Source organism: Girardinichthys multiradiatus, chromosome 20 (genome assembly GCF_021462225.1).
Source record: "Girardinichthys multiradiatus isolate DD_20200921_A chromosome 20, DD_fGirMul_XY1, whole genome shotgun sequence".
NCBI lineage: Eukaryota > Metazoa > Chordata > Actinopteri > Cyprinodontiformes > Goodeidae > Girardinichthys > Girardinichthys multiradiatus.
The window spans coordinates 28936371-29513086 of record NC_061812.1 but is presented as its reverse complement, the minus strand read 5'-3'; the positions used below and the strand labels follow the sequence as shown (position 1 = coordinate 29513086).

Genomic DNA, 576716 nt, shown 5'->3' with positions numbered 1-576716 from the left:
TGCATGCTGAGACTTCAGATGAGGCTGTCTAACGTTATCAAAGGGGTCAGTGTTGAGGGCCTAAAGATGCACAAAAAATATAACTTTGTGTTGGTTCCATTTCTGCACCCTGCAAAACGAATTATATCATTTCGTTATTTTGTTATGTGACAACCACAAAATACATTGTTTTTATGGAAATGTTATTTGATAGACCAACACAAAGTAGTGTATAAGTGTGGAGTTGAAGGAAAATATGCTTTCCGATTGTTTTTTGTATGAACACTTTGTTTTTCAGCAGTTGAAGCTGCATGACTTCGGGGTATGTCTCTGCCAGCATTAACAATTTTGCCTGCCATTTCTTAAATAGGCACAAACTCAGTCAGATTAGATGGAGCGATTCTCTGAACAACAATTTTCAATGGTTCTCATTTGAATTTAAGTCTCTACTTTGACTGGACCATTCAAACACCAAAATATCTTTTGATCTAAATCATTCCACTGTAGTGTCTGTATGTTTGGGTCATTGACCTACTGGAATCTGAACCTACATCCTACCCTGCTATAATGTTCTCCACAACTTTATCTCCGACCTGTCTGCTGTGTTCCTTGGTCTTCATATTGTAGTTTGTTCACTAATGTTCTCTGACAAATCTCTGAGGCCTTCAGAGAACAGCTGGAGTTATGCTGAGGTAGAATGATGCACAGATGCACCCACGTTATGAACTTGGTGACTTCTGAAAGCAGTTGGTTCTATTTTATCTTACTTAGGTATTGCAGAGTAAAGGGGCTGAATACAGATGTACACCACACATTTCAGATATTTATTTCTATAAAAATCTGGAAATCATGTAGCATTTGCCTTTACAATTCTGCACTACTTTGTGTTGGGCTATCACATAAAATACATTGAAGTTTGTGTTTGTAATGTAACAACATTATTGCAGGGTAAGTTAATTAGCTCACTAACAACTAACAGAGATTGTAATGTATGATTAAAGACAAAAGGTTTTTACGCTATGAATTTTAAAATGTGAATTATGTTTGTATGAATACTGAAAAGTTTTTGTGGTGATCAATCCTCCAAACTGTACATATTTAAAAGATGAACTGAAGCCTCAGACAGAGAAGGATTTATAGCCTTTTAAATAAAGTTTTTTCAAACTTATGTGTTTAATCAAACCTGCTTTAAATTGTTAAAATGTTTGTATTGAATAACCTTAAATAAAGCTTAATTTAGATCAAGAACAGTTAAATAATCAAGTAAAGATTAGACATAACAGAGCTGTACCTTAAGAAATCTGGAGGGCCAAACTAAGTATTAAAATCTGCCTGTGATGCACCGGATAAAAAAACAATCAGACCTGTATGCCTTTGCTTAGAATTCAGTTTTCTTAAGTTAAAACTCTTTGAATCCACATCACAATTGGCCTAACTCATCCGTGTAGCATATGATTTCCTCTGGTAACAAGGCAGCCCCTGTGTGCATGTGCCTCAGCTGGTTATCTCCGGTATGCCCATAAAGGGCAGAACCTCAAGGACATGCAGCCATTTCGGGTCCAGCACTGGGTGAGTTCTGTGGCGCGGAGGCGCTAATCTGTATGAGTCATAAACCTTATCTGAAAGCTGCTCCTGTTACCCAGCTGGAGGACAAGAGGGAAGACAAAAAGGATGGTTGCCAGGTAATAGAACCTGGCGGCAACACAGATTATGTTCCCTTTGCTTGTGCATGGTTTGAGAGTCACAGATGTGCTCAGCAGCAGAGACAAACAAAAACTTTGAAGTGCAGCGTGGGCTTTTAATTAGCTAAAGTACTTGATGTGACACAAGGGGTGTGACATGTGAATGACAGGAAACCCTTAATCTGTTGAAAAAAAACTCTGAACATGCCTTTAAGAAGGTGTTGTTACTTAACTGTGACCAGTATTTATGTGGGCCCCATAACTAATATGTAAGACAAAGTGCAAAATCCAACAGGGCTCCTATACATTTTCCATTTTTTTTATTTCATACTTTACATGCTTTCAAATGCCAAAAGTTATCTCCTTTTCTAGCTATTCTTAATGTATCAGTACAAAACTGACTATGAATTTATGGCAGATATTTATATGATGGTTAGGCTTAAAGTATGGAACCTCCAAAACCAGAGGATGGTGGTCCTCTGTTTCTTTCTTCCCTTTATTTAAACCGAATCGATCCAGATTAATCTGATCCAATTGTCCGCCACCCATTCTGGGACAGAAAGCTTTTAGAGTTGTTGTTTTTTTTTATCTACTCCATCCTGCAGTGTGTCTTTCTGTATAATTTGGTAACTATGGTTCCAATGCCTCCAGCTTGATTCAAAATACAATTAATGTGACACAAGATTCACCAGCACAGCTGCAGACACCGATAGCACATTGGGTTTTTGAAAGGGAATCTGGATTTTGTACAGAGAGTACAGAGAGACTTGACTGCTCTGTACAACTATGGTTAAAGTCAGAAATGTGATGCTTTACTTAATTTAGATTCTAAAGTCATTTTGTTTCTTCTGTTGATGTAAAGAAAAAGATTTATTGCAAGATATTTCTTTGCACATCATTTGCATACTCAAATGAAGATTTATGCATTATCACATTTTAGTTTTAGACATCTACATAGATTTTTCACACTTGAGGGACAGATGTGTTCCTTTCCAAATTAATTATGGTGAGTTCAGTTATGTTTCTTAAACAGATATATATTAACTAATGCTAATACTGATGTTACACTGTTGTATATCTGGCATAGAAAAAGAAGGCTCTGGTATAACCTCCCTACTCATTTGATGCAAAAGCATACACAATTGTATCACCACATAAACCAGGAAGCAGTGACCCAATAATATTACCTACTGTCAGGCTATGGTGTGCAGATGCTTCACTCACCCCAGGATGCTGGATGCTTTATAGTGAAAGTGAAGCTATGACTTAAAAGAGACATAGACAATATGACAAAAGTAATGTACCAAAGCCTGGTACTCTTGATAACAATACGTGGGCACTTTGCTGTAGTACAACGCATATTGTAACAAGAATGGGTGTTTCACAAATTGCCCTTTATTTCCTCGCCTTTAGACCTGCATTACACATATTTTTCAATATGCCAACACACATGGCAAGATGGGAAACAGCAAGAAAACAGCTTAACATTGAAGAACATGCTTAACTTTTTAAACAAAGCTGGGTGTCATCTCATAAAGTTAACCTGTGTTTACTCACTCTGGATTGTGCATGCCAAATTAGAGGACCAAACAAAATTAGGAGGCAGAAGGTAAGCTGGTCACAAAAAACACTAAAGGTGTCACTTTGTGGACATCAGAGGAAGTTATAGTTTTAATCTTAAATGTTTTAAATCTTCTTAGCACTAAAGTGTCTCTAAAGATAAGTCATTCAGTCCCTCAGGTAGAGATATTATTCATTTTCTGCCATCCAGACCCTTTAATATGACAGAATTGGGGCCTGGTTTGTGTATGAACCTAAAGATTGTCTAAAGAAAATATTCAAGTGATGCGAGTCAAACACAAAGACAACAATTTCATTGTAAGGTACTAATGAAGGAACACAACCAACGTTGGGTTCTAATTTTCAGCTTTGAACTGGAACAAATTTTAGGGTAATCTATATTACAGTGCTGGAAAATAATATTTGCCCCATTATACCATCAATGGAATAACTTTTGAACTGCACACACTACCCCACTGACACAAAAAAAATAAACCAACATACAGGACAGTGAAAATGTATTTTACACATATTTATATCAGACAAACATAACCTGGGTAAATGCTAAATCCAGTTTTAAAATTGTTTTCTTCTAGTAAAGGGAAAGTTACCCTGACCCTTCAAGAAAAAATAATTTCCTCTTTCATTATATTACGAAATAACTGTGTTCAGCCACATGTTTTGGAAAGCCGCACCCTGGCCAGATCATTGCCTGACTGCCTGAAACCACCAAAAAAGAACTTGTCTGACAACTTAAAGTAAGCAAAAAATATCAAAAAGCAACGATCTAAAGAAATTCAAAAACAGATAAACATAATCAGTGCTATCTATCAATTTTAAATGGCTTATAAAGTTATGTCTAAGGCTTTGGGATACCAGTGAACCACAGTGAGAGCAATTGTTCACAATGGAGAAAATATAGAACAGTGGAAAACCTTCCCAGAAGCAGTCGGCCAACCAAAACTACTGCCACACCACATCAATGACTTATCCGGGAGGTCATAAAAGAACCCAAAACAACATCTATAGCACTTAAAGTGTCACCTGCATTAGTTAAGGTCAGTGCTTATGGTTAAAAACTGGAGAGTTCCAAGGCCCAAACCACTGCTGACCAAAAACATCACAAAGGCCGGTCTCACATTTGACAAAAATCATCTTGACGATCCCCGAGAATTGGGGACATAATTGGGAACATATTTTACAGAAGTAGAACTCTGCAAGGTATGCAAGCTGTTTAATCTGACATAACACTAACAGCAGTTAAAAACAGAACATCATGCAGACAGTTGGACAAGGTGGTGGTAGTGTGATGTTATGGGGCTGCTTTGCTGCTTCAAGACCTGGATGACTTGCCATGATTGATGGAAGCATAAATTCTGCTCTCCTGTAAGAAACTCTGAAGGAGAATGTCCCACCCTTGTGGCATGACCTTAAACCAGTGCTTCAAAGCCCTCCAATGGGGCTGAATTAAAACAAATTTGCATGTTAGAGTGGGCCAAAACTCCTCTACCATGATGTAAAATGCTCTTTTACCCCAATGAATCCCTAATTCTGCTTTGTAGTCCAGGCCCCAGGCAACATGAACCAAGACCTTTAGCAGAAATACCCAAGAATAACTAAACACAGAGAAAGAACTAAGGATGACTTGGATAAAAACTGAAGACACAAAACCAAACTCAAAACATTACAAAAGACTCGGATCATGACAAAAATATTAAAACTGAAATAACTCCTAAGACTTTATTACATTGGACTTTAAAAAGACTTGAAATTTATTAAGAAAGAGTGCTTGTGTTTGTGTGGTACAATTTCCCCTAAGGATTTACTGCTGTGCTGCCTGTATTCTGACGCAGGCATACCAAGTATGCCAAGTAGAGTTTGTTCAAATTTATTACACTGTGAAGAACTGTAAATGCACAATCTTTCTGCTGCCACACATTCATGTTTTGCACAAAACCACAAATCAGATTCCGTCTTTAGCCAAAGTATGCCTTTCTAATTAAGAGGCTTTATGCTTTATAAGGCAGAACTCTCTTGGGAAAATGAAGTGCTCAGTCATGGAAAGAAAACGAAATCCCAGTGCACTTATATGGTGCTTTGTGTATGAGAAGGAAAGCAGGAAAGCAGCTCAAGATGGAGCAAGCCTGTGAATTTGGTGGATCTCATAGGACCTTGAAGCTGGATTTGAAAAGTTGAATATTATACCCTCATGTTAAAGAGAGATTTCCAAAAGCAGAACAAAAATATTTTGATTATCACATATAGAGACATTCTTCAGTACTTTTCTCAAAATTAAAAACTTAAAAAGAAGATTTATAATGCAATACTAGAAAGTGGAGGAATCCATCAGTCTGCTGGAACCAGGAGAACTTGGCATTGGGACCTCAGCCTATGTCCAGTCAGCCCCAGTTTGTTTGTAGTAATGCTTATGTTTGCAGAAAACCCCAAAGCTGTTCATGCATGTGTAACGAGGTTTTATTTTAACATTACTATTGATGTGAAGTTTGTCAAAATTTATTTATTCTTCAAATTCATTTTATTTAATCAACAATTTATTTTTTTCCTGACTTTTATTGCTATATACATTTTTTATGTTACTCTTGTCAGTTGGTGGTTACCATAGAAACCAGTAACAGTCAGTTCTTCCCCTTTTTCTGTTGCTGTCTGTTACTGTGGTATGTATTAGGATCAGCTCTGTGTTTTCTTAACAAATATGATTTTTTAACATATATTTTAGATTAATTTAATTATATACATTTTTTATGTTACTCTTGTCAGTTGGTGGTTCCCATAGAAACCAGTAACAGTCAGTTCTTCCCCTTTTTCTGTTGCTGTCTGTTACTGTGGTATGTATTAGGATCAGCTCTGTGTTTTCTTAACAAATATGATTTTTTAACATATATTTTAGATTAATTTAATTATATAAATTGTTTCATATTCGATTTTGCCATATTTTGTAAATGTTTTAAACGGTTATTGTAATTCATGTTGTGTATTTCAGCTGTGTTTAATATTACAACTGCTAACTGTTTTATCAACTGTTCATTTGATTACTCAGTAGTTTGTCTAGAGTTATTTATTGTATTTTATTTAATGTATAGGGGCAGAAGCTGCTGGAGCTGCTAACCACCAACTTGTTTATTTGTCTCTTGTTAGGCATGTTTTACTTTTTGATACAAAGTAATAATTCAGTTGCCAATTGTACGATAGTCTTTGAATGTTAAATATTTGTGTGTACTCTGTTTCTTTTACCACAATATATGTATTCATTGCTAACTGTGTTAAATATAATGTAGAAAATTGATGTAAATTGATGTTAAAACCACTATACGATCACAGTCAGCTCACCCCTTTTTCTGTTGCTGTTTGTTACTGTGGGCCAGAAGCTGCTGGAGCTGCTAACCACCAACTTGTTTATTTGTCTCTTGTTAGAATAAATACAGAGAACCAGAATGTGTCTGTCGTGAAGTCAACCTGCTGGATAAGAACGAACAAGAAGTGTTACACGTGTATCACATCAAGTACAAGTTGACCTGTGAGTGAAAACTAACACAACTGGAGGGAGACCCCAAAACTCCACATCGACCAGCTCTGATTGGGATTTGAGCCCAGGCCGTTCTTGCTGGGGTGCAATAGTACTACACAAAGGCTAGCCTACATGAACATTTGCTCACGAACAGCAATGTATAAACCTAGGAAACTTGTTCAGGCCATCAAATCATAACTACAAACAATGTTCAAACTGAAAAATATAGCTAATCACAAAGACGTTTCTAATCATATATATTTCCAGAGCTTTGGCATCTTTCCCAAAGCCAAGTTCTCTGATGGACTCTTCCACTTTCTAGTATTGCATCATAAGTCTTTTCCCTAGCCAGTTCTTTACATCAATCCATTTTCCATACCTACTTGTCTTGGCACGGTCACAAGGGGGGGTGAGAAGGCTGTGACTGTGTGAGAAGGCCAGAGTACCCAGAGAGAAGCCATGCATGCATGTCCAGAACATGTAAAGTCCATGCAAAAAGACCCCAGGCTGGGATTTGAACCCAGGACCTTCCTGCTGCAAGGCAACAGTGCTAATAACAATGTATGCACCCATATTAGCAAACAACTGTCGTAAACAAATATTATAGAAAAAGACCAAATGCACTGTATATAATTAAATACATACTAACACTGAGTAGTGGCTGGAGGAACCTCCACAGACATGTAACAAGAGGATATTAAGGATATTAAGGGATTAAACCCATAACTTTCAGATTGCAACAAGATTATTCCTGAAAAATAAATAAAACACCTGGAACTGACAAACAGCTATATCAAAGTGTGGCATATTGGGCTCGCCAAGTTTACTTCATACATTTATTTAAAGGATTTTTTCTGTACAAGTTATCTGTACCAGTGGAGCAAATTTTTTGCAGAACACTGTAGATAGTCCCATGTATTTTACAGCCAAGGAGAATAGATATAAAAAGAGGAATGCATGCAACCCCACGGTTTATTGCAGGTTGCATGTTTGTGAATGTTGCATTTCTTGATTTGTAAAGTAAAACCATCTACAAGGGGGAAGATCGTTCAGAAAAGTTGACATGCAAAGACCAGACACAGTGAGAAGGATTTGCTCCCTGAGGGGACCTAAGAACAAAGTTTCAGTTTGATCATAAACATACTGGCAAAAATGAGATGTCAGGGCATCATGTATGATGATTTGGAGAAAGCAAAGACCAAAGGAGGAGATAAACCTCAGACCAGCTGTGAAGCACAGAGCTGGAGATGTAAGAGGCTGCAGTGCAAAGTTCGCTTTCTGGAACTGAGCAGCTTGTAGTCTTTTTGGCGTTAATACATTGATTTCACTGCAGTTAAAGAGTAGTCAAAGACCACTGGATACTGCTTGTATTAACTATTAATGAAATGTTGGTCTATCTTCACTTATTTTCCTTTGTATCTATTAACTCTACTGGTAAATCCCACTCTTTTTAAGAGTCAGTGCAGATTGGAAATCAAACATTTACTGATTGCATGCATTAATGCAGTGAAATTAGCAAACACAGGTTCAGTGCAGTCGCACAGTGACTCCACAGGCACTATAAAGTTTATGTGACACCTTAAACTCATTGTCATAAGACCTGTGATGTAATGATGGGCACCAGACACCACTTATCAAGAGCAGACTGCAGCATTTCTGAGAAATTCGCAACACTGATTAAGTTAAAATATGTGCAGTACCATCCTGCAGGAGTTTGCCAAAAGCAGTTCAGCTGATTGTGGCTTTCCGGTAATTTCATTTGTTTGACACTGAATAGCAGAGCCCTGTCCATTTTCCAAATTACTAATCCTATTTATGTGTAGTTTGGTGTTAATCACTGCCAGGCTTTTAATATGTGTCCATGCAAGACACTTGGAGCATGAACTTTCTGGAAACTATTTTACTATTTGATAGGCTTGGATCAGATAGTGTCAATAAACTTCTGGACATACGGTGATTTTTAAAAATGATCATACCCCAAAACGTTAAGCGGTGTTGTAATTATGAATATGAATATATTATTTAATATTAATACTTTAATATTTTATTAAATAGTATTTCGGTCTGTTATGGGATGTCCTGTGAATACCACCCCAATAAGGCGATGGTATTAGGACAAAATCAAAAGGGTGAGCCAAGCTCTGACATTATTGAACAGCAAAACTCTGCACACACACAAAATGAATTCACACAATTTCCTAAAATACAATAATTTATTATAAAAAATAAGTCAACTCAAAGTCAAACATATTTCAATCAACAAACTCTTTACTATGCTAAAACAATCAAATCAAACTACCAAGCAGAATGATAGAATAAGGAAGACTAATGGGCTATGTACAATATAAACAAGTTGATTAAAGATGGTTGAAACCATGACCGGAAGAGTGATGCAACATTACCATGCAATGTTTATGTTTGAGAACCAAGGATTATCTTGAAGAATCTGGAAGTGAAGTTAAGTTAGTCTTGGAACCAATTTAGGCAATAATCAGCAAATGTTTAGACAACCCTTCACAATGCAAGATCAGATTATTTTTTTATTTTTTTTATTTATTTCAGACAATGATTTCAGACAATGACAAACAACATTAAATAAATCAATCAATTTCAGAAATGCATATAACAAACAAACAAATATCCAAATACCATACGAAGAAGTGTTTGGTAAAAATTAAATAAAATTTCCAGTTCCAAATAAATCAAATTAACTTAAACACAAATAGAAACTAGTAGAATAAACATTTTCCAATAAGTAAACTTGTCAGTATATTTAACCTGAGATCTGACATTGATTATTTATTAATATAAATTGTCTGAAAAGGGGTATGAAGAAGTAAAACTTATTTTTCATACCCCTCTAATTGCACTTAAATTAACTTTAAGTAACCTTCCTAATTAACATCTATGTTTTTGATCCAGAATTCACAAACCAAAAAATAATAAATAAATATATATACACAATCATATATGTATATATATATATATATATATATATATATACATATATACATACATACATACATATACATACATACACATACACATATATACACATACACATATATACACATACACACATATACATACGTACACATACGTATGTATATGTATATATATATATACATACAGACAAACATGTACCTCCACATATGTACATGTAACTGCACACATGCATACACACAGAAACACACCACACATTAGGCCTAAATCCACATTCACACTCATGTATATTGGCACTTAGAGACCCCCCCTCCCCAAATCATCAGAGCCACAATCCAACACCACAGCTCCACCACCAGCTCCTCACACCCCACAGCGCAAAGAGGTGGACAAGATCCCCGGGACCCCCTGAACTACCAAGCCGTCCACAAGAGTCCCCTGAACCCCGACCTGCCTCCCACCACCACGAGGCACAGAGCGAGGAGCAGCGAGAGAAGCCAGGCTGCAACAACTGCAGCGTCAGGCTGCAGCCACAGAGGACCAGAAGCAGAGAAGAGGGCCCAGCACCCCCCATGCACCCCATGCAGACACACAGCAGACACACACACACACACACACACACACACACACACACACACACACACACACACACACAGTGCTCAGATGAGATGAGATACCATTCACCTCAACTCCTCTTCCCAGTACATGTTGAAAAACATCAGTTTTAGTCTTTTTTTAAACAGACTCATGCTTGGACATTGCTTCAGCTCTTTTTGGAGTTTATTCCAGACCTTCACACCACTGACTGAAATGCACATTCTCTTCATGGTGGTTCGAACCCTCAAGTTTCTGAAATTGAGATTTTCCCTATAGTCATAACCCCCCACTTTATCAGCGAACAGCTTTTGAATATTTTCTGGTAGTTGTTTATTTCTAGCTTTATACATCAGCTGAGCTGTTTGAAATTCTATCAGATCTGGGAGTTTGAGGAGGCAGGACTCTATAAATAGTATGTTAGTATGGTCGTGGAATCCTGCCTTATGAACCATTCTGATGGCCCTTTTTTGTAATGTGCATAACGGTCGCAGTGAGGTTTTATAGGTGTTGCCCCATATTTCCACACAATAACTCAAGTAAGGTAATATAAGTGAACAATACAGAATATGAAGAGCAGCATGATTTAGAAAATATTTAGCTTTGTTGAGAATAGCAATACTTCTGGATATTTTTGTTTGAATGTATTTTATATGAGGTTTCCAGCAGATCTTATTGTCTATCATTACTCCCAAAAACTTAATTTCCTTAACTCTCTCTACTGTCATATTATCTATTAGGATCTGAACATTTGTACTTCTTCCGCAGTTTCCAAACAACATAAATTTGGTTTTATCCAAATTTAATGATAATTTGTTAATATCAAACCATATCTTGAGTTGACATAACTCTAAGTTGATTTCAGCCATAAGCTGATTCAAATTATCACCTGTACAAAAGATATTAGTATCATCTGCAAACAAAACAAATTTAAGTATTTTAGAAACTTTACAGATGTCATTAATGTAAATAATAAACAATTTTGGCCCCAGTACTGACCCCTGGGGGACACCACAAACAATGTCCAAGCATGGTGACTGGCAGTCACCCATTTGCACAAATTGTTGCCTGTTGCTTAGATAACTTTCGATCCAGTGCAGGACTACTCCCCGGATGCCATAGCGCTCCAATTTCTTAATTAATATTTCATAATTTATTGTGTCAAAAGCTTTTTTGAGATCAATAAATACACCAACTGCCGATTTCTTATTATCTAAGGCGCCAGTGACTTCCTCTATGAATTCAATGACTGCCATTGCTGTAGATCTTTGTGATCTGAATCCATACTGACTTTCAGAAAGCAGATTATGTTTATTAATGAATGTATCTAATCTACTCACAAATAATTTCTCCAAAATTTTGGAAAACTGTGGAAGTAGAGAAACAGGCCTATAATTTGTGAAATGGTGTCTGTCCCCAGATTTATAAAGTGGAATAACTTTGGCAATTTTCATCTTTTCTGGAAATTTACCCGATTGAAGTGACAGATTACAGATGTAAGTCAGAGGCTGGATAATTTCCTCAATTACCTTCTTGATTATTGTCATATCAATACCATCACAATCAGTTGACCTTTTGCTTTTACATTTATTGACAATATCTATAATTTTGTTTCCTCCCACCACAGTGAGAAACATAGAAAAAGGATTTCTACTGATTTTAGGGATTTTTTCTGCCAGTTTGGGTCCCACAGTCACAAAACATTTATTGAAATTATGAACAACGTCATTACTCTCCTCCAATTTGCCATCATTATTTATAAAAAACTGCGGAAAATTAATTTGTCCCGAGTTTTTCTTGATAATATTATTTAATACATTCCGAATCCCTTTTATGTTTATCTTATTTCTATCTAATATTTTACTGTAGTAATCCTGTTTAGTTATTCGTAGAATAGCAGTTAACTTATTCTTATATTTATTCTCCACCTCCACGGATCTATACTTTATGAAATCTCTATAAAGTTTGTTCTTTTTTTTGCAGGCATTTTGCAAACCCTTTGTCATCCATTGAGCTTCTGAGTATTTGTTTTTGTGAGAGTACATTATTAATGGACAATTTTTATCATATAATACTTTAAAGGTGCTTAGAAAATTTTCATATGCTATATCAACATTATCTTCTTGCAAAACAGACTCCCAGTTGTGTTTCAGTAAATCATCTTTGAAAGATATGAGTGATTCCTCTGTTCTTACTCTTTTAAAGTGTGGATTACTTTTATTCTTATTTTTCATATAGAAATTGTTGCTAACAACAAAGACTGGAAGATGATCACTAATATGCTGAATAATTAATCCACTTATTGTATTATTATCTAAGATATTAGTAAATATATTATCTATTAATGTGGCACTGCTCAGTGTGATCCTGCTGGGTCTAGTGATTTTGGGAAAAAAGGCTCAAACTGTACATGGTGTTAATGAACTCTTCAGTAGGTTTATGATTATTTGAGTTAAGTAGATCAATATCAAAGTCCCCACAGATGAAAAAGACCTTCTGAGATGTAGCTGTGTATGTTTGCTCAAACCATTCTCTATATATTTCCATATTGGAACCGGGAGCTCTGTAAACACAACTGACAATGACATTTTTTGACTTTTCCATATATATTTCAACGGTTATACACTCAAATACATCTTTAGTCACTCTGGTCATGTTTTCTACTATTTTATACTTTAAGTTTTTATCAACATACACAGCTACTCCTCCTCCAGGTTTCCCTTCTCTGCTGATATAATTGAACTCATAACCTTCCAGCTCAAAGTCAGCCTCCTTCTCATGACTGATCCAGGTTTCAGAGATCGCTATGATGCTAAATGGTTGTTTAAACTGGCTCAGACAGTCTTTGATGCTGTTAAAGTTTGCATATAAACTTTTGCTATTGAAATGTATGATTAAAAGCTTATTATCTACTTGAACTTCCCTGTTGTATTGATCCGTTGTGTAGTAGCAGCAGTTATCAACCATATCATTAAAGAAGTTGTTATCTGGATCCACATCCAATTCCATGTCCTGACTTTTATAATCCGTATAACTGAATGTCTTCAGCTCCAGGTTATTGGCACTAACAGTTGTAGGTGTTAGTGTTGTGTTCATAAGTGAAGAAGTTCCTGTAACTTGTGAAATGGTGAAGTGAGTCGTGCATGATATCACCTGTGCTCAAACGATCCTCAGATAGTTCAGTCATATTTATCCAACTCTGTGATGTCCCGAACGACCAGAACCTTCGCCTCCTCCGGTGTTCCGATCAGCTTAATAAAGACTTTACAGTTCGTGGTCCACGTGGACTGGATCTTCTTCTGTCTCCTCAGGAACCGGGCCTTCCTTGCGATGTCGGCGTTTTTCTTGGTCAGGTGCTCATTAATGAACACGTCTGACCCCTTCAGCAACCTGCCCTGTTTCAGCAGAACAGATTTGTGTTTCCGGTTGCTGAACCTCATGATGATTGCCGGTCTGTCGTTGTCACCTCGTCCCGGGAGAGGGTGGCATGCTTCCACGGAGTCACAGTCCAGCTTTATCCCCTTGGACAAGAGGAAAGAGGCCACCTGTTCCTCCGTGGACTCCGTCACGCGAGGTGACGGCTCACCAGCCGGACAGGGCCCTGCCACCGCGCCAGCGTAAGAGTGGGGCCTGACACGCAGTCCGGTGATGATCACTTCGTTCATCCTGGTGTACTGTTCCAAATCTGCCACGCGATTCTCCAGAACGGCGATCCGCTTATCCTTTTCTTCATTAAGAAGTCGCAAAGCTTTCACCTCTTCAACCAAGTCCAGGATGTACTTTTGCTGGAGTCGGATGGCTGAGGTTTCTCCAGAAAGAAAATCCAACGCTTTCCTTATCTCCTCAAAATCCTCCAAGGCTGGATTCTTCTTCGGGCCCATGGTGGCTTACACAAAACACCTAAGATAAAATATTATTTTAATAAAATTATGTTTTAAAGAATGATCTGCTGAATAAAACCAACCTTCAGGATGACCAATTCAGAATGGTGTTTAATTAGCTGCCTTTACTTATTAAAATAATATTTAAAGAAATATTATTTTGCATAAGAACCAAATCTTTGAGAAATGGGCTTAATTATGTTACTTAGTTATCAAGTTTTTTTAAATAATGTTTAGGGAAATATTCTTTCCTAGATTGAAAACTAACAACCTTTTTGGGTAAATGATCTTTAGTAGGCAAGCATGTGTTCTTAGCCGTTAGTGGTTGGAGCTAACAAAATAAGCTTATAGCTTATCATCAGAACCAAACATATACCTTTAAAATACCATTAATAAAAGGGTTAAAATGCATAAGCGTGGACGGCACGTTATGGCCGATCTTCTGTGTTTAAAATCACCCTTTAAATAAAGTTTGTCTTAACTTTTAAAAAACAAAAACAAACACAGAACACACAAACTGAGCACATGTGCTGAGCAGATAATCTGCTAGCACTAAGATGTCTGAGTTTCAACATAAACAAAACCAAACATCATAAAACGAAAAATGTTTAGATTATTTCATTCTAAACTACTTACTCTCTGCCCAAACACAACCTCTTACGTGAACCGTGCTGAGGAAAAGTTGTCCGGGGACAAAGTTGAATAAAGCTTCCACAGTGAACAAAAGGTTAAATTGGTAACCTCCATAGCTGTGGGGAGGGGCGGGTCATTCTGTCTGCCGGCCAAACTGCACGTTACTGCTGTAACCACGGTGATGCGGTCCTGTTGTCCTTCCTTCAGACCGGGAAAACTGCTCCACTCGGTGTCGTAGAGACAGGGTCTCTGCTGGGAACTCTCTGGAACACAGTTTGCTTCTGTAGACCTCAGAGAGAAAAGTCAAGCAACGCTTGTACCTTAATTACGCCGTTCATGAATGAATACCAGATACACAAACAGCAATTCATTCCTACTTAACTTAGTGCATATGATCGCGTGATTGTATGACACTCTTGGATCCAGATTGAAGAGTTATGTCTGTTTGCCTGCAAAGAGACATTAGTGCTCTGTGTCCCTTAGTCCAGTTCCTCTGGGGACCTGCGTGGAAGAGGTCAGCGTGTTGCAAAAGCGGTGTTTTTATTCGGACAGTGACATCACGGGAAGTCCGCTGTTATTCCGTTTCTGGCTGTGCTGGAAGTAGGTTAATGCTATTTATTTTGAAAGTTTCAGAAAAGTTCATACTGGCCATTCATATTGTCCCCATGGCTGGGTCCCAACAGCGGAAAGCAATGATGCATGGTTTTCAAGTGTGGTCCACATTTGTATTTACCAAATAGAGTTCAACCATTTGTAATTGAGTCTCAGTATAAATACAACCATTCTGCAAAGGTCTCAGAGGTCTGTTAGATAATATTAGTGAACAAACAGGTCAAGGATACAGTTGTGGAGAAGTTTAAAGCAGGATTAGGTTGTAAAACAATCTTCCAAGCTCTGAACATAATTTAAAGACTGAAAGTGTCAACTGCAAACCTACCAAGATATGGCTGCCGACCTATATTTACAGACTGGGCATGAAGAGCATTAATCAGAGAAGCAGCCAAGGGGTTGGAGGAATGAACATACCATCCCCAGTGTGACACATGGTGGTGGCAGCATCATGCTGTGGGATGCTTTTCTTCAAAGGGACAAAGAAGCTGGTCATACTTGATGGGAAGATACAGGTAAATCCTTGAAGAAATCCCTGAAGAAATTAACATTATATTGATAAAATACTGAGAATAACAGCACTTGTGTGTTTTGGTGCTTAAAAATCTGTGGCATTTGACTATTTTCAAGGGATCAGAATCCTTCAAGAAAATGTGTTAAAGCCTACCAAAGATTTTAAAACTGTGGTAGAGGTTCACCTTCCAGCAGGACAACAACGCTAAACATGCATCAAGGGCTACAATGGAATGGTTTACATCAAAGCACCTTCATGTTTTGGATGACTTAGTCAAAGTTCAGATCTAAATCCAGAAACATTAACTCTCTATCCAATATGATTGAGCTTAAGCTATTCCATGAATAAAAATGAATGAATTTCAGTCTCTCTGTATAGTTCAAGGGGTATGAATACTTATGCAATTTAAAGTGTCAACCTTTCAGGGTGTCTTTTAAGAACTGATGTGGGCAAAAAAAACATTTTTAAATAATGTTTGCTTGACACAGAGATTATCTTGCTGTAAAGCCATGTGTTATCTGCTCCAAAAAGCACAAACATGAACTGTGACTTCATCCTTTATGTTTTCTCTGGGTGTGTCTGTCAGAGACCTGATGAGGAGGTGGTGGTCGACCAGGGAGGGACCAGCTCAGTGATGAACATTCACTATGAGAAAGAGGAGCTAGAAGGTGAGAATAGTTCACATTCTGAAAATAGCATATGTCTGGTGGTCCCTTCCTAAGGGCATGCATTGTTCTTCTTTGTGGTCCCTCTGGCAAATGTGTCGATGATTCTATAATCCAAGATACCATACCTAATCATGTACATACCCGTGAAAACAAGTTTATCTGTTCAGAGAAGAAAAAAAAAAGCCTTGTGAGTCTGATTTAAACTTTTTTAACTTTAGCCAAATTTTTATTTTATTTTCTCACACTTTCTAGAAAAAAACAGTACCACTTTGTGCTTTGTGTTACTGAAACTCAGGGATACATTGAATGTGTAATTTTACATCGTTTAGAACAGAAGGGAGGATTTTTGGACCTTGTTTCCTAATAGGACTCAACTAAAAGCACTTGAGCCAGAACCATCTGCCACCTCAGCCTACGTCCCAGTCAGCCCCAGTTTGTTTTGTTAGTAATGCTTATATTTCCACATAACCCCAAAGTTGCTCATGCATGTATCACAAAAGTTTGAAAATTAGGAGAATAGGAAGTTAAGGCATGCTAGACCATGCATAAAGGAACATTTTGAATTTGACATTGTATTTATGTTTATGTTTGTACCTGCATAGTCCTGTTAAGGGTCACAGGGGAGCTGGTGCAAGTGATTATGAGTTTGTCACAGAGCCAAACAACCATGCAGACACAGCAGTAATTTACAATATCTAATTCCACAGTAAAATGCATGTTTTTGACTTGTGAGAGAAAAACAACACAAGCAGAACACCCAAACTCCACATAGACCAGCCCTATTTGGTGTTTGAGCCCAGGCCCTACTAGCTGGGATGCAACTGCGCTAACCACCGCTTCATCGTGCTGCTACATTTTCATAAATAAAACAAGAACTCAGCATACATAATCAGAAAACAAACTATTAGCAGGAGGTAACCATGAACCCGGATCAAACAGACAAGAGTCATTCTTGTGCCTGCTTTTGCAGTAATATTCTGTAATGGTCTAAATAAATCCCTTACACTTTCTTTCTGTCTTTTGCTTTATATCTGCCCTTAGGCATATTGGGTTTTTAACATGGTTACTGTATTTTTTTATTCTATTTATTTCTAGTTTTGCCTATTGTAAGGATTATGATTATTGAATATTTATAAAAAATTATAATTAAAAATCATAATTCACGAAAATAGTTTTCTTAACCAAAAATCATTGCTTATGAATAGAAATCAGAGATGTCCTCTGGTGTTGTGATTATGGGCTCAAAGCACTTAATAATTACAATTAGTTAATTATCATTAATAATTGATAATTATTCATCAAAACCACGCTAAATGTCATTGTTTAATCAGCTGCACCACTGATCGAGGGGTGAACTTTGACCTTATTTTGACAGATAAATAACTCTTGCACGAAATAAACACAAACGCTTCTCTTTATATATGTGAACATTTATTGACCATATAGCAAAACAATTACTATTCTGGTCCAAAAATCTTCACCTAACTAAATATGCACTATTCTACAGAAGGGAGCAAAATGACCATCTAAAAATAAAAAGAAAAGAAAATATATGCGCATTGAGTGTCTATGAAGATCAAACCAGCAGTTTTATGGACAAAATGTGCAATTTGGGTGGACTTGAAAAGTGAAGCAGAACCACTGTACAGGACAGCCTTCTTGGTGCGCTGATGCGTCTGGATGGCGGCTATCAGCTGGTAGAACGGTGGGGCCGCGCCCCTTTAGCCACTAACAGCTGATTGCCCCAAATCTCGAACAAAGAGTCATAAAACTCTGAGACGGGAACTCAGTGGAAAAAAACTCCAGTAATAAAACTGGGACAAAGGAGTGACCCAGACCACAGCTGCTTTGAATTAAAAACTTTCAAAAGTCCAACTTCTAACTCCTGGCTGGTTTGAACACCCACCTTGCTGATCGCATCCGTGCTCCGCGATTCAGCCACACAACAAATCAAACAGCTCAGCATAAACACTTCGATCAGTATTGCATGCAATGATGTCTCTCCAGATATGCGCTTCTGTTGCGTCGTCCTGTGAGACACGCTGGAAATGGAAACAAAAGTTTTGTTTCCGTTCGTTTTATAATCCCAGGTGACGTCAGAGCTGCGATACCTGTTGAGCTGCGCATGTCGAACTGTGCAGCGTAGTCGGTCTGTCCGACCAAAATGGATGACCCCAACACTATTTAGCAAATAGTGTTGCTCTTGTGTTTGCTAATTTAATCCACAAACTCTTTTTATTTTTGTTGTTAAATCTTGGTTGTGTGAAGCACCTTAATCTTCATGCCAGTTGGAAAGAGGTGATATAAATATAAGTTTGATTGGCCTCAGTGGATAATCTATATACTTTTAATGAGGTAATTAACATTACATTGATAAAATATTGAGAATAATGGCACTTGTGTGATTTTGTGCTTAAAAACCTGTGAAATTTGACTATTTTCAGGGGATCAAAATTTTTTAACTGCTTAATTGTTTTAGGGCTTAATTTCCAGTTTATTGTTTGAATTTGGGTGAGAGTAATGGGAACATAAATCTGATGGTAAAAGGTAGTCTAAGAGCTATAAAGATTGCATTATGTCAATGAATGTTTGCATTATCAAATTATCGAGGTCTTTCATAGTTATAAAGTATGTGTTAAACTCATAAAAATCTTACAATGAAGAAAAAAAATATTTATTTTTGCTGTTTTTAGAGATTTTCTTTGCGGTTTGAATAAAACTGTCACATTCAGCTTGTTGTTGCTGCAGCAAGTTGCATCCAAAGTTAAATCCCGCGATAATTACAGTTAGCAGTGACTGCAGAGTAATGGATGAGTGAAAGCAGCAGGAAAGGTGTTTTTCCCCCACTCTCTCTGTGGAGCATTAGGCCGACACCTAAACCTCAGCTGGATGCCTGTCATTTTCAGTCCCTCTAACTGTCAGGGACTGTTGTGTGCATTGTTCTGCTTATCTGTTTCCTCTCTTCATCCAATCCTGCTCTGTTCTTCTGTGTTTCTCACACACATTTAAAGATGTCAGCTATGGAGAGCTAATATAAACAAGCTATAACCTATACTAAAAATATACTTACAAATAGCTGAAGCATGTATGAAAACAAAACAGCAGAGAGATACATTTCATCAACAGACTGCAGTTAGACTACATCTTATTAAATGATATCTTGCCTCAGCCGCATCTCTAATCTGGCAAGTCCATGTATAGCTGACTCACACATGCAGCACACTTTGTTTATTTGCTCTTGATCCCACTCATCCTCCTCATGCCTTGTTAATTCTCCCTTTTTTGCTGTCGTTCATCTCAATTCAGTTCAGTTTAAGTTTATTTCAACAATGCTCATTCACAGTGACTTTACTCTGTAGCCTTGTACAAAATGGGTCCATTGGAGATCCAGTAACATGCTGTCGAACCCAGTCAGTTCAGTAGTCACATTACAACCACAAACTCCTTTGTTTTTATTAGGATTTTATGTGATAGACCAACACAAAGTAAAAGGACAAAATAGATTTTGCCAAGCCATGTCTTGGTAAGGTTTGCAGTTGTGCCATACTCTTTCCATGTTCAGATGATGGATTGAACAACGCTCTGTGAAATGTTTAAAGCTTTGAATATTGTTTTATAACTTAATCCTGTCTTAAACATCCCCACATCTTTCTGCCTGACCTCTCTGTTGTGTTCTTTGGTCTTCATGATGCTGTTTGTTCTCTAATGTTCTCTAAAAAAAACCTCTGAGGTCTTTACAGAACGGCTGGCATTGTACTGAGATAAACAAATTGCACAAAGGTAGACTAATTTTACTAATTTGATGACTTCTTAAAGCTGTTGGTTGCACTAGGTTTTATTGAGATTAAAAATTACACAACACTCTTTAGAATACTACTTTGGAAAAAAAAATTGAAATGATGAATAATTTGCCAACTTTGTGTTGGTCTGTCATAAATTCCCATAAAAACATTGGGGTTTGTGGTTGAAATGTGAAAAAGGGCAATGCAACTTGGATTCATGATTGAGTTAAAGATGGGTGCATTAATATTTCTCATCCTTTGCTGTCACTTCTGTTTTAAAAGTTTTTGCTTTTAATGCTGTTTGCAAACTTTTAAAATCAACTTTCAGCTCCCTTACTCACCTAAAGATTTCTGCACACTGATTCCTATTCCTAACGATGACATGTCAAAGTCTTACTTCCCATTTAAAAAATCTTCACATTTTCCTTCAGGACACAGGACTCTGTTTGTGGGGGTTCGGATGCCGAGGCAGAGCCATCGGCACCACAAACCCCACGGATCCCGCCACCGCAAGAAAGATAAGAGGGCAGGAAGTATCACGAACCAACAAAATGAAGAAAGTGAGGCAGCCGGTAGCAGTCATGGTAACAAACACCTTTTACACACACTCCATCAATATAAAGATCTAGTTAACATTTTTACTGTTTTTTATAACTCATACAGTCACACGTGTACATGTATGTACAGGCTCCTCCCAAAGAGATCAATGATGCTGATTATCCTCACATGGTTGTATGACCACTGCACTTCAGGCAAAAATGGATAGGCCACTAATGACCCAAATAGGAACAGAAACTAGTGTGGAAGATGGATTTCTGTGTAGAGTTTTTGTTTTTTTAAGTTGAATGTGCCGGTAATGCCATCTAAAGGCATGACATAAGTAAGAGATTGTAATGTGTGTGCTTTCATCTCTCCCTCATTCCTCCTTCCCTCTCATCCTGTCATTCCATTAGATACACCATCCCAGCGGGTCCAGTTCATCCTGGGCACAGAGGAGGATGCCGAGCACGTGTCCCATGAGCTGTTCACCGAACTGGATGAGATCTGCGTGAAGGATGGCAAAGATGCCGAGTGGAAGGAAACTGCCAGGTCAGAAGAAGCTGAAAAGAAAGCCTTCTTATAAAGAGTCTCATTGCCTGGCTGCCCTGTAGCAGGGCCGGTACAATGAGATATACACATGTACAACTGGTTATTACATTTAGAGCTTGGGGAATCATTTATTGCTTGGTTTGCTCAAGGTGAAAAGATGAATCCTACAAAAACTGCTATACCCTCAAGAAGCAGAATTTCAAACTTACATGCTAATGTAAGGCCTTCAAGCCCCCCTGACATAACTGCAAATTTCCTCATAATATATTGAAAGCAAGACAGAGAAAGTAATCTCTCCTTGCAGTTTAAATGCTGCTAGTACAGCACTGATGTAGGTCTGCACTGATCAAACGTTCAAGAATAAAATAAAAACAAACAAGCCAGCTTTGAGCATAAGAAAAGCTTCTCAGAATCACATATGGCTTAATAAAGTCAGGTCATTTCTGCTCTGCAGACAAGGTGTTTTATGCTCTGCTGTCAAGGCTGCTAGTTTGATTGTCAGGTTTTTCTCAGGAAAATCAGGTGTAACACTAAAACTAAACCTAAAATAAGTTTAAATCACTACTAACTCAAGGCACTTTATTAACAAAATCTATTTTATATACATGATTGAAGTCAATTCAGATTAAAAGTCAGTTACCTATATTCCAATTTAGTCCTAGTTATGAAACAATACAAGATTGAGTTCAGTTTATTTAAATTATATTTACTGATACAACATTTTATTTAAATGTTGTATTGATAAAATATTTTCCATCTAAGAAAATCCATGTTGAACCACTGACGTTTAGCAATTACATCTCCTAAATGAACATGTAGTGACAGTGGGCAGTTTATTGCATGGTGTCATTAACGTTGCAGCAATCCCTCATACTGAGCATGCATGTAGCTATAGCAGAGAGGAAAACTCCCCTCTACCAGGAAGAAACCTCCAGCAGGAGCTGGCTCAGTGTAAGCGGCCATCTGCCACCACCGGCTTGGTGTTTAAGAAGATAGAACAGCTACAGTTCTTCCTTTGTGAATCTCCCCCAATTTCCTGAATGAGCTTTGCTTCACACAAGGCTGTGGTTATCTCTGTTATTTGTGCACATTTTCCTTCCACTTAACTTTATTTTAATATGCTTGGATACAGCACTCTATGAACGGCCAGCTGCTCAAGCCATGGCTTACCCTCCTTAAGTCAGTCTTCCCTATGGTTGTGTAGGACTTAACATGGCCACAGCATATACTTTTTTAACTTATGTAATGTTATAATTTTCTGAGACACTGAATTTTGGGGTTTTAGCAGCTATCAAAATTAATCACAATTAACTAAAATAAGTACTTGCAAGTTGTCGCTCTGTGTTTAATTTATCTAAATCATAGATGGTTAATAAAAGAAAATAGCTTTTTATTGATATTCTGATATATCAAGATATTCTACTCAAGAATCATCATCTTTCATTCCACCTGTGGGAATGTTTTAAAGCTTTACCATGTGGGGGTAAGAAAGGGTGCAGTGTTTTCATTACTTTAAATATACCATATCTCTTAATGTGAAGCTTCGCTGCAAATAACTATGTTTTAATATACAATGTGGGATTTTTAAAACCAAATTTTTATTTTTCTGTAAAGATTTTCAAATGCAGGAAGGTTCCCTAATTCTATTGAGTTTGTCTGTTGCACCTGTTTTAATAAAAAAAAAAAAAAAAGCAGAAAACTAAAGATTTTTATCTGACTGCTGTTAAAAGCGATTCCAATGACATAATCAACACTTCCTGTGATAGTCTATGATATGTACCATATTTCTGAGCTTTATTTATCTAAATCTTTTTTTATTAGCATTTTAGATCACAGAAATTATATTTTAAATAACATGAAATCTTTATAAAGGGGCTTATTTGTTTACAGTGTAAAAGAAGAAATTAGATAGAGATGCGTTAAAATTGCAATATTTTAAATGACTTCTATGAGGTGAAGTCTCTGATCTGCGGTTTGTTTTTGTGTTTTTGTGTTGCAGGTGGCTGAAGTTTGAAGAGGATGTGGAGGATGGTGGAGAGAGGTGGAGCAAGCCTTACGTCGCCACACTTTCCCTTCACAGCTTGTTTGAGCTGCGAAGCTGCATTATCAACGGCAGCGTGCTGCTGGACATGCGGGCTGACTCCATTGAAGAGATAGCAGGTGAGAAATTTCCTGCCTTATGTAAATCTGTATCTCAGTATCAGAAGGCCATAAAACCCACGAACAGTGAAAGGCCTCTGCTTAACATTTTTATTAAGGCATTGCAGGAGGTCCATTTTTATTGTAGGTGCTAATGGACAACATCAGTTCTTGATTCTCGTTTAAAAAACTAGAAATGGATAAAAGTCTCCACATGTAGAGTATTATTTGTTGAAGTCATTTGTGTTTGGGTTTTAGGAAAATTGTTTGGAGAAAATAGTGAGGAAGACATATAATAATGTGATTATTCTCACAAATATTGAATCCAGTTTAAAGTGATATTTTGTTTTGTGTAGGTGGGGTTGTATAAGGTATTTCTGAACATTTTGAGCAATATTTGAGTAGTCATAGTAGTCACTATGATCCCTGGAAAATGTGAGATGAACTGAAGTTAACAACTACTCTGACTCTATCCTAAAGCAACTCAAAGTCAGGCTAACTGTTTCTCAGATGTGAGATAACTACTAATAGTCAAGTTAAAACTATTCAGATTTAGGGAAACAACCACCCAATTCATACAAGAAGCTATTCAGAGTAAGTCCATCCCACTAACCAACAGTTCTTCCTCTGTATAATCTAGCAAATACAAATATTCTCTTAACTTTACATAATCACTGACTTGTGAGAAGAGGTAATGAACATTTTAGCTGCCAGGAAAGTGATATATTGTCACTTTCCTGGCACTTTCCTTGCGTAGAAATAACACTTATTAATAAAAACCAGGATGTTTATAAATCATTTATGATTCCTGAAGCTTAGGGCACCACGAGAGACATCCAAGAGACATCCAAGTTCTCAGCCACCAAAAACAACAAGCTGGCATTAAAGTCACTTCTGTTTAATATTGTCCAATGTTCAAACAACTAGTAAGGTACCATGGAGTGCGTCCATCAGCTGTGGTCTAAACCGATTCAATAAACCTGTCAATGAGAAAAATATAACCATTAGTTCCCCGTAGGTTTATTTCTCTGGTAAGTTGGACACAAAGTGTAATACAGAGAATGTCATTGCCTGTTTTATGAATAACGCTTAACTTTTACAAAATTATATAGAAATTTAAATACAACATCTAAAGTTTGTTTCTGTCATAAACTGATAAATTCAAGAAGCAATTTAGTTCAAGATCCAAATAACTTGTACCAAAAGCTAACTTTAATGGTTGGTATAAACTGGATGTTGCTATAGCAAATGTTCTAATGTTGTGTTCATACCTAACCACTCGTACCTAAACATTTAAACTGAATTCACACAAAACATCAACTATTTGCCATCCATTTATCTGTTTTAATGAAATAAAGGTAAAAAAGATTAAGATTCCCTAATTAACGTATCAATCATGTCATCATTATTGATATGATAATTACCTGCATGCTTCCGTTTACCTTTTACTTTGCTGCTGCTAAACCTGAATTTCCCCACTGTGGGACAACAAAGAATATTTCTATTCTATTCTATTCTATTCTATTCTATTCTATTCTATTTTGCAGAATTTACAGGCTTGAATTTGAAAGTTAATTTCTATCTTTTTATTTCTCTCCTGTTTTTCTTTCTCACCCAAATTTATTCTGGCAAAATTCTCAGAAGAGCTGTTCTGATTTACATATATTCCTGCTATAAATGTCAGATACCAAACTGAGATGTAATTTTGACCAAAAAAGAAACACTTTCATCACACTATGAGGTTGGTGTTCTTCTTTGGTAATATTTTGTCTAAACAAGTCAAACAACATTATCCTGCACAAAGAAAAAATTTATTTTGGCTTTACTTAACCTGTAAAAGTAACAGAATGGATTAAGCTGCAGCTTTATTCCTGTCTCTCTGTAATACGTGCAACCCCACCCTGAAGCAAGCTCTTGCAGAGTAAAGGCAGAAGTGAGTTGCAGAAACAAACGAGTATAATCCATCATGTTCATGGTTAGGGGATGTGCCATAAGTTTAAAGCAAAGGGAGGAGACACACTATCAATAACAGGTCCCTGCACAATATATGTGTGTAGCAACCTAAACCTTGCAAGCATGCAGACTCACACACAGCAGTTTGTTACACCCTTTTCTTGCTTAAATAAGTTTGTTTTAAACATTACTTAGGTTATAGATTTTATTCACTACCAAGCAGGTCGACCTAGGATTTCAAGTCTGTCATGTTTTGAAAAGTATTAAGTTTAAGGTTCTCCAAAAATGTTATAGCCATTCATGAAAGCATTCATTTTAATGCATTGGTGCACCACACTAAGCATAGCCTTGCTTCAGATAAAAGCAAAGCCTTAGCCTATTTATTATTTATGCATTTCTCTTTATCATGCTTTCTCATTTCTAAACAGATAATTTACTGTTTATATTTTATAATTTTATCGTAATGCTTAAAGCTACACGTAGAAATAGGAAAACAAAGAGCAAGAAGCCAAGAGACTTCTCCAAAACACATGGGGAGTCCATTTTAGTCTTTTAAAAAAATTAAACATCTAAAGACATACACCTGCAGCCTTAAAGCCTCCCGGGTTACTGTGTGCAGGTGTTCTGTTTCTCTGTTCCTGTTCTTAACTTAGCTGATAAAGTCTCACTGAGGTCAGCTCATTATCACTGAACTTGAAGTCTGCTCAGAATAAATTCAGTTACTGCAGAAAAATTTGTGTAAGAATGTCTTGCTGGCTGCTTAAAAAGTAAAGAAGCAAACTAAGGTGTAGTCTTATGCTGACTAAGCAAATCAGCTTGAAAGGACAAGGCATAGAAGGAATCTGTTGTTCTGCAGGTCCATTTTATGTTGTGTTAGCAGCATTGATTTAGCTTCTACACCACATTGTTCTCAGCACAGAATAGACAGATGTGAGAACGCTGGTTTAACATAGCAGCTGTCATGATCCAAGGTAATTTGCTGAATTTCAACTGGCTTGGGTCTACCAGGCAGTTGAGGATCAGTCAAAGAAAAGCAGACTTACTGCTCCTTAAGTCCAGCAAAGATCCTCTGTGAGAACAGACCTCACATAGCACAAAACCCACACTCACATGCCAGGACCTGACAGCAGCTGGAAAAAAGATTAATAAAGAAAGTTATTATTATTATTATTTAGGGATTTAAAATCCCATCATTAGTCCACATAAGGTTTTGACAGCATTACTGTAATGTATTTTGTAAAAACATTATTACAAGGGCACCATAAAAAACTATAAGAATGCATTTTCTTAGCTGAAAACCTTTATTTTTGCAAACATTGCCAGTTGGCTTGGTAGTCTGGCTGCTGACACATTGCGTGAACTGTGTTGTGTCTTCATCACTCAGCTTCTGGCCATGCAAAAAGTGTTTCTAATAAAGAAAGTGTCTTGGATGAAGAGTTCCTGTGTTGACTTCCAAGGGGTTCACTCACATTTCCAGCGTAAATGATCCTTTTAGCAAAAGTGCTCAGTGCATCCTCCATCAGTGCGAAAAACAAGTGACAACACATCTATTTGACAAATTCCTATTAGAAAAGTCTTATTGTTAGTCTGTTCTCTGTTTACAGCTGTCGTCAGTGACAAGCGTTCAGCCATTTTGGTAACAAATGCTACGTAATCATCCATATGTGGAAGTGCACATTCAGTTCTGATGGCATAACTCAAAAAGCTCCGTTTGTGTCAGAAAACAAAATTTTAAAAAGTACTTTTTCACGTTGAAAAACAATGGAAAAGGCAGATTGTGGTTTATTCATGTTTCATATTTTAAATATTGTAAGGTTTTCTGACTCTAAAATATTATTATTTTAAATTAGCTTTAAACAGGGTTCTAATTCACAAGAGAATAGAAACTCTGAGACTAAACCTTTAGTTTGGTCTCCTTAGATATTCAAACAAGTCCTAGTTACATTATGAGTGTACCATTTTGTTGTAGACATGGTGCTGGACCATCAGGAGGCGTCACATGAGCTGGACGACAGCGTGAGAGTGAGGGTGCGCGAGGCCCTGCTGAAGAGACACCACCACCAAAACGAGAAGAAAAAAAACCTAATTCCAATCGTACGCTCCATCACTGAGGCCTCACGCAAACAGTCAGAGCCTCAAGTAGCAGGTACCTTTCATACTGCACATAACACACTCATTAGTGGAGAATACCAGATTTAATTTATCAAAACTCACAAGTATTCATTCCCCTTTGAACTGACAATACAACCACAAACTTTAATGTATTTTCTTGAAACTGTAGGTGCCACACCAGCACAAAGAAGTGAATTATTATAAAGTAGAAGGAAAATAATAATTGGTTTGTAAAAGTTTTATAACTTACTTGTAGCTTGCATTCGTATTTACCCCCCAGCAGCTATTAGTTTGTAGAAGCACCTTTAACTACAATTAGCTGCACATCTTTTGGAGAATGTCTCCATCAGCTCTGTACATCTATAAAACAATGTGCAAAGCCAATTATTCAATTTCTTTCTTTGCCAAGTAGTCCAAGCTCTGAGATTGTATGGATCGCCCTGCATATAGCTCCATCCATCTTCCCATTAAATCTGACCAGTTGCACTATCCCTGCTGAAGAAAAGTATTCCCACAGCATGATGCTGCTGCCACCATGCTTCACAATAGAGGTAATGAGTTCAGGGTTATGAGCAGTGTCCTCCACAGTTGGCCCTGCTTGGGGCAATCTTTGAATGGTACGTTTATGGCTTTCTTACACATTGGTAGACTGTATTTGCCATTAAGGTAACTTCTTATGACAAATGGTTGTGCTGGATTTCATTTAGGGGAAGTGGATTAAAAGGGGCTGAATGAAAAAGCAGATATGGTAGATGAAGTGTAATATACACCCCAGAAGTCATGATATGTACAACTGAAAAAATATAGTATATAATATGCTGTAAACAGTCAATTTATGGAAGGAGGTCTATGAAATACATATTTACATATGTTACATGGCTATTAGAGGATGTAATAACAAATAACCGTTTCAAAGTAAATAAACTGCAGTTGAAGGATGCATGCTTGTATGTAGTTTGTATGGCCCAAGGGAAGAAGCTGTCTGTTAGCCTCTGGTGTGGGATATTGTTGACCTGTAGCACCTCCCAGAGGGCAACAAGTCAAACAGGGGGTTGGAAGGGTGTGATGGGTGGCCTGTGATGGTGTTTGTTCTCCTGAGGCAGCAGGTCATGGCGCTGTGTTCCAGGCTTGGCAGAGGGTAGCCTATGATCTTTTAGGCGGTGTTTGTGACCCTCTGCACCGCCTTCCTGTCCTCAGCTGTGAAGCTTGCCTACCACACACCCAGACAGTATATCAGTATGCTCTCCACCAAGGACCGATAGAAGGTCAACAGCAACTTTGTGTCCAGGTTGTTCTTAGTGAGGACACACAGGAAGTGGAGCCGCTGTTGGGCCTTCTTTACCAGGGCTCTGATATTGTTGGTCCAGGAGTTGTCTGTGGAGATGAGGGTGCCCAGGAACTTGAAGGTGGTGACAGTTTCCACCCTCTCTGTCTATGAGGAGGGGGTTGTGGTCCTGTATGATCCTTCTGAAGTCCATTATCAGTTCTTTTGTTTTGTGGACTTTGAGGGTCAGGTTGTTTCCTGAGTACCAGCACAACAGTTCCTCCACCTCAGCCCTGTACGCTGTCTGTCAGTAGAGGGCTCAAGACGCAGCCTTGAGGAGAAACAGTGCTGAGTGCGATTGTGGAGGAGTGGTGGGGGCCGAGTCTCACGGCTTGTGGGCGGCCTGTCAGAAAGTTTTTAATCCGGTTGCAGGTGGGGCGGGGGATCTGTAATTCCAGTAGGGTGGTGTCTGGACTGATGGTGTTAAATGCTGAGCTGTAGTCCTCACACAGCTCTTGTACACCAGGTGGCTCAGTGCTGTGGGGAGTGTGAGGGCGTTGGCGTCCTCCGTAGACCAATTTGCCCTACTCAAACTGGTGACCGTCGAAGGAGGAAGGGAGGCACTATCTGATGTGTTGGTAGACTGATCACTCCAGGCACTTCATGATTTCAGATGTCAGGGCGATGGGTCTGCAATCATTCAGGCTGTCTATGGCAGGTTCTTTGGGAATGGGGATGAAGGTGGAGGGCTTTAAGCATGTGCCAGAGACAGGTTAAAGAGTTAGTATGCACATGCTTCAATCACTACCCCTGGGATACCATCGGGACCAGCAGCTTTCCTGGGGTTCACTGCTCTCAGGTTTTTCTTCACCTCATGCTCCTGGAGAGAGAGAGGTGGGGTGCTTGAAACAGTGGAAACCAGTGGCTGCAGAATAGTGGTGGTGGGCAAAACGGGCAAAGTAGCTGTTTAGCTCATCTGCCAGTGTGCTGCTTAGGATGTGGGAGGGAGGTTACCTTTGTAGTTTGTTAGGGCCTGGATGCCCATCCACATCTTACGTGGGTTGTTGTCCGTCAGGTATCCCTCTATTATCCCTCTATCCCTCGAAACACATTGGGTTTGTGTACGTAACTTAGCACAATGTAAAAAGTTCAACAAATGTGAATACATTTGCAAGGCACTGCAGGATCATCTTAAAACAGTAACACTCCAGGGCTTCCAAGAATTAAACCAGCTGGCAATGTTCTCTCAGAGGAATATAACTTTTCAAACATTTTTTCACACTTTGTTCTTGGAAAGATATTTCCTCTGATTCAGTTGCTTTCTCTCTTAATCACATAACACGCACACCCACACCTTACCATCCAATAGGGTCAGCCACGTCTCCCCAGCCTCCTCTGCCGACTGAACCAGCCAAAAATGGTGCCGGACAGGACAACACTCAAGTGGACCTCAGTAAGGTAAACAAACTGTGGGTTTCTCATTTATCTCATTAATATTCATGAATAATGGAACATCTACAGCTTATTATTCATGAATATTAATATGTTCATGTTAATACAGAGTTCATTCCACTGCTTAGTATTTTTGATGAACTGATAAAATCTTTGAACCTTTTACTTTCAGTAGGTGGATATTTATGAATTAAAATAAAAGATATTAAAACTTTACTCTGGTAATTACCTCTTACTTTGTTCTCCCAACAGGTTGATTTGCACTTTATGAAGAAGATTCCTGAGGGGGCAGAGGCTTCAAATGTGTTGGTTGGAGTTTTGGACTTCCTGGAGAGGCCCGTTGTTGCATTTGTACGCCTCTCCTCCGCTGTCCTGCTCACCGGACTCACTGAGGTCCCCATCCCCACCAGGTGGACAGTCTCAGCTCCACCAGGGCCTGTTTACAATTCATATTAATTCATCTTTCAAAGGACAGTTTATGAAGTATTGTTTCTCTGTTGATCCAAATCAGATTCCTCTTTATCCTTTTGGGCCCCGATGGAAAAGCTCAGCAGTACCATGAAATTGGACGCTCAATGGCAACCATCATGACAGATGAGGTAGGAGACCTTTCACATTTACCGTGCCTTGCAAAGCTATTCATACCACTTGAACGTTTTCATGTTTTTTTGCAGTACAACCATAACTCATGCTTATTTGTTGTGTTTGAAGGAAATGAGATGCATCAGATTTTAGTTTTGGGTATTAGAGCAAATGGGGATACAAATGCAAGTCAGATTTTAATTTTACTTCCACATCCGTATAACACGCTACTTTGTGTTGGTCTATTACAAAAAAAGTGACAAATTTCATCTGAATACTTGTGCATGCATTGCGCATACAATGCAGCTTCTGAACCCTTATAAGTTTTTTGTTTATGTTTCCTAATTATTTCACTTTGAATCAGATCTTCCACAATGTAGCATACAAGGCAAAGGACAGAAGTGACCTGTTAGCAGGGATAGATGAGTTTCTGGACCAGGTGACTGTCCTACCACCAGGAGAGTGGGACCCTTCCATCCGAATAGAGCCCCCAAAGAACATCCCCTCTCAGGTATGCAACAGTTACTCATTTTACTTTTCAGAATTTAATTTTATCCACGTCAGATGCACATAGAATCGTTTAAATAACGTGTTTCCTGTTTATTTTTGCTTGCTTCTGACCTGCAGGAGAAGAGGAAAATGCCAGGAGTTCCCAACGGCACAGCCTTGCAGGTAGAGGAACTACAACATGCTGAACACCACGGGCCAGAACTGCAGAGGACAGGAAGGTACGCAGTTAACAAGTCGGGCTTGTTTCTGAATGTAGGAAGTAAATTATGATTGAGTAAAGGTTAGATCAGCAAGTCAAATGTCAACAAAAAACATTCATAAAAACTAATATTTTGAAATAAGCTGGGACAATTTCCAGACCCTAAAGAGAATTACAGAAAAAGGTTTTTGACTTTACCTTTTGAGAAACAACAGGCAGCTTTAAAATCCCAAACAGACACATCCACTGCCTTCCAAAAGTATTTACACCCTTTTCACAATTTCTCACATTATAATCACAATCTTCAGTGTATTTTTATAGGGCTTTTAAGTTATAAATATACACTAAGTGATAAATGATTTTAAAATCGAAGGAAAAATCTATATTATTTTCCTTCTTTTTACAAACAAACATCTAAAAATTGGGCTGTGCATTTCTATTCACCCCCCTTTGCTATGATACCCCTAAATAATATGTAGTGCTATGGACAAATCAGGCCAAACTTGAATTTTTGGCCTACATGCAAAGTGACTGTGTGGCGGTAAACAAAATTCTGCACATCCAAGCATCCCCATGGTAAAGTATGAGGCTGTGTGGATGCTTTTATTTAGCAGGAATGGGGAAGCTGGTCACAGTTAATGGGAAGCTGTATGGAGCTAAATAGAAGGCAATCCTGGAAGAAAGAGACTGCCAAAGACTTGAGACTGAGGCAGACGACCACTGTCTTCCGAGTCAACATGTCAGAATGGTCTAGTTAAAGTACAGACGTAAATCCAATTGAGTATCTGTGACAAGATTAATAAATGACGTTCACAACCTGGCCAACCAGACTGAACTCAAGCAATTTCGCACTGCAAAGAAGAATTATCAAAACTTTCAGTCTCTAGGTGTGCAAGGCTGATGGAGACATACTATAGACACAGAAAGACTCAATACAAATATGTGACACTCTACAGATTTTATTTATTAAAGGTTTTGGAAACCTTATATTATTTCCCTTCTGCTTTAGGATTATGCACCACTTTGTATCGGTCTTTCACATAGAAACCCATTGATATACGTTAAGGTTTGTGGCCACAATATGCAAAAGTTTAAGGGATATGAAAACATTTGTACATTACTGTATTTCAGAGGTTAGCTCCTCAAGAAATTTTTTTAAAAGATTTTGTGGCACAAGTGGCTTTTAGTTATTACTAGCTTGACATGATGAAGGGCATAGAGAGGGGGTGGACATGCAGAAAATGGCCTTGAGTCAGGAAACTAACCCGGAGGAGGTGCGTTGAGGACTATAGCCTATACATATGCTGTGCCTGGTCTATCACTGAGTCATAAACGCCTAATCCTATACTTTTTGGAAGAAGATTGATGATTACTTATCTTGTTTCTTTATAAAGTGGCAATAGGTTTCCCATACTGATCTTTAGTCGTCTCCTCTTCCCTCTAAATGTTTTTATTGTGTAATGTGGTCAGGTTGTTTGGTGGCCTCATACAGGACATTAAGAGGAAAGCTCCATTCTACGTGAGTGACTTTAAAGATGGCCTCAGCCTCCAGTGTGTGGCCTCCTTCCTCTTCCTCTACTGTGCCTGCATGTCTCCTGTCATAACCTTTGGTGGACTCCTGGGGGAGGCGACTGAAGGACGCATTGTAAGAGCAAAATCACATTTACATCACTATACTGTGCTGTTTGTTTTTATAACATGTGACTAAAGCAGAATCAAGCAAAATGCAATACCACCACCTGTCTTAGAGCGCCATTGAGTCCTTATTTGGTGCGTCAATGACTGGAGTGGCCTACTCTCTGTTTGCTGGTCAGCCTCTCACCATTCTGGGCAGCACTGGCCCTGTACTGGTTTTTGAGAAAATACTCTTCAAATTCTGCAAGTACGTTTGGAATTTAAACAATTCCTTTGCTGGCTGATCACGCATCTGCGTTCCTCATGTGACCTTTATCTCTCCTTTATTCTCAGGGACTACGATCTGTCATATTTGTCACTCCGGGCTTGCATTGGCCTGTGGACGTCCCTGCTGTGTTTGCTGTTAGTGGCTACAGACGCTAGTTCTTTGGTTTGCTACATCACTCGGTTCACAGAGGAGGCATTCGCTGCCCTTATCTGCCTCATCTTCATCTATGAGGCCTTGGAGAAACTGCTCCACCTGGGAGAACTGTACCCTTTCAATAAAAACAGTGAGCTGGATAAACTCACACTAGCATAGTGAGTAGCAGAACTTTTACCTGAGTGTTGGTAACCGTTCTTTCTTTCTTTGTGGTAATACCTAAGAGGTTACTTTTATATTTCCATTATTTTCTGAACCCTAAAGGAACAAAAGAAAAATAGCATCTATGATTTCCCTGTTTATGTCCATCTCTTTGTGTAGCTGCAGGTGTGCAGAGCCTGATAATCCCAGTAATATAACTTTAGAGCTGTGGAGTGACAGAAACATCACTGCCTCAGCTGTATCCTGGGATAACCTGACTGTGAAGGTAATTTCATTCCATCCATCCATCCATCCATCCATCCATCCATCCATCCATCCATCCATCCATCCATCCATCCATCCATCCATCCATCCATCCATCCATCCATCCATCCATCCATCCATCCATCCATCCATCCATCCATCCATCCATCCATGTCCAAAATTAAGAACAAACACACATACACAATTCTGTCGCTATGTTGCTTATTGTTTAAAAATGTCATATTTATTTAAATAGTTCACGTACAAAGAGAAAAAGCTGAGGGTGAATGTTAAGCCTCTATGTCTTCATCACACCAACATATCATGTCACATTCAGTGAACATCATAAACAGAAAGACCAATCTTTTTTTTGGCAATGGTTTCTGCACATTGTCACCAGAAGATATGTAGTGTTTTTTATTTGATTTAAAAAGGACTGACAAAAACAAATAAAACAAGCTATGTTTTGTTGCATTGGACAAAGAGTAACTGATTTGTGAGATATGCCATTAACTGTTCAGTAAGTTGTTAGCCTGCCAAAAAGGTGCCTGGTTTGTCTCTTTAATGACATGTCTTTAAGCCCCAAAACACACCGCTTGCGACCGAGGTTTCTCTGTTTTGAGCTGTATTCTATTTCTTCAGAATATTTAGTTTTTTGGTCAACATTCAACTAAACCTCACCTTCCCATGAGCAGTTAAAGGAGGACATCTGTACGGTTGACATGTCTTGCATTTCACCTAGGCAACACACAGGTGTTTGATCATACAACATGTAACCACTTTTTTTATCATACTGTGTTGATTCTTTTAACCCAACAGTTCAGATAAGGAGTTCTCTCTGTTGATTTTTTATTAGAGTCTGAGCTGACTAATCTCTGTGTGTCCCTGCAGGAGTGTATCAGCCTACAGGGACATTTTGTTGGGACAGCATGTGGGCACCATGGCCCCTTCACCCCAGATGTTCTCTTCTGGTCCATCATCTTGTTCTTTTCAACATTCTTCATGTCGGCCTTCCTCAAACAATTCAAGACAAGTCGTTATTTCCCCACCAAGGTTATTCCAAAATTAGCCAACACAGTGCCTTGCAAATATGTTCATACTCTTTGGACTTTTTCACACCTAGAGCAAATTTATAAATTGGAACAAAAAATACATGATTTTGACGTTATTTTATGAATGAAATTAAATACTTAGATACCCCTAAATAAAGTTCAGCGTAGCCCACTGCCTTTGGAAGTCACCTAATTAGTAACACTCCACTTATTTGTCATTTAATCTCAGTAAATTGACACTGCACCAGACCTTTACTGCTCCCCAGGGTCTTTTATCCATGTTGTTTGTGAATGTCCAGGCATTTAGGACCTCTAGGTCAAACTAATTCACTGTCTTACTGAAGTAACTGCAGCTCGTCTAACTTTGGACCCAGTTGTTCAATTGTTAATTGATGATTCACTTTCTGATTAGGAATACAATTATTCTGGACTGTCAGGATGGTGGACCCTGGGAAAGGGGTGGAGTGTGGGAAGGGTTCGGGGGGTTGTTTTCAAATGTTAAGCAGGAAGACTGTTATTAAGTATGTGTAAGTACCTGGTTGTGTTGTAAACCACACTCTTCCTAGTAAAAACTTTTAATGATAAAAGAAACAGGTATCATATTGCTTCCCTTTGATAATTATGCAATACTCTATGTAGTCTATAAAATCCCCCAAAAAATATTAAAGTTTATGGTTGACAAAATGTGGAAAAGGTTCAAGGGATATAAATACATGAGGAAGTCACTATAGTTTGTCTGAGATTGTTTACTTGCAACCTGATGTTAGTAGTAATGTCTAAATGCAGTAATCTGTCTTTCCTAGGTTCGTTCAATGATCAGTGACTTTGCAGTGTTTCTTACAATTGTTGTCATGGTCTTGCTCGACTTTGCCGTTGGAGTGCCATCCCAGAAGCTGAAGGTGCCGAGCAAATTCCAGGTAAATAAAAAGAGAGATATACAAGAAATATGTTTTATATATAACCCTGAGCTAAATTTAAAAAGACGACTTTGCTTTCCATCTAAACAACATTTAAGTGGAGCTGAAAAGTTGTTAAACAGGTCAAATGAGCAAACAAAACTTGACTTTCAACATATTTATCCTGTTTTCAACACATATTTATGGGCTAAATAAGGACAATTACTTGTTGCAGAGAAACAACAATAAAAATGCCCAGGTGCACCCTGCAAAGGGACATTTAAACATCTCTGCTCTGTTCCTGCAGCCTACTAGAGATGACCGTGGTTGGCTGATCAATCCTATAGGGCGCAACCCCTGGTGGACAGCCTTGATTGCATCTATACCTGCTCTTCTCTGCACCATTCTCATCTTCATGGACCAACAGATAACTGCTGTCATCATCAACCGCAAAGAGCACAAACTACTGGCAAGAAGAAAATATAAAAATCTTAAAATACTACTTCGCTCTTGGATTCTGAAACGGTATCTGACCCGCTCTCTGTTTTACAGAAAGGCTGTGGGTACCATCTAGACCTGCTGATGGTGGGGGTGATGCTGGCTGTGTGCTCCATCATGGGATTGCCGTGGTTCGTGGCAGCCACCGTGCTGTCCATCTCTCATGTTAACAGCCTGAAACTTGAGTCGGAGAGCGCAGCCCCAGGAGAGCAGCCACGCTTCCTGGGCATCAGGGAGCAGAGGCTCACAGGCCTGGTTATCTTCCTGCTTATGGGCTGCTCTGTGTTCATGACCGGTGCCCTGCAGGTGGGTCACAATCACAATTCAGGGATAATGTCTGATGAGTTCAAGAAAATGAAAAATACATGTAATTGACTAGATAATTGTCTTGCATGTGCAAATGTTATTTATTACATCAAACATTTTTATTGCACTAATAATGTTGTACATCAATTTTTGTTATTAATAAAGTGTAACTAATGTTTTTCTTTTTATATTTCAGTTTATTCCTATGCCTGTGTTGTATGGAGTTTTTCTTTACATGGGAGCATCCTCATTAAAAGGCATTCAGGTAAAACTTAATTTCATCATGAGTGTCACATCTATAGGAGCTCTACAAAGTAAAGTACAGCAAAAGTCAATGCAAAGGATTAACATTAACTGTGGTATCAGTTCCAAAACCTGTTTAGTTGTGTGTTTAGGATCAATGTCTTCTTAGAACACTGTTTCCATGTTTTAACCAACTAGCTGTTGATTTGAGAGGAAGTTGAAGAATTTAGAGGAAGTCCTCCTTATTAATTTTTCCATCCACTTTGTGCAATGCACAATTGCCACTGGAAGGAAAACGTCCTCACAGCATGATGCAACTGAGAATATGTCTTATATTCTAGGTTCTTCAAAGTAGCCACCTTTTGCTTTGATTACTGCTCCGCACACTCTTGGCATTCTGTTGATGAGCTTCAAGAGGTAGTCAACTGAAATGGTTTTCCAACAGTCTTGAAGGAGTTCCCAGAGATGCTGAGCACTTGTTGGCCCTTTTGCCTTCACTCTGTGGTCCAGCTCACCTCAAACCATCTCGATTGGGTTCAGGTCCGGTGACTGAGGAGGCCAGGTCATCTGGCGCAGCACCCCATCACTCTTCTTCTTGGTCAAATAGCCCTTACACAGCCTGGAGGTGTGTTTGGGGTCATTGTCCTGTTGAAAAATAAATGATGGTCCAACTAAACGCAAACCGGATGGAATAGCATGCCTCTGCAAGATGCTGTGGTAGCCATGCTGGTTCAGTAGGCCTTCAATTTTGAATAAATCCCCAACAGTGTCACCAGCAAAGCACCCCCACACCATCACACCTCCTCCTCCATGCTTCATGGTGGGAACCAGGCATGTAGAGTCCATTCGTTCACCTCTTCTGCGCCGCTCAAAGACACGGTGGTTGGAACCAAAGATCTCAAACTTGGACTCATCAGACCAAAGCACAGATTTCCACTGGTCTAAAGTCCATTCCTTGTGTTCTTTAGCCCAAACAAGTCTCTTCTGCTTGTTGCCTGTCCTCAGCAGTGGTTTCCTAGCAGCTATTTTACCAAGAAGGCCTGATTCACACAGTCTCCTCTTAACAGTTGTTCTAGAGATGTGTCTGCTGCTAGAACTCTGTGTGGCATTGACCTGTTCTCTAATCTGAGCTGCTGTTAACCTGCGATTTCTGAGGCTGGTGACTCAGATGAACTTATTGTCCGCAGCAGAGGTGACTCTCTTCCTTTCCTGGGGTGGTCCTCATGTGAGCCAGTTTCTTTGTGGCGCTTGATGGTTTTTGCGACTGCACTTGGGGACACTTTCAAAGTTTTCTCAATTGTTCGGACTGACTGACCTTCATTTCTTAAAGTAATGATGGCCACTCGTTTTTCTTTACTTAGCTGCTTTTTTCTTGCCATAATACAAATTCTAACAGTCTATTCAGTAGGACTATCAGCTGTGTACTGTATCCACCTCCTGCACAACACAACTGATGGTCCCATTTATAAGGCTTGAAATCCCACTTATTAAACCTGACAGGGCACACCTGTGAAGGGAAAACCATTTCAGGTGACTTCCTCTTGAAGCTCATCAACAGAATGCCAAGAGTGTGCAGAGCAGTAATCAAAGCAAAAGGTGGCTACTTTGAAGAACCTAGAATATAAGACATATTTTCAGTTGTTTCACACTTTTTTGTTCAGAATATAATTCCACATGTGTTAATTCATAGTTTTGATGCCTTCAGTGTGAAGCTACAATATTCATAGTCATGAAAATAAAGACAACTCTTTGAATGAGAAGGTGTGTCCAAACGTTTGGTCTGTACTATATATATATATATATATATATATATATTGAGGACAAATATATATATATTTGTCCTCAAACCCCCAACCTTATTTTGTGCTCAGATACCCTTTTCTCAAGGCAACACATTTATCGTGGCTTCATCTTTAATTTTTCAAGATGATTATTTCAAGTTTTTTTTTTTTTCTTGGACGTCGTCCACTGACATTATGCAGTTTGATTCCCACTCTGAGCTGTCACAGACACTGTGATTCCCACTGAAGAACCTCATGCCAAGCCTGAAGCCCTGGTGAATTTCTGTTTTTTTATGTAAATAGCACACTGCTTGCATCGGGATTTTAGGACGGAGTGTAAGTGTGACTGGTGGACCAAAGGCTGGCTCTGTTTATCTTGCTTAGTGATGCAAATATTCTTCTACCTGTCCTTGTACAAATTTGGTGTCCCATCATTTTTAAATCTTTCTAAAGATTGTCAATTGTTTTTAGGTCTGGACTTTGATTAGACCATCCTAGCTCATAAAATTTTATTTTTTCTGAACCTTTCCATTGTAGCTCTGGCTGAATGTTTAAGGTCCTTGCTTTGCTGAAAGGCGAACATCCACCTCAGGTTCTAGTCTTTTGCAGCCCTTGTAAAGGTTTTCTTCCACAGTTGTCTTTTAGCTCCACCCATCATTCTATAACCTCTGACAACTTTCCTGTCTCTGCTGAAAAAAATCACCCTCGCAGCATAGGGATGATTTGTTGAGGGCATCTGCCATGGTAATATACCAAAGCATTTTGCATGTTGCCCAACAAGTTCAATTTTGGTTTCTTTCAACAATGACTTTCTTCCTGTCCCTCTTCCATAAAAAACAAATTGGAGTCTATGACTAATATTTGGCCTTTATACCGATTCTGCCGCTTGAGCTATAGGATCTACAGCTCCTTCAGAGTTACCATAGGAATCTTGGCTGCTTCTCTAATTGATGCTCTCCTCGTTCATCCTGTTAGAGTAGGTGAACAGCAATGTCTTGGTAGGTTTGCAGTAATTACACTCCGATGGACTGTTTAGTAATTAAGTGACCTCTGAAGGCAGCATGTTGCACTGGATTTTATTTAGTGGTATCAGACTACAGGGAACTGAATACAAATACACACTGCACTTTTCAGATTTTGTGTTGGTACTTCACATTAATTCTTAACAAAATATGCTGAAGTTTTTGGTGTTTTAATAGTTTTTTAAAAGGAAGTCACTGACGTGTAACCTTGCAAATGACTGGACTCAACAACTCATATGATGCACATGCACCTTATTTTATAAATACTAATAATTTTGCAGTATTCTTCCTTACTTACTGATCTATTGTTTTCTAACCTTCTCTAACTTCCACTCCACCTGTGTTTTCTTTCGTTTCGTCTCAGTTCTTTGACCGCTTGAAGCTTTTTGGTATGCCGGCAAAGCATCAGCCAGACTTCATCTATCTGAGGCACGTTCCCTTGAGAAAGGTGCACCTGTTCACTCTCACTCAGCTCACCTGTCTGGTGCTACTCTGGGTAATCAAGACCTCTCCTTCGGCAATCATCTTCCCTATGATGGTAATCATTTTGATTAAAAACAACACTGTCTTCATTTGTTCTTTCAGTTTCTTTTTAGTTGAGATCTTTTTTACACCTGTTCCTGCAGGTCCTGGCTCTGGTTTTTATACGTAAACTGCTGGATTTGTGCTTCTCTAAACGAGAGCTAAGCTACCTAGATGACTTAATGCCTGAGTGGAAGAAGAAAAATTTGGACGATGCCTCCAAAAAGTTGGAAGAGGTAATTTAAGGAAGAATCTTGAAAGGTGTTGTTCACCTAAAAGCATCAAGTTAATTCTTTTTATTTATGGATGTACGCATGTTTGCGTCGTGCAGGAATCGCAAGAAATGCTCAGCTTAGAAAAAGACGATTCAGCTACTGTTCAGATTCCCATGGAGGGCAGCAGAGTTGTTCAAAAAGCACATGATCCCAAGTGAGACACACGCACACACACATTCACTATGAATATGGACTTTATTAATAAGATTTTTAGAAAGATTTGTCACTTTCCCATCCATCCTCATGCATGCCTGAGTTTTCTATTACCTGGTATGTGGTGCTCTGTCTTCATGTCCCCCCTGTGAGTCCTGTGTATTGCTCTGATACCTCTCCTCAATCTTACCCAGTTTCCTCCTCCTGTTCCTCAGGTGTGATCCCTCTGATATTAACATATCTGATGAAATGTCTAAAACCACTGTGTGGAAATCCCTCAACTCTAATCAAAAGGACATTCGCCCTGTGGCTACTAAAAAGGCAAGGCCATACCCTCTTTTTTCCCCTCGTCTCTACCTGGAAAAAATAACCCTGGTTCACACTGTGATCTTCTGCTTTTTGATGGTTTGCTGTTTGTGGTCTATTTTTCTAATCCTTGTAGTCAGCTAGCTTGTGCTCCGTGGTGTTATGAATCTGCGTATGTGTGTTTCTTCCTGCAGGATTGAAGGGATCGCATTCATTGATGAGTAAAGACATTCAGCTGTATCATCTGGCTGTAGCTCTGGACCACAGGAGGCCTCAGATTGACCACTTCAACCAAAACAGCCTCTTCAGAGCACACAGAAAAAAACTGTGTCAGCCACAAATATACAGAAATTGTCAACTGTGCAGTACACCAACTTGTGTACTTCTGTCTTTTTGAGGTTTGTAGATAAAGTAGAGATTCAAGTCTTATTCCCATGCCCCAAACACAACTGATGGGATATACAATTCAATGCAATTAAATTAAATTCACTTCAATTCAGTTTTATTTATATAGCGCGTGTCGTCTCAAGACACTTCACAAAGTTAATTCAATGGAATCATACAGATTTCAAGTCAGGTACATACATTCCAATTAATCCTAACTATCGAACATTGCAGTCAGATTCAGTTATTTATTCATTCAAACTGGTTAAAAAAAAATTTCTATCTAAGAAAATATACACAAAAACATCACCAAACAAACAAGCTAATAAAAAATGTTTTCATTAAAAAAAGACAAAATGTAATGTAATTCCCTCCATATTGTTAATATTTCTTAATGTCTGTCCAGCTCAATACAGCCCAGTAATATAATTCTGCTCCACATCCAAGAGGACCGAAAAGGGAGACAAACATAAAAATGCAAGGCCCAGAACACCTGGAAAGAAGAGAAACACATCTCAGTGACAGAATAAAAGAGTTTGCATGCATGAATTGTTTAAGACATTATCCAGTGGTGTATTTATTTCACTAACAAATGTACATGGACAATAAAAAACACAGATGAGTAATGAATTAATGATTTCCACTGCAGGAATTTACAAAATCATTTTTTTAAGAAGCGCCCTGAGGGGAAACAGTACTAATACTGTGCCTGTTGTGATGACATCGCAAAAGGCACAAAAATCTTTCTCTTCAACTGACCTCAGTTAACATTGTGGCAGATAAGCCATCATTTTGCTGGAAAACATTCATTAAAGAGAGAAAAAACAAGGATGGTACAAATAGACATACTCAAAAGAACTGTGGTCAGTTGCCCTATGCCTTTTGTGATGTCACCAGAGGCATGGAGCCCTGGAAGCTTGTATTTTGGTAGGGTCAATTTTATCTTGGTTAAATAACAACTCACAACGAAATAACCAACAACCCCACAAAAACCGACCATAGAGATTATTGTGATAGTTGAGAAATGTACATCTAAAATAAGTTGGATTGATTAAGAGAGTAAAAACAGGTGAGGGAGTGAGAAGATGTTGCCAGTACATCAGGAGAATATTGTCCAATAGCAAGATAACTGAATGTGGAGCTTCAGTACTACATGAATTAGCCCTTACAATCATCTTTTTTAACAAGGTGGACTTTCAGGCCAGGTCTTAAACGTAAAAAAGTGTAACTTTGTAATTGAGGGCTTTGCCTCCCATTTGACCTTGAGAGACTCAAAAAAACAGACCTAAACCTGTGACCTGAGGAAAAGGTCACTGTTGGGATAATAAGAAAATAGAAGGTTTCTAAAATGTAGTGAAGCTCTGTCATAAAGATGTGGGAAGATTGTTTAATAATTGAATGTGGATTTTCCAGATTATACATTTTCCAGATTGAACATTTTTATTGGAATAATTTGTCAAAGGCATTTTTAAAAAGAAAATAGCTTTTTAGAGAAATATTTAGACATAATGACACTAGATGATTACACTGACACAAAAAAATGTTTTATATTGTTCACGATCCCTTAAATTCAAATCCAATTCATTCAGTCTGCCATGATCACTCGTTTTCTTCTTAATTGTCATCAGATAATTGGTAGATTTAAAATCCTGTTGTAGTTCAAGAATCATAAATAGATTTATTTACAATTTGTTTCACTTTTGTGTGATGTTGAAACAAATTGTAAAGGTTAAAAGAACTACTTCAGTGGCACCATTCACATTTTTGTTTGGCCTCATCTTTTCCCTTTACTGCCTTTATAATGACTATGGAGGTCTTCTGTTGCGCAATGTCTGCCATGTATTTAATTTTATTTTATTATCACAGACAAGATTAAGAATGCGACAGAAAGGCACTTAGATTGATTGAGGTCCCCTATTGTATAATGTTTTAAAGGAGCTTAATGTCATTTAAGCAATAATTTACCTTCTAATCTCAGTTGAGCAAAGCACAGGTTATGAGTGCAATCTTTTGCCTTTTTTGGTTTTACCTTTTTATTTACTGGAATAAAAGTAAATACAAAACATAGTTTTTTTTCTTTTCAATTAAAAAACTATTTACACACAGACAGTAGTTTTAGCTTCTATTGCTTTTGTTTCAGGATGTCCTGGCATTTACATGATATTCATCTTTTATTTATTGGCTGTATTTAAGCGATGTTCCCTCAGTCAGTCAGTCAGTCATTTTCTACCACTTATTCCATAGAGGGTTGCGGGGAAGCTGGTGCCTATCTCCAGCAGTCTACGGGCGAGCGGCGGGGTACACCCTGGACAGGTCGCCAGTCCATCGTAGGGCAATACACAAACAACCATGCACACACTCATTCATACACCTAAGGGCAATTTAGAGAAACCAATTAACCTAACAGTCATGTCTTTGGACTGTGGGAGGAAGCCAGAGTACCCGGTGAGAACCCACCCATGCACGGGGAGAGCAATGTTCCCCCAGTTTTGCCCAAATTATTGTCACCTTAAAGGAAACAGAGAGATTATTGCTGGAAACAATAATCTTTAGTAAAACTTTATTTATTCACACTTTCTGTAAATAAAGATAATATATTTATTCTCATACGATATTCTTAACAATTTCATTATTTTACAAAAAAAAAACATTTATTATGTTTAGATGTGAAATAATATGTTCTATATATTTTATGTATATACTGTAACAAGGACTAGGATAGAAAGGCTAAAGAAGTCTAGTTTTTGTTTGATGGAGATCAAAGATACCAGCTTAGAGAAATGGAAGATTAAACTTTTTTCTACAGTGCCTTGCAAAACTTTTTAAAATTTTGTCATTTTAACATCACAAACTTACTTTTAACTCACACCAACACAAAGTAGTGCAAAATTATGAAGTGGAACAATAAGGACGCATGGTTTTAGATGGCTTTACAAGCTTTACTAACTACCTCTAAAAAAATTCAGTGCAACTAACTGCCCTCAGGAGTCAGCTAACTAAATGCCATAAGAAGTCCATTTTGCCGTTTACCCCAACATATATTGGGACACAGCAAACGTGGAAGAACAAGCTTGTGTAAGATTAGATCTAAAGGAATCTTTTGGGTCTATATGAAAAACTATATGTGTATGGTGGAAAACTGACTATGTACATCACCTTGAAAACACCATCCCCTTTGTGAAGCATGGTTGTGGGTGGTGGCATCATAACATGTGGGATGCTTTTCTTGAACTGGTGCCAGAAAGCTGGTAAAGGTTGATGGGAAGATGGATGGTTCTAGCTATGTTCTACAATGAATTGACTCAGGGTGGCTGAACACAGATCCACATCAAACTTCTCAGATTTTTAGTTGTAAACATTTTGAAAGCCAGGTATCTCTTCCTGCCTCACAATTAAGTGCTGCTTTATGTTGGTGTATCACATAAGACTCCAATAAAATAAACTGTAGTTTGTTGCTGCTGTGCGACAAAATATGAGCATATTTAAAGGGTATGAATACTTTTGCAAGGCAATGTAGTGAGTTTTTAAACAAGAGTTGCCTGAACAGAAAACACAAGGTTTCCACCTAAGAATAAAATGATGATGATAATAAGACCCACAAAAGCCTGTAGTTGGATTATTAAAGGATTTCTGTATTAAGAGTATTCCATAAAGTCACTAAAATGCCATGTATCTGTGCTGAAGATGTGCAAACTATGAATAAATATTAGCCAATATATTATTTTACAACCACTCCCTCGGATTCATCATCATTCTTTAAAGCAAAGTAGACAAGTAATGAATAAAAAATGAATCTTCCTTATAAGCATTTCCTTATAAGCATATAAATGCAGTGCTTTCATGTAATTCTGCCATGAGTCTGTCAGACTTCTGAATGTGAAAGGTTACCGAACAATGACCCAAAACTAAGTTAATCTAAAGCATGACTAAACATTACTCAAAGTGTAAATATATGTGCAAAACCACAGAGTTAACTTAGTCAAGCTAAAACCATGAGATGTGCAAAAGTGTGAAATTGCTGTTAAACATCTTGAGTTTAAAGAATGTAAATGTGCTTCAACAGTAGAATTTAATTATGAGAAAAATGCAATTTTAATGTGTCGTAAACTTGACCCCTATTGCATTATAATAATGTGAATGTAAGGTTAATAAACAGTAAACTACCTTCAGGATATTATTGGTTAACTGTATATACAGCCATCGTGAAAAGAAAGTACACCCACAGTCAATTCTAAGGTTTGAGTGTAGAAATAAGCTTGTCTTTACCAGGTGCTATAGTTCTTTAAATTTAAGTTTACTGAAACACACAGTGAAGATGCCTCCACATTACTGTTCATTAGACTAATATAACACTAACAAAACAGACAAGTTTGTGAAAAATTAAATACACCCTGCAAACCCTGGCAGGGCCACCCGAGTCATAAGCGTGCTTGGCCACTTCTTAGGTTGGAGAAATGAAATTTACACAGGACATGTTGACAAATTAACCAGTTGCACACATGCTAACAATATTCATAGTTAATAAGTTATGGTAACAAAGTTAAAATTACAATCTAATCTGTTTAATTTAATCTGTTTTGGGTAGAGATTGGTCATTTATTGAAATAGCGGATAAAATAAATGTTTAGGTGTTTGGTATGAAGATAACTAAATTAGGCATATTTAGACATACATTTGGGCACTAGATGGCAGAAAACAGCTTCCACTATGTTGCTAGTTATGTGTTAAATTATCAGCATGCATTTGTGGTATACATGTGCCACCTTGGCTGGGTGGTGGCTGAAGGGTACAAAATTTAAATTCAGTTAGGAATCATGGAAACTCTGATTTGTTGACTGATAATTAAGAATGACTTGATTTGGTTGAGGAAGTAGTGGCTGTTTTTCTTTGGTCGCCTCTGAATGCAAGATCAAATAAATAACAACAAGGTGGGCCCCATATGAAACATTTCTTAGGCCCTCATATCATTTTGAACCGACTCAGGGTTCTAGGATATGGGCACAAATTCCAGGTCCGAAATACAAAATATGTACAGACATATGTAAGACATTTAATTTAAAAGGGATTTGCTTTCTACTCACCATGACTGCACATACATGTAACCAGGAGACATAATATATATGGTAGATATGAGTTTAAATATATTAGGAGTACATTTGTGCCTGCAATCGATATTTCCTGTTGTGTTTACATCCAACTAAAAGCACACCTTTTGTCAGTAATGAAGTACCAGCTGTCAGAAAACATAGCTCCTTAGTCACATTTAGATGATTGTACCAAACATTTTACAATCCTCTAGCCACTTTGCATTTTGTGCAGAAGAAAACATCTCTGCACAATGTGAGCCTATGTCCTTCTGGAGAAAATATGTGCTGAGTTGGAGGACAAAGTGACACCAGAGGAATGGGATGTGAGAAGATGCAATGAAAGAGGAGCACCTGTTCTGCAGTAACCTCGTGTGTAGTTTGATTTGAGCCACAGTGAGTGTGATGCCTTGTGTTAAATAATACTGTTTTATATGTATCTGTAATTTAATTTTTGATTATGGCAAAATGGAAAATAAATTAAAACTGCAAAAGGAGTTTTTGAGTATGAGTTTGAGTATTTGTGGTTTTATAGTAACAATAAAGAAAGTACACCCTCACCTTCTGTGTGCAAAACCAACCAATTCCACAGCGTCATTTTTTATTAAACAAAGGTCAGAGTAAAAGAGTTGTGTGTGAAAATAATATGTACAATCTTGCTGCTTTCATAGGAATGAAGAGGAAAGGTAGCAGCGAGGGGCTCCTCATCCACTTTAATAATTCATATGCGGCATTTAGGACCACCTCTGTGAAAGCTTCCAGGTCATGTGACCCACGGACACAAAATCTGTCTGGAATTGTTCTACTAGACTGGATAGATGAGGCACACTCATTCTTATTCCATTTTAAGTCTTTTTATATTTTTTAGGATTTTGTTTTAATCCAAAATTTGTATTTATATTCAATAGCTTCCAGGTCATGTGACATACTGACACAAAATCTGTCTAAAATTGTTCTACTAGACTGGATATCTGATTTTAATGCGTTTTCTATTTTTTATACATTTCTTTCATCACAAATCATGATTTTTTCAATAGCATTTAGGTCACATGACCCAATGATACAAAACTAATGTGAAATCATTCTACTAGACAGAATAGATGAGACACACTTCTTTTTAAAGAATTTTTGTAATCACAATTGATCATTTTGATTAAACATAGGATTATAATACATACTGTGATCAGTTGCAAGGTAATTCTCAAAGTTTACAAGCTACAGTCAAATATAAAACATTCATTTTAGCAGATCACACCTGCTTTTTTGAAACTGTCCAGCTTTACTGTATAAGTCTTCAATACATGAACCAGGTTCTTGGTATATCTGATTGTGAGTTAACCTTAACTTGGAAAAAGAGGGGCACAGATGTTGTCCCTTCACAAAGGGTCGAAGCATGTTCGTCCATCATTCAGAGCTATGCTCCTTTTGTCCACATCAGCAGTTGACAGGAGAGGTATGTGTGTGATTGTATTTTTTAAGTTCATGTTTCACTTATTTGTCAACATTTACTTCATCATTTTAAAACTGATATCAACAAATGCTCAGATTTGTTGGCAAAGACAGTTTTAGTCACTCTAAATATTTATAAATTATCATGTTGCTTATGCAGAATATTGCAAGCCTGTTTAATGTGTCTGCCCATGCATCGGGAGAGGTGGATGCCAATTACCTCCTAAATCACTCCACAGCTGGTGTGATTCTGTTTGGTGACAGAACAGAGCTTCCTCCTCACAGTTAACCAAAGGGAATATATGTTTGTTTATTGTGATATTGTACCAATGTAAGAAGTAGAACTCTCACACATCAGCACCGAGTTAAATATGACTGGAAATCAACAAATCTGCCATATAAACTGGTAGAGAAGAGTTTTAATAATACCTCTCTTTTAGAAGGTGTACTTGTCACTAAAATAAATGACATACAGTGCATCCGCAAAGTATTCACAGCGCTGCACTTTTTCCACATTTAGTTATGTTACAGCCTTATTCTAAATGGTATCAATTTAATCTCTTTCATTAAAATTCTACACACAACAACCCATTATGACAATCTGGAAGACGTTTGTTTGAGATTGTTGCAAATTTATTAAAAATAGAAAAGAAATCACATTTCCGTAAGTATTCACAGCCTTTGCTTAACACTTTGTTGATCCACCTTTGGCAGCAGTTACAAACTCAATCTTCTGAATATGACGCCAAAAGCTTAGCCCACAAGTTTGGATCCTTTTCTTCTTTGCAGAACATCTCAAGCTCCATCAGGTTGGATGAGAGAGATCTGTGCACAGCTATTTTCAGATCTCTCCGATGTTCCATCAGATTCAAGTCTAGACTCTGGCTGGGCCACTCCAGGACATTTACAGGGTGGTTCTGAGATCTTGGCTATGGGCTTCGGGTCGTTGTCCTGCTGAAAAATGAACTGTCGCTCCACTCTGAGGTAAAAATGCTCTGGAGAAGGTTTTCATCCAGGATGTCTCTGTACATTGCTGCATTCATCTTTTACTCTATCCTGACTGGTCTGCCAGTTTCTGCTTTGAAAAACATCCCCATAGAATGATGCTGCCACCACCATGCTTTACTGTAGGGATGGTATTGGTCCGGTGATAAGCAGTGCCTGGTCTCCTCCGAACATGACGAATCTTTGTGTAATCAGACCAGAGAAGTTTGTTTCTCATGGTCTGAGAGTCCTTCAGGTGCCTTTTAGCAAACTCCAGACAGGCTGCCATGTACCTTTTATTAAGGAGTAGCTTTCATCTGGCTACTCTACCATACAGGCCTGATTGGTGAGTTGATGCAGATTGTTGTCCTCCTGGAAGGTTTTCCTCTCTCCACAGAGGAATGCAGGACCTTTGACAGAGTGACCATGGGGTTCTTGGTCACCTCCCTGACTAAGGCTCTTCTCCTCCAATAGCTCAGTTTAGATAACCGTCCAGTTCTAGGAAGAGTCCTGGTGGTTTCAAACGTCTCCCATTTACTAATGATGGAGACTGCTGATCGTGGTGACACATCTTTAAAACGTGGAAACCTCTATGTGGTTTGAAAACATGTTTTAAGAATGTTTCACCACACTTTTTAATCTAGTTGTCATTCTTAAAACACTGGTAGAAGTATTCATACCCCATAGGTTGTACCACAAGTGATGCTGTACAACCACATATTTCAATATATTTTCTCTTTATTAAGCAACACAACTTGCACTAAAAAAAACTATTCGTACTTATTACATGTTTATCTGCCTTAATGCTGTGAAACCACAAATTACAATGCATTTTAGTGGCGTTTTATGTGATGACCAAAACAAAGTACAACGATAAAAAACCTTTGTTTGCTGCTGTTAAACTAAGCAAAGCCTGAAAAGTGTGGCCTGCATGTGTGTTTAGCTCCCACCAGTCAACACTTATAGAATCATTGGGTTTTTTACAGCTGGAAATGTTTTGTCAATATGTTTCTTTCAGTTTGAGGATGTAATAAAGTCTCAAACAAATCTTATGGATTGTCCACAAAAAGACTTGTCCTTTCAAAAGCATGAATATGGTTTGATATAAACCCTGGATCACCAATGACCTTAAGGACCTGCTTAACGAGGAAAAAGGTGCCTTCAGAGAGGAAGACAGGGAATTATTGAGGAGTATAGAGAAGCAATTTAAAGTTAGGATAAGACACAGCAAGGAGGTGTACAAGAAGCAGAGATGTGTGATCAGGGATGAAAAAGATCACAGGCTTCAAGCAGAACTAAGATCGGACCGATGGATGTCTAGACAGAACCAATGAACTGAACACATTCTTCAATAAGTTCAGTTCAGAAACAAGCTCAGCATCCTCCTCTCCTGCTCACAGCCAAACAGACATCCTACCCTCCTTTGACCCACAGCTTTCCTGTCCCACCTCAAATGTTTTATCTTCCATTTCAGCCATGGACCCTTCTGCTGTATCTAAAAAAACAATCTAGTTTGTTTCTATTGTGCATATATATAATTACTGCCCGGTTCATGTTGCCTGGCAATGAGTTAAAAGAGAAAAACATTTTATTTGTTCACACAGGCGGTACCGCGACTGCGCAAATATGCGCACAGTCACCGGCGGACTGTCCATCCAGTAGAAGTTCAGGACGGCTGTTCAGTCCAGAGCCGTCGGCCTTCCTCGATCATGACCCGAAAAGTTACACTGAGCGCCTCGAACAGGGCTTATTTCAGAGTCAAGACAGAGCAGCATAACTCAGGTTTAAGTTAGCGATAAAACCTGAATGCTGACCCAGAATGACCTGAATGTAAGTTAGAGCTAATCACTTATTCACTCAGACAGGTTTACTCTAACGAGCATCATCAGGGTCATGATGAGGAACAGAGTAGAGGGACTTTCACCTGAGCTACAGGTAAAGTTAAATGGCCTGGCTGTGATAAAAAACAGTAGGAATCCTCTCTGTGAGCTTCTAGCTGGATTAATCATGATGTGAAAAATATCTGGTCCTTTAGCTCAGTCAAAATAAAAGTTACTAAACACATTGCATCTCACAGTTGCAACCAGTCCTATAGTCCAGTTTTACATGTAGAAATAATAAATTGTTTCTGAATACACTGGGAAAACTTTTACTGGTGCCACTATGACATATTACAAAGTGTAAAAATAAGCCTCCGGCTTCTTTTTCATATCTTCTGTGCTGATTCTAAACAAACAGCTCTGGGTTGTTTAAAGGTGCAGTATGAGAAATACAAATCATAGAAATTAATCACAGGTGTATCATTAACTGTTTTATTTTTCTGAATAACGTGATATTATATAAACTAATTAAACAAGGATGCAGGATTACTCAAGGCAATATATTCATACCATATTTATACAGTTATTAATAACTGTAATATTAATACTAAGAACAAAAGATAACAGTCCAGTAAAGGTCCAGGATGAGGCTCTATGTTATGTTTAAAACTCCACAACTTGACACCCATTTCTCTCAGAAAGTGTTTAATAGTTAGAACTGAACTCATGGCTCACAGGCTCAGTGGAGAACAACAGATTGTGCTGTAAATATTTGATTGATTATTTTTGACAGCCAAAATTTCTTCATAAGTGGAATGAAAGGCTGAAAAGATGGCAGTAAAACAGAACAGGCTCATAAAAGAAGGAACAAGTTTAATGAAATGTTTGGAAAGCTCTCAGCATAATTAAATAAAATAAATGTGCTTTTAGGATCTTACCGTTTGACTGTCTTTTAAATAAATCAACTTTATACCAGTTTCCTTTTTTGAAATGTAAGAAATTAAGACCATGTAGCCTCAGAAGTGAAACATTTGGATGAAAGTGTGATGATTAAAAAGGTCATTTACATAGATGAGAAATTAAGCACATTTATCTGGCCCATAGTAAATATATTTGAGTTTAAGAACACATTTTGTCAGCAAAAATTTAGATTAGGTTTTTTTTTTCTAAATACAAAAAAATGTGTCATTACCTGTTTCAGCAAAATGTTTTTTAATTAATCCTAAACTCTGCTTTTCCTTCATTCAGCTTCTAACAAAAAATAAAAAACAAGTAAAATTATTGTAAACCTTCTTTGTTTGATTCCCAATAATTTACATTCAATCAAAACCCGGTCTAGACAGAGAACTGGTACAACATGTCCTATGTTATTTTAACTTTAAATGACTTAGCAACTTGACCGCCGTCTTGTGAAAAATGAAACTATTTTGGGTCTGGGCTAAAGCCCCCAATGTTTCAAGATCCTAAAAACGTCCCTGGTATGAACAGACAGAGAGACAAATTATTTCAGTTAATAGAATTTCACTTGTGTTACACTAATCTGTAATATGTAAAATGATAAAGAAGACAAATGTATTGGCACCATTGGCAAAGATGTGCAAAAGCCTTGAAACAGATTAATCTTCATAGCATTAGCATAATGTGTAAATATTAGTGTGCTATGTTAAACACATACAGGCTAATATACATATATAGAGTATATATGCTCCAATTTCTTTTGTCTATTTTTCTGTTTTTGTTTAGCAATTCAGGACCTGTACATAAAGAGCCTAAACGTATAAGACAACATAGCTCTTTCAAGCTCAAGAACAAAACTTTCATATGTAAAATCCTACAAAAACATTCCTGTTAATTTTCTCTCTCTATTCCCTTTACTTCCATTTGCCTCACTGAGCAGCTGTCCTTTCTTCAAACTGAACAGAAGTGGCTCTTAGTTCATCCCTCCTCTCCATCAATCTCTGTCATAAATCTGTCAGGCGGAGAGAAAGGGAACTGCTGAATACAGATTTGTCAGCAATTAATCTAACCTCTATTAACAGAGTTGGATATTGTTTCCTCTGTGCCAGAGGACAATGGGCCACTATGCATGTGTGTAGAATGGCAGGAATAAATGGGAAGAGTTTGATTAAGAAAGATCATCATGTGTAAAATCTAACAACAGCCTCAAGTAATGTTGGCTAGCTGATAAAAACTGCTTCTTAAAGATGATGAATATAATCTTTGAAATTGACCAACATTTATTTTCTGATGGTTCTTTTCCATTTATTCTGATTTATTTTTCCATAATTGTTATTTTTTTTCTAATTTCTCCTTTTTTGCCTCTGTTTTTACTTTTTTTGTGGGAGTAATATTAATGTCAGACTCCTGACAGCAATCCAATGGAGAATCTGTGTGGGAGCAAAATATCGGGGAGAGGTTGTCTATACAACACCAAAGAGGAGTTCACTGCAAAAGATAATTGGCCAAAAATACCAGCATAGACATTCTTATAAAGCTTGTCAGCAACTATAAGGAGGGTATGATTGCAATGAAGGCTTTTGCATTAGTTATTCGCACAGCAAGTGTATTTGTTTGGTACATTTCAGAAAAAAGAAAGTGGACATTAAAGTGGCAAAAAACGTTTAAAAAAGTACATTTTTGTGTCATGATAAAGAAAAGTAAAGTTGGACAACAGATGTTGGATCAAATGATGTTTCTGTTTCAGTTTCAGTTTTATGATCTGAACTAGGGGGGGCATGTAGATATTGAATAGGTGGGGTCCCAGGATAGAACCTTGAGGAACCCCGCATGTGATTTTTGACAACTCTGATGTAAAGTTACCTATTGACACAATAAAGTCCTTGTCCTCCAAGTAAGACTCAAACCAGTGATGTGCTGTACCAGAAAGACCGACCCAGTTCTCCAGTCACTCCAGTAATAACCGGTGATCAACAGTGTTGAATGCTATGCTAAGGTTTAATAATAGCAGCGCTTTGGTTCTTCCACAGTCTGCAATGATGCGGATGTCAATGAACACCTTGACAAGGGCAGTGTTGGTAATGTAGTGAGCAAAGGAACCTAACTGGAATATGTCAAGGTGGCTGGTCATTGTTTAACTGTTGAAACACAGCGCCAGATTGTTCTTTTTTAACAGTGGTTTAGTATTTGCTGTTTTTAAGGCCTGGGGCTAAAACACCTGACAAGATGGATGACTTTATTATTATAATTAAATTAGGCGCAATGACCGGCAAAACTTTCTTAAGGAAAGCTGTGGGTAAAATATCGAGATAGCAGGAGAAGGAGCTTAGTTGATGTATAATTTCTCATAAGTTCATAATTTCTTCTATTGAGAAGAGTATAAATAAATGTTGACAAACAATTTGGGAAGGCCCAGATGTGTCAGGGCTCTGTGTTGATGCGCAGTGTATGTGTGTGTGTGTTTCTTTCCACCCTCTGCTCTAGAGCGTTTCCTGGCAGGTGCTGCTGATCAGGGCCTAATCACTGGCCTTCTTAAGGAGCTGAGACCAGGAGGGCGACGTCAGCCCGTTGCTACATTTTTGTGGTACTGACCGTGCTTGTGCATACATTTTGCTGAACCTGAACTTAATCGGAAATTTCTCTTGTCTTTTTCCCCAGACCTTGCCTGAAGGGTTTTTAAGGCTCCTAGTCCTGTGATCTGTTGTCTGAGCGAGCTTCAAGGTTTCGTTCCTCATCTCCCACCGTGAGTCTCCCTGCCTTCTCAGCTTCTGGCCCTGGCTTGGGTGAGGTTTTCTGGAGAACCTTACTTCTGTTGTCACCTGCCTGTCCACCCTCCTACGAGGGAACGCTTAAACTGAGTCATCACTTGAGAGCTAAAGGAAACTGCCGCCTACCACACTCATCCTGCCAACCTCCATCTCAGAGGAAAGACATGGCTCAGTAGGAAGAGTAGTCGTCTTGCAATCGGAAGGTTGTGGGTTTGATTCCGGCTTCCTCCTGCTGTATGTTGATGTGCCCCTGGGCAAGGCACTTAACCTCAAGTTGCCTACTGATCTGCGTATCGGTGTATGAATGTCTGAGCGTTAGTGAGTGCGATTGGGTGAATGTGGCTCTAGTGTAAAGCGCTTTGAGCGGTCTGTATGACTGGAAAGGTTCTATATAAATTCAGTCCATTTACCATTTACGTACCTCCCCAGCTAAACCACAACCGCTCTGGCTGTAAGTTCCTAAACAAACCCTTCTAAAAGAAAACACCTTGAAATTCTCCTGGGATATCCATAACCTTGTCACCTTCCCTTCCAGAGAAGAACCAGTCTCCTGCTGTCATTGCCTGGGTCCCTGTCTTGCCTTTTTCTTCACAAAATAAATCTGTTAAAACGCTGCCCTGAATCTGTGGTTGTGTTCTCCTCAGAGTTTAAAGAAACGCTACATTATGACAAGATGATGATGTCATGTGTTATTATTATTTTTTTATTATTATTGTTAATCTTATTATTATTATTGGTTTTGTTTTTATTGTTTTTATTATGACTGTTGTTTTTTCCAAACCTATTTAGGTTACATTTCCATTTATTTCGTTACTTTTAAACCCCTTGTATATCTGTATTTCGATGGATTCAGTCGCTGGCAGTTTTTAAAATAAATGGTAAGAAACAGTGTTTTTTTGGGGGGGGGAATTCTCTTCACTTGAAAACTGGAATATTCTGGAAAATAAAATTCAGATCCCCCTGGTACGTTTGTCCTGTGTTTTCATTGCCATGGACAAGTCTTTCTTGCGATTAGTTTTCAACCTGATCTGCAGACAACGTTCTAAAGCTGGAAAACCTGGAGCGCTCTCTTGAGCATTTGAGTAACTAGGGATGATTTTACTCACAAATGTTTTTGTTTTATCATTTGCTTTTATTTGAAAGATAAGCAGTTTCTTTAGCATTTGAACATAATGAACACACACTCATCTTGGTTTCTCTGCTGTCACTTTCAAACCTGCCACATCTTCCAAAACATTTCTCTGTTGAAATCTCCTGGCTTATTGTGGCAGTAGGCAATCTGAGCTCAGAGCTGTATTCCGGAAAGGCTTCACATAAATGACGTTTCTTGTAGCAGGAAACTCATACTTGAAGCTGTCAGTTGTGTTTTTTCTGCTCCAGTCAGAACTGGTAGTTTGCTCTTATTGACTGGAGTGACTAGCAGTGTTTTCACCAGATAAAGAGAAGGTTATGGTCCTCCTGAAGGCAACAGGCTGTGATGGTTTTTTGTCTGAGCTGTGATGTGATGTTACAGAGCTGCATTCTGGTAACGGCTGGAAAAGGCTCTTTCTTACCATTTCTTGTGCATTTTTCATGCATTTGTTTTAGCTCCCAGCAAGGTGTTTCACAGTTATGAAATCCTGTCTAAGAGCTTCAGAGGGACTGATTCGTTTGTTTGGATCTAAAGCCATCATCTGCTTGAGGAGGCTTATAAAGGCTTGGATGTCTTTACGCTCATCTGGGTCTTTCCCAATTGGGGACATCCTCTCCAAGTCGTCATAGCTTTGTATCAAACTGTACGATGCTTTTGGTTTTCTTACCTGTTCCCCTATTGTTGCTGCATATTCATTTGGTGTTTTGAGTTTCCAAATTACTTCAGGGGTTTCCTGGGTCAACTTGAAAAAGATTTTGGCATGCAACCCTGTGTTCAGTAGATAATTATCAGGCTGGCCGTACAACTCCACATATGCCCTCATGTTTTCATATTCAGAATCTGAAGGAAACAGGAGCCCACCAGTGTAAAAGAAGGCCAGAGTGCAACCTAGACCCCACATATCCACACCCTCATTCAGGGGAAGGCCCAGCATGACTTCAAAGGCCCTGTAAGAATTAGGCTGAATCGAGATTCCGGTCCTTAAGTGAGATACCTGTTTAGCTATGCCAAAATCAATTAGCTTTACCTTGAAGGGATTTAACCTATGATTGACCAACATTATGTTGTCTGGTTTGATGTCAGTGTGAACCACACCAATGGTTTTCAGCGCTGCTAGAGCTACAAGCAGTTGTTGTGTTATCAGTCTGATTTCTGGCACACGCATTGGCAGAAAATGTCTGTCTTTCATATATTCAAAAAGATCTTTATCCAGCATTTCAAAAACCAGACAGTCTTGTTGCATGTACACAAAATGATCAGTCATCTTGATTATGTTGCATGTGTCTGAGTTAAGCCGTCTGAGCAAATTCATGTTCGAAATTTCCATTTTTCCAGCATTTTTCAAGTCCTTTCTTACTATTTTAAGTGCCACTATCTCCTTTGTGTCCAGATTTTTGCACATAACAACTTTTCCATAAACCCCCTGGCCGAGTATCCTTTCTGTGCGGTAGGTAGAGGAGGGACCTTTAAGAACGACGTTTTTCCCCATCTTGGGAACTTGGCTGTCCCCTATTAAACAACAGCTGTTCCCCATATTTTCGGGAAGTAAGAACTAAGAAAGAAACTTAATTATATATATATATATATATATATATATATATATATATATATATATATATATATATAATGAAATGAATGAAATTATGAATGAGTTTTCACAATGATAAATTACTCCAGTCGATATGTGACGTGCTACGACACGTGTTGTGACACATGAGAAAAGCCTTTGATCTTTTGCTGAGCAATCAAGTGATGCGATTCTTTTTAAATATATTGCTAGGTCTCATTGATGCTGAAACATGAAAAAATAATCAGTTCTCCCTGTCTCTTCAGCGTTGCTTCTGTTAGTCTTTAAACCGCGACCAAATGGGAGCAAACGTGTAAAACCGTAATTTCTGTGTGTTGGTTTCGGGAGGGGAGAGCGGCGCCTAAGTAATAACATGCCAATACATTAATCTAAATAATAAAATGAGTAACAAGTAATATAATTATTAAACTTAACTAATAAAGTAATAATAAGCTCCATACTTTACAGAAATTATGCTATATAGATTCATTAAAACTGACGACTGTTTCTGTCATCTGCCATGTTGGTGGCTGTGCTGCGTTTAAGTTAATTATTTTTTGTTGCAACACTGACCCCTAGTGGCCATATATTTATCAACAATATTTTCTGTTTTGTTTCGATCACATTTGTCATTTCTCTAAAAGTTGAAGAGGCCATGACTATCTTCTATATTGTTTGACAAAAATTCTCATGGTTATGGATAGGGTTAGGGTTGTATTACTGGGTTAATTAATGTGGTAATGAATAAAGAATGACGTCATCATGTCTTAAACACATTTTTGTATATATGTCATAATTTAAAGTATTTTGGGTTTCACCCTACAATACAATTGTCCAAAGATGAACTAGAGCTTCAAAGCATGGAATGAAATAAGGATAGTGCTTAATGTGTTGATGCTGTGGTCATAGGACAAAATTAGGAAAGACGTCTTGTAGCAGCTTTCCTGTGATTTGAAGTATTTTCAAAATCCGGATGGGTGCTCTGTGGGATAGGCCAGAGAAAAACCAACAGAAATGTACATCTTACGTCTCTTCACTGGCTTTGTTGTGCATGTATAAAAGGGTTATTATGCATCTTTATGATTCTCGCCTCAAAATGGAAGCTGGGTGCATCCAATTCTTGCATTTCTGCCTGTTTTGCAAGACAAAACTTGTAGAAATATGTAGACCTGAAGCTCTAACAAAAACCATCTATAAGTAGGGAGCATGTTTTGAGATAGTAAATAAGCATCTCAGTTTAAAGTATTTGAAGTATTTTGTTTTTTTAAGATTTGATAAGATCTGATTAATTTCATATTAACAAGTACAGTTTTTTATAAACAAAATACAAATGAACAAAAACCAAGGCTGTGCAAAAACAAAATTACAAATAAGGCTAAGAAATAAAACAATATGCAAACTTGTGGTGGAGAGGATTAACACATACTCTACTATATAGTCATTGATTACCGCTGCAAAAATACAGTGAAGTAATTTGCCAATGAGATGCAGTGATGTGCATGTTGGGAGATTCATTAAATGGCCTTGATAAATACACTGCTCAAAAAAATAAAGGGAACACTCAAATAACACATCCTAGATCTGAATGAATGAAATATTCTCATTGAATACTTTGTTCTGTACAAAGTTGAATGTGCTGACAATAAAATCACACAAAAATCATCAATGGAAATCAAATTTATTAACCAATGGAGGCCTGGATTTGGAGTCACACACAAAACTAAAGTGGAAAAACTACAGGCTGATCCAACTTTGATGTAATGTCCTTAAAACAAGTCAAAATGAGGCTCAGTATTGTGTGTGGCCTCCACGTGCCTGTATGACCTCCCTACAACGCCTGGGCATGCTCCTGATGAGATGGTGGATGGTCTCCTGAGGGATCTCCTCCCAGACCTGGACTAAAGCATCCACCAACTCCTGGACAGTCTGTGGTGCAATGTGACGTTGGTGGATGGAGCGAGACATGATGTCCCAGATGTGCTCAATCGGATTCAGGTCTGGGGAACGGGCGGGCCAGTCCATAGCTTCAATGTCTTCATCTTGCAGGAACTGCTGACACACTCCAGCCACATGAGGTCTAGCATTGTCCTGCATTAGGAGGAAAACCCAGGACCAACAGCACCAGCATTTGGTCTCACAAGGGGTCTGAGGATCTCATCTCGGTACTTAATGGCAGTCAGGCTACCTCTGGCGAGCACATAGAGGGCCGTGTGGCCCTCCAAAGAGATGCCACCCCACACCATTACTGACCCACTGCCAAACTGGTCATGCTGAAGGATGTTGCAGACAGCAGATCGCTCTCCACGGTGTCTCCAGACTCTGTCACGTCTGTCACATTGTTGGGCTGAGAGCACAACCCCCATTTGTGGACGTCGGGCCCTCATACCATCCTCATGGAGTCGGTTTCTAACCATTTGTGCAGACACATGCACATTTGTGGCCTGCTGGAGGTCATTTTGCAGGACTCTGGCAGTGCTCCTCCTGTTCCTCCTTGCACTAAGGCGGAGGTAGCGGTCCTGCTGCTGGGTTGTTGCCCTCCTACGGCCTCCTCCATGTCTCCTGGTGTACTGGCCTGTCTCCTGGTAGTGCCTCCAGGCTCTGGATACTACGCTGACAGACACAGCAAACCTTCTTGCCACAGCTCGCATTGATGTGCCATCCTGGATGAGCTGCACCACCTGAGCCACTTGTGTGGGTTGTAGAGTCTGTCTCATGCTACCATGAGTGTGAAAGCACCACCAACATTCAAAAGTGACCAAAACATCAGCCAGAAAGCATAGGTACTGAGAAGTGGTCTGTGGTCCCCACCTGCAGAACCACTCCTTTATTGAGTGTCTTGCTAATCGCCAAAGATTTCCCCCTGTTGTCTTTTCCATTTGAACAACATGTGAAATTGATTGTCAATCAGTGTTGCTTCCTAAGTGGACAGTTTGATTTCACAGAAATTTGATTTACTTGGAGTTATATTGTGTTGTTTAAGTGTTCCCTTTATTTTTTTGAGCAGTGTATATGGTGTATTCCTAAGAATAATGGGTACAATCTTGACTTAGTGTAGGCAGAGCTGTTTTTTAAAGAGACCACAGAGTCCACAGTTCTCAGGCTCAGGGGGAGAGAGTTTCAGAATATGGAAGCCACTGCAGCAAATGCTCTGTCTCCTTTGTCTTTAGTCCAAGACTCAGCATAACCATTAGGCTTTGCTCACTGGACCTCAGAGATGTACTGGGGGTATAAGGATTTAAAAGATCACTAGCATATGCTGGTGCTTGTCCATGTAAAGCCCTAGACACCAGAACCACAATTTTAAAGTGAACTCTTAGATTAGGGAGCCAGTGAAGCTGGAAAAGTAGCAGGATGATATCATGGTATTTAGAAGACTTAGATAAAAGCCTAGCACAAGCAATTTGAACCTCTGCTACCGATCCAAGGAAGTTTTGCCAAGACAGGTGAAAAGCGAATTGCAGTAGTTCAGACCTGACAAAATGAATGCAGGGATACAAATTTCCAGTTTAGAGCAAAAAGAGAAAACTAAATTAAAATAATGCAATTCATTATCAGAGGTGAAGAATCAGAAGTAGTTTAAGTCAAGTCAAGTTTATTTATATAGCGCTTTTCAGGAACAAGGCACTCAAAGGGCTGTACATGTGGAAAAACATTTACAATGATACAGAAAATCAAACAGAGAAAAACAAATCAAATGACATTAATAATCCTTGGGAGTTTACTGGTAAGAGCTTGTTCTAATCCAATCTTTCTAATAGAGGTAATTAGTTAATTAAGTCCTCTGTGGTAAGGAATTCATCCTGTGCTAGAAGAAAAATGATAATATTAATCCTTGAGGTCGCTGGTATGAGGCAGTTGTGGTCCCATCATTCAAAATAGTAGCAGTCATGGGCGCTGACTGAAGTCTAAGTAGAGAAGCTGGGTCACTGGTATAAAACAGTTTTAGTACAAACTTTTTAAATACTAATAATGTTTGGCTTTTACCGGTATGAAATTGTTGTAATACAATCCTTCTAAGAAATCTAAAAATCTCTGGTCATTGGTGTAAAAACAGCTTTAGTCCAAATTTTCAAATACCAATAATATTTGCTTTTGCTGGTAATACTTCTGAGAAATCTGAAAATCTTTGAAAAGTAATGAAATCACACATTTAGGTAAAGTAAGATAGGAGGGAAAAAAATCATATTGTACAAAAAACCTGAGCAGGGGTAAGCAACACACACATAAGTAAAGATTTAGCAAGGGTATCTTGAGGGTGCGAATGAATAAGTCTGGGTGTGTTTGCAAGAATTAGACTGTCAACACTGATAGAAGCGTCATTGTCCTTGAGAAGAGAGGTGGAGGTTTTATCAATCGGCCGCACAGTCCTATCAGCACACAGCTGGTAGGGGAGTGCTGGGGAAGAGCGTCGTGCTTATATAACATCCAGGAGATATTTTGTCGATAGCCAGTTAGCAGAAGTTGCCAAGGCCACATTGGGGAGCCAGATTTAGAAAAACTATAAATGTTGTGGTTCAAGCAGTTGTGAATTTCCAACCACCTTAAGAGTTTTACTGGTATGTCTCAATTGTGAATCCAAATAGCCAACTTTCTGGTACAGATCTGGAGCGTACAACGTCTCCAAGATTATATCCTTTAACCTCTGAGTCCAACCGCTGCCAGGCTGCGATTTTGTTCAAGAATCGTGTCCAGCTTGTGATTCTGCTCTCTTAACATTTCAGTCTGAGTGTTGATCGCTCTACAGACTCCATCTAACATTGCAGGAAGCTTTGAAACGCTTTAAACAGCCGCCCACGTTTTGCGAATCACTCGATAAACCAGGTAACCACCAACTCCAAAAAGCAGAAATCCTGTTATCAAAAGTCCAAATATGTACACATTTTCTACGTCCGCGACCGACATCGTAGTCAGGCACTCAATCTTCCACTGCTGCCAAGAATCCATTGTGTATCCAGAGAAGAACGTCCCATCTGGACAAGAGGGTCTCCTTTATCTTGTCTTCCCATCAAAAAAATGTGATCAATTACGTTGAGAGACCAGCTGACCAAATCCATAATTTAAAAGTTTGGAGGATATGCAAAGCGAGGCTCTGAGAAAAATACAGACAAAAAACAGAAGCAGGAATCAGCAGGGAGAGAGAGAGAGAAAACGCGTGTGTCTTCCACTGAGAGCAAGAGAAAAGTCTAGTTTAGTTTCAATTCAAAAATCTTAAATTATCTTCAAAAGAAAATGAAATGTTGTAGTAACTCAAACTATCCAAGTTTCTTCTAAGAGTCTATGTAGATGGTGATTGCTCTGGGCAGGAAGAATCTTCTGTGTCTGTATTACAGCAGAACTGAGGAAATTTCTGTGTGAAAACGTTCTGCTGTTGTAAGAGCGTCTCGTGAAGAGGATGTGCAGGGTTATCCGTAATGTTCATAATTTTATGAAACATTCTTCTTAGCACGGTCTTTCCCAGAGGCTTTTACACTTTACCGTTGCATCTCTAGTCTAGTCTGCTGCCTGTGTAAACACCTAAACTAGAAATTAGCTAACCAACATTCATCTTAATAATTTAAAAACTAATATGTATCTAAGTTAAATAAATATCAGATGTTTTTTTTATTCTTTAAACAGAGCAGAAAGCAGAAAATGACTTGTCTAGATCAGGAGTGAGCAAGTTGGTGGCATAAGAGACCTTTCCTTTTTTGATCAATGGGCATTCTGTATTACAATCAGATGGAAAATTAAATTCAATTTGGAGTATATTAGTACAAAATGTAAATTATGTGAGGAAATTAAAGTACCCATGCAGTGATCTATACTAAACCTTAAGAAAAAGCATGTTAACAGTAGAAAATAAAAATAAAAATGTTGATTCATTACACAAGGAGTAAAATATTTAAATGATTTATAAATACATTGTACTTGGACTTACCTTTTCTTACAAAAGAGCAGCCCTTTGGATATAAAATATTATATCACGTGCATTTATATTTCTGCTCACTATTATTGACAACATTTTCACTATTTGTGTTTACCTGAAATATGACTAAACACTATGTAAAGCTTTGGCTTACAGAACAACATCCAGTTGCTGTTTTTTATTATTATCTGTAAGCATAATGGTGAATATTTAGAAAACACAGACCAACCCTCAAATACCAGCCCAGGACTTGGACACTGAAAGGGCCTCTTGTGAGAGACAATACCAACAATGCACACATATCCTGCTCTTTTCCGAAATATTTCCTGTTCCTGTTTTGCCCTTTCTCCGAGTCTGTTGCACTCCCTCTCTGTCTCATAACTGACCCTTCACATTAACCCTGAACATGCTCAGACTGGTCGGAATGATGTCTGGTTTTTAGCTACATATTTAACTCTATGCACAGCAAAACATTCTCACTTGCAAGGTAACTAATTAGGAATGAAATGGAGACAACTAATAGCTAATAACAAGCCTAATAAATGAATCATTATAAAAGACTGATAATTAAATAACTATAATGTCAACAAAATTGTATATGACAGATCACATTGTTTTTGTGTGAACAATTAAGTGAGTAACAGATGCCTTAAGAATGTCTGTAAACTATGCCTGCAGTCTTTTTTGTGTTATCAGAGGTCATACAGGGATGGTCAAAAGCTTTGAGGTTGACAATAACTTCGATCTTAAACTTTACTGCATCAGGGTAAAAAAAAATCTCTCTCTATTTAGTGATGTTCAAAAATAAGTATTCCATGAGTTTCAAAGGCTTTTATTGAGAAATACAATACAGTGTAATGCAATATTGTATTTACAGGATTTCAGTAACATTAAGGTCTAAGACGTTTTCTGGCCCTGAATACAAAAATTCAATATTTTGATCTCTCTGCTCTGGGATGAAGTTTTGATCACATTCTTTATATATGATTCTGTTTTTCATTCAAATTGTGAGTGAATGAATAGTGTTTGGAAGCTTCACTGTCATCGTAGCACTGAACTTATGAGAGTCAGAAAGTACCATCTTTTGAGGAAATAACTTTACACCAGTTCTTCTTGCATCAATTTTCCCTTAATGTTTGTCTTGGTGCAAAGTAGCTGCTTTGCTGCTCTCCTTTCCACGTCCAAAAGTTTTAACCTTATAATTAATGCAGAAACATTCACACCTGTCTCCTGGTATTGCTGTGCAAGCTCTGCGCTGGTGGCAACCGATTGCCTTAGTTGTGTCCTCTGGAGGAGACCATCCAGGCACTGACTGGACTATAGAGGGCACCCTGAACACAATAGAACTTCTTTTCTTGAAGTTCTTGATTATTTATTCATGATTTGATTTAGGTGAAAGGCTTTTTATTGTAGTCGTCCTTGCCTGTGCATATCTACTGATAACAAGTGGTGGTGACGTGTAGTTGGAGGCAGCCATGATTAAAAAAAGAACGATTTCAAACATCACTCTCTTTTACTGCAACCATCTACAGTGCCTTGTGAAAGTATTCGGCCCCCTTGAATTTTTCAACCTCTTGCCACATTTCAGGCTTCAAACATAAAGATATAAAATTCAAATTTTTTGTGAAGAATCAACAACAAGTGGGACACAATCGTGAAGTGGAATGACATTTATTGGATGTGTTAAACTTTTTTAACAAATAAAAAACTGAAAAGTGGGGTGTGCAATATTATTTGGCCCCCTTGCATTAATACTTTGTAGCGCCACCCTTTACTGCAATTACAGCTGCAAGTCTCTTGGGGTTTGTCTCTATCAGTTTTGCACATCGAGACACTGAAATTCTTGCCCATTCTTCCTTGCAAAACAGCTGGAGCTCAGTGAGGTTGGATGGAGAGCGTTCATCAACAGCAGTCTTCAGCTCTTTCCACAGATTCTTGATTGGATTCAGGTCTGGACTTTGACTAGGCCATTCCAACACCTGGATACGTTTATTTGTGAACCATTCCAGTGTAGATTTGGCTTTATGTTTTGGATCATTGTCTTGTTGGAAGATAAATCTCCGTCCCAGTCTCAGGTTTCTTGCAGACTCTAACAGGTTTTCTTCCAGAATGGTCCTGTATTTGGCCCCATCCATCTTCCCATCAATTTTGACCATCTTCCCTGTCCCTGCTGATGAAAAGCAGGCCCAAACCATGATGCTGCCACCACCATGTTTGACAGTGGGGATGGTGTGTTCAGGGTGATGAGCTGTGTTGCTTTTACACCAAACATATCGTTTTGCATTGTGACCAAACAGTTTGATTTTGGTTTCATCTGACCAGAGCACCTTCTTCCACATGTTTGGTGTGTCTCCCAGGTGGCTTGTGGCAAACTTTAAATGAGACTTTTTATGGATATCTTTGAGAAATGGCTTTCTTCTTGCCATTCTTCCATAAAGGCCAGATTTGTGCAGTGTACGACTGATTGTTGTCCTATGGACAGACTCTCCCACCTCAGCTGTAGATCTCTGCAGTTCATCCAGAGTGATCATGGGCCTCTTGGCTGCATCTCTGATCAGTCTTCTCCTTGTTCGAGATGAAAGTTTAGAGGGACGGCCGGGTCTTGGTAGATTTGCAGTGGTCTGATACTCCTTCCATTTCAATATGATTGCTTGCACAGTGCTCCTTGGGATGTTTAAAGCTTGGGAAATCTTTTTGTATCCAAATCCGGCTTTAAACTTCTCCACAACAGTATCTCGGACCTGCCTGGTGTGTTCCTTGGTCTTCATGATGCTCTCTGCGCTTTGAACAACCCTGAGACTATCACAGAGCAGGTGCATTTATACAGAGACTTGATTACACACAGGTGGATTCTATTTATCATCATCAGTCATTTGGGGCAACATTGGATCATTCAGAGATCCTCACTGAACTTCTGGAGTGAGTTTGCTGCATTGAAAGTAAAGGGGCCAAATAATATTGCACGCCACTTTTCAGTTTTTTATTTGTTAAAAAAGTTTGACACATCCAATAAATGTCATTCCACTTCACGATTGTGTCCCACTTGTTGTTGATTCTTCACAAAAAATTTGAATTTTATATCTTTATGTTTGAAGCCTGAAATGTGGCAAGAGGTTGAAAAGCTCAAGGGGGCCGAATACTTTCGCAAGGCACTGTAACTTAATAAGAATGACAGAGATACCAGCCCTCAGCTTTCCTCTGAGCTAACCATGCGGTCACTGACTTGATGTTAGCAGGCTATTTGTAGCAGAGATAAAACGCCTTAGGTAAGTGTTGCATTCACCCTGAGCATTAATAAATTACTTCAGTGTAACGATGTGATGTCTAGCTTATGTGCTCATCTGCAAATATCTCTGACAAAAAGCCAAATCTGTTGTTCTGTGATTAAAGGGGTTAAAGTAGATGCAAACATAACAAATATTAACATGCAGCTATTGTTAAAGCTATATAATAGAATCATTTTACATTAGTAATTTGCTGAAAAATACCAAATCATTAGCTTATTAACAATATTCGTAGAATAAGTAATTGTTAATTAATAATAAATTCCTGTTGTTTCCTGACACTTTGTGTTATTTTACTCACCATCAAGCTAGATAACGAATCCATATCTAAATATTTACCATGATTACATCTGGAGTTTATCGTTAATCAAGGGTTAATTAGCAAGTAGTCACTGATTTGCTCCTCAATAGCAACTAAGCAATTCTGGTCACCAATATTTAAAGTGTTACCCATGTTTCATTTATTTTCACCAGTTACTCTCACCCCATCTGCATGTTCATGTTGTCATCTACACACACACACACACACACACACACACACACACACACACACACACGCACACACACGCACACACACACACACACACACACACACGCTTGCACCAGTATCATTACTAGGAACAGTTCAATGGAGCAGTGGGTCAGCGCTCAGCTGCTTGAGACAGAATTAGAATGGCTAACAGCTGAGCCTCTAATGGGTGATATCATGTGACCCATCCCACCCACAGGCCCTGAGCAGCACAGGACTAGAGTTACCATTTCCAATTTCCACCAAGCCTGACATGTATGAGTGTGGAAACCTTGTCCTCCTGTTTACATTTGCGTTGCTTTACAGTGGAGGAACTGTAATGGAAATCTGTCAGTAAATGTTTCCTACCAGCTGCTGCTGGTAGTCTCACCTTTATGTTTGGATCTGCTCACTATGGCCTCTGTCCTTCTTTCTCCTTTGACCCACTTTGGCACTTTTATTCATATATGGAGAGGTTTTTCAGAGGCCACGAAACCGAGTATATCTGGTGGCTTCGACTCAGGCAGTGAGAATGTATCAAACTTCCCACCTTACCTGTGATGAAAGGAACAGCTTCTGCAGCACATTTGGGATTGTTCAGATGTATTGTTTTCTTGTCTGTAGAATAAGAGAGGGGCTTTTTCCAGGGTCTGTCAGCAAAGCATGTAAGGCTGAAAGGGCTGAGCGCTGCACAAGCCATTACTCTTCTGAGTCGCCTATGAAAGGTCTTATAACAAGCCTCGACTTCCACTGCTGTTAGTGGCAACATTTTAACTCACAGTTCACCCAGATTATTTGGTTACTGCTGTAACCTCTGTAGCACTGATATAGTATAAATATAAGGAGGACCAGAACTCTCCTTAAAGTGATCAGTGGTCTCTAAAAGTATTCATGGCCTTAACCTTTTTAACATATTGATGTTACAGCTGCAGTCTTTGGCATCTTATTGAAATTTAAAGCATAACTATAAAACTGAATAAAACTGATCAGTTGTTTTCAAAGTGACCTAACAGCATCATGAAGACAAAGGAGCACAGCTGAGAAGGTCAGAGTTGAAGTCGTGAAGAAGTTTAAGACATGAGTAGTTTGTGAAAAAATAACCCAAGCTTTGAACATCTCATAGAGCATATGAAGCCGTTGTTCAAAAAAAGATAACTTTGCCACAAACCATGACGGGGACTCAGCAAACGTGAAATAAATAAATCTTTTTCTCTTCTTGCAAAATGTTGTGTGCAGCAAGAGTTAATGTGACTCTTAACAAACGATAACCACAGAAAAACACGGTGGTAACAGTATCATGCTGTGGAGATGCTTTTAGCTACCAGAAACATGAATGCTGGTCAAAGTTAATCAGGGGATGGGTGGAGCGAAGGTCAATCCTGTTAAAAAAAACTGTTAAATGCTGCAAAAGACTTGAGACAGGGACAAATGTTTACCTTCCAGCAGGACAACAACTCTTACCATGCGGTCAGAGCTACAATACAGTGATTTATTTCAAAGCAGAATTATGTGCTACAATGGCCTAGATATAGTCCAGACCTAGATGTAACAGAGAACTTGTGGCTAGACTTGAAAATGTATGTTACAAGACGCCACCCGTCCTGTCTACTGAGCTTGGGCAAAGACGAATTGGGAAAAACTTTCAGAGACAAACTCAAAAAGACTTGCAGCTGTATCTGGTTGTAAAGTATTGACTCAGGGTGGCTAAATACAGATGTCACACTTTTCAATCTTGTTTTTTTAAATATAAGATTTTTTAAACCATGTATCATTTTAATTCCACCTCACAATTACAGACTACCTGATGTGTGTCTATCAAATAAAATTCTAATAAAATAAATTAAAGTATGTGGTTGTAAACAGACACATTTTGAAGCATTTAAAGGTTGTGAATATTTCAGGCAGTGTACAAATGAAGTGAAATCTCTTTTTTTCTGTTGACATACAATCCTTAAAACATAGCTCACATATGTAAAACATGTTCATGTATTTTTGATCCTTGCTGAGGCAGAAGTGGAGCAGTCCTGCAGGGCCAGGATTATTTCTGAATGGTAACATGAGCAGCCTATAACATAACTCTAAATGCAGAGTCACAGCTGTGCTTCTGCGTGTAAGCTGCCTGAAGCACAGGAAAAAAATGGTCTCAGAAAGAAAGGAACAAATGTAAGAATGTGTGGAAATGTTTAGAGGATCTAAATAAATTACAGGCGAAGAAGTGAATCCACTGAGTCAAATGTCTGAGCTGAATTTGCTGCATGTTTGTAGGCTGACGCCTGATGAGTGGTGTGTGTGTGTGTGTGTGTGTGTGTGTGTGTGCATGCGCGCGCGCGCGCACGGTGGATTGAGGGGGATGGGTCCCAACAGGAATTAGGTAATATTGACATGGTAGTTTCAAGCCCTCCCTCCCAACAAGACTCAGATCGATGCAGCAGATCAATAGAAGTCATTGGCAATAACTGAACTTCTCATGTGATCACTGAAGGAGAAAATTCAAAAAAATCCGCTCCCTCGCATGTGTCCCAACACGCCCATTCATCAAACTGAAGGTTTGCAATCTCCCAAGTGAGATGAAACACCAATGCACTTCTGCACACACTGATATATTTTATATTTATTTATGTATACATTCACAGCAGGGATAATTAGGCTCTTCTCTGACATTGCATGATTGGTCACTTTTCCCTCTCCTGTCTCTCTCTCCCTTCCTGCCAGAATAGTTTGAACAAAAGAGAGAAGGGGGAGGAGGTGGGTGCATGGTTGGGGGAGGGGATGTGTGTGTGCTGCTCTGTTGTCACTAGGAGGGAGGGATGGAGGTGGGAGTCAGATGGGGGAGGGAGAGTGAAAGGGAAGAGGATAGGGTCCCACAAGTGAGAGAGCGAGAGAGAGAGAAGCCCTCCTCCTGCACACTCAGCCACAATCCCGTTTACATCGACTCCCCCCTGCTGTATTTTGAGGAATATTGGATTACTTTCGGCACTGGAGCTCTAACCGAGCACATCCAGGGATGGTCAGGTCTGTAATCATTTCTTCACTTGTTGAGAAAGTTGTTTCATTTCTTGAGCGACATAAATATTTCCTCTGCTTCTTGTGCATTCCTGTCAATTCTGGTGCCGCGTTCTTCATTTATTTTCCTTCTGCACACTTTAAAGTTTGTCTTTTTGCACGCACGGCGCGTCATTCTCGTGAGTCGTCCTCTTAACACGTCAGTCCACTCAGTGTGTCGCTCAGGCTTGACTTTGTTTTACACAAATGGTTACGCGGTGTCAGGCAGGAGAAAGGTTTTTTTTTTTTTAAGGAAGAGTACTAAGTTCTGCTTGTGGTTATATGGTTCCGAGGTTTGGGGTTTGCCAATTTTGTCTTTGGAAGCGCATGTTTTCTGAGAGGTTTCTAAACTTTCGCACAGTAAAGTAAGAGGGTCGAGGAGCGCATGATAAACCAAAGAAATATCTGGACGATTTATATATGGAAGACCTTCTCCCCCCACTTTCCAATACTTCACCATATATAAAGCAATTAATTTACCATTAAATAGATAAAAGGAAGCATGCATTAGTGTGTGTGTTTTGTGTCATACAAGTTTCTATCTCTAAAAGGTCTGGAATTTAGGTGTGGAAAAACATACATAAGTGTCCTCAGTGGCGCCACCATTTGAGGTGGGGGGCAGGTATGGGTAATGGTCTCCCTCTTAAATTTGCTGGGCCCCAGCAAATGGCCAGACAGTTTTATGCGCATAATATTTTTTACGTGTGGGTTTAAGACAGGAAAGGACAACCTCAGACAAGCTGCAACTTTTTATTTATTTATACTAACATGCTTTCATTTTGTCCTTAAAATGATCCCTTTGATTGTGTGTCACCCAGTCCTAGCCCAATACTTAAATGATTTTAGAATCACATATTTAGGTCAAAAATTGGAAGGGCTGAAGTATTTTAATAATATGGACACCACATTTTGGTGGGGATGAAAATAAGAATGACCTAACATAATAAATCAACTGATTCGTGGTATGGAGGTATCTGAAAATAGGAATTTACAGATCATTAAGTTTAAAGGAAACCCTGAAAAGGACCAAGATTATCTTTTTATCAGTCTTGAGTTTTTTTTTTTGTTTGTTCTTTTTTTATTTCCTATTTGTTATAGAAACAGTGTACATTGTAAATTACAGACTTTGGATAATTTATATCCTTTGATGATATTCACATAAACACATAAAAACAGATGGCAAAAAAAGCACAACTTTATTATTGCATAGGTACTGGACCCCATTATTGCACATTATAAAGCACACTATACCTGTAAGTATTAGTACTGAGAATTATAGAGTACCAAACAAAATGGCGTCCATATTCAAATTATTTATGGCAACATACCTGAATAATCTGGCTGTTGTGATTTGTAACCTTGCCGTTTTGGTTGTTTCATACCTGTCTGTCGTGGGACGTTTCTTATTGGCCATTCATCAATCTTAACCCGCTACAGGGATGTTTAATGCCCGCTCTGAAAATTCCTAATTTAAACTGCCTTGATATATCCTGATCATAGTTTACAATAGGAAAATGTGGTCTTATGACTCCAAGAAATAATATCTGTTAGAAAGAGTAGGCAGAGAGTAGAGTAGGGGTCTCAAACTAAAATCTTCTGGGACTGGGTTCCTGCAACTTTATGTCTCAACTTCAACACACCTGACTCAAATAATGACCTAATTAGTAGGACTCTGTTGAGCTTGACTGCATGCAAAGGAGGGAATGTTGTCATTTGATTGAGATGAGTAGGACCAGGGACACTTTTAAAAGTTGCAGCAACCCGGTCCACAAGGACCAGGGATCGTGACCTTTTAGTTTGTTAGTCTGTCATATTTCACAAGAGTCAACTGGATCAGAACCAGAATAAGTGGAACTTGGGTGCAAAATTTTCGGATAAAAAAAAAAAAAAGGAATAACAAAAAAGTGTAGTTATGCTTAAGGTTTGTGCATTATCATTGTTTATCTCTATAATTCATCAAAATATTTACTATACAAAATGTAGCGCACAATGGTTTTAGTATATGTACAAAATTGTTTCTTTTGTTATTCGAAACATAAGCAGGAAGGGGATAAAGGGCAACTTGTTGTTATGAAATGGGGTTTGACCTGGAACCAAGTAAAATTCTTAAAAACTTTTTCTGAGTTTCAGTTTTGATGCTCCATCCCAAGATTATTAGTGCATCACCCTTTACAGAAAACGTTCTGAAAGCGCCCCTGCCTAAATAACATTGACAGTGGCTGTTTTCCCTCTTCAGGTGGCAGCGTATCACAGCAGTGTTGAAGTGTGAGCTGAACCATGGAGCTGTATTTGAGGCTGACCACTAGCAGAGACAGCAGTCGTTCATTCTACAGCAGAACAACCAGAACTGACTTAGGGAGGCCCCACAACATGCAGCTGGGTCCTCAGTAAGGACAAGTGGACCTGGTCCTCTTCTTTTCACCTGGGGCCAGAGCTGCAGAATGCTCAGTCCTGCCACCCCATACAGTAAGTCATGACACTTTTATGTGTGTGCAAATCCTCGCCCTCAGTCACTTTTCCTGTACACATTCTTCTTGTGGCTTGTCTTTTGTCTGTCTCATGTGGTTTGGTTAGAGGGAAGCAAGCTGATGGGAGGGGGAGATGGGGAGTGTCTTTGAGAACTCATGTTGAGAAAGCAGATATGGTAATGCCTTTAACAGCTGAGCCTCCAGGATTCGTTATGAGGAATTTCACAAAAATAGTTCAGTTGCGGTTTTTTCAGCCTCTCCACGTTAATGGTGTACAGTTTAAACAGCTATAAGGCTCCAAATCATGTTTTGCAGTAAAGCAAAATGTGCATCTGATGCTTTTTTTTCCAAGAAAGGATGATTTATTGTGCAGTTCTAAGAGCAAAAATGACTATTCCCTATTTATTAGGGAAAGTCCAGTTTTACAAAAACAAAGGTTGCAAAGAGCTGACACTTGGATGCAAATGTGTTACATTTTAAGACCAGATAATTGAAATTATTAGTAACTGAGTGTGCTGCATTAATGTTTTAAGGAGATAAAACTGCAGTAAATGCCATCAATAAATCAGAATGTTTCACTTTTTTATATATTTTGTGTGATAATTACATATGAGATATTAGAAAATTAACTAAACGTAATGAAAAATACCACACTATCACAGTATTCACTCTTTTTTTAAAATGAAAATCTATACCATTATCTAATGGCTTATATTTAAACCTCTTACCAGTCAGCTTGTAGCTTGCCAACTTTAGATTTAAAACAGCATATCCATAATAAGTGTGATTGGTGGCAATTAGTTTGTACACTTTGACAGTGAGGTAGCCTACAGATGTATTTTGAGAATCTCTAGAAATAAATAAAAAAGACATGGTGCCTGAGTGACAGACAAAATACAAGCTATTGGTATTGTAGGCACTGCATAGCTAACCATTAAACCCTAACAATGGTACTATAGGCATCTGCTTTTGATTTTCCCATCTAAAGGACTAATTCACAGATTTTTCTGCAGATATCTGGACAAACAAATGGGGATCAAGGTTTCTCAGAGATATTGCTAAAATCTATTTTCTTTTCTTCTGTTGTTCTTAATGTTACGTTATATCAATAAAAGAAAGTAAAATCCTTCTGTTTACTGATTTTAATACCAGTGTGTTATGTTGTTAATGACTGTAGCTGACACCAAAGATAGTTTTACTTAAGCAACATTCGTTTTTGTTTTTTGTTTTTTTATAACTTAAGCTAACATTGGTGTTTTACCTGTTATATTGTTAGCGCAAGCTACAGCTGGCTATATACCAAATGTGTGCGTTGACCGAAGAATTGATCCTAAAGTCAATACAGAAAACCAATATTCTATATAGTGTTATATACCATGTGTTATATACCATGTGTGTAAAAAATGTCTATTTTTAGAAATTATGAGGATGTTGTCTATATCTTTTTTTAACCTGTTCATTTTTATTGCATGAATAAACTAAAAGTAAAAATCATTATTTTTAAGCTTATCATTAGACATTTGTCGCTTTAAGCAATTTGTTGGTATGAAAACAAACCCAGTTTGCTGGATCAGACCCATTACCCAACCAAGTGGTGGTAAATCAACCTAGCTGTGGGCCTATATATTTGATCATATCTGATCCAGAACTTGGCTAGCAAAAAAACCCAAACAAGTTTGTCTTTCAGCCCCCAGTTTTTAGAGTCTAGGCTTTTTCATATTGACTGACTGGGTTATTGATCAGGCCAAGCTTTAACAGGATTACAACACTAACCTTATTAGATTAATGCAGAGGGAATTTCCTTCTATGGTTTTGCATTCAGAATCAGACAGAAAAATGCCCCGAAGCTTCAACAGAGAAAGAGGGAGTTGTCTGAGCAGACATGAGTTTTTGGTAACATGCATTTGTCACATTCCTTCCTCAAAGTGCCTCACAGCATTGTGTTAGTTTTCTTCCTTCTTGACTAAATGCATTCCTAAGATAGCGTTCATTCGCTTTTCCCCCCAATCAAATCTCCCACACTAACCCATCACGGATCATTCTGCAAACACAAACAAGTAAACATGTAATCACCATCTCCCCACACCTCATTAAGGGGGCTGTGTACATAATGATAATAGTGTGACGCGTAGAGAGAATGATGAGCCGTTTTAGCTCTTTTTAAGTCACCAGTTACCAAGGCGAAGCACTCCTGTGAATGAAAGCCACATCGTTAGTAACCTGGTGTCAACAGCCTCTCATTAGCTTTGAATGGTGGGCCACATAAACGTCGGCTTCTACAAATGCATTACCTCTCCAACAGTAATCATGACAGTTCGTTAAGCTAGCCGCAGCCCACTGTAGATTCCTCATTAGGAGTTAAGGTAAAGATGTGAGCTGCAGCGATTGAGGAAAAAAGCAAAGGGAAGGACAGATGGGGAAGACATGAGGAGGGACTGGTCAGCTGCAGGCTTGATATATGAGTGGACACAATGAGCAGAGAGGAGGTGGGGGGCACAGTCCGGCCTCTGCCACATGTGTGGAGTTAAAGGAGTGGGGGAGGTTAAAAGTGACCACACAGATTGGAAGGCAGTCACCTCTTTACTACACTGCACAAGAGAAAAGGGGAGACATACTCAGAATATAGGTAGAAAAAGGAAGCAAACACATTTAAAGCAGATTATTATTTGTCTTTCAACCAAACAGGATAAAACTGAATCTGGTGGGGTACAGTGTTTGCTTGGCTAACAGTAGTGCAGCCGTGTTACACTTTAAGAGAGCGCTCTGTTCACCTTCACTCTGACATTGTGTTTTAGGCAATGGTCACTGCATACATAACAATCTAACCCTCATTTACACTGTAAGCAAGGACACAGACAGCTGGGTGGAGAGTCCACTGTCTTTAACCACAGTAATTCTGTCAAATAATATTTCTAATGCAAGCATGGGCCGGTTTCCTGTTTCAGGGTTTATCAAGGTCTCAAAAAGGTAACGTATGCCAGAGAAAGTTTCTCAGTGACTTTTTAGCTGTATGAAGCATAGCATATTAGCAATGCCCCTCCCCCTGTTTCTGCACAGTGCCAATTAGTTGGCTGAAAGAGGGCTACCTTTCCCCTTGTTGGTTCTGGTTCTGGGTACGGAACATAGGCAGTAATAGTGTGGAAACTGAGGTAGTGCCACCTATCACTCCTTTATTAAGGGCCATACCTATGGGGTAAGAACGCTGTCAAAAACAAGGTGTATGTAAAGATGGAAATGTGTGCATATTAGTCAATAGTTGTGCATAAGTAAAATCCACGTGATCTCAGGCTGGTTAGTGGAGCACAGAGTCAGTCGATTTGCGTTGTCACACTCCTCACCGCCAGTAAACGTAGTGCAGGGATTGGATGACGGAAAAAGGCAATGGGAGATAATTCAGTCTAAAAGGAATATTAGGGACAGAAGGGAGATAGGGGGGAAATCAAGAGTATTATAAATAAAGCATTGTTCTTTTTTATGAAATACAAAACTAAAACATAGAATATAGTGGATGGAGTTATACAATGATGTACAGTGGGTGGCAGTATGCACCTCTGAATTTGTTGCGTACCGCCAGCAGAAGAAGAAGAAGCGGCAGCACTAACACCAATTAATTTCGTTAATATATGCTCTTGGTCCGTCATCTTGGCGCTAGTGCTGCACACATTGTTTTTGACAGCGTTCTTACCCCATACATACCTGTTTTAATGTAATATTTCCTGTATTAATATTGGCAGAGGTGTAAATCAGCTTCTATCACAAACCTCTGTGCAGTCCAAACAGTTCATGTGCCATCATTGTTAGTATTTCCACCATCCCCTTTTCCAGATTTTGGAAATTCACTAAGTCTGATGAGTGTCTGGAAAACATATCTGCTTCTCAGGTTAGATTCCTGGCAAGCTAGCAGCCTAAATCATCCAATGGTTGGTCAGGAGTCCCTCTGCTTGTTGGCCATCTGAAGCTAAACGCTGCATGAAGAACCGCAATGTGGGAGTTCACTTAGCTGGTGCTTCTCTGTGTGCATGTGTGGGTTGGTGTGTGTATTTCTGAGTGTCTGTCCATCTTCAGGGGATCTCTTTGTTTATTGTGAGTGGAGAAAAAGCGCTAACAGAGACCCTTCAGCTACAGAGGGGTGACTTTTTTTTTCTTTTTTACTCATCCAGTCCAGGACCCATCTCTGATGCCACACAACCCCCAAATCCCATCACAGCCAGCCCCTTCCCCCATGTGTACTTCCATCCTATTGGCCCCTAATTACTCATACTGACCATGCAGTGGCTTACTATTCAAACTGGAGTCCACTCAGGCCTGGAAAGCAAGAATGACTTTTACATGCTTGCATCATTAAAACATAAAATCGTGTGGTTAGAGTTAAATATCCACAAATTCAAGCAAAAGTAGCAGTTGAATACAAAAAAGCTCTTTAATTGGTTTTAAGTGACAATGTGGATGTTTGGACTGAATGCTTTGAGGTTTCTTTCTTCTTAGAGCAGCTGCAGGCATCCTATATGCTTTACCCAAGCACACTGTGAACATGTTCTTTGTGCATACAATGCAGTGGAAAAGCATTTGCCCCAGATGTTCTCTGTTTTTGCTTTTTTGTCACACTTCAGTTCATTAATAAAATTTTAATATCAGACACAGATAACCTCAGTAAATACAAAATTCAGTTTTCAAGTGTGATGATTCTATGGAAAAGGCTTTCCAAACCAACATATTATTATTATTATTATTATTAACCCTTTGTTAATCTGGGTTCAATTTTGTCTTCCACACCCAGGCCTGATTACTGTCAGTCCTTTAGAATCAACAAATCAAAAATAGACCTGCTAAAAAGCAGTAACATCATGCCCTACCCTAAAGAAATTCAAGAACAGATGGGAAAGAAAATCCCTGATATCTATCAGTCTGAAAGGGGTACAAAACCGTTTCTAGGGATTTGGGACTACAGTGAACCACATTGAGAAGCATTATTCACAAATAGTAAAAACATGGAAGAGTTGAGGACCTACTAGGAGTTGCTGGCTTACTAAAATTACTCTCAAGAGCACATTAAGTATTCATCCAGAACAATATCTGTAGCACTGCAGGCCCCACTTACCTCTGTGAAGGTCAGTGTTTGATCAAATAGGCTGGGCAAAAGACCCATCTCACATGTTGTGATAATGAATATTAATGTATTATTTTATATTTAATATTAATACTTTATTTTTTCATTAAATAAGGGTTGTTAAGAGTTGTCTTGTGAATACCAGCCCAATAAGGCGGTGGTATTAGGACAAAATTGAAAGGGATGAGCCAAGCTCTGACATTATTGAACAGCAAAACTCTGCACACACACAGAATGAATTCACACAGTTTCTTAAAATACAAGAATTTATCAACAAAAATAAGTCAACTCAAAGTCAAACATATTTCAATGAACAAACTCTTTACTATGCTAAAACAATCCAACTAAACTACCAAGCAGAATTAAAGAATAACGAAGACTAATGGGCTATGTACAATATAAACAAGTTGATTAAAGATAGTTGGAAACTGTGACCAAAAGAGTGATGCAACATTTATGTTTGAGAACCAAGGATTATCTTAAGGAATCTGGAATTGAAGTTAAGTTAGTCTTGGAACTAACTTAGGCAGTAACTGGTATACCTTTAAACAACCATTCAAAATACAAGATCAGATATTTTAAAGAATGATTTGCTGAATAAAACCAACCTTCTGGATGACCAATTCTCAACGGTGTTTAATTAGCTGCCTGTATTTGTTAAAATAATATATAAAGAAATATTATTAAGGAAATAGTAAAATAATATTTAAGGAAATATTATTTTGAATAAGAACCAAACCTTTTAGTTAAATGGGTCTTAATGGTGTTTACTTAAGTATCAAGTTTAGAAAAATAACAATGGGTGAATGATCTTTGAGTAAATGACCTTTAGCTAACTCAAAGTAGGCAAACACGTGTTCTTAGCTGTTAACAGTTAAAGCTAACAAAAGAAACTGGTAGCTTATCATCAGAATCAAACACATACCTTAAAATACCACTAAATATAAGGGTTAAAATGCAAAGGTGTGGACGGTGTGTTATGGCCAATCTTCTGTATTAAAATCACCCTTTAAATAAAGTTTGTCTTAACTTTAAAAACACAAACTCAGAACACAAACTGAGCACGTGTGCTGAGCAGATAATCTGCTAGCACTAAGATGGCTGAGTTTTCAACACAAACAAAACCAAACGTCATAAAACGAAAAATGTTTAGATTATTTCATTCTAAACTACTTCTCTCTGCCTAAACACTACCTCTTACGAGGAAAAGGGTGACGAAGTTGAGGAAAGCATCTACAGTGAACAAAGGGTTAGTTGCAGCTAACGTCCGTAGCTGTGGGGTGGGGTGGCTTGTTCTGCCGGGTCGGCTGAACTGCACGTTACTGCTGTAACCACGGTGATTCGGTCCCATTGTCCTTCCTTCAGACCGGGAAAAACTGCTCCACTCAGCGTTGTAGAGACAGGGTCTCTGGTGGGAACTCCCAGTTTGCTCCTATAGACCTCAGAAAGAAAAGTCAAGCCACGCTTGCACCTTAATTACACAAACAGCAATTCATTCCTGCTTAACTAATGCACATTATCGCGTGATTGTATGACACTCTTGGATCCAGTTTGAAGAGTTATGTCTATTTGCCAGCAAAGAGACATTAGCGCGCTGTGTCCCTCCGTCCAGTTCTTCTGGGGACCTGCGTGAAAGAAGTCAGTTTGTTAGCGCGCAGAGTTTTTATTCCAACAGTGACGTCACGGGAAGTCCGCTGTTATTCCCTGTTCCTGGCTGTGCTGGAAGTAGGTCAATGCAATTTATTTTGAAAGTTCCAGAAAAGTTCTTACTGGCCTTTAATGTTGTAACCATGGCTGGGGTCCCAACACACATTTGGAAGAAAAAAACATGATCCCCAATAATGTTGGGGAAATATTCTGTAGACTGGCAAGATAAAAGTAAAGTTTTGGAAGGTGTGCATCCTGTTACATTTGGCTTAAAACTATCACAGGATTCCCAAAAAAAGGCATAATATCCATAGCCACACATGTCGGTTGTAGTGTGATGGTCTGGAATGATCTGAAATATTTGTGTGGGACAAAAAAAGGAAAAGCAGAAGAAGTCTGTAAGTGTTTAAAACCTCAATGTTGTCAACTGAGGAGAGAAAAGTAAAGACTATGGGGCTGATCTTCAAAAATTTTGCGTGTACAAAACCACACGCAGACTTGTTTGCATCCGCAAAGCTAATCTACAACCCAGGTGCCAATCGGATTGCGTGTGTAAAATCAGCGGAACAGTGGGCATAAAGTTTTTTGCGTGTTTCCTTCATGAATATCCACAACATATGATCATGACCCAAATGCGCAAATATACGGGAGGATAATACCACCCGCAATGTGATTTATCAAACCTGAAACTCACTGTGGGTACTGTTTTTGCATCTAGATTTAGCACATTTGAAATGCAGGTACTAACTGGCACGCAAAAATGTCTGCTGTCACCATAGTAAAAAGGATGCATAGATAGAATGACAGACAACAGAGAGAGAGAATCATCTGTACATGTCAACAGATTTGGGTTGTCAAACATAAAATAAAAATAAAAATAAAAATAGATGAAAATAGAGGATTCAATGTAGAATGATCTAAGGTCTGATTTGAAGCCAATCACAGACAGAAGCCAGGAAAGAAATAAAATCATTATAAGGCAGATTAAATCCGTCATTTGAAAACTGGATGCTTCAATCACTTTTTATCAGGTGGAAAATCACCATTTAAAGGTGGCTTTTCCATGTGGTGAAATAGACAGTGTATGCTTTAACCTTGTCACTAAACAAAATACATTGCATTAGTGACGGCAACACTGTGACATTGCAGAGCAATCAAAGCTGGATCAGTTCGATTACGTTCTTTGCAAATGAACATAAGCCAAGGGAGGGGGTATACAGTGAAAAATGATTTCATGTCACCAAAGAACAATTTACACTATCAAACACGTTATATGTCGTTAAAATATTGGCAAAACGAATTCAGTAAAATCATTGGAAAATTATTTATTTTTATGTACTGAAATGTTAAATTTGAATTCTTTGCAGGACAGTGATGTGAAGTTATGTTTTAAAATTAGCAAAGCTATACAGATAGCCAACTCCTACAACTATTTTTATGTTGCTAATATTACGTTTGTTTGCTTTTCCTCTAGTTTCACTGGGGGCAGTAGAAGCCAGCCAGTAGCACACACAATTTCCTCATTTCTTCATCAATAGGGTGTTCTACACCTTTTCTGCACCTGTTATCCATAGCATGTGCTACCTTTGAAGATTGCATGCAACATGCCCACTTACTGCATGTTTAGCACCTCTTATTTTGGGATCTTTGAAGATCAGGCCTTATATCTTCAGGGTGATGCAGCTATTTCTTTGTTATATGCAAATCTTTCTTGCAAACTAATACAGTTCTTCTTAATTTGAGGTTGCATCTGGAGTTACTTAAAAAATACTTACAAAGACTTAGCCATATTAATGAGAATGATTTATCGGTATGCACTGATCTAAGATTTGTGACTGGTTTCCGATCTATGGTTTCTGTAGAGCTTTGACCTACATTGTGATTTTTAAGAATTGCAATATAAAAAAATATTAGAACAGCCTTCAAACTATTTTTTCAGTTGTCCTGCCTTGATTGGTGAATAACTAGGTATATTCGGAGCAGAGGCGATGTAAGAACGGAGTCACTGTAAATCATGGTAATACTGTACAATCAAGACAATATTATGATGGAGTTAACATGTTAAACTGTCATCAGCACCGTGAATTAATGATGGAGCTGCATTACTAAAACAGCAGTCTCTCTGTGTGTTTTCCTAGAGAATGTAGTTCCCTCCCTTTACTGTGAGATTTCCAAAAGGCTTCCAACGTTCCTAAAATCCAGCATGTTTCATTACAGACAAAGGTTGAAAGATAAAAAAAAACTACTGTTCATCCTTCCTGTTATCTGCTGAGTATTTCCCTCTCTCTCGTCGGCAGCCTCAGTGTGATCAGGACCGACTGATTTATTAATCTACATTGAATCACTGCCTTTCCAGTAATTCAGCTTCATTAACTCTTAACTAAATTTGCAGAAGCTGACTTTTGATCAGTAGAATGAATCAGTCCGAACATGGAGGCCTGTCATTTATTTTAATGAAATAAATATCCTACCATATTCAGCTCTTCTTGAGAACACACTGAGCTTTAAAAGTAAACAGTGAAAGTGTGGGTTGCACATCTACATACAAAACTTGTATGTAAGCAGCTCAGCTCAATAATGCTAATGTCAGAGTCTAAAAACAAAAAGCCTCACAAACATGCAGTGATTTATTCAGAGCATTTAACCATAACTTAGGTCACTATAGTGATCAGTTACTCAAAAACATGTTTAAATCTATTTTTGTTGTATTTGATGGTCAGTTTGGCTGTGCACCTGCAGCTATCACATAAGCATGCTTGTCTTACTGTACTGTGCTATACAGTGATGATTAGATATTCACATACACTCTTCATCAACATGGACATCATATTATGTTGGGTGGTATGAAGTATTTGGCCAGTTCTTTTTTCAGTTTTGAGTTTTAAAAACAGCAATTGCATGCTCTAATTTAACATTGATGTACATTTATTATAATACGGGTTCACAATTTTAAAAACAGACCAAAATCTACAGATACACTCACACTGACATTTGCTTAATGCACTGATTTGACAGGTCAGGTCAGAGAGCGGAATCATATAATTTTCCTCGATTAGCATTGATCCGTATTCAGCAAGTCAGATACTTTTTTCCCTGTTTCCGAAATGATTTAAGGACTCCAACCATTTTGCTCTATAAACACATCAAACAAAGCATGTGTTTTGTTATAAAAAATCAAATAAAGATTTGGGACATATGCTTCAATCTGCAAATAATGGTAGTATTGAAATTTAATTTACCGTATTTTCCGCACTATAAGGCGCACCGGATTATAAGGCGCACCTTCAATGAATGGTCTATTTTAGAACTTTTTTCATATATAGGGCGCACCGGATTATAAGGCGCATAGAATAGAAGCTACTGCAGTCAAACGTTTGACTGGGGTTGCGTTATGCATCCACTAGATGGAGCTGTGCTAAAGAGAATGTCAACAAAACAGTCAGTCAAACTTTATTAATACACTACAAACCAGCGTTCTGATAACTCCATTCACTCTCATGGTAAGGTCTCCTCTACATAGAATTCTATTGAATAGAGCCAACCGCACGTTAGGAATGCATTGGAGTCTATGAAGTTGAAGTTGAAATCAAACGTTAGTTAAAACGTGAAAGGGAACTTTTCCCTGATTCAGTAAACACGTAAAAGAAACAGTTTGATGCACTAAATCAAACGTTAGTACTGTTAACCTTTCCTGTTTCTGTCCCCTGACCGTAGTCTGATGACACAGGGGAGACGCTTTCTCCAGGGCCGAAGTTACTAGTTTCCTCGGGGTTAACTCCCTCACTCATACGTTGCTGAGTTGAGCATGAAGAAACAGCATCAAAACACTGAGTTGTTGACGAGATTCGGGGTTCTTTTTAATGACTTTGCAGCACGTAAAAACACAGGGCTTACAGACTCATACACCACTGCTCCGGTCGCCGTCTCTACCCACCCCACACACACAATAATACCGACGTCACTCCTTCACTCTTGATTCTCAGCTACGGCAGCACACAGCGCCACCTCTGTCCGGAGGAGTAATGTCAGCATCTTCCATACACACACACGAAACATACACCCCACACACTGAGCTTCTAATCACATATAGTTCAGGCAATTCCTGCAACAGTACATTCAAACCTTATACACACACAAGTGGTGTTGGACTAGGAGTAAGCACAGTACAGGTGTTTACCGCTATTACTTCGGCGACGCCCCTGACTACGGTAGCCGTAATGCTGGAAGCGGTGCGGCTACCAGTCGTACTGAAACATTTTGACAGAGCGCCGTGTACAACCAGTATGGATCAACCAATTAACCAATTGATCCATATATAAGGCGCTCCGGATTACAAGGCGCACTGTCATTTTTTGAGAAAATTAATGGTTTTTAAGTGCGCCTTATAGTGCGGAAAATACGGTATTATAATGTTCAGAAACAACAAATGAACGACCAAAGCTCTAGCTGAATATAAACTAAAAGATGCTGGTAAAACAGTGTCACTAACTATGGTAAAGCTAGTTTTCAGCATGGACTGAGAGGATGCTGCGGAAGAAAGAAATGTGCTCAAAAATGAACTTCTTCAAGCATGTCTAAAAACTGTAAATGTAAATAAGCCAAACATTGTCAGGAGAAAGGTTTTATGATTAGACGAGACAAAAATGGAGATGTTGGGCCACAATAAAATAAAGACTGGCACCATGATCAGGATTTCAGACCTAACAACAGTGTTCTGTGAAGCATAGAGGTAGCACCATCACATTGTTGGGTTTATGATTATTGATTGAATAATCTTGATCAATAATTATAATTACAAATCATAATCTGACAAAATCAATTTCTTAACCAAAAATCCTCATTTACGAATCGAGACCAGAGAGGTTTCTGGTGTTGTAATTGTGGCTCAACGCCTCTGACAATTACAACCGTTAAATACTCTGTAATAATTAATAACCATTGCCGGAGATGTCACTGTTTAATCGACCGTTTCTGCCGAAACGTGTGGAACTTGAACCTTATTTTGACTGACACATCACTTTTTGCACACAATGAAACACCAAACGCTCTCTCTTTATCTATGTGAATATTTATTAATTTTTAATTTTCACATCTAAATAAGCAAAGTCAACAAACGGTAGTGGGTATGTATTGAGTCAACCAGCAGTTTATGGCACTACAGACGAAGGGAGAGGGGGATATGAGTGGTGGCGAGTGGTGGGGGTTGGAGCGCAGCTCCGACTGTCCTTATGGTCTTCTGATCATAAAACTTCCCCCTAACTCCTGGCACAACGGATTGATAACTTTTGGCGGCAAGCTAGCACAGTGAGATTGAAGACAAAGGTAAAATGGAGAATTTTACCATGAGGTCGTTTTAACAGTCCAGTCTTGCAACGCACCCGCGTTCAGATAGTAAACACAAACAGCTCTGGGAACGCGGCGGATCCCGATATCAACATAACACATCAAAGTTTCAATAAGCAAGGTTACATGTACATATTATTCAGAACACATGAGATCCTAACCAGCGATTCTGATCGCTTCTACAACCTCTGACCCTGCCCAGGCCTTCTAATAAAGCAATAAAAGATAAAATAAAAAGGTTGGTTTTACTTGGTGTCGTCTTCTTCCTGAGTGAGGGAATTCGAGCGAGGAAAAGTGGGGTTAAGTTAATTGTGCGTCCACAATTAACTTCAGGGGAAGCGGTCAGTTTTCGTCCTTTGGTCTTCTTGACAAAAAGGAAAAATATGATCTGACCATCAAAGTCGACTTGAAAATGAAACACGGTAGCGGTTCATCTCTCCGAAACTCCGTGTCCTCAGTTACGTGTTAACTCACGTCTTCGATCGGCAAAGTGAAATCTCTGGCCTTCTTAGTCCAAAAACCTCAGTTATGAATGGTTCGTTGTCCAACGAGAGAGAATGAATGAACTCTGCACAGAGCTCTTCTCTTAAAGTGGTGCGCTTCAGTCGCTAGACCGGTTTTCTAGCAGAAGGCGAGTTTTCAAACATGAGCGCCTCCTATATAGCACCCTGTGACGCCGGACTTGGGACGCCCAGTCATATCAGTCGCAATGCTCGATGGGATATGTAGGAGTGGGCTGTCCTGGGTACAAAATGGCCGATGCCTTTGGAGGGGCACAGTGACGTCCAACAACGTGCAGATAATCCAATACTCAGCAAACAAGTGGTCCAACAACATTGAGGGCCTGTTTTGGCAGCAAGTGGTGTTGTTACATTGTACAAATTGGTTGGAGTTATGAAGACAGAACCATTATATTTTATAGCCTTAATGGATTAGAGAAGTTATGCATTAAATTAATAATTCTTGTTAAATCATTGCAGCTTATTTTATCACTAATTCCACCCTAAGAATAGTTAAAATGCATCATTAAATACCAAGATATATAAATGTTATATTAATATAACATTTATGTCTATGATGAGAGATTTAAACCTTCTGAGCAGCACTGCACATGTGCAAAATGCTGTTTCATACATTCTAGACAACCTTGCAAACTGACTTGATGCAAATGAGCAACATCTAGTTTTCCTTCAACTGTAACTGCAGTGAACCACAATTCAGGATAAGCACAGCTTTCTTAGAAAAGGTAATGAAGTACTCATTATTTGATTAACGTGAGTCACCCCAACACAACAGGGTTTAAAATACCATGCATTCTGGTAAATGTCATTTATTTGGTCTCTTTTATCTTCATCATTTTCTGAGTCTGTTGCCCCATTTCACTAGAAGCTGTTCTTTTCCTGTGGACCAAGGGCCTATCATAAAGTTTTGGTATTTTGATTTGTATTTAATATATTAATATTGGCAGTCAGCCAATCAGTACACTGACAGGTAATTGTCCAGTTTTAAGGGGGTTTAGTGGAATCAAATGGTAATTCAGTACAAAGGTATGCTACTTTGATGAAGCTCCAATAGTGACACATGTTTGGGGACTTCCATGCATGTTCAGTTATTGCCACCTGGACCCTTCTTTTTGCGTTTATATTTTTGTGCTCATGCTTTGTATATGCTTTTCATTCATTTGTCTTCAATAGTTTGCTGCAGTATTAGCAAAAAGTATGGCCAAGAATGAAGGAAAATTTGCAAGCCCCAAGAAAAAATGAATTATCACAGATGTGGTCGCCAAACCCTACTTCTTAAAAATCCTCTTATTAAATAACATTCAGCAGCAAGAAGTGTTAATTTTCAACAGAATATTTTGGTGTAAGGCTTTAACATAAATAATTCCTTCATAAACATTTCTTATTAGCTTGAGTCCAGGTAGTCCAGAAGATGAACATCTGATGAAAAATCTAAAATATCAATCCTTCTATAGAAAGTGTACATACTGTATAACTGTATGGGAAGCACCCGATGATGATATTAGTGTCATAACTGTTTTTGGCTATGTAAGAGATTTTTAATAGGAAGGGCACATATTTATTTTATAAGTGACAGCCAATTACGAAATGTAACAATGATGTCACTATATTTTAGGTTTAACGTTGTAGATTGTATAATAATATCTGATTTTGAGTGAATTAATTAATTGAAGTAAATGAATTTTATTATTTTATTAATTAGTTAGGGCTTCCTCTCCAGTCTTGTTATTGTCTAACTCAGGCTTGATTTGTAGTCTTCTGTGTGCTGATCTTCCTACAGTCCTTGACATTGTTCAAATTCAGGGTGAAAATCTGATTGAATTAAAGGTTAGTGATGATGGTGTCTGTAGCAGCAAAACATAATTTTTAGGTTTATTATAAGCAGTCAAGTATTACTATGAGGATCCTGATTGTATTTCAATATTAAATTATGAAGTCTAGATTTGGATGCACATGTTATTACCCTCAATGACCCCTTTGCATGTTTGAACACGCCATGTGTTTTGACAATAAATCAAAACTTCAATCAACCCTTCAGAATAATGAATTAAATTCTCTGAGGACTAAGCTCGACGCCCTGAAAACTTAATTTGATCCAATGTTTATCAGAAATCCTGTATTAAATGTCATGGCATGGTTTACATTAATGTCATTATTTTCTTAAAAATAAAAGCAAAGGCAACATCCTGCTATGTGTGAGCGAGCAGATGCTGCAACAGTGTTTTACTTTTATTATAAACAAAGCCAAAATGATTGTGGGTGTGACATTTTAAACTGTGCGTAGCATCCTATGTTAGTGGTTAGAGTAGTAAGCATGGGTATCATTACTAAAACAACAGTTGCTGTGTTTATTTCCTTGAGAACATAGATTGGGTAGGTAAAAAGGTCGATATGTGTATCCAAATGCCGGTGGAGAGCACCGCAATCCCTGGACTGGATGAGAAGGATTATTGGGCTAAAGGATCATTTGATTTAAGAACATGTGGATTTGTTAAAGCACTCATCTGGTGGTCCTGGTGTACATGTGCCTCAACCTAGCATAATCCGAATATATTTAGCTTCAGAACAGACATTAAAAGTAATCAAATATTTTTGTATAATAATGAATACATGCAAAGGACTGCATCTTTTACTACCACCAGACATCTAAAAGAGTAATTTTAATGTTTACAGACAAAAACAGAAAAAGGGATGATGAATAAAGTTGACTCCCACTATTTTGGTGGTTAATGTAAAAATATCATATATACAGTTGCATCTATAAAGAAACTGAAGGCTCACAAATAAAAATGTCCAACCAGTCTGAAATCTTCCAGTATCTTCCTCCTCTGTCCAGGGGTGCAGCAGGAAAAACCCTCTGGCCTAGGCCTGGTATTGGGATAGTTTAATAATGCTCTGCAATGTCTGGAATGTCAGTCTAACTCCAGTTCAAAAAGATCAGCCCTCAGCCACTAAACCAGTGGATTACTCTGTCTAAATGTGCACGCTTACCTGCTCATGTCACCTGAAATTTTGATTCCCCCTGCCTAATCAATCATAACAATAGTGATCATCTGTAGTGAGCTATAATTAGCCCCCGTGTAACATGAAGGAACAAAAGACTTTGATTTCTTTCCTCAGGGACCCCACCCACTTTCCCTCTGTCCATCCGACCCCTGAGGTTTTGGCCGAATTAGATCACACGCTTGGTGGGGGTGGCTTTGTGGACTAAGAGACTCACAGAGAGACAACAATGGCTCTAATGTGAGAAAAGCAGATTCGGACGGTAGCATGCAGGCTGATCGAGGCTTATCGCTGTGGAGACCAGGCTGGGGGCTATGTTGATAGTTTCTCATAAAGGTTAGAGCCGTTGTTCCCCTGCCTGGATGGATCTGTGCATAAGAGTGTGGGCTAAACACTGACAAGATTCTGTAAAATGCTTAGTTTGAAAGGTGATTATGAAAACAGATGGATTGAGCTGACTTTTGAAGCCGCGTTGGAAAACAGAAGGGTTAGATAGTCGGTACTGCCATCTTGTGATGAATTTCTCCCTTTCTGCATTGTTACAGCTGCACCGGGTACAGCTTGGTGGCTGATACTCGGTCTTCATGTTTGTGAAGCTTTAACATGTCATTTTAAGAGCCGTAAATAACAGCATTTAAAGGTATGTTAAAGATTAGTCACTGTTAAACTGGGATTTACTCATTTTTAAAGGCAAAATGATCACAAAATGGACTATATTTAACGTCTTTTATTATCAGATAGCACAGTAAGTATAAGAATGTGCAGAAAGCGGCCTCTGTGTGTATGCCCTAGAGAATGTACTGTAGGTCTTTGCTCTAACTAGAAGGTTTCCAAAAGCCTTGCAAACATTTACAAATCCAGCATACAACACGGACAGAGGTTAAAATCTCAAAATAATAAATTAGCCAACCTTTCTTAATGTGTTTCTTCCTGTCATCTGCTGAGAGCCAAGCTATTTCTTTAAAAATCTGCATAAATGACCCACAAACCTTTCTCAGCATGACACAGAAAAAATACAGATTCCTTTCAAAATTCTTCTTATATGTCTGTGCATTAAACACCTCATTGGTACTGTAAATAGTTAACAGCTTCCAGACTGTAGAGTGTTGTTATTGCAACCTGTTATTTCTCAGGTATACTGCATTCCCTGGTCATAATTTTCCAACTGGTCGTGCATCGGTCAGGACCGATCAAACAGAACATCATCCGATTCTCAGATTCTCTCTGCATTTTTGTGAGTTAACTGATGTTTCCTTGTTTCTTTCAGGTCTGTTGAAGATGCACTGGTCTCCGGAGCACGCCGCCCCTTTATCTCAGTGGCCTGAGCAGCACCTAGATGTAACGTCCACCACCTCCCCCCAGTCTGCCCACAAACAAGACCCCTACAGTACTGCTGCCCGGCGCACCTATGCCCCTGCTGGGTATCCTTGGGCCAGTGACGACATATCTGCTCTTACGGCTTCTTCGCTCCTCAAACGATATGCTGAGAAGTACTCAGGACTGGAACTGTCATATGAACGCACTGCTACAGGTGCCTACTCTGAGTCTGGAAGTTTCCTAAAAACTGAATCAGAGCCCTGGGCTCTGAGTCAAGGCATGGATTGTTACCCCGGACTTGAGGCACTAACTGGCTCCAAGGTGGGGTCTGCCACTGTAGGAATACCAGCCACAGGAAGTGTAACATTAGTGAGTAGTAACTTAGTCTCGGAACCAGGCTATAGTGGCACTGCCACCTGTAATGCCCCACCATCTCAGGAATACCCTCCTGCCTACAATAGCACCTATCTGTCCCCAGGATACTGCCCTCAGCCCAGTGCAGCACTTCCACCTGCCCCTCTGCACACCTTGCAGCCAACACCTACTCTAGTGCCCAGCTACAGCACCAGCACTCCCGTCTACAACTACCCACCGGGTTGCTACCCCCAAGCCAGCCTTTCTTCTGGATACAACCACCCCAGTGCCTCCTACCTGCCCTCAGGAATTAGCGCTCCCACACCCCTGGCCCCTAGGCCTACCGTGGTCGGGGGTAGTTATAGTTACCAGTGCCACAACCTTGGAGGGAGGTCTGATGCAGGTGTGCCACTTAAACGCAAGGCCTTTGAGATGACAGAGGAAGTACAGGAGGAGGTAGAAGCGGAGGGATCGCACTACAAAAAGTTTGGCAATGGTCCAGGAAGCAGTCATAGCAAAGGTAACGGTAATGGCCAGGCCAATGGCTATGATGTTAGCGGCTCTGCCTCAGACCAGCAGGCCTACAAACCTGGAAAGCCCCTGATATCACCTACATACAACGGAGCAGGGGACTATAGCCCACCATCAGGCCTTGCAGGGGAGAGCGTAACTGGGGAGCACAGCTTTTCTCAACAGCAAAGAAGGTCTGTGAAGATACCTGCATCTCACACACGAGCAAAGGACCCCACTGGTGGCCGCTAATAATCCCAGTCAACATCAAGGAGGAGTATCTAAAGACTTAGTCGTTCTGGAACAACAATGAATTGCTCTACGGAAGTGTAATCTCTCTGGCAAACACAAGAGGGCACAAGACTTCTATTTCTTGTGGATGTTCATCATTTTTCATTACTCATATTTTTCCAAAGATTCACAGTGGTATTTTGTCCACTTAGGTTGAGATAAGTGTTAGGTATTAGGTTGAGCTATTCTCTGCATAGACAGTCTAAATCTAAGAGTGTCTCTTTCTCTCAGGACCTTATATATTTCCTGTTGGCTACTCCTGGTGGTGTTGTTTAAGAAGTTGGTGTACTCATCTGTGGCCATTATGTGTGTAAAAAGACCTTTGACTGCAAAGACGCTCTTTGGCACCACACCACAAGATGACCAAAAAGAAAAGCAAGCAATAACAAACATATTAGGATTGCTGTGCTACTTTAGCATAATCACTGCTACACAGCTGAGTGCAAGGCTTGGTGTGTCATTGGGCCTTGAGAGATGAATGTTTCCCTCTTGCTTATTCTTTATCTTTCTTTCCTAATAGTTCTCTCTTTGTCTCCTCTTGCATTTAATTTTTTTTATCTTGGAGACCTACCTTTTCGGCTCAACAATTGTCAATGCTGATCAGCTTAAATCTTTTCCTCTTTACACATACAGTGCTGTGTCAAAATATTTATCTTTCACAGATTTCGTCTGGTTTTATTTTTTTGTTACACGTCAGTGTTTTCAGGCCAAATAAATTCAAAGTAGTACAAAAATCAGTTTTAAAATGTTGACTTTTTTATGAGTGGAAAAAGACCTTGGCAAACCAACCTGACCCTGTCTAAAAATGCAATCCCACCCCCCTACTCAATGACTCATTGTACGGTAAATGGAAAAAAAACAAGAACTTTCAGGTATTTACCATAATCAAGAATGAGTTTTCTACATCACTTTGGATGCATTTTTTTCCCTCTTGTAAGATTTGCTTTATATTAGTTATGCTGAAGGGCTTTAGAACCCATACAGCTTAAGTCTGGACCTTAGTTAAGCCACCTTAAAATCTTGTTTTTCGGGGGGCCTTTTAGAAATGGACTTGCTTGTGTGCTTCTGATCATTGTCAAGCTGTATAACCCAAGTGCACTTGAGCTTAATGTTCCAACTTGATAGCTGGACATTCTTTGGGATTTACTGCTTTAGAGCAGAATTTATTGTTCCATCAATTACAGCATTACAGTTGGACCTGAAGCAGCAAAACAGCCCTAGACCATCACACTACCACTACCATGCTTGACTGCTAGTATAAAGTTCTAGTTTTATGCCAGATTTAATGGGATGCTCACCTATCAAAAGTTCAATTTATGTCTCCTCAGTGAACAGAATATTTTATAACTCTTGGGGATCACCAAAGTGTTGTTTTTGGACAGTGGTTGTTTTGGCATTTGAACTGTTCCACAGTTCAGCCTTTTCTTATGCTTGCCTCATGCATACTGACCTTAACTGGGTTAAGTGAGTCCTGCAATTCTTTAAATGTTGTTCTGGGTTCTTTTGTGACCTGCTGGATGCAACGTTGATGCACTTCGGTGTAGTTTTGCTAAGTTGGCAACTCCTGGCAAGGTTCAGTGTTTTCTCCTTTTGTTGATAAAGGCTCACGCTGCATTTTTCTGGAGGCCTTAGAAATCAAACTCTTTCCAGAATGATGTCTATGAATTTGCTTTCTATCTGTCCCTGAATTTCTTTAGATGCTAGCATGATGTGTTCCTTTTTGATATCTTTTAGCCTTCTTCATGTTCTCAGACAGGTTCTTTTTAATTGATTTCTTAATTGTACGGGTCTGACAGTAATAAGGCCTGGGTGTGGCTTGTGAAATTTACCTGAAAAAAAGGGATAATCACAGTTAATTAATGATTTTGTCAAAGGGGATAAATAGATTTTTACATAGGGGCAGGTTGGTTTGGACAGCTTTCTTCCCTTAATAAATTAAATCATCATTTAAAAAGTGAATATTGTATTTTCTCAGGTTATCTTTGTATATTTGAATTTGTGTAAGAAAAAAACTAAAACAGAAGACATATGTAAGGGGGAGATGTTTTTACATAGCACTGTATAAAAGCCTTCGGCAATATACATGAAGTCACTCTTTAGGTTTAAATCTGTTACCAATCATCCAATATTTTATTTTCATTTGAATGTTTTTAGCATTCAAGAAATTGCAAGATACAAATATCTACAGGTTATCTTTCTAAGGGTGTAGTTACCATGCACATTTGTGCTAAACTCAAGAGCCAATGAATAATATCCAGTCAAGGCGCAAAACGCTGTTTATTGTTTGGATGCACAGCATGTAGGTCCCAGTGCCTCAAACGTTTTGCCCAACATTATAGTCTTTATGAAGAATTGCCTGCTTATCTGCTTTAATTAACTTTTTTTGATATGCAATCTCTTTAATTAACCCTCTTAGAAGGATGATTTATAGTCATGTTATTGAAAAACTCAGGAAGAATATTGTTACCTCAGAATGATAAAAGTAAGAATGTATGTTATAACCTTAGGGTGTTGGTAGCGAGCTTTATGGAGAAAGAAAAACAGAGCCATGGCTAAAAACTTCAGGGAAACCAAAAACATACAATACCTTCAATAATATAAAACCTCAGCAAATTCACACAATAGCACACATAGGCAAATGCAATCCCCTCAGTTTTATTGCTCTGGGAAACTTGAAGTTTTCTTACCAAGGCCCAAAATGTTGAATGTAATTCAGATATTTTTTTTAAGGACAATACATGCCATAATGTACATCAGTGATGTTTTTAGATATATAAAACATATTTTCTTTGTGTATAGATGTAATTCTATAGGTTTTGGTGGAAAAAATGAATGCCATGTTAAGTGTTAGTGTAGTTAGTGTTAGGGAAATGGTTTTATGGACAAAGCACTCCTGGTTTAGAAAAGATAACATTCATATATCAGTGTCTACATCTTCTGCAATTTGAATGCTTGTTAAATGTCTTAATTAAAAATCAGCAGTTCACTTTAATATTTTTTCAAACCTGAATCAAAACCATATAATGTAAATATGCGTGCACTGTCTTTGCGACTTTTAACTTCTTTTTTTCACCAAGATGTTGCTCAAGGCGTTTGTTAGTGTCCTGCCCTTAAAGGGCGGGATGATACTTTGTTTTCTCCTCAAACACTCAACCAAACTTCAAAATATATGAGCGTGCAGAAATTTAATTTTTTCAAACTAAGCGTGCTCAGAATGTGGTAAAATGTCACAAAGCTTCATAATATCTTTAAGAAAATGAAATATAGATGTTAAGGATAGACAAAAGCAACTTGACTAGACTTTGTAAATTTCAAGCGAAGCGCTTAGCTAAAAGAAATATATGCTCCTCAGTGCCACACAAAGAGCCTATTTTATGGTGAAATATGCTCAACAGCAAATATTTTACATTTTTGCTGTTTCTCTGAAGCAGCGAAGGATGTGGGATAAATCTGAACTTCTACGTTGTCTTTGTAACTCACTCTCATTGTTTCTTGTACATTCTCCTTAACCGTTTCTACCTCATTTTGAAGACATTGTACATGGAAATATTTATTTCATGTCATTTTCAGATGCCAGCTTAAAGAGCAATGTTTTTTACTGTTGACCTGTTTTAAGTCTACCTCACTAAAGACTCTTCTGTCATGTCCTGTCAAATGAAAATATACAGAAAATAAAATCATGCTTGACTTTGTCTTTGTCTTTGAAAACTAAAAGTGGTATGGTTTATACATACAACTCACTTTGACTTATAATAGTTTTACAGTATTTCTCTTCATCCTTAATTTTTGTCTAGCTATCCAGCTAGCTAGCTAGCGTAACCTGATGAATAGATAGCTAGATAGCTATCTACTGTATTTTTCAGTTTAACTGATAAACATATCAAAACTGTCTGTATGCACAAATATCCACACAGAAGGTTCAACTTCCTGGTAATTCATCTGTTATTCTCTTCTGAAATTCACATAGAGTTGAAACTTGATACTCACTGTTTAAAAAAATGCCTACCCTTTTTTTCTCTATGTCTGACATTAAGTCAAACAAAATTTGTATTGCTTTAGGTCAATTAGGATTACCAAAATTAATTATATTTTCCAGAAAAGTTAGGTTTTTTTTACTTTCTTCAAAGTCAAATGTTTTATTTAAACTAAGATTACTATGCCCTTCAGCAATTTGGACAGGCCAGATGATGATGTCACAGTTTTGTAAGCTTTTGGTTGACTTAATTCACAAAGTATTAAGTTAATGGAGGCACAAATGTGGATTTATTATCAGGCAACACCTCAGCAACTTTCAGATGCCTATAACTGTCACATTAATTTGTTCAAACAACTATATGCAAGTATAAAGGTACATTCAAAGCATTATAAAAAGTTTTATATTTCTTGTTACTCATTTCAGAAAGTGAAACTCATATGTAGATTCATTCCACATAGAGTGAAATATTTCAAGGTATTTCTTGTAATTTTGATGATTGTGAATTACAGAAAATAAAAATCCAAAATTCAGTGTCTCAGAAAATTGAGACACTAAAAGATCAATAAAAAAATATTATTTTATACCAAAATGTCAGGCTTCTGAAAAGTATGTTACTTTTTATGCACTCATTACTTGGCTGGGCCTCCTTTTGCATGAGTTACTGCATCAATGTGGCGTGGAATGGAGGCGATCAGCCCGTGGTTCTGCCTGATGGAAGCCCAGGTTGCTTTGATAGTGGCATTCAGGTCATCTGTCTTGTTGGGCCTGGTGTCTTTCATCTTCCTCTTGACCATACCCTACAGATTATTTATGGGTTTCAGGTCAAGCCAGTTTGATGACCAATCAAGCACAGTAACACAATGGTCATTGAAAAAGCTTTTGGTAAATTTGGGCCGATACTAAGTCCTGCTGGAAAATTAAATCAGCATCTTTATAAAGCTTGCCAGGAGAAGGAATCATGAAGGGCTCAAAAATGTTCTGGTAGGTGGTTCTTCAAAAGCAACATAAAAACAGATTAAAGTTTGCAGTTGTTTGTGGTGACAATATTTTGCTGCAGATGCAATGCTGCACTTCAGCAATTAGATGACATCAGGAGTGAGAACATTCACTGGAAATGTTGAATCAACATTTAAAGAAATCAGCCAGGAGGTTTAAGCTTGGTCACAAATGTGTCTTCCAAATAAACAACAAACCTACCCTGCCAAATTAGCTACAAAGTGGTTTAAGGACAATTATGGAAGATTGTAAATCTTGGAACTTCCTCACTTTTTAAAAGTATGTAGGGTTTTTACTTAATTTTTTATCACATACCTTACATTTATTATAGATATTATATTTCTAACTATTAGGAGTGAAAATGCCAGAAGATGTACTCATGTAAAAAAGCTTTCCAAACCAAGCTGCCCCTATGTGAAAAAGTATTTGCCCCTCTTATTCTACTTGAACAGAAAAAATGGGACTCCAGTGAACCACAGTGAAAGCCATTATTTACAAATGGAGAAAACATGGAAGTGGTAAACCTTTCAAGGAGTGACTGGCCTAACAAAGGAGCACATCAATGACCTATCCAGGAGGTCAGAAAATAACCCAGAACAACATCAAAAGCACCACAGGCTTTACCTTCCTCAGTCAAGCTAAGTGTGTTCATAATTCAACAATAACAGAAGGACCAGGCAAAAATGTCATCCATGGAAGATGTCTACACCAAAAACCTAAAAGAACACAAAGGCCCACCTAACATTGACTAGGAAGCATTTTGATATTCCCCAAGACCTTTGGGAAAATACTCTTTAGACTGACCAGATAAGTGTGGAATCTTAGGAAGCATCTTGTTACATCTTGTGTGAAATTAACACAACTTTTCAGAAAACAATGTCATATCTACAGACAAACATGGAGTCGGTAGCTTTTTTTCCTTTACTGCTTCAGGAGTTAGACGGTGTGCCAACCATAAAATCCATAAGGAGAAAGCAGCCATCAGTATGTGACTTTATGCTCAAGCACACTGATCCAAAGCAACCCAGAAAGTCTAGTTCTGAGTGGCTAAAAAATGGTTTGGAGTGGTTTGGTCAAAGTCCGGACTTAAATCATATTGAGATGCTGTGGCATGACCTTAAACCTACTGTTCATACTAAAAAACCCTCCAATGTGGTTGAACCGAAATAATTCTGCAAAGAGGGGTGACATCAAAATGATGTAGAAGACTCATTGCCAGGTATCACAAACAGTTGATGGCATTTGTTACTACATAAGGATGGCACAATCAGTTGTTAGGTTTAAGGAGAAGTTAGTTTCCATACACGGTCAGACTGGTTTGGCTTTTTCCCTTAATAAATGAAATCATCATTTAAAAACTGCTTTGGTATTTATTCAGGTTATTGCTGTCAGATATTAAATTTAGTGTGATGATCTGAAAATTTTAAGTGTAACAAAAATAAAATAAAAAACTGAAGAAATCTATACGGTGGCAATTGTTTTTTTAGTAGCAGTTCTTTCAAGCTCAGTAGAGGGTGTTAGAGAGCTGTAAGAAATAACCGACTTAAAATAACTCCACCATCTGGCTTAGACATTGCATTAATCGGAGGCATAATAAAGCAGTCTACAGTCATTTCCTCAACAGTTGCAGTCTGAACCTTGAAGCTCCAGAAAGCCAAAAAAATAAAAAACTGACAGCTAATGGCATATTTTTCCATAACTGATGCAAGTATTGATAGGCTGTTGTTGCAAGTCTCAGCAGGAGCTACTATGTGGGTCAGAAGCTGGACCACTGATCTGCAGATGTCCTCAGAGGGGAGATGAAAAGCTAAATTTAGAAAAGACAGGGTCTCATTCATTTTGTGATCAACTTGCAGGGATCAAGATTACAGTAAATTCAGAAATGTGTCCAATTCAAAATAATTCTTTCTTTGCCATTCTTGTTCTAAGAGAGGTAGTATGTAGTATTATTATATTGTGGATTAACACAGAAGTCATGCACCTCTTTTGCATGCAGGAAGAAACTTGAGTCAGAAAGTAATGACTACCATTTTGTGCTTAATTAAAAGAAACCACCTGACCGAGTCAGTTGATCATGAGTCCGATTACACTGATTCCCTGAAGAACAGCCTCCTTGTCTGTGTGCCCCCCTCACATAAACACACAGTCTACCTCTATACTTCACAAATCAAATCTGTCTCTGAGCCCTACATTCAGATAGATTTAAAAAAACAAAAGACAGAACCTTAACAAGAAATAAAACAAGAATTGTTTAAGGCAGCATAATGTTCATAAAGGGAAAATAATATTTAAAGAAAGATCTGCAGTTCATGGGGGTAAATAATCAGTTTTACATGAAATATGTAATTATATAAAGAAATAAATTCATTTTACATGTGTCTTTATAATGCAGTGTGAAACAGAGATATATCAAACTTTACAAACAGCTGGATCATTAGTAACAGGTAACTGAAGGTTGAATCTTGAGCAGAGTACTTGCTATTGACCGCATGAGCCTTTTCATTGTTCTCATTTACTTTCCTTCTCCCTGAAGTGGCTGCCTCTTCCTCTGATTTGCTCGGTGTGGGTAGGAAGGTGCTTTACAATGCACTGTGTAGTCTAAGCCTGAACATGCTGCTGAGTCAGCCCAGGCCACTGCATTCATCTATCTGCACTGCAGTGCTCCCCCCCTCTCTCTGCTTACCGGCATTGGACTTCTCCCTCATTCAGTGCTCCACACAAACACACAACACGAGGTGGGGAGAAACACTCATGCACTCACACCTGCCATCCTAGCATTATGACACACATGACCACATAAGGCTACAGGGCTTTGCAAAAGAATTAATTTCTCATATTTTGCCATGTTACAGACACAAACTACAAAGAAATCGGATGCATTGGGATTTTCTGTCATACACCAACACAAAGTTGCCCATAATTGTGACCTGGAAGGAACACAATCCATGGTTTTTGAAATTTGTTTGCGGATAAGAATTGCATTTAGCCCCTCTAAGTCAACACTTATGGGCATTTTGGCTGCTTCTCTTATCAATATTCTCCTTGGCAGGCTGTCAGTTTAGGCCAATTATACTATACTCTCTCCATTTCTGGATGATGTATTGAAGAGGCGTCTGGGAGTATATTTAAGCATCTTCAGGTGAGCAGTGTTCAAAACTTGAGATGTTGTATTATAAGTTACTCCTGCTTTAAACTTCTCCACAGCTCCACCCATGACCTGTCTGTTGTGTTCCTAGGTCATCATGAAGCTCCATGAAACAGCTGGATTTATACGGACATTAAATCACACGCTTTTATATATATATATAGAGAGAGAGAGAGAAAGAGATAGATAGATAGATAGATAGATAGATAGATAGATAGATAGATAGATAGATAGATAGATAGATAGATAGATAGATAGATAGATAGATAGATAGATAGATAGATAGATAGATAGATAGATAGATAGATAGATAGATAGATAGATAGATAGATAGATAGATAGATAGATAGATAGATAGATAGATAGATAGATAGATAGATAGATAGATAGATAGATAGATAGATAGATAGATAGATAGATAGATAGATAGATAGATAGATAGATAGATAGATAGATAGATATTGTTTTGCAGCACTTTTGTTTAGTTTTTTCTGAAAGTAGGCCCAGAGGAAACAAAGTGGAGAGAGGGGAAAGACAAGCGGCAAGCATCACCAAACCCAGGACAGCCGCGTCAAGGACTGAGGTCTCCATACATGGGTCACGCGCTCTACCGCTGCACCAAGAGCTGCGCCCAATCACACGGTTTTTAAGACAATTGGTTGCACTGAATTTGATTTAGAAGCATTCAAGTAAAGGAGGCTGAATACAAATGCTCTAAATGCACTAAACTTCTCATATTCCTATTTGTGAAACATGTTAAGAACCATGTATCCTTTTCCTTCCACTACATAATGATTCATTTCTTTGTATTGGTATATAATATAAAATGCCAATAAAAATTGTTGAAGGTTCTGGTTGTCAGTCAGTCATTTTCTACCGCTTATTCCATAGTGGGTCGCGGGGAAGCTGGTGCCTATCTCCAGCAGTCTATGGGCGAGAGGCAGGGTACACCCTGGACAGGTCGCCAGTCCATCGCAGGTTCTGGTTGTTACTTGACAAAATAAGATGCCTGAGGTGTGTAAAAAACGTTTTTAAGGGACTGTAAAACTGGACCCATGACCAAAATGAATCTAACTATCCATCTTCAATGTGTCCCCTTCTGTTATGCAGTGATCAAAGGTTTTCTGTGCAAAACTACATTTTATTAATTAAAACGAAAAAAAACTTAAATTCCCACAGCCTTTAAAAACTATACAAACCATCCACTATATGGAAATCATATAACAGCCATTTATTTTATACCCAAAAACGACACAGGTCACAGAGATAACTGGAAGGCTGCTTTATTGTTTGGAAATAGGTTCGTGCTCAAATGAAGACATTCTTTCACCGATTTCTCACTTAACTGTCCCATGTGGTGTGCAACATATTATTCCCTCTTTCTTGACTGTAATAGTGGAAAGAAATGACAGTCAAAAGTTGTTTTTATTTAGTTTTTTTTTCCTTTTTAGTGAAGCTATTTTCAAAGAGAAGAAATTCATCTCAGTCATGCTACAAAATGATGGCCTCATATACTGATTGATAAATCAACCTCTGAAAAAAAATTAAAACAGAAGGCAAGCTGTTCTCTTACTGGCCGACGAGCCAACAAAACAACAAAACACAGAGAGAGAGAGAGAGAGAGAGAGAGACAGAGCGCTTCCTACAACACTCTACACAATGTTAGTCCAGACAGTCTAAACTATAGGTGGTGAGTTTTCAGTTCGCTTCGAACTCAACATGTCGACGTGCTCCGTTTTTGATCCACTCTCAGGCTGTTGAGATCTTTGTTGCAGGTTTTTATCGATAGAAAGCTAAAAAGGCACGTGCCGTTAAGAGATATTGCACCATAAACAAACATACAGACAGTTAAGACAACTAATCCTTAAATCTTTAGATATATCTTATTAAACGTTTTGGCAAAAATCAAAGATCAACTCTAAGCTGCAGCAAATGTGTTAAGGTTAAGGGTGGGGGCACATCAAGGGTTAGGGGCTGCAGCAAGCAATTGAAGTGATCTGGTTAAACAGCTGTTGCCTGCAAAAAGGCCAAAATGAGTGACCGCGTGTATGCCATTTTGCATCTGTGTATACAAAGTGGAGAAACAATAGGGGCAAGACATCTTCACATATGTACAAAAAAGAGAGAGGGAGTTGGTAAGGGGGAGGGGGAGGTTTAATGGGGACTGGTATGCTGGTAGTGCAATCCTCTCACCAAGGCAGGCTCCACAATTCTCAGCAAGCAACCAGTACAACATCATGCATTGAAGGCCAGTACTCGGTACTGGGGAAAGTCCCGGGTCAGGCCAGACATATTCTCTGAGCGTACTGCACAAAGAAAGAGGCGTGTTTACTTTCACTCAGTGGATCTGGTGTCACCTCAATGAGGGTGGATAGGAGAGTTGAGTTACAGACCTATATATATATACATATTGAGACCTATATATATATATATATAAATATATACATATATAGACCTATATATGTATATATATATATGTATATATATATATATATATATATATATATATATATATATATATATATATATATATACACATACATACATGTCTCGGTATAAAAGAATATATATCATATATGTAATACATGTGCGCATTGATTTATACAGTTTAACACATAGTTTACTGCTTTTTAATATAGACTCATTTCGCTTATTCCCGTCTTCATTATGAAAAGTGACACACAAAAAAATCTACGCCTTCTAACAATGCATCAACAGCCTAACGAGTGACAAAGGGGCATAAGCTGGAAGCCATTCTATTTATGGTTATTGGTATTTAGTGTTAAAGTAATAGCTGTAGTTTTTTTCTTTACGGTAATCCTGTATTTACAAAAAAACTACACATGCTCTTAAAATAATATGTTACATTATTTATAGTACATTGAAAAAAGATAGCTTTTGCAGTTTGTGCCCTTTACAGCAAAGCCTGAATTTATGTAATTATTTAAGGACTTTTTTTTTTTCCCCATCAGAGAAATTTTGGAGATGTTGGAGAAAATGCACGGCGATAGCTTTTATGCTTTCAGATTTTTATTTGGTTCAAGTTGACACCCACACTGATTCTGGAAATCTCATGCAGCAGCTGGGGCATGGGATGAGGGCGGTTATCTATAAACAGGGAAGTGACATCGCTGCACAACAGGAAGCGCAAATGCTCCAGGTTGTGGTGCTCAGGTTCACAGTACCATTAGAAGAAATGCATCCGGTGCTCTGTCGGTTATTTGGTATGGTTTTCTATTATACAGTTAAGCAATATGAAGGAAAATGGAAAATGAGAAGCTTAAAACTCTTGCCTAAACTTGGGGCTTTTCCATTTCTATCCCGGTGCTGCTCAAAACCCAACAAATCCCAATTCACTCTTCTGACGTCTCCTTCTCTTTTGACCTGTGTTTGCAATCAGGGTGAACATTTTTGGTTTTTATTTTTAATCCACATTAAAATGGCCACAAACATAAATACGGCAACAGTTGCAAGCCAGTTCTGTCGCCTAGTCATTGTGATGCCTCTACCCTTATATTTCCAAAGCATCAGAAGCAGGAAGCGCTAAACTTGCCCCTTACCGGGGCGGCTGTTGGACTGAGATGGCCAGCCGAGATCATTGTCCCACAAGAGTGACACAAAACAAAAACAATCAAACATGATTTAACATATGATGATACTCCCGCCACATTCAATTGCATTTTGTTGCAGAGCTCTTAATAATACATCTATATTATCTCCTGAGAAAAAGGGAAGAATTTTTCAAGCATTGCATACATTTCTAGGGTCTCTGTCTGATAACGACAGCAGAAAAAAAAAACAGAATGGGCGGTCCCACTCCGTCAGTAAAGGACAACAAGGGATTACAAGGCAGATCTCTTTGGCTTCTCCACACACAATGTTCTCATCACCCATTCAGACGTTTACGCGTTTCACTTTGAATACCCCAAACATCAGCAGAAAACAACTTCCCTCTCAGCTTGATGCGGTTTATAAAACTGTAATATAAGCTTCAACACCCTCTGAAACATCAAAATTACACAAGGGATGAAACCAAACATTTATATTAGTGAAGAAAACAATTTAAAACAAAAATCCAAACTCTTCCAAGCCCTTTTTTAAAAAAGGTTAGAGAAAAATTAGGAAGCAGAAAGAGGTTGGCCAAAGCCCAAAATTCAAACTGCGTAAAGTCAGACTCTCGCTTACATTAAAATAAAAGGCAGATGATGCGAACAGTACAGGAGCATACAAATTATAAACATAAGCTTTTGAAGCTTCCTTAAGAACATTCCAGTTCAAATGAACCTTTTAGTCCATCGATGCACTCAGACGTCTTTTTCTTCACCTTACATACCCAAAATCTTTCGAGCAGCAAAGAAAGTGCTTGCATTTCACCCAATGAGGTGGTGTTTTTTCTACTGTTTATAGATTAAACTTCTGAAATGTGTTGAATGATGAAATTTGATCAGTTTTAGCCGATCAACCCACATACCGCTTGTTTCCATTGAAGAAATTACCTGCCATCTCTTAAATTTTGACCAAAAGAAACGCCTCAATCATACAGATCGTCAAGTCACCGGTGAGGTCTGCGTATTAGTGTCTTGTGGACTATGATAATTCATGCAAGAGTTCTGATCAAAACATGCCATCATGCAAGTCATTTCTATGCATTGAACAAGCACAATTATTTATGTATTTGTCTGAAAATCTTTCTGAGTAAATGGAAGCCCTTGGCCGCAAGTTGAACCCCTGTAATTGAATAGATCCTTTTACCAATTTGGTGCAAAAACCCCATGTAAAATAAAGCATTTTGTATGTGGGTGTAACAAAAACAATGTGAGTAGTTGACCGACATGGGCAAACTGTTTGAATATTGTTCTTTTTTTTGTTGGTTTGTTTCTCGGCTTGCATTTTTGCTGCTCAAAAAGAAACAAAAATCTACTTTTAATAAAACAAGAGAAAATACTTTTGACTCTCACAGTTTGTCTATTTCTCTCACTCACCACTCATCCCTCTGTTTGCTCATTGAGTGAGTCTGTCATTTGTGTCTCTACACAATGACACAGAACCACTTTGGTTGCTGAAAGATCGAGCAGCTTCCTTGTTACCCGTCCTCTGCAGCCACACGGCGCTGGACTCCCGTTTTTGCCTTCCACCTCTTGGTGCAGAGTTACTTGGTGGAAAAACACAGGATTTTTCCTTCTGTTGCCTTCCTTTCGCTTTTGTTAGGATCAGTTGTGTTGATATAACGGTGCCACACAGAATGCTGATTATGTTTGGTTTGACTAAAGTTCAGTCACTTCTCCCCTGCCCCTCTGCATCCGTATAGGAATGAAGTCTGTAAACAAAATTATTGAGGACTATTTTTTCTGACTTGCAAATGAAATAATCTGTACATCTGTGTGGGTGAGTTTTCTCTCACTCTGCTTGAAGTTACATTAGTTAAATCTGTACTGTTATTAATGTGGTTATTTATCACCCTCCCCCATCCTAACACTGAGACTCCCTGATGTCTTTTTGGTTTCTTCCCTTTTCTTTTCTCTCTCCCCTGCCCTCGTTGTTGTCGTCCTTCTTCTCCTTTTCAGGTTTGGTCACACTGTCATAAGAAGGCAGGGAGGCAGTGGATGGAGTGCTCTCCTTCTTTTCTTGCTCCTGATTCTCGGCTTTGTTGTTGACCGGTTTGCGCTTGCACACAAATCCCCGCCAGGCCAGGTGGGAGCGGTAGGCCCGTTGGATGATCCTTGCGGACACATCCTCCTGCTTTCGCCTCAGAGTGGTGGTAATCGGCTCATAGGAGACCTTAGAGGGATTGGCAGCCACAAAGCGCTCCTCCATTTGTTGCCTAAGCATATCCAGCTCCCCGCTGTCGCCCAGCACTCGCTTGGTAAATGCAAACAGGATGTCCAGGCAGTGGATGCGGTCTCCACTCACCATAGGCATGTCCATTGCGATCAGCTCAATGGTGTTGGGCTTGGGGACGCGTAGCGGGTGCTCAAGCGCATCAGCAAAGTCAGAAAGCTTGGCATAGGTAATGAACTGGGAGGCATCAGGGTCAAACTTCTCCCAAATTTCATAAAAGGTCTCAAAGTCGTCCTCACTGAGTGGGTCTGCGCTCTCCTCCGTGGCCACACTGAAGTTCTCCAGGATGATGGCAATGTACATGTTGACCACGATTAGGAAAGAAATTATGATGTACATGACAAAGAAGAAGATGCCCACGGATGGGTTGCCACAGTCTCCAGTGGCGGGTGTGCCAGGGTTCTCTAAATACGGGTTGCAGTCTGGCGGGTAGTTGAGAATGGGCAGCAAAAGGCCATCCCAGCCAGCTGACGTGGTGATCATGAACAAGATGATCATGCTGTTTCCAAACGTCTCAAAATTGTACATGTCGTCGATTCCGGCTCCGTGTTTCACATAGCCAAAGTTGGACATGCCAAAGATGGAGAAGATGAACATGACCAGGAAGAGCAGGAGGCCGATGTTGAACAAGGCGGGGAGCGACATCATGAGGGCGAACAGCAGGGTTCTGATTCCCTTGGCGCCCTTGATGAGACGCAGGATTCTGCCAATACGAGCCAGACGGATCACCCTGAAGAGTGTCGGCGACACAAAGTACTTCTCGATCAGGTCAGCCAGAAACATGCCTGAGGTTATGAGAAGAAGACCACATATGCATGGTTAAAGCGTCACAATTTTTACAAAAAGTGCAGTCAATTCAGACAGAATTTCAACGAATAAGACAAATACATATTTTTAAAAATGTTTTAATCCTTCATCAGTATTACATTTTTATTTTTTGTTTATATACTATTGCTACTATTTTTTGAATTTATTTACTTACTACCTTACATTTTAATTACCTTATTACTTATTCATCTTAGCATACACGTGTTTGGCATCTTAGGGGCAACATTTGTTTTACTGTAAATACCAAAGTAAGTAGAATATTTGTTCTTGTTCTTTATAAAAGTACAGTTTCTTGCAATTGTATTCATTATATTGGTCTGTTACATAAAATCACAATAAAAAAGATTGAAGTTTGTGGTGGTAAAGACACATAAGGCTCAAAAGCAAACCAAGATAACTATTTATAAAACTATACATTTTCTTCATATTCACATAAATCTTTCAGTTGTCATTGTGAAAATGTTCACTTATTTCTTTGGCAAAAAGGTGCAAACAGATCCAGTTTTGTTTGACTTTTGGCTTGTGTACGATCCGCTGCTCTCAAGATCATAGGAGTAAAGCACCAAAACAAGTACCATTAAAGAAACCTAATATATGGAGAGCCGTTCCATTCAAAATTAATTAAATAAATAAATACTGTTATTATAAATAAATAAATATTCCATCAAATGAATAAATGTGCCCATGAAATAAAACAACATAAATATTTAAAAAATACATTTCTAGCTTATTTTGTCATTTATTTATTTACTTCAAGATTTATTTATGCATTTATTGATGTATGTATTTTATAACCGTGTTTTATTTTGTGACACTTTTATTTTGTGAACCTGCTTTACGTATTTCAAGGACTTTGATAAACATAAGTCCCTATTATGAAATACATACATAAATAAATAAATACATCTTGAAGTAAATAAATAAATAAACCTTGAAGTAAATATATAAATACATACATAAATTAATCTTATTTTATACTTAATTAATACTTAATAATTTATTAATAACAGTATTTATTTAGTTTTGAATGAAACAGCTCTCCATACAAATAGGTTGTACGACTTTATATGTATTATAGCATATATTGTTATTTTAGCCCATTTGGGTGGGCAGCATTTGAAAAATGCCCAAGCAAACTCTTGATTTTCCTTAATCCACACAAAGCATTAAATACTTGCCCACAATAGACAGGATGACCACAACCACATCGAAGATGTTCCAGCCATTGGTGAAGTAATAGTGGCGCAGTGCAAACAGCTTCAGAAGGAACTCGCCAGTGAAGACCACGATGAATATGAAGTTGACCCAGTAAAGCACATTCTCCGTGTCATCCGACTGATCATCGGTCTCCACCATCATGGTGACCATGTTGAGGCAGATGAGGATCATGATAGAGATGTCGAACACCTGCTGCGTCACAAAGTCAAACACCATACCTTGTATCTTGTTCTGGGGAAAAAGGAGGGGAAAAGAAAGAGTTATGTCTGGAGGCATTTTGCTTGGCTTTAGGATCTATAAAGTATAAACCTCTCTACAAGTGATACAGATGAGCAGCTGTGTTTACCTGAGGCCTGGGTATTGGTTTTTGTGGTTTCTTTGATCCAAGTTTTTTCATGGCATTGTAGTATTTCTTTTGTTCTTCTGTCATGAAGATATCCTGACCTCCAAAGTAAAGGGACACAAACAGTTTGGTTACAATCTGCAAAGACCTAAACTACTCATTCCAAAACTAATTTCAGGTTTGCCAGCAGCACAAAAAGTACCTTTTCGTATTTTCTTCTTTTGCATCAAAACTACCACCAGGTTTCAGCAGATGGTATTTTTTCATGCAATCGATTTGACACAAAAAGTTCAGGTTTTTAGGCATCCATAACAGTTTACTTTGAAATTAATTTCCATAAATACACCGAAAATGGGCAAAATCTCCATTAAATGCAAGGGTAATACCTTTTAAATATGTTTGAAATACATTATTGCATGGACATTTGGTATTCTCTCAGTAGAACAATTTTATGAGCAACTCTTCCTTTGCATATAAATTAAGAATAAGACAAGACAAGCACAATTTTTTCAGTAAATACAATAAGCAGATTAACGGTGTTGGAAGATTTGTACATAAATTATCATTGCTTAGTTTAAAAAGGTTCTTTATATCCTTATGATTTACCATTAAAAGACATTTTCATTTATTTAGTTAGGTGAACTTTGATAGAAGTGATTTGAATACTCTAATTCACAAACATTGTTTTCTGAAAAGTAAAATAGTTCTTATCTTTTTCTTCTGTTGATTGAAGTTATCAATGATGACACCAATGAAAAGGTTCAGGGTGAAGAACGAGCCAAAGATGATAAATATAACAAAGTAGATGTACATGTAGAGGTTGTCCTCATAGACAGGCTGGTCTTCCACCTGCCAGATGGCAAAAATACATTAGAATCTATTCTAAACATTGAACTGGATGACAAACAGAATCAAAGCTGCAGAAGATTACCTTTCTAGAATCAATTGCTGCGTACATAATGTCCATCCAACCTTTAAAAGTTGCCTGTGAAGCAGGTAGTCACAAGTGATAATATTTAAAATTTGCGAGACAAGAAAACCTTCATAATCACCAGAAAGTTTCTTACCACTTGCAAAAGTGCAAGGTATCCTGCACCAACATTGTCAAAATTGATCTTGACGTTTTTCCATCTGACTTCGGTGTAATTTGCAGGTTAATCAGCGCGAAGCACTCAGTTTTATTGTTGACGACGTCCGGCCTAAAGTACAGTTCAGCCGTCTCATTGAAACAGTAATAGTACTTCCCAGCAAACAGGTTAACGCCCATGATGCTGAAGATGAGCCAGAAGATGAGGCACACCAGTAGCACGTTCATAATGGAGGGAATGGCACCCACCAAGGCGTTCACCACAACCTGCAGAAAGCCGTGAGGAAACAAAACTGTAGGCTGACAATCATACCCCAGCTGCACATAAACATCAACACACAGAGAAATGCACACTCTCTTCTCACATTACAGGCTCACTTGTTTTGGTTGTTTTTGGTGAATATTAAACCCTTTCATGATGTACTACAAGGGAGTGCAACAATACTCAGCAGGGCACACAATACAATACAAAACACTGAGGGTTAATGAGGACAAATGCCCCACCGTGACTCACAATTTACTAGCTTTGCTGTAAAAATTTCATTGAAGGATAACAAGCTTTTTCAACCATCTTCTGAATCACAAAAATACAAAAAATTAAAATAACTAAAGTAAATGTAAAAAAACAAAAGGAAAAAAAATGATTTCAGAAACTAATAGGAAAATACAAATGTAATGTTAAAAGTATTATATATACAAATACAAAAGCATGAAATTAACAATACAATAATATTATTATGAAGAATATAAGTAAAGGAAAAACAATAATGGAAGTATATAAATAAATTTAAATAAATATTGATAAAATACTATTTTGTATGAAAAATGCTGAGAAAAACAATATAAAATAAAATATATAAATATGAAATAAAATAATTCTAGGAATAAATATAAACACATGGGGAAAAAAAAAATAATCTATTTTAGTTAATTAAGAAGTGAGTTTCCACTTCTTCAGACTAAATTTCACATGTGGTACCTGCTCATACAAACATGACATTTATAAGGCTAAACATCTCTTGATTTCATCTTATAGGACATCATACTTTGAGTAGTTTGTTTTGAAGATAAATTAGATTCATTCCAATTTTAATGACCATAGATCAAAAGATTCTAACTTACAGTTTTGTGCCATGATGTCTTGTTACACTCCTCCAAACCAATGTTAAATATTGTATGCTGATGTTCAAACCAATGTGTAAAAGATTAACTGGGTACATGAATAAAAACTCTTCCGGTATCAATGTAAAATATGCCAAGGAAATTTGACAAATAAAATCATCTTCTCATACAAAAACAAATTGTTCTTTATATGAATAACAGGAAGGAATTGAAGCCTTTACAGGTAGAGAATACCTGAATGTGCATTTCCACATACAGAGATGGCATGTATACAAAAAGCCAAACAAACCAAAACTATAAACATACCACAAATGTTGTTTTTTTTCTTCCTTTTTGTATTGTTTTTCTTCAGCCCAATATCATATTATAGTCAATGAATCAATATTAATATAACTGCATAACTGTGATGATGAAAACCATAGTGATGAGAAATCACTAAAGAGTGATAAGCAAAGATGGCGGGGGAAGGGGAGGGGTATGCAACCAGAAGTTTATTGATCTTCCAGTGTGACAATGCCAAAGCCAAACTGTGATAATATCAGGTAACAGGACACCTCAGGCAGAGCAAAAGTCAGAGGATGCTGAGCCCAGACATGGACAGGATTGTTTGTTTTCTGCCAAACAACAACCAGAGGCTGATCGGAGCCATCACACAAATCAAGTGCCGCTCAAACGTGAACATGGTCATTATCTTATACTTTTCATATTTTGTGACGTGACAGCCACAAACCAAGTGTTTTATGTGATATACCAACACAAAGTACTGCAGAGTTGTACAATTGTATTTACAAATTAAAGTCTGAAAAGTGCGGCAGGAATTTGTATTTGGTCCCCTATAAATCAATACTTTGTAGAAAGCTTTAATTACAGCTACAAATTTATTTGTGTATGTGTCTACAAGCTTAGCGCGTCCAGAGAACTAACTTTTAACCCTGTCTTTAGTCCAAAATAGCTCAAGGTCAGTCAGATTGGATGGAGAACATAATTTCTTGTGAACGTTTCTCAGTTTTGGATTTAGTTTTAGATTTCCTCTGACATTTGCTTGTGGCAAACTAGAAACTGAATTTTTTATGGTTCCTTTCTTGCTACTCTTCTATTAAGGGCAGATTTGTGGAAAACGAATGGCTGGCCTAAAGGATTCTCCCACCTAAAGAATGGCTCTCTGCAGCTCCTCCAGAGTTACAATGGACCTCTTGGCTGCTTGTCTGATAAATCTTCTTGTTGGCCAGTCTGTAAGTTTACGTGAATGACTATGTCTGTGTAGATTTGCAACTCTATCACTGACCTGTCTTCTGTGTTCATGGGCCTTCAGAATCTTCTCTGTTCAGTAATGTTCTGTAACAAGCTCTCTGATGCATTCACAGGACAGTTGGATTCATATTGAAATTTAACTTCAGCACAGGTGGACTCTATTTACTAATCAGGTGACGTTTGAAGCTAATTGGCTCCAGGTATTTTATTAAGGTGTATTATAGTAGAAGGGTCTGAATAGAAATGTACAACCCACTTCAGGCACCATTCATTTTCCTTTCCAGCTCAAAGTTTTTTACACTACTTTGTGTTGGTCTTTCACATAAAATCGCATAGAAAAACATTTAGGTTTGTTGTTGTAAGGTGAAAAAAGTGAAAGAGATATGAACACTTTGAAAGATATTGTAAGTTCATTTGTCCATCTTTGTACTTTAGGAACACTACCAACAGGTTGTGGGCATCTAGAACAGATTGCATTTAATATTTCAATTCTGTTTTTAATTTCAGGTTTTAGGGTTTGATGTGACAGTTCACGCCAACCTCTTGTTGTTTCTCAGCTAGCACCAATCGAAGCTGACTTTTTTATTTTGCTGCATCATTCAGGTAGACAGGAGGGAGATATCTTTAGATCAGGCCATTTTTTCAATAAATACTTCATTCCTAGGAGCTTTAACAGAATGCTAAATTTATCATATATGAAATGAAATATGATAAATCAAATCAGATGTATTAAACCATCTGAGATGATCTTAAACCATGCAAAAAGCTTCTCGCTTATTAAAAGGGTTGCTGCAAAAATTCCCCTCAGAGAGTTTTTTAAGTTTTTTGGGTTTTTTTGCCATTTCTAGCATGCGTTGATGCTTTTTCGTTAAATCGGCATGCAAAAGGAGCAGCTGCCTGGAGTCTTAGGTCTTACCCTCATCCCTTCAAAACGTGACAGGGCCCTGAGGGGTCTCAAGGCCCTCAGTGTCCTGAGTGATTTAATCGGGCCTAGATCGGAGTAGCCCAAAGCATTAGCTATAAGGCTGACTATAGACACCTACACAGATAGGGACAGAAGGAGAAGGAAAGACAGAAGCAGAAGAAGAAGAACGTCGCCACACAGTTAGAAGGAATATAGAGAGAAAGGTGGCCCTAAATCAACTGTAAGGATGGCTGAATGATTATATACAGAGTACAAAAATAACTCCTTTATGTGTAAGAATACTTTTACAACATAAAGGTTCAAACAGTAAAAGAAATGGTCAATAATGTGTACCCAGAGTTTTTCCCTTTATTTAAAAACCTTATGTTCATGTTTGGTTTAGTTTTGGCAAGCCAGTCTAGCGTGACAACCAGCTTAACAGCACAGTGAGCACACCTGGAAAGAAACTTGTGGTTGACACAGTGAGAGGAAGAATAGAGAGTCCAACAAAGGGACAAAATCGGAGGAGAGATGTGTTCACGAAACACTCAAATCAATGTGACACAATAATATAACACACAGTACACAGTACGAAACGGTACCGACACCAGCGGGCATTTCACTCAAAGAGAGGAGAGCGAGAAAGAGAGAGAGGGAGAACGCAGGAGGTTGAGGACAACTTTCAGGGTTAGAAGAGAGAGGGTAACCTGTGAAAGTAGGAGCCCCACCACAGCACACAAACCTTACCCTGGACCCCCAAACACCGACCTCTCAGTCCCCCTCTTGAGGTGCACAATGTCTCTCTTAACTTAAAGGGAGACACAGTTATAGGAACCTGCTGTGAGAGAGAGGACAGGTCAGTATCAGGGCAAATGATTGAGTTATGTTTACAGGATGTGACGCTTTACGCTAAATAACTAGTTATGCATCAGTTTTGTATATTTACAGTCACCTTCATAAAGTACAGTAACCATAATGGCTGGTCTCATACAAGGTCCATTCTCCTGTTTTTACTCCAATTTCTGTGTTTAGTTTTTTCAAGTAAAATTCTAGATATAGTTTTTTTTTTTGTGAATGCGAATCTATCTGGTAAAAAAACACATGCACTGGATTAGAGCTCCATCAGTAAAAGCTGAATAGAAGTTACAGCAAAGATTACAAAATCAAGGTCAGATTATAAGGGTTTGTTAAATTAGTGTGCAAAACTGGTGTGCACGAATAACTGTGTTTGTCTACAAAACTTTTATTTTATTCATTCATTCATCTTCTATACTGCTTCTTCCATAATGGGTCATGGGGGGGCTGGTGCTTATCTCCAGCAGTCTACGGGTGAGAGGTGGGGTACACCCTGGACAGGTCGCCAATCCATCGTAGGGCAACACAAAGACACAGAGACATACACGACAAACAACCATGCACACACTCAATCACACCTAAGGGCAGTTTAGAGAGACTAATTTACCAAACAGTCATGTTTTGTTTTTTTTGGACTGTGGGAGGAAGCTGGAGTACCCGGTGAGAACCCACGCATGCACGGGGAGAACATGCAAACTCCATGCAGAAAGACCCCCGGCCGTGAGTCAAACCCAGGACTTTCTTGCTGCAACGCAACAGTGCTACCAACTGCGACAGTGCAGCCCACTTTTATTTTATTTTTTTAATCTGGGCTTACAGCAGATATAGGCATACCAAGTGTCGTTGATGAACGCATTCGTACATGAATGATCCTCAACTTTTTGAGAACCTTAAACTGAATGGTGCTGTTTTTTAAGTGTGGAATGTCAAGGAGACTTAGCTCAGTCCCTGGTGAACGTCTGTGTGCATGGACAGCAGAGACTGTCTTTTATGCAAGACAAATTCAACTTTTATTCAATATTAATGTGGGTTTTCAATTGTGCAATAATATTTTAAAGGGCAAGAACCTTATGCCAAATCCTGTCTGTGGTAATAAGAAGGTTAAAAGTGACAACAGTGACAAACGTAGTCTAAATGGATACTTTTCAGTTCTTGTAAAGACAGTTTATTTGAGCAACAACAACAGGAGAGAATAAAACAGATGCTGGCAATGGCATTATTCATATACTAATTTATTAATGATGTCATGACCTATATATTTTTACTTTATTTTAGAGAAATTATGATAAATGAATGAGAAATAGTTCAAGTTGGAGTTGTGAACTATGAAAATATTCAGGTGGTGAACTATGAACACGAATCAATTCATTTTAACACAGCTAAGCTGAGTTAGGAACCAGGTCTTGTTAAGGATGAACTGGTACAGCACTCAGTACTTAATCGCGGGGGGGACAATACATCAATTTCAATTTTTATATAAATTTAATAGTTTCTGAAAACTCTTTAATTACTAAATGTTAAGGAGTTAAAATATACTTCTCTAAATTGAATATATAGGCAACATCAAGAATGAGCTGTGCATTGCTAGTACTACTGTAGTTTTCTTTTAAGTTAACTTTAATATTATATACTCAGCACAGTAAGTAAAGAAACGTGTGCTTGGTTATTATTATTGTTTTATTAACACTGCCTCACAGCAATAAATATATAGGAAAACCTGTTTGTTACTGTCATTTTTGGGATTGGATGAATGAAGTTTGAGGAAGCAAGACATATTGATAATTTAACAGTTCACTCATTTAACAAATAGGGCCTCCATAGTGTGTGGAAGAACCATACACAGCTACAACAACCTGGCACCCAATCCGATCCCTATATTCAAACTGCATTTGTTGAAAATCAGGCAATGTGGTTATCTTGGTCACCATGTCATGAACCGCACAAGGAGCTAAGCTCACACATGTTCAATGGGAGGGGGAGGTCATAAGTGCCGGAAGGCCATTTCATCCTCTCTAGTCCTCTCTAAAGTATAATTTTTCACTATGCCACAAAATATAAATGAGTCCTTCAAGGACGTCAGCAGATATTTGGACTCATATTGGGTCAAATATGCAGATTACTTCATTTGGCATTGAATGACTTGCCAGAGAGCAACAATGATCAGCCATTTTGTAAACAAACCTAAAGTAAAGGAAGGTCAAAAACAACAACGAAATCTGCAATTTGCGCTCAGTGATTTAGAATGGCTCAGAGTGTCCCGATATGAGAGACAATCTGTCTCTCTGTCTATTTTCATTTTGTTTTTGCACCTCACCTAAAAAAGTTCCCACCAACACATCCATCTGTATACAAGCATGATGACCTAATAAACTGACAAACAAGGATAGTAAGAAAACAGTTTAACATTTTGGAAAAATAAAAAACAAGCTTATTATTAGGGGTGCACCGACTGATCAGCTGGCCGATCGATTGGCCTCAATTTCCTTAATTTTGGGCCATCGGTGATCGGCTGGTACTTACATGTGAAACCAACCTTATCCACCGATCTTAACTACTTGTTTAACCTATTATGCCAGTTTTGGGAGGTTTTTTTTATGTGAAATTTGAAAGACTTAAAGAACTGCAAAGCTCTAAATGTCTAATTTATATTTGAGAGCACTGCCTCATGTGCAGTTAAAAAAAGTTTGTATTATTTCACCAATATTGTTCAATGTTTTTGAATAAAATAAGATTGGAACTTTAAAGGTGTATTGTGACCTTATAACACCTGACAGTGTCAGTTATAGAAAAAAACGGTATTGGCTGAAATCGAAATTGGCAGGTCAGGCTTTTTACAAATCTGTAATTGGTGATCGGCCAGAAAACTGCAATCGGTGCACCGTTAGTTATTATATTCCTATTCTGTAATTTCAACTGTATTAATCATAATGTCATTAGATATTTATTTTCAGCTTTCTTGCTACCTCCAAGTTTCATATAAGAACTGAAAATCACATGTCACTAAACAGTCATTTTTACAACTAAACTTTTATATTTTTATAGAATTTGGAGCCTCATAAGTGTTATCATGTGTGCCAAACTCCTCATGTTCTTTTAGTTGACATTAAAACAGCTCAGCTCCAACAAAACAAAAGGTTTTGGTCCTACAGAAGCATCCCAAAAAAGTGCAATTATTGGACTTTGAACTCATCTTGAACCAAAACATGTAGAAACAATCTTCTCAAATACACAAAAATCTCAAATTTAAGTTATCATTGTCATATCTAAGAAAAGAAAACACGGTAGGAATTTGGAAACATAACAGCTTACAGAATTGTACAGAATCAGCAATGTTGTCATGAAAAGTTCTTGCGGTTCAAAGAGTTTCTCAGTTTCTCAGTGAGGATCTCCAGCTTTTAGTTCAGCAAACAGACAATGGCTTGAGACCTTGGCAAATTTGGTTAGACAGACAAAAATCATACAGCAATTTTTAAAATATTGGAATGTAAAACTAAAAATATGTGATAATAATTTTTAAAGGTAGTACCAGCATTAGGAAATAGGAAAAATAAGTCCATTAGAAAGGTTAAAAATAACTAAATATAAGAACATAAAAAACAGATTGAACTGATCTAAATCTAAACTAACATTATAGAGGAGCTCACTGAAGACAAAGATTTTCTTCAAAGTAAAAAATATCTCTTTAATTATTTCCAGGTAGATTTTTGCCCACATCGCTACACTGTGACTGACCTGGAAAAAGTTTCAAATGACCTCAACAACAATGCCTGTAAAACATTTGTTTTGGTATCACTGAATCTCAGTGCTGGATTTGACAGAGCTGATCATAAAACACTGATTAATTGACTGGAAAATGGGTGGGATTGTCTGGTTCTGTGCTAAATTTGTTCAGATCTTACTTGGTAGGCAATGAATATTTTGTGTTAATTGGCAATTTTAACTCTGAACACAGAAAGATCACATGTGGGGTTCTGCAAGTTGCAATTCTTGTGCCACTTTTGTTTAATATCCATACGCTCCATCTAACTGAATCCCTTTAAGATGATAGAATATTACAACATTTCTTACAATATCTATAGCGATGACAAAAACCTTTTATTTCTGTCTTACCACATGACCATAATCAAGCAAGTGTGTCTGTAAAATATATGAGTGAATGGGTCAGGAGTCCCTTCAGCAGAAAAGACAAAACATTGTTTTTGGCCCCATAGTGCAGGGTTAGATATTAGCATATACGTGGAATCCATGATGCCAAAAACTATAAAACATGCAAGGAAAGTGTATTTATTGGATCAGACCTAATTCTTAACCATCATAAGGTCTAAATTAGAAAGAGGGCCTTATCAGTTTCACAGAAGAGGCCTTTGTAGGTGATAGAAAACAAACAACAGGATCTGTCAGCTAACACTGGGCTCATCCAATTCAATTTTTGCGTGTCATTCACTTTCTACTTAATATTTTTTAAACTTGGAGGAATTAAAATCAACTGAAAGATTTGTAGTGGATTGTTTGTAGATCCCAAAACATGTTGCTTTAATCAGAAGCACTATACTTTTTAAGCTTGTTGTTTAAGCTTGTTAAGCTTGATATAATAAATATAAAATTAATATATAAGAATCTTGGATTGGTTTAAAACTATCTATTGTCAGTAAGGTGTGGTAACTGAAATTGCCATGTGCAGTATTGTTTTAGGGTCAACTAGACCCATAACAATTATTTTTTTAATGTCTTTGCACTCCTGATGCTTTGACCATAAATTATTATGGTGAACAGTTGAAAGAAATGAGCTGAACATAACCAGACAGAATTGAAGTGTACTTACATCAACAATGAAGAAGTCCAGCCAACACCAGGCATTAGTGAAGTACTTAACGAAGCCGTAGGCCACCCATTTCAGCAACATCTCCAGGATGAAGATGTAGGTGAAAACTCGATCGGCGTAATCTAGGATGATGCGCACTGTCTTCCTCTGTTCAATGTACACATCTTCAAAGGCCTGAAAGTTAGCAGAAGTACACATTGGCCAGTGGGTTAACTGAGAAAAGCCATTTTTGACATTTTAATTGTACTGAAGTTAAGAACTGGAGATGTTTTTTTGTATTTTGTATTTTTTATTTATCATTAATTGTGATGAAGAAAAGAGAACAAGTGCAACAATTACAGAGGAAAGCATAAAGAAAATAAAAAACAAATAAAAAATACATATCAGTATACATTTAGGGTGGTAGAGTTTCACAGCAACATAATAAAAATTATTATTATTAATAAAGAGATGAATAAATAAATATTGGAGTAATTGTGGTCTCATGCCCCGCAGTCATCAGCTAGATAAGTCAAGTCTACTGATGCTTTTGGCTTGCACCTAAGAATGGCGAACTAGTGAATCACTTTCAACAAATCTGCTTTTTCTTTACAAACAGTAGTTTTGTACAATGTTAAGTACAAAAATAGCGATAAATAAATTATAAAGACTAACAACTCCCACCATGGCATGTATGCATTCTTCAGCACAGAAGTCCAGAGGCCCTTTTTTCCTTCAGAAAGCTGCAAACCTAAGCTGAATCCTTTTGGTTGAGAGGTTGGGGCATTACAGCACTTTGCCATCCATTAAGGATAATAATATCAAGAGGGGCCGCAGCAGACAAGCAAGGATGTTGATGCTCCCTTACATCTTTAGAGACAAACGATACTCACGCTACATAAATGGATGTGTGTTTATGCACCTATTATTGCAATGTTCTTTTTCCTGCTCTTACTTAAACGTTAATTCTTGCATATTTAATTTCAGTGTAAAACCAACACCAACTGTGTTTTGATTCACTTCATAGTAATCTATACTATTAAATGGCATTTTTGAGTACTTAGATAAAAATAGCTTTTGTGGGTGGCTGGCTGTGTGTGTCTGTGCTTTTACCAGAGCTCCACTGCTGAGGAGGATCATAAAGATGATGAGGGTCTCAAACCAGTTGTGTTCCACTATCAGGTAGCAGGTCTTCCTCAGGAACCACCAGTGTTTTCCCCATCCATGAGTGATGGGAACGTCACAGCACTTGTATTTGGCCACGCACTCTGTATGACGAATGAAAACACACCTGCTGACACGTTCTAAAGAGGCAGATGTTTTGCAAAATACCAACACAATACAAAGCATAGCTTACATTAACACTAAATATATAAATTAACCCCCATATTCATTGATATCTATGGTACGAGATGTATAAAAAGCCTTAAAAGTTTATTTTTTCATCGCAGTGGCATTTGACTCTTTTCAATTCTCTGCCATAATTTATAATTAAATAAATTAAACGGTTACTGTGGCTCATCAAATACACCGTAACATCTGATTTGTACACAGCGACTCAACTGGAAACCTTTTCTATAGCTGTATTTGCCCTGCCCAATGCGTTTGATGAGTAAGCCTGACAGATAACATAAAAACATAATATGCTGCAACAAAGGACTATAAAGTAATAAAATAAATGAATATCTACATATGCTTTTAAAATATAATGCATCCAGATTTGTAAGGATAGTTTTTAACAACAATTATATAAATATATATTTTAAAAAAAATTTAGCTAATAAATTATTTAAAACTATAAATAAATATTTGTTTATGCATGTATTTAATGTAAGTATTTGTATGTAAGAATTACATTTCAAATGTCCTAGTACTTTAAACAGTTCATGATGCCATGCACAGGTCACAGGTCCTAGGCCAATAGAATCACAGCTCCTGAAGCACACTTAACTGTGTGAATGAGGTGCTTCTCCACAAATCTCTCCTTTGTTTCACCCCAAACCCGTCTTAAGGATTTGTTGCTGTAAAGCTCAATCCTAGTCTCATCTGACCAAGGCACATGGTTCCAGTTAAAGTACCAGTAGAGTTTAGCCATGTTTACATTTGTAATGGTAGGACAGAAAAGTCTTTTGTCTTGGAATGCCTACCACAGAACTGGTTGCCACTGTAGATTTCTTTACCTCCCTTACTCTACCTCAACATGGCCAACAAGATACATTTAATGTGATATAATGCTACAGAAATAAATGCAATATAAATACATTTACTTTAAGGTTTTTTTAAACATCTGAATCACAAGGTCTGATGAGCATCACACACCATCAGTCCAGCAGGCATCTGGGTCGAGATACTCCTCCACGACTTCAACCACCGCCACCTCCTCTACATCAGGTTTGATGTCTATTGTGCTGCCCTCAGATGAACTGGTGTCATCCAGCTAAGGAAAAAAAGAGATCAATTTACTCTTTAAGATAAAGATTTAATCAATTAGATGGAGAAGCTGTATCAGTTACACAGAATTAGTTTTAAGTACTTCTGGGTTATTAGGCATTCCCACATTACTCCAATATGTACATGTTGTAGTAATGTAGTATTCACAGTTTTCTCTCTGACACTACCTAACTGGCAAAGTTAAGATATTCATGTGGCATTTATTAATATAAACCCAACTCATGATTGATGCTCACCGCTGTATTTGTAAAAATCTATAAAACTTAGTGTTACGTGCTAAATTCATTTGTTATGAAATAACTGACTAAACTTTATTAGCGTAGTCACGCCAAAAAAAAAACAACAAAATCACCAAAGAAACCTTCAAATTTCTGCTGATTCCAGTCCTTACCCTGTCTGCTCTACAGGGTGCTCAGTTTCTGCATGTAGTGCAAGGAGGATAAGGTGACTGATGATATAAGAACCATGTGCTGGTATAATAGTTATGCAGTTGTATTATCTTAATTCGTCCAACGATAAGCCAGATGAAGATGACCTACATATTATAAATGTCTACGGGTTTTTGGTCCGGATTGTGCTGCTTGCACATGCATAACATGCAGATGACAATGTTTCTGTTGCCTCATCAGGACCACTCCCTGTCTGCTTGCAGGCTTTTTTGTCTGCATGCTCAGCATTTATGTCTAAATGGATATTCTTTAAAGATATTTTTTGGCACTAGTGGCATTTATTTATTTATTTTTTGACAGTAGGCAGACAGGAAAGAGGGGTAGAGAGAGGGGGAGACATTCGGCAAATGTCGCCCGGTCCAGGACTCGGCCGCTTCGATGACTGTAGCCTCTGCATATGGTCGTGCGCTTAACCCCTACACCATCAGCGCCACGCCTAAATGAATGTTCTGAAATGTCATGCCAACTTTGTGTTTCATGTGGAAGCCAATACCACCTCTGCAAACCTAGTCTGGAATAATAATTGTAATGATTTCTTAGAGACACACTGAGAAATCAGCTGGTCAATAAAATAATAAAATCAATATTGCCGGGTCTAAGCTTTACAAAAACCAGAGATCAGAAATCTGCCCAAAAATCTGGATTTAGACATCTTTGTTAATAATAATAAATAACATAATTTTTGTATTTCAAATATATCAGCCAGAAAGTACGGTTTTGAACACAATGTTAGAGTAGTTTTTTCTATTGGAAACAGCTTCTGACCACTACCTAACTAAGCAATTTTTACTCACATCTTTGCTGTTTTCTACATCCGATTCGCTGCTGAAGTCCTCCGTGTTGAGGTTTTCAAAGTCCGACTCTCCAACGGCGATAGGAACGCACACGGTAAGGTTGGGGTTATGGATGAAAGACATGAAGTCGTCATCGATCATGTACTTGCCCACACTGCTCCCTATGCCACTGGTGGTGCCGTTGCCATTTTTGGGATAGTCCAGTTCACGGTTGATTTCAACAGTGTGGTTCGCGATGCAGTTGAGCTTTTCCTCATAACTTCTACCCAAAGGCTTCTGCTCATCCTCTATAGGCTGCTTGTCAGGAAGGTTAAACAAGATAAACAAAATTACTGTCGGAAAATATGGATGTAGATGCTGAAGTTAAGATTTTAAATAACTGTGGAATAAGAGATTCTTGTGGTACGGTAGGTTCAGGTAAAAATGGCACGGACTCATGGTATTATGATATTTACACAAAGTTTTTCAACATAAATGTACAGTGTCACCTAATTTCTTTAATATAAAACCAAAAAGTAACAATTAATCCTAGTTTAGTTAAAGTCATGTAACATACTAATTATTGCCGACATAATAATGCTTTAAATAACCTCAATTATAACTGTTAATGAATAAGGCTACCTCAGGTAGAAAGACTGCAGTTCTTTGCTAAACAGACCAGTTTTGCTAACTCTTCAGCAAGGGGAGTAACTATTAACTGTCCTATAAGACGTTACAAGTCACTAAATGACATCATTGCATATGTTTAGAAGAACAAAATAACTTATTTTTGCCGATTCTTGCTTGTTTAAATCTCAATGCTACAATTCCAACACTGCTCCAAAAGTGATCAAAAAGAGACACACTGGTACTGTTACTTCACTGTTACTATCAATTTTTATAAATCTATATTTTTTGAACATGATTTTTGTAAAATGTACTGGCACTTTCTCTGGCTTTCATCGACAGAACTTTAAACTGTAGGAATAGTGTGATGGAAGTCATCAACACCTTTGAAACCTTGGCTTACCTTGATACCAGTATATCACCAATTGTGATGTACCTTTTTGAGGACTGTGGCTACAAAGACCCGCATGTTGGCCTTAAACCAAGCGATTCCGGTCTTGATGCGGGCAACAGCGAGTTGAAGGTTGTTGGGTTCTCCGTCGTCATCAGTGGCAGCGAGGTTGTCCGCACTGAACGAGCTCAGCAGCAGAGCCAGAAACAGGTTCAGCACCTTACAAGAAAACACAAAACAAACTCTGGAACCCTAGAACTTAGTTAACATGACCTACTTTTAAAATGTAATGCTGTATTTTCTTTTCTTACCACAAGATTTCCTATAACCATAACCATCATGAAGACGATTATGCACATAGCCTGTCCTGCCACTTCCATGCAGTCCCACATTGTTTCAATCCACTCTCCACAGAGCACTCTGAACACGATCAGGAACGAGTGAAAGAAGTCATTCATGTGCCAGCGTGGGAGCTCGCAGTCCAATGCAATCTTGCACACACAGTCCTTGTAGCTCTTTCCAAACAGCTGCATGCCCACCACAGCAAAGATGAAGACGATAATGGCCAAAACCAAGGTCAAATTACCCAGAGCTCCCACTGAGTTACCAATGATCTTGATCAGCATGTTGAGTGTAGGCCAAGACTTGGCCAGTTTGAACACTCTTAACTGTAAATGGAAAACAGGATTATTTGCTTGTATTTTAAACACATTTAACAAAATAGTTTGGCATTTTATAGAGCTAGCTCAAGAGTAAATTTAATCCTAAACTTCTTCTTGTGACAGGAAGCTGATGATTTCTAAAATGTTCATCTCTTATTTCGGTATTCTCAAAAACGTGGCAGACAACATCAACCCGAGATTCTTTTTCACTCACCAATCGGAAAGACCTGAGAACTGAAAGTCCTTCCACATCAGCCAGTCCCAATTCAACTAAACTCAGGGTCACAATGAAGCCGTCAAAGCAGTTCCAGCCTTCCTGGAAGTAATAGTAGGGGTCCATGGCTACGAGCTTGGCAAACATCTCCCCAGCAAAGATGCCAGTGAAAACCTACAGGGGGAGACCAATTTAGAATGAGATTTAAGTGGGAACATATCACTACATTTAGTGGTACGTAATTAGAGAATGTTTTCAACCCCTTCTATAAAACAAGATGTCTAGATGGCAACATACTTGCATATTACTCATGCTGTGTATATTAAAACAACTATTCTAGTGCTGGAAAATGTTTGGTGAATATAAGGAGGACACCTTATCCTGTTGTTAGCCAGACACACCTTCTCATTCAAAGAGTTTTCTTTATTTTCATGACTATAAATATTGTAGCTTCACACTGAAGGCATCAAAACTATGAATTAACACATGTGGAATTATATACCGAACAAAAAAGTGTGAAACAACTGAAAATATGTCTTATATTCTAGGTTCTTCAAAGTAGCCACCTTTTGCTTTGATTACTGCTACGCACACTCTTGGCATTCTGTTGATGAGCTTCAAGAGGTAGTCACCTGAAATGGTTTTCTAACAGTCTTGAAGGAGTTCCCAGAGATGCTTAGCACTTGTTGGCCCTTTTGCCTTCACTCTGCGGTCCAGCTCACCCCAAACCATCTCGATTGGGTTCAGATCCGGTGACTGTGGAGGCCAGGTCATCTGGTGCAGCACCCCACCACTCTTCTTCTTGGTCAAATAGCCCTTACACAGCCTGGAGGTGTGTTTGGGGTCATTGTCCTGTTGAAAAATAAATGATGGTCCAACTAAACGCAAACCGGATGGAATAGCATGCCGCTGCAAGATGCTGTGGTAGCCATGCTGGTTCAGTATGCCTTCAATTTTGAATAAATCCCCAACAGTGTCACCAGCAAAGCACCCCACACCATCACACCTCCTCCTCCATGCTTCACGGTGGGAACCAGGCATGTAGAGTCCATCCGTTCACCTCTTCTGCGCCGCATAAAGACACGGTGGTTGGAACCAAAGATCTCAAACTTGGACTCATCAGACCAAAGCACAGATTTCCACTGGTCTAATGTCCATTCCTTGTGTTCTTTAGCCCAAACAAGTCTCTTCTGCTTGTTGCCTGTCCTCAGCAGTGGTTTCCTAGCAGCTATTTTACCATGAAGGTCTGATTCACACAGTCTCCTCTTAACAGTTGTTCTAGAGATGTGTCTGCTGCTAGAACTCTGTGTGGCATTGAGCTGTTCTCTAATCTGAGCTGCTGTTAACCTGCGATTTCTGAGGCTGGTGACTCGGATGAACTTATCGTCCGCAGCAGAGGTGACTCTTGGTCTTCCTTTCCTGGGGCGGTCCTCATGTGATCCAGTTTCTTTGTAGCGCTTGATGGTTTTTGCGACTGCACTTGGGGACACTTTCAAAGTTTTCCCAATTGTTCGGACTGACTGACCTTCATTTCTTAAAGTAATGACGGCCACTCGTTTTTCTTTATTTAGCTGCTTTTTTCTTGCCATAATACAAATTCTAACAGTCTATTCAGTAGGACTATCAGCTGTGTACTGTATCCACCTCCTGCACAACACAACTGATGGTCCCAACCACATTTATAAGGCTTGAAATCCCCCTTATTAAACCTGACAGGGCACACCTTTGAAGTGAAAACCATTTCAGGTGACTACCTCTTGAAGCTCATCGCCAGAATGCCAAGAGTGTGTGGAGCAGTAATCAAAGCAAAAGGTGGCTACTTTGAAGAACCTAGAATATAAGACATATTTTCAGTTGTTTCACACTTTTTTGATCAGTATATAATTCCACATGTGTTAATTCATAGTTTTGATGCCTTCAGTGTGAAGCTACAATATTCATAGTCATGAAAATAAAGACAACTCTTTGAATGAGAAGGTGTGTCCAAACCTTTGGTGTGTACTGTATATATATATATATATATATATATATATATATATATATATATCCCATAGGAAGCCATTGCAACAGAGCTTACATTAGTGCTACTCATATGTTGAAGCAATGCCTTAATCACATTACCTAATCTCAAGCTACGCTATACAGAACTTCTGTCTGCATCAATGATGAATTAATCCCTTGGCATGTCTAATACCAAGTGATGAAACTTAAATGGATTTTATGTGTGTATGTTGTGTTTTTATTGAATAAAACAATATTCTGATCTGAATTTACGTTAAACAACTTCTTTAGCTCTTTTACATTACTGTCAGTTACTGTAAAATGTATGTAAAGTATATTTTACATACATCGCATTTTAGAGTATTTCTAAAATTGGCAGAGATGATAAACATTAAAAGAATGCATATTCAGTTTAAAACCTTTTTTGAGTGCAAATTATAAATGATAGGGTAAGGTCAAAAATCTGCACATTCACCCACCCAGCAGCTAATCATGTGTCCAGTCAGTGCTGCAGAAGACACCCAGTGATTCACACTGCACCATCCAGCTTCTAATGCAGGGTGAATTAAATTCTTGTTTCACTTTGGACAGCTACCAATGCTTATGACCTCATTTCCTGTTTCAGTGCTGATGCAGAGCCAATACTGCTGCGCTACAGTGTTTTTTTGGGAAGCACAGCCAAATCAAAATGTCTTTCTCAGATAAGGCAAACATGTTCCCTGCTAAAACATCTCAAACCTCATTTATATATGTCTTTGAGGTGTGCCAAATAAGTGAGATTTCACAGATCTGACAAAGCACAGACTTTGGGTAAGTGGGAACAGCGGGCAAAGGAAAAGTGAACTACGGAGGTAATGAGACTGCAGAGCTGACTAGATGGCATCACTAAAATGGAAATAAATATTTAATGAGAATTCCATCTGATTACTCCATGTAGTAAGCTTGAGTTCTTAAGTGCACATATGAAATGATGCGTTGTCTTTCTTAAACAGACAAACAAGACTGGAAAATCCTCTTTAGCTCCAGAAGAAGAGAGAAGAGGTGCATGGAAGATGAGAAATGTTCAGTTACCAGGTTGCCAACAGCCAGGACATTCTCAAAATTTTCGGTCATTGGGTAGTGCTCCATGGCCATGAAAAGAGTGTTGAGCACAATACAGATGGTGATGGCCAGGTCAACAAATGGGTCCATGACAATCAAGTAGACAATGTGCTTGAGTTTTAGCCAGAAGGGGAAGCATTCCCAGATCAGGAAGATGTTTGCAAACTTGTACCAACAGGGAGGACACTTCCTTTGAGATTCCTCTAACTCTGCAGGATGAAGAAGAAAAATAAAACGTGATGAATTTTTATTTCAAAGAGGTTGTCTATTGTGATCATTTTTGCAGGGTTAAATTTAGTGCAACCTATTTACAATATTCATACCTTAAACTTTCCCCATTTTGTCACATTACACACAAACGTCAGTGTAGTTTGGGGGGGATCTTATGATATTGACTAGCAGAAAGTAGGGCATAATTGGAGAGTGGAAGGAATATTATATGTTTTTACATTTTTTTTTAGAAATAATAATCTAAAAAAATGCGGTTTGCATTAGTGTTCAGCCCTTCCTGAGTCATTACTCATTAGCTGCAAGTCTAATGAATAATAGGAAAAAGCATATGTATGTGTTAGAATGGCCCAGTCAAAGTCCAGAGCTAAAACCCATAGAGAATCTGACTGAGCACAACCATGTTTCAATGTTAGGATGGTGTGTTCAGATCGATGTGCGTTGTTAGTTTACTTCCGCTCATAGCAAATAGTATAGTTTTGGTATCAAGTGACCAGAACACCTTCTTCCATATATTCAAGACTTCATATGGCTTTCTTAAAACAACTGCATTTTTCTTACTATGCTTCCATAAAGGCCAGATTTGTTTAGTGTATGACTAATATTTGACATGTCAAAAGAATCAGCCACCAGAGCATTGGGTCTCTCCAGAGCAACCATGGTCTTCTTAGCTGCTTCTCTGATAAATAAGTATTTTCTGATGACAGTTTGATCAGAGTTCTGTGAGATGTTCAAAACTTGGGATGTTGTTTTATAACCTAAATCTGGTTTAAAGTTCTCCCCAACTTTTTCTCTGACCTGTCAGCTGTCCCTTGGTCTTCAGGATGCTTTTGATTTACTAATGTTTACCCTTGCAAACATCCAAGTCCTTTAAAGAAAAGCTGGATAATTCTCGCCATTCCTATAAAAGTATTATAAGATTTTTGCGAAATAAAATAAACCAAGGGCACCAAGCGTACCTTCTAACAGTGTGTTGGTGACCACGCTCATCTGACTGTTGGCACGGTCCTTTCCTTTGAAGGAGGAATTGAGCTGATCCACAGATATCATAAGAGAGCCGGAGTGTTTCTTCTTAATCTCCACATCTGTAGTCTGTACTCAGAGAAAACATAGATGGTCCTTCAGAAAAGCACCAGATATGTACAATTACACTCATTAAAAGCAATGCTTTAAAGCTACCTCTGCCACTAAATGATACCCATGTTCCACAGAAAAGACAATACACCCACAGTCTTCATATCAAATCTGCAAATAACATTGAACTCTTCATGATGCCTTTGCAACATTGAATTGCATGCACTGGCATGCATATCATGTCAACAGAGGGGAATTCAAGACACCATTAACATCTACACCATGCTAAGTTTCAAAAGAGGTCAACAGGTAGAAACAGGTTGACTGGTTGAGAGAAGAGGAGGTCTACCATGCTTGCTGTAAGGGGAGAAATATTGTTACAGAAAAAATGTTTCAGGCTTGTTTGTTGCGCCATCTAGGGTTAAGAATGGAGGGTAGATGTAGACAGACAGGAGGAGAGCTGCAGCAGAAGAAGGTGAGTGTAAGGGAAAGACAGATTTGGAGAGAAATTGGTTGATAGGAAAGACAGTAAATGCTTGGGTGCCGGCATCCCATAGAGGGAATGTTTGGTAATGGTATGAAGGGGAAGTTCATGAACATGAAATGTTCTTTTTGTCTTAAGTTAGTTGATAAAATATTCATTAAGTTTGTTAGAAAGGGAGTTTGTAAAGATGTTTCTGCTTGGTATCTGCTTTTTAGGCATTTAAAAGATGGAAAATAGCATTAGATCAATCAGAAAGAGTAAGAATCTGGTTATTCAGGAAGAGAAAGGAGAGCTTAGAGTTTGGGAAACAGAAAAACAAGGGGACAGGGATCTGGGCTTTGAAAGTAGGAGCTGCAGAGATCAGGGCCGTCATCATGCCTAAACTGTATTGATGTCCCATGGACGTCCTTACACTGTCATCAGTGGCTGCCTTATCTATTTTCACCTCAGGCAGTAGCCGTCTGCCAGGCCCAGGGCCGATGAGAGACACCACGCCATTGCAGTCCACCGTGCTGTTCCGCTTCCCTCCAGAGTGTGGCGCCAGTGGGTGGATGCGCGACGAGCCTTGGCTGTAGCCGCTATAACTGTTGCGACGATAAGGTATGAACAATGAGCCTCGGCGGTCTTCGCTCTCCTCTACAGTGCTGTGCTCGTCATCTGCAAACTCGTTCTCCGAGCCCATGTCCTTGGGGCGCCCCTTGAAGCTGAAGATGCTGCTGCGGCTGTTGTGGCGTGACATGAAGGGCGAGCCTGGGATACTGAGCAGAGACTGAGGAAAGACACATGGAGGCCTTAAGTTTGTTAAAAACAGCTAGAGAGAATGAGCAAATAAAAACATAGAAAACAGACAGCAGACATGAGAGAAATGAGAAGTCTCAGTCAAATGAGAGAGAGGTTTGCAATTGAGACAAATACATAAGAACTACTACAGTGTATAATGTTTACGTTTAGAAATAACATTTTAAACTGTAACAATCATTTATTGCGTTTCTGTCTTACATACATTTTTTGCATTGCACCAAAAGAAATAAGCAATTTTGATTGATAATTGCTTTCCTAATTGTAATATTTCAAATTTGAGCAAATGTTTAGGTGCCGATCAGTCTCAGCAAAATATAAGATTATGAGATGGAGCAAAAGCAGCTTGTCAACTACTTATGTAAAATTACCAAAATACAGGCACAGCTCAAAAAGTTAAAATAACTATATTTATTTTCAAGTTATTTAGGTTAAGTAACATATATTGTATTGTTTTATGACCCATAAAAGAGGTATATTTGTAGCATTTATTACTTTTAATTTGGATAATTATGACTTATAGTTAATAATAGGCCAATATTCAGTTTCTCAGAAAATGTGAATATATAAACATCAATAAAATTACATGTTCTGTTAGGGCCAACACAATAATGGGCTTAACTGACTGCAGTAAATGTCACCCTCCAAAAGGAGAGCTGGCCACAAAAGATCATTGCTAAAGAATCTGGCTGTTCAGAGTGCAGTGGCCAAGCACATTATTGAAAGTTGAGTGGAAGAAAAAAAGAGTGCTAGAAAAGGGTGCCCAATCAGCAGCGATAATTGGAGCTTTAAAGATGAAGAAGCACAACGTATTCAAGGGTTTGTGAGACAGCGGCCGGAGTCGGTGCTTCACAAGCCAGCACATGAGAAGACACATCTTCTCATTAGCTTCAGGCCATGGTCAGCAAAATTAGGAGAAATAAACATGCTGTTTAATGAATGAATAATATATGAGCTGCAGTTGTTAAATAGGTTATTGAAAAAATTTGTATTTTTAAAGGCAATTTATTTTTTTTAGATGTTTACCAGTTAAAGTGAATTTCCATAGCAGAGTGTTCTCTGGTAACACAGATTATGTGCCTCTTAAAATGGAAATTGAAAAAGCTGATCACATCAAACACACTAAGCATGCCTTAATCCCCTAAATCTGAAATTCGAATAAACTTCTATTAGGTGGCCAGCTTAAACATGAAAGTATTGCAAATCAACCTTTAAGTTACACAGGATCACTTAAAATTCAGAGGAAATGAACCAGTCTCTACATCGAGTTCAGCCTGATCTTCAGTTTGTTAATATAGAATAAAGCTGCAGATTAGTAACGAACATACTAGTCCTCAAAAAATGACAGCACAACAATAAAAAACTTATATCGCAGGTGAACCTGCTGGTGTACTTAGGATTATTGTCCTGCTGCATAACTGAAGTGGACCTGAATTTAATGTCACAAACTGATGGCTGAATATTCTCCTTCACGTAAAGCCGTCAATACTTTAGATGATGTTCTGGGTATCATTAACAAGCGTTAACATAAGCGTTTTGTAACCTCCTGGATGAATCGTGGATGCGGTATTGGTGTATGATTGGCAGGTCGACCACTCCTAGGAAGGTTCACCACTGTTTAATGTTTTCTCTATTTATGGATAATGGCTCTATGGTTTGCTGGTGTCCCAAAGCCTTTGAAAGGGCTTTGTAACGCTTTCCAGACTGATAGATGTCAATTCCTTGACTTTGTTTCTCATATGTTCTTATGCTTCTTTAGATAGGCTCATGTAGTGGTGCTTTTTGACGTCTTTTAGCGTACTTCATGTTGTTACACAGGTTCAATTTAAGTGATTTCTTAATTCTAGAGATCTAACAGTAATTAGGGCTAGACGCAGCTAGCAACCTGAACTCAGTTTAGTTTTCCAGGGAATGTGGCTAAAAAAGCAAAACAGAAAAACTCTGGGATAATACTTTTTTAAGCACTGTACAAAGTGAATATTAGTTTTTCATTTCCTTTACAAATAATTATACTTGATCAAAAAATGCTGAAGTGGGCAAACAAACATGACAAAACCAAATTAAACAAAGCAGTTATCTTGACAGAAGTCTACAAATCCCCTGAAAATCCTCCATGTAATTGTTAACAACAATCCAAGTCCAAGAATAGCTTTTACTTTTTCAGACTGCAATAAAAAATATTAATCTAAAAATGACAAGGACGGAAAATAATATTTTGAAAAATATGTTCGTCTATTTCTAAGCATTACTGCTTATTAACATTTAGTGAGCACCGCACTTATTCCCATTCTAAACGCTATACACCCCCATGTATCTGTTAGTGATCTTCGGGATTCAACAAATCAGGGAACTGAAATTAATATCAGCTTGCCTTCCTCCATGTAATACAAAGTTTTAAAAATGTAATTTTAAACTCAACATAAATATTACAATGAATAAGTCTGCATACAATAAAACATTAAACTTCGTAGTGTCAGGATCTGGGTTTGTTTAGCTCTCGGAGCCGAGATTTCATTAACTTCAGGTTACCACCCACAGTCTAATGGTCCGACCGAAAGATTAAATTAGCAGCTAGAATCAACCCTACAATGTCTCATGTCCACTAACCCTTCTGACTGGTGTGCATATCTACCTTGGGTAGAATATGCTTTAAATTCTCACATCTCCTCTGCCACTGGACGTTCGCCTTTTGAGGCCTCACTGGGCTATCAGCCACCCTTGTTTGCTGCTGATGAAAGAGAAATCACTGTGTCATCCGTCCACCAACATGTCCGCCGCTGTAAGACCATTTGGAACTCAACTGTCCAGAGCCTCAATCGCACTGCAGATCAAAACAAGCATTTTGCTGACCGCAAACGCAGACCTGCACCGGCGTATCGACCTGGACAAAAGGTTTGGTTGTCGGCACGTGATGTGCCCCTTAAATCCATGTCTAGGAAGCTTTCGCCTCGTTTCATTGGACCCTATGAGATTGAGATGGCAATTAGTCCGTCTGCTGTTCGTCTTCGCCTTCCTGCAAGTCTTCGTATCCATCCCACATTCCATGTTTCCCAGATAAAGCCAGTGGTCTCAAGTGACCTCTCTACGGATATACCTGCTTAAGACCTGGATCCTGAATCTCATTCCCCCTGGCGACCTGACCATCATAACTCAGTAAGCCGATCTTAGTATCAAAATAACTATTTGCTCTTATTTTCGTTTTTCCCTCCGTTACCCGTACTCATCCATTCTCTTCACTTCTCTCCTTACAGTGAGAGATTTCGTCCGTTCGGTTCTTGACTATATCTTCAATAAACAATCTTTATTTTACTTCCTCCTCCTGAGTGTTCTCTGTATGTGGGTCCGAGCTATTTTCGAACATAATGACACATAGACTTTTATGTCTCCAAACTGAACAATGTTATAACCTCATAGTCATTTATATAAAATAAATATATACAATACTTTAACAATCTGACCAGATGCTATTAAAGAAAACACATAATTTAATTTATAATCTATAAACTATTTATGACATTCAACTATAGCTCTAGAGTTTTTGATAGTCAATAATAAAGTTGATTTCTACACTGTTAAACGCTTCTGGAAAATCAATAAAACGACAAAATAATATTACTGGTGATGTAAATAACTATTGGCAATTTTTCAACAAAAATATATGGTCCTGAAACCGGCTTGACAGGATTCCTTTTCTTCAAGAAAATGACAAAGCCTCAGGTTAAAAACATTTTTCCAAAGACAAACTAATCTATAATTACATAAAATGTGGCCTAATAAACATACTTAAATTATTCACCAGAACAATATCTTCTTAAAAAGCAGGAAATACAGAGGGGAAAAATTGTAAAAATGCCAGCTTTAAGGCTACACCTGTGAGACTGTATGAAAATGAAAAATCTAATGTAACTTGTTAAGACAATGTATCAGCTGTCCCATTTGTTCAGGACCACAAATGAGCCAATGCAAAACGGCCGGCATATCCACCGTTAAAGCAAATGTTGCACATCACTGGACTGAATCAATAATTTAGGACCAGGCAATAGCAAGAAGCCACACACCAACCACTAAGAACACATATAACCTTTTGATATGAAGCCCTCAAAACATGTCATTTTGCAAAAGCTGATTTTTTTTCCTGACTGTACCTGGTTCATGATGGATGTCTTCCTCCCGAGTCGAGGTCCTGGGAAGCGGATGGTGCTCTTCTTGCTGCCATCGTCTGACTCAGACTTAACTACCTTCTCACTGTCTCCTTTCTCCTTCTCCTGCTCTTTCTGGCGCCATTTCTTCTTGCGATTGCGACGCTCTTTGGCACTTTTTGAACTCAGCTTGGAGACCTCAGAGGAGCTACGGGACAAGTGACCCCCTTCCACATCCTCTAATGCAGCCTCTGACACAGTGCCTGCTGATGTGGCCATAGCAGCAGCCTGAAGTAAAAAACAGACCTCATAATAAGTACATGCAAAAAAGATCCAGATGCTTCTATCTCAGAGGAAAGATAAAGCCTACCTGTGTCTCCTCCTGTTGCCTTTTGAGTTGTTCCAGCATAGCTTTGAATTCAGCCTCTTTTTGCTCAGCCTCCTCCATTGTGGCCTGATTCTGCTCCTCATAAGCCATGGCCACCACAGCCAGGATCAAATTCACTAGGTAGAAGGAGCCCACAAAGATGACCAGCACAAAGAAAACCATGTAGGTCTTCCCTGCAGCTCGCAAAGTCTTCGAGAAAACAGAAAAATAACATGTAAGACAATACAGACGATTATATAAATAACCAACAAAAAAGTGCCAAATTGTGATATGGACCAAAAAGGATTGTTTTTGGTTCTAAATAAAACTTTTAAAAGTGTGGTGTGGATTTGTATTCAGTCCCCCTGGTTCAACAGTCTTTGGGGTATGTCTCTACCAGCTTTGCAGATTTACAGACTGAAATTGGTGTCATATCTGTGAGGAAAATATCTCAAGCTCCATCAGACTGGATGGAGAACATCTGTTCACATGCATGTTTAAGTCTTACCACAGTTCCTCATTTTATTTTAGGTCAGAACTTTTACTAGGCCTTTCTAATATATTAATATGCTTTGATATAAACCATTCTGCTGTAGCTCTGGCTGTATGCTTGCTGGTTTTGTCTTAGAAGGTGAAGCTCTGCTCATGGGTCAAGTCTTTTACAGCCTCTAACAGGGTATCTTCCAGGACTGCCCTGTATTAACTCCACTGATCTGTATTCAGCTTCCCTGACCCCACTAAAGGACAGCACCACCACAGCATGATGCTGCCAACACAATGCTTTACAGCAGAGATAATGTGTTATGGGAGATAAGCATGGAGCACCTTCTTCCAAATGTTTGCTGTGTCCACAACATGTTTCCAGTCAAACTGCAAACACAGCCTCTTAAGACCTCTGTGTAACAAAGACTTTCTACTTGCTACTCTTTCATAAATGTTAAGTGCCCAACTAATAGTTGTTTAGACAGATGTTTCTTCTCGATATGTAGCTCCTCCAGAGTTATCATTGGCTTTTGGCTGCTTTGCTAATTAATGCTCATCTTTACCTGACCTGTCGGCTGTCCTTATGATGCTTTTATTTCACTAATGTTCTCTATCAAACCTCTGAGGTCTTTAGAGAACGGCTGGATTTATACTGAGACTAAATCAAAGAAAGAGGGACTATGGGTGAGTTCTGAAAGAAATTGGTTACAATTGATTTTATTTCGGGGTATCAGAGTAAAACTGGCTTAATACCTACACATTTTACACTTTAAGGATTTTTCTTATCATTTGTTAAAAAAATAGACCCATGAATCATGTTCCTTTTACTTTCACCCATTCATACTCGCTTGTGTATGTATTTGTATTTGTGGTTGTGGCCAAACAAAATGTGAATATTTTGTAAGGGACTATATGTAATGCAAGCATGACTGGGTGCTTCTAAATTTTATTTAATGCTTTCACCCAGAAAATGCCGTAATTGAGACCAGTGACAAACTTATTTGACATGAAGGGAAAGCTATTTGAACTGTTTGTGTCACATCCAGAGGAGGTGGAAATACAAGTCAGATGAGAGCTATTGAAGTCAAACTAAAATCACAAATACATTTGCTTGAATTTGTGAAATCAACAAAGGCCAAGGTCTAAACCAGGGATCAGCCACCTTTATAAGCCCAAGAGCCAATTTTGCCTTCAGTCCAGCTTGACAAAATTTGTTTAGAGCCACAAAAGCAACATGACTATTTGAAACAAAATAGCTTTTTTATAACACCTACTATAGGAAATCAGTTTAGATATTTAAATGAAATAACATTTTATTTAATAAAATTTTTCTTCAAGGGGCTTTCATTTTTTTATAGAAATTGAAGTAAAATGATGAAAAAGGATGTAGTTTGCATCTTACTGACAACAAAAATTACTTAATAAAAGAAAATATTCCTCACTATTGGTTTCATTCTTTGTGGAAATGTTATGCATATATTGCATGAAGGGTCATAGGAAAACTGCTAAAGCTAGCATTTTTAATTCTAAAACGCTCAAGACATAAAGAGCCACAGTAGAGGGTCTAAAGAGCCACATGTGGCCCTGGAGCCACAGGTTGCAGACCCCTGGTCCAAACTAAGCAGAATAGACACAAAGTGTTTAATAGAAATCAAGCTGTTAAAGTAGAACTGAACATATAATTTAGAAATCTGAAAAACATTAGAAATATTCACAAAGTGAGAATAAATCCCATCTGTAAGTTACATTAGTAGCAGCGGTTTTCCTTATAACTTGTCCTGTTCTACCTTTTGTTACACTGACAAAAAAAACTGAAGTGGTGTTGATGAAAGTACCTTTCATTAATTCATGTATACAACTTATGAATTACTGGCTAATTGGGTCAGGTCTAAACAGTGGCGCAGAAAGGTGCAAAGATTTTAAAGAAGAGAGTAGTGAAAATTCAGGAAAACTTCTCCTTACCAGCATGTAGAGATTTTCCCAGAAGTCTTGAGTCATGAGACGAAAGAGAGTAAGGAAAGCCCAGCCAAAGCTGTCAAAGCTGGTGTAGCCGTAGTTGGGGTTCCTTCCAGCTTTCATGCATGTAAAACCCTCTGGGCATCGTCTGAAAGAAAAATCACAGAAATATATTAAAAATCAGTTTTAATGAAAATATTTTACTATTTTTAACGCCATATTAGTGTGACTAATATTTGTGTTCCAGTGTATTTAACAGAAGTAAAACTGGAATATACAGACCCATTCAATAAATTAAAATATTGTTAAAAAGTGAATTAATTTCAGTAACTCCATCACTCTGTGAAACACATTACACAGATTAATTGCACAGAGAGCGATGTTTTCAAGCCATATAGCTACTGAAAACAGAACATTTAAGATTAGAATATATATCAGACCAATAAAAACATTTGTAATACAGAAATGTGGGCTTCATGACAAGCATGTTTAATACCTGCTTAAAGGTTATTTTCAGAAGGTGCTTTTAGTCTGATAAACCAGCCTGGCCGGAATACATATTCAAATTTATTGTATGACTGTATTATTATTTGTGGAAGGTTTTTCTTTCATAGTTCTTGTTTCTCTACAAATACTTCAAAAAAGGAGATAAGATTTACTTGCGTTTTTCTATTCAAAGATAGTCAAGTTGGACTAGACAACAGGAAACTTTCAAGATTTCTTCTGTGTTGGGTACAGTCCACTAACAGGGACCAACCGACACCCATCGTGAACCCGTATTAAGTCACAACTCACCCTGAGTCGGAACTGTTTCCACAAAGCAGAGCATCTAGAGCACCGGGCAGGAAGTAGAAATTTGCTGCAAAAAAGCAAAGTGGGACAGTCGCTTTCATTGATCAATGCCTGTTTGAAGAGTTAGTCAGTGTTTATCTTTCTATTTCATAAAAGCAAAATGAAAAAAATATTGTATGAGCTCAGAAATGTCCAGGGTTCCTACATATTTTTTCTTTTATAATTTCATAATTGTCAGACTCAAATTTAGCATTCTCTGTCAATTTGTGAGTGACCCCATTTGTTGGATATTTAATGTGTTACAGGAAAAAAAAGACTTTGGAATAACTGTGCATCGTTTTAATAAAACCAGCAAAAAAACTGTCAAACTGGAGCAAAGAAATTTATTGTGTACACAGTATATTTTAAGATTTCATTTTTTCAAAAATGTTTTCATACATGAATGCTGGAAAAATACTTCATCAAGTTCCATACTTGTCCAGAGTTTTCAAGACTGTAGGAATCCTGCACGAGTCTCTAGTTTAACCCGTGCGACAGAGGTTATACTCACAGGTGTTCATGATGAATTTGTCCCAGTCAAAACCTCGGCTACCGTTTTCCAGGTACTGATCAGTCATGTTGATCGGCCAAAAGACGCACTTGTTCCGGAGGTTCCCCATGAAGAGCTGCAGTCCAATCAGCGCAAAGACGCTGAGACAGAAGACAGTCAGGATCATCACATCCGACAACTTCTTTACAGACTGGATCAGAGCGCCCACAATGGTCTTCAGGCCTGTTCACACACATAAAGAACATCCACCCACACACACATACCCAAACAGATGTGCACAAATGCACAATCATGGAAATGGGCCACCTCACACATAGACACCATTTGTATATATTCACACACAAACATATGAAGGAAGGACGAGAGTAAGAGAAAAACAAATAAAATGTCTGGCAAATGATTCCAAACACGCATGAAACAGTTTCTGCTATGAGTAAACAGGCTAACATTAATTGTCTGAAATTGCTCCGACCACCTTATAGAAAGTTTGTGAGGTCTGTGCAAGTTTAGATTGAACTCTTCTGAATCTGCCAAAAACAGGGGTCAAAGTTCACAATAATTTCAAACAAGACTCGGTGCTTTGAGTTAAAATGAATTAAGCTCACTTTCTTCTAAATACAACTTACATACAGGCGATCTGCACTACACCGTTCAGGATGTGCAGCACACAAAACAGCTGAATTAAGGCTGCAACATTGTCATTGTTTTTAGTAACTGATTGCATTTGTTAAACTTCATGTTTGTGGTTTTTGCCTGTTGTGCTTACAAATATTAGCAAATATGTTACCCTGAATCTTACTTTAATTCCCAGATGGAGCAGTTTCTGCCAAAATATTGTCAAGCAAGAAAGTCTGATGAGAGCTGACTGAGCAGATTGCCCTGGAACTGAACATGTTTTTATTCAATCTAAAATATTAAGTAATTTAGTCAGAAATGCAAGATGTTATAGTAGATATGGAATATTGTATTATACTTTATAGAAGATTTTTTAAAAACCATCACAACAAATACTGAAGCTCTATGGGACGTTTCCATCGGACAACTGTATTATCATTATTATTTGCATGTTTGAAAACATCTCAAGAAATAAAAAAAAGCAGAGCAACACGACAACTAAAGTAAGGTTTAAACAGGAGAGGAAACATTCCTTCATTTCCTTTAACTGCATCAACGAAACAATCCCAAACCAACTTCAGTAAGTGTATGGTAAAATCTACACGTCATTTAAACGCAGCAAGACCAAAAGTGCAAACAAAGCACAGATGCAGGTTTACACAGGGAAGCAGAAAATGAAGATAAAGGAAAAGACATGCACATAGACTTAGCTTTTAAGAGCTCTGGAGTAGGAGTTTAGGGTTAGTGAGAGGAGGCATGCAGGTCCTTTAAACGCCAAGGCTGATGGAAATGGCTACGACAGTATAGTATTAAGCAAGATGATGAACTTATTTTAACTAAAAGAAAAATGACTTTTATCCCACCTTTTTTTATTCTCGGTGCTCTTTGCACAATATAAAGGATGCTAAGTGTGTGTGTAGTAAAAATGCAGTTTTCAAATGATGGCTTCATTTAATGAGGGACAAAAGCTATCCAAACCAACCTGGCCCCAAAAGTAAACTTTACTTTTCCTTTCCGGCAACAACTGCCATCTGTGAAAATGAGTCTTTTACATTTTGGTCTACTCAAGTTTGGACTTTGAATAGGCCACTTCAAAATCTTCTTTTTTTAAGCCATTCAGAAACCTTGCTGGTTTGCTTTGGATTATTGTCCTGCTGCATGACCCAAGTGCAAATGAGCTCAAGATCATACGCTGATGGCTGGTTATTATTCCTCAGGATTTTCTGGTAGAGGGTAGAATACATTGTTCAACTACCACCAAGATGGGCAACAACCAAAAAGTTAAACTTTTGTCTCATCAGTCAGGAGAATATTTTCCCGAAAGTCTTAGGGATCATCAAAATGCTTTTTTGGACATGTGAAATGACCCTTCGTGTTCTTTTTGGTGATCAGTGGTTGTAGGGCTTGCAGCTCTCCCATGGAAGCCATTTTCTTTGTCTGTTCCTCACTCCTAAATCATGACCACTCAAGTGAGGCAAGTGAGGCCTGTATTGCTTTAGATGTTGTTCTGGATTCCTTTGTTTACTCCTGCATGAGTCACTTATGTCCTCTTGGAGTATTTTTGACACTGCTGGGAAGTTTCACCATTGTTATCTCCATTTATTGATAATGCCTCTCACTGTGGTTCACTGGCATCCCAAAGCTTTAGAAACGGCTTTGAACCCGATCCCAGAGTAATAAATGCCAAAGATTTTGTGTATCATCTGTTACTGAATTCCTTTAGATCAGAGCACGATGTGTTGCTTCCTGAGATCTTTTAGCCTACTTCATTGTGAGATAGGTTCTATTTAATTTTTTTGTTTTATTTCATGGTAATAGTAATGGTTACTAGTAGTAATCAGGCCTGGGTGTGGTTATTAAAACCTAACTCAGCTTTTCAAAGCATGCGATTAATAACAGTTAAGTCATGGTTTAACAAGGTGACCATTAACGTTTTTGCATAGGATCCATAATATAGAAAGCTTTTTTACCTTTATAAATAAATAATAATAATAATTTGCGTATAATAGTTTTGTGTATTTACTCAGGTTATCTTTGATATAATTGTTTTTGTTGGACCAATTGTTTGTTGAATATTGGACCAATTGTACGTTGCTGGACGCTACCAGGCCTTCCTGCGTTTTCGGCCATTTTGTATCCAAAGGACAGTCCGTTACTACAAATCCCAGTGGCCACTGCGGCAGATATGACGGGGCCGTCCCAAGTCTGACGTCACAGGAGGTAATATAAAAAGGTGAACGCTTTAATCCATTGCCTTCAGCTTGGGACCTCGACACGGTTACCACGCAACTGAAGCATCTCTCTGGAGAAGAAGATGTCCCATGTGGATTCTTCATTTATTCTCCTTCGTTGGCCAACGAAAAATTCATGAAAGAGGTTTCTGGAATAAGAAGGCCAGAAATTTCACCTTGCCGATTGAAGACGTGAGTTTAACACGTAACCAAAAACCACGGAGTTTCAAGGAGACGCAACTTTCCCTCCTTGCTTGGTTCTACTCGACTGCAGACGGTCAGATCATATTTTTCCTTTTCGCCAAGGAGGCCAAAAGACGGAGATTGACCACTTTCTTGGAGTATCCGCGGACGCGTGGAACTCTTAGACCCCCTTTTTTTTCACTCGCTGCCCCAGAAGGAAGACTTCAACAAGTAAAGTCCACCCTTTTATTTTTATTTCTTTATTAGGAATAGTTTGGGCAGGGTAGAGGAGATTTAGTGCGATGTAGAATCGCCACTTAGAGACTAATGTGTTCTGAATTGTATGTGCATGCCATTGTTCTTTTGAAACGTGATTACTGTTGTTTTCTGAAGCCGCCGAGTCTCGCAAGATTGTGCTTTTACTGTGCGAACACCTGAGAGCAGGTGCGCTGTGAAACTGGACTGCTATAATAACCTTATGGTGAAAACCAACCATTTTCTTTGTCTTCAACTTCATGTTTTATGAGTTGCTGCCAAAGGTTTTACAACCCTTTGTGTTCTGTAACATCCCCAGCGGTGGGGGAAATTTTATGACTGTGCATCTCACTGAGCTACACTTTCTGGCAGGCTGCGCTCCCAAAGCTTCGTTCAACACCATATTCCCTTGTCATATTATCACTTTGGCCACAACTGCTGGTTGATTCCATACACACCCACTGCTGTTTTGCTTTATTTTGTTTAGTTAGATATTTTACCCTTTTGTGTAGAACTTTGCATGTTGAGTAGGTGAAGATTATTGGATCGAAGAGTTGATTGTATCAGGCGGTTGATTCAATAAACATTCACGTAGATAAAGAGGACTCGTTTGTGTTTATTTTGTGCAAGAGTGATTTGTCAGTCAAAATAAGGTTAAAGTTCCCCACGCTTCGGCAGAAACGGTTGATTAAACAGTGACATCTCTGGTAATAGTTATCAATTATTACTGAGTATTTAACGGTTGTAATTATCAAAGGCGTTGAGCCACAATTACAACACCAAAAGACATCTCTGGTTTTGATTCATAAATGAGGATTTTTGGTTAAGAAATAAAAAAAATTTAAATCATGATTTTTAATTATAATTATAGATAAATATTAATTAATCAATAATCATAATCCCAACATTTTTCAGTCAAAAAAAGCAAAGACAGAAGAAATCTGCATGGAAAACATCATCCTGAAATATTCAGATATAACTGAAGTGACTCACTGATGGGTGAATGCTGTTTCACAAGCAGTTTAAGCAATGCTTAATTTAGAGGTTTTGCTTTAAGTTATTTTTTTAATGCCTTTATAATTTTGGGACTTACTCCCATTACCACAGATTAAGTTGCTAACATTTGGTGAGACAAAAGCTGTGACTTTAAAAAAAAGATAAAATATCTAAACTACGTGGAGGTTTTGCGTAATACTGTTTATTTCACACATTTATGGGATGCAATTAGTGTATAATAATCTAGTAGACTAAACAAAAATAAATAAATAAATGATTTCTGAATCAGATTTGAACAGTATGTTTCATGCAGAATATTTAGGCTGGCAGTCTTACAGAATTAAATAGTTTATATGAGAACAAAAGGCTGTTCTGTGCGCAAAGATATGATAGCGTATTCTTATTTTTCTTCCTTCTTACATATTTCTTGCCTAAAAATTCACATTGACTCGTTAAAAAGTCAAAAATACTGTAAAATGTTTCTGGCAAATCATCACAGAATTTTTTACAGTCATGGGTGAAAGAAAGCATATTTACATATTTTCTATCAATTGGGGGTTTTCAGAGTGCTTATATTCATCACAGATATTTCTATTTAGGCAAAAATCAGTTGTGTGTGGTTTTGTATATTTTAGTTTAGATTGAAATATTTTTTAACCTAGTATAGAACAGATCATTAACAAGTTCAAATCCTATAATTGACAGACATCATGCTCTCTTTTAACCATGACTGTGCATTTGTCCTTCAAAATATTCTTGCTGTGCATACAGAACATGTGAACCCACAAGACTGCCTGCAGACTGCTCAGCCAATCAAAAATGATCTACTACCATTTTTGATTGCAATAAAGGAGATATACAAACAAATAAATCAGAGAAACATCCTCTGGTTAGGCAGGTAAGTTTAGGATCAGCCTTAGTGTTTAAATGGGAGTCTCACCTGGAATGACAGAAATAGTTTTCAATGCTCGGAGAACCCTGAACGTTCTCAGCGCCGAGACATTCCCAAGGTCCACAAACTCTGTTATATATCTGTAACAAGGTAGGATGACACACAGAACAGAACCCTATGATACACACCACACACGATAACAACACACACGAATGACTGTGCAAGAACATGACACCAGCACTACCATCGAAGACCAGGAGGGGACACCACGGTGGGACAGATGCTGAACACCTGTCCGGCCAGTGAAAGGAGGACGGAGGAGGAACAGGAAGGGGGAGTGAAACACAACCATGACTAACATGAAGCCCCGTGATCGCCCACCCGCAAGACAAACACCTGTCTTACCTGGGATAACTGAAATAGTTTTCAAAGCCCTCAGAACCCTGAACGTACGAAGAGCTGACACATTGCCTAGGTTTACAAACTCTGTTATATACCTGCAAGGTGGATCAGATACAGTCACTCAGGAGTTATCCAAGATAGAGGAAGAGGAAAAAAGTGACAAAATATTTTAATAAACATAACTAACATGATGGGATTGAATAATGTGGACTGAATTTCCTGGAAAAGTTTAACCTAATTTCATTTCAGTTCATTTCATTAAATCAAAAGTCATCCAAACAAACAGTTAAGGTCCACCAAGGTCAACCAATCAACAAAACCTCCAACAAGGATAGTTTGGTTTTTGTGAAGTGGGGTTTTGGCGAGTACTCATGAGTAGTCAGTATTATTTCTTGCAGTAAAAAACAATCTGAACCATTTCATCCCATAAAAACATGGGAAGAAGATTTCACAAGAGAGTCAAGCTAAAAGCTTCTGAGAGCAGATCTTCAGGGAGATGAAATGACGGATCCTAACAGCAATGACATTACAGGTCCTTCTCAAAATATTAGCATATTGTGATATAGTTCATTATTTTCCATAATGTCATGATGAAAATTTAACATTCATATATTTTAGATTCATTGCACACTAACTGAAATATTTCAGGTCTTTTATTGTCTTAATACGGATGATTTTGGCATACAGCTCATGAAAACCCAAAATTCCTATCTCACAAAATTAGCATATTTCATCCGACCAATAAAAGAAAAGTGTTTTTAATACAAAAAACGTCAACCTTCAAATAATCATGTACAGTTATGCACTCAATGCTTGGTCGGGAATCCTTTTGCAGAAATGACTGCTTCAATGCGGCGTGGCATGGAGGCAATCAGCCTGTGGCACTGCTGAGGTCTTATGGAGGCCCAGGATGCTTCGATAGCGGCCTTTAGCTTATCCAGAGTGTTGGGTCTTGAGTCTCTCAACGTTCTCTTCACAATATCCCACAGATTCTCTATGGGGTTCAGGTCAGGAGAGTTGGCAGGCTTTTCAGCAGATGGAAGCATGAAGTGCTCCAAAATCTCCTGATAGCTAGCTGCATTGACCCTGCCCTTGATAAAACACAGTGGACCAACACCAGCAGCTGACACGGCACCCCAGACCATCACTGACTGTGGGTACTTGACACTGGATTTCTAGCATTTTGGCATTTCCTTCTCCCCAGTCTTCCTCCAGACTCTGGCACCTTGATTTCTGAATGACATGCAGAATTTGCTTTCATCCGAAAAAGTACTTTGGACCACTGAGCAACAGTCCAGTGCTGCTTCTCTGTAGCCCAGGTCAGGCGCTTCTGCCGCTGTTTCTGGTTCAAAAGTGGCTTGACCTGGGGAATGCGGCACCTGTAGCCCATTTCCTGCACACGCTTGTGCACGGTGGCTCTGGATGTTTCTACTCCAGACTCAGTCCACTGCTTCCGCAGGTCCCCCAAGGTCTGGAATCGGCCCTTCTCCACAATCTTCTCAGGGTCCGGTCACCTCTTCTCGTTGTGCAGCGTTTTCTGCCACACTTTTTCCTTCCCACAGACTTCCCACTGAGGTGCCTTGATACAGCACTCTGGGAACAGCCTATTTGTTCAGAAATTTCTTTCTGTGTCTTACCCTCTTGCTTGAGGGTGTCAATAATGGCCTTCTGGACAGCAGTCAGGTCGGCAGTCTTACCCATGATTGGGGTTTTGAGTGATGAACCAGGCTGGGAGTTTTAAAGGCCTCAGGAATCTTTTGCAGGTGTTTAGAGTTAACTCGTTGATTCAGATGATTAGGTTCATAGCTCGTTTAGAGACCCTTTTAATGATATGCTAATTTTGTGAGATAGGAATTTAGGGTTTTCATGAGCTGTATGCCAAAATCATCCGTATTAAGACAATAAAAGACCTGAAATATTTCAGTTAGTGTGCAATGAATCTAAAATATATGAATGTTAAATTTTCATCATGACATTATTGAAAATAATTAACTTTATCACAATATGCTAATATTTTGAGAAGGACCTGTATGTTATCTTACACTGGGTAAGGTTTTTTAAAACAGTGTTACTGTTTACACCACCATGTCAGGCACCCACTTCAGTTTCAAATTTAAACAGCAGCTACTGCTATAAAGATAATCTGCCTGTACCTAAGTGGTTGCCAAAAAAAGATTAGAGGAGCTACATTCTTCCTATAGAACTCAAATTAAACATTTTGTCCCTTGCAAGTGGTAATTCTAGGCAGATTTTGTAGGGCTTATGCAACATTTTGCAATAAATATTTTTTCTGTGGTGATATTGGGCTTCCACCCTACTGACCAAAAAGACCGAAAAGAAGAACATCCCCCCTCCTAACATATACATGTGGACATAATTATTGGTACCACTCGGTTAATGAAAGAAAAACCCATAATGGAGACAGAAATAACTTGAATCTGGTAATCATGAATAAATATTCTATGAAAATGAACAAATGAAAGTCACACAGTGCTTTTCAAAAATGCTTCAACAGAATTATTTTTAAAAATAAACTCATGAAACAGACCTGGACAAAAATGATGGTACCCCTGAAAATAATGTGACCAAAGGGACATGTTAAATCAAGGTGTGTCCATTAATTAGCATCACAGGTGTCTACATTCTTGTAATCAGTCAGTGGGCCTATATACAGGTAGTCACTGTGCTGTTTGGTGACATAGTGTGTACCACACTCAACATGGACCAGAGGAAGTGAAGGAAAAAGTTGTCTCAGGAGATTAGAAAGAAAATTATAGACAAGAATGTTAAAGGTAAAGGTTATAAGACGATCCCCAAGCAGCTTCATGTTCCTGTGACTACAGTTGCACATATTATTCAGAAATTTAAGATCCATGGGACTGTAGCCAATTTCCCTGGACGTGGCCACAGGAGGAAAATTGATGACAAAACAAAGAGATGGATAATAAGAACGGTAACAAAAGAGCCCAGAAAAACTTCTAAAGGGATTAAAGGTGAACTTCAAGCTCAAGGAACATCAGTGTCAAATTGCACCATCCGACGTTGTTTGAGGCAAAGTGGACTTAATGGGAGACGACCAAGGAGACCATTGTTGAAAACAAATCATGAAAAAGCCAGACTGGAATTTGCCAAACTACATGTTGACAAGTCACAAAGCTTCTGGGAGAATGTCCTATGGACAGATGAGACAAAAATTGAACTTTTTGGCAAGGCACAGCTCTATGTTCGCAGAAGGTAAAATGAAGCATATGAAGAGAAGAACACTGTCCCTACTGTGAAACATGGAGGAGGCTCTGTTATGTTCTGGGGCTGCTTTGCTGCCTCTGGCATAGGGTGTCTTGAATCTGTGCAGGGTATAATGAAATCTCAAGACTATCAAGGGATTCTAGAGAGAAATGTGCTGCCCGGTGTCAGAAAGCTTGGTCTCAGTCGCAGGTCATGGGTCTTGCAATAGGATAATGACCCAAAACGCACAGCCAAAAACACCCAAGAATGGCTAAGAGGAAAACATTGGACTATTCTGAAGTGGCCTTCTATGAGACCTGACCTAAATCCTATTGAGCATCTTTGGAAAGAGCTGAAACATGCTGTCTGGAAAAGGCACCTTTCAAACCTGAGACAACTTGAGCAGTTTGCTCATGAGGAGTGGGCCAGAATACCTGCTGAGAGGAGCAGAAGTCTCATTGACAGTTATAGGAATCGTTTGATTGCAGTGATTGCCTCAAAAGGTTGTGCAGCAAAATATTAGGTTAAGGGTACCATCATTTTTGTCCAGACCTGTTTCATGAATTTATTTTTAAAATAATTTTGTTGAAGCATGTTTGAAAAGCAATGTCTGACTTTCAATTGTTTATTTTCATAGAATTTGTATTCATTATTATCTTTGTCAGATTCAAGTTATTTCTGTGAACATTGTGGGTTTTTCTTTCATTAACCGAGGCGTACCAACAATTTTGTCCATGTGTGTAGTATGCCCTATCATTTCTGTCACAAGATGATGTTGTCCTTATGAACGGCACTAGCCTGTCCCTCCCCCAAAATGTCTTCTTGGTTCTCCAGACTGAAATCTTAGAGATTACTGAGTACTGCAGGTGCAATACTGACTCTCACTAATACTCCACACAACCCCCCTTAACAAGGATAATTAAGTCTCTTTTTGATCACCAAGAATATTACCACGTATCAGAAACACAAGAAACAAGTATTATATTTAGACTTTTCACTCTTTACTGTGTTAAACAGCAGAAGATTTCATCAAGTTGATTACTGACATGGGCATAACCTTAAAATAGAGAAATACCAATAATTTGGTCTAAAATAAAGCTTTAGAGTTCTATTTACCTGCAGCATTTTCATATGAGAAATAAAGCTTTATTTACTAAGAATACAACCCATTGACTCCAAATATTTTTATTGATGCTCCTTATTTTAAGGAAAAAATAGAGAATATATATTCCTTAAATTCTCTTTTAACAGTTCCATTGCAGATTTTAGTTTTTTCTCCATATTGATATTAAACCTGTTCTGCAATAACATTGTAAAATTAAAGGATTAAAGCAAAATGAAGAATATTATAAATGTGCAGTGACATATTTGCCTCCCTGACAGATGTTTAGCTTTTTGTCACACTTAAAATCAAACAAATGTTAATCTCAGAAAAAGATAACCAGGGTAAATAAATAAGCAGTTTTCAAAATATAAATATAAATAAAGTATATTTACCACCTTTTTGACTCAACATCACTTGCAACACTCAGGCCTCATTACTGTCAGACCTGTGCATCAACATACCACTTGAACAGGACCGTTCAGGCAACACGAGGTAGGCTAGAAGATTTCAAAAAGCTACATTATTTATTCAGGTCTGCATAAGTGTGACAAAAAGTAAAAACAGAAAAAATCTGTATACATTCTTTTTTGTGCATTGTATGTTTTAATATCTACAGTGCCTGTCAAAAGTACCCACACCCTTTGAACTTTTTCCTATTTTGTCACTTTAAAACCACTAACTTAGGATTTTAGAGGATTTTATGTGACAAACAACCCAACGTAGCACATCATTGTTCTTTGAAGGCCTCAGAGGTTTGAGAAGGGACACAGCAGACAGGTTGTATAGGAACAAAATGTGAAAACATCCAATGCATATTAATACTTTTGAAAGATACTGCATATTTTAGGTTAAGGTACATAGGTATTATTACTATTATTATTATTATTATTATTAAAACATTTCCTGTATGAGCCATTTTGACTTGTCATTGACATAAAAGTGCTATAAAGCAACTTTACAAGCACAATTATCCACTGATGGTGTCAGTAGTTGCAAAAGAGACAACAGGTTCACCGCTGCTGCTCATGATTGAATCTACACTAAAAATAACGTGAAAATATTTTATTGCTATATTTAGTACATTTGCTGCAGTTTTATACTAAAAGTGTTTAATAGATCATTTGCAAGTTTCATATGCTTGTTTATGCCATTTCTGTTTCCTTGTCATTTTTTTTTTTTTCATTTTAATATGTAACTACACCTCTTTTTATGGAAATGAGTCAACTGTTATATTAACATATACTTACGCCATTGAAATGACCATGAAGTCCAGCCAGTTCCAAGGGTCTCTGAGAAATGTGAAGCCATCAATGGCAAAACCTCGGGCAACAATTTTTGTGAGCGACTCAAATGTGTAGATACCCGTGAAGGTATACCTATAAAAGAAAGCCCAACGGAGAGTCAAGAGCTGTGACGAGATTAAGATGTAGGTTAGGATTTCAGAGAAGCAGTAGTGGGATGTATATACTTACTCTACTTGTTTGGACCACTCTGGTGGATCACTAAATGTCATGAATATACAGTTGGTCAAAATGGTACACATGATGATCATGCTGAATAATGTGAAAACACAAATGTTAAGGAAAACATTGAACAGCGCACATAAAATAACAAGATAGTATAAAGTTTTTTACGTTTTTTTTTACCAGAAAAATAAGTAAAGAAGCTGAAAAGGCAGATAGAAGACAGCAGTGTGATTAAGATAAGCTCCACTTTCAGCAGAAAAACAGTCAAGTAAATCATTAATCTGTACACTTTAATGGGAACACAATTAATGTATTAATAACAATTATAAATCACAGCAAAACTTTAATAGATATTTCATTATTAAGACAGAAAAGAGCTATATTGCTAAAATGTACCTTCTTCTAATTAAGGAATACATTGTTGATAATGTTTAATAAAAATAAAACTTTAATAATTTTGATTTATTACTAACACTATGTATTCAATCCAACTAATTTGGTGTGGAGCTTTAAGAAACTCTTCAAACTTTGCTTTCATTCAATAAAAAACCTTTTCTCGGATATTACGACCCAGCAGACCTTACACGTTTTAGCTGTCATTTCTTTAAAGTAATCTGATTGATTTCCTGCAGCCTCTCCAACGAGGTGGACTATGTTGATGGACAGCTTATTTTTATACAATGCTGACACATTTTAGAGGTGTGGTTTGGGTCAAGCTCCTTGCCCCAGCAAGGTGCTGTCCACAGGTAATGGCACGTTGCTGCAAAATCTTGTGATAGTCTTCCTTCTTCAAGGTTTTTCCCTCTCTGTTCTATTTTACCACCTCTGCATACCCAAACCATTATACTGCCCTTACTATGCTTGACTCATGGTATTAGTCAGTGTCTTTGCATCTTCCAAATATTCCTCTATTTGATCCATACACTTCAAACTTCGACTCATCTGTCCATTACGGATTTTTCTACTCTTCCATTTCCAGTTTTAGTTATTTATTTTTACTGGCCAGTTTAAGATGTGGGGGTTTTTATTTTTGGGCAATTATGCCATGAAGTTGTCTCTTCTCTGTTGATGCTGATGCTTGTATTTGACGGTACTATTTAGTGCAGCTCCCAGTGGAGGATCTGTCAGGCATCTTTTTCTTAAACTCTCAGATATCTGTCTTCTTGCACATTTCCAAACCAGGACCTCCAACCTCTTTCTATGCTTGTTAGGGATAGTTTGTGTTTTTATAAAAAATGCCCCATGTAATATTATAATTTTCTCTATAACTGAAATTCAGAAGCTATAATCAACAAAATGAGCAGAAATACATGTTTGAAACCTTAAACTGGGTAAAAAAAAAAAAAAAAAGTCAAATAGCATACGAGCTTCAGTTTTTGAAGGGTTTCCTAATAATCAATAAGCCTTAAATGATTAACTTGGATTTGCAACCAAAGCAGGAGATTAATGCAGAAGGTTGATAATAGGCCTCAATGTAAAAACGTAGATCTATCTTTGAAAACTGTCTGATTAATTTGAAATGTTTACATTTTTATTACATTGCATGAAAACCTGATTTTCTTTGGAAAACAAATACATTTGCAAGTTATACCATTCTTGGGAGAGGGACTTAAACTATGGCAGAAGAAAATGACATAACATTATCATTACTAACTGTACGAACTAAAGGTTTGGGAAATTGGATTTGAATCAGCTGTTTCAATTTTTTTTGTAAGATGGTGTTGAGAGTTTGAAGGTGATCAGAAGCCACGCATGAGGAAAGAGATCAGCATAACTGATTGATTAATTTATTTAATTGATTAATTAAACACTCCAATCTGAAGTTAATCTTTAAATGATGGTCAAGTTGAAGGAGGTTCCTCATTTCTAGGCAAATTATTTCCCCCAAAAACTTCCCAAAAAAGGTTTTCCATCCCTTATTGTAACACTACTCCATTTTGTTTGTTCATTTGGTGCGTAGCACAAAACATAAATAACTTGAAAGGATATGAATGTATCAAAATCTTTATAGCTATTCGTCTAAATAGATTAAAAGGGCTTATGATGTACAAGGAGGGTGTGGCACTGAAGCGGAAGATTGTTTTCCCCTTGTTTAGGACTATAAATGTCTGTGGAGAGAAGAGAGAAAAAGAAAGAAGACAGTTAGTCAAACAGTGGAGGCATATGCTTGACACATGTCCTGAAAACCTTTCTCTCTTGCTTTAAAGGAGAAAGTGTCCCTGACCCATGGGCCTTTCTTGCCATGGAGCTGCTGCACTGTACTTCATTACATAGCTTCCCTCTTATAAAGACTACAGGCCCAAACATTAAATAAAAATGCAATTGTCTAGAAGCATTTACATTGTTGTGAAAATGTGTATCCCTCCTTACATTTTGTCACACTTAAGTGTTTCAGATTATCAAACAAAATCAACAGAAGCAGGATTTAAATTATGATTTCAAATATTAAAGGAAAAAAGCCATCCAAATCAATATGGCTGTATGTGAAAATCTAAACCTAATAAATGTTTTGCCACCCTTTTGCACCAACGCCTGCCAGCTTTGCTCCACTCTTCTGAAGAACTGTTTTAATTAGGGGTGCACCGATAGATTGGCCGTTCAATCTCGCAAAACTTCCATAATTTTGGGAGATCGGGGATCGGCCACTTTTAATTCAACCACATTGGAGGATTTTGGAGCATGAAATGCCTGTTTGAGGTCAAGCTACAGCATCTTAATTGCATTTAAGTACAGGCTTTGAGTAGGCCATTCCAAAGGTTTCTGTTTTTTATCCATTCAGAGGTGGGTTTGCTGGTGTGCTTTGGGTCATTGACCTGCTGCTTGACCTAAGTGCCCTAGAGTGTAAGATTACAAACTGATGGCCAACAAAGTGTCCTTCAGGGTTTTCTGGAAGAGACCAGATTTTGTGATTCCATCAATTAATGCAAGCCATCCATGTCCTTTTTTTTAAAAATTCAGTTAGATGAACACCAGATGCAATGAGATGCAGTTCCACTTTTTTTTTGTCAGTCCACAGAACATTTTACTAAAAGTCTTTGGGATCATCGAGATGTTTTAGGAAATGCGAGATGAGCCATTTACGTTTTCTTCTCGATAAATTAAATCATCAAATGAAAACAGCTTTTTATATGTACTCAGGTTATGTTTGTTAGATATGAAAATGTGTGTGATAATCCACAACATTTTCTCTGCTGCACAAAAGAATAAACTGAAGAAATTTGTACATACTGCAAAGCTTTTTTACAGCACGTTAGAGGAAGCAAAGAAACAACACTTTGCCCTACTGACAGCACTTCCTCTGTGACCGGTTGTCAAAGAGCACCCATCAGTCAGCAGCAGGACTTTCACTGTGACAGAAGCTGTGAGCTCTCTAAGAAGGCCAAGACAAGCAGACAGCCACATGCAGAGCTCTCTGGCTTTTCTGTGGCCGAACGACTCTCTTTCTACCGGGTTTAAAGCTCTTACTGGAAAGGAACAGCAAATGCTGTCATCGATCAGTGCCGATCTGCTGACTCAGAGTTCACAGCAACCACTCCCTGCCCATAAGCAGCATTGGGCCAAGTGCAGCCGGGCACCGGGGTGAGGCAGCAGCCTCTGTCTGTTTCTCTGTACTCGTGTGGGGTCTGTGGATACCTGTGCCAAAATCCTGAGCAAAAGGCACATGAGGTCAGCGTTATAGGCATGAGCATCATTTGCAAACAGACTGCTGAGGTGCTGCATGGTATCTCCAGGCATCACAGCTCAGAGCTGCTTTCACCAACCAGTTATAAAATGCGTAGCTCAGAGGAGAATATGTCTGTGAAGAATGGGTGTTTAGATTAGGAGGCTCTTCCTTGTTTTCCATAATAAAACAACTCAGGACGTCAGCTGCAATGACTTACAGATGCTAAATTATTAATTTGTGAAAAGAAAGACGAGGACGATTATATCAAAATCTAACGATTATATGGTTAAAGTTAAGATAGAGGTTTCCGATCAGATATGTTTCACTGTGACATAATTAACAGTGAACTGACTGAATTGGCCATCACTACAGTCATTTATCTCACTGCCTTGGAAAATTAAATGAACTTTTTCACAAACGTCAATGTACTGTAATGATATTTTATAATGGACCATAAAATGTCATTAAAGCAAAAGGATAAACAGTTTTCAGTGTTTTACAATTTTTTTGTATTTTCTTGTTTCTATTCAGTAACTCATAGGTTTCTGTTTTGTTATATTTTGTAAGTATGTTTACAGTTTAATAAATTGTGAGAAAACTAAGTTTTTTTGTTTAGGGAAAGACCTTCTTGATACAAAAGAAAACTCAGATTTTTAAACGAACGCGCACTCATCAATGAATCGTCAGTCAATTAATAAGATCATTCAGCTGTAGATTAACTCATAAATCGATAACTCAAACAGCAAAAGTTACAATTCCTACGATGTTGGGGATTCATTTTGAGTTCATTTTCAGTTTTATTATTTTCATGTTAAATCACAATTTGTAGCACAATAATGATTGCCCATCCCTAAAAAAGACCGGATTTCAGAGACCACAACAAATAGTTGAATACAAATGCATGCAGCACTTGAAAACCATGCACTCTTTCAATTTTCTCTGTAGTACAACTATGTGCTACCAAGTGTTGCTCTAACACATAATCTCAAAATTATCCAAAAGTTCAAGAGTATGACCTTCTGCAAGGTACTCTATTAATACAGCAAAAAAAAAAAAAACTATTAATAATGACCTTCTGGTAAAGAATATCACACTAAACGTGAAGACAAACACCGAAGGTGTGGAGTCAACACTTCCTAGAAGGAAGAAAGAAGCCAAGAGGTGAACGAAAGTGTCCAACACTCTAAAGAGCAACATAATGTGTTTTTATCATCTGGAGACTTTTGTCTAGTCAATGTCATATAATCAGGAAACCAAGGGACCTGAAGTCACTTTCAAAGACTGTTTTCTCTCTCAGAGGTCAAAGGCAGCATTTTGCTGACCAGGTTGATACGATATGAGGGTGGAAGGAGGGAGGAATGAGAAGCTCCTCATTAGGAGTTAACATGTACCCAGCATAGCTAACTGTGCTTAGTGGTTTAATAAAGGAGTAAACACCCATAAATACATTCTACTTAATTATTAAAGTTAAGAAAATAAAACATCCTTTTAAAGTGAGAGTTTCAGTCCAAGTCATCCCCTGATGTGTTTTAAAGATAAGATAGTTCATATAAAAAAAGACCTTAGTTCTTTATTTGTTGACAAGGATGCCCTTAAATGGCATAAAAAGCTATCGTGACAACAGAAAATGCGAATTTCAGGCAGTTCACACTTACTGACACCCAAGATGTGCACAAAAGCTGCAAAACATGAGGACTTGGTGACATCCAGATGCCTGTTTCAAAACCACTTAATTACTGCTCTGACTGTAGATACGGGCTGGTTTGAGCAAGTTAGTGTGTTCTTGTAGCCACATCCTGAGTTATGAAGATCAACGTCTTTCCCATTTTGAGTAGCACTCAAAAGAAGTGAGCCTGTCATCACAGTTATATGCCAAAGTAACAGGAAGTTATGGATTATTCATTTAAAAATCCCAGACAACCTGTTTCATTTAAAAAAGTACAAATAAAATAAAATGTGTTATTTTATAGGAGTATTTAGGGTTGCTAATGCAGTAGTTGTACTGGTGATTTTCTAAGAACCAATTGTTTTTTAATCAATATTTAATAAAAATATCCAAATTAAAGGTTGGAATTTTTCCATTTCAAAAGTGAGAGGTGCTTTGAAACATGAATTTATTTGACAAGAGTACCAATAATTGAGTAGGGGACACACAAGGAAAAGTAGCCATAGTGGGATATGACTGGAATCATTTAGATGTCCAACCTGTCCATTAATTGAATCCCTGAGAAGATCTGAATGTCACTGCATAAATATTCTATTGATTATTTAAATAATGCAAAGAGATCAGTCTGTGATTTTTGGCAGTTAAATAGATTTTTCTGATATTATTTACCAAAATTAGAACCACTGGCAATAACTTCATCACCATACCTTAAGCAAAAAATGTCAAAAATCCAAAAATATTTAACAAACAATGAATTTTGCCTTTTAAGCGCCAGTTAATGGTGTGGTTCCCTTCTTGTTGTGGCTTTGAGCCAGGCCAGAACAGGTTGCACAAACTTAAAAGTACATACACAAACTACCTTCTGGTTGGAAACACAACAAGAACACTACCTTAATAGATGGAGATCCCAAAGCAGCTCTGAGTTTGATATCAGAAAGGTCCAAAGTGCAAATAAAACGTAATGAAGGTTGCAGGTATAAACCATTCATCAGCAGTTCTGACAGGTTGTATTAAACCTGCTGCACACATACTTTGCAATCTTTATTTGTGAAAATGTTCCTTTGGTCTTTGACTACAGAAAACTGAGAGAAATACATTGCGACTAGTAGTTAGAGACACAACAATTGAAACTGATTTTTCAACTTGTAACTTGAACAGAGAACAAAATAATGGTTATAAGAAGATGAAGGAACACAAAACCCACTAGACCAGCCTCCACTGGAAGGAAGCCATATTTTGTGCAAAACGGTTCCCCAAAACAATTAAAATAACCTGCAACATGCAAGAACCAGAAGACAGAATTTATTTGCAAGGACAGTGTTTTTTTGTGTCTCTCTATTGATGTGAGGAGAAGGAGCATCGGAGCAAAGAGATGGAGGGGGGCTTGCAGAGGCACAGGACAGCAGCAAAGAAATCCAGAGAAAGAGAGAGATGGGGAGTGGGGTGGGTGATGCAGAAAACTAAAGAGCTGCAGAGAACTGAAAGCCACACCTGGGATAAATGGGCAGATGTAGGGAGGAGGAGGAGGAGGAAGCATGCAGCAGAGAAACTAAGAGAGGGGAGGGGGGAAGTCATACTAAAACAAAGATTAGTGAGATCTCAGCTGGGGAACAACAGGGAGGAAGTCATGGAAAGGGAATGTACGACTTCATAAAGCAAAGAGCAGTTCTAGTAGTCTTAGTCAAAAGCACCACAAACATCTGTGTTCTACTTCTTTAGGTTTGCGTTTCTTTGTGATGTATTAATCATTGCTAATCAAATGTTTATGAGATCTATTTTTTTTCCAAAAGCACATCTATTAAAAAGTCATCCAGCTAAGTAAAAGGCAAAAAGCAAGACCACATGAAGGGAACACTCCCTTTTCGCTGCATTCTAACCTATTTATTGCAAAAAACTAAATTAATACCTATAATGGTCTAATGTGGGCATAGTGTGCATTTGGCAGGTGCATAAATTAACAATACCTTAATTAAAGATTTTAAAATACTTATTAAATCATTTTAAAAAGGTCTTGTTTTTCCTTTTTTCTGTTCAAATGTTTCTTTGTTTCTAAATTGTATCTTGTAAAGCACTATGTAGTTATTTTGTTAAGGTTCTACATAAATAATAATTTATTTTCATTATTATTATTATTACTATTGTTGTTTGAAATCACAGTTGGGTTTTCTTTGTGACATTTCTAAGTCCAGCTGTGAGGTCAGTATATCTAATTTAAACAACCTATCTACTTTAACTATCATGTGTAACGACTAAGGCTGCAGTTTAAAATCAAAAGGACAGATTTTGCTTCTTCATCAGTTCATCAATTCCCCTTATTAGCTGTAAAAATATAAGTTTTTGGGAGATTTTCTGACTTTAAATTCCCTCAGCAGTTTAATTTTCATTTCTTGACTATTGTAAAAGGATCAAATTAAAATAGTCGACTATCTTCATACTTTCAGTGTTTGAATGCACCTTTTATTACTTGTTAACCAAAAACGTTTGATATGGGCAATTTGGCTCACCACCCAGGGCGCCATTTCATCAAGGAGTGACACAAGCACTTAGAAAACGAAAACTTAATATAATTAGAGACCCAAACAGGTTTTCTATTGCTTAATTGTATGTCCAGTGCATTTGGAGTGGGTGCCCCTCTGTTTTGTTACATTGTAAATTAAAGAGCTATTTCACTCTGTAAAAGAAATCTGGACTGTGTTTGTTCAACATTAGTTTAAATTATAAAGAAACAGGTCAAGCCTGGAAGTAGATTATTCTAGGTTCTTGAAAACACAGTTTGATATTCATGGGACCTATTTATTTATTTTATTTGTAACAACACAACAATAGCATGTTTAAAGCTTTTTTACTATCAAGATTACTTTATAGTGAGAGAAACATGAAAACTGCAAAAGAAATGTAAAACTATTGCAAAAAACCCCAAGAATATAAAATTCTGGCTTACTCCACCTTTCTTTTTTCTACCAGACTGTATCACAGTGACAGCACTCAACCTCCCCCTTCCTCCCGCCCCCATGCACTTCTTCACTCAGCCAAGTACAGGAGGATGCTGTGTCATCAGCGACTGAGGACTCAGACGGAGCACTAAAGCCCGGCCCTCGGTCTAATTTACTACGCCCTGATAGAATGAACGCCACAGACAGCAGGGAGAAGAGGAGAGGGAAAAAGCATAGTAATGGAGGGGAGGTGGACTTCAACAGAAAGCAGGAGGAACATAATGTAATGCTGTGGACAGTGAGTCTCCGAAGCTGCTGCTGTGAGCGCCACTTGCGCGCCCTCTAACAGCTGCTGCCGAGCACAGACCCGGCCAGGAATTACTGCTCTGGTGCACACTGCTAATACAACCATCACAGCGGCAGTGAGGAAAAATTAGGCTGTGGAAAATTCATAGGTTTTTGGATTGCGACGCATACTGACAGTGTCCGTCTACACACAGACACACACGTGTATACACCCTCCATCCGTCATGTCCTACTCTTCTTTCCTTTAACATTGCCACGTCACATCAGACGTTCGAAAGCCCAGGCAGTCTTCTCCCCATCACAGGGGAAAACAAGAACTGCAACTCTGCATTTCTCTTCCTCGCCACTGCCTCCTCTTCCTCTCTTTTATACATGAGTGCTGTGATCAGGTTTCCTGCAGCAACGCTAACACACACACACACATTTAGTCTCACTCATTGACATACAGTGCAATGTTGAGCGATTGGATCAGCATCGGTCAAGTAAAGGAGACAGACAGCCTTGAAAGGTGAGGTCAGAGACAGAGGGGTAGGAGTGGACCCTTACTCATTATATACTCAGAAAGACATCCTCACAGTGGGGATAAAGGTCAAATATGTCTGTGGATTAGGTATAATGCTGTCTTGAATGATAGAAAGATGGTGTGTGTGATTTGTGATAAAGATCCTGAGTGCACAGAAAAGCCATAGCTGTTGTTAGAAGTACAGCTCCCTCCACAACTATTAGCACCTTGAGCTATGCACTAAAGCCTTAAAACAGGTTGCTGTTATGGAGACATAAGATGTCACCCTTTGCTGCAGCTCTCCAACAATGAACTTCACAGATTTTTTTACCACCCTTTTAATTCTCCTCCTTGTTCATGATGGATAGATGAGCCTGGGTCTTCGTCAAGCCTTGTTTGTCCCACTTCTATTTATCTTAAATGGTTTATCAATCTGACAATAGAAATTGCTTGAAGTCATTTCCTGACTTGTTAAGCCAGACACATGCAAGGCACGTCTGGCTGTCTTTTCCATTTGAGGTTTTTCACATGCTAACTTATTCATTAAATGTCAGCTGTCCTTTACACAAGTTCGCAATATAGTACAAAGTGATTAAGATCTGTTCAGAAATTGTCTTTGGCCTAAAAGGTTCGGCACTTTTTCTTTACAAACTACATTTCACATTTTAGTGAAACTGTTTCAATTGTGAATAGGATTTAATTATAAAAAAGGGGGAGTATTTACTTTTTGCCAGTTATATGGGTAAAGAACTAAATGTATCACATACTTCCTTCTTAATAGTGTTTTTGTACCTAAATTGTGCTGAACTATATTAAGAAAACATGCAATTACAAAGTGACTGCGGAATAAGGTAATGACAATGTCGGTTACGCATAACCCTCATCTTCTTCTTTACACACATGTAAAAATTCTCATCACTCCATGAGCTTCAGCAACCTGGTAAAGAAATCAACTGAATCAGTGGAGGGCAACAGGGGTTGTGGGAAGTCCATCCAACTTGCCAAAAATAGCAACTACAGCGAAACACGTCCTACAGCAAATTTATCTGTAATTTGCCAGGTGACATGAAATGCATATCATATGTTGGTAACCAAGTAATACACAAATAGTCAAACGAAGATGTTTAGTAGTTCAGTTATTTGTAATAAAGTGGAATAAAACAGGGAATAAGCACTGAGCACACGAAAAAAAGAAGATGCAAAAAGGCATAGGAAGCCAAGGAACCAAATGAAATCTGTCAGCATTTAGACCGCAATCCTACTTCTTTCTTGCTGTCCTGTAAAAACATTTACCATTACCAAGGTGTCTCACAAGAGTGGTTTCATGACGGTTTAAAGCAAAGGGCTTATTTTTGGAAAACATACTGATGGTCTTGTGTACAAAAGAATAGTCAAGAGCCAAGAACCACTCACCAAGAGCTTCAGAGAGACCTGGAGTTAGTAAGTACAGTTGACTACTATATCTAATGCACTCAATCGTAATGGCCTCTATCTAAACTCACCTATCAAGACTTCACTGCTGAAGAAAAACTATTTTAAAGGATTCTTGTTTCAGGTTTGCTGCAGAACACTTGGGCAAACTGGTGAAATACTAAGAGACTACGGCATGCTCAGTAAGACCAAAACTGAAATCTTTGGATGTCATTACACATACCATGTTTGGAGAAATGGTACTGCACGTCACCCCAAAAACAACCATAAAAACAGGGAGCTTTGGAGTTTTTTTTTGGTATTTGGTACAGGCTGACCACATCTTACTGAAAGTGGAATGAAAAAAGAAATGTACCAGGTGATTCTCAAATCCAGCAGATAACAAAAATAACAAAGACAATGCCGCTGAACATGCATCCAAGAAAATGCTCAGCTGTTTAAGGTTAAGAAAACAAAGCCGCTACAATGACCCTGTTAAGCAACTGACTTGAATGCAATTGAAAATCTAAGAAAATAACTGAATATCAGACTGCAGGGAAGAGACTCCTAGAACCTTCAGGATCTGAAAACACATGTGGAAGTATGGACCAACTTCATACCTGAGCAATGCATCGGACTAGTTTCTCCACACACAAGACTTTCTGAAGCTGTCAATACCAAAAAAAAAAAAAATGTTTTCTACTAAGTAGCGAATAGATGTAAGTAAGCATGTTCAATACTTATTTTCTTATGTCATCTCACTTTATAACATATAACTTAAATTATGGACTGATGTGCTTTAACTTTGTCAGTCTGTGTGCATAACTTGGGTTGTTACCAACATCTGCTGCCAGTTTCATGTCAATCCCCTTATTACAAAACTATATTCACTGATAAAAACACTCACAATGTATGTTGCTGGCATTCAGGGCGTCAATGCATGCCAGTGGAAATGTAAAACCTAACAAATATTGCATCCAATCAGTCTTTCATGAGCACAATATTGCACATATTGAAATTATGACAGCAGTTCCAATTTGACACATTGTGCATGTTTTTCATATAAACAAAATGACCTAAAACAACAATTACAAGAGGGAACTGTAAATTTATAAAAATTCAGTCCTAGTTGGCTGAAGTCATGTGTTTTTGTTATTATAAAAATCTTTGTGACAGAATGAAGAAGTGCCATCCATAACACTGTTATTTTAATGCGCCAATTTTTTCACCATGTGTAACAGTCTGCAAATAAACAGCATCACAACAAAGGGGCCGTGTTCCTAGATCAGCAAAGTAACTCTGCAGCACAGAGAAATGAAAGCTAAGGAAGAATGCACAGAGCATCAGGAAAAGTTGGGAGGGATATTAAAGGCCATAATGTAACCCTTCCTGTGGTAACCACCGACCTGGGACTGTGGATCAATAGATCACAAGAGGCACATGCCATTGATGGTTCCATCTACCTTGGGAAGGAGTGCTGCACTGCGAGATTGCCAGTCTTGCTGACTGGCTATTCTGCTTCTATAGAGCCCACAGATAGTCCTATGCATTATCATTGCCCCAACACAAGAGACAGGAAAGTCCACACAGCTGCATGCCCCTGCACCTTTCTCTCCGCTTCCTGTCCTGCCCTCCATCTTCTACTCTAACTTCTCTCACTCGCTTCCACTGGTGCAGAGCAGCTTGGAAGGACAGAGCTCAGACACGTCTAAGGAATAAAAGATAACGAATCTGGCAATGAGCTAAAGGGGTTTAAGCCAACTTTTTAATATCAAACTAATTCAAAGGCTGATTGCCATTCTGATTTTGTTTATGTCACTTGTGAAAAATCTATGTTCATAAATAGCACTGATACTGCAGTACACCAGTAACAATCTGCAGAAAATGACTGTTTAGTTGCACATATATAAGCAAAAGTGAAAAGAAATAAGGCCAGATTAGAAATGAAGTGTAATTGTTACAAAGGTTTCCCTTGGCTGTACTAATATCAGCACGTTTTCCCCTTCTGCCACATCGACAGAGCACTTCTATCAAAGTTTGTCTTACTATGACAAAAAAAACTGTTAACCAATTGGTTAGCATAAAAAGTCAAAGGCAAACCTGTCCTTCCCTCCTGTAGTTACACTGCCGTTCCCAGACATTACTAGGTACAGCGAATCAACACAACTGGTAAAAACATAAGACTAATTGCTCCCTAAGAAGTGCTTTGCACAGCAAACTTGCAGTTGCCGAAAAGTGCCACAATACTCCCATCTATAAAGTAAAGCTATGTTTGTAAAAGAGAAGCACTTTATTATCTTTGTGAGGACAATGTAGAGAATGAGCAGCACTACATGTGACAACAAACAATGCTTTTTTTTAATTTTTATTTTGTGACACACTAAAATACTTCACATCACCAAACCCATTGTGATATCAGACAGAGATAACCCCACTAGACACATACAGCTGTTTTATAATGTTGATTTAATTTATTAAAGGAGAAAAGCTATCCAAACTACACATAATGTCCCAATCTGAAGAAATTCTGGAGCAGATGAAAAACAAAGTCATTGAAATCATCCAGAAAGGGATACAAATCCCTTTCTACAATTTTAGAAACCACAGCGAGAGCCATCAAACTCCATTCTCGAAGGTCGGTGTCCTGCAACATTTGGATGTGTCGCTAGTCCAACACACCTGGGTCAATATCTGAAATACCTCCTCGTGCACTCAATTTCTAAAGAGTCAGGGTTATGACTTAATTAGGTGATTAAGTTGTGTTGACGCAGATATATCTAAAAGTTGCAGGACACCATTCTTCGAGGTATGAAGTTTGACACCTCTGCCTTAAGCTTAAGCAGAATTGAGTTATGCAGCAGGATAATTATTCAAAGTATCCCAGCAAGTCCAGACCTTAATGGCTCAAAGTGATAAAAATATGTTTTTGTCAAAGTAAAGTTCAATTTAAAAAGTCAAAGTTCAGATTTAAATCTGATTTAGAACCTGTGGCATACACAGGTTGTCCATGTGTAAGAAGAAGTGGAGCTGAATTTAAGCAATTCTGCTAGGAACTGTGGACCAAAAGTCCTCCACAGCAATTTAAGAGTCATTGCCAGTTATCTTCAGGACTTGATGGCAGTTGTTGCCACTAAGGGTTGCACAACAAGGCATTAGGATTAGGGGGGGATTACTTTTGGATGTATGGGCCAAGTTGTTTTGAATTGGTTTTTCTCCCTGAAGAAATGAAATCATCACATGAAAACCTTTGATATTTGCTCAGATCATCTTATTCTCATATTAAAATGTGTTTGATGATTGGTGGGCTGCACGGTGGCACAGTTGGTAGCACTGTTGCCTTGCAGCAAGAAGGTCCTGGGTCCAACAGGCATGTCCAAAGACATGCCTGTTAGGTTAATTGGTCACTCTAAATTGCCCTTAGGTGTATGAAGGAGTGTGTGCATGGTTGTTTGTGTTGCCCTGCGATGGACTGGCGACCTGTCCAGGGTGTACCACGTCTCTCGCCCATAGACTGCTGGAGATAGACACCAGCTCCCCCACGACCCACTTAGGAATAAGCGGTAGAAAATGACTGACTTACTGACTGACGGAATCATTTAAGTCCAAGAAAAAAAACATAAGAAACCTGTGAGAAAGCAAACACTTTTTTACATCCCCATAAAAGTTTTGGAATGGCACAAGGTCATCTTTCCAAGCATGACATCTATGCATCTGCAGTAAATACTCAATTTTAACTGAAATACTATGAAATCTGAATTATTTATAATGTCATGAAGAATGTGTATTCAATGATTATTTAGCAACGCTGGAAGTGATACGTGTCCATTAAAAAGGTTCTGCAGAAAAGCTTAATTATCTGTAAAGGAAGTCTAGTATTATGATGGCCTGGACAATAACTCACTTTCTGGTTCAGATAGAATGGATCCAAGTCCTCCAGGGGCGTAGCCGCCATTCCATCAGGAATATCGCCATAAATGAAGGGAAGACTCTTCCCTGCCTCCAAGTCGCTGTTGGGCTTCGGCTCATTGTCGTCAGATGTGTCGCGGTGACTACTGTCCGATCTGGGCTTGGGAGGCTTCTTGTTTTTCTCTTCTTGGATGCGCTTCTCGATGTTAGCGAGAGACTCCGGGGTGAATTTCTTGAAGCTGTCAGGTCCTGGGGGTGCAAGAAGGGGTGCGGCCATGTTTTCATCCTGCAGCTATTTCCTTTTTATTTGTTTTCCATCCCCAACATCCAGTCCTGGGAAGAGGGAGACAGAGCGATTAGAGGGTGGAAGAGTAAGAATAAAGCCACAGAACAATTTAATTGTTTTCTAAACCAAAGGTTTTAGGAAGAGATGCTCCAATAAACGGACCAGTTTTTTTCTCGATCGTCTCTGATCGGATAACAGAAGATGAAATTCTGAAAAATCTGATTTTTTAAAATATATTTAATAACCGCATCACAATTAAGAATGCTCTCAATTTTTGGTATATACTTTGATGCACTTTGTTTTTATTTAATAATAAAAATTGCATTAAGGTGAGGGAAAAATGCTTTGATGCATAAATGTCAAAAGTACTACCTCTATCAAATAATTTGCAGCACATTTTCCTCTTATGTGTTTTGGTCAGAATTAAAATCTAGAGTTTAAAAGTCTGAGAAAAAACAGAAATCTACATCAGCAAGGAACAGCCTGATCAGTCCATTTCTGGTTTTAAGCATTTAATTTAACTACCATAGTGTTCAGAAACATAATGTCTGTGTGCATTGGAGAGTTCTGACTATAGTTTGACAACAGACACTATTATCAGATGTTTAAAAATACATAAACTTTGGAAACCAATTATCCTGTACCTCTTACACCCTTGCTATCCCGCAGGTTCTTTTGCATGCTAGAACAATAGTCAAAACAATGATTTTACACAGCTTGTATACATCCATCCATTAATTTTCAGATCTCTTTTTTTATTGGAAGGGGTTTCAGGGGAATCTATGCCAGCTGTAACAGAGAGGGTGTAGGGCTGGATTCATCCTGGATCAGGCTAAGACAGAAAAAACACCAGATACCCATTGTTTAAATAGATAGAATTTTCCTATTTAACCTAAAATCTATGTTGGGCTTGTCCAGACAGAGGGATGGCATGGGAGAGAATGCATAACCCTTCACGGGGGGACCTTACCCGAGATCCTGATCCTCCAGGATCGATTAATACATGTGACAGTGGTAAAAACCACACTATAGTTCTGCAACAACTTAGTTTAGTGCCACACAAATGCCCTATAAATTGTTAAATAGTGACACAGAAAAATCATAATTTATTACTTAAAGGAAGTGTTTAAATATATTAAAAGACAAGCTATTGTTAAAGCAGCAAATTTTATATCAGCTTTTATTAAATGGCAATTTTCAGGATCAAGGCAAGAAGGTGCTCCACAACACTGAGAGCATTTAAATACAGTAAAACATTTCCAAAAAAATAAAACAAATACAAAATTTTAAAACAAAATAAAACACATTTATTTAAAAATAAATTGAAAATAGAAATATAAACAAAATGTAAAAACATGCGAAGGTCAGAAACTAAGACAACCTATTGCCACAGCTTCCTCTTGTGTTTCCATCGAACATGAATTTCACTCACCAGTTTGCTTGTGTTTTTTGCTGTTTGATGCACTGAGCAGAATCCAAGCAGAAAATTTAGAAAAACACCAGCAAAGTAGGGTTGGAAACACTTTTAAAAAGCAATCAGAGGAAATTCACAAGCCGGAAAGCACCTGACAATCCTATATCATTAAAGGCAGAAGGGAGAAGAAGTCCAATTACAGTAGTCAGTCGGCACAGCCTCCAAGAAATATCTTTCCAGCAAGGTTACATCAACAGATCCCTCCAGGCGATCGCAAACAGGACAAAAGAACATGACCAGCAAATTTTAAGTAATCAATAGGCAGTTGATGTAACTTTTACAGCATTAAGCACCTGGAAAAAAACAAAACAAAAACGTTGTTCCCAACCAATTTCATTTCAGCAAATTGTGCCCTGAGCGGAGTTAAAGAAATGATGACAAACGTTTTAAAAACCTGTGCAGCCTTTACTGCTTCCCAAACAGAAAGAAAAGCTGTTTCACTGTCCTGTTCAGCAGCGTGGAAATGAAAGTGGGGCTGTGTCCTCTGTGGAGATAGAGGCATCCAACGCAGGGCGTCATGCATCCGGAAACAACTCTCTTTACTCTCTGTGCACTTGGAAGATCATTTGATGGGGTTTGAGCTCACAGGAAACAACAGAGATCCAAAGCAGGTGGTCTCATCTACACAGGATATCCATCTGGGTCGAATGACTCGCTTTTGAACTTCAATTTCTGTTTTCCTTTCTCCTGCAGTATGTTAATGCTGTCTGTTCCGTGATAGACTAGATCAGCGTTAGTAAACATGTGGGAGCAGGACAGGTTCGGGTTTAAATTCCAGAGCCGACCCAAGGTTGCATGAGGCCCTGAGCAGAATTTCATTTGGAGGCCCACTTTATTTTGCATGCAACATGTGTTTTACTGTGGACTAGTAAGCTAATGATAAATTCAACCATTTATTTTTTAGTTAAATATCTAATTTTTGTAGTAGTTCTATGAATCTTTCCAGAGTTTAGAAAAGAACATGGTGAAAATGATTAGAAACATATGAATTCATCTTCGTGTTCTTTAGGTAAAACCGTAAATTCGAGTTATGGATTCATGTATGCCCTGCGATGGACCGGCGGCCTGTCTAGGGTGTACCTCTCCTCCCACCCATAGACTGCTGGAGATAGGCACCAGCCTTCCCGCGACCTACTATGGAAGAAGCGGTAGAAAATGACTGACTAACTGGAGTCGGGTAATCCTTTTTTCTGCTGACGTCACAGTTTTAAGTCATTTGTCCTACTACAGAAAAGAGCACAGATACAAGGAGTTGTTTTACTTTTTCATTGTATCATTATAATAACCAAAGAACAGTTGTTTGTTTTTGAAAGATATATTTAAATATATGACATTTAGTTAATAAACATTTAACTTAAATTCTTTATTGGCTATTTATTTTAGATGGAAAGGAAAGAGGGTTTGTTGACATTTGGACTGATGAATCTTTGGTTCTTAATTTTTCATTTCTAATTTTCTATAATGGTGCTACTTTTTAGCTTTATCAACATGTAACCATGGAATACAGGGCACTTTTAAAATCAAAACGTAGGGTTGGTCCAAATCAACAGTAATTTAAACACTTTAAAAGACAGGTAAATCAGCTGCAACTCCCACTCTATTAGACCAAATGTAGTCAATTTTTCATTCGTTACATTTCTTTTGAGATAGCACTCCAGAGACTTCTGAATCATCTTTTGAGAGAAACTTTATTATTACAGCTCTTCTGTTTTTGTAGTTTGCAGAATTAAAATATGTATCGTTTTCTTTTATTTTTGTTTAGTATATTCCATCCGTCATCTACACTCAGTCTAGTCTGTACAGGAGGCTGGTGCCTATTTCCAGCTGTCATTGGGCAAGAGGTGAGGTTCATGCTGGACAGGTCGCCAGTCCATCACAGAGCAACACACGACAAACATCCATGAACACACGTTCATATCAAAGCGCAATTTAGAGAGACCAATTACCCTAACAGTCATGTTTTAGGACTGTGGGAGGTAGGAGTACCCAGAGAGAACCCATGTAAACATGGGGGGAACATGGAAACTGCAGGCAGAAAGACCCCAGGCAGGGATTCGAACCCAGGACCTTCTTCCTGCAAGGCAGCAGTGTTCCCAACTGCCACCATGCACACCTATGGTAAACCTTCTTTGTCAAATCTTTTTAATGTGGAATTGATGCTTACTTGCATTTTTTGTCATATATTTTAATTTAGCTATGTTGAGACATATAAAAAAAAAAACAGGGTTTTTATTTATTCAACCGAATATATTTTTTGTTTTATCATTTTGGTTTATTTCACATTTGCTGTGATGGGGTAAAAAAAAAAAAGGAAAACTAAAGATGCCACTAGTTTTATTGTAATTTTGATATGGGCGGTTGCCCAGGGCACCAGGACAAGGGGACACAAGCATGATATAAAGAAAAATAACTTGTATTTCTGCCAGTTGAACAACTTTTCTATGGGTCTTTTGCATGTGTAGTCAACGGGAAGTGAGCACCTCCCTGTGTTGAGTAGGCATCCCATTTACTTCTGAGATTAGAGTGACCAGGTTACTTGCTCTGTACGTTTTTGCCTTTTGGATTCCCTGCATTTTGACTGCTTTTTTAAAAGGCATACATATTGCTGTCAATAAAAATGTGCCCATATTGGGTGAAGAGTAAGCTGTCACATTGCTTCTGCCTTTAGCAAGAGAACCTGGGCACTACTTTTACCTACGTCTAATGAGGATATCTGGAGAAATTAAGCATTCACAAACTGTTTGCATGGATGTCCCCAAAGGGGAGAGAATATAACTCTAATAGTCAAACACAGCAGGCGCTAACCAAGCTGTTGTAAGTCAAAATGGACAGCATGTTTAGCATATCTTCTGTTATAGCTGTGGAGAATTCTGTCTCAGAGAAGGCTTCGTGAAAGGGGAAAAAAATCACTCAAAAAGTCTAAAAAAAGACTATTCAAGGTAAGAGGATATTTGCATAAAGTGTGCTGCCGCTGTTTTTGTGTCGCACAAAATCGAGAGCCTCCAGAGGTTTTATGATGAAGGGGGATGATTTGACTCAAAACCTTCATGTGCGCACTGCTTCCTGACTAGATTCAATTAACTTTACTAATATTTGTTTCCACATAATTTCAGTACACTCTGGCAGGACTTGGGTTAGCATGCAGGAGGAGAGGCAGCTGCAAAGTTCGCTTGTGCTTCAGCCCAGCCAAACCAGAGAGAATATCCACTCCCTTAATATTAAAAATGCCATTAAGGGAACTAATGATTTTTTTTTTTGTCATTCTAAATGGGGTAATACCACATTCTTGATGTGGGATGAAACAGATTAAGGTTTAACTCATGCTGGCTGTAAATGTTGGTGTCATAACAAATCAACTGGACCAGATTTCATTTAAAGACAAAGTAGATTGGGAAGAAAGAAAGTCCTTGGAGGACTTCCTTGAGTTACAAATGATGACCGCCTGATCTTTTTCACAATGTCATATCACAACCATAGTGCTATCCCTACCCAGAGTGAGAGCTCCCTGTAGCCTGCAGTCCTCACTAAAGTGTTTTATTCCGGGGTGCGTCGTTGTTCTATCGGGCCAAAGCCTGAAATACTGCAGTGTGCTGCTATAGGTTCTAACTAGTAGGTCAGTGGTATCTACAATCAGGATGCTGACAACTCAAACCTGCAATAACCCGGCAGCACATTTGAAGTTACTGCAAACCAATATCACAAAAAACATGTTTTTTAATGAACATTATTTACAGCGAGGGGAAAGTAAACCGCACCCTGCAAGGCCGTGTCGGCAGATATATGTGTGTAGTATGTGCTGTTTAAGAGTGGATGAAACAATGGGAACGTTGTGTTTTAATATGAAGCCTGAATGAAAGGAGAAAACACGGTGCCGCGGTCCCTTCAGAAGACTGCCAAACTACAGACGCACCTTCCAGCCGTTCACGCAATACAGTCTCCGGAGAGACTGCAAGCGGAAGGCAGGGGAGGGGGTGGCAGGGGGGGGTAAACTATTACCGATACAAAATAATGTTAGAAAAACACGCAAATACAATGTAGTTGCAAGCGAGGCATTGTTCGTGTAAACCTCGCGTGTTTTTTTTTTTCCCCACTCCGAGAAGTTTGACATGATCACTTCCACATCAGGTTTTTCATTCTGACACTGAAATGTCATCCCATCTAGCTGCAGGCCAACTCCCCAGAATAAAAACTAAAAGAAAGCCATGTAACCCAACGCGTCGCATCATAGCTTCCCGATTTTCCTCCACATTTCCCACTTCTGACTGAAGCGATCGCATGCACGTTTTTACATGTTCATACTGGCAGGAGCCCCTCCAGAGCCGCTACAAGGGAAAAGATGCTGAGAGAGGGACCCGCTCTGCGGCACTGGGATGCGGTCAATCGACAAAAAGTACGACCGAGCTACATCCCGCGGCCAAACATGCCGGACAAAGACGACAACAGACTGTTCACTTACTTTTTCTCGCATTAACAGATATCCTGACAGCTGGCACTGAACTGCAGATGTGGAAAGGAGTCGGGAGTAACTGCGGCTGTCGCCATATTGGTGCTGCTATCTTCCTTCCCAGTGCGTGCCGCTGCCCTGCATAATTGATGACTCTCAGCAAATTGTTAGGGAGTGTCGGTAAATGCCTTCACTCCCGATAACGGGCAAGAGACCGCAGCATCGTAAGCACAAAAAGACGGGGTTTACTCTTCATTTAAAAGAATACGCACATACTCTGTATTCTGCTTGGCAGCGATTTTTGTCGCCTCTTTAGTTTTATCTTTTTGTCAGAGAATTTCAGGATTTTATTACATAAAGATGATTTTTTTTTAAATTAATATTATTTATGAAAAGTGAACTGCTTATGCCTTTATCTGAACTTGGCCTGTAACGACATAAAACTCTTGTGTCTTGATTATAGTGTTTAAGTTAATCACGGTTATCAATGTTATCACTAAAGTAATTGAATTAAAATGCGCAAAAAATATACAGAAAGAGTTATTACAGGCTAAGCACAGCCAGCTGCATAATAATGTTTGGTGTTCGTAGTAGTAATATAGGTGCCTTTCATTTGTTTACTTTAACTTTCTGGGGTCCCTTTATTTTGTGCACCACCTGTGTCTCTTGGACACACACATTTTAATGCCATTGTAATATTGTAAATTAGATGTTTATTTTTTTATGAATTACATTATTAAATATCGGCGAATCTTCTGAAATGTTAGCCATTTAGTTGTTTCAGATGTGTCCCTTAATCAACAAATGCTCTTTTAAATTCTTTTTTTTTATATATATATAATTGTTATACACTGCTGAAAAAAATCAAGGGAACACTTAAACAACACAATATAACTCCAAGTAAATCAAACTTCTGTGAAATCAAACTGTCCACTTAGGAAGCAACACTGATTGACAATCAATTTCACATGTTGTTCAAATGGAAAAGACAACAGGGGGAAATCTTTGGTGATTAGCAAGACACTCAATAAAGGACTGGTTCTGCAGGTGGGGACCACAGACCACTTCTCAGTACCTATGCTTTCTGGCTGGTGTTTTGGTCACTTTTGAATGTTGGTGGTGCTTTCACACTCGTGGTAGCATGAGACGGACTCTACAACCCACACAAGTGGCTCAGGTAGAGCAGCTCATCCAGGATGGCACATCAATGTGAGCTGTGGCAAGAAGGTTTGCTGTGTCTGTCAGCGTAGTGTCCAGAGCCTGGAGGCGCTACCAGGAGACAGGCCAGTACACCAGGAGACGTGGAGGAGGACGTAGGAGGGCAACAACCCAGCAGCAGGACCACTACCTCCACCTTTGTGTAAGGAGGAACAGGAGGAGCACTGCCAGAGCCCTGCAAAATGACCTCCAGCAGGCCACAAATGTGCATGTGTCTGCACAAATGGTTAGAAACCGACTCCATGAGGATGGTATGAGGGCCCGACGTCCACAAATGGGGGTTGTGCTCACAGCCCAACACCTTGCAGGACGCTTGGCATTTGCCAGAGAACACCAGGATTGGTAAATTTGCCACTGGCACCCTGTGCTCTTCATAGATGAAAGCAGGTTCACACTGAGCACATGTGACAGACGTGACAGAGTCTGGAGACACCGTGGAGAGCGATCTGCTGCCTGCAACATCCTTAAGCATGACCAGTTTGGCAGTGGGTCAGTAATGGTGTGTGGTGGGATTTCTTTGGAGGGCCGCATGGCCCCCCATGTACTCGCCAGAGGTAGCCTGACTACCATTAGGTACTGAGATGAGATCCTCAGACCTCTTGTGAGACCAAATGTTGGTGCGGTTGGCCCTGGGTTCCTCCTAATGCAGGACAATGCTAGACCTCATGTGGCTGGAGTGTGTCAGCAGTTCCTGCAAGATGAAGACATTGAAGCTATGGACTGGACCGCCCGTTCCCCAGACCTGAATCTGATTGAGCACATCTGGGACATCATGTCTCGCTCCATCCACCAACGTCACGTTGCACCACAGACTGTCCAGGAGTTGGCGGATGCTTTAATCCAGGTCTGGGAGGAGATCCTTCAGGAGACCATCCACCATCTCATCAGGAGCCCAGGTGTTGTAGGGAGGTCATACAGGTACGTGGAGGCCACACACAATACTGAGCCTCATTTTGACTTGTTTTAAGGACATTACATCAAAGTTGGATCAGCCTGTAGTGTGTTTTTCCACTTTAGTTTTGTTTGACTCCAAATCCAGGCCTCCATTGGTTAATAAATTTGATTTCCATTGATGATTTTTGTGTGATTTTGTTGTCAGCACATTCAACTTTGTACAGAACAAAGTATTCAATGAGAATATTTCATTCATTCAGATCTAAGATGTGTTATTTGAGTGTTCCTTTTATTTTTTGAGCAATGTATATACAGTCATATTCAATAAATTAGACTATGCATTCTGAGGCTTGTTTGTCAGATTAGAAATACATTGTTCTTTTATTGGTCTGATGTAGTATTATTAAATGTTGTGTTTTCATCAGCTGTAAGTGAAAATTCCTCACAGTTAGAAATAAAGGCTTGAAAACAGTCTGTGCAATGAACCCGACAAAGGACCTGAAAGTCCAGCCTGACACAGATCACAGTTTACAAGACTTATTTTAAATTTGAATCTTGTGGGAGTCAGGGAATTTGTGCAGGAGCACACCAGAAACTCTTTTCAGGATAGGTATGAGTGGTTTGGCCCAGATGTAATGCTTCTCCAGAAATCCTTCTGTTCTGGAAATCCAAAAGGATGTGACCTCTTCTGTCTTCAGACATTTCCTTTTCAACCTGCACTCAATAGTGTCACTTTTGCTTCTCCAAAGAGAAAACACGGAAACGGCAAGCAAGGGTGATGACTTCACAACAAGTAACGTGGAAACAGTTTTGGGCAGGCTTGAATCTGTGCGTAATGAATACAGACAGTAAAACAGGAGACAGAAAAGGGTCATACACGAAGAGGCAGTGATCAGATTACTTCTTTAAGGGTTTAGCAAAACTCGGAGGTTGGGGCACAGAAACAAGGCCAACGTCCAGAGATCAGAAGCTCGGCAGAAATAGGACAAGGGCAAGGCAAGGCAGACGAATCCAGGAGACAGAAAACGTGGTCGTAACAAGGAGATCAAATGAGGGTGAGGAAAAAATGCTGGACATCTACAGGCAGGAGGTTCTGAAAATCTGGCAGAGACTTGAAGGCTGGAGAGCCCTGAAATAGAGCAGAACACAGGTGAGTGCAATTACACTGATTGCAGCAGACGAGGTGGGTGTGGCAGAGCTGAGAACAGACAGTCAAACCATAACAGTCTGTGTGCTATTATCTATATAATGTGTTTCACTAAGTGGACTGAGTTACTAAAATAAATGAACTTTTCAATAATACTCTAATTTATTCCATATGACTGTAGATGTATTTCTTAATTTACCCTTTATATGCCAGTTTTAGGATTATACGCTCTTTCCGTGTTTTCGTTTAATGTTGACAAAAAGGTGGTGGGGGGGGGGGGGGGGGGTTCCAATTAAAACAAAATAAATGGTCCTGTAATAAACAATGTCAAATGGAGGCTATGATGTCAAAAAATACAGAAGGGAAGATATAAAAGACTTAAGAAAAAAAAGAAAATTGAAAATTCCATCAAAGTATAAACCCTGACCAACTACTATATGTACAAACACATCCAAGTCATGAAAATACAGTTTTAAAGACGGAAACACCAAAAAAAAAAAGGGAACAATGAGGGTTAACAAAGTTAAGACACTCATAGAACTGCTTCAGGAAAAATTATGAAAATAAAAAAAATATTAACACATAAACTGCTTGTAATCAGTAACGTTTTTGCTCTTCAGGGTGAAAGGATTTCTAAATGTTTACAATCTGACATTTATGATTGTCACCCCCTAGTGGAATGATTAAGAACTGCGCTCAACTCGTCCATGGGGGAAAACATAAACACAAAATCTTTGGGGGGCCTGCGGTGATCGAAGAGTGATGTAACATCAAGCAACAAATGCTTTGTGTAGCATAAATTCCGCTAGCAACAATCTAAATGATAGAAAAGACTACTTTAAAATTATATAAAGGATTTTTGAATTGAATATTCTCAAAAAAACTACTTTCAATTATGGCTAGCAATTTCTAAACATTAATGCAATGAAAATATCCTGGTATACTACAACTGACACTAATCCATCCACCTATTATACCCACTTATCCTTGCATGGTCATGGTGGGGCTGGAGCCCATCTCCAATGGTCACTGGGCAAGAAGTGGGATACAGCCTGGACAGGTCACCAGTCCATCATAAGGCACCAAAGATACACACAAGACAAACAACCATGTACACACACACACATCTAAGAGCAAATTAGAGAGACCGATTAATCTAACAGTCATGTTTTTGGACTGTGGGAGGAAGCTGGAGTATCTGGAAAGAATCCACGCACGCTCAGGGAGAACATGCAAACTCCATGTAGAAAGAGCCCAGAACCGGGAACAGTACTAACAACGGCTCCACCACCACTAAACAATTAATCAAACATTTATTATTATTCATATTTTTATTACCTCTTGCCTAGCTATCGCTGAAGATGAATAAACAGATATAAACCACGGAATGGATGGATTAAATACTTATGATTATTATATTATAAAATAATTTTAAATTAAATTGATCATTGTCATTTTTATTGCTGTTAAAATGAAGTTACTAAACATATTTTTTATATTTAGTTTTTACATTATTTATATAACTCAAATATATAAATAATATTTTCTATATGTTATTATTCTTCATGATAATCCATCCCTATCCATTTCCTTTACCCCCTTAATCCTTACAAGATTATTGCTAGCCTGGTGCCAATTTCAGGCTAGAAATAGACAGTGAGAAGCAGGGTACACTTTAATCACGTTTGTAGTCCATTAAAAGGAAACACGTTGACAAACAACACAAACAACCATGTACTAACACACAAGGGTGGTCTTCATACCCAGGATGATCGTTTCTTGTTTTATTTGTGGGCTTAATGTGAAGCATTTTGTGATCTTTTCATTGGGGAGGTGCTTCATAAATAAACTTTTTAATAATGGTATTAAACATACATATTAAATATCTAGTTTAAGACAACGTGTATTAGGAAAACAAACACTATATCACCTAAATATGTTACCAACAGCTACCACCAGTCATTTGAGGTCCCAGTAATTTTAAAGTTATGAAATTTTAAACATTAAGTAAAGGCCTCAACTAAGGCCATTATACGCCTAAATACTAAAATAATTATAAAAATGTGGGCATTTCAGAATAAACTTCCCTTTAAACTGGTATGTGCACGTTTTACAGCTTTTATTTTGAAAATCCCAGCCGGACATCAAGTTAGACTTTCCTTGTTGCAGCTTTGATATTAATGGTGGGTTGTTGACTCCACACGCGTTGCGTTTGACGGTCGCGATCAGTAGCAAAGATGAGTCTAGCGATAAGATTTTGGACCCTGGTGGTCAACATGTTGTGTATTCCGATGCATGTGATCAATGCGGTCGGTTTGTATAAAGTGTACAAACGCGTCTTTCCCATGATTCTGCAAAGCTTCTCAGGAAGTTACAACCAAAAAATGCATGAAAGGAAAGTAGAGTTGTTTCGCAGTCTGTCAGAGTTCATCAAGCCTGGTGGAAAGCTCACAATTCTGGAAATCGGCTGCGGCACTGGGACAAATTTTCAGTTTTATCCGCCTGGCTGCAAGGTGATCTGCACTGATCCGAACCCGCACTTCCAGAAATATCTGGAGAAAAGCATGAAGGAGAACGAGCAACTCACCTTTGACCGATTCGTGGTGACCTCGGGGGAAGACATGTCGTCTGTGGGGGATGAATCGGTGGACGTTGTTGTGTGCACCCTGGTGTTGTGCACAGTCCGAGATGTCCCGCAAACCCTGAGAGAGGTGCACCGCATACTGCGACCAGTAAGAAGTTCAAACTGGGCAAATATTTGATTAGTTCAAAACGATGAGACATGGATCTGCAGCCACGTTGCTAATAAATATGGAGTTCTAGATTTAATTATTTCTGCTCAGTTTAGTCCTTCAGCTTTTGTATAAAGTAACTGATGGTAATTAATTGTTAAACTGAGCTGTAAATATTTCTCTTATCACAGTGACGAAAATTTATTTAGTTATTGATTAATTCACGTATCAGTTTTCGCATTACAATTAGGTAACATGTTGCACAGAAACTTACAAGGGGTCAAAGTAATAGAAATGACCTTGAAATGAATTGAAGGGCTGAAATACTGAACATGGTAAAACTGAGTGCCAAATTTCGCCTCTGAAAATTAGAATTTGGATGCTATCATTAAAATAATAACATGGTAATTATTATTGTTATAAATATTACGGTTATCAAATTTAACATTGCCGTTTTCATTCACTGTCTTAATTTTAGCGCTTCCAATTTTACCACTTCAGTTTTATGATTCATTGCGTTCAGTATAATTTTTGTTACTTCCGGTAGGTTTCCTGTAGGTTTGTTGAACTCAATTTATTAAGATTCCACTTAATTTAAAAAAGGTTTGGCGTTTCTCTGCGCCAGCTCGCTTCGGCAGTTTTCCCTCCCTCCTCCGGAGAAAGCGTCTGATTCCCGGCTCATCGTGTTGAACCGCTGGGTTTAACTACTGGATGGAAGGGTGGAACCCATTTTTGTCATTGTCTTTTTCCTTGTTTCCATGGAAATAAACCATTGAAAAGACATACTTTTGTTTGTATATTGGACTCTTGAATAGCAGGCTACTACCTAAACCACAAGCCTGTGGTGTGCATCAGGGATTATTTGAGTGAAGTCCTTAGTTTGGTTGATTTTTTCCTTTGACAAATAGTCACACATAGCCTGAAAATAATCCCACAGCATCCCACTCATTGGCGATTTTTGAGAGCGCTGTATGCTGAGTTGTGGTCCCTAGAGAAGTTCCAGCAAATCTTTTATTGTCCCATTTCCATACAAGGGCGAGCGACATCAATGCCTATTACTGAAAATGCTTGGGAATGGACTACAAGTACTTCGCTGTCGCGCCAGGTCTGCTGCCATATTCCGATGTACTGGACATAACAAAAAATACACTGTGAACACAATGAATGATAAAACTGAAGTGGTAAAAATGGAGGCGCTGAAGTCAAGGCAGTGAATGAAACTGGGCAAACTTAAATCTAATACACTAATGATGAATCTGAAGTGGTAAAAGTTGAGGCGCCAAAATCAAGGCAGTGATTTAAAACAGGCAACATTCAATTTCATAACCTTAATATTTATAACATTGATATTTACCTTGTTATCATTTTAATGACATCCAAATTCACTGATTCTAATTTTCACAGAGGCGACATTAATTACAAGTTGGTTTTTATGGCACTCAATTTTACCATGTTCAGTATTTCAAACCTTCAAATCAATTCATGTTAATTTTTGTTACTTTGACCCCTCATAGAAACTAGCATCCAAAGGCAATTGCAAATCTGGCCCAGAGGAACAGGCCTGAAATCCAGATTTTCTGGCAGAGAAATGAATACTTCTCAGTCTGAACATATAAAAAAAAACTGGAAAGATAAACAAAAGGAATTGGGAAAACATAACAGGAAGTGAGTGCCAGAGTCTTTTATTTTTGTTGTATAGTATCTGGGATCCTGTTAGTATTATGTTTTAGTTTTCAATAGTGTTTAATGTCCTCTTCTTAAACCTTTTTTTTAAGTGGTGATTCATGGTTTGTTATTCAGAAAGCATCTCAGTGTTCTGGTAGGGATGGTGCTGTCAAGACAAAAGTTTTCACAGTCAGTCAGCCCCACACACAGTCAGGGCACTGACACCATCTCCATGTAGTTGGCACAATGCAATCCAGACTGTATCCTCAAAACAACCATTTCTTCAGCTTCCATCAACCATCTTTTCACAGTTCTTTTTAATACATATTCCCTCTGAACATGGGGTTCATACACAGATAAGAGAAAAGAAAGATTGTATCTAATTGGCCAACGGAAGTTCTTCCTTTGGAGACTTATGCATGCTTGACAACAAATCAGATGTTTTGATTTCTCTGGTAGAGCAGCTGATAAACTGTTAAAATGCTGGAAGTGTAGCAGAGAGTGAGGCATGGTTAAAATCTCTGTTGTACTGTTGTACTGCTCTCGCACCCAATACTGCTCTATATTTACTCTCACTCACTTAAAACTGTGCACATATATTTATATTATATTGTAGATATGTTTATACTGTTTAATTTGTATTGTATTGCACTGACTACGCCAAAACAAATTCCTTGTATGTCCAAAAACGTACTTGGCAATAAAGCTTTTCTGAAATCTCCAGATATTGTCACACATTCAGGGGGGTATTATGTCTACAGCTTAGCAACAGCTGAGCAGATGACATCACATGTCGAGTCAAAAACAGCTGATTACAGAATGTATACGTTGCAGTGATAACATGGGAAACTCCCTTGGCGAATAATATGGAAGAAAACTGACAACTATCAGTTCAATATCCAGGCTGCCAAGATGATATTTTGCAGATGAAAGTCATAGATTACTCCATCTGTTGTTGACAATCATTGCTAATTCACCTCCTTTGCTTTTGTCGCTCCTCTACAAATTTAGGCCTGCTTGAATGGTCAGAAAGCCAGGCAGAGAAATGTTGGGATTCTGGGATTTGATCCTACAGGTCCTTCTCAAAATATTAGCATATTGTGATAAAGTTCATTATTTTCCATAATGTCATGATGAAAATTTAACATTCATATATTTTAGATTCATTGCACACTAACTGAAATATTTCAGGTCTTTTATTGTCTTAATACGGATGATTTTGGCATACAGCTCATGAAAACCCAAAATTCCTATCTCACAAAATTAGCATATTTCATCCGACCACTAAAAGAAAAGTGTTTTTAATACAAAAAACGTCAACCTTCAAATAATCATGTACAATTATGCATTCAATACTTGGTCAGGAATCCTTTGGCAGAAATGACTGCTTCAATGCGGCGTGGCATGGAGGCAATCAGCCTGTGGCACTGCTGAGGTCTTATGGAGGCCCAGGATGCTTCGATAGCGGCCTTTAGCTCATCCAGAGTGTTGGGTCTTGAGTCTCTCAACGTTCTCTTCACAATATCCCACAGATTCTCTATGGGGTTCAGGTCAGGAGAGTTGGCAGGCCAATTGAGCACAGTGATACCATGGTCAGTAAACCATTTTACCAGTGGTTTTGGCAATGTGAGCAGGTGCCAGGTCGTGCTGAAAAATGAAATCTTCATCTCCATAAAGCTTTTCAGCAGATGGAAGCATGAAGTGCTCCAAAATCTCCTGATAGCTAGCTGCATTGACCCTGCCCTTGATAAAACACAGTGGACCAACACCAGCAGCTGACACGGCACCCCAGACCATCACTGACTGTGGCTACTTGACACTGGACTTCTGGCATTTCCTTCTCCCCAGTCTTCCTCCAGACTCTGGCACCTTGATTTCCGAATGACATGCAGAATTTGCTGTCATCCGAAAAAAGTACTTTGGACCACTGAGCAACAGTCCAGTGCTGCTTCTCTGTAGCCCAGGTCAGGCGCTTCTGCCGCTGTTTCTGGTTCAAAAGTGGCTTGACCTGGGGAATGCGGCCTCTGTAGCCCGTTTCCTGCACACGCCTGTGCACGGTGGCTCTGGATGTTTCTACTCCAGACTCAGTCCACTGCTTCCGCAGGTCCCCAAAGGTCTGGAATCGGCCCTTCTCCACAATCTTCCTCAGGGTTCGGTCACCTCTTCTCGTTGTGCAGCGTTTTCTGCCACACTTTTTCCTTCCCACAGACTTCCCACTGAGGTGCCTTGATACAGCACTCTGGGAACAGCCTATTCGTTCAGAAATTTCTTTCTGTGTCTTACCCTCTTGCTTGAGGGTGTCAATAGTGGCCTTCTGGACAGCAGTCAGGTCGGCAGTCTTACCCATGATTGGGGTTTTGAGTGATGAACCTGGCTGGGAGTTTTAAAGGCCTCAGGAATGTTTTGCAGGTGTTTAGAGTTAACTCGTTGATTCAGATGATTAGGTTCATAGCTTGTTTAGAGACCCTTTTAATGATATGCTAATTTTGTGAGATAGGAATTTTGGGTTTTCATGAGCTGTATGCCACAATCATCCGTATTAAGACAATAAAAGACCTGAAATATTTCAGTTAGTGTGCAATGAATCTAAAATATATGAATGTAAAATGTTCATCATTACATTATAGAAAATAATTAACTTTATCACAATATGCTAATTTTTTGAGAAGGACCTGTACATCCACATCTCTGCAGAAACCATAATACTGCATTCCTGATACTCTGGCTGCATCTTTGTCAGCGATTGAAGTTCATCCATTTTGTTTGACAGGGATCTCACATTCCCCCTTTGTGATCAAAAGAATATATTTTTAGAATTCCTACCTTTTGGCAGCCACATTTCCCTTTTAACTCATTTGGGATGTGGGGGTCGCAGTTTAGGTGTCATTTGATCTTTTGAAATGCCATCAGCTGCTTCCAATTTGAAAATAAAAATAAACCATTGCTATGAAAAAGCATCATAACTGTCAGAAAGTAAAAAAATTTAATAGCAAAAATTCTTCCAGCTGCACAGCAAAATCATTCCAAACAGCCACGTTTCAACCAGAAAATGTTGTCTAAGATTGGCCCAGGGGGAATGCTGCGCTAATCTTTGCTTCTTTCAGCTAAAGAAAAATTTACACCGACAATTTTTCTGGCATCTCGTTAAAAGAACTTTTAAATGAAGGAAAGCTTAGACCATAAATTGTAGCATTTTTAAAACTATCTTTTTAAAACCTCAATACATCTTGATAAGGGAAACCAGCCCTGGCCTAATGAGTACCGAGAATTAGAACAGGACCATGTAAATATGCCATTTAGTCTGCTGTGTCAAGCTTGTAAAGCAGAGAAAATATTCATCTGCACGTTAGAAATATGAAATAATTTGAGTTAAAAGTCACCAATATTCAAAAAGTAAAAATGTCTATTATCAGGCCTAGTTATCCAAGTTGAGCCTTCTGTGTGGTTTAGAGTTCAGCCTTGCAGTGCATATAATAAGCTGCTTGTGAAACAATGTATGAAACTGATATGTCAAAAATATGAAAAGAGAAATATAAGTTGTTAAAAATTAACTTGGCCTAAGCTAGATGTTATACTTACAAGTAATACATTTTTGTCTTTCAGGGTGGTGCCTTCTTTTTCTTAGAGCACGTGGTTGCAGACTCCTCAACATGGGCATACTTCTTCCAGCAGGTCCTCCAGCCTGTGTGGTATTACTTTGGGGATGGATGCAAGGTCACCCGGGAAACCTGGAAATACTTGGAGGGAGCTGGTTTCTCTGAGCTCAAACTCAAACATGTTGAAGCACCACTTGTCTTTATTCTCAAAGCGCACATAGTAGGCTCTGCTGTGAAATAAGTTCCTACTAACTAGCTCTCCAACATGTTATAATGACTACCAGCATATAAATATGCCGAGCTTTGTATCATGCCAATTGCTGCGTGGCATGATCACCAGTTTAAATGAGCAGTCACCTTAAATTTTCAAACAAATGTGCTTTGTAAATATTTTTCCTGTTTAATGGTTATGGTACTGTTAAGTACACATCTTGATTTTATATTAGCAAATCATATTATCATCCATTAGTAGTAGCACCTAACATAGGAACCTGTACCAGCAATAATCTGTGAAACCTATCAATCGATTACCATGTAATTGAAATTCCTCTTTTCAATTGAGATTAAAAGATTTAAAAAGTATATAAAATGTTTGTTTTTTCCTGGATTCGGCTGGGGTCACACTTATGAAGGTAGCTCAGTTCCCCTTTTTTAAAAAGAAGGGATTGTAACTTAAAAAAGGAAAATGGTAGGAACTACTGCAGTGTTGCCATTTGTCGCCATCTAGTGGTAAAAACAAAATGACAGACCAGAATTAACAACATAATCTTTTCATCTTCTGGAGTCTGTTCGGCAGAGGGTACTTCAAAGTTTTTTCTGAGGAAGATGCAGTGTTGTCTTATGAAATTTTGCAGACTAGTTTGCTTAGCACTGAGCACCCCTTTTTATCTTCTGCAGTTTGTTGGCCTGCGTGGTATGTACAAACGTCTGTTCCCCTTTCTCGCCTACAACATGACATTTTCATACAATGACAAAATGCACGAGCTAAAGAGGGAACTATTTCGAAACCTTGCAAGGTTCACAAACGCTGACGGCACGCTACGGTTGCTGGAAATCGGTTGTGGCAGCGGAGCAAACTTCAGGTTTTACCCCAACGGCTGCACGGTGATCTGCACTGACCCCAATCCGCACATGGAGCCGTACCTGCGTATGAGCATGGACGTAAATAAGCACCTGAGTTACGAGGAGATTTTAGTTCTCTCCGGTGAGGACCTCAGGGAAGTCCAGGACGAATCGGTGGATGTTGTGGTCTGCACGCTGGTCCTGTGCTCTGTGAACAACGTGGAAAACGTCCTGCAGGAGGCCCGACGCGTTCTCAGAAATGTGAGTTGTATTGTGCTGCCTTCACGTGTAGTAGGATATACAGCAACTTCCAGAACCTTCCACTTAAACTCATGGGCCAGAAAAGAAGAGGATTATTTATTAACAGACGTAGCGGTAATTCTCTTCACAGTAATGCACTTTGCCTTCCATTTTTCCATAAAGGCCAGATTTGCAAAGGGTAATTTTCAAGAGAAGGAAAGCCACAGTATGATACACGGTAATCCAGGAAGAAAACTACTAGTTTGCAAAAGACTTAAAACCACAGCTGATGTTCACCATCCAAGCAGGACGATAGCCTTGAACATTTAACCAGAGCTGCAATAGAATTGGAATATTCATATGCTTAAATGGCCCAGTCAAAGTCCAAACCTAAATCAAATTGTTTACATCCAATCTCAATCAGGTTGAGCTATTTTGAATGAAGATTGGGTAATAATTTAAGTCTCTGGATGTGCAGAGCCAGTAGAGACATAGTCCAAAAGACTGGCAGCTCTGACTGCAGCACCAGATGGACATGAAGAGTTTTACTTCCACTTACACTCACCGGCCACTTTATTAGGTACACCTGTCCAACTGCTCGTTAACGCAAATTTCTAATCAGCCAATCACATGGCAGCAACTTGATGCATTTAGGCATGTAGACATGGTATAGACATCTGCTGCAGTTCAAACCGAGCATCAGAATGGGGAAGAAAGGTGATTTAAGTGACATTGAACTTGGCATGGTTGTTGGTTCCAGACCGACTGGTCTGAGTATTTCAGAAACTGCTGATCTACTGGGATTTTCACTCACTACCATCTCTAGGATTTACAGAGAATGGTCCGAAAAAGAGAAAATATCCAGTGAGTAGAGGTTCTGTGGTCGCAAATGCCTTGTTGATGCCAGAGGTCAGAGGAGAATGGCCAGACTGGTTCGAGCTGATAGAAAGACAACAGTAACTCAAATAACCACTCGTTACAACCAAGGCATGGAGAAGAGCATCTCTGAACGCACAACACGTCAAACCTTGAGGCGGATGGGCTACAGCAGCAGAAGACCACACCGGGTGCCACTCCTGTCAGCTAAGAACAGGAAACTGAGGCTACAATTCACACAGGATCACCAAAATTGGACAATAGAAGATTGGAAAAACGTTGCCTGGTCTGATGAGTCTCCATTTGTGCTGTGACATTTGGATGGTAGGGTCAGAATTTGGCGTCAACAACATGAAAGCATGGATCCATCCTGCCTTGTATCAACGGTTCAGGCAGGTGGTGGTGGTGTAATGGTGTGGGGGATATTTTCTTGGCACACGTTGGGCCCTTAAGTACCAACTGAGCATCGTGTCAACGCCACAGCCTACCTGAGTATTGTTGCTGACCATCTCCATCCCTTTATGACCACAGTGTACCCATCTTCTGATGGTAACTTCCAGCAGGATAACGTGCCATGTCATAAAGCAGGAATCATCTCAGACTGGTTTCTTGAACATGACAATGAGTTCACTGGACTCAAATGGCCTCCACAGTCACCAGATCTCAATCCAATAGAGCACCTTTGGGATGTGGTGGAACGGGAGATTCGCATCATGGATGTGCAGCCGACAAATCTGCAGCATCTGTGTGATGCTATCATGTCAATATGGAGCAAACTCTCTGAGGAATGTTTCCAGTACCTTGTTGAATCTATGCCACGAAGGATTAAGGAAGTTCTGAAGGCAAAACAGGATACGTAATAAAGTGGCCGGAGAGTGTATGTGCTGCATTATTTTTATTATTTAACATAAAATCCAAATAAAACATATTTAAGTTTGTGGTTGTAATGTGGTAAATGTGATCACATTCAAGGGGCATACAGTGTCTTGCGAATGTATTCGGCCCCCTTGAACTGGTCAACCTCTTGCCACATTTCATCATAATCATCATCTTTATTGGTCATTGCACATGTACATTACAACAAAATTTGTCCTCTGCATTTAACCCATCCCTTACAGGGAGCAGTGGGCTGCCATTGTGTGGCACCCGGGGAGCATTCTGGGGCCAAGGGCCTTGCTCAGGGACCCAGAGTGGTAATCTGTGGGATACGAACCTGGCCCCTTGTGTCCCCTCTGGAACACAAACCTCCTGTTCTAACCACTAGGCCACCACTCCTCAGGCTTCAAACATGAAGATATAAAATTCAAATTTTTTGTGAAGAATCAACAAGTGGGACACAATCGTGAAGTGGAATGACATTTATTGGATGTGTCAAACTTTTTTAACAAATAAAAAACTGAAAAGTGGGGCATGCAATATTTTTCAGCCCCTTTACTTTCAGTGCAGCAAACTCACTCCAGACGTTCAGTGAGGATCTCTGAATGATCCAATGTTGTCCCAAATGACTGATGATGATAAATAGAATCCACCTGTGTGTAATCAAGTCTCCGTATAAATGCACCTGCTCTGTGATAGTCTCAGGGTTCTGTTCAAAGCACAGAGAGCATCATGAAGACCAAGGAACACACCAGCCAGGTCCGAGATACTGTTGTGGAGAAGTTTAAAGCCGGATTTGGATACAAAAAGATTTCCCAAGCTTTAAACATCCTAAGGAGCACTGTGCAAGCAGTCATAATGAAATGGAAGGAGTATCAGACCACTGCAAATCTACCAAGACCCGGCCGTCCCTCTAAACTTTCATCTCGAACAAGGAGAAGACTGATCAGAGATGCAGCCAAGAGGCCCATGATCACTCTGGATGAACTGCAGAAATCTACAGCTGAGGTGGGAGAGTCTGTCCATAGGACAACAATCAGTCGTACACTGCACAAATCTGGCCTTTATGGAAGAATGGCAAGAAGAAAGCCATTTCTCAAAGATATCCATAAAAAGTCTCGTTTAAAGTTTGCCACAAGCCACCTGGGAGACACACCAAACATGTGGAAGAAGGTGCTCTGGTCAGATGAAACCAAAATCAAACTGTTTGGTCACAATGCAAAACGATATGTTTGGTGTAAAAGCAACACAGCTCATAACCCTGAACACACCATCCCCACTGTCAAACATGGTGGTGGCAGCATCACGGTTTGGGCCTGCTTTTTGTCAGCAGGGACAGGGAAGATGGTCAAAATTGATGGGAAGATGGATGGGGCCAAATACAGGACCATTCTGGAAGAAAACTTGTTGGAGTCTGCAAGAGACCTGAGACTGGGACGGAGATTTATCTTCCAACAAGACAATGATCCAAAACATAAAGCCAAATCTACACTGGAATGGTTCACAAATCAACGTATCCAGGTGTTGGAATGGCCTAGTCAAAGTCCAGACCTGAATCCAATCAAGAATCTTTGGAAAGAACTGAAGACTGCTGTTCATGAACGCTCTCCATCCAACCTCACTGAGCTCGAGCTGTTTTGCAAGGAAGAATGGGCAAGAATTTCAGTGTCTCAATGTGCAAAACTGATAGAGACAAACCCCAAGAGACTTGCAGCTGTAATTGCAGTAAAGGGTGGCGCTACAAAGTATTAACGCAAGGAGGCCGAATAATATTGCACACCCTTTTCAGTTTTTTATTTGTTAAAAACGTTTGACACATCCAATAAATTTCATTCCACTTCACGATTGTGTCCCACTTGTTGATTCTTCACAAAAAATTAGAATTTTATATCTTTATGTTTGAAGCCTGAAATGTGGCAAGAGGTTGAAAAGTTCAAGGGGGCCGAATACTTTCGCAAGACACTGTAGATACATTTGCAAGGTTCCCACATTGCTGAGTTAAACACGGCACATAACCAGAATTTGCTAACGTTGACGTGTTTGTGTGTGTATAATGTAATTTGCAGGTCGCCCTTTAACTTTGAAAAACCATGCAGCACTACACAGACATAAGTGCTAAGTTTGCATCCCATCTTTTAAAATCAAGTTAAATTACTTATTATGCACATTTATTCACGTACTTATGTACAAGTACAGTCGTAAATAGTAAGAGGACAACACTGGTCTGGGAGGAGATCCCTCAGGAGACCATCCACCGTCTCATCAGGAGCCCAGGTGTTGTAGGGAGGTCATACAGACACATGGAGGCCACACACAATACTGAGCCTCATTTTGACTTGTTTTAAGGACATTACATCAAAGTTGGATCAGCCTGTAGTTTTTCCACTTTAATTTTGTGTGTGACTCCAAATCCAGGCCTCCATTGGTTAATAAATTTGATTTCCATTGATGATTTTTGTGTGATTTTGTTGTCAGCACATTCAACTTTGTACAGAACAAAGTATTCAATGAGAATATTTCATTCATTCAGATCTAGGATGTGTTATTTGAGTGTTCCCTTTATTTTTTTGAGCAGTGTAGTAAGAGGACAACACTGCAGGACTTAACTGTGCTGATATTGCATCTCATTAATTCAAAATCCAACACATCATGGCTTAACGAGGTAGATTTTAGGCCCGTGTTAGTTTAGGTCTTTATTAAAAATTACATTTCAGAGAAAGCTGGAGATGCCTTAAGATGTCTATGAATGAAAGAAAGGTGAATATAACGCTAAAGCAAATCTGTGAACAGGGCAGGCTTTAACTGATTTTCCTTTAGATCCCTGTAATGACTGAGTTCAGGCTAAACTGCCTTCAACCTCAGTGCAGATATAATCAGTCACAGCCAGAAGGCTGCCTGGTTTATACAAGAGCAAACGTAAACCTCCTGAACACAACCTGCCGCTGGTTTTCTTTCAGGGAGGAGCCTTGTATTTTCTCGAGCACGTGGTCTCTGATCCCTCTACATGGACATACTTCTGTCAGTATGTGTTTGAGCCTCTGTGGTACCTCCTTGGGGACGGCTGCATGGTTACCAGAGCAACATGGAAAAATCTGGAGGCAGCTGGCTTTGCTGAACTTCACCTAAAACACATAGAGGCTCCAGAGGTGTCTTTAATGATTAGGCCACACATTATGGGATATTCAATTAAATGAAAAATGATTTTCTTCTCTTGTTAGTTCAATGCTTAGTTATGTTCTCAAAATATAGTTTACTGGTTCCAAACGTTTTAGATAAATTGTCTTTTAAAGTTAGACTTTATGGTGAAACATTTTTTTATCAATACAAGACACACTTAGGGCAGCAGATCCATTGTTAAGGAGCAAAAACAGCAACATGTTCATGCACAATAAATGTGACAGACGGCAACACATCATACTGAGAGAAAATATATTTATTTACTTACTGAATCAGAAACATTTCATATACTGTTTGTACTTTCTCACTCCTCCCAAGATGTACAAATAAATATTACCTGGACTTTGTGCTTTTTTCCCTGATTGTCAAAGTAACTGCCAAGTAACAACCAAACCACACTTATTATTTCTGATACCCTTTATAATCCATTGCACACATATATGGAATGACAGTCGTAACATCTTTTTAAAAAGGGGAACGAGGGGAATTGTTGGTTCACATAATTAAAAAGAAATGACATCTTTGTGATATTTATACAGTCAATATTCTGCAAATGCTGGTAAATTGACTCAGATAGCAACAGTTTTAAAAACACAAGGAAATGGGAAAAGGATACACTTGGAAAATGAGACTCAACATTAAAGCTCACAATTTCAAATCTCCCAGTATTAAAATGTACACAACTATAAATGTTATAGCGTTAGCATTTTTGTAAAAAACAAAACAGCAGTTGGAAAAATGGCCAATTTGTCCAGTAAATCTCACTGCCAAGAGTCACTTTATATCAGAGTAAAAAAAGACTGGAGGCTTTCAGCCTGAAATAAAGTGTTCCCAGAAACCCAGACTTGTCCAAATGGATGAGAGCTGTGCCACTTTCACACAGTCTCGATATGTACTCAAAAAGGTTATCCCGTTTTAACGCAGTAAAGATCTTTTAATGTTTTCAGTTCTTCAATCAGTGTCTTGTTTTGGTTCTCCAGAACAGCAACACGGTTTTCCAGACATTTAACATATTCCTTTTTCTTCCGTCGACATTCACGGGCTGCCTCTCTGAAAGCAAGAAAAGCTATCAGTTTGTGGAATGGTAAGATAATCAAATGAATGTATTGTTTTTTCAAAGTATAACTTTTCATAGCATCAAGATAATGTAAACATGGATCAGCTCCAAATGCAGTTCGCACAGAAAACAACTGAATGAATATGAATTCTCACAGTTAATAACTGAAGTCACCATATAATACCATATATTGAACAACTTGACAAGTCACATAATGTAATTTCTTAGTTTTTTTTATGTTAAATACATTTACAAAACTAATAATAAAAAAATATTTTGTCATTATGGTGTGCTGTGTTGAGGGAAAATCTATTTAATCCATTTTACAATAAGGCTGTAACATAAAATACTAAATTCGTGAAGTGCAGTGAATACTTTCCAGATGCTCTGTATTTATTACATTAGTGCATACAACCTACATTCCTATTGGCCACATTTGTTTAACATCAGTTTGCTTCTCTGACATTTTCTGTACTTGCATATATCTTATTGTAGACAAAATCTATATAAAAGTCCTCTCATTTAAACTTTCTTTGTTGCTAGAAAAAAAAAGATCAAAACTTGTGATGAATATATTTCTTATTGTGGTCATTTTAAACGCACTGAGCAGATGATGCTCCACTTAAAATGCCTGTGACACGCTTTTCACACAAATGCACAAATTGAAAGAAAACATCTATATATTAAAGGAATTGGGCAGTAATCGACATGATATTAGGATTAACCACGTGATAAAAGACAATTGTGACACAAACGTTGTTATATTTTGTAAGTCCAAAGTCGCCCGGGAATGACGTCAAAGGGGAAGACTCTGGTCATTCATTGTGTGAGCGTCAGTGATAAATGGTTCAGGTAGAAGCCAAGTTGCCTTAAAACAGCGTTTATATGGTGAAAGGCTGTATTGCCGGGGGAGGCAGCAATACTACAACAGCAGCCGTTAGTCTGCACTACTTTCCTGAAGCAAAAAGGATCAGAGCTGGAAAACTAAGCACAGCCAGTTGTGATTGGAGGACTATTCAGCAAACTACTTCGAACAAGAAACCTCTGAATTCACAAGAGACATGATGTCAGAGGTCAGGATATCTTCTAGGCAAAGCAGAATGTTTGAAGCTGATGCTATAGTCACGCTGTTCACAGCATCATGAGAAAAGATTGGCAAAGAAAAGGTTGTTGCTCCTATTGCTTAACGGATCAAGGCTCAGCTAAGAACACATTCTTGTCACAAAAGTACAGTTAGATATCGACAGTTAATGATTAAAAATCTGAAATAATTTTTATTATTAAAATAAGATAAATTACACGCGCTTACAATATTTTTTTAAAAACAGTTCTCTAAAGATTCTAATATAAAGTTTAAAAAATGACACCAGGTAGTGTCTTCAGATCTTGAATCATCCCTTGTGTCTGCTGCTGCTGCTCCTTGATTCTCAGCTTTGCCTCAGGTTGTTTCACTCAGTGCCATATTTACTGTAACACTGGATTTACACTGCATCTGCTCTGTTCCGGTCCAGCCGCAAACTTCTCTACCCTTCTGATTTACATCCGTACCTCACAGCTCCTGTGGAGCCAAGAGGAGCTCCAAGAAGCATACACAGATCACGCAATAGTATGGAGGTAAATTTGTCTCAATATTATTCAATCAAACAAAAAACTAATCTCAATCAAAAAAATTTATTTTTTTGATTGAGATTTCATGAATGTGAAAGTTGTAAAAATGTAATTAATATAAATGTTCTGTAGGTTCCTTTTCTGTTTTCCTCTTATTTTCTCAACCGTTGCCAGGATCGGGTCCTTTCTGCTCCATTACCGTAATGAACCTTGTATGCGCGACGTTAATCTTTAAGAGAGAGCTAGTGTCGTCTGACGTCACCGCGTATTTCTGACTGTCGGCTCACTTAACCGCAGTTTTCTTCTGTACAGTTGATGTCTCCTCACTGAAGCGACGCTGCAAGCCCTGCAGTTCGAGCAGAAGTTCAGAGGTGGGGGGATCAGAGTCTGCCACTTTAGTCAGCGCTAACCAATAGGGAAACGTCTTACATCGTTCGTCTTTAGGCCCCGCCCAGGATGTTCATGTTTCCAGAACTCAAACTTCGTTGAGTTCAACCAAAAACAGAGAGCGTCAAAACCAAAAGATCGAGACTCGTAACCAAAGATTTTTGACATGATCAAATAAAAGTTTATGTTTTGCAAATAACTTTTTTCTCTTTGTGAGAAAAAATGAGTCATTTTAATCAAAAAAAGTTATTTCAAACAATTTTTTTTCTCCCCAGAATAAAATATTCCATATAAAAAAAAATCATTACAACTCTGAAAGTTTTGATCATAACTAAATAAGTTTGTTCATATTGCTGATCCCAAACTGAAAACAAACGAATGACGGCAACACATAAACTGAACAACTATTATTTTTAAATTATTTTACATCTCTGACTGAACTTTTTGCTCCTTTTTAGTCCTGTTTAGTTTGTTTCTCTTCATGGATCCTTCACATTTTTTATTTCGTACTTTTCCAGACTGAAGTTTGCAGATTTTGTTTTGGAGCTTCTAGACAATTCAGTAAATTTGAGTACAAATTTTAAACTTTAACATCTTCAATAGTAAAAGAGTCTTATTTCTAGGTTGCACAAGTCATGAAACAAAACAATGCTTAAAAATGGAGTCTGATTTTTAGAGTGTAGTACTGCACCATTTTACAAAATAACACAGTAACATAATGTTAATAAATGGAGATTATTAAAGGCCACTTTTTCTATTTTTCAAAAACAAACAAATAGCTGTTTTAAAGACCCAGCTTGTGAAATAGCTCTATTTTGATATTTATTGAGTCTGCATGCAATTAATAAGTAAAAAATGTACAATACTTGCGTGTAAAATGGTTAACTCAAGATGAGGAAAATCAAACATAGACAATGCTGACTGAAAATAAATAAATGTACAAGCTACTGCTTTTCTTAAGCATCATTAGATGTTTTTCCTTTTTTCCTCCACTGCAGGAGCGCTGTCTCTTATAAGCAGTATTCAAGCTCTTATTGATCTGCTATCCAAGCAGCCAAGGCACCTTTGAGGGATTTCTTTTTTCCAAAATGATAATATTACTCCATCCAAACTGTTGCAAAACACTATTGATTTGTTTTAGTTGAAACACCAAACCACACTGTATGATTACCTGTTTTTTGCAAGCCTGATTTCCCTCTTTAGTGTTGGATCATCAGTTTTAGTCTGGGAAAGTCCAACAGGAGAGGTCATCACGACAGTCTGGGGAAGGGAGGCAGATGTGGGTGCTGTGCGAATCTGGTATGTTTGCACCTCTCCTCCGGCACCTAAGTGCAACACATGAAAAATCAAAGAAGAAAAGGGAGAAAGTGGATCACATGAATCCTGTCACAACTATTAGCATTTCACTGGAATGTAATTTTTATATTGTGACTACTTATGCACAGGAAAATATTTTATTTTGGATAAGTGTTATTTGTAAGAGGATATTCGCTTGTAAGAAACATGGTTAGAATTTTTCCCTCTTTTTTTGATTACTGTCCATCTTGCCTGGAAGAAAAGGAAAAAACTTTTAGCACTGTCTGAACCGGGAAAGAAAAAGTCACTTCACGTCTGACGAACATATAGATGTCACAGCAGAGGAGAAGTGCACCAGAAAACCCAATACTTAAATTTTCTTTGGTCACTAACCCTTTAGTCAGTAACTCTCTTACTGGAGCAGCATAAAAAGATCATTTTCCAAAAGCACCTTCATTTGGTAGGAACATAGCTTTTGGAAGGTAATTAATCTGTTGTCCTATTTCAATTACAAAATAAGACTGCCAAATAAGACTGGCACAGCAAAATTTGATAAATATGCCAAATCCTCACCTTGTACTACTACTTGGTTGCTAGGCACGAGTATCTGCTGGCCATCAGGTGTCTGGGCATACTGAAGGATGGTAGCTCCTTGCTGTGCTCCACCAGAATTGGCCATGGTGACAGCCTGTAGTCCCTGAATGCCTTCAGACCCTGGAGATGCCAGCTGGAGTGTGCCATTAGCAGCTATGGTAACTAGATGAATAATGAAGATAAAATCAGAACCTGGTAAGCCACAAGAAAGTAACACACTCTTGCTGGCACAGTTAAAACATGATAGGAAAGGGTATTCTGTAGGTGATTATACATAATTATTCCCACATTTGACTCCATTAGAGAAAACCAAAAACCAGTACATTTAAAGGAATTACCGTAAATTCCGGACTATAAGCCGCTACTTTTTTCCCCACACTTTGAACAATGCGGCCTATAATACGCTGTGGCTAATGCATGCTTTTTTTTTCTTTTCATGGCGCCAAAAACATTTTGCCTGGTAACAGTAGACCAATAAAATTGATGAGTAGTTCAGAGGTCCAGTGAAATTGTGCGATACATTACGGTATTGTAAATCAGTCATTTGTCCTCATGAACATGGAAAACACTCGAACAAAAGCATATGATGCATATAAATATAAATGCGATCGATCTGGCGATTAAAGAAGGAAATCGAGCTGCTGCACGTCATCTTGGCATAAACCATGGTGAGACGGTGGAGATACCAGAGTGAAGAACTGAGTTGATTCAAAAAGACGACAAAAGGCTGATATATGTTGGTATACATATTACCAGTCAACAGGAGATATTAGAATGTTGTTCGTGCACTGTTCAGTTAAAAGCATATACGGTACGTACGTATATTTAAAAGTGGCCATGTTAGAGTCACTGTTTGGAAAAAAAGCATTTGTAGCCTAATATTTCCTGTATTTGTTTATATTACCATAAGGATTAAATTAATAGTTTAAAAAAATCCTCAGGTGTAATATCTTTCTGTGTCAATATATCATATAACGTGGGATACCTGCGGCTTAAAATCCGGTGCGGCCTGTCCAAATACAACATTTATTTTCTTTCTAAAATTAGAGCGTGCAGCTTTTAATCAGGTGCGCTCTGTAGTCCGGAATTTACGGTACAAATATCAATGCATTTCTGAACTTCAAACATCAATGCATCCCATGCTGGTGAAGTATCTATATACTGACTAAGCTGAAGAAGCGGTTCTTACTGTACTGGCCGGTGCTGGTCTGGTAGATTGGTGTATTTGATACTGTAACACCTGTCACTCCTGTGGATGCTGGGCTGCTATCCTTTCCTTCAATGTGTGATGTTTCCTCAGATGAAAGGTCATTAAGGATTTTTCTGCAGGACAAATTAAGTTACTTGATTTCTCAAATTACACAAAAGCTGTTCTTTCTGGGATTTCATTTAATCAACTTTTTACCTGTATGACGGCCGCCTTGCAAGTATTTCCCTGGTCTTCTGGGCTGTTGCTCCACTATCTGAGGAGTCTTGTGAATCTTCACTATCAGAACCCTGGGTCTTGTAGACGAAGGATTAGGTTATAAGTGCACATGGTAATAAGATACTCTTTCTTACACATCTACAAAACTCTCATTCTTATTTAAAGTAGTGCCTTCTGGTTGAGAAGTTGTACTGTAGTTAACAAAACAAAACAAGGAAACTATTCACTTTCAATAATCATGATGAAATAATCACTCAAAATAAATATTTCGCTCGGTCTCACAGGCAATGTTGCATCTTTAATGAGAAATTATTTCTTCTGGGTGTTTTGAATAACTGTGCACCAGTCTAAGGTTGACTTCAATTTATAAACATTTTGTGACATTCCAAATCCAATGCATTTAATAACACGTAGATGAGCTTTAACTCAGTTTTTTCCTGGTGGATGGATCACAGTGATGTCTCATATACAGGTCCTTCTCAAAATATTAACATATTGTGATAAAGTTAATTATTTTCCATAATGTAATGATGAAAATTTAACATTCATATATTTTAGATTCATTGCACACTAACTGAAATATTTCAGGTCTTTTATTGTCTTAATACGGATGATTTTGGCATACAGCTCATGAAAACCCAAAATTCCTATCTCACAAAATTAGCATATCATTAAAAGGGTCTCTAAACGAGCTATGAACCTAATCATCTGAATCAACGAGTTAACTCTAAACACCTGCAAAAGATTCCTGAGGCCTTTAAAACTCCCAGCCTGGTTCATCACTCAAAACCCCAATCATGGGTAAGACTGCTGACCTGACTGCTGTCCAGAAGGCCACTATTGACACCCTCAAGCAAGAGGGTAAGACACAGAAAGAAATTTCTGAACGAATAGGCTGTTCCCAGAGTGCTGTATCAAGGCACCTCAGTGGGAAGTCTGTGGGAAGGAAAAAGTGTGGCAGAAAACGCTGCACAACGAGAAGAGGTGACCGGACCCTGAAGAAGATTGTGGAGAATGGGCCGATTCCAGACCTTGGGGGACCTGCGGAAGCAGTGGACTGAGTCTGGAGTAGAAACATCCAGAGCCACCGTGCACAGGCGTGTGCAGGAAATGGGCTACAGGTGCCGCATTCTCCAGACCTGGGCTACAGAGAAGCAGCACTGGACTGTTGCTCAGTGGTCCAAAGTACTTTTTTCGGACGAAAGCAAATTCTGCATGTCATTCGGAAATCAAGATACCAGAGTCTGGAGGAAGACTGGGGAGAAGGAAATGCCAAAATGCCAGAAGTCCAGTGTCAAGTACCCACAGTCAGTGATGGTCTGGGGTGCCGTGTCAGCTGCTGGTGTTGGTCCACTGTGTTTTATCAAGGGCAGGGTCAATGCAGCTAGCTATCAGGAGATTTTGGAGCACTTCATGCTTCCATCTGCTGAAAAGTTTTATGGAGATGAAGATTTCCTTTTTCAGCACGACCTGGCACCTGCTCACAGTGCCAAAACCACTGGTAAATGGTTTACTGACCATGGTATCACTGTGCTCAATTGGCCTGCCAACTCTCCTGACCTGAACCCCATAGAGAATCTGTGGGATATTGTGAAGAGAACGTTGAGAGACTCAAGACCCAACACTCTGGATGAGCTAAAGGCCGCTATCGAAGCATCCTGGGCCTCCATAAGACCTCAGCAGTGCCACAGGCTGATTGCCTCCATGCCACGCCGCATTGAAGCAGTCATTTCTGCCAAAGGATTCCTGACCAAGTATTGAGTGCATAACTGTACATGATTATTTGAAGGTTGACGTTTTTGTATTAAAAACACTTTTCTTTTATTGGTCGGATGAAATATGCTAATTTTGTGAGATAGGAATTTTGGGTTTTCATGAGCTGTATGCCAAAATCATCCGTATTAAGACAATAAAAGACCTGAAATATTTCAGTTAGTGTGCAATGAATCTAAAATATATGAATGTTAAATTTTCATCATGACATTATGGAAAATAATGAACTTTATCACAATATGCTAATATTTTGAGAAGGACCTGTATTTATGAAAAGGTTCACCATCAGTTAAATGTCCAGTTCAGCATTTGGACAAATATCTTCACATACCCTTCAACTGCTTCTTCATGTGATTTCTAATTAATAGTTGAACCAACGACTGGTAAATGTCTCTGAGGCAGCCAAAGGAATAACAATAACAAGTACAGATATTCTAAAAAAATATGTACTAAATTTACAGTTTGATTTCATTTTTTTAATCAGGGCTTTATAGAAGCACATATCTCATATGGCCAATATTTTATTTAATTAATAATGTATTAATAAACCTGAGCACATCAGCTGCAGGAGTTACTTACGGGTGACGATAGTTTGGGACTTTTTTTAATTGACCAGTCTATTCTTGGACTGAAATTCTTGTGGCAGGTAATCAGAGACAACATGACAAAAAGGTAAGGCAAAATTTGATCTTGTTTTTTTTTTTTTTCTAAGTGAAAAAACCTACCAGATTTATATGGATTTAAGTCATAACATTTAATCTGAGATCCCAACTCTAGTTTTACACATTAAGTAGACATATTCAATGTGATTGATCTGTTTTACTACACATCGAAAATGCAAAAATGATTATAAAATATCAAGCAACATAACTATGAAGCCTAAATAGTGTTATTTATGGAGCACTGATTAGGACTAAATAACTTGCAGGACATTTTGTGATGACATTTGCACTAAAATATATAAAAAGTAAAAATCTGTGGAGGGCATATTTTATCATTTGCTTATTTACTCAGTAATGCTTATAACAAAATGCTGTTTCATTACTCTGTTTCATATGTTGTTTTAAATGGACTGTTATGAACTTTTTACTTCTTAAAAAAGGAAGTAAGATCTGAAAAGTGTGTTTTAGATGGAGGTTCGCCTACTATGAAGTCCTAGGTTTTTGTTAAGCTCCTTGGTAAAATTAAATATGAAAACATTCCTGCAGTCAAAAACCACAGTTTATGACATATCTTTTTTGTTTGACTATACCCTCATTTTTCTCTTTGGGGCCAAACAGAAACAAATATATTCATTCAATATATAAATAAGGGTACATTTCTCTTGGTAATTTTTCATCTGACTGTATTTTGCAATCATGTGAGGTTAGTAATTTAGATCTGAACAATGAGTTACTTTAGAATGAAAAACATGAGTGCCAGGAAAGGCAGCCGTGCTCACCGTGACACACTGTGCTTGAGGGGACTGAATGACTGACGACTGTGCAGACTGGATCACTCCCTGAACCTGAAACTGACCCCCAGGCAGCTGCACAACAGCCACAGGAGAACCTCCCAATGACATCTAGACAAATTCAAATAAAAAATAAAATACAAAAATATGGTTCACCATAAGTCTCATATAAAACATTATATAAGTAAAACTTTATTTGAATTGTCTAAACATTTAAATACTCAAACTACATACAACATGTAGTCTCCTTTAAAAAGAGAGAGATTTTAAACCAAGACTTCTAAATGCAATGCTTTTATCGTAAAAATGTAAAACATTTTATTTCGCATTATTCAGAGGCATTAGAAAACTTAACTTGGAAAAACAGAAACAATTCTACTTTTGTGTTGGTTGCAGTTTGGACTGAGAAGAGTTATAATTTATATTTGTAAATATTAGCCTAAACAATTAGAGGTCCAAAAGTGACACAATTATGAAACGGGAAAGAACTACATAAATAATATAGACATATAAATATTGATAAAATTGATTTTAATTACTCCACATCATGATTTTTTTTTTTACCCTCAGCTCCAGTCATGGATGTCAATGGGTGTGGCCAATGCTCCTCTGTCAATCTAACTGGATTAAAATGGACTTGGCATCCAGGTTAACCAATCAAATGTTAGAACTGGATCTTAAATTATTGCATGGCGCGAATAAAAAAGTAATTTACAAAAATGATTCTATGATTTTAAACACATAATTGTGTCGAATTAACTGTATTTAATATATAAATATTTAAATGTGTATTTAATAAATTAGTGACATATTTAAACAACATTTTTTATTTATTTAATGCATTCATTTAGAATTTTAAATAATTGGGAAATATTTGAATAATTACTTATTGATATCCATATTACTTTGTGGCATTTGTTGCACTGAATCTGCAATAACTCAAACTCGATGTTTTTACCAAGTAAATTTACTAGTGCAAGTACCCAAATGTAAACCATTTCAGGCACTGTAAATAATATTTAATTATTCCTATTTGAAAAGAGCTTTGATCAGTAACCTTTCAATTAAAAAAAGTTCATGACAGACATTATCACTTATTTTATAACGAGTGATATAAAAAGTTCAGAGAAACACAAACAGGCTTTATTATTTTTTATACTGATTTGAAGCGTCACGTTTTTAATTTTTAAGCAGTAGATCTGAACTGCTGCCTGAACACGTTTTAAAGCCCTAATACTATGGAAGCAAATCGTTACCATATTTCAAATGAAAAAGCATTTTCAGAAATGCTTTTTCATTTTAAGAATGTGGCTGCGTTATTTGACCCATAAATAAAATTAGTAATCAATCATCCTATTTGCATTTTCTTCTTCATGACTGCACATTTTATGCCATAATCAAAAAGAAAACAAAGCAGACATTGCTTTTTCGTTTTCGTGGTCTGCCCGCAAAGTACTGCCCAGAACTCGAAAACGAAAAAGCATTCCGAGCTGCGGGCGCAGAAGAGTGACGTCAGCAGCCGCCCTTCCTCAGCTCCCTGCTGACCGAGCTACCCATCTTGTTCAGTAGGGGGCGCTGTGCACGTCTGCAGTGCATTACATTGCAAACGTGCTGAGAAATTGATTGAATTGCAGCAGGACCGAGCTCAATTTGTGGCAGTGGCAGGCAGAACTGGTAGTTCCGGTGGCAGCCTTATGGCCTGGGACATCCAGCGTGTTTTTAAGCATTTATTTATAATTTTCTGTGAGTGACGATTCAGAATAGCCGCTCATGCTCTATAATAAACCGGCTGTTTGTGCAATAAATCTTCATCATCCTTTCAACACGTCACACATACACATAGTGCTATTTATTTTCCATGTCAAGTAAATACAATCACCTTATGTTATGGGTCTAAAGCTGTTTATTAAATAATAATCAATAATGAAATCATTATTTAAAGGTAACAGGCTATAACAATAATGACAACCCATTTGCCGATAATCAGCATCAGCTTCCACAAAAACAGCGGCAACCGCATTGGCAAGTTTTGCGGCCGGTCTGGCACCTTCTGGCATCCTCGCGGAATCCCCTGCCACCCTGCGGCAGGCTGTGGCAGTTCCGGTGGCAGCTTCGGTGGCAGCCTGCCACCGGAACTACCAGTTCTTCCTGCCACTGCCACAAATTGAGCTCGGCCCTGCTGCAATTCAATAAATTTCTCGGCACGTTTGCAATGTAATGCACTGCAGACGTGCACAGCGCCTCCCACCGAACAAGATGGGTAGCTCGGTCAGCAGGGAGCTGAGGAAGAGCGGCTGCTGACGTCACTCTTCTGCGCCCGCAGCTCGGAATGCTTTTTCGTTTTCGAGTTCTGTGCAGTACTTTGCGGGCAGACCACGAAAACGAAAAAGCAATGTCTGCTTTGTTTTCTTTTTGATTATGGCATAAAATGTGCAGTCATGAAGAAGAAAATGCAAATGCAAATAGGATGATTGATTACTAATTTTATTTATGGGTCAAATAACGCAGCCGCATTCTTAAAATGAAAAAGCATTTCTGGAAATGCTTTTTCATTTTCAAATTTTACATTTCAAATTGAATTTTGGTATCTATTTGCTGGGGCGTATTTTGAAAAATAAATCTCAAAAGTATTTTTCTTTTTCATTTTAATTAAGTGAAAGAATGTGCAGTCTTGAAGAAGAAAATTAAAATGCAAATAGGATTATTGATAACTAATTTCATTTATGAGTCAAACAATGCAGCCACATTCTTAAAATGAAAAAGCATTTCTGAAAATGCTTTTTCATTTGAAATATGGTAACGATTTGCTTCCATACTAATACTGCAGACTTCCTAATACTATAAAGGTGCCTGTGTAGCTAAACAGAATGGCAGGTACTCTTTTTAAATGTAAGTATATGTTACCTGCTGCGCTATCTGTGAGAACTGAGAGGTTGTGATGGTAGTGGGAATGGTTGCAGTCTGTGACTCAGTGCCATTGCTGCCTTGTTGTACTTCTTCCATAGTAACTGAGAAAAAATAAACCAGTATTACCGACTCACATTAACTCTAAACAGCTGTCGTGCCGCGCAGTTGTCCGTCTGCACTAAGCTACATGTTCCAACTGATTGCACCTTAGCAAACGTAATAAAATATGTGCAGCCGCTAAAATAAACAATAAATCAGCGAGAGTGAAAATATTTTCTTGTTTTACAGGAATTAAAAGTTTAAATAAACGAAAATAATTCAACTGAAAAATGACTTCCTCTTTGGTTCACTCAAATTTGAGCAATGCAACTAACGTTAATATCGAGTTACAAAACATTGCAGGGTTCTCGACTCAATACAGTTGACTTTTAAAACCTCATTTATTTGATGCCCAATCCTATAATGTGCAACTTTATAACAACAAAACAAAAACTCGGCACTTGAATATAGCCGTTACTTCTAGAAGGTTCGAGCTCACTAATGTTACAGCTGCTAGTGAACGAGAGCTAACCTGTTAAGCGGATGTAATGCACTTTAAAACGATAAAAGCAACCGTTTCTGAATTATATGCTTGGCAAGTTTCCTTAGACTGGTACACGGGATGGACGAGCTTTTTGTCCCGGTAAGCAAATGTATGTAACTCTGTCACTGGCACGCAACTTATCGCGTCAAAAGACGTCAGCGATACGAGGAGCCATTAAGCTAACTACACCTTCCCTTTTCGTAGAACGGCGAGCCGTTGACGAAGCAACGAGCCGCCATTACGATCAGAGCGGAGCAGACATACGACCACAAAAAGTACCGCTCAGCCAGCAAGTTAATTTACCTTCTCAATTGATGTGTGACTGCTCAGGTTCACAGCGTGAAGCTCGGGCAATTCGTGTACAGACTTTTATTTCGGTAAGGACCAGTAAAGTTACTTAGCAGTAACGGCTAATAGCTAAAAACACTAAGATGTCAGCTAAAAAAAATAGCTGACCACTTTCCTCCCCCCCAAAGGAAATGGGCGGGACTTCTGAGCGCAGAAGGCATTACGTAACCACTTCTTTGGGCTTTGTGATTGGAGGAAAAAAGTTTGAGCGTGTTGTGCCAGAAAGTTGTTTAGTAGGAAATGATATGTACATTGCAGAATAAAATATTCTATAACAAATATATATTGCATATTATGGTTCTATACTTGTAGTTGTAAAAGCTGTATAGGGACATTTTGTATTCACAGTATTTAAAGCTTAAACTAAACAACTTGCTCTTGTGCAATAATCTTACAGTTGTGCAATTATTCAGATGATTACCAGCTTATGATCTTCTGATGACTCAAACCCTGTCCCCCACAAAACTCATATAATCAGAGGGCTACTGTTTTTTTAAAAGGCTCCAAAAACTTGGGGCAAAGTACAGGTCACTCAAACGATCAGCTCTAAATAAAAGCTAATGTCATAAAAAAATACATGTGTATATGCATGTCTTTAATATTAAAAGTACGTGTTGCTATATATATTCGTATGTTTTGAGAATCTTTTAAAGTGGAGCTTTCGGCAAACGTTTTGGCTAAATTGTAAACATGAAATTTGCGCGGGCACAACACCTATGCTTATGACTTTTTGTACAAATGAACAGGTTTCCAACATGGTCTGTGATTTCAGTTCTTCTCTACTATAATCACTGTGCAGAAATATGGGATATTTGAACACATGATTCTTTACTCTAGATTAACATTGAAAGAGACATTTTTTTCAAATAATGTAAAGTCTTTAACAAGTCAGATACTTTCAATTACTGTTGCATCATTACTATAAATGCAGAAATATTCAGGCACGTTGTATGATTAAATGTTTCTGTTTATTCTGCATGTCTTATACATTAAGTATAAAACGAAGTACAACAAACCAAAATGGTAGAAAGCAAAATGGTATATCTTTTAACAGACTGAGTTAAAACACCTCCATAGACAGTGGATTAAACCCTCTTGAAGCAAATGTAAATTTAATTAATAATGTAATTAATATACAACATATTCAGAGTGCCTACACAAAATATTGACAAAACAATTCAAGACAGATCTATGCAATCTTAAGTACACTACTGGGTACATTTTATTAGTTCCTTTTAAGTCTTTAAAAAATTAGCATCATGTTGATTTTTCCATATTGTGCAAGCTTTAAAATTAAATTGCACCATCATTAGGATTGCATAGTGTAAGGATTTTAAAATTGAAAAAGAAATAAAAGAGTAGGAACCAGAAGAAGCCCTTGTAGACTTCCCAGCAAAGCAGGTAGATGGATTCTGGTTGTCATCTCAAGTCTCTGATAAAGGAGACTTATTTTTGTCAAATATCCAGGTTATGGATCCTGCCCTCACACTTGTTAGATCACCAGGTCCAGCCCTGTTTTACCAGTTTTACTCCCTGAAAGTACAGTTTCATACCTGTTCACCTCTCCTACTATATCAACAATGAGAAGTACCTCGAGCCAGTTCCTTCGTGGCCGAGTCATGCCAACATTCTGCTGCAACTGTAAGACAAAGTGTTGAAGCTAAGATGAAGTGCTATTGGACCCTTCTTGGTTAGAGGTGGGCTAATATGGGGCACTACTTTATGTAAGGGGAGGATGTGCCAAAAATTATTAAACAGTGCAAAGTACATTATTAAAAAGTTCATTAGTGATCATCTTTAAGGTTTACAAATCTCTCAAAAATTAGGCTTGACTTGTTTGAACGGTAAAATGGGGCAACTGCAAAGTCTGACAAAATTAAAAGAAGAATAAAAACAATTAAATGCCGACACAAAACTTTCACTGAAATACTATGCAAGCCATTACAAATGGTATTTAAATGAAAAAGCACAAGGAAAGCACATTATTGCTGATCAGATGTTGAAATACACTTCTCTTGGTTTCACAATAATTTGATCTTAACCGTTGTCTTTTCGGGGTTAAATCAACATACAAAACAAAACTGCATTGATTTTTAAAATTAGGTGCAAACGTTTGCATTTCCATAAATTTTCTCTAATCTGTATTAGATCAAAATGATTTATATTAGCTTAATGATATGCATAAAACCCAATTCAATTTCTCTTCTTGATAGAATTGATTGTCAATTATTTTTATTTGGTTTCCTGGCACGGACCTGGCTTTAAAACATAATAATAAATCTTCAATCAAATCGAGGTCGGGATTGTGTTTTGCATTTATATACTCCTGGGTCTCAATGGCTAAGTGCATGGTTCCCTTGCTACAAGAAGAACCTGGGTTTGAATTTCGACCTGGGTTCTGCCTGCATGGAGTTTGCATGTTCTCCCTGTGCACACATTCTCTCTGGTTACTCCGGCTCCCCCACCATGATCTACATGGATTGGACTATAGACAAAGGATGAATGGACAAAAGCTCAACTGGGGACATGCATTGTAAATTAGCTTAGGCTGCAAGCGATGACATCTGAACACTGGTCCCTATAAAAATAAACTAAGTGAAAAAATCAGCAGCTAGATGGTTAAGATCTGGACACGGCCTGGTGTTCCAACAGGACAATGATACCAAACACACATCAAAACTGGCTTAGGAATGGATAAAGCAGGCTAACTGTAAGCTTCTGGAATAACCCGAACTTCAACCCCAGTGAAAACTTATAGACTATACTTGAAAAGGTCTATGTCAGGAAACAAAACAATTTAAATAAACCGTACTGGTTCTGCCAAAAAGAGTGGTTAAATAATCAGCCAGAATTATGATAGAAACCTTCTGATGGCTACCAAAAGCATTTAGTAGAGACGTAAGTCTCACGAGAATACTTAGCAAAATATTACTGGGGCTGTATGAATATATTTAAGCCTTTTTTTGTCATCTTGACCCTGTGTAGATTAGAGAAAATTCTTACTTGTGCACCCAAGTTTTGCTTTTCAAAAATCATAAAAGCTGTTTGTTGTATAAACATTTAACAAACATTTCAAATAACCCAAATTAATACAACATTCACGCCTTCGATAGGATATAAACCTCTGAACAGAACATTTTGACGAAATGCCGTATTTTTATTCTCCCCTCGACAGCGCCTTACATGTGGCTCAGCTTTGCAGCTGCCTTCAAGTGCTTCAAATTCCAGTGACTGAATACAGAAAATAATTTATGACACATACCTTTTGCTGGCTAGCGTACGAACGACAATGCTTTTAGAATTCAAAGTAATTATATACAAAACGTCGCACAAACACACACAGAAAAAAAAATACAGTTGGAACTTATGTGCACTGAGAGGAACGAGGTTTGAACTTATCGTTCCAAAATGTTTCACACAATTGAGAGGAACATGTCTGTTTGGCAGCATGGTGGCCATGGATGTGGGATAAACATCATTTTTAGATTGTTTTTGTTTACAAATTAGCCCATCAGCCTGAAAACAGTCATATTATTAGTTTTGCAACCTTCCTTGCAGACAGTAATGGGGAAAGTTCCTGCAATAACAGTGAGAGCCCTCCCAGTAAACTTGGATTATTCTCCTCAGAATAACATGCTCCTGAACCATATGCTCATAATGCCTCATTGTTATAATAAAATAGTTTTTTTCTTTAAAAAGTGCAACGTTATATCCATACAGACACACAATGATTTAAAGTTGTTTATCTTCCCGTCCCTCATGTAGCTAATATGCTCCAACAAAAGTATATTTAACTGTTTAATCTTATTTACAATCGTCTTTCTGCTACTGTTACAGCCTCCCAGCTCGGTTATATATTCAGAAAGATCAGCTGAGAGAAGTGAGCAAAATAATTATACATTTATACACATAAAAATATCTATACAGTGACATACAGTATCGAAAATACAGTTGTTACAGTACAGAATATGGGCTCTTTTATTTTGTTCTCATCCTTTTTGGATATTTGTCAGAACATTTACTCCACTGGTCAAGGAAGAATACGAAGCCGATAACAGCAAATTCAATAAAAGTTAAGATAGGAATGTATATGGCTGAAGTTTTGTAAGGCAAGAAATATATCAAAGCAGGAATATCTATTTGGCTTCAATAAAAGGAGGGAAAATAGATTTTTAAATATGCACACTGGCCTCATGGCTTGTCCTCTGTTCTCCATGACTTATCCATGTTGCTGAGAAATTAAGTGAACGGGGCTCAGGAGATGCGTTTGTGTGAGTTTGCTTAAAAGCTGCATGTACAAAAATACATCAAGTTGTGTTAAGATTAGTTCTGTGTGGACATGAAGAGGAAAGACTTTATAAGACAGGACTGTATTTTTTTATCAAAGTGACCTGTTGCCTTATTTTGTCATTTCTCCACAAAAAAGTGCATCAGAGACTTTGCTTTTCATTTTGCAGCATATGTTAACTGCTTTGTTTGCAAAATTATGTTACTATAAAAAAAACAGTGTTTAACCCCAAACACAGACATGCAGTGGTGTAGATATGCTGGTGTCACACAGGGCTGTGTGTCTGTACACGTGCTTCATGCTTTTCTGCTCCGCACACACACACACACGCATGCACGCACGCACTCTCTGTCGAGCCCGGTCATTGGTACGATGTTGCAGAAGACACGTCCTAAAATAAAACCCCAATGGCCACAAGCTCCTCACATGTTGTACGCAACATAGATGGGATCCAGCTGGTCAGCGAGGAACGAGTCGCGGAGGTGCATGCGCTGCTTCTCTCCCCTGGAGTTGATGGGTATGACGCCTGGGTCGACGACCACCACCACGCCCACAATGAGGTGGTGCTCCTCGAGGACCACGTTTGTGATGAGGGGCACGAGGTCCAGCGCGTCCTGCTCTGACCCGCACAGCTCCGACACCACCACCAGCAGGTTGGTCCACGTAAACACGGCACTGTGATGGACGAGAGCAAGGAGATCTGCTTCAGCAATTAAAAGTTCAAAAACAGAAAACCAATAACAGGACTCCTTCACATCTGTATAATGCTAAATTTAACCATACCTTTATAAAAGACATTCCCACAGTAAGAAATGTTTAAATATGGAATTTGATTAGGAAGCATCCCTCTGAAAGCTTTCTCATCATGTTCCATTGGGAGGAGAACCTGGGCAACCCAGAACTACCTGCAGGGATTTTATATCCCTTCTGGCATAGGAATGTCTTGGGACCACCCGGAATGAGCTGGGGTGTTGCTGGGCAGAAGAATGTGTGGGTTTTCCTTTTTGGACCTGTTACCATTATCTGTCTCTCCGGCTGGATGGAAGATCTGAAAGTGTTTACCTGTAATCTTTCTAAGGTAGATCCTTATAACAGTAAGACTTTTTGTTCTTGTGTATCTAACCAGTCCAACAAAGTGTAATTAATTAATATATGCTTTATTTGCCAGCTAACACTGCTGAAGCTTCAGAGCTTTATTGAACTGCCCATGTGTAATTGGAAACACAAATCGGGAGCTTTCAAGGATTAAAAAAAGCATTGGTGGCACCCTCACCTCTCAGCAATACTACGGTGAGCTCGTGACACAGAAGTTTCGATGTCACTAGGGTGGTAACGTAACCCTCGTAGCTCTAGAGTCTCATCCAGCGAGCCCACCACAAATAGGGCATCGTGCCGATCTGAAACACAAAGAAATGCTTGCAGAGACACTGAAAAAATGTGGACCTGGGCTTCCCTCTGTGTCATTATTGTGATTATTATCATAGTGCCTTAAAAAAAGCCTTCATATCCCTTCAACACTATGTCATTTTTAAACTCTAGATTTCAATTTGGGATTTCATGTTATAGACCAATACACATCAGCACACAATAGTGAAGTGGAAGGAAAAGGATACATGGGTTTCAAATCTTTAACAAAAAACATTTTAAAAGGTTGGAGTACATTTTTATTTGGCTTCTATTGCCCTGATACATGAAAATAAAATCACTTTCAGAAGTCACCTAATCAGTAAATAGAGTCCAAGCTGGTGTAATTTAATCTAATCGTAAATACAGATGTTCTGTCAAACCCTCACAGGTTTGGGAATGAATTTTAGGAAACAAACACAAGTATTAGCCATGCACTCCACAAATTTGGCCTTCATGGGAGAGTGGCAAGAAGAAAGCCACTATTAAATCATAGCATCAGATGTCCTATTTGCAGTTATGAGCTTTTCTTTAACACCGACAGAGGAGCTGGTCCAAGCTGATGGGAAGATGAATGGCACCTAATTTTATTCATTTTTTTTTTAACAAATAAATAAATAATCATCTAATGACGTGTTTCACCTGTTTTTATTTAACTATCTGTAAATATCTCAGCAAAAACGTATTAAACTCCAGGCGTCTAATTCCAGTCTAACGTTTTTCTAATTAGTTTGATCAACCTCTTTACCTCCACTTGCATCCAAAAGCTCTGTCCTCTTTACAAAACCCAAGTATCCAGTCCGGGCCCATAAAGTGTGTGGGTCTCCAAAGCTGAGTTTGGTGTTAAAGTGGTTGGCCTGAAGACTCTCCTCTCCGTAGATTGTGTAATAACCGCTGGCATTGTGGGGGCTGTTCACCCAAATCTGAGACAGAGATACAAAAATGGTGTTTGTTCCACCCTGGAGGGGTTTGTTTTGATACTGACTTTTAAAGAGGAGCGTCAGCTACAGTACCTCCCCCAGGTGAGAATCACCAAGCGGGCCTTTTGTCTCTGGATTCACAATGATCACCCTGACACCAGGTAGTATCTGCAAAATGACCCCCCAAAAAAAAAAAAAAAAAATGCAGCGTCAACATGTTTATGTCTGAGCATTTAGCAAACTAGTCTATAACACTGGAGTACACTTTATGTATCCCACCTTGCCAGACTCCATCAGAGGAAGACTCTGAGGTGCTCCTCTCTCCACCAGCCTCACTCTGAAAAAGCCAACAGCATGTCCAGTTAGACACATGCAGTCATATCAAATTAATAGTTTTTGGAATATTTACACAAGGCTGAGCCAAAACTAAAACTCCAACATATTACACCTTATTTGTCTAATCCACAAAAATATAATGCAGGTTAAGTCTACTACAGTATCAGTAAGTGGGACGAACACTGATTGGCTAAACTGAAAGGTAAAGTCTTCATGCGCCAGATGTCTCGAGAGAATTCAGATGTGCTGAACGTCTCTTTGACTTTTAGACCCTTGCTTGAGGTGCAAGCCATTTACTGCAGTTTCTGTTTTAAACAGTGGGTGTCGCTGCAGGTCAAATCTGCCTGTATTCAACGATCTGTGGCAGAAGAGTCTGTAGAGGACGTCCCACCCTGTAGTGAAGATCTTAGGATCTATATCTGACGAGCCAGGGCGGCGGGTTAAATTAATTCATAGGACACTGCAGAATATGAACTGTGAAATAATGGAGCAACTATTCTAATATTATAAATAATCTTTTATAATAGGCTCCTGCCCTGAGCTGTTATGGTTAATAATAAAAACGTAAAATTGTTTAGATTTTTTTTTTTTAAAGCAATTTTTTGTACATTTCATTTAAAACTCAGAGGCTTTTCAGTCATTGCATTGAGCTCACTTTTGGCACCACTTTATAAGCCTGTAAAACCCTGCTAGAGTGACACAATTAACTAGGTTTAGAGAATGTGAACGCTACATCACAGCAACTATTTCATCAGCAAACAGAGGAGCTAATTCAGTGACAGACTGATCCATTCCAGGTGTAGACCCAACAGATTTAAATACTCCTTCGTTCCTCACGCCCTCCCTTCTGGATTGGGTCTAGCTCTGTTTGGACAGAAAAATCCTATCTATGAATAAAACTGATCTTTAATAATTTGCACCAAACAATACAGAAGAAAATCTCGTATATCCCAATAGAAGATGTACACTTCACTGTTTAAAATATTTGGTACTTATTTTGTGCTGCTAAAAGTTATTTTTGATGCCTAAAAGCTTGAAGAGGTTTATCTAAACCACTAATTTTAGTTAGTTTTAGAGCTCCTACCTGTCATGCCGCAGAGACTTCATGTCCACATACACCGTACAGGGATCAGGACCAGTGGTTCCCTGTGACATGCAAACAAGGTCTGACAGGTTCACATTTTTTCAACATTGTCACATGTTGAAATTCCATATTTAATTATTTTACTGCAAATATACAAGTCTGCAAAACAGTACACATAAAGGGATGGATGGATGCAAAATCTAGACAATGGAACAAGAAAAAAGGTCTGGAAATACAAATATCGTTACACACTCTGCTTTCTGTTTCCAGAATTATCCAGACCTCCAGAATTATCCACACTACGTATGAATTTCAGCTGTGATTTGAAGTGTCTGTGAGACCAATGCTGATGTTTGGTTTACCTGCAGGCAGACTGCAAGGTTAACTCTGGAGCCAAAAGCAGTGCTGACAGCCCTGGCCGACAGTCCCAAATCCTTAAACAGCTTGGAGAAGGACTGCGAGAGGGTAAGACGAGGACGTTCCTCTGCTATCACTACACAGCTCCGCACACATGACAGGTTCACCCCCCGGGCCTAAAACACACCCAGACACAACAATCATAGTCAAGGCTCTGTTTGCCACAACTCCAGATTCTATGTGTGAAGATCCCTCACCTTCAGTAACTCCGTCTGAGTGCCCAGTCCTTTAGTGCACAGCTCCATAACAGAGTAGGAGCAGAAGGTGTCTCTAATGCGGTACTGACTGAGCGTGCTCAGCCACAGAGACAAGCAGCTCTCAAGCTCAAAAGGAGGAATTAAGATGGACTGGTGACCAGAATATACACTGCAGGTAAAAGCAAAAAGGAGTATGAAGGTCTAATGAAAAACAGTGCAGACACATGTTCTCTAAAATGTAAGGAAAGCAGTGGTTACTGTACCTCGCAAGACACCACAAGACAAAGCCCAGACCACAGTAAGGATCCAGACAGATGGCTATTTGGCGAGATGAGTAAAGCTCGCACTGAAGCTTTATGGAGCGACAAAGGGCACTGACTGCTGCATGAGAGATCTGTAATAAATACACAGGAAAAAAGGTTCACTATTATTATTATTAGTTATATTATTAATATCTTCAGTTTTTTTTTAAATATGTCTCTCTAACAGCAAATCTACAACAATGCACAGATTTTTGCCACCTGTAAATCTCCTACAAAAAGTATTTTGTTGTGTTCCTTAAATGGTCGTTAAAGTGCAGACTGTAGATTTTGTAAAGCTGAGCAGGTCCAATCTAGTAAAATATCCCATCTGATTATCACCTGAGCCACTTCATTCAGTAGCTGATGGAGTCTGGCATTGCCATGCATACCATAAAAACGTTTAGATTCGAATAGTGTGTACTATTATCTTGAAACAACAAGATCTTGACCTCACTTTGACTTTTATTTCTCATTTTAGTGAGATAAAACATCTCACGCTTGCTTTGAGGGGAAAACTGTTTATTTCATATTTGTAAAGATGCGATCTCAAAGTTAGTTCTTCAAAATACCAGTGGAAAGCTTTGACCAGTGCTGATCAAGCTTTTAAAAGGGTTTTGCTGTAACCCCAAGAAAGATTTTTTTTTATTGATTATTGAGAAGGGTAGAAAGAATGTATGACATTTTATTAAAATGTAAATGAAAACCACATCAATTAAGTTTTTTTTCAAAGTTGATACCTATTTTATATTGTTTTATAACCCTTTAAGAGACACCTGCCCCATTTCCAATAAGAAAATAATATAAAATCTAAATTTGTCAGGGCCAGATTAGTTGTAAGTAGAGTTTCATAGCCTTAATATCTAAGATAATAAAATTTCAAGCTTGTTTTTGTTAACACTTTCTTTACATTGTTATGTCAAGAAAAGATCTCAAACTTGTTTATTGTCATGATTACAGTTTAATTATTTTGTTATGTCGAGATGAGACGATCTCGGGTTGTTTTATTGTTGCAAAAAATTTTTGATTATCTAATTTTGTAGAGATAACGAGGTCTCAATCTGGTTTCATTGTCATAATGCTTTTAATATATCATTATCTCAAGATAATGACATTATGAACTGCATGAACACTTTTATTGCTCTGCTATGTGGAGATTACATCTCAAGCTTGTTTTGAAGTGAAAATTGTTAGTTAAATTGTGTTGCCATGACACCTTCATTGTCTCATTATCTCAAGATAATTAAATTACAAGTCTGATTTTTGCGGGTTTATTTTAAAACCCCCAGAGAAGATCTGATTTGTTTCTTGATGATGGGTTTATTACATCACTATCTCGAGATAACGTGAAATTGGGTTGAGTCGCTAGACCTAAATTCTGTTTCATTATAAGTTTTATTTTATCAATATGTCCAGATAACATGAACGTGAACCTATTTAGTGTGAGTACAGTTCATTATCTAGTAATAATAACTTTTAAAAATGTTTTTTTGCCATGAATTCTTTCCACAATGATCTCCAGAGGTTCCAGAGGAACCTCTGGAGATCATTGTGGAAAGACGGATTCTTCATAAAATGAAGAACATTATGGAGAACCCTGAGCATCCTCTTCATGAGACTGTCCTACAACAACAGTGTCTTCAGTCAGAGGCTTCTTCAGATCTGCTGTAAGACGGAGCGCTACAGGAGATCCTTCCTGCCCACAGCCATCAGCATCTACAACGACTCTTTGAGGAAACCTTCATAATATGAGCTATAACAACATTTAATTTCCCTTTGGGATTAATAAAGTATTTTTGAATTGAATTGAATTGAATTGACAACAGTTTGATTATCTGTAATGTTCTAGAAAATGGAAGAAGATAATCTTTACTTTAGTCATATCTATCCAGACTTTACTGGACTGTGTAGGAACCCTGCCAGTTATATGTAAGATATGACACATGGCATCAACACCAACAGCACTGCTTTAACATCATAACATTTTTATGTTTTATTCACTTTATTTTATCATTTCATTTTCTCCTCACATCCACAACTTTAATATTCGGCGCCTTTTAGGAGGCTGTATTGGTTAGAGACAAGTGAAAAGTAGAATCTCTCACCTTGACTCCAGTAAGCATACCCGTGGTGGAGACGCTGAAGTCCAGATAAGCTATCATCTCTGCTGTGGGAGGCTTATAGATCTGCGGGGGCCGGCGGCGAGGAAGATCATCTGCAAACAAGAACAAAAAATAAATGTAGAAGTCCACACAGCAGTTAGAAAATAATCTTTGTTAAGTTAAATTACATTTTTTGGGTATGTATCTCTTATAACGTATCTAGGTACCAATAAGAAGCATACAGAGTAATTATTAAAAAACAACAACAAAAAGTTAGAGAATAAAAGAAAAACAAAGCTTTCACGTGTTTTTTTTCCCCCAAAAGATTCAATTCTGACAATTCACCTAATTATTTTTCAACCAAAAATCCACCCTCTAAACAATACTTTCCTGTGTAGCAAAGCATACTAAAAGTATAAAATTAGATTCTCTTGCACTAATGGTTAGGATTCACACTGAAGTTGGGCATCTGTAGGTTTATTACCTGTATCAATGATGGTTGGCCAGGTTTTTATGTTGACTGAGGCTGCAGCCTCTTTGGATCGCAGAGTTCTCATGAGGTTCTGCGTTGTGAGGATGCACGCAGCTTTACTGACCTGGCATCAAAACACAGGTATGAATTATGAGCAAAGCAGAAGCTGCTGCAAAATGTAAATGAGAAGCATAAACACCCACACACCCATTCATGTAACATAATCACACTCTTTAATGTTGAATTAATCAGGTAATGTTGTTGTTTTTGTCATTGATTTAGTGAATGGCCTAGTCAAAGTCCAGACCAAAAATTACAGACAGTCTAGTCTGACTGAAGATGAGTTACATTATAAAAAATAACATTGGATACAATTTTGTGTTGGTCTCTACCAGCAAAACAATTAGAGACATGACAAAAATGACGTGCTACGGTGACTCACGGGGGGCTGAACACCCGCCACATTCTTTCAGATTGTTATTTAACATTTTTAACATATACTCATTTTACTTAAAACATTATAGTTTGTTTAGTTGGTGTGTTTCTATTTACAAATGTAATAAAAACATTTTAAACAGACACAAACAGGCATACATCAATAATCATCCGAACAGTAGGCAGAGTCGCTGCCAGGTTCTGAGGGTGCGGAGGCCTGACGTTGACCGGAACACAACCAGCGTAGAGACAACCATAGAAGGCCGCGATCAAATCGATCCCTGGGGAAAAAAATGAAGGACAAGTGTGTAGTTATACAAACAAAATACAGTCATTTAGGTCTCATGCATAGGAAGTAATTGCTTTGGGACTAATATTTAGAAACAGAGCCAAGGGTAGAACTTGCCAGGAGGATAGAGCAGCACAACATTCTCCCCTGTGTTAATGCTGCTTTTCTCATAAAGGGCAGCTGCTATCTTCTCTGCTCTTTTGTGGAGCTGGACGCAGGTCGCCGTCCCAACTGTTACACCCTAACAGAAAAAAAAGTGGAGACAAAAGCACATATTGTATAGTAATGCAGAAATCAGCATTAGAAAAATCACATACAAGTATAATACTTAGAGCTGAGTGAAGTCATGAGCTGCTCTACCAATCAGTAACTTAGTACCTTTGCGTTAAGGAGAACATAGAGGGCGTGGTCTGGGTCTGTCTGGGCCCTCCATTGAAGAGCTTCAGTCAAATACTGGTGCTGCAATTTGATGAGAAAGCTAATCAGAAACCACGCATCTAAAGAAGAACAAACAACCACAGAGGGCTAACTCGAAGTTTTTGTGCACATGAAAGAAAAACAAAGTGGTGATCAGAGGCTGCACAGCTCAGTGGACAGCAGTCCAGCATAACTTGCTTATGTACAAACAATGTAAAACTCTAACTCTGAGTCAACAAAGCTCTTAGGGTAATGAACAATAACTTCGGGTGTGAGAGGTAGTGAACATCAGACGATGCATATCCTGTAAAATTGAAACAAGCATGCCGGTTCCTGCTTGTGTTTGCCCATCAAATAAAGCCACAATACAGCACAGGTTAGCACATGACCAGAATAAACACAGGTGTGGGGAACATGCCAGAGAGGACTGTAGTTCTTACCATCACTGTGGGCCACATACAGAGCTACATCCAGAGAGACACGAGAGCAGAAAGAAAGAAGAATCCAGAATGTTCTGTAAAACTAACTTCAGCCAGAGCTTTGGCCATCGCTACTGTGGCAGTGGAAAGCATTCAAGCGTCATTTTTTATAACTCTAATACCACTACTGAGCATCAACTGTATCTGTGTGCACATCATTCCTGCAGCTTTTGTAGTGGTAGATGCTGTTAGTAATTTATTGGATCAGGAGCTGCCGTTTGGTTGGACATGTGGGTTAAAGTACCTTTCGGACAAGATCCTGGTCTTCGATCATGCCAAGGTCCCTCCCTACAGCCTGGGCGATCCGCTTCCCTGCTACCAGGTTGCCCACCATGACGGATGCAGGACCTACACCGACTACAAAAGAGGAAAACAGTGTTAGAGACGGAGGAAAGAGATGAAAAAACAACACAGAGCTGACATATGAGGAGATTTACTGGCAATTTAGTCCCAGCTAATTGTGATTATAGAAATACCGCAGTTCTAACGTTAACATTGTTACTTGAACTCTCCTTAATCTTTGCATACTTTAATTTCATGTATGTACATTTTATTTTATATTTCCAGATACAGGTATAACACTTTAGCTATCTATAGATATTCCATTTGTCTAACTGTATGTATGTGTAAAAACACCAATCATGAGCGAGTACTTCTAATGTCAGACTCACCTGGCTGCTTCTGGCGGGGCTTTGGCAGATTAGTGACACACGTATGGGGACACATCAAGATGTTGCAGGGGTGCAAGTTCCCATCCAAAAAGAACTGCTTGGTGTCCGAGATGTGGATACCACCAAGGGGCGTTTTGGGCAAGGTGTTGGCCGGGACCAGAGCCAGACAGTAGAGGCCAACCTGGTGAATGCTGTCGATAGCCTGGAGAGGAAGCCAGACAACTACGTGAAATTTGTCGGGCAATGTTGGTTGTCTGAAGAAATGAATGGAGAAGTTTTCGATTTACCTGAAGCACTCTGCTCATCCACTGGAAGCTGTCCTCCTCACTGGCGTCTGGCCTTTGCTCTGCAACAATTACTACCCTCTCGTCATAAAAGACTGTGACTGAAAACACAGTGATCCTGATGCCCAAACATAAACAGGAATGTTTTGAAGACTTCTCAGGGGGTTTGGAGACAATTTGACAACATGGTGAAAAAACAAGGCTTACAGCTCCCGTCAAAAGTAGTCATACCCCATGAACCCCTTTATTCCCCGTTTTCCACTATAATTTTTTTCAACGGGATTTTATGTAACAGACCAACACAAGGTAGCGCATAATTGTGAAGTGTTTGGAAGACGATACATGGTTTTAACTAAATATGTGAGAAGTGTGGTACGTTTGTATTCAGGTCCCTTGAGTCGATACTTAGTAGAACCACCAAAGTCTTTTGAATTTGTCTGTACCAGCTTTGCATATCCTCAGGCTGACATTTTTCTCCATTCTTCTGTGCAAAATAGCTCAAGCTCAGTCAAACTGGATGGAGAGCATCTGCAAACATCCATTTTTAAATCTTGCCACAAATCTATCAATCTTTCCATCAGCTCTGACCAGCTTCCCTGTACCTGCTAAAGAACAAAATCCCCACTGTGCACAGTGTCCACCGCCATGTGTTTAGTGTGATGTGCTATATTATATTTTCCAATCACCAATAGATTTATTTTAGTCTCATTGGTCCGGAGCACCTTTTTCCACATGCTTGCTGAGGGAGCTACGTTTCTTGTGGCAAACTTTAAACAAAACTCCATATGGATTTCTTTCAACAGTTGCTTTCTTTTTGTTCCTCTTTCAAAAAGACCAGATCTGTGGTGTGCAAAGCTGATAGTTATTCTGTTGAGAGATTCTCCCACCTGAGCTGTGGATCTTTGCAGCTTCTTCCCTTGGCCAATTCTCTAATAAATGCTCTCCTTTAAATGTCTCCACTACTTCCCCCTGGCCTGTCAGTTGTGTTATTTGGTCTTCATGATGTCGTTTGGTCACTAATGTTCTCTAACAAACCTCTGAGGCCTTCAGAGAACAGCTGGATTTATGCCGAGATCAAATTACACACAAGTGGACTCTATTTAGTAATAAATTACTTCTGAAGGGTCCTGGTTTCCAAATTGCACTGGATTTTTTAAGGATATTAGGACATGCATGTTTGCTTTTAACCACTAGATGTCAGTAGTGATAAACACGCAAAGAGTGAAATCAACTTTCACCCATGGTGAAAAATGCATGCCAACCTCCCACGGTACACAGTCTTAACTGGCTCCACAGCGAGAGCGGTGGCCACCAGGTCGTCAGCGTTGTGCCTCCGCCCGCTCACCATTAGCAAGCCTTCTATCTTCCCCACCACAAAGATCAGACTGCCCTGTGCAGAGAAGGGAAATACAAAGCTGAGCAATTATCCTGCATGTGAGATGAGAAAGGTTTCACACAACCAGAGATGCGCTCTAACATAAAGAGTCGTGCTTACTGGGCCAACAAACCCCAGGAGTCCTGACCGCACAAATGGAATCTCTCCAATAGGAACTCCATTAGCATTAACGGGTATCACCTGAGCGAAGTAACAGAGAGTTAAAGCATGGGCAAATTACTGAAAACAAAACGGTTTTCCTGTCAGCATACATGGATCCTTCCCCCCTTGCCTACCTCAAAAGTGTTTTTGGTGAGTCCAGGTAGGCCGTAGTACATCATGCCTCCAGCACGGGAGTTGATTATTATCTCTCCTATCTCATCGGTTTTACACAACTGAGGAGGTCCATCTGGCCTAACTATACACATCAGAGCTGAAAGTATAAAAGAAGAAACTATGCTATAATTGGAATGCCTGAAACAATGACACTGAACATCCTGGCTTTTATGCTGATGCCTTTCTGTCTGAGATATTAGTTGAAATAATAAGGGAAAAAAGGATTTACAGAGATTAAGTGATAATAGGGAGTTTGAAATATAATTAAATATATATACAGTGGGCACATAAAGTATTCAGACCCCTTCAAATTTTTCACTCTTTGTTTCATTGCAGCCATTTGCCAAAATCAAAAAAGTTCATATTATTTCTCATTAACGTACACTCAGCATCCCATCTTGACAGAAAAACACAGGAATGTAGAAATATTTGCAAATTTATTAAAAAAGAATACTGAAATATCACTTGGTCATAAGTATTCAGACCCTTTGCTCAGTATTGAGAAGAAGCACGCTTTTGAGCTAGTACAGCCATGAGTCTTCTTGGGAATGATGCAACAAGTTTTTCACACCTAGATTTGGGGATTCTCTGCCATTCTTCCTTCAGATCTTCTCCAGTTCCGTCAGGTTGGATGGTGAACGTTGGTGGACAGCCATTTCCAGCTCTGGCTGGGTCAGTCAAGAATGGTCACAGAGTTGTTCCGAAGCCAGTCCTTTGTTATTTTAGCTGTGTGCTTAGGGTCATTGTCTTATTGGAAGGTGAGCCTTCGGCCCAATCTGAGGTCCTGAGCACTCTGGAAGAAGTTTCCTTCCAGGAAATCTCTGTACTTGGCCGCATTCATCTTTGTTTCAATTGCAACCAGAAGTCTGGTCCCTGCAGCTGAAAAACACCCCCATAGCATGATGCTGCCACCACCATGTTTCACTGTTGGGATTGTATTGGGCAGGTGATGAGCAGTGCCTGGTTTTCTCCACACATACCGCTTAGAATTAACGCCAAAAAGTTCAATCTACATCTCATCATACCAGAGAATCTTATTTCTCATATTCTGGGAGTCTTTCATGTGTGTTTTTGCAAAGTCTATGTGGGCTTTCATATGTCTTGCACTGAGGAGAGGCTTCCGTCACTGTGCTCTTACCAACCTTGAGTGCTGCAGAAATTCTTTTGTAACCTTGGTCAGATCTGTGCCTTGCCACAATTCTGTCTCTGTGCTCCTTGGGTAGTTCCTTCGACCTCATGGTTCTCATTTGCTCTGACATGCACTGTGAAGTCTTATATAGACAGGTGTCTGCCTTTCCTAATCAGGTCCAATCAGTTTAATTAAACACAGCTGGACTCCAATAAAGGAGTAGAACCATCTCAAGGAGGATCAGAAGAAATGAACAGCATGAGAGTTAAATATGAGTGTCAAAGCAAAGGGTCTGAATATGTATGACCATGTGATATTTCAGTTTTTCTTTGTTAATAAATCTGCAAAAATTTCTACATTACTTTTTTTTCTGTCAAGATGGGATGCTGAGTATACATTAATGAGAAATAATATAACCTTTTTTGATTTTAGCAAATGGCTGCAATAAAACAAAGAGGGAAAAATTGAAAGAGGTCTGAATACTTTCCATACCCACTGTCTATACACTAGAATAGACTATTAACATGAAGTTATTTTATCCTTGCCAAACCTCGTGGCTGCTTGCTAATGATCATTAGTCACCGTAGCTGGTAGCTCCTCTGCAGTCAAACATTGGGTTTGTTTGACTGTACTAACAAGACAGACTATAGGGTGTCCAAGGAGCTATTTTCAAAAGCAGCAGAACCCATGATTATCAGCAGTTCAACAGTTGCATGCGAATAAAAACTGTTGGGACAGTTTGCACTTACCTAAGGCCTGGAGTAAATAAGAACCTGCTTACTATAGCTGCTGTACCTTAATATCATCCAGAAAAATAGAAGTTCCAAGAAAATATGCACTTGAACTCTCTCCCTAAACAAACTCTAGCACCATGCACTGACACACTGGACTGCTGAGCTCAAAAACTAGCTCATATAATGCTTAATAAAGGGTTTGTTTTGGAGTTAAAAACTATAAGTGAAATTTGCTAATACACTGAAATGCTGAGCATGCATTGCTATTATCTATCAACAGTATTTTTGTTTCCACTTCCCATTGCGATTAGTGAAAAATGACTGTGACCATTCTTCTTACTAGGTAACATGTTCATGCGATGGCTTTGCAGAAGGCACTGTCTGACAGATTAGGGTCTGATGTTACTTTTCTGTGTTTATTTTCCAATCAATTTTGACGATATTATTCCTTTTACCATATATTACCTGATGGGGCTTTTTTGCAGCTTACACCAAAATCTGCATCAACGTGACATTTATTTTTCCTGCTAGTCACATAACACAAGTATGCTTCCTCACCTCCAGGCATGACGTGTCCCACATCTTGTACGGTCAGAGCGGAGTTCTTGTCCTCAGTGTTGACCCGGATGACCCCATAGCTCAGGCCGCCCATGGAAAGGATGGCACGAGCCGGGAGGGGTGCACCTGGGACCCCCGGCCTAAAGAAAGTGAGAGTACAATTAAATATTTCTAATTACATCCATCCCATCTCTCTAGTTAGCATTGTTATCCATCAGCCAACATACAAGTGTGCAACAAACGACATCTTCATCTATAAAGCAGTTCCAGAAAAACTGATTCAGGTGTTGGTCTCTTTCAGTCCATGTTGTTGTTGTGGTCTCTGTACAAATTCATGGTGTTGTTTTAGGGCTCTAATGGCACAAAATACAGTATTCATAACCTTGACCCTTAATTTAAGAGCTACTATCAGCCCAAGCTGCTCTGATTGGTTAGCTGCATCTTACATGGGAAAGACAGGGAACAAAACTAAAGCATTTAATGTCCTTAACTGTAGTGTCATGTGTAGGTTTAGTATGTTTGGATAAAAAATATGAGAGAGCAATGGATCTTAGGTTCATTAGTGAGATACCGGCGTATAGCTACTGTCATGGCCTCGGGAGAGGCGGCACAGGGGCAGATAACCTCAGGCTTTAGTCCATAAGACTGAAACAGATTCAGGAAGGCATCACAGGAAGAGACAGACCCTGGAAAAGAGCAGATAGGCAATTCAGTCATGTTACATCTAATCCGTTTTGGTTTACAACAAAGCAGTTTACAAGATTCCCACACAATTTTAATTTTAAAATGCCATATTTTCCAGACAAAGGTTTATAGTCAATTTTCGGTCAACTTTAAAGTATAAACACAATATATGGATGGATGGATGGAGCTTTCAGAAAGTGAGACAGAAAGTCTGGAAACAAATATTTTCCAAACTTCTTTTTTTCTTTTTATGCAGACCAGGAAAATACATCAATTAAACTCCAGGCTTATTCAGACTTGGTAGGAACCCCGAGCTCAACCAAAGCGAGTATTGAGGATCTACTCACAGGGGTTAGCACCATCAGCAACAATGAGCATTCGTAGCGAAGCCAGGCTGATATCTCTCTGGTCCCGGTGAGCCATCATGGCCCAGTGTAGATCCCGGCACTTCACCAAAGCTACACGAGCTGCAGAAGAAGATGAGAAACACAGCAAATGACATTAAACGGGGATTTATACAAATGTGACTCACACTGAAAGACTGAAGTCATTTACCTTTATTCATGTGCACCCTCTGTACCCAGGAGAGAGGACATGCTTTCATTACAGCATAGGGAACACTGATGGTGTGAATCCTGTTCATTACAGCCTGGCAAAAAAAAAAAAAACAGTGTAAGGTAAATTTGTCTTTTGTCATTCACTTTCTTACTTTTCTTTTACATTTTATCCTGTTTTTCAGCCTTTTCTTGATCTGACGAATGGAGGACACATCTTGACATGATCATGTAATCTTACGTCTAGGCTTCAAATGCTTTTTTTTTTTTTTAAAAGGCTATAGTTAAGAGTGGCTTTGGTTTTCTTGATCTATCTTTAAAGTTATGCTGCCATAGGCTAATGTTGCTGGATGATACACTGACCTCTTCCCCTCTTGTAACAAATTTTCCTTCCAATTCTCCATTTCTGCATAATTTGCACTGATTGCTGCCATTGTTCATAGAAAATACTCCTGACCCGGTGTTTCTGTGTTTAGCTGTGTCTCTTTACTAGACGGAGCCATTGATGAGGCTACTAATGCTTTTAACTGTGTGTACACCTTTTGTTTTCTTTTTCAAAAGAAAATATCCCTGGATCGGTGCTCCTATGTTCCTTTCTTGGATGATCCAAGTAACAGAGCTTTATTTTTTTTTTTTTTTATTTAACCTGAAGATTCCTTGAGATAAAATCTATTCTGCGAGGGGGACCTGGTGATAAGACATACCAATAAATTACACTGTATTGTACTGTATTATTTTTGCTTTCAATAATTTAGTTCACTCTCTTCTGGCGGGGTGCTTTTGCATTTATCTGTCACTTTCTAGGATAAAACCTCAGATGGAGCATTAAACTGTATTGAATTATTTTCAATTCTGCATTTAATAATGCTGTGTGCTTCCTTTATGTGTACAACACTTTGTCAACATTGATTGTTTTAGTTGTGCTTTATAGACAAAGTTGACTTGATGTCTCTGTAATTTTCTGAAAATGGACCAGACTTCAAATTTTTAAAGAGCTAAAAAATGAATAGATTTCTAATTTTACTCTTTTCAGGGTTTTTGTATTCTTCTACAAAGGGCCCCAGATGTTACTGGAGGAATACCTTCACTAAACTTGCATTTAATGGATTTATTCAGAGGAAAAAATACTCACAGTGAGAACACCATGCCATAAGCCCATATCCTTCTTGAAGTCCAGGACATTCACTAAGGTTTCCCCTTAAAACAGAAACATATTACAAGCTAAGGTTGTAACGTCTGCTGTTCTAATCCAGATGTTTTTTATTGTGGCACACCAATAATCCACTCACCCTCACAGTAGTTGCAGGCCTGGGTCAGTGCTTGACAGTGGGTCAACATGGCCACTTTAGAGACAGCCACACCAACCACCGTGCCCTCTTTACTGGCCTTATACTACACACACACAGGGAGCATAACGTGGTAAAAAAAAAATGTAAACAAGTTGTTAAACATGATGAAATGAATCATCAACAGGATACGATGCACCATTCAGGCTAAAAACAGAGTAATGACAGGAAGTCAGTCAGTGGCTCTGTTACCTCAATATATGCAGGATCAGTGTTAGCTGTGGGGATGTGTGGCTGCCAGTCTTTGGACGGCTTGGTCAGGTATTTAGAGTCTGTTATCACCCACTTCATTCGAGGCCAACCTGGCAGAGAAAATCATAAGGAAAGAATAATTTCAACATTTAGATTCAAATCATGTGGACACTTCACTTAAATGGCGCCGTCCCTTTTATTTGCAAGCAGTTGAAAGCTAGAACCGCCAAGACTCCCACAACCCCTAAAACTGCAAGAAGGCATCATTTTGACCCCTGCATCAGAGGAACTTCAACAATAAGAAATCTGGCATTTACTTTGTGTTTAGCTGTTTTATCAAATGGTAAGTAGAATAAGAGCTGATCAGCAAATGATAAAAACAAGTTTTAGGCTTAGTAATTTAGATTTTAACTGTATGAAGAAATTCTGCTTAACAAATCATAGAAACAATCCAAACAAAATGGAAAAAATGATTTTTGTTGCTTAGAATCTCATATTAAGAGTTTTTAATAGTATAGTAACAGTGATAATGTGACGGCTGAAGCCTCTGTGTCACCTTTTAATTGATTTAGCTGAGACAGAATTACACCAGTCAAATCAGATAAAACTGAACAGTTGTGTCTTGTGGGGGGATCGTTTTATAGTCGCTGACAAAACATTTTTATATATGCAGAGAAAGAGAAAAGTCCTGCACAGTGGTCAGAGGGATTTTAAGCCATTCTTCTTGCAGGATAGTGGCCAGGTCACTACGTGATACTGGTGGAGGAAAACGTTTCCCGACTCGCTCCTCCAAAACACCTCAAAGTGGCTCAATAATATTTAGATCTGGTGACTGTGCAGGCCATGGGAGATGTTCAACTTCACTTTCATGTTCATCAAACCAATCTTTCACCAGTCCTGCTGTGTGTATTGGTGCATTGTCATCCTGATACACGGCACCGCCTTCAGGATACAATGTTTGAACCATTGGATGCACATTGTCCTCAAGAATGGTTCGGTAGTCCTTGGCAGTGACGCGCCCATCTAGCACAAGTATTGGGCCAAGGGAATGCCATGATATGGCAGCCCAAACCATCACTGATCCACCCCCATGCTTCACTCTGGGCATGCAACAGTCTGGGTGGTAAGCTTCTTTGGAGCTTCTCCACACCGTAACTCTACCGGATGTGGGGAAAACAGTAAAGGTGGACTCATCAGAGAACAATACATGTTTCAAATTGTCCACAGCCCAAGATTTGCGCTCCTTGCACCATTGAAACCGACGTTTGTCATTGGCATGAGTGACCAAAGGTTTGGCTATAGCAGCCCGGCCGTGTATATTGACCCTGTGGAGCTCCCGACGGACAGTTCTGGTGGAAACAGGAGAGTTGAGGTGCACTTTTAATTCTGCCGTGATTTGGGCAGCCGTGGTTTTATGTTTTTTGGATACAATCCAGGTTAGCACCCGAACATCCCTTTCAGACAGGTTCCTCTTGCATCCACAGTTAATCCTGTTGGATGTGGTTCGTCCTTCTTGGTGGTATGTTGACATTACCCTGGATACCGTGGCTCTTGATACATCACAAAGACTTGCTGTCTTGGTCACAGATGCGCCAGCAAGAAGTGCACCAACAATTTATCCTCTTTTGAACTCTGGTATGTCACCCATAATGTTGTGTGCATTTCAATATTTTGAGCAAAACTGTGCTCTTACCCTGCTAATTGAACCTTCACACTCTGCTCTTACTGGTGCAATGTTCAATCAATGAAGACTGGCTACCAGGCTGGTCCAATTTAGCCATGAAACCTCCTACACTAAAATGACAGGTGTTTCAGTTTCATTGTCCAACCCCTGTATATATATATAACTGTTTATCAAAAAGAAAATAATCCTGCCCGAACCAGTTAAAAAAAATAAATAAATAAACGTAATCATTATTTTATTTTGTTATTCAAGACTGCCTTAAATTGTATGTGCTGCAACTTGGATGCCATAATAACACACAAACCTTCACTCTCAAGCTGACTGTGTAATATGTTAGGTTTCCACTGGGTAAAAATAACTTCTTTTTCAATGTAGGTGTACATAGTCAAAACATATCTATTTTATTTTATAATAGCCCATAACTGAAAAGGAGTTTAGAAGACTAATTTTAGGTCATTGAGTTTAATCCATGGGGGTTCGTTTTAAGAGAGTTCTGAAATGTTGAAAATGCTCAGAGGGTCAAATTAACCCATTAGTCCTTTTATTGTTAAAATTATTTGTTTTCAAGAAGTATTTAGTACTAACCGCAGAATATGCAGAAACAGATTATCCTGTATTGTTATTGTCAAAAGTACAACAAAACTGAGAAAAAAAAGCAATCTGGTCTGTGCTTGAGGAATAAATTATTTATGTAAAATAAAAAACATATCCCTCCAAACTCCGGACATCTCGCCTACCTTTGAATTGCAGTATTTCGCCAGTGGGGGTCTTGGGTAGACCTTTCAAGCAGATCTCACTTGTAAGAGCCAGACCAACTCCACAGCTGCCGAGCAGGAAGCCCACCTGGCTGATACCTGCATCCTAAAAACACAGTGTGAACAGAAAATAATCATAGGTAACACAACATAAAACCTCTAAATGCACCGGTTTATGTGATGGGTTCCATACCTTGCGAGACAGCGGCACCTCAATGGGTACAGGTATGACTTCAGCCAGGAGACAGCCGTAGAGGGCCACCCAGAACATGCCTGGGTCGCTGTTTGGGTACACCAGCGCCACCTAGCGAGACAGTTATTTTCTCAGGATTGCTTTATGTCACAACTTTTATTTAGTGTGCCAAACTCTGGGGTTGGGACTAATTATATAGCAGAGCTTATCTGACTGAAACATCTTGTAGTTTTGGTCCAATAAAAAAAACCAGTCATTTGTCAGTGACTGTTTTTCATTTTTCTAACACATCAACTTCAAGAACTTAACTTACTTGCTGCTCCTTAGAGCACCTAACGAAAGTATTCTCTCCCTTTCTCACATGTGCAATGTTACAACCACAAACCTTAATGTCATTAAAACAGATTTTGCTCCACAGAGAAAACAAAAGAAAAAGGATATCTGGTTTTAGATCACTTTTGTGAATAAAGATCTGAAAATTGTGGCGTTTATGTTCATTCAGTCACCCTCCTAAAAACGCCTTAAGGCTTTCTTCCTGCCACTCATCCAAAAAGGCCAGATTTGTGGAGTGCATGACTTGTAGTTGATCCTATAACCTGCAATCTCAGTTATTTTTCTCAGATTTAATTCTAATTAGGGGACTTCTGTAGGCAATTGTAAGCACTGCATTTTACTTTGGGGCATCAGAGCTGAATACAAACGGAATCCAGACTTTTAGATTTTTTTTTTTGCAAAAACAACATTTTATTAAAGCTTGTATTATTTTCCTTCCCCTTCACAATTAGGCACATCTTTGTGTTGGTTTATCACACAAATTCCCAATAAAATGCATGAAAGTCTGTGTTTGTAACATGATGTGACAAAGTTAAAGTTCAAAACTGTAACAGGAGGAAATAGGAGTACATTTTCCAATTACTTGTCACTACATTTCAATCTGCTCTGGGCATGTGGCCTGTTAGTAAAAATTATACTGAATCTTCACAGTGAATATTGGAGGTTAATAGATATAAATCAATGTCTGCAGCAAATTTTTCCATCTAATTCCTATCCTAATAACCCCCTTTCTGTGTCTGTGTGTCTGCTGCCTCACTCTGTCTCCAGGTTTGAGGATTTGCTCGTTCTTGGTGCCCAGCTTGTTCAGGAGGGTGTACGCAAGCTTCACACTGCGACTCCACAGCTTCCCTAACACACAGAAGGTGAGGTCGGGAGGAGGCAACATGTTACAACGGCCAAGACAGTCTTATGTTACAGAGAAATCACAGTTTTACATTTTCAACAGTTTTCTAATTATAGAACCTCACAGTTTAGACTTCCAGGCAGATCAAAAACCCAGGGATTTGACCGAAAAAATTATTCCGTAGTCAAACACTTTAATCTTGTGTCTTACCATAAGTCAGGGTATAGAGAGGCTTGCCCGTGATGTCCAGAGCAGTGAGAGCAGGGCTCTTTCCCTGAGTGGCCCCCCAACGAGCTAACGCCGCCTGCAGGGCTGGGGGCCAGTTGCTGACTACTCCCAGAGGCTCCCCTTTCACTGGGATGATCTGACGGCCCTCTGGCCTGGGTGTGTTGGGGTCCGGCTGGGGCACTATGACAAAAAAAGACAACAGGAGGCTTTAGGTTATGTTTAGAGCCTGATGGTTCTCTTTAGTATGGAATCAAAGTAAAGCTAAATGCATATATTACAGCCTGCAAATACTGCCCCTACAGCAACATATCATCTTATCTATTCATTCAGAGAAGGTATGAATGTGATGTCATCATACCTGCATCACCCTGAAGTTAAATCCATTAAGTGAATAAAAACAATTTAATAACTTTATGAGCAGAACAGCAATAAAAGGTATTATACTATTTTAGAGAGGGAGCTTAGAGGAAAAGATGTTAAAAAAAAGTGTAAATTACAGATAAGCTTGAATATCAACTACATGGGCTGTACAAAGAGGGGACAACAGTCAGGATCAGGCGATTGTGGCTATGTATTGCTATTAGCAGTGCAAGCTACAGTAATAACAATATAGCATTCTAAATGTTTCACTTTCGACCAATGTTTCTACATGTTCATTAAAGGGGGTCCCATTGTAGTTACTGTGTTAGCAAAATGTTTGCACTGCCTTGCAAAAGTACTCACACCTCTTGAACCTTTCAACATGTATTCATGTTAAAGCCACAAACTTCTATGTACTTTATCTAATTAATTGATTTCTGGAGGCAGTTAGGTTGAACCGGCTTTAATTTAAGGGTAACCCAATAAAAGGTAAAAAGCCAATAAAACGAATTAGTTTGTGGTTGTAGTTTAACCAATCTGAAGACATTCTAGGAGTATGAATAATAACTGAATATGGGGCACTAATCATAACACAAGTATTTACTACTGCAGCTGTTACAAAGTGCTACATGCAAGGCAGCCCTATAGGAATTTAATGTCAGGGTTAGGGAGAAACATCTGATTTTACCACTACGAAAGTCAACCTTCTGTTAACTTTTCCAACTTCAACCTTGGAAATTTCAGCTTCTGAGTAAAAATAAAATACATAATTCATCCGCATCCTTGAACCTTAAATTATTTAGTGCCGATAGAGGAGAATATTTTATTTATTTTTTCTATGACATAACACAAGAACCTGAAAAAGGTAAAGGTTTGGTATACAACCATTTCTAAAGGTCTATCAAGATGGAGGTACTTCGAATTCTTCATATTTACTGAGGTGGTACTTCTCATGAAAAGTCTGAGAACCACTGCACTGTAGTTTGTTGTTGATGGGTACTAAAGATCTGAATATCATAGCAGAGGTTCAACCTAAATGTCCCTGATCTAAAATTTGGTGACTACAGATTGTATCTGTAGAGATTTGCATGAACTTTCAAGTACTCCTTACTCAATTATGGAGTTCCTCACTGTTCAGTGCTTGGACCATTACTTTTCTACATCATATACATTTATAATTAAGCGATAGCATTAGGCAAGGGTAGTGATCATTATTATTATGCTTATTTTGCTATAAAGGTTGATAAATCCAAATAATTAGTCTCTTAAACAAAAACAAAAGCTGTATTTTAATAACTTTACAAAAATGGGATTTATTGTTGGTAAAAAAAACACCTCAGTGGAAGTGATAATGTGTATAAGTTTACAGTAAAGTGGTTTACCTGTAACTCAACCCTAAGGGTAAGGGCCAAAAGGTTTTATGAGCCAGCATACCTTGGACGATCTCCTCAGAGTCATCGGTGAAGAACTCACTGAGTGGGGGTCTCTTTGGCCTCTTCAGGGTGTTTAGCAGCTGCTGGATCTTTGTGGAAACTCTGCTGTTCACAGGAACTCCTGCAAGGTGGGTAATGGTGAAAACACACAACACAAGGACGATACGGTCACGTTTCAAAGCTCTAACAACCTTAAAAAAACCAGACATGTCCAAAGGTCTTAAAACCGTACAATCTGCTGTTCTTCATTCCATTTCACACTATTAGAGTGAATTTGATCTCTTACTCATTAATATCTTGGATTTGGGGCAATGAAAAGCAGCAGTTCTATGTGGGTGTCATCAATACTGGGAAAACACTGAGAGATCTGGGAGAAAGGTTTTCAGTCTCAGGGCCACACATGAGGATTTACTTTTTGTGCACATGTGTTTGTTGTATTCCCTTCTATGATCATCCAGTACAAATGACAGGAAGAGTGGGGGTTCACCAGGAAAGAGGCAGTGGATATTATACAAGAAAAGTTTCCTTACTCTGCATATTACCTCTCCCTGATAGCCAGGCAAATAAACAGGACAGGGTGAAAATGATCAAAAAGACAGGAAAACATTAAATCTGATGTATGTAATATAAAAGATGAAAATCAACACCTTTCTGATAAACAGACAACTGCTAGCGTAAAGATGCATAGGCTAATGACTGAACGTTGTGAGGCAAAGCTGTTACCATCAGCAGTCTCCATCATGCTGGAGCGGCTGTGGCCGCGGCTCATCCCTCGGGCGACGGCGTTGGAGGGCAGGTCCACCCGTGGGCCTCTGGATGGGGGAGCCACAGCGGTCACATCCGGAGGGGGGGCGCTGTTCTCAGAAGGAGCTGAAAAGAAATCATTGTGGAAACAAGTTTTGTTTTTAGTTTTCACCAAAAGCATAAACAAGGAAATATGAGCATTTAATCACTAGATAGTGTAAAAGATATTGATGTGCATGTACCAGATCGGAGTCATTTTGTTGTGCACAGGTGGGATTCTCTTATTTCTTCAACATTTCATAAAATATCAGCAGAAATTTCACCTGACAAAGCTCAGAGACCTACTTCATAAATACGCTTTAATTATTACACTGCCTTGCAAAAGTATTCATACACCTTGAAAGTTTTTCACGTTGTGCCAAATAAAAAAATATGCCTTTTTGGGCTCTTATTGAACAGAATGAGTCAAATTAATAAACAAAATGTATTGTTCATTATGAAGTAAAGGAGTCTTCTCTCAGCTTTTGACACTAACTGTTTAGGGTCCATACCAGATATTGGCTACAGAAACAACTTATAGAACAAATGCAACACTTTGTGTACATGAATATTTGATTAAACTCTGCCTCACCAATGCGACTGAGAGCCAGCATGTCAGTCACGGCTGCAGTGCGACTCTGCTCCTGAGGCTGGCGGTGAGGGAGCTGCTGAGGTTGCTGCAGAGGTTGATGGTGAGGCTGGTACAAGGGCTGGTACTGCGGCTTGTACTGAGGCTGAGGCTGAGGTTGGCTCTGAGGCTGAGGTTTGGCCTCTCCATGTGACAGCGTGGAGGAGGCCGAGGATGAGGTGGAGGAGCCCTGGGCGGAGCGGTTCATCCAGTAGTCTGGGCTCTGCAGGTAGGGATGGACTTGAGGCTGGGGAGCGACCACTGAAGACTGTCTGCGGGCAGATGTCTCATCTTCAGATCCTGACGAGGAATCTATGTGAATGACAAAAAAGAATTACTAATCAATTTAATACCCTGATGTCTGGATTTACAACTGCAGCGACAGAAAGATAAAAACTGTCTCTTTTTGGGTCTTACCTGGAGGTGTGCGGGTTTCAATGGGGGACTGCACATAAGTGGAGCGCCGCTTGGTTGGCATAGGAAGTGCCATTTTTTCCTCTTTGTTTTTAGCCAGTGCAGCTTGGACAGCCTCAGTGTGGATATCTGCATAGACAGAGATAAAAAGATACCTGTTCAGTCTAATATAGTCTGGTTCTGAGGCAGAAAACAACAAGGACACAAAGGAAACAAAAATAAATCCATTAAAAAGGCACACAGGGTTTGCTTTCAACACCAGCGGGCTTTGCAGACAAACTTGTTGAATGGCTTTTTTGTTGTATAGCTTCTAGACAGCAAGACAGCAAAAACACTCACTATGATCTACACAGAGAATTTTATTTTCCTTATTAAATCTTGTAACTAAACCTAATTAAATAATCTTACAACATTAAAACATTGGACTAATCCTTGGATGGATGGATAGATGGATGGATGGATGATGATGGATGGATGGATGGATGGATGGATGAATGGATGGAAGGATGGATGGATGGATGGATGGATGGATGGATGGATGGATGGATGGATGGATGGATGGATGGAAGGAGGGATTCAGTTTTTCTTGATGGTATATATTTTAGCTTTATTTCAGTGAGATTGTGTTAAAATCTGAAAAAGGAATGTGGATAAACTACGCTCAGAAGATGAAAATGTTTTCTCGATGAAGTATGAAGCCATGAGGAGAGAACAAAGCTATGTATTAGCCCACTCGCAAGCCTACACAGACAAAATGCACATAGCAATAAACACAGAGATGCTTTTCACTCGACGACACCCACAGGCGCATTAAAATGCACCACGTGACCCAGAGCACGCTCAGACCGTGCAACACAACATGTGCAAGACAATTATGCACTGAGAGAAAACACATTTATTACTTCAGTGAAGATGTTTGAACGTCGAGACATAAAAATAAATCAAGAGCGGCCCACTGTGCAGTGTAACGGGGACTATAATTACGTAAATGGCACTGATGAACAGATTACTGTGGGCTAAATTATTCTTCTTCACAATGTGCAAGTTGTTTCCCTCACATAGAAGTGCCAGGAGAGGTTGACTCCTCACACATGTCCTGATGACTGTCTTCAACAGGGACAGTGTGGTGTTTAGAAGCTTGGCATGTGTTTAACTACAGGTCCAAACCATACTGACAGCTGAATCCAGTGGTACAACGCTAAACTAATATATATGGATGCATATTAATAAATAAAATAAATTAAAATTAATTAATTAAATTAATTAAATCCAGTTTTTCTCATCAGTTTTTACAGATTGGAGGTTCATACTTTCATACTTGAGTAATAGAGTAATAATGTTAAATTAGTAATAATGTTTATAGGCCATAAATACAAAAGCCTGGCAAGATAAACAAGTCAAGTGTGTTTATTATAAACCCAACAGGAGACAAGTTGTTTAAATGCTGCAATATCTGAAGAAAGCCAGGCTGTTTGGCCTGTAAAATGATATTTCATATCATAGTTTTTATTTATTCAGGTTGTTTGGCTTTGCAGTCGCTGTTTACACTAAACAGAAATGACCCTGCTCAGCTAAACTGCATAACTTCTATACAGAGAAGCAACATTTATAGGGAAAAGATCAATCTCATTGCATGTGGATGTAAATCTAAACCATTTAACAAAAAAATCCAGATTCATGCCAATTTTTTTTTTTTTTTTTTTTTACCGTGTCCTGTCTGGCAGAGTATCGCTCAGAATTGTTGTCTGAGTGCCAAGAAATTGCCCAACAGATTTACTTTCACAAGCAGAGCATCACAGCTAGTGCTTTAAAGCTCTGCTTAATATTTTTAAAAGAAACTTTATTATAAACTTCTTTGGGAATATTTCAATTGTTACGGACATGGAGACTGAAATGAAAAGGAAAAATGAAGCTCAAAAAAGAGAGAGATGGGGAAAAAGGGGAGAAAAGGAGGAAAGAGTGGAGGAGAGAAAGAAGGATAAAGAGAATACAAGATTACACCCTGCTTGCTTATACACCTACAGCTGTTTTTTTTTTGCCAATTTGTTTTAATTGTTTTATCTGTCAGAAAGACAAGACTTCTTCCTTTAAACATTTTAACACATTTTTAAAAGGTTATTGACTTAAGTTTAAAAGAAATGCACATTCAGCAGAAGTGAGCTGGCTGTCGCAGCACCCCTCGCTGCTTCTAGTTTCCCTCCAGTGACTCTATATAGATCTGCTGCTGACATTTCAGATGACTCCATAGGTTTATTGTGTTTTCATTCTTCTCTTTTCCAGCTCCCCTCCTTATCAGTCAGTAGCAGGTTTTGCACTTGGGTTTCCCTGGATATGGATCAATAAAATATTTAAATAAGGAATGAGGACCACTGTTGAGCCATCAAACTGCAGTTATTCAAAATTCATCAATGAAGGAGCTCAAATGTTGCAGTGCAACTGTGTGGATATGAAGGAAACAAAAGCTGTATAATTTTCTCAGTGAAAGAGCAGCCAAATTTGTTTTCTTCTTATTATCATTTGAACAGGCAGTGCATTGTTGTCACCTATGAGGCTAGAGTGCAAACTGTGGTTGCCTGAGTGGGACACTGTGGAGCGGCTGATCCAAAAATAGCATGTGTAAATTTTACTGTCTATGCAGCAACAACATTGTGCTGCTTCCAGATGCACGATTGTTCATTCCCTACATTTCCAATAGAATGTAAATATTTTGTAATTTGTTAATTAACTGGCTTACCTATATGCAATCCCTTGCAATGATGTTTTGCAACCCCCAACTACAATACAAGAATGGTACAAATTGTGGCCCCCCCAAGCACAGATGGTTAATGCAGTAGGGCAAGTTTTTCAGCTCTTAGAACGAGATTTTCAGATAAATCTTTTTGGGGGCTGATGCCTATCTCCAGCGATCATTGGATGAAATGAGTGGTACACATTCATCCAATCATTACTTGATTAAATTACTGCTTATTAATTAATTCTTTGATACTACAGAAAAGCAGTAAATCTGACCATAAAGTAGCTTATAACTCATTACAGTTATATGTTTGAACATAAAATACTGCATGTGAAATGTTAGATCAGCACATTTTAAGTTGTTAGTTTTATCTCTGATTTTTCCTTTGCTTTCCTGATTTATTTTAAACACATGTTTCCTCAGTAACTCAGTGTAACAGACAGGCTCTGGTTCATATGGCTTCATATTTAGCCTGCTGCAGTGTTACTGTGATTCCCATAAGAGCAGAGCAGAAGCAGACAATAATAAAAAGAAGCAGCAGGGTGTCCATGCACCAAAATGAACATTGGTAGTATTTATCATGTGCTTTTTGTGATCTTTTACCTCATCTTAACTGCTCAGTCTCTTCAGCATCAGGTTTCCCAATCAAGATCAATGTTGGCTTTGTAGAAAGTATCTGCACACACATGCAGCCAGTGACATCATTTTGCTGTGAGAGTGGGGGTTCTCACAAAGGGGTTCCCCAGCTGCAGCCCCACATTGCTGTCTGTCTCTCTAATCGCCTCACACTCCCACAAAGAAACACACTTATTACAAACTCCAGTTTAATTGGTCCCTTTGAGACAGCCCAGAGTGAGATTAAAAAAACAAGCTCACTCATCAAGTCCAGCTGATGTAGGCTCACCAAAGAAGTCAAAGTTTGAAAGGCAAATCAAATATCAGCCGGCTTTGGTGCCCGACTGTTTCCTGACCTGATCTGTAGCGGTCATCCCTGGTTCCTCCATTACGATGTGTCCTGCGAGAGCGGCGTTCACGGTACCGGGATGAGTTGGCAGGGGCGGGGGCATGGCTGGACGAACTGGGAGCAGAAGGCTGTGCATCATTCTGAGGGGGCGCCACTGTCAAACAAACACAACAAATTGGTCAATTTTCAGCTCTGTTGGTCCATGCTGGATATAATCTATGAACACATCATGTCTAAGTGCCAATAGGTAGCACTAACAATCAAACTCTTCATTCTGGAGGTTGTTACCATGGTAAGAAAACTCAAAGTTTCCCATTTTCATAAGCAGTGAGATGTTTAAAAATGAAATCAGTGGAAGCACAGAAAGGTAAGAACCTGTTTAAAAGAGACACTGTATTTTCTATGTCATACTGAGACATGTCTGTGTTTCAAATGTCAAGAACTGAATTTTCTAGAATGAACACATAAAGACTGTTGTTTTAGTGACTGGCTGTTTTGCAAATATACAGGTCCTTCTCAAAATATTAGCATATTGTGATAAAGTTAATTATTTTCCATAATGTAATGATGAAAATTTAACATTCATATATTTTAGATTCATTGCACACTAACTGAAATATTTCAGGTCTTTTATTGTCTTAATACGGATGATTTTGGCATACAGCTCATGAAAACCCAAAATTCCTATCTCACAAAATTAGCATATCATTAAAAGGGTCTCTAAACGAGCTATGAACCTAATCATCTGAATCAACAAGTTAACTCTAAACACCTGCAAAAGAGTCCTGAGGCCTTTAAAACTCTCAGCCTGGTTCATCACTCAAAACCCCAATCATGGGTAAGACTGCCGACCTGACTGCTGTCCAGAAGGCCACTATTGACACCCTCAAGCAAGAGGGTAAGACACAGAAAGACATTTCTGAACGAATAGGCTGTTCCCAGAGTGCTGTATCAAGGCACCTCAGTGGGAAGTCTGTGGGAAGGAAAAAGTGTGGCAGAAAACGCTGCACAACGAGAAGAGGTGACCGGACCCTGAGGAAGATTGTGGAGAAGGGCCGATTCCAGACCTTGGTGGACCTGCGGAAGCAGTGGACTGAGTCTGGAGTAGAAACATCCAGAGCCACCGTGCACAGGCGTGTGCAGGAAATGGGCTACAGGTGCCGCATTCCCCAGGTCAAGCCACTTTTGAACCAGAAACAGCGGCAGAAGCGCCTGACCTGGGCTACAGAGAAGCAGCACTGGACTGTTGCTCAGTGGTCCAAAGTACTTTTTTCGGATGAAAGCAAATTCTGCATGTCATTCGGAAATCAAGGTGCCAGAGTCTGGAGGAAGACTGGGGAGAAGGAAATGCCAAAATGCCAGAAGTCCAGTGTCAAGTACCCACAGTCAGTGATGGTCTGGGGTGCCGTGTCAGCTGCTGGTGTTGGTCCACTGTGTTTTATCAAGGGCAGGGTCAATGCAGCTAGCTATCAGGAGATTTTGGAGCACTTCATGCTTCCATCTGCTGAAAAGCTTTATGGAGATGAAGATTTCATTTTTCAGCTCGACCTGGCACCTGCTCACAGTGCCAAAACCACTGGTAAATGGTTTACTGACCATGGTATCACTGTGCTCAATTGGCCTGTCAACTCTCCTGACCTGAACCCCATAGAGAATCTGTGGGATATTGTGAAGAGAACGTTGAGAGACTCAAGACCCAACACTCTGGATGAGCTAAAGGCCGCTATCGAAGCATCCTGGGCCTCCATAAGACCTCAGCAGTGCCACAGGCTGATTGCCTCCATGCCACGCCGCATTGAAGCAGTAATTTCTGCAAAAGGATTCCCAACCAAGTATTGAGTGCATAACTGTACATGATTATTTGAAGGTTGACGTTTTTTGTATTAAAAACACTTTTCTTTTATTGGTCGGATGAAATATGCTAATTTTGTGAGATAGGAATTTTGGGTTTTCATGAGCTGTATGCCAAAATCATCCGTATTAAGACAATAAAAGACCTGAAATATTTCAGTTAGTGTGCAATGAATCTAAAATATATGAATGTAAAATTTTCATCATGACATTATGGAAAATAATGAACTTTATCACAATATGCTAATATTTTGAGAAGGACCTGTACTGTTTGCTGCTAAACAGTTTAAAATCCCAACTCAGCAATTAATTTGTCTTTGTTTTATGACAGTAAAACTCAAACTTTCATGCTGGGTTGGTTCCCAATATCAAGGTACGCTAAAATACTGCTCCTACATTTCAGAGTGCTCATAATGTGATGCCAGATAAAGTGCCAGAGTGACTGCCGGGGAAAAATGGGGAAAAGAGTAACGCTTGCACTGCCACTCTCCCATGTGTTGCTGCACACTACTGGTCATCTGGCTGAAAGACGATTGCTATGCTTGATATACTGTAGAAACTACACTGCTCAAAACAATAAAGGGCACACTTCACACAATATAACTCCAAGTAAATCAAACTGTCCACTTAGGAAGCAACACTGATTGACAATCAATTTCACTGATGTTGTTCAAATGGAAAAGACAACAGGGGGAAATCTTTGGTGATTAGCAAGACACACTCAATAAAGGAGTGGTTCTGCAGGTGGGGACCACGGACCACTTCTCAGTACCTATACTTTCTGGCTCATGTTTTGGTCACTTTTGAATGTTGGTGGTGCTTTCACACTCGTGGTAGCATGAGACGGACTCTACAACCCACACAAGTGGCTCAGGTAGTGCAGCTCATCCAGGATGGCACATCAATGCGAGCTGTGGTAAGAAGGTTTGCTGTGTCTGTCAGCGTAGTGTCCAGAGCCTGGAGGCGCTACCAGGAGACAGGCCAGTACACCAGGACACGTGGAGGAGGCCGTAGGAGGGCAAGAACCCAGCAGCAGGACCGCTACCTCCGCCTTTGTGGAAGGAGGAACAGGAGGAGCACTGCCAAAGCCCTGCAAAATGACCTCCAGCAGGCCACAAATGTGCATGTGTCTGCACAAATGGTTAGAAACCGACTCCATGAGGATGGTATGAGGGCCCGACGTCCAGAAATGGGGGTTGTTCCCCACACCTGAATCCGATTGAGCCCATCTGGGACATCATGTCTCCCTCCATCCACCAACGTCACGTCGCACCACAGACTGTCCAGGAGTTGGCGGATGCTTAGTCCAGGTCTGGGAGGAGATCCCTCAGGAGACCATCCGCCGTCTCATCAGGAGCCCAGGCGTTGTAGGGAGGTCATACAGACACGTGGAGGCCACACACAATACTGGGCCTCATTTTGACTTGTTTTGAGGACATTACATCAAAGTTGGATCAGCCTGTAGTTTTTCCACTTTAATTTTGTGTGTGACTCCAAATCCAGGCCTCCATTGGTTAATAAATTTGATTTCCATTGATGATTTTTGGGTGATTTTGTTGTCAGCACATTCAACTTTGTACAAAACAAAGTATTCAATGAGAATATTTCATTCATTCAGATCTAGGATGTGTTATTTGAGTGTTCCCTTTATTCTTTTGAGCAGTGTAAATGAGTAACACCCATCATTCTTAGTAAGGTAACGCTGAATTTAAGCTAGGAGTTGGATAGGAAGCTGCTTTAAATAAAAGCAATTAGATGATGTCACACATTTTTGATTTTAATCTTTGAGTTAAAACAATGAAACAGTGAAACTGTGGTATTTTTAGTCCAATTTATCACACAGTGAGACTCTTATACCGGCCTATACTTCTAATAAAAAAAACTATGGCTACTGACGGCAGGAAGGCAAGATTTTGTATCCTCTTATGTTTTTTGAAGAGGAATTAGAATCGGATTGGTGCATCTCTAGTTCTGACAATATCCAATAGCTTTCAACTTGGAAGGCATAGAAAAATGGGTTTCCTGATTATTTTAAGGAGCAAAAATATTTAAAGTCAGCTCAAGAAATAAAAGGTTTTCTTAGAGGTTTGGTATACATTTTTTACCTTTCTAGAATTAATATTGTGTGTATCTTCTGGCACATCAATTCTCTTGATTTGATTCAAACATTTTAACATTTTTTTTTCCAGGAAGGATATTTAAATCAATGTGTTTCGGAATGTTTTGTATTATATGGCTATAGGAAAACATCTCGGCAAATGCAAGTTGGCCAGGACATTAAAACCACCCAAACCAAGATGGCCTTTCCTCTGGGAGGAACCTTGGAAATAAGGTAAGGATTCTAGACATTCAGTATGAGTTTAGAGTAGATTCTTTTTATACTCTTGGAAATAAAGAGGTGATCGGATCTTACCTGGAGTTTGGATTATGAAGGGAGCCAGAAGTTTGGTCCTCTTCTTCTCGTAGCCCTTCTGAGTGATGTCACCTGTGAAACAAAAAGGTTACTTAGATTTAAATTGGCAGAAGAACATAAAAACATCAGCTTCTTCATTGTGCCTATAAAATGAAAGAAAAGGTTTTAACTTTGCTACATGAATAACTGTCCCTTCTTCTGACGACTTTCAAAAGATGCCATCTGTGATCAAAAGAGAGAGCAACAGGGAAAAATACACGGGTTGGAAACCAGTAAAGAGGATGGTGAAAACAGATGGGTGTACACAGTGTTGCAGTGATCCCTAGAGATAGCTTCGGGCATCAAAGATGTGCCTCTGTTCCAGCCTCAATGAAGAGAAAAACAAAACAGGACTAAATGTGGACGGAGACGGAAGCGTGGGCTGGAGACGAGGTGATTCACAGACTCGGAGACAACAAAGACAGCGGACTGGTGGGAGATGAAACAAAAATGACGAGATCACAGAATCGAAAAATGTGGAAATCAGGAGAAATGGAGAAGAGAGTTGGACAAAGCCTAATTTCTAGCACCTACTTTAACCTTAACTAAGGAACAGGAAGTCCCCCTTTGAAATCCCCTCCTGCTAAACAGCCCATCTGTACCCTCTATCCCAATAGACCAAACACAGGTTCACAGAGCTCTCCTCTGGCCTTGCAGCATCTCTGCCAAAACTCAATGTGGGTAAAGCTTTTACATTTTCACATGTACTATAAATTTATCTGTAAAACCTCTCCTCACTTTTGCAGAAAAAGGATCAGAGATGGATCGTTTACTCTTGCTTGTTCCTGGCAAAGTGATGACCAATAATTTTTCTGTTATCAAATTTTAGACTTAACCTCGAGAGCTGAAGGATACCCTTAAATAGGGCCACTGTCTGATCCAGCCTTATAAAAACCAGTCATTGTTCTGCAGTAGTATTCGTTCCTGAAACGCTGAGCTTTGATCACCGATTATAAATAATCAGCTGCAGACTTGGGTCAACTTATGGTTCCAAAGTATGTAGCAGTTTCTAAACCACAACATGTTCTTCTCATATTTCATTCCTGCAGGTTATAATACTTTTAATAAGATACCAGAGACAGTGCAGAGCATTGTCGTCTTTTTGAAACTGTTCCTAGAATTTGTAGAGTTACGGCTTGAATACCAGTAGAGCATTGCATATAGATCTTTCTCAGTTTACAGACAGTAGCCCCTTTTCCACTGCAGGGACTTTCAGGCATTAGCCAGGATTTTGAAAGGCCTCCGTGTGTTTTTGACACAATTTTACCCGAGAAATGTTAAATTCCCGGGTCCACACTTTCCGGGATAAAAAGATCATGGCCTGGGGATAGGACTTTCATGTTACACAGGGATTTTTAAGGGGCGGGGTTATGTGCTGAGCAACAATGATTGGTGGACACTTTCTTGCAGTGTTCTGACTTCTGCTCACCCACCATGTTTAAGACCTGAGTGTTTTGTAGTTGTTTTCTATGCATTTTATATTTTAGCATGCTTAGAATGAACCAGAGGAAGAGGACATATGATAAGTGGGAGAATGATGAAATACAGGCTCTTTTGACAGTTTTGATATTTCCTTCGGGCTTTGCTTGTTTGGCCTTTGGTTTCTGATTAGTGGGTAGTGCAGTTTTCTTCACAACGTTCCCATATGTCATTAGGCTGATTTAAATAGATTGTCCACTGCTTTTTAGAGCTGTGTCTGACAACTATTATGTGATCGGGAAATTCGAAGTGGGCGTGGTTGCTAATCTAAATAATAAGACATAAAATGGAAAATTTATATCAACCAAATACACACCTCAAAAAAAGTAAAGGACCCAATTTTATTGAGAGCATAATATCAAGCCAGTTAAACTCCTTTAACACTGATCTGGTCAGTAGGAAAGGGGGTTGTTAATCACTGTTAGCTGCTTTGATGTTAATGAAATTAACAATAGGTGCACTGAAGGGGCAACAATGAGACAACCCCAAAAAACAGGAATGGTTTTGCAGATAGAGGCCACAGACATTTTCCCCTCCTCATTTGTTTTACTGTATTTCAGTAGTTTTACATTTGACCAAGGTCAGTGTCACTACTGGTAGTATAAGGCGGACAGGGCGGTTGGAGGTCCTTAACACATCAGCAGGACCAGTATCTGCTCCTTTGTGCAAGGAGGAACAAGATGAGTACTGCCAGAGCCCTCCAGTGGGCCACTGGCAAGAATGTCTCTGACCAAATCATTACAAAAAGACTTTATGAGGGTGGCCTGAGGGCCCAATATCCTCTAGTAGGCTGTGGTCATTGCCTGGCACCATGGAGTTTGACTGGCATTTGCCAGGGAACACCAGAATTGGCAGGTTCAGCCCTATTCTTTTCAAAGATGAGAGCAGGTTAACTCTGAGCTCATAGACGTGAAAGCGTCTGGGGAAGCTGCTGTGAACATTAGGCTGCCTGCAACATTGTTCAGCAGGATTGGTTTGATGGTGGGTCAGTGTTGGTCTGGGGAGGCATATCCATGGAGGGACGCACAAACCTGTACAGGATAATCGATGACACCCTGACTGCCATTGGATATCGAGATGAAATCCTCAGACTCACTGTTAGAACCTTCACTGGTACAGTGGGTCCTGGTTTCCACCTGTTGCATGATGTGAAGAGTATGCAAGCAGTTCCTAGAATATGAAGGAATTGACACCATTGAATGGCCTCCATGCTCTCCTGATCTAAATCCAATAGAACATCTCTTGAGGCCATACGAACTACTCAGTACCATGTTGAGTTGTTGCAATTGGACAAGCCTGCCACATATGCTTTTCAGTTTAAATTTCTCTGTGACTTCAGACTAAGCCCTCTGTGGGTTGATCACTTTCATTTTCATCAAATGATGTGGCATCCTTTTGTTCCTAACACATTACCCGTTCCATGTCAGTATGGATATCCACCATGACTTCTTTTTCCAATTGAGATCTGACATGTTTTCAAAGTGTTCCTTTAATTTTTTTGAGCTGCATACCTGTGCTCTCTCAGTCTGCGCATGTTTTATTTGTGCATCAAAATAAATATAATTTAATTAAGTTTTGTAAATAATCAATGGTGAGACGACGTTTAAGATATGTTGGGAAGGCCAGAAGTGGTCCCAGGAATAAGATTTTAATGAATAAATACATACATACAGTACAGACCAAAAGTTTGGACACACCTTCTCATTCAAAGAGTTTTCTTTATTCTCATGACTATGAATATTGTAGCTTCACACTGAAGGCATCAAAACTATGAATTAACACATGTGGAATTATATACTGAACAAAAAAGTGTGAAGCAACTGAAAATATGTCTTATATTCTAGGTTCTTCAAAGTAGCCACCTTTTGCTTTGATTACTGCTCTGCACACTCTTGGCATTCTGTTGATGAGCTTCAAGAGGTAGTCACCTGAAATGGTTTTCCAACAGTCTTGAAGGAGTTCCCAGAGATGCTTATCACTTGTTGGCCCTTTTGCCTTCACTCTGCGGTCCAGCTCACCCCAAACCATCTCGATTGGGTTCAGGTCCGGTGACTGTGGAGGCCAGGTCATCTGGTGCAGCACCCCATCACTCTCCTTCTTGGTCAAATAGCCCTTACACAGCCTGGAGGTGTGTTTGGGGTCATTGTCCTGTTGAAAAATAAATGATGGTCCAACTAAACGCAAACCGGATGGAATAGCATGCCGCTGCAAGATGCTGTGGTAGCCATGCTGGTTCAGTATGCCTTCAATTTTGAATAAATCCCCAACAGTGTCACCAGCAAAGCAACCCCACGCCATCACACCTCCTCCATGCTTCACGGTGGGTACCAGGCATGTAGAGTCCATCTGTTCACCTCTTCTGCGCCGCACAAAGACACGGTGGTTGGAACCAAAGATCTCAAACTTGGACTCATCAGACCAAAGCACAGATTTCCACTGGTCTAATGTCCATTCCTTGTGTTCTTTAGCCCAAACAAGTCTCTTCTGCTTGTTGCCTGTCCTCAGCAGTGGTTTCCTAGCAGCTATTTTACCATGAAGGCCTGATTCACAACGTCTCCTCTTAACAGTTGTTCTAGAGATGTGTCTGCTGCTAGAACTCTGTGTGGCATTGACCTGTTCTCTTATCTGAGCTGCTGTTAACCTGCAGTTTCTGAGGCTGGTGACTCGGATGAACTTATTGTCCACAGCAGAGGTGACTCTTGGTCTTCCTTTCCTGGGGCGGTCCTCATGTGAGCCAGTTTCTTTGTAGCGCTTGATGGTTTTTGTGACTGCACTTGGGGACACTTTCAAAGTTTTCCCAATTGTTCAGACTGACTGACCTTCATTTCTTAAAGTAATGATGGCCACTCGTTTTTCTTTACTGAGTTGCTTTTTTCTTGCCATAATACAAATTCTAACAGTCTATTCAGTAGGACTATCAGCTGTGTACTGTATCCACCTCCTGCACAACACAACTGATGGTCCCAACCCCATTTATAAGGCTTGAAATCCCACTTATTAAACCAGACAGGGCACACCTGTGAAGTGAAAACCATTTCAGGTGACTACCTCTTGAAGCTCATCAACAGAATGCCAAGAGTGTGCAGAGCAGTAATCAAAGCAAAAGGTGGCTACTTTGAAGAACCTAGAATGTAAGACATATTTTCAGTTGTTTCACACTTTTTTGTTCAGTATATAATTCCACATGTGTTAATTCATAGTTTTGATGCCTTCAGTGTGAAGCTACAATATCCGTAGTCATGAAAATAAAGAAAACTCTTTGGTAAATGGACTGAATTTATATAGCGCCTTTCCAGTCATACAGACCGCTCAAAGCGCTTTCTCCTAGAGCCACATTCACCCACACTCACTAATGCTCACACATTCATACACCGATACGCAGATCGGTAGGCAACTTGAGGTTAAGTGCCTTGCCCAGGGGCACATCGACATACAGCAGGAGGAAGCTCGAATTGAACCCAATACCTTCCGATTGCAAGACGACTACTCTTCCTACTGAGAAGGTGTGTCCAAACTTTTGGTATGTACTGTACATATCTTATAACTGGAGCTCTTTTGAATAAGTCCACAATAAACAGACATTTAAACTCATAACAACCAGAACAGAACACTTAAGAAAAATAATATAATATTCAGGCTCACTATATCAGTTTTCACTTTGTTTTTATCATTTAACTGAGTTTTAATGAGACCCCTGAACTTGTTTGCTTTTGATAAGCTTTGATAGATCACCAGAGTGGAAACTGGTGTTTCTTTTCTCTCTCTCCCGGTAGAGGAGCGTCATGAAGGTGAACAGCAATGACACTCCTGCTCTAGTCTTTCCCACCTGTAGTTGTTTTACTGTGCCTTTTTTGCTCTTTTGGTTGAATAAAGCTTGGTGAATTTTACACCTGGGTCCTACTAAAGCATCACACATACCCAACGATTATCCCTACTAACTGCTGATATTTACCCATCATCTTGGAAATAAAATATTAAATGTTTCCACGTACCCACTGCAATGCGCTCACTTAGCACTAGGGGTACGAGTTCCCCCTGTTGGGAATCACTGCCTTACAGTGATTCTGTTTTAGGACAAAATAAGCCAATCAGACATTCTTCTCTGCGGTCAATTGGCAGACTTTGTCAACTGTGTCTGAATGCATTCAGATTCAAACTGAAACTCAAAGTGTACTTTCTGACTGACTGATCGGCTCACCATATTTAGATTTGCAGTCAGTGGCTGTTTTCTTCCCCGGTCCTAGGTTTTCTCTCTGGCCAAGGGACGATTATCGTAGGAGATGGAGCTAGCAGTGGTTCCAGAACACTAAAACTGCCATGGGGGGAGCAAAATGTCTTATAGGTTGCTATTTCTACCTTTTTTGAGAGAATTAAACCCCCCCCCCAAAAAGGTATCCGCTGCTAAAAAAGTTTGCATAATATGTTCAGTTTTTGAATCCTGTTTTCTTTGGGGAGCGGCAGCTGGAAAAGGATGAACCTGGCTCACAGACAGCAGCTTGGCTCAGGAGGTTTTGGTTCTGGAAGACATCTGTGGAGTGAGGTGGCTGCAAGAAACTGGCAAAGCTTTGAGCCTCCCAGCTGTTAATGTTGCAAAAAACACAAACATAGGAGATCGTCATCAGATAATGATCACAATGAAACGTTTGGGAGCATACTGACGGATTATTCCAAATGAACAGTCTTTTCAGTTAGAACTGCGCAAATATTGTGAGTAAAACAGATTATTTTTTATTTATCTTTTATATATTTTGTGTTTTTGCTGAAATAATTTTAGTAAGACGTGTAGTCAGTCTCATTAAACCAATTTTTTATTTCCAAGGATGCTCTTCATATGGTTTTTATTTTGACTCTAAACTTCCCAAATTTCACTTGGTCTGATCTTGGTGGCCTACTTGGCTGTAACTGCGTTGTGAGCTATTAGTATAGAAACATTAGTAGGCAAGGTCTGCTGCAAGTTTACCAGAAACTCATTGCTAGCTAAGTGGTTAACTTGGTAATGTTTAGAGTGCTGTAAAACTGTAATTTTTTATTTTATCATCAAATAAACTGAGGTTGATAAGGTCAGATGTTTGTTTTGGAAAGTTTAGTGTTATTTACAAGATCTTTCTCAGTGGTTTGTCAGAACAGATAAGATAGCCATGCTTAAAGATTTGTCACATCTCAGTGGAAAAACCACAGACACAGGGAATAGCAAGACCGCTCATGTTTGTAATCGCCTGAGAGCTCGCTCCAAAATAATACCAACTCAGGGGCTTGGGAGCTTTTTTTTCTGGGGAAAAAATATGGAAGAAAGGCAAACACTTCCATAAGTAATGGATGAACAGTACAGTTGGCTGCGCTCAGTCACATGATTTATTTTTAGCTTTTGTGAATAGGCAATTTCTCTGCAAAAACACAGAGAGAGCGAGAGAGAGAGGAAGGGATGGAGTCAGGGATGGGGGAGGGGTCAGCATGCATTAAATCAAACCCAAAGTAATCGCTCCTCCATCTGGATAATTCTGAAGTTATCTGTTTTCCAGCAGTTAGAGATGACAAGAGTTAAACTACTGCTGCCGCTGGACATTTGTTAGAGTAGGAAAAAGCGAGGGGAACTGGTGGATAATAATAGTTTAATTATTGCATCTAATATGTTTGCAAAACATGCATTACAAAGAAAAATATGAACTAGTACTTGTAAACACTCAATTTACAGGTTACCAAGGGTCAAAATCTTCTCAGGAGGCAAAGCACAGCTCCATGGGGGGAGAAGAGGGCCTCACTTGTTAGCACACTTTTACACAGTGACCCAGTCGTATCAGTCCCAGCGTGGACGTCACAATCAAATGATTTCAGAGCCGACCTTAGCACGAGACAGCCACTGCTTGTCCCAGTTTTTCAGCTGCATCATAAAAAAGAATGATGCAAAACATCAAAGCTCTGCATCCTCTCAGGCCTAAACGTTCTCGTATTTTTTGTAATATTTGAGCTGTGGTACTGCTGCTCGCCCTCCGTCTGCCCCACAGCCACTCAGGCTGAATAGTAATTAGCTGCACATCTTCATTCTCTTTCTCTGCTTCTCACGCACCCCCATCACATCACACTCAATTGCTCTTGCCAGAAAACAACAAACATTTATGTCAACATCTACTTGTTAAAAATCACACAAACACATGATAAACAATCGAGTAAGACTTTATTTCCACAATGTCTGAGTAATCTGTGTTTGATCCAATCTTTCTGATGTCATATGCTGACTCCACCATCAAGAGCTGTGATAAGAATCGGCACTGTGCCACTTCTGCCTTTGTTGATTGAGTTCAAGTCTGTAATTTTCAACAGGGTTGTTTTTTATTCAGCAAACCAGTATTCCTGAGGCCCAAAGAGCTGGCACAGTTTTATTTGCAGAATAAACATCTTCTGAGACCTCCAAGTGGCTATTTTTGCTCTTATCAATTCCAACTCATCGCTTACAGACACCATCAACTGGACACACATAACCAGCATGAGTATCAATCAGAATCAGCTTTATTGCCAAGTTCGTACATACAAACAAGGAATTTGACTCCAGTAAACTTTGCTTTCTGGTTTTTGTTTTTGCATTTCAGAATATACATATATACAATATACAAATATACACATATATAAATAAAAAGATGCATTTGCAACTTCAGTATGCAGTTGTTTGGTACTCTATTAAATGTTCATCAGAGAAGCAGCCTGGGGGAAGAAACTGTCTCTGTGGCGGCTGGTTTTAGTGAACAGTGCTCTGCAGCGTCGGCCTGAAGGTAAAACTCTAAACAGTTTATGTGCAGGGTGTGTGGGGTCTGCAGAGATTTTTGCAGCTCTTTTTCTGGATGACCTTCCCTCCTAGATGGAGGGAAGGTCAGCCCTGATGATTCTCTCTGCAGTCCTGATTATTCGTTGCAGTCTGGACCTGTCCTGTTTTGTGGATGAGCCAAACCACACTGAGATGGATGAAGATAGGACAGACTGAATGATGGCAGTGTAGAAGATGACCAGCAGCTCCTGTGGAAGGTTGAACTTCTTGAGTTGCCTCAGGAAGTACAGTCTCTGCTGTGCCTTCTTCAGAACATTGACTATGTGTGAGGACCATCTTAGGTTTCAAGAAATGGTGGTTCCTAGGAACCTGAAGTGGTCCACAGCTAAATATGACATCATTAATGGTTAAAATATAAGTACTCAGAACAACATGCGTTTGTCTTCAAAATGCAGGCATGGAGAAGGGAAGTGGTCGACCATTGCTGTTTATATCTGCTGATGGTTAAGAAGTAGTTTTAGACTATTCTCCTTACTGAAGATCTGCTTCTGTAATGATTTTTCTGCTTACTTGTGCTAGTCCATTTACACTTGTTAACGTCTGGGTTCTCACTGAAAACAATAAAAAGTATAGGATTTTCTTCACTGCTTAAACCCATTTTATTGTAGATTTGAGCTATGACTAATATTTAGGCTCATTATTTTGTAACATCTATCAAATTTGTCTTTTTCTTTCTTTGTAAAGTACTTCTGGCCCAGTGCCTTTGTGTTTGGAGTGGATGACTCCATCGTGGATGGAGTCATTGATAGAGCTTTATTTATCATTACATCTGTGCTCTCTTTGTATTAATTTAGCATAGAAAACACTCCCAGCCCAGTGAACGTATGTTAAGCTGTGTCTTTTTCCTGGGTAAATCCGCTGATTGAGCTATTCATGCCATTAACGTTGTATTTTCTCTCTCCATTATTTCTTTCCACAGAAAGTAAGCCTCGATCAGTGCTTCTTCTTTGCTAAGCTAAAGCTTTTGTTTTCGCTTAATTTTTTTCTTTCCATTAAAAGTCAGTCAGTCATTTTCTACCGCTTATTTCATAGTGGGTCGCGGGGGAGCTGGTGCCTATCTCCAGCAGTCTATGGGCGAGAGGCAGGGTACACCCTGGACAGGTTGCCAGTCCATCGCAGGGCAACACACAAACAACCATGCACACACTCATTCATACACCTAAGGGAAATTTAGAGTTACCAATTAACCTAACAGGCATATCTTTGGACTGTGGGAGGAAGCCGGAGTACCCGGTGAGAACCCACGCATGCACGGGGAGAACATGCAAACTCCATGCAGAAGGACCCCAGGCCGGGAATCGAACCCAGGACCTTCTTGCTGCAAGGCAACAGTGCCTTCTTGCTGCAAGGCAACAGTGCTACCAACTGCGCCACCGTGCAGCCCTCCATTAAAAGTACTATACGCAAAGTTTTTATGTTTGGCTGCATCTCTTTCCTAGATGGATCCATTGATAGAGCCATTGCTGCTATTGACTTATATATTCTGTTTTTTATTCAACTTTGTTGAATGGTTTTCTTTCTCTTTTAAAGTACTCTTGGCCCAATGCTTCTGTGTTTAGCACTGTTTTGGACCCAGCCATTGTCAAAGCTACTCCTACCCTATCACTACCTTTACATCATGGGTGATTTTACACAGGGGCCAACAGGGGTCAGTGCCCCTGTAGAACCGTCCCTGGCCCGTTATGGCCCCTGTGCTGAAGTGATAATTTTGTAATGCGACAGGCACTGGCATTAAAACTGGAACGAATACGTTGCAGCTTTACACGGAGTCTTTAGAGCACTGCACGTTCGCTTATTGGACCGAGCTGTTTAGCCAGTGCATATCTGAATGAGAAGAGAAAGAAATGGTAAACAAGACCACAACTACAAATTGTTAAAGATAACTAATGGAAAAGTGGTAAAGAGACGGAGGTAAGCAATACGATTTAGTTTCGTGACACCAATGTTTGGCTCAGTGTTACTGTTGTTGCTTACTGCAATGGAATGCGGCTTCATTGTTTTAACATGCGCTAAATCCAGTTCTTACAAGGGTTAGGAACTGATTTAATTTTTTTCCTTCATAATTTACTTAATCTTTAATTTACTTTAACAGTAAATTAAAGATGAAGTTGTTCCACTTTTAGCCTTAGTCATATTGATATAGGATCACAGTTTTCACCTATTAGACATTATCACTTTCTTGCAGCACTGGAAACAACATTAGTGGTCATGAAAAGAGAAGGGGACATCACATCATTTTTTGGTCGCTGTTAACAGCACAGCGAGGGAGCTGAGGTGCAGGATGAAAGAGACAGTTAATTGGAGAGGATGCTGAGATTGACAGATCAGAAACAGAGGGTGTCAATCCTGAGAGTGAAGAGGAACATGCAGTGGTGTGAAAAAGTTTCTCCCATCCTGATTTTTATTTTTTTTGCATGTATGTCACGTGTTTCTGATCATCAAGCCAATTTAAATATTAGTCAAAGACAACACAAGTAAACACAAAATGCACTTTTTAAATGAAGGTGTTTATTATTAAGGGAGAAATATCCCTTAATAGTTAAATGGTATTTAACAGTGTACATGTGGTTTCACACAGGCCCTGTGTGAAAAAGTGATCACCCCCGAAACCTGGTTGGGCCACCCTTGGCAGCAACAACTGCAACCAAGCATTGGTGATAACTTGCAATGAGTCTTTTCCAGCGCTGGGGAGGAATTTTGGCCCACTCATCTTTGCAGAATTGTTGTAATTCAGAGACATTGGAGAATTTTTGAGCATGAACAGCCTTTTTAAGGTCATGCCACAGCATCTCAATAGGATTCAGGTCAGGACTTTGACTAGACCACTTTAAAGTCTTCATTTTGTTTTTCTTCAGCCATTCAGAGGTGGACTTGCTGGAGTGCTTTGGATCATTGTTCTGCTGCAGAACCCAAGTGCCTTTCAGCTTAAGGTCACGAACAGATGACCAGACATTCTCCTTCAGGATTTTTTGGTAGCCAGCAGAATTTATGGGTCTATTTATCACAGCAAGTCTTCCAGGTCCTGAAGCAGCAAAACAACCACAGACCATCACACTACCACCACCATATTTTACTGTTGGTATGATCTTCTTTTTCTGAAATGCAGTGTTACTTTTACACCAGATGAAATGGGATACACCTTTCAAAACGTTTTGTCTCGTTGCTCCACAAAATATTTCCCCAAACGTTTTGGGAATAATCAAGATGTTTTCTAGAAAAATTGAGACGAGCTTTAATTGTCTTTTTGCCCAGTAGAGGTTCTGGTCTTGGAACTCTGCCATGCAGGCCATTTATGCCCTGTCTCTTTGTCATGGTGGAGACATGAACACTGACCTTAACTGAGCCAAGTGAGGCGTGCAGTTCTTTGGATGTTATTGTGGGGTCTTTTGTGACCTCTTGGATTAGTCATCGCTGTGCTCTTGGGGTAATTTTGGTCAGCCAGCAACTCTTGGGAAGGTTGACCACTGGTAGATGTTTTCACCATTTGTGGATATTGGCTCTTACTGTGGTTCGCTGGTGTCCCAAAGCTTTAAAAATGGCTTTAGAACTTTTTCTAGACTGATAGATCTCAATTACTTTCTCTCTCATTTATTTCTGAATTTGTTTGGATCTTGCCATGATGTTTAGCTTTTGAGGATATTTTAGTCTACTTCACTTTGTCAGGCAGGTCCTAATTCAGTGATTTCCTGATTGAGAACTACCTGATTAAAGAAAATGGTTCCTCGCCACTGTCGCCATATGCTTTGTTTTTAACTGTGACTGGTATTTTGTTTGTAAAATTTCAAAACATAAGAGTGCAAAGATGCTTTGTTATGTACTGTACCGAACCATGAAACAGGTTAAGAACTACATGCCCTGGTCTGACAGGGTCTAGAGGCCCAGAAAGTAGTAAAACAGTTGTTTGTTTATTCTTCAACAAGTGTCCATGATTCAAAATCCAAAAAGTTAAATGAGCAAAAAACTATTTTCCTCATTAAATAAATTCTTATGGAACGACTGACATGAAATTCACATCAGATGTTCGTTTGTTATTTTAACCAATTCTTCCACACAATCTGTCTTCAAATCTTGAAGGTTCTGGTGGCTCTTCTTTGCTCTCCGCTCTTTAATTTCTTTCCACAGACGTTCAACCTAGGTGACTGACCGGGCCTATCTAGCAGCTTTATTTTCTTACTTTGAAAACAGTTAAGAATTTCCTTGGCTTCTAATCACAGACGTCCTGGTACATTTCTCCATTCATCCTTCCCTAAAATATGTGAGGTCTACCAGTACCAAAAACTGACAAGCAGCCCCTCACCATGATTCTGCCACTTCCGAACATCACTCTTGGCATGCTGTTTAAAGAGTGAAGTGCAGTGACATTTATCCTACAAACATGATGATGTGAGCAACTACCATGGGTGTTACAAGATCTCATAGTTGTTATCAGCATGCAATTCCTTTTTTTTTTTTTTACACAAGAATATATTTAACAGCATATTTCTTTTAAAAAAAAAAGAACTTTTATGTGTTGCCAGTTAATAATGTTGGTATGCTTGTTCATGACTTCCTCATTGAGATGGTTCTCTTGCTTGTGCACTGCTTGTGAAAGAACAGCCGGCGTGCATGTTGATACAAGTATCTCAAAACAAATATGATGTGCGACTGACAATTAAGCTGGTAGAGCTACTCAAAGAACTTGTGAGCAAATCTCAACTAAACCCTGCAACCATTTTGGAGCTGCAGAGAAACACTAGACGAAAACAAGTCTATCTCATGCATAATGGAACCTCTGTGTATTCTGTCACAGTGGATTATATTCCTGAAAGAGAAGAAACATCTGTATGTCTGTCAGCTCAGACCATAAAACTGGTATTACAAGCCCAGCAGGGCAAAAATGGTCTCAAATGATTCTCTTCTTGTGGAATAGGAAGCTGGGTGTGGCCAACACAGGCAACAAAGAGAATCATATTTTCCTCCTAACATTCATTAAACTCATCCCAGATGGGACTGATGACATCAGACGCGCGCACACACACACACACGCACACAGAGTCCCGAGAGGCCCAGAAGCAGCAAGAATAAGGGTCACACAGATAAAAGGCAAATAAGTGCAGGTACGTAACTGATATCCTCCTCCTGCCTCCGGATCCTAAGTATTCTCTTTGTGATAAAAAGTAGGAAGAAGCAGGGGCTGACACACCTGATGCATCGCTACTAAATAAACTGTGATTTGACCATGGCAAGGGCAGTAACAAACAAGAAAAACGGTAGGAAACGATGCGTCAAGTGTATTTAAACACCTCCCTTCAACATTCAAACTCTTGTTGTGCTTTGACCAGACCAAGCCCATAAACGAATGAATGCAAAAGACAACACAGAAAAAAAAAATCAAAGGAAAAAAGAATGATTTAGAAAAATTGCCACTCTGTGGAGGAATGATATTTTTTTACACTGGTTTCTGACATTACAGCCTCAAAACCACAACAAATTTCACTTCCAACAGTTTAAAGTCCTTTTATTGAGATGCCAAACAAAAGTGCTGAACTCAAAAGTTTTGTGGTGATATTTGGAGCCTAAAGTAGTGAAGAGATGCCTCTCCTCCACCTGTTGCTGTGTACCGCCAGTTGTCTGTTTGAAAGAAAGTTCCCACACTTATCTGAAACTTACGACAAAGACAAATTGAGCTGTTTCCCAAACATTTCCTGTCACAAAAAACAACAAAGCCGATCACTCTTAATAAGGCAACACTGTTTTTGAAACTAAAGTTTCCAAGCTAGGAGGAGCATGTTTGTAAAGCAGTGGACTGCAGGATGGCTACCTGCACAGATAGCCTGACTAATTAACCAACCAATATCAGCTTGTTCTATCTGTGTTACGCCCTTAAGAGCCGAGCACCTTAAAGACCCAATATTCTGTGCCAGTAGCACAATTATTTGAAGAACAGCAGCTACAATTATTAGGTGTTTATCAAGTCTATCAAAATCCAAATAATAACTAAATGTTATAACACCGCTATAACTCGAATGATCAATAAGTTCTATAATTTTTGCTGTTGTTTTTGGAATATCTTTACACCTACAGTTTAGGTTACATGTGGTTTAGTTTGCGCCAACAGTTTTACTTCAAGCAACAGGTTAAACACTCAGATTATCTTGAATACCATTACAAACGCCCAGAAGGTTACATCTATCCCCAGTTTGTTGCTTGATGAGAATCCATTCAATGGATTGTCAAAATACATGAAAGAATCTGTTTCTATGTTTCTCCAACACATTTGAAGCAGAGGAAGTCTCACGTTTTGTCTCTGATGGCTTTTACAGCTTAGTGCAGTTTTTGTGCTGTTGTACAAGTGCCTGCGACATATGGCCATTTTAATCTGGAAAGGCTTTATGGAAATTTCAGAGAGTAGAGCAGTATGTGGGAGCAGACATATGGGAGCAGCACGAGGGGCCGTGTCAGTAACAACCAGGCCAACATGAAGAAAGAGTGGTGATAACACATGGAAACACCTAAAACTGATCAAGCTGCATTAAAGAAAGACTGTAAAGACGAACTACATCCAAACGAGTTATAGGCATGATTAGGAATGGCCTGCCAGTCCCAGCTGTTCAGTTTCTTCAACTCTGTTCACTCGTCCTTTGAGCAGAGTCTGATAAACAGGCGATGGGTAGGGCAATCCTGGCTCCAACCCTTTCCACACCCACTTCCACTGGTAGACTATCCAGCAGTCGGGTTTTATCTGTGGTCCTGCTAGGTCATGCCCATATATGGCTCGTCTTTCCCTATAGCGTTGGTAAGCCGTCCCTACTTCTGACAGGGTACTAACTGCCGTGTACAGAGAGTGGCCATCAAGCCTGAGTTTTACTTGTCGACCTGGGCGTACAGGAATGGTACAGTGTTGGTGTGGAGGGTTAGGATAAACTGTGCTTGCTTCCAAAGAAATAGGTAATTGAGTGTTGTTGAAAACATAACAGCCAGGTAGACGTTCTCTTTTCTTCACTTCTTTTGACATTGCAGGTGAAGTGGCCCAAATTACAGCTCCGCCTACAAAAACTTCATGATACATGCCTTGTAATGGTTCCTGGTAATGTGGTCCCCCATCTGATCTCCATTCCTCTCACCTGAAGATGGACTGAGTTAAATATCCATGGCAGGCTTTCAAGCCCTTCCGGCGAGATAGTGACCCGAGTATTCAGCGGATCACACCCTTTGTTGCCCTACCAGAACATTCAGTGGTAGGAGACAAAAAAGTTACTTGTGTTCCAAGGCAGGGCTTGGAATCTTCCAGCGTGGTCAGGTTGCTGCAGATCGGTCGTTCTGTGGTATTCAATATTGGAAACAAAATAACTTTCTGAAGCTGGATAGAAAGGGACAAAATCCGCTCTGGGCTTGTCTAGTAGAACTAATCCTGATGGCAATTTCAGATATGGGATTCCATGCCTCAGGCCATTCCAAGTGTTAGGGCCGACTTTTATTCTGAAATGCGTGTGGGATCTTGACGGGGAACTCTCTTCTTCTCTTTGTTTCTTTCTTCTCCTTTGCCACCTGACAACTTTTGTCCCTTTTTCCTGTTGGTCTGTCAGTTTTTGTCCTTTCTTGTCCATTTCCACTTCTGTGGCAAAGAGGACCAAGGCCAGGAATGCAAGTGTTTATTCCTATATGCTGCTGCAACTTCTCCTTTTTCAGGGTCTACTTTCTGTTGTTCTGGAACTACTGTTATTATTGCTCCAATGGAGTACACTCCTCTAAATGGCACTACAACCATCAGTTGGTGTGTCTGTTCAATGAGCCACAGTCCCTGGAATCTGTAACACCCTGTCACGATGCCAGGCTTCAGAGGTCACCTTCTGTTTGGGTCTGGCTCCATGGCTGCTCCAGCCATCCAGACTGGTGGTGAAGTAGTACAGCCCTGTACCCCGAGTACCCCTCTCCTTGGGAGTCTCAGGCAAGTCTTCCAATGGGAGATCTGTATTTGCAATAACTTCTAATATTAACTGTCCCGAGGTTGTCAGCTTCCAGGGGCCCACACATCCTCTTGGCAGTGCTTGTTGTTCTTCATTTTCGGGTGTTTGGTCTAGAACAGTGTCGACACCTCCGTGACCCTGGTCTCTATACACTCGAAAGACCAGGGGATGTTGTGTGGTGGTTAAAGGTGGGAGGCTTACTTGGCCCAAGGCTGGATCATATGGCCAGGACTCTCTGATCGATATATTTAGCAGATCTGTTGGTCCCCCATCCAGGCCATCAGTCAGGTGGCCCCATCCTTTGGTTCCACATAGCCATTCATAAAGTGGGGGAGCTGATGGTTTGGCTCCCAAACTGTCTAGGTCCTGGGTGGCTTGTCTGTATGGTGCAGGCCTCCCCTCATTAGGATGCGGTGTGAAGGATCTGAGTGGGTCATAAAAACGCTGTACTTGCCATCCTTCTGCTTGAACCACCTGCAACAGCCCTCCTGTCCTCATCCAAGATGCACAAAATTCACAGAACTTGAGAAATTAACCGTCCCACAGGCAGGTACAATTTCTTGGCCTTTCTTCATGCCAGTCCCACTGGCTCACAAAGACCACTGTGGGGAGTCCCCACAAACTCCCCACAAATGAATAAAAAAGTTATAATGCATAAGCACGGACGGCGCGTTATGAGCAATGTTCTGGTTAAAACCACCCTTTAAATAAAGTTTATCTTAACTTTAAAACATACAAAGACCACGAACTGGCCTGTGTGCTACAGATAGCATGCTAGCACAAAGATAGCTGAGTTCCACAAAACAAACTTCATAACATGAAAACGTTTAGATCATTTCATCCTAAACCTATCTGTTAATCTGCCCAAACCTAACCTCTGACCATGGTGAGTAAACGTTGTCCAAGGGCGATGAAGTTCGAATAAACGTCCACAATCAACAAGTGGTTGGCTTTCAGCTAACCTCTGCGTTCGCTCTGTGAACAATAGCGTTAGCTCCGGAGATCTGGGCGGCTGTTCGTTACCGTAACACGGTGGTGCAAGCCGTAGTCCGTCCTTCAGACTCGGCTTGTAGAAACAGCTTCTCTGCCGGGGACCTCTTCGACACAGTTTTGCTTCTGCGGAGCTTCGGAGAGAAAATGTAAGCGACTCTTACACCTTAATTTCCCCGTTCATGAATGAAAATACCGGATACACAGACAGTATTTCATTCTACTTAACTTTGCATATGATCGGTGATCGTATGGCTTCCTTGGATCCAGTTGAATTTATGTCTTTTTGCCAGCAAAAGACATCAGCGCGCTTTGTTCCCTCCTATCCCGATGGTCATCGGTGTGGAAGAGAAAGACTTGTGGAAAGGTGGGGGCTTATATATGCGGCAGTGTCATCGTGGGAAGTCCTCTGCTACCTTCAGAGGACAGTTTGTCGTACTCTTCTTTAGGGAGAAAGGTGCTTTTCTTCTGTGGGCCTTGTGAAGCTGGTGGTCTGTAAAATCTCTTTTGCGTTCCTTCTCTTCTCTGAGGCAATGGTCTGTTAGGGGGGTTGGCTGGAGCTTTTAAACTGGCCTTAGTTGGTAGGTTGGCTCCTTGTCCTGTCTCTTTCTTTCTTCGTAAAACTGCTGCTCCAGATCATAAGAAATCACTGCTTGATCCATCTGTGGAACTGTCGTGCCTTGCACTGGCATTTTGGTAAAGGCAATTTCTCCTCTCCTCCCCTTGGTTACTTCTTGGAGGGCCTTCACATATCTAGCTGGTGAGATTGTTTGCTTAAGCACAAGCCACACCAGTGCAAGGCGCTGACCTCCATCCATGCGTAGCCTTGCTCTTCTGATTTGGGAGTCTTCATCATTCATGTCTTCCAGCACCAACCTTTCATAATGACTCTGAGCTGTTCCTTGTTTGTCTAAGGGATGTGCTGTTACATGGCTCAGCCACAACTTCTTAGCTTCGTCACTTTTTGTAGCATTGGTTATCATTGGCCACACATCTTTGATATAATCTTCACTACTTTCTTCTGGTCTTTTCTCTCTACTACACAACTAAGGTCTTGATCTTTTTGTACTCATGGAAAACATCAGTTTCTGGGCTGGATGCTGTGAGTTGTTCAGGCATTCTTCCTATGGGCTTCCTTGTGGAATGTGGTGCTTGCGGCAGTGAAGGCTCCTCTTCTTCCTCTGCCAACAGCTCATCAACCTGTCGCTCGATCTCTTGTACATACTTGTATGCTGCTTTCTTTAGTCTTCTTAACATCACATCATGCACAACTCCTATGTAAGCAGTTCTAAATTTGTTGGTCAGGGGTTGATAAGTTGCTAGGGTGTGGTAGGATGGCATCATTAAGATGTTGGTCCATTCCCTAACTGTGGCTTTTACCTTGAGTTCGACTTTCTCTTCCAGGCGATCAGCCCATACAGCCGGGATGTGATAGTCTCTCTGTCCGGCTTCAGGTATGTACGCTCAACGCTCATCGTTTGTTTGAACAGGCCCCCATGTCAGGTCTCTGGCCATTCCTTCTGAGACACAGTAGATGTCAACCACTTCCACTGCCTTCTTTTCTCCTTTTCTCTGTCCCATTTTGAGTGGCTTGTGTGGGGTTGCCGACTGCACTGGGATTGAAAACAGGCTTACACTTTCTTTGCCCTCTGCCCCAGAGGTCTCATGCTCTGATGGTTCTTCTTCTTCTGAGCCACTGAATTCGCCATCTTCTCTTTTGTTGGAACCCACTCTGCTTTACCTGGGTCTTCCAGGCTGTAGTCGTCTAGATCCACAGCCTGCACAGATGTTGAAGGAGCAGCTCCGTCTGTCTTTGCTGATTTTGTTTTTTTCTCTAGGTGGGGAGCAGGGTTAGTCTCACTCCTCTGCTGATATCGTTGTTCATCAGGGTGTGGTTTGATTTCGTTCCTCTGTTGGAATTTTTGTATGTCTGGGTGAGGGGGATCTTTCGGCTTCTTCTCATCCATCTTTTCTACTAATACCAACTCTTGCTTTCTCCAACTCTCATGCTGGCTAAGGGAAGTGACGATGACTATCTCGGTCAGAAAGGTGTCTGTCAGTAGATTCTTGATTACATGGTGTGCTGTTGCAACGGCCACTTTTTCTGCTGACTCCCATGGCAGGTCGTGAGATCTCAGTCCATCTAGGGATTTTGTCACTCGTCTCAGGCCGTGGTTGATGGCAGCATTCAGTCCTTCTTCCAAAGCTACCCACATTTTCTCTCTGTAATCTTTCAAATTTTCTCCCTTGTGGTAAGTGGCAATGGGAGAGTGGATGACAGCATAATAAGGAAGGTCAACCCCACTGATCAGATGCATTTTACTTCCTTTGTTTTGGCTTACTTGTCTTAGTTCCCGAACGTCCCTCTTGTAATCTTCTCCAGCCTATGTCCTTAATCTTTTCCTGAATTTAGCATTGTTAATTTTGAAGTTGTCATTTGTGAAACCTAGCAGTCCATCTGCTACTGTCGTACAGAGCAGTCCAACTAGCAGTCCATCTCCCTCAATGCCCCAGGGGTCTCTGATAACCTGGTAGACTTTTGACAATCTATGACCACATGATACTTGCATTCCCTAAATAAGGAGAAAGCAACATGTAAACCAGAAAGAAACCTGGATTAAATGACAGTGCACTTCTTCTATTGAATAATTTAGTGAACAACACACTGACCTATGAACCACTTACTGCTCTCTATGCAGAACCACCAACCTTGTATTATTTATTTTAGTTTTTGCCAGTTTTACCAGTCAAGTTGAACGACTCAGAGAGTTGTAATATAATGATCACAGGATGTTGTAAGGAGCAACTTAAAAGGCAGAACAGTTTAAAAGCCCACCTGAGGTTCCCTGTAAACATGAAAGCGAGATGATTCAGGATTCAGTTTCACCGCTGACTGTGTGGCTCTCTGTGAAGGTGTGCGCTGGAGTCTCCTCTAAATTATTCAGTTGTTTCGGAACACAGACGTTCATTTGTAACAGTGCTTGTCCGGTTCTAGCCAAATTAAAGCTTTAATATAAAAAGCTTTTGTGTTTTACTGTGGCATGAGCAACACCAGAATTTCTTCTTTCATCATGTTAGACCATGTCCAGGCAGGAAAGCAGAAAACCAAAAGGCCACTCCTCCAAAACGGTTAACGACTGAAATTGGCTTTTTTCCAGGACCTCTCAATGAGGTATCCACACGCAACTAAAGGCTGCGCAACTCATACTTCATGCAGACACAGAGTCAGTATTATCCAAGGACCTTTATAGAAAAGAAGACAATATTTTTCAGTTTTCGCTTCCCTAAAGAATCCACTGTAAACACTTAAGCACAGATGACTATTCTTGCAGGACTCCAGGCTACATTTTTGCACTGGTGGTTCTAACTTTTCAGTCAGTGGCACAATCCAAACATTTAGGTGCTTACAAATGTTTCACAGCTCCTTCATCACAACATAATTCATATGCAAAATGTTCGGTCATTTCACCTTTGGGTGTTGCCTGGTGTAGCGGTATATGGAGGCTAGGTTCTTAAAACCTTTGCTGCATGTCTTCCCCCCTTCTGTCTCTGCTCATTTCCTGCCCTGTTACAGTCAACAAAGGCCACTAGTGATGAAAACAAATCTCAAAAACTAAAAATGTTTGGCATTTCCACATACAGTGACATGAAAAACTATTTGCCCCCTTACAGATAACTTCTGTTTTTGGTTTTTGTGTAAATGAAATGTTTCCGATGATCAAATGAATTTCAATCTGAGAAGGATAACCAGAGTACACCCAAAAAGCTGTTTTCAAATTATGAGGTTGCTTATTAAGACAAATAATAATAATAAATTAATAATAATAAATAATTGTGCAACACTTGGCGGCCACAACTACGTTCAAGCCTGGCAATCAGTCTTCCACGTCTTTGCTGGAGGAATTATGACTCAACATTCTTCACAAATTGGTTTTATTTCAGTCACATCTGAAGATTTTCAAACATGAACGGTCAGACCACAGCATCTCAATCGGATTTAAGCCAGGACTTTGACTAGGCCACAACAGACATTCAAAGGTGGATTTTCTGTTGTGCTTTGCATTGTTTTCCTGCTGCATAATCCAAGGGCCCTTAAACTTAAGGTCATAAACTGATAGTAGTGGCTCTTGGAACTCTCTATGGCTGCACAATATCGGGGAAAATATGGAATTGTGATCCAGCTGCTGAATATTGTGATGACCAGACAAGTGCCGCACCTTGTCGGATTCCTTTCTTTTCCATTATTACAACTTCCCCACATTTTGTGTGAGCTTTAGCATTTCAGCCACTAAAAATATGCATCTAAAGAAGGCATCAAAGACAGCTAGTTATAGGCTGTAGTTCTTTAAATATATTGTGCAGCCCCTAGTAGGAACACATTATTGAAGATTAATCAACATTTTCCTCACTTTTCTCCTTCTTTTCCATCATCACAATGTTCCCAGAAGTCTCCTTGAGCTTTGGCATCTTGGTCATTAAAATCTAGGTCAGGGCCAAATGCATTGGCATGGAGCTTTTGGATTAATGGCACCTGAAAGATATAAGCCTACAACATATTGCACCCAAGCAAACCTTTGCTATTGCAACATTGCACAGATTGCAATTACAGGGAGAATTGCAATTTAACATATTGTGCAGCTCCAGTCGCCAGCCTTTTGGACCCATCCTTACTTCTGGTGATGCATGGTACCAAATTATCTTTAAGTAACTTAATTTCCAGACAACTAATCTCAGTTCAACTTAATCTGTGTGGTTAAATTTAAATAATTGTCTGCAACATTTAAGATTATTAAACAGATGAAAGAGATGGACAAATGCATCTTGGGTTTCGGACTCTAAAACAAAAGCCTTATGATGTTCGAAGGAATCTTGTTGTTATAGAGAGGATCTCATGCAACACATTAGCAGGGGTAAAGAGAAAGCCTGACAGGGAGCAGTTATTGGTGGTGGGCGTGTGAGAGGCAGAGATCCCCAGCAGCAGTCCCAGCCTGATGTGACTCACAGGCTAAATGAGCTAGGCTTGTTGCCCCCTGGTGCTCTGTGACCTAGATTGAGAGACGCAGGCAGGACTATAATCTCTCATTTCCCTCCCTCTCCTACAGTATACAACAGGCTGCCAACATGAGAACCCGTTCTGCGCAGCGTGGCGGGCAGACAGCAGAGAGAGGTTCTCGACAGCTTCACTCGACATTATTGATTTGGCCTTCCACAGCTGGAGCTGAGAAGATGATCGAATTTTGAAACGGAGAAAAACTGCTCAAGTAGCTCCGGTGTGTGTCAAACTGTTTGTTTACAGGACACATTTACAGTATAGCGGCACACATACAGGTCCTTCTCAAAATATTAGCATATTGTGATAAAGTTCATTATTTTCCATAATGTCATGATGAAAATTTAACATTCATATATTTTAGATTCATTGCACACTAACTGAAATATTTCAGGTCTTTTATTGTCTTAATACGGATGATTTTGGCATACAGCTCATGAAAACCCAAAATTCCTATCTCACAAAATTAGCATATTTCATCCGACCAATAAAAGAAAAGTGTTTTTAATACAAAAAACGTCAACCTTCAAATAATCATGTACAGTTATGCACTCAATACTTGGTTGGGAATCCTTTGGCAGAAATGACTGCTTCAATGCGGCGTGGCATGGAGGCAATCAGCCTGTGGCACTGCTGAGGTCTTATGGAGGCCCAGGATGCTTCGATAGCGGCCTTTAGCTCATCCAGAGTGTTGGGTCTTGAGTCTCTCAACGTTCTCTTCACAATATCCCACAGATTCTCTATGGGGTTCAGGTCAGGAGAGTTGGCAGGCCAATTGAGCACAGTGATACCATGGTCATTAAACCATTTACCAGTGGTTTTGGCACTGTGAGCAGGTGCCAGGTCGTGCTGAAAAATGAAATCTTCATCTCCATAAAGCTTTTCAGCAGATGGAAGCATGAAGTGCTCCAAAATCTCCTGATAGCTAGCTGCATTGACCCTGCCCTTGATAAAACACAGTGGACCAACACCAGCAGCTGACACGGCACCCCAGACCATCACTGACTGTGGGTACTTGACACTGGACTTCTGGCATTTTGGCATTTCCTTCTCCCCAGTCTTCCTCCAGACTCTGGCACCTTGATTTCCGAATGACATGCAGAATTTGCTTTCATCCGCAAAAAGTACTTTGGACCACTGAGCAACAGTCCAGTGCTGCTTCTCTGTAGCCCAGGTCAGGCGCTTCTGCCGCTGTTTCTGGTTCAAAAGTGGCTTGACCTGGGGAACGCGGCACCTGTAGCCCATTTCCTGCACACGCCTGTGCACGGTGGCTCTGGATGTTTCTACTCCAGACTCAGTCCACTGCTTCCACAGGTCCCCCAAGGTCTGGAATCGGCCCTTCTCCACAATCTTCCTCAGGTTCCGGTCACCTCTTCTCGTTGTGCAGCGTTTTCTGCCACACTTTTTCCTTCCCACAGACTTCCCACTGAGGTGCCTTGATACAGCACTCTGGGAACAGCCTATTCGTTCAGAAATTTCTTTTTGTGTCTTACCCTCTTGCTTGAGGGTGTCAATAGTGGCCTTCTGGACAGCAGTCAGGTCGGCAGTCTTACCCATGATTGGGGTTTTGAGTGATGAACCAGGCTGGGAGTTTTAAAGGCCTCAGGACTCTTTTGCAGGTGTTTAGAGTTAACTCGTTGATTCAGATGATTAGGTTCATAGCTCGTTTAGAGACCCTTTTAATGATATGCTAATTTTGTGAGATAGGAATTTTGGGTTTTCATGAGCTGTATGCCAAAATCATCCATATTAAGACAATAAAAGACCTGAAATATTTCAGTTAGTGTGCAATGAATCTAAAATATATGAATGTTAAATTTTCATCATGACATTATGGAAAATAATGAACTTTATCACAATATGCTAATATTTTGAGAAGGACCTGTATATGTGGAGTGGGACGGTGCAGATGGCATGCTTTATTGCCATTGGAAGGAGTTTTCACTTGGTTTAAAACACCTACAGTGCTGTGAAAAAGTATTTGCCCCTCGTAAAGATTTCTTCTGCTTTTGGTTTTTTAACACATTTAAATGGTTCAGATACAAGACAAATATAATCTAAATAAATAAAAAAGAAAGTTTTCAAATGATGACTTCATTTATTAAAAAGGGAAGAGCAAACCAACCTGGCCCCATGTGGACAAGTAATTGCCCCCTTGTTAAAGTCATGACTTGAAAAGCTTATTCAAAAGCCATGACCAGGCCTGATTCTTGCCAGACCTGTAAAATCACTCAAATACTGTAGAATCTGTCTGGCAACATGAAGTAGGCTTAAAATGAAACAAATCCTGTGAGAAAAAAAGTCACGGACATCTATCAGCCTGGGCAGGGTTACAAAATCATTACCTGGGCTTTGGGATCCAGTGAACCACAGGGAGAGCCATTATTCACAAATGGAGAAAACATTTTTTCTACAAGTGGACAGCCTGCAGAATTACTCCCAGGACTCATCAAGGAGGTCACAAAGGTACAAACAAATTGATGTTGTGCAGGGGCTTAGTCAAAGTCCAGATATAAATCCTATTAAGATGCTTTGATATAGTCTTAAACAGCCTGTTCATTTGAAGGTACTACCAGTTAACAGGTTTAGGAGTTACTTATTTCATCACATAGGTTTTTGCATGTTTTCAGGTTAAAAAAAAACAAAAAACACATTAAATACAATGTTGTCTGATATTCAAATTTGTTCGATGATCTGTAGGGAATAAGCATTGGATCTGGAGACTTGTTCTCTCGTTCTGAGCAGCTTAAACTGTTGTGGTTCAGTGCTCTACATTTCAGCCAAGATCAGTCACTAAGACCTTTACCCCATCAAAGGTTTTCTTTGTGTCTTTCCAGTCATTGACATTAAAGTAGGTGGAGTTGCTCTGTTTCCTCCTCTGGCTGTGATTACCACCACAAACACAAGCAAATGCACATCAGACTGCAGTCCCTTTATATTTACAGAAAAGACAAAAAAGATGCTGATGCACATTTTCGTTTGCTTGTTGCTAGGGAAATCCCATCTACAAGGACAACAATGGGGGGTTGGGGGGGGGGATTGTTGGCATGTAAAAGATATCCATGAGAAAGTTTCAGGCTCACTGGGTGTCCAGCTGCTGCTCGCCTTGTTGCCATCAGCTGTGTACAGCCTGAGTGGACACTGGACAGATGGCGAGGGCCCTTCATCACACTAGAAGGTGTAGATACAGAAGCAGAAGCATCTGGAAAGCAGCAGCTCTTCATCGCGTTTGAGCTAACGTTTCAACCGTCGGCATGGCCCTCTGAGACGGAGTGAAGCATTTACAGGGGGAATATGAGGTGTCGCCTTACCGCACGGCTTCACTCAAAGGATTACAAGTTTGAATAAACTATTTGTGCTGCAGTGGAGCTGTTCAAGCAACTTTGACCACACGCTTAATCCAGGACATTTACTTACTTTGGTAACTAATTTAAAAATAACTGTGTTGTCTCTTACATTTCAGATCATTAAACCCGTTTTAACAGCAAAGATAAACTGTTAAGAGTAATCGCCTCCCCTTATTAAATCATGAAATAACTGTACTTAACTATATTTTTCGTTAACACCCAGGCCGGACTACTGCCTGTAAGATCAAGAAAGCACCTAAATAGAACCTGTGTGACATCATGAAGTTGGTTAAAAGATCTAAAAAAGCAACACACCAAACCCTGATCTAAAGAAAAATGCAAGAATAGATTAGAAAGGGTCATTGACATCTATCAGTCTGGAAAAGTTTAGAAAGCTATTTCTAAGGCTTTTCAACTCCAGTGAACCACAGTGAAAGCCATTATCCACAGATAGAGAAAACACTGAACAGTCGTGAACCTTCCCAGGAGAGGCTGGCCTACAAAAACTACTCCCAAAAGTGCATCAACCACACATCCATAGGGGGCAACAAAAAGAGCCCTTTTCCACTTGTACCCACTCAGCCTCCAGAACAACATCTAAAGAACTGACCTCAGTTAAGGTCAGTGTTCATGATTCAACAACAACAAAGCGATAGGGTAAACATGGCATCCATGCGAGAGAGACCACAAAGGCCCGTCTTACAGTTGCCAAAAAAATAACCTTTTCATGATCTTTAAAACGTTGGGGAAAATATTTGGTGAACTGACAAGACAAAAACAGAACTTCTACATCTGAGCTTAAAACAACAACGTATTTCAGATCAAATCATACCTACAGTCAAACATAGTGTGATGGTCTGGGGTTGCTTTGCCGCTTAAGGACCTGGACGGCTTGCTATATTTGACGGAACCAGGAACTCTGCTCTCTAGCAGAAAATCCTGAAGAACTTCCGGCCATCAGTTGTGGAATTAAGCTTAAACTCACTTAGGCTGTGCAGCAAGACAATGATACAAAATACACCAGTAAGTCCACCTCTGAATGGTTAAAAACCCTATATGGAGGTTTTGGAGCGGCCTAGTCGAGGTCCAAACGTAAATCTGACCAAGATGTTGTGCCTTGACCTTAAACATGACCAAAAACCTGCAAATGTGGCTGAAATTCTGCAAAATAAAATTGGGCTAAAATTTTTTCATAGCATAATAAAAGACTTACTGTTATCGTAATCGATCGATAGCAGTTGTTGCTGTTGGTACAACTAGTTAGTAGGTTTAAGGGACAAGGACCTTTTTCATACAGGGCCGGGTTGGATTGAAATCGTCATTTCAAAACTTTTTTTGTAGCTACTCAGATTAAATTTGTCTGATATTTAAATTTGGTTAATGATCTGAAACATTTAAGTGTGTCAACAAGACAAAAACAGAAGAAAACAGAGGAACATGTGGTTTTTCTTAAGAAAAGAATCAGTGTATGTAAAACCATAAAGGAAGACTTGCAACAAGGACTAAAACATCATTAGTGGCCCTCGTCCTGCTTGGCTCTATGCGAAGCATAACATTACTCATCCTCCTCTGGGCACCAGAGAACTGCACAGCACAAATCAAGTTTCTGCCTAGTGATTCACAGCGTGACGAGAAGACTTGCATAACAGCCAGATCCATATTCCCTATCCCTACAGATATGTTATTTTAAGAAAATGAGCCTTCTATAGGTGCTGGAGTCAGGGTTAAAGCTATGAGGGCAGCAGAAATGGATGCTGGATGGGCCACAGCATCATCACTGTCCATTGATCGTCACACACAGGGCCTCTGGGATGACAAACCTGACCCACATTCAACAACAAGAGTGGGTATATGCTTATCTCCCACATATGGACTACCTACAGGATGATAACGTGGATTAAAAACAAGAATGCATTGTATTTGTCTCATAAAAACATTTGTACTTACCAGTCTTTAACTATAGATGATAATCCCTACTGGTAACAGCACAAATGGCAGAGATTTAATGTTTTAAAAGGGGGTCAGTGTGTGTTTATAATTTGTTAAATTCGTGACTCGACCCACTGCAGTAGCTGGAACTCGACCAGCTGACACAGAGAGCCTGTCAGTCCCCGGAGGAACATAAACACGCCATAAACTGTCCAGTCTCCATCAAATCTACAGCACATAAACGCCCTGAAGCCGCTGCATGAACATCCAGCCTACCTTCGGACAGCTCCAGGTCCAGCTCCGCCAGCTGGTCCCTGACCTCTTTAGGCAGAGCCGACAGATCAACGCCGCGGTCGGACATCGTGGGAAGCTCGTCAGCCAGCGGGGTGGATCTAATATCTCGAACGGCAGCAGGAAACGATCCAGCGAGAGGTTACGGGGGAGGAATGGAACAATCAAGATGTAGAAGCGGTGGTGTTTACTCCATCTCCGCGACTCCCCGACGCCGCCATGACTGTGGGAGATGGGAACAACTCGGAGAGAGGAGTCCGTTCGTCACGTGACCCGGGATGAAGGGACCCTGTGGAGGGAGGAAGTGGACGCAGTGCGCCCTCTGCTGTTAGCAACTGGAAGTGAAACCAGGCTTCCTCCACCGCACTCACCTGACTCACCCATCCCAGGTGGAAAATAGCAACCAAGCATACAGCCATGAGAAAAATAGGACTCGTTATTGATCTCTGGAAAAGAAAGCGATTTAATTGCACTTAAACAACATACATTTACCATATCTTACTCAGCAAACAAAAGATATCCACTTTTTTCTTCTAGCCGAGTCAAAAGTTAGGACACCCTACCCCTAATAGGTATTCTCATCCTTAAATAACTAGCAGTGTTTGATATTTGTCAGAGGACGGTCTTACATTTTCCTCAAGCATCCTCTAATATACAGTAGAATCCATGGTTGACCTTGGAAACATAAACAGAACTACAATAAGTAAAACTTTTTTCCCCAAGGAGAAAATGCTGATGAGCTGAGATTCCAGTCAGGTAACAAAAGCAAACCACCAATATCCTTTTGTTACACATTAATTTATTTTGTTTGTCCAAGACAATTTATTACTTAGCTGAGACTATACAACTTATTTCCCATCTTGAGGCCTGAGTATTGAACAAACTTTTTCCACACATTTTCAGAATGCCCGCCCCCAATGTAGTTCAACTTCAGTTAAACACTAAAATAAAATAAAAACATCTAACAAAAAAGGGGGCATACAATCATGTGATGGAAGAAACCATAACATTCCCACAAAGAAAAAAAGAAACCTAAAACATGTTGTAAAAATAACCGTTACAAAGGAAGAACAAAATGATAAGACTCGGAAGAACAATGCCATATTTAAAAGCCGCAAAACAATGTCAAAAGAAGCACCTTGCGTGTGTTTCATAATGTAATAGCACTAGGTTTTATGGTATAAAGCTCTCGATCAGACCATGTGTAACTCTACATGTACACTGATTAACAATCCATTCATTCAACAATAATCTTCACATTTCCTTTGGTCACCTCGTAACTGTAGCGTTTGACTGAAATAGAGCAAACCCTGTCAGCAGCTGGACTACACACGTCCGCTCAAAGCAAGAACATTGATATTCAATAGAAAAATATATTGCACTACTCTTCACTCCACTAAAATGTCTGGGTAAAGAATTTAAAACCTGTTACTTTCGATTATCAATTAAAAGTAGTCTAATGGTCCAAAGTTTTCACGGCCAAGGATGAAATCCTAACAGAACCGGGACAATCTTCACATTTATAGCCTGATGTTACAAAACAGTGAGAGTATGAGGGGCTACATACAAATAGTGGTATTCTTCAGCCTCGAGTAATCCATGCAGTCAGCAGGGGTTGATACAATTGACTAATATCATGATATCCGTTCTAAATGCGTTAAATATTGAAAAAGGGCACACAATCACAGGATTAACTGTGTTCACATCTACGGTTTCTTTTGCTGTGAACTCAACTTTCATTGACTGCATGAATCAAGAGTTGACTCAAAAAAAAAAAAAAAAAAAAGACAGACATTTATAAAGCAAGAATAAAAGACAGGTGACAAAATAAAAGGGGAGAAAACCTTTCCAGACTGCATTCACTGCAATCTCAAAAGGGTTTACAGCAAATAAAAATAAGCATTAAACATTTTTACCAGTGAATTTTCTTAGAAAATATATTTCAAATAGGAGTTGTGACATGAAATTGACACCAGTTATCAGTAACAATCAACTGTAATCCAAACAAAGAAATCAACAAAACCGAATCCACAAATGAAGCTATTAATTTGAATACATTTAGGAAAAGTCAACCAACTTGGCCTCTATGCTCATTATACTCGCAGTGCAAGACTCCACTGATGAGGAAAATACATGCTTGAGCCCATTTAAAGTTTACTGTACAACATTTAACACACAAGTGAGTGAAATACTGGAAATACTTCAGTCTGGTCAGATGAGTTTGAAAAATGGATCTCAAAGCTGTTAAAATAGCCAAATAAATCACTAGACTTTAATTCAACAAAACATCTATGGAAACAACTGAAGATCAGAGCACATAGCGGAAGCTCAAAGACCCTACAAGTATAGAAGCTGTCTTTAACAACAATAGTCTTCCTACCGTGTATTAATTGATGTTAGCGTGTTCAGTACTTATTTCCTACGTTAGTCCACTTTTCATTTTGATTTCTTGTATGTTTGGATTACTTGGGTTGTTACCAACATGGAGTGGTGATCTGTACCCCACTTCTCAACTAATGACCGCTGGAGATAGGCACCAGCGCCCCCGCGACACAAGGAAAACTGTATATAGACAGTAGATGGATGTTACCCTCATCTGGTGAAATTTTATGTTTATAAGCCCATTAAATATATATTTTCTCAGAAAAAACATTGGTATGTTTGATACTTTTTCCTAAATGTGAAAAAATGCTTAAGATGTTAAAAACCTTTTTTTTTTTTTTACAATAACAAAAAAAAGAAAAGAAATCATATATATTACAGTAAAAGTGTTAGCCTGGAAAGAAACAAACCTCATCACAGCCAGCGTGGGAAGAAGTTGGAGTGTTGCTGCTTTCCAAACAAAATAAAATAACTAATTGGTTCAAAAGCCTTTTCATATTTTTCTTCTTAATCTAAAAAAATTTCAAACTGTCATAACCGACCCCGAACCCTGCAGAGTAAGTGTTCGACACGTGATTCATATTTACATACACAGAGTGATGAAGCATTTCTGAAAAGGGAGCCTGTTGGAGGAGGTACCTCACCATGTCTTTGTGTGATTACTGTAAGGTGTTCAGGGGGAGTGGGAATCTATAGAGTGGGGGGGGGGGGGGTTCCCTCTTCACACTGAGCTTTGCTCCGGTCCGGCCTTTAAATGCCACTGGAGTTCATTCTGGCTGCCGTCCGCCCGCACATCATCTCGGGGCTGTCTGTGATTGCGGAGCGATGACAACTCCTCCGTGCTGGCCCGAGCCCATGCCAGCTAACACTGACATGGCCACTGCCTCCGCAGCTCGGACGCTCAGTCCATTTATGGTGGGCCCTGGGCTTGAGGCCACGGCGGCAGGTGACGGCACGTGCTGAATGACCGCCGCCGGGGATCCGATGTGTTCAGTGGGAGCCTCCCTCGAGGCTTCCTCTCCTCCTGCAGCTACAGACAGACAGAGCAACATTCACCCTTAGAGAGGTGAGCGAGTAAAAATAACACATTAGACGGATGAGTCCTGGCTCAAGAAGTGATAAAACAGGATGATTGTTAGGTAATGATCTTAAATGGTTACCTAAGAAAACTGCCTTCTTCTGCATGACAGTGACAGGGCAGTCTTTGTGAGCTAAAAGGAGCTGTTTCAGCTGCGCCACCTCATTCCTCAGCAGAGTCACTTCATTCTGATGGCAGCACAAAATATACAGCACCCCACTCATTCAGTCATCCCCAGACTAGTGACAACGTTTAAATGTTTTATATACAATCCGCGGATAACTCACAGTTAAGGAGATGTTCATGTTGGCAAGATCTTCTGCCTTTTTCTCCAAGGAGTTGACCCACAGCTTTCGCTTTTGTCTGCAACGAGAAGCGGCAGCCCGGTTTCTTTCCAGAAAACGCTGCCTCCTCTCGTCGGGGTCCATCTCTGATGCCCGCCGCCGCCGTCCCCCTGTTGGCTGAGCAGGGGACACCTGGAGAATAAGGAGGGGTTAAAAGTGGGCCACTTGCAGACATATACTTGTAAAATACCCCTTGATATTTTACTTTGCAACTAAAATCTTGAATGCGTTTTGCTGGGATTTTATCTGATAGACCAACACAAAAGTAGCATCTGATAAGAGTGGGGTGTGAGTGCTTTAAAAAAAGCTGTTTTGTGAAGGCCTCAAAAGTTTGTTAGACAACACTGAAAAAATATATATTGTAAGGACTAAGAAACCTAGCAGACACTTCGAGGATCAAGCTGAGGATGCTAAAAGGACGTTTAGGTCCAGAACAAGGTATTGTAAGCTTTGAGCAACTAACGGAGCACTGTTCAGTCCATCATCTGAACACAGAAAGATTATGGCACAACCGCAAACCTACTAAGACATGATCATTCAGGGAAAACTAACACTGCCCATTACCATGAATACAAAGGTGTTCGAGCAGATGGAGGTCAGTCAGGTTTCTCCATACCAACCTTTATACACCTGCAGCCATGGAAGTGACTGGAACAGCATTCATTGGTTTGGTGGCGGGTCCCAATACTTTTGGCAATATAGTGTATAAAACCTATGCTACTATAGACAAAGTAACTTTCAGATTTATTTCTTAGTTTATACTGTTCCTGTTCACATGCACTTCACAGCAGATATACTCTAATCGAGACATGTGGTGACTGCATTAAACATAATCGGTAAGGTATATTGTAAAGGGTACACTGTTGAAAACCTCTTATTTACATCGTCTTTAATCATCTTATCCTGGCCCTCAGACCACAGTGTTCTGCATGGCTTGGACGTTCTGGCTGCAACCCACACAATTTGAAGCAATGAATCACACCAACAACTTGTCGCCAAGTCCTCTTCAATAGAAGGTAGGTGTGCTTAAACATCTCATCTAAAACATGCAGGCAGGACCCCCCGAGGACACAGGACTGGGAAGCACTGGTTTAACACATGTTGGAAACAGGTGATGAGAATCACAGATTGCTTCCTTATATCAGTAGCACACGTAGCTGCATGAAACCATTTATTTAATTGAAAACAACAGATTGTTGGAGAATATGAATATAACCCTTTTACCAGAAAGCCCAATCACAGTAGATGCTGCATTCATTCATTACTGTGGTTATCTACTAGAGATTCTACAGTGGAGGTGGTTACAAAAATCTCTATAAGAGGTTTGTAATAACAGAAGAAAATGCATCAGTGGTACAAGACATACACTCAAGAATTTGCCCTCTGTTAATTTTCATTATACAACCTACATTGTGTTGTCTGACCACCACCCTGCAACCCGTCTGAGCACTGATCTATCTTTAAATGTCACAGCTTCCTTAAGAACGATATAAAAATATCCACAGCTGAAGTCCAGTAGTATGTGTTGTCTCAGCTTTTTTTGCGTTATGGCCAGAAATGACTTTCACCTGCAGCACGTTGCTGCAGTGCTCCAATGTGTTTTTACCATAAATTTGCAGTCTCAAAAAGGTCAGATGTTCAGAAATCTCCAAAACGTTAAAGACTCTTCTGAATGTCAAATTACGGAGGAGTTGAAAACTGCTTTTTCTGTTGTCAGCTGTTAACAAAAAGCAAGAAATTTGAGTCAGTCCTTTTGGGCCTTTTTGTTTACACAGCGGTACAGAAAAAGACAGCGGAGAAGGACAGATTACAACGTGCTGCTGGGGCTACACAGAAAAGGAGCGAGGATTTAAGGGTTTTCAGATGACATGAAGAATGTCTGTAAAACATATTATATGAGAATCTGCTTCTTCCCTTTGGATCACTTTCACCGTTTGGTTCACTGGATAGTTCAGGTCCATTTCACACTGCAAGTGAACCGAGACCCACGTTTTCAAGCGAAGCCGGGTTGGGCTTGTTTAGCCCGCACCAGGTTTAAACGACCTTTCACACATACCCAAACAAAGTGGACTATCTGAAAAAACGAACTCTGGTCCATTTAGACAGGACCAAACCATTCTGGTGTGAAAGAACCTTCCATTGAGATACCAGAGGAAGTGCTGGCGCCAAAGGAATCTTCTAATGCAGCCTCCATCCCACCTGTTCCTGCATACACTGGTTGTCATTCATGTGTTAATACTGGAATATAAGGACTTTTGGCTACATTAGAGCTGTATTAGTTTGAGGACAAGTGTCACTGTATGAATTCCTGTTAATACATTTTCCACACTGCCAACTAACAGTCATGTCCACATATATTCGGAAACTGACAAGTTCATTTTTTGTTTCCTATGTTTATAGTCATATAATGAACCTGGACATAATGTGCCAAATCTCACCCTTCATTTAAGGGTCTCCACATCCAAACTGGATGAAGGGTTTCGGGGTTTCAGCTTCTTACATGTGCAACCCTCTTTTCAAAAGGACCAGAAGTAATTGGACAATCGCCTCAAAGTCTAGTTAATAGGCAGGCGTGGATAAATCCTTCCTTTTGTCATTATCAACTACGCAGATAAAAGGTCTGCAGTTGATTTGAGGTGTGGTGTTTGCATTTGGAAGATTTTGCTGTGAATAGACAACATGTGGACAAAGGAGCTTTCCATGCAGGTGGAGCACGCCATCCTTAAGCTGCGAAAACAGAACAAAACCCATCCGAGAAATAGCTACAATATTAGCAATGACAACACCTACAGTTTGGTACATCCTGAGAAAGATAGAAATCACTGGTGAACTCAGCAACACAAAAGACTTGGGGGATGACCAGAATCGCTTCTATGGTGAAGAGAAAGCCCTTCACAACATCCACAACACTTCACAACACTTTCCAGGAGGTAGGTGTATCAACATCAAAGTCTACCATAAATAGAAGCTTGCATGAAAGTAAATACAGAGTGTTCACTGCAAGGTGCTAGCCAATCATAAGCCTCAAGAATAGAAAGACTAGATTGCAATTTGCTAGAAAAAAAAACCATCTATTAAAAGCCGGTACAGATATAGGAGAGCATTCTTTAAACAGATGAAAGCAAGATCAACCTCTACCACAATGATGCCAAGAAAAAAGTACGGAGAAGAACAGCTCACAATTTAAAGCGTTCCACATCATCTGTAAAACACGGCGGAGGCAGCGTGATGACTTGGGCATGCATGGCTGCCAGTGGACCCGGGACACTAACAGTTATTGATAATGTGACACAGGACAGAAGCAGCCATATTAACTCTGAGGTGTTCACAGACGTACTGTCTGCTCTAATCCAGCTAAATGCCGTCAAACTGATTGGGTCGCGCTTTATAATACAGATAGAAAACGACCCAAAACATACAGCCAAAGCAACCCAGAAGTTTATTAAGGCAAAGACGGGGAATTTTCTTGAACGTCTAAGTCAGTCACCCAACTGTTTCTTGACTTAACCCAACGAAACATGCTTTTCACTTCTTAAAGACTACATTTTGGGCAGAAAGGCCTACAAACAAACATCAACGAACAGCTGCTGAGATAAAGGACAGAAATGGCAATAGAAGGACGAAACCCAGCGTCTGGTGATGTCTATGAGTTCAAGACTTCAGCCTGTCGCTGCCAGCAAAGGGTTTTCAACCATGTATTTGCAAATGAAGATTTAATTTTGAGTTGTTCAATTAGTTCAATGGCTTTAGAGCTCCTGAAATGAAGGGATTGTTTTAAAAAATGTTTTAGTTCCTCGTATTTTCATGCAATCTTTTTGTTCAACCCACTGAATTTAAGATGAAAGTCCGCACTCCAACTGCCGCTGAGTTTAAAAAAATCATTGAAGTGATGTACAGAGCCAAACTTGGAAAGAAAAGTTATCTCTATCCAAATACTTATGGACCTAACTGTATGTGTGGTGCACGTTATTGTACCTGGGGTTGTGCAGGCGATGGGGTATCAGAGTTCTGAGTGGGCTGCTGGCTCTGTTCTTGTCGCTGGGGGATAGCAGGGATGGATCCTGACCCACCACCTGCTCCATCTTGTGCTGCTAGGCCTTGATGAGACAGAGCTGCCTTCAGCCTCTATACAGACACATGGACAACACTTCAAGTAAGTGATTAACTCCGGCGAAAAAGAAATCGGAGAGTATGAGAATTTCTTTAGAGGCAACGGCTTACAAGAACATCTTAACAGATTTGAATATCACTGAAAAGGTAATCCTGACTTTATTTTTGAGTCATTAAACTGAGAATGATATATTTCGAGCTCTAATTTCTGTTAATTTTAACGATTGTGGCTTATAGCCAAGTAAGACTGAGACAAAAGGTTATGTTAGGGCTTCCACAGTCATAAGGAGGACCTGATGACCTGAAAGTTGTCGAATAGACAGTCACTGAAACCCTCCACAAGCAGGGTATGAGCCACAAACGGTCATAGCTAAAGAGTTTCGTACCCGAGCATATTAATGGACAGTGGAAGGAAAACGTGTGGTAGTAAAAGTTGCACTGCAAGGATAACTCCTCTAGGAAGATTGTGAGGCAATGCCTACACACAGACAAGTCCAGACCATGAGCTACAACTGTCACGTTCCTTGAGTTCAAGCACTCCTGAGACAACATCAGAAGCATCTTACCTGGGAAAGGAAAAGGACTGGAGTGCTGCTTAGCGGTCCAGAGTCCTGTAAATGTTGCATTTTGTTTAAAATCAAGGTCCAAGAGTGTGGAGAGGCACTGAATCCGAATTGCTTGTGCAGAGTGAAGTTTCTACAGTCAATGATGATTTGGAAAAACTAGTCCACGGAAATTTTTCTTTAAGCCCAAAGTCATCACAGTCATCTACCAGCAAATCTTAGAGCACTCCAAGCTTCCTTCTGCTAACAAGCTTCTTGGAGTTGCTGATTTAGTTTTCCAGTGGTATCAATGTATTTGATAGGCCAGCAAACAGGTCTGACCTGAACCCTACAGAGAATCTATGTAGTCTTGTCAAGAGGAAGAGGAGCGACACCAGACCTGAAAATGCAAAAATGGAGCCTCGACCAAGTACTGAATGCATACACTCACCGGCCACTTTATTAGGTACAGCTGTCCAACTGTTCGTTAACACAAATTTCTAATCAGCCAATCACATTGCAGCAACTCAGTGCATTTAGGCATGTAGACATGGTCAAGATGATCTGCTGCAGTTCAAACCGAGCATCACAATGGAGAAGAAAGGTGATTTAAGTGACATTGAACTTGGCATGGTTGTTGGTTCCAGACCGACTGGTCTGAGTATTTCAGAAACTGCTGATCTACTGGGATTTTCACTCACTACCATCTCTAGGATTTACAGAGAATGGTCCAAAAAAGAGAAAATATCCAGTGAGCAGCAGTTCTGTGGGCACAAATGCCTTGTTGATGCAAGAGGTCAGAGGAGAATGGCCAGACTGGTTCGAGCTGATAGAAAGGCAACAGTAACTCAAATAACCACTCGTTACAACCAAGGCATGCAGAAGAGCATCTCTGAACGCACAACACGTCAAACCTTGAGGCAGATGGGCTACAGCAGCAGAAGACCACACCGGGTGCCACTCCTGTCAGCTAAGAACAGGAAACTGAGGCTACAATTCACACAGGATCACCAAAATTGGACAATAGAAGATTGGAAAAATTTTGCCTGGTCTGATGAGTCTCCATTTCTGCTGTGACATTCGGATGGTAGGGTCAGAATTTGGCGTCAACAACCTGAAAGCATGGATCCATCCTGCCTTGTATCAACGGTTCAGGCTGGTGGTGGTGGTGTAATGGTGTGGGGGATATTTTCTTGGCACACGTTGGGCCCTTAAGTACCAACTGAGCATCGTGTCAATGCCACAGCCTACCTGAGTATTGTTGCTGACCATCTCCATCCCTTTATGACCACAGTGTACCCATCTTCTGATGGTAACTTCCAGCAGGATAACGCACCATGTCATAAAGCAGGAATCATCTCAGACTGGTTTCTTGAACATGACAATGAGTTCAATGTACTCAAAAGGTCTCCACAGTCACCAGATCTCAATCCAATAGAGCACCTTTGGGATGTGGTGGAACGGGAGATTCGCATCATGGATGTGCAGCTGACAAATCTGCAGCATCTGTGTGATGATATCATGTCAATATGGAGCAAACTCTCTGAGGAATGTTTCCAGTACCTTGTTGAATCTATGCCACGAAGGATTAAGGCAGTTCTGAAGGCAAAAGGGGGTCCAACCCGGTACTAGCAAGGTGTACCTAATAAAGTGGCCGGTAAGTGTATATTGTACAGTGGTGGTTTTCAGTCCTGGTCCTCAGGACCCACTGTCCCGCGGGTTTTTAAATGTTTCCATGACTCCACATATATGGGTGATCAACAGGCTTCTGCAGCACTTCATGGCATGCTGAGGAGGTAATGCAATCATTTGATTTAGGTGTGCTGGAGGAGAAAAACATCTAAAACATGTAGGACAGTGGATAAAACCACTGCTGTACAGTACGTGTACCCACTTTCAGTAAGCTGATATTTCTGTGTTTAAAATTTATATTTAAATTGTTCTTCTGTCAGATTCTAATTTTTAATGATAACAGCTTGAAATATTTCACTCTGTGTGTATGGGATTTATATTATACAAATTTTACATTCTGAATTTAATCACTGAGATGAATTCATTTTTCAATGATATTCTTAGTGAACAGTAAAAGAGTAATCTTACCATTTTGGCCTCAGAGTGAAGGCCATATGCAGATGGGGAGGAGGAACCACTGCTGGCTCCCCCTACAGGAGGTCCTGGAATCCCAGGGATGTTAGGCACTGTGTTCACTGTCCTTGCAAGCTTCCACATAGCAACACATTTCCACAAACAGAAAAACAAAACAAAAGTGTTCATGAAATACAATTTACTATAGCACTCTTTGTTTATTTCTTTTAAATCTTCACTTACAGATATAACTGAAGTCATCTGCACAGGACTGGGCAAAAGAGGGACCGTATGCCCATTAGGGAGGTGCCTCACCAGTGGATACGCACTTGTGGGAGATCTGTTCACAAAAGAAGTCTGGTTTTAGCATGTTTCAGTAAGTGTGCAATCTACCTCTCTTATACACGGATTTGTTTATAAATGTTATAAGATCTTAATTAAGCTTTGAGATGTTTATTTACAAGTTTAGCCTGAGGAGAATAAAGACAGAGGAACACAATGTAATTTACCCAAGCTGTCTGTTGGAGGGGGGCGCCTGCGTGATCACAGACGTCGGAGAAGGCAGAGTTGGGTGTAGCGGGTCACCTGTCAGGTGAAGGGGAAGAGAACCTGGACGAATGATTGTTGGCGTAGGAGCGGAGCTTGCCACAGGCTTATTGAGAAACTCCTGTTAACAAGATTATGAGTATTTTATCAAGATGCATTAAGAGTGAATCTGTAAGGCACTTAAGTGAGCAATGCTTTACACATTTCTTCTCACCCTAGAGTCTCTGCTGTTTTCAGACATGCTGGACGAGGAATCTGGACTGTCGGGGGGAGAAGAATCAACTTGTAAGGATGACTCGTCCTCATCTTTTACTTCAGAGGGTGTCTGTAAAGGTGCAGCCTTTAAGACCAGAAACACAGAAGGAAACACATGAACGCTGTCTGATCATCGGAAATAATCAAAGATCAACAGCTAAAATAAGCCGAACGTGGCCTTACACCTCTGAGTCAACCTTCTTACTCACAGGGTGCTTTGTTCTCTGCTCGTCTTCCTGTGTTTTACCAAACTCCTGGTCAAAGGAACCCGCCAGCTCATTGAATAGACCGACCTCCTCACAGTTCTTCAGGAAACGAGTGGGGGTTGGGGTCTGGTCTGGAAAAAACATTTGTTAGATCTTTGTTAGGGAAATAACTATTTCCCATGCCCTATTCTGGGCGGTTTTAAATAGTTTTTTTTTTTTTCAATAAAGTGGCATTTACCTGCAATAATAACAGAGTCCGTCCTGGCAGGACCAAATTTTAATGTCATTTCATGCTTGTGTTTGTGGACTGAGAGGTGATCTTCATTTGTGAATCTCTGCAACAGAACCGATTAAACAGGAGGAAAACAGAAGCTTAGGAGCAAATAAAAGACAAATCTACTAATGTATGACAGAGCATGAATTAAATCGACTTATTTATTCGTTGCTCATTTAAAGATGAATCCCACCACCCACTTACTAAGTAGATGATCCAGAGGCAAACTATGATAGCTGTGTGCTTCATCATTGCACACAATGTACAGTAGTTTAACAGGAAGATTGACTTTAAGCCTAAAAACAGTGATTTTCTCTGGAGAGATGCTCCATGTACAACTTGTCAAGGTCAACTGTGGCAACTTTAAATAATTCATTCTTATACTAACTCTAATTGATAGCATATGCAAGTTTTATAAACACATTTTTTTGTTTATATAGAAAGTAAAGCAATGAGTATGATGTTGAACAGAGGTAGTGGTACAGTAAATACAACATAAAAAGGAGCTTCAGGCTAACAGAAAATTCTGTTTATACAAAAAATAAATAAAGCAAGGGAGGGAGCTAACTTATTTTAGAGTTTGCTCTAAATACGCTGCATTGCAAAAGTATTAGTGCCATTTTAACATCAAACCGCTGCTTATGTGATAGACCAACACAAAATATTCCATAATTGTGAGGTTGAAAAGGAAGCTTTGTTTTCAAACTCTTTTACATATTCAGCTCCCCTGCGTCAACATTTTGTAGAACCACCTTCCACTGCAATTATGGCTGCAAGTCTCTACCAGACTGTAATATTAACCCATTTGTCTTTGCAAAATGCTTCAGCCTCAGTTAGATTGGGGGAAGAGCATCTGTGAACATTAGTTTTTATGTCTTGACACGTGGTTTAGTTGAATTTCAGTCTGAACTTTGACTGGGCCGTTCTAATGCATGACTATGCTTTGATCCAAACCATTTTATTGTAGCTGCATGTCTTGGGTTGTTATCCTGCTGGAAGGTAAATCTCCAGTTCAGTCTCTAATCTTCTGCAGCCTCTAAAAGCTTTTCTACCAGAAACGCCCTGTTTTTAGCCACATCAGTCTTTCCATCAGCTCCGACTTGCTCCAAGTCTCTACCGAAGCATTATACTGCCTCTTCCTTGAGGCTTCAGGGTGTTGTGAAGTGTTATTTTATTCATTTTCTTCACATTTTGCATGTAAGAAACAAAATCTATTCTAGTCTAAACTCACCATAGCACCTTCTTTTACATGTTTTCTGTCCTCCCAAGAGTGTGGCACTACTTTGTGACACACTTTAAATTGAACATTTTATGGCTATCTTTAAACAGTGGCCTTCTGTTACAGCTCTTCACACAACAAATAGAGACGGATGGATTTGTGGCTGCACAAGCAACACGTGCCTTTTTAAACACATTCTCCCACCTGAAATGTGATTCTCTGCAGCTCCTCCAGGGTGACATTAGCGGCCTCTTGGCTGCTTCCCTGAGGAATGCTCTCCTTGCCTGGCCTTTCAGTTTAGGTGGTTGGCCATGTCTTGTGTTACAGTCACATCTATGCACTACTTTGTGTTGGTCTATCATTTAAAATCCTAACAAAGTACACTAAAGTTTGTGGTTGTACTTTGACTAAACGGGAAAAGGTTCGAGAGGTATGAATACTTGTGCAACAATCCATGAATTGTTGCAGAAAGCTCTGTAGGGGACAATGTTTATTTCCAGTTGAATGGCTGGCTCATTTGATGGGAACTAGCTTGTAGCTCTCTTTAATAACAATTTCAGCTTTTCAAGTTTGAGAAAGAAACACTGTTTTGCTTGCTTTCTCATTGTGGTAATCACAAAATGGCTAAGTGGACCAATTCTCTTTACTATATATATGCTTCCAATAGGTATAATATCAGGCAGCATAGGATACATTTTCACTGTTACGCTGATGATACTCAGCTTTGCTTATCCATAAATCCTGATGAACCCAACCAGTTAGATAGACTACAAGCATGTCTTGAAGATATAAAAACTTGGATGACTTTAAATTTTTTGCTTCTAAATTCAGACAAGACAGAAGTTGTCGTCTTTGGACCGGAGTCTTTAAAAAAGAAACTGCTTAGTCAATCACTTAACCTTAAATTGACCTCCAGTAATAAAGAAAAAAGCATTGGTGTTATTTTTGACCAGTACATGTCATTTAAATCCCATATTAAACAGGTTTCTAAGGTTTTCGCCTTTCATCTCCGGAACATTGCCAAAATTAGAAATATCCTGTCCAGGAGTGACGCTGAAAAACTAGTCCATGCATTTGTTACTTCAAGTCTGGACTATTGTAATTCTTTACTATCAGGATGTCCACAAAATGCAGTTAAAAGCCTTCAGCTGATTCAAAATGCTGCAGCAAGAGTTCTAATGAAAATTAAAAAGAGAGATCATATTTCTCCTATTTTAGCTTCCCTTCATTGGCTCCCTGTTAAATCCAGAATATAATTTAAAATTCTCCTCCTCACATATAAAGCCCTTAATGATCTATCTCCATCATACATCAGAGACCTGATTGGTCCATATGTTGCTAACAGAGCACTTCGTTCTCAGACTGCAGGTTTACTGGTGGTTCCTAGAGTCTCTAGAAGTAGAATGGGAGGCAGATCCTTTAGTTATCAGGCTCCTCTCCTGTGGAACCAGCTCCCAGTTTTAGTCCGTGAGGCAGACACCCTGTCTACTTTTAAGGCTAGGCTTAAAACTTTTCTTTTTGATAAAGCTTATAGTTAGAGTGGCTTAGGTTATCCTGAGCTATTTCTGTAGTTATGCTGCTATAGGCTTAGGCTGCTGGAGGACATAATGACCACTTTCACCCTCTTTGCTACATTCTCACACTACTCTCCAATTTTGCATTATTTGTTATTTCAGCTTCTAACCTTGTTCTCTCTTCTTTCTTCCTAGAAGCTACACCTGGCCTGGCTCTGTGTCTACCTGTGACACCTTTCTGGAGAGGGGAATCGTCCGGGCTTCTGCTGGCAACAACTTAATGCTCACCCTCTACCAATGATCCACATGGCCCTGTCTTTTAGTTTTTAACCCTTTCTCTCTCCTAGACATGGCAATTGACTGAGCTTTTACTGTAACTAATTATATGTGCTCTCTTTCAGACTCTAAACTTGAAAACTGGCTCAGGGTTGATCTGTTCTTTCTTTCTAGATGAAACGACTAAAGGAGCTACATCGATTAACATTTACTTCTCCTTCCCATAGAAAGTACTCCTGGATCAGTGCTACTTTGTTCTCTTTGTGTCTCTGCTCTGTTCTCTCAAACCCCCAGTCGGTTGTGGCAGATGGCCGCTCACACTGAGCCTGGTTCTGCTGGAGGTTTCTTTCTGTTAAAAGGGAGTTTTTCCTCTCCACTGTCACTACATGCATGCTCAGTATGAGGGATTGCTGCAAAGTCAACGCAATTGACTGTCCACTGTCGCTACATGCTCATCCAGGAGGAGTGAATGCTGCAAGTCACTGACTGGATGCAATCTGCTGGGTTTCCTTAGACAGAAAAACTTTTTATCTAAGCTTCAGTGAAAAAGGAACAGGGGAATGTGTGTGTGTATGTGTGTGTGTGTGTGTGAGGGAGAAAGAGTGTGTAAGGCTGTGATGATCATTATTTACATGAAAGATAACAGCACATTAAAAGTCAAACTTATTATGTTGGGGTGCTGGTAATTTCTTTGCTCTTTCCTACATTTCCAGCTCGACCTTCTGCCATGAGATGTTTTGTACCAACCATGCATCTACTCCTACTGCCAGACGGGGCTTTTTATACTCGCTTCACAGCTAATGCATTTAAAGTAGCTTTCTACGCATAGTTAGCTGTTAGGAAATGAGGTTATATTAACACCATTAAATAAAATCTAAAAGCAGAAGGTTGCTTAGCGGTATTCGGTTTATTTCAAATATCCTAATCTGTCAAATGAAGAGGTCCAAACAGACGCAAGAACTACAAGCAATGGAAAAAATGGTAACATAAAGTCTTCAGAAAACAATATACAAATAAATCAAGTTACACGTTTTTATTTTCACAGTTGTCTAAAAATATAAAACTACCAAGGGGAAAAAAATGATTATGTAACTGTTAAGTGCATGAGTACACGATGGTTTGTTTACGGTACGAAACGATAGTATGAAGAGATGAACTGGGAATGCATGGATACATAACGGGCGTGACAAAGGGATGAACTGACCAGCAGCCATTCTACTCTACTCGCAGGCCTGGAAATCTTTGCTAATGTCATGGAACAAGCTAAAGTTATTTCTTTAGCAAAAAATTGGGATGCAAGGAAAGGAGTAGATTTTATAAGAGGTGCTGTGTTTGAGAAATTTTACCTGCCCACATCCAGGGGCTGTGCAGACAAAGGGTCGATCATCCCCCATCTCAAACAACGTTCTACAAGGGAGAGCAAGAAATGACAACAATAAATAATTATTAATAAATATTAAGTCATTTAAATAAGAAAAAAAAGATTGCTGTAGATGTCATGCAGGACTGTTTCATTTGAATATTATGAATACCTTAAAAGGTTTTCAGTTTCTTCAACATGCCTTTGACAGAATACAGCAACAGCTGTCTCATACTGTACAAGCTGTTCTAAATACAGAGAAAACAAAATGTCTGTTTCTCATACTGACACATCTCACGTCGTTAGTCACTGATTTCTGTTCATATACAAATCCAATCTAGGTAAAATTGGAAATCCCAGTCTTTATTTAATGACCATTTTGAAAATAGTGGCTAGAAGAGCAGGAACTGAACAGGGAACAAAGCTTTCGGGTTTTCTGTACCTGATCACAGGGGGAAAAAAAATCTATCTGAACTTCATCTGCATATATTACTATCTCTGAATACATTTAAAATCTGGGAAAAAACATTGGAGTATAACCTAACTGTGTGAAAGTGCTTCCAGCCAGATAACATGATCAAGCATAACAACAAGAACACTGACAAGTTCAGCAAATAACACGGATTATTTCTTCATCGTGGCACTTGCTAATGGGAGGAATATACAGGGCAGCAAGTAAACATGTTTTCAAATTTAATGTGTTAGAAGCAGGGGAAAAAGGACAAGCATAAGGATTTGTGGCAGTTTGAAATTGGACAAATTGTGATGACTAGACTGTGTCAGTTTCTCCAAACCTGCAAATATTACGGAGTGTTCCCAGTCTGCAAGGATCAGTATCTATTAAAAGCAGCCCAAACAACTTTCTGGTGAGCCGGAAATAGGGTCATTGATGAAGAAAGGAAGCGAAGGGACCCGTTGATTGGTCCGATCCAACAGAGGAGCTACTGTAGCTTAAACTGCAGAAGACGTTAACTGATAAAAAGCTGTCTATTGCACAGTGCATCGCAGTTTGCTACAAATGGGGTTCCATAGCTGCAGACCAATCAAAGTACCCATGGAGACTGGACTATGGAGCAGCGGGAGAAAGAGGTCTGATGAATCGCATTTTCTGTTTAAGTCACCTAAGTGTGTATTCATCACTTACCCAGTCAACACATGGCACTACAATACACAGAGCAACATCAGTGGCGGCAGTGTGATGCTTTAAGCAATGTTCAGCTGGAAAACCTTGGATCCCGCCAATCATGTGGATGTTAATTTGACACATACCACCTACCTGGGCAGTGTTGTAGACCATGTTTCATTGCAGACCCTGTCATTGAAAAACGCATTCACTGTTGGCTGTGGCCTCTTTCAGCAGAATAATGCACCATGCCACAAAGCAAAAATTGGTTCTGGAAACGTTTGAATTTGATTCCCCAGATCTTGGTCCAATTGACCAGCTCTGGACAGTCAAGTCTGAACCATGGTGGATCTGCTGCAAACATTCTAGTGCCAGATACCAAGGCACACATGCAGGGGTCTAGTGGACTCCATGCTTTGAAGGGTTCAAAGCTGTTTTCTGGAGACCAATACACTGTATCAGTGTATGATTTTATGTGGTTTACTATGCCGTTAGTAGTAAACCTGAACTGTGCAACAGCTGTCTAGATCAATAGGTCAAATCTGATTAAATAAAGGAAATGAACCTCGCACCTGTTGAGAACAAAAACCTGCAATGGCACCTGAAATCCCCTGACCTCACCTGTTATTGAAAGCGCTTGAACTGGTCACCCTAACTACTGGTTAAAAAGGAGGGACATACAGGCCGGGCAATATCGGCCTAACTGAAGGGTTTTGCCATCTACTCCGTGGAGGATGATCAGGGACAAAACGTTCAACGACGAAGCGGCACAACCAATGCAAGCTCCCATGCAACCCGCTCTGCAGTGTCATCGAAACGGTCCGCAATGGTCGTTTTTACTGGCTTTCTAAATAAATATTTTCGGTCTCGGACAGTAGACAGGTTGAGCTATAGAGAATATAATCTTTGCTTGCCTGGACTCTCTCAAATATGGTTCGCAATTTATCATACCCTCACCACATTTATCACTTTTATTCAAACTAAACGCGAAAATAGAGCAAATATGTGTGAATATGAATACTAGCGTCGGAGAAACAATAGTATTTAAAGCCATACCCTTCTAAAAACATACACATTTTTACTCACACATAGGCTAGCTGTGTTCATGCTAAATGCTAAGCGAAGCTCCCTTAGCTTACCTAGAGAATTTACACTACACGTTCGCAAGCTAATGCTAACGATAACTGTGATTATAAACTCCTCTGTGGGCGCAAGATGCTTCACAAACACTAACAATGTGCTCCGCTTAATGCGAGATGTAATATTACGTGATGTGAAATCCGTCCAAACTCACCGGACGTTTAAAGTGCCACTTCACTCCCCCTCCCTGCTCCGGACAGCGCCGCTGGCTGCGCTGCTACTGACCGTTGTTGACACTGACACTAGCATTGGCCAACTCTCGCGAGAGCTAGAGCTCAGTGTTACGTAACAGGGCTGATCTGTCGGAACATGTCATTTCTATGCATAAATCTAAACCAATGTTTTCAATCTTCAGATTTCGCAGCTCTAGACTATCTTATGGCATTAACCACCTATGTATGTTGTGTTAATGTTAAAATCGAAATATCTCTGTTGATACAGACGAGCATCCAGTGGTTACATAATCTTCAGTTATTTCCGGAAGTTTACTTGGCAGAATATTAGGGTGTCTTTGTTTCCTACATTGTGTAACAACCCTACTCAATATACACACAAAGCTTAAGGACATATTGTAAATATTTAATTTTACACAATATTTACATAATAAATCAGTGTTTAATGGGTGGAAAAATTAGTCTTTTTTTTAATTAAGGACTTTAATGTTATAAATGGAATTTGCAACATGACAAAAATTGATTGACATAATGGACCAACAAGATTTATGCATCTGCTCAACTGGCCTGAATATGACTCCAATAAAGTAAGACTTGAGGTGGAATGAATACAAGCACCCAAGATGAACACAAATCCTTTCAGATTTGACAATGAACCAGCTACTCCTGCTGTCCGTGATGTGTTTAGGATGCTCTTACTGCTGAAATATAGAACTGGTAAAGAGCACAAATCCACAAGAAAAAGAACTAAAAATTTAATTTTCATCAATTATGTTGTCCTAATTTTCAACAAATGCATAAAAAAACAAAAAAAAAACAACAACAGGAGCATTTCAATCCCCCCTCCCCACATTTTTAAGCGTTACAAGACTCAAATTCATTTGAAGTTAATTTCATTGACCACCTCCACAGGTTTGTTGTATTCATTGCCAAGACATAATCCAACTCTTTTACTGTAAATAGACCAATTACCACAGACTCCACAAATGTTGAATCACGTGATAAACCTCTTAGACATCCCATTAGACTCAACAACATTAACCCTGAGCACAAATATCTAATAAATCATAGAAGACTAGAAAACACAGTGCTACAAAGAAAAGGCAAAGCTAACCAGTAGTTGCAGACCCATAGATGGCATTCACCTTTTCATCTCATCATACAACTGCAAACTATTTGCATCAACAGTTCAAAAGACACCAATTGGTTCAAAAATAAAAAACTACTTTAAAAGTGAGAAGAGAAAATATTTGAGTTAAAAACCAACTTTTCCTTAAGGTCCCTTTGATAAACAATAGTACAAAAACAGAATTATGAAATTCTGATTAACAAAAGCTGCAGTTAAAACATGAAAATACTACACTATCGCATTCTTATAGTTACAATAAATGTATGCAGCAACCAAAGCTAAAACTCAAACCATAGCTAGAAAGTCTGATAAATACACTTGATTTCCAGGGTAGCTTACCACTGACCATTTAAATTTAAAAATGAAATCTCAAAATAGTATTTTCACAAAGAACATAAATAAAAAACAAAAAAAAAAATACATTCAAAAAATAATTACCTGATCAGATTTGGAACTGAGTCATTTCTCTCTACAAACAAGTGCTAAAGTTTTACATATTTCTGACGCTTCGTGGTGCTTTTGTACAAAATGCATGTTCAAAGTGATATCTATATCATTATTTCACAAAAGTAAGTAAAACCCTCACACTTTTGTAAATATTTTATTCTATCTTCTCATCAGACAACACTGAATATATAACACTGACACGTCAAGCAGTCAGTGCCCACCAACAGTGTAACTTTACTGTCTGCTTGAAATGACTCAACACACACGTTTAATGTCCAATTGTGCCCAATAAGACATTTTCCCTCCCCGATGTCATGTGACTCCCTAAGCGTTACAAGGTTCCAGGTGAGGTAAATTGTGTTATTGCTCTCACACTGGTGACTGGAAGTTCAACATGGCATCTCTAAGCCAATAACTCTCAGAAGCCGAAAGAAAGAATTGCTGCTCTACATAAAGATGGCGTAGGCTGTAAGAAGACAACCAACACCCTGAAACTGAGCTGCAGCACGGTGGCCCAGACCATACAGCACTTTTAACAGGACTGGAGTTATTTTTGTTGAGACGGCAAATTTACGGTTATACAACCTACTGACTACTTAACATTGCAAGTGTCATATCTTCAATGTTGTCCCTGAAAAGATGTAAATGTGTGGGTTGTACTCACTTTTGAGAGATACTGTAGATGTTTCACAATTACTGAAACACTAAAACAGCTCTATCAGAGGCCCTCTTCCAAGTGTTAGCAATATGAAGTAATATTTACATCTCTAAAGAATAAACATCAGAAAAGAAAGAAACTGAAATGAAAATGTTTTACAAAATAATCTAAAATTGTTACCCTCAAACTTTAAAAAGGTAACTTCACTATTCATCTGCTCAGGACTCAGCAACAAGTACCATAACATGATCACACATTCTAGGTTTCAACAAAAAACAACTTTGATGAATAACACCTTGAAAATTAACAAAAATAAAACGTGGCTTCTTTTTTCAAATATTTACAAACTATGCTACTGTATTAAAACACAGTTAAAAAAGCAAAAGCAAAGGAGAAAAAGATCCAACCCATTTCTTCTTACCTACCTCCATCTATGAAAGCTTCCATAACCTTGGGTGAAAACTTAAAAAAGTTGCAATCCATGATATTCACGATCTCTGATGGTGAAGTGAATTTAAAATCAATCTCTAAAGTCTTCAGATTTTGAGGTTTTTACAGATAAACCCTCTGTAATGCCTTTTGTAGTCAATGAATATAATTTCTTCTGCAGAGGAAAATCTGAACGGTTGCCTCAGATTGAATGCACCAGACTGCAAAAAACATAACTCCTGCAGTAAGATATACAACTTGCCAGATCAGATGACAAACATAGAGAAGTATGACAAATGATCTCTGGTGACAATACATTGCTTATCTCTATGTAAGTGAAGTACTGCCGTATTAAATATCAAAGTTAAAAATAAGTCCACATTTAACCTTTAAGGGCTGTAATATAGCACTTAGCCATGAATCCTGTTGAAATACACACTTTCCTTTAAGGAATATCAACTTTAAGTCTCTGAATAATTTTAGATATCATGACTCTTTGACAAAATCTGTCAAAAGAAATATATTTTTCTGTATTTACATATTTACACATTTTAAATAGGGTCTGTAAAGTTTTAATTTCAGTTATTTTGGTGAAGAAGGGGGTATGTTCTGCTCTTTGCCACTGCGTTTGGGTCCCCGCTGTGGGGAAAACCGCTTGCCAGCATTAAGGCCCCTCTGATGCTCCCGGATCTTCATCCCCGAACCCTTTGCTCTGGCGTGACCGGGTGCACCTCTGAATGTACGTGAAGGTTGTTGAGGAGGTTTATCTCCAACTCTCTCGGTACTCTTTTTGGAGTTGTGCTGAGACTCCTTGACATTATTGACCTTGAGCTCTTTCAGAGGGTGGTTAGGTGAAGCGGCAGGAGGGGGAGGGGAGGGCATCTCTGCTGGTGGTGGGTCTCTGGCCGGCCTCTGGCAAACCTCTGCATAGCTGAGCTTTCTTGGCCCCTGCTTAGAACATTAAGAAAAGTATTAAGAAAAATAAAATAATTTGATCAAGCACATAAAGTCCAGTCTAAATTATGCACACGGGGTTTCAGGTGTGACCCAGCTGAAATGGGAAGGTCAAAGCAGAACTCTTGCACAAAGACTGAAACATGTGAGAGAATAGGGCTGCCACATCTGGATATAGGGCCTACCTGTTCCTGTTCGGATGTTGAAGATGAAGGGTTTTCAGTGGAAACACTTTTGCTGCACACGGTGGGAGTGTGTCCTGGAGTGGTTTTAGAATCGGGTTCAGTGGATGGAGAAACATTTCCCTGAACAGCAGCTGGTACTGGTTCGGTTTTATCTTCTTTTGTTACTGTTTGACAACCACTAAATATATAATAAAAAGAAAAGAAAAAGAAGCCAAACGTTTATTTTCCATTCAATATAGAGTGCTTTTATTGTTAACTGGCATAATTTACCTTGATGCTGATGGAGTTGCTGTTTGTATCTCAACAACAGTAGGTTTAGTTGGTAGAGCGGTAGAATCCTTTTTGCTAGCAGAACTTTCAGGCTCTTTTGTGTTTTGAGCCAAGGTGTTTTCCTGGTTTCCTGCCTGAAATACATTTCAAGACAAAATGAATAATAAAGATGACGTACAATCATGCAGTGAAATCCATCTATTCTTCTTCAAAGTGCAAATGTTTTGAAGAGGGACAGTCACCTTGGTTGGAAGCTTTAGGCCACGGACGACATCAGAGAGGCGCACCTCTGTCACGGCTTCTCCCTGAACAGGGACCACAGATCCTGGCAAAGGAGGAAAACTAGAAGCTGCCAGATCAAAATTAGGAGGGGCTGCCTTGACCTCCATCAAAGGGACAGGCTTCTGTTTCATTTAGGAAAGTAGAAAACAACGATTTGAAAATAATTCATCAAGTCAATGTATTGAGATAACTGAACAGATGCTTTGGAGTAAAATAAAAAGGGGAGAAATGCTTACCATGGACTGCTCATCTTCTCTTTTCCTCCTCATGCCTCTGTGCCCATTTCTCCTATTTTAGGTTAAGATTAGAAAGGCAAATAAATAAAATACACCAATACAAATTGCCATATGTCTTGTACAGCAAGTAAAACTAAATCAAACCCATATGTTTTTTCAGTTACATGTAAAAAAACCTGCTAGTTCTAGTGGTGGACAACAATAAAAACAAGAAAACTGTTAATAAGTTGCATAAACGCTCACTGCATTACATTTTGGTCGGAAATGCTGACCTCTAGACGTTTGCTCTACTATTAAAGATCTAAGCTGACCTTTCTCGTCCAACCCCGTTCTGATCTCCACTGGATATGGAGGATAGTAAAGAAGTCTCTTTAAGGCTGAAGGAAGATGAAGAGGCTGACTGTGACGTAATACTGGACAGAGTCCTTAGTGCCCGGAAGTCCTGAGTACCCAGGGGGCCAGAGATCCCATCCATCATAGTCCCTGAAGCCAAGTTAGATGAAATGGGATCTCCTGGTCTAGTGTGAGCTTTTACATTATTCCTAGGGCCCAGAAAACAACATTCAATTTTTTTGTATGGGGAGGAGAACTCCAAATATGAGCAGAAGAGGAACAAATGGTCGGCTAATGTTTTTTAAACTTGTTACGACATTGATGTCAGAACTTAATTTTGTCTGCAATGTGCATCAGTTAAATTACCTTTCAAGACTATATGTTTTGCTCTGGGCATTCCACACAGCTGTTTAAGCATAGATATAAACCTATTTGTTGCTTAAACATGTCATCATTTAGCTCAAACCTAAAAGTGGTGAGGCTTGAAGCTTATAGAGCAAAAACCCATCTGTCAAAAAATGTCTATTTGATAGCAAAACTTGATCGAGAACGGACATGAAAGAGATTTTTCTCATAATTTGGAGGTACCTGTTCCTGCCAACAGGACGATGGCCGCTGATGGAGCTGGAGTTTGATTTGTAGTTCCCAGGACTGCTGTATCCATTCATGAATGCAGCATTAGGGAAGGGTGCCTGCAACAACGGTAAAAAATAAATAAATAAAAAACTTAACCACATAATGCACAAAAAAAAAAAAAACATCCCTCTAATTTGCTGGTCCAATCATCTTTTAGTTAATAAAAAGATGATTTATCACACTAATTGGGTCAGAAATTGATTTGACTTTAAATGAGAATTTGATGTTAAAGCTCAATAAAACATTTATCTGAAAATCCCATAAAAAGAACTGAATAGTTCTCACCAGTGGCGTTTCAAAGTGTGGCACAATCGAAGGGCTCCAGGATGGAGACACCAGAGGATAAATGGGGTACTCCTGCTGGGGGCTGTACACCTGCTGCATGTACACCGGAGACACATACTGGGCCTGAGGTTGGGCGTGCTGCTGGTACACTCCTGATTCCATGCTGGGAAAGCTATTCTTTCCAAAGCACGTATTAATGGCTTTAATACGGGCCTACGGAGAAGACAAATACTTTGGTTACCTAACAGACAAGAGCAACACATGACAATTAGTTGTTGCTTTATTGTTCAATCCCCTCAGATCTCATAATCTCACGGTCATGAGGCCATAAAACACTGCGCTAACAAGGGGGAGAGGAGGAGAGTATGGGGAGGAAAGGGTGAAGAAAGAGAAGAAGATGAGTGAGGGTGGGAGTAAAGCAGAGATTAAGATTTATGTAGAGTAAATGAAAGATCCTCCTGCATAGACAGTGCATATGGGTCCTTCCAAGCGCGATACTGATCATCACAGGGGTATACAGAGGCCTTGCAAAAGGATTCATACACCTTGAACGTTTTCAACTAAAACCAAAAATTCTGTTTTCTACTGGAAATGTATGACTGAGCAACAAAATGTTGAAAAATACAGTGTAAGGAAAAGATTTAAAAGTCTTATTTTCTTTTTTTTTTTTTTACAAATAAAACTCTTAAATTTGCGCCATCCATTTGTATTCAGCTCCATCAGTACAAGACTTTGTAGAATCACCTTTGGGTGCAATTAAAGCAGGAGGACCTTTTTGCATGCAGACCATAAAAGTTCTATGACCAGAGCACATTCTTCCTCATGTTGGACTTGTCCACATCATGGCAAGCTGCATACATTAACTCTTAAGGCTTTCTTCCCCTAACCCTTCTATAAAAGGCCAAATCAATGGAGATCATGATTAATAATAATCCCATCAATAGCTTCTACCACATGAGCTGTGGATCTCAGCAGCTTCTCCAAAATTACCATGGAGCTCTTGGCTGCTTCTGCCATTGTTGCTCTCCTTACCCAACTTCATCCTTCTGTCAGATGTTCAGAGTTTGGAATATTGTTTAATAATCTAACCCCGCTTTAAACATCTCCACAAATGATTTCCTGACATTTCTTGTGTTCCTCGATTTGCATGATTTGGATTTGTTCACAGACCTCTAAGGCCCTCACAGAATAGCTGGATTTACACAAAGATTTTTTTAGACAGATGGACCAATTAGGTTGCTTCTTGTGTAGGTTTATCTCCTGCAACCCCAATGAAATACAATAAAGTTGTGGTTATAATGTGACAACTACGGAAAGGTTCATAGCATTGTAGAATGGACCTTTTATACCCAATATAATTTAAATGTTTTGTTTTGTTGTGGATGTGTGGGGTGGGAGGGAACCAGGGCAAAATTTATTTAGCAAATTCATAAAATGCATAAGTTTCACATCATGTTAAAACCCTAAATCAGAATAGTTTGATTGGCCTTCCAAAACATTTGTCCCCCCCACAAGGACATTTCTGTGACAGCACATCTAATCCTTATTACTGGCTTCTGACCTCTAAAAATACAAGTTGAACTTGCATTGTAAATTAATTCATGTTATTTACCATGATGGGTTTCCCCTGGAACATTTTCACTTCCTCTCGTAGATATCGGTATGCCTGAATGAGAGAGAATAAAAAGGAACAACTTTTCACCAAACAGCAAATTCAGCTTTTATTTTTGTTCAGTAACTTCTGTCTCCTAAACTAACCTTACAATGTTGTAACAAAGTCAAAGAGCATAAAAACTGAAACCAAAAACTACCAGTGCTTTTAACAGTAACCCTGTTAGAATGCTGGATATAGATTTTTAGCAACCCAAACCATTTATACCATAAGAAATATAAAAAAAAGTACAACTGTCAAGCAAAAAAAAATTTGATATATGATTGTTAATAAGCAAGCATACCTGCAGCGCATCCATATCTGACTGAAATGTTATGTACCAGTTGTTGTTGTGAGCAAACTCAACACCCAACACCTTTGGACAGTTTTCACTCTTGAAAAGATCCTCTACTTCCTGTGGAAAAAAAACAAGACAATATGGATTTAATTTCTATCTCAGAATACTGGTTAACCCACAAACCTAAGGCATATTTGGTGACGAGACGACTAAGGCACAACACGCAGATGAAGCAAGCAATCTATGACTTACGTTTAAATCAAGTTGTAAACAAGTAAAATCATCTGGTAGCACTTTGCAGGATTCAGTTTATTTACGTAATCCAGAAAACTGCTTAGTGTGCAGTATTGGTTAATCTTTACCTCAACTGGAGTAGTGTCGGGCACTTCCCTTAAAATAATGATACAGCGGCTGTGGTTAGGTCGAACTTTCTCACCCGCATCATCAACTTGCACCAAGGGAGAAGCTGGGAAGAAAAAGACATGCTAACATAAGCTTTATGTCAAGGAGGTTAAAAAATATATAAAAACCAAGTTGCATATCAAAAACCTGTGAAAACCACTATATAAACTGATCTCATTGTGTTGCTGAAACAGATTTTCTTCTACATTTCAAAGAAAACATGTTATGTTTTTTTTTTGACAAAGTACGCATTTATTTCCCCCAAACGTAATAAAAAAACATCCCCAAAAAAAGTTGATTTAAATAGTAGAAAAAGTGTGTTGTTGAGGTTTACTAATCATGATTTCATATGAAAAGTTGACCTAGGACCAAATTAGGACACTTTCAGGTTTCTTTTGCTACAGAAAAATAAACCAGTTCTTCAAAATTTTTCAAATAATAGAAAAAACAATAAAGACACCATTGTTGTGGGGAGTTGGGAAGCTTAACAGATTCTGTTATCTATGAACAGATGGGTGTATGCTTATTACTAGCTGAAACCAGAGCAGATATGCCATATCTTCTGGCAATTCTGTGTAATTTAAGTCATGATACAAAACTCCTCTCTAGGACACACAACTTCTCTGTTCTCAGGTACAAGGCTAGCTAGAAAACACCAAGCCCCTGGTTCATTTTATCCGTTGACAAAGCCAATAGCCCCCCTCTTCCACTAGTCCCTACTCAGCGCAGTTCAGTAAGGCTCTACTTGGTTTTTAGGCTTCTCCAATAGTAAAGGTTATGTGGAACTGTTACTATTTTTAGTACCCACTTGTGGTTCCCAGCAAGCCGGGTTGTGCTGAAAATGCAACATCAGAATACTGTGGGTCACTGATTGGGTAGGGACATCACTAGTCACAGCATATTTTAATAACGAAAATCTTCAACAATTAAATCATTTTATGATGGCCTTTTGTGTTTATGACCATTACAGCAAGCTAGCATTAGGTAGCATTAGCTTACCCTCACATATCCTCTAGCTTGTATCGTTATTGCCATTGACTATACTGGCACATTGAGAAGGTATTCAATTGTAATGGAAAACAAAGCAAACTTTGTAGGGCCAACCCGACCCAACTCGAGTAAGTACTAATGGAAAAGGGGCATAAGGTTTCTTGCCAACCAATGTCATGATGAGTTCAAACCACTTTTGTTCAATGGCACATGACCAGAGTATGAGTTATAATGAGGCAAAGGAAAAGTTTCTCTTTTAAAAAGGAGAGAAAAATGTCAGTCTATTAAAAGGTCAGCAAAAAATACAGACCCTCTCTTAGAGCGATTAAAGTTTACCCTGTCATTAAAAGCTGGCATCATGTGTGCAGTACAAGAAACAAAGGATGAAGCAACAGCTATGTGGTGCACAGCCTGGAAATCATCATAGCCTAAATGTATTTTTCTGCAACTTAATTCTACATCTTAACTAGAGCTGCAGAATATATCGAATCACATTGGGATAGGTTAATATATTTTAAGTAACACTTTTGTGTTTGCCTTATCAGCTAAAGAGGTTAGCCTATATTTTTTTCTGGATGTACTCACCACACCGCAAATAATGGATCAGTTTATAGATTTTGACATAAATAAGTATCTTTGAATAAATAGGTTTTTTTTAATATAGATTATATCATGCTTTAACGTTTTGCATGTTAATAATATATTTGGCTAGTTGAACATTTACTGCTCTTGATGCACAAACTTGATAAAGATCTAAGTCGACATCACGTGTTAGCTCACAGAAATTGGTGAAGAAATTGTGATGAAAAGCAAGAGAGGTGAGAAAAATGTTAGTGTCAATATCGTCATCACAATTTTCAACAATTATATTGCAGTTATTTGTTTTCCTAATATCATAAAGCCTTAATTTAAACCCTGCAACATCCTACAACCCATCTTGTCTTATGCATATACCCATATAAAATGGGTGTATGCTTATTAGTAGTTAAGAGTTCGTTTGTTTGTCGGTGTCGGTTACCTATGCTCTTGTGCCAAGTCGTTGCTGATATGTGGTTTAAAATACTATGCAGACTCTCCTACTTAACAGAGTAACAAAAGTAAAAGTTGGTATACATAATTTCGCTTCTTTCCTCAACTTTTGAATTCAGCAGTTAAAAGATAATGGCAGTTTTTCAGCTAGTACTGCTTTTAGTGAGTTTTTCCACTCAGTTTCTTAACATCTCTCCAACAAGCCTTTACATTTATACAATAACAGCATTTCAACAAGCACAATTTATACTAGTTATAAGGAGTAGAGTAGCACCAGTACCTCTCAACACTTCCAGAATTAGATCCATATCAGTGGTGAGTGCTTTGATGTCCTCCATGCAGGCAACAGTCCAGACAGGAATAAACTGATCACTGTCCATCTGGGATATCAGGTACAGATCCTTAGAAAGGTTCTCCCTGAAAAATATGACATTTTCTATTGAGTTTGTATCATACATTTCCCCTTAGATACATTTAACATTATTATTATTAAGAAAATACAGCCTAATGTAAAATGGGCAAATCGTTCACTACAGAACTTCACAGGAAAACTATACATTTATAATGACTTTTTACAATTACTTTTTCCACAACATCACATGAAATACATTTCTTAGTGAGATGCGTTTTAAATTATAACTACCAAGACTTACCTTGTGTTGGAAAACATACCTTATAATACAGACATCTGGGGAGTAATTGGCTAGACTAATCCAAGTGGAATTGAATAATAGTAAGAATTAAAAGATAAATTACTTCTCTTAAGACTAAATCCTTTGAGGATCATACACAATTCCTTGCAGTTACAACACAGTAATTCTGTTTAGTTTCCCTGTTCTTTAAGCAATTTGCACATACATGCATGCCTTGACTGAGGCAATAGGTGGGACTTACCTAGAAAAGCACAATTCCAGTCGTTTCTTTAATGACGACCGTAAGCTCTCTTCAGTCACTACTTCTTCCTTAGACACTTCAGTGTCTGTGGCAGAATCAAAGATCATATATCCCAAGTCAGGTTGCTCCACATCATCGCATGTGGAGTACTCGTCAGGGCTATTCGGAGAGTCCATACAGTATCCTTTACTCCCCGAAGAGAGAACGTCTGAGAAACCTACGACAGAACGGAAAACGGTAGCAGAAACATTGTAAAATGACTGCTATGTGTGCAAACCAGAATAATCTACTGATCGAGTCACGATTTTTATTCACCGCAGACACTTAAGGTCAAGGGTTAACAGTTCTTCATATGTTGTGTTTACTCATAATTATCAGCAAATGCTGTGTCCAACCCCGATGAAGCCGTTTTTCAGCGCCATACTGATACGAAAGACAGATAAGCAGCTCATACTGTGTTATCAAAAAAACAAAACAATATAAATCAAAACACATACCACCATTCATCTCGGCAGGGGAAGAGTTGGAAGGAATCCAGGAAGAATTCTCTGATACCTCTGGGATGTCATTTTGTTGGGCTGGGATCTCCTGCCATACTTTGGCATTGGGGTTAAGATTTGTTCCCTTGGTGGTAACCTGCAAGGTAAGGATGGCCATAATAGGTGTCAGAGTAGCATGTAATAAAAATAAAAGACAGCTAAATTCAGTAGTAGCTTTCAAATTTTTATTCATTTATTTATCTTCTATACCGCTTTTTCAATAGTGGGTCACGGGGGGGCTGGTGCCTATCTCCAGCAGTCTATGGGCGAGAGGAGGGGTACACCCTGGACAGGTTGCCAGTCCATCGCAGGGCAACACAGAGACATACAGGACAAACACCACACACACATTCCTTGCAGAAAGACCCCTGGCCGGGAGTCGAACCCAGGACCTTCCTGCTGCAAGGCAACAGTGCTAACAACTGTGTTTTATGAGCAATTTATACATTTTTGCCATTCTGCTCTTCACAGAGCAACACTGATAATATAACAAGCTGACAATAGCTGTTTAATTAGTTGGGCTATTTGCAGTTGGCTGACATGACAGTTTATAAAAGTGTTGCCTTTATGAGTGATGGGTGGCAGTTCTTTAATTACCACGCTGTGACTGTCAATGTTTTTCCATTACTGGATAAACAACAAACGGCTATATAAGTTTGTCCTTTAAAGCGAGGGAAAGGTTTAGCAGCTTTTCCAGCCAGAAGACATTCATGTTTGAACATGCTTGTGGTTTGCAAAGTTAAAGCAAATTCAAAAAGGTTAAACTTTGAATGCAGAATAACAGTCCAAAATATAAAAGGTAAAATCAACAGATTAGTTTATAGATGTATTTCATTTGATGTACATTGCCTCCTTGAATTTTTCATAAAAAAATAAATAAAATGCGGTTTAAAAAGTTGAGCAACCTTGGATTATCAAATCCCGTTTCGTCACAAGCGTATTCGCTAAATATACCACATCCAATCCAGTGAATAAAGCCACTGCAGCAGCAAATCCAGCTTTACAAAGACACGCAACCCTGAGCTTTCATTGGTTTGCTTCACTCTTTCCACGCCCCTCTGTGGTCACGTGGATCAATACTCTGAGTTGATCCGCCTCTACATACCCAGCTCGCCTTTCACAACGCTGTGCTACCGTCTGCTAAAAAACACCCAACCAAAAACACGAAGATGCTTTGGTCTCGAACGTATTTACGAGTCGAAACCTTACATGTAATACCATCTTCTATGCTAACCCAATGTAAATACCAGCAGCTTTGTTTTTAGTAACCTAAACGAAAAAAACAAAAGACAGGTTCGGGAGGAGCACGTGGCGCCGACGTGCTCCTGCTACCTTTAAAACTTATCCATATGATGAACGATTATTTTTTTTCAGCTTGTTATAAACACATGTGTTGATGCTAATCGATAATTAACATGTTCAATCACAAATAACCTTTTTAAGATAACGTCCCCATCGACCTTCGACAGCGGCTAATGTTCAACCCGAAATCACGTGCAGAAGTTACTACACGTGTAACGGCGACACATTGCTAAATACAACTTTTTATTTACAATAAAAAAGTGCTTTAACTAACCTGGAAAACACGAGAACATACTTTAAAAAGATGCATTTGGTTTGTAAGAGTTTCTTTTAATGTTACCATAAGTTAACTTTATGACATCAGCGTCACCGGCGTTAAGCTAACTAGCTTATGTTTACTACTAGCAGACCAGCTGGAACCGGCCTGACTTTACTTTGCTATCCTATGCTAATGTGTATGACAGGTTAATATAAACGCAATTTGAAGGTTAACAGTTTATTCCTGCCTTAAACTCACAGCTTCTAAAACCGCTAATAAAACAGACATGCGGCTGCAGAGTGTAGACGACCTTCAGATAGCACGACTTTGTGAACCAGAGAAGAGGGGAAACTGAGACAGGTTGGCAATCATTAGCCGAGGTGAAAGCCTTGAGGCCGCACACTTACCATGATAACTCGATCTTCGTTTCTACCCTGGTCAGTGCCGGTAGACTGGAGTAAAGCGACCCCTTTCCTCTCCCGTAAACGATTTAAATTACCTGACGCTTGTTAGTAGTTAAGAGTCCGTTTCTTTGTCGGTGTCGGCTGTAACTGCCGTGTCGCGTGCTCCAGTTTTCAAGTTTGCCTCGCGCACCGCAACTTTAACCAGTAAGTAGCACTAACGGACTCTTTCGCTAAATCTGTACTAAAATATCCACCTGAATCATCAATGAAGGTAATTCTGGCTCAATTCCTCATCCCTGGCTGTCGGCGACGCAGCGGTAACTGCAGCATGTGACAGCTGCTTCAGACTGACTGCCTGCTTGATTACGTCCGTCCGACCCAACAACAGGCTGCACCCCGCCCGCCTCGACCTCAAAAAACAACGCTACGGCTGTGACCTCCCTGACGAGGCCGTTCGCCGCTGTAGGAGAGGTGTTGACGTAACAACGACCTCCAACTTTTTAAGTTAGCCGTTTTAAACCAGGGATAAGGCAAGCTGGCAAGTTTAAGTTTACCCCTCGTTTCTAGTAAGCAAACTTAAATCATTCAGCGAGTTTTAAACTAGCGGTTCTCAAATGTTTTAGAGCTGCGGCCTAAAGAGGTAGAATATCAAAATTTATTTTAGTAATTTAATTCTTAAAGTTAATTATGGATTTCTTACACGGAGTGATGTATTTGACACATTAATTAATGACTATGCCTTGCAGCTAATGAAAAACTTACCAATTGAAAATGCATTTTTAATTCAGAAATGTAAGCTTACTGACAAGTGTGTCCATTTCCTGTACAATATTTACCTGGTGGGGGCTTCTTTTGTATGAATTATTGTATCACTGCAGCACAGCTTGGATGTGACCAGTCTGTGGGTCTTCTGCGGTGTTAAAGGGCTTCAGCTCACCTTTTCTTCTCTGCCGTTCCCCATTTTCCCCTTGAGAACCCTCCATAGATTCTCTTTTAAGTTTAGATCAGACTAGTTTGCTGGCACATCAAGAATATGCCATGGTAATTAAAGCAGGTAGTGTAGACAGGTATCAAGTTCTGCTAGAAAATGAAATTAGCATCCCCATAAAGCTCGTCAGCAGAGGGAAGCCAAAAACAGCTCTAAAATTTCCTTGAAGATGGCTGCGCTGACTATGGACTTCATAAAAGACGTTGGACCACACAGACTCCATCAACATTCCAAACCCGTTGGTGCACGTTTTTGTAACATTTTTTTCTTCCACTAAACCTTCCATTATTGTTTGCATATGACACTTTGTGACCAGGTAATTTCATTAGAAGTGATCTTTTGTGACTTAGCCTCCTTGTAGAAGGTGTCAATGGCTGTCTGCAAAAACAAGGACCATTTCAGTAAACACTTTTCCAAACAAAGTTGGGAATTTCCTGCCAACACCAAACTTCAAAATCTAAAATGGCTGCCATTTGTTTAAAAGGTAGCAATAGTTGAAATGAAAAACTGTGTTTCTGTTGGTTTGTATCTCATCAAGTCACCCATTATTCAAAGTGCTATGCAACCAAAGTTAGTGAACATGTTGCTAAAGTTTTTGAAAGCATAGTATGCAGATAGATACTTTGTTGTTGCATTGTACTGGTAATAGTCACTGGGCCCAACTACGAGCAAACAATGTAGTTTTACTTTGGAGTCAAATAGAATGCAGCAGAAATAGTCACCAAGCCTTGTTTAATGTACACAGTCATCCACCATATAATTTTAAACACCCTGAAACATAAAACCCTCGAACTGAAAGAGTGTGTAGACTAATTGGAATGTAATAAAGCATATTTATCACAAAATAGTTTTAGCGTGTTTGATATTTTAGTGGAATAAAACCTATTTTCTAGACCACGTAGGATGGTAAACTATATACTAGCATTTGATACAGTAACATTTCTCTTTTGTGCACTTTTAAAAATTGCACAGTACACCAAATGCATTTTGCATATAAAGTATTGCAATAAATACACAGTACTGGTACAAACTATGAGTGCGGTGTACTATGCACACACATGGCTTTACGGTGTAAATCTAATAGTCTTTTCCAGTTGTAAACAACAGAAGCTTACAACTTTCAATATTTAACCATGTTCATTCTAGTTTGCTTTATTCCATGCTCCTGATGAGGCGCATGTTTACTCTAAATGATTTATAGTGGTCCAGCATGGAGCTAGAAGCCAGATAACTTTACAAATCTACTCGGTACAGAGATCTTAACTTAAAATTGAAATTGGCCATAATGACCCATATGTTAAATTTGGAGGAAAAAGGGTGAAGCTTTAAGCCCCAGAACGAGATCCAAATGTAAAGTAAGTGTGGCAGAAATGTTTGACCCAAAGGATACAGTTTAAAAGACAAATCTACCAAATAAAAAAGAAATATCTTTAAACTTCAGAATTAAAAATCAAGAAAACGTATCTGAAAACGTCTAGTATTTAGCAGGTACTAAAACTAACTGACCTAAAACAGGAAGTCTGAGTTTTGGCCAATACGAGAAAAGTGGGGGTTGTCTTTTTATTGTTTGTGTGAATATCTGGTTTCAACTGTCAATATGAGGCAAACCTTACACCAAGCAATACTTCAGGGGAATTTTAGTGCCAAATTACATATCCACTTTTCCTAATAGCAAAAGTATCTAAAGGACTGGACACTCGGCTAAATCTAGGTTTACACTGAATACACTGAATGTCTATTTTGGAAGATTGCAGATACAACAGAGATAAGTCACCAAAGTACTCAGTTTAGAAGACGTACACAGTTTAAATTTTACTTCTTTTAACAATATTGAGGTTTTCTTGACAGACTTGTTTTACAGCTGCTGAATAAAATGAACAAATAATTCAGATAGGTCTCCAGCACTGTAAATTAAGAGGAAAGTAACCATATATAGGGTTGACTGACCGAACCAATTAATAAATATGGACAAGATGTGCATGAGCTTTGAATCAAGAATTAATTAGGTTTAATTATGAAGATTTGTTTAATTTAAGTTGTTGCAAGTACATCATCTTTTTTTAACAGCTCACCTAGATTGGAAACATGATTTGAGCGTTTTAGACAAACTCAAAAATGTCCCTAAACCTGAATAGCTCCAACAGTTGTTTTCATTAGGCCTTGGTACTTCCAACCATCTGTGATGCCTGTTGATTTTGTTGTAATTGTTGGATCTTCATGTTCATAACTTCAATGACCGCTGCAACACAGAAACAAAAAGAATTAAATCTGCATCTGAATGTTTATCAGATGTTGTGGGTCTACCAGAAACATTTTCTCAGTAGGTGCCAGGTTTTTAATCACACCTACAGTACCATCAAGTGCGTTTTCGATCGAGTGAAATTTAATCTCAGATTAAGATATTCCGAGTTCACTAGCTACAAAATGTTCAGAGCATCACTCAGATAGTTCATGTCATTTTACCTTGTTTCATAGCATGCTTCTCTTGAAGAGCTGGCTGAATTTTCTCTATTTGCTTCGTGAGGAAATCTATTTTACGCTTGAAGAACGCCTTTGAGTCATCCACATTCTACAAAAACATAAAAAATGCATGATTCAGTGTTATGTACTTAGATATAGTTGGCTGACGGTAGTATGCTTTCAATGGCAAGCACGTTACCTTTTCAACATAATATCCAGTCCCCACATCCACTAACACATATTCCACATCATTTAACGTTCCGGGGACATACATCTGGATACAATCGACAGTTAAGGATCTCAAAAGGTATACAATATCTTTTAACACACAATGACCAGGCATAAAAATAGGGCCCCTGCCAGGTGAGGTGAAGAACACAAATCATCTCCTCACCATGGCACCTGTTAGTGGATGGGATATATTATGCAAAACATGAACAATATGTCCTCCAAGTTAATGCGTTAGAAGCTGAAAAAAAAATGGGCAATTGTAAGGCTTTAATCAAATCTGATGAGGGATGAATAGGCTGATGTTTGACACTAGTCTTTTATAGAGACAGTATTCCCTGAAGATTGCGCCCTACAACAGCAGGATGATAGACCCTGCCACAAGCAAAAATGGTTCAGGAATGGTTTGAGGTATTGACATGTCCTCCAGATTCCCCCAGAGCTTAATCCAATCCAGCTTCCGTAGGATGAGTTCGATCCATGGATTACCCATTTAGCAAGACTTGAAGAATCTTCTGCTATTATCGTAGTGCCAGATACTACAGCACATCAATGGTGGCCCTAACTGAGCAAAATACGGACCAACAATATTAGCCATGTAACCATAGTTACAAGTTATATCTGACCAGTGTATATTGCACCACCCAGAAATATGTTCTCACAAAGAAGACGTGTCTTTTTATTCTTTAGCTTAGAAGTATCAATGGCTAAAACAGGTGTAAAAGATGGTTCCCTGAGTGACGCTTTTTTCTTGGCTTTAAAAATAAATCCATGATGTCACCTGAGGCTAAAGTTTAATGGAAAACTATAGACACCCAGAGGTAAACAGCTGATACCAATAAGCTACACCTAAGATTGCAGAAAAAAAAAATTAAAGACAAATGGTAATGGAAACATTTCTTTTCATCCAGAGAAGTTTGATGTGGTATTCTGCACAGAGTACTGTGTAGAGTGAAAGGTGAGTTGTTAAAAAGGATACAGAACTGGTGAGAGGCACAAGCAGCTCTTTTCCTGTTTGGGAAAACAAAGAAAGCATGGTTACAAGCAGCTGATATAAGCCATACAATCACAAACATAAGATGAATTCAACTATGATTAAACAGTAACAGTGAAAACTGTAATCCTGGTCATTATATGACTAATTATAATAAATCACTATCATGTAGAGACATTCAATTATGCAAACCATTATGTATTATAAATTCCCTATATGCATTTTGTTCCAGCAGAAACGTAATTAGTACCTTTATTGTTTGAGTTCAGGACATTCAAGCTGTCTTTTGCTTCGACAAACTTGTTCTGGGCAACTTTCAGCTGGCTTATGGAAGACGTCAAGAACTCAACCTCCTGAAATAAAAAACCATTATGACCAAACGAGTCCAATAAAGGAAAGCATCATGGTGGTAACCGACTAGGTATCCACACCAGCAGCGTTTAAGCAGTTTTCCTTTAACCCATGGAAATGCTCTCATAACGTCACTTATGGCAGATAAATTAGAATCTATACAGGAAAAAATGCAACGATACCTGGTCCAGTTGGCCTTTTAATCCCTCTAACTGAGGAAGGGAGAGGTCAGTGAGATTCACCGCCATATTGGAAGCGTGATGAGCAACGAGCCGTGGTGGGTGAGCACCATTTGTCAACCAGTGTGTCGAGCAGTGCGCCGGGGTGGCGGAGTTAACCCATATTTTGACTGGAGAATCAAGACACCTAACATGCAGCATTCAGCTAAACAGCGTTGAACCGAGGTTTTATGTGCTAAAATGAAAATACATTTAATAACAATGTTTTGTGAATCTGCATTATCCAGCAGGTGTTTTCTAGTAGAGTATATTATGTCTCCATTAAAACGTCCGTTTAATGACGTAATTATCTCAGATCGTCCCCGACTGTCCCGCCACCGCTACATTTCCCTCTTTTAAAGAACTCCTCCTTCGTCATCGCTTCTACCCGAGTCATCCACCGGCTGACTGTTAAGGAGTATACGCATTTAGTAGTGCTTCCGAGTGATCGATGGAGTGAGATTAATCTGAAACACTGCCCCCATGTGGTCACAATAGCATTCCTCAACAACATAGCCCTGAGGACAAAAAAAAAATGAAAGAATGAGACTACCGTACTTATTTATATTATAAAACTGTTGATTGCAGAACTGTGTCCAGGAGTTATTGGGTGGGTGCTTATCCGTGCTTAAATGCAAATTATAATCTGCTTAAATGCAAATTATAATCTGATGCATAAACCCACCCCATCTTTTTTCATTAGAAACTATAAAAATAAGTTTTCTCAAATTAAAAACATAATGTAATTGGATCATTTATTCCAAAAGACAAAAATAATTTGATAAAATTCTTCTGTCAATATCTCACACAACTGAGACAACATAAATGAACAACTTTACAGAAATGAAAAAATGTGTCTCTTTTTGTAACATTTAAATAGTTTTAACAGTAAAACAGTCATTTCCCTGTAACAATGTATCACAGCATGTTTCTCTAACGCTATAATCAATATTTCCTAAGCTTTTAAGATGTCCAGGTGACACATTTTGAAGAAAACCCTACAAACTGCATGACTTAGCCAGTTCACCTAAAACACAAGGAATCACTCTAAAGATATTATTTTATTTTAAACAAGCAACAATAGCTCAAACAATTCAAATGAAAACAATTAGCTTAACAAAATGAATAATGCAGAAAAACAACAGTAAAGTTGAAGTTCAGAGCAGAGCTACACCTCAGATGAGAGCTGACACAATAACAGGATTCTCTTATTGCTGGTGAACTTGGATCTCATACTGGTCCTGCTGTCAGAGCAGATGCTTTTATTCCTGCACTATAAAACAGTTTAAGCAATGCATTAGTAAAGGAAAGCTTAAATAAGTGTTAAAAACAAAAGGATTCATGGATTTATGAATGATTTATTAAACAGTTATATTTGATGGTAAACTCTGTCAAGTGTACAAATACATTTTAACGTATGGATGTGCAAAAACATTTATTTCATGATATCAGGCAAGTTCTGCAAAAACCACAAACTAAGGAGGATGGATGGACAAAAAGGTGGAGAAGGTACAAACAAAAGTATGCGTAACTGAATAGTTGGGCGTATAATTGATGGATAATGGACAAAAAGATGGAAAATGGACAAAAGGGTGGATGGATGAAAAACTGAATTGGTGGACAAGCAGATATAAATATGAATTGAAGGCGGATAAATGGACAGATAGAGCAATTGAACTTCAAGATAATGGTATAGAGAAAAAAAGCCTGGAAACTAATATTTTGATGCTTATCCAGACCTACTAATAGGGATCAGGAATGCTTGAATCAAAAAGCAGGATTTCCAGACTGTGTAGAAATCCTGTATAATTTGAAAAAATGAAAACAGGAAATTCTTTTTGAAAGAAATCTCCGCTTACCTTTGATGATTGAACTGTCCTCAAGAAACGACTGAACCTTTCCCATCTGCTTTGAGATGAGATTTTTCTGCCGATTTAAGAATGCCTTGGCCTCCTCCACGTTCTACACAGGTAAATGCATAACAAGCTGTATGTACTGTGAATACCGCTGCTGTCCATCAATCCAGGAAGGGTTATAAGGCCATTTCCAAACATTTGAAGTCTATCATTACACAATAAACAACATTATTCACAAGGGGAAAACATTTACGACAGCTGAAAGCTGGAGGTCACAGCAAGTTAACCAACAAAGGGCAATTTCTCTGCAATGTGCAGAGAAATTGCACACAAAAAAAAAAAAATCAATCAAGGAATAAATCTTTGAGTAGGGCTTCATAGGGCTGTTAATGGATGTTGAATGTAAAAGTTATTGTTATAGAAATAAACTGGGCACCTTGCTCATTGAGTCGACCATGAACATGTCTGTAAAACAAAGTATTCTAGAGCCAAATGTGAGGTCATCTAATCAGCAGCTATTGCTTGGACCAAACTGAATAATGAAGCACAACAGCAATCACAATAGATAAATAGGAAATAATCAAGTTAATGTAATAACCTAGATAAAGTCTAGACCTCAAGCTGATTACAATACTGTGGTGGGACCCCAAGACAATTGTACAGAAAAAATGTCTGCAAGGTACAGATTTCAGAAAATAATAAAGGTTAGATCAGCTTTTTATAATATCCTGATTATGAAGAGCGCACACCTCCTTTTTACCACATATGGTCCAATGACTGCAACAGGGTTAAAGTTGGCACGCCTTAACTAGTAACGTCTTCCTGCTTACACCAAGTCTGGTCTACGGGAGTCCAGTGGTGAAGATACAAAAGGAGCAACAAAGTAATCAGAGGGTAATGGTAACAGGTACCACACCTGAGGTCATACCCCACTCTTCAAAAGGGTTGCAAGATGCATCTGCCCATGGTCATTTGGCCTCAAGATGCAAAGTACATGAAATTGAGGTGCTGGGGAAGATTCAGATTGCTTGGAGAAAAGTCTTAGAGGTGTTAAGATCGTTTATTGTGGGAAGAAAAATCTCCTCTGAGAATTTAAATGTGATCAAGGTTTTGCCTAAACAAAGCTGCAGTCCTCTACAAACTGCCAGCTGCATTTAACGGGCACTATCAGGTGTCATTACTTGGTTGCTTCAGGCCCAATTACGCTGGGTGGGATGTCAGGCCCTTGCAGTGGTCTGCATGAGGCCTGGCAGCCTTGCTCTGGAACTGGAACATCCATCATGGTGGTAGAAGGCTTACAAGGTCACATCACACAGACAGTGGATTTTGGTACTTTTCTGCATCTTGCAGATCACTTAGGGTTTGTATTATGTCAATTGATTAGATCCTAACATAAAAACAAAGGCAATAAATCCAACAGTAAAAGCTAACGTAATATTTTATATGAAAAATGAGATGGTGAGTAAAAGACTTCTGCAATTTGATAAAGCAGTACAATCACTTATTAAAACAGTTATCAAAACCAGATCTGATCTACAGCACTAACTTGCATAATGTGATAAAAACACCACATCTTATTTCTCAGATGCATACTGAACGTCTTAGTTCAAAGCACAAGAACAGGCTTTTAAAAGCAAACGTATCCTACCATTTCGACAAGAAATCCTGCCCCCACGTTCACCATGACGGGTTCCAAGTTTACTGTTGCAGGAACACACATCTAAATCAACAGTTCAGGTCAAACACAGGGATCTGAAAGCGCTGCTTTTAACGCCTATTCCACCACAAAGAAAGACGGTTAGATTACATTTAGTTTAGATCAGTGGTAATGCTTGCACTGACAGACAGGTTTATAGTGCAGTTATTAGTGTCGTGGGTTAAAACAAAATGTGTGCACTTAGTGATGCTGAGGTGGTGAGCTTTGTAAGCAAATACGTGATGTTGGTGTTTTACAGCTACAGCTAAAAAAAATTGATTATAATAAAAAGGTTCATTATTTTTCTCGCTCATTTCATTCTTAATTTCTTGTAATTTTGATGATAAAGGCTTACATATTATGAAAATCCTAAATTCAGTGTCTGAAAATTTGAATATTGTGAAAAGGTAATAGAAACCCAGGGTGTCGCATCCTAATCAGCTGATTAACTCAAAACACCTGGAAAGGTTTCCTCTACATGGTCTCTCAGTCTGGGTCAGTTGGTCGCACGGCCATGGGAAAGACTGTCTTCTGGACATCTGTCCAGAAGACAGTCTTTCACACCCTCCACAAGGAGAGTAAGCTACAAAAGGACGTCGCTAAAGAAGCTGCTGTATTCAGGCATATTGATGGAAAGCTGAGTGGAAGGAAGAAGTGTGTTAGGAAAAGATGCACCAGCTACAGGGTTAACTGCAGTCTTGAGAAGATTGTTAAGTGACATCCAGTCTGAGCGAACATCCCAAGGAGTGGACTGAGGCTGGATTCAGTATGCACAGATGAACAACAACAACAGCAGCGTCTTAGCTGGGCTAAGGAGAGAAAGGACTGGACTGCTGCTCAGTGGTCCAAAGTTCTCTTTTCACATGAAAGCAAAGTTTGCATTTCATTTGGGAAACTGGGTCCCACATTCTGGAGGAAGAGCGGAGAGGCACAGAATCCACATTGCTTGAGGTCCAGTGTGAAGTTTCCAGTCAGTGGTGATTTGGGGTACCATGGCCTCTGCTGGTGTTGGTCCACTGGGTTTTCTGAAGTCCACCATCAACGCTTCCATCTATCAGGAAATTTTAGAGCACTTCATGCTTCCTTCTGCTGACAAGCATAATGGAGATGCTGATTTCATTTTTCAGCAGGACTTTGTAATGTCCCACACTGCCAAAGATACCAAAAGCTGGTTCTATGACCATGGTGCTACTGAGCTTGATTGGTCAATGTTATGACCAGTCCAAAATGGAAGACCATGCCACAGGTAAACGTACACAAAAATTAACATGAGACGCAGCCCAGCAGAGCAGCACACACACGTGCTTCATGGAAAATGGAGAAAACAAGCAGACAGAGAGACCCCTTCCTCCCTCTCCTGGAAGGAGAAAACAGACAGCTTATATATGCTGTGGATGCTCCGAATCCACAGCATCAGCACAGAGGAAGAGCAAAAGGGCAAACACGCCGCAACACACATAACCCAGCCCATGAGGCCTAGGGCCGTAACAGTCAGCAAACTGGCCTGACCTGATCCCTGTAGAGAATCTGTGAAGTATTGTCAAAAGAAAAATGAGACAGCAGACCCAACAATGCACATGACCTGAAGGTTGCCATCAAAGCAACCTGGCTTTTCATTACACCTCATCAGAACCACAGGCAGATCACCTCCATGCCACGCCACATTAATGCAGTAACTCATGCAAAAGGAGCCCCAACCAAGCATTAAGTGCATAGAAATAAACATAGTTTTCAGAAGCCTGACATTTTTGTATAAAACATCCTTATGTAATATTCTAACTATGCGATACACTGATTTTTTGGTTGTCATTATATCTAAGCCACAATCATCAAATTTACAAGAAATGTCACTCAGTATAATGCATTTATAGAACAGGTTTTACTTTCTGAAGTATGGCAAATAACATTTAACCTTTCACCATTTTTTAAAAGGTCCCCGAGTTCTTTAAAGGTAGGAGTCAATGGTTTAACCAGGTGATGTCAATAAACCAACACTAAAAGTAAGAATGGCTGCAGGGATAGATAGATACTTTTTATCTTGACAAAAACAGCAAAGACACAAAGGATACACAACTAGTGAGTGGCACAAGGAATTCATCTGTTTTTGAGAAGAAAGGATGGTTACACAATCTGTGTGACAACTTCACATACCTAGTAAATAAAATGACTTCATTAATTTTCATGCTTCATCTCTGATCAACACTGAAGACATAATAAAACCATTTTTTCTATCAACAATAACCCAACTCTACAAACCCTGCAGTACTGAATAAGTTCTTGTGTAAGACTATGACTAAAGAAATGTTTTTTTAAGCAAACATTGATTCGGTCATACCAGTAATTCCCTAAGTTCACTAACCTTTCCTCCTCCTGATCAGGATCTCTAACGTTTCTAATGCTCGAGCATTCCGGGCATCAGCCTCTTTCAGCTGTCTTACTGAAAACACCAGGAACTCAGCTTCCTGAAAGAAACATCGAAATGTACAAAGGAGGAGTAGCATTTGATGCAAACAAACAACAGATAACTTAGAATGGTTCTAAACCTGATGTATCATGCTGTGTTCGATTCGTCTCAAAAGCCAGATCTCTGAGCTAGGAATGTCGTACCCAAGCTGAGCTCGTTCTCAATGCAAGTTTGCCATTTGTTTTGTTTACTACCATTCCCAAATCCAAGCCAATAATATATTTCCCTTTTATTTGCTCAATCATTAAATGGTACATGTTAAGCAATAGAGGTTGTGCAATAGTCTGACACTGGCTTAATGCAGAAGTGCTAATGGTCATAGTGCATTTCGCTCCTCCAGTCGGAGGAAAACGGGTCCTTCCAGACAATGGCTCAGAAGAACAGTGCACTTTGATTATAAAGTTAGATGAATATGGGAAAACATAGAACTGTTGAAAATAATAGGCTGCTCAGCTAAAATAATCATGAGTTTTAAATCGGAAACCAAAACCAGAAAGAGGGGAAACAAATTCAACACTGGCATTCAAAAAGATCTGAGAATGGCCAAAAACAGCAAAGACTCAGCAAACGATCATCTCAACGGGGATCAAAGGTCTACTATAGTCTGAGCTATATTTCCAATGCTTTCATCTGTAAGGACATAAAATCTGTTTTAAGGGCTTTAAAATAAAAGCAGTGTTTATATAAAAATAAAAAAATTAGGAAAGTTTAGACAACTGTATGTTTTGATAAATATGTGGAAAATCTCTATATATTCTTTATTTACTGTTCCATTCAAAACCATTACCTCTACCAAAGAAACTTCAGCAAATTTTAGGTTTTTAATCTCACGCTTTAAAAAAGCAAAATTGGTTAAAATCGAAATCGGCTCCTCCGACCTGAACGAACACCAGATAAACCTTAAAGAAATGTGAATCCATGAATCCAGTTTGCAAAATGGACAACTCTGTACGGTGGTCCCAGGACGGAAGAGCATTACAAACACCCGTTTTTGAGCTTTCACAAATTGTATAAAGATTTTACAAATCGCAACCTGTGTTTTATACATAAAATATAGTATACAATATAAACCGCTTCAAACTACAAAGGTAGTCCAGAGTCCTTGAATGCGGCGAATTAACCCTTTAGTCAAACAGCCATTAATATTTCAGCAACTTCAACGTTAGGAAATGCCAGAGTTAACATTTAAAGAACCATGAGAACTTTGAAGACCACAAAGCAACTTTAATTTAATGTCATTTCCTCGACTAGCCTCTAGCTAACATTCCCCTTGGCGGCTGGACGAATATTGTAGAATATGAAGCTAATGGTGGTGTTAACCGATTCGTCCTGTTTAATTCCAGGTCAGTGTCCTCATTCAATAAAACAAACAGATACAGAGTTAATACCTGTAATATCCGAGGTTTGAACCACTCCAGACGAGGAAGGGCGACCCCTGTAAGATTCGCCGCCATGATGGAAGCGCGCCAAACAAAAACGTTATACTTCTGATTAAAAGGATTTTTTCTGAAACACTGCCCCCATGCGGCCGAACCAGGATCTACCTCTCAAATCATTGTCTTAATCCGCCCCTGCAGACCCAAAACGGGGTTAAGACGGAATACAAATCTACTACAAGCACATCTGAAACTTTAACTCCATTAATATACATTCATTAATACAAAGAAACAACTCTTACTGGTTAAATGAAACTGTTTTGAGTCACAATCATTCTTCCAAAAGTAAAACTTCAATCTAAGAAGGAATAATTTAATTCCTTAGTTTATTTCCAGAGTTTAGTGCTCAAAATGTTGCACTAGACAAAAATTTCTAAGCAATAACTAATATCTCTGTTGGGGGGCAGGGTGTAAATCATAAAAAAAAAATGAGCTTGATGGTAATTTAAATGCACAATTACAGATATTATCCATAAAGGCCGAGAGGTTTATACACATCTCCATTCAAAATAATGAATCCTCCAAATGTATATTTAAGTTGTATCTACAGTGAACTACTGCATCTACAAAACACTTCCAAAACACAGACTGCTTGTGTAAGCTCATTTATTCAAATTATGCAACAGTTCAGCTTGAAAACATTACTGGGAATTTTAAAAATCAACAATTCAAAAAAATGATTGATTGGATAAAACATTCAGAGTTCATAAACAGCCTCATAGGAGTGGATGAACAAAATGTTTATTGTGTTTGTTGCTTGGTGGTTTAAGGCTTCCAGGCCTACTTTAAGTTAATTGGTAGCCCATAGATGATGGGTGCTGCTCCTACGAGGTATTTAAGCCGAGTAGCCTGACGTGATGAATCTATGAACTCCATGAGAGATGCTCCGGATCCTGCAGCCAACCAGGACTCGAGCAGGACTTTGGTGAAGCGATCGATGTCCCGATCCGTCACGTCCCACAAGTTGCCCAAAATGAAGGGGCTAGAAGGAAAAAATTAAAATAAACTCAAAATAATAATTCAGGCCACATATGTCCCAGGCAATTCATTAAATGAAACAGTGGACTTTAAGTTTGTACCGTAACTATTATTTTCAGTATTCTTTTCATTTTATTTCCTTTTATGGCCATTTTTTTAAGGTATAAATAGTACAAGGATTCACAGAGGACTTTCTACAGAGGACTAATTTTGCATACAAAACCAGCAAACACATCTGGATGAAGGGATGGACAACTGAAAAAAGAACACCTGGAAAGACAAACGAATGGACGGACAAACTGACAGATAATGTGAACAAATGAATGGACAAAAACAGATGGACGATACAAGACAAAAGGATGAATGTCTAAGACACAACAGGACAGACAGGAATGATGGATGGATGGACGAACAGATGTACGGATGTATCTGCAAATGAATGGACAGAAAGACAGAGCGATGGATGGATAATGGACAGAAGAGAAAACGGAGGAATGGATAGATGCCCAGAAAAATGGATAGAACAGATTTCCTTTAACAATGGGATGAGTAATACTAGAGTCTAGAAATACTACACTGCTCAAAAAAATAAAGGGAACACTTAAACAACACAATAAAACTCCAAGTAAATCAAACTTCTGTGAAATCAAACTGTCCACTCAGGAAGCAACACTGATTGACAATCAATTTCACATGTTGTTCAAATGGAAAAGACAACAGGGGGAAATCTTTGGTGATTAGCAAGACACTCAATAAAGGAGTGTTTCTGCAGGTGGGGACCACAGACCACTTCTCAGTACCTATGCTTTCTAGCTGATGTTTTGGTCACTTTTGAATGTTGGTGGTGCTTTCACACTCATGGTAGCATGAGACAGACTCTACAACCCACACAAGTGGCTCAGGTGGTGCAGCTCATCCAGGATGGCACATCAATACGAGCTGTGGTAAGAAGGTTTGCTGTGTCTGTCAGCGTAGTGTCCAGAGCCTGGAGGCGCTACCAGGAGACAGGCCAGTACACCAGGAGACGTGGAGGAGGACGTAGGAGGGCAACAACCCAGCAGCAGGACCGATACCTCCGCCTTTGTGCAAGAAGGAACAGGAGGAGCACTGCCAGAGCCCTGCAAAATGACCTCCAGCAGGCTACAAATGTGCATGTGTCTGCACAAATGGTTAGAAACTGATTCCATGAAGATGGTATGAGGGCCCGACGTCCACAAATGGGGGTTGTGCTCACAGCCCAACACCGTGCAGGACGCTTGGCATTTACCAGAGAACACCAGGATTGGCAAATTCACCACTGGCACCCTGTGCTCTTCATAGATGAAAGCAGGTTCACACTGAGCACATGTGACAGATGTGACAGAGTCTGGAGACACCGTGGAGAGTTATCTGCTGTCTGCAACATCCTTCAGCATGACCGGTTTGGCAGTGGGTCAGTAATGGTGTTGGGGGGCATTTCTTTGGAAGTCCGCACGGCCCTCTATGTGCTCACCAGAGGTAGCCTGACTGCCATTAGGTACCGAGATGAGATCCTCAGACCCCTTGTGAGACCAAATGTTGGTGAGGTTGGTCCTGGGTTCCTCCTAATGCAGGACAATGCTAGACCTCATGTGGCTGGAGTGTGTCAGCAGTTCCTGCAAGATGAAGACATTGAAGCTATGGACTGGACCGCCCGTTCCCCAGACCTGAATCCGATTGAGCACATCTGGGACATCATGTCTCGCTCCATCCACCAACGTCACGTTGCACCACAGACTGTCCAGGAGTTGGCGGATGCTTTAGTCCAGGTCTGGGAGGAGATCCCTCAGGAGATCATCCGCCGTCTCATCAGGAGCATGCCCAGGTGTTGTAGGGAGGTCATACAGGCACGTGGAGGCCACACACAATACTGAGCCTCATTTTGACTTGTTTTAAGGACATTACATCAAAGTTGGATCTGCCTGTAGTTTTTCAACTTTAATTTTGTGTGTGACTCCAAATCCAGGCCTCCATTGGTTAATAAATTTGATTTCCATTGATGATTTTTGCTGTGATTTTGTTGTCAGCACATTCAACTTTGTACAGAACAAAGTATTCAATGAGAATATTTCATTCATTCAGATCTAAGATGTGTTATTTGAGTGTTCCCTTTATTTTTTTGAGCAGTGTATTTTTCCATACTTATCCAGATATGGACAAAAGATACAGGAAATCCATCTCTTCTAAACTTTTGTAGACTGTGTAGGAACCCTGGAGATGGCTTTCAAGCAACAATACAAAAAATACAACCATCATCCACACCTGCTTATCCTGTCAGGGTCATCTTTAGGAACCATGGACAGATCCCCAGTCCATCAACACAGACACACAGGACAAACAACCATCAAGACACACTCATACCAAAAGGTAAGCTAGAGGGACCCATTGTCTTAAATGTCATTCCTGTGGGAGGAAGCCAGCGTACTCGTAGAGAACCCATGCAGTCAGGGGGAAAACATGCAAACTTCATGCAATCCTTACCTCCACATCAATTAAACTGTATGCAGATAAAAGTAAAAAGACTGTTCTCTTACCATCCTGATATGAGGTAGTTCAGAATGATACCCTGTCCGTCCTGATTGCCCCTAACAGCCAGGGCGGCGCTGCTACAGCCTAAAAGCAGCGAGGCTGCTTTCATCTGCTGCTTTAGGACCGCCTGGCTGTCCAGGAACCTTGCTCCTGCACCATGTCCCACATAACTAAAATCATAAACAGAAGGACATTCAGTTAAAAATAAAATACATGAACCAGAAACATTCATAATGGATTTTAAAAAGGCAGACGTTACATCGTTTCTACCAACTGAGTTACAACAGCTTTTGCACAATTTGGTGTAAGTCAACTTTATACACATTTGAATTAATCTGAGTTTTGCTTGTGTGTTTTCTTTGAAATATTTACTCGAAGGCTGGGAACACGAGCAGCAGTAATGCATTTTTCTGAAAGATTCTTACAATACTAAAGATGAAAGTACAGTGAAATAAAAGATCAAAACCTAGCTATGCCTTGAAGGTGAAACATTAAGGGGTTTGAAAAGTGTCTCCTTCTTTGGTCCCTCATCGTATGAATACTACCAGAATTTCATCTCAAACTCACATGTATAGGTCCTTAGAAGCAACAGCTTCTTCTAGTTGTTTAGAGTCAGGAGGAACACCACACACACCCTGCCAGTCTGGGTTGCTTTCACAAAAAAAAAAAACATTTGTTCAGTAATGCGACAGAACACAAACTGGTAACAGAAATGAGTGCCGACATGAATCTCTTGATATTTGCCTCACCTGCAAAACCATTCCTTGAACCGATCCTGAGCATTTGGTAAATTGCCATCAGGGTCCAGCACGTAAAACACCTTCCTTGGATCCACACCGTGCTTCAGGATAGACTGAGAATCCACCTGATAGGGATAATGTACTCCGTTAAATTATCTCTACTATACACAAACATTAGGGCATGAAGTGGATCAGCTCCACAGACTGTGCTAATAATCCTAATCTCACCTCCTTCTGAAAGCTCAGTCCAAGCAGAGAATGCAGTGAAGGCATCCGGCTTACAGAGTGAGACTTTAGGACCGACATGTTCTCCCACGGCAACCTCTGAAGATACTGCGTTAAACGCACAGGTTGGTAAGCATTAAACACTTCCCCACAAACGTTAAAATCAATAACATTTTATTTGTGATCAGTTGTGTGTCACGTTTCACAGGACAAACTGACCTTGTCCAAGATGAGAACCACATGACCTCTGGTCTCATTTCTCTCTGAGAGCTGGGACACCGCTGCACGGAAAAGATGATCACAGGCCATGTCCCAATTTGGAGAAAGTCCTGATCCAAATCCTTTAAGGTCTTTTTCAGAAAGGGATTGAGAAGCTGAAAGCACAACCTAAGAGACAAAGCGTAGTTTAAAAGCCGACTTTTACCAACAAGACCGACTCATAGCTCCAATCACCAAGAAAAAAGTAAAGAAAATAAAACATACCTTCAGCATCTCCTCACTCACAGTGACTCCTCTCTTAGACAAGGCCTTGCAAAGTTCCTTAGCCTGCATGGAGAGCTCTGGATCCAATGAGAGAGGTAGGAGAAGGCTCTTCCAGCATCCAAGCAATCTCTCCATTGCTTTTAGCAGTTGCTGAAAGATGGCAGAGCATTTAACTTTCCTTGTCATTAGTTGGTCAAAACCTAACAGGAACCCAACACTCCTGGTTGAACCTGGACTAAGTATTTAAAAAAATTATAGAGACTAATAGTTGTAAAAATCTCAATTATGATAAATTAATTTGATATTAGGTATGAAGCCACTATAACAACAAGGGTAAATTTCCCCCTCCTAAGTGTTAATCACTTACATGAACCTGACAGTCAAGAGCTCGGCGTGCCTCCCACCACTTCGCCTTTTCGGCCACGCAACTCACAACCTTTTGTTCCACCAGGATGCTGTCCATCTCCTGCACCAGCCATCTAATGTTGAACTTCACAACACAAAAACATTTTTTTTTTAATGTAAAGCAAACCAAAAACTTTTGACAAATAAATCCTTTTATCAGACCGCAAAGCGTCATCTTAAAAAAATCAGTTTATTAAACCGTCTCTCTGTACGTGTTTCTGTTCTGTTAAAAAGGCATCAGATGCATTGCTGTGAAAACAAGACCTGAGGTTCTGATAGTACCAAGATGCATTTAGGGTAAAAGGAGTTTAAAACTTTCGCACTGACGAGTGACAGATTGGAACCGCTAAGGGGAATCTTGTAGGTAAGAAGAGTTTGGTTTTATCTGATAACGCTGTTGAGCTAAATTACTTTCAAACTCAAACCGTGGGTGCAACTTTATTAACCTGAAGGCCCATTTAACAGCTAACACAGCAACATTCACAAACCAACAGACTACTCAAAAACGCCAAAGTAAACTCTCCATTAGATCAGGGTTTTCCATGACAAAATTTCCCCGACTCAAAGCTCAAATGTTCTATATTGCAAACGTTTACAATGAATTAGAGCTTAAATGTAAATTAGATTAAGTTTATAATCCGTCAATCACACCTAAGCCTGGCAGATGGTGGTAATACACTACAATTGTAAACTGGCAATAAATAAATTAACCAAATAAGAGTTAGGGCTGAGCTATATTAGGAAAACATGACATTGGAAAATTATCATTAAATATTTTAAAATCGATACTGATTAACCCATGTTTTTCTCACTGTTGTCTTTTCCATCACAATTTCCTCATCAGTCTCACTCAACTTTCTGATCCATGTCAATAATGCTCCCTTTCTTCTGGCTCTACTTTGCCCAGCCACACTCAGCCCAGTTTTGCGAATGCATCTATTACTTGCTTCTCCGGCCTGTAATTAGCTGCCTTGGTACCTGATTGATTACAGGGTCGAAATGCGACGTGAACAAACTACTGTTTCTTGCTTGGGCCATGGGCGTGCTCAGCCGTATGTCAGCAAGAGGACAAAGTGTTCACCGAGGTGGTGCAAAGAATGACGAGCCACGGATTTTACTGCACAGCGCAGTGCCAGGAAGAGCCATCTGGGCGAAACCGAGTGAAGTCAAAATAGGGCTTAGTGTGCACTTCAGCTGCTGCTCAATGTAGAACCATTCGAAGGTAGCTTTATTATTTAATTTACATAACAAAGTTTAGATCACCAAACAGAATACAATTAACTCATGGTGCAGAATTGTGTACACGTAATTCCACCTCTTTGGCACCTCTAGACCAGTGAAAGAAAAGGAAAACACCAAACCACAAGACAGTAAGGGTTAATAGCAGCAAGATGCTGATGGCTGGAGGTCAGGGTTCAAGCCATGACTTCAACAGTAAGTGTGTCAATGCAAACACAACAGGTTCAGTGCGAAGTAGAGTGAAGATGAGTGGAGCTGGAACCGTAAATGGAAAAAAGGCATAAGTACTATGCGTCGAAAGTCCATCCAAGCGGCCAAATTACATGGGATCGGACATTTCATAATCTACCAGGCGGTTCTTTGCTATCGCAATATTTAACATATTGTTATCAAGAATACAATTGGATAATTTATGCAGGTTTAATATCAATAGTGCACATATTTTCCTACAGATGTCAGATTTTAAAGAGTCAATCACCAAAAACAACAAATTTTAAGTGGATGGATGGAGAAAAGGATGAACGTGTACAAAAAGACAAATGGATGGAGAAACGGAGGCAGGGTCATTGATTAAACGATAAAACCAAACCCTATGATCAATCTAACCTCTTGTCTAGAAGTGGAGATATGAAGTGTGATGGGAGATAAGTCCTTTTCCAGACGTGACAGCATTATGCTGTCCCCCATTTCCCCCGGTTTTACTGCCAGCACGGACATCAAACACACAGTTACTCCTGTACAAGGAGAGAAAGTGGGGAAAAAAAAGTTTTTTCTTTATACTCAAATTCAAATAAAGTCAAAATAAGCTTTTGAGCTCTAGGAGAACAGATGCAAAAAAAACTGGTTCTACCTGGTGGAAGCTGTTGGATTTGTTGGATAAACTCTTGGCACGGGTTCTGGGGGAAAGAGCAGAGGTCTGCAGTGGGGAAGGAGAAGATTTCCTCCATCTCAGACACCAGCCTCTGTTGAGTAGAAGTAGAGGACATGGCTCCAATGGGCTCATTTAGAGCCAGAGCATCCATTTTTTCAACTAAATCACTGGATGCCTTTTTCAGTTTTCTATAAGAAAGAAACAAAACAAGCAAATGTTTGTTTCTAAAAACAACCAGAATGATTTCAACCCAATAACTAATACACTTTACCAATCGAGATTGAACTTACTGGCGAGAACAGTTAAAGTGGCGGATTGAGCGATGACGACTGGTGACTCCCAAAGACTGGGCTTGCAACATTGCTGTACTTATGGGGTCGCTCTGTCCCGTGGTCAAGGCGAGAAGAGTACAGAGGTTTGGATAGATTGTTGGGCAGGGGAAGTGCTGAAGAGTCAGCAGCGCTGAGTGCAGCAGAGACTGGACATCCTCCAAGGAAAGGTTGTCTAGGGACCAAAAATTATGAGAATTACAAAGAAAAACAAAGTTAAGAACTCCAATCTTTTCGATAAGGACACGTTTTTACGTTAGGCAAACTCTGCACGGGAATATTCAACAGAAAAAGGAAACTTAATTAGAATGTTCTAAAACTGAGCCACATACCGGGCCTGCTGTCTGTATTGGAGATGTTGGTTAATAGATCTTCTGTAGGGTGGTCATTGCGCCACTTTTCAAACAGCCCTTCTTTCTCCAAACCAGAGCACATATCCCTCCTCAACACCTCAAAGTCGATGTCTGAAGAAAACATGAAAAAAAAAAACAACATGATTCAAGACGGTTTTCACGTCAGGATTTTACAAATTTAGGATGCTGCCTAAGAGAGCTCCATGAACTGTATACTGAAACAAGCCCAAATAAAGTTTGAACACATGAAATTTTTTAAAACTAAAACTAGTGTCAAAGAAGGCAGAAACTGAAGAATAACTTGACTTAGTCTCCCTCCATGAACACAAAATACATACTGTCTTTACTTCCAGCTGAGTTATTATCCTCCTCAACATCCGACGTCCTGAGCTGCTCGATGCTTACATCCAGAACTCCATTAGTTTCTTCCACAATGGTCCTCATTGTGTCAGGCTCATCCGGTGATTCTTCGGTCTTAGATAGCCGTTTTCTGCTTCTTCCTCTTCTGCTGGACGCCGGCTTAAGAAGCAAAGGCTCATCTTCCTCAGAAGAGGTTGAACGAGGCGCCATAACACTCCTTTTGGCCTTGGTCTGCCTCTTCGGGGCGGTCTTCTCTGCAGGTGGATCTGCAGACGTTTTAGGATCAGCAACAGCTCTTCTAGAAGTTCGCTTTTTAGGGACATCTGCAGACACTTTGAGCTGTGCTTGGGGAGCTGATTCAGAGTCACTTTCATCACTACATTCCACCTGTGATCAGATTAAAGGATAATGTCCTAATCAAACATCTACAGATGCATCTTAATAAACGACATTATCATTTTAAAGTTAATTTATCACAGTAAAAATCATAGATTCATGACAAGAGTGATACATAAAGTGTTTATGTCTGTTTACTTTGATGATGACAGCCAATAAAAGCCCAAAACTCAGTTTCTAAAAAACATGATTATACCAATAAAAATTTGTTTTAATACAAAATATATTAGACAAGTGAAAAACATCCCAGTTAATAAAACTTTTAACCACAGACGGAAGTTTGTGGGTTAAAATGTGACGATGTCTTCTAGGTTTGTCCTTTACAGCGGGCGATCAAAAACAAATACATTTTAAAACGTATGTTAAATGAATGTTTTTATAAGGCGTCTGGATTTGGGGCAATCTTGAGGGGAAAAAAATGAAATCCAGTTTTCTATTGTTTTTAACAGCAATTAAACCTTTTTTCTGCTTACCTTGAAACGTAATTTTTTTGTCCGTTTAGGAGCTGCAGGCACAAGCTGGACCTTGTCTTGAACAGGCGACACTTCTTCATACACTTGAAACTGCAGTTTCGCTGCAGGCTTTAAACACTTCTGTCCCAAAGGAGGACATTTTATCTTCTGAACAGGAGTGCAAGCTAAAGTAGGAACCGCTGTGTTGAAATCAAATACTCCAGCAGACGACTTGGACTTTGCAATGACTGGTGTCATGTGAACCAGAACCTTTCCTTTGGCTGAGGACCTGGTAACTTGAATCTTGGGTTTGACGGCTTTGGCTCTTTTTGATTCCTGTTTTTGCTCTGCAACATCTGGGTTTTTAATAGAAGGTTTGAGCTTCTTTAGTATGGAGAATGGAGCCGATTTCTGCTCAGATTTGATGTCCTTCTGCTCCTTTGGTGCATTCCATGTCCAGCACTTTGAAAAAAGTTCCTCAGTCCTGCAGCCTTGTTTTGCAGCCAAGATCTTCAGTGATGCAATGGCTTTGGTTGCCATAAGATGTGCTCTTACAGGTCTTAGGGCAGGAGAGGTTGTGGAATCCAGAAATGCTAAACCAGCCTCTAGTACTTTCCATAAGCCACAGACCTTGTTGGCCTTTATTTGGAGCTCAGTCTGGGCCATGCTCAGGTACACACGGCCCACCACGTCCTGCATCAGGGAGGGTTTGGGGATGCCTTTTGCAGGGTCATAGGGAGGGAGAAGCTCAGCGAGCTTCTCTCTAAGTCGCACGGTTACATTTTTACAGCGGACTAAAGCTGCCCAGTGAAGTTTGGAAGTAACACTGAGGTCATTTGGATCAAGGTGGAGAGCAAGATCCGCCTGTGTTAATGCCCAGCGAGCAGAGGCTCGGCCTAAACACGGCTCTGAGCAGCATGACAGCTGACAGTCAGATTCATGAGTCAGACAGGACAGCCAGCGCAGAGGCGGAGATTTAAGGGGCGGGGAACAGGCCACGTCGTTCATCACCACTTCTTTGGCACTCCATCTGGTGCTCAGGATGTCCTTTAGATCGTTTTCCGTGAATGGAACGGGGGACTGAGGTCTTTGAGCAGGACGACCCTTTCTTGGTTTGATTTTAACATCTGCCCTTTTAACTTGATCCGACAAAACTAAAAGAAAAGGGAAGAAAATGCTTTTATTACAAAATTACACCCAGAAACACCTGAAACTTGGAGCAGGTTGAAATAAATTCATAAAAACATTCCAAGAATTTTTCAGAAGTAATGACGTGCCATGGTAAATGTATGTAAAAATGATTTAAAAGGGAGCAAAGAAAAATCAAATAGTATAACTACAATAAGCAATGTCAACTATTGTTGCAATTTAATTTTAATGAAACCCTGTTAAACAATATGACACCCAGTACACTGGCATCCCAAGTAATGATGTGTTTAACAAAATAGATTCATTTTATATTGCAGTAACATAACAACATTGATTTGTTTTAGAATAATTAAACCTTTAATCCGATTACATTTATTCAGGGCTAAATAAAAAAAACAATATTGTTGGCACACCTAACAATCTCTTTAGAATAAGGCATTTGTTAGTTATTAATTATTTATAATTAGTAATCCATGTCATTCTGCTTCTCTGGGGTTCTCAGAAAGCCTCTATTTACGATGAGCTGAACGGAAAAGGGGGTAAAAGAAAACTCACTGTTCGAGAACAGCAACAAAGAGTGGAACGTTGGGGACACCAAGTCTTAATAACCAACTATTAAAAGCCAACAACATGGCTGCTAGTTGTATGTAGGGGATGTCGGGAAAAGGCCTTTTCTGTCCTACCATAACTAACGTAAAGATGCAGAGTTTGATGAACTCTGCTGGGGCTTTAACTGGGAACTTTGTGCTTTGACCTAAGATTGAGGTTTATCAGGAATAATCACTCCACGTAGGCTTGATGTGATACAAAGGATGACCATACGTCAAACACCCCAATGTTCAAAATGTGATGGCATCATGAGCTCTTTGAAATACCGGATGATTTTAAAATTTATTGTTGTTGGACTCAGCCAGTGAAGTAAAAACAGATCACAATTTGGTCTTCCAACACGATGAAGATACAAAACATGAGGACAAGTCAAACAGAAATACACAAGGTCAACCTGCTCACATGCCTATCTCAGACCATGTAACTCCTGCAGGCGACGTGTGGAGTCAGCTGAAGAGAAGAGACATAAATGAAGTCCTTCAAAAAATAAACTTCCTCCATCAAACGTGTAAGCTAAAATGTGCCTGAACCTTGGATTTTTGGACTTTACAACTGTGCAGGGAAGGCTTTTTAAAGATGTTTGCTTTGCACTACAGGTAGAGGGAAACTATTACTGCAAACCTCTCCTCAAGCTGCTGTAGGGTCAACACAGCAAACCTTCACAATAAAAGTCCAATCCCAGTAAAACGTTCTGAAATATAGATAGCATAATAAAAAACTCAAAAAAAACAAAAAAACACTTACTGTATGCTCTCTGCTAATGGAAACAGCAGTCTCAATGCTGAACGAATTGTGTTTTTAGGCTGCAGGCCATAATTTATCCCCAACAAATATAAATATGTTAAAGAAGACAGTGAGTGTGTGTTGATGAGATCGCAATAAATTGATAATATATAATTACAACTACTACTGCTAATAATAATGGTAACTTTGATGCTAGTTAAACTTATAACTGACGGATTTACAGACAGTAATCATGATAAATAAACTTTCACTGCTACATATATAAACAGGCAGCAATAGTGAAGTTTATGTGAGTGATGTTTTATTTTGAAATTCAAATAAATTCTGAATTTGCCAGAACAGTTTGAGGTACAATGTACTTCAGGTCTTAAAAATGGCAGAACATTACTTATGTGTCAATTCTGCTTGAGGCAAGTTTGAATATAGTTAGGGAGTATGGTTAGAAATCTTTTTCCTTGAAGAACTAGTGTTTTATGTAAGCAAATCATAATAAAAAGAATTGTGATATATCAGCCAGCTCTATGTTATCCTAATAGTACTTTATACAACCCACTTTGACCAACAGCTGCAGTACCAACACATGCACCATCTGAAATATGGAATAAATAAACTCGTGTTAAATATAGGAGATTTCTACATATCAGTGTGACTTTTTGATTCTGCATTAAAAGTGGAATTTCATTGAATGTTTTTACACCTCTTTAATCAGTGGTGCAAATAAATGTGGCCAGGACACACAAAGAAAATTAGAGTAAAAAGTTTAATATTTCCTGTCGCTCATTCCAGAAAGTGAAACTCATTATATACTCATTGCACAGAGAGGAAATATTTCTAGCCATTATTTCTTATTATTTTGATCATTATGAGTTACAGATAATGAAAACCCACAATTCAGTGTCTAAGAAAACTAGAATATTACATAAAATCAATATAAAAAGAATATTTTAAAACATATGTCAGGCTTCTGAAAAGTATGTTTATTTTTATTTATTTCATGTTAATTTGAAAAGATCAGATACAATAAACATAAATCATTACCTCAAAATAATCTGATGCCTGCATCTCAGGGTTTATAGTTGTGGCTAGTTTGCAAAACCCATCCCAAGAAAGGCCTTCAACAATTAAATTAGATGGAAAGTAAAACTTAAATACAATGAAAATCCAGAAGGGGTTATAAAATGATGCCTTCAAAACACTTACCTACTTAACACAATATTTAAAAATGAGCACATTTCTGGTTCGTCTTTAGCCAAATCTTGAACCTGGAAATGAACATTTTAACATCAGATAAGGTCTTAAAAGTCAGGATGAGAGTGACATCCAGAGCTTACAGCTCTTAACAGAGAAGCTGTCTGTGCAAAGGTCGTCCTGCAGTTTGGCATTTTACAGTCCTGATTTATGGTTCTTCTGGTGACTCCATTATTGTTCAGTCTCTCAACAAATTTACGCAGTGGCTCAGGTGCTAAATGATTGATGCATTTGTGAATTTACTGTGAAATTACTAAAGCTATAAAAGATGTCGATGACTGTCTTCCAGACATCTCTCTTCCCAATGATCGTGTAACCTATGACCCAGACTAAGAGACCATTAGAGACACAGGAAACCTTTACAGGTGTTGAGTTAATTAGCTGATTAGGGCGTGACACCGTGAGTTTCCAATATTCAACCAGTTCACAATATTCTAATTATCTGAGACTGAATTTTGGGTGTTTCTTTATCAGTAAAAGCTTAAAATATTTCACTCTATGAGTAATTAATCTATATAACAAATTAGTTTGACTTTCTGAAACGAGTGACAAAAAAAAAAATACTGAACTTTTTCATGATATTCTAATTTGTTGAGATGTCCCTGTATGAGGACAGCGGCTCCATTTGAACCGATGCAACAAAGCGTTCACATACCTGCACCATGCTCCAGGAGAGTTCTAACGAAAGTCAGGTCTGTTCGACTTTCTTCCGTTTCGCCCTGCATCAGCTCCAATTCTGCTTTAATCACCAAGAGCTCAACACATCTTAAAAAAAAAAAACAACAGCCACACACACAGACAAAGCAAAAATTATAAAAACTAACTGTGTATGAAAGTGACTGGATTAGTTGTGGCCAATTAGCTCTAACATAACCGAGTTATAATCAGAGCATGGTGTGTGCCTCTATCAACATACTGGTTAAGGGCTTGCAGTTTGATGGCCAGTTTCAGGGCTTCTAAACACTGGAGTCTGGCATCGTTGATGGCCCCAGAGCTGCTCCGCACAGCGACCAGCTTTGCAGAGCAGCTCAGGAGTTCTGAGAGCAGCTCCCACTTCAGCACCAGGTTGTCTCCTAGTTAAAGACGAGAGAAAACCATGACAAAAGACACAGACAGAAACAGGAGACAGTTGTAATGAGGGGAAAAAAAAAATAAAAATAAGAATTCATACCTTGGTGGACGAAGTGCACTTCTGCATTATTAGTGGTGTTCCCATACAGGCCTTTTCCCACTAAAGTGACCAGCAAGCTGCAAAGAAGCTTCAATCCCTCATATAGGGCAGAATCAGGAGAACCTATACCTGAGATACACACATCATATCGTGTCTTGGCTTGAAGAGAAAGAAAAAACCTGTTCATACAGTGCCTTGCCAAAGTATTAACACCCACACTCAAATATTTCACAGGTTATATTTGGAGGGTTTTATGTGATAGACCAAACCAGAGTAAAACAGGTTTGAGGCTGATGGAAAATATACACTACCAGTTTGGACACACCTTTGTCATTCAATAGATTTTCCATATTACACAGAGAAGACATCAAAACTGTAAAGCAAAAGTATATAGAATTATGTAGCGAAAAAAGAAAAAACCTTGAAATAACTCAAAATATCTTTTATATTCTAGATTCTTCAAAATCACTGCTTTAAACAGTCTTGGCGTTCTCTCGATGAGCTTCATGAAGTTGTCACCCGAAAGGAGTTCCCAGAAGAAGGAATAAAAACAAATGCAAACTATTGAATGAGAAAGTGCGTGTACAAACATCGTATAAGTGTACTGTCAATTTTATTCAGCCTCCACCAGCCAATTTATAGAGCAAGGTTTGCTGCAAGTCGTTTAGGTTTTGTCTTCACCAGCTTTGTATTTTAAGAGACCGTACTTTTTGCCCATTCTTCTTTGCAAAATGGTTTTATCATTTATTCAGCCAGAGTGGACGGATAGGGTTTGATAATTAGTTTTCAAATTGTGCCACAAATTCTCAATTGGGTTTAGGTCTGAACTTTGACTGGGCCATTTCATATGAATATGCTTGAGGTTCACACCAAGACTTAACATGGTTTAAATCCAATCCCAGTCTAAAGTTGCACAGTTGGACTCTATTAACCAATTAAGAAACATCTTTAAGTAATTGTGTGGACTGCGTACTATTTAGGAGTATCAAAGTCAAAAGGGGCAAAATACAAATGCATGGCATACTTTAGATTTATTATTTGTAAACATTTTGAAAGCCACGTCATATTTTCCTTTCTCTTTAGGCATTAGCTACTTTGTGTTGATCTATAACATAAAAGGCTAAAACACACTGAAGTTTACATTTTCAGAACTCTAAAATTTGACAAGGTTCAAGTGTGTTGGTTACTTTTGCACCTTACTATATATTTACAAAGAAAACAAAAAAGTAAAAGGTGTTTTGATGCAAAAAGTGATGCAAATGGCCTCACTCACCGTGCTGCGTGATGAGGCTTCTTTGGGCTTGTGGCAGCTGAATGACATCTGAATTCAAATAGGAGCTGCAGGCCTGCAGGGCCTTTGCACGCAGCAGGTACCAGGCCTTTGAGTGTCTGTGGTCATTTACTTCTTTCAGTACCTGACACAGATAAGGGACTCCCAAGCTGACCTAAAATACAGGCAAAAAGCACAGGATGGGTACAATAACCTGAGTAATGAAACAAGCAGGTTGTTCCAAAATGACACACCTGTCCGATGCTGTAGAGGTACTGCGCCTTTAACAAGACAACCAGCATGAAGAGGGATGAAGGACCATCATCTTTGGTGTCTGAAGTAAGCATTTTCTCAGCTTCCTCTATCTTGGCCTTGAAATGTTAATTAAATCAGAAATTGATTACAACAAAGAATGCGACATTTCTTGTTGAATTTATCGTTTACAAATGAAATCACCAGAGCCAGGTCAGGGGAGCCCAAATCCAGGAGGATGCTGGCTGACTGACAGAGAGCAGCAGCACAACCACGAGCATCAGCGAGTTCACGGCAAAATTTAATCCCAAGATGGTACGCCTCCAAAGCCTTCAGGGGCTAGGTAAGGAAAACAAGACATATTATAAACTAAACTTAGTCACGATTACCTTCATATACTAATAAGATTATTCAAAAACATACTATAAAAATAACATAGGATTTTTCTTTTTCAAAAATAAAGAAATCATAACAATAATCACCTTCAATTAATAAATTTCAGTCAAGATAACAATGAATTAAATAAAAAATAAATAAATTCATGCTATCTGCAACACAGGACTACGACAAAATTAAAAGGAAAACACTCTAAACGTGCATATGCTTTTCACATTAACGGAGAACATTTTTAATTCATTTTAAATCCAATATTGCCATTCTTAACTACATATAAATTAATTTAAAGACCATGCATACTTGGGCTGATCTCACATTATCTTCTCTGTGTATACATGTACATTTAAGATATTTTATCATTTTTATTTCCATTTATATTGCAATAAGAACTTCACTGAGAGCAAAGTGTACCTGAGTAAAGTTCATTGCTTGTATGCACAAACTTGGAAATAAAGCGGATTCAGATTTCCAGTTTTATTTTAATGAGCTCCTATATAAATAGTTATGGCACTTTTGGCCCTTGATAGAAACCGAGCAAAGGAGACATGGTGCAATAGTCTTCATGCATCTGGTGGAGTTACCTTCCCAATGAGTCTGAAGAGAGCTGCTGCAACAGATATGGAGCTGCAGGTCTGCTTAGCGTTTCTGACAGTAGGCACGGCTCGATTCTTAAAAAGGTCAGTCCAAATATTCAGAGCTTTTTCCAGCGGCTTACAAAGCTCTTAAAAGGAGGTAGGAAAAAGAAAAAAAGATTATTCATAAGATATCTATTTTAAGGTTGACTACCTCATGAATCTACAGATAAGACTTTAGATGTATACCGACAGGCGACTTGTGTTCTACAAAGGGTAGAAAGAGATGACTGGTGAAATTTGAAACAACACTCTTACCATTTGCTGCAGACAGGTTGAAATGGAGCCCTTCGTACACCAGAGTTCTGTCCTGTGTCTTTTGCTCGTCTTCATAATCAAAATCATTGTTGCCTATAGGATTAGTCACACAATGCGTCTTTTCACGCAGCTCTCTCCGTTTTTTATCACTCTCAATGGCCTGGGGGAAAAAACAACAACAACAATGAAAACATTTTTAAAAAGCATCGACCAAAAGCTTAAGTCTAGTCATTTAATTTTTTTGGTTTAAAGTGCTTTCTATAAAGATGCTAGAAAGGGTTTTCTGTGGTAGGACAGAGCAATGATGCAGCGCTACCACTGTGCACTGCCAGTTAGCTGGCTTGAAGATTAATACAACACTTTTCTTTTGCTTGCAAAAAAGACTGTTGGGAAATGCTTCTGGTTGTGGAAAAAAAAACCACAGAGACTAACTGAACAGCGCCCATCACTCTTATTAAGGTAACACTGTTTTAAAAACTATAGATGTCAAGGTGTGAGCAACAAGTCTGTGAAGCGACTGACTGCAGGCTGGCCCCCAGCAGACAGCCCAACTAATATCACCTTGCTAGTGTTACTCTATAAAAGCAGAACGGTAAACAGGTATGCAATAAGCACTTAAAAAAACTACAGAAATCCACAGGCTTTAAAGTTTCTGTATCAAAGGCAAAATTTCAAGTAAATGTTATAAGGTTAATATTGACTAAAAATTCTCAAATGTTAAATTATTTTGTCAGCAGCAGAAATAATTGTTGCTTTTCGGTGGTTTAAAAAAAATAAGCCAGTTAGATCAAAATTTTAATTTAAAATGTTTAGTACTGTTATTTGAATAAAATGTGGTATTTTTACTCTCGTTTCAGCCCACATAGGTAGATTTACTAGTCACATCTTTTAAAATGAGCATACTATGAAGACAACATTAAAATGTTGTTCCAGAAAATTAAGATGTTCATAAAAATGTTTTTAAAAATATAGGAAAAATAGAGAGAGACGTTACCTCCTGCAGATTCTTCTCCAGGGTGCAGATATAAAGCCAGAGTAAGGCTTGTGCTTTGTCATCTTTCAGCCCATCAGCATTTCCTGAAGTCTCTGGTTGTTCTTCAAAAAGCCGTAAAGCTTCATGGGTGAAATCAACTGCTGTGCTGTGTTGGCAGAAAACAAAAAAACAGAACAAATCCAGTTGGTTCCCTGGTTTGTACAAATAAGACATTTGTAGGCAACAGTTCATTACATTTTGTGCAATAATTAAAGTGATTACCAGTCAGTTTGCTCACTGAAGTCCTGGAAGCACACCACTTGAGCCATTTCGCAGAGGTAGACAGCACGTAGATGGGTGTAAGAACTCTCCTCATGGCAGATGTCCAATAAATCACAGAGTGTGTTGTAACGTTCTTCAGCCATGTCCCTTGTCGACTCCTTATAGGCACGCAACTCTTCATCCAAAAGGCACAGCATGACCTTCTCCTCAGGGACATCAGATCCAAAACCATCCCGTAACGTCCTGATTTAAGACAAACAATTGGCAAGTTGAATTTTTATTAACATTTTCCTAAATGTATACATAAGTGAAAGGTTTAAAGAAGCCACTTAAAATAATAGTTTTCTATACTTTAGTCTTATGTCCTCGTCATCGTTACGGGCGCCCTCGGCCTTTGTTTTCACCCACAGAGAGACGGGTTCAGCCATTTGAATTACCATCTTGTCCCCAAGGGCCTTCAGCCACAGGATGATCCAGTCAAGTGCTCGCTCCAGTTTTCCAGCCCGCCGCGAAGATTGCACAGCAAGCATGAAGATCCGATTTACCTGGTTTTGTGGCAATACAAATCAGATTTTTAAAAATAAAATTTGAACCCAAAGACAGGGGGGTCTAGTAAAACGGATCACATCTGACAAACTCACTCTGTCAGCAGAAAGAGGGCTTGTGATATTCTTGCACAGATCCCTGCAGATGATTTCCACCAGCGTGAAGGCCTGCTCATACAGGCGTCGGTTGAACATGCAGCAAGCCACGTTGCTCACTATAATCACTATAAAGCACATATACACAACAGCTACGATATTTAAATGGCATACAGATGGTTCTAAATTATGCAACAATTTCAGAGACAGTCAACTTGACAGTGCAAGTAAAAAAGAAACAAAGCATTCACCTGATTTGTTCAAAAGGTTTTCACTTGACAGCTTGCGAAGTTCAACCATCAGCAGTCCAGCTGTTGCTTGGCAGTAGAGCAGAACCCTCTCCAGTGTGTCACAGTCCTCCAGCTAGGTACAACAAATCAGATAAAACAAAAGAAAACTCAGAACCAAGCAGAGCATGTGGGTCTGACGTTTAGGCTTTTACGTACAAAAAAAAAAAAAGCATCCTGGATTTTATACTTGTTTGGTTTGTTCTCAAAAACACAGGAAAAAACAACAATAATGAAATTCTACATGTTTATTGAACTTATAAAAAATGTATTAATGATTTTCAAATAATTCTTATGAACTTTCAGCTAGACCAGTGATGAGAATCGACCCAATTTTACTCTTGACCAGCAGGTGTGAAACTAAAAGCAGTTTCCCCGATCAGCGAACATGCTACCATGTCGTGTCACCAGCAACACTTTTCGGTGTGGAAGCCATTACTGAGAAAAAAAAAAGATTCAGTGAGCTATATTTAGTATCGTTGAGTTGTTTTAAAAAAAATTATAAGTCAGTCGAAGGTAAAACAGGAGAGAAACCACCTTCAACTGAGGCCTGTTATCAGGGAGAGAGATTCCAGCAATTACCAGAAAGCAGAACATCTTGCCACGAAGCTGATCTGTTTTATCCTTTTGAAAAGTCCACTTCTGTCAGTGATGGACAGGGAGATGTTTTTTTTTTTGATAATGTCAAAGTTAAGGTAAGGTTCTACTAATTGTATAGGCAATGCACACATAAATGTATGTTTATAGTGCTAAAAACAGTTTGTTAACATCAATCATTTTGTTTTGAAATTTTAGCAAACTCCTGTTTAACTGCAAAGCTGTCTAATTCTGATTGCTCTGTGACACACAAACAATGATACTGCTTCTGATCTTAATGAGAATAATAATCAATAGATCACAAAACCTCATATCGCTGTGACATGGTGCATTTTGAATTTCAGTTGTCCAAAAACAGAAGTCAATCACATTCTGAGATCTGGTCTGATCCTTCAGTTGGTTTTATTTGCTGTGATGGGATGGCTACCTGTCCAGGGTGGACCTCCTCCCAATGACCCATGAGAATGTGCAGACAATGGATGGTTTTTACTGCATTTGTAGATTTTTTGTAAGACAGCTCAGTAGAACCATGTATTGACATTATGCACAAAGTAGAAAAATATATCTTATTGGCATTTGAGATCTTTGAGACATCACAATTGGGGATGATCTGTATTGGCAGGTCAGAACTTTAAAACAAATCTGATCTGAAACTGGTCAAAAATATTACTTGGCGCAGATGTTGTTTTAAAGCCAATCTTGTAAAGAGTTAAGATTTTTTTCTTAAGCTCTTTGAATCTGCATTATTTTTGTGTTGATTTTTAAATGCAAACTTACCTGTGATGCCATCATGCTGTCATGGGCAAACCCAAAGCTGTGGTAAATGTTGCAACAAAGGGACTTCCGCAACCTGTCCGCCTCAGCCTGACATGTTGAATCCTGGAAAAAAATAAATAAAAAAAATCAGGAAAATAATAACAGACAGATTTTTTTTTTTTGAGAGACTGGTCTTTAACTCCAATAGAGGCAACACTAACCTTTTTAAGCATTTCCAATACCCGCTCTTGATGCTCCTCCAGAAATGAAAACAGCGCCAGCAGCTCTGGTCCACTCAATTCTTTGGTGTGACCGGTTTCAACAGCCCATACCACCAGATTACAACCTTCAAGAACAGCGTGACCCTCTCTATAGCCCAGCTTAGCTGAAAGAGACCTCAAGGTTCTAGCACATTCTGTTAAAGCCTGGCTACTTTCTTTGTCAGCCTTCATCGCTGAATGAATCTTTACTCCCCATTTGGCAAGAACCAGCGGTATCCACTGAAAGCCAACACAGTTCAAAATCCTCTTCTCCATTTCATCCAAGAAGGTGAGGGCTAGACTGTGGTGGCCGGCCTTACAAACAGACTTCACTGCAGGCATCATCATTTCAGAAAGCACATAAAAACGTGATGTCTCTATACACTGTTTTTCCTCCTCCTCTTCACGGGGTTGACTGTCCGCAAAGGTTCTGTTAAAAAGAGTTCGTATTTCCTGCAGAAGAAATAAGGAATCCTCCGTGGTCAGAGCGCCGCGGCAACTCTCAAACGAAGTGATGGCATCCTGCATGTATACTGAAGTTTTAAAAAAAGCAGGAAATGCAATTTCTGAGTCCATCAACAGTGAGAAGCACAATGTTTGAATCTGCCATCGTAGTTTTTCCTGAGGATTCAAAGTTTTTCTTTCTTTAGCAAGAGAGAGGCCATTCCAAAACACAGAGAAACAGCTCCGCACAAGAACGATGTAATCCTCTCCAGCCTACAAATGACAACACAAACCACATTAGAGCTCACAGCGACACAAAGCATGGATTATAGATGCATGTTTGATAAAATGCTTCACAACTCTTGCCCTGACAGTAAAAAACGTACAATCATCATCGCTGTGAATGTATCATTTTGATTTTGAGAATAATCTCAAAAACGTGTTGGTGGCTACAAAAACATTTTTGTTCCTTTGCAAGTTGCTAGGTTACAAAATCCATTATTAAAAAAAACACCCAAAAAAACAACTCAAAGGCATTTAAGATTCAAGCTGAAGATGACTGCCACCCTCACTGGTTCTGTATACCATACATACCTGTTGCTGTGCGGACAGCTTGCTGTAAAGCAATCCAGCCACACCACTGCAAAGGGTGTGAGCCTCTAGAGAGCAAAGGTTCTTGACAATATGGAAAAGGATCTTCTCCATATATAACGGAGTTCTCTGTGGCACAAACTCTGCAGAACGATAATAGGCATGAATAGCCAGCTCCACCAGCTTCACCAGCTCATTGATGTGGTGAGAGTGACAGGATCCAAATCCAAGCTGATTGTTACAAGCTCTGATAATCCGGTCACACAGTAGGCGAACCTGTCCAGGTCCAGGTTTACTATTCGCATATTTCTGAAAAAGAATAATAATAATAAAAAAATAAAAAAAAAACAGAGACGCCGTGTAAGAAAATAAAAGTTAAATTCACACAGAACAGATTTATTTTTTAAAGTCATACCCAAAACAAGTCAGACGGAAATAGGCTCATTGATTAGCTAATGCTCATAAAACGTAATTTACAGATAAACTTATTTAACGTAAAGTTGCTGGTTAAAGCTAAACATGTGGTCGTCATGCCAACCTCAAATTCCTGATACAAAAGCTTCGTCTCTTCAACAGAAGCTGTCCTCTTGATGTATTCGTCCACTTTCAAACACTTCATGTCGGCTCCTGGAAAAGTAAAACAGCAGCAGGTAGCTCATGCCAAACCTTTACTTCGATAAAAGGGACTAGCTTGCGTTTGCGCCGCCGCGGTTCATCAACCGCAATGTGACGCTAGTATTTAGGCTTACAGTTTAACGTGTAATCACCGTTAACGTGAACTTACTTGACTCCCTCGGTATTGGCAGCAAATGTCCTCACGGCTGAAAAATTGCTGAGCTGCTCCTCATAACCACAGCCTGAGAAGCAGTTATTGATCAATGTATCGGTTCAGCTTGTGTTGCATTTACCAACTGCACCCCGCGCACTGTTTTTGAAAGATTTAAGCTAACCAATCACAAAGCAGATCCACTGTCAAGGAAACGCTCGGACTTATGGGTGTTGTAGTTCTGTTTTAAAGAAACATGCCCAAGCCTGCTTTTGAACAGACCACAAAACCCTTCAATGTTTTGACTTGAACAGATATTTAAATAGAGTGCTTCATTACAGTGTGTACGGCAGGAGATGTTGCACTTTAGGTTTCCCACGCACGTTTTGAGAAACCCATTGAGATGTATCAAAAATATGTCAAAACACAAAAGGGTCTAACCTTACTGATAAACTAATCTTAAATTAAAGTAGTTAAATTCAGTGGTCAAACATGACACACTGGAAACCTATCTAAAAACTGAATGCCCATTGTCACAGATAAAACAAGCTTCAATGTTTAAATAAATGTTAAACAAAATTTAGCATTTGGATGTTTTGCATGCTAATAGATGATATTAGTGAATAATGAATTTAGTCATTCTCATGATTGAATTTATGCTGCAACATCAAACACTGAGCAAAACTCTTCCTTTGGTTTTACTTCAGAGATTTTCTTGTAATTTTATCTAGAACAATTATTTTTTTCCTTTTCTTTCTTTCTTTCTTTCTTTCTTTCTTTCTTCACAATCCTTCACATTAAAATAAGTATAAACAGTATAGCATTAATATAATTTAAAGCAATGATTTTTGAACTTTTATTTCTTATTAACAACCTAGCAAAGGCAATCCTCAAAAATGTTAGCCTGACATATCTTGATATAACTTGTAGTCTTTCTTCAAATTCTTTGGCAACCCTAGATTCAAAGAAAAGTCTAATCTAAAAAACGTCTTGGTTGAACAGCAAATATTGGCTTTCAACATTTAAGAGAAAAACATAAAATAGGATCTCAATGGTGCATCATCGTCCACATGTAACTAATGTCATTTTGTAGGTTAAAAGTGTTTAGAAATCAGTGGGTTAAAAATACAGTCCAAGAGAGATTACAGGGTCTGTAATATTTGGTACTTGGTACTGTAATATTCAGTGGGCCACTTCTACACTAGTCATGTAGTTCCAATAAGTGATGTTGACCGTGTAAATTTAGGCCACATCCGAGCAATACATTTGTTTAAGGCATTCTCACTCTAGGTGCTGCTGGAGGCTGTGATGGTTGGGATATTAAACCTGAATTTTATGCATAACAGTATGCAAAGATTTAGAGTCAAACCTTTAATTAAAAGACAAAAAATTGCAGGACACTTCAAAGCCAAAATTTCTAATTCACGCAATAAATTATTAAATGTTGTTGTTCTGGGAAAAGGAAAAAGTGGAGACCAGAGAAGCCAACTTGGTTAATCTGTGTATTTAATATTTAGTAAAATAGTTAAAGGGGATACACATATTTACCACCTAAACCCGACTCCACAAATCCCTTCAGGGACACCGATTAAAGCATTTAAAATTGCTTACCAACATAGTCGCACAATCATAGTCGCACACTGTGTTGGTTGAAACCAGACACCAATTGGAGAGTTTAAATTACCGAAAATCCTGGTGTTTGTACAATTTAGCTAATACATTTCACTGGCTTTCATTTAACACTGACAGTATGATTTATAAGTACTAATTGTAAAACTACCAAATAAGTTTTATATTAATTTCTTTATATATATTGCACAATCCTCAAATCAGAGTTTACAAAGTGCTTTAAAAGGAGATGACGAATGGATGTCCGCTCCTGAGTAGTCACAAGCTACTGAGGAACTAAGCCTCTCTTCTTGATGACGTGCTCCATTGCAGCCTTCTGTGAGGTGTCCAAATTGATCTTGTACTTGGCCAGGATCTTTAAAATGGGTCTCAGCCTCAGCCACCACTGGATCTTTGGAATACGGTGTCTGCGAAGGACAGCATTTATCAGTGGAAAAATGCAATGTGAAAACATTTAAAATGTTAAAAAGGCCAATAAGAGTGTCCTACAAAAGTTTTCTTGAACTTATTTACATGCTGTACCGTTGTACCCTCAAACTTTAATTTATTTTTGGGGAATGACAGAGCAACATGCATAATTGTGAAGTGGGAGGAAGACATTACATGGGCCAGTCAAAGTCCAAACTGAAATCCAATTGAGAATTTGTGGCAAGACTTTGACACTCTCCACTCAATTTGACAGAAGAACAATGTGCAAAAAGTCTTTAGATGGGCAAAGCTAGTACAGACAAATGTTTTGAAAACCAGGTATAATTTTCCTCAGTTTTATTATAATGTAGTATTTTGTGTTGGTCTATTACGTAAAAGTGCGTGCATCATCAAAAACTGTATACTCTAGTGTTTTAATATAGGGCACTGTAAGTAAAGGTTTAATGCTCCTACTCAATGTCACTCTCAGCTTTGAGTTCTGCCAAAGGCTGGAACACCAATGCTCTTTTCCTCATTCCCAGCACACAGGCAGTTTCTTTAGAGTTGGCAAAGATGCGACCTGGAGATTTGTTTTAAAAACAGAAATCATAGTTTCTCCTCAGCGCCAGACAAAAAGAGCACCAGATACTTTATGAAAATAATAGAAAAGAACACCAGAAGTCAGTAAAATGTCTTCTGTTTTCAAACACTTGGCCCTCACCGTGCCTGTAGCATTCCTTCAGCTTGTCAGTCAACCAAAGGACAGACTTGATCCCCATCTTTGTGCCAAAGTTCCTATCAAAAGGACTGGGTGTCCCACCCTAATTGGGAAAAATAACTTATCATTCACAGTGGTTGCTAAGTTATGAGAAGTGGAGCAACAAGCAGAGGATAAGAGACAAACCTGCTGCATGTGACCAAGAACGTTTTTCCTGCAGTCAAACACACCCTTTCCCTCCTCTGAATACAGGTTGAAGATAAAATCAGTGGTGTAGTTTGCATTGCATTTCTCATTTCTAAAACAAGAGTAGACATATAGAGAAGACGTGAACACCAAATAATCAACGTGAATGTAAGTAGGATGAAGGAATTGATAGTTTTAATTCCTACAAACCTCAGAATGAGTCCTCTCTTCACTGTTGTCTTCATCTTTTCCACCAGATGATCCACGTTCAGCTACAAACAAATCATCAATCAGACTGATTGAAAAATATCTACCCATCTCTAACTGTTGAATGTTTAGTTTGGCATACCTCCAGGTCATGAATGTTGAATGGTTCCTCGTAAATGTAGGCCACATCTGCTCCAGATGCCAACCCAGCCATGGTGGCCAGGTAACCACAGTATCCTCCCATGGTCTCAACAATAAACACTCTCCTCTTGGTGCCAGCAGCAGACTGCTTGATCCGGTCACATGTCTGCAGAACGTGGCCAAGTAACAGGATACAACAAAACGGTGAAAAGGACTTGATTGTTTGTGGATTACTTCATGCTTGTGCTCAATAAGACGTTTACCATGGTTATGGTGTTGAGGGCTGTGTCTGCACCTATGCTGAAGTCAGATCCAGGAACATTGTTGGAGACGGTAGCTGGAACAACGACAAGGGGAATACACAGTTCCTCATACTTCTCTCTAGCTTCCACCATCTCCAGACCACCCAGGAATGCCTGTCAGGAGGAAAGCCGTAGCTCACAAGAACATCTCTTTTTTTTTAGCATTTGCAATCCAGGTCAAGTTTTACATACAAGTTTACATACACTCCTTATTGGCATGAAATTGGGGTATTTTATTGATGGATTTAAACCTTTCTTTTTCTAGGATGGAATGATAATACAAAATATATCTTCAATGAATTAAAAAAGATATGGGTGCAGAGGCTTGATTATTTTGGGGAATTTTCTGCAGACCAAATAGGGTGAAAATTATACAAATAGATTCAACTATATACATACAGGGGTTGGACAATGAAACTGAAACACCTGATTTTAGACCACAATAATTTATTAGTATGGTGTAGGGCCTCCTTTTGCGGCCAATACAGCGTCAATTTGTCTTGGGAATGACATATACAAGTCCTGCACAGTGGTCAGAGGGATTTTAAGCCATTCTTCTTGCAGGATAGTGGCCAGGTCACTACGTGGTACTGGTGGAGGAAAACGTTTCCTGACTCGCTCCTCCAAAACACCCCAAAGTGGCTCAATAATATTTAGATCTGGTGACTGTGTAGGCCATGGGAGATGTTCAACTTCACTTTCATGTTCATCAAACCAATCTTTCACCAGTCTTGCTGTGTGTATTGGTGCATTGTCATCCTGATACATGGCACCGTCTTCAGGATACAATATTTGAACCATTGGATGCACATGGTCCTCAAGAATGGTTCGGTAGTCCTTGGCAGTGATGCGCCCATCTAGCACAAGTATCGGGCCAAGGGAATGCCATGTTATGGCAGCCCAAACCATCACTGATCCACCCCCATGCTTCACTCTGGGCATGCAACAGTCTGGGTGGTACGCTTCTTTGGGGCTTCTCCACACCGTAACTCTCCTGGATGTGGGGAAAACAGTAAAGGTGGACTCATCAGAGAACAATACATGTTTCACATTGTCCACAGCCCAAGATTTGCGCTCCTTGCACCATTGAAACTGACGTTTGGCATTGGCATGAGTGACCAAAGGTTTGGCTATAGCAGCCGGGCCGTGTATATTGACCCTGAGGAGCTCCCGACGGACAGTTCTGGTAGAAACAGGAGAGTTGAGGTGCACATTTATTTCTGCCGTGATTTGGGCAGCCGTGGTTTTATGTTTTTTGGATACAATCCGGGTTAGCATCGGAACATCCCTTTCAGACAGCTTCCTCTTGCATCCACAGTTAATCCTGTTGGATGTGGTTCGTCCTTCTTGGTGGTATGCTGACATTACCCTGGATACCGTGGCTCTTGATACATCACAAAGACTTGCTGTCTTGGTCACAGATGCGCCAGCAAGCCGTGCACCAACAATTTGTCCTCTTTTGAACTCTGGTATGTCACCCATAATGTTGTGTGCATTTCAATATTTTGAGCAAAACTGCTCTCTTACCCTGCTAATTGAACCTTCACACTCTGCTCTTACTGGTGCAATGTGCAATCAATGAAGACTGGCTACCAGGCTGGTCCAATTTAGCCATGTAACCTCCCACACTAAAATGACAGGTGTTTCAGTTTCATTGTCCAATCCCTGTACATCCTCACTAATATTTGGATGAATATCCTACAGCAACTTGCATAGCAACAAGACAGATTTTTTAGTTATCAACAAACGTCTGCCATAATTCAGGCTGGATTTTTTGACAGCTCTTCTCATCGCATATAGTAGAGCTAGTTTAATCTGATATATTCCCTGCCACTCACCAGGCTTGAAGCATTGTCCATCCATTAGGTGGAGGTTAGGGGAATTTATAAGCTTAATGTTGGCCAATAATATTAATTTCAACACCATTTTCAGTGTGTAGTTGGGATCATTGTGTCCAGGTTTCAATCATCGGACCCAAACCCACAGATGGAAGTAAATTGTTTATATTTAGGAACAATCCAAGAAACACCTTAAGCCTTAAGACTTAAGCTTACAGTGGTCTGAAAGAAGATGAAACCACCAACTGTCCACAGCGAAGGAAAAACACTTTTATTTGTGAAGCAATATTTATTCAGATGGTTTATAATTCAAAGGGTTTTAGAGAAACAACAAAGGAATCGAGATCAAACATAAAATAAAAGAAGGAAATGTCAAAATGACAAACTTTATCCATATAAAAAGCTACATTAGGAGACTTTAACGTAAGGATGGACGTAGAAGGAGGAGATCAAGAAAGAGCCGTATTCTAGACATTGACCTCTTGAAGTTCAACTGGAATTTCCTACATGAACAACCCAAATCCCTTCTGGAAGCATTTTTATGGTCAGATGAGATAAAGATTAATCCATTTAGAAGAAGAAGAGTGTTCGGATAAGTTAAGGTGAAGCTTTCAAACCTCAGAACACTGCACCTACTGTCAAGCATGGTGGTGGCAGCATCATGCTGATGGTCTGTTTTACTTTCAGTGGCACTGGCACATAAGGTGAATGGTAGAGTAAAGAGGAATGTCTAGGTGTAATTTCTTGAACTTCACCATAAGTCAACAGCTAGATGGTTGAACGTCTGCAATCAAGCTAACACTGAGCTTCTGGAACCCTGAGAAAAATCTGTGCACTGTGCTTACAACCTGGGTTGTGGCAGGAAACCAAATTATTTCAATGAGCTGGTAAAATACCAGCCAGAATTATGCCAGATGTTGATGACTACAAATAGCATGCAGAGTCTTGAAGGGACGTGAAACCAGTTATTACTGGAGGGGATAGAAATTTATTCAAAACTGTATGCATAATTTTGACCCTTTTGGGATTAAATTCTCACCTCAAAGCCTCCAATTATGACAATACCATGGATGTTGAACTTTGTGATGTTCAGACTGATCTCCTCCAGAAGCTGTTTAGGAAGAGTCCTTCATATACAAAATAACAAACATCACAGAAGATTATGTTGGTATAGATTTAGGTTTTTATTCAGGCAACATTTACTGGAGTCCAAATCATCCGAATTACAGTGAATCGGCTCACCTCTTGGTGCCAAGCATTGAACCACCCTTTCCAGTCCATCCTGCCACTCCAGACCAGCCAATTGGCTCAATCTGTAAATGCAGACATAATATGCTTAGGTTTAGCATTTTGTATTAAACAAGATTTGTCCCAATAGTATATTATGTCCCAATAGTATATGATTTCCCAATAGTATAAATTAACTCCATTTTTTTATTGGGGCAAGTGCTTAGAGTTGACAAAGAAGTTAACTGATATATTTACAGCCTATATTACCATCCCATGTGCCAAGCCATCAAAGCCATCATGCACCGCCAGCATCTGGTGGCCCTGAAGGAGCCCAATCCTGACAGCTGCACGTACTGCCGCATTCATTCCTGCGCATGGAGCCCCAACATTCAGTAAGGCAATGTTGATATTGCTCTGAAATAAAAAATAAAAAAACTCATCAGACCTAGCTTGTTTTTGTGGGAGAAGAAGAATTTGGGGAAATTTCATCAGATATTCGATACTAAAAGTGTAGTTTCTAACCTTTGTTTCTGGAGGTTGCACATGGGCCAGCATTTTATACGTGTTCCAATTGTTCTCAAAGCTCCTGTTATTAGAAAAGCAAAAGTGAGCAGTCAAATGAAACCAAACGCAGGTAGAAATTTACATGAGTAACGCAACGGCACAGGCCTTACTTTCCCCTGAGGTTCACTGCGTCATTGTACCGCCCCTCAGCCATGGCTGTTGTGACATCTTTAGTCTTGTACGAAAAGAGAATAAATAAATTTTTAACATAGATTTTAAGTAAATCAAACTTTTACAAAAGGTTTCATACCCCTTGAGGTTTTCCCTGTTTAGTTACATTACAACTGCAAACATCAATATAATTTGTTGGGATTTTATGTGATAGACAAACACAAAGCAGTGCATAAATGTGAAGTGAAAGGAAAATGATACATGGTTAACAAAAATCTTTAACTGAAAATCTGAAAAGTGTGGCGTACCTTTGTATTTAGCCCCCCAAACCCAAATCAGTACCTGTAGAATCACCTTTTGTTGCAATTATAACAGTTTCATGACAGTGGATGGGGAGTGTCTGTTAACTTAAATGTTTTAATTTTGTCATACATGCCAGGTGAATTTGAGCCTGGAGTTTGACTAGACCATTCCAACACATGCATGTAAATTAACTCCACTGTACCTCTGGCTGTATGTGTAGCTACCTACTGGACTCCACCTCAGTCTCAAGTGTTTTGCAGTCTCAAACTATTATTTTCCTTTCCAAACATGGCCAACACTATTTGACCAGCCATTCTGTTCCTTTTAAAAAAAACATTCCCCCAGCTCGACGTTGCCACCGCCGTGTTTCGATGTAGGAAATGGTGAATTCAGGGTAAAGTTTTTAAAAACAATATGAACTTTTCTTTCCACTTCACAGTGATCTGCTACGATGTGTAGGTCTATTACATAAACACAAATTTCAATAGAATACATATGGTTTGTGATTACAGAGTGACACAATGGCAAGTTCAATTTACTGTCTTTAAAAGGCACTGTAGAATAGCAGCTTGCACCTATTTGGCACAACTGGGAAGCCTAACAAACCTATTGTCAATTTCATCATGTTATTGTATTATATATGCGGACATACCACTTGTACACATTCCATAAGAGGCAGCCTGACGGCCATGTTCCCAGACAAGCTGACTACACAGGCAGGAGTATCTGGTGTGGCTTCGAGCAATGCCATAACAGCCTCCACACCCATCCTGCTTGCCTGAGTTATAATAATGGAACAGGAGACACTCTAACATAACCAATAAACCTTATTCAAAAAGACTAAGATCAACTGGGCTATTGAGGTATTACCAGGATCCTGTCGAAAGCAGAGGGGGTTCCTCCTCTTTGCACATGGCCCAGGATGGTGGTGCGGGTGTCGAAGCCCAGCTCCTTGGACACCAGCTGGAAAAAGACAACATTTATGAGCAAACCTTCTGACATGGTTTGTGCCTTTCTCCTGGTATGCTAGCGTATTGACCTGTTTGACTTGGTTGCAGGTGATCGGATTTCCTTTGCGATCTATTGCTCCCTCTGCAACAATGATGATATTCAAACGGGAACCACGGCCTCTTTGCTAAATAAAACAGGTAAAGATTTAGGACAGAAGCCAGAGTAAACTTGATGTGACACTATAGAGCAGGACATTTACATCAGTCAGTCTTCTACATAGATGTCCCTCCCATCCTTCATCTGGAGGCATCTCTGGGATGAATACCCAGTCAGCACCACAGGCCAGTGCTGTCACCAAGGCAAGGTAGCTGTAAACAATTAAATGTTATTGAAATGTGGAATTACAATGTTGATTGCTGCTAGGTGATGCCCAAGTGACAAACGTTATTTGTATCTGCTAAGGGGGGCTTTCAGTTTCAGCCATCTTAAACCATCGTTCTTGATGGAATCATAACTGGAATTTAGATCAATATTGATATTTATGACCAAGTTGGACAGAACATTTTGCCTTTAAGATACATATACACAGCACCATGGTCTGTGTATCACAGCAACAGTTTAAAACTTTGCACTATGTGGGAAACTTAAGATGAGTAGTTATTTCTTTGTGTTTCCTGACCTATAAAGATCAAAACAAATCTGCTTTAGTTGAATGGTATGTTCTCTGGTCTTTCCTTTGTCAAAAGCAGCTACTAGAAATGGGGCTCTGTGTGATTTCCTATGTGTACCCCAGGGAAACAGGAATTCATGGTTTACTAATTATAAGTTTCTCAACATCTGATCAAAGTAAAAAGTACAGTATACATTAAAAATACTTCAATTAAATGTTTAGATATTGTGCCAGAAAATGTGGCATGTGTTTTGTTAAAAACAATAATTTCTTAAAGAGGAGATAACAAGCTTGTAAATCCTTCCTTTTCACACTTAAATCATTGAGTTATGGTCCATATAAAGTGGAGCTGCAATGCTTTGGTCTGAATTCCTTGTTATCGAAGCTCCACAGGCCCCTCTTTTACCCCTATTCTGAGGTGCGTCTGAGAGCAACTCGTTTTGCTACGATCTCTTTAAATGCTATTGAGGCACTTCACATCCCGCCCCCCCTTCAGGTCAAAGAGCGTTCCAGTCCACCCCGTTCAGCCATTTTTGTGGTATTGATAACAGAGATACCATTATCTAGCAGCACAGAAACAAGACAAAAATAGCAAAACATTGCAAAATTGTTAATATAATAATAATATTCAAAACACGCAGTACAGTTATGTCGTCAAGGAGATAAAAGCAGCACACAGCACTAACATAAGCAGAAGGCACGATGCTACTGCTATCAAAACAATGGCCTGGACGTCATATCTGCACACAATAAATTCATGTCTAAAATAAAGTTTGTTGTCATTTTAGTGTTATTTGCAGATTACTGCTTTGCTGTGTCCGTCGTTTTCATAGACAGAAGGAACTGACCCCTTAATCAGATGAAGCCTTTTGGCAAATCCTTCTTGATACTTGTGGAGCTTGATGAAGCACTTGTCCTTGAAGTGTTTTGCACAAACAAAGAGGAATTTCTGCACTAATGTGGTAAATTTACATGAAAAATAAAATTTAACCAGGCACTTTGAAGAGGTTTTGATGCTGGGGGACAGTGTGATGAGTTGTGTGGGTTAATGCACCCGACAACACAACATTTAGACTGACCTACTTGCAGCTTGGGTATATGGGTATACTTGAGCTAGGACTACAAAATCACAGCGAGAAATAGAGATCGTGAATATGTGAAGTGGTCAGCTGGAAGTCCATGACCTTGTTTAGCTGTTCCGCAGCAAATACTGTGACATAACAGTTAAAAACATTTAACAGACTCCAAGTGCACAACAAAATGTATTTAAGGGCTAAAAAAAGTTGATTTTGCATGACATGTCCCCTTTGATTTGATTTGATTTTTCTCCCCACTGATTGTATACAGTATACTTGCAAAGTCGCAGGGTGTTCAAATACTTATTTTCCTCACTGTATACTTAAATTAAAGTGCACAATTTTCCTGTTTTTTAACTTGAGATTATTGTACTACAAGAAATATATTCTATTCTACTCTATTCTATTCTAAAGCATAGCTCTTGAAATTTTTTTTTACATTTGGTCACATTATAGAATAGAATAGAATAGAATAGAATAGAATAGAATTCTTTATTTATCATTGCTCCACATGGGTGCAATGAAATTTTCAAAACAAAACAAAACAGAAAAAAAACAGTGCAGGCAAGAAGTGCAAATTAAGAAAATAAATATTAAAAAGTTTAAAAAGTTATAAAGTTATAAAAAGTTATAAAAAAAAGTTATAAGAAGGACTGTGCAGGTGGAAAATTCTGTATTCTAGAATTGCGCCGCTCAAGGTGGCAGCAGGTTGGAGTAGCTCTGTTACTTTTGATTCTGATTTATTCTTTTTTGGGGAGGATACAGTTGATTTTTTTTGGATGACTGTCCACTCCAGTGTCAGATGCTGTGCAACTTGGAGGATTTTTCTTAATACTTTCTATTTTTGGACATTTATTATGATGCATTGCCATGGCAACGGGGTTTTTTCTTAAAACCGGGAGCAGCTGATTAATATCTCAAAAGCTCAAATAATACTTCAGCTACAACCCCAAATCCCTGATGAGTTGAAAAGGAGACACTGTGGATGCAGAGCAGGAGCTAAGAGAAGAGAGAGAAGGAGGAAGTTCAAACCATCTCTTCCGTCGATTATGATGGGCAATGTGAGATCGTTGGGAAACAAGTTGGATGAACTCCAAGCCCTACAAAGGACCCAGCCAGAGTACCGGGCAGGTAGTATCATGTGTTTTACTGAGACATGGCTGCAGGATCATATCCCCGACTCCAGCGTCTCTCTGCCGGGCTTTTTAACTATACGAGCAGACAGAGATTTAAAGAGGAGCAGCAAATGTAAAGGAGGTGGACTGGCAGTACTTGTGAACAACAGATTGTGTAATCCAGGACAATATCTGTACTGTGAAGTGTCATCTCTGCAGTCCAGATATTGAACTGTTGGCAGTAAGTTTTCATCCATATTATTTACCCAGAGAGTTCACCAGTGTTATTTTGGCAACAGTTTAAGTTCCACCTTCCGCTGTTGCTGACACTGCATGTGATGCCATCAGCTCAGTTGTTGCTAAGCTACAGACACAAAACCCCAATGCTTTTGTGGCAATTTCTGGTGATTTTAACCATGCTTCACTCTCTGCTACACTTCCAACGTTTCAACAATTTGTCAGCTGCTCTACCAGAGAAAACAAAACATTGGATTTGTTTTATGCAAATGTCAAGGACTCATCTCTACAGCAAGACCTCCTCTAGGCAAATCAGATCACAATCTTGTTTTTCTCTGCTCGAAATATAAGACACTTGTTTCGAGGCAACCTGTAATAAAGAGGACTGTGAGAAAATGGTCACAGGAAGCTGAAGATGCTCTGCAAGTTTGCTTTGAGGCTACAGACTGGGACGCACTGTGCCAGCCACATGGAGAGGACATCAATGCCATGACTGAGTGTGTAACCGACTACATAAACTTCTGTGTGGATAACATCATCCCCACCAGATCCGTGAGATGCTTCCCCAATAACAAACCTTGGATCACCAATGACCTGAAGGACCTGCTTAACAAGAAAAATAGAGCCTTCAGAGAGGGAGACAGAGAATTATTGAGGATTATACAGAAGCAACTTAAAGTCAAGATAAGAGACAGCAAGGAGGTGTACAAGAAGAAGCTGGAGAGCAAGCTCCAGCAAAACAATATCAGAGATGTGTGGACAGGGATGAAGAAGATCACAGGCTTCAAGCAGAAGGATGATCAGACCGATGGAGGTCTGGACAGAACCAATGAACTGAACACATTCTTCAATAGGTTCAGTTCAGAAAGAAGCTCAGCATCCTCCTCTCCTGCTCACAGCCAAACAGACATTCCATCTTCCTTTGACCCACAGGACCTACAGCTGTCCAGTAACACCTCACATTTTTTATCTTCCACCACAGCCCTAGACCCTTCTGCTTCTACATGTTTGCCTTCAACCATATCAGAAGATGCTGATGCTTACTTTGCTTCCCCCTTCCACCTGTGTGTCTCAAGAAGTCAGGTGAAGAGACAACTGGAGAGACTGAATAGGAATAAGGCTGCAGGTCCAGATCATGTCAGCCCTAGAGTCCTGAAGGCCTGTGCAGAGCAGCTCTGTGGGATTCTGCAGCACCTCTTCAACCTTAGCCTGGCCCAGAAGAAGGTTCCGGTGTTGTGGAAGACCTCCTGTCTTGTTCCGGTACCAAAGAAAACTCACCCATCAGTCCTCAATGACTATAGACCTGTTGCCCTGACATCTCACATCATGAAGGTCCTAGAGAGACTCCTGCTGGCCCACCTGAGTAAGCAAACAGTAAACCATCAGGACCCCCTTCAGTTTGCTTATCGCTGTGGAGTTGGAGTTGAAGATGCCATCATACACCTGCTTCAACAAGCCCACTGTCATCTGAACAAAGCCAGTAGCACTGTGAGGATCATGTTCTTTGATTTCTCCAGTGCATTTAATATAATCCAACCTGATTTGCTTTGTCAGAAACCCCAGAAGACTCAGGTGGAGGCCTCAACAATCTCCTCGATCAAAGACTACCTGACAAAGAGACCACAGTTTGTGAGACTGAAGGGTTGTGAATCTAACCAGGTAGTCAGCAGCACAGGAGCACCACAGGGGACTGTACTCTCACCATTCCTTTTCACTCTGTACACCTCAGACTTCCAGTACAAGACAGACTCCTGTCATCTGCAGAAATACTCGGATGATTCTGCAGTCGTGGGGTGGATCAGAGATGGACACGAAGCTGAGTACAGGAAGGTGGTGGACCGCTTTGTGGCATGGTGTGGAAACAATCATCTCATTTTGAACATGACTAAAACAAAGGAGATGATTGTAGATTTTAAGAGAAACAGAAATAAGTCAAAAACTATTTCTATCATGGGAGAAGAAGTGGAGGTGGTGTAGGAGTATAAATACCTCCGTGTTCACCTGGACAACAGACTAGAGTGGAGATGCAACTGTGAAGCCATCTACAAGAAGGGACAGAGAACACTGTACTTCTTGAGGAAGCTTAGGTCCTTTGGTGTTTGCAGCAAGATGCTGCATATCTTCTATAAGTCTGTTGTGGAGAGTGTGATCTCTTCTACCATTATCTGCTGGGGAAGCAGCATCAGAGCCAGGGACTTAAAAAAGCTCAACAAGCTGATAAAAAAGGCTGGTTCTGTTCTGGGGACTCCTCTAGAACCTCTGGAGATCATTGTGGAAAGACGGATTCTTCATAAAATGAAGAACATTATGGAGAACCCTGAGCATCCTCTTCATGAGACTGTCCTACAACAACAGAGTGTCTTCAGTCAGAGGCTTCTTCAGATCTGCTGTAAGACGGAGCACTACTGGAGATCCTTCCTGCTCACAGCCATCAGCATCTACAACGGCTCTTTGAGGAAACCTTCATAATATGAGCTATAACAACATTTAATTTCCCTTTGGGATTAATAAAGTATTTTTGAATTGAATTGAATTGAACGAAAAAATATATATACAAGAATATTGACAGGTTGTTCCAGTATTGCACATGAGGTAGCATATTGCACTTAGTGATCCTGTGGAGCTTCCTGAGTTATAAGAAATATTGGCTTCATCTAAACCTTCAACTTGTATGTTAGACCCAATCCCAACCAAATTATTTAAGGAAGTGTTCCCTCTGATAACCAGCCCCATTTTAGATATGATTAATCTATCTTTAGTAAATGGATATGTACCACAGGCTTTTAAGTTAGCTGTAATTAAACCTTTACTTAAGAGACCTTTGCTTGATCGAGATGACTTGAAAAATTACAGACCTATATCCAATCTTCAATTCTTATCTAAAATTCTTGAAAAATAGTTGTTAATCAAATGTGTGAGCATTTATACAACAATGACCTGTTTGAAGAGTTTCAGTCAGGCTTCAGAGCTCATCATAGCACTGAAAAAGCTCTGCTGAAAGTCACTAATGATATTCTTATGGCCTCAGATAATGGACTTGTGTCTGTACTTGTCCTCTTAGATCTCAGCACTGCATTTGATACAGTCGATCATAATATTATCTTAGAAAGGCTGGAATATGCTGTAGGGATCAGGGGAACAGCGCTAGGCTGGTTTAAATCTTATCTGTCTGACAGATTCCAGTTTGTTCATGTAAATGATAAATCATCTTTAAACTTCAGGGTTAATTGTGGAGTACCACAGGGTTCAGTACTTGGGCCAATTCTCTTTACTATAAATATGCTTCCAATAGGTCAAATTATCAGGCAGCATAGGATAAATTTTCACTGTTACGCTGATGATACTCAGCTTTACTTATCCATAAATCCTGATGAACCCAACCAGTTAGATAGACTACAAGCATGTCTTGAAGATATAAAAACTTGGATGACTTTACATTTTTGCTTATAAATTCAGACAAGACAGAAGTTGTCGTCTTTGGACCGGAGTCTTTAAAAAAGAAACTGCTTAGCCTGGATGGCATTAAATTGACCTCTGATAATAACGTAAAAAACCTTGGTGATACTTTTGACCAGGACATGTCATTTAAATCCCATATTAAACAGGTTTCTAGGATTTCCTTCTTTCATCTCCGGAACATTGCCAAAATTAGAAATATCCTATCCAGGAGTGATGCTGAAAAACTAGTCCATGCATTTGTTACTTCAAGGCTGGACTATTGTAACTCTTTACTATCAGGGTGTCCACAAAATGCAGTTAAAAACCTTCAGCTGATTCAAAATGCTGCAGCAAGAGTTCTGATTAAAATGAAAAAGATAGATCATATTTCTCCTATTTTAGCTTCCCTTCATTGGCTCCCTGTTAAATTTAGAATATAATTTAAAATTCTCCTCCTCACATATAAAGCCCTTAATGATTTAGCTCCATCATACATTAGAGATCTGATTGTTCCATATGTTCCTAACAGAGCACTTCGTTTTCAGACTGCAGGTTTACTGGTGGTTCCTAGAGTCTCTAGAAGTAGAATGGGAGGCAGATCCTTTAGTTATCAGGCTCCTCTCCTGTGGAACCAGCTTCCGGCTTTAGTCCGTGAGGCAGACACCCTGTCTACTTTTAAGGCTAGGCTTAAAACTTTCCTTTTTGATAAAGCTTATAGTTAGAGTGGCTTAGTTTATCCTGAGCTATCTTCCTTATTTTTTACCTCCATCTTCTTCCCTCCCTGTTTGTTGGAGTAAGGGGGAGTCAGGTTTAGCCTAAACCGGCTCAGTTATGGTTGAGGTGCAAACACACCCTCCATTTCTGTATGACCCCTTCTCTTTTCCAATGGTTATAATCAGTCTGACAGAGAAAGGTATCCCAATCCTTGAGGTTTTTAGTATAACAATGACCATCAGTGGGACCCTTTGTGGGGTGCCTTGTGACAACATTGTTGTAAATAAGCGCCGTTTAACTAAATAATCTGAACTGAAACTATCTGTGTAGTTATGCTGCTATAGGCTTAGGCTGCTGGAGGACATAATGACCACTTTCACCCTCTCCGCTACATTCTCACACTACTCTCCAATTTTGCATTATTTGCTGTTATTTCAGCTTTTAACTTCGTTCTCTTTTCTCTTCCTAGAAGCTACACCTGGCCTGGCTCTGTGTCTACCTGTGATACCTTTCTGGAGAGGGGAATCGTCCGGGCTTCTGCTGGCAACAACTTAATGCTCACCCTCTACCGATGATCCACATGGCCCTGTCTTTTAATGTTTAACCCTTTCTCTCTCCTAGACATGGCAATTGACTGAACTTTACTGTAACTACTTACAGGGGTTGGACAATGAAACTGAAACACCTGGTTTTAGACCACAATAATTTATTAGTATGGTGTATGGCCTCCTTTTGCAGTCAATACAGCGTCAATTCGTCTTGGGAATGACATATACAAGTCCTGCACAGTGGTCAGAGGGATTTTAAGCCATTCTTCTTGCAGGATAGTGGCCAGGTCACCACGTGATACTGGTGGAGGAAAACGTTTCCTGACTCGCTCCTCCAAAACACCCCAAAGTGGCTCAATAATATTTAGATCTGGTGACTGTGCAGGCCATGGGAGATGTTCAACTTCACTTTCATGTTCATCATCTTTCACCAGTCTTGCTGTGTGTATTGGTGCATTGTCATCCTGATACACGGCACCGCCTTCACGATACAATGTTTGAACCATTGGATGCACATGGTCCTCAAGAATGGTTCGGTAGTCCTTGGCAGTGATGCGCCCATCTAGCACAAGTATTGCGCCAAGGGAATGCCATGATATGGCAGCCCAAACCATCACTGATCCACCCCAATGCTTCACTCTGGGCATGCAACTGGTTCTGCTGGAAATTGGACCGAGAAATTCCCAGTGGATTGCTGAGTTGGATTCTGCTAGTGAGAAACAAGATGGCGAGCCGTAACCCAGGAACCCTGTTACCGCCGTCTAGCAGGATCTACACTTCTGCTGGACATTGCGAATCATCCAAACTGGTATGACCTGCCCGTGCTTTCCAAAAAAAAGAGCAGTAGATTCAGAGAAACGGGATTAACCACTCAGGAGCATCAGAGAAAAAAGACATTGATTTGAAGCACAAGTTATTCGTTTTTTTTGATGGATTGTTTCTGTTGTGTTGTATTGTTTTTTCCTCTTCTCGAACCACATCCAATATCCATTGTTAGTGTGTGGAATGTAAAATTGTCTATTTGGGGTATAATAGAAACAAGAAATGGTTAAAACAGGAAATTAAAAACTCTTAACTTCTTAAAAAGAACACTAAATAACTAAAATAGATTTAAACAGATTAAAAACATAAACTGTAAATTAAATAGATTAACAGTATTAACTTGAACTTAAATAGAGCTATAACCTAGGTTTAAATAAATATTATCTTTTTAATACCTGAGATTAGGTTTAAATTTCAACAGGGATTAAATAAAATATTCCGAAAGAAATAGGTAAACTATTTTGGATTGAATTTTGTGTCATTGTACGTCAACCGTTGTAATATTGTTGTTTTTTTATTTCTCCCAACAAATAAGAAGCTGGCAGTTTAAACTTATTTTTTTGGGTCTGTGGTCATTAATACACTTACGCATTTCTCTATTCCTGTAGCTGAACCTAGCACTGGTCCTATTGTCTGTTCTATTAACTGTAAACACATCGTGAGTGTTACACAAAGCTCTATTGGATTGAGATATGGTGACTGTGGAGGTCATTTGAGTACAGTGAACTCAATGTCATGTTTAAGAAACCAGTCTGAGATGATTCGTGCTTTATGACATGGCGCGTTATCCTGCTGGAAGTACATTGTGGTCATAAAGGGATGGAGATGGTCAGCAACAATACTCAGGTAGGCTGTGGCGTTGACATGATGCTCAATTGATACTAAGGGTCCCAAAGTGTGCTAAGAAAATATCCCCCACACCATTACACCACCACTACCACCCTAAACTGTTGATACAAAGCAGAATGGATCCATGCTTTCATGTTGCTGACGCCAAATTCTGACCCTACCATCCGAATGTCGCAGCACAAATCGAGACTCATCAGACCAGGCAACGTTTTTCCAATCTTCTTTTGTCCAATTTTGCTGAGCCTGTGTGAATTGTAGCCTCAGTTTCCTGTTCTTAGCTGACAGGAGAGGCACCCAGTGTGGTCTTCTGCTGCTGTAGCCCATCCGCCTCAAGGTTTGAAATGTTGTGTGTTCAGAGATGCTATTCTGCATGCCTTGGTTGTAACAGTAGTTATTTGAGTTACTGTTGCCTTTCTATCAGCTCGAACCAATCTCCTCTGACCTCTGGCATCAACAAGGCATCTGCGCCCACTGAACTGCTGCTCACTGGATATTTTCTTTTTTGGACCATTCTCTGTAAACCCTAGAGATGATAGTATGTGAAAATCCCAGTAGATCAGCAGTTTCTGAAATACTCAGACCAGCCCGTCTGACACCAACAACGATGCCACGTTCAAAGTAACTTAAATCACCTTTCTTCCCCATTCTGATGCTCGGTTTAAACTGCAGCAGATCGTCTTGACCATGTCTACATGCCTCAATGCATTGAGTTGCTGCCATGTGATTGGCTGATTAGAAATTTGTGTTAACAAGCAGTTGGACAGGTGTACCTAATAAAGTGGCCGGTGAGTGTAAATGTCTCCATATCTGTATCCCTGACCTGTCTGCTGTGTTACTTGGCCTTCACAATGCAGTTTGTTCACAAAGGTTTTCTAACAAACCTTGGAAGCCTTCATTAAACAGTTTTCACTTCCCACTATGCACAACTTTGTGTTGGTCTATCAACTAAAATATGTTGGTTATGTGGTTGTAATTTGAATTTTTAATCTAAAGCTTCCAAAACACATACAAGTAGTACTCACCCACAGTGCCTACCCATTACCTCGAGGATGAAGGTCCTCTGGTGACTGCACAGAGAAACATGTACTGTGAAAGCCTTTAGACGTGTCATCTACTGTTTCTGTCTTTGAATATTTTAAAGCCCACATGCATACCTCTGCGCTGTGGTTGTGATGGCATCTACTATCTCGATAATGCGATGCAGGGCGCTGTCAGTGCCAATGGTCATATCAGTTCCACAGAAGTCATTGTCAATGGAGCCCACCATGCCAACAATATTGAGGTGGGAGGAGTTCTTCGCTTCATTTGCTAAGATTTTTCCTGAGACCAGATTAAAATAACACTACTGTTAATTATATCTTTACAAAGATGCTATCACACATAGAAATTAGCAGAAATTTTGCATGCATATTGTGCAACTCTCTGAGGTTAAAGCTCACCTGCTTTAACCAGGTCTGCCAGTAGCTCTTTCCACTCTGTCCTGAACTGGTTGGCACCTGTGAGGCTGCCGTCACCTCCAATAACACACAAGTTGGTGATGCCCAGCTTGACTAAGTTACAAGCTGCCTTGGTGCGCCCTTCCTTGGTGCGGAAGTCCTGACAGCGGGCGCTACCGATCACAGTCCCGCCCTGAAGTCAGACAGGGAGAAAGGATTTCAGTCGCAAACATGAACATCAAGGAGGCAAGGACACAGTTTAGGTGGTTAAATTTGAAACCTGTGCTCTCGTGTCCCTGAAGTGCTGCTTCCCAATGAACCTTGACATTTAACTGACTATATGACCTTCAACACTGCACCATGCAGAGTAAAAGCTAGACTGTTAGACATATCACAGACTATATATAGTACACATTTTAACATTTTTGCCTGTATGCGTTTGTTCTCACCAACTGCAGCATCATTGACACACTTTCCCAGGTAGCTGGGCGGATATTGTCTCCCCCATCAACCAGACCCTGGTAACCCTATCCGCAAACAGCACAATATCACCACATAGCACAGAATTACCTCCTTAGAAATAGTTTTTTTTTTCAATTTGTAATATATTTTAATTTGTTCAGGTTATATTATTTACTTTAGCAATACACAGAAAACACTAAAAGTAGTGCGTACCTCATGAACAAAGTACACCTTGGCTCCAGTGTACAGTCCGACTCGAACGGTGGCTCTCACAGCTGCATTCATCCCTGCATGAACAGAGTGTGCATCTTGATAGCATCCTTGAAACTGACCTCTAGTTCTTTTGTTTGTGTAACTCTTTTGCAGCTTTTAACAGCTTTTCTTTCATTAACTCTAACTAACGTCCCTTTCTGTATTAAGGAAAGCATCCCCCAGCATGATGCTGCCACTGCTATGTTTGAACATAGAGAGGAAGTTTTCAGGGTGATGTGCTATGTTTTTTCTCCACACATTGTGTTTTGGACGTAAGACAAAAAGTTCAATATCTAATCTGACCAAAGGACATTCTTTCACATGTTTGCAGTTTCTCATACATGGTTAATGAGAAACTTATAGGAATTCTCAGAATTTCTTTGAGTAATGGATTTCTGTTTTCCACTCTTTCACAAAGATCAGTTTGGGAAATGCATAACTATAACTTAACATAACTTTTTGTCCTGTCAGATTCTCCCACCTGAGATGCTGAGCTGCAGCCCAGCAGCTCCTCCAGATTTAGCATGGGCCTCTTGTGTTGTGTGTCGTATCAGGTTAGAGGGGGCTACTGTACGCAGCAGCTGTTTGTATTCTTTTTCTTCTACTTCCCAGCCACGCACTACGTTGTGTTGGTCTGTCCCATAATATCCCAAACTCAACACATTATCAAAAATTTACGAGGTTTGAATATTAATGCATTGTAAATTTAGATTTCCCATTCTTAGATATATCAATAAGAAGGGAACAGCCCCATCCCCTTAATTTTAAAAAACCTAAATAAATAATTTCAGAAAGGCTACGTTTAGCTTCTATTAAAAGTTTTTGAATGCAAGACACCAGATAAGAGCAACAAGAGCCACAAGAAGATGGTGTGATGGGGGGGCGGGGGGGTGGGGCAATTAAAGGACAAGCTGTGGATAGATTAACTTCAAGATGCCAAGAGCTTCTCCCCTTACAGTGCAAAAGAGAAGGGGCATGGGAAGGAAGAGCACAACTGCCAACCTGACCTGCCTCACCAATGTACACACAGGAATGAAAGGCCACGTCTCTAAAATTAGAGGTCATAGTTCCTAAAACGAAATGAGGATTCTTTTAAAGAAAACTTTATACTAAAAGAAAAAAAGTTGCGATGAAATAGAAGAAAGGTAAGGGATGTCTGGTTTTGGTTTTGCATATGTGATTATGTCCTGTGTTTGATAAAGTTCACATAGTAAACTGGAGTTGGAAATCTCAGCCTCTCACACGCTCACACTTCAGCTGTGTGGGGTCACCGGTAAACCTTTCAAAGGTCACTTTGGACATATTCCTCATCAACTTAAAGGTCAGAAGATCGTCTGCTGTTCTCTGTCGTTCTAGCAAATCATGTCTCCCTTTTACATTACATGGCTCAATGACAGCTAGGAGAAATTACAGAAAATAACCTGTAATAACAAATGCTGGACTAGATGGGTAAATATAAATTAAGTGTTTAAAATAATTTCCCTTTACTAAGGAAACATCAAAGATAGACCAGGAGGTGATTGATAGATTATAAACAGTCACGTGTGAGTGGAAAAAAGACCTCAGCTAGTCAGAGCACAAGTGAGTCAATGACATGAAGGTTTGAAGATTTATTTTCTTTTTTACAATACGACTCAAAGGTGGTCAAATCCTCCAAGTCCCTGCTTTGCTATCACAATCCTTTAACCTCATTATGGAAAGCCTTCACTTACCCTGGGCATCGCCACCAGAAGTCAGTACAGCAATCGCCCGACCCTCGCCCATCTTAGTGGGGTCAATTTGAACTGGTTGTGCCATGGTCCTAGTCCTTGTCCTTGTCCTGGTCCTGGTTCTGGTCCTGATCCTTGAGCTAAAGCTGGCTGATAGAAAGAGGCCCTGAGTGTAAAACTCTCTGCTGCCCTGCTTTACTCTGAGGAGCACAAGGTACCACTGCAGTAACCCAGTCTGCCTGGTATGGAAAGTAAGTGCTGTTGCAAAAGTGCCCAGCTTAACTACTCTATTGGCAGACGTGGAGGCACACATAGCTGTGACGCATTTAGACACAAAAACACACATACAGTACAGTACACACCACTTACTAAAAGCCTACCCTTTCATTTTACACTACAACTGTTTCTCACTATTTGAGGTGTTTGGTAATCATAAATACAAAATATTTACCTTTAAGAAAATTCCAAAATGAAAAGATATTTTTTAAAGTTACCATAAAGTTTAAGAATAACTTGTATTGTTTTTTTTAAAACTGGTGCTGGTCATTTTCCCCTTTGACCATTTTGTATTTGTGTACAACAGCTTTTTTTGTAGATTTGTTTGTTTTACACATGACTTCTTCAGGTGCAAAAAGCACGTCTAGAATCAGGACGTTTTGTACTGACGGTGTGTTAGCTTATATCTACCTTGTGGACGAACTGTACCTACTTCTTTGGTAGCCAGTTTTCTACATTCTTCTCATGGTCTACTGGAAGGAAATCTGGTTGTGAGATTTCAATAAGTATTAACCCATCAGCAGGAGGCTGGTGGGAGTTATTTTTGGTTTGATCAACTTGAACTTGCACTTGTCATCTTCCGCTTTATCCAGAAACAGGTAAAGGGGGCAGCAGACTCAGCAAAGATGCCCAGACGTCCCTCTCCCCAGACACCTCCTTCAGCTCCTCTGGGGGGAGCCCAAGGCGTTCCCAGGCCAGCCGAGAGACATAGTTCCTCCAGCGTGTCCTTGGCCATCCCCTGGGTCTCCTCCCGGTGGGACGTGGCTGGAAGACCTCCCGAGGAAGGCGTCCAGGAGGCATCCGGTATTGATGCCCGAGCCACCTCAACTGGCTCCTCTCGATGTGGAGGAGCAGCGGCTCTACTCCGAGCCCCTCCCGGATGGCCGAGCTCCTCACCCTATCTCTAAGGGAGACCCCGGCCCTCCTACGCTCATTTCAGCCGCTTGTATCCGGGATCTTGTCCTTTTCTTCTCGGTCATGACCCTTTGCTTTTCGGCTCAGCTCTCTCTTCACCACAACGGACCGGCACAGTGTCCCCATTACTGCGGCAGCCGCACCAATCCGTCTGTTGATCTCCCGCTCCATTCTTCCCTCACTCGTGAACAAGACCCCAAGATACTTGAACTCCTCCACTTGAGGCAGGACCTCTCCTCCAACCTGAAGAGGACAAGTCACCCATTTCTGATCGAGAACAATGTCCTCATACTTGGAGGAGCTGATTGTCATCCCAGCCGGTTCACACTCGGCTGCGAACTGCCCCAGTGCATGCTGCAGGTCTTGGCTAGAGAGGGCCAGCAGGACCACGTCATCTGCAAAAAGAAGAGAAGTAATCCACTGGTCCCCAAACCAGACCACCTTCGGCCCTTGGCTGCGCCTAGAAATCCTATGCAACAATATATGTATTTATTTTACTCTTTTCTGCTTTCAAAATTTCATTTTATTAAATTCCCTTTATAATGTGATGTTGTCTGCCTTTTAAGGACTGGTGAATTTGATTGGTGGAAGGTTGTTGGTCAGCCTAAAACAAAATATCAAGTTTGGTCGCACCACAAATGTCAAATTTTTTATTTTATTTGAACTGTCATGTATAATATTTTTTTGACACCAAATGTTTTTCATATTATCTATACTTTACGTCTGACCATGTTTACACTGTTTTGTTTTTCTTATTTCCAGCAGGAATCTTTATTTTGAAACAAAAAGCTTCATGTATAAGTGGAATTTCAGCATTTGTAAGATTATTTATCTCCATAATTTGTAAAGAATTAACTACCAAGAGAAATAAGCCAATGCACAGTTGTTAAGTATGGAGGTATAAAAAGGTTTGTTTACGGATAGGAAACTGGGCTACCAATTAGCAAACACACAAACCTAACCTGACTCGTTTGTTTAGAAGTTGATTAAGTTAACAAGTTAATTACTGTATCTCCTTTGTCCTCCTAATAATTCAACAGCTTTTTCTTCTAGAATAGACTTGAATAGAAATGCAGTTTTATGCATTTTTCCAGAAGATTCAGTAAGCAGATGGATTTTAAACACACATTTGTTAGAGGTTGATTACAAATGAGCTATTAAAATTTAGAGATCCCATACACAAATGATGTGTGAGTGGCATCTGATTCAGCAAGAAGCTGCAGTGAGCTTCAGACTAGTAAGCCCCATTTCTTGACTTAAAAAGCTTATCTTAAAATCTGCAGTTTCAGGTAACTCTATGGTTATTGTGGAGATATATTATGTGTGTGCATCATTATTATTATGTTCATAACCAGTGTGAGAAATAAAATGTAAAACATGTGTTAGTATAAAGACATTGTGTATTGTGTGGTCTGCAAAAGTATTTCTCACAGGTAGGTGAAGTGGAAGATTACTGGGAACTGAAGGAGTGTGTGAAAAGTAGAGACTGACTTACTCCCTTCTCATATCAGTAGATACGGGGTGCAGCTGGTGGACAATGACTGTCTAAATATGGTAAAGCCAAAAAAGTGTGTACGTGACTACATGTGAGAAAAAAACTGTAAACAGGGCGCTGCCCATTTTAATGTGTGTTTTAATAAAAACAATGTGCCCAGTGGGAAGCTCCGAAGTCGTCTCGGTGTGTGTCCTGATCACATGAGAGCTTCCCCTGGTCCAGGTACTTTGAATAACATACAGCTGTCTCCATGTGATTTATTCTAATGTGTTGTGAATTCCTCCAGGTTACGGTGAATAAACAAATGCTCAGAAGGCCTCTTTAAAGGGGTACTTCAACATTATCCAGATTACGTTTTTAGGATTTAATTAAATATTGTCTGTATCAAAAGTGCTAAATATGTATTAATTCACTGTGATATGTTGGATGTATAACATTTTAAACCACAGTTTGTGTAAATTAGCTTCTGTACAGTATCCATACCCATTAAACCTTTTAACATTCTGTCACATTACCCAAATTAGTAGATAACTGTAAAGTCAAAGTAAATGATACAAAGCTATTTTTTATTTTTTAACTGGAATTGTCTGGCCCAAAATATATCAAGCTAAGCCAGATTGGATGGACAGCATATACTAACATAATATTTCAGGTTTGATACATATTCTTAGGTCTGAACTTTCACTAGGCCATTCTAACACATGAATATTCATTGATCTAATTCCACTGTTCCAACTGTGTGTTTAGGGTTGTTGTCCTGCTGGAAAGAGAACATTGGCTTCATCCCAAGTATTCTGCTGTCTCTAAACAGGTTGTCTTCCAGTTTACCCTGTATTTAGATCCATTCATCTTCCCATCAACTCTGACCAGCTTTCTTGCACCTGCTAAAGAAAGACATCCTCCCAGCATGGTGCTGCTACCAGGCCCGCCGACAGGCCAGACAAACGGGTCGGTTGTCCAGGACCCAGTATAGGGAAGGGGGCTCAGTCTGCAGTCTCAAAGCCAGAGCGGTGCAGACAAAAGTGATGCGGGAGTGACTGCCCGCCTTGAAGGGGAGAGACACAGTCAGGCTTATAACTTAATTTAGCTGTGTCACCAACTCTGTCACCGTGCAGATGGGCCTTGACAGAGTCTCCTGTCCCGAGCCCCAGCAAATCTGTCTATGGGCCTGGCTGCCACCACCATGTTTCACTGGAGAGATGGTGTTTTCAGGTGTAATGCTAGTTTCCACACAGCTAGCATTTTGCGTATCAAACAAAAAGTCACATTTCGGTCTCATCGGATAAGTGCACCTTCCCCCACATGGTTGCTGTGTGCCTGTGTACATGGCCTTTGGTAAACTGCAAACAGAGCTACTTATTTTCTTTCAACAATGATTTTCATCTTGTCAATCTTCCATAAAAGTCTGACTTGTGAAGTGCATGAGTAAAAGTTGTCCTATCAACAGATTTGCCCCCTTGAGCTGTGGATCTCTGCTGCTCCCCCAGAGTTACTACAGACCTCTTGGCTCATTCTCTGATTAATGCTCTCCTTGCCTGGCCTGTCAGTCCAGGTAGACAGCCACGTCTCAGTAGGTTCACATTTATGCCATTTGATGGAACAGTGCTCTGTGAGATGTTCAAATCTGTGGCTGTAATGTGACAACATGAATGAACTGAACTTATATAGCACCTTTCCAGTCATACAGACCAGACCACTCAAAGCACTTTACACTACAGCCACATTCACCGATACGCAGATCGGTAGGCAACTTGAGGTTAAGTGCCTTGCCAAGGGGCACATCGACATATGGCAGGAAGAAGCTGGAATAAAACCCACAACCTTCTGATTGCAAGACGACTACTCTACCTACTCTACCACAGTCGCCTCAAACATGTGAAACATGTTTCAGGTGTTTTCAATTCAATTCAATTCAATTCAATTCAATTCAGTTTTATTTATATAGCGCCAATTCCCAACACATGTCGTCTCAAGGCACTTCACAACAGTCAAGTACATACATTCCAATTAATCCTAACAACTGAACAGTGCAGTCGGAGTTAGCTTTTTATTCAAATTGGATAAAAAGTTTTTCTATCTAAGGAAACCCAGCAGATTGCATCCAGTCAGTGACTTGCAGCATTCACTCCTCCTGGATGAGCATGTAGAGACAGTGGACAGTCACTGGCGTTGACTTTGCAGCAATCCCTCATACTGAGCATGCATGTAGCGACAGCGGAGAGGAAAAACATTAAGTTGTTGCCAGCAGAAGCTCGGACGATTCCCCTCTCCAGAAAGGTGTCACAGGCAGACACAGAGCCAGGCCAGGTGTAGCTTCTAGGAAGAGAAAAGAGAGAGAACAAAGTTAGAAGCTGAAATAACAGCAAATAATGCAAAATTGGAGAGTAGTGTGAGAATGTAGCAAAGAGGGTGAAAGTGGTCATTATGTCCTCCAGCAGCCTAAGCCTATAGCAGCATAACTACACAGATAGTTTCAGTTCAGATTATTTAGTTAAACGGCGCTTATTTACAACAATGTTGTCTCAAGGCACCCCACAAAGGGTCCCACTGATGGTCATTGTTATACTAAAAACCACAAGGATTGGGATACCTCTCTCTGTCAAACTGATTATAACCATTGGAAAAGAGAAGGGGTCATACAGGTAGCAGAAATGGAGGGTGTGTTTGCACCTCAACCATAACTGAGCCGGTTTAGGCTAAACCTGACTCCCCCTTACTCCAACAAACAGGGAGGGAAGAAGACGGAGGTAAAAAATAAGGAAGATAGCTCAGGATAAACTAAGCCACTCTAACTATAAGCTTTATCAAAAGGAAAGTTTTAAGCTTAACCTTAAAAGTAGACAGGGTGTCTGCCTCACGGACTAAAACTGGGAGCTGGTTCCACAGGAGAGGAGCCTGATAACTAAAGGATCTGCCTCCCATTCTACTTCTAGAGACTCTAGGAACCACCAGTAAACCTGCAGTCTGAAAACGAAGTGCTCTGTTAGGAACATATGGAACAATCAGATCTCTGATGTATGATGGAGCTAAATCATTAAGGGCTTTATTTGTGAGGAGGAGAATTTTAAATTATATTCTGGATTTAACAGGGAGCCAATGAAGGGAAGCTAAAATAGGAGAAATATGATCTCTCTTTTTAATCTGCATCAGAACTCTTGCTGCAGCATTTTGAATCAGCTGAAGGCTTTTAACTGCATTTTGTGGACATCCTGATAGTAAAGAATTACAATAGTCCAGCCTTGAAGTAACAAATGCATGGACTAGTTTTTCAGCGTCACTCCTGGACAGGATATTTCTAATTTTGGCAATGTTCTGGAGATGAAAGAAGGAAATCCTAGAAACCTGTTTAATATGGGATTTAAATGACATGTACTGGTCAAAAGTAACACCAAGGTTTTTTACTTTATTACCGGAGGTCAATTTAATGCCATCCAGGCTAAGCAGTTTCTTTTTTAAAGACTCCGGTCCAAAGACGACAACTTCTGTCTTGTCTGAATTTAGAAGCAAAAAAGTTAACGTCATCCAAGTTTTTATATCTTCAAGACATGCTTGTAGTCTATCTAACTGGTTGGGTTCATCAGGATTTATGGATAAGTAAAGCTGAGTATCATCAGCGTAACAGTGAAAATTTATCCCATGCTGCCTAATAATTTGACCTATTGGAAGCATATATATAGTAAAGATAATTGGCCCAAGTACTGAACCCTGTGGTACTCCACAATTAACCCTGGAGTTTAAAGATGATTTATCATTTACATGAACAAACTGGAATCTGTCAGACAAATAAGATTTAAACCAGCCTAGCGCTGTTCCCCTGATCCCTACAGCATATTCCAGCCTTTTTAAGATAATTTTGTGATCGACTGTATCAAATGCAGCACTGAGATCTAACAGAACCAGAACAGACACAAGTCCATTATCTGAGGCCATAAGAATATCATTAGTGACTTTCAGCAGAGCTGTTTCAGTGCTATGATGAGCTCTGAAACCTGACTGAAACTCTTCAAACAGGTCATTGCTGTATAAATGCTCACATATTTGATTAGCAACAGTTAATTTTTTTAATACTTTTGCAATACAAAACATGTTAATTTCCATCAGTAGTGATTGTATTTGTTGGCTGGTCTCCACAGATGGTCTACACTTTACACTTTACATAACTAAAAGTTATTTTTTCTTACCAGTAATGTCTGCTGAATCATAGCCCGAGCACTTCTCGCTTACACATTCAGCTGCAGAGTCATCTCCTTCGAAAAGAGAGAATGAAGCAAATTTATCCAAGAAGTAAATAAATATTCATTGTTTGCTTTAAAATCCAAGGTGTTATCTTACATGATAAACCCTCTCTAAGACAAGCTGCTCTAATATATTTCTCCTCTTTTATCCACTTTGTTTATTAGAAAATGTCCCATCAGTGAGTAAAATCCCATATCTGTTCATTACAGACAAGCCTACTCTCGTATCTTGTACTTGGGTGGAAGGTTGGTTGCTGTAGATTGAGTGTACAAGCAAAAAGCAGATGGAAATGTTTATTTTTTTTGTCTTCTTAGCAAATAAATCTGTCAATACAGCAGCAACAAGTCCCAGGGGTATTTGAAATTGATAACTCCTACACACGAGGTCTGTAATTTTCATTTATTAGTTTTACAGAGAAGACGTTTACCCCTGAAAATGCCAGCTGGTTTCATTTCATTTGTAATGTTCTCATTATTCAACAGAGATTTACCTTCCAGCATGAAAATAACAGTAAACATCAGGTAGAGCTAGTTTAGACTCCCCTTCCTTACACCCATCACTGTGAAACTGCACAGTCACTCCTGTAACTGAACATCCTAACATGTATCAGGCTTGACAATTTATTATTATGCTGTAATCCCCAATTTATGAAAACAGTTACACAATGTAAAGAAAACCTCAAAATGTTCTTTAGGAAAAACTGATTTTAACAGGTTAACTAATCCTTCTCTGACTTTAAACATAAACACAGACTGAAACAGAAACAGCCATGAAACACATAAAACACATATATTAACACCAGTTGCTCACCATGACCTTTACTTCTGAACCATCGCAACAGACCCAAGAACAACGCAACACAGAGCATCTCCAGGATTGCATAAACATCGAGGTTCCACATCCTCTCGGCGGCTTTCTTGCTGGAAAACTATGATGGATGTGATCCATATTAATAGCTTCTATATCACTTCTTCATTGTGGAGTAATGGCCCTCATCAGTAAAGCATGCTCAGTACGCAAAACCTGCCCTCCAAGGTCTGCTACCTACTGAGGGCAAATCGTCTCACATATTCAGATATCAAGTCTGCATACGTTAAACAGTCAGACAAAAAGAGAGTTAAAGGGTTAAACTTAATATATAGTATTCAACTAGAACGAGACAATATTATACCTTAAAAAAACAATATAGTCAACCCACACTGGCTGGTTAACCATAAGAAAAGATATAACAAATTTAAACATTGCAATAATTTTTTGTTTATTGTAGTTTTGCAATAGTGAATTTCCAAAACAACTAACTAGAGAAAACTCACACAAACAAACAGGCAAGAACTGTTGGCCTGACACATGTAGGAGTTCAAAAAGGTTTTGCTGTATCATTTTACGTTTTTATTTGCAAGTTTGAAAAAAATGACTGAACTGTTTACAATCATTCTTGGGGACGGTATTGAAGTACAGAGGTAGAATCAGGTAACACGGTGTGAGTATTTGTGTTCAATGGCCTGAGGTGACTCTGAAGCCAGTAGACTGGGAGTTATGCAGCAATGTGACACTGGTGTGATTGTCATACCAGAACAGCATGGGCAGCTTAGCTCCGTGAATGTATCCAAACCCACACATCAACACCTTTAATAAATATGAAGACTTTAACTCAAAAGGTTTAATTTTGCAGAGATTCGTCGGCTTGTTAAATCTCCGAGGACCTTGACTGAACAGACACCACAAATCAGACCAGACAGCGAAGCAGCAAAATGGCCTCTAAAAATGGATACATCACTTAATACAAAAGGGAATTCATCAAATTCACACGCCTCAGGTGGCATTTGTGCTGTTACCTCTTTATGTACCATCTTTTAAAAAAATTGTACACCTCTCGGGGGGCTGAGTGACATGTAGCTCTCTCCTGAGGCAAACCACATCAATCAATAGCCCCATTTCCAGGTAATCCCTGCTCCTGTCTTTCAGGAGACTGTTAACACTCTGGTGGCCTGTTATAAACCATACGGATCAATAAAACAACTGTTCAACACAAAACACTTCCACCCTCAGCTAATGCAGTGAGATGTGGACTGGATCTTACTGCAGTCTGACCTTTCACCAATTATCTGAATTACTCAGTTCGTAATCAGATCATGTTGCATTCAATTAAAGCAGATGCTCTAATAATGACAAGCAGTTAAGAAGAAGATGTCAGAGGTTTCCCCGCTGATGACGCTCTGGCATTTAGAAGCTTGCTGCACTCATGTCTTTCCCTCTTCTGGCCTGTAATTTGTTGTTTATCTTTAACTCAAATTATTAACAGATGTTGCACATTTACTCTTCTATTAACATACCTTTTCACCTGTATTATTTCCTCACAATAACAGCCATCTTACCAAGTGATGGTTCTATGAAAGGCCCGCGGGGTCAGCCTCTCCTTTTGCCCCAACCAATCAAAACGCAGAAAATCATCTCAAATTTTGGGGTAGGAAAAAAGGCAGTGGAGTCCCGCAGAAAGCATGTAACCTAGACTTCCTAAACAAGTAGCATCTACTTAACACATGGGGGCGCTAACTCCCATTTGACTGCACATTCATGAGCAGTTCAATGGAACTGACAGACAAGTTACATTTCTTTATCTGGTGCTTGTGCTACCCCTTTCTAATGCCTCCCTGGGCAACTGTCCCTATGACCCATATCAGAAATCAACAGTTGTCATCCCACAGTCTCTGTAAAAATAATATGTTCTTGTTTCAGTATGTCTACATTAAATCTGAACTTATCAGCATGTATATATAATAACAGAAGAACAACAGAAGCAAGAGATGGTGATTGTGAGCTTTTTCACTTTCAGAATTTATTAAATAACAATTTCTGCAAAAAATAAATTATTAAATAATTATTTACTAATAATAAGCTTCAATGTCACTCCACTCTGTTTTTTCACACTGTGCAATGAAACCTGCCAGACTTTGCTACTTGTTGCAAGAATCACATCAGCGAGTTTTGGGTGTTAATGGGTTTATTATTAGCGTTGGACTCCAAATCGAGGGAGAGGAGGAATAGAAAAAGCACACTGCTGTGGAAGTGCTTCTGGGTGACCTAAAGAGGTCAAGAATCAGATGTTCATGGCAACAGTCACACTGCCCAATTTTCCCAGAAAACATCTAACAATGCTCGATATATGATCAAAGACCACACAGTAATTATCACAACCACAGATTCTTCTTTTATGACAAAAAATGCTGAGTGTGCATCTGGCTTTTGTCTCATCTAGTAAAAGAACACCAGTTAAAGACCAGCAGAATCTGGCAAGCTCCACATGTTTACGTTTGTGATGGTAGCATCCCAAACAACTGGCTGAGTTATAGAAAATGATGCCCAGTGACCCTACAGTGCTGCTCTTTCTCACAGCTTTTTAACTTTGACCTTTGGATGTTTTATACCTCTGTTACAGTCCTGCTCAAGCCAAGTGGCCACTGGCTAAGAGAATTGGGCCTATGTGTGACCTTGTAAATCCCAGAGAAACACAGTTGGTTCCTTAAAGTTCTGATCAATTTAAAAAAAATATATATATAAATCGAAAGCATTTATTAACTCCATTCATTTTAAAGCAATTGTTGAGGGTACCAAAAACTGTGTTACCAATGATTTCTTGGGATTATTCAAATTTTAAGTGTGAGATTGTGCTACTGCAATACAACAATTTATTTAAAGGATCTTTACACCTCTTCATCAGGCATATCAATAAGTGTAGTTGACACTGCATGGCTCACAAATATAAATAAATAAACTGGTTAAAGGTAGCCTATTGACAACATTAACAATGAGACTAAAAAACAAATAGGTGAATCCTATGAAGTCAGTTTTAAGACAGATTTTGGTCTTCTCTTACTTTCTGTCCATATGTAACATAGAGTAATAGCAGTCAGCCAAAAGGTGGCAGCAGTATCTGATCTTTCCCTTCCTAGTGCCTTTCAGTGCTTGTGAAACACATGCACAAAGCTCTGGCCTAATAAATCATATACTGAATGTATCAGTGAAAATTTTGTTAGATTTTATTGCAGTTTAATCAGCTCAATGAATGTTTTAATAGGCTGATATTTCAGAGAGTGAGCAGCAATACTGTGATAAATTATGAGGGGAGAGCAGCCTGGGCTCACTTCCCCCGCTCTTGTGTGTGTCTCCAAATTCATTCAATTATTTTCCTGCAGGGAATGGATACCTGCACAGCTATCTGTCCACTTGCTGGTGCAGGCAACTGTAGTATGACTCACAAAGACTATCTTTTTCTTTTTAAAGCAGACATATTTATAATCCTTACTCCCACATTGTTGTATCAACTTCTCTCCTTCTGCTTTTTGTTCATAGTTTGTTTGCTCCAATTCGTCTGAGTTTTTTTTACAGGGTAACACCTAAGTGTCAGGCTTCCCAATGCATTTATCATGTGTTTAACACTCATTTTCCCTATTGAGGGTTGTCTTTTATTCCAACACATGTCCCTTAATCATATTATGTACATATATTGAGAATATTTTCCGTGCTCCTAGATTTAATTTCTTTTAGTTCTGCCTGACTTTAATTCATATTCTTTCACACTTACATCTCCCTACGTCCCTAATGGGCTGGGGACATAATTAAAGACTATTGGGTTCTCTTGTTGGATAAGTATGAGGGTGAGGCAAAAACAGCAGCTATCTTCTGCTGCAACAATAAATCAAACTGCCCCTTTTGCCCCCCTCAACACAATATAACTAAATTGCATTCAGCTCCCCTTCTTTACAAAAGCTATTCCGTCATGTCAGGTTAGCTCATTTGTCTTCATCAAGACCAGTGGGAGGTTCAAACCCCGTTTTCTCACGCCCCACCTCCATCCCATCAATGCCAGACACCACTGGTCAAAGAACAACCAGTCTGTGCATGGGCATGGATGTTGTATCACTCAGAGACAAACCTAATGCACACACCATGCACCCACAGCGCCATGCAACAGCTACACAGAGGGACAGCCCTTAGACCAATCCTTGGCCTGACTGTTCAGATCTGCTACAATATTATTAATGAACGCCTGGTTAACACACAAGGTGCGCTAATGACATTCAGAGCCAATTAAAGGATGACTAATTAATGAGACATTTCCTAAAAGGCTTATTGATATGTTAATTTGCAGTCAAATAAATCACAGTCTTAATTGTGCTGACTTAAGATAATGAGATTTTCATTATATGTAATTATGTATTGTTAAACTGACTTAGTTCACCCAGAAACGCAGTTTTTATTTAAACTTAGATTTACAAGGGATGTTTCAAACACCCTATTGTTATGTTTTTCCTTTCTATTTGGAGAAAATTGTTTACTTTACATTTAGTCATACCATGATGGATTCTAGTATATAAGCAGTAACTTCTGGGGAACTTGCCCATTACAGCTGTGCTCAAACTTCAGGTTAGACAGGTGGATGAGTAATACATGCATATTAGATCATTTAAACTGAGAAACAACAAAGGTTTTGATGTATCGTCTCACAAATGTGCAGCAATGCATGCAGCTTTATTATGATAACTCAAAAAATAAAGGTTTGAACAAATGTGTATCTATTTAGAGACTTGTTCTACTTGACCCCTCGGTTGCACCACAACTAACTTGAAGGTGTTGTCTTTTACCACATTAATTTGTTTATTTTTATATTCAAACAACAAACATGTTATCCACATTAATTAGGAAGCTAAGTAATTTTAACATTTTTATATATCTTTTTGATATTACAATTTCTCTTTTACTTCACTCTGGTTACTAAATAGCTTTTGTTAGAAGAACTAACGTTATCAGGTTTTATTGTGGTTCTCTGTGAAAGTAACAAATTGTGAAGAGGAAGGAAAAAGATACATAGTTCTAAAAAAAAACTGAAAACTGTGAAGTGCATATGTATTAAGCCCCCCTGATATTAGCCTTAGATGTCTGCAGCTCCTCCAGAGTTACCATGGACCTTTGGCTCCTTCTCTGGTAAAGGTGCTCCTCTTAAAGCCAGTCAGTGAATGTAGGTGGCCATGTCTTGGTAGGTTTGTGGCTGCACCACACTCTTTCCATTTTCAGGCGATGGATTGAACAGCGCTCTGTGAGATGTTCAAATGTTAGGATATGGTGTTATAACCTAACCCTGCCTTAAACCTTCTATATTTGTCTCTGTGAAAAACAATTAAAGCCAGCAATTGTGCACTACTTTGTGTTGGTCTATCACATCAAAACCCACTAAAATATGTTAGATTTGTAGCTGTAAAAAAGTTGAAGGGTTTGACTGCTTTTGAATTATTTCTAATGTCAGTACCTTGTTTTTGATCAGTCGAAAGCTTTGAAATGGCCAGGTTTTGTAAGAAAATGTATTTTTTCTATTTTGAGAGTATTTTTCTTAAAGTGAAGTAAACCGCCATACATGTTTGGCATTTCTTTACGTTCACACAAGAATCCACATGTATACTGCTAACAGTAATTCATTTTCAATTTAAAAAAAATAACTCTAGTGCAGAATAAATATTGTATCTTAGATCAGGTATTAGTGTGTTTGCCCCTTTGCAGAATAAACCTTTAGGTCTGACTTGTCCGCTGTACACAGAGGAGTTTGATCTGAAGGCTTAGTTATTAGAGGTTTGGAGCCAGTCAAAAATAACAATGCAGATAAACAATGGATGCGTGTGATGTTCCCACACAAACAAAAAAATTATCTGAGAAGTATGCTGCTCACTGAAAACCATTAAAGCTATTTGTTTGACTCCATAACAGAGCAAAGAATCCAGTATTAAATGGACAAAACCACAAAGCCAAACTCTTAAAGTTTGGATCAATAAGGACATTTTAGTATGGACACCTCTGATATTAAAGACACAAACACAGCCACCGTCTTCAGACGCTACCCTCCCATGTCACAGCGCTGCCCAGACATTTGATTGGCAGCTGTCAATCCAGCTGATGAGAGCTGACTGAAGGGGTCACCAGTGATACCAGTGGGGACGTCTGTACTGTCAGCAGCAGCTGACCAGTTTGGAGGGGGATGAAAACAGACAAGGTCCTCTGTGGTCTACTGGGATCTCCTTTCTCTCACCCAAGGGGGACAAGCAAGTCAGATGATGAATCATTCACAAACCGGTTCAGTGCAGACACAGGACACAGGACAGCAGGACCTGTCCAAAATTAGACTTAAATATGTCTGAACTACTTTTCTATCCATCAGAAGACGGCGAAGGAAAATGTTAAGAGCAGACATGCAAATTGAAACAAGGAGGAGAATGCATCTCACATCCACGATCCTCCCAACTGGATACAAATAAAAGGAAGAGGAGGGGAATTGAAAAGAAGCATGAAATGAGAGAAAAGCTAAATGGCTGGAGGGGAACATACAAGTGTTCTTTTTTAAATAAGGCTGTATATTTTGGTCACCATCACTGCAGTGAGAGTAAGAGGAGATGCAATGAGGGAGAGAGGGTTTATAAAGGACCAGGAGAAAGTGTCAAAGAAAGACAGCTACAGAGACAAAAGCAGGATGCTAAAAGTATTCACCTTTTTAATAAAGCAGAAAGTCAGAGAAAAGACTGCAAGCACTGACAGAGGCTATTAAGAGTCAAATGTTGCACTGAAAGGCTGGATAGCTGTTTTCACAATGAAGATGGAAAGCAACAAAGAGGAGCAAAAGAGATGTAATGGAAGAGGAGCCGTCAGTACTCTTTGGATTTTTTGGTACATGCTAACCTAAACCTTTTAACACGGCTGCTGGTCTCACTCACACTCTCTCTCACACACACACACACACACACACACACATATACATCAACAAGATTCATTCATCCTGCAGACAGTCTGATCCTGTTCCCCCCAGGGAGGTGTTAGTCAGGAGGAAATTGAGGGGCTTCGTTTGGACACGAAAGTCAGGACAGTAATAATTCTCATTCTACCCTCAACACAGACACACCCACCATCCCAAAACACACACGCTCTCATACACACAGAGCAAACCACAGGAAGAAGTGTCAACACCAGCACAGGTGAGTGTGTATTTAGGCTGGTCACCTATTACATGAAATCCTACTAAAATCCCCCGTGCTTTGGACAATCTCCCCTCGACATAGGAGATTGAGGGGAGAGATCTTGTTAGAGGTCAGTTGCAAACTGGGAAATGTAATTTATTGCAATAAAAATCTTTGTAAATTGGGGCAAGAAGATTTTTACAAATATCAGTGTTAACCAAGCCTATACAAAGTTATGGTTTTAAAACCAAACGAGTCACTACCTATGTATTATATAATTGTATAATTCTCCACACATTAAATAACTGTAATTAAGCGTATTTTTTGGATCAATTTACCTGACCAGCTACATTAAGTCCTGGTCACTGTCAGACCAGTATAATCAAGTAATCAAGAAATCAAGTAATAAATTGGGCAGTAAATGACATTATATTAGAATTAAAGATGTGCTAAAAGACAATTGTGACACAAAATCTACATATTTTGTTATTATATTTTGTAAGTCCAAAGTCGCCCGGAAATGACGTCAAAGGGGAAGACTCTGGCCATTCATTGTGTGAGCGTCAGTGATAAATGGTTCGGGTAGAATCCAAGTTGCCTTAAAAACAGCGTTAATGGGGTGAAACGGTGCATTGCTGGGGGAGGCTGCAATACTACAACAGCAGCTGTTAGTCTACACTACTTTCCTGAAGCAAAGAGGATCAGAGCTGAAAAACTGATGAGGAACATATGGGGTGGTCCCGCCAAGCACAACCAGTTGTGATCGGAGGACTTCTCGGCAAACTGCTTCAACAAGAAACCTCTGAATTCACAAGAGAAACTATGTCAGAGGTCGGGATATCTTCTAGATGAAGGAGAATGTTGAAGCAGAGTCTATAGCTACTCTGTTCAGAGCATCTGATGGGAAAAGATCACTAAAGAAAAGGTTGTTGCTGCTATTGCTAAATGGATTAAGGCTCAGCAGGTAAGAACACTTCCTAGTCACTAAAGTACTTTAGATATCGGCAGTTATTGTTAATAATTAAAAAATCCAAATTATTATTTTTATCATTAATAAAAATAATAATCATAGTAATCTGAAATTACTAAAAATAAGATAAATTACACACATATACAGTATATTTTAATAAATATTTCTCCAAAGATTCTAATAAAAAGTTTAAAAAATGACACCAGGTAGTGTCTTCAGATCGTGAATCATCCCTGTGTCTGCTGCTGCTGCTCCTTGCTACTCAGCTTTGCCTCAGGTTGTTTCACTCAGTGACGTATGTACTGTAACACTGGATTTACACTGCATCTGCTCTGCTCCGGTCCTGTCCACTGCAAAGCCCAGTGGAGCTCCAAGAACTATACGCAGATCGGGCAATAAATGCCAGTGATAAATAAGGAAGCAAGTCCAAAACAACTCATTCTGTGGAAGTTAAACTAGATAGACTGCTTCACTTTTAGATTTAAGCATCCAGATATTTTCATGTGTTTTGTTCTACAATGGGTGAGTTCACTGAGTGCAGCAAAACTCTATTTGTTGCTTAGTTTAGTGCATTTAATGTTTAATTGTCAGTCCAGTAACTGAACTAATTGATCTAATGTAAACATGTGCTATACACGTGTATATGTATACAATTATTCGATGGCCGTCCGTGCGACGCAGCACTTGTGCTCTGGCATCTGATGAAAGCTGACTTTCTTTTCCTGACTCTACTGCGTCTCTCTGTGATAGTGACTGAAATATATCTAAAGAAATATCAGATTCTTTGTATGGTTCCCTTTCTATGTCATAAAGAAGTGCAAAGGAGTCACAGGCACTTTAAATAGAGACTGTCTAACAACATGAAGTAGACTAAAAGATCTCAAAAGCAACACATATTGCCCCTATCAAAAGAATTCAAGAACACATTACAAAACAAAGTCACGGACATCTATGAGTCTGGAAATGGCTACAAAGCCACTTCTAAGGTTTCGGAACTCCACCAAACCGTAGAGCCATTATCCACAAATAAAGGAAACTTGGAACAGTGGGGAACATTCATAGGATTGGCCAATTTACCAAAAGTACTCCAAGGTTGTAACAACGGCTTATCCAGGAATTTACAAAAGAATTAAGAACAAAATCTAAAACACTTTAGGCCTCACAAAACCACTGCTGAACAAAAAGCACTGCATGTCAAAAGATCTTTAAGACTTCACGGAAATATTCATTGAAGTGACCAGACAATACTGGAAGTTTTACACCTGGTCTGAAACAAACATGGTAGTTCAGAATAAGTCTTACCTACAGTCAAACATGGTGATGGTAGTGTGATGGTCTGGAGCTGCTTTGCTGTTTCAGGAACAGGATGATTTCCCATAATTTATGGAACAATAAATTCTGTTCTCCAGTAAAAAATCCTGAAGGAAGCACAGATTGGACTGTTTTTGAAACTTCAGCCAATGATTTAGACCAACTTACTGAGGTGGTGACATCATACATCAGTTTCTGTGAGGACATGCGTGTGCAGACCTAGACATTCTGCACAGCAGTAGCGACTGGGTCCTGTATAAGGAGGCCAGGAAAAAACTGACCAAGGACATTAAAGCAGCGAAGAGAAGTTACAGTGAGACGCTAAAGAAAAGCTTCTCACATAGAGACGGGTCTGCTGTTTGGAATGGTTTAAAAAACCTGACTTCCTAGAGGAGACCTTCCCCCAACCCTGAGCAGAATCCTTGCCTGGCAAATCAATTGAATAGCTTCTACTGCAGGTATGAAAAGCAGCAGCTCACACCTCAACCCAACTCCTCCACCTGATAACAAAGAAGGCCTCAGGACCTGATAATGTCTCCACATCATGCCTGAGAGCCTGCACCGACCAACAGGCACCCATCTTCAATGAGATCTTCAACAAATCACTGGAGTTGTGTGAGGTTACCACCTGCTTCAAACGCTCCACCATCATCCCAGTACCCCAGAAGCCCACCATCACAGGAATAAATAACTACAGGCCTATCACCCTGACATCTGTGATCTTAAAATCCTTTGAGTGACTGGTGTTGAAGTATCTGAAGGACATCACAGGCCCACTGCTGGACCACCTGCAGTTTGCCTGCCGGGCCAACAGGTCGGCAGATGATGCAGTCAATATGGGACTACAATTCATATTGCAACACCTTGACCACCCAGGGATGTATGCCAGGATCCTATTTGTGGACTTCAACTCTATCAACCAAGACATGCTCCACCAGAAGCTCATCCAGCTCAAAGTCCCAGCCTCTACCTGTTGGTGGATCACCAGCTTCCTGAAGGACCGGCAGCAGCAGGTGAGGGTGGGGAACCATCAGCACAGGCGCCCCCCAGTGGTTTGCTCTCTCCCCACTCCACCCTCTACACAGATGACTACACCTCAGCGGACCCGTCTGTGAAACTCCTGAAGTTTGCAGATGACACCACTGGTCTGATCCAGGACGGTGATGAGTCTGCATACAGACAGGAGGTGGATTGGCTGGTACACTGGTGTGGTCAGAACCATCTGTAACTTAACCTACTTAAGACTGTGGCGATGATGGTGGAATTTTGGAGAACACCACCCTCACACACACCCTCACCATCCTCAACTACAATGTATCTGGACCACTTCCGGTTCCTAGGAACCACCATTACTTGAAACCTGAGATGGTCCTCACACATAGACACTGTTCGAAAGAAGGCCCAGCAGAGACTGAACTTCCTGAGGCAACTCAAGAAGTCCAACCTTCCACAGGAGCTGTTGGTCATCTTCTACACTGCCATCATTCAGTCTGTCCTGTCTTCATCCATCTCAGTGTGGTTTGGCTCCCCCACAAAACAGGACAGGTCCAGACTGCAATGAACAATCAGGTCTGCAGAGAGAATAATCAGGGCTGACCTTCCCTCTATCCAGGACTTATACAGGTCTAGGGTCAAGAAAAGGGCAGCTAAAATCTCTGCAGACCCCACAAACCTGCACACAAACTGTGCTGTCTGTTAAAACCAGCCGCCACAGAAATACTTTCTTTAGTCAGAGTTTCAGAACAGCACCATGCATACTTGGACTGATCTTACATTATTTTCTCATGTAATGTCAATTATGTATATATGTACATTTAAAAAGACATTTTTTATTTCCACTGTTATATATACCTAAAAATTAAATATAAAAAAATCCTCACTGAGAGCAAAGTGTACCGGAGTCAAATTCCTTGTTTGTCTGTACAAACTTGGCGATAAAGCTGATTTTGATTATAACAGATACAACATTTTCACAGTTTTAGTACAGTTAAAGGCTGAACGTTGAAATGTAACCCTTTTGAAAATAAAATGTAATTCCAACAGTGTTAACATGGAGAGATAAAGCAGTTACCAGATAGGAATGGGGAGAGAAAAGAATGGGTATTTGTAGCAAGATCAATACAAAGCTGTGCAGTGACACCATATTCGTCCTGGGGGCCTATCAGCGAGAATGTCAACAGCCTCGGGTGAGACAGAGTCTCCATGTCACTATTTTTTTCCTTTTTTTTACCAATTCATTATGGACGAACTTGCTGGGCCTCATTAGCAGAGGGCCACACAAGCAAAACAAAACGCTCCACAACAGTAATTGCCTTCTTCCTGCATGCCTCCGCCTCTGAGCTTCCTTCTTGAACTGACACCTGCAGTGGAGAAGTTGCACAGGAAACCAAATGACACACACCGATGTCTCTCTGTGACCATTTATTTAACATTCATCTCGTCATAAGTGGACCTAAACTAAAAGAAACAACACCCACATCCAACATGAAACCTTCTCAAATTAGTATTAGTCCTTACTTATTTATACTTTATAATTTTGACCAATTATTTTCCTTTTGCTATTTATAATTAAACAAAACCTAATTAGGAGTAACCGAATTAACAAGATTAAAAAAGGAATGAAAAGAAGAGCAGAGTAGGAAGACAGAGCAGAAGCAACAACGTAAATTGGCAAAATAAACAGAAGGGATGCTCTGCTGCTTGGCTGACACACATGGGGGTCTCCACAGACCGAGAGGATGTGAGTAGAAGAGGCGGGGAAAGAAAGACAGAGAGTTTTGTGGTAAGCTGCATCCACCCCTCCTCCATGGAGGGGTGGATGCCCCCCCCCGGAGCAGTATGCTTGGCATCTTTAGCATTCCTCTCCATGCTCTCCTAAAGCCTGGGAGAACTGAGGCAGACAGCAGGGCTTGTCATAGTCACAGGCCTTGGTCTAAACAGTGATTGTGGCTGAGTGTATTAGAGCAGCAGTAGGCCCTTATAAATGCGTACCGTATCTGATTATGTTAGAACATGTGCTTGATAAATAATTTTTTGTGATAACAGTGTTACTAATTTGTCTCTTCATGTCTGCTTGTACTGTGATCATATTTGCAATTCATGTTTTATACCTGTTGTTTCAAAAACTAGTCTCATGAATGTCAAATCTGACAAAACTGTACCTTGAAAAAACAATCTGTAGAAACAAATGTAAGGTCACAGACCTACTCCTAAATGTAACGACTACCCGTTAATTTTGTTAGACTAAGACACATGCAGTGGAAACCAGTTATTTTCATCCTCTGTGTAAAAAGACACATTTTTTGTCATCTTAAATCTGACTAGTTGCTTTAAATTATTTCTGTTTGCATCATACTAGATTAATGATTGCCAGAATTTGTTAGAGTTTTTGGGTGTGGTGTGGCGGTGAAGTGCTCGACTCATCTACGGAGGCCCAAGTGCTCGACGCAGCCGTTGCTGGTTCGAGTCCCAATCTATGTGTCGTCCCCCTCTCTCCACCACTCTTCCTGTCTGCCTACTTTGGAAAAATAACAATAATAAAGTGTGGCAAAACAACCCAAAAAAATAATTATTTTTAAACTTTCTTCCTTTTTTTTTATCAAATTTGATAGCATTATCCTTAAACTGTATGACTTGGTTTTGGGTTTTCTTCCACATGTTTCTCACAATAGTTTTCTGGAATTTTGGCCCATTTCTCCTCACAGAAGGGTGTGACTGGAGCAGGTTTGTAGGTTGCCATTCTCAAACACACCTTCTCAACTCTGCAGACATATGTTCTATGGAAATGATGTCAGAGCTTTTTGATTAAAGCTCCGAAGTATTGTCTTTGTTGTCCAAAAGCCATACTTTAACTAATCTTGCACTATCCTTAGGGTCATCTAAAACTCCCTGGCTGATGTCTGCAGATGTTGCTTCTATATTGCCGCATAATGTTTTTTCCTTATGAAGCCATCTATTATGTGACGTGCTCCAGACCCTCCTGCTGTAAAAATCCCACACAACATGATGCTGCCACCCTCTGTTCTGTTTTGCAGTACTTGTTTTGAATTGGAAAGGTCATTTTTACAAACCGGTTTTAATCCTAAATATCTACAGACTTGAAAGGCAGGATAAAAAGAAAGTACATGGACAATTTCTTTAGTATCTTAGGTGTACTTAGTTCTCTTAACATTTTCAATATTAACATCATCTATGCCTAATAAACAATGACATTTTGATCTGTTGTGTGTGTTTCTGTACAGTTAAAATAATTGTATAACTTGATGAAGATCAGATTATTTATATATTAAAACCTTCAACACAAAATTCAACACATTTACCATGACTATAAAATACTGTAAATACCCACATAATGCACGTGTTATGATAATATGATTAAATATTTATAAAACTGTGTTTGCATGAAGCACTGATGCATTATCTTAATTTGGTGTTATTTTAACAAGGCAGAAGTATGATTTTTTATTACCTACTGCAGGTAAGATATTGACTCCCCCCCCAACACACATTTCCATCAGACATGAACATGAAGTCTTTAGTTTAACATATGTGAAGCAGGAATGAGCAATGTTTTTAGAAACAACAGCATTGATGTTCAATAATTCTAGCAGAAGGAAACAGTTTGTAGTATGCTTAGTTCTTTTGTGGAAAAATTGTTTTAAGATAAAAGAAATGGTATATCCTTAACTGTTGTAATCCCATTTTAGTTGTTAACTAGGGATGCACAACGTATTGCAAATTAATCGTTATCGCAATATCACTGTATGCAATATGAATATTGTCAAGAGCTCTCTGGACTGCAAAAAGAGTTAGTTCATTATTTAAGTAACATGCATTCAGGCTCTTGTATGTTTTGAGGGGTGGGTTATGATTACCTGTTGATGTTGAATGTCTCAGGGAGGACTGTTTAACTTGAGTTGAACAAAAGACGGATTTTATTTCAACCAGCCCCATATCAAAATCACAGATCTGTGAACGATTTGGGGGGATCAAAGTCTATTGTATAAGGAGTCCTCGTTGAGGTGTACAGGCAGCACATGCACAGTTTCCCAAGTTTGGTTAACACACACTAGGGTGTGATTTGCGGGGGGGTTAGGGGGGTTATGACCCCCCACAATATCACTCAGTCATTTTCTACCGCTTATTCCATAGTGGGTCACGGGGAAAGTTGGTGCCTATCTCCAGCAGTCTATGGGCGAGAGGCGGGGTACACCCTGGACAAGTTGCCAGTCCATCACAGGGCAACACACAAACAACCATGCACACACCCATTCATACACCTAAGGACAATTTAGAGAGACCAATTAACCTAACAGGCATGTCTTTGGACTGTGGGAGGAAGCCAGAGTACCCAGTGAGAACCCACACATGCACGGGGAGAACATGCAAAGTCCATGCAGAAAGACCCCCGGTCGGGAATCGAACCCAGGACCTTCTTGCTGCAAGGCAACAGTGCTACCAACTGCGCCACCGTGCATAACATCACTCCAATTTACAAATAACTTGTTGATTTGTTGATATCTGATGTTGTTGATTTTTTTTTTTTCATTTGCCAGCAAAATAACATCATCATCTGGTAATGTAATCCCCAAAAAGTGGTTATTTGCGCACACGCGGTACCTCGACTGCGCAACTAAGCACACAGACTGGCAATTTGTCCATTCTGGAGAAGTCCAGAACGGCTGTTCGGTCCAGGAGCGTCGGCCTGCCTCATTAATAACCCGAAAAGTTACACTGAGCGCATCAAACAGGGCTACAATAGGGGAGGCGGCTGATTTCAGAGCAGCCACGGACCCAACCAGAGAGTGGGAGCCTGGTGGTTATGTGCGCTCAGGAACAGGTGGAAGCAGAGTGACTTAACCCAGACTGTATTTAGCGTTAAACATGAGAACTGCCTCAGAATGGACTAACTGTAGGCTAGCACTAATCACTGATTCAGCCAGCAAGACATGAGGTAGAGGTTCACTAATGAGCATCATCAGGGTCATGATGAGGGACTTTCACCTGAGCTACAGGTGAAGTTAAATGGCCTGGCCGTGATAGAAAACAGTAGGAACCCTCTCTGTGAAGTAGCTGGATCTGCATCATGATGTGAAAAATATCTGATCTTTAGTCAAAAGGTTAATTAAAGGAGGAACATATTAAATGAAATGTTGGGATAGCTCACAACATAATTAATAAATAAGTGAATGTGTTTTTAGGGGGTTACCGTTCCATTAAAATCTAAGAAAATAAATTTATAGCAGTTTTCTTTTTAGAAATGCAGGAAATTATGACCATGCAGCCTCAGATGAGGGAGAGAGAGTGAGAGTGAGAGAAAGTAAAATAAAAAAAAGTCATTTATATGCATGAGAAAAGAAGCACATTTGTTTGAGCCACAGTAAACATAGTTTCTCTGAATTTAAGAACAACTTTAGTCGGATGGACTGAGCAGAAAGTGTTTTCTAAATATCACAAAATATGTCATTAACTGCTTCAGCCAAACGTTTTTCATCAGTTATAAACTGTTAATCTTCATCCTTCACTTAAATAACTAAGAAGAAATTAAAACCAAGTCATGTTATGATTTGGGGTTGTTTGGTTTCTGTTTTTTTTCATATATGCTTCTCACAGCTTTTGAATCATGTTTCTGTTTGTTTTCCTGGTCATGCTTTAGTTTTGTATTCATGTTTTGCTAAGTTGTGTTCTTGGATTGGGTTTATGGTTATGCTTTGGTTTCATGTTTTTCTAGTTAGATTTCTATTTGTTTGTATCCTTGAAGTTCTGTTTTGCCCCTGTCACATTGTATTCTGTCAGTTAATTATCTTTATTCGGTTCACCTGCTCCAAGCTAATCTGTGTCCTTGCTCCACCTGGTTCACACTCCATATATACACACCTGTTCTGTTTATTCCTTGTGGAATCATTTTCAAATCATGCTCATAGTTCTCAGATCATGCTCATGTCTTGTTCAGATCATGTCACCTGTGTCCTGTTCTTCACGCCAAGCCTGTCTTGCCAGCCTGCCCATGTCTGTTTTTGCCTGTCTTGCCTGCCCGTTTATTGTTTTGGTCCCTGCCTCCTCCTGTGAGTGAGTTTTTTGTTATTAAATCTTATTCATTCACCGTCATGCTGCCTGCTCGTCTGCATTCTGAGGTCCTCCATTTCGCAAGCGTTAACAAGTCAAACTATTGTGAATCTTTTGAAACACCTCAATGCAGCATTCATGAATATGAAGGTGCTCTAAATATTTTTAATATTTGGTTCTGTGTTAGAAAAAAGATCAAGTAAAAGTAAGCTTTTAAGAAAAGAGGAAAGTTAAGTAAATCACAGTAAAAGCATTAAAATGAATTTCTAAAACAGGAACGCAAAATTAGCAGTACTCTGTTTACAAAAGTAAATGATCCAATAAATAACGTAACCCCCCCCCCCACACACACTAGACCCAAAGTTATGCCCTTGCACACACACACACACACACACATGCACGCACGCACACAGGCAGGCACGCACGCACGCACGCACGCACGCACGCACGCACGCACGCACGCACGCACGCACGCACGCACGCACGCACGCATGCACTCACACGTGTCAATTACTTCCATTTATTTTCCTTGATTTCTAGTGCCTAACCCTGACCCTAAAACTAACCCTAACCATTCAACTCAATTCATACCCTCGTCCTAAACCTAACCACTGTCCCAAGAACAGAATTTGGAAAAGTGAGGACCAGGAAAATGTCTTCAGTCTGTCAAAATGTACTCACTTTGCGATAAAAATATGAAAAATGGTTCTCACTCAGCAACAAGTACAAGAACACACACACACACATTTTCCATATTTGGTATCATCAGACTATAACGTCTGACTTGGAAATGTGGTTCCAGTTGCAGAGGCCTATGTGTGTGCTTCTTGCTTGAATAACTAATACCTTTTAAGATCCACTATGTTATAGGAAAGAGTTATGAAGCTGTTAGGCATGCATTGCTTCCCTTTTTGTTTACTCTCAGCATATGGCTTTAGCTTAGAAACATGCTCCAAACTTAACCTAAAGCCTTAACAAATAAGCTATTATCAGACATTAGACTCTCAATATCTGTAATTTACTAGGTGACTCTTGTTTATTGCGGCATATAAATATTTAGGTAACAAGGTAAAGGTAAAAAGATCTAAGGTGATAAAGTCATTAAGAAAAAACTAAGTTCTTTCTATGTTAAAACAACAAATGTCTGTTGGTTAGAAGCATCTCTGTCAATAAAATCTTGTTGCTTAGATACAAATATTAACTTCAATTTTTTTCATTGGGTGGATTGACTATGCATTATCTGAGATCTATTTTTGCTATGAGCCAAAGAAGGAAAGACTTTAATAGTTTATTATTATTTGTTTATTAATCACAGGTCATATTGATATTGCAAGAATTTTGTTATTTTTATGTGGCTGTGTAGTTTGTGACAGAATATGAACGTCCCTTGTAGACAGTAATGACAGAAAAGCTCACTTGACTCTTGAAAGCATCATATTCACACATTCAATGTCTATAAATTAATGCTTTGATCAACAAGAAGCATAGTCTAATGAGTAAAATCTGTCAGGAAGATTCAAATCCGTGTCCCTGTGCTACATGTGAGTATGATTGAAGAGTAGGAAAAGACACATAGATTGCAGTTTAACATGTATCTTTCAGTATGAAATTGTACCTGAAAAACAAATAACAGAATGATCTCTGTGCTTGAGGTTTATTTTCAGAACTTCATTCCCTTTTACCTTTCATCAGAACAAAAACTGGGGAAAGTCTATGAATTGGGGAATTGAAGAGTTGCGTTAATTACAGATTAACTGACATAGCCCTTCAGGCAGATATAAAACATTTTTTAAATCAGCAAAGGCACTGCAATGGAAATAAATTCAGGGAGTGAAAAGACAAGACTTTTTATCACAAAACTAAATATGCACACTGAAGGAAAGTTAAGATGCTGTCACAGTTTTCTATCTTGCCATGCATGCTGCCATTGTGAACAACATGTGGGTGTATATATGTAGAAAGTAAAGTGATATTGTGGAATTTCAAGTCAATGTCATGTCTATGGAATATGTTTTTTGCCTCTGTTGCACTCCTATTCTCAGAAGTTGGTGTATACTAGGATCAGAGAAGTGAAATTCAGTGTTGTGCTGTGTCATGACCGGGTACTTTTCTGTGACACAATCATCTTCTCATTTTATTATTATTTATATTAACTTATCAACTGACGATCTGTGAATGAAAGTTCAAATCTGTACCAGTGCTCCCTGAACAGTGTTCCAATGATTGTTAACGGTAAAAAATCTGACAGAAAATGATGCTTTCACCTTCAGTTTTACCATTTCACGTCCCGTGGTTAGTAAAGCATGAGTGATGATATCATTGGCTCATTGCTACAACATTAAATCCAGACAGAGATTGTTTCTGTAGCAGTGGTGCATAGGTGTGATATAGAAGGCACTGAAGAGCTGCGTTGGGTTATTTTCCAATGTCTTACAACCACAAAATAAACATTGGTGTGACAGGGGCATTAGGACTTATACCGATTGTAGCTGACAGAATGGTTCTAGACATTCACCAAGCAGAGATCTCCAGTTTTGTTTGTAAATCTCCCAATGCCAATCTAAACCCATTCTAATTTGAACAGCAATGAACAGCATAAAGAGCATTTAAAAAAACATTTCTAGCATTCATCTTAGGAGCAATAATTTTGGAATTTAAGTTAGGAGGAGAGGTGATGTCCGTTGTGCATGAGAGATGAGTGCTGTAAAACAGGGTTTTTATAACATATTAAAACAAAGACAAAGTTATTACAAAGATAACTTTTGAAATTGTTTCTTGCTATATTCGGTTGTGCCTTCTTGTTATCTGCTCAAGTCAGTTCCAGGTCATTTCTCTCAAATTTGCAAAAAGAGCTCCAAAGTGGATATAAATAGATCTCCTATGGCAGATGGCTCATTTTTGTATCTAATAAATCAAATATGAAACAACCTAAACTGCAAAAGTACAAAAAGAGGAAGAACTATAAGCAGCATCCATTGACGTCTAGCACTCACTACTAATAAAATTTCTGGCTTTAACTGCAGTAGCAACTTGCAGAATGAAGAACTGTTGTTGCCAAGGTGACCTGAAAGCTTAGGTATAGAGCATTCACTGATCAGAAAAGACCTGTCTTTTGAGTTTCTATGGGTTGGTCAAACTGAAAAATGGACTGATCCTGTGCAAAAAGGCCTGGAAATATACTAACGTAGAAAATCCAACCTTTAATTTAAGTTTCTTTATCATTTATTCAGTGAATAAGTGGGGTGGGGGGAATAAACAAATATTAATTTATGATTCAGTGTACAGTTTAACTTACTGAGCTTCACAGAGAGGGTGTTTAAGCTTAATCAGCTCTTGGAAACTCTAAGGTCAGGGCCCGTATTCACAAAGATGATCAGAGAGCTCCTAACTTAGCCAAAGTATTCCTGCAAAGAACTCCTAGCTTAGGATTGATTCCAACTGCGGCTGAGAGCGACTCTGAGCAAAGAGACGACAGAGATTCCTATCTTAGTGAGGAGGTGTGGTTGACCTCGTTGCTAGGTGTGATTGATAGCTGCAAAAACCCCCAAACAAAATCCAAAACAAAAAAATTGTGGTCCTAGTAATCAATGGAGAGAAATCAATTGATGATAGAATTTAGACTGGACTCACAAATGTGTAAATCATGATAAAACTTGTTTGAAAAATGTTTGAATGTTGTTTATTTACATGCGCGTCATTATTTTGATTTGCTTATTATGTTTACTTGCCATGCTGGTCGTTTTCATACTGCATTTATTTCATATTAATTCCTTTTATATTAATATTAAAATTCAGCATTTTACTGTGATCTCCTTCTTGTATAATAAGGTTTAGTTTGGTAAAATGACCAAAACAAAAAGGAGACAAAAAGGTGGAGAAAACTGAATTGAATAGGAGCAGAACCTGAAGAAAGGAGTGCTGAAAGGTAAATTTGGTCCTGGGATCACGGTGCGAACAAACAGGCATTCCCAGCGGATCAATGCTTCGTTCCCTCTGCTTTCAGCACCAGCCTGGAATGTGAGCAGCTCTGGTACCTGCTGCGATCAGAAGATAGAGAGGAGATAGCAGCACACCAGAGAACTTCTCCACAGATGGGGAGTGTTGTAGATGACCACTTAGCTGCTGACATCATCATGAACAATACAGCAAATATGTATTCACCTGATTTACATCTTCCGTCTATTTATGTAGTTTATTGTACTTAATCTTGTCTAGAGTTTCTATTTATGTATATATAAGTTTTTGAGTTTTTACTATGTTTTCCAATTTCTTATTTTTTGAAAGCATTTTGCAGTCTGTAAATATTTAAATAATTCCATATGATATTGCTTGTAATTTTGTTCACTTTTTAGTCATGGTTATTTATTATTGTTTCTATTATTTCTTTATTCTTCCTAATATTACCTTACTAGAGGTGCACCTTTAATATGTCCTGCTGCTGAAACTATTTAATTCCCCCCTAGGGGGAAGATAAAGTTAATCTTATCAGAATCAGAATCAGAATCAGCTTTATTGCCAAGTTTGTACATACAAACAAGGAATTTGACTCCAGTACACTTTGCTCTTTGCTATTGTTTTTGCATTACAGAATATACATATTTACAATGCACAATATACACTTATAGAAGTTTATGTGCTCATTTACTCGACTATTAAGGGGGTGGATCCATGCGTGGTTGAGCCAGTAGCATTTTATTAATTCACTGTTGTTCATTGTTCGGAGAATATATTGTCTTTCTCTCTGTCTTTCCACCATCTTGCCTGCTTAAGACACTCTTAGGCTCACTAAAAGTCCTCCTCACTACTCTTAACATCTTCTCATGTTAGGAGCTCTCTTAAGGCCTAAGATGCTTCGTGAATAACTTTTATCTTACCGAGGGAAAAAAGTCCCTAGGAGCTACTTTTAGTCTTAAGATTCTGATCTTTTTCCGATCGGTGAATGCACCATACCAAAGCTGCAAGGCCGATTTCTTTGTAGATGTCTATTTTTTACTTAATTGATATTAGTGCAAGTTTTCAGATTGCTATTTGCACATTGTGGTGTATACAATTGTTGTATGCTTGCTTTATACGTAGATCTGTTCACCGATTTCGAGTTGAGAATAAAATGATGTAAAGTGTTTTCAATCACAGCCTCCAAAGCTATCTGGAGTCTTTTAGCAATACACAGCAAAGCAATCTGACCGAAAGGCAGATGACACAGATACACTGAATTTTCTTCCTTTCTCACCTGTCGGTTTTCTCTTTCTCCCCACAACAACCCCCACAACACCTCTTCTGTCTGTCTCTCTGTTACCTTGGAGCCTGGCCGTCATGCTCTTGTGGCTCCACTCTAAAGGTTACGCTGTGTACCCACCGTCACCGCCTGTCACTCCTCTACCACCGCACACCACACACACATATGGTCTCATCACTCTTTGGTTCTGTCAGTGAAATACTGCCCAACGAAACACAGACCTACCATTACAAAGGAACTCTAAGGGTGAATAATGTTGGAAGGCCTTGTTTAAAGTTCTGTTGATAAAGCAGGTGAAAGCTCAGTATATCAGTCACTCTGTGCAGTACAAATACAATAGGTTCTATGGTAGTTTGAAAACAGGGTCATAATGAATAGATCAGATTACTTCCATGGACTGGTTTTTGCTCTTTTCATTTTAAGTTAAAAATAGAGGAAACTTATATAGTTTCATGTCTTTTTAATGTGCGTGTGTGTGTAGGGTAATATCATTTAATTCTAACAATGTCTTGGCTACTGCGGTGCAGATGTTTATGGAGTGGGGTTCTGTGGAGTCGTTATCAGCGATCATTAAACTTATAGAGTGGGTAAAATAAGTGCTGAACACGTCAAAGGTTAAATATCTCCAAAGGGTCCATTGTCACAAAATTCACCACAGATGTTGGCAACAACCCAAGTAATCCATACTAAGAAATCAAACCAAAGTAGTCCACAGCTGAAGTTATTGGTACGAAAAGTGGAATGACACAGAGAATAAGCAACAATACTTAAAGAAATTCATTAAATACTTTGTGGAAAAGCCTTTTTTGTCATATTGTTAGTTTAAACGACTCTAAGCATGGGCAACAATCATTTGGACAGAACAGCAGTTTAACAGTTTTATTATTGTTTGTTCTGGTGAAGACCTAGTAAGTTGTTCAGGACAGGAGTGAGGTCTGCTTACTGAAGGCGGTGGATGATGGCTTGTTGGAGGAGGTAAGTTTTCCCACAGAGGCTGAATTAGGCAGGAGGAGCAATGGTTTGGTGTTTTCGGGAGGTGTTCTCTGGGTCGTGGGGCTGGAGACTGATGAGGAAGGGAGACTCACAGCCGGAGTGGCAGGGAGTAATTCCTGAGCAAAACATGATAAACAGGAGCTTGGAATTTAGGACATGGTCACCAGAGGGATCAAGATCTGTGAAAGCAGGAACAGAAATGCGTTTAAGAGCTGTCTAATGAAAACCAGGAGAACTGCAGAACACAGTCAGGTTACCACACTGGCAGAGATAATGATCTGACGCCTCCCTCCTGGTTCCTGCTCCTTTAGAAGCCCTCTTGATTGGGCTCAATGAGAAGCACCTGCAGAGCTGCACCTGCCAGTCACATCCTATAGGAAGAGAGAAACACAGCACAAACACAACCACCTGCGCACAACCATTGTGGGTATGACAGTTTTTAGTAATGAAACTTGAAGACCTCTCTGGTATGGAAGAACTACACATGCATTGCTCAGGTGTGATTGTGACAGATTCTTACACACTAACTGTCCTAAAATCTTAAAGGTTCTGGGCGTCCTTTCTATGCACATTTTGGTTGATGAGTAGACTCATTCTTTCTCCAAACATGACGAGTGCAAAGTTATCCAAACAGTTAAGAAGTGGCCTCATCTGACCTGGCAATATTCTATTTTACTGGTTAAACTAGCTTCCACATGTTTTTACATCACCAGTGGAGTCTTGTGCAGTTAGTGTCTATAGAGGTTTATGTGTTTGAGTGCATTACATATTATTTTTATGGGATAACCTCTACCTGCTAGTTCCAGGTCTTTCAGAAGCTCTCTGCTAGTGCTTCTTGGCCTTTGGACAACTATTTGGACTCATCTGTCTAAAATTTCATTAAGGGACACATGGCTGTGTAGGGTCTAATAGTGAAATTATGTTCTTTTCACTTCTGGTTTATGGCTCCAACAGCAACCCCTGGGATATTTAGAAGTTTATATATATATATATATATATATATATATATGTGTGTGTGTGTGTGTGTGTGTGTGTGCAGTATGTTCACAGTGTTTGTGTGTATTTGTAATCCTGCAAAGTCACACTCCAGAGAAGCTGAAAAAATGAAATGAACAAAACCCACTGGAATAAATCTGTAATTAGGAAGTGATTGACATTTTGAACTGAATGTAATAAGGTTAATCTGATCTGACATGCTCAGTCCTTGTGAAAAACTGTAAAATCCAAGAAACACATGCAGCTGCTCGCTCTAATATCTCTACAATGTTTTCAGCCTCTTGAACAAAAAAAGCATATGTATTATATATCTGTGTCTCCTTACTCTTCCTCTCATCTTTCTACCCCCTTCTGTTTCTCCTTCAGTCCTTCTCTCTGTGGGCCATACGTGGAGCGTTCAAGCGCTCTGACGACATGCACCACTGAGTTCTCAACATCTTGTCTCGTCACGCCAATTACACATACACTCACACCCATACACACATACACACATTTAGCATGCTCAGTGCAGTCTTTAAAACGGAACAATGTGATATATCCTCAAAAGTCATACCTAATTATACAAAAAAAACATTTTTGGGATTTAAAATGGGAATAAAATGTTTAAACATGGCTGCATCAAGCAAACAACCACTCAATATTTGAGAAGAAACTTAAATGGTTTAATTTTAACAGCAAGCTTTGAAGGGATTGAGCAGGTGGTCTGAGAGGTCAGGGCATGGATCGGTCATTGACCCCACCCCACAACTGGGAAAGGATAAGGGTTAATTAACTGCAGACTTTAATCGGCTCTGATGAATGATTCATAGTTTGCGGGTCTATGACTAATATTTAAAACACACGGACGCAGACAGAGCAGATATGAATTATTCAGATGCAATGATACTCGGCACTACATTTCACTCACAGTGAGCAAAGACAGCTGAACTTCAGGCTCTCAGCATCCGTGAAATGAACACTTTAACGAAAGCAGAGTAAAAGACTGTTTCTTAAACATTCTATAAAATATAGTAGATATGCTGCATTTTTATTATTCAACGGAGGAAAAAGACAAAGGGAACTGAACCAACAGACGTAATGAAGGCCTGGCTTTGAAAAAAAAGATAAATGACCAGAAAAAAGAAAGGGAGTGAGTTTGGTCAGCTGAGATTTACTGTCTCGTCTGTGAAGTTTGCAGAGAACAGGTCACAGTTAAGAAGCTTCAGTGTATTTTAAAATCCTGTCCTGTTCTTTTCTCTTCCATCAACTTCACCCTGCTCCAACAATTTGACTAGATAGTTGCATAAAAAAACATTTATTTGCCTCCATATTCTTGAGCAAGATACTAAGGCTAACTTTTCCTTTAATTTATAAGTGACTCAGGACTTCCCTTTGAAACTGCAGAGATTTGTAAATATGCCTCGTTATTTAGGAGCTATTTTGACTTTTTGATCCACAAGAGCATCTTCACAATTCCAGCTGAATAAGCATAAAAGTTACAGTTAGTATTCATACCTGTGATTGTTTTCCCACATCTTCTTACTATTTATTTATTTATTTAACCTTTTTTTACCAGGAAGGTCAGTGGAAAACTAATTCTCATCCACATTGATGACCTGGGTAAGAGGCAGCATGCAGGCTTACATTACAGTTGCAATCTTTATTGCATTTTATTGGTATTTTATGAAGGAAAACCAATACATAGAAATGTGCAGAAAACCGTGGAAGAGGTGAATACTTTTCTTTAAACCCCTCCTATACTAGATTTACAGAGTCTGACCAGTATCACCTCCTGTGAATCCAGCCTTTGATCTGTTTCCAGCACTGCATATGTTTTACCAGATCTGCTCCTGAGGGATGTTTGACTGGTCATCACTAGGAAATATGTAAGTGTAAGTCCAAAAATATGAAGCGAGGAGTTGAAATCTTCGCAGAAAGAAGAAGAAGGAGGAGTTTTCAGGCCTAATTTTCTTTCCACCCTATAATGTTGAGTCTCATTTACCTATCTGTGGAATTACAGAAACAAAATAATTTTGACATATTTTTCAGTCTTATGAACTGTATCTTCAATAGATGTAAAATCTCACCATGTGATATCTCCCCATAGTACATTCAATTACAAATATGCATAAAAATAAATTACAAGACTTTTGGGTTTTACATGGAGCTGTGGAGGTATTTACTTTTGCCGTCTGTAGTAATATAACAGAAGAAACGCTGACTATATACCACATGTATTAAATTAATGACTGCAAGACAGCAGGTAAACAATTTGGAAACTCATTGGTTGAAAATACAAGGAGTGATTTGTAGAGAACAGAAGCTTCACACCCTATGTTTTAAAACGGTTTGTAACTAAATACGTTCAATGCAAGTAAAAACCTGGATAGGAATCCTTTCCTGGACATTTTGAATCAGATTTACAGTTTCCTTTGATAAAAAGAGAACTGTTTTATTACTGTCTCAATATGATGTAAACAAACTATACAGTATTAGAGATACCATATTCAATGCCAGACATCAGCAAGAGGTTCAGATCAAGGTGTTGCTGAATGATCGACATGGAGTCTCCACTAAACTCAACTCCTGAAACCTGCTTTGGTCTAATGTCTGAGATTTTTAGATTCCTGCTCCTCCAGCTGAGCCAGATTTTAAAACGAGCGGCCATCTTTCCTGTGAAGAGCTAGCAAAATTGCATTATCACCTATGCATATTTTGTGGTCAAATAAATCTGGAGTTTTCCTAAAACTCTGAGGGGAGAAATTCACAAGCAAAATGGAGCAATCGGCTCCACCTGCTTGTGCAAATTCTGCACCAGATTCAAAAAGCAGCTGCACCAAAACAAGTTCCTCTCTCTTGAGCTAGAAATATAGAAGTAATCAAAGAGGAAAATTTATTATTTTCACTATTGTTTTGTTTTTATTTTTATTATTATATTGTCAATATAGATAAAAGTCTCTGAGAAATATCTCTGGCCTGTTGTTGAATCAATGCCTTGAAGAATTTAATGTTTCTGAAGGCAAACGGGGGTCCAACCTAGTTCAAGAACGGTGTACCCAGTAACCTGGCTGTCTACATCTAATTTCTAACACAGACATACAACTTGTGTCAGATTTGTAATGTGGATTTTCTGCTTTTGGCTGCTTTGAGTCCACAACTAAAGCTGTTTGACTGATGGTTCTCTATGAACCTGTAGTCCATCTGACAGAGAAAAACAAAGCAGTTTGTATTTACCAGTGCAACCAAGCACAGGCTAAATGAAATGTAGTTATCTGCAAGATAGAAAACAAATGAGGCTACCGCACTTTTCGGTTGGCGGGGAGATCAAGACTAAGAGCGCGAGAGCTGGAGGTAAAGCTTCAAATAGAGGGACAACGTATTAGACTGTGTGGGAAGAAAATAGAAACTGTGCAGGAGGGGGGAGATTTATTACTGTAATTGTGTCCAGAGCTCTTGTTTACCCAGCGGTGAAGGCAGGTAGGGTCGTCAGATTAAGGACACAGATGGATAGATCAGGCTGAGACATCCAGAGCGTGAGACGGATGGTTTTTCAGAATGACTGCACATTTATTCCTAGTGAATAATGATGGATGAGCTATTAGTATCAACATGCAATATTGAGTCATATCTCATCGAAAACAGCAACGAGGTTTATGGTTCAAACATACAGGATGTTATGATATCGTTTGATACACTAATGTATAATGTTTTTTTTATCCAATATTGATCTATTAATAATCTGTTAATGCTTTGTCCAGAGTTCTCTTATTCATAAGGCTGAAAAGACACTACATAAATATTATGCCTGTTTCTACCATAACTCTTGTATAGATATAACAGTTAGTTTGTGTTTTGGTGAATTTTGTTGGAGGTTACAAGCAGATGAATGACATCAGAAATTATTGTACACACATAGATTTGTTAGTGTGTGATTTTGAATAAAACATCAGATTTATGAGATCATTCAGAAGTCATCTATTCGTGTCTAAACTGTCCTTATGCCTGCTTAGTTTTATGCTTTGGTGTACACAGCAGTAATATTTATATGTTTTATTTATTTGACCTTTAATACATCAGGAGATAAACTCACTGTGACTGCTTTACATTGTGTGCACAATGTACAACAAAAATGCTTTTCTAATGGAGCAGTGAAAAGACTTGATATAAATGGAGAGAGTAAATACATTTAGATAAAAATTCCAAAAATCAAATCCACAATTTTTGGAATATAAAAATTAGATCATGATAAATAATTTCAAAGCTTTACATACTTTTAATGTGACAGACAGTCATAATTGATTAATTAGAATATGCTTTGTCAGGTTAAAAGTACCTTTTGGAAATAATGACCTTTAAGCAGTGTAACAATGAGCCATTTACATGTATATTTATATTTGTTAATGAAAGACAACACAGTTAAACAACATCTTGGTTTGCAGTTCAGTTTATTTTGGTTGTTTTGAGTGTAAAAGATTTGTTTGGGGTGTGGCTTCTTTAGCAGGCCTCATCCTGATTTTTCTGTAAAGGTACATTGAATAATCTTTTCAAGATAAAATTATTGTTAAATGTTAATTGCATAAAAGGAAAACATGAAAGTTCAATTTGAGTACTTACCCCTGCCATTTCTCTTTCCCAGCAGGTGTGCACGGGCAAAACATTCCCCAGGGGCTTGTGCACATTATTTGGTTCTGGGACCGCACCATCAGGGAATGGGAAGGGAGTTTGGTTTCACATATGTTTTCTATGTCAAGTTTGGAGTACTTATTGGGATTAAATTAAAATATTTCCTGTTTTGTCTGGATTTGTAATGTATTGTTTCATTAGCTGTTCATTTAATGTAAATATTCTCGTTTTGTTTATCCTTTTGCAGTTGTGTATCCCTTGTAATGGTTTGTCCCAATTTAGTTCCACCTCTATTTACGTAGTATGTCTGTCATTGTCGGGTTTGATGTTGTTGGTGCGGCTTGGTTACTTTGCTGTATCAAAAAGATTAAAGCAGTTTCAGCTGAATTCTTTCTGAGCCTGCTGTTTTTTCAACTGTTCGTGGGTCCCACCTCCAAGAACGCTAGACCTCCTGACAAGCATGTGACAAGCAGATATTAAACATACTTGTAATTAAGCCCACATCTCTGTATATAAAATGTTTTTTATTTGTCTGATCTTAAATGTTGTGTTTTCATTAGCTGTAAACTAAAAATCATCATAATTATCAGAAAAAAAGACCTGAAAACATCAGCCTGTGTGTAATCAGTCTATATAATGTGTTTGTGAATGGAGTTACTGAAATAAATGAACTTTTCAATAATATTCTCATTTTGAATGGGTGTGCTTATCTTGTAAAATTCAACTTAAATAAAAGGAGAAAACTGAAAAGATTGAAAAACCTGCAATAACCGGGTCCTTAAACTAACACTTTGATGAAGCACCTTTTTGATCTAAATCAGCTTCAGTATTATTTGGTAGGAGCCGCAGATCTTGACTTGGTGATATTTCACCACTTTTGCCTTGCAAATGTTTTCCAAATCTATAAAATTGTGGGATTGTCTCTCATCCACAGCCCTTTTCAGGCGACACAAATATTCTGAATTTTTGCTATGAACTTTGGCTGGGCCATTCCAAAACTTTAATTTTCTTGTGGTAAAGCCAGTGTTTTTATTTATTTATTTTTTGACATGTTTTGACCTACTGTGATGATGAAAAATAAAGCCCTTTTTTTATATTCAGTTTTATAGCAGACAACGGGAGATTTGGATTCAAAACTGGCTGGTATGTACAACCATTCAGAATTGTATGCATCTTAAGAAATAACCCTGTTCCATCTGAAGAAACATAACCCCAGAGCATAATGCTGCCACCACCATACTTCACCATGGTTATGGTGTTCTTTCAGCAATATGCTACGTTGTTTTTGTGTCAAGCTTACCTTTCAGAGCTGTGGTCAAATGTTCTAGTTGGCTTTCCTCAGACCACACATCCTTCAGCAAGGTTTGGGGAGATTTTGTCCAGGCTTCAATGCTTTTTGTGGAAGAAAAGCCTTTTGTCTTTTAACCCTACTCGTTCATCCAGACATATAGAGAATACATAAGATTGCAGTCACCTATAGAACATAACAAGCACTTGCTAAAAAGTGATCTTTCATGTTCTTCAGTGTAATTTTGGCCCCTTGGCAGTCACCCTGACCATTTCCTACCAGTTCTATTTTTTCAATTTTTTTAAAGTTTTTGTAATGCCTGTGTTATTCTACTTTTACTCCAGTTATTAATGACTGGAGCCTTATATCACTACTGCCATGATATATAAATAATGCTGTGAAAGCTTTTAGACTCTTCACCTGACTATCTTTGTAGAATGAGATGCTTGCAATCATTTCCAAACTGCTTGCAAACGATGCCTTTATGCTAAAATGTCCAAATGTGGGAAAGTCAGGAATATCCAACTATGACAGCTAGGGTTAGACATTGTTTCAATTTGATCGTTTTCGATTCTGATTCCTTGTTTTGATTCCAGTTTCTATTGATTCTCGATTCCAATTCTTTTAAGGGGCAGGGACAAAAAAGTTTACATGGTTTAAATGAGCTAGCTAACCAGAGTTTTTTTCTGGATTAAATAGTCTGATTTTCTCTATGAATTTTAATTCTACAAACTTTTCACTGTTAATGAAATTTATTATTAATTCCTAGCAGGGCTGTTTCTAACCAGTATATTCATATCAAACCTTTAAACTTCCTGCGACCCACTATGGAATAAACGGTAGAAAATGACTGACTGACCTTTAAACTTCAATATTAATATTATGAATTTTCTTTTTAGAGGGCTACATTTTCACAAAAGAGCCTTCTTTTTGAAAACCTAATTAAACACATTAACACATATCCTGTGTTTGATGAAGCGGATATTGAGCTCCCACTGATGGGCTAACCTGGTGCAGAATATCAAACAAACAGATAAACAAAAACAACTTGTACAGCCCAGTCCAGATTAACAGCAGGTACAGTATAATTCAGAAACAGGTCCGGCTGAGTAAAATGATCAGATCTCAGACAATAAGCCTGAGCATTCTGGACAGACAGTGTCTCCTGCAGGGGAGAACACACGTTTGCTGGGTGTAGAGCTTGAACACATAGAAAAGAGAAAACGATGAAAGTCTTTCGTTGGTTCTACCACTGTGCATCATCATCCTTAGACATAATGCAGTAGCACATCATGAATGAATACATTTAAATTACTTTGTAAAGTGCCCTGAGATGACATATGTTGTGAATTGGTGCTATATAAATAAAACTAAATTGAATTGAATCACGAAGTCTGGTAAACTGCTTGGCTAATGTCAGCAATTTCAGGTAGTTTGTCTATGAGAAAATACATGGACTAACATTAGGTGGGTATTTGCATTTGAGATGAGCCGCCATTTTAGGTAGAGAAAAACTTATTACCTGCCTCAATGTTGGTATAAGGTGTATTTTATTGTTTTACTTACCTGATTCTGACTGCAATGCGTGCTCGGCTGAGTGTTGGAGCTGGAGCTGCAAACCATAATGTCACTCATGGGGAAGTCGATAGAAACAATAAGTACGGCGGCAAAGATGAAGAACGTACCGTATTAACATTTATATGTTTGCAAAACACACTAAAGACGCATTGTATGACTACTCTTTCCCATGACCTTTGCTGATACTGAACATATGAAAACGAAAACATTCTTGCTTGGAGTCGCCATCTCCTTTTCTGTATTAACTGTAGTTCATGGATGCTCCCCTTTTGCATCAAAAGGAACACTGTGCACAGCCCAGCAAGCTCCACTGTCTCGCTACCACACTTCCCCCCGCGTTGTGTAACACCTACTGTTGAGGAGTCTTGCTTGGCTCCCAAAACTGGTGGAAATACTCGTTGGTGCTCAACAAAGTTCGAAAGAATGCGTACCAAACCGGTTCAAGATCGAAAGTTCCTTAAGTGGAAAAACATTAAAGGTGGTTCAACGCAGTATTAGTTTCAAGGTGTTCACATTTATGCAACCAATGCTGTTGCACCTTTTTATTTGTGTATTTTTTAGATGAATTGAAGAGATTTTCAATAATTCTCCACGCTCCATGTGACATACATGGAGCGTGGAGAATATTTGAAATTAACCATTGTGGTGTATTTTTTTTTACTTACTGAAATCTTGCATTTTAACAGGGCTGCCCACACTTTTGAGAGCTGCAGTATATTCGTATTTTTGTGCATGAATGCCAAAAAGGTAAAAATTAATAATTGTTTACAATAATAAAAGCCCTTTTGGTTCAAAAATGACCAGAATTTATTTTTCATGATTCTGTGCATGACTGTATACAGACTTTCTCTTATTGTTACAAGCTGCATTCTCCAACATGCCTTCAGGAATTTCTTTTCTGTGAATCAAAACCCATAAAACCTCATAACAAATGATTTTTATCTTCAGGACCACACTTCATTTAAGAAGAATACTCTTAGTAAAACCAGACTTGATTTCTTCCTAAATCATGTTGCAAACCTGTGCTGAAGAACACTAGCATGACATTTTCATAACTTTTCAACTTTTAGTCAACATTGTTAATACAAAGTACACTTAGATTTATTTTTTAATCAATGTAAAAGCAGCCGACTAGGCAGTTAATTACTCATTTTTATTATCTTAGAGGTTATTTTTAATGTGTACAAAACTGTCTCTTTAACATTAAGTGTGGCTCTTAGGACTGATAGTTACCTCTAGGGGGACTGGTCCCCCAGGTTAAGAATCACTGGACTATTGCACACCATTTCATACATAAACTGTACTGATAAATAAAAGTGCAGAGCAAGTCAAAAGGCTACTATAGTTGTTAATTCAATAACTTAACATCTAATTCCCCAGTAAGCTCTGGTGGGCGCAATACTGTTATTTCACAATATATCTCTGATGTAATCAACCCTCATTGTGAGTAAAATAGTAGGCTTCCCATTATTTAGCTTTTGAAATTATTTGCAGCCAATTAAACCAGGATGAGATGGTCTGTTTGTAACACAGGCTCTTTGTTGCATGTTCCAGAATGCATTAACCGGTTCTAATGAGGCACTTTAAATGAAAACTACATTTAAAATAAATCTATAATCCCACAAAGCCTGGAAAGGAAAACTGCATGCGTGTAAGTGGTTTTGTGTATTAGATAGCAATGTCCAGTGTATTAGACAGTCCTGTCATGTTCATGTCGCAGCAGCAGGGTATAGAAGGTGTTCTTGTCTCTGAGTGATGCGATGGCATGAACAGCATGGTTTAAACGCGAAAAGAAGGTCATCGATGTCTCGCTTCACCATCCCTCCCTCCTTTCTTCTCTTCTCTCTGTTGCCCCTGTCATCCATACTGGATGATCCCTTGCGCTCTTATCCAACCCGCCTGTCTTTCTGTCCTTCGTCACGGGTTTGTACTCCACCCTGCCATCCCCGCATCCCGCTACGTGTTTAACCACACTCTTGAAAAGTGATTTTATTTTTGCTGCATTCATGCTCCACAGTACGAAGTATTTGTAAAGTGTGAAAGTAAGAGCTGTGAGGTATTGGGTGTGCCCAGTAAAATCAGGGTTAAAGTTAAGCCTCAAAGAACAAGACCGAGGGATCCACCTGAATGGTTTAATCCATGTCCTAGCATCGAGCCTAGAGCTGATTAATATTCACAAATGTATTACACTAGTTGTGTTAAGTTAAAGTTTTGTGGACCTAAATGAACTGCTGACCATCTTTGGTGCCTGAAAGCTAGAACTCCATGCTGCTGTATCAGATGAAATCGCACCACATCACATCTGGTCATTTTAGTATAAATATCAACATTTATATAGCATTGCAGGTTGTGATACAGTAAGATTGGATGTGTATCAAGCTTATCTGAAATAACCTGGATGGTAAGGGATCTGTGAGGGAATGTGACCCTGTAAAAGTTTGCCTATAAAAAAGGGCAGCCAACCACCAACAGCCAGTGGTAGTTCTTGCATGAATGCGATCCTACTTCTGCTCCCCCCTAATCAATCAAACTGCAGGTATTTACCTAAATTCTGGTGGTGGAATAAAATTCAGTGCAGTCCTGCACAAAGCATGTAAAATAATCTCCTTATTCTCAGCAGCAAGCAGGAGAGCCAACTCCCTTTTGACTGAACATGCAATTGAAAACTTGCTCAAGGGCGCAACTGACCGATAAGTTGTATAGTTTTATCTGGTGCTATTGCTGCCCTGGGCAACGACCCATATGGTCCATATGAAAATGGCAACTGCCAGCATCAACAAATGGGCTTCAACAATGGCTAATGGCAGCCTGGAAACACAGTGTCTCACCGCTGGAAATATTCTGAATTTTGTCACAAAACAAACTTTGATGTTTGGCTTGTGGATTATATATATGGTTTAAAAACACAAAGTAGCAAACAATTGTAAGGAAGAGGATGTTTTTTAAATGTTTGTATAAGTAAAAATCTAAAAATTGTGGTGTGCTCATGTGTACAGTCCCCGATGGGTCATTCCAAGCTTTGGTGGCATCTAATGGCAAAATAGACAAAATAATGTCTTAGTTGTATGAATATAGCTTGCCTAGTGAGCTTTCTTTTGGGTAAAATATGTTTGATCGATGACTAAATAGTCCTTAAAAGTCTAGGTTAAAACTGGTACATATTTGGTCGAAAATTGAAAGGTTTTTCTTTGTGTTGAAATCTAAGTTATAATCTTGGGCTGTTCTTGCCAGGTTGACAAGCAAAATAAGAGGCAGGGGATAACATCTTCGAACCCAGCAGAGGCTTTAAGGAGCTAGCCTCACAATCTGGTACATTGTTGTTGTTGTGAGTGGAATAATTACGTTTTTATGTTGAGTAGTTGATGGTCAGTGCTGCAAACAATGTACTTGATCTGTTCCTAATACTCCATACTGTTCTTGACATTGTCCTGAAACCATGTCAAGAACAGATCTGCTATTTTTACAATAATCCATCTAAACCTGCTTCTGTGGGAAGATGATTCTGCACAAACGTCAAAAAGCTTCAGTCAACCATGAAACCAACTGTTGGAGAGCAACAGTGAATATCCATGTTTCCATGTTAAAGTTGTGAATGTTGTGAATGACTCTTTTGGTGTAGGACCCAAATGCAGACAGGTGTCAGGATCATGATTATGATAAATTGTATGAAGGTGAAGAAAAAAGGGAAACTCACAGAGAACCAGAGTCCGGAGCATCAGAACCAAAATCATAGTGATCTCAGTTGGAGCAGAAAAAAACACCGAAAAAATGAATAAGAAGAAAAGCAGGAGTTTGACAGGAAGGGACAAAATAAAGATAGGAAGCTAAGTCCTGCTTTGGTTGAATGCACTTTGCAAAACAGGTGTTTCTGATTAACTGGGTGCAGCTGTGAACACTCAAAAGATAAGTAAAACAATACAGGAACATCACTAAACACTGAATGCAAAACATCAAAATTTACTAAAATACTAGAAAAAAAAATCAAAATAACAGAAACAGCAAATAACAGATTATTGACCACCAAAGTGATCACCTGAACTCAAAATCATTCAACTCAAGATTAGGCCATTCTAATACACAAATAAACTTTCATTTAAACCAGGGTCCTCTCTGGAACCTCTGGAGATCATTGTGCAAAGATGGATTCTTCATAAAATGAAGAACATTATGGAGAACTCTGAGCATCCTCTTCATGAGACTGTCCTACAACAACAGAGTGTCTCCAGTCAGATGCTTCTTCAGATCTGCTGTAAGACGGAGCGCTACAGGAGATCCTTCCTGCCCACAGCCATCAGCATCTACAACAGCTCTTTGAAGAAACCTTCATAATATGAACTACAACAACTTTTAATTTCCCTTTGGGTGAATAAAGTATTTTTAAACTGAATTGAATTGTTGTGTAAACAAACAGTAGAAATGCAACTAAGCTTCTCCATTTTCTCCAGAAAACGCTGTCACTTAAACAGGGCTGAGGCAACTTTTAGTTTCTATGCTCCTCAGTTCTGGAACAAACTCTTTGAAAACCTGAGATGTGCAGAAACTGTTACTTCCTTTAAATCAGGACTCAAAACATAAATGTTTCCTGCAGTGTGTAATCAAAGAGACTCACAAATGAAATTTTTGTCCAATCACTGAGTTATTGAAGCGTGAGGTTTAAAATTACATTTTAACATTTGTTTCTGATTATGCAATGTTTTTCAAAACGGTTTTGTTATTTTAATGCTTCTCCTTTGATTTTGTGTAAAGCACTTTGAATTTCCTTGTGTGTAAGTGATGCTTTATAATTGACTTGCCTTGCTCAACACATTCTGCATCAAAACTACATACTGACAATCAGATTAGACAGTTGCGTCTAATTATCAGCACATTACTGCTACTTACTTAACTTGATTCCAATGAAAACATGAAATACTGAAGTTTTTACAAGCTTTGAGACTTTAAGCAATATATATATTTATGATAGAATATTTGCATTTATCTTTATGTTTTTGCTCTTAATAGCTAAAAAGTTGGCTCTTTATCCTTTTTAGCCAAATTATTAAGAGCTTTGGAAGGTCCAACGAGCCACTTGCACCTCCAGAACCACAGGTTGCAGACCCCTGGTCAAGCCACAGTCCAGAACTAAATTTGACAAAACTCTAAGGAGTCACCTGAAGAGGGATTTGTACAACAGATGTCCTCACAATCCAGGAGGTCTGGAGAACCTTTGCAATGCAGAAGAAGCAAATATTGCTAAGCCAAGATGTGAAACGATGGCAAAATTTGAAAAGGATTAATCATCATTTTATTGTTTTGCATCACCAAACCTGTTGTTTTAACAGAGATGTGCAAGTTCAAAACAAGTACAAACACATAAGTACAACATTTCAAAGGAGTGAAAAACTGAGTTCAGCTGATCCTGAAAAAAACACAGTCACCAAACACCAAAATTCAAACTTAAAAATAACAAAACCCACAGATATCAACTAATCTAAGCAAAAACGTAGAGAAAATGCTATGTTAACAACTCAACAGCAAGTAAAAAAATCATGCCAGTGTTTATTGTCTTAGCATAACTTCAGACTATCCAGACTGTCAAACTAATAGAGCTCAACTCAATCATTGTTCATAAAGCGTGTCTGTGTTTTCCTGTATGTGTCATTTAGCCACTGTGATCATGCTCTGCGTTTTGCAGTGTTGGAGAGATCCAGAAAACAGATTTCCTGAAGGGAACAGCAGGTTCTGGGACAGACAAGAGCTTTAATTAATGCTCAGTGTGGGGTGGAGAATTTCTGACATGGCTGCTCAGTAGGGATTCACCGGAAACATTTGATGTAGCAGCTTAAAGTTTTATCCTTATACTATTGTTCTCTTGTTTCTTTCCAGACAAAGTGCCACTCATTGTGGTGTAACCATTCTGCAACTGCATTTCAGTGGAAGTGGCTTTCCAAAAATTAATACATCAATACATACAACAGTATGGTTCCTCATTTTATAAATTCATGAACAATTTTCTAAAAAAATAAGGGCAGTGGAAGTATTTTAAATAAACTGCCCCATTGCTTTCAATAACATAATGACAAAGCAACACGTATGGATATTAAATGAAGTTATAAATCATTATTTACCAGTGTGAGAGGGCTTACTTAACCTTGGTGTGCTGGCAGAATTAAGATGTGGATTTCAGGGAGGAAACCACTCTGTATGCTTGGCCATACTGTCGAAGGACACAGATGTGGGAGGGAAGAAAGAAGAATAAAAACTGATGGCAGAGAGGGCAGGAAAGAGAATCTATACAAAGTAAAAAGGAGAAATTCTGGGAAAAAAATAGTTTTAAATAGGAAGGTGGCAGTGGGGGAAAATGAAGATAAGACATTTATTAAGAAGATGGGAGAATGGGGCAGGAAGAAGAGGGTTTAATGTTTGTACGGGAGGAGGAAAAATAGTGGGAGGAAGAGAGAAGGACAAGACGGTGAGTGCGGAGAGCGCAAGACAGATGACAAATTGTGATTAATAGATGGGGTCCGGGGCAGCAGTGTGGAGCTCAACTCATTAATAGAGAGAATTAGAGAGGCTGTGCAACTCAATCTGCACACTGTCACTCGCAATCAAGGACCATAATCAGATCTGCACACAGACAGAGGTACACGTCCCCGAGGAGCGCGGTTCATGCACGTACACACATTTTTCTCAACACTTATCAGGAACGCTCACTGCTGCATTCCCCACACTGAACATTTAATCCGCTCCTCGTGATCTGGTATCAGAGTTTTAGCAATAAACTCCAACTCTGAAAGCTGGCGGGAGCAGAGTGTGTTCCTAACACATGTTTACTAAGACAAACCCTCATTAAGACATAATTTACTTTGCAGAGGAGTTCAATATATTGTATGAAAATAATGTTTCTCTATTAGCTGTACATTATTTTTTAAGTTGATTTGAATACATTTCTCTTCACTACTGTTTAGAAGGTCTTTAATAATTAAGCCAAATTTAAAAAGAAATTAATTTTCTATGCAAAGACAGGGTTGTGAATCCCTGAAATGCTGTGTGGAACAAACAGGACACAGTCATGGTTTGCATAGTTTGCAGATGACTCACTCTGCTGAGGCTTAAGATGATCAAAATCAGGACCCCCTGTCACGTTTAAGGGTAGGTTTTATAATGTGCATAACAACAAGGGACGTTTCCAGAAAATTTTCAGATTGGGTGGCTAGTTAAGGGCCACTGATAATCTTAGGTTACCTCACCGAAAATGAAATGTTTTATTAGGAATAGTTATCATTTTTAAGAGTTTTTATTATGCTGTTGTCATGCTTTGAAGGCTGAGGCGAAAACGAACATACACTCATAAATCAATCTTAAAAAAATCATATCTGATTGTCTGGCCTAGGAGGACCCAGTTTGGATGGAAACCAATTTATAGGGATTTTCTGAACCACACCTGGCACCACTGCAGAAAAGGAAACAAATGTGAAGTTAGAAGAAAATGTAGTGGAGTACATTCTAACCAGACTGCTGGTTTGTTGGTGGACCAATGAGCAGACAAGGGCTTGGCAGCCACATGGTGAGTAGAAAAGTTTTTTAATAATATAGGACTGGTAACTTACAGATAACAGTAGGACATAGAGCACAGACAGGTATTCAGACATGGAGCGGGTAGTAAACAGGAGGATCCAGTGGTGAGCAATGAATACCAGGTGGTATAAATAGAGATGTAGGCTGGAGAATGGACCAATGGACATGGGGGACCTAATCAGGAAAAACGTGGAGCAGCTGGTGACAGGGAGAACGCAGGGCTGTGGAAGGAGGGAGGTTAATTAACGAAGATGAGCAGGGAGTCCAGGGAAGTAACAGAAGCATCTACACACAAGAATGAATCATGAACCTAAACTACAATGAATAAAACTAAAATAACAGCAGCTGAACAGCATAAACAACACAGAGGAAACAGATGAATAAAAAAAACTTAAACACTGAACATGGGAAACTCATGACAAGTACTCATTCTGGGATACCTACTGTACTCATGACTGAGTTACAAAAGCTTTTAAAGCTGTATGAGTCAGGCTGTGCACCAAGCAGCACCACTGTTGACTAACGGAGTCTTTTAGTTTGGTAAGAGTTGTATATGTTAAGTACAATTACAGTTATTGGAAATTTATCAAGAGAGTTGTTACTAAATGGCTCTAAGTTCCAAAATAATAAAACAGTCCTACTGAGCTTAATTTGAAAAGTTAACAAGGATTTGATTATTTCTTTTTATCTTTAGAGTTGGTGCTCAAAATCAACACCAGTTCATTGATTCTTTGACTGACTGTGCAAAATGGCAATTTCTTTACATATATTTAGCCAATTGAGTATATTTTACCTTGCTAACTTTAAAAAGTAGATTTCAGTTTTCAGCTGCTTTTTTTTAAACTTCAACTTACTGGGAATCAGTTAGCGGTTAATATCTATGTCTGCATGTTTGGAGAACCTTTCATTTCTGTGTCAAAATCAACCTTTAAATTGAAATATATATAAATATCTAAATCCATTTCGGAGGACACAAACAAACAGATTTTTGCTGAAAATGTCTTTGGTCATCCATCTGTCCTTCTATTGTCTTCAGCTCATTCAAGATCAAGTAGTTGAGGTAGAAGAGAAACCCACTTCTCTGCAACATTATTCAGCTTCTTCTGAGTGATCTCAAGGTGCTGGCAGGCTAGAAAGAATGTACGGTCCAGTTCTGGGTCTGCCCCGAACCTCTTTTTATGGGGACAGAGGAGGCATCTGGATCAGGTGCCCAAACCACCTTTTTTCAACAGGTGATGATTTAAAGTAATTTATATACTTTATACAGAATTAATTTCTGCAGTTTTATCGGATTTTTACATATCTAGACCTGTAAACATTGGAATCTTCTTAGTAAAAATCTGAAAATTTAAGAATGATATAATGTTGCCAAGCCAAAGGTCTCAGTGAGCGCAGATTCACTTAATGCACTTTTTTCCTGGTCATTTATGGACCCATAAAAATTATGCAGAATAAATTACACCACGTTGTGTTTGGAAAAACAAGAAATAAAACATATTTTTGGTGAAAGCATTTAGTTTCTCTTGTGTCTAAACGCAACCAACATCCTCAACAGCTGCATATTAATGCAGTGTGATGCTCTGATCACAATGTTTTCATTGGCATTACTGCCTGTGTGTCCTCAGCCCTCTCTGATTCTTCCTCTCGCCTTTCTCCCCACTGCCTTACCTATGAGATTGCAGGTCAGGTTGAGCCTTTTCCAAAGCCTCTTTACACCACCTGTGTTTCTGACGTCCTGTGTTGATGGCACCTCCATGTTGAATGAACGTGTTAATGCCACAGTAACCTATCTGATAAGATATGACTCCGTGCACATGCCCGGAGGAAGACCAGCACATCAACTAGAAGTAATCATAGCAAGAAATAGGACATGCTTGTTTAACTTCAGATACTTTGTTTTAAACATGTTTGCTGGAAAGTTTCAACATTATAAGGAACATTTAACTAGAGTGAAAGTATAGAAAGAATAAGATATTGAGGTCTGAGGTTTGTTGGGATCAACCTAAAAGTGAATTTATTTGGTTTCATTCTTAGCATTCATCATTTCTCTGTCACAAATTTAAAAGCTGAAAAGTGTGACATGAAGTTGTCTTCAGCCCTCTTGTATTATTCTTCAGCCCTCTTCATTATTCTGTTCCTTTTGCTGTAATTACAGTTGCACATCTTTTTGTGTGGGTCTCCACCAGCTTTGAGCATCTGGAGATTGAAAAGTTTGCCTGGTTTTCATTGTGAAATAGCTAAAGTTCAATCAGACTGAATTGAGAGCATTCCTCAAAATTTTTCAAGTTTTGCCACAGTTTCTTAGATTTATTTGGGGTTTTGACTGGACCATTCTAACAAATATGCTTGATCTGAACCTTTACATTGTAGCTCTGGTTGTCTTTTGTAGCCCCTAGCAAGTTTTCTTCCACAATTGACCTGAATTGAGCTCCATTTATTTTCCCATCAACTCTCCCTGCTGAAGCACCCCCATAGCATGATGCTGCCACCACCATATCTCACTGTGGATATGATGTGCTCAGGGTAATTGGCAGTGTTAGTTTCCCTCCACACGGAGTGCTTTACATGACGGTCAATATAATTACATTTAGAAGTACTATAAAAATTTAAAACTAATGATTGTCCTGTCGACAGATTTTCCCTCCTCTGAATCTCTTCCACGCTTGCCATGGATCTCTGCTCCTTGGTTTTCATGATGCTTTTTCTTTGCTGTTGTTCTCTAACAAACCTCTGGGGACTTAAAACAACCAACTGTATTCATACTGAGACTAAATTCCATATAAGTGGGCCCTATTGACTAATTAGGTGAAGACAAAAGCAGTGAAATGGTTCTTCTAGATTTTTTTAAATTAGAATGCATTTTTCCAACAACCAAAACAATCAGTGAGTTGGACAAAATGCAGTTTTGACCATGTCCTACTTTATTTTTCAGATAACTGGATGACAAATAAAAGTCTAAAAGATTTTTCCCTATTCATATTTAACCATACTTGGAAAATGGTGGAAAGCATACTAGCTCAGATTCTATATTTTTTCCAGACTTTTCAAGACTTTGCAAGAACTATGCATTATAAACTTGTGGAACCCACTAAAGGAACAATGAACATCTTTTTTCGAACTGTAAAAACTTTACTTTATCATTTGTCAGAATTGAGCTGTGAGAGTCTTGCTTATCGTCAGTTTCTCCTCAGTTAAAAAGGCTTTGACCGTCTTAGAATCATGGGTTAACTGCCAGCAGCCTTGTTGAATCTGAGATCTATCTTGTGACTTTGGTCCTCAGAGCTCACATTCCTATAACACCTCTCTTGTATAATCATATTTCTGCAGCTCAGACACCTAAAGGTCAGAAAGCTGAAGGATGGATACCAGAGTCAAGGGTAAAATGAAATACATAACATGTAAGTGGGCTAATAAACAAAGATTTTAAAATAAATTTCAGCTAAAAAATCTGACTATGTAAAGGATACTCAGCATGTTCCTCCTGTAAACCTGATTAAACAAAAAACAAAGAAAAGGAAGATGATGAAAACTGAGCCGGAGACAGACATTATCTCTTCACAGATTATACAGTCATCCGCTTAGTTAATATTTTATAAGGCCCTAAAAAACTCATTCTCTCTAAATTGTCCTTCCATCTGAGCAATTATAATTTAAATTCAGGGAACCTCTTAGTGTTTAACCGTCGTGCCAAAGCCACATGCTTAGTATATGTGTATGTGAGCGCACATGTATGCACAGATAAGGAGGCACAAACAAACCCAGGCACCGTCACACATATATGCGTATGTACAAGCAGAGGGTTTACTGTCATGTTCATAAATGCAGAAAGTCCTCCAGCTTTTATATTTTCCATTTACCGGTTTTGTGAAATAAATAGAAAATAAATGTAGAAAAGCAGAGGCCACATAGTTTCCCTCTTTCTGACAACCAGTAGTTATTTTCTGTCTCCAAATGCAAATATGACCAGAGGCTTGGCATCTGCCTGAGGGCTCAGTCGGCTGACAGTATGCATCCTGGGGAGTGATCTATTGATCCATATTCAATATTTGCTACACTCTCCAGCTCAGTAAAGTTGAGAGATGAATAAATAAGGAGCAAAACTGACATTGCATTCAAGTATACTACAACTGAGTGGCTAAATTGTTTTACTGGCCTCTTTTTGTGTGTAAATGACCAACATTTCCTTGTATGTAAAAGCAAAATTTAGCAGAGGAAGAGTAGCTGTATTTTATACAAGATGTGCAGCGTTTTGCTAAAGTATTTCTCTCATTTTGTCCCATTTTCTGATGTTACCACCTCAAGTTTTAGTGCTATAATTTGTATTATGGATATTATAGACAAACATAAAGTGGTGCATAAGCAGAGCATAAATGTGAAACTGTCATAGTTTTACGGATTGTTTTGACCCACATGCAGTAAGCAATCAGGAGACTGATAAAGTTTAACAAAGGCTTTATTTTACAGTGAGCGAGGGGAAAGGGGCGGAGCTGGAACCGGAGACAAACTGCAAGGTAAGTAGACACGGTAAGAATGTATGAATCAAAATGGTGAATATTACTAAATAACAAATCTGCCTTACTAGAAAGTGGAGGTTGATCCGCCAGCAGGGGTGAGACAACAACAGAGCTGCACACTGAGATGAACGGAGCAGGCAAGTACTTGACTCACTTTGAGGTAACTCTGAGGTTCTGTTGGAGATGTTATTGTGTGGGAGGGTGGACAGGGTTCGCTTGAGGTAGTTCGTAGTAGTTCCAGGAAGAGCACCGTCGAAGTAGCCGCCAACTAGTAGTTCCGGAAAGCAGAGGGTAGGCAAACCAGGTTTAATCCACGTAGTTTATAGATCCTTTTCCAATGTCAAAATCCAAGATAGCAAAGATGCTTGGGGCCAAAGTCAGGTCCAGGTATCCGGCCTGCGAAGGACCACATACAAAATTAATTGGATGGCAAAGACAAAGCTAGGTTAACTGTGGCTTGAGTCTATACCACTGAGGGCAACAATCTGGTGCTGAACTGCTGGCGGCCTCCATCTTAAATACCCTCCAAGGATGATTAAGGAATATGGAAACACCGGTCACCACTCCTCACGTACCCAGAGCCACCTAGAGGCCAAGCACAGTGCACAACAACAAAACACAACACAGAGATCCTGAAAGAAACAGAAAGAAGAATGATGAATGGTTTTTATTTTTTTACAAAGACAACTCTAATACATGTTAGACAAAATCGGTGAATAAACAGCATTATGATGACCAAGGAAAACACTAAACTGACCAGCTGGCAAGGAGAGCATTGCTCAAAAAAGCTCCCATGGTAACTCTGGGGGAAATCCACTGGTCAGATGGGAAAATCTGTTGAAAGGACAACTATTAGTGTGAGCAAATACAGCCTTTGTGGAAGAGTGGCAAGAAGGAATTAATTGCTAAAAGGAAGCTTTATTGCCACAATTTACATTTTTTCACAGAACATTTTGGGGACATGTGGAAGACAATGAAACATTCTGCAAAACGATATGTGGTGGAAACCTACATCTGTCATCACCTTGAATACACAATTTACATGGTATACAGAAACATGCTGGTGGCAGCATCATGCTGTGGGAATACTTTTCTTTAGCAGGGACTTTAGGAACTTTACATGAATATGAAAGATTTTGTTTGCTCCTCCTGGATATTTTAATACCTAAAGGTAGACACAAAAGTCTGGTTAGACAAATGTTATTTAGGAGGAACGAGGGCTTTCCCCCCTGGTTTAAAAGCACGTTTATGTGTTAAAATGGCCAAATCAAAGTCTAGACCTAAATACTCTTGAGAATCCAAAGCAAGCAGTAAAAACTATTATTTTACAGTTAAATGTGGTTGGGTTATATTCTTGGCAAACACTGATACCATTTTTTCTAAATAGTATTTGTAAAAAATGTTTTTAAACTTTTCATCCTTTTCTTTCCACTTTTCAATTATGATGTTATGTAGGTCTATCATATAACATCCTGATAAAATAATTTGAGTTTTGCGGTTGTAATTTGCTAAAAATATGAAAAGGTTCAAGGGGGATGAACATTTTTGCAAGGTGCTTTTTGACAGATAAAAGATACACCTAAGAGTGCAGTGTTACCAAAAGGACAACATGGAACAATGTCCACTCTGAGGATTAATTAATTTAGCTCTAAATGTACAATCAGGGAGAGGGAGAGAACAAGAAAGAGACCATGTAGGAGGAGGTGGAAGAAGAGGAGGAGGAAAGGGGGAGTTGTCACTATCAATACATCTTTCATCACTAATGAGCTCTGAAAGCTACAAAAACACTGAAATTGACAGCAAACCTGGAGAACAACCACTCTCCTTTATTTTTTCATGTCTTGACCTGCATGCAGGTACTCCTCTGTCTTTTCAGATGTGCTGCTCTTCATCTCCTCCACCAGCTACATTTTTATTCTACTTGATTTTTTTTTAAATTCAGCTAATCAAGGGTCCAGTTCTGAAAATGATCAGCTGCAGAATGAACCAATGGAGCCTGTTACATGCAGATCATCAAAAAAGACAAAAATACTAAATTGTACAATTTGAAAATGTTAAGTAAATAGCTGACCATTGCCTTGTATCAAATTCACCTAAAAACATTGTATTTAATGGGTTCAATTAATGTTGAAATAATCTTTTTTCTTATGCTTTAATATATAGTGATAATAGTTGATGCTCAAAGCTGTTCTGTACAGTTGAGACCAAAAGTATTTATACCCTTGGCAAATTAAGGTCTGCAAAATAATCTTTAACTTTGACTAACATGTTTCAATCAATCAATCAATCAATCAATCAATCAATCAATCAATCAATCAATTTTTATTTACATAGCACTATTACATATAATAGAGTGACCAACATGCTTCACAGGTAAATTAAAATAATACAATATTTAAGCGATAAGCAATAAAACACAATGCCACAGTAATAAAAAAAGCAAAAACACCATAACTGGTTAAGTTATCTCACTCAAGTTTCTTCTGAATGCAAATAACATAGAATAGAATAGAACTGATCTTTATTGTCTCTGCAAGAAAACATTGTTAGCAACAAGCTAAAAACAGTGAAACACAGTTTGGTCTTCTTCCTTGGCAGTAACGCACAGTATTAATAAACAGCATCAAAACAAAAATAGATATCTATAGAACGTATGTATAAATAACAAAAAGTTTGTGCAAAATGTGTGTGCAGCTTCATGCTAGTGGTTTCAACTTCAGTCATAGGTTCTGGGTAAATCCTTATATTCTGAGAGGTGTCTGCCTCATTTCAACAAACTTCTTGGATGAATGACAATTATTCTGAATGTAAAACTACCAGCGGGTAGATTTGCGCTTAACTATATATGTATGGCTGTTGGCTGTTCTCTTGCTTCCAAGTCAATTGATTAGATTCTGGTTCTGGTGTGTCGCTCCATACGCTGCCACCTATTGGCCAACCAATGCATGTTCACAAGAATCCAAACATTTACAGCTAGAGAATATCTTGCCAGCCCTTAACCTATTGTAATAGACACGTTCAAATAAGAACAAAAACAGTAACACCAATTAACAACTACATATAATTGCTACAATTTTCAAGAATTACTTTTATGCTGGGGGAAACTGCAATTTATCTTTCTTTCAAAAAGGACATCATACATCACTGGCTATTTTTTAACTAACATTTTTACCCAGTATTGGTTGTTCTTGAAGGTTCTTGAAATGCTTCCAGAATAACTGAATAAATGTTAATACATAGGTAAATAAATAATTTTTGTAATTATACTTGTATTTTTTATAAGCAACACCTATTTTGTTGCATTTTAGTTCAACTTTTGGAGTAACTATTAGTGTCTTTTCAATTTCTAAAGTAGTACATGACAGAAAGACCCGCTGGAAAGGTGGTGAAGCTCTATTTAAATCTAATGAGGATGATCCAAGTGGCTGTATCTATAAACATCTCCCACCAATATAAGGATGGGGAAAACTAGGTGTAGTTACAACAGACATGAGGATGCTGAGGGAGATAAGGATGCCCAAGAAGAAGAAGAGGCTGAAGAAGCTGAGGATTTTCCAATTGACAGCACTCAGAGACAAAAAAAAAAAAAAAAAGCAAAATATCAGATATCCATAACATTAAAAAGAAAAAAAAAAAAAACATTTTGGATGAATGGGACAGAAGCGTGCAGAGATCACAAGCTGATAAGTTGAAGGCAAGGTCCATATTTTTCATAGCCTACACTGAACAACATCAGAAAATGGTCAAATATGTGGTCACATAATTAAACAGCAATATTTTTATACCATGTCAAAGATTTCACTCAGTATATAATGACATTAACTTCTCTCTCTCAACATATTTCTAAGCCTAAATATAATTAAAAACCAATAGGATAAAACATGTTGAGAGAAATTAAAATGAGTGAAACATGAAAGAGTAAATGTGCTCCAAGTGAATTCCACACATTTAAACAGAACTGATAGAATTAGATTAAATAATTAATTAATGTAGGTATTTGATTTGTGAAAAGGTCACACGCAGGCTGAGACAATGCATCTGTGTGTGTGTGTGAGAGTGTGTGTTACAAAGCAAGGGTGGGGGGGCAGGATCGTAGGCAGATGATGCTGAGGAGAGAGAAGCAGGACAGAAAATACAACAAGTGATTGAACTGTTGCTCTGCAAATAAGCTGACTGTGCGCCGAAATATACGCACAAAGTCTGGAAAAGTGACTCATCTGAGCCCATAAAGCATTTTTATGTCTTTTTGAAGGTCTACATAGGGTTCGGTCGCGTTGTTTTAACATTATTTAAAAAATATTTTTTCCTTTCTCTGCTTCGGACCGTTTTGGAATTTGGACTCAGGGTGCACCACTCATGGAAGAAGTTTAAATGTTTTGTAGGATTCTGGATGCACCGAGCTGAGTTTGGACCGAAGCGCAGCAACTTCGCACCGATGCGCCGGTGAAAACCGCTCGCTTTTCCGGAGGATTTCATTCCGGGTTTGGAGCAGAAGCGGCGTTTTGCATCGGAAACCTGCAGAATGAACACACACCGAACTCCGGGTTGAAAACAGAGACAGGAAGAAGGTGGAAAAGATAGTTTTGGTAAGCCGATTTGGTGATTTGTTCACGACTCTTTTAAAAGTTTTCATTTAAATTACTTGCTTCACTCTGATTAAAAGGAACGCGCCATACCATTAGAAATAAAGTAATCCTTATTAAGTTTTATTGCCATTAAAAAACTAACCGAGTTTGTAGAATACAAAGATCATTTCCTGTATACGCATATACGTACAATATGACTTAACATTTACGAGCAGCTGCTTGTCTCATACCTTTTATTATTATAATTATTGTTATAATTCTTATTATTCATTTAGCACTGAAATTCTTTTAAATCTGTATAACTTTTTAAATGTATTTTAAACTTAGTTCATTTTAAATTTTAAAAACACATTAAACTCTAAAGTATAAAACAATGTCGTATTTGGCATGCATTTTGTTTCCCTTTGTGAATAATAAGACTATTCTTCAGTTCATGACTATGACCTTGTTGCATCTTTCCATGTATCCTTGTTGCTTGTATCTTCCTTTTCTTCTAAAGTTATGAAAGTCATCTTGTGGTATGAGTTAAAAGGTTACTTTCTCCTTCTATGTTTCATTTTAAAAACAGATTCTAAATTTACATTCTTGAGATTTAGCCACTTTTTCATGATAATCACCTTATCGCATGTACCTTAATTTCCTCTATTTTTCTCTTTAAAGTTGTAAGAGACTCCCCTTCCCTGATGCTTGTAATAAGATGTTTCCTGCTTCTTCTGAGTTACTTTTAAAAGAACAGATTGACCAGTTCAGTTCCCATTCCTGAGATTTAACCCCTTTCTTTTATGAGCTGCAATAAATCTGAGGTGTGAATGAAAGATCAGATTTCTGGGATAAATCTTAATAACGAGCAGAAGCAGAAGAAAAGCAAAGAGCAGAGATTTAGCTGTTTCCTTGTTCTTCTGTTCTCATTCCTAGACAGACAAGCAAAGCGCCTTTCACTGAATGCGGAGGGTGAAATGAACTCCAGTGGGAATACTGAAGACCCCACCTGACAGCTCCTCCCTGCCTGAGAAACTGAAGGATTTTTTTGCTGGAGCTTCCAAAACTATAGAGCTGGAAAAAAATCAAATCCTTAAGTTTAACATCTCTTCAGCTGCGAACATTTTACAACATCATTTAGAATATGTATCCCCTACAAAATGTATTGTTTTAGATTGGATGAAAGTCACCAGACCATGTGAACCAGAAAAAAGAGACAAACAAAAACGATCCACAAATGGGGAATCTGTCATTTCCTCCCCTCTGAATACTGACATTCCTTTACTCATCTGTGACTGTTAGTCCTTGAAAAGGCTAAATTAATTTTTTCTGTCAGATAAAATCCAACATTATCTTCAGCACTTTTTCCTGTGAGTAGCTTTCTGCCCGAAGGTCAGCCTGGCCGGCACAACCATTCCAGCCAAGGGGGAGGAGGACTTCCTCACGCTGGCCGCCTCACGGCTCAGCCGAAAGAAACGTGTCATCGGGGCTGGAGTCGGCGTGGCCATGGTCCTGGTCCTGCTCGTGGCCATTCCTCTATTGGTCCATACCACAAAGGGGGCAGGGTCCGGAGGTGGTGGCACGCATTATGAGATGCTAGGGAGCTGCAAGATGGTGTGTGACACTTTGAGCCCCCCTCAGGGAGAGCTGACTGCTGTCTCCCCTCAGCCTCCTGACTTCCCAAACCGGAGGGGCAAACAAGGGTTTAGAGGAAGCCCCGGACTTCCTGGTCCTCCAGGCCCTAAAGGTCCACCTGGAGAGCCGGGTAAGTCCGGTCCGCCTGGTCCACCAGGCCCTGGTCCAGGTGGATATGGTTCCTCAGTCTACACTCCTAAAATAGCTTTCTATGCCGGTCTGCGGAAGCAACACGAGGGTAGTGAAATACTGAAGTTTGATGACGTGGTGACCAACGTGGGGAACTACTACGAGCCGAGCACAGGCAAGTTCACGTGTCCTCTGCCTGGCATCTACTACTTCACCTACCATGTTCTGATGAGAGGGGGTGATGGAACGAGCATGTGGGCTGACCTGAAGAAAAACGGACAGGTGAGTGTGGGTCAGGTGGTCTCAGGGGTCTCTCCTGAAACAAGACACCAATTATAAACACATAAATGGTTCTACTGAGTCTGATACAGTCTTACACACAACAGTGAATTCAGTCATATTAAAAAAACAAGCCTTTCATGCTATAATCTTTAGTTTTAGATGTTTAAGTCAGATTAGATTTTAATTTATTAGTCAGAGACACCTTTTCTCTTCACAGTGCATTGCCAAAGTTTCATAACACTTTGTATCAACCATAAACTTTGTCACAAACTTCAGTGTGTTTTATTGGGATTTATGTGATAGACCCACACAAAGTAGTGCATTATAGAAGAAAAATCGTACATGGTTTTAAAATTTTTATGAATGAAAATCTGAAAAGTGTGGCATGTACTTGTAATCAGTCTTTTATCCCTAAATAAAATCAACTGCCGACCAACTAGCATCAGAAGTCACCTAATCAGTTAATAGAGTCTGTCAGTAGGTAATCTACCTAAACCTAAAGGCATTAATCAATAAAGCAGCCAAGAGGCCTATGGTAACTCTGGGGGAGCTGCAGAGATTCACTGCTCATATGAAATAATCTTTTGACAGGGCAACAATTATCTTAGCTTTTCCCCAGTTTGTTTTTTATGGAAAAGTTACAAGATTGTTAAGTTGTTCACAGAAAGCCAAAAAATATTCACTCTGCGGTTTGCCATAAGCCATCCTGAACACATCATACCAACCAGGTAGTGGCAGCATCATACTATGGGGACGCTTCTTTTCTGCAGAGACAGGGAAGCTAGTCAGATTTGATGGGAAGATGGATGGAGCCAAATACAGGGCAAGCCTGTTAGAGGCTATATGGGGTTGAGGTTCACCCACATACAGTCAGAACTGATGGCCCAGTCAAAGCCCAGGAATAAAATCAATTAAGAGTCTGTGGCAAGACTTGAAAATCACTGTTTACAGATGCTATATCCATTCAAGCGGAGCTTGAGCTTTTGCAATGAAGACAGAATAAATTTCCCAGTCTCAATACAAATGCAAGCCACACTTTTAGATTTTTATTTGTAAAACAAATGAAAACCATGTGTTGGTCTATCAAAACAAATTCCCACAAAATACAATCGCATTTGTGCCTGTAATCAAAATAATGTAAAGCACTCTTGCAAAATACATCACATAGATTAAGCTTTTGTTTGTCTGATGCAATAAAACCAGTTGAGATAATTAGAGGGTGAGATATAAGGTTTAAAATAAGGCTATGTTGTAGAAATATTTGCTATAAAAAAGTTATCGAAGATATATATAAATTACTCAAAAAGGCAAAATGTATCACCAGGCTAATGTTTCAATAAGACTGCTTCTCTATTTTTAGGAAGGTAACTATACAACATGAGAAACATCAGTTTAGTAAGAAAGAATACTATTACAGAACATTTGCTCATAATGGATCCATAAAAACTAATTGCCATTTAAAAGCACAAGGTTTTACTCAAAAACTATACTGGAAAAAGATTAGATAAACGATTTTTTTTTGTGCAAAACTTGCAAACAAGAGAAGAGGACCGGAGTGACAGCCGAGCGATCAAGAGAATAACCATCCTCCATGTCTCTGTGGAACGAAGCCAAAATGCAACAGCTGGCTACTGTCCTCTGAGGGACTCTGACTTTAACACTAATAAATAAACAAATATAAATGCCTGGAAAATGCCTTCCATCTGGAGAACAGGGATAAGCTTGAAGTACTAAGCTTTCAGTCGGATTTTGACATGTGTGCTGCATAAAAAAAGCAATGTCCAGGGAATTGCTAGAGAGAAAGAAGAGGAAAAAAGAGACATGCTTTGCATTTTTACAAGTGTTCAATGGCGCAACAGTTTGTCTGCACAATATTTACAGTCCATGAACTGACAGCAAAATGATACAAGAAGAGACCGTCCACCAGATCCACGTTCATTAAGATGATTTAATAAATCCACACTCCAAAAGATGTTAAATACGTAAGTGGACGTAGTGAGAGAATTTGGCAGCCGGGAAGCTAACACTGGAGAGGTAGATTGTGTAGATTCTCATCCGTCCAGGTACTCGACATTACTTCTTTTGTTTATTTTTAGCTTCTTACTGTAAGTTCACACCTGTTATTTACAACAAAGAAATCTTTTTAGGTGAGAAGATCCTTTTGCAAGAGTTTAATTTGTATAAATGTTAAGAAAATCCCGAGCTGCAGTAAGATCTCACACTGTCTGGTCAGCAGTTCTGTTGATGTCTCTATTGTCAATGATTTTTTCATGCAATCTCAATTTAAAAAATAAACTCTAATGGTATGCAAGAGCTGTTTGAAATGTGCCAGGACTTTACAAGAGGAATAGGGGAGTGCTAGTAGGATATACTGTATACTGTAAGTGAATGACTTTAGTAGTGAAGATTATAGTTGTATTTCTTGTTATTTTTTAAAATAATTTTCTTTTTGATTCAGTGCCTGTGTCAAAACTCCTTGGAAAAGTTCTGGTTTTGTGAGTTTTAGAAAAAGGATAATTACTTTTAAGCTTGGAGGCATCACCAGGGTTCTCCAACAGGTTTTTGGGGGATCTTTTCAGTGTTGCTGGTTTTCTTTAGTGGCTCTATGTGACCTGAAGGTAAACACTGTGCTACCAGACCAGTGTGCACATAATGGATGCTTTGTGTCAGTTTTCTCTGGATGCTCTGGTTTCCTCCTACAGTCCATAAACATTCACGTCAGCTCGGCTAGTAACACTGATCAGGATAAAGTATAAAACGAAGTATTCACCTGGAGAGGGTAAGTAGCTAAGTGGAAGAAGACTTGGGCATTGGCTTTTTCCAAGCTACACCTTTCTTGCTTTTTTGCTTACACTTAAAATGTTCAGATCATCAAACAAATTTTAAAATCAGGCAAAGATGAATGGAGTAAATACAAAAAACAGTTTTCAAATTATGATTTCATATATTAAGGGGAAAAGAACGTATCCAAGCCAGCCCTACTAGTTAAACAATTAAATAACTTTGATGAACTACTGTTTCGGAAGTTAATTAATAAAACCACTGATTATGCTCTCTACCAGGAAGGCCATGAAGAAGAATATCTGGTCACCAGCTAGTGACCTTGGCTTTGAGCACACTTGGGTTGTGCAATGGGAGAATGATCCAAAGCACCCAAGAAGTCCAAACTGGAATGGCTCAAAAAACAAAATCGAGGTTTTGGACTAGCCTAGTCAAAAGACCTAAATCCAATTTAGAAGCTGCAGCATCACCTTAAACAGGCTGTCTATATTTAAAAAGCCCTCCAACGTGACGGATTTAAAACAATGAGGCAAAGAAAAATGGGTCAGAATTTCTCCATAGTGATGTAAAGGACTCATTGATGAAAGTTTGATATCAGTTGTTGCCAAGGGGGGGCACAACCAGTTGTTTAAGAATAGATTTACTTTTTCACACAAGGTCAGGTTGGTTTGGGGGCGCCTTTAGACCTTTAAAAAAACAAATTGTCACTTAAAAACTGCTTTTTGTATTTTCACAGCTTATCTTTGTCTGCTAATAAACTTCTTTGATGACCTGAAATATTTAATTGTGACAAAAAGCAAAAAAAAAAAAAAAAAAAAGAAATCTGGAAGGAGGCAGAACCGTTTTCACAGCAGTTTAAATTATTAGAGTTTTAAAAATAGTTTTATTTATGAGCCAGAGACAGATTTTGCAGGCTCTTGGTGAGTTCATCCCATTACAGGTGATGGATCAAGGGACTTTCCCAAGGGTTACCAAGGGGGGTTTTCATCTGTTGTAAACAGGTTTGATACCCAGCAGAATTTGCAAGGTCATGAATGATAATACAGGAAAAATTGTGAGTCCAACATTTTACTCTAGTTGCAGAATCAAACGTCATCTTACCTTATTAATTTTTCAATGAGGAGACCTGGATGTTTCTTCAGTTTTGTAACATATGAGATATTTTTCAAAGCTGAGCCGTCTGAAAAATTTGTGACCTTTTCCACTGTATGTAAAAATGTTTAGATTTTGAGTAAGTGGCATCATAACTAGTTTAATCACTCATTTATTATTTTATGAATATAATTTAATATTTTAGGTGCCTGTTTTGCCTAAACAATAACCATAAACCTTATGCAATTATATAATGCTGTGAATAGTATTGAAGATAATAAGACCACTGTCTGTCATATAGACTTGGAAAACCATATGGAAATCCACCTAATATATCAAATTAATAATTAAAATTTTTATTGTGGATCTGGATATGATCTCAATATGTACACAATACTTTCAGATGACAGAATTTATGTAAAAGAGAAAAAAAACACCCAAAAAACAGTTTGGCAAAATCTAAACAGAAAACACAAATATGTTGCATCACGTTATGGCTGGTTTCTCTTTGGGTCAAATCTTCTTGAACTCCTCAATTCTCAGGTGCTCTGCTAACAAAAAGCAAGGTAATGTCAAGTCCGTTCTAATTTTTTTTTGTGTGATTTGGTTTCACGGGATTCCTAAATGCAAATATCAGCAGTACATGTTTTATGTGACTGACCAAGTCCATAAATATAGCAATTTCCTTATTTTATTGCTTTGATGAAATGAACAAAAAGAGTAAAATAGGATGGACGGTTAAATGCCAGATATAATTGGGGGTCTTGGTTTTGTTGCGCGCCTTCTCTGACATTGTCATTCCTGTCTCCTCCTGCTGTTAAATCTTTCATAGCCTTTAGATGAGATCTTCTCCCCTTCACCTGTGCCCTCCTTTACGCACACATGCACACACTCAGGCACGCAGGCACTCACCTTCTACTGTCCTCGTCCACACTGTCTATTGACTCCTTCCCCATTAATTATTTTTCCATCAACTAAATTATTTAACTCAATTTAAAGCTGACTTGGCTTACAGGTTCATTGCACTTGCTGCATATTCTGCTGAACAGTGAAGCGAATTTGTCGAGACATAATTACTTAATCTGCAGACGAAGGTACAGCTTTCAAAAAAAGTTATCGTATTAATTTGTGTTTAGAAGATGTCTTTTTTTAATATTGAGATAAATACCTATTAAGCTGCTGTCACACCATTTGTTATCTCTCCAGGTATATTTGTGTATCTAAAAACGCGTTAAAGTGTTGTCTGGGTCTAAATAGGAAGAAATTAAACCCAAATTAGAAACATCAAGTTCTGATACCTATAAAGAAGGTTTGTTGCTAATGATAGGTGTGTGTGTTGGCATAGAGGGTGAAATATGTCTGCTGCTGCATAAGGTCAGTATAAGTTACCTTTATCATGATGTCGGTATAATGTTTTTCATTAAGGATCAATATGCTGTCTGTGAACACCTCCAAGTGGCCAAATAATTGTTAGCTGAATTAACCTGGAAATGAGTCAGACTGCTCTGCTGTTGGAGTCACTCCAATCACTTGGCATTTAGAGATGCGTATATGTTCACTGGCGCAGATAGAGGATTATCATCTGGTCATTGCTGCGACATTTAAGTTGCGCAAATTCAGTGGTAGTAATGACTATGTGTTGCTGTCTCAAAGTTTCGATGCTGATTCCACTGACAGGTTTTGACATGTGCAAAATACTTGAACATACCCATTCATAAACAAAACAAAAAATCCAAATCGCTTCACACTACATGCGGCCATCCAAACATTCATACACTGACAGTGGTAGGCTGCTCTGGTGCATACTGACAGACGTGAGGCTGCCATACAATCGGCATCACCGATTGACCACCATAAGCAGGCAAGGCAGGTGAAGTGTCTTGTCCAAGGACACAACAACTGAGATGGACAGAGCAGGGGTTTGAACCAGCAACCCACCAGTTACCGAATGGACTCCTTTTTTTTTTTTTTCTTCTTTTTTAACCGTGTCCTGTCCGGCAGAGTAGCGCTCACAATTATTGTCTGAGTGCCAAGAAATAGCCCAACAGATTTACTTTCACAAGTGGAGCATTACAGCTAATGCTTTAAAGCTCTGCTTGATATTCATAAAAAGACACTTTATTAGAAACTGCTTTGGGATTATTTTAATTGTTACGGACACGGAGACAGAAATGAAAAGGAAAATAAGAAGCAGGGAAGAGAGAAAGGGGGGGGGGAAGGAAAAGGGGAGAGAAGGAGAATAGAAAAGAGGAAAGAAAGAAGGATTAAGGATGGACTCCTACCAACAACCAATATAGGTCCTCACAAAGCTGTTTTCCATGCACTTACCAGGCAGAGTGCACACCTTGAGGGGAAATGCTGTGACTCTTTTTCAACAAAATATCTAAAGCTTGCCCCTAAAAAAATCCAATAAAAATCCATCCCCAAACATTAAATGGTGTCATAATGAGCATAATGAGTTCCCTTGATGTTCCATAGAAAACTGCAACGTTCAGTTCAAAGTTCTCAAATATCCGAGGTCAATTCGTGCACAACACTGCTCCTAGTGGTAGGCCCTGGCCTGGCCATCTTGCTCCGTATTGGGACTGACTGTGCACTGTGTAGGGCCGGTCTGCTTAGTTTGGTGGTCTGATCTTTCTTGTTTAGGGGGCAAGCCGCTGGTCTACTATGCACATCCTGCTCAGGGAGTTTGGTGAAGTGTGGGAGCCATGGGACGTCCAGCGATGAGCCATGGCCCCACTTCCTGGGTTTGAGTTGGCGGCACGGACTGTTTTACAGAGCTTTTGTGTCATGTTTCAAGTAGCGTGTTTCAAATAGCAAATCTTGTAAATCCTAACTGACCAAAAACAGGCAAAATCTAGTCAGACAGTAATAAATAAGAGTTGATGGGATCTTTAATGCTGTTAATGTAAATATTATGTTTCAACTGTAAAATATAATAGATTGTTTGTGATCTGGCAGGGGAAATGTTTCTGGCCTGTGATCTGCACATAACTGTCATCTTACTAATCTGTTTAAAATCAGATTTAGTGCATCATCAGTAACATTAACATTGAAGGTATGAACTAGTGTAGAAGCTTGGATCAGGGTCAGATTTCATCCATTTGTCTCATCTTTTGTCATGGATTTATGTCACTCTGCGCTTGGTAGAAACAGTAGAAAAGTTTTTTTAATAATTAAAAATGTGTGTGTAACCATGTTGTGGTTGAATCCAAAATTCTCTGAAGGAAAATGATCATAGTTTCTGGTGTGTGTATCTGCAGCATCTTTCACAGCATGTATAGATTGTGTGTGAGCATGTGTGCTCATAGCAGTTGTCAGGCTGATATGCACTGTGTTAATCAATGTCTTGTCAAAGGGAGCTGAGAACGAGACACATCCCATGGAGAGATCACTGCGGGGACGGGGAAGACGCAGAGAAGAAATCTGACATGAAAGGGGACGAATATTTACAGGACATATATATATATCCATTTTCTTTTCCCAAAAAGAAAATGGATATATCAAACTGCTGTCTCAAACGCTTGCCAATGAATCATGCAGCGTATGTGCAAGATTACAACTCATTGACTTGATTAAGCACTCAGTGAATTGAATCTTTTTTCCTTGCAGTGTGTCTTAGAACTCATGAAAAGATTGCTGTTGAGGTGGATGACCTTTTCAATGGATATATAATTCATGACCAATATGTATTTTGCCCTTTACAGCGATGAGCGTGGAGTGAGAGTATGAATATTTATAGCTGGTCCAGTATTAGTGAAGCTGAACTGGTCAGTTGGTCAGTTTGCTGGCGTGGTGGGACCTCAGGGGCAAACTAGGTTTTCATTAAAGTAGGAAAACGGTTCAACAGATATAAAGATTTGTTTTTTTATGTTCTTAGTTAACAGTTTAAAAATCTATATTCTCAGCCAAACTGTAATTTTATTTCGATCTAACCATCCAGGATGCGGTTGAGGGGTAACAGGTTCAGGAGGCATCCTGATCAGATGCCAGAAACACCTCAGATGATTCCCTTGTAGAGGAGCAGCAGCTGTAGTCTGGATGATGGAGCTCCTCACTCTGTGTTTAAGGCTGACTCCACCCGCCTTACGGCGGCAGCTCATTTCAGCCGATTGTATTCCCGTGTCTTCAGTCATGATCCATTGCTCCTGACCACAGAGGTGGGTTGGATCAAAACATAGATGGACCTTTAAATTGAGGGCTTTGCTTTTTTCATCAGCTCTTCTATAACCTCAACAGACTGCACCCGCATTACTGCAGGCGAGGCCATCTCTCACAATCTTTCACCAACAAGATACTTGAACCTCTACACTAGTCAAAGATAGACCCCAAAGAGCAATCCTCCTTTTTGAACCATTGCCTCACAGTTAAACAAGCTGACTCTCATCCCGACCCTTTCACTTTTGGTTGTAAATCTGCAACAGTGCATGTTGAAAGTGAGGGTTTGAAGACTTGAATGGAGCAACATCATCTGCAAAAAGCAACAATAAAACCTTGATGCTCCCAAACTCCACACCCTCTCTATGATTATGCCTTGAGATCTTGCCTATATACACCACTATAAGGGTCAGTGAGAATGAACAGCCCTGGTGGAGTTTAACCTGCATTTGAAACACGCTTGCCTTTGTGTGTTATTATGTGGAAACAGCTCTTGAAGTGGACATACTGGTCTGGTAAGCTCATAAATGCATTCCTTGCACCCCTTATATTTGCTGTACCTCCTGCAAAATGTATTTAGGAAAGTGATTGTAAGCCTTTCTGAGATCCAGAAAACACATGTGGACTAAACAACCAAACTCCCACAACCCCTTCAGCAGCTCTGTGAAAGTAAAAATCTGATCTACTGTCCCATAGCGAGGAGGAAACCCACACCGTTCCTTCTGAATCCCGTAGGAGCCTCCTTTTCAACACCTGGGAGTAACATTTCCCAGGGAGGCTGAGAAGTGTGATCCCCTTATAATTGGAACACACTCTATGGCCCTACTACTTAGCAAAATAAAACCATTATCATGATCTGCTTATTCATGTATTTACTTAATTAAAATAAGTACCTAAATGTTTGCAGGTGATGTCATACTGCAGAATCTGTGCTCTCTTTTGCATCTGTGTTAACATAAGCTATATTTTAATGTAAATGAACTGTCAAAAACGTTATTTTCCTCAATCCATACTTTTGCTTTTTTTGTCAGAAAACAAATTACTTCTGAGGTTCACTCTAATAAAGGTTTAATCACAGTCACTTTGAAATCACAGTAAAACTGATTATGCACTTTTGTTAAACTCAGATTTGATATTTAACCTAATATTAGTGGATTTATGTAATGCAAAAGTGTTTCAACAAGCTTCATTGTGGTTACATAAAAGCAACCTGTACATCAATGTTTTCTTATGTATTCCCCTAAATGTGAGGGTTTAACTTAAGCATCTACATGAGGTAATTAACAAGATCTTTGAGCTAATTAGATAATAAATAAATCACTCAAAAGTTGTGCTGATGACAGGCTTGGACTCATTTAGAAGGGAGGAACGACTCGCCATCAGTCGGCAGGTTCGATGCAGCTTTGTAAGATGGAAGGTGCTAATTAGAGTAAGAGTCAGACAAGGTGTCAATAGAAAGCACTCCATAAAGCATAGCATATTTTAGCTACTTTTTATTCTACTACCTGAGTCTTTCCAGAGTAAATCATAATTATAGCCTGTTTATCATTACATAGGAGACATGATATGATATAAAGATGTAAGAAGATTATTTCAGTTTGCATTCTTGCTTATGAAAATAAAATTCCTTTATGTCCTGCAGATTTACATTTCTGTCTTAAGGTCTTACTGACTACACACATTCATGCTCATGCACACAACCCAATATTTGACTATATGTTTCCCTTTTAATGGCCGAGGCCATTATATTCTGAGACCAAAAGGGCTCAGCTGGTTGTTGGCTGTGTTTGGCCTCTGCCTTTGTTGTGCTTTCCTGTTCGCCTCCCCATTATATCATTGTTCCTCCTCATCAAGGAAACAGAGGTTTGTTTCATTTATGGGCAGCAGTGTGTCGCAGTGTTGCTGGCATTGTCACGCTGAACAGGAAGAGCTGCATTTAATCTCAGTTAACATTTTGCGAGGCTAGAGTGTGTAAATATGATTTTGAATGATGCTAAATATGGATATTTAATCATGATTTTATGTGATGAATGGTGTTTATTCTGAAAGCTACATTGTTTTTTTTTGTTGTTGTGGTAAAGTGCTGTGTTTATGTCAATAAAGGTGCATGTAAAGAAGACATACAAGGCATGTACAGTAATTTTAATGAGGTCACTGACATGAAATTCACACCAGTTGACGGTCTGTTGACCACCAGTTGAGTCCAAGTAATCCACACATACAAAGATGTCATCACAAATAATCCAGAAATTAGGTTATGTGTAATAAAATGGAACAACACAGGGATTAAGCATTGAACAGATAAAGACAACGAGGTCAAAAACACATAGAAAACGCCAAGAAAATGAAATCTGAAATCTGTCAGTTTCCAGAAGGCAATTATTCTCCCTATGAATTAATAATGGTTGGTTTGGTTCCACTTGATGGCCTATAAAAATGTTTCTGAAGACCTATAGTTTAGTGATAACATTGGTTGTGGAAATACATAAAATAAAATAGAATAGAATAGAAAAGAATAGACATATCCTTTATTGGCCCACAATTCAAGTGTAACAGTAGCAAAGTGAAAGGCAAAAGGAAGCATGCAGATACACACAATGGTAAAAAATATAAAAAACAAAAGCTAAGAATAAGAGACTAAAAAAAACACTGTACAGTTGTTAAAAGTAATATACTCAGATGGTCAACTGAGTAGGGTGATTTGAAAATGTACAAAATGTATGTGTATAATTGTGCATGAAAAACAACAATAGCAGGGATGTAAATACTTATTGGATTTGTTGGGAGTAGTGGTGGGTATAAAGTCTAACAGCTGGTGGGAGGAAGGACCTGCGAGAATGCTCCTTTGTGCACTTAGCGTGCAGCAGTCTTTCACTGAAGGAGCTCTTCAGTTCTACAACAGCTTCATGCATGTGGTGGGATACATTGTCCAACAGTAATGTTATTTTTGCTTGAGTCCTACTGTCTCCCACCACCAGCACTGGTTTGAGAGGACGTCCTAGGTCAGAGGCCTTCCTCATGACTTTTTTTAACCGCATACAATACCATAGATAACTGAGTCAATAAAGGTCTTCAGGAACATCTCCTGCACTCCAAAAAATCTCAGCCTCCTTAGCAGATAGATTCTCCTCTGACCCTTCCTCTAAAGAGCAAGTTGAAGCTCAAGTTTGCTGCAGGACATTAGGACAAGGGTAAATGAAACACTTGGAGAATTTAGTTTGTCCAGATGAGACAAAATATTTTGGATATCAGTGCAAACACCATATGTGGATGAAAAATGACAATACACATCAACCATAAAATATTATACCAACAGAGAAGATTGGAGGTGGGAGCATCTTTGTGTGGACATATCGTAGAGACCGCCGTCATGCAAGAAAAATCTTGATTAGAATCTAAAAAAGGAAATGAGGGTGGACTTTGTAGCAAATCAACTCTCAGTTGGTTCCAGAGAAAGCAAACAAAGCTGCTGAAAGTCCCTGCCAATCACCTGTCTTGAATTACGTACTTTTCAGAAATCATGTTCAATACTTATTTCCCTTGTCATTTCACTTTATTAGACATAACCACTGAACCAGTTTTGGTTGATTTCTTTGTATTTGTGTGTTACTTGGGTTGGTGTGAATTTCATCTCAATAGCACCATTAGAAATAGATTTACCGTACTGAGAAAGATTGTGTTTTCCACAAACTTAAGTGCTGCATATACTGTGAAGAATATATAGATATTTAATTCAACTTGAGCTCTGTAGGTAGACCAACCAGAAAACTCCATTCATATCCAATTAAGCCATCTCCTCTTCCCTCAAAGGTTTCAGTCTAGAGCCAATTAGATACTTTCTAATCAACATCTTGACACCTTGGGTCTTGAGTGTCACGGCAAAATATTAGCATTTAGTATGCCAATTAGTGTGTGAGTCAGCAGTGCAGGAATAGGGTTACATGTCGACCTGCATAATAGAAACAGCTGGTATGGAGGCAGACACACGGCAGCAAAAGATTTAAAAAAAGGCCATTTCAGTTGCCCTTCTTCTTTCTCCCAGTTCACCCTTTAAGGTCCCTCAGGTAAGTTTAAGAGACCCTGTCTCAATCGCCCGCTCCGCTCCGAGAGGTCTGTACATCACAGTGAATGAATCCTGTCAGTTTTATTACCAGAGGATCAAGGCGCCACAGCGAAACAAAACAAAACTGAAAAAAAAAAACACAGTACATGGAGACCTCCATCCCCCGAGCTCATTTATACCCCCTCCTGCTATGAAACAGGCATGCTTGATCAGTTTGTTAGCTTCCTCTCCATCACCCATGGCGTTTCTCAACTTTGGCTGTGTGTTGTTGAATCTTTCTGGAAGCCAAATATATTTTCATTATTTATATTTTTTTCCTACAGGCTGCAAAAAATGGCAAGCATCTGTTAGCTAAATATATTTAAAAAAAAATACTGTCACATGAATCAGTTGGACACAGTTGGAAATACATATTTTACCAGGCATTTATCCTTGTCAGAGGAAAATTTCTGTGCTGTCACTTTTTTTCCTTCTCCCCCTCCTCCCCACTACACCCATTTAATGTTGCCCATCTAATGAAAAGTGTTGGCAGTGTAATCTTCTCCACTGTCTCCTGGGTCTCCCCTTCTTCCCTGTAGTAGCAGATCAAGTCAGAACGGCGTTGGTCCAACAGACAGAAATTCTCTCCCTTGTCGCTATCAATCTCCACAGCTGCTGACAATAATCCTGATTTGCCTTTCCCCTCTTGCTTTCTCTCCCAAATCCCCAGTGCCTTCTCCTGTCCACTTTAAGAAAACAAGATTTCACTCTGATTGGTACTGACAGCTGCACCTCCGGACTCATCTGTGCAGGGTTCATTGTCTCAGCACACAGGGATTATCATGGCCATGGTGCAAGAAACTAATAATTGTTCGTTGGTGATGGGATAAACAGTATCCCTCAGATGTAATACACAATTATGTAATCAATCGAATGCTTTACACATGCAATGTGTAGAAGATATTTATGTAAGTTATGACACATTTTGATAATTTATACTTTATTTTTTATATATTACCACAAGGTCTCTTCTGTATATAACTGGTAAATTTACACAAATTATTATTAGTGGGTTGGGGAAGGTTGCTTGTGAGGGATGAGTGAAAAACCTTGGGAATTTTTGACATACAATTCCTTGCAAAAGTAATTACACCAATCGATTTGTTTCCCAAATGTTGCCATGTTACAAATACAAACTTCAAAGTATTTCATTGGGAATTTATTTGGTAGACCAGCACAGAGCAGTAAATAATTGTGAAGTGGCAGGAAATCTGTTTTTCAATTTTTTTCAGTTTTATTCATGTAATTTAAGTGTCCTGTGCATTTGTGTTCAGCCCATTTTACCCTAATACATCTAAATAAAATCCAGTATAATCAATTGCCTTTAGAAGTCACCCAATTGTTAAATGGAATCCACCTATGTCTAATTTAATATCAGGATAAACATAAAATAAATAGAAATTATTTTAGTTGGCACCTCGCATCAGATTCACTCGTCATCTATTTCCACCATAATCTACTCTGGCCACAACATTCCCCTAGCTCTACAGTGACTAATCTTGTAATATTTGACCCTCATCTTACTAAACTAACATCAAACACCTCTGCAAGACCTTCTGTCATCTGAAGAACATCTCCAAACTCTGTCCATTAATTTGATTTAATGATGCTGAAAAACTTCATGCTTTCGTCTCCTCAAGACTTGACTAATGTAACACACGTTTTTACAAAATTCCAGCCAAACACATCTAAAACTTGCATACGTACAGAAGAGTGCAGCCCAAATCCTGATGAAGCAAGGGAGACATGATTACATCACCCCATGCATTAAATCCCAGCTCACTCCGCACTAACTACAAGGTTTCCTCACTCACCCACCAGTCCATCTACTGCAATGCTCCATACTAACTCAAAGAATGGCTCACTGCTCAGACACCCACATGGTCCCTTCCCTCTACTAATTCCTATCAGCTCTATCCCCGCTGAACAAAACTGTGCACTGTGGGCGATAGAGCCTTCTGCTCTGTTCCTCCTCGTCTCCGCACACCCTTGCTGACCATCTGAGGATGCCACACAATATAGAGAGTTTTATGAAAGGACTGAAAACCTTCTATTGTAGCCTATATTGTAGTACTTTGAGTTTGCAAAATGCAAAGTGCAGTACGAATTCAATAAATATATTCTTATATATATAAATACAGCAGTTCAGAAGGCTGCAGAGGTTTGACAGTGAACATTAGTAAACAAACAGTATCATTAGGAACAAGAAACACAGTTCCAACACAGAAAGTTGTGGATAAGATTAAAGCACAGCGGGGTTATAACACAATATCTGAACATCTCACAGAGCTCTGTTCAATCCATCATTTGAAAATAGAAGCAAATGCACACCAAGACATGGCCGTCCACCTAAACTGACTCGCCAGGCAAGGTGCCAGTTAGTCAGAGAAGCAGTCAAGAAGCACATGGTAACTCTGGAGGACCTGCAGAGATCCACAGCTCAGGTGGAAAAATCTGTCAACAGCACAAGTATTTCTCATGCTGCACTTTACAAATCAGGCCTTTATGAAACAGAAGCAGGAAGAGGACACTTTTGAAGAAAAGCCATAAGGAATCCTGTTTAAAGTTAACTAAATGCAGAAACCGAGTTGGAAAAGGTGCTCTGGTCAGATGAGACCAGGTTTACCTTCCAAGAAAAGAACCTCTTGAATGTACAACCAGAGTTACACCATGGTTTAAATCAAGGACTATCTATATGCCATAATTGCTCCATGAAAGACCTAAATTCAATTAAAAAACTGTGACACAAGTAGAAAATTGCTGTTCACATACAATCTCCATTCAATATAACTGAGTGGGAGCTATTCTGCAAAATGGTAATTCTGTTTCTAGATGTGCAAAGCTGCTAGAGAAATACCTCAAAAGACTTGCAGCTGTAATTGCAGCAAAAGATGATTCTTCAAAGCGCTAACTCAGGAACCTAAATACAATTGCACACAACACTTTTCATAATTTTATTTGTAAAAAAACAAAAATAGCATTCAAAACATTTCTTATTTTCCAATTGTGTGGTTGTAACAGGACAAAATCTGAAAACTTTAAGATGCATACATACTTTTCCAAGATGCTGTAGCTATGTATTTCAAACCCAAGTAAATTTATAGCATTTTGTTTACTACTAATCAGCTTTCACATTATTCAGAAAGGCAAATATTACAATTTTAATAACCGATCAGCCTTATTGGTGTCACTTCATGCTATTGTAAAATGACTTAATGTGAGATTATTTATGTGTCTTTAATACACGGTGTCATTTGATGGTGACCACAGTCATATCCTAAATGTTACACTCTTGTAAATATGTGTTTAAAATGTCCAAAGAGGAGGATTTGTTCACTGGGTCACTGTACTTACAGAAAGAGAGAGGGACAATGAATTAATCATAAACACACCACATTAAATGTCAGCATCTCCACTGTCTGAACAGAGGCTAAACAAACCTATGTGCCTTCTAAACAAGTCAACCATAAGCAATAAATAACATTGTGTCCTTTTGGCTGGCAAATATAATTAGCCGATGTTCATATTTAAAGGCCGTTTCAGTGAGGTAGTGTGAATATCACTGCGGCAACATTTGTTGGCGGGTATGTTAGGGGTTACTCAAAGGATGATTTATGGTACCATTGTTCATTTACATATAAATATAGTATATATAGAGAGGTAAGTTAGGGTAAACTGGAGTTTTATGTCAATTTCAGCAAATATACAGTTAGAGATCTAGTAGAGTCCCTAAAGGAAGATCTAAGTCAATGGTGGGAATGCTTCACAGGCCTAGTTGTTAAAAAGACACTCTCGCTCAGATTTTAAGAGTTAAGGTTAACAAGTTGACACAGGAAATGCATTGTTTTTAATAAAAAAGTGAAACAATTTGTTTCATCTATGAGTGGCTCTACATCCTTTCTTCATCTGTGTGCTGTTCTTAAAGCTAGTTATATCAGGCTGACAGCCTTTAGCTCAGCTGACGGTACTATCTGGGGACTTTTTTCAGTCAGCCATGCAGACAGATGTTGTATGTACAAGTTGTCAGAAGTTTCTTGTTTTTTTTCTAAAACCTACAAGATCTTCTTGAGGGAGCTGTTTATTTATTTTGGAGCAAGGCGCTCTCACTCTATAAAGCAACAGCACCCCCTGAATCCTGCACATTTGTTCCTCGGGTGTTTACTTGAGTTTTATACAAACAAGAGGGGAAGAAGAGCCACTTCAATCGAATGTGTTGTATCTCATCCTGGCCTCCTGCTCGTATTTCACTGCCCCGTTTGACCACTGTTGCCTAGCCTGCGCCCCCATTTATTGTGATTGTATGGAGTTATTGAAGAGTTGGACCTATTAGGCGGGGATCTGCCATGGCTGTCAGACTACCAATTACTGTAGCTTGCAGCCATGTATAGCCTGCCCTAATGCATCTGGACAATATGGGAGGGGTGAGGGATATTGCAAGGAGTGGGGGGAGGGAGGTAAGGAGGGTATTTTAGGGGTCTGGTAGGGTTTCTCTGGAGACCTGCTATAGCGGCGCGTCGTTAATCCATCCGATTTAGCCCGAACAGGGACACACTTAGTTGCTGCTACAGCCAACACTGGCATGGCGGGGGAAAGAAAATGCGTGCGTGACCTGCATCTTATTCCAATGCGTGGACACAAAAAGATGGATACATGGGTTGAGAATGAAGAGAAAGGGATAGGGTGGGGAATGAGAGAGGGATGATGGAACGGGTGAGAGGTGGGGAGGGAGAGACAACAATTAATGAAGAGATGTGAGCTGAATTAAAACAAAGGATATGTATTGATTTATTTATTTCTTCGGGAGCGAAACACACATGTTCACCTTGTTGCTGTTAAATAAATGCTTTTCCAAAAAAACAAATATGTTTAAATATATTGAAGTGATGTGCTAATGGTGGGACAGTGAGGAAGAATATGTTTTTTAGACTTATTTGATTTATCTTTTGATCACAAGGGAATCTTGATGACTGGTGGAGATGATGAGCCATATCCTCCATCAGGCTGAGACCCAGAGGAGGAGACAGAGGATGGGGTTGGGGCATTGTATTTGCATTCATTAATATGTATGCAGATGCATCCTTTATTCTCCACTGTTTGTCTACTTGGGAAGTTTGTTACTTGGCCAGTGAAAGCTCAATTTATTATAAGGAGATTTGCTTACTGATTGTAAAAACAGACTTCAGTGAGGGTGGATGAAAAAAGCAAAAGTGATAGGAAGGCTTCTGCGCAGTTTTGTGATTTCTTTATCTTTATCTTTAGAAATATACAGCAGAAATTGTGTTTACAACTTTTTCTTTTCAGTTTATGTAACAACAGACGCATTCATCAATATCATTTCTGAACACAGGCGCACCGCTAAATCATTGTAAAACATTGCAACATTAATTTAAACTGCCCTGTAAACATAGTCCTCATCAGATGTCTTTTTTCTGAATTAATATTAGAACCATTACATATAAAAAAGGGGTGGGGTGGGGGTTTACCAGGGATGTTCTGTGGATGTAGCTTCAAGGGGGGTCCTGGATGCTGTACTGTGACCTGCTGGACATTTATGGGCAGGGCATTGGGGGTTGGGGGTTGAACACCTTTCCAACCATCTTTAGAATTTCCCTTCAGGGAACTGCATACATGCACCTATGCAGACACAGACCTATTCACACACATTTACATTCACAAACACAGCATGTACACATGGACGCAAGCACAACTACACAATGACATGCACACACCAGAAAGCGTTGAGAATTACATTAGCTACTTAATAAATATCTGTTGATCGATCGAGTATTAGCAATATTGTAAATGTGAAGAACATGCAAAGTCCAAACATAAAACATTTTAAAGCATTATTCAAAAAGAGAAAAGAGATGGACATAATTATTCAGCTGTTATTGCTGTTGCTTATTATTATTATTGTTGTTGTTGGTGGTAGTCATTAACATTATTAGTTATTATTGTTAATATCATTAGCATTGCATATTGATACATATTAGATAATTTTGAGTGGAACCCCTGATGCTTGCTTATACTGGCATGCAAATATGAAAAGCACTGGACTATTTCTAAAGATATATTAGATGAAGCTATTTATTATTATAGTAGAATGTTATATTTAAGCTAATATGTAGAGGAATAGGAAGTGGCCCGAATGATGTTTTTGCTGGGAAAGAGGTGGGTTAAAATAAGTTTATACTCTCCTTTGTATGTGTAAATATTTGTTCTTTACTGTTGTTTTTCGTCTGTTTTTCCTTTTGTTATGCATTCAATAAAATTCAAATTCAACTACTAATTTCTATTCCAGTGTAGCTGCATATTTAGGTTCTAGTTAATGTTGTGTAGATTAAGTTGTTCTTCTGCATACATAAAATAAGCACTTTTCATATGAACTCCTCGACACGGACTGCTGTTTAGGGATATCTGAGCACAGCGCACAGACCAGTTAACATACACAGAGTCAGGAAACTGCAGCCAATAAAGTATCTTTGGCTGAAAGAGCTTCATTGAGAAAGCTTCACATAACCATCTTCCAGGGGTGCCCAAGTCCAGTCCTTGAGAGCTACTATCCTTCAACTTTTAGATGCATCCCTTCTGCAACATACCTACATCAAATGGATGAACTCTTCATCAGCATTCAGTCATTGAGCTCTTCAGAGGCCTGGAAACAAGACAAACATCTGAATTAGGTGTTTTGTAGCAGGGATGCATCTAAAGAGGCAGGATAGCAGCTCTCCAAGACTGGACTTACACACCCCCTGGACTGAGGATTGTTTGGCCCCCTCTTGCATGCACCGCCTGTTTCAAGTCACCCTGCTGCATCTCAAAGAGATCAAGATCTAGGCTTTGACCCAGCTCTAGACTTTCCATTTTTTGATTCTCAGTTTGTCCTTGGTGGATTTACTGGTATGTTTTGGGTTACTGCCATGTTGCAGGGTCCATTTCTCCTTTAACAATTTTTTTAAGGATGATCTCACATTTTCCCCAGGCAACATCTGACACAGTAAAATTCATTGTGGATATAGTAAGCTGACCAGGCCCTACTGCTGCAATGCATTCCCAAACCATGACACTTCCACCTCCGTGCTTCAAAACTGGTTCCTTTTCTGAAATGCAGTCCTGTGTTCTGGTGTTATTATTCAAGAGGTTCTGGTCCAATTCTGGTCTGGCTCAGTAGGAAGAGTAGTCGTCTTGCAATCAGAAGGTTGTGGTTCGATACCACCTTCCTCCTGCCATATGTCGATGTGCCCCTGGGCAAGGCACTTAACCTCAAGTTGCCTACCGATCTGCGTATCAGTGTATGAATGTGTGAGCGTTAGTGAATGCGATTGGGTGAATGTGGCTCTAGTGTAAAGCGCTTTGAGTGGTCTGTATGACTGGAAATGTGCTATATAAGTTCAGTCCATTTATATTTATGCTGTCTCTGGTGATCCTTAGTCTGACCTTCATATTTTTAGAGGGCAAAGGTCTCCTACTGATTGCAAAGACATGTATTTTCATAACATCAGTAGTGTCCTGGCTGGGTAACAATGTTTTCTTCATGTACAGCTGTGGTGATATGCCTGTGTTATTTATGTGCTCATGTATGGTTGAAAAACAGGTTTGTTGTTGTATGGCGTCCGAACATTTCACATGACTTATTATTGCTGTATGAAGTTTTAGTTCGGACCCAGAATAAATCCGACAAAGTCTGCAGTAATGATCAGAACACATGTGCCAAAAGGATTTGCTGTGTATGTTTTAAAAGCCTGACAAATTAACTGATGTGTCCCCTGATACCTTCATCTCTTTCAATTTCATGTGCAACAGGTGGATCAGCTGTGAGAGCAGCAATCCTCTGGAAAAATTGATACTGACTTAGAATGCACCTCAGATGGAGGTCTGAGGCCAAAGATCACTGCACATCTCATTTATCTACCCAGTGAGCAGGAAGGGATCAGCACTGATGAGATTACACCCAGATCAGTTTGAGAGAAGAAGCAAACTGGAAGCTATCTTCCAAATAAATTGTGAGATAGTTATATGTTGGAAAACATATGCTATTTACAAGGATCATGTTATGGCCCTTTGGTTTAAATAAAATGTCAACCGAAAAATAAAACGAGGAACTATTATTGAAAAGTTCAGTGTTTTCTCAGCATGGTGGCCCTGATCAGCACAGGTTTGAAAACATTTGCAGCTAAGCGCCTGTTGTCGTATTCCAGGAGTCGTGGAGTCCAGTAACTTTAACAAACGATCATTTGAGGCCTGTGTTTGTGGGATGTGGTCCCAGTGAATTGGGTTTGCTTCTCACAGTTCCCTGTCAAATCTCACCACAGTGGTATCAGTACTTCAAAAATCAACCCCTTCAGAGGTGTTCACAGTCTTTGAGTTATTTCAATGCAGTTTTTCACAAAAATCCAATTCACTGTTTACACATCATTAAACTTCAGCTTTGCAAGGGTGCTTAATGGGTTCTTAATTTCAAGGTAAGGTATACCAGTATGTATGGAGCTAAATTGGGGCCATAAAGTTTGTTCAAACGAAAAAAATGTGTACTTGAAAAATAAAGGTTTGTTCAAACAAAAAAAAATTAAACCTGAAAAATAAAAGTTTGTTCAAAAGAACATTTGAACCTGAAAAATTATTTTGAACATCCCCCCAAAAAATTTGAAAACTGGAAAAAATGTTTTGTTCAAAAGTTCAAAACTACTTTTCAGATTCAAGTTTTTTTTTTTTCGAACTTGCAGATTTTTTTTTTCGGCTTCAAACTTTTGGCCCTGTTTTGGCGTGGGGGAGGGGGCCTCAGATCACGGGGGTGCGGAAGCATGACTGACAGCTCAACACAGCGGCTGAACAACATATTCCCAGCTGTTGCATTCAGGGACCGTGGGAACTGGAAATATCTGTAATACATCATCAATATTCTATATGCAGGTGATTGGTTTTAAAAGATAACATGCTTCACCCATAGAGGCAGCTTACGTGAATACACGACGCGCATCTCAGAGGAGAAAATATGATCTTGACAGATTTGCAGAGCATTTTAAGTCCGTGTTGGAGATTTCCCATGCTCTCAACATAAAGCAAAAGAACCGCCAGACTAAGCGACGGGATGAAACCAGATGCAAAACGAGCCGGTATTTTCCGAATATTGTGGCTAAAATTAAGCCTGGACTTGTTTTCACATGGACTGGACTCGGTTTTCAGTTTCTGGTGCATTTTTGATTAAAACGTGTTTGGTCTCCATTTAGTGAAGTGACTCACAGCCAGGGGCAAACTGGCATATGGGCAACCGGGGAAATCCCCAGTGGACCGCTGGCTGAGGCATTTCTTATTTTGTGAATGTTTAGTTTTTAATAACCGCCTTTCACAGACGCAGGGCGCTGGGCCGGTGATACAGCTCGTGGGCCGGTGGTTCACTTCAGCCCGTGAACCACCGGCCCACCGTGCAGGGCGAGTGCGACATCAAGTACGGAAGAGGCGACAGTTTCTGGGGCATTGATATTTTTCTGGACCATTGTGCCCTAAACTATGCCATATCAACCTGTTAAGGATAACCTTTATTTATATGACTCATAGCTGTTTTTCCCATTTATACCATAATGATATGAAGCACAAGTTCTAATGTTTCCGTTTTGTTAGAATAGGACAAGAATGCTCATCGACACACATTACAAAGATAAATGGCCCAAGGTTTGTCATGAATGACCTGTGGCTGGGGCACTGGGTTTGATGGTGGAGCAGCTGGTATAACTGGTTTGATTAGAATGCAGCACACTTAGATTAAGGATGGACACCAGCTACAACCAGATAGACACCACAATGGTGACACATAGTCTACTGATAATCACTGAGGGAGTGCAGATTCATTGCATTGGAGTGCCAGATATAAAACTACATGTGACCTTCTATCAAGGCTCTTCTTCATCCTTTCACAGACGCTACAGTCCGAGACGAGCCTCGGCGCTGATCTCTGTAATCATTCCTCTGCCTACTTTAGATTAAAATAGCTGAAAATTAGAAACTGTTTAAGAGTCGTTCATTTAAGAGTCAGTGTTAGATAGAGTCTGATCGCTTCTGGGGACCAAGGACCGGAGAAACTTCAAGAGGTCTGAACGCCAACAGGGTGCGGTAGCTCGGACAAACCTCTCCTCTGCTCCAGTCAGGCAGGTCAGCTCTGCTGCACACTGGCAACAGCTGATCTGTAACACATAACATGCGCTGCAGGGCGGCCAGCTGAGCTGACAATGAAGAACAGAGATCAGAAAAAAAAAGCCCGGGATACTAAAACAAACAATGGCACTTATTAAAAAAAAAAAAAAAGAAACAAAAACAGTTGCCCCGTATGCCAGTTTGCCCCTGGCTGTGAGTCACTTCACTAAATGGAAACCAAACACGTTTTAATCAAAAATGAACCAGAAACCGAAACCCGAGTCCAGTCCATGTGAAAACAAGTCCAGGCTTAATTATGCCACAATATTCGGAAAATACCGGCTCGTTTTGCATCTGGTTTCATCCCGTCGCTTAGTCTGGCGGTTCTTTTCCTTGATGTTGAGAGCATGGGAAATCTCCAACACGGACTTAAAATGCTCTGCAAATCTGTCAAGATCATATTTTCTCCTCTGAGATGCGCGTCGTGCATTCACGTAAGCTGCTTCTATCGATGAAGCATGTTATCTTTTAAAACCAATCACATATATACAGGTCCTTCTCAAAATATTAGCATATTGTGATAAAGTTCATTATTTTCCATAATGTCATGATGAAAATGTAACATTCATATATTTTAGATTCATTGCACACTAACTGAAATATTTCAGGTCTTTTATTGTCTTAATACGGATGATTTTGGCATACAGCTCATGAAAACCCAAAATTACTATCTCACAAAATTAGCATATCATTAAAAGGGTCTCTAAACGAGCTATGAACCTAATCATCTGAATCAACGAGTTAACTCTAAACACCTGCAAAAGATTCCTGAGGCCTTTAAAACTCCCAGCCTGGTTCATCACTCAAAACCCCAATCATGGGTAAGACTGCCGACCTGACTGCTGTCCAGAAGGCCACTATTGACACCCTCAAGCAAGAGGGTAAGACACAGAAAGAAATTTCTGAACGAATAGGCTGTTCCCAGAGTGCTGTATCAAGGCACCTCAGTGGGAAGACTGTGGGAAGGAAAAAGTGTGGCAGAAAACGCTGCACAACGAGAAGAGGTGACCGGACCCTGAGGAAGATTGTGGAGAAGGGCCGATTCCAGACCTTGGGGGACCTGCGGAAGCAATGGACTGAGTCTGGAGTAGAAACATCCAGAGCCACCGTGCACAGGCGTGTGCAGGAAATGGGCTACAGGTGCCGCATTCCCCAGGTCAAGTCACCTTTGAACCAGAAACAGCGGCAGAAGCGCCTGACCTGGGCTACAGAGAAGCAGCACTGGACTGTTGCTCAGTGGTCCAAAGTACTTTTTTCAGATGAAAGCAAATTCTGCATGTCATTCGGAAATCAAGGTGCCAGAGTCTGGAGGAAGACTGGGGAGAAGGAAATGCCAAAATGCCAGAAGTCCAGTGTCAAGTACCCACAGTCAGTGATGGTCTCGGGTGCCGTGTCAGCTGCTGGTGTTGGTCCACTGTGTTTTATCAAGGGCAGGGTCAATGCAGCTAGCTATCAGGAGATTTTGGAGCACTTCATGCTTCCATCTGCTGAAAAGCTTTATGGAGATGAAGATTTCATTTTTCAGCATGACCTGGCACCGGCTCACAGTGCCAAAACCACTGGTAAATGGTTTACTGACCATGGTATCACTGTGCTCAATTGGCCTGCCAACTCTCCTGACCTGAACCCCATAGAGAATCTGTGGGATATTGTGAAGAGAACGTTGAGAGACTCAAGACCTAACACTCTGGATGAGCTAAAGGCCGCTATCGAAGCATCCTGGGCCTCCATAAGACCTCAGCAGTGCCACAGGCTGATTGCCTCCATGCCACGCCGCATTGAAGCAGTCATTTCTGCAAAAGGATTCCCGACCAGGTATTGAGTACATAACTGTACATGATTATTTGAAGGTTGACGTTTTTTGTATTAAAAACACTTTTCTTTTTTTGGTCGGATGAAATATGCTAATTTTGTGAGATAGGAATTTTGGGTTTTCATGAGCTGTATGCCAAAATCATCCGTATTAAGACAATAAAAGACCTGAAATATTTCAGTTAGTGTGCAATGAATCTAAAATATATGAATGTTAAATTTTCATCATGACATTATGGAAAATAATGAACTTTATCACAATATGCTAATATTTTGAGAAGGACCTGTATATAGAATATTGATGATGTATTACAGATATTTCCAGTTCCCACGGTCCCTGAATGCAACAGCTGGGAATATGTTGTTCAGCCGCTGTGTTGAGCTGTCTGTCATGATTCCGCAACCCGTGATCTGACCCCACGCCAAAACAGGGCCAAACGTTTGAAGCCACAAAAAAAAATCTGCAAGTCCGAGAAAAAAAAAAAACTTGAATCTGAAAAGTAGTTTTGAACTTTTGAACAAAACATTTTTTCCAGTTTTCAAATTTTTTGGGGGAAGGTTCAAAATAATTTTTCAAGTTCAAATGTTGTTCTTTTGAAAAAACGTTTATTTTTCAGGTTCAAATGTTTTTCATTTAACAAACTTTATGGCCAGAATTTAGCTCCATAAGTATGCAGGTATTTCATAGAACATTTAAAAAGCATATTTGGTAACATGTTTTTTAAGCAAAGTGCACCTCAACATAATTCTGGGTGGAAATATTTGACCACTCTTTTATCAGAAGTTGTAGATTTCATTTAAACTGGTTGGTTTCCATGTCAGGTAAATACCTGGCTTTAAAACAACATTCCTGTTTTTGACTTCGATTGAGGTACAGAAATACAATTTCAGAAGCTTAATCGTCGAATGATTAATTAATTCCCAAAGCAATTATGATGGATGTTTAGGATCATTGTCCTTGAACATTTGTGTCCAAGGTTTAACTATCTAGCTGTAGATTTGAGGTGAAGTTAAAGAATTATTTTTTTTCCAGAAGGTACTTGGATTATCCATGTAGCAGCTACGATTTCCAGTTGTGCTTGAAGGTGTCAATTTTAGAGATTTTGTAAATCAGACCTCTCTAAGTCTGTGGGAAACTGGTGTCCTAGCAGTTTCCAGTTCATTGCGGACTTATAAAGCCAGTTAGGATGGCCCTGACCAGAGCCTAAACAAAAATTTATTTAGTATCTTTAAAAGCCAGGTCAATGCAGGAAACCAACCAGTTTGGATGAAATTTACACATGCTGCCAAAAAGCAGTGGTCAAATATATATCTAGATGAATGCCAGAAGCTTGTTGGTGGCTACAAAAGTATGGTAGATGTGCTAAGGGGCAAATCTTAGTGAAGGTGTATGCATATGTTTGGACTCTTACGTATAGTTTTAACTTCATGTGGATTACATAAAATTCCACATTAAATGTAAACTTGTGCACCCACTTCCTGTTTTTGTCATTCATTAAAACTCTATGTAAGGTATAGTCATTCCAAAGTGAAAAAGAACAGGTTAAATGCATCATTAAAAGGCTGCAATTTAAATGATATGCATGACGATGATGTAAACTTTTTACCGCAACTGTATATAATGATGAAGTGACTATTGTATATTCAATGGTGTTGAGTGATTGTTAAATGTTAAATGTTTCAAAATGTTACCTAACTGACAAGAAAATAACATTTCCTGCAGGTCCAACTCAAGAATCTTGTGCAAAATGCCTAGAATGTTCAAAAAGAGAAACAACATATAAAGTTGCAACATAATGAATCTTAAAAACAACTGAGAGGTTCTCCCTTCTCTTTCTTTCTTTTCTTTGTGCCTTGATCTATATTCTTGTCTCTGCACCAGGTGAGGGCCAGTGCAATCGCCCAAGATGCAGATCAGAACTACGACTACGCCTCCAACAGTGTCATCCTGCACCTGGACGTCGGCGACGAAGTGTGTGTTCAGCTGGACGGGGGCAAAGTTCACGGGGGAAACACCAACAAATACAGCACCTTCTCTGGCTTCCTCATCTACCCAGACTGACAGTATAATCTTACCCTCCTCCACCCTTTCTCTGTGATCAAGCAAAAAGTTTCCTCCTGTTTCTTTATCTAACACATCCTGCCATCCATTTGTCACCTCTGCATATAATACACATAGTGACATAACAACAGAGTTAAACAAAGTTTGTGTAAAAAAGAATATAATGTACATATTACCAGATAAGATCGACTCATGGTGCACACACTTTTGTGATATTTAATACAGTGCCATGTACAGTATGCATAAGCATGGCTGAAATACACAATTAACACTTTATTCCATTCATGTTGCTGTTTATACATTATTGTACTTCAGTTTTAGCTCAAAGACAAACCAACTGAAATAATATCTGAATGTAGACTGTCAATCCAGCGAAGGTATTCGGCTGCAGCCTCTTGCCCTTGCTGTGAGATAGATTTCCATTCCGGCTGTAGACACAAAACAAGAAAAAGGCATGAATATATTGATCTCAACTGATAATTCAGCACACCTCACAATTATAATGCTGTGTGTTGTATGTCTGTGTTAATGCCTGCGTGGAAGCATATGAGTGTGGTTTTGCCCTTTAGTTCTGTGCAAGTGTAAAAGCATCCTGCTGTTGGTGTAATTAGCGCAGAAAGGGAAGGGAGTGAAGCTGCTGGTAACAGTCCCTTAACACACACAGTTTATCAATACTATGGTTTAGCTTTTAGATTGATTTCTGATACTCAGAGCAACATCATGTTGTGGTAACAAGGTGAGATTTCATCTGAAGCCCATTCCCAGTTACACAATACCTTTACGTCATAGTGTGCTGTATTGATCAGAAACACAGATGTTTAGGAAATGTGCTCATTTATTTTTCTCAATAATATGAAAAGAGGCTGGTAATTTTGATGGTTCTGATAGGAAATATGTAGTTATTGAAACTAATTTGTCCTCTTCTAAACTTAAATGAATTTATATTTATTTCAAATATTTACACAGAGGTTTAAACACCAAAACAAAAGCAAAGTGAATGCGTTCATATACACAAAGTTTTAATATCAAATATAACCTGACTAAATACAAAAAGCTGTTTTAAAAGAGGATTTAATTTATTAAGGTAAAAAGGCTATCAAAACTGATGGCTCAATTTTGAAAAGTAATTGCCTCCTAAACTTAATACCTGGTCTTTGGCAGCAACAACTGCCAATAAGCTAAAAAATCAAGGCGCTTTGCGCATCTTCCAGAAAACAATGACTAAATCAGCTGCTGCAGTTGCCAATAAGTGTCGGTTTTTTCATCACTGTGGAAGAATGTTTTTTGGTTTCATCTTAGTTGAATTGTTTTTTTTTTTTCCATCAATATTTTTATTGTGTTTTTCATTTACATTGACATACACTTCTCATAATCAAACAAAAAGCACCCTCATAAAATAAACATCTGCATATTTTCCAGATATACAACAGACAGCAACCCAGGATACTGATTGTAGAGCCTCTTAACATTCTGGTTTGGTCATTCTTGTCCTTAGTTGGTTTCTTACACTTGCGATATGTCCACACCTTCCACAAATGTCCAGAGGGGTCTCCATATGTTTTCAAACAACTTTCCTTTTCCTTTCTGAAGATATGTTATGCGTTCCAGGGGTAAAGTCATCAGCATTTATCTGATAAGTGCTATCAGTCTTTTGGCTTGTAGTAGACACATATCAATCAGTAGCTGTTCACATTTGGTAAACAAAGTATCCTTTGAGACAAGATGTTCTATGATTTGTTTTATTGCTTTCCAAAACCTTTTAATTTTCCTGCATTCTAAGATACAATGAAATAGTGTCCCTTTTTCTCCTGAACATTTTATGCATGTGTCTGGTATACTAGGATAATACCTATTTAAATTGGCTGGTGTAATACAGATTCGATTAACCATTTGTACTGCAGTAGCCTTGAGTGTGAGTTCATTGTTTGTTTTTTACATACCAACACTTTACATCAGCTGAATTGTTTTAATTTGGTTTTCAAGCATGGACAGCCTGTGTAAGGTCATCTCAACCAGATTGAACTCCAGACTTTGACTAGGCCTCTCCAAAATCTTAATTTAGTTTTTCTTTCAATCATTCAAAGGTGGAGTTGCTGGTGGGCTTTGGATCCTTGTCCTGCCACATAACCCAAGTGTGCTTGAGCTTAAGGTTACAAACTGATGAGTAGAGCTAGGTCTGTGTAGGTTTAATATAAAGGTTAATAAAATCGTATTTGAATGGTGCTTTTGTTTTTCTTCAGGTTATCTTTTTCTGCGATTAAAATTTGTTTGATAATGTCAAACATTTAAGTGTGAAAAAAAGCAAAAACAGAAGAAATCAGTGAGAGGGAATGCTTTTTCACAGCACTGTCTGCTGTTAATAAGTCAGACTTTTCCATAAAACAAGGTGTTGAGACCTTTTAGTTAAAAAAACAGGTATCTTACCTTTCTTCACAATATGCATTCTGGTGTTTTATTTGCATAGGAAATCAAAAGAAAAAGTATTGTTGTAGGCACAAATTAGATATACTCCGCCAGAGCAAGATTATAAAAACTCTAAAAACCATCAGGGACTAATACTAAACACCCTTCTGCTTTCTTTGAATGTGCTGAAAGGTTTGAAAGGGTAAGTAAATGTAAGCAAGAAGAACAACTCTTCTGATCTTCTAAAACAATTAAGAAAAATATTGGAAAATACAAACTTGGCATCTCTGAATTATTCTGGCAAATTCTTAAATCTACTTAAAGGCCTCAAAATATATACATACACCTGGCTAATATTGAAAAGAAGGTCTTTAAGGTACTTGCAGAAAAACCACAGACATTATTCAATTCAATTCAATTCAATTCAGTTTTATTTATATAGCGCCAATTCACAAAACATACAGGTACATACATTCCAATTAATCCTAACCATTGAACACTGCAGTCAGATTCAGTTATATATTCAAATTGGATAAAATGTTTTTCTATCTAAGGAAACCCAGTAGATTGCATCCAGTCAGTGACTTGCAGCATTCCCTCCTCCTGGATGAGCATGTAGAGACAGTGGACAGTCACTGGCGTTGACTTTGCAGCAATCCCTCATACTGAGCATGCATGTAGCGACAGTGGAGAGGAAAAACTCCCTTTTAACAGGAAGAAACCTCCAGCAGAACCAGGCTCAGTGTGAGCGGCCATCTGCCACGACCGACTGGGGGTTTGAGAGAACAGAACAGAGACACAAAGAGAACAAAGAAGCACTGATCCAGGAGTCCTTTCTATGGGAAGGAAAAGTAAATGTTAATGGATGTAGCCAAAAACAAGCTTCTGATGAAAGTAGCTGGATGTTTGACAACTTTTATCATCAGAATTTAGTAAAGATCATTTAAAATTGTTTGTTTTGCACAGACCAGTCTTTTAAGCATAGGGGACCCAGCTGTGTTCGAGTTTTAACCACCCGGCTGTTAATTTAGGCTGAAGAATTTGGAGGTTGTTCTTTGTTATTTCATCCACTTTGTGCAATGCACCAGTATCTTTAGCAACTCAAAAATGACCTCAAAATGTGGGCATCTGCAAATTTTAGTCAAGCTTGAAGGTATTGATTTTGCTTCTTGCTTTTCCTGTGGACAGTCACAGTCGTCATCCAGGATCTTCCAATTGATAATAGGCTTGGGGGTTGGTGGGTTCCTGGACTGTTCCTGAACATTCAAGCTAACTTCCTTTTATCTAAAATATGGACCCAAATGGGCGTTCCAGTCGCACAGAGATACTAAATGTGCATCAAAACTCATTTTGGAATGGATAAAGCAGGTGAACCTGGGGATGGCCTTGAAAAGCCAGCTCTGTGGGAGGACATTAGCCAATTTAAAAAAGCTTCTACAGCTTGTCCTTCTTCAAGCCTTAAGAACTATTGTGTAAAGGGGGTATTTTAGCCTGTCTATCCCCTTTAAAGTGAGGGGAAAAAACAACAAAACAGACTGCATGCATTATGTGAAGCTTCTTATATGCCATGAATTATAAAAAGCCAATTGAATGGCATCCCAAAAAAAACACACACAAAGTTGAAAAGGAGCATAATCCTCTTTAAAACACATCTCTTGTAAGGCTCTTTACAGAATGGCAGCTACTTGAAGTAAGAGAACTGAGCTAGAAAGATTCAAACCTCTCATCTTCAGCTCTGCATAGCAAGGTGGTTACAGTGAGACAGGGTTATGTCTTTATTTAAATGTGTTTTCTCATTATTTCATTGTAAATGGACACATATTAAAATGTTTTTCTATTCAAAACGTGATGACTGTTGTCAAGTGTTGCTGCCATTTGCCATATATACAGGTTCTCTGAATCTTATATATTTTTTTCTTTTCAATATTTTTTCCCTGTTAAAACAAAGATTCAGGCAGAATCTGTTGCATTGGATGCAACTGAAAACAGAGGGATTTTATATTTCCAGCACTGGCTGTCCTTGTGAATATTAAGCAAAAGAAATTTACTGTGAATCTTTGTTTTTAATTAGATGGAAATAAATCCCGGAAAGCTGAGATGAGGAGTAATACCGTAAGTAGCAAAAAAACAAGTTAATTTATTTCTGGATCCAGAAAAAATAGATGTAATCCCTAAAAAAATTCTGTGAAGAAATGAGTTTCACATGTAAGTTTAATGAAGAGCTTCTTATTATGCCTGATACTGACCTAATACTATAAATGTATTATATGCCTTCTTGTCCCAAATCTCTGAGTGGCAGTATGATTCAACTGTCATAATATATGGGGTAAAATAATCATCTCATAATTTTCATGCTGTGATAGAAAAACTCACCTGACTCATAATAATGTATATTTTTGCGAGACTCTTGATGGCTTTCACACCGCCTCAATGACATGCTGCATCTCAATGTGTGTGTTTTTACAGGAACTGTTACCTTTGACTGGAAGAAGTTTGGATTATTGTCAGTGTGCATTTGCAAGCCGAGTTGTGTGTTTTACTTTGTTATGTGACCTGCAGTGTTTTTTCCTCTGAAAAACCATAAAATACAATAAAAAAGAAAATTCAGAACTATTTCACTGTAACTAAGTACAACAAATGGGTTCCCTGGTTTTATTACATACTTTTATTGTTCATTCTGGGGAAAATAAAGAACCATTTGATGAAATCTGTTGTGAAGGGGTAACATTTTTAAAGTGCATTGAGTAATATTTTATAGCACTTTAGAAAAATCTAGTCAAATGGATTTGATTCATTTTACAGCAGAGTTTAGATATTAATTCACTACTTTCACAGTGATGAGCCGGTAAGTAAAAACTCACAGTGTGCAGCAGTCCATGTCTACCATTACTACACTGAAGTATTAGTGAATGGTTTTGCATCTTCTTTCTTATTTTGGGTTTCCAAAAAAGCACAACATTCTAAACATACATCAAATTATTATTTTATGTTTTTTTTTTTTTTTACAAGGACTTGCCAGGATGAAATGTTAAAAAAGGACTAAGAAAGATCATCTCAATTCCTTTTAGAAACATATACAGAGGTAGTGTGTTGTTTTTTTTTTTTTTAGAGACTGAAATAATTTCCAGAAAAACTGCTAAATAAAAATAACAACAGAAATCAATAACATAATAAAATTAATAAAAATGTTCTATTCCAACATCACAATCATGCCAAATTATTTAAATGTTGGTGTTTTGGTATGGAGACAAAAGGGTGTTCATCTTTCTTTCCAAATATTTTGACGTATTAATATTATGAGGATCAATAATAAGAATAATAGCAATTCATTTTCCAACTGTGATATTGCTTCAACTACAGCTGTACAAGTGACTCAACAAGTTCCAAGTTGCTTGGATGGCAGCAGATGTTTCTCCAAAACCTGTATGTACCTTTCAGCATTAATGGTGCCTTCTCAGATGTACACAGATGTCCATGGCATTAGTGCCCATGCCATGAGCGTTAACACAGCTCCATACCATCACAGGTGCTGGCTTTTGAACATTGCGCTGATATCAATCCACATAGTGCTTTTCCTTTTTGGCCCGGAGGACACGACGTCCATGATTTACAAAAACATTTTTAAATTGGACCCGTCAGACCACAGCACATTTTTCCACTTTGCATCAGTCCGGTGGCATTTCTGGGTGTTGTTGGCTCTTATGTCCAGAAATGTCTATAGATTTTTTGAATCTTTTGAAGATATTATGAACTGTAGATGATGAAATCCCTAAATTCCTCGCAAATGTTGAAAATGTTCATAAACTGTTGGACTACTCGCTCACGCAGTTGTTCTCAAAGTGGTGAACTTCGCCCCACCCTTGCTTGTAAGCAACTGAGCCTTTCGGGGATGCTCCTTTTGTACCCAATCTTGAAACTCACCTGATTTCAATTAATCTTTTGGTTCAAAACAGATCTTTTTTAGCATTCCTCAATTTTCCCAGTCCTTTGTTGCCCCTTTTCCAGCTTTTTTGGAACATGTTGCAAGCATCAAATTCAGAATGAGGGAATATTTACAATAAAACAATAAAGTTTATCAGTTTAAACATTAAATATCTTGTCTTTGTAGTGTATTCAATTGTAATTAGGTTGAACAGGATTTGTAAATCACTCTATTGTGTTTTTATTTAAGTTTTACACAATGTCCCAACTTCGTTGGAATTAGGGTTGTAAGTTTACGGTCCAAATATGCTCACACCTCTCTCAGATGCTTCTGTTTATATTTGTGTCACGGTGGGGTTTGTGGTGGACCGAAGCGCAGACAAGAGCTTGGGAAGCGCATTCTGATAGATCCAGAGCTTTATTCAAAGTTTCACAAATACGTAACAAACACTGCAGGTACTGACCAGAGTCGAGATCCAAACACTTTCAAAACCGACTCTGCAGGAACATGGAATCTCATGGCATGGACGAGTGTAGAGGAGTTGTAACGAAGGAACCAGCAAAGAACAATGAAACAAAACCAACTAATGTACTGAGGGAGAACAAAGGCAGGAAATCAAAGGAACTGAGAACAGGTGAGACATGGAGGCAGGGAGGCAGAGGGAGCAGGTGAACCTAAAAACAAGACTAACACATGGCAAAGGAACTAACTAACAAATAAAGAGACACACAGACCAAGCAAACCTATAGACAAGATAAATAATCAAATAAAGCATAAGAAACTAGAATAACCATGAACTAAAGTAAATTGAGAAACTGGGGGGTAACACAACAACCTAAGAACTTAGCAAAATAGAAACCATAAAGAAACCCTGATTATAAAAGTAAACAAACCTAAACCAACACTGATAGAACAAAGTGAGAATGAAGCGGAGGAAAAGGAGGACTAGAATAAAAGTAAACAATAACTAAGCTAACCTCTAAAAGGAGGGACTGGAGGAACAAAACTAAGGACTGGAGAATAAAGGGAACTAAACCCGAGTAATAATCAACCAAAAGAGAAAAACTAATGACAAGAAAACACACTGGGAGACAGAAGAAAACCAGAACTGTAGGAGAAACAAAAAACAATGAACCATGAATACAAAACCATAAACAAGAAACCTCTAGCTAACAGTAAACAAAACCATAAACAAGAAACCTCTAGCTAACAGTAAACAAAACCATAAACAAGAAACCTCTAGCTAACAGTAAACAAAACCAGAAACAAAGTCCAAAATGTCCAAACCCTGACAATTTGAGAGATTAATATTTAATTATCCTTTAATTTTAGTTTAAGTAAAAAGTAAAATAGAAAAGGAAGTGGTTTATGTCCTGAAATGTAACATAAAAATTAAAATAATAGATGACAGTATGTTATAGGACCCTTCAGTTCCTAAAGACTCAAGTTTTTGCTTGGTAAAACCTGTACACACTCCTTAATGGACAACCTAAGTGTTTTTATTCAACTTATTCAAAATGCAAAAAGTTATATATATATATATTTTTATTTTTCAACTATTTTAAACAAAATATTTAACATGAAGGAGGGAGGAGATTCAAATGTTTGGATGCATTTAAGTATGGTGTACAATGTTCCCAATCATTGTTATTGTTACATAAATTAACACATTGCACAAAGTTCCCCCTTTACATTACAGTTAATTTTAGGAATTTGATTTTGTAATAATAAATGAAATAATAGTGGCAGGTACAAAAGAAACACTATGTCACTCGGTCTTCATCACAGGCAAAATTTACAACAGCGACTTACAGGGTAACCACTAAAAGAAAAATACACGTGAGATGGTTGGAGGTGCTTCGCTGCTACCGGACCTGAACGACTTGTTATAACTGATGGAACCATGAATCCTGGTGTCTAGCAGAAATTCAAGAAAGGAATGGAGAAGATTCAACAACCAGGTTTTGATCTTATGCTTGGGTTATGCAGAAGTCAAATGATCCAAATCTAACCACCAAATCTTCCTTTGAATTGCATTAAAAAAAAAAATACTAAATGAGGGGTTTGGCGTGGCCTATGCAAAGTCTAGTCTTAAAATCTGACTGAGATGTCGTGAAATGACCGTAAACAAGCTGTTCTTGCTGGAAAACTTGTAATATGTCTGAGTTTAAAACAATTTAGCAAAGAGGAGTGGGCCAAAATTCCTCCACAGTGATGTAAAAGACTCATTGCCAGTTATCAAAAACACTTGATGGCAGTTCTTGCCTTCATGGGTGGCACAACAAGTTATTAAGTAGGTTTTAATAGCTTTTTTTTCTTAATAAATGACATTTTTTGGCAGTAACACTGGTTATCTTTTTGTCTGTTTAATGATATTAATCATGTAAGTGTGATAAAAATGCATAAAAAGAAGAAATCTGTAACGAGGGAAAATACTGTTTTTAGAGTTGTAAATAACATTTTAGTTTGTTGGTTTCTGTGAATTCACACAAATTCCATACTTAAAGACTAAATAAAATAAAGCACACTAAAATATGCTATAGGGGCTATAATGACAGGGATAATAATAATGAACAAATTTGTTGCAGATGTGGTGGAAAGTTTTTCGAGGTGTTGAGATGCTGTAAAAATGAATTTGAGGATAGCCGTGGATCTTCTTGAAATATCTCTGCAATCTGAAGCTCATCAGAGACAGATCTTATAAGCACATTGCCTTCACATATCATTATGTTCTTGTAGCAAATCTGATATATTCTAGCTAAAGTTAAATAATGAAAATTAGGCCACATAAATTAGCTTCCTTTGACTTTGTCCACTTTATCCACACTGCTTTGATTCAGGTTAAGAATCATACATTCTGCTCCTTTATCCAGTTTCAGGACAGAGCTGAACACATTTCTAAGAAAAATATTAGTATGTGGGAGAAATGTCAGAATTACTACAACAACCTGTGAGAAGGTGGCTTTCTCCCATTAAAATGCTTGTTTCTGCTTCTGCCTCCACTGTCCACATGGCCGCCCTGTGAAAATGAAACACTGAAACATTAAAAATGGAGTTCTCGCCTACCAAGAATAAAAACAAGGAGATGGATCTTTAATTAAAGGTGAGAGGTAATAGTATTCTGGGCGAGGGGGTTCTTGCAGAATGTGGTGTAGATGACTGGTTTGAGAAATGCCGGACTACAGCACCCCCTCACTATCTCCTTGCCCCCCTCACCCTTTCCTCTGAGTCCCAGCGCACCCTCCCCTGCACATTCCAGCGTTCAGTTAATTGGACAGGGAGAGTGGGCTGAGGAGGGAAGCGTTCAGGCCCATTAGCAATCCTCCTGTGGAAGGCTGAGCCGAGAGGATCACAGACTCACAAATAGGAGGATTAAAATAATCAATAGGCTCCTCTCTCTCTCTCCTTCGCCACAGACGACGGGTGGATGGCACACACACACCTACATGGTGTTGCACACACACACTTTCAAGAGCAAATACAAACGCACCGAGAGTCAGAGGAATTCTAGTTCAAGGAGCAATTCTTTTCTCTCAGTGTTGTGTCTGGATTTCACAAATTAGTCTGGGTCAAGACTTTCACACACACACACGCACACACACACACACACACAGATACTGTCTGTTAATGAGGGTTAATTTCAACCTCTGCCTAAATGAGGACCACTGAAAAGGTCAGACACCTTAAAATATTCTCACATCTCAGACACGTCTTTGGGTCTATTTTTTCTGTAGTTTTATATTTATTAGAATTTCTAACACTTTAATAAACCGTATAGAGCTAAATAAGTCCTGATGACAGAAGCTGAACACAAAGCTTTTAAATGTTTTATCCTCATTTATAAACCAGGAAGCTACTGCCTTTATTGTACTTCCTATGTTTTTTCTTCTTATGGGTTGAGTGGATTTATATTCAGTGTATTTTAGTTGTAAACAAATTAGATAAAATAAGTATTGTTTTAATTTGTAGGTTATTATTATTGTTATTGGTAGTAGCAGTAGTAGGAAGAGGAGGAGGAGTATTTCTCAAATTTATTTTTACAGGAATATCGTTGCGTGATTACACCAATTATTATTTTAGATTTTTTGTTATTTAATTTCTTTATTATCTACCTCAAAGGGCAAAGTTAGGAAGTATTATCTAAAACCTTAACAGGCAATTAGTTTTTTATCAAAAACTAATTGCCTGTTAAAAACAAAATCCTCAGAATCCTTCAGAACAATGGATTGTCTTTATTTTACTTTATTGTACAGTTTGACAGGCTGTGTTACCAGGCTGTAAAAAGGACAGTTTGTTTAATTTTGTTAGAAAGTTATAGGAAACCATGTGAACTAATTGGTGAATCCATAGCAGAATCAATCAGACATCCACTTACTTTGTTTACACCGTTGCAGGTATGACCGGCTAAACATAATTAGGAAATCAAAACACACACATGAGCCAATGAATTTTGCACAGTGCTGTCAAATTAATTATATTATGTTAAAATTTGTGTGTATGATTAAAAAGTAATTTATTAATGACTAATTCACTTACTTTCAGCAATTTGTTTGCTTGTTATGGCAGTAGTAAGATTTTCTGGTATGTTTATTTGATTCTTAACAAACAAGGTAGGATTCCTATTTCCTGTTACGTAGGAAGTCATGTGTTTCTTTAGCAGCTGAAATGTTATGTAATAAGATTTAATTGACGTTAAGGTTATAAACCTGAACACTGAGGGGAATCTTTGGATTTTTGTTGATTGACTACCTTCCTCATTCCCAAAACATCAACTTATTGTGATCACAGACAAAATAACTGAAAGGATATGGTTAATTGTTAACTTTTTTTGCTGAGTGCTGGGATGAAATAAAAATAAAAATGTATATAAAATATAGATAGAAAACCTTTTTAAGCCAGAAACATGAAGTAGGCTGATTTGGAAGGACTTACATCAATTACTTTCTCTATTGTATTTTGGCTAATTTATAGGATGTTAAATGGTGGCAAATAACCAAACATTCTCACTCAAGCCATTGAAGGAAACTATATTTGCTTTTTCTTAGCACTTTTCATTCATTTTAATCCACTTTATACATTCTCATTTGAGCTCAAGCAAAAACACAACATAAAAAGCAATTCAATAGTTTTGAAGCAATCCAAACCAGTCCTGTGATCTGTGTGTGTGTTTCCATAATTAGATGTTCTGTTCAGAAACCAGTAATGCAAAACAAAAATGCAAGTGGTTCCTTAATTTTCATTAAAAACATGAGGTTTCCAGAAAAGACAAACAAATTGACCCGTTTTATTCATATTCCAACAAAAGTACCGAAGTCTGAGCTCATTGTATACTGTGCCTGCAGGATGCAATGTTTCTTCTGTAAATCTAAAATATATATTTTCTAATCTCAATGATGAAAACAAAACACTCACTTTTACTATTTATGGACAGTAATATAATGGATCGATGCTTTTACCAGTAAATTGGGACTTGGAGGGATTGAGAATACAAGAAATGGGCACATTTTTTATTTCTTTTTGCCTGTTGATTTTACTTTTTTTTAATTTTAAATATGACAAAAACATTCATTTCTGCTCAAGTATTTTTGAGCAAAAAAGAAAAAAAAGCTTGTATTTCAATTTAATATTTAATATTTACAAAACTCAAATGACTACTTTTTTTTCTTGTTGCTTGTGTTGGTTTTTTAATAATAGTGTCTGATGAAAAAATCTAATAACCAAAAACATGCTACCTTTATCAGAATCAAAAATATAAGAATCAGAATCAGCTTTATTGCCAAGTTTGTACAGACAAACAAGGAATTTGACTTCGATACACTTTGCTCTCAGTGAAGATTTAATTTTTTTATTTATCATTTGAAATAGTATTTGAGAGATGTCTCCTTCTCCTAATCCTTTCTGCATTCAGCCTGACTGCAGCAGGGACTAATGTATTAATGTGAAGATTTTTTTTAAGGATTGAGGATTAGTTCATACTGTAGTGTATTTGCATTTTCTTGTTAAACTGTTATCTGGAATTATATAGTTGTCTAAAATATTTTATTCATGTTTCCATTCTGACATTTTATTCTTTGCTAAGTGTTTGCTTTTAGAGCATTTTGACAAATTAAAATTCATATTCTGTAATTTTCCTGTGACCCTCTTTATTTTCATAATAAAAGTGACTGGTACCGTTACAACGGCAGATTAACTTAAGCACTGGTTTCAAATTGATTCTAGTTACCAAAAAGGTTTGATCTTTGTTGCTAAGTTTGTAAAACCAATTAGGGACGAATATTATCAGTATATCACAATTTTCATATCCTGGAAAACTGTAATTTGCCTCCTAAGACACACGATGAAAAGAATGATCTGCACCACGCCGCCCCCTGCTGTACTTTCACTGTCATTACAGCAACCGTGTCATCCAACAGATGCAGTGACATGCTCTGTACGCTAGGCGGCAGGCAACGTCGACTGGTTGTCTGCAGGCAAAGATGGCGGTGCGGAAGAAAGACGGCGGCCCGAATGTAAAATATTTCGAAGCGTCTGACACCGTTTCCCAGTTTGATAATGTCCGCGTCTGGTTGGGAAAGAATTATAAAAAGGTACTGAGCGCACGTTTTTTAAGCATGCCCACTGAGCTTCCTATTTTCCTGTCACCCTGAAACGTAGAGCAGAGGCAATGACAAAGAGAGGAGGGAGGGTGCTGCTGCTGCTGCTGCTGATGAGCGTCCAGCTGTTTGATTCACAAAAGGATGCTGAGCCAAAAGCTGCAGCAGATGCTGCCGCTAACGGTGGTGTCTGCCTACGTTTGGGTAGCTAAACTGGCTGAAAGCCTTTACAGAATCTGACCCGAGAAGGTAGAGTTTAGAAAGATAAATGTGACTTTAGCCGGGCAGACGGCAAGCTAGCCAGCTAATCGGCTAACGGTTAAAGCAGCTCGGATCCAGATGTGGCGCGCCTCTGTGACTGAAGTCATGACCGGGGCTGGATTACAGCAAGCAGCCGTAAGCTCTGTAGACTGTTAAAAAAACTTAAATAATAATCGTAAAGGCTGTGATTATAGCCGTGAATTCTTGCTCTCACCACAGATCCAATCACATTCTGATGTACCCTTTGCAATGATAAACGTAAAAGCGCAGGAACTTCAACACTGAAAATCGGACATGTTTCAGTTTATTACAGCCACAATGGTACAATGTTTTTTTTTTTTTTTTTTTTAGTTGTGGCCTGACGTTTGTCAAAGGATTAGCTACATTTTAAATGATACCAAGATTATGTTTGTTGGTTTAAAATTAGGTTCATTACAGCATTTTAAAATGTGGCATTTGGGGGTGATTTTTGTCCTTCGAGTTACATTAAAAGGGACAAAATTGTGGCCCAAAACAAAATACTAATAAGAACCAATAGCATCATTTCTAAACCAGGGGTCAGCAACCTTTACAACCCAGAGAGCCATATTTACCCTCGGTCCAGCTAAACAATTTCTTTTGAGCCACCAAAGCTGTATGAAAAAACTGAACCTATTTGAACAATATCTACTATAGAAATCTTGTTTTGATTTCAAATTTAAAGAATGAATGAATACATTTTCTTTAAAGGAAAGTTCAATTTTTATATTCAAAATGACAGATTAGCCAGTAGTTTGCAACCAAAAGACAAAAAAAAAAATACATTAGTGTATATTTATAGAGAATATTCCTTACACTATTAGTGTCATTCTTTGCAGCATTTATTTATTACCTCTTCATTTTAAAACATTGCTAAATTCTTTAGCATTTTGGCCAAAGTCATTAAATCCACAGTGGAGGGTCTCAATCTAAACTCACAGTGCCATGAAGCCTTAACAGATGTTGTTTGAAGGATGTTCTAACTCTTCCTGATTTTGGAATAAATATTAAGCATTTAATTGACTTCCAATAGTCATTCATTTAGCCAAAAGGTAAAGTTTGCAATTTTAGAAAATAAATATTTTTAACATTAAATACTTAACAGACTTTTTGTTTTGTGTGGCATGAAACAAAAAGTGATGTGTCTTCAATCCATTTTCAAAGTAAACTTTATAGGTAAATGAAGAAATAAATATAAAAATAATTAAAACATTTTTAATTACCGTAAAGGTTTGCGTTTGAAAATGTAGAAACCTCAGTCAGCTACTAGTACTTTTAGCACTTTGACATGGACACTTGTTTCTGCTCAAGTTAGAAAAGAAGAGCTCACATTTCAAATCTCAGTGGATTTTCAATGTGTAGGTCTTTCAAAACATTTGTTAAAAGGCTATTTGGTTAAAAAATATCTACTCGCCTTTACATTAACTATGTCACTGACAGAAAGCAACTGCTTAGATAATGGATTGAATCCTGAATCCTACTTCACTAAGGGATTACTTTTACGGGGATTCTTGAAACCTCACATTTCTGGTAGAAAACAAGTTGCAGCTTTTGAAGGGATGGCATATATGGTATATAATACCATATCCAACAACAGGAACAAAGCTGCAACCACTGATTCACTGATTGTAACATTCCTCCTTAAGCAGGAGACAACTAGGATGTATGTTAGGAACCATTCGTAAAAGAGCTGTATGTCTGAATAAACTATATCATTTAAAAGAGCATTTAAATACCTTTAAAATAACAGTAAGATCATGTATGTGTCATCTGAAGAGCATAAACTCTGGTTTTATTTTTTCTCAGGGCTTACTTTCATATATGATGAATAAACCTGATGTAGTTTGTGTTTGAACTCTAAATGTAGTTCAGAACTAGCTCACTATTAGGATATTATATTATATTATATATATATATATATATATATATATATATATATATATATATATATATATATATATATATATATATATATATATATATATAAAAACATGAAACTTTACAGCTACAGAGAACATTCTGCTGTCAAACAAAAAGGCCTTCAAGCAAGTAGTCTTTGTTAAAATGAAGATTTAAAGTTTTGCCCAATTATTTGATGGAGCTCAGACGTTGCTCCGGTCAGAAAGGTATGTGCTCATGTATAAAATCAGTTAATTTTTAGTATATAGATTGTTAATAACATCAAATAACAGATTATTTAACTAATAGAGAAAACTGTGTATATTCAAGCAAATTACATGTTTTTGTTTGGGATTAAAAGGTAAACATTATGCCTTGGTTATTTCACTAGTTGACCTTTATGTTGTCATAACTCCAGCCCACAATAGTAAATCGAAAGATATCTTTGAGGGACGGCACAGGCAGCTACATAATCACAAATCCAGTAACTTGAGCACATCTGAGGGCTGCCTTAAAGTATACGTTGTTTCAAAAAGATAAACCTAACCTTTAAAACCCCCATCTTTACCATGTTTTAAGTGTCTATAGTTGCATATTATTAAATTGTGTCTTCTCTTCGTCTCTTCAGTACATCCAGGCTGAGCCCCCCACTAACAAATCTCTGTCCAGCCTGGTGGTCCAGCTGCTCCAGTTCCAGGAGGAGGTTTTTGGCAGACATGTCAGCAATCCTCCCCTCACAAAGCTGCCGGTTGGTCTCTTTTTATCTCCCCGGCTAACAAGTTCACGTTGCTTTTCATTGATGCGTTAAGCTTTTTTATTTTCTGCCTGCAGATGAAATGTTTTGTAGACTTCAAGTCAGGAGGGGCTCTCTGCCACATTCTGGCTGCTGCCTACAAGTTCAAGAGTGACCAAGGATGGTAAGACTTTCTTTCCAGCTGGTTTTTGTTGCTTTTGTTTTTTTTTTTTGTCTAAAAGTTTCAACGCTGAGTTGGATTTTGGCTTTCTTGCCGTTTCGTGTGTAACTCCAGTCTAATTTCCTGGTAGGCGCAGGTTTGACTTCCAGAATCCGTCGAGGATGGACCGAAATGTGGAGATGTTCATGACGATTGAGAAGTCCTTGGTGCAGGTACATTTGTTTTAGTAATCTTTACTGGTATTTGGCCTGTAAACAAATTTCTTGGATGGTCAGTTTGCATTAGTCAATGTTTTTGCTCTAATCTTGCACAATATAAAAGAAGCTTTTATGTTTTTTATGACTTTATTTTGGTCAGGCTGTATCTGACACATTTCCCAGCTTTGGGCAGCATTTTTCAGGAAGGTTACATGTCTCTTTTTGTTTTGTCAGATTTGAGAAGCATCTAAAGATGGCACTGCTGGGCTTTAATGATGGAAATAATGAAACAGATTGCAGCAATTCTGCTTAATCATTCTAAAAATAAGGATCATTCAGGTTGTTTCTTTCTCAGAGGAGACATTACTAATAAAATATGTGAATTTAAGTCTCGCATCATTATTTCCTGCAGAACAATTGTCTGACTCGACCCGTCATCTACCTGAGCCCTGACATAGAACCAAAGCTGCTCAGCAAACTGAAAGACATCATCAAAAGACATCAGGTGAGTTTTTGCTTTGTAAAGAAAGTTTTTTTCTAATCTTTTTTGCTAGTATCTGTCATGCTCTCTCATGTTAACTCAGCGTTTCTAGCCTGGTCTTCTTTTTAGAGATGACTCCTCTTTGCAGTGCATGTATAATTTACAGGGTCGTTATGTGTTGCAGGGCTCCGTGACTGAAGACAAGACCTCCAGCTCCCATGTTGTGGTGCCTATTCCTACCAGTCTGGAGGAAGGTGAGGTGCTATTATTAATCACCTTGTTGTATATTTGGTAGATCTTCTTCTGCATGAGCAACTTCTGTGTTAATATGAAATGAATTGTTTCTGTCCAGAGGAGTGGGTGCGTCCTGTGATGAAGAGAGACAAGCAGGTTCTGCTGCACTGGGGATATTTCCCGGACAGGTTTGTTCTGGATTGATGTGTCGGTACCTAGATCATAATGTAAAACATTTTATTTCATGTTAAATCATCATCTGTACTTTTTTCTGTAAAAGATGAGCTTAGAAATAGTTGTGATTTATTTATATTGACACGTTTAGATGTAAACAGATGAATTGACACTGTTGTTGTTTGTAAAGTATTGGTTGTCTCTGGGAATCATAACAACAAGAGGATTCTGTAATTCTTGTAACATACCTGATGAACGTATTTAACACATTTTCCCAACCTGTGCTCAGAATCGGCCTCCTGTGTTTGTTCCTGTTGCAGTAGTCTCACAGCCTGAACATGTCATTTGTTCCTCTCTTCGTTTAGTTACGACACCTGGATCCCAGCCAGTGAGATTGAAGCTGCAGTGGAGGATCCTCCCAGCACAGAAAAGCCCAGAAAGGTAATTATTTTTTGTTCTGTTTCATTGTTGTTCATTCCACGAGTTTCAAAAAAAATGTTCCTCTTGTTCCTATGCGTTTCACATTTTGTCACAATAAGACCACAATGACCCTTTCATCTGGATTTTGTGTGATAGGTCAACATGAATTGAGACATAGGTAGGAAGTGGCAGAAAAATTATGCATGGTTTTCAAATTTTTCAGAAATAAAGCACCATGGGTCAGTACTTTTTAGAACCACCTTTTGTTGCAGTTAGAGCTGGAGGTCACTGGGGTTATGTCACTACCAGCTTTGCACATGGCGAAACCTGCTCCTTGCAGAACAGTCAGATTTGAAGGGGAACATCTGTCAATTGAATTTGTAATAAAATTTTCAAATCTTGCCACAGATTCTCAATTGGATTTAGGTCTGGCCATTGACTGGGCCATCCTAATGTACGGACAGACATTGATCTAAACTACTTCATTGTAGTCTGGCTGTATGTGTAGTGGTACTGTCCTGCTAGAAGAGGAACCTCAGCACATGTGTCTCAAGCCTTTAAAGCCTCTAACAGGTTTTCTTCCAGGATTACCCTGTATTAGCCTCCATCTAACATGCCATCAACTCTGATCTCTGTCCCTATTAAAAGACAAAAAAGAAACCTATTCCCACAGCATGATGCTGCCACCACTATGTTTCAAATCAGGATGACTTGTTCAGGAGCATGGATTATGTAGTTTTGGTCTTTTTAGGTTCGCAGTGCTGCCAAAGTCTTCCCCTTCATATGATGGATAGAATAATGCTCTGTGAAATGTTGAGAATTTTGGATATTATTTTATAAACAAACCCCACCTTTAATTTCTCCACAGTTTTTTCTCTGAGCCGACTGCTGTGTTCCTTAGTCTTTATGATGCTGTTTGTTCACTAATGTTCTCTAACAAACCTCAGAGGCCTTCAGAGAACAGCTGGATTTATTCTGAGCTTAAATTGCAGACACTTAAATGTAATTTATCGATTAGGTGAATTTTGAGGGCAGTAGGATGCACTGGATTTGATTTAAGGATATCAATGTAAGGGGGGTTTAAAAAAAATGGAAACCACATTTTTAAGATGTTTATTTGTAAAAAAGAAAAAAATTAAAACCATCTATCATTTTCCTTCTGCTTCACAATTATACACAACTTAGTGTTGCTCTTTCACCCCAATAAAATAGATGGTTTATGGATACAACTGAACTAAATATAGAAATGTTCAATAGGTATGAATATTTTGGCAATGCACTTTGTTCATGTACTGATTCTTAGAGCTTTAAATAATATGCAAGTATTTTCCTTATGCCTTTTACTTGCTTACTGAAAATGTTCAAACATTTTCACTGACAGGTTCATGCAAAATGGATTTTAGACCTCGACCAGTATAACGAGTGGATGAATGAGGAAGACTATGAGGTGGGAGAAGGTTGTCCTAAGAGGAAGAGGATCTCTGCCAAGACACTAACGGATGAGGTGACCACACCAGATGAGCGAAGGGACAAGAAACCAGGCAATGCCAAGAAAAGAAAGCGATCACCATCACCTTCGCCAACACCTCCACCTCAAGAGAGCAAGAAGAAAAATACCAAAAAAGGGTTAGAGTTCAGACATTTCCCTAAGTTGGATTCGTTTAACTAACAAACCTGCAAGTCATACTCACCTATTTGTCCGTGCCATTCGATTTCAGTTCATTCTATTCACACTGCACATGCTTACCACAAATGTTGTTAAAACAGTTTAAACCCAGAAATATATAATCACATCAAACCAATGCTATCCAATCATATAGACAGATTATACTTCAGTTACATACGTTCCAGTTGGACTTCATTGTTTAATAAATGGCAGTCAGCTTCTGTTTATAATCCTGGTTGTAGAACAACAACATTGACAACATTGGTTTCTTTTTCATACATACTGTGTTTATTATCTATCTTATTAATTCATATAAATTTTTTAGTTAGAATTTACACTTAAAAGTCATTTTTTAAGCTCTGCCTCTAGTCACTTCTTTACATTTGAGCTAAGTTTACTAGTTAAGGATCTATAAGATCTTTCACAAAATCGCTTAAAAAGTCAGTATTTTTTACCAGAAACCCACCCTCCCCCATCACTGACTGATTACCAGAAGTTTGTTGTTTTTGTGTGTGATGGCAGGCCGACCACCCCGTACACCAAGTCTAAACGAGGTCAGAGGGAGGAGGAACAGGAGGAGCTGTCCAAGGACCTGGATGAAGCCTCACCTATTCCTGCATCTGAAGAAGGAAACACAGCAAAGACAAGTACACGAATATATATAAATTGAAATCTAAATATATTTACACCTAAGAATTAGGGTGGTTGCAAAACTACTTTATAGCCGTGTCATCTTTTCTACTGTCCGTCTTTTCAATGATGTAATTTCTTGTCTGCCTGCAGACAACACCAAGAAGGACCCAGAATCAACCCCAGTTAAGGGAGGCACTGAAATGGGTATGAATGATAACATATAGACATCATTTATCTTTACATAACGTGCTTTAAAAGGTATTTATTGATATATTGTCATCTTTTATATGTTCTTTAAACAGATGAACAAGAAGATGAGTCCATGGAGACAACAGGAAAGGTATCGTTGTCCTAAAACGTCCAGTTAAAATTAGAAGTAACACACTCACGGTGAGCAAGATTGATCAAGCGTATGAGTTAACTCTGTGAACTGAAGTGTGTGTTTTTTTAACAGGAAGAGGAGGAGGGCTCTCCCAGTGTAAAGGGTGAACCAGTGAAGAGCTCAGACCTTCATGAGGACAACGTGACGGAGCAAACCCACCACATCATCATCCCGAGTTACGCTGCCTGGTTCGACTACAACAGGTAATGATGTAACTTGTTTAGCTTGTTTCCCCATTCATGCACTGGTTTTACTGGAAATGTCTTAACGACCTAAACTTGTAACGTAAATTATGTTATCCTTATCTACAATTGAAAGCATTCCAGCGGTTTGATGAATTCTTTGAATGGTTTTCAGCATCAGTCATATAAAGAAGTGAATCAGTGAAATGAAACATTCTTTCCTTAATTAATTCCCACATTAAACGTCACATTGACCTTTGCTCATTTCACCCGCAGCGTTCATGCCATTGAGCGGAGAGCCTTGCCTGAGTTTTTCAATGGGAAGAACAAATCTAAAACCCCTGAGATGTAAGCATGCGATTGGTACACAAAACAGAGTGATTAATCAGGTGTTTGGAAATTACTGTAACATACTATTTTATCGCAGTAGTTGTCTTCTTTCATCCTTTTCGCCTTTAGTTATCTAGCCTACAGGAACTTCATGATTGACACATATCGGCTGAACCCTCAGGAGTACCTGACCTCCACTGCCTGCCGAAGAAACCTGGCAGGAGACGTGTGTGCCATCATGAGGTAGATGGGAGGTTGATCTTTATACATCGTTAAGCCTTTAATCAAACATGCCACTAGTGGGAAAAACGCTATGTGTTTACTTTTCCTCAGAGTTCATGCTTTTCTAGAGCAGTGGGGACTGATCAACTACCAGGTGGACTCAGAGAGTCGGCCCACACCCATGGGACCGCCGCCGACCTCTCACTTCCACGTCCTTGCAGACACTCCTTCAAGTCTGGTGCCGCTGCAGCCCAAGACATCCCAGGTTAATAAATACTCACATGTAAACAGGCAACCAGGAATTAGTGGATATTATTTTACATCCTTGCTCCTTTCACCATAACCCCCTCAGACCCCCGCCACCCAGCCAATGATTTCATTCCCAGATAAAGTGAAAGATAAGCCCACAGATCTGCAAAACTTTGGGCTGCGGACCGACATGTACAGCAAGAAGACTGGATCTGCAAAGGTAAAAACAAGGGGTGTTGCCTATAATTGATGTATAACTTACCTTATTAATCATTATTGTATGACTTGCATTCAAATAAAGTGGTGGTAATATTTTTGTGTGCAGAGCAAGAGTGGAGCAAGCTCCATGAGAGACTGGACAGAGCAAGAAACACTACTTCTACTTGAGGTATGGCATTTTGCTGACACAGCTAGTCATAATAATCCCCCTGTGGAGACAGCAAGATAAAAAACGAATGGCTGAATGACTATCCCATGTCTCTCAGGGGCTGGAGATGTATAAGGATGACTGGAACAAGGTGTCTGAACACGTGGGCAGCCGTACACAAGACGAGTGCATCCTGCACTTCTTGCGGTTGCCAATTGAAGACCCATACTTGGAGGACAGCTCCTCCACACTGGGCCCACTGGCCTATCAACCAGTTCCTTTCAGCCAAGCAGGAAACCCTGTCATGAGCACCGTGGCCTTCCTGGCTTCTGTAGTTGACCCACGTGTGGCCTCAGCTGCAGCCAAATCCGCTCTTGGTGAGAAGTGGCTTGTTTTGAACATTTTACTGATGAACACAAATCAAGAAAGCTATTAAATTATTTAAAGCTATGAGCTGAGCCTAATATGTTGTTGTGGCCTTTTGGAAATCTCCTTCATTGTGATACTTTGTGAACATGAATGTAAAGTTTTAGTACATTTCTTAATCAGGAGATTTAAACATTTACCAGTGTTTATACTGAGGTAAAACCTTAACTAAGGCACAATTTCTGTTTATTCATGAGGTGTTAACTGCTGCTCACATGTTGTCATAAATCTTAATAGCTGTAGGTAAAACAGTTTAGTCTGTAGAAGACGAAGAGTGTGTAGGGTATATTAAACAGAAAAACGCCTACAAATGTCTTCATCTCGTCTCTTGCAAGCAGTTCCTTCCCTGTCATGACAGCTCATCCTGCTGGAAGCATACACAGCTTTGGAAAAGTATTCATACCCCTAGAACATTTGTATATTTTGTAACCTTACAACCATGACCTTTAATGTATTTGAAGTGATAGAATAGCACAGGTCAGTGCATAATTGTGGAACAAATAAAAATCGGGGTGCATTTGTTTTCAACCCCAGTGTGTCGGTGTTTGTAGAGTCACCTTCTACAGCAATTGTAGTCCAAGTCCTTTGTGCCCTGTCTGTACAAGCTAAGGTTTTTGTTACATTTGATAGGGAGTGTCTGTGAACATCAGTCTTGGCACTTGCCCTCAGTTGTATTTTTCAAGCCTTTATTAATGTTCATTATGATGATTTTCCGCTTACAGCTAATCAAGATACAACATTTTAAAACAGAATATTACATCAGACCAGTAATAAATCAATTTTTAATACAGAAATGTGGGCTAAGACTCCCTCTCTTGAGCTTTGGATATGTGTAGCTCCTCCAGAGTTACCATGGTTGCCTCTTGGCTGATTGTCTGATTAATGCTCTCCTTACCCAGCTTGTCAGTTAAGGTGGACGGCCATGTCTTGGTTGGTTTGCTGTTGTGCCATACTCAACAGAGCTCTTTGAGATGTTCATTGTTTCATAACCAAACTATAAATTTGTCGACTTCTGAAGCTGACTGGTTGCACTTTGGTCTATAGCATAAAATCTGAATGAAAAATATAAGGACATTTCTGGCTGTAAGGTGATAAAATGTGAGAAAGTTCAAGTGGTGGATGGAACTAGTACTCTCTGGCTGCATAAATAATGTTGCAGCAACACTGGACATTCCTGGTTCATGTATCTGTATGCAATAAAAAAAAAAAAACTAAAAATGACTAACCAAGCAGTGATCCTAAGGTCCTGATAACAACAATGTGTCTCTCCTTATTAGAGGAGTTTTCCCGTATGAAAGAGGAGGTCCCTGCAGCGCTCGTCGAGGCTCATGTGCGGCGCGTCGAGGAAGCAGCGAGAGTCAGCGGCCGACAGGATCCCATGTACGGCCTGGAGGGGAGCGGCATCGCAGGCACTGGCCTGGAGGAGGGAGACAGGCCTGGTAGGATAAAACACAGCAACACAACAAACAGAGTTATAACCACTGTAACAACGAATGTTTAAAAAACAATTCTGACATTTCTTCAGATGAAAGCAGTGATGAAAGTAAGAGTGACAGCCAGTCGAACGAGGAGAAAAGAGAGGCCAAGGTTTTAGACTTATTCACTTTTACAGATTTACAAATAATTTGTAAATGTGAGCTGCAGTGGAGTTAACTTTACTGTTGTTGTTTTTCTACGCAGGAGAGCAAAGATGGAGCGATGGAGGAGGAAGAGAAGCAGGTGGAGAATGGGAAGAAAGAGGAAGAAAGAGGAAGAGAACCTGAAGGCGAGAGGGAGGCAGATAAAACAGAGCCTGAGATGGGTATGCAAGGTTTTATCTGTGAAAAGTCAGATGCATAAAGTCCTGCTTAAAGCTAAACTTTATATTTTTCTTCTCTTAGTTGATGGCGAGAACGAGAAAGATGCAAAAGAAGGAATAGAGGAGGGACAAAGAGAAGGAGAGATGGAAGGGGAAAGGAAGGCTAAAGTCGAGCGTGATGTGGGAGAGGGAAACCTGGCAACTGCTGCTGCTTCCGCTTTAGCAGCTGCTGCTGTCAAAGCCAAGGTGAAGCTTAATATATAACTCCTGTATCATCAATACATTCTTTCTTACTTTTTTACCTCCTATAAAGACAGATTCCCTTCACTGTCTTCACAGCATTTAGCTGCAGTGGAAGAGAGGAAAATCAAATCTTTGGTGGCTCTGCTGGTGGAGACCCAGATGAAGAAGCTTGAGATTAAACTGCGACACTTTGAAGAACTGGAAACTATCATGGACAGAGAGAGGGAGGCTGTGAGTGAAGGAACCTGGGATATGCAGTTCTATAAAACAGCTCATTACCTTGTTACAGTATTTATAATGTGAATATTGTTTCCCCAAAGTAATCCAAGATATGTTTGTGTTCACAGCTGGAGTACCAACGGCAGCAGCTGCTGGCTGACCGCCAGTCCTTCCACATGGAGCAGCTGAAATACGCTGAGATGAGGGCCCGCCAGCAGCACTTTCAGCAGATCCAGCACCAGCAGCACAGCCAGGCCGGAGGCCCTCACTCCAACCAGGCAACCTCAGCCCCAGCGCCCCAAGGCCCCAACGCGAGTCAGCCAGCTCCCAGCACACCAGCTCCACAGGCGGCCCCTAGTCCTGCACCACCAGCTTCTTCTGCCCCGCCTCCCGAATCCCAACCTCCTGCAGGCACTCACGCTCCATCTCCCTGCCCCCCGGGCCAGACCCCGGCCCCTCACTCCAGCTCCAGCACTACACCTGCACACCACGGTGAGTTAAAAGTTAAAGCACATTTATCACATTTATTATTACTCAATAAATCTATGACAGAAAATCACATCAGCAGGACATATATTTTTAAGCCAGTGAGCTAAATGTTTAAGCAATCTTTAAGCTTTTGTAATCTTACTAGATGTTGTGGTATTCTGTCACGCTCCCTATATTTTCTTAGGACCCCTGATAAAGATGTGTTAAAAAACTCTAAATACATTTATCTTTTATGCACTAGAATAATCTCAAACGGAAAAATGTAGGACTGAAAAATTAGGACAATTTAGGAAGGACTAAAATATTTGTATTTATGCAACAAAATCGCTGCTTGTACAAATGTTGGCACCCCGATGTCTAAATATTTTGTAAAAAACCCTTTTGCGATACGGGCAGCACCTCTTCTATATCATTTCACAAATTGATCGCTTCCCACTACTTGTCCAAAGTCTTGGGTCCTTTCTTATGCTCTCCTGTCTTCAGCTCACCCCTCTGCTTTTCTATGGGATATAGGCCAGGGGACTGAGATAGCCATTAAAGAGGGTTGCTTTTGTGTCTGGTGGACTACTTCTGGGAGGATTTGGCCATATGTTAATTACATTTATCACAATGTGGCCACAAATAAGTTCATCTGCTTGTGATTTGCATTCTGGTTGAACGTTTAACAGATATTTTATCTAAAGTGTCCTGGTTTATGATGGTTTATGATGTCTATGATGAAAAGAGAAACAGGTCCACAGCATCAAACACCCTCCACCATACATAATAGTAGATCTGAGGTGCTTTTCTACAAACCTATCCCTCATTTTATACTAAATCATCCTGAAGTGTTTGTTCCTGAAATGCTAAATCTTAAGTCGCCTTTAATCAAAGCACAAAGTTCTAGTTCTAGTTCCTTAGATTCTAGCAAACTCCACATCTGAAAAGGCTTTTGCATGACTCTAAAACAACCAGTTGGTATCTAGACACTGTGTAGTAGTTGCTATAGAGACTCAGTGACCCACACCATCCCACTCAATGTGTGTGGTGGGAAGATAAATATGGGTCCTCAAGCAGCCTGGTGGTGAGCGGCTAATAGAAATGAGTCTCTTTGTCGTGACATTCAAACACAAAGTCCCAGATTAGTAATTAGAGTTTCTTAGAAACTCTATAACAATAATTGTGCCACAGGAGATTCTTCTGAAAACAATAATTTCTTAATTTGGGATTATTTCCCCTTTGAATGAACGTGCTCAAATTAAACATCTTAAGTGTGAGATTATGCCGTCTCAGTATTCAATTCAATTCAGTTTTATTTATATAGCGCCAATTCACAACACATGTTGTCTCAAGGCACTTCACAACAGTCAGGTACATACATTCCAATTAATCCTAACCATTGAACAGTGCAGTCGGAGTTAGCTTTTTATTCAAATTGGATAAAAAGTTTTTCTGTCTAAGGAAACCCAGCAGATTGCATCCAGTCAGTGACTTGCAGCATTCCCTCCTCCTGGATGAGCATGTAGAGACAGTAGACAGTCACTGGCGTTGACTTTGCAGCAATCCCTCATACTGAGCATGCATGTAGCGACAGTGGAGAGGAAAGACTCCCTTTTAACAGGAAGAAACCAGGCTCAGTGTGAGCGGCCATCTGCCACGACCGACTGGGGGTTTGAGAGAACAGAGCAGAGACACAAAGAGAACAAAGAAGCACTGATCCAGGAGTACTTTCTATGGGAAGGAAAAGTAAATGTTAATGGATTTAGCTCCTTTAGTTGTTTCACCTAGAAAGAAAGAACAGATAAACTGAGCCAGTTTTCAAGGTTAGAGTCTGAAAGAGAGCACATATAATTAGTTACAGTAAAAGCTCAGTCAATTGCCATGTCTAGGAGAGAGAAAGGGTTAAACACTGAAAGACAGGGCTATGTGGGTCATCGGTAGAGGGTGAGCATTAAGTTGTTGCCAGCAGAAGCTCAGATGATTCCCCTCTCCAGAAAGGTGTCACAGGTAGACACAGAGTCAGGCCAGGTGTAGCTTCTAGGAGGAGAAAAGAGAGAATAAAGTTAAAAGCTGAAATAACAGCAAACAATGCCCGAATTGGAGAGTAGTGTGAGAATGTAGCAAAGAGGGTGAAAGTGGTCGTTATGTCCTCCAGCAGCTTGAGCCTATAGCAGCATAACTACAGAGATAGTTTCAGTTCAGACTATTTAGTTAAACGGCGCTTATTTACAACAATGTCGTCTCAAGGCACCTCACAAAGGGTCCCACTGATGGTCATTGTTATACTAAAAACAACAAGGATTGGGATACCTCTCTCTGTCAGACTGATTACAACCATTGGAAAAGAGAAGGGGTCATACAGGTAGCAGAAATGGAGGGTGTGTTTGCACCTCAACCATAACTGAGCCGGTTTTGGCTAAACCTGACTCCCCCTTACTCCAACCAATAGGGAGGGAGGAAGGCTCCCTCCCTGATAAACTAAGCCACTCTAACTATAAGCTTTATCAAAAAGGAAAGTTTTAAGCCTAGCCTTAAAAGTAGACAGGGTGTCTGCCTCACGGACTAAAGCCGGAAGCTGGTTCCACAGGAGAAGAGCCTGATAACTAAAGGATCTGCCTCCCATTCTACTTCTAGAGACTCTAGGAACCACCAGTAAACCTGCAGTCTGAGAACGAAGTGCTCTGTTAGGAACATATGAAACCATCAGATCTCTGATGTATGATGGAGCTAAATCATTAAGAGCTTTATATGTGAGGAGGAGAATTTTAAATTATATTCTGGATTTAACAGGGAGCCAATGAAGGGAAGCTAAAATAGGAGAAATATGATCTCTCTTTTTAATTTACATCACAAGTCTTGCTGCAGCATTTTGAATCAGCTGAAGGCTTTTAACTGCATTTTGTGGACATCCTGATAGTAACGAATTACAATAGTCCAGCCTTGAAGTAACAAATGCATGGACTAGTTTTTCAGCGTCACTCCTGCTCAGGATATTTCTAATTATGGCAATGTTCTGGAGATGAAAGGAGAAAACCTTAGAAACCTGTTTAATATGGGATTTAAATGACATGTACTGGTCAAAAATAACACCAAGGTTTTTTACTTTATTACCGGTGGTCAATTTAATGCCATCCAGGTTAAGTGATTGACTAAGCAGTTTCTTTTTTAAAGACTCCGGTCCAAAGACGACAACTTCTGTCTTGTCTGAATTTAGAAGCAGAACATTTAAAGTCATCCAAGTTTTTATATTTTCAAGACATGCTTGTAGTCTATCTAACTGGTTGGGTTCATCAGGATTTATGGATAAGTAAAGCTGAGTATCATCAGCATAACAGTGAAAATGTATCCTATGCTGCCTGATAATTTGACCTATTGGAAGCATATATATAGTAAAGAGAATTGGCCCAAGTACTGAACCCTGTGGTACTCCACAATTAACCCTGGAGTTTAAAGATGATTTATCATTTACATGAACAAACTGGAATCTGTCAGACAAATAAGATTTAAACCAGCCTAGCGCTGTTCCCCTGATCCCTACAGCATATTCCAGCCTTTTTAAGAGAATATTATGATCGACTGTATCAAATGCAGCGCTGAGATCTAATAGGACAAGTACAGACACAAGTCCATTATCTGAGACCATAAGAATATCATTAGTGACTTTCAGCAGAGCTGTTTCAGTGCTATGATGAGCTCTGAAACCTGACTGAAACTCTTCAAACAAGTCATTGCTGTATAAATGCTCACACATTTGATTAACAACTATTTTCTCAAGAATTTTAGATAAGAATGGAAGATTGGATATAGGTCTGTAATTTATGTCATCTCGATCAAGCGAAGGTTTCTTAAGTAAAGGTTTAATTACAGCTAACTTAAAAGCCTGTGGTACATATCCATTTACTAAAGATAGATTAATCATATCTAAAATGGCGCTGGTAATCAGAGGGAACACTTCTTTAAATAATTTGGTTGGGATTGGGTCTAACATACAAGTTGAAGGTTTAGATGAAGCCAATATTTCTGATAACTCAGGAAGCTTCACAGGATCAAAACAGTCCAAACACAAATCAGGTTCTGCAGTTATTTCCAATGTTGTCTCACTTGCTGAGAATGAAGTAATCATCTTCAGGAGTATGTCAAAGATTTTCTTTTTAATAGAATCAATTTTATTTAAGAAGAATCCCATAAAGTCATGACTGCTGAGAGCTAAGGGAATGGATGGCTCAACAGAGCTATGACTCTGTGTAAGTTTAGCAACTGTACTAAAGAGAAACCTAGGATTATTCTTGTTCTCTTCTATTAATGATGAGAAATAAGGTGTTCTAGCTTGGTGAAGTGTCTTTTTATACAACAGTAGGCTATTTTTCCAGATTAAGTAGGAATCCTCTAGGTGTGTAGAGCACCATTTTCTCTCCAATTTTCTAACATTGTGATTTAACGTACGCAGCTCTGAATTAAACCAGGGAGCCAGCCTCCTATTAGTGATTACCTTCTTTTTCAAGGGGGCTGCATTGTCTAATGCACCACGCAATGATGAAGAAACACTATGAACAAAAGAATCAATTTGTTAAGGGGCAGAAACAGAATTATTGCCCTCCATTGTGCTTTTCAGTGATAATGAGGAAATTAAAAGTGGAACAGATTCTTTAAAGGTTGTTACAACATCGCCTGATAATGATCTACTATAATGAAATTTTCTTTCAGGTGTGGAGTACTCGGTTAAATTAAACTCAAAGGTTATTAAGAAATGGTCAGACAGGACAGGGTTATGAGAGAATATTGTTATGTCTTTACACTCAATGCCATATGTCAGCACAAGGTCCAGAGAATGAAGACAAAGGTGGGTAGGTTTGTTAATGTTTTGAGCAAAGCCAATTGAGTCTAAGATAGCATTAAAGGCTATATTTAGGCTATCACTTTCAGTGTCTACATGAATGTTAAAATCCTCCACTATAATAACTTTATCTGTATTTAACACTAAATCAGATAAAAGATCTGAAAACTGATCTAAAAATTGAGAGTAAGGGCGTGGTGGACGGTACAAAACAACAAACAGAAGTGGTTTTGGTGCTTTGCAATTTGGATGAGGAAAACTAAGGATTAAATATTCAACACAGTTGTAGCTATTAATTGGTCTGGGACTAATCAATAAATCGGACTGAAAGATGGTTGCTACTCCTCCTCCTCGCCCAGTATTTCGAGGAATGTGAAAATTTAAATAATTAGTAGGAGTTGACTCATTTATAGTAACATAATCCTCTTGCTGCAGCCAGGTTTCTGTGAGGCAAAATAAATCAATCTGATTATCACAAATCAGGTCACTAACTAGCAAAGTCTTTGAAGAGAGAGATCTTATGTTCAGTAAGCCACATTTAATTGTTTTATTTTTCTTTTTAGTCTGAGTTGTGTTTATTTTTATGAGATTTTCCTGATTTCCTCCTTTTAGATTATTTTTTAATTTATTGAATTTTGGATGTGGGCGAGACACTGTGTTAATAGGGTAATGGCTGGGTAGCAGTACAGAAGCTGCAGAGAGGAATATTAAACTACGACCCTGCTTCCTGGTCTGAAGAAGAAGTAGAAGAGGAATTTATTTTAAGACTTTCTACACATCTTTACCTCAGGTGACAGATTTTGATTTAAATAAGTAGGGAAAACTCATTCTGTTTAGGTAAGGTTCTGGTTTTGCACACTTTCAACCCAAACAACAACCAGTGTGCAGAGATGCATAAACGGAATGCAGCCTTTTTATCACACCAAAGTCTTTTTTATTTCTTAAACTCAGATTAGGCTCATCCCCCTCTTTGGCTTTTCGCGTCTGTATTTAGAATTCAGTTCAATTCAATTCAGTTTTATTTATATAGCGCCAATTCACAACACATGTTGTCTCAAGGCACTTCACAAAAGTCAGGTACATACATTCCAATTAATCCTAACCATTGAACAGTGCAGTCAGAGTTAGTGCCATAACATGCTCCAACTGCTCTGTTTTTCATCATCATCACCACACTGTCTACTGGATGACACGGTCCAATGTACAGACTGTTGGACAGCGCACTGTACATCCATGTGGAGAAGAAAAATCACACCAGAAAAATACCCAGGAGGTTTCACCGAGACATCTCTGTTGAATTTACATCTGGTCAAATTGGTCTTCATCTTTGCTGTTTAGAAACTAAAGCATTTTAGAACAAGCGAAAGATGGTCACCATTGGCTCCGCCCACCATGATTTGTCATTTATTTCTCATTCACCCTGTAGCTTGCTTTTGTCTCATCCTGTCAGCTGCTACTCAACATTTCACTCACTAAATACAGTGTATTTAGCTGGCAGTAACATAATGCTCTCCACCTAAAGCCAACTGTCTAAGAAAACAGATCAGAGTATAACAACTGTTACATGTTTCTTCCTCCTGTTTCACCCCCACAGAGGCCAGCGCTCCTCACCAAGGTGAGTCACTCCACCCGTCAGCTCCTGTTCCTGCTCCGCAGTGAGAAAAAAACCTAAATGAATTGCCTGCGAAACCCAAATGACTGACCATTTGAAACCCTGCCTGTACCATCTGAAATGAAGAAGTCATCAACTGATGGATGATGAAGATATTTTACATGTTTAGTTTTTGTTTTTCTACAAGGCCAATTGATGTGAAGATCATAATTGTAAATGAACCCACCTCTTTGTTTGAAAATAAGTCATTTTAGAATACAACTGACACATGAGAAAAACTGATTTTAACCCTTTGTTGCTGACCAAACAGTAGCAAGTCGAGTTTGAGTTGAACATCTGTTAGATGGTTTTGCCAACATGTCAGAGCAGAGATGGGCAAAAGCCTCATGTTGTGTTGTCTTTGTTTTGGACATTGTTGCATTTGTTTTTCTGCAGCTGTCTCATAGTTCATCATCTCTCCAGTGGCCCCGCCTCCTACTTGTAGTTTAGGTACGTTTTGAAACATACATGTATGTAAGGAAAAGCACTTTTCTCATTGAAAGTCTCGCTGAAAGACTTGAAGCATCCGTCGTATTGAACTCTAGCACTTATATCTTTGTTTTGTGGTCTTAAATACTTCAGCCAACAGGTTTTAAACTTAATCATGGTTCTTTTAGATCCTCTTGTGTTTACGTTACATGGATAAGTTGTGTCTACAGGGTTGAACATGAAGGTTACATGACTAAAAGTCAGTAATGAAGTAAGAGATTTAAATTGCTAAATTAGCTAATCTAAGCTTGGATGCAGTTAAGGAAAACGTACTGTAAACTGAATTTTCTGTTACAAACACACCTATTTGTATCCAGTATTAAGATGCTATACAGCCTGAAGTCCTGAAAAGACTTGCCTTTGATTATCTCATTTAATTTCCCATCATGCCAGCAGCACATGGATGGACTCTACGCATTCAGATCTAAATGTAGTTATGTTCAGAAGGGAAAGTCTTCACTATTAGCAACCACTTACGAAACAGTATTAGATGCTGTGTTATGTAAACCAAACTGTTTACTTTTATTATGGTTGCCAGGAAAAAACATTTTTTGACAACTTTGTATTTTTTTTTCATATAAAAAATTGGATTAAATTCCATGGCTGACAAAAACAAGGGAACACCTTAAAACTCTGTCCAACAGAGAACTGTGTCCTTAAAATCATTGTTTTCACTTTTTATCCTGTCGATTTTTATACTTTTTACATGTAATTTTTCATCTTTTTCATTTGATATGTCAACATTGTACCTGTATAATATTATCTTTGTAGCCTGTATCTACCCTCACCATCTCTGTGTGTGATCTGGACTGTTTCTGCCGGATCTGTCTGAGACGTGACTGTAATCATGTGTGCCCCTGCCATTAAGATTCGTAAACAACATGACCTTTCTGATTTTTTATGAAGTGCCATCAGTCGTGTGATCACCCAGTTTGGAAAAGTAAAATAAAAAAAAAACATTTTGCTCCACACACAACATGTCAGTTTCATGATATATAATCCAGTCAGGTGGTGAGTTTGCAGTTGTCCATCTAGCCAGTATTGCAGTCCTCACCTCCGCCATGAGCATCAATGGACATCTTTTATCTGTGTTATTACATTGTGTGAATTTTGTGATATGAAATATGCGTCTGCTCAGTTTCTGTATGTTTTTCACTTTGCTCAAGGTAGCAGCAAGTGCGGTATAATACAGTAGACATGGGTTTTTCCTCTGTAAATCATCACATTAGTGCTGACAGTTTATTAATAAACATCAGAACTGGTTGAATTATATGTTTGAGGATAAAATAAAGATGTGAAGAGGAGTCACTGTGTTGTTGTTTTTGTTTACTGCTGATACTTTTTAATCGCATATATAACCATAATACAGGTCCTTCTCAAAAAATTAGCATATTGTGATAAAGTTCATTATTTTCCATAATGTCATGATGAAAATTTAACATTCATATATTTTAGATTCATTGCACACTAACGGAAATATTTCAGGTCTTTTATTGTCTTAATACGGATGATTTTGGCATACAGCTCATGAAAACCCAAAATTCCTATCTCACAAAATTAGCATATCATTAAAAGGGTCTCTAAACGAGCTATGAACCTAATCATCTGAATCAACAGAGTTAACTCTAAACACCTGCAAAAGATTCCTGAGGCCTTTAAAACTCCCAGCCTGGTTCATCACTCAAAACCCCAATCATGGGTAAGACTGCCGACCTGACTGCTGTCCAGAAGGCCACTATTGACACCCTCAAGCAAGAGGGTAAGACACAGAAAGAAATTTCTGAACGAATAGGCTGTTCCTAGAGTGCTGTATCAAGGCACCTCAGTGGGAAGTCTGTGGGAAGGAAAAAGTGTGGCAGAAAACCCTGCACAACGAGAAGAGGTGACCGGACCCTGAGGAAGATTGTGGAGAAGGGCCGATTCCAGACCTTGGGGGACCTGCGGAAGCAGTGGACTGAGTCTGGAGTAGAAACATCCAGAGCCACCGTGCACAGGCGTGTGCAGGAAATCAGCTACAGGTGCCGCATTCCCCAGGTCAAGCCACTTTTGAACCAGAAACAGCGGCAGAAGCGCCTGACCTGGGCTACAGAGAAGCAGCATTGGACTGTTGCTCAGTGGTCCAAAGTACTTTTTTCGGATGAAAGCAAATTCTGCATGTCATTCGGAAATCAAGGTGCCAGAGTCTGGAGGAAGACTGGGGAGAAGGAAATGCCAAAATGCCAGAAGTCTAGTGTCAAGTACCCACAGTCAGTGATGGTCTGGGGTGCCGTGTCAGCTGCTGGTGTTGGTCCACTGTGTTTTATCAAGGGCAGGGTCAATGCAGCTAGCTATCAGGAGATTTTGGAGCACTTCATGCTTCCATCTGCTGAAAAGCTTTATGGAGATGAAGATTTCATTTTTCAGCATGACCTGGCACCTGCTCACAGTGCCAAAACCACTAGTAAATGGTTTACTGACCATGGTATCACTGTGCTCAATTGGACCTGCCAACTCTCCTGACCTGAACCCCATAGAGAATCTGTGGGATATTGTGAAGAGAACGTTGAGAGACTCAAGACCCAACACTCTGGATGAGCTAAAGGCCGCTATCGAAGCATCCTGGGCCTCCATAAGACCTCAGCAGTGCCACAGGCTGATTGCCTCCATGCCACGCCGCATTGAAGCAGTCATTTCTGCAAAAGGATTCCCGACCAAGTATTGAGTGCATAACTGTACATGATTATTTGAAGGTTGACGTTTTTTGTATTAAAAACACTTTTCTTTTATTGGTCGGATGAAATATGCTAATTTTGTGAGATAGGAATTTTGGGTTTTCATGAGCTGTATGCCAAAATCATCCGTATTAAGACAATAAAAGACCTGAAATATTTCAGTTAGTGTGCAATGAATCTAAAATATATGAATGTTAAATTTTCATCATGACATTACGGAAAATAATGAACTTTATCACAATATGCTAATATTTTGAGAAGGACCTGTATATGAAACTAATGACTTCTAGATTCAGTTTATTTTGCTTATATTGCACTAGTTTCCAATAAGTCATCTTAGGCTAACTTATAAGACAAGCTGGTCTAATTAATATCCAATTATTAACCATATATCCACATTTAATGTGTAAAAGAACAAATTTACCTTTACTAACATAAAATCACACATTTTTTTACTTAGAATTATCAAAATTATTTCTATTTGCTAAATCAGAATCAGAATCAGAAAATAAGTAATGCCAGAATGATGAGGGATGTTTCTTTTCTATTGCTTTCATCCTATTTAAGTTTAAATATAATTGCAGAATTGGTGTAACTGGATCAGGTCCTAAGCCACTTTGTAACTAATTTGTTGGTATGATCAGGGCCATTGTTCATTTGGTCACAGGTCAATATGGAGAAATGTTTAGTTTCATCAGACCACATGACAGTTTTCAAAAAAGCAAGTCCTTTATCCTTGTGTGCATTAGAAAAGTGCAATCTGGCATTTTATGTTGCTTTTGGAGTAATGACTTCTTCCTCGCTGAGTGACCTTTCAGCCCACGCTGGAACAGGAATTGTTTCACTGTGACTAGTAATGAGCTAGAATGAACTTTAGCCAGTTGTTCTGCAGTTGGTACACACATTTCACACCACACTTTAATCTCTGGATCCAGACTTGTAGAGGTCCTCAGCCCTCTTCCTATTACATTGGTTTAATTATTTGAATTTGTATTATTATGCCACAAGAAAGCAGTGCATTTAAAGTAAGATACATCAACATCTTTGCCTCAATTTACCTGTGGAATCCAGTTCAGTCCAAATTCAACTATAGTTTTATCCAGTTCAACAAAAATCTATACACCATCTTCTGTTTTCTTCCATCAAGCATTCTTGGAAACTTTATGATCTCGATATTCTGCCAACATTTCATCAATGGAATCCATTGATGAAATGTTTAATCAACTTCAATACCTATATAAAGACATGGAGGCTAAATAAAACTTTGTAAACAAGTTTATTCAATATTTATTAATGTAACATGTCACATTATCATATCCATCCAAAAGACAAGACAGCAAGCCAGAGGATGACTGCCAGAAATGACGAAGGTAACCCTACAAGCGGAGATGTTCCACTGATTGTGCCTGCAAACACGAACAGTTTTTAGGAATATGAGATGAGAAGAGTTTTCACATCAGACAGAAAAGGCATGTAAAAAAAAAAGTTCAACAGTAACAAAACAACATGGTTAGAGGTAGAATGACATGGATGGAGGGGCAAGACAAGACTAACAGCACAGAAAATAGTCAGGAATAAAATTAAAGATGGAAGTGTTTGAAGTCCTTAACCACTCATCACCATCCTGACAAGTTCTGCAAAGAGAAAAAAACAAACTTGGCATTAGTATGTCAGATAAGTGCAAAAACACACTTCTAGCACTATCACTCAGGAGAGATGAAAGCTCTCTCCACCAAAAAAAGAACTAAAAAGTCAGACAATCCAAGACTTTGTTTCAAATACAAAACCAACCATGGAAAAGAAAAGAAAACAAAGATTCTGCTGTGATCTTTGGTGTTTCAACGAATCTGGCCGTAAACAGCTTATAGTCAGAGGTGAGGAGTATGGTTGGGTAGTCAGTTTTCCTTTCCTAAACCCTTTCCCTTGTTGGTAAATTAGATTTTACTTTAGCTTGATGGCTGAGAACAAATTAGAGATGAATAAGGAGTTGGTATCAAAAAGCAACATTTGGATGAACTGCCTTTACCCCGAGCCATGGGGTCGTTCTGCTGCTCTAACAATACAGATGTACAAAAACAAGTCCGCAAAAGTGCTTTGAACACTTGTTCAACTGGAATCATTTCAAATGATATGTAAAACAAGCTATGTTTGTAAAATTTTATTTAAAATAATTATTGTCCTCTAACATATCTTTCAAACCTTCAACATAGGCATCTGCCTGCTTCTCTGTAATTTGATTATATTACATAGACCAACCGCACTGAATGCCTTCATACTCAACAAAAAAATGACTTTCTGTATTTATAATGTTTTCCCTTTTCATGTTTTGGCATCTCTGAGATCATGAGCATCTCTGAGAACCTGACCTCCAGCTCAACAGTGTTTGGCAACAGTGAGAAAATATTTTTTGAGTTTCCTTAAATGTAAATTTCATCAAGCAACATGGGATAAATCTAAATCTGTGAAATAACTACTTTTTTTTACCATCCCTTCCTGTTTTCAATAGTTGATTTCCTATTTATTTTTTTTTATTTTTTTTTCTTACAATCTCTTTTGTGGGGTGGGGTTTTGTTGTGGTGTATCGTTTGGAAAATAGTTAAAGAAAAAAAAATCATTACATAAAAAAAAAAAAAAAAAGGAAACTTGCCCTCATATTTTTACTCACATGAAACCCAATGGGTTTGACTGTAAAAACATACTCAAACATCACTTTGAGAATTGGGGCAACCAATAATAGTTGGGCTGGGTTATCTCCTTTGTTTAAGTTTGGAAAGCCTGGTTAACAATTGCTTCAGGAGATACTAAACACAGTGAAACGTTTTGGTTTATGAACGTGTCCCCGTTTAGTACCCTCGATGCATTCTCTTCATTTCTTGCTCTATCCTGATTTACCTTCATAATTAATGCAGCCATTGGCATCTTCATGTCCCACTAAAAGTGTCTCCACTTCTTCTTCTGTCATTTTTTCACCTGAAACACAAAAATAAAATTCACATCGAGAGACATTAAAGCAAAACTCTCTCTTCGATTTAAAACATAACAGCATTATTTTGCATACCTGAAAGTGTTGATCCAAACAGACATCTGAGCTGTAAAAAAAAAGGTCAGGCAGACCTTTTATTGCGCAGGCCTTACCTAAAGTGGTGAGGACATGACGCAGCTCTGCCCCCATCACTGTGCCGTTTCCCTCCTTGTCAAAGACACGCAGGCCTTCAACAATATCTTCAAAAGAGCCCTGGTCCTTGTTCTTAGCGATGGCGTGAAACATGGGCAGGAACTGCTCAAAATCCAACAACTTGTGGTTCATCTCTGTAGGAGGTAAACGAGAACGCAGGAGGAAATCTTTTATATTCCAGAGATGTAACACAAAACTTTTTTTTTTATAAGTCATCTGGTAAAATTAACAAGTTATAGTCTGGCCCAAAAAAAAAAGGAAACAAATAAGTAAAATCATCCACAAGTTCCAAAAGTCTGAGGGAGTGCCAGTTAATTACCAAAACCAACATGAGAGGTTACAACTTCCTCTTTGTGTGACTGGTGAAATTAGACGCTTGCCTTCCATTTTGGGGTTCCCGAGCACTTTGAGCACCTCGGCGTTGACTGGGTTCTGTCCCAGGGCTCGCATCACATCGCCACACTGGCTGTAGGTGATTTTCCCGTCACCCGTCCGGTCAAACAACAGGAAGGCCTCCTTAAACTCTTAAAAGTGAGTAAAAGACAGAAGTTTGTAACTGACAAACTGCCCAGACACAGGTTAATGAGAGCATAACATTCAAATGGCTCCAAGGGCCACAGATAAGTTATTGAACAAACTTCAATTCATAATTTGCCTGAAGTTAACACATCCAGTTAGTGCATATCCATAGAAGGAGCAGGACAGACACTGCTGGACAGATAGGTCATATCCCTTGTGTCATATCAGAGCTAAAAAGCAAATAAGCTGTACAGAGATGATGTCCCTAAAAAAATTCCAAGTAAATTTCCTGTTTTGATAGAAGCCTTGTGTCTGGTCCTTTTTAACGATTTGGAAGGAGTAGAAACTTTAGGAGTCAGTTTTGATCCATAGTGATGTGTAAAAAAAAAATTCTACAATTACACCAAGAAGCATCTATTTAATGGCAGTTCTGCAAGTCCACATCTATGAACAAGTTTTGGAAGTTATTCTGCTCTACAGCTTTGGGTGGCAGCTCAAAACTGGCTGTATTTACCTTCAATACTAACAACTGGGTTAAGAGTAAAACCATTCATTCTTTATACAACTGATCCTGTATTCATGTGAGAGTTTGGTAATCAGACATTCAATGAAGTATACCTCTGTTGGACATATCAATTAGCAATTCCTTTGGCTGGTCTTAACTGTGACGAACTGGTTAGCTGTCCAGCAGGCGCCCCGCCTCTCACCCATTTAGTGAGAAGAAAATAAAAACGCATGGTTCTGGTCTATGCACTTACAGACTAAGGTTGTGAAAGGTTCTCTGTTTAGATGCATGTAATAATTTCTGTCTGAATTTTCAGAGTTCGGCCAGTCGATCACCAATCACAAACGACCAAGGGAAAACTGTCCATTTCTGAGCTCTGAGATATTTATTGGTGCATCTCTAGAAGGTAAGGTAAGGTAAGGTTATTTATAAAGCGCTTTTCAGCAACGAGACACTCAAAGCGCTGTACATACAATTACAATACAATCACAAAGCAAATAAACACAGATACAGACACAGAAAAACAAATCAAATGATAAAATCAAACAACAGAGGTAATTTAAAAAAGTAAAATAAAATAAAATAAAGAGAATAGAATGATGGGCAAGAAAATGAAAGGAAAATTGGACTGAAAACGCAACTAATCATGCCTAGATGGCACAATCAAAGGCCACTCTAAACAGTCAGTCATTTTCTACTGCTTATTCCATAGTGGGTCGCGGGAGAGCTGGTGCCTATCTCCAGCAGTCTAAACAAATACGTTTTTAATCTTGATTTAAAGCAACATAGGTTTCGGCACTTTTACAGTTTTCTGGGAGTTTATTCCAGATTAGTGGAGCATAAGAACTAAAAGCTGTTTCTCCATGTTTGGTTCTGGTTCTGGGTACGCAGAGTAGATTTGAGTGAGATGACCTGAGAGGTCTGGCTGGTTGGTACACTGACAAGAAGTCTGTAATGTATTTTGGTGCTAAGCCATTCAGTGATTTATATACTAACAGAAAAAAAGAAAACAAGCAAGCAGGGAGCTTAGGAGAAAAGCCTCTGAGCAGGCAGAGAGGCAGAAGCTAGACATGCATTTTTATCCTAATTTTACATTTTAACTAAATTAACCCAGGAAAACAAATACGAGCATAATACGTTTTAGTTTCACAACAGGATGTTCTCTATAAATGCTTTTACAGTAAATAAAAAAATAGTATATTCTATAGTAATAAATGTGCCTTTATTGATGAATAAAGGGCTATTACAAGTCAATTAACTTGCATTTATTGTAAAAATAGACAAAAACAAAATATTCATAACAGAACATTTGCTTAATTGCTTTTTTGCAATATCTAAATGAATAAAATAACAAACTATGCCATTTTTTTAAAGTTTTGTTTGGACATATATTACAGAATTTCAGCCAAAATGATACAACAGTCTAATTTTTTACACTACATGCATTATCTTGGTATCATTTAAAAGGGACTTTAATGCTCTTGCAAAATAAATATTTTTCTCTCTATACACACCAAATTACACGGGCTCGTTGGACTTCAGCATTACCCTATAACTTGTTGACCTGCTCCAACACCCAGCTATGAACAACACGCTTTTCTCTATTGTTGACGCCACACCAGTGACTGTTTTACACCGTGATGCACACACACTGCACTGCTTAACACAAATATCTCCCCACTCCCATGCAAAAACCACACAGTTCATCAGCAAATTGTGAGTATGGCAGTGGCAAACCTTAAAAACAACACGGGATTTTAAAGGTCTGTTCCATCATCGTTTAACTTCGGGGTTCCAGCAGTTTGTAGGGAAACAGTCGAGCTACAGGGTCAGGATTTATAAAACCGTTTCAAATCTGCGCTGCATCACGTTAAATTATACAACTAGTGTTTTTTTTACCAAACCAATAAAATCAAAAGGTATTTATAAATATGAACTCACCCAGGATCTGGTCTTCCGTGAAGTCAGACTGGTTGAGGTAGATTTCAGACAGGCGAGACAACACAGTATAAAGCGTTAAAACCAGAGAGTGAAGTAGGCTACCATTAGCTAACCCGCTTTAGATTTGCTCCACGTTTAACAACCTTTCACCGTGAATTTACCAAATTATATGCTTTAACATACGAGTCTGGAAGGAAATCTTTACTCACCATGTTTTAGTTTTTGGTGTTTATGTGACACGGCCAGCCGAGGATATGAGTCTGCACCGAGCTAATCGGACAGCGGCAGCTAACCAGTTTGGTAGATACGCCCCTCTTGTGACGTCACGTTGCTCAAACCAAATTAGCCAATCACCAGCAAGGTTTTCAAAACAGCATTTGTCACATATTTTGTAGGTTTAAACAGCTGCTGCAATCTCTGGGCAAAGATTGTATGAGGCACATATTTTCATCCCACACCTTATATTTGGTGCATCACTGACCTACCTTGACTCACGTCTAAACTTAAGTTTATACCACCCTTTGAAGCTTCTGGGAAGGCTGTCCACAAGGTCTAGGAGCATGTTCATGGGAATGTTTGACCATTCTTCCAGAAGCGCATTTGTGATGTTGGACGAGAAGGCCTGGCTCTGAGTCTCCACTAATTCATTCCAAAAGTGTTCTGTCAGGTTGAGGTCATGACTTCATCAGAATCAGAATCAGAACCAGCTTTATTGCCAAGTTCGTACATACAAACAAGGAATTTGCCTCCGGTACACTTTGCTCTTTTGTTCTGTTTTTGCATTACAGAATATACAAATTTACAATTTACAATGTACAATATACACATATCTAATAGAAAAGGTGCATTTGCAACATCTGTATGCTGTTGTTTTGTACTTTATTGAATGTTCATCAGAGAAACAGCCTGGGGGAAGAAACTGTCTCTGTGCCGGCTGGTTTTAGTGAACAGTGCTCTGTAACGGCGGCCTGAAGGTAAAACTCTAAACAGTTTATGTGCAGGGTGTGTGGGGTCTGCAGAGATTTTGGCAGCTCTTTTCTTGACCCTAGACCTGTATAAGTCCTGGATGGAGGGAAGGTCAGCCCTGATTATTCTCTTTGCAGTCCTGATTATTCGTTGCAGTCTGGACCTGTCCTGTTTTGAGGATGAGCCAAACCACACTGAGATGGATGAAGACAGGACAGATTGAATGATGGCAGTGTAGAAGATGACCAACAGCTCCTGTGGAAGGTTGAACTTCTTGAGTTGCCTCAGGCAGTACAGTCTCTGCTGGGCCTTCTTCCGAACAGTGTCTATGTGTGAAGACCATCTCAGGTCCTCAGAGATGGTGGTTCCTAAGAACCTGAAGTGGTCCACGGCCGATACAGTGTTGTTGAGGATGGTGAGGGGGTATATGGGGGTGGTGTTCTCCGAAGGTCCACCACCATTTCCACAGTCTTGAGTGGGTTCAGTTCAAGGTAGTTCTGACCGCAGTATGGACCTTGTATTGGGAACAATCTCCAAACTATTCCCATAAAGTTTAGAGCATAGGATTGTCCAAAGCCTCTTGGCATGCTGAAGCATTCAGGGGTCCTTTCACTAGAACTAAAGGGCCAAGTTCAGCTCCTGAAAAACAACCCCACAGCATAATCCTCCCTCCACCAAACTTTACGCTTGGCACAGTCAGACAAGTAGTCAGACAAGTATCATTCTTATGGCAACTGCTTAACCCAGACTCATACATCAGATTGCTAAGAGTATTCACTGAACTACCTTGACTCACATATAAACTTCAGTGACAAACCATTCTTAATCCATAGGATTCAATATGAAGCTGGTCCACCTTGTGCAGCTGTAACAGCCTTAACTCTTCTGGGAAGGCTGTCCACAAGGTTAAGGAATGTCAGTCATTTTCTATACAGCTTCTTCCATAGTGGGTCGCAGGGAAGTTGGTGCCTATCTCCAGCAGTCTGTGGGCGGGGTACACCCTGGACAGGTCGCCAGTCCATCGCAGCGCAACACACAAACAACCAAGCACACACTCATTCACACACCTAAACTTATTTCTTGCTAATTTTGTGAGATAGTAATTTTGGGTTTTCATGAGCAGTATGCCAAAATCATCCGTATTAAGACAATAAAAGACCTGAAATATTTCAGTTAGTGTGCAATGAATCTAAAATATATGAATGTTAAATTTTCATCATGACATTATGGAAAATAATGAACTTAATCAAAATATGCTAATATTTTGAGAAGGACCTGTACATTTGTGAGGTCATAGGCTGATGTTGGTCAAGAGAGCCTGCCTCTATCTCCACTGAAATGTATCCCAGAGGTGTTCTGCCAGGTTGAGGTCATGACTCATACATCAGATTGCCAGATGGAGAATGCGCCTCCACTGCTTGAGTCCAGGTACGTACTTTACACCACTTAGATGCAGCTGCCCAGCCATGGAAACCCATTCCATGAAGCTCCTTACGCATTGTTCTTGAGCTAATCTGAAGGCCACATTGGAGGTCCGTAGAACGTGACGCTGCAGAAAGTTGGCAACCTCTGCGCACTATGCACCCGCTCAGTTTACATGGCCTACTACTTTATGGCTGAGTTGATGTCGTTTTTAATCGCTTCCAATTTATTATACCACAAATGTTGGAAGAAACAGTCTGCGTGCCTAGGAGCTTGAGTTTATCCACTTGATTTCAATTATAGTAATAGATAGGGTTAGGTCAATTTCTTTATAGTTTGCTAGTAAATTAGCTCATAGCAGTTCTCAAGAACAAACAGCTAAGACATTGAAAATTGCCCTTCCCCCCCAACAGATTGTCTTGTTTTTCAGTCTCTATAGAAGAAATCTGTGTGAATCTTATAAAGCGTTCGCTCAGAAGAGCATATTTTACATTTTCAATTCACAAATTAACATTCGGAAAGCAGACACAAGTTTCTTGTTACATTTTTAATCCAAATTTACACCATTCTGCTATCACATTCATAATACCACTCTGAGTCTTTCTCTTGCATTTCTTTGCTGTACATGGGAAAAGCAGAAATGTTTTGGGATTTCTTCTTTCTCATTCCCCTAGAGTCTCTCCACACTGAAATCGGACAAAGTCCAACACTCGAGCCTGCTGACCCTTGAGGAATTGCGCCACGGTCCTACTGGGGTCTGCCAGAAAGGTCTGAGGCAGCAGCCGTGTCTCAGATTCACCACAAGGCAGGTCATCCATGTTGCCTAGAGACAAAGGGTCCTCCCCCACTATGTGCTGTCCAAGTTTACGACCTAAAGTATCTCGCTCTCCATCCTTTCCACCCTGGAAAATGACCAGAGCACCGTAGCGGCCCATTGACACCTTGGTCTGGCTGATGATATTGCCATGCACATATGAGCCTATGTGCCACTCAGCAGGGACCCCCAGAGTCACCGCTCGCTTCAGAGACATGTTTTCACCAAGGCGACCTAGGAAGAAGAGAAGATATCTATTTAATTAGTGCTAATATTACTGAGATCATTAAATATTTAGGAGGTTGAGTTGCTGGTGTTCTTCTGATCATTGTAATCCTGCATAACCCAAGTGAGCTTGAGCTTAAGGTCACAAACTGACACTCCATTATTTTCTGATAAAGGACAGAATTCATGGTTTAATCAAGTACAGCCAATTGTCTAGGTCCTAAACCAGAATTTATTTAGATCGTGGCATGATGTGATGAGTCTTGAAATCTTTTAGCCAACTTCAGGGGTGTCCAAGGTCAGGCCTCCTGGATATTTTAGATGTTTCCCTGCTTTAACACACCCGATTCTGGTGATTGTAGTTCAGCAAAAGCCTGGTAAACAATCATCAATGGAAACCTGGTGTGCTGAAGCAGGGAAACATCTAAAACATGCAGGACACCAGCCCTCGAGGACAGACTTTGGACACCCTTGGCCTACTTCATGTTAGCATAGGATCTCAAAAATGATTTCTTGATTCTACAGATTTGACGATAATCGGGTCTGGTTTTGGCTGTTGAAATTAAACTCTTTCAAAGAAAATCTGGTTAACCACAATTAATTCATGATTTATTATTTTTCACGTAAACCTGGTTCTTTTGTGCAGCTTTGCCATAATAAATTAGGTCATCGTTTGAAAACTACATGTTGTAATTCCTCAAGAAATAATTGTCTGATATTATTTGTTTGATGATCTGAAACATGTAAAAACAGAAGAAATCTGAAAAGGGGCAAATACTATTTTTCAGCACTGCACATAGAAATGGTGTGATCATAAATAGCTGCCTGAAGCTGCCATTACAACCCCCCCCCCCCCCCAAAAGGTATCATATGGTTCTGAAACGTATTGTGAAAAACAGAACGTTACAATGCAGAACAAAATGTATCAGAGCTTTACAGAACTGACACAAATACAAAAAAGTATGAGCATTTGGTAGAAATGACAGCCAGGGGTTTTGTACAGTACTTGTAAATAGTCAATGTTCTGTCTGAAGTAGGCCTCAGCCAGCTCTCTCAGTCTGAGTAAGTAGTGATGATTCAAGACAGATGAGCTAAGCCTTTCACTGTTCAAACCAGTTTTTATTTATACAAAAAGGGCCAAAATAGCAAAGATTTTACAGCATTTTGTTAACTAAATAAAAAATGCCATATTTTATTCCATTTAACATTTGCAGCACATGGATATTTACCCTGTTACTACACATTCTTAACTGCAGAATTATAGTTTTACATCATTTTGTGACATTTGATTTTGCATCCTGGACCATTTCCCATAGGCCTTCCCAGAAGACTGACTAAAACATCTGGCCTGCAAGGTTGAGGCAGAAACGGCACTTTTTGGTCTTTATTCAGCCCTTCTTCAATGCTAAGGAGGAGCATACAGGTTCAACTGATGTGGCAGATGGGAGAAGTCCGGTGTCTGCTAAGCTGAGTAAGAACTGAGCTTCTAGAAGATAGTAGCAGTTTTGAAACAACAGAATTGGGAAGATATTCACAGTAGAGAAAACATTGGGAGAGTTTGTGAACGAGGACGTTCTTATTGAGTGAAATCTGCTGAGGGGACGACACTGGTGAGTTGTCCACACTGACACTTTATCTCAGTAAAAAAATTGCTGTAAATTATTTCACTACATAAAATGTCGGGTTAGATTTGTTGCATCAATATTCTGATTACATTTTGGAGCGAGCTGTGCTTCATTATTATTCAGTCCTTTTGAGTGGGATAACCATTTTAATCTTCATTTAATTGGTGTTTGCTACAGTGTTTTGAGTCTTGTTTAGGACCCTTAAAAGCTTTTATTTTAGTAATTTTACGGTTAATTCATACCATTTATTGTATTTTGCTTTCTTTACTTCTATATTGATTTTACTATTTGAATAAATCAGGGGTGAGCAAACTTTACAGTTCAAAATGTATTTTGAACTGTTTAGTGCTCAGAGAGTACTGGGCACCATCCTTAAACATCCTCTAAAGGTTCTTACACGACTTCCATTGTTTCAGTTTCCCAGTTTAAACTTTCCAAATTTTTCTTTTCAAGAATAATTGGTTCTTTTGCATTTACAATAAATGCTTAGACTGATCAGACTTTTCTAATCTGTCTGCTCCAGAGAAAAAAAAAAACAATTGACTGTGCACAGAGATAAAGAACAAGGAATACAATCTGTGAAGCCAAGCAGAACATTTTTCTATTTAATTTATGGTCTTAATAACACAATTAGAGCAGTTTTCAATTATATACGTAAAGTTGGCAACATTATGTTACCGCTTACAGCATGAATGAATTTAAGTCATCGGCAAAGTCTGAAGTAACACCAGCACAGAAAGTCAAGACCACAATGATTTCCTTTTATGTAAAATGTTCTGCTTTTAAATCAGGCAGCTTATCTCTGTGGTGGGAAATAAATATACCAACCTATTGTGAGAGCCACGTGGTCAGCTAATGAAGATCCTTCTGCCATCGTGAGTTTATTCAACTCGTCACCAACCAGAACACTCTGAAAATACATGTTCATCATTAGAAAATGTAGTACAAACAAAACATGGAGGGGGGGGGGGGGGGGGGGGGGGACCAGAATATGTCACATTTTTGACTGAATGTTACCCTTAGAACTTCTTCCATGTTTTCACATGTCACATCAACAAACTAATCTATTTTATACTGGTTTCTGTGAAACGCCAACACAAAGCAGCGCATCACTGTGAAGTGGAAAGAAAATGTTTCATGTTTTTTTTTGTTTTAGATTTTTATTTGCAAAAAAATAAATAAATAAATAAAACCAGGCATGTTTTGCCTTCTACCTCACAATTATGCACTACTTTGCTTTGGTCTTTTAGAGAAATCCAAACAAAATACATTAACGGTTCTAGCTGTGTGATAAAATGTGGAAACATTAAATTGCAAGGCACTGGACAGGTTTAGCACATTTGCGTGTTTACTTGATCATCTGGAATGTTGCAGTATACGACCATAAAAAGTTCAATAGAAGCTCTCATCAGCTCGTCAAAACAAACGAATTGAGGAGCAGCACAAGAAATAAAAAGCCCTTTTAAATAATAAATAGTTAACAGAACTGAACTGATTCCCCACATCACTAAAGGCAGGGACTACACGTGTGTAATAAATCTTTAATGGCCCATCTTTACCTTTACATATCCTGTCTGGCTTTGATTCTTATTCTGATGATGAGCCAATGTGGCCAACGTCACATCCTTCACCAGCTGCTGGAACTTCTCATTACGGGCAACAAAGTCTGTCTCACAATTCACCTGTAAGTGGACAAGAACTAAAGCATAAACTCTAACAAACAGGCGATCAAGTGTGCTGAGAGATCCCTGCAGTCCTTACCTCCACCATCGCTGCAGTTTGATTCCCCACTAACAGGCCAATCAGACCCTCTTTGGCTTTTCGACCCTCCAGCTTACTGGCTTTTGCCCAGCCTTCTTTCTGGGCCTGCTCATGCAACCAGCTTTCAGCCTGAAAGTTCAGCATCAAAAGCACTGTCACATATTATCCCTTCACCAGCCAGTGAGAGGAAAAAAAACACACCAGACAATCATACCTGTGCTATGTCATTCTCAAACTTCTCCAGGGCTTTCTTGCAGTTAATGAAGGTGTAGCCCGTGTTTTTCCTCAGTTTCATCAGCAGGGCTTTATCTGCAGCCAGCAGCTGAAATCCTGAGTGCAAACACAACACAGGCTGGCCGATGCTGACCTGAACCACAGAGAGGACAAATATTACTATTCTATTTTTAGCCTTGATAATAATCACAAGGAAATAAAAAGTAGTATCAGTAAAAATAACCCACTGAAACTGACCTAGGAGAAGTCAGGAAGGCAACAGTCTACCATGTAAAACAAAAGCTCTTAAAACTGCTCAAGCTTCAAGTGAAATTAAAAGGTTTATTTGCTTACCTTTACGGCTTCTCTTGTGGCCATTCTGAATGTAAAAGCTAACGACATGATTAAAGCTAGAAAACAGAACTATCTTATGAAAGCTCAAAATGTCATTGAAATCCACGCTGTGGAAGGAAGGAAGCCCAACGAGGACAAAAAGCTTTAGGTTAAAGACTAGTACTTTTAGTCGACGCCATCTACAGGATTGGAGGACACGTTTACCAGAAAACTGCTCCTAACCTACTGAAGAAATACTGTTATGGATGTGGCCTTTTCTAATCATCTCTTTGCTGCCCTAATTAAACATATCTGCCCTTGTTGCTTATCTGCCGCACCGCTCACCGCTGCACATTTATACACCATAACCACTGATCACATAAAATGCAACTCATAGTCAAGGATAAACTGATACAAGAGGATGACAACCTTTAGGAGGGTTAAGAACAGGCAAACAGGTCCTTCTCAAAATATTAGCATATTGTGATAAAGTTCATTATTTTCCATAATGTCATGATGAAAATTTAACATTCATATATTTTAGATTCATTGCACACTAACTGAAATATTTCAGGTCTTTTATTGTCTTAATACGGATGATTTTAGCATACAGCTCATGAAAACCCCAAATTCCTATCTCACAAAATTAGCATATCATTAAAAGGGTCTCTAAACGAGCTATGAACCTAATCATCTGAATCAACGAGTTAACTCTAAACACCTGCAAAAGATTCCTGAGGCCTTTAAAACTCCCAGCCTGGTTCATCACTCAAAACCCCAATCATGGGTAAGACTGCCGACCTGACTGCTGTCCAGAAGGCCACTATTGACACAGAAAGAAATTTCTGAACGAATAGGCTGTTCCCAGAGTGCTGTATCAAGGCACCTCAGTGGGAAGTCTGTGGGAAGGAAAAAGTGTGGCAGAAAACGCTGCACAACGAGAAGAGGTGACCGGACCCTGAGGAAGATTGTGGAGAAGGGCTGATTCCAGACCTTGGGGGACCTGCGGAAGCAGTGGACTGAGTCTGGAGTAGAAACATCCAGAGCCACCGTGCACAGGCGTGTGCAGGAAATGGGCTACAGGTGCCGCATTCCCCAGGTCAAGCCACTTTTGAACCAGAAACAGCGGCAGAAGCGCCTGACCTGGGCTACAGAGAAGCAGCACTGGACTGTTGCTCAGTAAGGTAAGGTTACTGATAATTACTGATAATAATAATACTAAATAAAATGTGTTATTTAAAATGAATTAGATTTTCTTTTTCTTTTAAACATGAAACTGTAAGACTAATTCAGTGTGTGCAGCTTATACTAAATGGAATTTTGTGGACATTTGTGCAAATATGTTTTATTATGTCAACATTATCTAATGTTCCACTGATCTGAAACCCTGTGAGAGGAATATGTTTGCTTCATGGTGTTTACACATCCAATGAGCACGTAATCTCAAAGTGATCAGGGACCTTGCACTAACAACTCCTTGTTTTCACGTTGTATAGACCCTGAGAAGTAAAACATCTGATCAAATTTATTTGATAAAAATAGAAAAGAGCTCAGGTCGGATATTGTTTTAAGCTCTATTTCGTACTCAGTACTGTCACAAGATGGTTGATCGATAATTTAAATAATTATTTAACCAAAACGTTTTTGAAGTCCAGTCCCAATCATTAATAAACTAATAACTTTATCTGACTGTATGTTGCTGCATCATAGACAGGTGTACATTTTCACACAGGAGACAAATATTGGATTTTACATATTTACTTTTTTAACATATCAAACCTTTGTCTTAAACTTTTTTGTATTGTTTAAAATACAGCAACAATCCAAACAATCTACACAATGCCATGAAGGCAAAGTATGCAGTGAAAATGGCTCATCAGAAAAAAGTTTTTAGACTTCAGTTATCACAATCATGTCCAAATTGATACGATTGGGATTGGGTTGAGTTTGTGTGGCTCCCTCCGGATTGGCTGAAACAAACTGCTATAAAAAGATGGGCATGGTAAGAGCTGGGTCACCTTGTTTTAGGTATCTGCTGATCCAAGATGAAGATCGCTGCCATCCTTCACCTTTGCATGACCCTCTTCCACCAGGGATACAGCAGTAAGACACTTTTCTTCTTTCAATAAACACAGCACAACTTCATAATAAACCTCTTAAAAAGGTATAATGTGAGTGCACCGTCATGATGAAAATGTTTCTGTTGTGTTTTCAGACAACCTGGCCTCATGTCAGGGTCGTTGTGGGTATGGAACTGACAGTGGTTACCCCTGTCAGTGCAACACCGCGTGTGAGAGGTACAATGACTGCTGTTCCGACTATTTTACACTATGCAAAGGTAAATAACAAAACCAAGTACAATTTTATAAAATACAACAATATTGCTGTAAGAACATGTAAACACTTATGCAAACCTTTTCTCTATTCCCATATGCAGCCACATCTTGTAATGGCAGATGTGGTGAAAGCTACAACTCTCAGAATCCCTGTCACTGCAACTCTCTGTGCTCCCACTTTCCACTTCACATTATCTCATTGGCCGTTAGCCAATTAATAGTTTGTTTATGTTAGTCCTTTCATGAGATATTTTTTGACACCTGCAAAGTTTCACATGGGGGAAGCTTAATGTATCACTGCATTTAAACAAACCATTGCACCCTAACTAAATATATTCACTACTGGTCAAAAGTTTTAGATTTAACGGTTTTCTTTATATTTATTGTACGTAGATTTTCACAGAAGGCATCAAAACTGTGAATGAACACATATGGAATTATGTAGCAAACAAAAAATTGTAAAAAACTTTAAATATGTTTTATATTTTATATTCCTTAAAGTAGCTGCCCTTTGCTGTGATGACTGAAACATTACATTTTATAAATAAATATTTGATATATACATACAAATGTATATATAATATATATTTTACAGTCTAATAACTAATAACATATCTGTAATTAAGGGAATTTATCAGTATAGTTTTGGGTACATATCTCACCTTAAGTTAGTTCAATATAAAAAAGTATGTTTTTTTAAAATCATTATTGTGCAATAATGATTTTAAAAAAACATACAGCAGATTTTTTCTGAAAATATTTAAAAAAGGGGTTGCCACGTCAATCCAAAACAAGAAGCTTTTCATTTATATTTAGCTGTCACCAAACATAGTTGGGTGGTTCATGTGCATTTCAAAGGGGCACATTATAAGGGGCAATAAATAAATATTGCAACTTGACTTTCCCTTTCTCAAATTCACACAAAATGCCCGCTGACTGTCAGGCCAGTTGGGGTGGACTGACGCATTACTTGGGGGAGCATTCCTCCCTTGGCCCTCCCTTGGTGGTGCCACTGCACAAATGTGTAATTGACCTGTCACCTTTTTTTACTCAGGCTTGCAAGTTATTATTTAGAAACACTTTGAAGATGTTTGGTCACTGTGCATTGATTTTAATAAACATAATTTTAATTAATGTTACCATTATTTAGTTTTAAACTAATATTAAAATGTTTGAAAAGCCTGAAGTGTTCCAAAGAATAAGGCAGTACAGTTTTTGCATATTTTCATCTCACTCACACCAGTAGCAGCAGAGTTGCTGCATCTTTAGGCAGACATTATGAGTTTTGTCAAGTAGACAAAATCTACTTTGTTACTGTAGGTCCAATATATCTACACAAGAGATTTTTTATACTATCTGTTCAGTATGCTTTATGTCTTTGTTGAATTGTATAGTGATACATTTCCGACTCAGTAAAAATGGAAGCATATGGTATGGGAGGATAGATCCCTTTTTGCTCAGTCTCTTCATGTATGCATGATTAATGTATACAAATGACCAAATTCAGTCAATAAAATCTAAACATTACAGTTCTCATGTCTGAAAAGGGCTTTGCAGCAGACAAACTTGAAATCATCTATTACTACTCTACATAACAATTTTATAGCTCAGAACCGAAATGGTGTGCTGGGAATCAACTGTTTAAAAAAATAAATCTAAACTGTGGGAAATGTCAAATATATAAATAAAAATATGCAACTTTCCTTTTGCTGCAGCCAGAGCCACATCTTGTAATGGCAGGTGTGGTGAAAGCTATAACTCTCAGAACTCTTGCCACTGCAACTCCCTGTGTTCCCAGTACAACAACTGCTGTAACGACTATTCAGACTTCTGTGCAAGTAAAACCAATGGTGTTTCACCTTGCTGCTAAAAGCTCTTGACTGCACCACAGTATCTCTTTGGTCGCTACTCGTTCAGTTTTCTGTGAAAGTCCGTCCCTCAGTAACACCTGATTATTTTCACATGAGGTGAGCTTAACCTGTTTCCCAGCAGTTAGGGAGACATTTTTCAGCCAGAAATGTGAAAAAGAGTGTAGTAAATATTCCCCAGAACAAAAAGAAAGACCTTAAAGTGTTGTCTCCAAATATTTATGGTTCCACATAGTTTTGTTTTCACATTTACACATGTAGCTATAAATATTTTCCTAAAAGTCCTTTTGCTTTTTCTTGGAAAATGTCCAGCAGGGGTCAGTGTTTTCCTGTTTGACAGTTCTATACTTAAGCAGCTTCTATAGGACTCACTAAGGAGTGTCACTTATAATTGCCAAATCAAACACGGGCAAAAACAAAACTTCACATCAAATTCAATTTGATTTATTTTGTAGCTTACAGTGTCAAATAAAATTTAATAAAAATGAAATAAATGCTCTACAATGAGCTGCCACAAGCAAAATCTTGGTTATTATCTTATGTGGTTATTTTCAAAAGGTTGGTGTTGCAGAGGTAAAGGCAAAGAGGGATTCCTAACTCTGAAAGATATTGTAGAGAAAAAAACCTGAACAGTTTTAAAATCGTGTTTTTCTGAATAGGAAAATGTAAATTACAAAGATTTAAGATTCAACCTTCTTTGGGCTCGAATTTGACCGTTTTGGAGCAATTTTTAACTGTTTCAGCACAACAACCTTCTGATTCAAAGGCCCAAGGCCGTTTTGTGGCCTTCAACAGCAATTGAAGAATGGTACAAATTTCCATGCATTAATGCAGATTTACACTTGTTTTATTGTTAAGGGTGACATTTTCATTTATGCCAGGCCTTTCCATGAAGATGCAATATATTAAATTATTCTTAAAATAGACAATGTTAGGTACAACACAAAGTAATTGTCTTTTGTTAACCAGGCTTTTTGCTTTAATTGTTTCATCAAATACAGAACGTGAGTTACTTAAAAGCAGACTTGGAGGCCCCCATTTATTGAACTTGTCTGAATAAATTTTTTCACAGGGAAGAATGACCCATACCCTGTTTTTATTGCTATGGATAGACTAAAAGGTTTCTAGAACAAGAAAACATAACAGCGGATCCAAAATATTTAAGACACAGGTTGCCTTTCTTTTCCTAAGGCAAACAAACAAAACCTTTATTATATTTCAGATCCACAATGATTTTTCTTATAGTATTTTGTTTGACTGATCAAATAATATTGTGTTTATTTGATTGTTTTGTGGTAAAAAAAAAAATAAAGCATTTCAGAATAAAATGATTTTAGTGTTTTCAATGAAAAAAAATCTAATAGTGGTGATGATACGTTCAACATGAAGATTTTACCCCAGGTGGCAAAACGTTCTACTGTTGTATCCTTAGAAAGACAATATTTGCCCTCAAACAACACTTCCCTTAGTTTCTAAAAATGTTATATACATGTTTTTTATTTGAACCTTACAGTGACCTGTTTTGTTTTAAAGATGACCCAAATTATTTACACCCCTGGCAGATTTTGATTTAATGTAATCTTTTAATTTGACATGTCTTCTGACTGGAAGTAATATCAACACTATGGAGTCCAGGCTTGAAGCTGAAAGAGAATATGATTAAAGATTAGAGAAAGTGAGTACTTTAAGACATTATGAGTTTGTGTGTTTGTTATGTTCCACAGCTGCTTCTGGTGCTACTATCACTGATGCTGAGCTCAAGTCTCTGTCTGAGACGCTTTACACTCTGGACTCAAACAAGGCCTCAGCCTCTCAGCTGGTCATTGACCCTCAAGCCCTGGTGCCGGACTCACAGACCAGCTCCCAGTCGGATCTCTCCCCCGGGAAGTAAGAAGTTTTATGGATCACAGCAAACCCTAATTTACAGATTATTCTACTCCTGTAGAAATCCTTCTGAACATCTTTCAGTTTGAAGTGTAGCTGTTTTTGCTGTTTGTGCTTCCAGGTTGTTCAAGTCCCTGGATGAAAACACTCTGTTTTCACGCCCAACCTATGCAGCCTTGCTGAATGTTCTGGACAACTACAAGAGGATGACAGGACAGGCAGAGAGCTTCAGCTCTCAACAGATAACTGAGCAGGAGACGTTCCTCAAGGAAACTATGTTGAATACCAAGCTGGGCAGAGAGCTGTATGGTTTTCTGTACACCAAGGGTAATGAGGGGGTGTGTTTGAGTTAAGATGCCTTGTAGAATTATTCATACCCCTTAACACAGTAATTTTATTTATGGCTCTCAGGCTCCATCCAGCTTCCCACTGATTGTGACCAGCTACCCTGTCCCTGCTGAACAAAAGCATCCCTTGTGCGTGATGGTACCACTTTTGGGTACACAGGGATTGTTTAAGAGTAGCACTTACTTTCAATCAATGGAATCAAAACAACGATTCCTTTCCTTCTACTTCACAACTATGTGCACCTTGCATTGTTGTGAAATAAAATCCCACTCAAATACATTGGGATTAGTGATTATAATGTGACGAAATGTGACAAGGCTTAAGTGCTATGGATACTTTTGCTTGGCACTCTTCCTAAGTTGTTATTACATTGTGATAAAAAACATAATTACACCTCAATTTGTGAGACATTTGGTTATATTCTGTATTTCAGGTATTTATGGGTCAGAATCAGAGTTTATTGAGGACTTGAAGAATATGTGGTTTGGTCTCTATTCCCGCAACAACAACGTCTTGGACTCCAGCGGATTTGAACACATCTTTGCAGGTTTCGATGAAACAGACCTTATTTAAAAACTGCAATCACATTTAATTTGAGATTCTTAACAATACCATATTTGCAGGTGAAATCAAGGGAGGAAAGGTGTCTGGTTTCCACAACTGGATTCAGTTTTATCTTAATGAGAAAAGAGGGGTGCTTAACTACTACAGCCACAGCTTCAATGGACCTGTAAGCATCCACCACAATCAACGACGTATTAATCTAAGTTGTGCGAAATGTACTAAATAGGCGTCTTTTTCCCTTTATTTTCCATTCAGTGGTCCAATTATCCAGATGTTTTGGGGCTGCAGTTCATGTGGGATGGCTACTACAAGCAGGTGGGCTCTGCAGTGATTGGTTCCAGCCCTGAGTTTGATCTCGCCATCTACACCCTCTGCTACATTGCGCGACCTGGAAAACAGTGAGTAAATGTACTGAAATGAGAAATACAGAGCCTTACTAACATATCGGTATCCTTGACACTTTACCCCTGTTGTACAACAATTGGTCTGGTTTGGCTATGAATAACTATTAATAAGTGCCAAAGGCAATTATTAACTAAGTCAGCAATTTTAATCAAAATTACCAAGTCAGAGCATCACCAGATTATCAGGTATTAATACCCAAAGAGCTCTCAGTCTCTGTCAATTATTTTTTTATGAATACCTGCATGGTAAGGTGTGATATTATTGAACATAAGATGAAGGAGTGAATTCATGCACTGGCGTTCTCCAACAGCAAGCCCTGCACACATTTAAAGAACAAACACAAACAACATCTCTCCAAAATATAAGAGTTTGTTTAAGAACCAAGGTTTGTTTTGAGCAATTGGGAGTGAAGCCAAATTAGCTTTAAAAGCTAACAAAGAACAACAGTTGCTAGGTGTTCAAACAACCAGTTCACAATACAAAGCACATGAGTAAATAAAATACCATTTAAATAAAATATTGTTTAAAAAATAATTTACTGAATTACAAATCAATAACATTTTGGACAATTGATTCTTAATGTTGTGTTAACTAGTCATCACAGTGACTGATTGAAAGAAGTTATGGACTACCAGGTGTAAAACGTTTATGGACACAATTTGGTGGACGGATGGTAGGTGTGATAATGTGACATCTGGGATAAGCGGCTTAGCTAATGCTAAAGAAAACAGTGGCTGCCGTGCTGTTTAGCAACCTCTTTTAGTCCCACGTGTACCTTTAAGTACCACCAGTAAAAATGTTAATGTATGTACAGTATGAGTGCAGGTGGCATGCTATGGCTGATCGCCATGCGAACAGAATGAGGTGTATGATAAATAAACACAGTAGAACTAATGGTGGCTACTGTCTTAGCATTAGTAAAGGTTTAGCATTAGCAGCATGGATGATGAACACAGTTTAGAAAGTTTAAATGGACTATAGATGTGGATTTACTTTTAGGCAGGTTAAGACAGGAGATGAAGAGAAAACAGACAAGCTCATGTTACCGGGCCATCAGTGTTTAAACTGCTCATTGAAATAAAGTTTAAAGCACAATGACATAAACAATATTTAGATAGTTTTATCCTAAACTAATTTTCTCTGCCCAGACTAAACCTCTCACTGTGAACAATTCTGATGAACAGGAGAGCGAGTAGATCTGGTCTCAGTATATTGATGTGAAGACACTGTTGCAGCAATCAATTCTACTAAAGATAAATGCACGGATGACTTTTTCAAGATCCTGCAGGGACATTAGTCTTTTAATCCTGGAAATGTTCTGCAGGTAGTAGATGGCTGACTTAGCAATTGCCTTTATGTACCTCTAAAGGTTTAGGTCTCAGTCCATCACTACGCCCGATTTTGGGCCTAATCAGTGGTATCTAGATGTCATAACTAAGGCTGTGTTCAGACTCTTGATCACTTCTCCTTTGGTTCAAAAATATTACTTCAGTTTTGTTTTTATTCAACTGAAGCAAATTCAAGATGAAGGTGCAGATATCAGGATACAGTTGTTACAGCAGTCAGCAGAGTTGTTTTAGGATACGAGACAACTCAAATCACAACAATACTTTTAACTAAACTATTTTGTGTTCCCTTGTAAGTTGCACCAAGATTATCTAATAAATTGTGATGCATGGCCTCCAGTAAAAAAAAAAAACTACAAAATAAAAAAAAATCATACAAAACACAAATCTTTTTGCATGTGTTTGTTTTCTGATCGTTTTCATATCCCTCATTCTTAGGTGCCGCCTCAGTCTAGGAGGGACTGAGCTCATCATTCAAACGTACACCTGGGATAACTCTTCATATGGAAATGGAAAGAAGTATATCGCTTCGGCCTATCCTGCATCAATGTAATGTTAACAAACGAACTGATACAGAAATTAGCACAACTGTATCACCCCAGAACCATTTTACTCCTAAATGCCAAAATAAAACTAAAATAATCTGAATGTCTGATATTTTTCTGATGCCCAGTGTGTGAATAAATCCATAGTGAAGCCCTCTGGACTAGTCTAGTGCTGCATGAGAATGTAGTGCCCTCCAAGTGGTACAATCTATCTGTGCCTAATGGGGCAAAAAATGGGCGTTTACACACCCAGTAAGGGCACAAAGCTGACACCATCCCTGCAGTGGTGGGAGCATGTGCGCATTGTGCACAGTTTCTCATTGTCTTATGTAAGAGCAAAACAAAGCAAAAAAAAGCTATACTTGTGCTATGAAATGAAGAGACAAAAAGACATTAACAGATTTTATTCTGCTTGACCTGCTCTGAACAGTCGCACCAGCACAAACCTTTTCTTATCAGCTGTCCATAAAGCCGTGTGTGTGTGTGTGTGCGTGTGTGTGTGTGTGTGTGTGTGTGTGTGTGTGTGTGTAGGTTGTGTGAATGGGTGCATCTCTGTGTGTGCATGACCAGCTGGACTGGGGGTTGATCTTGCTCTTTCACTCATCTAGGGTGACTAACAGGATAAATTCTGGTCTGCCGACAGAACAGGACACACTTGCTGGCCTGTTTAAAGAAAGTATTACAGGAGATGGATCTGCCACTGATCCTATTGTCCGCCAGTCTGTGTGCATTCATGCAAAATAAAAGTAAAAAGAGCGCAAGAGCAGATATTTTGGAAGAAAAGTCCAGCCAACACTGATTCAGTAACTTGGGCCTCACAAGCAGTCAAAGTGTCTCAGCAGCAGGACAATAAAGTCAGTTTCGATATTTTGTCAGAGCATATTACATTTACTAAGCTGGCGGTTCAAAATTAGAAGAGTAAATCTTTTCTCTTTTCACACCACCCTCCTTTCTGAGCCCCAGTGGAATCAAATTAAATTCTGGAGTAGTAAATAAAAGGAAAAAAAAGATTCAATTGTGTCCTTTGTTGCTCACACAACTTTATAATCAAATTATAGCTGGCCACCCGCCAGTGTGTCCTCGCATCTCCCCCAATGGGTATTCTCCCTGCAGATCCCGTGAACCACCTGACTTTTGTTTTGTAATTATATTATCCAGCACTCCCTTTAGCGTGTTGTAGCTAATGGCTGAGCGGGCTATCCCAGCTGCACATGCAGAAACAAAGCTGCTTATGGGGCCAGACAATGGAGCCATGGAATAGGGACGCCTGAAGGCGGTCATCCAATGAGCACGCACAACAGGGGGGCTTGCACAGGGTTTAGGAAAGGGTTAAGGGGGTTTTTAGGGGTGATCACTGAGGAGGGTGTCAGGTTAACCCAGGAGTCGGGGGGCCTTCAATGAGATGGTTAGTGGAGGGACACATGGTCAACATCACCTCTGTCTCCCCAGGGTCGGTGCTTGGCTGGAGGGAGGTTCAAGTTTGGCTTAGATGCAGGCCATTTCTAAAGTTGATGGGAGACCATGAAATACAGAGCAACGTTCATTCTCTGCTCGTGTTTTGTGCACTTTCCAAACAATTTGATGACCATATTGTCAGTGCTCTCACCAGTGGATACAGACATATGCAGAGAGAAAGAGAAATACGATCTTGGTCTGCTGAGATGACCTCAGACTGTCATTTGAAGCTGCTGCTCTCGGGTTGCAGAAAAGTTTCAAACTGCTACTCATATAGCTTGTCCTCAACTGCTTACAGTGTCTTACAAATGTATTCATACCCTTTTAAACTTTTTTTCACACATTTGTTCATGTTAGAGTCTCAAAGTGTAATGCATTTTAATAGTATCCATGTGATAAACCAAGAAAGAATAGTTGATAAATGTGAAGTTTTTTTTTTTACAAATGAAAATATTTTGATATGCATTTGTATTTGACTCTCTGAGCCAACACTTTGTCGAACCACTTTGAAATTAAAGCTGCAGGTCTTTAGGGTTATTCCATACCTCATTTGCACATTTAGAGACTACAATCTTTGCCAATTCTTCTTTGCAAACAACTGAAGCTCCAAGTTGGATAAAGGACCTTTTCATTGTAGCTTTGGCTGGATGGTTAGGGCAGTGGTGTCCAAAATCAGTGGTGTCCAAGTCCAAAGTCAGCAGCTGTCCTGCATGTTTTGGAGCTTTCCCTGAATCAAATGGTGGCTCATTACCAAGCCTCTATATAACTTGATGACATACTGAGGAGGCAATTCAAGCATTTGAATTAGCATTGCAGGAGCAGGGACAGATCTAAAACATACAAGACACGAGTCCCTGTGGAGTGGAGTTGGACACCCCTGGTTTGGAGTCGTTCTTGGAGGTTCAGTCTCTGCTGCAGTCTCATGTCTTTAGCAGCCTTTTTCCAGGATTACACTGTATTTAGATTTACCCATCTTCCCATCATCTCTGACCAGCTTCCCTACTGGAGAAAACTATTCCCACAGCATGATACTGCCATCACTATGTGTGACAGTGGGAACAGTGTGTTCAAGGTCATATACAATTATAATTTTCCTCCACACATAGCGTTTTACAACAGTTCAAACAGATCACCTTCTTTCCCATGTCGATGTGTCCCTTACATGAGGTAGATGGCCATGTCTTAGTATGGTTTGCTGTTGAACATTGCTTTGTTCTGAAGAGCTCTTACCAGCTTCATTGAATGTGTTGAAGAATAGCATCTCCCGTATGATGGTGCCACCACCATGTTCACTTACATTTTATTTAGGGGTATTAGAGTAAAGAGGACTGAACTGTGAAAACCATGTATTATTTTCCTTCATCTTTTGTTTTCTTTGTCTGTCACATAAATTCCTACAAAAACGCATTGAGGTTTATGGTTGGTAGACAACAACAAAAAGTTTAAGGTGTATAAACACTTCTGCAATACTTTTCACAGAGAGCAGTCATATCTGCACACTATTGTAGCATTCACACTGTTCGTCTGGCATCTCTCCAAGGATTTCCAGTATGACAGATGGACAAAACCCACTTTCCCCCCACTGTCATACACAAACACTCTGGGAATTAACAGGAGGGTCATGTTTGTGTGTGTACTGAAGTGAAGTTTTATATGTCATTCAATTTTATGGGATAAACTAAATTCATATCCTCAGAAAGGTAAGGAAAGGACAAAGCAGTTCATGGGAGAGCGGATGGGCATCTGAGCCACAGTCAGAGAAGACCATCTGCAGCAGGACCTCATCATGTGCGGCCACTAAAGAGGAACCAGGGGACATCACGGTATAGTTAAACCTTTGCTCTTAAGCAGCACTTGTGGAACATGATGCCTGTTTTCTAAGGGGGTCCATCTGGGGAAAAAAAGGCAAAGTTAAGTTTCGAAACCAAAACATGTAATTATACATTTTTAATGCAAATTAATGTTATTGTTAAACTATGACACAAGTCTGTGCAGCGGAGACATGGAACCTCGGCTATCATGCTCCCGTGCTGCTTCATCTCTTGGGATGCAGATGCCTGGCTATCCTATTCCCATCTCAGGCTGCAGGTGTGGAGTATGACTGGAAAAGGATGCAGGGGGAGGAGCAGCAAGCAAGGTGGTCGACTAGGGAATGAGACAAGAGTGAGAAAAATGAGTTTTCATAGTTGGACGACCTTGTAACCCATCTAAAATCTGTCCCTTGGTGCATGCATTTCTCTGTTTTTACACCTACCTTACATCCTGACTTTATTGTCTGAGATTCAGTCATTAAACTTTTATGGAAATATGCCAGAAAAACAGAGATACAAACAAAACAATCCACATTTACACCATATATTATCCATATTTAAAAATAACAAGTGATCTAAATACTTTCCTATTTTATCAGGAAAATGTTTCGATTACTATTTTCTTTTGTTTGCCCATAAATCAAGCAATTAGTATATACATTTCTCAATATCAAATAGGTTATACATTATCCCCTGGAATAAAAGCCAAGTGATCGAAGAAGAAAGGTGAACCATTTTTTTCAACGAGTCTGGAAATGTAACTGCTAAAATGTATGCTTAGACTATTGTGAATAATAGTTTTTCTCAGAAATAGAAAACCTATAATTCAATTTTTATTTTTGATTTGGCAATGTGGATTTGTGCACTTCACGTCTACTCAGTAAGACTTTTGCTGAAAAACAACTGAATTTGGATAACAAATTAATTTTCAAAAATATGGTCATAAATTGTACCTGCTCATACTTATGAGCATTTCTCTGGTCAAAGTGCGAATGTTGAACATAGCTAGCTCTAGCTTGTGCTAATTACTTAGTAGGTAGAAAGCTAATGTTATCTTGAGTGATCAAGTTGATCCTCTGGTGTTAACGAAAGGCATTTACAGAACCCACTGTGTTTAACATTACTGTATTGTTGAAATGGTTCCATGACATCTAAGTGGGATGTTGTATAGCCAGGATTCCTGAATCTGGACCTTTAGGGCTCACCATCTTACATATTCCCTGCTTTAATACACCTGAATCAAAAGGATGGGTCATTCACAGGTAATCCAGTTGTTTGATTTGTTGCAGTAGGGAATCAACTACAGCATGCAGGACAGTGGACCCTGAAGACCAGGGTTGGTTACCATTGTTGCATAGTGCAAAATGGTGATCTGTAAAGAAGAACAAACTAGTCAAACTAGTTGCCCCAATGTTTAATTAAAACCATCCAACTTCTTTCTCAACAGCATTAATCCAGCATTTGGTTAAAGAAATAACTCGAAGTTTCTACATTCACTGACCATCATATTATAAAGGAAAATATGAAGAAAATTTGAAACAGAATGAAAATGTTTGACGAAAAGAGATTAACAATCTCTAAAAAGAGATTAACAATGTTGACAAAAAGTAGGTAACATTATTACTGTGAACACTCTTTTGGGATGTTGGGTTATTACCAGATGTCGGTAACAAACCAATTAATTAACACATACAATGAAATCCAAACAAATTGGTCCAAAAATGTAATTTGTGTAATGAGGTGGAATGGTACAATACGTATTGAACACATGAGGACAACAATGTGCAAAAATTCACCAAGAGCCAAGAAACCAACTAACATTTATCATCTTAGAAACCATTCCCGCTGCTATGTGCTAATCAGTATCATTTAGTTTAATATTAACTGATTTCCAATTAAGAGGTTTCTCATTACCAAAGTATTTCACAGAGTAGTAACAGCAAAGAGACAGAGAGAGACCTTCAAAAAAAGTCTTAACTGTACATACCAATGGTGATGGTTAAAGCTGTTTTAGACAAGCCAGTAAAATAGAATACAGTCCGATCAGATGAGGCCTGAGCTTATGTTGAGGAGGAACGGTTCTCCCCAAAAACACAATGCCAAATTTGAAGTTTGCAGGTGTGAACACTATGGTGTGGGCTATCAGAGTTACAGCATATGGTGCTGGCAGACTTCATAGGACAGAAGGAAGGTTGGATGGAGAAGGTTGAATGTGTGGATTAAGAGACAAGACATTTGTCCCACATGACAGCCAAAGAAACTCCTACAGTAACTGATTTCAGAGAAAGACAGTAAAACTGCTAGAATGGTCCAGTCACTCGCCTGACTTGTATCCAATAGAACATCTAATAAAAGACCTGTAGATCAGAAAGCATATAGGACCCCCAAAACCTTCAAAATTTTAAGGCACTGTAGGTCAAACTCACACCTGAGCAATACTTGTGGCTAGTTTCTATTTACGGAAGAAATACATTTTCTGTCATCCTAATATTTTTAACTTATGTCTTCATTTGTGAACTCCTTTGATCTATTTGTATGTGTGGATTAATTGAGTTGTGGCCCACATATGGTAAAACCGAGAAAAACATGGATGTGTTCAATAGTTATTTTACCCGGTGTGTACATTTTCTCACTACATTGTTTATGATTTAATATATTAAAATTGTCCTACATTTTAAGAAACTCACCTGAACATCATTTGTGGTTATGCATGTCGCAGATTTTTTAAAGTTTACTGTGCTATAGAATTTCTCGAAGGGAATTTTAAACTAATATCCTGACACAGACCGTCTTTTGATAATGTTTGAATGCTCCAAAACCCCCAAACATTATCTCCTACACTGCAGAAAGTCGAAGGTCCCTAAATTAATTTTGTCCGTAGCTGCGCGTCTCATTTGAGCATGTAAACCTTCTGGTCAGAGAAACTCCTCAGGAAGAGAAATGAACTTGCTCGACAGTCTATCTCAGCGCTTCGTTGGGATGGATGGAGCAAACACCTGCTCACACGCAACTTCAAGCTGTCACATACAGTTAGGCTCATGCTGCTGAGCGCGTCTCCCCTCCGTTCAATGCTGCCGCGCTCCGGATTTAGCGGCCGCCCTTGCAAAGCAACAAAAGCTTGGGCCTCTGCTGTTTGTCTGCACAGTTCCAGAGAGCTTTCGCGCACCTCTTGAACACACACGCACGCAAACCGACACACGCATCCACGACGAGTGGAGCTCCACTCCAAGGGGCGGGTGGGCGGTGGGGGAGCGTTGAGCCACGGGCCGGACACGCGTGATCCCCAGTGCGTCAAAAGGAATTGGGTGGGAGTGGGAGGAGGAGCTTTAATGTGGAATTTAAAACCTGGAGCCTGCGTGGAGTGATCCGCACACTGAAGGGCTGCTCTGCTTCAGGTCACTCCAGCCAAATTTGGGGCTGATTGATGAGAACAGACTGCAAGCTGTGATCCGGGTACAGAGCAAAAAGGGTCTGCAAAACGTCCTGAAGAGGGAACTGTCAATACAGGTAGGCTTCCAAATAACACTGCGAAGTATTTTTTTTTTTTTGTATTATTATTATTACTTTTGTTAGTGGTAGTAGTAGTTTTTTCGTTTCCAATTTGCACCGGAAGTAACAAGGCAATAAAATGCAAGGCAAGTTTTGGTAAAATCAAAAGAAAATATGTATTTTAAGTTCTCCATATCTACCCAGAAGTTCGAATTTGTCACGTAGGACACAATAATTGTGACTTTTGAAAGTGCCTGTTTTAATTCAGCCTGAGCCCTCTGTCAGGCCAGTGATCTGTAGGATGTCGATGTTTCGTTTAATCCTTGTGGTCGCCGCTTCATCCACTGAGTAAATCCTGCGCTGTCCCAGATTGAAGTCCTGTCAGTGACTTTATCTTGCTGCAGCATTACCAGTTCGCAAAATGACCGGGATTAGGCTGACCCCAAGCAGTGGGGAGAGCGGGTCACTGCGGGTACATAATATATGTACCCGAATATATATATATATATATATATATATATATATATATAAACCATGGTCTACTAATCTAGAACACATTTCTTATATTTTATTTTTTAAGTTAAGTTTTGAACAATCAGATGCACCTGTGGGCGAGGCGGACGGAGCTGTCCGGTGCTGAAAGATATCTTTAACAAAAGGTCAATATATAGTGTATATATTTTAGATTTATCCAAAACATTTTATTGGGTTATGGTGACATGGGTGGCCCATTACATTAAAGCCCATAAAAAGTTCAAATTCCCCTTAAACTGTATTTAATAAAATTCAGTTATTAGAAAAACTATACAAAACTACCCCAATGTTGTTACTTCAACTGGTAGAGAAAAGGTTTATTCTTCTCCTGTCAAAACAGCACATAAACGCATTATATGCAGCCTCAAAACGGGGACTAGTTGTTTCAAATACTTCAGGCTTTATTTTTGTTTAAAACGTTAGTTTTATTAGTTTCATTAGTTAATGCAACTGAATATTTATTATTCCAAACAATATACAACAGCAAAAAACAGGTGTAATAATAATAGTAATAACAATTATCATTATGATGATGATAATGATGATGATGATAAAATAGGCCAAAAAATGTGCACATTAATTCAGAATAAAGCCACTGGTTGTTCCTGTCAGTTCAGTTTTATTTCAGTCTACATATATCAATATATCAAGTCACTCAAGAAATCACTGAGGCACAACTGTCACAATAATGTACAACATTGCATAAGTTGAGTTAAAATGAAGCAGGAAGAATAAAAAAACTCCTTTGCAAGCTGCTTCTCTTGCATTACAAATATGAAAAAGTACAGGAGTTCATCTCTATTTAAAAATATTGACATAATGAATGTAAACAAAACAAAACAAATGCATATCTTCTTTCACAATTTAATAGTATTCTATAATCTCATGTTCACTAATATTTTTTAGGATTGATTCAATTCAGTAACAGCTAACACAATTATTATTAAAATGTTCCCTTAGTTCTACTCTAAACTAAAATATACTGCTTTAATGTAGTTCGCACATATAAACTTCTAAAATCATTTCGTCACCTATGATTTTTGTCATTGGATGTTAATATCAAAAGCTTCTTCAAAAAGCTTCCTGTTTAGTGATAGAAAGATAATTTTTTATTTGATAAAATAATTTAAAACTGGCGACAAAATGATAAATAGCAGATTACAAATTTAAATGTCAAGCTGCAAATAAAAAAAAAAAAAAACCAGGAGCATTTATGTTGTTTATTTTAATTTGGCTGTGTGGCAATGCATCATACCTTCTAAGCGGTATTTCTTTTAGTATGTATAATCTGCACAGGCAAACCAACAACCCAATAAATGTATTGCTTTTGAGCTCTGACAATGGAAGTGAAATTAAATTGTCTGCAAAAGCAAATACAGTTACTTATCTGCTGGCATCGTTATCTTTTCTATTTGGTTGTAAAAGCAAAATAGTGCACTGGAAACGTTTTTTCTTGGAAAAAACAACAACAAGACCTACATAAGCTCATGGTATTAACTTGTTGAGTTGTAAGAAAAATGATGATGTAGAAAATCAGTCATCAGAAACATAGCCAAGTAGATCTGTTTTAACTGCACAGGGTAGAAATAGGAGTAAACTGACCTTGGATGGAATACTAAATAAAAGACTTTCAAACACAAATGAAACCAGAAATGTTCATCCACTGCATAAAAAGACAGATCCATTAATTTTCTCAGTGTTTGAAATAAAATCAGACTAACCTTTTCCTATTTCAGGTCAGTTAGGATGAACAAAATTAGTTGTTTTTTTTTTTGCTAAATCCCAGAATAATGAAAGATATTTTTAAAAAAGATTTTTTTTTTTTACTTTCTTGAAATTTAGAAGTTTACACACACTATAATTACTTTGCTTTTAAATCAATTGGGAAAGCCGGGATCATGAGGCCATGGCTTTGTAAGCGTCTGATTCGGTTCATTCACAACACTGTTAATGCAGGGTTCAATGGCCATCCATTAGTAAAAACCTTTACTTAGTATAGCCAAATTACAGTTTGCAAATGCACTCAGGGACAAAGACCCTAATTTTGGAGACCTGTCCTATAGTCCGATGAAAATGCTTGGCCAGCATCATGTTGTTGGGGTGTCTTGCCTTACAACTGACTGGTATGGGATAAAAAAAATAGCATGCATACAATAGCATACAAATGGCATCATGTGGAAATGTTGAAGCAAAATCTGAAGACATCAGCTGGAAAGTTAAAATCGGAACAAATGCCTTTCAAATGAGCATTAACTCTAAGCATACCAACAAATCAGTTACAAAGTAGTTTAAGGGCAACAAAATCACAAAGCCCTGACCTCAATCCCCAAGAAAATGTTTGGACAGAGTGAAACTATTGTGAGAAGCTTGTGGATGGATACCCAAAACCTTTGACCTAAATGTTAAAGTCGAAATGTCACAAAGGAAATGTAGGTAAACGTCTGAGTTTGAAGAGAGTTACAATTCTCAAATAAATAATTTCTCTATATATTCTGACATTTTGTAAATATGAATAAGTTTGGCAACCCTAACTGGTTTATAACAATAAATGTTTAGTCTGATTTAATGTCAGACAATTTATGTAAATATCTGGTTTCAAATGTTAGTATATTTGTAAACCTCTGAAACAGCATGTGTGGCTGACAAAGCTCTTGTTTGCAGAACATCATGATGATTAAGCCATACTTGAGACAAGCAGAGGGAGAGGAGGTCATCAGCCCCCTGCAGTGGATGGATGGAGATGTGAGCTCACCTGATGGGAGCACCTCAGTCCCACCACATCACTATGGAGCAGGCGGAGCGTGCCAGCAAAGCAGAGAGATGGGAAGTGAAGATGGAGAGGAGGACGAGGAGGATGTAGAGGAAGGACAGGAGGATGAAAATGAATCTAGGAGACGTGGGCCCAAGAAAAAGCGAATGACCAAAGCCCGGCAGGAGCGTTTTCGTGTAAGACGTATTAAAGCAAACGCCCGAGAACGCTCGCGCATGCATGGCCTAAATGATGCTCTGGAGAACCTGCGTAACATCATGCCCTGTCACTCCAAAACACAAAAGCTGTCCAAGATCGAAACGCTGCGACTGGCCCGCAACTATATTTGCGCTTTGTCCGAGGCCTTGGAGGGAGGGCTTTCCACCGAGAGCAGGGCTTTTATGGAGACGCTGTGTAAGGGGCTTTCTCAGCCCACATCCAACCTGGTTGCTGGATGTTTACAGATAGGATCTAGTCCTGGTGCTGGGATGAGACCAGAAGACAGGCTTGGAGTTCATCCACCACCTAATCCTCTGGGTGGCATGGTGGGATACACCTCTCCAGGCTTGCCGAGCCCCCCATACGGCACCTATGACACGGCTCACATGCTTCACCTGAGAGCGGTGAAAGGAAGACAGACCGAGAATCACTCTCCGCAGGAGTATAATGCTGGAAGTGTGGGAACCCCTCCATATGATGGCCCACCTACACCACCTCTGAGCATCAGCAGCAACATGGTGCCCAAACAGGAATCATCCCCCCACTACCCACCACCGCCACATCGGTACTCCCCCTCCCACATGGACCAGGTTCTCTATCAGACTCAAACCAGCTATGATGTTCAGCTAGAAGGCCCATATGACTCCTATCATCCACCACACATGGTCCCAAGACAGATAACCTCAGTCTACAGAGACTGAGAGGAGTCGAATAAACCATTTCAGGTATCACTTCATCTTGACTGAGTCCAAATAATGAATCCTTCCTAAATCTTTGCTCTGGATTTTAAGACTGAGGGATCTCTTCATGAAGAGTGTAGATTTTCATAAACACAAGGTGCATTTGCACAGTAGATTAGCACTACTCAGTTTTGTTGTATTGTATGATTAGAAAATACTTGACTGAAACCAATACATTATCTTCCAAACTGATTACCAAATGATCAAAGAACAGTCCGGGTCCTCACATCTGTTTTTTTTGCCATTATGACCAGATGTTCTTGTACTGTACAGTAAGCACTTCTAAATTTTGCTTTGGTGACATGAGATCTGCTGCATAAAGTACTTTTATTTATTCTTTAATTTAATACAATGAATATGGAGTTTGTTTTTTACTTGCATATATTTTTGTCAATGCTTTTATGTGTTTGCTTAGTTGATCCCCTTTAGCTTATTTTGTGTCCAGTTTCCTTTTTGTGTTTTATCTGATGTTTTGCACTAAAACACATCAAGAGCTTGATTTGTAAATGAGGTACTTCATTTTTGTGGATATTAAAAGAAGAAAACCATGCAATTCTCAGGTTGACAAAGTAGCCATTTCTGCGTTGGATTTGTGTTCTGTATTAGACTTCTTCACTGTTGCTTCTATTTGTCATTAAAATATTTAAAAAAAATTATCAACTCTTTGCATCTTTCATAGATAGATATAAACACAATAATCTTTGGTATCTATGCCATTTTAAGTTTGGGCTTTCAAATATTTATTTAAATGCTGTGGAAAGCACTAATAGTACAATAAAAATACCAGAATACATCCAAGTTCAGTGTTTTGAGGCCAAGAGCTGGGCACACCAGCATCAGTTTGTTTTAGATTTCCTGTAATCCACACACGTTCAGTGGGAGTTGACACTCCCACTAATATTTGGATAAATGCAGGGGTGAAAGCAGTTTTAAATTCTTGCCGGTACTCAGGGGAGGAGCTAGAGGGGGGGGGCTGGGGAGGCACCGGGGGCATATATGCATGCATATATAAATATACATATATATATATATATATATATATATATATATATATATATATATATATATATATATATATATATAGAATATGTGTGTGTCCAGATCAAAGCTCAAACTAATTAAAATGTATCAATATTTTACTTTACTGTAGGCTGTCTGTATAAGGCAGAAATTATAATAACTTAACAATATATATATATATATATATATATATCAATTGTTAAAGAGCTGCCATGTATGAAACAATGATTAACCATTTTCTGATGCATAACTTCTTTAGTTTCCATCTTTTCTTTGAGCAAAGAAGTTATTGTTCTCTGCATTGTGGTCAAGTTTTGATTTCATTTAAATTAAAAATTTTACAGTTCGGTTGTTTTCACGGTTTTTATTTAAAAGTCTGTAGATGGAAAGTGTTTTATTGTTCGTCCTGTCCTAATGCAAGGGGCGTTTTTGTATGTCTGTGCACCACCTGTGTAAAATTTCCCAGTCCATTAAATCGAACGCACCAATCTCCTTGGCAATTGCTCTGTTTTGGAGATAAGGGCGCATGCGCTCTCGTGTAGCATATGTGAAATCTCTGGTCATAAGCGATGTTTTCGAGTTGTACTGTGTTGATGTAATTCAGCAAAATAGCATGAACCACAGCTAGTTACTCTCCCTTTGCTTTTAACTGGGGTATTTAGCAGCGAGCAGACAGACATTAAATGTAGCGGTGCTCGTTTTAAAGGCTGGCCGTTCACAAAAACCTCGAGCTCCGAGGGGAGAGAAGGAAAGCAAGAGCACTGAGACTCCAGCATAGCAGAACAGTTCAGAAACAGTTTGGAATGAGGGGGAAAAAAAGCTATATTTATGTTTTAGACTGGCTTTTGGTAGGGGATCTGATGTTCTTTGTGTGCTCGTGAATTTTTGCAGCTGTAACTGGTTCTGGATGATAGCTTCATAGCAGACAGCCGTTCCTCCCTCTTCCCAGTACTGCGTACCGGCGCAGAATCTTTTAGTGGTACGCAGTACCGGCTCACTTTCACCCCTGGATAAATGTCCCAAAAGCAATTTGCACCTCTGTTCTGTTAGAACATTCAGTGATGTCCGTGTTTGAAACCATCTAATTGCAGATTTAAGATTGAGCAGAAGAATATGGAGGTAGTGATCCCTTTTATCATTTCAATGCACCAGTACCAGTGGTAGCAGAACAAGCCCTAAGCATGATGCAGCCACCACCATGATTAAGAGTCGTTTTTTTTTCGTTCTTATGTTTGAAAGTGGGGCTGCACAGTGGCGCAATGGGTAGCACAGCTGCCTTTCAGCAGGAACGTCCTGGATTCTCTATGTGCATGCATTGGTTCTCTACGGGTACTTCGACTTCCTGCCACAGTTTAAAAACATAACTCTTAGGTCAGTTAATTACTCTAAATTACTCTTAGGTTTTAGTATTTGCCTGGTTGTTTGTCTTGTGTGCCCTGTGATGGACCAGTGACCTGTACAGGGTATTAGTGGGTATAGACAACAGATGTATGGATGTTTGAAAGCTTCAGACATCCAGCCTTAACTCAAAACAATTTTCTTGTCAATGTTGCTAAAAAGTTCATACTTAACAGTAAATGGAGTTAACTTATACTGCACATTTTAGTAATACTGATAACTGAGAATACTTAGATTACATGTCTTATCATTTCCTACTCATAAATGCTGATACATTCATACACGGACATGGATGGAGGCAAAAGACTAGTGAGTGTCAAAGCGACTATCCAGGATGAAAAAAACCAAAGATCCTGGAGTACATCAGGAAGATGGCCCCCAATGGCTAACTTTTAAATGGATACCTCAGGCAGCAAAAACCCAGACTGCAAGAAATGGACCAAGTGGAACCAACATTGAGAAACAAGCATTTGCACGGCGCATGACACCGACAGACTGAAGAAGTGGACAGTACTGAAAAGTCTTACCAATGACTAGAGAAGGCAGGACTGAAAGACAACACAGAAGCACTCATCATGGCTGCAGGAACAGGTTCTCAGCAGAAGAGCAATAGAGGCCAGGGATTGCCACCTGAAACAGGAACCAAGACATAGGCTGTCAAAAGATGCCCCTGAAACAGTCCAACACATACAGGGGTTGGACAATGAAACTGAAACACCTGGTTTTAGACCAGTGTTAGTATGGTGTAGGGCCTCCTTTTGCGGCCAATACAGCGTCAATACGTCTTGGGAATGACATATACAAGTCCTGCACAGTGGTCAAAGGGATTTTAAGCCATTCTTCTTGCAGGATAGTGGCCAGGTCACTACGTGATACTGGTGGAGGAAAACGTTTCCTGACTCGCTCCTCCAAAACACCCCAAAGTGGCTCAATAATATTTAGATCTGGTGACTGTGCAGGCCATGGGAGATGTTCAACTTCACTTTCATGTTCATCAAACCAATCTTTCACCAGTCTTGCTGTGTGTTTTGGTGCATTGTCATCCTGATACACGGCACCGCCTTCAGGATACAATGTTTGAACCATTGGATGCACATGGTCCTCAAGAATGGTTCGGTAGTCCTTGACAGTGACGTGCCCATCTAGCACAAGTATTGGGCCAAGGGAATGCCATGATATGGCAGCCCAAACCATCACTGATCCACCCCCATGCTTCACTCTGGACATGCAACAGTCTGGGTGGTACGCTTCTTTGGGGCTTCTCCACACCGTAACTCTCCTGGATGTGGGGAAAACAGTAAAGGTGGACTCATCAGAGAACAATACATGTTTCAAATTGTCCACAGCCCAAGATTTGCGCTCCTTGCACCATTGAAACCGACGTTTGGCATTGGCACGAGTGACCAAAGGTTTGGCTATAGCAGCCCGGCCGTGTATATTGACCCTGTGGAGCTCCCGACAGACAGTTCTGGTGGAAACAGGAGAGTTGAGGTGCACTTTTAATTCTGCCGTGATTTGGGCAGCCGTGGTTTTATGTTTTTTGGATACAATCCGGGTTAGCATCGGAACATCCCTTTCAGACAGCTTCCTCTTGCGTCCACAGTTAATCCTGTTGGATGTGGTTCATCCTTCTTGGTGGTATGCTGACATTACCCTGGATACCGTGGCTCTTGATACATCACAAAGACTTGCTGTCTTGGTCACAGATGCGCCAGCAAGACGTGCACCAACAATTTGTCCTCTTTTGAACCCTGGTATGTCACCCATAATGTTGTGTGCATTTCAATATTTTGAGCAAAACTGTGCTCTTACCCTGCTAATTGAACCTTCACACTCTGCTCTTACTGGTGCAATGTGCAATCAATGAAGACTGGCTACCAGGCTGGTCCAATTTAGCCTTGAAACCTCCCACACTAAAATGACAGGTGTTTCAGTTTCAGTTTCCAACCCCTGTAAGAGCTGAGTGGAAGGACATGCTGGCAGACAAAGCACGAAAGAGCAGTAGTGGTAGATGTAGCAATCAGAAGCAACAGCAACATCAGGAGGGAGAAAGATGAGAAGAATACAGAAGTTGTAGAGTCAAGGCCTCAGTGGTGCCATTGGTCATACATAGATAGATAGATAGATAGATAGATAGATAGATAGATAGATAGATAGATAGATAGATAGATAGATAGATAGATAGATAGATAGATAGATAGATAGATAGATAGATAGATAGATAGATAGATAGATAGATAGATAGATAGATAGATAGATAGATAGATAGATAGATAGATAGATAGATAGATAGATAGATAGATAGATAGATAGATAGATAGATAGATAGATAGATAGATAGATAGATAGATAGATAGATAGATAGATAGATAGATAGATAGATAGATAGATAGATAGATAGATAGAAGGATGATGGATGGATGGACAGAGAGACAGGGTTGTATCTCATTTACTCTCTCATTTTCTCTGCAGCTTTCTGTGGTTTAGCTGCCCTAATCCCAGGGCTGTCTCTTAATGAAGCCTGGATGAGTGCAGCTGGATTGTAAGATAAAGATTTTATGATTAACGTGTCTACCCGCCTATGCAGACTTTCCCCCTCACTAACTCCGGGTCAGCATAATCCCGTCCTGACATCAGACAGCAAACTAAACTCTCCCTCAAATACTATTGACTTTACACAGACACATAGAGGACCAGAGAAACAGACAAAAAGTGAAGATGATGACAGAAAGAACAGATCTGATCTGAGAGCGGTGTGTTCTGTTGTTGGTCAGTATAAATGACCACCCACTGAGAGGTCAATTAAAGAGGTCACAAGGCCACACTGGGTCATGGCTCATTCCCGAATATGGTCACTCATTGCATCATTACATTTGTTATCATCTCCTTTGTATTTCTGTTCAGCTGTTCTGTATCTCACTGTTTTTAGAACAGAGATTTGTGAGTATGATGTTAGAGGCTGCATTATGGGTGACATTTTCCTAATCCTGATAAACAAACTGATGAACATCCCACTCCTGATCTGTGCTGAGAGAAATATATCGTTTTGTTTTCACTAGGATTAGTATAAGCCTCTGTGTGTGAAAGTGTATTTGTGAAACAGAAAAAAAGCAAGGACCTTGCTTAGGAAACAGGGTGAATAACAAAAGACATCGGACATGCAAATACTCACAGACAGGACATTCGTCTCTGCATGCTTACATGATAAATGATGGATTTAACAGAGCATTGTCTTTGAAGCAGAAAAACATTTAAAAGGAAAAAGACAAAGAGAGGGCTGGGTTCCCTATTAACGTTTTTGACCTTTGACTTCTGAGATTTTCATCTGATCAACTTACTTTCCTAAAGAAACATAGACTGCTTTGGTTACTCAGCAGATCTTTAGTTTTTGAATAATATACCCTCAACCTTCCTACTGGATAACTAAGGAGCCATATTCACAAAATTTGGACATTTTGATTAATAAGCAAATGATCAAGAAAATGTACATGGATATACTTCAAACTATTTGGAAAAAAAACATATTTTGGGGGGAATATTTTTCATAACTCAATAAAAATGATTTATTAATGATTTATCCCTTCTTATTCATCATTACAAATGATTGACTACTATCAAGAACTATTGTTTTTGATAGTGGGTCATTTTCCACATATGGCTACTGTCCAGAAAAAAACTTCTATTTCCACCTTAGTCAGTTAAATAAAATATTCATCGCCCTTCACATCTGTCTGTGGTTCAAATTACCATTATCCAGCGAAAAGTATCAAAAAGAACAAGACTGGCCAACAGTGTGAATTTATATTTAGAAGCAAGTCTTTAGCTTTTGGTTAGTAAAATCCATTACCTCAGCTCCTTTCCTCAGTTTCCCTGCTAATGTCCTTCCCCAGCTGATCTACATTTTCTAAGTCTCTCCTGGTTATTCTTTGTCTGCATCCTCCATGCCCTTTGCTCCAGTTGCTTGGCTGTGTCCAGTCAGTTTATTTCCCAGCTCTCTTTCTTTTTCTTGGTTCCTTTTTCTTAAATAGTTCATCACCATAAACTTCATGCTGCCATTTTCCTGTCTGCACTTTGGTCTGATTCAACAATCATGACAGTGACCCTAGGAAACGGTCACTATCATGATTTTATGTACCTCCCTTATCATCCCGCTCACTGTGCTTGGTGGTAATGTAAAAATGGGTCCTCATCCAACCTAGTAACTGTGCCACCAAATATTTTGTTAAAAACAATTATTTCTAAACATGGGATTCTTTTGTATTCTTTTTTTTCCTAAAATAGTCTTTTCCACATTGTGCTGCTGCTATAAAAGATTAACATATTTAAGTATTTTTACACATCTTAACCTGGCTGTGTATGTCAGTTTGCTCAGGTTTGTCTGACATGTTCATCTCACACACACTCATCACGTACACACTGTCGGGTGTGCTGTTTGGGATAAAACACTATTAAGCTGATGATCAGGGCTCAGTGTCTGAACGTTTCCATTAATTCACTAATCCTGATGGGAGAGGGGCAGTCAGTGCAGTTTCTCTTCATGTTTACTGATGCAAAACACCAGGGCATCTGATGGAGCAACACATTTACTTTATAAAAACATCGGAGATAACAGCTTATTATGTAAAAAAAAATATCCTGTCAAGAAAAATATTAATAAAAAGGAAGAAATACACTGCCACCAAGTGGTAAAGGCTCTAAAAGAAGATTAAATAATAATTTGGATAGGAGATAAGGAGTTCGACCACTAGGTGTCACCACTAGACAGCTTCCTTATGTCTGCTTGAGCCTTCAGAAAACATTGTACACATTAGGCCTCTACATTCAGTCATCTGTCAAATATGCTAAGATGTTTTTCATGTCTCCAACAATATATTCATACAAACGCAGATTCAACAAAAGACACATTTGGTGAGAAACCATCTTTTAAACACACCTTGCCAGCAGAGCAAGAGGGGGATTTTGGAATAAAATTAACCTATTTCCATGTAAACTGGCTGATGGAGTTTGTTTGGATCATAATAATCAGGCTAATGAAGATACCTGGGGACTCTGCTCCATCAGACATCCTAATGCTGTTCTCTCTATCCTGTGAGCAATCATATCTATAATTATTTACTGTGAAAGTACATGAAGCGGGATTTATCAAGAAAATTTGACTGATTAAATCTTCAAAGGCAGCAATGAAGCGCAAGGGCTAACGGGGAAAGAGGGATGTAGTTTGCGCTTTTATCTTTGAAGTGGGAAAAAGGGATGAGCATAACCAGGCTGTGCTCTCCAGGAGCTTAGAAATACTTGCACAATGGTAAAACACTGCAGAAAAAAACAGCCACAGTTTGAGGAAGAAGTTGTAGAATGTAGTTGGTAACTGAAATTATAAAAGATATTAGAGACAAATATTGGATTTTAGTTACTGCCTTTTAGGTGTGCCGCATCAAGAGGTACACATTGTGCATGCATAAAAATAAAGTTGTTTAATTTAAGCTTTGTATCTGCATATTTAACACTTTCCAGATAAATTGACAAGATTCTTAGAGAAATATGTCTGAGTAACAGTTTTCTACTGAACAGGTTGAAGAGAAATAAAAAGTATGATGGTTAATGCTTTATTGTTGATGAAGTCATGATTTAAATTTGCTTTCTTCCAAAGTCCCTTGAAGATATTCTTGACAGACCTTTTAGATTAGTAACAATATTTTATCTGATGTGGTCTCGCATCTTTAAAATATTTATATTTTTTATCACCCTAAAGTGTTATGCTCAAAATAAATATATATTTTTAACACACTATTAACCACTTAAAATCCATTAACTTTACAAATTAATGTATTAATTTCTGAAATCTAAATCTGCATTGTTTTAGTTGAATGAATACAAGTTGGAACGCTTAAAGGTAAAACAGCTTTAGGCATGAGATAATATTTTACCTACAGTTATTTTACATTTTCTTTCTTTGGTGTAATGTAATTTCTAATAATGTCACAAAAATAAAATTTTACATTTGTGTTATTGGCTGACCTTCTGAAGTCTGCTTCTTATTGGCTGATAATGCCCTTGTGATGACTCCTTCCCCTGAAAGCTGCCAGTTACCCAGTTACAGAGGCAGGGAAGTTCTGAGACTTAGGGATAGAAACGGATCCACAGAGCCAGCATAAAGTTTTTGCTCAGTCAAGTCAGAACCAAGCCTGATCGACTTGCCAAAATTGGTAGCAATATTTTATTTTTCATTTTGATTGTACATTTTGCCACATTAATCTAATTTGATGCAAAATTCTTGCAAGATTTTTGTTCTTTTTCTTTTGTACCATCAGTCAAGTGAGGAGCCGTCTGGACATCCAATGACCTAATGAAAACCAACAGCCCTCCCTTCTTATTCATCTTGCCAGGCAGCATCCCACCGGCTGAGAGAAGGGATGAGGGAAACAGAACCTCAGAACGGAAACACAAGGTAGTTCTGAGAAAATAAAAAGCCCATCTGACCCACAGCTTAATCAGCTTAGATAATTTGAAGGTTAGATAATTAAACTTTCACCTTTTCCACTGTAGTAGTTGTCTGAAGATGTCTGTAGAATTAAATATATAAATTGCGTATTTGCATATTTGTGTTATCATCATTGTTTTTGTGTTTTGGTTTTTGCTGAAATAAATCATTGGAAACTGATTGTACCGTCAGTAATAATAAATACAATCCTTGATTACATGTAATTATAGTACATTTTGCTCTTGGTTTTAACTTACCGATGTTGGGTGATTGTTTCTATGTTTTCGCCTGGCAGGAAGGCAAATTTCCCTATTTAAGCACATTAATAAACCTCAACAATAACTTTGATGGAAAAACATTTAGTCATACTACTATTAAAAAGAAACATGATAAATTTGTTTGTTCCTCCAAGATAATGATTTCAATTTAAAAATTCTGTTAGATTCCTTCCAGGATTTCTGTGTTCTCCTGCCCATATTCTTGCCTCCCTCAGTTTTCTCTCCCTTAATTGGTCTCAGCTGTGTCTCAACTCCATCTGATTGCTCCCACCTGCTTTGCCCTGCCTTTCTCCACTCTTCCCTATCTATTTATACAGTCTGGTTCTCATTGTTCTTTACTGGATTCTACCGTTGCCTCTGTTCTGCTCAATGCTAGTTGGTCAGCTCATGCTACATGTCCTGTTTTTCATGTAAGTTATCAGTTCAGTTATAAAACATCTTCTACCCACCATGTGGCTCCGACGCTCCTGCTAGCACATTGGTCGGAATATAAAGCAAGTAATAAATAATGACCTAAAAATTAAAGTATCTCACAAAAGATAGGTCGCACACTGCATCAAGTTGGCCTGCATGGCTGTCGGGCCCAGAGGGAAACTTCTTCCAAAGATGATTTACAAGAAAGCCCACAAACTGTTTGCTGAAGACAAGCAGACTGAGCACATGGATTACTGGAACCATTGTCCTGTGGTTTAATAACCAGCTGAGAAGTACAAGGACAAATGTGTCGTGCCTACAGTCAAGCATGATGGTGGGAGTGCGATGGTTTTTGGCTGCATGAGTGCTGCCGGCTGTAGGGAGTTAATTGAGGGAATCATGAATGCCAACATGTGCTGTGACATACTGAAGCAGATGTCATCATGGAGGAGTGGAAGATGATTCCAGTGGCGACCTGTGAAGCTCTCTCTAACTTCAGGCTCAAGAGAGTTAATACAATGCAAGAATATAATGGTGACAACACAAATAATTGACACCTTTTGCACAATTTGGACATTTTCAGATAGGAGTGTAGTCACTTTGTTGAACCCTTGTGAGATACTGTATATCTTATTAAATGATTCTTGAAAATCTCACTGACCTAAAACTGGAAAAGGTTAGCCTGATTTAAAGACAGACTGTATCTGTGTAAATATAATGACCCTTTTATTAGACAGAAAAAGAAATGTTTTATTAGTTTTTTAACTTGCTGAAGCATTTATCATAAAACGTATACAAGTTCTCCTTCTGAAAAACTGTCAATGTCTGAAAAACAGTCAAATCTAAGATTTAAAGAAAGTGCCTTTGATTGGTGTGAGACGTTGGGCTGCAGTCATTGTAGAAAGATACAACTAAGCTCAGCAGTAACGTTAGGGGCCAAAACATGCTCCACAAGAACAACAAAATTTAGTCTTGGTACATCTGGCTGCCCCAGGAAGTTAGACAAGCAGCTGGCTAAAACTCTTATGAGCCTTTATTTTAAGTCATGGGACTGTTTGTAAACCACCCATTGATTTTTGCTATGTTGCAAAGAGTTAGGCAGATAATTACATTGTACATTATATAACTATATTGTAGGAGTGTTATTCAGCGGTTTAGTGGTTTTCAGTATTGCTTAGGACAATGGCTAATATAAGTGACCAAAATAAACGTTTCCCTGCCAAATAGTCATACTGTACAGCAAGGCAATGCAATATCCCTTTCTTGCAGTATTCTATTTAAAATGCATATTGTATTTTGGCATTTATCAAGTATAAAAGTAGTTGTGAATTTGCTCAGACCTTTTGCAAACCTTTCATTGCAATTAAAGGCCCTGAAAAAGGGAATATCATTCAAATTGTCTGAATCATCTGGTAATTATACATTATCAATCAAATATAATGGCTGATCTATATACATATTGAGTAGACAGAACAATAAAAGATTTATCAGTACATCCTGTGTGTTCGGCTGTCATTTATTTGACAGAAGTTTAGTCACTGCTCTGGAGGGTGTAAACATTGCTGAGCCATATATAGATCAGAGACACAGAGGAATGCAGCGTCCTGCATAACCCTGAAGATGTTATGTAGAGTATTCATGTAAAGGTTTTGTGACTCAGAGAGAGAAAAAACTGTTCATAGAAGGCAGGGGGGTCAGCTGTCTTTACACCAATAATGCTGTTAGGACATACTTTTGTTAACAAGATTATTTTAAACACTTCACCCTTCTAGCCACAAAATACGTTCATGCAAGATTAACCATAAAGTAGTTAAGTAAGTAAAGGGTATTTATTAACCCCTTTTCATACAGACAAAACCACCACAAAGCACTGTACAAAATTAAGTACTTATAAAAAAGATAAAATAACACACAATTAAACACACAATTAAAATAAACATTCAACAGAAACAAAACTTTTTACCTTCTTTTGAAAAGAGTCCACAACTAAACGAAGCTGTAGAGGTAGCCTGTTCCACAGCCTTGGTGCCGCAGACCGAAAGGCTTTGTCAGACCTTGGTTTTAGGTCTGGTGTGTTGACCAACTAAAAAATGTTGAGCCTCTTAACAAAGACAACGAGCAACAGCTTATTTTTAGGAGCAGATTAGTAAAGTAAAGTAGGGCTGTTTAACGCTCTGCATGTTAGTGTGAGAAATTTGAAACAAAAATCTGCTGGTAGCCAATGTAAAGAATGTAAAATAGGGGTCATGTGAACTTCATTTCTGGAAGGTGTCAGTAGTCTGGTTTAAGGATAGAGTTATGCAAAATGGTTGGGTATGAATCCGGTGAAATTTGTGCATGCATGTAATGTGTTTTTAAGTGAAAGAGAGACACAAATTTGTGTGTTGGTGTGTAACTGTATCCCCTGATGAAATGTGCTTACTGCTCCAGTTTGCTGTCCTTTCTTACTGTCCCTGAACCTAACCTCTACGTGGCATGTTGCCAGAAGGTGCTGGTGCCTCTGTTTCCTGGGCATTTGCATTATACAAATGGAATAAAACTGAGATTTTATGCTTAAAATAAACCTGGAATGTGAGTTTAAATGGACAAATATTTAGAAGTGGGCCCCACCATACATGACAAGGCACTAGTTGTTTTACTCTTAACTTTAGACATTTACAACAACTTATCTCTAAAATACCATTGTTGCATGTTTATATTTTTGTAAGATTAATCCCACCACATGTTTATTTTCCGCTCTGTGTCTCTGATAAGGCAGAGTGGAGCTCAGCCGTCCTCTACATCAGAATTAGACTGACATTTACTCGACATTGCACCACGCGGCAGTTTCACCTCAACCCTCGTCTCCTGCTCCTCCGCTCAGTACTTTCCTACCTCTTTAAAATGACACTTGCAAGCACATTTCAGATATCTGATATGAATCTACACCTTAACCGGCAGTGTAGAGGAATTGACATGTGGGCACACAGAGCACCCACAGTATCGTGTTTGCAAAGTTTGCAGGGACTGTGTTAATGTCAAAGCCACGCATTTAATTTTCATCAATGCTTTATGTATATTAGTTTAACTTAGATTCCAGCGTCTTGTGCCGATTTTCATCAAGGTCTCCTCCTCACATATAGTAGCCCCTCTTTCAAATACATTTGAAAATTGTATGGGAGCAGATAGAAAAGTCACCTCACCTTTAGTCACCAAAAATGCTTTAAGTCAGATATTTAAAGTTTGTTAGTCAGCAACATTTGTCTACAACCTTATAGAATCCTTACTGCCTGCAATGCATCTTTTTATCCACCAAATAAAAATTTCATTTGCTTCTTCATCTTTAGGTGTAGTTTCAGTGACTTGACATCCTCCTGGTTCTCCACAGCACCCAATCTGCATTCCTTATTTCCTTTGATCTGCCATCCGTTGCTGGGTTTTCCCTCCTCCGTCCTGCCCCTCCTTCACTTATTTTCTCTCTCTCTCTGCCTCTGCCTGTATCTCCCCCTTCCACAGTTGTCCTCACATATTAGGTTCCCCTGTCCTAAGAAGCAGAATTAGCCTGGAATCTTGTGCACTTGTTTCCTTCAATCCTAGGCAAGAGGTGACAGCTTAAAGGGAAAACAACGGGGAAATACAGACAGACCCTTAAAGGGATTTTAAAAAGAACTAAAAAGGGAGGATAAATTGGGTAAAAGGAAGATAAGCAAGATGAACATGCACATGCTTGTTGTTTGATGTGGCTACACTGAAGGCATGTGGCTGCCTGCGCAGAGCATTTCCCTCCACACTCTCCAGCTGACTGGTGGAAGATCTGCATTCATGTGGTTGAGCGCTAAATGATTTATCTCCCCACAATAACTTGAGAATAAATTCTTTGCTCCATTCAACACGGACATCTCTATACTACTTTAAGCTGGCTGACGTTATGACTTCTGGACTTTTGGAGAACGGATCTAAATCAGTTTGAATAACGAGAAGAACGGAAATAGCAAATGTGGGGCTCAGGTAAGGTTATAACTGTGCACTGAGAAATAAGAAGAAGCACCTAAAGGTCGGAGTACCTGTTCGTTGATGACTTTAAAAAGAGCCGAGAGGCTAGATCAGCAGGGGTCCTCTCATAATTGCCTTTTCCGAACAGAACTTAAGAGCAAATGACACAGAACACAAGGCTGTGAAGGTTTTATTGGTTTGATGAAAGTTAAGGCAATCACCTACAGCACGTGTAATACATCTTTCTCCTTAATTCTGCTCTAAGGGGTATGATGCAGTAAAAGGAGTGATGGAGGAAAGGAGAGGGATACAAGGAGAAAGAGAAGAGAGCAAGTTCATCTGTATACAATGACTGGCTTTATGGTATATGTTGGTGGTGGCAGAGTCATGCTGTGGGGATGTTTTTCTTCAGCAGGGGCAGAGAGACTGGTCAGAGCTGAGGGGAACATTTAACCAGAGCTACAATGGAATGGTTTGGATCAAAGTGTATTAATGTCCTGGAATGACTCAGTCAAAGTCCAGACATAAATTGAATATTTTACGAGACTTGAAAACTGTTGCACTTTGACTCTCTTCACCTGATCTGACTGAGCCTGAGCTATTTTGCAAAAGAATGGGGAAACTTGTCAGGTTTGTGCAAAGGTGGTAGAGACGTACTCCAAAAATCTTCCAGCTGTTAAAGCATCAAAAGGTGAACTTTTGACTCAGTCAGGCTGAATATAAATGAATGCAACACCCTTCAGATTTTTATTTAGAAAGAAATTTGAAATCTGTTTTTCAACTTCACAAATGTGCATTCCTTTGTGTTGGTCTGTCACAGAAAATTACAATAAATACATTAAAAGTTGTGGTTGTAAGGTCACAAACCAAAAAACTTCAAGGTGTATTAATACTATTGCAAGCTACTCTATTTCCTGACATTAAAGCTGCCCCTCCATCAGCTTTACAGCAGAAATATCAGGCACACATACAAAGCCCCAGGTGGTGGAAACAAAAAGTCAACAAAACTTAAACTCAATGACTGCATTCTGCCTGAGGAAGACATGTAACTGACTGACACACTCTGTGTGTGTTTTCCTCCTGCTGTTGTAAAAACAACTAATTCTGAAACAGATCTTGATTTAAAAACGAAAGAGAAAGTAAGAAAATCTTTGGAAGATTTTGAGCTAAAATGTGGAAATCTTATAGGTTACAATATACTTTTTAAACATCATGAGTAGTGTTTTGGCACCCACTATAAGTGTGATTTATAGGCTAACCCGATATATTAGGGAAAAAATCTCTTATTCAGAAGATTTTTGGATGAGACCTTTATGAGAGTAAGGAAAATCAGAGATGTGACAATTTATGTTCATTTACAGTAGAAGAGATGTGTTACTGCTTAATCAGCTTCAGTTTAATCTAATTCTTTTTAATTCTGTGTATTTATTTTTTTAAATTTTAATTCTAATTTAATTTCAAAAAATATATCAGTTTTTATTTACCTTGCATTAAAGGAAAACTGTCATTATTTATACCCTTCTTGATAATCACTGGAAACATCTCTATTGGTATTATGGCAATCAAAGTAATCCTAAACTTTCTGGTCAGGTTTTTGCATCTTTCCACTGATATTTTGACAATTTATCTTCTTTGATGAGCTCCAAGTGTTTGAGGTTGGAAAGCATCCTGTCCATCTTTAGTTCTCTCCATGGATTCTCTATCATATCTTAGTCAGTACTTTGGCAGGAGCACTACAAAACAAGAATATTATTATAATTCAGATAAAACATCTATATATAGAAATACTCGTACTCGTACTCGTAGTCTTCCGCTTTATCCGGGACCAGGTTGTGGGGGTAGCAGACTCAGCAGAGACGCCCAGACGTCCCTCTCCCCAGACACCTCCTCCAGCTCCTCCGGGGGGAGCCCAAGGCGTTCCCAGGCCAGCCGAGAGACATAGTCCCTCCAACGTGTCCTGGGTCTCCTTCCGGTGGGACGTGCCTGGAACACCTCCCGAGGAAGGCGTCCAGAAGGCATCCGGTATAGATGCCCGAGCCACCTCAACTGGCTCCTCTCGATGTGGAGGAGTAGCGGCTCTACTCCGAGCTCCTCCCGGATGGCCGAGCTCCTCACCCTATCTCTAAGGGAGTGCCCGGCCACCCTACAGAGGAAGCTCATTTCCGCCGCTTGTATCCGGGATCTCGTTCTTTCGGTCATGACACAAAGTTCATGGCCATAGATGAGGGTAGGAATGTAGACCGACCGGTAAATCGAGAGCTTTGCTTTTCGGCTCAGCTTTCTCTTCACCACAACGGACCGGCACAGCGCCCCCATTACTGTGGCAGCCGCACCGATCCGTCTGTCGATCTCCCGCTCCATTCTTCCCTCACTCGTGAACAAGACCCCGAGATACTTAAACTCCTCCACTTGAGGCAGGAACTCCCCTCCAACCTGAAGAGGACAAGCCACCCTTTTCCGGTCGAGAACCATGGCCTCGGACTTGGAGGAGCTGATCTTCATCCCAGCCGCTTCACACTCGGCTGCGAACCGCCCCATTGCATGCTGTAGGTCTTGGCTAGAGGGGGCCAGCAGGACCACGTCATCTGCAAAAAGAAGAGACGAAATCCTCTGGTCCCCAAACCAAACCCCCTCCGGCCCTTGGCTGCGCCTAGAAATCCTGTCCATAAAAGTTATGAACAGGACCGGTGACAAAGGGCAGCCCTGCCGGAGTCCAACATGCACTGGGAACAGGTCCGACTTAGTGCCGGCAATGCGAACCAAACTCCTGCTCCGCTTGTACAGAGATCGGATGGCCCCTAGTAAAGGGCCCCCGATTCCATACTCCTGGAGCACCCACCACAGGGCATCACGAGGGACACAGTCAAATGCTTTCTCCAGGTCCACAAAACACATGTGGACCGGTTGGGCAAACTCCCATGAACCCTCAAGTACCCTGTAGAAGGTATAGAACTGGTCCAGTGTTCCACGGCCGGGACGAAAACCACACTGCTCCTCCTGAAGCCGGGGTTCGACTATCGGCCGGACTCTCCTCTCCAATACCCTGGCATAGGCCTTACCAGGAAGGCTGAGGAGTGTGATCCCCCTGTAGTTGGAACACACCCTCCGGTCACCCTTCTTATGTAGGGGGACCACCACCCCAGTCTGCCAATCCAGAGGCACTGCCCCGACCGCCACGCAATGTTGAAGAGGCGTGTCAACCATGACAGCCCCACAACATCCAAAGACTTGAGGTACTCAGGGCGGATCTCGTCCAACCCCGAAGCCCTGCCACCGCGGAGCTTTTTAACCACCTCGGTGACTTCAGCCTGGGTGATGAAAGAGTCCAACCCCGAGTCCCCAGCCTCTGTTTCCACCAGGGAATGCGTAATGGCAGGATTGAAGAGTTTCTCAAAGTACTCCTTCCACCGGCCGATAATGTCCCCAGTCGAGGTCAGCAGCTCCCCACCCCCACTATAAACAGTGTTGGCGAAGCACTGCTTCCCCCTCCTGAGGCGCCGGACGGTTTGCCAAAATCACTTCGGGGCCAACCGGTAGTCCTTCTCCATGGCCTCACCGAACTCCTCCCAGGTCCGTGTTTTTGCCTCTGCCACCGTCCGGGCCGCGGTACGCATGGCCCCATGGTACCCGTCAGCCGCCTCAGGAGTCCCACAAGCCAACCACAGCCGATAGGACTCCTTCTTCGGCTTGACAGCATCCCTTACTGCCGGTGTCCACCACCGGGTTCGGGGATTGCTGCCGCGACAAGCACCGCAGACCTTTCGGCCGCAGCTACGGGCAGCAGCACCGACAATAGATGCGGAGAACATGGTCCACTCGGACTCTATGTCTACAACATCCCCCGGGATCTGGTCAAAGCTCTCCTGGAGGTGAGAGTTGAATACATCCCTGGCCAAGGGGTCCGCCAGACGTTCCCAGCAGACCCTCACTATGCGCTTGGGCCTGCCAAGTCTGTCCGGCTTTCTCCTCCCCCAGCGGATCCAAATCACCACCAGGTGGTGATCAGTGGACAGCTCAGCCCCTCTCTTCACCCGAGTGTCCAAAACATGCGGCCGAAGGTCTGATGATACGACAACAAAGTCGATCATTGACCTCCTGCCTAGGGTATCCTGGTGCCAAGTGCACTGATGGACACCCTTATGTTTGAACATGGTGTTCATTATGGACAATCCGTGACTAGCACAGAAGTCCAATAACAAAACACTGCTCGGATTCAGATCGAGGAGGCCATTCCTCCCGATCACGCCTATCCAGGTGTTACTGTCGTTCCCCACGTGGGCGTTGAAGTCCCCCAGCAGAATAATGGAGTCCCCAGGAGGGGCACTATCCAGCACCCCCGACAGGGACGCCAAGAAGGCCGGGTACTCCGCACTACCACTCGCCCGTAGGCTGAAATGATAGTCAGAGACCTCTCCCCAACCCGAAGGCGCAGGGATTTGACCCTCTCATCCACTGGGGTAAACCCCAACACGAGACGGCTGAGATGGGGGGCGACAAGCAAACCCACCCCAGCCCGCCGCCTCTCCCCGTGGGCCACTCCAGAGTAGAAGAGAGTCCAAACCCTCTCAAGGAGATGTGTTCCAGAGCCCACGCTTGTGGAGGCGAGCCCGACTATTTCTAGTCGATATCTCTCGACCTCCCGCACCAGCTCAGGCTCCTTGCCCCCCAGCGAGGTGACACGTCCCTAGTATATAGAAATACATATATCTATATATAGATGTACATAGATGTCACAACCTGCACAGTCCTTTTTTATTCCAATGTACAGTACAAACCAAAGGTTTGGACTCACCTTCTCATTCAAAGAGTTTTCTTTATTTTCATGACTATGAATATTGTAGCTTCACACTGAAGGCATCAAAACTATGAATTAACACATGTGGAATTATATACTGAACAAAAAAGTGTGAAACAACTGAAAATATGTCTTATATTCTAGGTTCTTCAAAGTATCCACCTTTTGCTTTGATTACTGCTCTGCACACCCTTGGCATTCTGTTGATGAGCTTCAAGAGGTAGTCACCTGAAATGGTTTTCACTTCACAGGTGTGCCCTGTCAGGTTTAATAAGTGGGATTTCAAGCCTTATAAATGGGGTTGGGACCATCAGTTATGTTGTGCAGGAAGTGGATACAGTACACAGCTGATAGTCCTACTGAATAGACTGTTTGAATTTGTATTATGGCAAGAAAAAAGTAGCTAAGTAAAGAAAAACGAGTGGCCATCATTACTTTAAGAAATGAAGGTCAGTCAGTCCGAACAATTGGGAAAACTTTGAAAGTGTCCCCAAGTGCAGTCGCAAAAACCACCAAGCGCTACAAAGAAACTGGCTCACATGAGGACTGCCCCAGGAAAGGAAGACCAAGAGTCACTTCTGCTGCGGACAATAAGTTCATCCAAGTCACCAGCCTCAGAAATCGCAGGTTAACAGCAGCTCAGATTAGAGAACAGGTCAATGCCACACAGAGTTCTAGCAGCAGACACATCTCTAGAACAACTGTTAAGAGGAGACTGTGTGAATCAGGCCTTCGTGGTAAAATAGCTGCTAGGAAACCACTGCTGAGGACAGGCAACAAGCAGAAGAGACTTGTTTGGGCTAAAGAACACAAGGAATGGACATTAGACCAGTGGAAATCTGTGTTTTGGTCTGATGAGTCCAAGTTTGAGATCTTCGGTTCTTTGTGCGGTGCAGAAGAGGTGAACGGATGGACTCCACATGCCTGGTTCCCACCGTGAAGCATGGAGGAGGAGGTGTGATGGTGTGGGGGTGCTTTGCTGGTGACACTGTTGGGGATTTATTCAAAATTGAAGGCATACTGAACCAGCATGGCTACGACAGCATCTTGCAGCGGCATGCTATTCCATCCGGTTTGCGTTTAGTTGGACCATCATTTATTTTTCAACAGGACAATGACCCCAAACACACCTCCAGGCTGTGTAAGGGCTATTTGACCAAGAAGGAGAGTGATGGGGTGCTGCACCAGATGACCTGGCCTCCACAGTCACCGGACCTGAACCCAATCGAGATGGTTTGGGGTGAGCTGGACCACAGAGTGAAGGCAAAAGGGCCAACAAGTGATAAGCATCTCTGGGAACTCCTTCAAGAGTGTTGGAAAATCATTTCAGGTGACTACGTCTTGAAGCTCATCAACAGAATACCAAGAGTGTGCGGAGCAGTAATCAAAGCAAAAGGAGGCTACTTTGAAGAACCTAGACTATAAGACATATTTTCAGTTGTTTCACACTTTTTTGTTCAGTATATAATTCCACATGTGTTAATTCATAGTTTTGATGCCTTCAGTGTGAAGCTACAATATTCATAGTCATGAAAATAAAGACAACTCTTTGAATGAGAAGGTGTGTCCAAACCTTTGGTCTGTACTGTATATAGGGTGGTATGTATACCCTAACAAATGACACGAGAAATGTATCATTAGTTCAACAACATGAAACAAACAACTTGTCACTTCAGGTTAAAAACTAAACCCAGTTTAAATTGTGAATCAGTTTGCTTTATCTCAGAACATCAAAACAAAAAGACTAAAGCTAAGCTGTCTGGTACATGAGAAAAGTAAAGCATGATCCTGTCATCTCCTCCTCATAGTGAAGCACTTTAACCTGTTAGCTGACTATAACGCTTGCTTAAGACACTTTCCTTGGGAGTTGCACATCAGATGAAGACATCAGTTGGCAAGACTCTCATCTGGAATCACTGCTAACGACCAAAGCTAAATTTAGTTTAACAAGGTTGTCGACACAGTTATAGCCTCCTGGGGCAGACTGAGGGAATGAGAAGATGGCAGAGGTCACAATAATGTAATCCTCACTGCACAGCTCACAGCCAAATAATATTCATTAACGCTCTGATACAGAATGTTATGATTTTGGGATTTTTTTACATAAATATTATAAATATTGTTTACGTGAATAACACAAAAGTTTCAAACCACACGTTGTTTTTTTTTTTTTTATAAATCAAAGCTCAGAGTAAATGGGCTGTCACATGAGTGTCAAAGATCATAAGAACCGTTGGCTCCTTGAAGGCAAATGATAAGCTAGAGTATAAAGACGTAAGAGATGATTTCAGACTTTTGAAAATATCAGATAATTAAGCTGATACACCATGGTCTTTGCACATTGGCCAGAAATGGGTTGTTTATGGGCACTAAATGGGAGGAAGATGGGACAAAATGGCAACACCTGTGCATTGGTGTTTCTGGCGTTAATGCTGCTCTCGGTGAACCCCTTGTTCTACACCCAAGAATGCAATAACAAGTTTAATTGTTTGTTAATTTGAGAAAATACATTTATCCATTGCTTGGTTTTCAAGATATATGATTAGTGTAGAATAATTAGGTGCAGAATTGACCTATCTATACATTGCTATTGCCGTGCTAATCTAAATCTAAGATTGTCTTGAAGAACAAATAATTATGAATCTCAAACTGTCTTTTACAGAATTTATGCACAACAGATTATTTAAAAAAAATGTGAAATAGGCTTAATTCGATAGTCCGTCCGGCCGTCCTTCCATCATCTATGCCTCCTTATCCTTGCAAGGTTGCAGGGGCCTATCTCCAGCAGTCATCAGGAGAGAAGCAGGGGACAACCTTGACAGGTCACCAGTCCATCATGGGGCAACAAAAAGACACACAGGACAAACAAACATGCACACACATTCAACCATGCACACACATTAAGACCTAGGGGCAACTTACAGACACCAATTGACTAACAGTCATGTTTTAGACTGTTTGAGGAAACTGGAGAGAACCAATGCATAAACGGGGAGAACATGGAAACTCCATGCAAAAAGACCTCGGTCTGGGATTCAAACCCAGGAAGGATGTGGCTGCAAGGAAAATGTGCTAACAACTGTGCTATCATACAGCCTCACATTATATAACTTTAGCTTAATTTACAATTCACTAGAATGTAGTCTAATCCCCTAAATACCTTGAACCAAGACAACAACATACTGCGGACATACACAGTACAAGTATACTAAATATACTGGTGTTTCCCTTTGTGTCCCAAAATAATCAGTTGTCTCTGATGGTAAGAAAAATGCTTAGATCCTTAGACATTATGCAAATTGAAAAATAATGAATGATGTATGTAGTTTATTATGGGGAAAACTCAATTTGAGTTATGTGATGAACCAGCTGATTTATGATCTGGTGTTGTTCCCTCAATAATCTCTTTTGAACTTCAAATTATTGTAAATTTGAGGCTAAATAACATAAAATATATTTTCAAAATCTTTCTTTGTTTTGATACCTTTTAAAAAGGCATGTCTTCCTAAGACACATTGGAAGAATACATAAAGTGAACCCCAGAATATCAAAAAGAGCATTTCATTATAACGTTGATGAAGCTCTCAGACCATGACATTTGCCTTTGCATATATTTAAATAATAAAAGCTTATTAGAGTTTCAGAGATCACAGTGCCGTGTGCTGCGTAAATGAATAGGCCTGTAATACATTTTTATAATCAACAGCCCTGTAAACATCATAAAAGTTTGCTATAAATCCCCGACAGAGCAACACCCACACACACGCACACACATGCAGGGTGGTTTGTAACATGAGCCCAGTGGTCTGGTTTCATCCTCCCATGGTGACATCCATTAAAGTCATGCTGCGTCTGACCCTGCACCCTCAGACAGCCATATTAGCACCTGGCCCATTGGGTACAATAATACACCTGTCTGCATTATTCAGGCCGGCTCTACTAATGAGGAAACTTTATCACACTAACTCAAGAGCTCTGTCCCAGGTTCACACAGGCTTAAACAGAACTGAGCCTTTCAAATGTACTCATTCGCCTAAAAGGGTTTTCAAAGTTTGATTTATGTGATACACAAACACAGAGTAGTGCACAATTGTGAAGTAGGAGGAAAATAACAGGCTAGTGTTTTACATATTGGCTCAGTGTCACTGAGCCAATATTTTGTAGACGTTCCTTTTGCTGCAAAGCTTTGATTGTAGGTCTGGTTGTATGTTTAGGGCTGTTGCCCTGCTGGACAGTGAACCTCCACTTCTAGTCTATTGGAGCATCTAACAGGTTGTTTTAGGGTTGCCCTGTATGCAAGCATTCCCACAGCATGATGCGGCCACAACCATGTTTCACAGAGGGAATGGCATGTTCAGCTTGATGTACTATGCAAATCTTCTCCAAAACACACATGTAGATCTTATCTGACAAGATTCCTCATGTTTGCTGTCCCTCGCTACATGGCTCGTAGCGAACTGCAAACAGGACATCTGATGGCTTTCTTTCAGCAATGACTTCCTGCGTAGAGTACACAACTAATAGCTGTCAACAGATTCTTCCACCTGAGCTGTGGATCTCAGCAGCTCCTTCAGAGTTGTCATGGGCCTCTTTTTTACTTCTCTGATTAATGCTCTTGCTTCCCAGCCTGTCAGTTCAGAAGGGAATCCATGTTTTTGTAGGTCTGCAGTGCCATTCTCTTTCCATTTTTAGATGATGGATTGAAAAAAGCTCTGTGAGATGTTCAGAGCTTGGAATAAGGTTTTATAACCTAACCCTGCTTTAGGTTTCTCCACAGCTTCATCCTTGACTTGTCTGCTTACAAACATTGAAGGTCTTCAAAAAACAGTTTTATACTGAGATCAAATTACACACTGGTGGACTATATTTACTAATGAGGTGACTTTTGACTTTAGCGGTGTAAATGGGGCTGAATGCAAAGGGACTCCCCACTTTTGTGATTATATTTGTAAAAAAATCTTTGGGTTGGCCTTATTTCATAAAATCTTAATTAAATACATTGGAGCTTGTGGTTCTAATATGACAAAGTGTGAAAAGGTTCTATGTGTGAATTCTTTGACGAGGCAAGGATTTTCTTGCTGTCAGCATAACTCTTATATTACCTAAAGCTTAATTTTTTGTGACAGCCTAATGTAATTTGACAGTGTTTTATAAAGTCTTTAAACATCCATTAGCACACAGTTCTGCACTATTCTGCTATATGCTGCTAAAGATGTGCATGGAAAGAATATTTGAGCTCATTCGGCAGACTTAGCCTCTGACTATCAAGCAGCTGTCAGCTTTTCTCTTCGTCCTGCTGTTTCAACACATCTTCCACATTTCCTCAGCCAACACGTCCATGCAGGAGTCAGTTTATATTATCCTCAATCTCTCCTAACCTCCACACAATGTTTCAGTGAGTCTCTGGAGCTGTCAGTCTGCGTTGCACCTTTGTGTCTGCTTTTCTTTTTGTTTTCCTTGCACAACTTTCTATGAACTCTGTCAGCGTTTTTATTTTTTTCAAAACACACCTGCAACCTAAGAGTCTAAAGACTTGTAGACACCAGTGAAAACATCCAGGGTTATAGAGGAAGAACATGTTATGAGACTGGGTATTAATGCACCTGACAAACGAGTGAAAGGAGGATGGGTGTGCAGTGAGACAAGGAAACATGAATGAAAAACGGCCAGTAGTAGACAGCAAAGAAATGGTGACAAAGAGGAAAAGAGAGCAGAAATGACAGCTGCATTATCACTCTGCCTCCTGATTCAAACACCACAAGTAAATGCTCTTCTCTGGCTTGTCTCATTGGTTGCGCCTCCAGCCAATCACAGCTCTGGAATGCAAGGTGCCTTTAGGTTATACCCAACCCCAAAATATGAGGGAGAGACAGAGAGAGGCATGCTGTAGTGCAGAGGTTCCTCCTGTGAGGCAAGCCTCCATCTCTCTGGTGTTCGTCCTGCTAGACAGAATACATCACAGTGAATAAATTACAGGGCTCCTTGCAGTAGGTTGAGTGCATGTTGTTGTGCAGCTCAAGCTGCTGGGTTTTGTCCTAAGTCAACAGCTGGTTGAGCAGTGTCGAGATCAGAGGCAGAGGGAGCTTCTTGCGAGGACAAGGAGAACGAAGAGGTGAACGAAATTAGGTGCAGGCGCTAAAAAGTCAAAGTTGTGGTGTTGATTGGGTTCTTCCACCTTAAATGAGAAATGTAGGGCGCCAAAGATTTGAGTCATCCCTGTAGCAGACTGAGGAGTAGAGGAGTGAAACGGGAAGACAACGTGGGAAACAGAAGTGGAAGGATTCAGGATGATCCTGGGTAAGACAGCATTTGAGAGCTTTCATTTCTTTTTACCACTGTTGATCTGATTGCCTGGCTTCTTACAGGTACACAGCTTCCTTTCAGGATGGTCAAAGTTTTGGCTGTTTTATTCTGCTCAGTTTACAAAATTTTTGGGGGCATACACCAACTAGAAACTGCATGGTTCACCGATTGTCTCGTTTTTGGAAAATCTTTCTTATAGGCTGTGTTATATTCTGGAGGAAATTTCTCATGAGATCAAGATATATCTTTTCAGCCCAAAATGTAGAAAATAAATACCAGAAAAACACCTATTATTGGTCGACGGTATTACACCAAATATGCCAAACAGGATTATTATTACAAAATGCTCTTTTACAAAGCCGTGTTTCTTAGTCGTTTTTTTTTTTTTTTTCTTTTGATAAATGAAATGAGCTGTTTTCCATTTTAAGTACCTAGAGCTGCTGTGACAATATCCTTATGTTGCCATGTATGTCGCCATGACTAGAACCCAGTTTTACATGGATCTAAACATAAAGAATGTCGCGTTTTGTGTAATGTCATATCCTTTTATGTGTATGAAGTAAGTGCATCGCTTATATTTGTATAGTGCACATGTATTGGGGTAGAGAGTATAGGATGTGCAGTCTGCTAACTTGTCAGAGCAGAGGGATTAACATTATCCTCATAATTCTTCCATACAAAATGACTGCCATATCATCTTGGGATGAAAGTTTAATAATAATAATTATGTAAACTATTCAGAAAATAGATGAAATTCCTAGCCACCCGGGTTATCTTCAATCATTCTGTTGACGTTAAATCCAAACAGAGAGTCTGCATAATGCAGCATCAGATTGTGTAATGATATCATTGAGTTATTGAATTACTGTGTTATCTGAGTAGGATTTGTATAAATATTTCCAAAAATATACATCATTCTAACAAAATATGGAAGAACGAAATGCTGTAATGCCTAGTCTTTGCCTGTAGATGGCGATAACATTGATGTTAGTAACATTGATAATGATTTTAACAACTATAACAAAAGTCCAGTTCCATCAGATCATAACAGGTTTTCCCACGATGTTTTTGGTAGATTTTAGTCAAAGCTGGATGGTTTCCTTTGAAGAGAAGACTGCTGTCTTTGAACCCTACTATTTACTCTAGATATCTAGAGTACATGCCATTGATGCAAAATGTAGAACAAAACCAGCACAAACCAGAAATTTCTGCGGCTTCTTAGTTGTTGCCATTTGTTGGCTCTTTTTGGACCCTTATCCTGACTGATACCTTTGTACAATGAGATTGGTTTGATCCTTCACTGAGAATAATGGCTTTAACTAAAGGAAGCAAATGAGATAATGTCAGAAAGATCATCCCAGCACAGCTGGGTGTTATTTATGATTGAGTAGATTCTGTATAATTGTTTGCAGGTGTAAACTCAAGAAAACTGATTGCTGAAACTAAATCAAAAGGTGCTTAAGGCAAGTATTAGGTACTTATGCAACCATTTTCCCTGCAACACATTTGTTTGTTTTTCAGTTTAATAATAGAGTCACATTATAGGTGGATTTTGGTTTGATTTTATGACATCACAAAACCTGACATTTCATCAGGGCTTTTACACACACTATATGCTTCTACATCAAAACTTGACTTGCAATAGTTGGGAAAGAAATTTATAATTATACACACATGAATGGAGATTAGTTGGCTTTTGTATAGTAGATTTAATCATCAATATATTTGTCACTGTACTGACAATATTTAATGTCCTGCAGTGAAACAATCTCAACCCCAATTTTGAGCATAAAGCCTATATTTTGTGATGCAGTTACAACAAGGCGTCTCACTCTATCTCATCTTGTCAATTTACTAATAACAGTAATAATGATTTCAACATGTAGCTTCTCAGTAAATTTGATTAACTGCAGTGACCTTGTTCCACGTAGGTTTTCGCTCACTGAATATTTGCTTTCTCTCAGCCCTGCTTGGGTCTTCCTGTGATCTGACTTTAAGCTCCAGCTTGTGGTAATCCCCTTCCCGGTGCGGAGGCTTTAACTCTACGTGTATTATAAACTCTGAACACACAAACTCATGAACCTGACAACAATGGTAGGTGGAAGTCCATACACTGCTTTATTTGCCTTTTAGGCAGAGAGTTAGACGCAGGCACCAAAATAGCATCAATAACATTGACTGCAAAGATGGTGAGATGAGCACAAGTCCTCTATTCCTCTGTTTACACCATCGTTATGTTGTTCTTGTCATTCTGCTAATCTGTCCTCATCTATCTAATTTTTTAATGAAAGGAAAATGTAGAAAAAAGGTTGAGACTGAGAGATTTGTGCTAAAGCAGGCTCCCTTGATGCACAGGAACGTGGAGCACGGTTTTGTAACTCTTGTGTGATTTTTTTATGATGAATATTTCAGACCCAGGGGTGCTTATTTATTTAAAAGTGAGCCGAGGCTTCCACTAGTCTGATGCAAAGACCTCACTCAGCAGTATGTAAAACTTCATTGCTTGCATCATGGCTTACTAAGCCAGTGTCTCTTTCCCTCTCTCTTTCTCTCTCTCTCTGTGTCACAGATTGCATAAACCTTGTGTTTCTGTGTGTGTTTCTCTATATACTGTACAACCAGCACACGGACATTTCAAACAAACATTTCCCCCTATCATAAATGTCCTCTGAAAGAATCAAACGTACATGCCGCCCCTGATAAACAGTGTGACCTTTAGATCAGGGCGATGCAATGAAGGGTGAAAAGTATTGACATTTAAATTGGAGAAATGCGCCCGTCACCCTGCATGTCTGACCGACTGGCTTGCATTTCAGGCGTCTGGGAAGCTTGAAATAAGTGCGAAGACATGACAAGCTGCTCAAAGTCAGATAAGTGAAGGTCAAATCAAAAGACTACAAATACCACAGACCATAAATAAAAGATGGATCATTAGATGTGTCTTCACTTTAGCCTTCATGGTAACAAATCATTAATGTTGATTTGGTTGCTGAGGTGGGGGTTGGAGGCTGAAGACAAACAATACAGATGTATTTGGATTTTACTCTGATATCTCTAAACTGAATTGAGTGCAACCACTTGCCTAATCATCACCTTATTAGTACACAGAAGTGACGTAAGTGTCATTTTATTTCAATTTAAATGCAGCTGTTCTTTTAAGACCATAGATGTTTGTTAGAAAATGTCAGTGAACCCCTAAAATCTTTTGGATAAAGATTTGGAGACGCTCAAAACAGGGTTAGGGTATGGGGCAGGGTTGGGTTTTTAAACAGGAGCTGGTCTTCAGGAAAGACTGGCAATACAGAAGTAATTGTTGAAAGAAAACTAAACCTTTTTGTAGTTTGCCACAAGCAATGTAGAAACACAAGAAACACATGAAAAAAGGCAAATGGATGTTGCTAAATAGAAGAAAAAAGGTAAACACTGGAAGAAAACCTGTTATAGACTGCAGAAGAGTTGAACCTGGGGCAGAGGTTCACCTTCCAGCAGATCAACCACTCTAAACGAAATGTACAGCCAGACCTACAATACAGCCAGCATCAACGCTCCTGAATAGAAAAGGGTGAAAAAGGATGGCTGGGTACCAGTCCTCGGAGCATCGAGCGTCGACCACACTTTATAATGCACATCTGATGGTGCTGGTGTGCATTGCCCTTTAAAGGCTTCATATTAGTTTCTCCACTTGTCTGCTTTCCTGATTTTCTAATTACAGAGTGGGTTTTCAAGGTCAAGTACAAGGACTGGACAGCCAATTAGAGAAAAAGAAGAGGAAAATATATGTGGGAAGTTTCCCACATAAGAAGTTGTATATCTGAAGTTGGATGTGGATCAAACTACTCTAGTAGACCCATAATTCAAAGATTTGAACTGAATTATTTAAAATAAATTATGATTTATTAACCACCCAAGAAATATTTGCAAATCAGAAAAACTTGTGGATGACTGGACCTGAAAATTACTTTGAGTAAAAAAGCAGTTGATCATTTTATCTCGCACCCTGTCGCTGTGTTGTCACAGCAAAAACGCTTGTCAACATCCTCTTTTGTTTGCCGTCTTTGACAAGGTGTCATGTGACATTAACTGACAAGGGCCATGTTTACACACATGTAAATGCAGCAAAAACCGCTGAAAGCTGGTGCAGCTCTGCTGCAGCCAGAGGGAAAACCTCCACCTTTATTTATCACTTTTTAGGAAGATGATGAGAAAGTTTAAAACCAATGGCAGCATAATTTTCTTTCTGAATTTTCCATTACATTGAGTGTTGCTTCAAAATGGCCCCTTTAGATAAAAACACACACAAAATGTATACTCAGGTAAGCTTACAAATTCATTCTGTAATTATTTGTTTTGTTCTACACTTATGGGATTGCTTACTGCCATTGTGTGTGCTCTATTTATCCAGAGCCATTATTTGCTCTTTTTGCACACATGGTTTCTTTTGTGTGCAGTATTAATGTATGCCCATTCTAACTTACACTCCCAGGTTTCTATAGGTTCATATCTACAGATAAGAGCTGTTCTGCTGTTCCCAGCAGGTGTGTGGATAGTGTGACAAAAGAAATAATAATGCGGTGCTGGTAGTTGTGTTGACATGGTGGAGCTCTAGCTCTCTCTTTTCTCTATGTGGCTTTCTGACAAAGGAAGCGTCTGTTTGCTTTAATCTGCAAAATTTTATGTAATAATCTGAGAAAAACATAACACCAAAATATTTGGGATGTTTTAACTTTTTTTAAATGCCAGCGCGTAAGATGTATACAAGCCTTTTTTGTGGCAGCCAGTTATGATTACATCAGTAAAACTGGATGTAATTAAAAAGCTGCATTACTACAGTAAACACAGACAGTTGAAGGTCTTATGAGACCATTAAGTATGATTTGATAAGGGTTCCTTCTCTGTTTTTAACTCATTAATCAGCACCCACCTTATTATCAAATGTGCTCCACAATAGAAAAAGTAAAGCACCCAGAAGAAACAGTAGGTTTCGATAATTTGGTCCACCACAAACCTGTGATGCAGAAGGCATAAGTGTCGGCATCTTGAATCGGATGATTTGTTAGAGGCGTCGTCTGTCTTACAGTGAGTCAAAACAATGATTATCACCAACTAATTAAACCAACTAAACAGCATTACCAGCACTTAACAGAGTTTATTATGGGTTGATATTGTGGTATGAATGAGGCGAGGTGGTATTGCAGTGAAATTGCCAGGCATTTGGAAGGTATAGGTTTTACAGTGGCTTTGGAGCTGTGGGTGCACAATAGCAACCACATGCAAGCGCACAACACAACCACGCTGCCTCATGCAAAACAAAAATTTAACCTCTGTCAAACTCCATCAAGAGCTGGTAATAGTCTAATGCATCAATGAGGCTTCCTTCTTTTCTGGGGACCTAAGTACCAATTCCTGCAAACTGCACCACTCAAAACCTGGTCTGCATACTTACCAATATATAGTAAATGTTCTGAACTTATACCCTACTTTTCTAGTCACACTGACCTCTCAAAGTACTTTTCAGGGTTCCAATACATTTAATGTCACATTTGCATACTTTTCCAGGCCCCAATTCAGAGCTTTGTCATTCCTTATGTAGCCCATTTAAACAAACGTTCATTATGAATTTATGGAGAATATTTCTATAGAGATCAGACTTTGAATATAGAAGCTGCAAAAGACTGGATGGATGAACAGACATAAATAAAGCATGGATGGATGCAACTTTTACAGAATAAGATTGAGAACACAGTTAGGAAATAAAAATCTCTTCCCATACTTTTGATCAAATCCCATCTTTTTCCAGACTGTGTGGGAACACTGCCCTTTACTCAGTGGGTCACCATAACCCATCTACACACGTTCGCTGGTCAGTAGGCAACGTAGGGTTTACTGTGTCTTGCCCAAGGACACTTCAACATGTGGCACCTGGGTGCTCATTTATTTATTTATTTATTAAGTAAAAAACAATTGAATAAACATAAAGTACAAAAGCTGAATTTAATGCAACAATGAAAGTCGGGATAGTGCACCTATATTTCAAAAAGAACATTTTTAGTCCTCAAAATAAATTGGCTCTTTGGGAGCTTGAACTTCCACGTGCTGAGGAAAAAACTGCAGGAAGGTTTCCCCATTGTTGTTTTTCTTGATCATTCAGCTCAGTCAGGGAATTTTAAGATCTTCAAGTTGGTGTTCCTCCTGTTTTAGTTTTGCTTTTATTTTAGCAGTTTATGGGAAAAATGTAGAAAGTTAAAAACAATTGATAATTCATCAGTTCATCAAAGCTTACATCCTTAATTTGTTTAGCTGAATGTACAAAATGTTATTCTACTCCAGGAAAATTTAAATCCTTTTAAGTATCCTCTTAAATCATTTTCATTGTTGGAGGCACGCTGCTGATCTGGTGGACCAAAGCAAGAGCTGGGTTAATTTCTTGCCTCGGGCCAACTGACAGAAAATAACTGTGAAAAATAAGGCCTGTGTCTTTACTTTGTTCTTGAAGAAAACCCCTTGATCATTTGTGTTGTTGGAGTGAATCTAAACTTACATAAAACATTGATTTCCTGCTTTATGAACTCATCATTTGCCATTGAACATCTTACAAATCAATGAGTAAGAGTTTGAAATGGTCTATGCAAAGCTCTTTCTCACGTGGAAAGATGTTTGTGCACAGCATGCAGGTCATGTCACATGACACAGTGAGTTGCAGCTGCCAATACAGTCTCTCCTTCACTCTCAAAGTCATTGCAAACAGTGAAAAACAGATTGTTAATGAAAAACCCTGGTTTATAGATCAAAAAAATAATATGCATGGACTTTTGCTTTCTTCCTATTATATTTCTTTCAGCAAAACTGCATGGTTACTAGAGGTGTAATACCTCCGGCTAATTAGATAAGAGGATAACTATTGGGTCATGGAAAAAAGGATGAGATTTTAACAAAATCTTTGAGAAACTTAGAATCCAAATATACTTGTTTTCACCAAAACAGTAACGGTTGCACCGTTTAAAAACTACTATCTGGTGATTAGTATTTAGTGTTTCACAAAAGAATAAAGGTTTCATGAATGTGAAATGGTTTTTAAAAGTCTCTAGTTTTAGTGTGAAACAATCCAGTTCAGGTTTGAACAATGTGAGTGTTTTTACACTCTGAAGTGCAGTGCAGAGTTCCTACAAGCCATTTAGTTTGTTACCATTAGGAATCTGTGAAGCAGATGCGAACTTTAGTGTTGATAGCAGCTAATGGTTAGCCAGATGAGGTTCTCTTGGTTTATACCTTGTCTTCTGCTCTTTCACAGTTTCTTTCCTGTTTGACTTTCGGTAGGATATTGTTTGTCTGAAATGCTGTTAGTTTTACGTCAGATGAGACAGGATGCGAACATTCCATAAAGTTCTAGTTTTGGCTTATTAGTTGAAAGAATATTTTCAAAAAAATCTTGGGGATCATCAAGATGTGTTTTGATAAATATGTGTCAGGGCTTGGCCATGGATGTTATTTTTCCCCAGCCTCTTTTTTATATTGTTGAATCATGAAAATTGAAATTTACTTAAGCAAGTGATGCTGGCAGTTCTGGGTTCCTTCATGATTTCCTGGGTGAGTCTCAAAGCCTTTTGTAACATTTGCCAGACTGATTGATGCCCGTGACTTTGTTTCTTGAGATTAGGGCATGATGCGCTACTTTTTGTGATATTTTAGTTCACTGCATCTCCTCACTGCTTAATTAATTTTTTATTGCTACAAGTCAGGCAGCACTCAGGCCTGTTGTTTTGGATAATTGTCCCACCTAACAAATTAGATCTGAATTTGAAAACGGCATTTTGTATTTACTCAGGTTATCCTTATCTTACATTAAAATAACTATCTAAAATATTTAAGGGTGACCACAAAGCAAAAACAGAAGAAATCTGTAAGTGGGTAAATGCTTGTTTACAGCACTATCAATGGAAACATGAAACCAGTTCTGGCTAAGTGGAACAAAACCAGAAAAAAACCTAATAGTTCATGCATGTATTACACTGTATGGCGGACATGACAAACAAAGGTTAGACTGAGGTTTTGTCCATTTTGACATGTTGTTCTTTAAAAAGGCACACCAGGGACTGGCTGTCTTTAAAGCAGCTGGTGTTCTGTACATTAACCTGCAGGTTAACAGCCTGCTTTACCTGCGCCGCTCACCTTGGACTCACCTCGAAACATGCAGCTCCCTCCTCCCCCTCTCTCTTCACATGCGTTCCCTCTCATTCCACCTCATCTCCCCCTCCTTGTCCAGACCTCTTTTCCTCGCTCGGTTGATTCCAGCCACTCAACATACCATTATTATGTCTCGGCCCGCTCCTGCTTCTCATCTCCAGGTCCTGAATGACCAGTTTGTACAACCTAATGATTCTTCATAACAAGAAAATGACAAAGAATAGAATATTCAGAACAGGCTATCTAAAAAAAATGATCACGAAAGCTGTGTAAAAATACGTCAGGGTAAAATAGAAAAACAAATCTTTAATTACGAATTCTGCATAAAATCAGAAAGTCGACTAGAAAATGGACTGGCTAATCTTGTGAGCACACAGTAGACACACACAGGCACACATTTTCTGCGAAAGAGGACTTCTGAGAGTTCTCTGGGAGCCGGCATTTCAGTCAGGCTACTGGAGTGCAGTGCATCTATCATTAAAACAAAGTGCAGTCTGGTATCAAATGCGTTCTCCTTCAATGGCACTCAGCTTCCCTCTTCACCCTGCTCTTTCCTCACCGTTCCAATCTCACACAGAACAACTCAACATTTATCACCCCAGAGCACATAAGTTACTCTTTTTAAAGCATCCTTTAGTCAGATTCCAAAGGTTTGTGTGTGGTTGTGTTTGCAAAGAGCTTGCACATGGTCGTCCATCCCCCGCCTAGGTTGAAATAGCTGCCTCTGTCTTGAGGGTAAGCTGAGCTGCAGTAAATTGGATTTCATGCTCAGTCCTTCGCAGTTGCAGCATGCGACATTGAGACAGAGCCATCTTCCACTGCGAAAGGTTAGGAGCCTCAAACACAGCTGCATTTCATTTACACCACGTGAAAGAGATGGGTTGGTGTTACAAATACTTTAGAGCACTTATTTTGCAAAGCAGGGGTTATAAATATCAGCTCTGTCAAATTTGTGGCACTGAACAGCCCAGCATTGCTGCAGCAAAACTAAAATCAAGAGTCATAAATCACAAACCTACAAATGATGCCATCTGCCACCAAAAGGTGCAATCAAATCTTTTTGCACAATTTTTATTTTTATGCACACATTTTGGAAAAACTAACAGAATCGTCACATGGTGGATTTCTGGTTAACAGACTCACTCCCACCCTGCTGCAGTGACAGTAAGCTGGACATTTTGTAAGGGGGGAAGCTAATCCACCACAAACTCATTTCAGAGTCATCTTTGCACAGCAGGCCACTTAGATGCAGATGTGCCACTGCTGGCATTGTCGAGCTGGCAGGCCTATAACCAAAGGCGGCTGAAATTCGGTTTTTTTCTTTTCCATTGGCAAATACCACAGTGTTTCTGGTTCAAATCACATTTCATTTTGGCAGACAACATATCGCAAAGTGTCCAACCTGAAGCCATTGTAGAGCACAGAGACAGAAGTGAATACAAAGAGGCTCAGAGGACGTCTCTGGCATTGGCATTACCTCTATGATCATTAACCCAAATTGGCTAAATGAATTGCCAATTTAGGAGGCCTTAGTCACATCTTATTCGATCGTCCATGCCTGTGTGTGTATGCAATGTGGTTTGGGAAATCTAGAAATCTGTTTTTCTTTAGTTTTCTCTTAATTTCTGACCAAACACTCTTTGATCACAGCTTACCAAAAAATTCAACAAGCTATTACACAGGCATTGATCTTTTTATCACCCAAACATTTGCATTAGAAAAAGGAAAGTCAGTAAGATGGCATCCATTTTAGTGAGGTGAAGGAGCTGTAGATACTGGTGCCTGGATTTATTGAGTTTGGCAGCTCTTTAACACTTTAACGCTCCTCAGAATGTGTCCAATCAATGCTCCTACCCCCTCCCGGCATGTTTGCTGCTGAAGTCACGCCGTTCGCTTATCTGATGTCATTGTAAATCACTCAGAAGCAGGGTAGGTCAGGGGGGATAACGCTGCCATGCTTGCACACACACCATTGCGGTTCTGCGATGGTGCAGAACGTGGCACTGTAAAGAACATCCCTTTAGTGTAAGTGTCTGCATCTTAAATAGAGATTTATAATAGAAGATGGGCTGTGACCTTTCACTTGTAATGTAGCGTAAAATGAGTTGCAGATTTACCAGAAGCGTGTCTGGAATAAGCTTCATTAACCAGAAAGGAAACAGTGATGATGCCAGTATTAATCCTCACAGCTGAGACATTATTGTCTAACTGTCTGAATGCAGTTTTAGATTAAACTGAGATATTTACCACCCAGTTCAATTGTTCTTTCAAATACATAGGTACTTGTAAACAAAACAAACAAAAAAAATCACATTGTCATTGTTTAGCATTTAGCAAATAGAACAAAATTTTGTAATATTTACTGACATAAAACAGAAAGAAATGTGTGATATAATGTCAGAAAGTGGATAACAAACGTTGTGCATCTTTTTATACAGCATATGTAACTATCTGACTTAATCTGTATATATTTGATACTGATAGATACTCTATGTATAATTTGTACCTTGGGATGAGAAAAAAAAATCAAAATTCATCTTGCAGCCCTAATTTTAAATGGTATCATGTGTACCCATCTATCTCTAAGAAAGATCTGAGCACCTGCAGGGGCCTGCAAGGTGCCTGCAGGTGCAGATCTCTGGTGGTAGGCTGGCTTGCTTGCCAGGCCCAGGTTCTCCTGAACTGCTCCTGCTAAGGGGGATGGCTGCTCTGTGGAGGCTACCTCGTGGTGTTTTTGGGGATCTCTGGGGAGTCTCTCGCCTTGGTCGACGCTGGACTGGTGTGGATGCTGGTGGGACAAGAGGAGGCCAGTTGGGGAGCTGGCCCCCAAGGGGGGAATCATGCTGGTGCCTTGGTGACCAACCCCTCCTCTGTCGCATGTGCAACACCACACAGCAGTAGTCTTGGGGTGTGGAACAATGGGTCTTGTGGGCATGGGAGGAGCACCATGCAGTGGCCCCCCTCTGCTATATTTGGCCCCATCCTGCACCTCAATTTTAATGCACTAGAGATATTTAGAGCTTTGGTGTTGAGGTGGAGGAGATTCTGCTGTCAACAAGCAGTGGACACACACAAACACCACGAAGGGGGTAAGCTGTGTTCTTGGGGCATGGCGTGGTCCCCTGGCTCCTGCCTCAGAGCCTACGCCATTTTGGCAGGGACTGGGGATGCGGGAATGGCCTGGGGGTCTCTGACGGGGCCATGGGGGGGCTTCCAGGTCACAAACTTGCACCCACTCAATACAAGCACACATTTCTACACATGCTCACCCACAAACACAAACACCCACGCACCAACAACACTTACTCTAAGTGGTTGAAGGTCATATACAGGTTAATATAACATCAATGTGGCCTGCCTAAAAATGTTCAAAAGGTTAAAATTATTCTCACATGTCTGCTCTTCATGATTGAACTGTATGTGTGTAATATTTGCTTGTCATTGTAAAAGATTCAGTCCCTGCTATAGAAAGCAGACAGTTAGGGACAGAGCAGCACAGAGACTGATAGAAGCTGGACGTTATCAAATTGCCCTGCATTATGCTGAAGTACATAATAAATCTGCCAAACCCCACAGAATAATGTGTTACTAACTTAAAGCTACACAGCAAGGCCTGCCTTCACCAGGGCATCATCTAAATAATGGTGCCCCTGATAAAAAATGAGATTTTGTCATCAGTCAACATACAATGTTGGTATTGATTCACCTGCTGGCGTTTCTGGTTCTGCAGATTTGAATGGTTTTATGAAAGACAAACGGTTCAATAGTTGTCATTCTTTAACAATGCCCATCATTCATGTGTTATGTAACATTAGTTATTGCACATAAAATCTTGTTGTTTATTGGATCAATCTGGGACCATGTGGAGCAAAAAGTATTAGAAAGGAAACTGGACTGGTGCTAGAAACTGGAAATGAAATGTAAATGATTGCTGAAAGATGGGAAAAAATGGAAATATCCTGGTCATCTTGTATTTCATTTTCTCATCATACCTAAGGCTTTGAGTACAAATGTTTCACAGTGTTTTTTAGCATCCTGATAAGCTGTAGTCTACAGTCCAATGTATGCACAGTTGAGTCCTGGGTTTGAAGCTATAATCTTTTATCGTTTCTTTCCAGGTACTCCAGCCCTTACACACAATCAAAAACATGCACGTTGGGTTAATTCTACCTCTCTAAATTATTCTTAGGTGTGACAGCATGTGTGCATAGTAGTCACCCTTTGTCAGACTTTGTCACCCTATGACAGACTGGCAACAGACCCAGGTTGTACCCATGTCCATTTGACCACAGGGGATACAGTAAGCCCCGGTAACCCTGCAAGGACAAAGACAATGGATGGATAGTTCAACCTTTTCATTGTTGAACATGAATGATGCAAAGAATTGCTTCAAAGTGAATGAATCAATACAATTGTCTGGGCTTCCTTAGATGATCTTGGGGGCTCTATTCTCTTTCTGGTTCAAGAGGTTGTATGAAAGACGCTATACTAATAATGTTTTACTGAGCTATGATTTGTTAGTTAGGTGGTTGACACCACCTAAATAAATTTAACTAAGTTGAACTGAACTGAATGAGTCACACTGACATTGTTCTCTACTGGCTAAGTGTTTAGTCTATCGTTGCTGCAGTTTCAGTTTTTTTTTTATCAGATATTTTTAATTTGTCAATTCAGCAATAAAAAACATAAAATATCACAACTCTTCCAGGGTTTTGCAACAGGCAAATCAAATAATGTTTTTACTGAAGATTTGTATTTTTATTTTAGTAGATGAGTGTAAACTGAAGTGTTTAAACACTGCCACTTTCTGAACCTGAACTTTGCTGTGGGTGGTTTAGAGATGAGCTGTGGGATAGTGTGTGTAATTCAGACTTTCATATTATTTCTTCTGCTACTGTCTGAACAACATTGTTATGAAAAACAGCCTGAGTAAAAGTTTCCAAATACAAGTGAGAATATCTGTACCAAAGTTGGCCTGAGGTCTAGTGGACTATGCAGCTGCTTAGAGCACCATGTTGGCTCAATGGGCCTAAGTTTAAAAATAATTCAGCCATACACATAGTGAGGAAAAAACAAATCCTAGATTTTTCATTTACTTTTCCCAAGAACAGATTGAACTTGGTTACAATGCCATTCCTAGGTCTGAAACAAAATCACCAAATTAAATAATTTCTGCTCCTGAGGTGACAGCTGCACCTTTAGACCCTTAAAAGCTGGCTTTTACTTTCTGGCTTTTAAATCAGAATGAGTTCCACTGCATTTATTTATGTTACTTCTTACATAAAATTTTGTTATTTGCCCTATGTTTCTATGTTATTTGAATATTTCAAATATACAGCAATTTGGTCAACAGCTGTATTTTAAATGTGCTTTAGAAATAAATTTGACTTTATGCATTTCATACTATAGCAGTTTTGCTTGTTTTGTATGTGCATCAATTCAAGGCGTCTGCCTTTAAAACTGCCAGCTTTTGTCTAGAAACTGAACAAACTGTTGAGCATTCAGCATGAAATGGTGGAGATAAACATTGCTAGCTATCTATTACCACAGAAAATGTTACACTACTTTCTTTGGCTGATCATCTTCTAAAGCAAAAAAATAAACATTGGAACACCTGTGAAACAAGGGAAGAAAATATGAAGATGAAGAAAAAACAAGAATTGGTGCTGGAGGAAGAAGGTGAGTGAGGGACCCAGAGGCAGGCAGAGCAAGGGACCATGAAATGAAAACTGCTTGGAGAGAGAGAGAGAGAGAGAGAGAGAAAGAGAAAGCTACAGAGGGAGAATCTGAGTATAGACTGATATCTGCAGCACCCCAGCTGTGGAGCTTAAGAAGCTTAGCCCTCCTGCCCATCACAGCAGACTCCTCAAAAGCAGGCATTTACTGCTGCAGAGCTACTACAGAGAGTACAGGCAGCAAGAGGCGCAGAGAGATGAGTGGTGTGGGTGGGAAGAGGTGCTCAATGCTGGAAAATCATGGAGACGATGATGGAGTGCGTCTTGAAAAAAGTGGAGAAGTGGAGTCTCCTTTTAAACACATAAGTAGAAAAACAGAATGGTTTCTATCTGGTTTTGCATTGATCGTCTGTTTTTATAAGTGAACAAAGCTTCATTAGTTTGGAAAAAATTCTGATGAGCAGTTATCAGTTCAATATTTACTTTATATAAGACCTCACACTGAATTTAACCATTAAAAGCTAGGATGGATGGATGGATGGATGGATAGATGGATGGAGTAGGACAGGAAATGATGTCTGGAAATGCAAATATTTTTCCAAGCTATGTTTTCTGTTTCCATTCTTACATAGTTTTCCAGACTTCTTTGGAACCCTGAATAAATGCGAACGATTGCAAAGTTGGAGTTTTACCTTGAAGAGTTTCTCACAATGTTTCCCAGCAACACTTGTTGACATAGCTGTATAAAATGTGCTTTTCATTTGCACTTCTGTCAGTCAGTCTCCAATTAAATCAGTCTAGTTCAGCTATATTTAGTATAAATGCTGTGATATTTTGAATGAACCTTTTGGTTGTGTGTTAGCTAAACCTTTCTATTTACAATAGACATCAACAACAATATTGATCATTTCATCAAAGACGGAAGGGGATTCTCAGCCTGCTTTAGTTCTTAGAAACTCAGATCTGACCTATTATGAGATTTTGATTCATTGATTTATTTTTTTTTTACTTTGTAACCATCTAATGTGTTTTTTTTTTTCTTCATCATCTACCACAGGAAGTGTAAACCGACCGACGCCGGTCCCTGCCTTCCTCAGGAACCCACCTGTCCTCCCACCACCCCTGGACATGAAACCTTTCCTCCAGTTTCCCCTAGAGTCGCCTCACCCGGCCAGCATCGGCCTCTTCCACAACTTTAATGCAGTGAGTTCTCACACACCAGCATGAGCATTGTGTACACACAGCATCCATGGTGTGCCTTTAAAGCTGTGCTGTTACTTAAGACACAAATCAAGGCAGTGACAGAGATGTCTTCATGGACTAGAAAGCATTTGGTGTGAATCCTGTGATCCTATATTACCATATAGATTAATGACTATGAAATGGACAGAAAGGGCTGAATACACATCCCTTCTACACTGAATGCAACTGTGTCTTGAAGAAAGTTTCTACTGCAAATGGGCTCCACTTTTGAGACAAGCACAGAACAAAACAGAAAGTTAATTGTTGTGGTTCTAACTAAACTGAAAACAATGTATTTCTCTCCATTTTAAGTTCTTAAAAACTCAGGGAACACATTCACAAATAGAGGTTGTGTCGCGTTCTGAGGTTTAGAGTGACCAAAGCACAGACAAGAGCTCGGCAGCTGCATGTTTAAATAAGTCTTCTTCTTTTATTCAAAGAGAAGTTCAAAAAGCAAAATCCCTGCAGATACAAGAAATCCAAAAACTTACAAAGTTGATACTGCAGGAATATAGTAAGCAAAGTACATAGACAAAGGTAGGTGAAAGGAGATATGAACGGGGATTCGAACGGAAGGAACCAGCCAGGAACAAACAAGAACAGAGAGCTTATGAACAGAGGGAAGTGGAGTATGGACCAATGAGAATGAGAGATAGGAAATCAGGGGAGATGAAATTCAGGTGTGGACCAGGCTGTAGAGAACTGAGGGAAAGTGAATAGTTGCTAAGGTGACAAGGCTAGAAACAAAACAAAACACGAGAGCTAAACCATAACATAAATCCAGGGGGGAAAACATGAGGGAAGCTAGACAGTAACATAACCAAAGGAACCTGACTACAAAAACGAAACTATAAATAACAAAACTCAGGGAAAACAGATCAAAGCAAAACTATGGACGAAGATAATAAACCAAAAGAAACATAAGAACCTAGAATAATCATTAATTAAAGCAAACTGAGAAACTAAAGGGAATAAAAGAAACACCAAAACCTAATAATTAACAAAGAACCCATAAAGAAACTCTGACCGAAAATAAACAAAACCTAAACCACAGAAAGGGAGCCAGGACGAAAAGGAACAGAGAAAATAAACTAGTAAACAAAGAGCGCAGGTGAACAACTATTTAAACATAAATAAACACAGATATACTAAAAGGGAAACTAAACTAAAAACTACAAGAAAGACAAGGAAACTAGAATACAATGAATATAATAATAGTCATAAGAAAACCATAACAAATAATAGAAAATAAACTACTAAAAGAACTAGGAGCGAAGGGAGAGAAAACAACAAACACTAGGAGGCAGGAAATAAACAAACAACCATGACTATAAAACCAAACTAAAGTCAAAACATAAAACCACAACGTAGTCCAAAGATGTCGCCTCACGACAGGTTGTACATTATGTGCATCTCTGGTTACATGAGAACCAAACCATCAGAAGTCCTACTAAATATTTTACACCTTAGACTTTGCCTGTAGGAAATCCAGCTTCAGGGTCGTTCTTGTTGTCAATTCTACTGGAACTCAGAAAACCAGATTTCTGAGTACAAATAAGATGCATGTCACGCAACAAGATTAGGCCGTACTGTTCACTATGCACTAAAGTTGGTATCTATCTCAGACATTCAGTGCTTAATTAAATTTGTCTTTTTTTAAGGAATGTGGAATCTTAGAGTATCTCTAGTATGAAATCTAAAATACTTTGACTAGACAAACCTAAATTAGGGTATTCTACACAGAACTGAGCCTTTTTGCTATTTGTAAAAACAAAAGAAAGAACATTATCCATGCTTTTTTGGCATTATGACCAGCTTAGATTGAAAAAGGTGACAACTGCAACATAAAGACTGGTCAAATCTGGACTCAATTATTCTACATCAATAATAGATTATTTAAAACTTGAGCCCTGGGCACAATTCATGCAAGAACTGACATTAGTTTCAGTTGAGTTTAAAGCCCTCCATTTATCTTGACTGCATGGGCAAATCTAGATAGGGGCCAACAGGGGCTAATGCCCCTGTAGAACTGATCCCGGCCCTTGGTATGGCCCCTGTACATAATCCAAAATGTATTTCTTATCAGGGTAGCACTGTTGCCTTGAAGCAATAAGGTCCTCAGTTCGACTCCTGGCCGGGGGTCTTTTTGCATAGAGTTTTCATGTTCTCCCCACACTTGGTTCTCTCTGTGTACTCTGGCTTCCTCCCAAAGTCCAAAAACATGACTTAGTTTAATTGGTCTCTCTAAATTGCCCTTAGGTGTGAATGGGTGTGTACATGGTTGTTTGCGATGGACTGACGACCTCTCCAGGGTGTACCCCAACTCTTGCCAATAGACTGCTGGAGATAGGCACCAGCTCCCCCATGACCCAGAATTAAAGAAGCGGCTATAGAAAATGGATGGATGGCAGGGTTTCCTCTAGGAATTTTTTGAATCGTGGTGGTTGGCTGCCTTGTAAAATTTATATTAATTAACTACATTACTGTCATTGAAATGAAACATATGTCCGCTCTAGTTCCTTAGAGCCCAGAGAAAGCATGCGCAAAAGGTACATTGGTTGACCCAGCCGGAGAAAGACAGACCGGAATGGAACAGAAAATTGGAGTTGTTCCGTAATTTGACGGAGAACAACGGAGAGCGGGTCTGTCAACAGTGACAAGTAGTGACGTAGAATGTGGAACCATTCTCATTAAATAACATATCAACAAAGTTGCTCCGTCGGTCGGAACGGAACAGAGCAGGAACGGAGGATGTGGAATTCTTTCACAGGCAGGAAGGAGCCAGCTGTGTTAGTTTTTCAAAATAAAGTACATTTTATTTAAAAATGTATTTAAAAAAAAACACTTTATTCTGAAGGTGTGGCAGCTTTTATTCTATTTTATTTCAATTACATGCAGCGGAAACCCTGGATGGATTTCTTGATGATGACATCCACTAGCAAAGAAATTGTAACTGATTGGTCCCTTGAACCAACTTTATTTCTTACCTTTACAGTTTTACTTTAACAGTGAATTAAAAATTAAGGTGTTGCTTGTTTAGCTTGAGTCGTATTGAGATAGGATCACAGTTTTCATCTGCTAGATCAGAGGTCTGCCACCTGGCACTCCAGAGCCGCAAGTGACTCTGTGGTTCACTTACTTAGTTCACTGACTATATTAAATGATGAAACACTGCCGTGTTTTGTTTTTGTTTTTATTCTTTTGTTCTGTGCGCCCATGAAAAATCATTGGCCCCACCCTGGCAAATTTGTTCTACAACCACCACTGCCTATATAAGCTTAGTGTCATCAAGTTGTATGATTGTTTTCTTATTAATCTTGAACAACAGGTGTGTAACAATACATCTAGTTATGAACCCAGATGAATTCTTGGCAACAGCCTAGAGGAAACTAGGAAACCATGTTGTTATTTTTTATTTTTAGAAAGAGTGGTCATGGAGCACAACTGTGTTTTAAAGAATGTGTAATCACTGTAGAACAGTAAATGCTATGTTTAACAAGTCTACGTATTGTGGTTTTCATGCATGTCTCATGAAACCCTTTGCCTAAAACATTAGAAAAATAGCTCTTTTGATTTTACGAACGGAACAAATATTGCTGTAAAGACAGAATTATATCATTCTAGCCTTCTGAAAAAAATATCATACCGATATCTAGCCTAGTATTTTTGGGACCTAAAACCAATCGATTCATTTATATTATGCATATTCAGTCACTCTTATAGACCGTGGTCATGTTTAGACACAGAAATATATAGCTGTGTGTCATCAACTGACATATCTGAAGATATGTTGTTTTAATCCATAATCTGAGCTGGAGTATATTGAATTATAGATGCCCGAGAAGGGAACCTTGAGGAGCCCCACATGTGATTTTTCTTTGCTCAAATTTATAATTGGCAAATGACACAAAGTAGTCCCATCTGCCAAATAAGATCTGAACCAATTTAGAAGAGTACCAGACAATACCATCCTCTTTTCCAGTCTAATAATCAGTATATTTGACATCAGTCAACTTTGTTGCACCATCGGGCAACTACTGAAGAACTCCTTCCTGCTTTACTGTAAGAGTCTCAAACAGATACAATAACGTTTCAAGCTCAAAGCACTCAGGCTCAGGTCATTATAGGTAAACTTAAACATCAACAAGAAAGTACTAGAAATCTCGTTACACCCTAGTCATCAATAACTTAGGATGAAATATGTCTGGGAACCCATGACTACCAATTTATGACTTCATCAGAGGTGTGTTAGCTATCCTGTACTACTCAAACTTATTGAGATCACCTGAATTATGCAGATAATCAAATTCTATGAGTTGCCAAAGTACCAGTCTTTAGGTATTTTTCCTATAAGCCATAGACAGGTTTAAAAACAGGTTTAAAATAATGTTAGTTCTTACCCATGTGGTTTAATTCAGAGTATGAGATTCATGCTTCAGGCTGGCAGTAAATGGTTCCCTAGAGACGCAGTAATTGCTTCAAACATTCCTTTGTCCCTCTGCACTTAGGTTAAAATAAATACACAGAGACTGTCCCCTTTTGTTTGTATTACTAGCTCTTCACTTGCTCTTGAGAGCAAACGTATTAGAGGTGCATAGTTCACAGTTATGTCCATTGTTGTGTTTATGTTTTATTTATACCAAGACAGATTTCCCCACTGGGACAATTAAGCCCATATTATCTTATAGTGCACTGCGTTATCTAAAATGATGAGGTGACAGTTGTTTTTTTTATTCAGCACAACCAGTTTCAGCGTAGCTGAAAAGATGCACAGCCGAGTGGTTTGGTGCAATGAAATGAGTTACAGCTAATCAATTGAATAAGAGGCACAGACTGTGTTCTCCACAGTCAGCATTTTCTGCGGCTCCTTTTCATTTCGAGATTGGGTTTCATGTGGAGGTCAGGCTAATCACAAACAGAGATGCATAAACATTTGATCAATGTTCTCATCTGCCTGCACTCAGACAAACTGACCCCTGCGAAGCATTGTGATTTAACCTGCTTCACTGTAAACTGTCAGGGGGACCAATGATGTCAGAGCACTTTGATTCAAACCACTCTCTTTGCACAGAAAAAAATTTTACACCAGTCTACATTTTTGTTGCCAGCTAGAGACAGATAACCTCAGCCACTTTTTTTAAATGTAGCAACTATTCTTAGGTTTGGCTTTAGCGGTCGCAGGAAATAAATGAAATTTGAAAAGTACAAATTGGCAAAAAAAAACTTTCAGTTACCTTGATTATGTTTGTAGGTACAGCTATAGCTCTGTTTGGAGACAAACATTTATACAAAGTAGAATTGTCAGTTTTTCAAATACTTCTCTGTCACATTGGGTTATTTTCTTAACAGTCCCAGGATTGTAGAGTTGGGACCGCTGATTTTTCTTAAACAAAAGCTACACAGTGGATACAAAAGCTAAGAACAACCATAACTGAGCCCCTGAATAATTTCTCTAATTAACTTAAGACAAGAAAGCTAATGATATCCAGGTTACAATTACTTATCTTGACAAAATGAAGTGTATGTTTCTGGAAACCCTCAAGAATGTCAGCTGAAAGAATTTTCTATTGTTTATTTTTATATCCAGTCAATGCTCATCCAGCCACCGTCATGTGGTGTGCATGATGAAAACGCTGTTCACCAGTGTGGCAGATGAAGCTCAAGTTGGGGTCTAAGTTGGTGCAACAGCTATGTCATTGTTTTTAGGGATTCTGGACTTTCTATCTGCAGATCAAAATCATACTTTAGATTGATCAGACCTCAACATTATAATTCAACAATAAACAGTGATTCTTTTAGATTTATGGAACCTTTATCATATATTAAAAAAACAAAACAGCATTTTCAAAACTTTAAAAAAAAGAAAGATCAGTTTTAAAAAGCACAATATATAATTCAGAATGGCCAAACCTGGACTTAAATATTTTCCTGTACAACCAGTATGGATTTTTATTTGTCAAATCTGTGAAAAACAAGAGGATCCTTAGTTTAAAAAAAATATATTATTAAAAAAGGCACAAATACTTTCAGTTTTTGTACAGTAAAGGTCTATTTAAAAGGAACTTTTGGGTAGCTATTGCTGTAGCTGTCTCTATTTCTTTGGTTAGTCGTATAACATCTGATTAAGATTTGTTTCTTACAAAAACCAAGGCCTTTTTGATCAAACTGTTTAGAACCATTGTAACAGCTATTCTACCTTCAACGAATAAGAGTTACCCAGACCAATATTAATTAAGGCTTAAAACATGTGTCATTCATGCTTAGCAGGTTAGTGTCGTGCAAGCTTGTTATATTTGTTTTCTCTATTTTCATTTTATTATTTTTAATCATCTATTTCCATTATTGTACTTCACAGTTATTATATTAATGTAGTAATTATTGGCTCAATATTTAGTGCTGAATATTATTGAATTGATTTTTAAATGTGCAAAAGTAAAAAGCTTTGAAGAAGCAGACCATTTGAGTCAGATGAGTTCTCACAAACTGAATTACTCTGAACTGACTCTTAAAGAGAGCAAAGAAGAGAGTAAATGCAAAAGGTTTGGTTCGTTACCTAAGAAGTAGACAGGGAAAGACTAAAGGTTTAAGGTGCTAGTGCAGTAATATCTGTGTTAAATGTTATTTAATTTAGAATTAATTTAGAAACAGCTAAAGCTACGTAATTGCAACCAAACAAAGCTCTATGTAGTGAAAAAACTGCCAGGTATGTGAAACAAGGAGAGTAGTATGGAGTGCGGGATCAACAAAAGCTCCAGTGTATGAAGGAGTGAAAGAGGAGACAGGGAGTAGATAAAATAAGTTAATGAGGTCGTAACAGTGGGAACAGGAGCACAGATGGAGATCCTGACAAGAACAGGTGGCCAAAGAAATGCAGTAAGGAGATGCAACACAGAAAACATCAATCAGACTGTGGACAAAACTAACAAATTGAATATGTATTTTCTCCCCTACCTACACATACTAAAGCTGCATAAAAACACAAATGCAGCACCAGTGCCTTACAAAAGTATTCACACCACACATATAAGAGCATAATTTAACTATTTGGCCTACATGGAAAACACTTCATGTGGTGGAAACTAACACTGCACATAAACATGAATGCATCATCCACATATTGAAACAGGGTGGCGGCAGCATTATGTTGTGGGGATGCTTTTCTTCGGCAGGGAAATAAAAGCTAGTCAGAGTTTCACCTTTCAGCAAGATAATGACACTAACCTTACAACCCATGTTCTAAAGAACAATACACAGGTTTAGATCTAACTGCTTTACATATTAGAGTGACCCAGTCAACATCCAGACCAAAATCCAGTTGAGAATCTAGAGGTAATTTTGATGCTGACCATCCAACCTGACTGAGCTTGAGCTAAATTTGCTAAGAAAAATGGGCAATACTGGTGGCAACACAAACAAAAAGACTTGTAACTGTATTTGGAAAGCATTGACTCAAAGGATTGGAATACAAGTCATACCAACCTTTATTTGTTTTGAAAACCATGTATCATTTTCCATCCACTTAGATTATGTACTACTTTATGTTTGTCTATAACTGTCAAATAAAATCTATTAAACATTGTCGTCAGTGCGTTGGATGTGTTCTTGCTCTCAATGTGTTCGCACAGAGACAAACAAATCTAGGCTTGTTACAAGTCTCTACATGAAAAAACAGACCGACTGAAGGGTAATTTGGACAGACTACCAGCTCCATCAATTACTGTAGATAACATTACTATAAACTATGAATTATGTCAATTTTTCCTGTTTTATACAAGCACAGGTGTAAATAACACAACTGCATTAGCTCGGTTAAAACGAGGCTCGTTTAAAAACTTTTAAAAACTCATTAAACCAAGATTCCAGAGTTCAGACCAATTACACAGTTGACGCTGCTGCCTGAAGCATTGTGGTGTAAAAGATCTAATATAGCAACATGCATTCAGTGTGAGCAGGAGATGACAGGCTGAGTAAAACCTCAGTGTAATCTTGGATGTTTAACCAAGGCAACACCCAGCTCTGTGGTTTTTCAAACCCCACAAACAGGACAGGGAGGTCAAACAAGTCAACGGCAACCATCTGAAAAGGTTGGGCAGGATAAACCTTCAATGAAAATGACACGCCACATATATGTGCTTGATTTGGAAATGACTGGGTTAGATGGTTTAATTTTAGGTTATAGCACAATGTTTTAAATTTGGAATATGATATTAAAGAAATGTGCATGCCTTTACATTCTCTGCATTTGTTTCATCCCACTGTTGAATTATTTTAGCTTTTTCTATGTGCACATTTCTTGTAAACTCATTTACAAGGCTGAATTTTATTTTGAATACCATTTATCTCAATTTTTTAAAGAACAATTACTACTTTTTTGGATAATAAAGTAAAATGATAAAAAACCTTTAATAAATTAAGTATTATTACCAAGAACTGATTGGGTTAGGGAGCTTGTAATTAAAACGTTTTGACTCTAATGTGAATTAAAGTGTTTAAATGTCATCCAAAAACTCTCCTGCTGAGGCAACAGACACTTTTTTGTCAACATTTAATCTCCACTCCATCTTCATTTCTCCCAACTCCTTAACATCTTCCAGTATTTCTCCTCTGCGGCAGCTTCCCCTGTCATTCACCTTCACTCTTTTTACTGTCATCCACCTTTACTAAGCCGAACCTCTATATACTGCATCGGAAGAATAAACAGTGACGTCTGTTGCTCATTTCTTGTGCTGCAGAGTTTTTGATGTGACCTCTGGCTTGTGTCTCTTCTCAGATGGACCCCGTCCAGAAGGCTGTGATGACACACACATTCGGGCCACCAATTGTGAGGATAAAGAGGCCAATAATCTCCTGCAACGTTTGTCAAATACGCTTCAACTCAGAGGTATGAAAGCTTTGACTGCTTACAGTGCCTTGCAAAAGTATCAACTTTTCCTAATTTTGTTACAATGCAACCACAAACTTCAGTGAATTGGATTAGGATTTCAACTGGTAGGCCAAGGCAAAGTAGTGCCTAATTGTAGTGCAGATTGAAAATGAAACAACTGCTTTTGCAAATAAAATCTGTAAAAGTATGACGTGCTTTCGTACGTAGAGCCCTTGAGTAAAATGTTGTAGAACCACCTTTTGAGTTAACTGCATCTGCAAGTCTTTTGGGGTCTGCCTCTACCAGCGTTGCACATTTAAGATTTTCACAAATTTTTATTTGTAAAAAAGCTCCATTAGATTGGATGCAGAGGGCTTTCACATATTTTCCAAGTCTTGTCATATAACCTGTTTTGGATTTAGTTCTGGACTTTGCTTGGACCATGCTAACACATCAATGTGCTTGTATATAAACGTTTCCATTGTAGCTATGGCTGCGTGTTTAGGGTTGTTGTTCTGCTGAAGGTTGTAACTATATTAGTCTCCATTTTGTTTAGCCTTTAACAGCTTTTTTTCCCAAGATTTCCAAGATTGAAGAAAAGTATTATGGTATGGATCTGTTTTTAAGCACTTGGACAAATAAAGGATGACAAGAGGTTATCCTGTATGAAACAATGATTTCAAAATGTTTTTAGCTTTCATGGTCAACATGTTTATAATTTAACAATCTCTTTGCTAGAGGTAACACCTCCTCCAAAGTAGCAGCATGTCTACACATTGATTCAGAACATTTAATTTTATTTGCAGGGGTCAGTTTGCAGCTTTATGATCATAACCCATGGGATGTGTATTTTTGAAAAGGGAAGCTGTACCTGAAGGGAGAAGATTTGTGGAACAATCCACAGATGGAGCATCGTGTAAGGAACATCATAAAAACTGAGGCTTTCATATAGACATTTATCTAAAGCCTTCTAGGGCCACAGAGCTTTGTTTATTTAAATTTTCACTTAAAGAGTAAATTCTTCGGACCCTGTGCAGGTCACTGTTTGACGGCACAGCTGAGAAAGTGAAAAGTCTTTCTCAGCTCTAATTTTAACTTGTTGCAACAGGGAAGGTAGAAGGACAGAAATCCCTGCTTGCTTAACTTACACTGCAATGTCCGGGAGAATTTTTCCTTTGGTTGACGGGGGTATCAGAGTTTACATGATGTTAAGTAGGAGTTTATATCAAGTTAGGTAAACAAGGAACTGATAATTTACAAAAACATTCTCAGAGGCTCTGCATGCACATATGTTATCAGGTTGCACTTGATGTCACTAACATTTTTCAAGAGTTCATTGCAAAACTGTGAATATGATTGGTTTGGTTTGTGATGAGATTTCATTAGATTGTAAGATGCTTGAGGGTTGATGTAAAGCAAGAGGAGGATCCACAGCTTGTCCTCTAGGTCACCCCAGTGCTGATCAAGCATGTTTTCTGCCTTTTAGTTTTGACAGGCAGGGCTTTGTTAACACTGGGCAGAGGGACTGAAACCAAAGAGGCCTGAAGTAATAAAACTTTAGATGAGTGATTTGACTGTCCCTGTTAAGGAGGCAGCAGTGTTAACTGAAGAGAAAAAGCAAATAACTCATAATGCAAGGGTCCAAAACCTACTGGTTAACGTGACTCACATGAGCTGAGTCTACTGCACTGTGTAGACTCAGCTCTTATTAGGCATATGCCTTATATGAGACTCAGCTCATACAAGGCATAATGTGAAAAGAGAAGTTTAATGTTCCACACTGCTGTTCTTTACATGGATGAAAATAAAATGTGATCACAAATTTCTTGATTAGCTGAGAACTTCAGATCAAACTTATGCCATTTAAAATGTTTTAAGCACACGAATCTGGTTGATGGACTAAAGCTTTAATGCCCAAATTTTCTAAAGTGAGGTTCTGTTAAAATGTTTTAAGCAGTTGATATTTCACCTGCAGTAACTCGTCTGGGGTCTTTATTTAGTATAGATCCAGATTTGTTGGTACTGGAAGTTGAAGCTAGGAGCTAGTCTAAGTGGGGCCAAGACCAAAGCAGACTTCTACTGTCTTGGTTAGTCACAAGGAAAGAAAATACAAGAAAGCAGGTGAATAGTTACACAGGAAATGGAGGTTGGATAGTGTTTACTTTTATAGTGTAGAATAGTGTTTGTTACTTTCCACGCTTTTGTACTTTTTGATGTACGTATTCTGACCAACACCTCATTTCTTTCATTTTCCATGTAAATAATTATCACCTTCTTTGTAAATAATCACCCAATGCAGACATCACAACAGTATACAGCAGTCTAATAAACTGCTATGACATATTTGATATTGGAAATGTTTTAGACCGGTCAAAATTCGCTGTACTGCTAATCTCTATGGATCTCTATGGATCTATTATCTTCATCAACTGGGTTCTCCTAATCTGAATTTATACTAAACAAAGGTGCCAAAAGACCCATGAATTGCAGATAAAATATGAACTGTTCACAACATTTTTTGAAAACCTAATTTCCAAAATTCTGAACTGTCCATTGAGATCTTATCTACACTAACCCAGATATATTTTGAAAACGGAGCCTTTCTACTTCATTTGCACCTTCTGTCCATATGCAAACTGACAAAAACAAAATTCTGAAGAGAGAGATTTTTAAAAACCATACAGAGTATATGTATAGATTAGATGTTCAGGCTTTGTTAAAAAACTATGATATGGAGGTATACTTTGCACATGCCCACCCTGGTTTTCTGTGCTACAAACCACAGGAACAGTGAATCAGTTTTGTTATGGCTTATTTCATCTCTGTCCTGCTCTCTCCTGACTCAGTTTCCACCAAACTTCAAAAATGTAAGATGAGTAAGTTAATGACTGAGATGAAAAAATCTACAGTGTCAAAGAAAACACAATCTATAGTTTTTAACTTAGCACAGCTTTAGCCATGCTTGTTTTTCTTTCGAATTATGATGTACATAGTCAGTTGTTCAATACTGGGGAAAAATATGTTTATTATATACAGAGTAGCATAGTTAGAGAAAATGTTCTTATCATTGGCATTTCATTTTTGGTTTACAGTTCATATTATTTTGCGCTTTTTATTTGTCCTTACGGGATGAATTTTCAAAGTTCTGTGTTGGGAAAATAGATAAAAAGTAATCAAATTGAAATTCCATGCAGAACATTCACAGGTTTCTCAACAACAATGACTTCTAAATCCAAAATAGCTGCTGCTTGTGGAAAATGTAAACATGTTTACATTTTGGCTGCTTTAATAAACATTTTATTTATCTTTTTATCAGCTTATTTAATAATTATTTTACCAACAGAGCTTTTTGCAACCTCTTTTATTAAACATGTTGCGGTGGAGTTTGAATAAATAAATGCAAAAAACACACCTTGATTTGCTTGTAGTTAGTTTATTAGCATATCTGGTTTTCCCACTTGCAAATGGAGCATGGATAAATTAGACTGGGACTCATTCCCAGATCTAACCCCAAGATTAACCTTTAGAGGTAAATAAGTAGCCACTAGTACTTGTTCTTGCTTCACTGCTGTCTACTCCTGTTTGTTCGGGGAATTTTTTAATACTCTTTACAGCACTCCTCTGTTGAGTACTTTTTGTTTGAAGGAAGGATCGGTGTGCTTTAAATGACTCATCTTTTAGTTCATTTCTGCTTATTAACTCTACATAACAGTGAATGGGGTTTACTCTGAAAATAGTTTAGGCCAAAAATACACTTAGGGGCAGGTTAGATAACACTAGCGCTGCTTCTATTATAGTTTGAGAATGATGGCTTTAAGAGATGAAAACATCTTGTGTTTATTATTTGTCACTGTAACCTTTGGCCTAAACATGAACAGGAATCAAACAGCACCTTAATATACAGCTTAGGCCTAACATATATGACTCTATTCCTGGGGTTAAGTGCTAAGAATTTGTTCTCTAAACTCAGTGGTGTGTAAAGGACACACTCAGGTATTTCAAACTTGTAAGCCTCAGACCTGCTCTCTCTTTAATGGGCCATCAAGCATGTCTCCTTCTCTTGCAGACCTTTATGTTCTCACATGTTCTACAAGAGAGTGGTGTACTTGACATAGAAGGATTTTTATTTACTCCAGCATGTTTACATGCTGGAGTAAATAAAGAGTAAGCATATTTACATTCTTAACACCTTTGAGTTCACTTAGAGCTCATGCATAAAACAGATCCATGTGAGGGTTTCTCTGCACTCTTGATGGCCGTGTGTGAAGTCTTAAACCAGAGCACCTGTTTCTCCACCCTGCTCTCGTATCGCTGCGTGCAGCATCTGCTTTTCTGCAGCTCAACAGCTCCTTCCACAGTAACCTGAGAGACTGGGAGCTTAAAGCACTGTGGACATTCTTTAATAATGAACGGATTCTCTGCTTTCAGTACAGTTCTCGGCTTACTTATTGTGGCTGGGTTTGCAGGCACTTTATTTTTGGGACATCTTCAGGACATATTGATATTGAAGGGCGAAAACATCGTCATATTTTAGAGTTAGAAAACCTAAAAGTCTTGAAAGTTTTATATGTAAATAAATAACAATCTAAGTTAACATTGATTTTCAGGGCATAAGTCAGTTTAAAATCCGTTTTTCTGCCTCAGATTAGCCGTTTGAGTCACACCCAGTAAAGCCGGAAGGCACAACCGTATGCGGATGATAATACTGAGTCACCACTTTGAAGACTTTAACTCTACATGACTGTAGACAGGTAACCAATTGTTTTCTAAACCAAAAAGATCTTTAAATAGGAATTTATCAAATTGATGTGTGCTTGTTTATTGGTGTCACAGAAAAAGGATATTTAATCAACAAAGATTACCTCTGCAGGAAAGGTTTGAAGGAAGGAGGGAAGATTAATTTCTCCTCAGCTACTGAAAAACCTTCTTTTTTTAGTAGGTTAGGAGATGTTTTAGCTACAACGTGAAACTGAAGCATGACGCCACAAATGTTTATAACGGCTACTTCAGACAGCTTGAGAAGGGAATCAACAGCCAGACCACGAGGCTACCGTGCCTGTTGTTTATAAGCATGAACTTAATCAAGTAAGGTGCTTTTCTTTACTGTGTACCCTCTGTCAGTAAAAATCATTCTCTGATATATAGATTGCATTATTAAACCAGTCAATATCTGAACTCTCTAAATGCTTTCCTACAGTTATTAGCTGCAGCTGCCCTTCAATTCGTCTCTGTGTTTTTCTCAAATGATGGAGAGAACATCAAACTGCAAATGCAGTCAAAATATTCTCCCTTCTCATCTGTTCACCACATGTGCAGCAATAGCTTAAAGTGAATGTTTAGGGCTAAACCAAATGTTGTTGTAAGAAAGCTAATTGGACTTAAAATTTAAGTGGTGTGACAGAATTTGTCCAGGCAATGGCAAACTAATAGCTTTGTAATTTGTGCTCTGGTCAGAACCAGAGCACAAACCGTACAGACCAAATGTTTGGACACACCTTCTCATTCAAAGAGTTGTCTTTATTTTCATGACTATGAATATTGTAGCTTCACACTGAAGGCATCAAAACTATGAATTAACACATGTGGAATTATATACTGAACAAAAAAGTGAGAAACAACTGAAAATATTTCTTATATTCTAGGTTCTTCAAAGTAGCCACCTTTTGCTTTGATTACTGCTCCACACACTCTTGGCATTCTGTTGATGAGCTTCAAGAGGTAGTCACCTGAAATGGTTTTCTAACAGTCTTGAAGGAGTTCCCAGAGATGCTTAGCACTTGTTGGCCCTTTTGCATTCACTCTGTGGTCCAGCTCACCTCAAATCATCTCGATTGGGTTCAGGTCCGGTGACTGTGGAGGCCAGGTCATCTGGCGCAGCACCCCATCACTCTCCTTCTTGGTCAAATAGCCCTTACACAACCTGGAGGTGTGTTTGGGGTCATTCTCCTGTTGAAAAATAAATGATGGTCCAACTAAACGCAAACCGGATGGAATAGCATGCCGCTGCAAGATGCTGTGGTAGCCATGCTGGTTCAGTATATCTTCAATTTTGAATAAATCCCCAACAGTGTCACCAGCAAAGCAACCCCACACCATCACACCTCCTCCTCCATGCTTCATGGTGGGAACCAGGCATGTAGAGTCCATCCGTTCACCTCTTCTGCGCCGCACAAAGACACGGTGGTTGGAACCAAAGATCTCAAACTTGGACTCATCAGACCAAAGCACAGATTTCCACTGGTCTAATGTCCATTCCTTGTGTTCTTTAGCCCAAACAAGTCTCTTCTGCTTGTTGCCTGTCCTCAGCCGTGGTTTCCTAGAGGCTATTTTACCATGAAGGCCTGATTCACACAGTCTCCTCTTAACAGTTGTTCTAGAGATGTGTCTGCTGCTAGAACACTGTGTGGCATTGACCTGTTCTTTAATCTGAGCTGCTGTTAACCTGCGATTTCTGAGGCTGGTGACTCGGATGAACTTATCGTCCGCAGCAGAGGTGACTCTTGGTCTTCCTTTCCTGGGGCGGTCCTCATGTGAGCCAGTTTCTTTGTAGCGCTTGATGGTTTTTGCGACTGCATTGGGGACACTTTCAAAGTTTTCCCAATTGTTCGGACTGACTGACCTTCATTTCTTAAAGTAATGATGGCGACTCGTTTTTCTTTACTTAGCTGCTTTTTTCTTGCCATAATACAGTCTATTATGTCTAACAGTCTATTCAGTTGGACTATCAGCTGTGTACTGTATCCACCTCCTGCACAACACAACTGATGGTCCCAACTCCATTTATAAGGCTTGTAATCCCATTTATTAAACCTGTGAAGTGAAAATCATTTCAGGTTACTACCTCTTGAAGCTCATCAACAGAATGCCAAGAGTGTGCAGAGCAGTAATCAAAGCAAAAGGTGGCTACTTTGAAGAACCTAGAATATAAGACATATTTTCGGTTGTTTCACACTTTTTTGTTCAGTATATAATTCCACATGTGTTAATTCATAGTTTTGATGCCTTCAGTGTGAAGCTACAATATTCATAGTCTTGAAAATAAAGACAACTCTTTGAATGAGAAGGTGAGTCCAAACCTTTGGTCTGTACTGTATCTTGTGTTCACTTTTGTCTTGCCATGCCTTTTTACATATTATTTGATTTTGGTCATGGAAATAAATATAAATATTGGGAGAGACAATGCTGAATACAGTTGAAAAATAAAAGTTGTAAAATTGGTGACATATACTCTTTAAATTATTTTGTGTCGATGTCCAACAGAAGCTGGTGTTATTGGGTAATATTAGCTGCAAAGTGAAAGAGGTCAGTTGCTTAAGAGTGGCCAATGAGAGGCAGGTGCTTTACCCGCATGTGTTGTAATTATAACCCTGCAATTCATTGCAGGCCACAGAGGACAGATTAGCCTGCTAGTGTTGAGCTCAGCTCTGCTGCAAGGTTGACGTCACAGTGTGCTGCATTAGCCATCGTCACCTCTGCTGTGCCACAGCGGACACATCTCGCTCTCATCCCTTCCTCTCTGTTCTTGGTCTGCTCAGGCTACCATGTTTCACTGCCTTTTTTTTTATTGTTTTAATTTCTCTCATCAGTTTTCATTTTACTGCTTCTCCCTTTGTGAGGGTCCTCATTGTGTACCATGTCCATCTCTCCCGCTCTCAAGCTTCTTTCCACCCTCTCTTCCTGCCGCCGCTGCTCGTCTTCAGCACAGACTTGGCTCCTCAGCCGCACTATCAGCTTTCTGTGCCTTTGTCGCTTTGGAGATAAAACATCAAAGCACATCCTGCTTAGGAGGGAAAAGGATTTTAGGAACATTTTCTCGCTCTCATTTTGTCCTTAAATCCCCTTTCTTGTTCTGCAGTCATTTAAATCTTTCTTTGCCTGGCTCTGTCATGGCACTGTACAGTCAATTTAACTTACTGTGCTGAAAAAAACTGTACCTTTTGTGCTATTTTAATTCTATCAACAATGTCACTGAGGACATTAATTATAAGGATAAATTACAATTTGAATACATTACTTTCTCTGAAAACCTGGTATGCAAAGTTTACAGTTTACTAATCCATTTTGTATGATTTCATTAAGCTGGAATGCCTTAATTAGGCATCCAAATTGAAGGTCATTAAGAACAGCATAACTGAATGCCTCATTATTAAAAAAGCATATCTTACAAAGAATTGTCCCTACATTTAGACAAGCTCGATTAATTTGTGCAAAACATCCTCATATTGTTTGTCCTGTTTAATGAGGTGTTTTGCTTGAATTTGACAAGTTTTTAGAATTAAAATCTGCCGTTATTGTTCTATTCAGCCTGACTTTGCTTGCCCCCCATCAGCTTTACATGCAAAGATTAATGGTCCTGTTCATGAAATAAAAGGTAGTTCAGGGTGGGGGATAATTTAAAACAATATCAAGGGTTCTAACATTAGTACGTAGTTCAAACCTCGTTAGCAGTCTTCCAAAAATAAAATCCTTCATCCAAAACATAGTGTAAATTCTTGAGCTTATCAAAATTAATTTAGCCTTATTAGCACGTTTAGGATCAGATATTTAATTAATGTCAACAAAGACAACAAGACAGCTGCTAATCTATCTGTTAAGGTTTTTTTAAACTGTTTAAATTAATTTCGAATTAAAGCATGATGATGATTAAAGCAGGTTTACGGGTTCTGATATGTGCAGTCAAAGGGAAATGTTTGCTTCCCTTTGTTGTGACCACAGTAATCAATGTAAGAAAGCATCCTTCAGCATCATTGATAGTCACAAATGATGCTGTGTTTTGGGGAGAAATCTGGTCTGCATTTGATCATCTCTCTTTCAAAATATAAAATATTTTTATTGGTCACATCTGAACTGGAATATCATTCACAGTGTGTGAGTGAGATTCAATGCTGTTATACCACCAAAAGAGTTAATTCAGATTCAGAATTAACTCTCTAATCCTCTCAATGGCTGTGAACTATCTGACTGAGCAGATTATACTGAGATGAGGCAAATTTTATTTCAAAATCAGACTGTGGCTGAGTTAGACTGAAACAATTCGAAAGCAAAGGAGGGTAGGACTTAAATTCACCAATTATTACCCTATATTATCCATCCATTTATATATTTTCTATACTCACTTCTTCTGCACAGGGTCACAGGGGAGCTGGTGTCTATATCCAGCGGTCTATGGGTGAAAGGTAGGATACATCCTGGACAGCTCGCCAGTCCATGGCAGGGCAACATAGTGATACACAGAGGACAAACAACCATTCACCCACCCATTCACACCTAAGGTTAGCTGAGAGTCCATTTAACCTAAAAGTCATATTTTTGGACTGTGGGAGGAAGCCAGAGTACCCTGAGAGAACCCACACATGTATAGGGAGAACACGCAAACTCCATGCAAAAAGACCCCCATCTGCGACCCAGAACCTTCTTGCTGCATTGGAACAGTGCTACCAACCCTATATTATATTATATTATATTATATTATATTATATTATATTACATTATATTATATTACCTGTCTTGTCTAATTATGGAGAAGACACTGAAATTGCTGACATTACATTACATTTTAGAAAAAAATACATTTACCTGGCAGCAGAAAGTGAACTACCACACAAAAAGGCAATGGTAAAACACAGTGGAAAAGCAATATTGGGTATATTGTCCTAGTATTTGTATGTTGATTTGCAGGCCTTCATGACTTTGGCTAATTGCAGGGCTGCAGGGAACAGGAGCCAGAGGAGTAGGGTTACAGTAGCAGAGCTATATCTACCTATCTGTCATCACCAATCAGGAAAAGGGCTGCATGGGTATCACTGGCAGCTAAAACCTCAGACTTACGGAGGTATCTTGGACACATCCCAGTTTGCCTTCTTCCTTAAAGCCCCCCACATGTACCTTTGACATGCTTTATTTGGGTCCCTAAGCTGTGTAATGGATATAATAAGAATCATGTGTAACTGTATGTGTAGTCAGGCAGAAAGTGAGGGTGTGAAGGTTGTACTGTTTCACTGCTGCTGCATGACAGACTTAATCTTTCAAGAGTTAAGTCAATGCAAAGCAAAGCCTGCTTAAAAACTAAATGTTTACCAAACATCAAAGATTTACAGTTTAATTAGGAGTCCAGTAAAGTTTTCTAGGATTTTAACTGAAGCCACTTAACATTATTAGGATGGCATGGAGCCTATACCAGCAATCAGCAGGCAAGAGCTGAGGTACTTTCTGAACAGATTGCCAGTCACAAAAGACAGACAATCATACACAATCACACCATGGTAGGAAACCATAGTTGCTGTAATTTTAATCAGAAACCTTCACACTTGTGCTAACCACAGTACTTCTGTGAGGCACAAGAGAAACCATGTCTTATCCTAACCACTAATGGGCCATCATGAACAGACACTGTTGAAAGTACAGTCCCTTGCAAAGCTATATCCTTTGAACTTAAACCACTGATGTCAATATACTTTGTAGAAACTCTTTGTGGTAAAGCAGTACATTCAAAAAGTTAACACGGTTTTCATTTGGGTGCAAATAAAAATCTGAACAGGATGGTGATAATTTGCATGTACCAGCCCCCCTGTTTTAAATCTATGTCCCCTAATAAAACTCTAGATAACTGCCTTCAGAAGACCTCTAATTAATAGAGTCCACGTGTGTGTAATCAGAGAAGGTTAAAGCAGGGTTAGGTTATAGAACAATGCTCCAAGCTTTAAAGATCAGCTTTCCAGCCGAAACAGATTGGCCAGTCCAATAGAATATTATTCAGAGAAGTAGCCAGTAGGGTTTATGAAAAGGTATCGTAATAAGAAAGCTGTTTTTGAAAGATACTCCCAATTAAAGTTAGCCACATCCATGTAGGGGACATAACAAACATGTGGACAAAGTTCTGTGTGCTCTGATCCAGTGACCAAAACTGAACAATCTGGTCCACATGAAAACCTCTTTCTGTGGTAGAAAATTATTTCTGCAATTACACACAATGGACAAAGTTTAGTGTCTAGATGTGGAAAGCTGGAAGAGATTAGAGAGTAGTTGCACCAAATGGTGGTTATAAAAGTTTTCACTCCATGGGGCTGAATGTAGATAGAGACTTTTTGAATTTTTGTTTATAAAAGCTGTTGAAAACTACATTTCATTTTTCTTTTACTTTTTAATTATACGATATCTTCAATTGGTTTCTCATATAAATCCCATTAAAATACATTTAGGTTTGTGGCAATAATGTGACAAATTTGAAAAAGTTGAAGGGCTATGAATACTTTTCCAAGACACTGAATTCATGATTAAAGTTACATATATTCATAGAGATGAATCATTTGCAAGAAAATGAGACCTGTCTAAAAAACAGTGTTGCTGCAGGAATGACAAAATTCAAATGAAAAATAAAAACATCAAAAACCTTTTAGATTATCAGGTTTGAACTGATGCTTTATTGTGCACTTCCTCTACCAGTTTCTGCACCTTTTCCATCAGCATCTGACTGCCGCAGGCAAACCCCTTTTAGATAATCCCACCACTAAATCATCATCATCAACTCACTACTGCGATTTGGTGGTAAAGGAGGGCATGAAAATTCAGAGGCTGATCTTGACTGACAGCTTCATCAGCACATCCTACCAGCAAACCATCTTCTCAGCTTGTCCCATCAGCAGAGGGACCCACAAACTCAGGACAAATTCAGTGCCTGCAGTAGACAAAAAGAGTTCAATGGAGGTTACCTTAGTGGCCATTTTTTTTTCTTGTCAGCTCTTGGTAGTTGCAAGTCAAATAGTGAAAAATCTGATTTTTCGGGATTGGTATTTCTCCACTCTTTGTTCCTTCCTTAAAAAGCCCTCAGATGTCGTCTTCAAATACAACTAAATTTACTAAACGTAAAAAATGTTTTAAGTTTAAAGCGAATTGACATGGTTTATAAAACCCACATTGTAAACTAAGCTAACTGCTTGACTGAAAAATAAAAAATGTAATTTCTTCTTATGTTTTGTTGCAAAACAGCTTCAGTTAGTGGAAACCAGTGAGTGGTAGAAAAGAAGAAATGATGTATATTTTATATTTTCTGTTGTTTAAAATGAAACAAATCAATAATTATTCCTAACTCTGATAAAGTAATACAATATATTAACTTTTACAGTAACAATAATGTTATCTGAGCCATTTATGCAAGACTTAAGCAACATTATAGAATAAACACTAAACTTGTTGGGAGATGTCCTGTAGCTTTTGAGCAAAATATTTTCTGTATTTGTCATTCTGATCTTTATTGAGTGTAACAGCTGGTTAATTAGTTTGAGTAAAACCAAATACGCATCTAATTAGTATGGGTTTTATTTGAAGTTTATAGCTTTTTATTATCTCTTATAGATTATTAACTTATTTCATATTTACCAACCTTTATATAGTCTATTAATATTTTATAATTTTACTGCTGTTAAGGCTATTAACATTCATAGCGAAAACTGTCATCTGTTTTAAAACTGCTCTTTAATGTTCTGGATTTCATTACCAGCTACTCATGTTTTTGTATGTTTACTATGTATAGTTTTAATTTTCCAGTTTTTATTTTTATTATGTTATTTTATCTTTCTCCTTATAAAAATATACATATATCACTAGTATTTTCTCACTAATCTACAGAATTGTGTTTCCACAGTTCCTTATTCACTATAATAGTATAATTTCTCTCACTACATGTATAATAATAATATTAATATAGTTATTTGTTTTGTCAATTTGTTTATTTCATTTAATCAGTTTAATAATTTAATTGTGTGTGTCTCTAGTGGTTTAGTGTCTGTCCTTCTGTTTATAACATCTGTAGAGCACTTTGTGTTATACCTGACTGTTATAAAGTTTGATTGACTGATCTACTAAGGTAGTGAGCCTGCAGTCGCTGTCTAACCTACATGCAGCTGGTAGCCTTCAAACTCTACAGAGTGATGAGTGATGAGTGATGAGTGATGTTTTCACACAATAACTCCGGGTGTTTTAAGCAACCAGAAATATTTACAATTTGTTGCAAGCAAGAAAAAAGAGTAGCAGTCTTCTTTCAGCCAGCTGAGCAGCAGATTGCAGCATCATTATCACTTTTTTTTGTATCTTAATAAAATGATTTTAAACCACAGGAACAATATGATGGAAAGTTTTAAATATACCCTTAATATTAGTAGCTGACCCATGCGTTGTCCAGTGCGATCTCCTGGGCTGCTGAATATTGACTTTAGAAAAATAGATAAACTACTAGATTTATTTAATGTGATCTTGCCATGTATATTTTTTGTCCAGAGTCAAGCAGAGGCCCACTATAAGGGGAACCGCCATGCTCGAAGGGTGAAGGGCATCGAGACATCCAAGACATCACGTCTCCAGGATGGAGATAAACAGCAGGCTCCACCTCCAACCTCTCCATCCCCACCAGGCCTTGCACCATCCAGCCCGATGCCTGATCCTCATCCTAACAAGCAGGGTGAGGGTTGTCATTTTAAATAGATATGGCACATCCACAACTGAGAGAAAACATCAATAAATCTGCAGTGTAAAGGCATGTAAAATAAAAAAGAATAAAAATTTAAGTGTCTTTGTGTCACTTTAATTAAAAAAATTAACTAACTTGCAATTTGATGTATAGTTAATATGTTACTTGTTTTGTTTTTACCTACACACCTCATAGAAAGATGTGTTTAAACTATGACTCTAGGAAACAGCAGCCGCTAAGCATCATCATGTAAACATGTCCTGTCACAGCGGGTTGGTCAGACCTGCTGTTTGCTCACCCAAATGGAGTCTCACTGCAGTCTGTTTGACCTCAGGAAAACAGCAACCACAGCACTACTGCTGGAGGGGTGGCATGGACTTTTATATCATGACTGGATCATCACTGTATGACAAGATAAATAATATACTGACAAGAAATATTTCTGCTGCTTACAGATGATCCTCAGTCCTGTCCCAGCCTGAAAGAGTCACCCTTGACCTCTAACTACCTACCAACTACTTTGATGAACTCAGCAGACGCAGAATCATCTGTCGGCATGCCTTTGCCATCCTCTCCCTCCTCTTCAGCAGCCCTCAGTAGCTCCTCTGGGGACCCATCAGTGGCTGCTATACCTGACACCCCCTCCCCAGCACCGAGCCCGTCTTCGGGAGAGTCAGAGGAAGAGAAAGCCAAGAAGCTTCTGTACTGCTCTCTCTGCAAAGTAGCAGTTAATTCCCTCTCACAGCTGGAGGCACATAACAAAGGTTGGTTCAATATCTAGAAGCTTCATTAGACCATATAAACAAATGTGGGAACTGAATCTTTACAGCTTTTAGAAGTACGTAAAAAACCAAAGGTTAGTTGTGAGACTAACACAAGTGTTTTAGCGCCTCTTAGTGGTCTGAAATTCAGTGTCACTTTTTGTTTCACTGAATACATAACCATAATTAACAGAAATAAAGGCTTGAAAACATCATTCTGCATGCAGTTAATCTATATAATGTGTTTCACCTAGTAAATTGAGTAACTGAAATAAGTTTACTTTTCAAAAATATTTGAATTGATTAAATACGACTATATCAAATCTAATCTCACCCACTTAGTGTATTCAGGAAAAAAATGTCACATCTAAAACCTGAAATGTGGCTTCTGAACCTTCTGAGGTTTCTCTCCTTTTACATGTAGCCCAAGAGGATTCCTCAGCTATAATAGAAATGCAAATTAACATCCTACCACTTCAAGGACTTTTTATCCTCATGGGCTTAAAACATGATTGTAGGAGTCAAACCTGCAATGTCTCATAAGAAATGGGAAACAAGGACAAGTGGTATGCAGTGCAGAACCCAGTGTTTGTTTGAAGTCCATACTATTATTATAAAAAAAACTTTAAAAAAAAGCATTTTTATTCAAGTATACTGATTATCTCACAAAGGAAACATTTAATATTTTTGCTCAGTTATAGGCATGACAAATGTTTCTTTCTTCAAAATTATTGGCACTCTTAATAAAGATGTGTTCAAAGCTTTAAAATACATTTATGTTTTATGACTATTCTCTGGGAAGGAGTCCTATATTTAGAAATAATAATATATTAACAAAATAACCTGCGGAACACCATCTCCTATAATATTTCATAAGGATGGAGCACAAACAAAGAGGGATCTTTGACCATTCCTCCCTGCACAGTATCTCTAGAGCCAAGAAGAGGAAGGTTGTCCTTCCTATAGGATACAAAACAAGGAAATTGAGGTAAAGGACAATGGAAGAAAGTTCTGTTCAGTTAAGGTTTATTTTGTCGTATGTTATGGATTAATATCATGCTGATACACCCAGTGACGACCCCTTTTTCAGGTTTCTGGCAGAGTCCAGAACATTCTAATTTAAAATGACTGTCTGATTATGTGATGCCATGCACTGTATCAAGGTTCCCAGGGCCTTTGGATGAGAAACAGGCTCTAAGCATCACAGATCCTCCACTATACAGGTCCTTCTCAAAATATTAACATATTGTGATAAAGTTCATAACTTTCCATAATGTCATAATGAAAATTTAACATTCATATATTTTAGATTAATTGCACACTAACTGAAATATTTCAGGTCTTTTATTGTCTTAATACGGATGATTTTGGCATACAGCTCATGAAAACCCAAAATTCCTATCTCACAAAATTAGCATATCATTAAAAGGGTCTCTAAACTGAGCTATGAACCTAATCATCTGAATCAACGAGTTAACTCTAAACACCTGCAAAAGATTCCTGAGGCCTTTAAAACTCCCAGCCTGGTTCATCACTCAAAACCCCAATCATGGGTAAGACTGCCGACCTGACTGCTGTCCAGAAGGCCACTATTGACACCCTCAAGCAAGAGGGTAAGACACAGAAAGAAATTTCTGAACAAATAGGCTGTTCCCAGAGTGCTGTATCAAGGCACCTCAGTGGGAAGTCTGTGGGAAGGAAAAAGTGTGGCAGAAAACGCTGCACAACGAGAAGAGGTGACCAGACCCTGAGGAAGATTGTGGAGAAGGGCCGATTCCAGACCTTGGGGGACCTGCGGAAGCAGTGGACTGAGTCTGGAGTAGAAACATCCAGAGCCACCGTGCACAGGCGTGTGCAGGAAATGGGCTACAGGTGCCGCATTCCCCAGACCTGGGCTACAGAGAAGCAGCACTGGACTGTTGCTCAGTGGTCCAAAGTACTTTTTTCGGATGAAAGCAAATTCTGCATGTCATTCGGAAATCAAGGTGCTAGAGTCTGGAGGAAGACTGGGGAGAAGGAAATGCCAAAATGCCAGAAGTCCAGTGTCAAGTACCCACAGTCAGTGATGGTCTGGGGTGCCGTGTCAGCTGCTGGTGTTGGTCCACTGTGTTTTATCAAGGGCAGGGTCAATGCAGCTAGCTATCAGGAGATTTTGGAGCACTTCATGCTTCCATCTGCTGAAAAGCTTTATGGAGATGAAGATTTCATTTTTCAGCACGACCTGGCACCTGCTCACAGTGCCAAAACCACTGGTAAATGGTTTACTGACCATGGTATCACTGTGCTCAATTGGCCTGCCAACTCTCCTGACCTGAACCCCATAGAGAATCTGTGGGATATTGTGAAGAGAACGTTGAGAGACTCAAGACCCAACACTCTGGATGAGCTAAAGGCCGCTATCGAAGCATCCTGGGCCTCCATAAGACCTCAGCAGTGCCACAGGCTGATTGCCTCCATGCCACGCCGCATTGAAGCAGTCATTTCTGCAAAAGGATTCCTGACCAAGTATTGAGTGCATAACTGTACATGATTATTTGAAGGTTGACGTTTTTTGTATTAAAAACACTTTTCTTTTATTGGTCGGATGAAATATGCTAATTTTGTGGGATAGGAATTTTGGGTTTTCATGAGCTGTATGCCAAAATCATCCGTATTAAGACAATAAAAGACCTGAAATATTTCAGTTAGTGTGCAATGAATCTAAAATATATGAATGTTACATTTTCACCATTACATTATGGAAAATAATTAACTTTATCACAATATGTTAATATTTTGAGAAGGACCTGTACTCATATGTAACAGTAGGCACGAGGCGTTGATATATAGTTGCCATCTACTTCAGTTATTGAGATTTATTTTCTTCCAAGATAACATTGTTTGATACTGTTCTCCAAACTTTTGAGAGTTTTTTCCTCCCGTCTGATTACTGTGTTGTCAAAGGATAAATATGCCCCCTGTCATAATTTGTCTGTTTGGGGTTTTGAGTTTGAGTTCTACTTACCTTCTCTGAACTGCCATGTTTTCACTTGCTTTGTTTCAGTTCATTTAGAATTATTAGATTTCACTCTTGTGTTTAGATTACATGCTGGGATTCCTGAGTTAGATGTTTTAGTTTATATTTTCCTTATAGATCTGTTTCCCCCTTGTTAATGTTCTATAGTTAGTCTTGTTGTTTACTTGCTCTAGTTCATTTAGATGTTTTTCTGTTGCCTCCCTGCACATTTGTGTTAATTAGTCACTTTCCCTCAATATTCTTTAGGCTTCTTCCCACCAGCTGCTCCTGATTTTCTTCCTGATTTGACCCCTCAGTTCATTGGTGCATTCTCCACTGCCCTCTGTAATTTTCCTTTCTGGTTTTCATTGTCTGCCACTGGTTCCTCCTTAAAAATGCACTGCTGACATTCCCGTACCATGTCTCTGTGTTCCTGCCTGTATTCCTGCTTAACTTCTGTCCTGTAAGATATGTGTTGCTTATCATTATTAAAAGACTTCTCACTTACCATGCGCTCCCTCGCTCTGCTCAGCACACTCTGAAACCCCCTCGTCCAGCCAAGTTTATCTCAGGTTTTCATTCTTGCTCTGATTGTAGATTCAGGCATGTTTGATCACTTCCTGATCAACACACATCTCAGTTCACTTGTGTGTACATGTACTCTTTCGAACTTTTAGTTAAAGACTTTTAAACACTCTGATCAATTTAAAACACAAAAAATAAGACATTAGAATTAAATTCATCAGTTGATGTATATTATATATATTATTAGGGTGCAAACAATGTACAAAATATAGGTTGGATATTTCTAGATCCTTCAGCGTGCTGAACGTAAAGGTACACTTATTTGTAAGGATTTTTGCACACAAAATGCCGTAGGTGCTGTAAGGAATTACAAGTTCTCTTGAATTATTATACAACACAAGTTCATTGTTGTTACCAAAAAGAACAATAAACTAACATAAAATTATGTTGAAAGTAGTACTATATCTGCCAAATATATTACCTATTGTTCTGCTGTTCCCAGGGACCAAACACAAAACTATCCTGGAGGCTCGAAGTGGACTGGGACCCATCAAAGCATACCCACGCTTGGGTCCTAAACCCAGCCCTGAGCAGGGAGGGGAACTCTCCTCTGATCCAAACACTCAGGAACGCACCTTCCACTGTGAGATATGTAACGTCAGAGTCAACTCTGAGCTGCAGCTTAAACAGGTAAAAAACACACACACATAACCAAGACCCAGGGACAGGTGGCTTACTAAAAAGTTACACTTGTTCTACTTTTCTTTTATGTTGCAGCATATATCGAGCAGAAGGCATCGAGACGGAGTTGCGGGTAAACCTAATCCTCTTCTCAGTAGACACAAGAAGCGCACAGACTTTATGGTATATATTTATTTATTTTGTTTGTCTATTGTTTCAGCTGCTGATCAGAGTTTATTTTTAAATGCACCAGTACCTAAGGTGACATTCTCCTTTTTTGTCTCTCAAAGGAACTTTCAAAAACTCTAGGGCCTGGACTTTTACCAAGTCCTCTGGCTGTTGCAGCAGCGATGGCAGCTGCAGCGTCATCGAATCAGCTGGCCCTACGCCCCCCTGGACTGACCTCCCACCCTCACCCACATCTACTACAGGGAACACCCCTCAGCTTGCTGAGGCCAGCCCCGGGTCCCATCCGCACCACACATGGGCCCATCCTTTTCACTCCTTACTAACAGTGAGGTAATAAAGATGAATCAGGAAGAAGCACACTGTGAACTGGAGGCAACCATGCGCCACTGAAAGCCAAACTGGCTGGTCTGGCTGCACATTTTATTTTATTTATAAAAGATATAAATATTACTCCTTATTGTGTTGAGATGTTTCTATTCTGTTTAGTTTACCTTCGTCACCTGAGTATCGGTTGGCATTCAAAATCTACGGCTTTTTCAAGTATTTAAATTCTGCAATTAAGCATCTTCAACTATTACAGAGTGCCTTGCAAATGTATTCATTCTCCTTGAATGTTTTTAACTGTGTTACTGGTATTTAATATGACAGACCAACACGAACTGAACGATATGAAAAGGGCAGTGTTTGTTTGTTGTTTTTTACTTATTTGTCTTTGCAAAATAACCCCAGCTCAGTCTGTGAACAGCAGTTTAGAAGTCTAACCAGATTTACTTTTGGACTTTCACTGTGCCATCACCACTGGTAGCTGCAGTGCTGAAAGGTGAACCTCTTCGCCAGCCTCCGGTCTTTTGTAACCTTAAAGAGGTATCCTACCAGGAGTTGTTTTTAGCAACTCCAACCTGATTTCCTGTTACTGCCCAAGTGACAAAAACCAGACATATTGCTTTTCATGATGGCCACAATGTTCAGTTTTGGTCTCATCAGACCAAAGCACCTGGTTCAATGTGTTTGTGGTGTCACATGGATATTAGCAAACTATAAACAGTCAGATTTGTGGAGTGCATAACTAATAGTTGTCCTGCTGACATATTCTCCCCCCTTAGCTGCAGCTGCTCCAGAGTTACCATGGGCCTCTTGGCTGCTTCTCTCAATCCTTGCCAAGCCTTTCATGTAGAGTGACATGTCTTGGTAGGTCTGCGGTTGTGCCATATAGGGAGATGTTCAATCCTTGAGATTTTGTTTCATAACCTAACTCTGCTTTAAGCTACTCCACAACTGTTTCTCTGATCTCTCTGCTGTGTTCCTTGATCTTGATGATGCTGTTTGTTAACCAGTATTTCCCAACAAACCTTCTTCTTGAGGCAGTTGGAGGCACTTTAGACTTATCGCGGGATAAAGGGTTCTGAATACAAATGCATAACACTCTTTTTTTAGAATTTATTTGTAAAAAAAAAGTTTAAAAACAAATTTCCTTCAACTTCACAGTAATGTATCCCTTTGTGTTGCTTTATGAATTAGAATCCCAAGAAAACATGAAAAAATGTAAAAAAGTTCAAGAAGTATTAATATTTCTGGAAGGCACTGTTAAGATCCTATGCGACAGACTCAAAACCCTACCTCTCTTTTGTTCATCTCTCTTCATTACAAATTTATAGCAACTGTATTATAAAACAGAATTAGATGTAGGAGATCCAACTGCAGTTAGCTGGACTCATACCTTAGCTGTCCTTGTAGAATGGATTGCACCACTGTAATGTTCTGCTGTTGTGTCTCACACAATGTGCAGGTGACTCTCTGTGGTTTGGTTGCTTTTTAACAGCTGGACTATATTTGCCTCTGTGGGACACAAAAAAAAGATGTCATGGGAAAATGGAAATGATAAGAAATTACATTGCGTCTTAAAACTGAAGTGATATACACAGGAATTTGTGAAGACGAACCTGCTGTTGCACTATGCACATTTCAGGATTTGTTTTTTGTGTTCTGTGTGCAATGCAGTTAAACTGGAGTAAATGCAAAAAGAAAATACACATTACAGTTTTTTGTTTTTTTACTGACTGAAGATATTGTGCCACTAGTTAACTTTTTAAAGAATCCTAAATTATTGCAGAATCTCCTCAAACAGCTACCATTCTGACACAAATCTTGCAGAACACACTATTTGGTAAGAAGTCTGCATGTCGATATCCTCATTTTCTTACCCGCACCGCACAGCTAGAAGCTTTCAGTGTCCTCTTGAAATAACTTTCACACTGTGGGCACAGCAGGACAACAACTCCTTTATGACTTCTGGCCCAGGTCCCTATCATGTGGGCACACAAAAACAAAAAATAACCACCTTTCACCAGAAACCGCCCTGGAGGACAGAGGAAACAGTGGGAGGAAAGACCCCAGCATAATGTTAATTAGAGGACATGTACAGGACCACATCCACTGATGAATAGATGTATGCAAAGACTAACAAAGAAACAAAAGAAGGTCACATTTCTGGATCATATTGGACTTGGGTAACAGTATTTTTGTCTGGTCTGCCTTGTGTGTTCTGGTCCCCCAAAGTAACTACCAAAGTTCTCAATAAGAATTTGGAAATTATTAGAAGAAAACTTTAGGAAATGGGAAATGTAGCAATACCGTAAGCACTTCTGTTACATGTTTTCTGTCAACTGCAATAAAAACATGTAGATAAATGTAATGATGTTCCTTAGGAGAAGTTTATTGAAACTTTACTGTAAATGTAGATTATTTTAAAAAAACAAGAAACTGTTCATGTTGGGGCTAAATAATTGTTAGATTTAAACTATGAAATCATTAAACTGAGTTTATGGTCAAAAGAAGTGTTGGTTTCTGATTTTTTTCTTATTTCTAAATATTTTCTACAAGTACGTAATTAACGTGGGTTTCATATGTAATGCAGTCCTAGTAAGAAGCAAACAGCAGACTAATCTAACCAAAAGCGCAAAGCAAATCCAGTATTCACATACAGCCTTAAAATAAATCAACCTTCCTTTGCTGTCAATAGTGTGACTTAGGTACAGTTTAGCAAAAAACCATTCAAATCCTTGAGGGATGAAGCTAGTTTCTGAGAGGAAATAAGACATAGATTCATCAAAAAATAAAACAATGTAAAAATAGTATGAGTTTGGAAGAAATACTGTATTTAACAACTTGTTAAGAGGAAGCCACATGATCAGAGATAGTTACAAAAAGTGTAATTTGGTGTTCATCTGTTGGAAGTCATTGACTTTAAGGTAAGATTGCCTGTCGCAACATCATTTTAAATAACATCAACCATACAACAGGGGAAATCTCTCACTTTCCCCTTGTCATTATCTTTCTGTGTTTAGTTTTTTTTTTTTTTTTAATTCTGTTTAGTTTCTCTGCACTGCCATGTTCTTTACTTGCTTTATTTCAGTTCATTCTGGTTTATAAGATTCATTCTGGTGTTTATGTGTTTGTTAATTCCCTGGATTACTATGTAAAATGTTTTAGTTTGTATTTTATTATAGATCAGTTGTCTGCCTATTCATGCTATTTTGGTAGTCTCATTGTTCACTTCTTTCTGTTCACTTTTGTTTTCTGTTACCTCCCTGCATTCCCTGCTCATCTGTGTTAATTAGTCAATCTCCCTCTGTTGCCTTCAGTCTCTCTCCTACCAGCTGATTCTGATTCCCCTCTGATTAACTCCCTGTGTTCAGTAGTCCATTCTCCACCCTACCTCAGTACTTATACTCCCTGGTTTCATTATTCTCCACTGGTTCCCCCTGAAAACTACCTTGTTTACAAGCACCAGGGCCTGGAACACAGGCAGGTAAACAGGGTAGTTTCCCCTGATAACTACCTTGTTTACCTGCCTGTGTTCCAGGCCCTGCTGCTTGTAAGTTTTTTTTGTTCACTATCGTTATTAAAGAAGCTCACAACTCACCATGCGACTCCAGCACTCCGATCTGAACTTTGGTCCTACCAAACTCCAGCCAAACATGACAACCCTTTTCTAGAGCGAATCTGC

At 39.1% G+C, this 576716-nt stretch overlaps 19 protein-coding genes and 3 long non-coding RNA genes across 37 annotated transcripts; 10 read left to right on the top strand and 12 right to left on the bottom strand.

Annotated features, from left to right (window-relative positions):
* Positions 1 to 16507: 16507 nt before the first annotated feature.
* On the top strand, positions 16508 to 42023 carry slc4a8 (solute carrier family 4 member 8). Its single transcript, XM_047347443.1, has 25 exons — positions 16508 to 16589; positions 20803 to 20955; positions 21325 to 21460; positions 23460 to 23620; positions 27522 to 27698; positions 30298 to 30386; positions 30633 to 30790; positions 30892 to 30979; positions 31327 to 31473; positions 31590 to 31690; positions 33142 to 33316; positions 33420 to 33553; positions 33640 to 33885; positions 34049 to 34154; positions 35024 to 35185; positions 35988 to 36101; positions 36388 to 36549; positions 36633 to 36884; positions 37081 to 37149; positions 40295 to 40468; positions 40557 to 40688; positions 40784 to 40881; positions 41096 to 41201; positions 41381 to 41584; positions 41977 to 42023. The coding sequence occupies exons 1-24, from the start codon at positions 16556 to 16558 to the stop codon at positions 41384 to 41386; spliced, it is 3180 nt and encodes a 1059-aa protein (XP_047203399.1). The 5' UTR covers positions 16508 to 16555; the 3' UTR covers positions 41387 to 41584; positions 41977 to 42023.
* A 27872-nt stretch (positions 42024 to 69895) lies between these two features.
* LOC124857378 (fidgetin-like) lies at positions 69896 to 94323 on the top strand. 2 transcript variants are annotated; one of them, XM_047348616.1, is made up of 3 exons: positions 69896 to 70040; positions 72307 to 72536; positions 89427 to 94323. In XM_047348616.1, the coding sequence occupies exons 2-3, from the start codon at positions 72512 to 72514 to the stop codon at positions 90590 to 90592; spliced, it is 1191 nt and encodes a 396-aa protein (XP_047204572.1). In that variant the 5' UTR covers positions 69896 to 70040; positions 72307 to 72511; the 3' UTR covers positions 90593 to 94323. The 2 variants fall into 2 exon arrangements, with proteins under 2 accessions (XP_047204572.1, XP_047204573.1); XM_047348617.1 differs by lacking the exon at positions 69896 to 70040 and adding an exon at positions 71527 to 71991.
* Positions 94324 to 100015: 5692 nt separating this feature from the next.
* scn8ab (sodium channel, voltage gated, type VIII, alpha subunit b) lies at positions 100016 to 168645 on the bottom strand. Its single transcript, XM_047347080.1, is given in 29 exon segments — positions 100016 to 105371; positions 106593 to 106863; positions 106979 to 107083; positions 107687 to 107824; positions 107907 to 107960; positions 108043 to 108120; positions 108123 to 108329; positions 111352 to 111474; positions 117017 to 117190; positions 118109 to 118263; positions 119315 to 119432; positions 120690 to 120983; positions 121732 to 121905; positions 121998 to 122354; positions 122563 to 122736; positions 125635 to 125873; positions 126852 to 126984; positions 127863 to 128219; positions 132394 to 132675; positions 132758 to 132964; positions 135200 to 135341; positions 135989 to 136052; positions 136536 to 136757; positions 141756 to 141847; positions 147687 to 147815; positions 147912 to 148001; positions 149895 to 150013; positions 162288 to 162625; positions 168509 to 168645. Coding segments are annotated over 28 exon segments (5934 nt in total). The 5' UTR covers positions 162570 to 162625; positions 168509 to 168645; the 3' UTR covers positions 100016 to 104217.
* A 2855-nt stretch (positions 168646 to 171500) lies between these two features.
* Positions 171501 to 179866, bottom strand: LOC124857084. The gene is made up of 2 exons (XR_007035502.1): positions 179732 to 179866; positions 171501 to 171737 (listed from the first exon to the last, which is right to left on the bottom strand). It is a non-coding gene; the product is annotated as an uncharacterized LOC124857084 (long non-coding RNA).
* LOC124857082 (putative methyltransferase-like protein 7A) lies at positions 173915 to 180330 on the top strand. The gene is made up of 2 exons (XM_047348190.1): positions 173915 to 174487; positions 179756 to 180330. The coding sequence occupies exons 1-2, from the start codon at positions 173993 to 173995 to the stop codon at positions 179987 to 179989; spliced, it is 729 nt and encodes a 242-aa protein (XP_047204146.1). The 5' UTR covers positions 173915 to 173992; the 3' UTR covers positions 179990 to 180330.
* Positions 180331 to 180450: 120 nt separating this feature from the next.
* Positions 180451 to 186326, top strand: LOC124857081 (putative methyltransferase-like protein 7A). Its single transcript, XM_047348189.1, has 2 exons — positions 180451 to 181071; positions 185760 to 186326. The coding sequence occupies exons 1-2, from the start codon at positions 180574 to 180576 to the stop codon at positions 185994 to 185996; spliced, it is 735 nt and encodes a 244-aa protein (XP_047204145.1). The 5' UTR covers positions 180451 to 180573; the 3' UTR covers positions 185997 to 186326.
* On the bottom strand, positions 186218 to 199558 carry atf1 (activating transcription factor 1). Of its 3 annotated transcripts, none has more exons than XM_047348186.1 (8): positions 199367 to 199558; positions 198478 to 198581; positions 195562 to 195684; positions 192327 to 192424; positions 192111 to 192244; positions 190901 to 191083; positions 190203 to 190356; positions 186218 to 187029 (listed from the first exon to the last, which is right to left on the bottom strand). In XM_047348186.1, the coding sequence occupies exons 2-8, from the start codon at positions 198574 to 198576 to the stop codon at positions 186885 to 186887; spliced, it is 936 nt and encodes a 311-aa protein (XP_047204142.1). In that variant the 5' UTR covers positions 198577 to 198581; positions 199367 to 199558; the 3' UTR covers positions 186218 to 186884. The 3 variants fall into 3 exon arrangements, with proteins under 3 accessions (XP_047204142.1, XP_047204143.1, XP_047204144.1); XM_047348187.1 differs by lacking the exon at positions 199367 to 199558 and adding an exon at positions 199052 to 199097; XM_047348188.1 differs by lacking the exon at positions 198478 to 198581.
* LOC124857083 lies at positions 199036 to 199692 on the top strand. The gene is made up of 2 exons (XR_007035501.1): positions 199036 to 199162; positions 199268 to 199692. It is a non-coding gene; the product is annotated as an uncharacterized LOC124857083 (long non-coding RNA).
* Positions 199693 to 200360: 668 nt separating this feature from the next.
* Positions 200361 to 264199, bottom strand: dip2bb (disco-interacting protein 2 homolog Bb). 4 transcript variants are annotated; one of them, XM_047348181.1, is made up of 40 exons: positions 263904 to 264199; positions 236031 to 236102; positions 231774 to 231920; positions 228072 to 228197; positions 227619 to 227966; positions 226967 to 227113; positions 226774 to 226791; positions 226245 to 226364; positions 224433 to 224630; positions 224136 to 224227; positions 223046 to 223156; positions 222835 to 222958; positions 220414 to 220523; positions 220165 to 220267; positions 220008 to 220072; positions 218877 to 218970; positions 218669 to 218788; positions 218209 to 218323; positions 217638 to 217777; positions 215177 to 215313; positions 215001 to 215081; positions 214768 to 214895; positions 213509 to 213623; positions 213222 to 213423; positions 212795 to 212907; positions 212512 to 212535; positions 212033 to 212113; positions 211772 to 211895; positions 211525 to 211646; positions 210943 to 211054; positions 210462 to 210571; positions 208321 to 208451; positions 208058 to 208226; positions 207806 to 207976; positions 207444 to 207505; positions 206303 to 206360; positions 206117 to 206191; positions 205852 to 206026; positions 204973 to 205096; positions 200361 to 204374 (listed from the first exon to the last, which is right to left on the bottom strand). In XM_047348181.1, exons 1-40 carry the CDS (start codon positions 263986 to 263988, stop codon positions 204122 to 204124), a joined length of 4902 nt encoding a protein of 1633 aa, XP_047204137.1. In that variant the 5' UTR covers positions 263989 to 264199; the 3' UTR covers positions 200361 to 204121. The 4 variants fall into 4 exon arrangements, with proteins under 4 accessions (XP_047204137.1, XP_047204139.1, XP_047204138.1 ...); XM_047348183.1 differs by lacking the exon at positions 212512 to 212535; XM_047348182.1 differs by lacking the exon at positions 226774 to 226791 and having other exon boundaries at positions 263904 to 264198.
* A 498-nt stretch (positions 264200 to 264697) lies between these two features.
* On the bottom strand, positions 264698 to 282625 carry atf7b (activating transcription factor 7b). Of its 3 annotated transcripts, none has more exons than XM_047348353.1 (12): positions 282527 to 282625; positions 280096 to 280156; positions 275705 to 275801; positions 275470 to 275597; positions 275220 to 275345; positions 274969 to 275126; positions 274703 to 274799; positions 274475 to 274594; positions 271698 to 271847; positions 267666 to 267854; positions 267461 to 267566; positions 264698 to 267330 (listed from the first exon to the last, which is right to left on the bottom strand). In XM_047348353.1, the coding sequence occupies exons 2-12, from the start codon at positions 280141 to 280143 to the stop codon at positions 267095 to 267097; spliced, it is 1455 nt and encodes a 484-aa protein (XP_047204309.1). In that variant the 5' UTR covers positions 280144 to 280156; positions 282527 to 282625; the 3' UTR covers positions 264698 to 267094. The 3 variants fall into 3 exon arrangements, with proteins under 3 accessions (XP_047204309.1, XP_047204310.1, XP_047204311.1); XM_047348354.1 differs by lacking the exon at positions 282527 to 282625 and adding an exon at positions 280282 to 280335; XM_047348355.1 differs by lacking the exon at positions 271698 to 271847.
* A 312-nt stretch (positions 282626 to 282937) lies between these two features.
* larp4ab (La ribonucleoprotein 4Ab) lies at positions 282938 to 296654 on the bottom strand. Of its 4 annotated transcripts, none has more exons than XM_047347184.1 (15): positions 296161 to 296649; positions 294151 to 294289; positions 293654 to 293870; positions 293040 to 293176; positions 290701 to 290804; positions 290345 to 290455; positions 290002 to 290055; positions 288390 to 288602; positions 288057 to 288160; positions 287447 to 287677; positions 287136 to 287187; positions 286860 to 287021; positions 286618 to 286751; positions 286348 to 286525; positions 282938 to 286159 (listed from the first exon to the last, which is right to left on the bottom strand). In XM_047347184.1, exons 1-15 carry the CDS (start codon positions 296161 to 296163, stop codon positions 285791 to 285793), a joined length of 2208 nt encoding a protein of 735 aa, XP_047203140.1. In that variant the 5' UTR covers positions 296164 to 296649; the 3' UTR covers positions 282938 to 285790. The 4 variants fall into 4 exon arrangements, with proteins under 4 accessions (XP_047203140.1, XP_047203138.1, XP_047203139.1 ...); XM_047347182.1 differs by having other exon boundaries at positions 296412 to 296649; XM_047347183.1 differs by having other exon boundaries at positions 282938 to 286156; positions 296412 to 296644.
* A 2277-nt stretch (positions 296655 to 298931) lies between these two features.
* On the bottom strand, positions 298932 to 301518 carry pfdn5 (prefoldin 5). The gene is made up of 6 exons (XM_047347186.1): positions 301361 to 301518; positions 301078 to 301180; positions 300813 to 300844; positions 299805 to 299879; positions 299609 to 299714; positions 298932 to 299384 (listed from the first exon to the last, which is right to left on the bottom strand). The coding sequence occupies exons 1-6, from the start codon at positions 301424 to 301426 to the stop codon at positions 299299 to 299301; spliced, it is 468 nt and encodes a 155-aa protein (XP_047203142.1). The 5' UTR covers positions 301427 to 301518; the 3' UTR covers positions 298932 to 299298.
* Positions 301519 to 309437: 7919 nt separating this feature from the next.
* espl1 (extra spindle pole bodies like 1, separase) lies at positions 309438 to 331730 on the bottom strand. 2 transcript variants are annotated; one of them, XM_047347364.1, is made up of 32 exons: positions 331571 to 331730; positions 331325 to 331413; positions 330790 to 331095; positions 329713 to 330468; positions 329513 to 329614; positions 328103 to 328214; positions 327852 to 327979; positions 327562 to 327755; positions 327211 to 327453; positions 326950 to 327094; positions 325956 to 326115; positions 325647 to 325786; positions 324874 to 325008; positions 324672 to 324788; positions 324421 to 324592; positions 323148 to 323276; positions 322893 to 323049; positions 322632 to 322741; positions 318248 to 319380; positions 317357 to 317765; positions 316998 to 317129; positions 316627 to 316840; positions 316316 to 316524; positions 316072 to 316199; positions 314189 to 314311; positions 313822 to 313971; positions 313558 to 313725; positions 313342 to 313446; positions 313123 to 313238; positions 312941 to 313024; positions 312379 to 312543; positions 309438 to 309830 (listed from the first exon to the last, which is right to left on the bottom strand). In XM_047347364.1, the coding sequence occupies exons 2-32, from the start codon at positions 331403 to 331405 to the stop codon at positions 309629 to 309631; spliced, it is 6525 nt and encodes a 2174-aa protein (XP_047203320.1). In that variant the 5' UTR covers positions 331406 to 331413; positions 331571 to 331730; the 3' UTR covers positions 309438 to 309628. The 2 variants fall into 2 exon arrangements, with proteins under 2 accessions (XP_047203320.1, XP_047203322.1); XM_047347366.1 differs by having other exon boundaries at positions 322632 to 322738.
* A 1449-nt stretch (positions 331731 to 333179) lies between these two features.
* pfkmb (phosphofructokinase, muscle b) lies at positions 333180 to 353734 on the bottom strand. 2 transcript variants are annotated; one of them, XM_047347368.1, is made up of 22 exons: positions 353472 to 353733; positions 351721 to 351794; positions 351495 to 351572; positions 351049 to 351238; positions 350764 to 350929; positions 350632 to 350676; positions 340400 to 340508; positions 340229 to 340324; positions 340060 to 340152; positions 339842 to 339967; positions 338886 to 338950; positions 338734 to 338797; positions 338479 to 338625; positions 338224 to 338294; positions 338021 to 338108; positions 335105 to 335257; positions 334843 to 335007; positions 334704 to 334765; positions 334494 to 334605; positions 334311 to 334410; positions 334064 to 334169; positions 333180 to 333588 (listed from the first exon to the last, which is right to left on the bottom strand). In XM_047347368.1, exons 1-22 carry the CDS (start codon positions 353554 to 353556, stop codon positions 333447 to 333449), a joined length of 2337 nt encoding a protein of 778 aa, XP_047203324.1. In that variant the 5' UTR covers positions 353557 to 353733; the 3' UTR covers positions 333180 to 333446. The 2 variants fall into 2 exon arrangements, with proteins under 2 accessions (XP_047203324.1, XP_047203323.1); XM_047347367.1 differs by having other exon boundaries at positions 338479 to 338797; positions 353472 to 353734.
* A 54884-nt stretch (positions 353735 to 408618) lies between these two features.
* On the top strand, positions 408619 to 438665 carry c1ql4b (complement component 1, q subcomponent-like 4b). Its single transcript, XM_047346755.1, has 3 exons — positions 408619 to 409080; positions 409996 to 411105; positions 437121 to 438665. Exons 2-3 carry the CDS (start codon positions 410566 to 410568, stop codon positions 437298 to 437300), a joined length of 720 nt encoding a protein of 239 aa, XP_047202711.1. The 5' UTR covers positions 408619 to 409080; positions 409996 to 410565; the 3' UTR covers positions 437301 to 438665.
* Positions 438666 to 450081: 11416 nt separating this feature from the next.
* smarcc2 (SWI/SNF related, matrix associated, actin dependent regulator of chromatin, subfamily c, member 2) lies at positions 450082 to 470279 on the top strand. Of its 2 annotated transcripts, none has more exons than XM_047348409.1 (26): positions 450082 to 450212; positions 453025 to 453144; positions 453228 to 453313; positions 453447 to 453522; positions 453920 to 454012; positions 454173 to 454242; positions 454341 to 454410; positions 454762 to 454837; positions 456198 to 456442; positions 457005 to 457129; positions 457266 to 457319; positions 457418 to 457455; positions 457570 to 457700; positions 457956 to 458027; positions 458139 to 458252; positions 458343 to 458496; positions 458584 to 458700; positions 458806 to 458868; positions 458966 to 459224; positions 460551 to 460712; positions 460799 to 460860; positions 460954 to 461074; positions 461154 to 461317; positions 461411 to 461545; positions 461662 to 462025; positions 468430 to 470279. In XM_047348409.1, exons 1-26 carry the CDS (start codon positions 450102 to 450104, stop codon positions 468492 to 468494), a joined length of 3147 nt encoding a protein of 1048 aa, XP_047204365.1. In that variant the 5' UTR covers positions 450082 to 450101; the 3' UTR covers positions 468495 to 470279. The 2 variants fall into 2 exon arrangements, with proteins under 2 accessions (XP_047204365.1, XP_047204364.1); XM_047348408.1 differs by having other exon boundaries at positions 453441 to 453522.
* A 2664-nt stretch (positions 470280 to 472943) lies between these two features.
* On the bottom strand, positions 472944 to 478165 carry myl6 (myosin, light chain 6, alkali, smooth muscle and non-muscle). The gene is made up of 6 exons (XM_047348724.1): positions 478036 to 478165; positions 477827 to 477854; positions 475242 to 475385; positions 474822 to 474995; positions 474579 to 474656; positions 472944 to 473320 (listed from the first exon to the last, which is right to left on the bottom strand). Exons 1-6 carry the CDS (start codon positions 478036 to 478038, stop codon positions 473292 to 473294), a joined length of 456 nt encoding a protein of 151 aa, XP_047204680.1. The 5' UTR covers positions 478039 to 478165; the 3' UTR covers positions 472944 to 473291.
* A 2577-nt stretch (positions 478166 to 480742) lies between these two features.
* tsfm (Ts translation elongation factor, mitochondrial) lies at positions 480743 to 485549 on the bottom strand. Its single transcript, XM_047348088.1, has 6 exons — positions 485207 to 485549; positions 484854 to 485006; positions 484640 to 484768; positions 484438 to 484560; positions 483707 to 483788; positions 480743 to 481262 (listed from the first exon to the last, which is right to left on the bottom strand). Exons 1-6 carry the CDS (start codon positions 485252 to 485254, stop codon positions 480877 to 480879), a joined length of 921 nt encoding a protein of 306 aa, XP_047204044.1. The 5' UTR covers positions 485255 to 485549; the 3' UTR covers positions 480743 to 480876.
* Positions 485550 to 486329: 780 nt separating this feature from the next.
* Positions 486330 to 494584, top strand: endou (endonuclease, polyU-specific). The gene is made up of 9 exons (XM_047346338.1): positions 486330 to 486369; positions 487214 to 487288; positions 487401 to 487523; positions 491114 to 491276; positions 491395 to 491600; positions 492055 to 492168; positions 492245 to 492351; positions 492441 to 492583; positions 494375 to 494584. Exons 2-9 carry the CDS (start codon positions 487231 to 487233, stop codon positions 494487 to 494489), a joined length of 1029 nt encoding a protein of 342 aa, XP_047202294.1. The 5' UTR covers positions 486330 to 486369; positions 487214 to 487230; the 3' UTR covers positions 494490 to 494584.
* A 286-nt stretch (positions 494585 to 494870) lies between these two features.
* On the bottom strand, positions 494871 to 517216 carry LOC124856120. Its single transcript, XR_007035255.1, has 4 exons — positions 517030 to 517216; positions 508424 to 508526; positions 497946 to 498081; positions 494871 to 497827 (listed from the first exon to the last, which is right to left on the bottom strand). It is a non-coding gene; the product is annotated as an uncharacterized LOC124856120 (long non-coding RNA).
* On the top strand, positions 501046 to 506134 carry LOC124856119 (neurogenic differentiation factor 4-like). The gene is made up of 2 exons (XM_047346339.1): positions 501046 to 501254; positions 504432 to 506134. The coding sequence occupies exon 2, from the start codon at positions 504438 to 504440 to the stop codon at positions 505437 to 505439; it is 1002 nt and encodes a 333-aa protein (XP_047202295.1). The 5' UTR covers positions 501046 to 501254; positions 504432 to 504437; the 3' UTR covers positions 505440 to 506134.
* A 1429-nt stretch (positions 517217 to 518645) lies between the features above and the next one.
* LOC124856185 (zinc finger protein 385A-like) lies at positions 518646 to 575544 on the top strand. Of its 2 annotated transcripts, none has more exons than XM_047346450.1 (8): positions 518646 to 519053; positions 545050 to 545195; positions 554005 to 554115; positions 567370 to 567550; positions 568015 to 568323; positions 572343 to 572530; positions 572618 to 572704; positions 572812 to 575544. In XM_047346450.1, exons 1-8 carry the CDS (start codon positions 519041 to 519043, stop codon positions 573031 to 573033), a joined length of 1257 nt encoding a protein of 418 aa, XP_047202406.1. In that variant the 5' UTR covers positions 518646 to 519040; the 3' UTR covers positions 573034 to 575544. The 2 variants fall into 2 exon arrangements, with proteins under 2 accessions (XP_047202406.1, XP_047202407.1); XM_047346451.1 differs by lacking the exon at positions 518646 to 519053 and adding an exon at positions 529690 to 530130.
* The last annotated feature ends 1172 nt before the right edge of the window (positions 575545 to 576716 follow it).

Bases quoted from the DNA above. Each gene is read 5' to 3' on its own strand.
- espl1 (XM_047347364.1), bottom strand. From the start codon at position 331,405: ATGAAGTGTTTGAAAGTGGACGAATACATCAAGAGGACAGCTTCTGTT. The intron at 326,116-326,949 runs GTAACGTCTCTC...TTTTTCCCCCAG, and splicing joins TGGAGAAGAATCTGCAGGAG to GCCATTGAGAGTGATAAAAA. The intron at 313,239-313,341 runs GTGAGATTAGGA...TATCCCTATCAG, and splicing joins GACTGAGCTTTCAGAAGGAG to GTGGATTCTCAGTCTATCCT.
- endou (XM_047346338.1), top strand. From the start codon at position 487,231: ATGAAGATCGCTGCCATCCTTCACCTTTGCATGACCCTCTTCCACCAG. The intron at 487,524-491,113 runs GTAAATAACAAA...TATGTTCCACAG, and splicing joins CTATTTTACACTATGCAAAG to CTGCTTCTGGTGCTACTATC. The intron at 491,277-491,394 runs GTAAGAAGTTTT...TTGTGCTTCCAG, and splicing joins TCGGATCTCTCCCCCGGGAA to GTTGTTCAAGTCCCTGGATG.
- pfdn5 (XM_047347186.1), bottom strand. From the start codon at position 301,426: ATGGCGGTGAATCTCACTGACCTCTCCCTTCCTCAGTTAGAGGGATTA. The intron at 300,845-301,077 runs GTACTAATTACG...TTTCCCAAACAG, and splicing joins CCTGAACTCAAACAATAAAG to GAAAAGAGCTGCTTGTGCCT. The intron at 299,880-300,812 runs GTATCCTTTTTA...GATTGTATCCAG, and splicing joins TTGTGCCTCTCACCAGTTCT to ATGTATGTCCCCGGAACGTT.
- LOC124856185 (XM_047346450.1), top strand. The intron at 567,551-568,014 runs GTGAGGGTTGTC...TGCTGCTTACAG, and splicing joins TCCTCATCCTAACAAGCAGG to ATGATCCTCAGTCCTGTCCC. The intron at 572,531-572,617 runs GTAAAAAACACA...TTTATGTTGCAG, and splicing joins CTGAGCTGCAGCTTAAACAG to CATATATCGAGCAGAAGGCA.
- tsfm (XM_047348088.1), bottom strand. From the start codon at position 485,254: ATGTCGTTAGCTTTTACATTCAGAATGGCCACAAGAGAAGCCGTAAAG. The intron at 485,007-485,206 runs GTAAGCAAATAA...TCTGTGGTTCAG, and splicing joins CCACAAGAGAAGCCGTAAAG to GTCAGCATCGGCCAGCCTGT. The intron at 481,263-483,706 runs GTTGGTATATTT...TCTTCTTCCTAG, and splicing joins CCACGTGGCTCTCACAATAG to GTCGCCTTGGTGAAAACATG.
- smarcc2 (XM_047348408.1), top strand. From the start codon at position 450,102: ATGGCGGTGCGGAAGAAAGACGGCGGCCCGAATGTAAAATATTTCGAA. The intron at 457,130-457,265 runs GTACACGAATAT...GTCTGCCTGCAG, and splicing joins AGGAAACACAGCAAAGACAA to ACAACACCAAGAAGGACCCA. The intron at 458,253-458,342 runs GTAGATGGGAGG...ACTTTTCCTCAG, and splicing joins GACGTGTGTGCCATCATGAG to AGTTCATGCTTTTCTAGAGC.
- pfkmb (XM_047347367.1), bottom strand. From the start codon at position 353,556: ATGGCACAACCAGTTCAAATTGACCCCACTAAGATGGGCGAGGGTCGG. The intron at 338,798-338,885 runs GTAAGGCCTGTG...TTCTAATAACAG, and splicing joins GCAGTGAACCTCAGGGGAAA to GAGCTTTGAGAACAATTGGA. The intron at 334,766-334,842 runs GTATGCCAAACT...ATTTGTTTGTAG, and splicing joins TCAACATTCATGACCTGGAG to CTGAACGTGGATCATCTGGT.
- LOC124857378 (XM_047348616.1), top strand. From the start codon at position 72,512: ATGCTCAGTCCTGCCACCCCATACA. The intron at 72,537-89,426 runs GTAAGTCATGAC...TGTTTCTTTCAG, and splicing joins CAGTCCTGCCACCCCATACA to GTCTGTTGAAGATGCACTGG.
- larp4ab (XM_047347182.1), bottom strand. The intron at 287,678-288,056 runs GTACCTCCAAAT...TCTGGGCCCTAG, and splicing joins CGTCCTGTTGGCAGGAACAG to GAATAATGTAAAAGCTCACA. The intron at 287,022-287,135 runs GTAAGCATTTCT...TAAATGAAACAG, and splicing joins GAGAAGATGAGCAGTCCATG to AAGCCTGTCCCTTTGATGGA.
- atf7b (XM_047348353.1), bottom strand. From the start codon at position 280,143: ATGGGGGATGATCGACCCTTTGTCTGCACAGCCCCTGGATGTGGGCAG. The intron at 275,127-275,219 runs GTGAGAAGAAAT...TCTTGTTAACAG, and splicing joins AAAACAGCAGAGACTCTAGG to GAGTTTCTCAATAAGCCTGT. The intron at 267,331-267,460 runs GTAACCATTTAA...GTCTGTCTGTAG, and splicing joins GAAGAAGGCAGTTTTCTTAG to CTGCAGGAGGAGAGGAAGCC.
- LOC124857081 (XM_047348189.1), top strand. From the start codon at position 180,574: ATGCAGTGTTGTCTTATGAAATTTTGCAGACTAGTTTGCTTAGCACTG. The intron at 181,072-185,759 runs GTGAGTTGTATT...GTTTTCTTTCAG, and splicing joins CCCGACGCGTTCTCAGAAAT to GGAGGAGCCTTGTATTTTCT.
- LOC124856119 (XM_047346339.1), top strand. From the start codon at position 504,438: ATGATGATTAAGCCATACTTGAGACAAGCAGAGGGAGAGGAGGTCATC.
- LOC124857082 (XM_047348190.1), top strand. From the start codon at position 173,993: ATGAGTCTAGCGATAAGATTTTGGACCCTGGTGGTCAACATGTTGTGT. The intron at 174,488-179,755 runs GTAAGAAGTTCA...TTTGTCTTTCAG, and splicing joins TGCACCGCATACTGCGACCA to GGTGGTGCCTTCTTTTTCTT.
- slc4a8 (XM_047347443.1), top strand. From the start codon at position 16,556: ATGAACATTCACTATGAGAAAGAGGAGCTAGAAG. The intron at 36,102-36,387 runs GTAAATAAAAAG...CTGTTCCTGCAG, and splicing joins AGGTGCCGAGCAAATTCCAG to CCTACTAGAGATGACCGTGG. The intron at 40,469-40,556 runs GTAATCATTTTG...CTGTTCCTGCAG, and splicing joins CAATCATCTTCCCTATGATG to GTCCTGGCTCTGGTTTTTAT.
- c1ql4b (XM_047346755.1), top strand. From the start codon at position 410,566: ATGGTCCTGGTCCTGCTCGTGGCCATTCCTCTATTGGTCCATACCACA. The intron at 411,106-437,120 runs GTGAGTGTGGGT...TCTCTGCACCAG, and splicing joins ACCTGAAGAAAAACGGACAG to GTGAGGGCCAGTGCAATCGC.
- dip2bb (XM_047348181.1), bottom strand. From the start codon at position 263,988: ATGTCCGACCGCGGCGTTGATCTGTCGGCTCTGCCTAAAGAGGTCAGG. The intron at 211,647-211,771 runs GCAAGTTCTACC...TTTTTTCCCCAG, and splicing joins TGTGCTGCTCTATCCTCCTG to GGATCGATTTGATCGCGGCC. The intron at 204,375-204,972 runs GTGAGGGTGCCA...CGTCCATCACAG, and splicing joins CACCGTAGTATTGCTGAGAG to TGCCGTGTTTACGTGGACCA.
- myl6 (XM_047348724.1), bottom strand. The intron at 475,386-477,826 runs GTGAGTTCATAT...CTCACTTTTAAG, and splicing joins CACGGAAGACCAGATCCTGG to AGTTTAAGGAGGCCTTCCTG. The intron at 474,996-475,241 runs GCAAGCGTCTAA...TACCTCCTACAG, and splicing joins CGGGAACCCCAAAATGGAAG to AGATGAACCACAAGTTGTTG.
- atf1 (XM_047348186.1), bottom strand. From the start codon at position 198,576: ATGGAAGAAGTACAACAAGGCAGCAATGGCACTGAGTCACAGACTGCA. The intron at 195,685-198,477 runs GTAACATATACT...GAATTTGTCTAG, and splicing joins TCTCACAGATAGCGCAGCAG to ATGTCATTGGGAGGTTCTCC. The intron at 187,030-190,202 runs GTAATCATACAG...TCTTGCTTTCAG, and splicing joins ATCAGGCTTGCAAAAAACAG to AGAGGCAGCCCGTGAATGTC.